We start from the raw sequence: 509,298 nt of genomic DNA, 5'->3' as shown, positions 1-509,298 counted from the left end.
GTGAGTGCCAGTAAAATAGTGTCATCATTGTCTTATTTTAAACAAGACACTCTACAAAAGACAGAAATCCTTCAAAAGGCTCAGGCTGACTTAATGTGCATTGCAAAAATATACAAACCAGTGGCACTCCTTTGCCCCAAAATCCACTATTCCTACCCAGCTTTCACTTCAAGCCTCTCTAAAGATGCACAGGTGGGGTTTAGACCTTAAAGGATTTGAATGGAAGCTTTGTTTACTTAGCTGCATTGTGAGGTTTACGTTCTGCCACTAATTTGGTGGTCATACCAGGTGCTCCAGTATAATGCTTATTCTTCGGTGAGTTGGAAGCATGTAAAAATAGGATAAAACTAGTTTACCGAGCAAACGTAGTTGCAAGGTTAAGACTTAAACTTGAAAGCTGCTAGTAGCTTACTGGGCAAAGATAAGAGCCACTCATCCCTGACTGATTTACCAAGGTAGCAACTCTTCAGCTGTTGCTCTGTCCAGGATAGAAGTGGCTCGATTATTTCATACACTACATATTGTGGAATGAGATGGAAGAAAATGCTTCCTAAATGCAGTGGACGACTGGATCATAGCGATGCTGGAGGACTCCAGTCTCAGTGTTCTGATGCTTTGCCACTGTTGTTACTCTGTAGCTGTCAAATGTACTGTATCTGGATCTGTAGGACATTTTCTTTGGCTGGGCGACTGCTGGTTGGTGGGTGGGGGAACCCAAACATGTATCTAAACCTACTTGAGAGGGTTGCTAATTACATTAAGCAAACTCTACAACTTGCTCACTCCTTTTTAACTAAAAAGCAAGCTGCTCCAGTTTACGCTTTGCACATTTTTTTTTGGAATGGTGATGCTAGCCTCTTTTCCCCTCCACAGTTTCTCTTTGGAGGGGTAGAGGATATTTACATTTCTATTGGCTTACACATGGCGACAAGTTCTGTAGAATTTCAGAATGGGATTGAGTAATCCCTTTGCATCCCTTGCTGAAGGAATAGCTGTTCCCTGCTGTTCTCCTTTCCTTTTTGTGTTCATATTGCATTCTCTGGACTTGCTGGTCCTACTTGAAGATCTAAAAGTGACTTGACTTTTTTTTTTTAAATACTTTAATATTACAAGGTTTTCCTCTCCAGGAGAAAACAGGAGCACATCTGCATTTAAAAACTCCCTCAGGGGCTTAAATAGCACTAATGTTAAAGGTTTTTATTTTTACTTCATGCCCTTTATTTTGGGAGCCTGTTGAACTTTGGCTGACCTGAAGTTCAGTGGTGAAAACTGTTACATTTTGGGGGTTAGGGGGAGAAATTAAGAACTGTACAGCTCCATTGTAATGTCTTTAGATTTTGTATTGCTTTTTTATTTTAAACTTTAAAGGACTGATGTATATTACATTGTTAAAGGAAAATGTAACAAACTTACCAAGTGTGTAGGAAAAAGTGCAATAACCAGGAAATTGACATCAAGAACAAACTAAATTTTTTCCCCTTGTATTATAACTTTCTGCAATCCTAATTTCCTTTCCTTACCAGGTCCATATGTGTATTTTTAAGAGACGCGACTGTGGGTTAAGAAGGCTTCATTTAGTGCCATTATCAACTGTCTGTTTTATAGATATATATATATATATATAATTGTTAGAATGCACAGAACACACTGTGCTGTATAATAAAGGTCACATTAACGTTTTATGTTTTTGCATTATGTCTGGCTTGTTTTCCCCCTTGACTATACCCTCCCACCATATGTCTCTTCAGATAAAGTCCATAACCCAAAAGTGCCCAGGAGCATTTGCTGAACTCCAGTGAAATGCCGCAAAGCTAAAGCTAAAGCCCATGGGATTGACACTGGTCTGCCTCTTCTACCAGTGTAAATGAATAACTACAGGGTTGTCAATAGAATTGGACCTGCATAAACCTGGTATGAAATAACTTTCCTCTTGTACTCTGCAATGGAGAATACTTTGGAATGGATAAGTAGTGCTCTGAGCTGATGCTTTCTGCACAAGCCCGGGCCCCTTATTTTGGTCATGCTCCCTTTCAGTCAAATACTGTGATCTTCACTCTCAGTAAGCTTTCCAAATTAAGTATTGTTGTTATGGCTGTAGCTTTTACTGAGCAGAGTAGCCAGAAGAAGTTTGTTCCCATCTGGTAGCTATGAGGGTTGACCTCTATTATCTAGCTAAAACTCCTGTAATAACCCCATAGTGCTTCTCTGCAACTCAACCTTATAAGTTGTCTCCCTATCTAATGATCAGCCTTGCATAAAGTGAGAGCACAAGCAGAATGAGATGACTGAGTTGGTAACAGGCAATACCTGTAAGATGAAAGCCACATTTAAGTTAGTAGAACATACCTTCTGCCTGGGTCTGATACTAGTACCATAGTCTGTCTTAGTTTCTCTTTTTGCGTGTGTTTGGGGGTGGGGTAAGGTATTGTCACCTAATGATGGGGAGATCTTGCCCCTTACTTTTACTAGTTTGTCAAGTTTCTTAACTTGCCCTTCAGAAATGGCACACTTCCTCTTTTTAAGCAACTGGTCTGCTGGAGAGCAGAATCCTCTAGTGCAGAATTCTATAGCAACCTAGGGGAGGAGTAATGAGAGCCACTTGAATGAATGAACGGAAGCTGCTTATCAATTGCTCTAGATGTGTGCTTCATGCAGGTCCAGCTTCTCTTTCAAAGCTGGAGTTAAGTCAGTGTCACTTTATGTACCAAGAACAACGAGAAGTCTAGTGGCACCTTAAAGACCAAGTCTGTGGATACAGACTACCAGGGCAATTCCTCCGATTTTTTAACAAGCTCCATTACAGAACTTGTTAAGCGGGGCAGAGGGCAGGGTACTGCAGCGCTAGCCTGCTTTTACCAATGAGGGGGGTTAGCTATTTAGTAATATCTGTGCAGGAGGAGAATAGAATCCAGGACAAATTCTGCTTTTGATTGCTGCTTACGCGCCTACAGCCCCGCGATGGGGCTATTGCACAAACCAGACCAATGCCCAAATCAAAAGTCTGAGCGTTAGAGAGCGCTACCGCGCTGGTGCTGTATCTTAGGAGCCTGGAGCAGAGCTTGACCCCATAGTCTCTCGCTCCTAGCAGCGAAAAGGGGAAGCCAATTAGCCTAGTAGAGCTCCTGCTAAGCGAGGCTCCACTCCCCCGCCTCCTCTCAGCTGTGCCAGGACCCCTCCCCTCCTGCACCCGGAACCTCACTCTCGGCTGTCTGCTCCCGGTAGGAACCTTTTCCCCGGCACCACTGCGGGGTGGCCACGGCGGTGCCTGACGCCCTAGTCCGCGGCCCGGCTTGCGGGGCTGTGCTTCCCTCGGCCGGCTCTGGAACGCGGGGTGGAGGGGAAGAAACAGAGGTCTGTGTGGGAGGCCGCGAGGAGACCCGTGCGCCGGGGCAGTTTATCAGGCAGCGCTTAGGGCAGCCCCGTTCAGGGAGGAGGCCCCCGGGGTCTTTGACGGTGAGCGGCGGGGACGGAGCGAGACAGCGGCCAAGATGAACCTGGAGCTGCTCGGTGAGTGGGCGCTCGCGCTTCGCCCCCCCGGAGGCCCCTCTAATCCCCTCCGCCCCAGGGGGCGGCTTCGGAGGCGGCAGGGCGGGGCCTCCTCGGTGGGGTCCCCAGGGCCGGGTCCCGCTTCTGGAAGGGGGGAGGGTCCCCCAGGGGGTGTGCGGAGTCCCGAGGGCTGGGGACAGAGCGGGGGGGAAGGGCCAGCGAGGGGTGCGCTGGGCTGGAGACAGAGCGGGGGGAAGGGCCAGCGAGGGGTGCGCTGGGCTGGGGACAGAGCAGGGGAAGGGCCAGCGAGGGGTGCGCTGGGCTGGGGATAGAGCGGGGAAGGGCCAGCGAGGGGTGCGCTGGGCTGGGGACAGAGGGGGAAGGGCCAGCGAGGGGTGCGCTGGGCTGGGGACAGAGCAGGGGAAGGATCAGCGAGGGGTGCGCTGGGCTAGGGACAGAGCGGGGGCAAAGGGGGGGTCCGGCAGGGCAGGGCCAGGGAGGGGGTGCGCGGGGCTGGGGAAGGGGGTCCTGCAGGGAAGGGCCAACGAGGGGGTGCGCTGGGAAGGGGGGGTCCTGCAGGGCAGGGCCAGTGAGGGGGTGCGCTGGGCTGGGGGGAAGGGGGGTCCTGCAGGGAAGGGCCAGCGAAGGGGTGCGCTGGGCTGGAGACAGAGCGGGGGGAAGGATCAGCGAGGGGGTGCGCTGGGCTAGGGACAGAGCGGGGGGAAAGGGGGGGTCCTGCAGGGCAGGGCCAGTGAGAGGGTGCGCTGGGCTGAGGGGAAGGGGGGGTCCTGCAGGGCAGGGCCAGTGAGGGGGTGTGCTGGGCTGGAGACACAGAAGGGAAGGTCTGGTGTGGGCTTGGCAGCGGGAAAGGGGCCTGCTGGGGGAGAGGGGCAAAGCCCCTTGTACTGGAGAGTCCAGGCCCCACGAGGTTCCTGGGGTGGAGCACTCTCAGCAGAAGGCCCGATCTCTACAGTGGGGGCTCAGGTCTGGTCCCCTTTGGCGACGCTGGGTTGTTAGCATCATGCGTGGCCTGCGTTGTGCTGCTGCAGTTGTCACTCACTTTTACATCCTTCCCCTTGCCCTGGGAACATGCAGAAACAGCATCTGGTTTGGCTGTGATCCGGAGGAGTAAGTAGCACTCCTGTGTACACAAACTTGCAGGCTGTTCCCATCCTCCTCACTGGCAGGGGTGTTAAGCAGGTTGAACTTTGTACTGCTCTCCAGAGTGTGGGGCTGTCATTCTTTGGACAGAAATAATTTCTCACCCCCCAACCCAAATTCAGTACTTCAGTTTTATTATTCTGAGAAATATTCCCATATTTGGAGTCTGCAAGTAGAAAAATCAGATTTTTTTAAGTAAAATCATGGAGCACCTGTTACAAAGAGATGAGATGAGGCAGGAAGCTGCATGTTGGTGGGTTTTGACAACTGTTTGGTGGCAACAGTGCTTTTGATTTTCCTCTTTAAACCTGGTCAAGAGGCTGGGTTGACGTTAAAAAAAACAGAGAATCCTAATTTTGCAGTGTAGAATGGCTCAGACTGCTTATGAGGGTGGATGAAGTGTCAGCCTGATGGTGGTTCTCCTGCAAACATACTCTTGGTCAGTTTCACCAACACAGCAGTTTATTCATGTAGCCAGAGTCTGTGCAGGTTTATGAAACCTTGGGGGCAGAGGGAAGGAGGAGTGGGAAGAATCTTATTTGAAAACTGACAGCAAATTTGGGACAGGCCTCGATAGTTGGGTAAGTCTCATTACATCTGTGGTAAAACTTGAAGACCCACAATGACATATGCATGATTTATCTATGTTCATTTAAGGCATGGTGCTGCTATATGCAGAGTGCCATTATTTCTTATTGTTTGTACTGGGAGTTGAGCATGCTTGTAGGCTCAGACCATCAGTGTAATTATAAACCTAATCTATTAGGATAATGACAGCAGGCTTGTGTCTAAATGGAAATAATGTGGGATTAATCAATATGAAATATGTGATTTTCATAGAATTTCATTCAAGCATTGTGTTTCTGTTTTGTTGCAGAGTCCTTTGGACAGAACTATCCTGAGGTAAATCTCTTTTTTGGGAGGTCACTCTTTCTTAGTTTTTGTTGGATTACTGACTTGATTTTATTTATATTCCCTTTTAATCTGTCTTGCCTCATTTAATTGTTGTTTTTAAAAAAACAAAAGCCAAACAAGTAAGTCAGCTGTTACAGGGCTATGCTTAATTGAGGCTTTAAAATAGGAAAGTCGTCATGCCTTGCAAATATATCCATCCCAAAGTTAGTTGTGCTAATGGAACCATTGTATGTGCAGGTCTTGTTTGTAAACAGTCAAGTGGAGTAGGGAAGAAATGGCTGTGTGGGTATAAATCTCTGCATTGAGTAGTTCGGTCTTCTTTGAGAATCAAAAAACTGTCAGTTTATGAATTGAACGTGTTACTTCTATATTATCTTCAAATCTGATATCAGGCTATTTGACTTAGTCTCTGTCTTACACCTCTGATGGCTGTTTGTTTTGTTTTGTTTGCCATTTGGCTTGGAGAAGTGGGATTTTAAATATGCTACCTTTTCCCCTTTAAAATAAATTGTGAACATATTTCTGTACTTAGTGAGCTTTAGAAAATGCCCTTTTAAAAGCAATTTCACTCCTAATGACTGGGCTTAAACCTGGTTGAGTGTTCCTTCAAGATCTGGCTACTGATCATCCAAGCATCTGGCTCTTGGTGTTGTTAATGTTAAATTAGCTGAGCATCATTATAGGTCAGCTTAATATTAAGACATAGGATAGCTGATATGGCATAGTATAACAACATATTAGCAATGGAAAATTAATCAGGCAGGGTCAATTTCCACGACAGTGTGCAACTGAAATCTTGGGTGGTAGCTCATACATTTTGCACTTAAGGTTTAAAAGTAGGTAAAGTAAAGTGGGCATAAAGCTTGAAAACAGAAGTTGGGCTTCTCACGGTCTCTTCTGCCATTGTTTATTTCCAGGAGGCCGATGGGACGCTGGACTGTATCAGTATGGCTTTGACGTGTACCTTTAATAGGTGGGGCACTTTGCTTGCAGTGGGCTGTAACGATGGCCGCATTGTCATCTGGGACTTCTTGACGAGAGGCATAGCCAAAATCATAAGTGCCCATATCCACCCTGTCTGTTCTTTATGGTAAGAAATTATCTTATAGAGGTTGAATGTGAGTTAAGTATTATGAAATTTCTGTACTAAACCAGAGTTTATGGCAGGCTCCTAAGGGATTATAGTACTCAGTTAATTAAAGCCTCATTCCTTACCTCCCTTCTGAATTTCCTAAGATTCTCTTTCAAGTTCAGAGATTCTCCACCCCTTTGATGTTGGATGCCACTCTTTCCTCTCCGGGTTCCTTTGCCCTATTTTGCCTCTTTTCTCAATAGCTGTGGATGGCTTGCCTTTCACATTTGATGTGTCAAGACTACTGCATCAAGAACGCACTCCTCTAATCTAAAAGAGCTCTCTCTCTGTCAAGAGATGTAATTGGCACTTAAAAACAAAGAATTTTAGAGGATACTTTTTCATAAAGCAACTTCATTCCAAGGTTTCACTCTATTCAGGATTATAATCTATGTATTAGCATAATATTTCTACTTTGCTGTGAATGGAATTTGGTCAAATCTGTGCTTGCTGTAGGCCAGATACTGTGAAGTGCTGGCCGTTCTCAAGACCCATTGAAGTCAACATACAAAAGCAAACAAATGACTATCTAAACCAGTGCTTCATAGATCTGATTCTCTAAGTGAATTTTAAAGAAATGATATGCATAATCAGTCTGTGGAAACACGGAGATAAAAGCTACATGGAGCTGTCCAGCAGACAGTTTTATAATAGTGACTCATAGTTCTAATAGACTATTTAAACTACTTTTTTTTTTTTTTGTGAGCATAGGTTTTTGGGTTTTTTTGTTTTTTTTTCCTGAAAGGTTAATATGTTTCTCTTCTCTTGCAGCTGGAGTCGAGATGGTCACAAATTGGTGAGTGCTTCAACTGATAACATCGTATCACAGTGGGATGTTCTGTCTGGAGACTGTGACCAGAGGTTTCGGTTCCCTTCACCCATCTTGAAAGTTCAGTATCACCCCCGAGACCAGTAAGTTGTATGGAAAAGATCCCTTTTTAGGGGGCTTTTATGAGCTGAATGAATGCTCTCTTCCCTATAGTTGTATAATCATGAAAACATGTTTATTAACTCTAAAAACCTGAATGTTGTGTCTAGTTCACCAGATGCTCTCCCTTTAACGTGTTAGCAATGTGAACAAAATAAAAATGTTTTTGTAATGACTGTAGCCTGCTGAAAAATAGTTTTGGAAGGTGGAAGAGGGTAAACAAAAGGATGCATGTTAACAATTTATTTACAAATTTCTTGTTGAGTTGACAGGATGTATAAATTTGGGAAAATATCCATAAAGAGATGTAAACAAAAAGGAAAAAATAAACACCAGATCATATTGTGTTACGATTGTTTGCAAGAATAAGTCAGGATAAGAAAACCAAAGATATTGGGGTTTTTCAGTTAATATCTATTGCTCGTGAATGCAAGAGAGAAACCAAGGAAACAAAAGAACGTGTATCATTCAGCTACAATACAGCCCTGCTTTTCTCAGATTCCTTCAACTTTTTTCATACTTGTAAATGTGAAAATTGGAGACTCTAGGGAAAAAAAGACAAACTGCTAACTCTTCCTTTTTTCCTCTGCAGAAACAGGGTTTTGGTGTGTCCCATGAAATCTGCACCAGTGATGCTAACACTGTCTGATTCAAAACATGTTGTTCTACCTGTGGATGATGACTCCGATCTGAACGTGGTGGCCTCTTTCGACAGGCGAGGGGAATATATCTATACAGGCAATGCCAAGGGGAAGGTGAGACCACGCTGTGCTGATGCTCAGTGAGTGAAATAGTTAAAAGAATGCAATTCCTGGTCCAGGTTCCTGACCCTTCTAGGAATGAAGTCCTTTGTTTTGGTCTGTGAGATGTTCCCTGAGAGCTTCTTGAATCATTGCTACTCTAATGATGCTGACCTTCCTTGGTAAAGCACTTTGACTCTATTTTTGAAGATCTATAGATAAAAAATGGTATTTAAGCACTAAGTATTAGTTGTATTGCTACTGTTTTTGAAAAGATTTTTAGGGGTCTCTCTTCTTCTAGTGCACATACACTGCATGATAAAATGTGCTATAGACGTATAATTCTTATCAGAAGTACTCCATAATGTACACCTGCTGATTTAAGCCTCTCACCATGAGGTAGATATTCTCCCTATTTTCCTGAGAGACAGCATGAGGCATAGAGTGGACAAGTTCCTTTTTGCTCAAGGACACAAGAATTAGTTGCAGAAACAGGAACTAGAACCCAAGAATCCTGACTTAGTCCCCGGCACTATACCTAGATTACACAGCCTCATATTGTGAGTGTTAATGAAGATACTAATTATTTTCTGTTTCTTTAATCTTCAGATCTTGGTCTTAAAAACAGATACTCAGGATCTGGTTGCTTCCTTCAGAGTAACAACTGGAACCAGCAACACCACAGCTATTAAATCAATAGAATTTGCCCGGAAAGGAAGGTGGGTAGGAGAAAAGTGGAGGTGAATTGAAAAGTTTTAAGATGGATGAATCTTATATAATGCCTGCATCTGTAATTTTCACTCCGTGCATCTGAAGAGTGTGGTTTTTACCCACGAAAGCTTATGCCCAAATAAGTCTTTAAGGTGCCACCGGACTCCTTGTTGTTTTTGTGGATACAGACTAACATGGCTACCCCCTGATATTCTGCTTTAGGATTTGTGATCTTTTGGATAAAATATTCTGAGTAAAAGAGTGTGAATACTTGTTGCTATGGCTCCAGAAGTAGTTGCTGTGGGGGATGTGTCAGCTACAAAGATTGCCCCTGAATTTAACAGCTATACGCTGTCTGTTACATAAATAGAAAATATGAAGAGCTGGAAATGTGACAGAACAGTGTGTTGGTTTCACAGTTCTGGCTAGCTTTTAAAGGATAAATTTACTTTTGAATTAAAAGTGGGAGAAATAGAAGGCAATTAATACATCTCTGGCATACGTTTTTTTTCCTGGTTGGTGTAGGTACATGTTACAGGAAATGTTTTGTTTATCTGGGGCCCAAACCTGCAAAGTGATGTGTGCCTTCAACTCTCATTGACTTCAAGGGGGAGTTGTGAGTGCTCCGCCTCTTCTAGATACAGACCTTTAATGTTGAATGTATAATAAAAATTACAGTATTTTACATGTTAGTTTAGGATTTAAAAAAAATACTTTAAAAAAGTCCTTGTTTCAATGTAATGAACTCTCTTCTAACTGTGTTCTCCCTCCCACAGCTGCTTTTTAATAAATACAGCTGACCGAATAATCAGGGTATATGATGGTCGGGAAATACTAACCTGTGGGCGAGATGGAGAGCCTGAGCCAATGCAGAAGCTTCAGGATTTAGTAAACAGGTAGGAAGCAGCAGAGAAATTGGTGGCCTGAGATATAAAGCTATGTGCTTTGGTGTAGCGTTCACTGCTCGGTGAGTTCAGACAAAGAATAGATCTCATTCAGGGTGGCCTTTGGTGTAACAAGGCTTTTAAGCCCACTGTAAGGGTTTCAAATGAATAAAAGAATTCAATGAACCTCTCACCCAAGAAAACCGAATAACTCTTTCCTGTGAAACTTTTGTCTAGAATCTTGTCTTCTCCACCTTGTACAGTAATGTAACAAGTTGCTTTGTTTTATGAATGGATCGCTTGATGATTACCTGTTCTGTTCATTCCCTCTGAAGCACCTGGCATTGGCCACTGTCAGAAGATGGGATACTTGGCTGGATGGACCTTTCGTCTGACCCAGTATGGCCATTCTTATGTTTTTAATTCCCTTGCATGCAGGACACCATGGAAGAAATGCTGTTTCTCTGGGGATGGGGAGTACATAGTGGCAGGATCAGCACGGCAGCATGCCCTGTACATCTGGGAGAAGAGCATTGGAAACCTAGTGAAAATCCTCCATGGAACCAGAGGGGAGCTGTTGCTAGATGTAGCAGTAAGTGTGTCTCCCATAATTTTTCTGTCAGTTATAATTCTAACAAACTTTCTTAATCCATTTAAAAATAAACTTTTTCTTTCTCCCCTTTTACCATCTGAATAATTCCAGTGGCATCCTGTCCGACCAATCATCGCTTCCATTTCCAGTGGTGTTGTGTCAATATGGGCTCAGAATCAAGTGGTAGGTTTTTTACAGATTAATTTCTATAGGGAATAGTAGCCAGTTAATTCTCTCTGGGCAGGTTGTATTTTGAGTATTCCAGCAGGTGATGCTCCATAGAATTTTTCTTTCCAATATGTTACTGAATTAGGTCTTGAGTGAGCAAAATCCTTAAGCATGTGCTTAACTTTAAGCACAGCAGTGAACATTAAGGGATTACTCATTTTCTTAAAGTTAAGCCTGTGCTTAAGCACCTTGCTGAATCTGGGCCTTATTGCAGAGCCTGAATTCTCACATAACGGGAGCAGTGTCCTTCTCAATTTATTATTTGCAGTTAACAGATCTGAGAACATAATCACAAACAAAAATGGTGAAACATAGCATGCATCCTTCTGGTTATGGGAGTCCTTATTAATGTGCAAAGATAGTATAAGATTTCAAGGGATGAAGGAAATAAAAATAACCACAGAAACTCACTTTTCCAGTATTTAGTCTGCCATGTGACTATGAAGCTCAAAGAGGGGCTGGTCTTGTGACAGTGCACATGGTTTGGAGCATTTGGGGGCAGAGCTAGAGTACAATTAAGCAGATGTCTCACTGCAGCTGCTGCTTGTTTGCACAAGGTAAAGTTCTCTTTGAATTTGCGGTTTAGGAAAACTGGAGTGCCTTTGCGCCTGACTTTAAAGAGCTGGATGAAAACGTAGAGTATGAAGAGAGGGAGTCAGAGTTTGACATTGAGGATGAAGATAAGAGTGAGCCAGAGCAGACAGGTAACATGTAATGCAAGTATGCTTGTAACAGAGACGTGGCTGTAAGTGCCAATGTTTATTAAATAATTCTTATGTCTGGAGGAATAGTAAAATAGAAATTAAAGATATGTGATTAAAAGCAGTGGTAGCGAGATGATGGATGATAAAACAAGCTAGGATTATTGGTCATAGGCAAAGCAACACGCTTCACTTATGCCATTGTTTCCAAGGTTTATATTTGACATCCAACACTTCATGTAAAAAATGACTTCAGCACCTATGATTCATAAGCCATACAAAGTGAAATACCTATGCACAAACAAGATATAAGCAGTAAGCAAACATGCAGTAAGCCTCTTGGAGGGAATCACTATTAGTGGGAGAGGAAATGTTGAATTTCAAGGAGTAGCAAGGTGGTGCCAAAAAAAAACCCAAAAAAACACCCGAGTGAAAGATTGAAACCGACAAAAGGCGGTAGGGTGTTTATCTAACGTACCCTTAAAAATCTTCAATGCTGGAGATTCCACAACCTCCATAGGCAATTTATTCCAGTGCTTAACTACCCTGACAGGAATTTTTTCCTAATGTCCAACCTAAACCACCCTTGCTGCAATTTAAGCCCATTGCTTCTTGTCCTAGCCTCAGAGGTTAAGAACAACAATTTTTCTCTCTCCTTCTTGTAACCTCTTATGTACTTGAAAACTGTTATGTCTTCTAGTCTCCAAACTAAAAATCTTCTCTCATAGGTCATGTATTCTAGCCCTTTAATCGTGTTTGTTGCTCTTCTCTGGATATTCTCCAATTTATCCACATCTTTCCTGAAATGTGGCGCCCAGAACTGGATAATGTGGGTTTGTTGGAATTGAGAATGGAATCAAATTTGTTATGATTTTAAAAAGTTATTTAAATGGCAGCAAAAGGCATTTAATGGTAGTTAAGTTTTTCTTATGGATATATATTAAAAAAAACCAAACCTATTTAATCACCTGCAATCTGTAAAATAATTTTAAGTCCATTTTAAAACATGATATAGGAAATAGTAAAAACTTGAATTATTTACTCATATAAACCTGTATTTTTAGCACTCCTTGTAAGATGTGGTTTATGACTAAATAGAACCAAATGTATTTTTGACATACTACCCTGTAATTTAAGATCCACCTACACTAGGAAATGCTCTGCCACTTGCAATGGGCTTCCCCCATTTTCTCCCTCAGAAAAAAATGGTTTGGCTGCTGGTGTAGATAAGGGCTAACCCTTTGCAACCATTACAGAAAGCATGCTAGACACCTGAACGGATCTGCTTACATGGTTTTTACAGATTCCAACTTCAATCAGATTAACAAGGTACAGGTTGTATTTTAAAACGTTGTTGCTGCTGGATTACCCAGGTGCTTAGGGAAGAGTTGAAAAATCTGATTCAGATGTATTCAAGAGAAATGCTCTAGGCCTTTCTGCCTGACTTGGTGATTCCAGATCTTGCATGCTAGAGATTCCGGCATCAGCTAAAGCTTCCTAAGGAGAGGTCTCTCTTTTCCCTTTCAGGCTATATTGCTCCATTTCTTTGTTTTCTCAGGTGCTGATGCTGCAGAGGATGAGGAAGTGGATGTAACCAGTGTAGATCCTATTGCTGCCTTTTGTAGCAGGTAATTTTTTAAAAAACTGGAAATCCCAAATATGTGCCCAAGATTCTGTGTAATATATAAATTGTACTCCTTCTATATAGAACACGTCTGTGTTCTTATTTCCATGTGTTCCCAATAGTGCTGAGAGGAGTTACATGTCTAGAGAATAACTTACTGAGACCAGACTATATCTGAGTGTACAAAATGATTGTATTCTGCAGGCTTACATGCTGTGCTAGCAAGGTGTAAAACCCTAGCACTTCATGCTAAAGCTCAATCTTTAGTTGGCCTTGAGAAACAATAAGATTATAGTCCTAGCCCATTGCTCTACCTTGTTGTTTCCCCCTATATCCCTGACAGACTTCTAAAGATACTTTTATTTCTACCTTTTTAATTTGCCTAATCTTCAAATCTCACATCATAGCCAATGTAATTCCGGTCCAGGGAGACCTATAGAAATCCATTAGCACGGCTTTGTGTATCAGGAGGAACACTGTGCCTCCTAGGGGTTAAATGTCTTGCCTCCACAATGCTTCGCCTTCCCTTCTCAATCTTCTTTGTTGTTGGCAATACATATTTTTATTCTCTGGAATAGTCTGGTAACTGTAGTGTCAGTGTGTGGCTGCTTCCTGCAGAGACCATCTTACTTTAGGGACCTAGAGAAAAGTATATTAAATGTGCATGGTTTAAAACTAAAATATTTCCTTCTTTACAGCGATGAAGAACTGGAGGACTCCAAGGCATTGCTGTATTTACCTATTGCTCCTGAAGTGGAAGACCCAGAAGAAAACCCTTATGGACCCCCACCTGATGCTGTCCAGACCTCCCTAACTGATGAGGGAATAGGCTCCGAGAAGAAGAGGCAGTCATCATCTGATGGACCTCAGCCACCAAAGAAGAAACCCAAAATGACCAACATTGAACTGCAAGGAGTGCCTAATGATGGTGAGTGAAAGTTGCCATCATTTTAGTGCCCATTCTGCTTTGAAGATGGGTGTTACATTTGTGCAGCATTCCCAGCTCCCACCAGTTTCAAGACCAGGTGTTACAAAATCAATCTCTAATCGTGCTAACAGTCAAAAACCTTTGTTGTTTTTGATAGTAGTTGTCTTTGGCCATCACCCTGAACCAAGTTCTGTTATAACTCATATTCTTTTAGGAATGAATGAAATCATTCTAAAACAATGATTTTTAGTGCTCTTTGTACTTCATTCATTAATCTGCTCATTTAGCCATAGTAAGATAAATTGGAAGAGCTTTGCCATTAAATAAGTCACTTCTATCTCTGCTAGCCCCCATATAGAAATTGAATTAGAGTCTAGGCCTACACCAACAGAAATGCAGCATTATATGGTGGTAGGTAAAGGTGGCGAAGCCCAAGTATATTAGAGTTCATAAGTAGGACCAGGAATAGCAAAATACATTTCTTCTGTGTTTGTGCCACTGTATTTTGCTTCAGAGGGCCAACTTCTGCTAAAACTGAATTTGTCTCCGTGATAAAAAGCTGACCTTCATCCTGTGGGAAAGCGTTCTCTCCAGCAGCATTGATTTAGCTGTTGGAGACGGTGACACTTAGGCAATGGTGGCTGCAGTAATCATTGCCATAATCCTAGTCCCTGTTTTGCCCTCACTCCTCTGATTTCATGCCGCCAAAGTGATTGGGGTGGTGGTCTTATTTCTTGAAATGACTACACTGATCCATCTTTTGCAGATTTTAAAGAAAGTGTTTTCCTTCTTGTAAATCCCATCTTGTGATATCAGAGATGTAAGGGGAGTGGTGGGTCAGGTGACTTCAGTTTGCCACTCCAATGGCTATAATGCGGGTATGAGGATTTCAGGTGTATCTGTCTCTTTGCAGAAGTCCATCCGCTGCTGGGTGTGAAGGGAGATGGTAAATCCAAGAAGAAGCAAGCAGGCAGGCCTAAAGGATCAAAAGGTAAAGAGAAAGATTCTCCATTTAAACCGAAACTCTACAAAGGGGACAGAGGTGCTTTACCTCTGGAAGGAGCAGCGAAGGGTAAAGTGCAGGCGGAGCTGGGACAGCCTTTGACAGGTAAGGACCCAGCGTGAGCGTCGTTGGCTTGCTTGGTGGCCTTGCTTTGTACAGACCCTGACTTGATATAGTCTTACCACTTTATCTTCCCAAATGGCATTTGCTCACTAAGTGTTTAGCTGCTGTCAAGGATAGGCAACATTTTCCTTTCTTAAAGTGTAAAATAACTTTATATTGATCACAAAACCAAAACAATGTACAAAATGAAAACACACACCCTGTTGCATATACTGCAACTAAAGAACACACAGGATTTTCTAATATAATATTAATTCAATGTTATGTCAACAACAAAAATGGTGGTGGTGGTTTGATTCTTTAATGTAGCTCGTGACAGCTCTTACATTCATAATAGGCTTCAGTTTGCCAGTCAGGGAAGTTGTTTCTTGAAATATGTGTTAGGAAGGAATGTAAGTGGTGGAGGATTTTGAGGTGTAAGGTATTGATTGTTCCATGCCATCATCAGTAGTGGTTGATATGCGAAAGAACCTAAAATTTGCATAAGCAAAATTGAGAGAGAGGGGGAAAACTGCTCCATAATAGCATTGTTGCTAGCAGTGTCTGCTTTCCCTTGGTTGCAGATGCTTAGCAGTGCAAAAACTATTGCTGCATTTTGGAAGCTTCTTGCTGACTTGATTTTCCTGTTCCTTGTTTTGTTATATTGTACATTTTAGGGATGATCTCTGGTTTTTAATTAGGTAGCTTTCATGTAACACTGCTCACCATACAAGCCTTCCCATTCAGTGTACACACACAGATTCTGCAAGGAACTAACCATTTACCATGAAGGAATTTATAAATATTCAGTGGATTTCCACAAAAAAGTAATTTTTTTGTTGAGGATAAAAGTATTTTCCAGTAACTTTGCTTATGAAATCTTTTATTTTCTCCACCTCTGGGCCTCTTCTGAATGAGTAGCAACCAAAACTTGTGTCTTCCTTACTGTACCAGAGTACTGTGTCTGTGTTTAAATGGTTTCTGCCAAAATATATACCTGCAACTTTCCATTAGGTAAAAGCTTAATTTCCTATAAAGAAATGTTATGATCCTCCCTTTAGCAGATGTACAGCACTCTGATCTGGCAGGGGAAGATGAGCTCTACTTCATCCTTTATTTCTTAAAGGATATTTTTAAAAAGGACACTGTCAAGAGAAAATTAATTTTGCTCTCATGCCTGTGTTGGAATGTGATTGAATTCAGTGGGAGTTGAATTGCTGTGAGAGCAGGATTTGCTGACTCTACATTTTTTTTGGTCACTTTCTGGTTCTTGTGCACTAACATTAGATTGTATTTGGCTTACCTAAATATGGGGGTTTAGCTACTTAACAATGCCCTTTTCAGCTGAAATTGACTGAAAACAAACGTCCGTGTTTCACACATGCTGCGGTAGCAGATTGGAAAGATGCTCTTCTATCTGAATATTTGGAAAGGCTCAGTTATGTACAGAAAAGCAAAATATGAATTGGAGTTTGCTGTGTTGTGCCCCATTTTCTAGGTGTGTTAAAGTAATTTAAGAGTGATGCACGGAGACCCAAAGGCGTGATTGATTCATACACAAAATTTTGCATATCCTTGAGCTCAGCAGCTGCTGCTATGGATTTTAGGCTGTCCAGATTTGACTTTTTTTTTTTCTCCTTCCTCCCCACACTGCTGATCCTATGTTACCCACCTTGCTCATTGTCCTTCCTGCTCTGCTCCTGTTATGTTGCTTGTATTGGTACCAATAAGTGCTTGTTTTTAGCATATGAGGGGATATGATATCAGAAATTTGTCTACCTTCCAGGGTGAAATCTGTCCATTGGGTGTGCAGGTTGACTGGTTTTTATTGTTGCTATTTAATCTCTTGATGTACTGCACCCTCCAAGATGCTTGAAATTAAACTGAAGTTGTTAGCCAAAAGCAAACGTGACACTATGCAAAAATTACTCCTGATGGTGTTGAATGGCTTCAAATGTCGTCCTCATTTTGGCACTTTAACGTCTCTAAAATTATCCTTGATTGCCCAAGTAATTAAGCGCCATATACTTTCTTTTAAAGCAAAAATATAGTGTTAGAGTATCTGGTTTCTGAGGATTCTAAATTATCCAGGCAGGCATCCATTACACATCCTGACTGCGCCATCATGTCGTGCTGGAGGGACAGAACCAGTTTTAAAACCAAACAAATAAAAGAATATGTGCGTGCAAAATACTGTACATTTTTTTTCTTTTACCACACTGCTAATTTAACATAATTGTGTTCAGGCGGATATAAATGGAAAAGCATCATACACGGTTCACTGTTCACCACTATTTGCAAACAAAAGAAACAAGGGAAAAAAAACATGGACGTGTACAAGATGTCTGACCTTTTGAGCTTATGTGGCAATGTAGTCTACCTGTTCCTAGGCAAATGGCATTATCATCGTTATCAGGTCTTTTCCATACTATGTTTGTCCAGTCATACAGGTGTAGCTTTATGAATATGTTTGTTTGACTTGCCTGAGACATTTTTTATAGGCAGATCACATCCTACATTTCCTTTGCAGCTTGCCATCAGTATTACTTCCATCTCCTCTATAATTCCCTTTAAAAGAAATTTCCCCGTATGTGTTTTGAATGCAGTAAAAGTTAAAATAGGCTCCTTCTTCCTTATTCTTGCACATCATTATAAACTCCTGGATATCAAAGCTAGATGGAACCATGACGGTATAGTCTGACAGCCTGTAGCACCCCAGCTATAGAATTTCACCCATTATTGTTGTTGATGTTGAGATGTGCGCACCTGTATGGCTTGTGTGAAATGGTGGCTACAGGGCCACCTGTAGAGGTGGAGGCCACACGCTTTTTCAGAGAGCCTGAAAAATGGGGGTTCCTCTTTCCTAAGGAGTAGTGGATTTAAAAAAAATAAAAATCTTTAGCCTTTCCTCCCCCACTAGCTTTAGCAATCTTAGTGGTTATTAATGGGCAGTGGAGCCTTTTGTTTGTTTTTTTTACTTTATGCTATCAGTAAGGATTTTATTTTTTTCAGTTAGTGCTAATTCAGACATTCATGAGCTTGCTTGGGCATTAAGCAGTTAATTAGTATTATTTTTACACAGTACTTATTTTCTATTAAGATCCATTAGTGCAGTGTTTCTCAACAATTGTTCCATGAACTGGCGCTGGTCCCTGAGATCTCCCTGATGCAGTTTAGGAAGGCAGCAAGCTGGTCCCTGAAATCAAAAAGGTTGAGAGACACTGCATTAGTGCGCACCCCTGTGGAGTTGTATGGACTTAATGGGACTCCTTATAGATCCATGTTAGTGTATCTCAGTGTAGGATTGAGGTCAATATGAGGAGAACATACTGGTGAATCAAGTTGATGGAGTAGCCAGAGATGCCCTGCCCGGAGGAGCATGCACTCTTTCAGCTCCTAGAGCCCTGTTATCTCAAACAGAAATGTTCAGGCCTACCTTTTCTCCATTCCCTTGTCCACCCTGTATTCATGCATGCTCCATTAGGCAACCAATATTTTCTTAAAGGCATTAGTGTATACCACTTGCGTCTGACGAAGTGGTATTCACCCACAAAGCTTATGCTCCAATACGTCTGTTAGTCTATAATGCCACAGGACACTTTGTTGCTTTTTACATATCCAGACTAACATGGCTACCCCTCTGATACTTGACACTTGTGGATAGTCACCTTCAAACTCAGCTGGCTTCCTCTCTGCTTTAGGAGTCTTGCCGGCTTATGGTCTGACCCACCATGCAGAAGCAGACACTTCGCTAGCGAAGACTGGTTTTTGTCATACCTCCTGCTTAAAGTCACTAATTTCTTGCAGGGCTGCTTTGTGAATTAGTCAGTCAATTGCTAAAACAGCAGTGCAACATGTATTCTTCCTCCGGAAGCTGTTTGAATGCATCATGGAAGTGCAGCAGTCTCTGCAAGTCGGGTGCCTGGGTTGCTGAGCCCAGTACAGATGAAGCACTGCCATTGTGCTGCCCAGTCTGACAGTAAATGCCTTTTCTTCAATTGAAAATGAGTCACAGTATAAACAAGTTGAATTGCCTGGGCCATTTTATAATTTAAGCCTGAAACTGTGCAAAGAAAACTGTTTGAATCCAAAACCAAGTGGAACTTGTGTTTGAGTTTGGTTGTGTTTTGATCTGAGTTTGGGGATTAAAGTCCGAAATTTAAGCCAGGTAAGTTTGCTTAAGTTCCTGCAAAATGAGATCAGAGTTCCTCTAGTCCGTATCTGGTATTTCTGTACGTGTTTAGGATTCTGTGCATGGACAACTTAAGTGGTGGTATAATCACCAAACCAGTGTCTGTCATGCTTCCGAAAAATGTTGCGCTATATTGAAAATATCTGTTTTAGTCTGCTCTTCTGGCAATGTTAGCATATTTGTTGGCCTCCACTTGTTTGGATTCCCTGATGATGAAATATTTTTCACCTGTCTTTGATCTCTTTAGCAGGTGGTGCAATCTCAGAACTGTTATGAAGACATTCTGCTTTCTCTTCCTCTGCTCTTTCCTATGTTGGCACCATAATGTGGAATATGGACAAGGTGCTCAGTCAGATAATGGACTGACTTTAACTTAATACAGCAACCTGATTGCTCATGGATGCAGGGAGTGACTTTTATAAGAAGTGAATTATGGAAGAGAAAATGACCTTCATTCCTTCTCCTCAACCCTCTCTCCCACAAACAGTGTAAGATATTGACTCTCAGGACAGGAGATTTGCAAAGAAACTGAGTGGACTGTCTCCTTACAGCATTTGCTAAAGTGAAGCACCATGCTTTCTTCAAGATAAACAAATGGAAAATGATTTCTTCTTTCAAAGATTTTAGTTCTAAAACTGAAGCATGCCAAGATTTTTATTCCCCGGACCATGTATCCTCTGACTGTGTATTTCTAAGAACTTCCATTTCATTAACTCTCATTTCAGTGAATTGTTGTGTTTCTTTCTTCTCTGCCATCTCTACAGTACTTTGCAGTGAGTTAAAAGAAAATCTGTTGATATCTTCATACACACACCCCTTTTGTACCACCACTGCGGGGTGCGTGCAAGGTCTGATGCCGCACCATCAGGCAAGGATTTCGGATTAGAAGCTGAGATAGTCTCTGAAGTCTACAAAGAATGGGCACTTTACGTAGTGGTTTGTGGAGGTGAAAGATGCCAGCTTCATGACACTGTTTGTTGGTGGAATTGGGGAGGGAGGAGATAGAATAAGTCTAGATAAAAGACCCAAGAATTTGACTTCGTTGCCTTTAGGCTGAGGTATAAAAGGTTGCATTTTGCTACTTTATCTCTTTGCCCGCAGTGTTGGTTCTTTTTATATTGCCATAGTGTAGGCAGCTGGCTTGCTCTTTTGCTGACCTGTTCTTGCAAGTGGAGAAGAAAGAGAACCCAATCTTTATCTCAGAAGAAACTGTAGTATAAATACACAAGCTTTTTTTCAGTTAAATGTCGAAGACCTTGAATAAGAGCCAAGAAAAGCCAATCATGAAACAGTAACACAGGTTTAAGAGCCAAGGATCCTTATATGTTGTTTTAAAGTGGTCAGGTTTTTTTTCCCCTGGGGAAGAAAGGAGAGGGGAAAGATGGAGATTTGTGTGTTCTTTCAAAATCTCAACCTTTTTTCTTCTTCCCATGTATGCTTTAATTCTCTTGTCCCCCAGTGAGCTGTATAATGTTGCCATTGTACTTCTGTGCAAGGAGAACTAGATGAGAACGTCTCTAAAATCAGTCAGCATTGTTCCTTAACAACTGCCCCTGCTGATGATTAAGTGACATATGTACACAGAATAGCTCAGTTATAGACCATGTACACTGGGCATTGTTGAGGTCGGGCTCAAGCCACCATTTGGAGTGCGCCACAGTGATGGTCAGGAGAGAACTTGCAGACTAGTAGAGATAGGAAATTAGGCAGCGGATGTCTTGCAAAATATACTCCTGGTTCTTCAGTGTGCTGAGTACCCTCAACTCTCATTGAACTCAGTGGCGTTGAAGGCTCCTAATACTTTTCAGGGAGTGCTCCGGATTGTGTAAGAAAGGACCCTACATAAATAACATTACTATCTTAGCTTGAGTAGCAAAAATGGACCGTTGGACTTGCTCTGACACACAGTTTTGCAAAAAAGGGGCTTTGGGGCTAGTTTCTGCATGCAGTCTAGGAGATCAGTTGTTACTTTAATTTGTACAGGGTTTGTGTAATATTTTTCATAAGTGCTTACTTGTTTAATGCTTTTTAAACCTGAAACAGCATTATGGGATGTCATCTTTCATGGTGCTATCACCTAGAATGACAAAAATTGGCAGGTGTGTTAGAATGATGCTACCTTCTGAATCGCAACCCATAAGTTTGTGTGGCTGCTCATTCTTTCCATTTCAGTTGTAGATGACAAACCACAGGTGACAGATACACACAGAAGTCATGGAAAAACTGACGTTTAACAGTACCATCTCCCCCAATAACCTCCTTATATTCTCAGGATTATCTGAGCTACACACATCTGAATTTAAGGTGACCCTTATTCAGTCCCTGAGCTGAAGGGATTCTGTTCTGCTTGGGACATCATAGAGATTCTCTTTCTCCATCCCTGCCTCCTTCCAGGTGACACTAGCATGTTATTGGACTTTTTATGCAACAAATTAAAATAGAGCTTTCAGTCCTAGTGCCCCTCATTGGTCAGGGTGTGTTACACTTGCCCTTCAGCTACGTTAATTTATTTCCTTGGCTTAGTAAATTCAACCTGTTTTCACGGCTTCTTTGAACTTCCAAACATCCTTCATACAAAAGTATCCACTCGTACCAGAAGCCCAAGAGGTGAGTCAGGCAGGTACCTGTTAGGGCTAATTTAAGCAAAGCAGCCAGCAGCAGCACTGGAAATAAACAATGGAAGGTGAAGGAACACTCTAAATAAGTAGTTCATAGGAACAAAACCACTGGCTTTCTTAACTTGCAGTCCCGTGGCTTGCTTCATTTAATGAAACTATTTTTGATTCCACCCTCACATTTACTCTAATAAGCTTTCTTTGCCCTTTGAACTCTCTGGACAGCTCATTTCATACCTTAAACTCTTATGGTGTGTCTGAATCCATCACAGCCCTACCGCTGCCCAGGTGATGGCTCTGAAGATTGTTTTAAGGCATATGAATTGTCATGGACTCCAGCCTTCAGTGTTGAATGCTTCTCCAATTGTACAGTGTATGTCCTTCGTTTATTTTCCTCTGTCTTTTTAATTCATTATTTTGATATCTCTGTAGTTTTTGTACAAAATGTGTCAGATAATGGCCAGTTATAAAACAGAGCAGTGATGTTAGCTTCTGTGTTTGTAAATAAAGAGGTATGTTTTATTTCTTAAACTTGTGGGTAAGTCTCTGTGCTCCTTTCATTCTATTATTATTATTTGTGTTTTGTGGTAATTGTGATAGTCCCTGGAGGTTCTAGCCATGGATCATGACCTCATTGTCAGGGGCGGCTCTACAAAGTAGGCTGCCCCAAGCAGCGCGGAGCGCTGCGCCGCCCTTCCCCCCCCCCCCCCCGGTCTCCCTCTCCCGCCCCGCATCCTGGGAGGGGGGAGCAGCGGGCTGAGCTCCCGCTGCCTGCGCAGGTCCACCCGCCGGGGGAGGAGCCGGAGACCGGCCGCCCGCCGCGCCGCGCCCGGGCTCAACGCTCGGAGCGAAGACGGACCCGCGGCAGGCATGCATGCGCGCAGGCGCCGCGGCCGGCCCGGCTCGCCAGCCGCAGCGGCGCCATGCGAGCCAGCCCACGCCAAATGACCAGCCCCCACCCCCCCGCCCTTGCCCGCTGCGCGCGCAGCCCGCCCCGCCGCCGCCCCTGCTCATTGTGCTAGGTGCCGTAGAAACTTAGAAAACAACCGTCTCTGCTTCAAAGAGTTTACAATCTTGGGATTATTTATTTATTTTGCAACAAGAATTTGCTTGAATAAACTTTAACAAAAACAAATTCTTAGTCTAATAAAAATATTTCCATATTCTATTAAACAAACAAAAAAACAGTGCAAGCAGATGGTCTTAAGTACAAGTTTGCATTTGTATGCAACACAAAAGTTCCTGGACAGAGAGCCTAAAAGTGAAACTGACCGTAAGGAAAAGAGAAATTGACTTAATTGAATGTATGTTCCAGTACTCTGATGCTGTGCTGAGCTTAGTATAAATACTGGGAGAATGTAGAAATGGAGAAAGTGAACAGCATAAATAGAGAACAGTAAATTAGATTTTAAAAATTCTTTCAGCTTTAATAATCTTAGGTCATGGTGGTAAGAGAGGTGCAGTTATTTGTTAGCGCTGTTCATTTTGAAGGAAAAAGTCAGTGTTCCTGCAATCTGATCATAGGTAATTCTGATCTTTAGTAATATCCAATACTCAGTTTGCTGCTCAGGGATTACTTTTGTTTACTGGACTATTGTCACAATACTGTATTACTCCATCAAAAATAAATACCATGTTTACTTCTCATGACACATGATACTTGGCACTTTATTGCACCTGTCTTCAAAGACTTTCACAACTCTTTGTGAACCATTGCTTTGGAGCCATTCTCTTCTCTGCCTGCACCAACACCCGTGTATCATAAGTGGCGGTGCCCATTTTGCTAATGTATCAATTGGAATGTGAAAGTTGTGACTCTCCAACGGTCACTCAGTGAGTCAATAACAGCGTCCAGAATAGATCCTGGATGTCAAATTCACAGCTAATATAAGTGGTATCTGAAATCAGTGCAGCTGCAGCCACCTCTGCTAGTGGTAAATTTAACCTTGGGCTCCTGACTCCCAGCCTTATGCACTAACGCTGACACTGTCAGTTCAAATGGGGCAGTCTGGCTTTACTAACTTCACTATTTTAAGGTGCTGTGACCGTTTTGGAGCATTCTTCATCAAATAATCCATGTAAGATGCTTGCCTGGATGTGTGCGACGTTCTTCATGCCATCATCCTGCCTCGTGGAAAGCTGGCTTATGACATCATAATTGTTTCACAGTAGCATGTGTTATGGAAACTTTAGAGATTTAATTGAGCCATGGAGGGAAGTGAAGAACCAGGTCACCTCCCTGCAGATACAAAATGTCTGCTGTCCTATTTGAAGGGAAACTAGCCAAGCATATAAGTGGTTATATTAAAATATTTACCAATTTGCCTTTTAACTCTTGATGTTCTGATGGCAATGAAGTCAAAAGCTTATCTTTGCGATGTTGGAGATTTGGGGAATGCTTTACATTTCAGGGTACAAATATGTAAGACAGTACTCCTCACGTACATGGTAAGTACTATTTTTCCTATTGTTTTGTTGGCATTGTATTGAGGTTTCAAGATTTTTATTATGGATTGTGTTTTATAGTTTGGGATTGGAGAAATTCTACTGGAATAACTTTTTTGCTCCAGAAGTTTTTTTATAATCATTTTTTTTGGCTCTCCTTTCTGTTCCCTGAGAGTTTAAATTAAAATATTTTGTATCAAAGGGGGTTTCTTGTTGTTGGAGTTGAGTAGTTTAAAATGAGCTATGAAACGTCTGTTGTAGAAATAGGAACCCACGTGACGAATAATGACTAACCTATTAATAGGTTGCATTTTCTTTAGCAGCGTTTCACTTCAAGTCTTTGTTCTTGGAGGATTTCATGTATGTGGGGAATTAGTTCACGAAGATGCTGCAGCTGGAATTTCAGTATCACGTAGAATGAACACTTATGAAGAATGACTTGCACTTGTTGGACTACTAACTGCCAGTGGCTTAGAAGTGGCTTATAAAATTGACTATGCAGAGATGAAGACCTTGGAAAACAGCTTTATCTGTGGGACATTAGCTTTTGGTTTCTATCTGCCTTTGTTGGCAGCTTCCCTTGAGACAGTTACCATCCCAGAGCAGCTGAAGTCAGCAGTTGCTAAGGTCTTGGTCAGCACCACATCCTGCAGTGTCACCTGTGGCCTGGGCTTCAAGGTGGAGGAGATATGTCAGATTGATCCGCATGGGAAAAGGAGTCATTGTAACTTCCGCAGGTCAGACTGCCTGACCAACTGGATCTGTGGGTTACTCCATTTCACTGTCCCCATTGGCAAACCATTTAAGCTCAGCTGCCTGACCTCTGAGATGATTGGTGTTGGCAGCCAGGCCTTTATCTACACCTGGAGGCTTGCCAGAGGCATCATCACCACAGATGATCTGCTTTTCAAACCTTTCAAGACCCCAAGCTATGTCATCAAACTTTCCCCTGCCAAAGAATCTGATGCAGGGACTTACAGGTGTGATGTGCAGCTGATGAAGACATTCAAGCTTGTCAAGAGGATCTACTTTGGGCTTAGAGTGATCCCTAATGACTTAGTGAATCTGAACTTTCAAAAATCCTTGACTCTGGAACAGAAACTAGCAGCAAATGAAAAGGAAGGAAACCAACAGAATGGCACCAGCGTCGTAGTACAATGGCATCAGCAGTCTTGGCAAAGAAGGGCCTTGTTGGTGTTCCTGATAGGAATTGGAAGTGGGGTAGCAGGAGGTGTGTTGGTGGGCACAATTCTCTACTTTTTGCTGGAGGCTCGCAGGAAAAATAGAGCCACAGAGGAGTGAACTGCTTTTTAATGCGGTCTCTTCCGACAGAGGGCTTATACTGTCTTAGTGGCAGTATTTCAAACAGATGTAGGTGTGTGATTCTGATAAACTGAGATTTAACTATTAAAGCAAAAAAAAATCTCTCATGATGTGTTTGTTTTTAGTTTCATAAGTCTGTGGTAAGTCACCACAGGACTTAGGAGCCAGGAACACCTGAGTCTTAATGATAGCCCTGATGCAAACTTGGGCAAGTTACATAGAACCTACGTTTTCAAAAGGGTCCATTAATTTTGGGAGTCCAACCGATCCACCTAAGACTTGAACTTTAGGAGGGTACAGATGGTTGCAGATAGAGTAGACTGCTCGTTGCTCACCAGTTGCCATCCTGCTGCCTTCTGACTAGTTCAGAACAGTGTTTCTCTAACTAGTATTCATTCCACTACTGGCTTTTGCAACTAGTTTGCTGGGTTCCCTCTCCCTACTTTAATTGTACTGCAGTAGTGCATGTACGTCCTGCCTGAGATTGGAGCTCCATTGTGCTAGATGCTGTGCAAACATGTAGGGAGACAATCGTAGGACTGGAAGGGACCTCGAGAGGTCTCATAGTACATAGTCCAGTCCCCTACACTCAAGGCAGGACTAAGTATTATGTAGACCATCCCTGACAGCTGTTTGTCTAACCCGCTCTTAAAAATCTCCAATGATGGAGATTCCACAACCTCCCTAGGCAATTTATTCCAGTGCTTAACTATTCTGACAGGAAATTTTTCCTAATGTCCAACCTAAACCGCCCTTGCTGCAGGTTAAGTCCACTGCTTCTTGTCCTAGCCTCAGAGGTTAATGAGAACAATTTTTCTCCCTCCTCTTTGTAACAACCTTTTATGTAGTTGAAAACTGTTATATCCCCCATCAGTCTTCTCTCTCCAGACTAAACAAATCCTATTTTTTCAATCTTCCCTCCTAGGTCATGTCTTCTAGACCTTCAGTTCAGTCATTTTTGTGCATTGTCTACCTTATCGCACAGCCTCAATGACAAACTTCAGTGCTGGGTCTCCACTGCCTTCTCTATGGGTGTGTAGCGCTCTCTTCCCCACTGGACCTGGGACAGCTCTAAACCTCAGTCATGCAACAGTTTGGAGCCACTCAAGCTTCCTTTGCAGGCTAGAATGGGGAGGCTGCAAGCATTAGCTGGCGCAACCACAATATTCGTCTAAGTTGGCACAGGTACCGGGATCCAACCACTTTAGAGTATGGATAAGCCCTTCTTCAGCCATTCAGAAACCAGTTTATTCTTAAGGATTTTTTTTTTTAAAGGATTCAGTGCTCTTATGAGTCTGCCGAAGTCACTTTCCCTCGTGTTGAGAGAATAAATCATGTAGCAATCAACAGTAGGGAACAGTGCTCCACTGGCAGTGAGATCCACAGAGGTCTTTTCTCACTCTAGTCTCTGTCTCTGGTTTACTGTAACAATAGGGTTTACCGAGTCTTTCACTCTCTCTGCGAAACAAATTAGGAAAGCAGAAAAACCTACAGTACATCTAATTCAGGGAAAAACTATGACAAGCTTTGACATTTGAAATGTATTATGCAAATCCCCACAGTTACTTCTTTACAAAAACATGATATTTTATGGCAGAGGGGGATGAATACAAAAGTAAACAAGTTCTCTGCAGAGCATCTTCTATAAAAGCCAGTATGAAATATTGTTTAAATACACAGGGCCAGGTCTTCAGCTGGTTGGAATTGGCACAGCTCCATTGACTTCTGTACCTTAATTGCTAGTCATTAAAAGTGTGCATGCTGCAACCTCTTTTGAAAAGTCAATTCTTTGATTATACGGTTATAATAAATGACTGGCCGTTACTACTTTGTTTCAGTTTCTGGAGCAAATTCCTACTTACTCCACAGATGTATTTGCAACAATGCTGCTTCAGTTTCAAGGACTTCTCAGAAAAATAGGGCTAGAACCGAAGCTCTGGAAAGTAAAAACTGTATTACCATGCTTGGGGAATAAGTGTGAAGTTTCTTTAATGTACTTGCAGCATTTCCTCTCTTGTGCTGGCCCTGAAAACTGGCCTTGTGGGACTATATGGTAGGTCAAGGATTTATCCGTAGTCCTCCAGGGTAGTGATGAAAGTAAGACCTGTGTATTGCTACCATTTGGCTATATAAATGAATGTAAATAGAGAAGAGGAGGAATTCAGGGTCACCACTGGGGGTGGACATGAGATGCAAATGAAGGCAAGGAAGACTTAGGCTGAGTACCAGGAAAACGTTTTTTCTGTAATGTCCATATTGTGATTTAATCTCCCGGAAGAAGTCTCCAAATCCCCTCACTTAACTGAAAAATCAGTAGATAACATATTGTAGGGAGAAAAGTCCTGCACTGGCAGAAGGGAGAGGGAGACTAGGCACCTCTTCTGTATCTGTTTTCTAATAGTCCAGGGCTGTGCATGCACGCCAGTGTTACTGAGAATACAGTGTACTTTGTTGGCTTCCTGCAGGGGTTCAGAGGCATGTGGAGCTGGTCACAAACCTGTGATCCACATTTTGCTGAGCCCTGTCGGGTGTCCACTCTGGAAAAAGACATTGGAGCTCTACACTGTCGTGACTGACAACAAAGGGCTATACATTGTCCTGCCATTTAGAGATTTGGTCCCATGGGCGAGAAGTTCCTGGATGGTGATCCAGTTGTCCAAGACTCTCCTACTTCTCTTCTTCATCAGCTTCTTCTGACTCAGCTCAATAATACTAAGATCTCTTCTGCCCTCAGTCCCTGTTCTGTCATCTTCCTTCAGCTGCTCCATCCGACTTTGCACCATGAACTCCTTTCTTTGTTTCTGCTGCTTGGACAAGAGCAAGTGTTGCCTCCTCTCAGCCTTGTTCCAGTACTTCCCAGTCTTCAGCTCGCTCAAGGCATCGTCATCTGTTGTCATTCCACTGCGTTCCTCCATGATCCGTAGTGCCCTGTCCTTTAACAGTTGACTCTTGTGCTGTTTATTCAACAGTTGTCTGCTCCTTTTGCAGGTCAGGCTCCACCTGTTCCTCTCATCTACTTTGCCCTGGATGCCTTTGCTGCATTGATGTGAGAGCATTGATGGACTAGGCTGGTCGCTTAAGCACTCTGCAGAGGCGTCTTCCTGCACTAGGTTCATATAGCTCACGTAACGGTGTGCATGATACGGAATCACAAGTGCTTTTGGCCCAGTAGCAATGTTCGCAGGTGTAAGAGAAACTGGTTCTGGTTCCTTCTGCCCTTCTGTTGATTTACACACATTTGCTTGTTCTCGCACTCCATTCACTTCATTCTGAGGATGAAGTCCAGCTTTGTGGTTGGTCCCTTTTTCTTCGCTGGTTGGAGACTGTGCCATGAGCAGAGGACACTCTGCATGAGACTGGCCCAAAGGATACTTAGCAAGCCATTGGTCTTGCAGTGTGGATTGCTCAGACCCTTCCTCCTGAGCTCCTGAAGCATGTGGCGTTCCTTGGTCTGTATTAAGAGTCTTAAACAACTGATATTGGTGGCATTTTCTTTCCAAGATTTCTTGAAATCTCCTGTACTCTTCTGGGCTTACACCATAGAAACTGGAATCACTTAACTCATCGTAGGTTAAGAACTCATCAGCAGCTAGCTCACTACTTGCAAGTGTCCCGCCAGAATGGTGATCTGCCTCCTCCCTCTTCTGGACATGGGGGTGTTCAGCATCCATATCAGGTCCTGAATTCTCATCCAGCTGGGCACTTCCATCAGTACAGCCAACCCCACTGTCCCAGTCGTGGGGGAGCAGAAATGTCTGCTCTCCTCCCTTTTCATCCTCCTCATCTTCCTCTTCTGTCTAAAAATGAACACAACACATCGTTTTTAGTTTTTCCTAATGCAGTTTTCCTACACAGCTATGCATGAGTCCCTAAGCCAGCTGTCAGGAAATGGAAACACAGCACTCCGTAAGCTATTGCCGATGAATTGCAGTGCATTGCAGACTTCATGGGAGATGGAACATTTCCCATCTAATGCATTACATCAAAGGCAGATTATAATAACTGGGTGAATAGGGAAATACAGGATTAATGGAGTCTTGTAGCCAATTATATTTTAATTTGTCTCCTCACTCGCTTCCATGTTATCTTCCTTGCTTCTCACTGAGCAGAATATTGTTGAACTCTAGAGAGATGCTCTGAGGCATTTTTACTGAGACTTGCTTTGGATACATTTCTTTTCCCTTGACGAAATACACTGCAGTGCGCACACATTCAAATCCTAGCTCTCTACACAGCTCTGCCAGTGCCTCTCAGTCCTAACCCACAACACCTTTCTATTTCAGGCATGGATCTCTACGGAGCAGAGGTTGACCAAACCATAAACCACAGCACGCTGGACAAATGTGATCAAATTTAATCCCTGCCTGAACCCAGGGCTTAGTACAGTCCTCCAGAAGTTTGAGTCTCACCCGTCACCCTCTTCAGTCCCCAAATTTTCTGTATAAATACATTTGGGCATGTGCTTACCAAGCTCAAGCAGATGCTGTAGTTATCTTTAGGGATAGTATAACAGCTGCTGAAGCTCAGCTCCTTTTGACGAACGAGGGCCAGTTCCTGAAAGAGAGAGACAGAATGTTACATGTACAGAGAACGGTAAGTCTGGTTTAGCAGCCCTGACTCAGGATAAGGCTGAGATGGCTGAATAAGATTGTCAGAGCCTGACTGCTCTAGCTCCCTTCCTCCTCAGCCTAGGGGAGGAGTCTGATTTGATTTCATTATTATTTAGTATTTGTATTAGCATAGTGCCTAGGAGCCCTAGTCTAGTCACGCTCCAGGACCCTGTTGTGCCCTCAAGTCTCTTTATGTACAAAGGCAAATACAAAGAGGGAGAAATGCTACCTCATAGTCCAACCCTTCTTCGTTTTCCACGTCGTGAGGTGCAGTCGTCAGGTAACCAGGTTCATTGTCAACACTCTGATCTTGGGGCAGCAAGTAATTGTAGCAGGACCTGCGGGGAGTGGCGAATAAAAGACAGACCGTGATCCCCTAGGAGGATGGGTGTGGCCCAGGAATCGGAAAGCTTCCATTTTAAATGTCATACGCTGAGGCAGCAGTAGTGGCTTGCTTTTATGGTGTGATTGGCCAAAACTGAACAGGCAGGGCAAGAGCTGGATTGGGCTGTACTCAAGTTACAGGACGTCGCCCATTAGGAACCCACTCAGGTTGACAGGAAATGAGTTGTCAGTCTGCGTGGGAAGCTTGCATTGTTGATACCCATGTGACGCGCACATCTCTCTGGCAGTAGCACTTTAGTAAAAGTGGGCTTTGTGTAAATCAGCACAGCATTTACTAAGCATAAAAGGATTCAGATGGGGAAATATTAGTCTTTCAGCTATCGGTAAAATAACCAGTGCTGGGCTGTCCCTTTTCTGGTGCTCACTGCTGGATCTTTAATCACAGGATAGTGCAGTTGTGGACCCAGCCAACCTTGTGGCATGGCTAGTACAGTGAGATGGCCAAGCAAAGCACGAGCAGCCTTTCCAAAGCGTTCACAAACTTGCTGAAGCACAGGGAGTCTAGAGTAAGATTCATATGTCTATTGCAAAGCTGTTCAGGGCAGGTCCAGAGGTGACAGATGGATAATTATCCCCTCTTTGCTTCATGGAAGACCCCCAAGCAAAACCATGCACTTACCTGCCAAGGAAGAGATTAAAACCCGATGGGGTGAAATCCTCCCTGTGTGGGCACTGCTCATCCCACCAGCTGGAGTCAGTCTGGGTTGCGGCATCGGCTGTTTGGGGCGCTTTGTGGGAGGACTTCTCTCTCTGTACCTCCAGCGTGATTTGGTCGTCTGTGCTCTGGAGTATTTCTAGCGCCTCCTGCATGGTGGCATTGGAGATGTCTTTCCCGTTGACCTGGTGGAGGTTTATGAAATTAAATATTAAATTTCTACTTTAGCAAGTAATATTCTGTAAGTGAAACACGTTTCAAATTTGTCAGTAACAACCCGTCCTCCCTGCTGCTAGCCTGTACTGCTTTGAGACAGGGAACGGCCACTATTTCTGCTACGGCGTCACTATTCAGAATGCATCTGTTTCTAGGGGGCACAGAAATCTATCCCATTTTAAGAAGATCATCGAAGGTAAGGCTTTTAACAGCTGCTCTGTTCTACCACGGAAGTAGCAAATTAAGTGATCCCTATGTATCTGTAAAATGCTTTTGGGATCACTATGAAAATATCCTAACAATAAGAATAAGGGTTTATCTGCCCACAGTCTTGCACTGATTTAGTTAAACTGGTGAAAATCCTTTTTGGACACTGTGCTTTTCAAAACAGGCTTCTTTTGATTTCGCTTCAGTCTGTTCCTAATTGACTTAAACAAAACTGCAGTAGGCCTGTTTCAAACTGAGTTAAACATGTCCACACAGCAGCAGCCTTTTGCAATGATTTAACTTGACATCTCCAATTAAACCAGCACAACTCTGCATATGCACAAGTCCTTAGATTCCTCTTTCTCACTTTCCCCAGAATTCTTAGCATCCAACGCACCGTTCTGCTCTTGTCATGGTTTTTGACGTGCAGCATTTTCAACAGGGATCCGAGTGTCCTCAGCGTTGTTAAAACTCCATAGAGGCTGCTTGTTTGCTTGCACTTGTACTCACAAGTGCAATCCAAAGCCCTGCTGTGATGGTTGCCTTTGCCACTGATGCCTGTAACACACATTCCAGGATGTACAAAGGTCTCTCGCCCACCCTTTTTCTCATATGCAATGAACAAGAAGGCAGATCTTTAATGGAAAGGAACGAGGTGGGCTTTGTAACTCAGATTCCATCTGTAAAGTCTCCTGCCACAATGGGAGATGGTTGCTGCCAGCCATGCCATTGCATGAGCTTGGCTTTTCACAATGCACTGTGCATCAACAGAAGGAACGGTGAGTCCAACACTGGTCATATTTGGGACATGCTGTCTCAAAGAGTGGGGGCAAACTCATGCGCAAGTTGGAAGCTAACAGTTAAACCGGCAAAGAATTTGCTATCTCATCTGGACAGGTCTCCCTGCGCTTTGTAACCTAAATACAGAGCTTAGGTGCTATGGTGATGGTGACTTTAGAAATGCTGATAGAGATTACCTTGAGGGGACAGATCAAACCATTGTCTCATTACCAGGTTGAGGAGGTGTCACGGTGGGAAAGGGAGAATAATGGCACTTTGCCTCTCAATAGCAACTGAATGTCTCAATTGCTTTACAAAGGCGTTCTCCCCATTTTAGAGATGGAATAACTGAGGCCTTGGTATGTGAAAGCCAATATTTTCCAAAAGTGTCCACTAATTGTGGGTACCCAGATTTGGACATGCTGGTTCTGATTTTTCAGATGGGATGAGTCTACGGTTCACCTTCAGCAGCCAGTATGTTAATTGCAACTTGCCCTGTCTCACTAGAGATCTAAAACATGTTAGTTAAAATATGTTGGCTAACATAGTCTCGCAGACTTGCTGGGAGAAAGATCCCAAAGTCTGTACTGAGGTGGAGGTGTAGTCTGATCTCCCTGAACAGATCCAAAGTGGATGAAGTTCTGGAGGATGCTGGCACTGTCTAATCTTTATCCATCCCTGCATTTTTTAATCCTCTCTTCCTGCCATGCATGTGTATCATGCCCATTCATACAAGCAGGCCATCCCAGCTCTACATGGCTGCACTGCAGGAGAAAAAATGTTTTCTGCCCCTAACTTATAGTGCACTAAAAAAAATCCTCTTTCCCATTGTTATCTAAATCCCTTTCCCCTGCTGATGCCATCTGTCTCTCTCACACATGCACAGGCAGAGCTGGGTGAGCTGCTGCTGTCTAAACTCAAATCTTATGTGGATTCTTGGCAGGAGGCCCTTTGTAGCACAAATGTCAGGTCCCTGCCAATGGTCCTGATAATTAGGAAACAATTATCTTTGCCCATTCTAAAATCAGCCAGATTGCATGCAGGAAGGAAGTCAAATTTGCTAATGGCATTACCGTGTGCATAACAGAGTAATGGGGCAGAGGCAGCTGTATAAATCACTGTTTGCTATTGAAGTTTATCTACATTGAATAACCAGATTGCTTTAACTTCTGGAATTCTGATGGTGGTGAAGAGGAAAATAAACCCCATATGCTCCTTATAGAGCAGAGATGTGGCTGGTTAAGGTCCCTGTTCCCTGAGTGCTGAGCTTTTTGAGGTCACTGCTGATCCTTCTCTGTTTGTCACTCCAGTACTTCACTCATTTCAACTAAGGTCATCAAAGGGAAGAAAATACTGTGACAAATCTGTGGCCATCTAGGTTTTTATGGATCCCTCTGTCCCTGCACATCATAGCTGCTCAGAACTTCCAGGAGGCAGTGGGGATAGAATTGGCTCTTCTCAAAAAAAAACAACAACATAAGCTTCTACCACTTGAGCCTAAGGAGAATCTCTGTTGACCATTTACAGAATTTGACACAGATGAGCAGTTATGATTTCATCCAGTAGAGGGCAGTGGTATATGATGCAATATTCTATAGATATCGATTTTTGTATTCTAAGTGGTAAAGAGGGTGTTTTACACTATCTCTTGATTTTGGTTCTCCTGAACCACAAAAATTGAGTAATTCATCTGATTAGCAGAGAAATTGATTGGGTGTTTTTATGTGCTTGGTACCTACCACAAGAGCTCTTGTTCTTTCACTTGTTCCTGCATTGTGTGTTTTACCTTGCGCACTCCCCTCAACTGCTGGAATAAATGAAACAATCCAGCTTGAAGAGTACGGCACTCGTGTGTTGCATCTCTTCAGACATCTCAAAGCACGTTACAAAAGAATCATGAATACTGTGAGAGCAGCAACTGTGCGGATGCTGCTAGGTACTCAATCGACAGCTCATTGACAGCCTTGAGGATTGATTGTGCAAACCCTTAGCTCCCAGGGAGCCATGGGGGAAAGTGTGACACATGCTCTTGAGTGCCTGAAGTACTCATGAATACATAGACTGTCAATTGGCTATGGTGCATATATGTGTACCCTGCCCTTTAGGGGAAAGGACTATAACTGCCCAGTTGTGTGTCACAGGCCCTCTCCTGATACTGAAGATTCTCTTTTCACTCAAGTAGTAGGGGCCTGGACTCTTCGAAAAGCAGGGGATTGGTTTAGTCTCTGCTGCCCTCAGTGCCAAATGGCAAAGGTATATGGTGGAGAAATCAGTTGAGAGGCTTGCAGGGCCTAGTCTGGTACGTTAGAACTTGTTTTAGAGAGGGGGAGAGAATGTTGGCTGGTGAGGATGCTCAGATAATTGGAGTTAGGCAAATCGGAACATCTTAATTAGCATGAGTACACTGGGGTAGCTATTACAGTTGTAGCATTTGCCAGCACTTTCCCCTTATACTTAGAAAAGGAAATAACCATCTGAAATATCTATTATTACAAAGTGCCTATACATTTCTTCCACTTAGTTCAATTTTTAATTTTGCTCCTCTGATTTGATCACGGTCTCTGGAATCAAATAATATGACACTAAACAACCCAACTTCCACCTTTTACTTGGATTGCTCCGGGTCTGATTTTGCTCCCATCAATTTCAGTGGGAGTTTTGCATGTGGCTTTAATGAGTGCAGGCTCAGGCTCCTACACAGACATTACTGCAGAGCTCAACTGCATCCACAGAAAGCTGCCACTCAGCTTCTACGTAGACACCAAAATAAATGGCCAGATTCTCAAACATTGAGTGCTGAGCTCTTTTGAAAACTTGCCCCCCACCCCCCGTTATGGGTGCTGGGCCCTTGAAAATCTGGCCCTGAGCTCTCTTGAAAACCTAGCTAAACGTGAATAAGGAGGCAAAAACTAGAAGTTAAAAAACAAGAAACAAAAAAGCCCTGGAGGAAAAATCTCAAGACCCATGTGATGTTTTTAAAATGCCATTCACCACTGTTAATAATATAAGCACTGCCATGTGATGTGCACATTGGTGTCCACAGAGATAAGGAGATCAAGTGCTAATGTTTTAATAGGAGTTTTTTGGGAAACTGCAACATCTGATCACTTATTTCAGCCTCGGTGATAGAAATGCACTTGGCTAAAATAAGAGGAAAGGTCCCTCTATATTGTTGGTGTGAAGCATCACCAGTGTAGAGAGCAGATTTGACCATCTGTTGCACCGCTTGGCATAAGGATTTACTTATATGGAAACAAAAGATAATTTCTCTGTACCTTAATTCGGTCCCCAGAGGAGAAGAGAAAGATCATGTTCGAGACGCCACTTTTTCTTGGGGCTGTTGTTGTTGTTCGCTTTGAAGATTCTGCAAGTCCTTGTTCAGTTCTTTCCCTCTGTCTCTGCCCCAAACTTTTGAGTTCACTCAAGTGAGCAATGGTCTCATTCTTTCTCTGTGTCTTACATTTAAAAGGGCTGCACTTGTTTGTTTCTGTGGGGCGAGGGGCCTTTCGTTACTGCCCTTTGACCAATCCCAGGGCTAGTTTGTCTAAGCCTGTTGGCTTATTGTGGAGACGGACCGTTTCTCCTTAATTCTTTTTCAGTATGGGGTTTGTTTGTTTGTTTATTTTGTTCTCTCTGCATCCTGCTGAGGCAGGGGGATGGGTTGTGTGATCCCTTTTCTTGCCCATTTGGAATTCACAAAGTGAAGCAACAGTTGTGTAGGAAGTGATTAGCCAAATCTCTTTTGAGAAGCTGAGCTTGGATATTAGCAGTCTCTAGGGATCTAGAGGGCAGTGTCCAGTGTTGTGTCCACAGCAAACATTATAGAATCAAAACAATCAAACAATGCAAAAGTTGGAAACAAGAAATCCTCTAAAATGTCCTCGAAGACTTGAAGTGGTGAATTTTTTTTTCCAGATGGGATACAAATCATGGCTCTTGATTTCATGACTGCAAAGCAGCCTCCTCTCAACTCTTGGAGTGCACTGTTGATGGCTAGTTACCAAAGGCGTTTGCTTAAATCATCCTTTGAGCATTGGAGTGGCAGCTTGTCACAGCTACATTTCACTAATTACCTTCGTGCTGGGATGATGTATCCGTTCAGATCAAGCAAATACTAACCCGAACCTTGAGCTGAAACTTTTGTAAGGATGACAAAAGTTTGGCTAACATTTTTCTCCTTAGTATCAGAGGGGTAGCCATGTTAGTCTGGATCTGTAAAAGGCAACAAAGAGTCCTGTGGCACTTTATAGACTAACAGATGTATTGGAGCATAAGCTTTCCAGGGTATTCACCCACGAAAGCTTATGCTCCAATACATCTGTTAGTCTATAAGATGTGTGACAAAGTTCCTCCTCTACCTTGGTGGGTCCTGCACTTATTGGCGGATTTGCTCGCCTCAGAGATTCACCATGTGGGTCAGGAAACAGCCCAGAGACCTTCCCCTCTGGTAGAAGCCACAGTCCAGGTCAGTTCCTCCTGTGTTTGATCAGGAGTTGGGAGGTTTAGGGGGAACCTGGGCCCGCCCTCTACTCCGGTTCCAGCCCAGGGCCCTGTGGACTGCAGCTGTCTAGAGCGTCTAGGCTCCTGGTACAGCTGCGTGACAGCTATAACTCCCTGGGCTACTTCTCCATGGCCTCCTCCCAACACCTTCTTTATCCTCACCACCGGACCTTCTTCCTGATGTCTGATAATGCTTGTATTCCTCAGTCCTCCAGCAATATGCCTTCTCACTCTCAGCTCCTAGTGCCTCTTGCTCCCAGCTCCTCGCATGCACCCTACAAACTAAAGTGAGCTCCTTTTTAACTCAGGTGCTCTGAATAGCCAACCTGTCCTAATTGATTCTAGCAGTTTCTTCTTAATTGACTCCAGGTGTCCTAATTAGCCTGCCTGCCTTAGTTGGTTCCAGCAAGTTCCTGCTTATTCCGGAACTGCCCCTGTTACCTTACCCAAATCTGGGACTAATACATCACTCCCTTCTAACACTCTCCCGCTGCTCTCTGGCCTGACCCTGTCACGTATTTTCCCCACCCCCCTCTGCTCAACACCACGGGGTTGGGCAACTTGGGACGTCAGGCAGTGTACCTGTGACAAGCCATCTGCATTGCCATGGTGGCTTCCAGCCTGGTGGTGTATGGTGAATTGAAAAAGTTGTAGGGACAGAAACCATCTGGTCACCCTTGTGTTCCTCTCTTTATTTCGCTGCATCCACTGGAGGGGTGCATGGTCGGTCACAAGGGTAAACCGTCGTCCCAGAAGGTAATAACGTAGTGTTTCCATGGCCCATTTCACAGCTAGGCACTCTCTCTCAACCACGGCATACTTCTGCTCTCTCGGGAGGAGTTTCCTGCTGAGGTAGAGGATTGGGTGTTCTTTGTCTCCGACCATCTGCGATAGGACAGCTCCCAATCCTACTTCACAAGACTCTTAGTTGCTTTTTTCTCCTTAGTAGTTACTGGATCTGAATTGTGCTGGGGCTAGACATGCTAATGTCACAACAAAGGCTGTATTCATGGTATTCCTGGCCTGATTCAGATTTCCAGGCTGTCCCAGATGAATGTTTGTGGTGGTTCCTAGAAACAGCTGAACTTCTGGAGTTTATAATATTTTGCACGTTTTTAATGCTTTGGTCTGCTGATCTGAAATTAATATGCATTAGTGATGCCTAACAACAGTGGGGTATTGTATTGCCATTTTATGGATAAGGGAAATAACTTCCCAAGGTCAGTGGTCACACAGTGTATCTATGGCAGAAGCAGGCATAGATCTCAGAGTCATGGCTCATAGTCATGTATTTTAAATACTAGACAGTGCTCCTAGAACCAAACTTCGGGATCTTCTTGAGGTTTGTGCATGACTAATGGATAGAGAAGACCATGGTAGTAAAGAAGGTAGAATCCCCTAGGAATTAGAGCTAGAAATGGTTTTCTCCCTTGCCGAATGCAGGTTGTTCCCGTCGTATTCTCCAGGGCTATGTTTAGAATATATTATGTATTCAGAAGTTCTGCCAAAGACTACAGGATTTATCTGTTGCTCTGAGAGGATAAATCTGTTTGCTCGTGCTGAATTCTGCTTTCAGTCAAAAACATCATGACCCAAGGCTTTACTAGTTACAGTTACTGAGAAAGCAGAACTGTGATCTCAGCCTGGGAATGAGGGATTTATGAGTTCTGGCTGACACCTGCTGATTTTCTTAATAATACCTCCTTCACCTTTACAAAATCTTTTTGGAATGTAAATTTCTGACTGGGTAATGGGCCCCACCAATTAATGCCCCAGCCCATGGATCTCAGCAAACACAACACAAGAAACAATAGGAAAGGAGGTATTGCCTTCAAAATGAGCCTGAGCTTGCATTTGTGCGCCTTCTTGGGAGGTCGTTTTAGACTTGCAGAGTCTCCTTTGACAGTGGCATCTGGGGCTGCCTGGACGGCACCTGGTGGCCTGGATTTTGGAAGCAGTTTGTATAGCAACCAACTATACTTTTTCAGGTTAGCCTGTTTTTAACAGTAGTGGCTATGATGGGAAGAAGGAACAGCTGCTGTCTTTGTGTCCGATCACACAGACTTTGATGCTGAGCTGGATCGCTGCCCTACGCACTTACAAACGCCCTTTTTACCATCCCTGTGGAAGTACCAACTGGAGTGTGGACAGTGAACCTACATTCATTGGAGAGGTGGTGCCTCTGGCTCTAACTGTGTACATGAATCTAGGCTTAATCTGGCCTGTAGCATTAGTATAAGGTTGCATGGTATAGTAGTTACAGCAAGGGGTTCTGTTCCCGCCTTTGTTGCTGACTTTATATGTTGCTTTAGCCTCTCTGTGCCTTAGTTTCCTCATCTGTCATATGAGGATAAAAATACTTATCCGCCTCTGTAAAGTGGTTTGAGACCCCTACGCGAAAGGTGTGGTGTGCGCGCCGTATACCCTTCCTGATTCAAATGTCCTGGGGTCATTGATTAAGTTAGAATAATGAGAATTATTTACAATGTAGTTAATGGACAACAGGGAACATGCCCCTCTTTGGGTGGCGGGGAGTTTTAAATAGATGGGGTTTGGATAATTGAGGCTTTACTGTGTAAGGCGTTATGCTTCTAGGATCTGAATGTCATGATGATGATGCTTTGGAACATAAAGCATAGGAGGGATGGGAAGCCTTGTCTGAGTGGGTTTGTAATCCATGTTACTTACATAGCACACATGGTAAGTATGCACGGTGCTCTGCAGGCCACAGGAAAACACCCAGATCACTCCTCAAGGTGAGGGTGAGGAAAGAGAACCTTTCCTGCCCTCTCCATTACCTCGTCCCTGCCCTCTGAATCTTTCTTCTAGCGTCCCTTCTCCAGTGGAAGGATGCTGGGTGCGTGTGAGATCTAATAAATATAATAATAATAGCTATCTCTTATAGCGCATCCATTAGGAGAAGAAGGTTGTCTGTGCGGCTTGCCACTCGGTTTAGCTGGGGCAGAGATGAACTCCGAACCGCACCCATGGCTGCATCTCTTTCCTCCCTTGCCCCCCGCCCAAGACAAGACTCTTATTAATTCTTGTCAAAGTAAACTGACCTGCCATACGATGGGCACAGCCTAACTCACCTGACGTGTGGGGCCTTCTCTTTGCAGCTCTAAGAAGCAGGCCAGGCCCTCAGCACAAACCACTCTCCATCCAGTGAAGGGCTGGCTGTTCTGAGGTCACTTAGACCAGGCTGCTTCGTGATTTACAGAGTCCAGGCCTCATGCAGTGTGAATAAATGCAGGGTGTGTCTATGCTGCAGACAGACACCTATGGCTGGACCATGCCAGCTGACTTGGTCTTGTGGGGTTCAGGAATATTGGCTCTGTGATGTCCTTCCTGCTCCCCCGCCCAGTTACCTATGTCCCTCCCCTGCCCTCTCGCTTTCCTTGTGTTGCTCCAGCATTGCTTGGTGTGCTTCCTCTCTTGCCTATTTTGAGCTTTTATTTCCTTGGTTTTGTTTAACTGTATCTATTAGTTACTTACATGGCCCCTGTAGTGCAGCATCTGAACTTCTCACCATCTTTAGTGACTTTATCCTGACAAGACCCCTTGAAGTAGGGCCATTGTCCCCATTTTACAGATGGGAGCTGAGGCACAGAGAGGCCAAGTGACTTGGTCAAAGCCAAGGTCACACAGGGAATCTGACAGAACAGGGATGTGAATTCACATTTCCCAAGTCTGACGTTGGTGCCCTAACTACTAGACCGGAAGCTATTTGATTGTGAGTATTGGTGAGTTCATTGTCGGTAAGGAGAGTACAAGCACATCCTGCTTATTCCGTGTCTTACTGCAGAGAGTGGAATCTCCATCAGAACTACTCGGAGGAGTCCCAGGAGCCCACAGAGCTTCTAAGATGCTCGGGTCTCCTGGGAGATAGGGGGAGAGCTTGGTAGCACTGACAGGCTGCTGTGATGGTTTGGGAGTCACGCCACCCAAACCAACCAAGGGAGATACAGAAAGCGTCTGTCTTGGCGTTAGCCATGTGATCACTTAATGCACAGAGATGAGAAAAGGCCAGCAGCAAGCAAGGCACCAAGAGGCTGGCATAAATCAGCTTTTGGTGCTGCTGCAGCATCAAGAGCATTTATTTGTATCTGCCCATCAGACAGGCAGGAGAGAAATCTTATTACCTCTGTCCAGACCCCCTGAGGAGCATCACTATGTTGCTAGGCCACACAGCTGGGCATTCAGCCATATGCTCCAAGGGACTAAGTTGAGTGTAACTGGGGGATGTGGTGTGGCTGAAACAACAGTCTCACCAGTGTCTGTTCTGGACTCGCTGCCTCAGAGCAGCCTTGACTTGCTGTCAATTTTCTGTTGTAATTTATGTTCTTCCAGGGTGTAATATAAGTAGCACGTCAGTTTTGTCCTGACCCTTCTCCCCCCTTTTTTTTCACATCATACCCACTGACTTTAGGATTCTGCAGATCCTCATGAGGATCCTCAGTGCAACACCATTTTTCTACCGTATGGTGCTCGGGCAAGTCAACCATACCAGCTATGCAATGTTAGCTGCTGTTTAGAATGTGGAGGCAGGTTTTTTACTAAGATACTGAGTTTTTCTGCATGCATGCAACTGCAGCATCTGCCTGTGGATTTGCAAAACATTTTAGGATCTGGATGAAAGGAGATTAATAGATTTTTAAGGCCAGAGGGGGACTATTATAATCATTTAGTGCGACCTCCTGTATAACACAGACCAGATAATTTCACCCACTGGTTCCTGCAGGAACAGAAAGGATTGCCTTCTGTGTAAACGAACATTAAAGAGCCTGATAATTTGTGGCTGAACCAGAGCACATCTTTTAGCAAGGCATCCAGTACTGATTTCAAATCTCCAAATTATAATGAATTTTCTATGTCCCTTGGTAAACTGTTCCAATAGTCAATTACTCTCCCTGTTAATAAGTTCCCTCTTATTTCCAATTTGAATGTTCTCATTTCAACTTCCAGCTGTTGGTACACTGTAGCCAGATACATAAACATGACGTGAAATCTCCATTCAGACCCGCAACCCCAGCAGTTTCTTGCTTTGAGGGCAATGAACACGGTTCCAAACAGTCCCTTCTCCGCTCACTCATTGCCTCTGCCTTGGAATGGGATTAGGGCTTCCTCTGTGCTGATTGAATTTCCTTCTGCTGCGGAGTTGAGCTACCCACTGGTAAAGCCCCAAGCTTTCCTAGTTTTGTCAATTAATTGGCAGCCTACAGGAAAAGCATCAGTACTAGTATGGGGATCCCTGGGGCGATCAGAGCAGACGTCCTTCTGCAAAGCTCATTGAATTGTCTTACACCCGTTAGAGCTACTGGCACCCAATTCCTCTTCCACCAGAATGGCCAAGAGGCTGTCGCAGAGACAAACAGAGCAGCAAAAGCTTTTAGGGATACCCAGCCTCTGGCTAGGATTTTGATTTGATCTGTATCCCATAGAGGGGAATGCATGACTGAGATGGAAATGTTTTAAACCCCTAAGTGCCCCCAGAGTTTAACAATGTAAGGAGGAGGGACTAGTACAGATTTGTAGATGCCATCGGTGCCTTCAGTGGTTTGCAAGGGAGAGTCCCTTGTGAGCCACAGCACCAGAAGGGTTAACTTATCTCTAATCACACATAGTCTTAAACATGCACGCCAGAGACAACTGTGGCATGTAGGAGTGAATGGCCAACCACCTGTGGCCTCCTAGCTTGAGAAAAAGGCACAGGGGGTTGCTGACTACTTGGGGGTTCTTGTTCCTCACTAGTTAGGAAGTGGAAAGGACTCTGTTTGCCATGCTTTAGTCCTCTTAAAAAATGTCAGATGCATTGTGCTGTGTTTGCTCCCCTTGGAAGGATCCTGTTTTGAAACAAAGCAAATGCCCTTTCCCGTCCATCAGACATGCCAGCGGATGATCACTTTCCCTTCCACAGAGAAACAAAAATAAGCAGTAGGCTAGTAAAAATACCTCCCTGAGGAACAAAAGGTGCCCCTAACAGCGGATGACACTCTGCAAATGGTGATGGATTAGCTCAGCGGGGCAGCTGCTGCTTTATCATGGGGTTGTGGTTGTGTTTGCTTCACTCTGGGGTGAGGAGCAAGTGACACTAAAACTGTCAAGATCCCCACCTCCTGCTGGAGACTTTATCAGAGAGTCCTTTGACACCATGACTAAATCTGCAGCTGATGCCCGCCAAAGCACTAGATGTTGCTAATTGACCGTAGTAACTAGGGGTAGGGGTGGGCCTGAGCTGAAATGTCTGGGTACAGATCTAGAAAGTTCTGGGGTGCCCAGATTTGAGGATATGAGTTGAGCCTTGTTTCTACTGACTGGAAATCTTCAGAGTAAAACATATATGCCAGCACTGAAGGACAGTCTCTCTTGGGGGCATATTTTCAAATGTGGTGTCCAGATCCTGCACTTGGGAAGTCAGATGGGCAGGCGGGCACCCAGTTAGGCACCTTCGTTCTGAGCATCTGAAGGAGAGATTTGGGAGGGTTTCACTTAGTTGCCCTCCTTTTTAAAAAGGGTCCCTAGGGTCTTCCTTCTCCATTTTAGCAAAGGTGTATTTTTTCAGGGTTACTTGGAAGTATCTTGCACTTTTATAGGGCCCTTGTTCCAATGATTCCCAGAATGCTTGACAGACCCTTGACCAAATTCAGACTCCATGTAAGTAACTGCTACGGAAGTCAGTGTTTATGTTCAGGCTGAATTTGGCCCTCGGTATTTATTGTCGATCTTGCTGCATCTACCTCTAAAATGCAGGTGCAAGTCTCTGCCACCAATCTTGGAGACGAATTAGAGGAAGTGTCCCTAGATCCCAGGGTAGATAGCAGTAGACAATTACGTGAGATGGAGCTTGGCCAGAACATCAGCACAGTCTCATTACTGGACTGTTTTTTGGTGGAAACACCAACACTATCTTTCACAAAGTTGTTTGCCAAGTGACAGTCAGTCTTTCATTTTGTGTGAGCTTAGTGCTTTCAAATACTCTTTAACTTAGCCATACAACAGATCCAGCTTGCACTGCAAGCTTTCTGATCCCAGTCTCAGCTCTCTAAACAAGCCGTTTTGTAATCCTTAGCTGCGTTTAAAGCTGCATATAAATCCTTTGGACTCAAGCAGGTGTCTAAAGCCTCTGAAGATCTTTATTTGTGAACTGCGTGCTACTGTAGCCAATAAATAACTTTAATTACAGTAAATACAGTATGTTTACAATGTTACCTTTTTGTTTTCTTAAAAAAATAGTATACAACAAAATGGAGAAGAAAACTGCTCCTGTTCCTGTATAGTGAGGTCGGATTAAAATATTCACAGCAGAGGGTTAATACAGGTGGGGGAGCCTTGCAGGTTAAGTGCAGATGGGATCTTAAAATAATTAGTGGAGTGTGATTTGAGTGCCATCCAAATGATTCCCTGGGCAAGGTACAAAACCATCTCCCATCCAATACAAAAACACAGAGGGACTCGTTCTTCTCTGTTTAATTGCTGTAAATGTGAAGTAGTTCCACTGAAGTACTCCAGATTTACACCCATGAACTGGTGTGCAGAATTTTGGCCAGATGACGTAACTGGAAGCCTAACGCTTGGTGTTGAAAATTGTATAGTATCAGTTGGAAGATTATATCCTGTTACCTAATTTAAAATATCAGCAAGTCACTGCTGTGTAACCTGTGTCACTTGAGGATATCCGAGAACTTCACACCTGTTACTGAAGCTCACAACTCCCCTGTGAGGTAGGTATTACTATAGATGAATAAAACAGACTCAGCAAAGTGACTTTTCTCATAGAGCTGGTGGCAGTGCTGTAACAGAACCCAGGAATCCTACTGCCTAGTCTCCTGCATTAATCCCTAAATCACACACCCATGCCAATTAAATGCAAGGGATTCCTAATGAGGCAGGAAATTGGTTTGCAGCTTAATGCCTGGGTGTAAAGTCAACAAATTCATTTAAACTACTTTGAAGCCAAGTTGTTTTTCTCTCCTGGCTTTGAACATCTCTTCCTTGAACCCCACCCTTGACAGCCTGAGGCAGCCCTGTCTAATTTCACACACTCTCCTTTGTTCCTTTCCTCCCTTTTAAAGGCTCTGGCTGAGCCTGTTGTGCAGTTTCACATAGTTAGATCCTGTTTGAATATCCACCGGTGCTGCTTTGGCCTTGTCTTCACTAGGAAAAAATGGAGTGGGTTTATTACCAGGTGTTAGCTAACTGCTAATAGCTAATATGTGGTGAACTTGTAGTGTAGATGAAGCAGTTGTAGTTTTAACACATGGCAACAGGTTGTACTAAAACTAGAACGGCTTTATCCACAGTAGGCTTCTACTATGTGCTAGCTAACTCTCAGAGCCTGAAATTGGCCCTTGCCCTAGCTGAATGAAAAAAAGGCCATTTTTCTCCCCCTACTCTGCTTCTACTTTCATCCACAGGTTTCAGAGTAGCAGCCGTGTTAGTCTGTATCCGCAAAAAGAACAGGAGTACTTGTGGCACCTTAGAGACTAACAAATTTATTTTAGCATGAGCTTTCGTGAGCTACAGCTCACTTCTTTGGATGCATAGAATGGAACACTCAGACAGGAGATATTTATACATACAGAGAACATGACAAGGTGGAAGTATGCATATCAACAGGAAAAGTCTAATCAATTGAGATGAGCTATCATCAGCTCATCTCAATTGATTAGACTTTTCCTGTTATGCATACTTCCACCTTGTCATGTTCTCTGTATGTATAAATATCTCTTGTCTGTGTGTTTCATCCACACTATTTCAGTGACATCTTGCTGCTCCACTGCTCTTTAAACCATCCGCTTCCTTTCCCTCTCTGCCGCTTCCCTTCTTGAGATCAAGAGGGAACAAACCCCCACAAACCAACGGAAAGAAACTGCAGGGGAGAAAATACTCATTGATTTAAAAATTCATAGATAAGATGTAGCAGTCACAATGTATTGTGTTTTCAATCTGCAAAATACTTTGCAAATGTACACTAATGAATCACCTGTGCTGCAGGTAAGTTTTTTTAATTATCCCACAACTGACGCACAGAGAGGTGAAGTGACTTGCTCAGCGCTACAGATGGACGCAATGTTGGAACAAGGATTAGACCTTGGGAGTTCCTAGTTCCAAGTCCTCTGCTCTGGCCACTGGATCACACATTTCTATTTGTGTGTACAGTACAGTCTTACATATACTTAAGATATTACAAAATTGTTTAAAAACCATGCTGAAGAATAATAATTAATATAGCGCTTTACATTTTCAAAGCACTGTGTGGACCTTAATGAATTAAAATTGAGGACAATTGATTTTTCAGGGGGACTTAAGTGCATTTATAATTTTTACCCACTGTATTTTAGATATTAGAATGTATTCCCTCTATTTAGAATCTAGAGCCACACTCACGAAAGCTGGTCAGTTTGTAACATTTGAAATCCAGTTCAAATAATTTGTCACCTTGCATAAAATGTGCCTGTGATACAGTTTAACAAAAATGTATGGAAAAATGCATTAACCCCCACGGAAAATGCTAGGAGTTGCTACTATTTAAAATCCATTGGTATCTCCAAGCTATAAATTCTCATTCTCTAGACCCTGTCACACGCGGATACTTTGTCTCTGACCAGGAGTATCAAGTCCCTTATTTTCCTAAGGCCATAAAATTCACTAAAATTGGCATCGCTGCAGGTACAGATGGGGGCGTTTGCAAGCACTTATTTGGGACCATGTCTAGATACAAGTGCCATTTAAACAAGTCTCCATTAGAACAGGACAAAGATGCTGAACCTCAGTTTAACTCCCTTGGAGTAACTAGCTTAACGCTGTTCACTAGTGAGAGCACCCCTCAGCCTACATTCACAGAAAACACATTCACATCCTATACAGATACCTACTGGCAAATGCTTTAGTTTAGCTGCTCTAAACTAGCCAGGGGGATGCAGACATCTCAGCCCTCTTGGTGCCCTTGGAAAATAGGCCGCTTTCCTTGTCCCTGGCGGTGAAACAGCCAGTTTAAATGCAATGGAAATAGCTCACAGGCCAGTCCTGCAAGGTGCTGAGAGCCCTCAGCATTGGCCTCTTGAGACATGGGAGCCTAGAACTCCTGAATTCTAATCTCAGGTCACCATTGACTCTCTTGGCTGGTCATGTAACACCTCTGCCCCAGTCTCCATCTGTAAAGTAGGATTAATATTTATGTACTCCAGCAGCACTGGTGCAAGGATTGTTAGTTCACATTGTGCAGTGCTTTGAAGCTACATAATGCCACGTTTGTGCTAAGTATTACTGTTGTTACTGTGGCTATAAATAATTATGTGGTATTTCCACCTGGCCAGGTGGTTGATCAAGCATCAGGACTGATCCAGCTCCAAATCTCTAAGCTTTCAAGCAAGGTTTTATTCCTAAATTCCCCTTTACCCCAGCTCCACTGGGACAAAGGATGAAGGCCCAGCAAAACCGTGATACAAGATAACAAAAGTGAGGCATTATTAACAACACACAATAATTTGCAAAACAAAAGCAAAAGAAACACGTCAATAAAATAGGTTCAGATTTTTAAACAAAATGTACAAAAATATAGATATAATAATTTATATTTAGACAACAGCTGTCATTCATAAACACTGTAACAATCCACTAGGGGGAACCAGAAGGTAATTCGTTGCTAAATAGATTATGGTGCAGAAATTCAAGCTGCATAATTAAACCGAGGCAGCGATGAGCAGTGATCCTATGAGGCTATGGCCTTGTTTTCACTGCTAGAAAAGGTACATTGATAACCATGCGATAACTGGTACGCATGAGCTATTCCAATGTAAAAACACTTTAGTTTTACCATATGGCGAGTAGCCCTGTACCCCTTTCAGGGGCTGACCTCTCATGTTTACCTCATGGTAATTCTAAATGCCTTGTCTCCACTGTGTTTTTACCTTGGGATACCTCAGGAGTGTTAGTCACCCCAAGGTAAAAAAATACACATGTTTTTAGTGATGGCAAGGGCTAAGATCAGCTCCCTCTACTCTGTGTACAGGGGCGGCTCCAGGCCCCAACACGCCAAGCGCGTGCTTGGGGTGGCATGCCGCGGGGGGCGCTCTGCCGGTCGCCGGGAGGGCGGCATGCCTGCGGAGGGTCCGCTGGTCCTGCAGCTCACCAGCGGACCCTCCGCAGGCACTCCTGCGAGAGGTCCACCGGAGCCGCGGGACCGGCAGAGCGCCCCCTGCGGCATGCCGCCGTGCTTAGGGCGGCGAAATGTCTAGAGCCGCCCCTGTCTGTGTATGTCATTTCTCCTATATTACTGGTATGACTCACTGCCCTTCATTTGGTTTCTCTCAGTGATGTATTTGTAGGGGAAACCAAGAGAGGGGAAGTTATCCGTCTCTTGTCTGGTCTGTCAGTCTAACTGTTTAGCAATTTTCCATGCCATTGGATTTTTCCTCTCTCCTCCACCTCTCCATATTTTTCTCTCATTTGCCAAATATATTAACACCCATTCTTCATCTCGGTGCATGGCTTCTCATGTAGGGATTCTGCTGGTGTACTTCCCCTCTTGCCAGAAAGCATGTTGTAATGGTGTGTAGGACAGATGCTATGCAATTATATTGGGATCTCCCTAGTATATGCTGCCGGGAATAACTCCTTTACATGGGCAGGGATTTACGCACCTAAGCTCCTAAATGCGCAGTAAGACCCAGGACACACAATAGCTTTAAAAATGATTAGCTAGTGCAAGCCATCCCTGACCCCTCTATGACACTGAGGGCGACTTTGGTGTTTAGTCACAGCCCACATCACCCCATGGGGAGTACTGGAAACAGAATATCTCCTGGAGCCACCTAATTGCGCTTTGTAGATCAATTTAAGGGCTGCGGCATACTCCCCAGTTGGTCCGCCGGCTGTACTACTTTCCATCCCTTCTTGCCCCCTTTTGGGAGAATAGCACATCTGGTCCCTGGAGGAACGATAGCAATAGCAGCGCTTGTGTTCCTTCTAGCTCAAGGGTTGCAATTCTGGCCAAACCTTACACAGACTGTGTAAGGAAGGGTGGGGGCTATTTGGTCCCTCCTCTCCTTACCAGCCCCCTTCCATCCTCACTGCACAATCCTGTGAAGGCCAGACAGAATGTAGACCCTAGTCTCTGGGCACCATCTGCATAGTTTATGAACCAGCAAGGATGGGGGGAGGAAATCCAGTTAGCAATCTTCAGGAGAAAATCAGTTTTGCTACAAATCCAGAAGGAAATAACCTGGAGTCTTAGGGGCCTGGGGAAGGCTTTAAGTTTTCACAATCATTCTGTGAAACATTCTTTAGCAGTGGTTTGATCCTGAGAGTCCAAGGAAAGTGTGGATACTCAGAATTGAGCCCTAGATGCTGGATATTCATTTCACTTCCCCAGTCTGTACAAAATATGCTGCCCTTAAAGACATGAGTCCAACCCTTCAGTCCTTACTCATGGACAAAATTCCTTTGTCTGAACAAGAGCTGTGGGTACAGATCCAATGGGCTGGATTGGGACTCAGCTACTGCAAATTAGAAGACGACCTTTGGAGTCCATGGAGCTATGCCAGTTTACACGAGCTCAGGGTCTGGCCCCATATATTTGTGGAAATTTACTTCACTTCAGATCCACACTAAAAACTCCCCTTAACTTCAGTGGCAGATCTGGATACACCAATAGTGGCAGGGTCAGGCTTAGATTTTAAGGGGGAGATGTTCAAAGGCACTGAAGTCTGTTGGGCTCCTAATTCCCATTGTGCCTTTGAACATCTGCCCTTAAACCAGATGTGTCTTCTGATCTTAATACTTGGGGTATTGACCTGTATAAACCCTTATGCATTGAGAGGACAGTACATGGTATACTCTGCCATCTTATAAGTCAAGTATAGTATTTGCTCACCATAGATAATGACTTTCGAGTCTCATGGGAAACTTGCAGTGCTAGTGCCTCTCAGAGACATTTTATGAAGATACGTAGCCTTCTGAGAAGCAGTAGGCTCAATGATGCTGGTAGCTGGGATGCCAGAGTCCCTTTACAGCATGTAGCTGGGATTCGAATACCCTTATACCATTGGTAGTAGCTATTCCGAAACCCCTTACATTCTTGTAAAGTTTTAACAGAATTTTGTCTAGTAAGTTTTGTGAAGAATTTAGCAGGCAAGAGGAAGCAATTGCTTCTAATGCTGATATGGTGCTGTTACTCCCTCCGGAGAGATCCCAGCACTGAAATCTGCAGGCCCATCATGGATCAGTTCCGTACAGTTATTGCAGGAGGGCATGCGTGCATGGCAGAGGGTCATAACAAGATTCCTCAACTAGCCTCACTGGTTCATTCTCAGCAAAACTGGAGAGGACAAGGAACTGGGTTCCTAGCACAGAAACTGTATTTCAGTCCTCCTCCTTCCCATTGCAAGGTGTGGCAAATGTAATCTCCTGGTTAGGTAATTATAGAATAAGGTTGGTCAGGTAAGCAATACCGTCAGTTATGAAGAAAGAAGATATGGGCAAGTACCCCCGAAGACAGCCTGGGAAACACCAGAGAGCGCAGCGAATTAGGTTATGGATTACTCTGAACATGCAATCTTTTCACCGTCAAACTTCTGGCATTACAAATTTGCAAAGCAACAAACTTTTCTCAGCCAGACTGGTTGCTGAAACAGCTGAGCATCCCATCACATGAGCATCCCTCCGTTAGCTGGCTGTGTGCATCCTGCACGTGAAAAGCCAGACTCACTCACTGGTTAGACCTTGATCTCACAACTGTGGGGCAGGGCTAATATTCGGCTAGATGGGAATCATGCCCCCTTTAAGACCCCACTCTGTGAGCTGAAGATGAATTCCTCTGAAATCGCTTTAATAGGCTGGATCTATCTCCCCAAATTTGAGATTCGAGAAAAGTGTGTGTTAAAACAAACAAACACCCAAAGGGAAAACAACAACAACAAAACAATCCCAGGATGTGGGTAATACTGAAGGTTGCACCTCTTATCATAACAGCCAGGGTGACCTGTTGTACAGGATTGCAAGTCAGCCCCAGCATTGCTAGTAAGAGGCAATTAAAACAATTTCCACTTCACCTATGATCTATTATCTCTTTCTTTTTAACTACCTAAGTACTAAGCTCTTCCCTCTCCTTCAGGATAGGGCAGGGCACAGAGATTCCTTTCTCTTGAGGCTTTTTCTCCTTGAGATGGTTGCTGCAAAATAGCTGATTTGGCTCAGCATCTGGGAAAAGCTCCTCCAATAATATTCTCCCTTATCTTTGAACACCAGAGCTGTCAGTTCAGAGGTGGCTGTGGGGATGATATGCAGCATGCTGATAACATTGAAATCCTTCCCCTCAAAAGCTAATGTACATATTTTAAAAAAAAAAGTCTAGTTTAGCAGTCTGGTTATTTTCGTACATGGCTTCGTAAGGCAATAAACCTACTGGATAAAGTACATAAAACAGCTGGCTCCCGGAATTCACACAGAATTCTTCCTCTTTGTGTTTTGTTTTTTCTTTTAAAAAATTCTTGGATTGGTTAAAGACCCAGGTCTTGTATGAAATGTTCTATTTTCTAAAAAAATGGGTGTTTCTTTTGTTTTTTCCCCCCTTACGTTGATTTTGACAAACCCCTTTTTTGTAGCGCTGTTGTGGCACAAACTTGTAGTTGCAATGGCCAAATGTCGAATAGTTCCACGCAGGCTTAGGAGGAATTGTGTCCAGTGATCCTCAATTGGATTGGCCAGCATCAGAGCTCCAAGTAGCCTATCAGAGCCAACATTACTAGAGAGTTAGTCATAATAATGACAGTATGCGGCGCTGGATTGGCTGCAGAATTTTCCACCATCATACTTGTGCCTGAAAGAGAGAAAAATAAGAAACAACCATGATGAATGATTCCCTTGTACTGGTACCACCTGTTTTCTTTTTTCCCCCAACGATCCAGTGAGGATTTGGTGAAATGTTACTTCTTGCAATGCTGGATGCTGCTGCTTTATCTACTGTTGATGCATTTTCAAGGAATAAAATTTTGTTTACAAAGAGAATAGAATAATATTTACTATGGGCTAAATCCTGAAGGACTCAAGCAAAACATTGAGCTTAATGGGAAACTCGCCTGTAGCTTGTCAGAGCTAAGGATGAAATCCTTGCCCCTTTGAAAGCCATGGGAGCTTTGCCATTGATATCAGAGGAGTCAGGTTTTCACTGTAAATGAATATAAATTGAGTACAGACTTCAAGGAGTTTGGCCCACAATGAATAACACCAGCTTCAGAGTAGACTAGAGGGAGGGCATGATAGTGGTCTGCCTGTATGTGACGAATGCAAACAGAGAGGCGGGCGAGAATAACCCAGCAGCCACAGCCGAGTGCTGGAAAACGATACTTGCAGAAAGTGCCGTTAACTAAAGCGCATGTGTAAAAATAGGTCAGGTTACAGACCAGGGCTAGAGCTGCCACCGCTTTCCCGCCCCATGTGCTCGATGGAAGAAGTGGGATCTGGAACCAGTGTTCATTCTGTTCTATGGGCCAGAGTTGGGACAAAGACACAGACACAAAATAGGGCAGCGAAAGGAGTGATACAGGCTTAGCTCCTTTAAATTAACATACCACCTCGGATTCACCATTGTTTCCAAGGGTCAGTAAAATGTTATGGCATAATGGCCATTTGGTGTATGACCAAGGTAAATGAGTATCCACTTGTGGGATATGTGCAAGGGAATAAGGCAGGGAAGGGAGAAAGAGAAGAGCAGAGCAGACACACCGCCATTTCTGAGGATGTGAACCTCTGCTGGGACTCCGTCTCCTCCTGGCCCCGTTGCCCTAATCTGCACCAGAGCGTGAGTGGAGTCTTCAGGCACTGGGATCTCAATCCGGTTCTTGCTGGCCAGGTACAGTGTGGGAGTGGAGTGCGAGTCCTGCCGGTAGAGCATCTGTTGGAAGATATGTTTTGAGTTTAGTGTCATGGGGTCTTTTTGTTTTCTTCAGCACAGCATGAAAGAGGAGAACTTGCTATGTGCTGCCTGTACCTTGTACCCAGTAACAGTGGACTCGTTCGCCTTTGCAACCACAGGGTCCCACTTGACGCTGACACTGGAGCCGGAAAATGTCCAGGAGATGTTACCAGGTGGCCTCTTTGGGGCTAGGAGATAAAAGATGATTGAGAGTTCAGTGAGGATGAGAAACAGAAGAAAGCAAAAGGAGGATGCTCTACCCAAGACGAAGGGCTATCAGGTCACCTTCTGAGACCCACTGGCCAACCTGGAGGGTAGGTAGCACCAACATTGCTAGGACTAGCAGGAGAGCATTTCAGCTAGAGTCATCTGAATAAAAAACAACCCGATATAACTGGCAACAAATCATATTTTCCCTTTGCTGGATTTGAAATGTTTCTTTCTGATTGACTCCCAGCACAGAGCTGGGAACAGTTCTCAGCCTGAAAGCATTCTTGCTCATTTGTCAAACTGTTTCTAGACCTTGTGTGTTGTGAGCTTTCACGCCTTACGTTCACCTCAGTCTGATTATCATTAGCTGTTTGGTTTATTTCATTGGCAACGTATTAGTAGCTGATGTCTCAAAAGCTGACAGAGTAGGTGAGTAATAATTAATTCTAGAGGTTAGGGATTCCCGGGCTGTCCTAAGGTATAAAGCACTGGTGCCTAGCTTCAGCAGTAGCTCTCCGGATAATAGCTACTAAATTCATGCTAGAATTCAAGTAGGGAGAAAATCAATAGCAATGGTTATTCAAATGATATGATTTGGGGACCAACATCTCAAAATCTTTGAGCCAAAAACAAATGCTTTATACCAGTGGAAAGCTCAGATTGACACATTTTTGTCTGAGCAGATTCTAAACTATCAAACCTTAGAATCAACCCTGGTCTTTTGCCACTGATCCAACAGGGACAGAATATAGCTATTGTGCTTGGCGCTCACTCACGTGGCTTCGTTGTTGTGATGTTGGTAGAGGGACTGGCTGGCCCCGTTCCAGCCCGGTTGTAAGCTCTGACTGTCACGTGGTACTTTGTGTTGGGGTTCAGGCCTGTCACGTGAGCTGAAGTGACAAGACCTGCTGTCCTCACTCTGTCTGCTGCTGCCTCTTTATCGCCATCCTTCCAGTACCGGATCTAAACAGACGAGTACACGGAGGTCTTAGCACCTAAGCCATTGAGACGTTTGCACATGTGGCTACCAGACCCACTCCACCCAATGCAGGAGACCTGGGTGCTGGAGCAGTTGCCTCAGGAGTCCCTTTCTCTGGGCCAGAGGATCTCAGGCGTATCAGGGCGCAGATGAGCTGGTCTCTGGGTGGGGGTAAGTGGGGTTAGAGTACTAAGGTGAATGACTCTCTGTAGGGCAAGGCCATGCTTTTGCAGACTATGGGCCATCCCGACTTCCCTCCAATTCCCTGTATTTTTTTAAAATTGTACCATGATTGATGCATTTTCCAGAGAAGCCCTTGGAACTCAGGTTGTAGGTTGACTGTCATTTTCATACAGGGGATTATTAGCCAAACCCTGGGGCTCTTACTCAGATTTTTACTCGCGCCAGCTCCTACTAGAGTCATAGCTGCCCTCAGTATTTGGCCCTGTGCATCTTGCTCGGCTTGTGACCAGAATCAAACCCACTGGCTGTGGAATGGCAGGTGGCAGGAATGGGAAACCCCATCATGACAGTTTCTCTAGTGGCACTGCTACTGGCTGCATAGAATCAGCATTGCCTACAGCAGAGTGGATGCTGGAATCCCCCCTGCCCTTGAAAATGGAGGCCCCTTTTATTTGCTTTCACTTCCTGTAGCCTAGGGAGATAACTAACTTGCCCCATTGTGTGCTCCAGCCTGAGTCTCAGTCCTTGTTCTAGCCCTTCCACTTTCTTACCTCGTAGCCCAGCAGGACTCCATTTGTGTCTCCCTGCTCAACCGGCTCCCACGACACGTCCATTTCCGAGGACAAAACAGCCTTGGCTGTAACCCTGGAGGGAGCCACTTTTGGTTCTGGCAAAGGACGGAAGAAAAACCCAGCAATAGAAGTCTTTCATGACAGCAGGTGACAGGGCCACTGCCCCGGAAGGAGTGGTTTCACGGCCAGAGGCCAGCTCTATGGCTATGGGGTGGCTACAGCAGGCACTGCTCACTGGAGGCAACATGAACTAAAGCTGTGAATGTGGGTTTTATGTAACCAGGAGGGCAGCCTGGCTTGGGGTGGTGTGTGACAGGAGCTCTTGGGAGCTGAATGTCTCTTCTTCTGCAATGGGTGTATGTTTGTAGGTGCACTTATGAGAGCATGTGTTTGTATTACAAGGCATTATGTGAGCACTTCTAGCCTGATCCTCAAACCACCATCAACCGACCTTCTAATAACAGGAAACAATTCCTAGCAGTGATACCTATTAGACTGGAATAGCTTCTCTCAGAAGAAGCAGTAGCAGACACATCAGACTGAGTCACCACAGTCCCTCCTTACCTTCCTCTGCAGAGTACACGATGGCAGTCAGGCTCTCCGGTCCCTCCCCCTTCCTGTTGTATGCTTTGATTTTCACTTCAAATGGGGTGTAGGGCCCGATGCTCTCGTTGCGGTAAACGTAGTGCTGGGATTCTGGGTGGGGCACCTGTGCAGTCTTCCACGCCTGGGTGCCTTGCTTGCGGAACGACAGGATGTATCCAAAACCATCCCCGTTCTGGTACTCCCGCAGCATTGGCTACGACATGGGGCAAGAACGAAAGGACACGTTGGCCTGGCACTTGTTTTATACCCGTAGTGCATGCAATAGATTTGATCTATACAGTAGGCAGAATTCTGCCCTTGGGCCTGTGTGTGCAAATCCCACTGAAATGGCTCTGTAGTACAGCATCAACGCCACTGCGGTGTTGCTAACTCTTGCAGTGTTACCACAAGTCTTGTGATATTTTGTGTTCTTATGGCCTCTGCTCCTGGAGGCTTGTGATATTCACAAGAAAATAGCCCACATCCTTTATATAATAGCATAATAATATTTGTATAGAGGGGCCCGTATCTGCTGCCTCTAGAGTCTGCAGTGGAATCAGGATCATATCGAAGTTGTAGTCTACATACCCCCTTTTCCTTCCATCTTTGCTTTTGTCTCCTTTTCACCCCCCTTCTCTGTTTTGTCTCCCTTTGTAGCTCCTCTGTGCTCCCTTTTCAGAGCCAAGCCTGTCTCCCTTTCCCTTTTTCTGCATTCTTTGTTGGCCTGCGCCTACAGCCAACTTACCGTCCAGTTGATGATGAGCTCACCAGGGGCCCCTCCTCCTCCACTGAGCCCAGATGGTGCCACAGTAGGGGCTGTTGTATTCCCCCAAAAAGAGAAGGAATGTGAGAGTTTAAAAACAAAACAACAACAGTGGAAAGAAAAGCACCCATGCTTCAAAACCTGGGAGCAACCAACTTCCATCAACTCTCAAACCTGCGCTGGCCCATCTGGTTCTAATCGTTAATACTGAAGATATTTTAGGTGTGATTTTCAGAGGTGCTGAGCTCCGACAGTCCCTACTAAATTCAGCTGGAGATGTGCGTTTTCAGAGCCTGTGAAAACCAAGCCCTAAAAAGCATAGTGTGGGTGAAATTGTGTTAGGTGTGAGCTGCCAGTTCACCACACACATTCAGAACATTTCTTGTGCCAGTCTTGCACTTCAAGCTCCTGAGTTTTTGGCTAAGACCAAGAGTAGTATTGACTTAATATACAGTTAGTTGTCCACAGGGGACTTCCCCTTGTCCTCACAATGGGTTGGACAGTGGTTCTTATAGGAGGCTGATTTGTCTTGCATACCCCAAGTTTCACCTCACTTAAAAACTACTTGCTTACAAAATCAGACATAAAAATACAAAAGTGACACAGCCACTAGTACTGAAACATTGCTGACTTTGTCATTTTTACCATATAATTATAAAATAAATTCTGACACACACCTCATATTGAGAAACACTGATATATTATAAACAAGTCAGTGTCTGTATGACGTTTTAGTTTGTACTGACTTTGCTAGTGCTTTTCATGTAGCCTGTTGTAAAACTAGGCAACTATCAGTGAGTTGCTGTACCCGTGGAAGACCTCTGAGTACCCCTGGCTGAGAATCATTGGACTAGATCTAATAGCTCTTTTCCATTTCTTTCCACTAGGATCCTATAAAGTTCTCAGAGCATCAAATACTCAGGGCTGGGACTGTCTTTATTTTGCATATTGCACAAGACTGAGCTCATTATCAGTGGTTAACATATGGTAAATAACACTCGTGAAGCAGTCATCCAGCACTGTTGCGCCTTTATCTTTGGCATGTAAAGGGGTAAGGAAGAACGCATATTTTGTGTCATCACCATCTCTAGGAATACTCAGTGAGATGATGAACTTGTGGCAATGCCTAAGTGAGCATGAAAACCATCCTGTTCCATTGCAGAGGGGTAGGGATAGATGATCCCTAATGTCTCCTCCTAACCCTGAGCCTATATGCACCTACCAGCTTCTTTGGTGCGGATTTTACTGGAGGGCCCACTAGGATCCCCAGCTCCAAGGATGTTGCTGGCTAGGACCCGGAATTCGTAGTCCATCCAGGGGATGAGATTCACCACCTGGGCCGTCTCCGCGTTGCCCTCAATATTTGCAGGATCTATAACCCAATAACATGAGAATACAACAAATAGAGCAAGTGGCAGTCAGAAAGCAAAAAAAATAAATAATAATAATTCTTCCATCCCAGAGCAATCTGTGTGGGCAAAGGCAGGGCTGCTGCCATGAAAACACTTACTGGTGCGCACTTGCTTCCATTTGTTGGAGAGTAGGGTGCGGGCCTGGATGATGTATTTGGCAATAGGACTGTGGTTATCGAAGCCACGGCTCCAGCTCAGCTGGATGGCGGTGTCGCTGATGTCCACCACCACCACGCCCCCAGGGGCCCCCGGAGGTCCTACCACCGTGAGAGAAGGACAGTCACATTAACAGCCTCAGAGCGGGACTCAGCCAGGCTTATTGCTCTTCAAACAACGTCCACATGGTAGGTCATAATCAGGCCACTGTACCCTGAAGGGTAAAAGTGTAGCCTCAAAATTTGTCCTCCTTTAAAACATTTGAGATCTGGCGTGGAACCTCCTCCGGATTCTAATTCACAGTTTAAATGTGTGTTGCACACCATGAGGAATTTAAATAGCTGTTGGTGGGAGGTTTTCGGGTGTGAAAGCATGTTGGTCCTTGGCAGGGAATCCAGTTTGTTTGGGCTCGTTATACGCTGCATGCAGGATGTGGGACGGAACGGCTAAAAAATATTACCTCTTACGACCAGCATGGCTGACTCAGATGCGCTGTCCACAACTGTCTGGGCTGTGCATGTGTACCGCCCGGAGTGCCTCAGCTGAGTATTCAGGATGGCGAGGTCCCCAATAGCCTCTTTCTATGCAGGGGAGAGAGATGGCAATGGGAGAAATGTCAGAGCAAGCTTGGGGACCATACAACACATGAGATGGAGAAAGAGACGCAGGCATTAAAACCCAGGGCTCTCCCAGCAAGGTCAGGAGGATTGGCAAACTGGACACATTCTAGAAGAGCCAAAGACGCGGTAGCAAACGGGGCCCAGGATGTTTTGTTTTCCCCTTTGCCCCAGGTGTTTGGAGAGGGCATCAGCACAGAGCCCCTTGATACTCACCCTGCTAGCTCTCATGTAGTGCCCTTCAGACCTGTCAAAGTCAATGGGGAAATCCTCCAGGGACCAGGTGAAGGTTAGGTCCATAGTTGGGTCATGGGAGGCATGGCACTGCAGGGTAATGTTTTCACCTAAGTTGATGTCTGCACTAGATGGTGCCAGGGTGATTTTGGTGGCATCTGCAGAGGAGGTGAGAAGGCTGTTAGTTGCAGATGTAACCTCCATGCACCAGTCATTGTCTGGCTAACAACACACAGGTTGATTTGGGGTTTGACTTTGCAAAACCAAAATCTGATCAGCATGGATTTGCAAAGCCAAAGCCACCCCCATTTTTGTCTCTCTCTAACTAGGAACCATCAATAGTTTTCCAAGGGGTAGAAAAGGATTAAATTAGATGCAAAATAGAAATATTTTCTCAGGGCCAATTGCTCATGGTAACCTTTGTGGAAGCGGTGGGGGGTGGATTGAAGGATTGTCCTGACGAATGAAATGAGTTAAGGGTACGATTCCCTCTGAGAACTGGATTGTTTTCTGGGAATTGAAGGAGAAAGAAACGTCCCCCTTCATGTTAGGGCACTCTTAGCACCCTCCTTGCTGCATCAGCCTGAATACAAGCCAAATAGCTCTACCTCGAACTGAGAGGATTCCTGTGCTGTTGGCTTTTCCCATGAAATTCTCAGCAAAGCAGGTATACTTCCCCTCATCAGATTTGCTGATATTCCGGAGGATCAAGGTGCCATCTGGGGTAATAGTCACCCTGGAGAAGGAAAAGAGCCTCAGCAAGAAGTGAGATTAAAATGGCATGGATAGCCAGGGGCGGCTCTATGTATTTTGCCGCCCTAAGCACAGCAGTCAGGCAGCTTTTGGCTGCACGCCTGCGGGGGAGGTCCGCTGGTAACGTGGATTCGGCAGCATGCCTGTGGGAGGTCTGCCGGTCCCATGCCTTTGGTGTATCCGCCGCCGAATTGCTGCTGAAACCACAGGACTGGCGGACCTCCCACAGGCATGCCGCAAAAGGCAGCCTGACTGCCACCCTCACAGCGACCAGCAGGCTGCCCCCCGTGGCTTGCTGCCCCAGGCATGCGGTTGGTGCGCTGGTGCCTGGAGCCGCCCCTGTGGACAGCAGTCATGTTCACGGTGTGCACCAACCTCTAGATGGAATTCCTAGATGCTGCTGACTTCTCTAGGGATACAGGTCAGAAAGACCAGACTGCAAAAACTGGGTAAGACTTTTTAAAAGAAGCAGCAAATGGAGTGCAGCAAACATCAGTAGCTTTTATAAAGAGGGGATCTTTGATGTTCAATCCTATGTAATGTACCCTCTGTGGAAGCTTTGAAATGCAAGAATGTGAGCATTCCCTAAAACGGAGTACAGGTAATTGGTCCTCCATGCTGCTCTTCCATGTTGATTAGCTGGAGGGCTCAGGATTTGTGCTTCCATTTCACCTTGAACTGTCTTTGGTTTTTTACCATGTTTTGGTTCATGGGGAAGCAAACCTACACCGCTTATCTCAGCCTCTGGAGATTGCCAACCTACGTGGGCCTTGGTGGAGCATGATGGGGTGTGTTCCCCACACGAGCCCTGCAAGAGCTGAGTTAGGCCAGGTGGGCCCAATCAGCTCGTTAGGCTGCAAGCAGGGGAGCCTTAGGCTATGAGGAGGCCACTGACTGGGAACAAACTCACATGTGCAGGAACAGGGGGGCTGTATAAAGCCAGGTAGTGGGCTGCAAACGGGGGCTGCTGCTGAGGAACACTCCAGTGAAGTAGGCTGCTGTCACTCACTGAGTGGAGGGAGTTGGAGACTGGCAAGGAGAGGGTGATGTAGGAAGAAGACCAGAAAAGCAGCAGCAAGGAGTGGGACTGTGGCTGCTTGTCATAGGGTCCTTGGGCTGGAACCCAGTGTAGAGAGTAGGCCTGGGTACCTTACCAGCCACTGGGGAGTGGCAAAGGGCATTGGAGACACCAGCCAGACAGTGGGTCTGGAAAGACTGTGAATTCCCTGGAAGGGGAAGACCTTAGTGACCTACCTGGAGGACCAAGCGACAAAGAGGAGACTGCAGTGCCTGGCGTGAGAGGGGCCGCACGGTGAGATGGGACAGGGGAAGATGCCACTGGAGGGAGAACACAAGCCTGGCAGAGCTAATTCCCAGAACAGCCAGCAGGAGGCACTGCAAGCCGTGAGTGCGCCCCATGACAAGAAGGGGCACTTTTTCAGAGGGTTTTGTTCATCCTCCATTTCTTTCCTGCAGTTTGTTCCTCCCATCCCCCAAGGCCCTCCATCTGGCTGAGGAAGGTCCTAATGCATGTAGCTCTTAGATCTGCCAGAGGGCTTGCTGCAGAACAATACAAAAGGTTATCATATTCCCAGGGCCTAACAAATGGACCCAGGTCTTGCATGATAGTCAAGGGTGCTAACAAGAGGGCCACCAATTAACATCTGGGTGGTCTTCTGCAAGAGCAACATGTTTTTAGCTGTTGTTGTTCCTAGCTAGAAGCAGACTTGGTGCTAGTACCTGCTACTGTTGATCAGGAGTTCAGTTCCTTTGGTCCAGAGCACAATGGACTTTGGTGCTGCTCTTGGCTGGCACGGGATGATGACCTCCCCACCTCGGGCTGCTGGTATCAACCGCTTCACGGGGTTTAGCCGAAAATCTGGCGCTAAGGCTAAGAAGAAAAGAGGATTAAGGGATCTTCTCAAATACTGAACTATGAGCATGGTAAAGCTGCAGTGTAACTGGATTCTGGTTTGTCACCAAACTGCATGATGACAGAAGTATAACAATAGCATGATGGATGAACAGTTCCTTCACTGCTCAATGACTGCTGGATTGTGTTGGCTGTTCCATCATCAACCAGGAGAGGTGCTACCTGATTCTGATGTATCATGCTTGGCGATGGGGATCTGATCTTAATGCTTGCAAGGTCTTTGCCAAGACACAAAACCAGCCAATTTCAAAGAGGATGGGGATGTTCGCTTCCATGTCCTGAGCAAATTTCAATTGGTGTAAATACATAATGTCCCCTAAAATTTCCCCTTTCAACTGGATATGAAATTCTGCTTTACTTGCTGTTAAACAGCTGCTGCTTAGAGCATTTTGCTTCTAAGCTGATGGTTCAAATCCAGCTCAGGCTAGTACCAATGCAAAGACGTTATCATGTGATAACTGTTTGGTCTCTGTGAAATGAGTTTTGGATCTGCCTAGTTCCCCTTTGCTGACAGCCACAACAGACTGACTGGGTCATGGATACTGACCTATTTTCTCAGCCTCAGTTCGTAGGTCAAGGGAAAACTGTGTAGCGGGGGGAAACTTGAGGTGCTGCAGTCTGTGCAGTACCTGTTCTGAGGCTAAATAGAGGAGTTAATTCTCCAGAACGGTCTATCTTTTAGGAGTACTACATTTACACAAAAATGTAATTGATGTAGTGGTTGATGTGCCCTATCCCAGAGGTGCTGCATTTTTGTGGTGGGTAAGTGGTTCTCGTATGCTTGTAAAGGATTGAGATGAAAAAGGTAGCGTACATATACAGTAAATATATTAGGACTATAGCTACAACACTGCAGTGTCTAGATAGTCCTTGGAAACCTGGGACCCTTGGGAAAATGATGAGTTACCTTGCACTGTTAATTCAGCACTTGCATACACTGTGCCATGTTTGTTCTCAGCTACACACTGATACATGCCAGAGTCTTCCAGGGCTAGCTTGGAAAGTCTCAGCTCTCCGCTGCTCACTTCGATGCGGTTCTGTGCAAACAGGAAGATCAGCGGATTAGATGGGAACAAAGAAAATGAGACTCAAGACCCAGAGCTGAGTTCCATTCCCGCTCCTATGCCAGCTTGTATTGTTTTTCTGTCTATCAAATGTCTTCCTAGCCAAGCATTTACAGGGCTCTCACCACTGTGGTAGCTGAGTGCCAGTGCAGTGAAGTGTGTAGGTATGTACTGACTGATCAGTGACTGGTCTGAGGTAAGCACCACTCTCTGGGGAGGCTTTCCTGGCCCGAGGACTGGATGTAAGGTCCCAGGGCTGCTGGTAACAGTGGAGAGTGACAGGAGAATGGCATGATGGGAATAAACATATGAAATGAGCTTGGCAGTCTCAGCAACTTCCCTTGCGGGGGTAGGGAGGGAGGGTAAAACTACCACCCATATCAGTGCAGTTGGCAGACTGCTGGGCAGGGTCATGGAACCGAAAGAGGAGGGGATGTTACGGGTGAGGACTGAGGTGAACTGGCAGAACTACATGGGGTGCTAGGGCTGGAATGGTGGGGTCTATTGCAGGTCAGGGACATGTGCACAGGTAGACGTGCAGCCTTCTCTGTTCCAAGCAAGGGCTGTGGTACCTGAGAGGTTAACGGCTGCCCATTACGGAGCCATCTGATCGTAGGCCGTGGCTTGCCAGCTGCTGCACAGCTCCAGCGTAGGTCAGATCCAATGTCTGCTTCTGTGTCTGTGATCACCTTCAGCCACTCCGGCTGAGCTGCAAAGGAGCAAGAGTGATGTAGGAGCCAGGAAGGTCAGATGGGAGGCTGCTCATGCCAGGCCCACAGGGTGGTACTGGCATGGAAGCAGAGTGATTTATCACAGCACGTTACCCCATAGCAATAGCCTTTGTCTCCTGTGTGCAGAGGCCAGGCCGATTCTTCTCACTGGCTGAATCTACAGTATGAGCGAGGGCTGTACATACACAAACTCGTTGAGCTAATGCCAGTATAAATAGCAGCATAGCCATGGTAGCACAGGTAGCAGGAGTGGAGACTGTGCAGAGTACAAACCCGCCCAAAACTAGTGGGTATGTACTCGGCATGGCTCAGCCATGCCTTGGCTGCCACTAACCGGGCTACCGTGGCTACACTCCTGTGTTGAGCTGGCGTGAGTGTGTGTGCACGAGCAGAGGAATCGCACCCCTAACTCCTAGCGTAGCTGTAGCCTGTGGGTCCCCCAGCCCACAACCCTGCCTCCAAACTAGACCAACTGCATTATGGGAAAGTCCAGATATGAGGAAGTACCTGGTGACCTCTCTCTAGAAATGAAATGGAGCCCTAAATCCAATCAGCACTGAGCTGTGGGGAAGGCTGGATCCGGATTGAAGGATTTGGGTCATGATTATAGCTCTGTCAGACCTGTATAGTGGATCCAATCTGTGACCCTGGATACAAATACCCCTGTGCTTTGGGAACGTCTGATACTTGCAGCTGGGGCTCTAGCTCTGTTCTCTCACCTCTATGTTAATTGCTCAAGGGATAACTCTCTTGTCGGTTTTCATTCATCCCTACTGTGTTTGAAAGAAAGGAGAAGCAGAAACCTGGGCATGTGTTTAGTAGGGTTCTGCTGTGGATTTGATTAGGGCTGGTTCAGATACAACCAGTCCCCTCCCCAGGGCTCAGCTCACTGCCTGGGGCTCCTTGTGCTTTGGGAAGGGACCTGTTTAAGGGCCTTACCCTGAATAATAATGCGGCCCTGGTAGGTGTCTCTTCCCTTAGCATTTTCAGCCTCACACTCGTAAGTGCCTTCATCTTCAAAGTCAACGTTTTGGATCTGCAGGAGGGGCTCATTGGAGATCCATTTGGAGGGCTGCGAGCTGTCCACCTTTCGCCACTTTATCCGAGGGACGGGGCTATGTCAAAACAAACGCAGTGAAGCAAAACCGCACGGCCTAATGCGCAGCAACATATACTCCAATGCAGTGCAGCGCAATTGCCTTCCACAGCCACCCCCCGCACCTTCAGCGTGGCCGCCAGGACAAAGAGTCTCCACCTTTTGAAATGGTGGCTTGGCCCCTCGCCCTACTCTGCATTGGGAATTAAAGCAGCCAGGCTGTTCTTTCTACCCATCATTATGAAGGCCTGAGGGTCTGAGACTCTCTTCCAGTGCTGCTGCTGCTGCCGCTACCAAAGAGTGGAACAAAATGGACCCAAGAATACTCACTTTCCAAAAGCGAAACACTCCAGAGTCACCAGCTGCCCAGCCAGAGCGTAGGTGTCGGCAGGAAACTTGGCTTTAATGCTGGGTGCATACTGTCTGGCATCTGCTGAAAGAAAAACAATGGTAAGGAGGTTGCAGGCCTTTTAGAACTGCACACACAAAGCATTAAAAGGCAAAGGTCCCTGCAAGGATTCACCTCCTAAAAGCACATATTTAAGTCTCAAAGACATCAGCTGCTGCACTGCCTTCTAGCTATCATCCAGAGTCTGCTCGAGCATTGTCTAGTAGTTAAAGCAGAGCCCTGCTTTCTGTTCTGGGCTTCGCCGCAGATTCGCTGCATGATGGTGGGTGAGTCACTTAACTTCCCTGTGCCTCAATTTCCCACCTGTGAAACAGGGATAATTGTATTTATTTAGATTTAAAATGATAAAAAGATGCCTATCCCAGGGGCTAGGTGCTCTGACATGTTGGTTAATCACACAATTCAATGAAATCCCAGAAACATTAAAATAATCATTCCAAAAGGAACTCAGTCAGCCAGACGGCTGCAGGGACCCCATTTCATCCGCTCCCCGTTACGGGATGCATACCCTCAGCCCCTTGCAAAACCCTTTGCAAATAAATGTCCTTTGCAGCCTGCCCACAAGGTCACCAAATTCAGCTCCTCCTTGGGGGCAGGAGGAGGGATGTTGTCAAGTTCCATAGTCCCAAAGCCTTCACAGAGAACACCCTGCCGGCTGCCCCCTCTCTTTTATAACAAGGGGGAACCAGCTCCGGCACCCTGCTGACTGAGTTGTGGTAATGAGGCATGGGGAGAGAGGTGGTCCCTCAAGTAGGTTGGTCTCAGCCATTTAAGGTGTTATAACTCCACTCAGAGACCAATGGGCAGCCAGTGCGGATCCTGGAGCACTGGTGTCATATGCACTCAACGAGTCACCCCGCTAAGTCAGCAAGCTGCTGCGTTCTGCACCATCTTCCATCTCTGATTGCTTCTAAAGTGTAGCCCAATCCCTACGGATGCATCCTGCTCAGGGAAACAGGATGAGCTCTTCTCACCCTATGCGAGACTCCTAAATTCTTAATGATGAAACACTGCAGCTGGTGATCTCAGTGGCTCGCACTTTTCACTGCGGGGCTCGTGCCGTTTGTTTTGTATCTTTAGGTAGTTTGGTAATTTTGCTTTTTATTTAAAGTGGGAGCCTTAAATCTGTTCTGAAAAGAAACGACATCCTGGAACTTTCCTACCATCGCCCAAATCCCTGCAGATGGAAAGCGTTTTCCAGGGGAAATGTTCCAATTCCAGAGTCTCTCTCCTTCCACTTTCTCTTCCCCAAGATCTCCAGCTGTTTAAGCAAACTAAAGGCCTGATCCAAAGCACATTGAATTCAATAGGCTTTGGCTCAAGTCATAAAATTGTCCCCATTGAATCTTGAGCCAAAGACCTTGTTTCTGTGATGACCACAGGTGCCAGTGCCTGTGGGAATGACAATTGTTGTCACTGTGAAACCACCTACGGGATTCTGCAGCGTATCCTACATTGGCTCCCCATTCATTTCTGGGTCCAGCTTAAAACTGTCCTTGATTTTTAAAACTTCCCTCTGGACTTGTTCCAATCAGCCACGAGGCACCTGTTGCTTTTTACTTCCTATCCTGCTCCTTCAGCTTGTTTAGCCCTGGCTTCTGCTCTGTAACTGCACAGAGCCTCACCATGGCTGGGCAGAGAGCCTCCTCCTCTGCAGCTCTTGCCACCTGGCACAGCCTCCCTGTATCTCCTCCTCCTCGAATCTCCATCTGTTCTCAAACCTCTTTTTCTCTGTCATTTTATGCCTTTTAATTTGTCTGTCCTCCTGCTACATTGTGGGAGGTTTGTGACACTGTCAGTGTGCTTGGTATAAAACCCTCTGGCAAGGTGCAGCTAATTCCCTCATGTGCAGCTAGCCAATCCTGCAAGCATGTGTGGAGTCAGAGTTTCACGTCCGCGTCCCCTCTGGCAGTGAGTGGTACCAGAGAGGGGTGTGTGGGGGGGGGGGGGGGGCGTAGCCCTTCCAGTCCTTTGAGCAGCTGCAGTTGTGCATAACCCATGAGAAGGCCCCTTGCAGACCAACCCCCATTGCTGCCTGGGAGAGTCTTGGTGGAGACAGGTGGAGGCAGCCAGAGTCAACAGGTGGTGTGGGCTGCAGAGAAGAGTCTCCCGCTCCTATAACTGCAATAAATGAGAGGTTCTCAGGTGCCATGACTGTTGGCTCCTTGGCCTCTCTGTTGGGACTGCAAGGTAGTGCCACTGTGGTGGTGCTTTTGTGTGCCAGCAACCAACTTGAGACCCACTAAATGCATTTCTGAGGGGCCACGGAACGGCAGATTGCAATTACCATCAGTAACCACTGTCTGGGCCAGGATTTGAACTAGGGACCCAGAGAGGAAAGGCTTGAGCCATCCAGTCCCACTCTTTCCTACTTTATCTTGGAGAGCTGTTCCCTCTCTCTATAAGAATCAGCTTCTGGGGGGCACCACGTTTCTGCTCAGTAGCCCTAGAGTACTGACCCTCCGCAATAAGGCTGAGTCTGGCAAACTTGCTGAAGACACTCTTCCTGATGAAGTTGATGTGGCTTGTGGCAAAGCAGGAGTAGTTGCCCAGGTCTGACGCCTCTGTCTTGGCAATGTAAAGGTTTCCTGTCATTTGGGAGACAAAGTGCCTTCCATCTGCTGGGATGAAGTTGGGAAACTCGTTCAGGAGCCATCGATATGACAGGCCTGCATGGGAAAGAGTCGAGGGTGAAGTGTGAGAAATGCTGGCTCACCTGAACCACCTCCAGAGCAGCCTGCACCAAGAAGGTTACTTCCCAAGCTGACACAAGCCTGACCCTAAGTTGCTCTATGGGTGGTGGTTATCTTCTCCAGGTCACTAGCCCCATCACGTGACTCCTTTGATTCGCAGGAATTAACATAAAAAGTAACTCTTGAAAATTGGCTCCTCTAGAATTCCCAAAGGCTCAGCAAGAAAGGGCCAAATCTATGGTCTGGTCCTGTCTTGCCGCATGAGGCCATTTCACACATCACCTGCGATCCCTCAAACCACTATTACTTTTGATATCCCCTTTGCTCAGTGCATTACCTGGGTAATGTGGAGGGGGGCTGCAGGTGAACATCGTCCCCCAGCCCTCTGTAATCTTCACGGGGTCTCGCTCTTCTGTGGAGAATTCCTGCAAAACTAAACATGCACAGTGAAACCAGCAGGTGAACAGCCATTGCAGCTGCAGAGGGGATACGTTTCATTTGAATCACGTTTGTCGTGCCCCAGTGGGAGGCGTGTTGTGTGGTTCTGGAGTGAGCATTGCTCATGTCATTTCCAAGGGAATTAAAGGGGGAGAACTGCACTGCGGCAGGGCAGTGTGGCATGTTGCTCACACACCGACTGCTGCCCGCAGGGAGCCAGGATCATTAGCTGTCTTTGCAAGAACACAGCCAGCACTGCCCCATAGGCTGGCCAGCAGGAGGCACTGGAGAATGATGCAACTCCTTCCCAGCCCCCTCCAGGCCCATGCATTCGTCTCTTCAGCAATACACCTGGATTTCCATTGGCTTTGCAGATGGAGGTCCAAAGACCATTCCCGACACCCCTTTCCTTGTAGTGCATTGAATTCACTGCACCGCCAAGCTTGGCCAGGTCCTTTCCCATTAGTGGAAGGCTCTATAAGATTTCATTGAGATGATATTAGGTACCATGTGACTTCTAGCACTGAAAAGGCAAAGGTGGAAGTTCATGCATATTTTACTAGTCCCAACAGAGGCATAAATGGCCCTTGTGTTGGCTGCCCTCATGGCACTGAATGAATGTATCTTGAAAAGGGAAAGGGGGTAGAAAGACAGTGGCATGGAAGCCTTTTGCATCCAACTCACTAACAACGGGGGGCTATGGAAACATCTCCCTTATCTTCCTGTGTTAACAGTGGGAGATTTGATTTACTCCCGGTGCTATTGCAGCTGCATTCCATTTGCACTGTGGAGATGAACAGGTGACTTACAGCCAAAGCGGACGTAGGCTTCTCGGCTCACAACCGTGCCCATGGGGTTAGATGCCAGGCACTGGTAAGACCCAGCATCCTTGGCTTTGACTGGGTTGCTTATCTCCAAGTTGCCCCCAACCAGCCTGTAACGGGTATCCGGCTCCATCTTCATTTCTGTGCCATTCATCTTCCACCTGCCCAGAATGCGGGGGGAGAGAGGAGGAACCAATGATCAAAGCTGCATGTTCACATCCAGCTGATACCAATGCATACTGACCAGCCCCTGGTATGAGGCACACACCACGATGTGCAGTGGAAGGTCAGTTGTATCTAGTCCTAGATGAAGTCAATATTTACTATGCTAGGGTGGTGCCAATAGGAACACAGTGGATTATCTCTCAGCTGCCTCTACTGCTGTGGGAGGGAAAGAAGAATAGAAGCCCCAGAGTTTCAGAAAGACCCATAGTGTCTGCCCTTTGTCCCTCTGATCCCAAGTGAACTTCAGCTGTAAGTTTTGGTGGGATGGAGTATTTCTGGGTCATGAGCGGCTGACTGGGTTAGAGTTACACTGAGACTAAAAGGCCCCCAGTGATTTAGGATGGATGTGCTGGGACAACATGCAGCAGGGCAGGAGAGGCAGCGCCTGTCCATCTTCATGCTTTTCTTTTGAATAAACGATGGTGTGTGAACGTAATGCTGGTGGAAAGTGCTGGGTGGGCAGCTCTGGGGAATTTTTAATGGACGGCTGCAGGACAAGCTGCCCTGCTACCATGCCCCCATCCTGACCTAGAAGGGTGATAGGATCCGGGCAGTGGCTCAGTCACCCTTCACGACTTAAAGAGCTTGACTCTATCCCTCTCTGCTGAGAATGCCAGTGGGAGTGGGGGGCACTTCTGTGATACGAGCAACCATCCGATCCATTAGAAAATGCCACCAGTTCATTCTATATAGTGGCTACAAACAGCCATCAGGTGGTAACAGCTTGGAGTCATTACCAACCTGGGCTGGATTCAAACCAGTGACTTAGCAGGGCAAGACTCCATGTACTAAAACCAGTCCTGCAAGACTCTTCATAACTACACCCCACAGCACAAGGAGGCAGCTAGTACTGGTCTAGACATGGGAGGCTCCTCTTCTGCTGTAGTTCAAACCCACTGCAATTGTGTAAGTGTTTCTATAATCTGTCTCCCTAAGGCAAATATAAACGCCCATCGCTGCAGTAGCTTGGCCTTTAGGGGTACAGGACAGACAAATGGGAGCAGGTAACCTCACCTGTAAGTTGCAGGAGGGCTGGCTCTTGCTCGACAAGCCAAAGTTATCTTCTCCTCTGTTGAGCCTTCAGGAAAGAGGGTGTTGACTGGTTGATCTTCAAAGATTGGCCCATAGTTCCTTATGGTACCATATGCCGGGCACCGCCCTGCAAGGGAGCAGCATGAGAGAAATCCTGCTGAGCTCAGCTCCTCCAGGGGGCGCTGTGGAGCAAGCTTTTGTCAAACATTTTTTAAAAGGGAGACAAGGCCTGTACCAAAACCCCACAACCAAACTCCTCTGGACTTTGGAGAGTTCGGCTCTGGGTTAGAACTTTGCATCTCAGGCCCCTCTCTAGTCCAGATGTTGGGCTTTTCCTACAATGTTAATTTCTGGATTCCCATTCTCTCTCTCTCTCTCTCTGCCAGCCCCGTTTTGGGAATGGGCAGCATGGCTTAGGAAACAGCAAATGGTTACCACGGTTAGATTAGCATGCAAAAAGGACTAATGACAGGCTAATGCAGAGGCAGTGTGGAGCAGTGGGCTGGCCACAGGACTAGGAGCTGGGAACCCCTGAGTTTTATTCTTGGCCCTGACACTGACAATGTCAGCTTTGTGATGGCAACTTAACGTCTTTATATTGTTGTACGAACATTACCTTATTCATCCGCCCCCTCCCCCCTGGCCTGAGAAGTAGGTAGGCAGGACCGTTGACCGTAATCAGGGGACCCACAATTCTGTTCTCAGCTCTGCTTCTGACTCACTTTTGGGCACTGGGTAAATCATCTCATCTCTTTCTAGAACTTGAAACCTGCCATTCCCATAGTCACTAAACACACAGTAATTGTTAGGTCTGTTTTGCCTACCAGCAGGGGGTGGGTGTTAAGTTTCTTGTCAGCATTTAGACCCAATGGGCTGGATTCCTATGTTACAGCACCATAAAGCAGGAGTAGATTTTAGCACTTAAATTACCCTGGTGTAAAAAACTAGGTGAGATCAAAATTAAGCCATTTGCTCAGTGGAAATAAATTGTGGGTATTTTTTGACTTCTGATCTTGATCAAACACTGGACATTTTTTAGTAAGAAACAGTAAATCTCAAAGGGACGCTCTTTGAGCAAAGGTAGGGGGCAGATTTTTAAAGGTAAAGATTTTTACAGATGCAGATAGAGGCCTATTGAAATCAATGCGAGTTAGGCACAGAGGCACTTCTGAAAACCCCCCTAGACACCTCCCTGTATCTTTAGGCACCCAAACACCTGTAAAAATCTGTCCCATGGTGCTTCATGAGATTTGCAGGTTTAGTGATAGGTTATTGGGGTAGCAGTGGTGTTTGCCTTCTTGTGGAATGGTTCTTGGGACAGCACCTGATGCTTCCTGCTTTGCTCCCTTTCCCAGCTACCCTTTACATAAAGAAATGCCACCTGACTTGATTTCTGCTGGTTTCCCCCTCTTGCATTCCGTCACCTCTTTGTTTCATGGTGGGGAGGGGCCCTGTCTATTAGATTTACTGTAGGTCTCATGAATACTTCTATATTCAGAGACTGTGTGTGGACTACTGGACAGGGAGTTGCACTGGGAATCAGGTGATTTCTGTGCCCAGCTCTGGGCAAGTCAGGTCACTGTGTTGTGCCTCAGTTTCCCCTTCTGCAAAATGGAGGTGATGTCTCTTACCCTCCTTGACTGAAAAGCGCAAAGTAGTATGTCATAAGTGAGATGGAGGAATTCGACCTTGTTAACAAGACAAATGGAAACACTGACAGAGCCACCTGCTGGGGCATGTGTATTAAAACTGGTCATATAAATAATAATAAAAATCAACCTGAAATATGTAACAGCAAAAATAGCTGGTGAGATAACCATCAATTTTCTCTCTCCCCCTCCCCTCTTTGTCACCCACCCACCAGCCGAAACGGACAGCGAGCTCCTCACTGTGAGGCCCGTCCGCCCCATAACTGATAAGCCAGGGAGAGCTCGGCCACCCCTGCCATCTGAATGTGATTGGCGGAAGCTCTTGAGGGCTTTGTGTTTGAATTAATAACTATCCTGTGCTATCTCGCCAGCCGTCAGTCTGTCTCCTTCCCTGCGGGATGCAGTGGGACCACTGTTTCAATGAAGCGCCTCTGATAAGTGTGATGTTTTATGCAAGAGTGAATTCCAGCTGGGAAAGGCCCAGCAGGATTCGTCTGGGCTTGGACACCCTTTACCTTTGGTTCATAGGGTTCTTGTTTGATGTCCAGGCTGCCATGGCATACAGGGATGGGGGCAACTGGGGAGAGGGACTCGCTAATTGGCTAAGTCCTCTCTGAACAGCTGGCTGCTGTGTCTACTGACTGGTGCCTGGGCATTAACCAATTAGCTGAGTCCCCCCCACAGAGCCTCAGTACAGTGCTTGGACGTGCTGCTGCAAGTGAGCTGGACTCAAACCGGGCCCTTTGTGGTGCATGGGTATCAGTGGCCAAACACACAAGGACAGGTTGTGATCCCCACGTTACTCGCATTGGTAGCAGCCCCACTGGTTTCACAAACCGGCCCATAGATGGGGAAATCAGGGCAGTGGTATTGTGGGGCTTCATAGCCCCTTCCCCAAATCTATGTAGATGCCCCCACTTTGCTGCTGGAATAGTCCCCTCCCGAAAGTGAAAGTTGCTCCTCCTGGCCACGCCAGCAGCAGACACACGGAGCTGGTCTCAGCTAGAATTTGCTCTGTGCTGATCTTAACACTGCTAAGCAGTGGATAAAGTAATCAGGGCTTAATGCAGAATTAATAAGACTGTTGTGTGTTAATCCATTCCAATAGTAAAAAGCAAATGTACTGAGGCGTAACAACTAAGCAACCAGATTTCCATTTGTCATTAGAACTTAATAAGTAATGAATGGCAAATGATTTCTATTTATCTATCACCCGAAAGCCATGGTATTAATGCTCAAATGCATTGCTCCATGTGTCCATGCTACACAATCCAAGCCTCGCTAATCTTTCCTTCTAATTCCACCCAAACACTCTTGCTGTCCTCTGCTGCCCTTCTCTGCGGTGGTTATGGACTGCAGCTGTCAGGCATTGATTTTCTATATGTCAACAGTGCAAGAAGGTCAGAAAAATGTGTGTCCATGATTCCCAGGTGTCTGGGTGAAATGGCCAGATCTCACTTGTTCAGCACCACAAGCAGATCAAGGTTAAAAAAATTGAAATTCCAGATGGGTTAGGGCGAATGGCTGAGAGCCCAGGACAACAGAAAATTCTAAGCCTGCCTGAGCCAAGTTGACTCTGTTGTAGGACCCAGGGCACATCGCTCCACCTTAGACCTGTCGTTTGTAAATCATCGTCCTTTGGGACAATGTCGTCTTGTCGCAACAGCAGGAGGTTGCATTGCTGGGTCATGATGTCCGGTTGCAAATTTTCAAGAGCCCTGAGGATATTTTGAAACACATTCATGTCCTGCAAGCTTAGTTTTCAGGAAGCAGGATGATCCAGTCAAAACTGGGAATGTCCCATGAAAAATGGGACAGCTGCTACCTTACTTGACCTCTCAACTTGCTGCCCTAGGCCATTCAGCTGGTGAGATGGGGCAAGAAAGCTGTGCCTTAAATGCTGCATCTGGGCAGAGTGGAACTCACTTGAGGAAATAAATCAGATGTCAGAATAAATAGAAAAAATGAAAACTAGAGCACCCAAGATTCCAGACACTGTTTTAGGACTTGTAATATTTCACTTTCTGAGCCACAGCACACCACGGGCATAGTGACCTCTGTCAATATCAAAAAAGCTACATCATGTATTATGAAAATAGACAAAACTATAGTCTCAACTCCTTTGCCTCTGCAGTGAGCAGGGGAGGGGACTGCACCTGCCCCACCCTGTGTTGCCGAGCCAGCTGATTTCTGCCAGTTTGATTTTTCTTGTTGTTGCTCAGAATATGCTGAATGCCAAATCTGGAAAGACCAGCTGTCTGGGAGGTTGGATTCCTTGGCCCTGCGCACAGCACAGGGAGGAACAGGAGGAGAGCATCAATGCTGCAGTCGTGCTATCCAGTTCAAAGTTGCGTCAGCAGCAATTCCATGATAAAGCACAGACAGCCTGTATTCGTTGCTTTATGGCATAGCCCCCAGCCTGAAGGCTGGCACGTAAGGGGAAACAAATTGGTTTTATAGCAAATGCGAACAGGCAGACAAAACCCCAAACTAAACCCCAAAGCAGTTATTTTTAAAGAGAAGCTTTCTCATGGGAACAAATGGACACAGCTGTGGTTAGTAACAGACTTCAAGCGTTTTCTAAGGCTTCTTCTCAGTGAAGAGAAGCAGAGATATTTTTAGACTTTCCTTAATAATATTTTGCACTCTATTAACACTGTTCATCAGAGAATTTTCTCTGCACGTTACAAGCTTTTAATCTTCTCAGCACTCCCAGGAGGTCATCACTCTCATTTGACCAATACACAGAGGGGAAGTGGCTTGCCCGTGGCCCCAAGGGAGTCAGCAGCAGAGCTGGGAATGGACCCCTGGAGTCCTGAGTCCCCTGCTTGGCCCATTTGAGCTGTTTCACCACAAGGTGCTAGTCCTCTCTCAAACTTGGTTATTGAGATCGGTTTCATCATAAGTTTATGGGGCTATTTTCTAGTGACCTTTGAGTTTTTTTAGTGACTTATTCTTTATGGACTCAGCCTGAGTAGAGAGCAAGTCTCATAAATGCAGCTGGTTAATGGTAAGGCCCAGCCCTGTCTTGCTGTGTCCACCATAGTTGGTCAGACCTATTTCCAAACAGGTTCATTGCATCCTGATCTAGGCCAGGCCACACCCGCTCCTCCCCTCCCTAGGGACCCAGAGAACATTAAAAGGTAATTAGATATTTATAAAGGACAGCAGAGAAGCCTCTCCCTGGGAGGATGAATTAGCTCAAAGACATTATCTAATTTTCAGCTGTCTGAAGGAAAGGGCTCCCTGCTGAGAGGACGTGCCTTTAAAGCACAGCCTGAAATGACTTGAGATCCAGCAATGGTCCGTTATGAACAGCAAACAGGATGGTGGAAAATGCGTCCCTGGAAAAGCAGCGAGAGAAGGTGGCCATGTCAACAGTGTGACCTGCCGATGAGGTGAAATTCACCCCTGTGCAGGGGGCCAAAACAAATCCTAGCACCACTTGCTGAAGTGGGACATAAGTGGTGCAGAGGGACGAATTTAATCGGTAGTGACCTCAGACAGAGAGCAGCCTGTTTGCAATGTGCCACACATTCCCTGCCTCTCTCTGACTGGTGCAATTGGACCTTAGACACTAAAGTTGTGCTCCTGAGCTGTGTGAACTCCACATGAGAAACATGCACAAGCCATGTTAAAGCCACAGGTAGAACCCACAGGATTCATGCTAGGTGAGCCATGAATAAGTGAGTACGTGCCCCATGTAATAGGTGAATACGTGCCCCAAAGAATTCCACATTTGGCATTTTGGGGGGAGCGATAGCTCAGTGGTTTGAGCACTGGCCTGCTAAACCCAGGGTTGTGAGTTCAATCCTTGAGGGGACCACTTAGGGAATCTAGGGCAAAAATCAGTTCTTGGTCCTGCTAGTGAAGGCAGGGGGCTGGACTCAATGACCTTTCAAGGTCCCTTCCAGTTCTAGGAGATTGGTATATCTCCAATTATTATTTTATTTATTATTAATTTATTTATTTTGGATGAGGATCCAAACAACCTAGCTGGTTCCCCAGCCGCTGTGTCTCTGGTAGTTAGTCAGTGCCAATGCCTGGCATGCATTCCCAGGCTGAGATGCCCCCTCTTACCCGTAAAGGTGATGATGGCTAATGAGATGAAAACCAGCTCCGTGGGAGCTCCCATCGTGTGCCTCGGGGTGGTAGTTATCTTTATTGAGGAATAGGAATAGGGACAGGGACCCTGCAAGAGAAAGAAAAGAGGATTTATTTGCAGCAGCTGGGCAGTCCGGTTCCAGCTGTTCCAGAGCCTAACTTCCAGCTGGGAAATCCCCACTGGCTGTCTCTCTGCTGTGGAGCACTACCTCTAAGGGGTGTGCCACTGTGTGATGAAGTACACCCCAAAGAACCATTTCCCCCTCTCTCATGACCCTGAAGTTCGCAGGTGTTGGAAAATCATCCCCCTCCAGACACACACGTTTTACAACAACAAACAATTGTTTAAATTATTCAGGTTTTCCTCAAAAGACTGAAAAGCAAAAATGTTCAGGTTTGGGGGTTTTGGACAAAACAATAATGTATTTATTTGGTGAAAATTTGTTTTGTAAGAATCCATGTTTGCACTGAAAAAATAGTTTTGACAAAAAACTTCTGACCACCTTTATCTCCAGGCACTGCTGCTAACCTGAAATTTTCCATTCAGATCCCCTCTCAATTTTGTGGTTCTCTTCTTAATTTCATGGTCAAGCTGTCCCTTGCCCCTGCCTCCTGGTCATGATATCCCAAAGGAGACCAAATGGGGGTGTGGGGGGAAGCCTAAGCATTCTCTTTTCCCAATCACATTCTCATCCCACTGTCCCATGGTATGTGAATCAGCCCAAGAGTTGCCTCCAGTGTCCCGTTGGGCGGGGTGGGATGGCCCTGCTCAGTTATCATAGGGATGGGTGTACTATGAGATGGAGAGGATCAGCTGTTGTGCTCAGTGGTGATATTTTGGGGAGACCTCTTGGAGGCTTCGCTGTGACCTACTTGATCTTTTTGTATTTCTCTGCCCCAAAGCCTATAAGTAGTTAAAACAAGAGACAAGGGAGCACTGGGGTATTTGCTGGTGCAGTGATGTTGGTTAGTGGATGCAGCAGTTTTGCTAGTCCCCTAAGAGGGTTCCATCTTTTCCAGCTTCTCCATGGGATCAAAAAAGCCTGCAGCAGCTTATGAACCTCCTGCTGCAACATTCCCCTGACCCCTACTGCCGCTCCCACTGCACACACCTGGCAATCGCAAAGTCTTGCTGCTGGTGCATCATTTTGAACTAGATTTGCCATCTGACTAGTTTTGCCTAGCTCAGCCATTTTCTTTTAACAAGAATATCGAAACTGAGCTAATTTTTTTTCTGTTAACAAAAGCGACTTTTAAAAAATGACATTCAGGGGCTCGCTTCTGTCACGGAGTGTGGGGGAGTCCGGCCCTGCACCCCTCTTCCTGGTACCCACAGTGACTCTCAGCCAGCCAGTAAAACAGAAGGTTTATTGAACAACAGGAACGCAGGATACAGCCCAGCTTGTGTGCAGAGCCAGGACCCCTCAATCTGGCCTTTCTGGGGGTTCAGGGTACTTGGATCCCAGCCTAGGATCCCCTGAAATCCACCTCCCAGCTCCCAAAACCGAGGAATGCCTCCACTTTTGTCTACCTCCAGCCAGAGGTGAGACCTCCCCTCCCCCAGGCCAGGCTCATGTTACAGCTGCAGACCTGTCTCTGCCTACCACACACACAGACAGTCCCTGCTTCTTCACACCTCTCCCCCCTCCGAGACTGAACTGAGCGGGGTCACTGCCCAGTGACCGGACAGCGCGTCCGCTATCAGGTTGGCACTTCCCTTCACGTGGACCACGTCCATGTCATAGTCCTGCAGGAGCAGGCTCCACCTCAGGAGCTTGGCGTTGGCTCCTTTCATCTGGTGCAGCCAGGTCAGGGGAGAGTGGTCGGTGCACACGGTGAAGTGGCGCCCAAAGAGATAGGGCTCCAGTTTCTTAAGGGCCCACACCATGGCCAGGCATTCCTTCTCGATGGCCGCGTAGGGTAGCAACTTCTTGCTCAGGTACACGATGGGGTGTCTGTCCCCCTTTTCATCCTCCTGCATCAACACCGCCCCCAGGCCCGTGTCTGAGGCGTCGGTGAACACCATAAAGGGCTTGTCAAAGTTTGGGTTTGCCAGAACTGGGCCTCTGAGCAGAGCCTCCTTCAGCGCCTGGAGAGCCTGCTGGCACTGCTCGGTCCAGACCACCTTGTCTGGCTTCCCCTTCTTGCACAGCTCAGTGATGGGGGCGGCTATGGCACTAAAGTGGGGCACAAACCTCCGATAGTACCCCGCCATCCCGATAAAGGCCTGGACCTGCTTTTTGGTCTGGGGAGCGGGCCAGTCTCTGATCGCCTCCACCTTGGCCGGTTCGGCTTTTAGGCAACCCCCCACCCGATGGCCCAGGTAAGATACCTCAGCCATCCCCACCTTGCACTTCTCAGCCTTGACGGTTAGCCCAGCCTCCCGGAGTCGGTCCAGCACTTGTCTAACCTGGGACACGTGGTCCTTCCAGGTCTGGCTGAAGACGCAGATGTCATCAATATACGCCACGGCAAAACTCTCCATCCCCCTCAGTAGCTGATCCACCAGGCGCTGGAAGGTGGGGCAGGGTCAGAAACTCATAGAGCCCCAGGGGAGTGATGAAGGCCGATTTCAGCCTGGCATCTCCAGTAGCCCTTTGTAAGATCCATGGTGGTCCTCCCAGCTTGTCTAGGAGCTCGTCAGGCCTGGGCATGGGGTAGGCATCAGATACAGTGATGGCATTGAGCCACAGAACCGGATCGACCCGTCCCTTTTGGGGACCAGCACCACTGGGAGGCCCAGGGGCTGGCGGACGCTGATCACCCCTAAAGCCAGCATGTCCCTGACCTCCCTTTCCAGATCCTGGGCAGTCTTGAGCAGCGTATCGGGGTGTGCCCCAGTCTCTACCCGTGGACGGTCAAGTTAGTGCGCCCAGGCTGGTTGGAAAACAACTGTCGGTGCAGATGCAGCACCCCTCTGATCTCAGCCTGCTGAGCCGGGGTCAGCTGATCAGAGAGGGGAATCGCCTCCAGGGGGGAACCAGCCTTTGTCCCTGGGAATAGGTCCACTAAAGGGTCATCCCGGCTCCTCCCAGTGGCCACACACGGCCAACACCATATTCCTCGGGTCATAATATGGGCCATCATATTCACATGGTACAGCTCCACCACATAGTTTACCTCATTTAGTTGCTTGACAACCTTGAAGGGCCCTTCCCAGGCAGCCTGGAGTTTGTTTTTCTTCACGGGATGAGAACCATCACTTGATCAGACCTTCTGCTTCCTCTGGGCTCGGGCCAGATTCTCCTGGCCAGGCCCATGAGCTCGGTAAGTCTTTCCCGGAAGGTCAGGACATACTCCACCACTGACTTCTCATCAGGTCCAGGGAACAGCAGGTGAGGTAAGTACTTGTCCCAGTCCTGTGGGTGCTGGTGCATGAATGTTTTTAGCATCATCTTTAGCGTCCCGTTGAACTCTCCACCAGCCCGTTGGTCTCATTTCTTCCACAGGGACTGGAGCAGGGTCGACATGAAGTTGGACCCTGGTCCGTTAAGACTTCCTGGGGAATCCCCGGCTGAAAATGGTCAGCAGCGCATCCGGACAAGGCCACCGAAATCTACCACCACCAGGATGTATTTTTCCTGAGCTGAGAGGCCCCACCATGTCTATGGCCACCTTCTGGAAAGGCTCTTCTATGATGGGCAAAGGCCTCAGAGCTGCTTTGCCTTCCCACCCGCTGGCAGGGGTCACAGGATTGGCAGTACTGCCGGACATGGGTAAAGACCCCAGGCCAGTAAAAGTTCTGTAGCAGCCTCTGCCTGGTGCGCCGATCCTGGTGGGATGTCATGGGCCAGGTACAGCAGCTTGTGGCGAAACTTCTGGAACCACCAGCTGCCTCCTAATCCCCATGACTCCACTGCAACCTCTCCTCATGGTCTGGATCCTTCTGCACCTCGGCCTGGAACTCAGCAGCTGGGGCAGGGATGGGGATCTGCTCTCTCTCACGCTGGGTCTGAGCCCGCACCGCTGGGCACTTGTCAGGTGCAGAGCCCTGCGCCGACTCTGACTCGGGTCACAATCACCAGGTCTCGAGGTCCCCCATCAGCACCTCTGTCCCCACTTCAGGTGCACAGGCACCTTGAATGGGGTCCCGCCACGCCCATCAGGGACAGGTAGGTATCAGGCACCATCCACCTCTGCGCCGGTGTCCCAGTACCCAGTGACCTTCTTCCCATCCACCTCCAGGGAACAAGGCACTTGCGCAGCCCCTTGGGACCGGGCATCCAGCCCCCCAGAGGCGCTGACCGGGGGCCCTCCTCCCTCCTCCCCAGGTGGGACGCTGCCAGCCCCCCTCTCTTGGGCAGGTTGCCCCTCATCCAATTGGGTCTGTACCCAGTCAACCCTCTGCGGGTTGGGTCTGCTCGGTCTGTCTCTGAGCTTGGGGCACTGTGCTGGCCACAGTGGAAGCAGCCCATGTCTGCAGATCTGCTCCTCGAGACTCCTCCCTGCCATCCCCTGCCCGACTGTCCAGGTAGTGGTCGGCCAGCCGGCCTGCATGCTGCGGGTTCTCCGGCTTCTGGTCCATCAGCCACTGCTTCAGGTCAGCTGGGCACTGATCTGCAGGTATGTGACCTCCGGGTCTTACGTTGACCCCCGGAACCTCTTCGGTACATCTCGGGTCAGCCCAAACTCAGGGCCTCTTTGAACAGGTTGTAGTCCCGCCTCCTCCTCTCATTCTTCGGTACACCCACACGCGTGGGAGTCCAGTAAGTCAACCTGGTGCAGCGCAGGCGTTCTCAAAGGCCGTCAGGAAGGTGTCTATGTCCTCCTGTTGTTCAGTTGGGCCATGGCCTCCTTCTCTCGCCTCGTATTCACGCTGCTTCTCCTTCTCTCTGCTGCTGTTGCTTCTCCTTCTCTCTCGCCGTATTCACGCTGGCTTTGTCTTTCCTCATATGCTCCATCTCCATCCGCTTGATCTCTCTCTCCAACTCCAGCCGCCTGAGTTCCACGGAGTCGCCGCCGACTGGTCCAGACACTGGTGCCTGCGCTGCATCTGCCCGGCTGCTTCCTCAGAGACAGGGACCGGTTCATCCTGCGATCTCTCCTCCAGCCGGGCAATCAGCTGGGCCTTGGTGAGCTCCCCATGGCGCAGCCCCCTGCTTGCACAGCCTCCACCTCACACTTACGCTTCTGGGAATACATCTCGGGTTCCAGGGGACCCCCTGTGTGCCAGTCCTGAGGTCACCACCTCTCTGCCAGGGTCGAGCTGCAGACTCCTCCGCCTGTTACTGCAAAGTCCTGCTCTCTGGCCACACTCTCCCAGGGTGAATCGCCTTCGTTTTTCTGCTCCCCAGTCACTTACTGCAGGGGGTGCTGCTGATCCCACCGCTGCCACCAGTTGTCACGGCCTGCACCCCTCTTCCTGGTACCCACAGTGACTCTCAGCCAGCCAGTAAAACAGAAGGTTTATTGAACAACAGGAACGCAGGATACAGCCCAGCTTGTGTGCAGAGCCAGGACCCCTCAATCTGGCCTTTCTGGGGGTTCAGGGTACTTGGATCCCAGCCTAGGATCCCCTGAAATCCACCTCCCAGCTCCCAAAACCGAGGAATGCCTCCACTCCCCCGTTCCCTTTTGTCTACCTCCAGCCAGAGGTGAGACCTCCCCTCCCCCAGGCCAGGCTCATGTTACAGCTGCAGACCTGTCTCTGCCTACCACACACACAGACAGTCCCTGCTTCTTCACAGCTTCTTAACCATGTATTCTTGGGTGTTCCTCTTAAAGTGAATCCCCAATAAACCAGGATTGAAACACTTGACAATGGCTAGGCAGCTGGTATGCTGTAATTGCTGCTTAGCCACTGTTCGTTGCTCTATCCCTTTTCCCTCGTGCTCCCCACACCATCTGTTTGCTGTACACGCCTGCGGGCTCTCATCTTAAACATAGAGTGAAAGTTCTTTTGGGCAAGGTTCTATGTTATATGCTTGTCCAGTGCCCAGGACAGTGGGGGCTTAGATAAATCATAAATAATTGAAACGCACGTGCCTGAATACAGAGCTGGTTCCACATGTATTTCTGCTCACTGACACCCACTCCAGCATGCTTGATTTGCAAGGTAGAAAGATGATCTAGCTCATGCTGCACACCTGAGATTTGAAAAGCCTCTTGGACTCTTTCTGCCTCTTACTTTCTCACCAAGAACAAAAGTCTACACTATTGGGGCTTGGGAGAGAGAAGACTGGATCCAGATCTAGACCTTCCCAGCGTTCTGGGGAGCTTGGATACAGGGGTTTGGATCAGACCTTTGCTTTTAGTGATGCGTGAAGCGGATGAGAACCCTGCTCTCCCATAGCTGGAGTGACTTTTCAGGGCTTGTGTTGTTGTTATATTTGTATTAAGGTGATGCCGAGAGTCCCCAACTAAGACCAGAGCACCATGGTTTGCTAGGAGCTGTACATACCCATAGTAAGAGAGAGTCCCTGCCCCAAAGAGCTTGGAGTCAAAATAGACAAGACAGACAAAGGGTGGGAAGGAAGTATCATTGTCTCCATTTTACAGGTGGGGAATTGAGACACAGAGAAATTAAGAGCCTGCGTCTAATTTACATTAAAGCTGCTTTAGGCCACTTTTATGCTGTAATTTGGACTCACTTTAAATGAGAATCATGCCCCGAGTGTTGTGCTGAGACCCCCTTGCTGACCAGTCTTGTTTCACCGTTTCCTTGTACTGCCCGACTGACCTGTCTGTATCAATCTGTGCTCTCTTGTCACAAGCTCCTTAGGGCAGAGAACATCTGTTTTGTTCTGTGTCTGTACAGTGCCTAGCCCAGGAGGGTCCAGGTCCATGACTGGCACTCTTAAGCGCTATGGTAACGCATGTCATTATTATAACAAGAAGTGACTCTCCTGCGTCCTGTAGACCAGTGTTACTCAACTGGTGGGTCTCAAAAGGCAATGTGGGGGAGAGGGGTGTCATGAGATGCCGGCGATTTTATTACGACGCACAGCAAAGAAGATCTCACTCCTGCACAGGCCAAGTACTCTCTGTCAGCCTCTCACAACACACACACACATCAGTTATCTAGGCTTCGCATTGATACATTTTTTACTCTTACTGTTAGGGTATGTGGAAGGAGGTCATGAAAAATATTGACTTCGAATAAGAGGTCTCCGAAACACTGGGCTAGGGCTTTCCTGAGTCCTTGTTCAGTGTTGTATCCACAGGGGCATCCTCCCTAGGGTAAAAAGATACATTTGGTCAGCAGTTAAGGCTTGATGACACCCGGAGAGCAGATCTGTTGATCTGTCACGTCTCTTATTTTAATTGCACTTTACGTTTTTCTGCTTTATAAAATATAGATGCTGCATTTGAATGAAAGGAAATTTCATTCTGCCTTTCCCGGGTGTGTAGCTTAAACAAACTCTAGTTCTGTGTGTATGTTACTGGGCAGGAGCTGTCATCATAGAAGGAGAGGGGTTGAGTCTCAATAACCCTCTGCATATTTACTTGTGCCAGCTTCCCCCTAGTGTTTTCTTCTCTGTCTCCCAGCAAGGCAGCTATCTCGTCACAAGTGAGCTGGCTTTAAGTATTTATCAAGCAGCGCTTAACTGTATTTTGAACCCCAGTCCTGCTTGTTTGAATTTACACCAAGTCTTAGCAGCTAGAGCCCACCCCCAGCTTCACAATGCCCGGATTGCTACTATTCAAATCATCTTCTCATTTTAACTCCCTTTATCAGTGGATGCCCTCCATGCCTCCAAAATCTCTCTCTCTCTCTCTCTCTCTCATAGCTCTTTCCTTTACAAAGTTTTTCATGCAAGATTGCCTGGCTAAATTCCAAACTGGGTTATTCCATTCTGCTAAACTAGCAGTTCCCCTCTGTGGATTCAGCTGAATCCAGTCTTCATTAATTTGTTACTGGTGCAGAATACCTGCTGCGTTTCATCTCAGAAGTGGTTGCATTACAGTGGTGGATGAGAAGCCCCTCTGCACCAGCCCCCTGTTTATCTGACTAGTAAAGGGAGTGTAGCATTTTATTCAGATTTCTAGTGTGAATGCTGTAGGGTAAAGGATGTTCTCCAGTTTCAAATGATGGGTGTTTTGAATAAGAGGAGTTTGGATAAATCATGTTCTATTGATTATACAGCCTGTAAAGTATTTACGGTTCCTTCAGGAGGAAAGGCACCATACAAATATGCTTTGCTATTGTGTATTTACTCTGCAGACTAACATGGGGAAGGCCAGTTGAGGACACTTAACTGCCTGCAAGACAGGACTTCACAGTTCTGCTGCTTCAAGTGTTGGCGGAGCCCTTGTGTGTTTCAAACCATCAGATTCATTCCTTATGGCCCAGCAGAGACGCTTCATTGGCAATGCTTGAAAGTTCCCCAAGAATGCTAGTAACAGTGCAGCTAGCTGTGGAAATGGAAAGACCCAGCTTTGTTTATTTCATCAGATGAAGAGAGAGGGGATCAGTCACATCTAACTGCGCAGCCTTTTCTCTCCCCCTTTATCGCTACGTCCAGGGGACAATCAGAATGGACCTGCATCCAGCACAAAGAAAAGTGACCCAGTGACATGAAGCAAGACCTACGTAATCAGCTAACAGAGTCATGCCATTTGAAGTCCAGTTTATGAAATAATGGGCTGGGGTGGGATTTATGGGCTCGCTGTACCATTTCTCTCGTTTCGGTGACATTTTCATTGCTTCAGGATTCCAGAGGGATGTTAATGCTGACCTGCTGGCACCTGCTTGATGTTATGAGCTGGTTCTCTTTGGCACTGAGCGTCTCAAGGAGTCTTATCTGGAAAGGGGAAGTACATGTCTCAAAACAAGATTCAAGTCATGCATACATCAGAAGTGGGGACTTCTCATGTGTTGGTCCTCACCGGGCCTGTGTTATCCCCCTTGAAACTGTCTGGTAAAAATGGGGACATGATCAATGTGAAGAGCTCAAGGTGGGGCCGAGGTATGGTCAACACTTGGAGAGGCTGCAGAATGGGCAGAGAGATTGCTGCAAATGGTGACGTTTGCGTTACCTACAATTAGAGATGGGAATAAAACCTCCCCTGGCTATTCTGGAGTCCATGTTCCCATTCAGCTTGGTGTAGGGCCTGACTCAAGAAGATCAGAGCTGGGCCTGACTTTGAACTTCCTCAAAGTTCAGGGCTTTGAATCCACGTTAGAAAGGGGGGTCTGAGCTCTGAATACTTCATTTGGAGCTGAGGCCAGAGCTGGCTCTACCTCTAATTAGAAGAGAGGCCTCTGGGACTTGTTTCCCCATTTGTATATGCTGTTTTGACAACCACTCCAGTGCCTTCTGTTGCACTAAAAGGGGATCTGTCAGGCCCACTGATGGATGCCCTCATTAACGGAGGAAGGGTGTGCATGTCTGAAACACATACATGTAGCTGCTGAAGCATTAAGTTTTTCCTAGGAAGCCCCTGGGAGCTGGGAAAGATCCATTATCATGGAAATGACATTATGGTGCTAGAGTGAGACACTTAGAATTCCCCTGAGCCTCCCTGCCTTCCAAGCCCCACTGAGTACGAGTGCTTTCTCTGGGAGCGGATCCTGTGGATGCAGTCACTCTAAAAGGCATGGAGGTTCCTTGTGGTGAACGAGCACATGCAGACGCATATATGTGAACACGTTCACCTGGAATCGCTGCTTCAGTGGGGAAAATGACTGGTGACTCGATAAGGGCTGGAGGGTTGGAGATTAGGATGATGTGACGCTGCCTCCACAGATGGATTTCACTCCCATCTGGTTAGTTACCCGTGACCAGCTACTTCAGTTCCAAGAACCTGTGAACACTTCCTATTTGGGATCTAAACAATCTATGCTAAAGTCTGTCTCAACTTGTAGTTACCTGTGATGCTCTGTTACCTTCTCCAGAGCTGAGGAAGAGCTGTGTGAAGTTTGAAAGCTTGTCCCTTCCACCAAGAGAAGTTGCTCCATTGAAAGATATTTACCTCGCCCACCTTGTCTCTCAGATCTGCCAGTATCATATGTCGAGTGAACCATCTATTAAGTCTTTAAACTTCTTCACTGGAGGCCCTCATCCACTGTGCCGTCACTAACCACTGACATTCAGTTGACATCAGTGGCCATTATGAAGTACTTGGGGTATATACACCAGGCACTTTCAGCATGGATACACTAGGGGACAATCAGCCAGCATAGCAGGGGTGGTCTGCATGTTGCATTCAGTGGCATGGCAGTTGTATTCTATGTGGATGCACCTGGCACTCACAGCAGGAGTCAGGGCAGATTTAAAAAAAAAATCCAGACTGCCTGTTCGGTCCTTCCCTACCCCTCCAAAAGACCTATATTAAAATCTCTGTTCTCAGCCACCCCTTCCCCTGGCATACGCTTGGAAAACCAGTGCATTTGCACCAAACTATGTCCATTGAGAAGTAAAGCCCCCAGCCTCTCCTCTCCAGCCTCCCATCTTGCCTTGCATTTCATAAGCCAGCCCATCCCCACCTTTCACTCCCTGCTCCTTGAGAGTTTTAATGTGTACCCATCTGGAGTTGTTCTGATTTACTCTGACGTGTGTGGGAGCACCGCTGCCCAGTGGCCCCCTAGGGCTGCCAGCATAGACAGTGCTGTACCTCCTCAGCAGTGCTCACTGCCTCAATCTGTCAGCTCCCACCCTTCGGCGAGGAGCTGGGCTTTAACAGGAGGAGACTATGATGCCATCACAGCCACAGTGCAATCTATTAAATGAGTGTAGCTTAATCCCCCATGGTTAAGTGACAAGATGAGCATTTGGGCATAAATGTAACCATTCCTACAGCAGCAGCATCCCATAATAAAAGGGCATTCCTGACTCTGTTGCCATGGCTGGGACAGGGAGCCAGGCAGTGCTGAAAGGGAGGACGGTGAAGTCAGGAAGGTCCCAAACGTGACCTTTGTTTGGCTTTGGTTTGCTAAGTCCGTGCAATATTTTGTGCATTTTTTTTCCTCTCCAGAACAAAATGCCTCAGTGTTTTGGATTTGAATTAATTTTATTATACTGTATTTGTTTGTTCATTCTTCCCAAGAACCAGTGCTATAACGGCAGCCCATGTTCAGGAGCAGAGACGGGACTGGATCTAAATGCCAAACTTAAACTTTCCTGAAGTTTGTGGGATTCAGCATCCAAAACAGGATCCAAGTTTTGCAGTTGGTCCCTGCTTCCATTATGAGACCAGTATGAATTCTACACCCCAGATCAGAATAATGGTCAGGTGTCCAAAATCCAAACCATGATCCAGGTTTGGCAGCTGGCCTCATGGTCTTTAAGGGGTCAAACCAAATGTCCAGATTACAGGGGTTCAAAATCCATTTCTGTTTTGCAGCTCAGTTCCGTCTGGATTCATGAGCAACCTTACAATAACAAGACAGAGAGTGATGCCCCTGCACTTGTGAGCAACCCTACAAGAAAATGAACAAGCTGACAAAAAACGACGTGTGCACAGCCGCAACGTTTCTGGGCAACTCTAAAAAAGCAAACCGGCTCTTCACGCAACCAAGGAAACAGCACTGGTAAGGTCATTGATTGGGGTGTGCAATGGGGTGTCCACCCCACACAGGACTGAGTGGGGTTAAGGTGGCTGGGATGCCCAATTAACTCCACAGGCTGCACTTGGAACAGGAGCCAGGGAGCAGGAGATTGATTAGGATCAGGCTCATAAAACCAGGTAGCAGGCTACAGACTGGGCTGCTGAGAAAGGACAGTCTCTCCCTGGAAAGATGGAGGAGTGTTTGGGGGAAGCAGGAAGGCAGGCAGCAGTCACTTCCTGGTAAGAGGGAGGAGGTTTCTTGGAGGTGGTACATCCTGAAAGAGAAGGGGAACCAGAGAGTTGGAAGTAGCCCAGGGAAGGAGCAGTGAGGGCAGAGAGAAGAAGCCCAGAACTGCTGAGCTGAGGGTCCCTGGACTAGAGGCAGGCCTGGGTTCCCCTGGCAGCTACTGAGGCCGTGACTGGGAAGACTGCCTAGGACTGTTGTTGGACTGAACCCTGGAAAGGAATGCTTAGTGACGTGGCCAGAGGGCTAAGTCTCGAAGGAGACGCTGAGGGTCCTGGAGTGACAGTCCGAGTGATGGCGCGCAACCCGCAGACAGGAGTGTTGGCCTTGAGAGCTAATCCCCAGAGTGACCAAGAGGCGGCACCAGACCGGCAGTGAGTGGAGCACCCGGTGATAGGGATGTAGCTCCTGTTGAACACTGGGTGCAACCAGGAAAACAAGTTCAAAGGTCTGTTGGTTCCGCTGGCATATACTCTAATCCAGTGTGTGGGCTGGGTACATCTTGTCTGCTCTCCTATCTAGCCCCCCACCATGCCAGCAAGAGGTGCTATACAATTAGCTATGGTGGCACAAAGTGGTAGCAAAGTAACCTCTACGATCCCCACTCTGAGTCCCTAGAGCAGGCAGCATTCCAGGATGAGTCGGGCAGGGGGGTGTTCCAGGAGGGGCTTGGTGGTCCTGTTCCCTGGGAATTCTCCAGCCACCACAAGGCCCACTGGGTCTATGGGCAGCAGCAGTAGAAAAGCCCTGAAGGCTCTGCACTGGCATAGAAATGAGTTCAGGCCTTCAAGTCCAGGGCATTTATGGATGGGCTGGCTAGGCTGAGTGACTCTGGCCCAGCTGAGAGGCTGGCAGTAAGCCTGGTCCATGGCGAAGGTCCGTCCGTCCTCTGTACCGAATTTCTCCCCAAAATTCTTGGGTTGTGAAAAAACAAGCATTTGGGTTTCACCCGTTTTTAACCTGAATTGTGTAAGTGCTGGAACGCCACAGACCCCTGGCTCCCTCCTCACAGAGTCCCTGCCAGACGGCACAGGGCACCTGCTCTGAGTAGGGCAACTGCTGCTTGGCAACAGCTGCTTGGCTGTGGGGGAGTGAGCCAGGCAGGGAGCCAGGTGATAGCCCCAGTCCTCTTTTGCTGCCGGACAGAGCCCCCTCCTGGCCCACTCAACAGCTCTTCGGTGAAGTCCCCTCTGCCTTTCCTGAACAGAGGGGATGTGACAGGAGCAGGGAGCTGGGTCCTGGCAGCTGAGACCCTCCGACTACTGCAGCAACAGGCCTGCAGAGAGTGGAAGGATCCCTGCCACCTGAGCCTGCTGGCCTCCCATGAGAGTACCAGCTATCCCTCACTCCCCCACCCCCCGGGCTCCCATGAGAGTACCGGGTATCCCTCACCCCCTGGCCTCCCATGAGAGTACTGGGTATCCCTCACCCCCTGGTCCTTCATTTTTGTTTTTTTGCCATTTTACACTCAATTAATTTCTTTAAAATACACCCTGATAAATTAGCAGGAAATTTTAACCCCCGCCCCCATCTCCTCCCGAAAACAAAGGCCCTATCCGTGGCACAGCCATGGCCCTCAGCACAGTCTCTCCAGAACATCCCAACCCCTGGGGGCAAATCTGAGCTCCCATGGCTCAGGCAGAATGGCAAGGTGGCTTGTTATCTCAGCTGTGAGAGCTTTGTGAGGGGTCCATTCTTCCACCCTAGGATCTGTCAGCCGCAGCTATACCCTGAAGTGACCCAGAAGAGCCGGAAGATGTGGGTGGGTTGAGCAACAGTAAGTGGATTGCAGTAAGATTTTTCTGAGCAGGCTCTCTCCTCACTGTGTGGTAATTGCACAAGCCCAGTTGAAAGTGCTGCTGGGTACAGTGTTTTTAAAGGAAGGAGTGTAGCCCTGGGAGGCTCTTTCTCTGCGGGATTACGAGGGGAGCAGATGGTGCTTACAACCAGTAGCTCATTCTCTACTGGCCGTGCCTCTGGGGCAGCAGCAACTGCACCCGGGGAGGTCTGGTGCTGGAGTTATAGGCTGTACTTTCAGGACTCATTTTATTATTGCCTGATGGGCTGTGGTTCAGTGGAAGCGCTAAGAAGGCTGAACCAATACGTTGGGTCTTACCGAACGTTCCCAAAGCTGCCCGGTTCCCACTGACTCTGAAGTCCTGATTTCAAGGCAAATCTACTACAAAGCGTTAAATATTTTGGGGGCAGGGGAACGCTCCTCAGTTTCTATCTACTGTGCACTTGTAAAGAGGGTTCACTTGGTGCAGCGAGTTAATGCACTGGCCTATGACCTTTGGAGACCTGGATTGAAATCTAGTCAAATCAATACTGAAATAAGCGAGGTGTTTTCATTCTGCTTAGCTAACATTTACTCCATCACAAAACCACTGCACACTTTGGCCTGATTAGCTCCAGTGGGGGTGGGCAGATCTGGAATAGCGTTAAGAGGCAGAGGATGGGAAGACTGAGATGCATTGGCAGAGTGGTGTTGGGAACTATAAGTGCTTTAGCTGTCCAGACAAAGTATGAGGGGCAGAGGCAGGAACTGCAGTCACTGAATCAAGATCTTTTTCAAGCACCTTGGGCCCAGATTGGTTGTTGAACATCACAAAGCAACAAGTGGATGAGGTCAGGACTGAGTGGCATTGGCAGAGCTGTACAGGTGGTTTGTATAACATTTTGTCCACACTACACCTGCTGTCTGGAGTTATTTTGTGACCCCTACAACATAGGAATCACAACAGCTGTTGAGCATCTGCTCTGTCCCATCTGGGGCCTCTAGACTGACTGCACATTCAGGGCAAGGGATACTGCACGTGGGGCAGTAGCTACCTTCTCCTTCTGTTCAAGTACCTCCAGGGCTTGAATCGCATCCAGTGTGGTGATAGTGCTGCGAATATCAAGCCATCACTCTCTGAGGCTTGAGTACTCAAGAATGATGCTCATCCCATCTCTGGCAGGGCTCCAGCCTGCTCTAACCAGCAACTAGAAAAAGTGACCAACTAGTGACCATCGGGAAGTCCCAATATTAGGGGCTTTGTCTTGTACATGCAACTACACCCCTGCCCTTGGGGGAAAAAAAAAGTGTCCTGATTTTTCACACTTTGTCTGGTCATCCTCTGACCAGTTGCCATTGGAAACTTATTGGTGCAAAGCCCATTAACCAGCTATAACTCTGAAAAGCACTGGAAATAAAGGCCCTGATTGTGGAATTGGATCTGCACAGGCACAACCTTGCACTTGCCTAGAGCCACGCTGAAGTTAATGCAAAGGTCCCTCTGCCTGGATATAATTGCAAGATAATGGCCAGAAGTTGGTAAATTCCTTTGGCTTTCTACTGGCTGGGCAGTGGCTAGAAACACTTAACAAAAGAGGAGGCTAATATCAGCGCGGTGTGGGATGAGGAGCAGAGGGGAAGAAATAACCACAGCCAAACTGCTTGGGCACTCAGGTGCTTTCTTTACCAAACATGCTTATTAAATCTCAGCAGTGTGAGCAAAATAAACAAACAAAACAATAGCCTGTGTCTGAAACAGGCCAGAGAACAACCCCCAGCTGGGACTAACTGAGGCTAATTGCTCACTAGTCCGGTCTAGCTAACTTTAGCTTTGCTGGTGACTAGCCCTAATTAGCACTAACTGTGGGTGGGGTTTAGTCTCTGAATCAGCTGCCCTCCAGGTTGGAGCTTATTTGCCAAACAGAGCTCAAGGTGCAGAGCAGCAGCTAGAACAGGTAAGTTGAAGTGAATGAAAGAAAAGAAACAGGAATTTAAAATACCAAACTGAGAGGGGGTGAGTGGTTAGACTGCTGCCCAGCTCCCTCTTCTCTTGCTGGAAAGGAAACCAGGGGCAGAATACCCCATAAATGTCCCTCGTTGGGCTTTGCTCGAACAGGGCAGTCAGAACCCCTGGGTCATGCACAGAGTTTGAGGGATTGGAATCTAAGCCAGTAAGAATCTGGTGGTGTGGGTCTTCCTTTGATAGTTAAACATTTGTCCTTCATCTCTGTGCACAGCCCTGAATGCCAGCCCCACTCTGCTTTTGCTGCATTCCTAGCTACTACAAGTTTGGGGAACTCCCTGAGGGCCTGTGTTGTGTTCCTACTGAGTCACTGGCCTGGGCTTATTGCCCCCCTAAAAATGACTGTCAGAATCTGGCTCGCCTTCCTGAATTAGCTTGCTCTTTTCTAGAGATGAAGTCAAAGCTGCAATGTTTAAAACCTAAGTATTGAGCTTTTGTCATCTGCTTTTGCTCTATAGTAAAGAAAGGGGGCAACTGCATAATTTGGACCCAGAGCCCAGTTCAGATTTGGAGGCAGCTCCAAAGTTTTCAGGTTTGGGTCTGAGGTTTTGGGTTGGGCCCAGCTCTGATTTTTTTTTTTTTTTTTTTTAAATAATTTAAGGAGTCATTCCGAAACCCTACCCACCACAGGTCACACAGTCTCATCTCAGGTATATTTACAACTTCATGCAAAACAACTGGTTTGGAATTATTTTGAACATATAGAGTTGCTATCTCTATCAATGGAAACTACCCTACCTTTGAGACAGGCATCCCCAGAGACCAATGTCCATTTCTGCCACTTTCCTTGCAGAGCTGGTCTTTTAGGGCCAGATCTTGAATCTGTGGCCTCTATGCAAAAGTCTAGCCCAAGTGCATCAGCTTGCAGGAGGTGGCCCTTGCAAAGGGTATTGCCAACAACCTTTGTTAACTGGCTGTAGGACCCTTACAGACCCCTAGGCAAGTTTGTTGGTTAACACACAGGCCTGAACACAATATTACTGCATTTGTTAATTTCCAGAAATGATCTACATGAATGGATGCAGCACAGAGCTGTCAGACCTGAACCCAAGGAAATACTAGTACTGCTGGATTTATTTCAGTGCCCCGAGTTACTTGGCTTGTGGTGGGGTGTGTGCTGCCTGGATTGAAGAGAATAGGCTTTGGGAGTCTTTATTTTGTAAGTTAGTAATGCAGCTGGGCAGACAGAAACGAGTGGAGATGAGACTCCAATGCTTATTGCTTAGCTGATGCCCAGCTGGCGATGGTTTCTCCTGCAGGATTCTGCAGCTGCTTTGCCTGCATTTGGCAGCCCCATGCTGGAAAGCTGGTTCTGCCAAGGTCAGGCTTTGTCATCTTTCTCCTTGCTCCTTTGCTGGAATGTCAAAGCCCAGAGCTTATGGACAGGCTGCTGGCGCTTGGGTGGTTGTGGTTGTTTTTATCTCCAAGACATGCCAGTTACTTTTTCTTGGCTGCATTGGGGTGTCCTATTGGTCATTGATTATTTTATTCTTTAATGGAAACTGACTGTTGATCAGAAACAATTACAGATCAATATCTCCTGACTCCCAAAGTGCCTCTAAGGTGTCATCTATGCTGGGGAATGAAAAGGAATTATTTAGCATGGCACATGGGGGTATAACTAGGTGTAATGAGATGAATTTGAGAAAAGGGGAGAATTTAGGCTGTATTAAGAAAAACTTCCTGACAGTGAAATATACTATGCAATAGATAAGTCTTCCCCCAGGCAAGTGGCAAAAGCCCTATCACTTGGGACATGTGAAACTAGACTGGGTGAACAAATCATGAACTCATGTGCAGTAGGGAACAATCTTTCTTCAGCAGGGAGATGGATGGGGTCTATAGATGTGATTTTAAATCTTGTGTGGGCCAGATTCTGAGAAGAGCTCTCAGCACATTGGGAATCTGCCTTTTATTTAGGTGCTTTAATGGGAGCTGAGCTCTTTTGAAAGTCTGGCTTAACAGGTGGATTTGAAATCTCCATATTGGTATTTTATAGGAGTGGATTGTTCTGTGCATTGTGAAAACAGGTGCTCTGCACCCCATAGGTTCTGCTCTTGATGCACCTATACACCTCACCCTAAGGTCAATGAGAGGTTTATTTCCATCCTGGGGCAAAATATACCCATCTTCTTTCTCTCATGCTAGTATAAGTAGCAGGCAGAGCATTCTGATGTGGTCTGAGCAGGACATTAGTAAGGCTATCAGGCTTAAAGCAGAGTCTTCTAAAATTCCTCCTGTTTTCCTGCTTCTTTTAAATGCTTTTAATTAGTAGTTGGGGAGTGCATTTATGTAAGTCACAGGTCCCAAGGCTGCATTGTATCAGTGTCTCTGTACTTCTCAATCTTTCTCCCTGCTTAGGCCCTGCTCCTGCAAGTTGTTCAATACAGGCAAATTCCTGTGCCTGTGCACAGCTGCATTGACTCCAGTGGTTGGCTGAGGCAGGATCTGTCCACATACAGCAGCTTGCAGGACCAAGTCCTTGCCCCTGAGACTCTACAATCAAGGCCTGTCTCTTTGTACATATTTGTACAGCACTTGGCATAATGGATCCCTGTTCCTGAGTGAGATCTCTGGGTGCTACTCTCAGAGATATCTTTAATAAGAGATCAAAATACCCAATATTAGAGATGGACCTTGAACCAACACTTCAATATTTGGGCTATTTGGAATCTAGGTCTGAGTTTTGCAAAGGGACCGTTTCTTTGTAACTGTGGAAGCAGTGTGGCCTAATGGATAGAGCCCTGGGTTCGAATTCTGACTCTGCCGTTAGCCTGCTGGCTGACCTTGGGCAATTCACTCCCCCTCCCTGTGGCTCAGTTTCACATCTGCTAATGACCTGCTTTGAAAAATGCTTTGAGAGATGTTGATGGAAAATGCTATATAACTGCCCAAACCAAATCCCTGCCTCCCGCCCTGGGAGTGATGCGTGTTTGGATTCTGAATATGGTTCCTTGAGCCTGTCTCCACTTAATCCTTACAAGTCTAGAAATATTAGGTTTTTATCCCTAAATGTCTGCAAATGTTGATTTCACTGTGTAGGCACAAATGATGAAAAAATATTTCCATAGATCTAAATGTACAGCTAGGCAAAGTAAAAAAAAAAAAATAAAAAAAAAAAATGCTGCCTGAGACCTTAGTCTGATTTAAAGATATTTACTTGGTCTATTTTGACATGTCATGTTGACAGGCTTTGTTTGAATGGTTTTGAAGCTTTAGCTTTTTGAATCTGTGTCTACTGGTGTTAAATAATTTATTGTCTGATCCCCCTTCCCCACTGAATAACTTCCCTCAGTGGTGAAAATTTAAGTTGATTAAAAACAGGAAAAAGTGCTAATTCATCACTTAGGTGTTTGAGACTGTTTAGACTAATTTTGGCTCCTGATAGTAGGTGCTGAAGTTTGAAACATTAGGACCCCACTATGCCAACATACTGTGTTTCAAGGCCCTTTAGAAACACGATTGAATTTAACCTCACAACCCCCTCCGCATACAGGGGGTATTGACTATTAACTCCATTTTTCAGATGGAGAAGCTGAGGCACAGACAGGCTAAGTGAGGTGGCCAAGGGCACATGGCTGAGTCAGTAGCAGAGATGGGAATGGAATCCAGGTGTCCTGACTCTGTCCCATGCTCTGTCCATTAGATTTCCAGTAAAATAAAATCTTCTCAAAAACAAGAGAAGGGCTTTTGGCAAATGCTTTTAATAAAATCTCTTGTTCTTAAAATCTTGCATCAGCTATCGTATGTGCACAGCTCAGCAAAGGGAAATTCTGATTAAAGCTTAGGGCATCCACCACACTGACAACTCCCCAAACTACCTGCTCTTCACTGTCATCGTTACCATGGTGGTGTCAGGAGAAACCCTTTGATGTGTGGGTAAAAACAGCTTCCTAGCCCTGAGGTAGTGTCTCTGCTCACCCAGCTGCTGGAGGGTGCATTGCTTGGCAAGTGCCAGAACCAGAGGAGAGATTGTAGTGATGAGTCACTCCCCGCCCCTTGGAAAGCCTCAGTAATGTCAAAGGGCTCCAGCATCTCTAGAGCACAGTAACTGCACTGCTGCTGCAGCACTACTTGCATTGCCTCTAAACTTACCACGTGGGCCCTGTCACAGCATCAACACTCGCAGCTCACTGCAGCGGCCAGGGCAACAGCATCCCTAGCTCTGCCAGCACCTAGTTGCAGCACCATCGGCCCACTGCATTGGACTGTGGGGGAGCTGGTCACGCTCGCCACGTTGGCGCTGCTGCAGCGCGTAACATCAGCCCTGGCAGCACTCAGGAGACTGGAAAGTGGCGACCACCCAACGCCCCTGTGCGGATGCACAAGTAGGATAGTGTTCATCCCTTCCAGCCAAAGCGTGACTCAAGTAAAACAATACTTAATGCCCCACTTTTATTTATACCACATTGGGCATTGTTGTATCCATGTGATCAATTCCAGCGCCCTTTGACCTCCTCGCTCCACTTCCTGCTCCCTACTCCATGATGGCTAGAGCTATTTTTAACATCTGGAAGTGTCAAATAGCCCCCCCCCCCGAAAATAAATAAATAAAAAGAGCCTACCACAAAAATCTATCCCTCTCCCGTCCCAGATTATGGATCCATCACCAGATTACACAGCTGACAGCTCTAAGAAGTAAGACCGATAGCTTTATAAATTGTACCATAAATAACAAAAGTAAATAATTCAAGTCTTGGATCAGGCTCAGAAATCACGATCAATATTTTATAATCCTTCCAGGATGGAAACAGCTGCCATATCCCATTGAAGAGCATGGGAATTCTCCCTTTACCACAGCATTAAACATCCTGCCAGGTTGTAAAATACTGGACTGTACAACTTCTGTCAAAATATATGGATCATAGGTCTGTTATGAACAGGGGCACACTTGTAATGAAAACAGCTACAAAAACAAGCAAACGGGCTTCCACATAACTCATGTTCCAGCTTTGTTTCTTTCATTTAGCAGGGGCCACGCTCTGCCTGGACCTCTATACCGCACATAGAGAGGGAAGGGTCTCAAAGCCCAAGCTCCAGCCTGAGTGGGAAAGTCCGTGCTGCTACTTTTAGCCTGTGCTGCGAACCTCGCAAGCCCAAGTCAGTTAATTAGAGTGCTGATTGGCTGCTGCGGGTTTTTTGCAGTGTAGACCTGCCGTGTGATGCCCTGATTTATAGAAAGATTGACACAGATAATTTTTAGAATTTTTTTGTCTGCCTCTGTTTGCCTCATATGATTTCTCTGTGGTACTTTTTTGTTACTTTCTGAACTTCTGCTGCTAACCTGTTTCTAAAACCATCCTTGAAACCCCCCTGTTAATTATTGAGTCTCTAGCATGTATGTTTGCTTATATGACAACATTGCATGGTGGTTTTCTTGTTTGAGATAATCTGCTTTGCATTGGAGGACTGGTGGATGGTTACATGTCTGGCCACGTGCTTTCATTCTTACAGAGAATCCCACATTCAGAATCCCAATTGCCCTTCCCAAGAATCCAACCACATGGATGTAGTACTCTTGGGAATAATGTTTGCGGAGCGGTAAAGACTCTGGTAGTTTTAGAAATCTCACTTGCCAAGGATGGTGGTAGCACAGCGGTTTGTTGAGGAAAGGGATCATGCCCACAACTACGCAGAATGGCTACAGGGAAACCTCTATCAAGCAAACAAACCAAGGGACGAACAAAATGCCAGCTGCCCAGTGGACTAATAATTCTGACTAGTGTATGTAGCACAACTGCCTTCTACTGCAGGGAAACAGAAGTGAGGCTATGTATGTCATAGATCCTGTATTGCAAACATTTCCATTGCTCTTGCTAAAGCAGAAGTACCCTGTGCATTTGGCTCAGGGAAGATCTGTCCCTGTAGTTGCCCTCAGGTTCCAAGTGGCGGTGAGGTGCAGCATGTGGCAATTGTGGTGGTCAGGTGGCTGGGTGGATTTGCTACTTTTTGAACAAAAATTTCAAAGCATTTTACAGAGATGGGGCAGCCTTTCGACATAGTCTCTAAAGGCCAGACAAAATTGTGTTGGAAACCTTGGGACTGGTTTAAAGTGGTGGCTTAGGGCAGGGAGTTGCCTATTGGAAATGAGTCCTTGGTGCAAGTTCTTAATGAACATAGCACTTGAAAAATGTATTAAGACTTTTTATTAAAACAAGTTGGGGCTTATATATGTTTTTCCCTTAAAGAGTAAGCTTCAGGTATGCAATGAACTATGAAAACCTAAAAAACTGGCCTTGCTTTGGTTTATCTAAGGTCAGTTTTCACATGGGTGCCCATGTTTGCACGGGTGTGAATGGCGTACTCTGTTGTGTATAGATTCTGCACTGTGTTCAGCTGTGTGTGTACACGTGCATGTGTGTAGGAAATAGTCTCCGTAGCTGTGGAGTAATTGAATGCTCTACGTTCTATAGATCACCTGCTGTAATTGGAGGAGGAAATAATAATACACATCATTAAAATCTCTGCAAATTCACTCATGTGACAAAGGTCATGGTGGCTTCATTCCTTTGATACTAATTGACATGATAGAGAATAGCATTAATATGACCTAGTCTCAGTCTACTCTGATAGATTGTTCTACTTGATTTAACCCTTTTCTCTTCCTAAAAATCCTGGGAGAATTCATTGATCTTTACTCCTAGGCCATTACTATCTACTTACCTTCTCCCACAATGGGATATGGTTAATGCTACCAGTTCTAAAGAGAAAGATACTTCCAGTGATTCATCAGGGCACAACTGTTGACTTGGAAACAGCAGACCCTGTAGCCCAGCTCCCCTGGCAGGGTTAACCTGCTAGCCTGGAGACAGGAGGGTGGGAACTAGCTAAGGCTGGACCTTCAAGAGTCTAATCAAAACTTTAAGGTAAAAAAGAGAGAGGAGTGAATGAAGCTGCCTCAGATCTCCTCTTCCTGACTCCTGACAGGATTGTCACAGCAATATCCTGAACATGTGCTTTCCACAGAGGTTCCACTGGCACAAACGCACTAGAACCAGCTCAGATAAAATAACCTCTGCCCTGAATCTTCTCCCATGTCTGGATCTCAAACATTCCTTCCCTTCCCCTAAATGCCACATTCTAGAACTCATCACCCCTCCCCAGTGTTGCCTAGTTCCAGAACAGGTGATGAACCTCAAGCCCATGGCTGCTTCTAGAACTGAGCATGAGCCCTGAGATGTTAAGAGGCGTGTGTGTCCGTGTCCGTGTTCCCATTTCTGATTCTTATCTCTGGCTGGAAGTTCTGAAATACTATGAGAGAGGCTGTTTGCAGTATTCTTAACCATATCTGCGGGGAGAACGGCCAGAAACCTTCTGTAAGCCTTTGCTCTTGCATGATTTCTAGCCCAAATTTGCAGACTCAGGACATTCATAGTGCTTGAATTAGCAACCAAAGCTTCTCTCCAAACTTCAAGTCTGAATCTTGTAGACTGAGAGCTTCTAATTCCACATCCCTGGGTGGGTTGTTGACAGCGGGAATTGAACCTAGGGCTTCTTAGCCTCAACTATCTGAGCTAAAAGTACAATATTTGCTAGCCAAGGCTCATCAACCTCTGTCTGTGACCCGGACACTGCTAGAGGGGGACAGAGCGCTACACTGAGTGTAGGGCTGCCAACTTTCCAATTTCTCAAAACCGGACACTACAGCTATGGCCAGAATTTCCTGTACCAAATACGTAGCCACATGTACCCTATCCAATGGGCCCAATACAGACTCGCCAGTGGCAGTGGAGAGACTAGCAAGATACAATTACAAATGGGATGGATGAGTGAGGCTAGGTGGAGAAGTTTGACCTGCCTTTGTTGGCATACACTTCAGAGCAAACAGACCCTTCCATTTGTTGCAGCACTTGCTCGCCAAGGCAGAGTGCGAGCACCTGGAATGAGCCCCGGCCCTAGGTTCTCCACAATGTCCTGCCCTGATGTGCCACTGTGATAGAATGGCCTCAGACTGAAAGCGCAGGGGCTTCCTTTAGCAATTCCCCTCACCTCCCCCCAGCAGAGCAAAACAACTTTGCGCTGCTGGGACTGGCTAGGGGGGCTTCCCAGCACACGAGGAGCTGGTACCTTTACCCGAAGCCCCCACCTACCAAAGGCTCAACTCACCACAAAGAGAAGGGGGAGGCTGAAGGGGACAGTGTCTCTCCTGCTCTGTCCAGCAGTGGCAAAGACTTTGTATGGGGTGGGGAAACTTGCTGCAGCCATGCAGGGAAAGAGGACATGTCCCTTCCCAGCCCAGATGGGACTAGCAGCAAGGGCGCCTCCAGCTCTGCCCCTCTCCGGCTCTGGGGCTAAAGGGGCCTTGGGCTGGCTGGGGAGGTGACAGTAGAATTGCGGTAACTGGACTTTGGGTCTCCAGTCAATACTTCTGACCGGAGACCGTGCAGGTCCCCTGAAAACTGGACTTTCCAGTTGAAAATTGGACACCTGGCAACCCTGAGTGGCATGTTGTGTACAAGCTCTCCGGGGCAGGGATTGTCTCTGACTTGTTTGTATGGCACCTAGCACAATCACACTCTGACAGGGGCGTGAGATGCTGCTGCAATATAAATCATAAAAAGCTAGTGGCTGGAACGAAACTGTGTGTGTCTTGTGTTTGAAAGCTAAAGAATAACCATTCATGCCACTGAGGTGATTGTTCTGTGTAACCTGATCCTACACCTAGTGGCAATTTGTCTCTCTCCAATGGCTGTTGCAATGCGAGCTGGGACAGAAGTCTGAGGTGAGGTGGCTGAAAATGTTGGTCGAAACTAGTTTTCTGTCACAAAAAAGAAAATGCTGTTTTGACCCAAATTCTAGGCACTAGCACAATACAAATAATTAATAGCAGCAGATTAAGAAATGAGGGAAAGAAAGGAGAGAGAATAAAAGCAAATGAGAGAGGCCAAGAAAATGGAAGGGGAGAAGAGAAAATGAAAGGAAAAGAAAAAAGAGGGAAGAGTGGAAGGAAAGAAAAGATAAAGAAAACAATAAAAGATTAAGAAGTGAGAGGGAAAGAAAAGGGAGGAAAAGAGGGTACTAGAAGGGGGAGAGAAGACTGAAGAGAATATAGATAAGCGTGGTGTTCCATGGTGTGTTTCCACAGGTCAGGGTGGGGCTGTGCAGTAGTGAGCCATAATTGCAGTTCTCCAGGGGCAGGAGTTTTCCTCCAGCTCATCCCCCTGCTACTAGGAGATGCTGCCTCTAGAAAGGCCTGATGCTGAGCAACTCTAGCTTCCATGGACCCCCTGGGAGCTGCAGGTGCTCATCCCTGTGTTCCCTAGGGTGCCTGACTGGCCCTAGAGGGGAGAGGCCATTTCACCTTGTGAGCTCCTCCTGGGAGAGACAAAGGCCAGTGTTCAAAGAGAAGTGAACACGACTTTGGAGGCTGGAGTGGAGGATCACATAAGGTCAAACCCCTGAGCTGAATTTCTTTGAGCGTTTGCATCGTTTTGGGGCAAGATCCCACTTCTGCCAAGACACGGACTTTTGAAATGTAACTTTATCACTCTCTAGACCTAACAGCGAATTTCTAGTGAGCTTCTGCCACAGGGGGACTTGTTGTTTACGCTGTGAGGACAGCCCTTTATGATGGAACAGGAGTCTGTGCCTGGGAAAACCCACCCTTGGCCTGTGAGAGATAAAAGTTATGGCTGGAAGGAATTTTGGATTTTCACCAATTCATGGGAAAAAGGGGATGTTTCTTCCATTTCAGCTCAAGCTGAAACCACACTATAAAGTCGATGTGAGCTTTTCAGGCTGACAGTGTCTGAGCAGACCCACTCTCCTGATCACCCAGTCCTAGAGTATTTTAGAGTACTCACTGCAAGCCCTGCAGCCTCATTGCTATTGTAAGACATAGCGTGCTGGACTGTAACTGTAGCATACTAGGATACATTTACTTGAGGATAACTTTCAAAAGTTAGCCTCAATGCTGTCTTTGCAACATGCAGGGCACCTTGGAGGGAAAAGATTTTCACAAGTGCTTTAGGTATTTAGGAGCTCAATGAAAGTCAATGGGACTTGTGTGCCTGAATTCCTTAGACATCTTTTAAAAGCCTCCTCTTAAAGTACGCGTGACCTGAAACACTTCAGCTTACACTGCTGGTAGCCCAGTGATTAGAATGAGCATGTTGTGTGTGTAAGGGATGCAGGCTCTTTGGAAGAGGTGCCAACCCAGAGTTTGGCTATCACAGTCCTCAGCTGACAAGTTGAGGTTTGTCAGTTTTTAAACCCAGCCCCTCTCTGAATTGGAGTAGCTGGGAAACAGTCTAGATGGACTCTTTTCTTGCCCTGCCTTGTTGACTGGAGAAGACTCAACAATGAGACTTCCACTGAAGTTCAATATTATCTCACTGCGAATGCACCTTTCACCCAGCACTTTACTGATTCACTGACCCACTCTCAGCCACCGCTCGGTCGGCTCTTAGTAGCTGATTAACAGGACACTGCTGTTTAGGACAGGAAGTGAAGAATCCAGTTGAAACAAAAGGAGGCACTGGTGTTGGGCTAGCATGTGTACGTGCTCTCAGCCGCCAATGCTCTTAGGCAGTGTCACTAAATGATTAGTGGCCCTTATTGGATTTAGGAAAGATTCATTTCCAGATTGCTGTCTTCTGGGTAGCACTGGCTGATGCTTGGTAGTTGCATCAGAAAGTGAGGTTCCCTGCCCAAAGTTGCACTAGAGCAGGGCTGGAGAGGGAGGGGAATTGCCCAGGACACTGCTGGGAAAGGTTTTAGTTCCTGTCCAAGGGATCAACTAGTGTTCCTTTCTTTAAAGAAAAATAAGCTAATTTTAAGTGACCCCCCCCCCCGATGAAATAAATGCATGATTCTGAAGTCCTGGAGAACTTTTTAAGCTGTAGGGAAGTCAGTGGAACAGGAGTGGGTGGGATAATGGGGGAAAGGCTGGGACCCACATTTTAAAACAAGCTGCAGAAAACAGCCTCGGCCACTATTGCATTCACCCTGGCACTGACCCCATCTGAATGCCTGGGTGCAAAGGAGGCCTTAGCCCGTGCTGCCTGTGATCTCCTACCTGTCATCCATCCCTCTGTCCTCGCTCCTGCTTGATGTTGCAGGCCATGCATGGAGGCTTTTATCTGTGACTTAATTCAGGCAAGCCCCACTGAAAATCACTGTGGCCCCACCAGCGCCCTGTGCAGCTGTAGCACCCAGACACATTACACAAGCCCTCGCCAGCCTGAAGCAGGGACAAGGATCCTCTGTGCACACAGAAGAGCCCGAACTTTTGCCCTCCTGCCTGAGGATCCTAATTAGGAGTCCTAATTAGGCGCAGGGACAGGAGGGAGGATGCTGGTGGCCATGGTCTTTCTGATCCCCTCTTTCTGCAGTGGAGAACTCAGGTTCACCACACCCCTCTGCCTGCACCCTGCTCCAGATCTCTCCCAGCTTATGTTGAAAAGCTGCCTTGGGTGCAAGCCCACAGCGTTCTACAGAGTGGGCAGGAACATTTCCTTGGTGAGCCGCTCCCTATGCTCCCCGCCCTCCAAATCAGAAATTCAGGAGCTGTGATCATAGCAATGGTCTCTTTAAAGTGCCACCCACACCCCCACCATAATACCACACTCTGAAAGCAGGGCAGTAAAACCCAGCACTATTCCACACAAACAGCCTCTGCTTTACATCCCTGATGGTTTTTAAACTGCTGGATGAGGCTCTCTCTATTCCTCCACCAGAACTGACACATTCCTGGACATGTTCTTTGGATTTCCCCCCCCCCCACACACACACACGCACTCCACCCCCATCCCTTTTCCAGCACAGCCAGTGCCTGCATTTCCTGGAAAATGATCACCATCTGATAAACGCACAAAACCCGCCCCACGCTGTTGCCTTAGACCATCCTCTTATGGAGCTGGTGGGTGGCTTGCAGGTGCCCTAGGAGGTGTTACCGGTGCCATATTCCCTGGAAAAGATGAGCATCACCCCGGGGTCACTGAAAGTTAGCTTGGCTTAGAAATGGTTCCCTGAAATCCAGCTAATTCTTCCCCCACCCCGAATCAAGGCGCGGAGGAGCAAAGAGAGACCGCTTACCTTGGGCTGGATGACACGTGTGTTGATGTGTGTGCGTGGCGTGTATGCAGGGGAGATCCTAGAGCCCTCGATGCTGCAACAACCTTCCTCTCTCCTGCCCGCCCTCCTCCTCCAGGCGAGTTCTTGCTTTGTGCGGCTGCTTGCCTGTGTGTGCCCAAAGCCACTGCAGCATCTCTGCATAAGGATGTGCTCCTCCCTCCCCGCCCTCCCCTGCTCGCTGGCTCCCTCTCAGCCAACACTCTGGGTCCCTGGAGAGTGGTCTCTCGCTCGCTCTGTCTTTACCTCATTTGCCTTGGTCCAAGGACCAGTCAGAGAGGGAGGGTGATTTGCAGCATCATACATAATTCATGCTCTGCCTCAGCCTGAGCTGCTGCTGCTCTCATCAGCCTGGATCAGAAAACCCCTGCCCTGGATTGATTGTCTCCGGCTCCTCACCCCATCAGTAGGGCAGAGGGAGGCACGTGGTGCAAGGGAGAAGCAAGTGAAGGGTTAGAATTCCAGGGTGTGAACTGGGAAGCGAAGGGCTCCGTGTCCCAGGCTGGGATGTGCAGGTGAATTTGCCAGGGAGGGTCATGCCTCACAAAATGTATTACCAGGTAATAGACACAGTGGAACCCCCTTAAACTGAGATCTCGAGGAACCCCACTGAGCAGGGCACAGAATTATGCAAGCCTTGAATTGTCGGCTCAACACCTTCTGACATGCTGCTGGTGAGGGGGCAACTCTTCTTGCAGCCAAGTTTACTTGGAGCTGGGGAGGAAGGGAAGTGACTAGGTCTCAGGCCCATCTCTTAAATACATTCAGATCTAAATTTTCTACAGGTATAGTGGGAGAGGGGGGCGAGTTCTGGTTCTGCCCCATTACAGAGAGAGGGCTAATGTCAAAGCTCAGACCCAGTTAATAAACTTCCTCTCATGTTCCGGGGGGGCTGGGGTTCGGGACTGTTTCTGCTGCCTACGGAAGCCGGAGTCTCTGCTTTGCACCAGAAGCAGGTGCTGTAGTGATCTCAGCTGACAGGCGTCCTTGTAGATGTTGTTTCTGTCTAGGCGTATGTCTGCCCCGCATGGCAGGGGTGTCTCGCAGACAGTAATGGATTTATCTTCCCAGCAGCCTTGGGAGATAGGGAGGGAAGGATCGCTATCCCCATGCTGCAGATGGGGGACTGAGGCACAGAGCATGTAAATGACTTGCCCAAGGTCCTACAGGGAGGCTGTGGCTGAGCTGGGAATTGAATGCACATCTCCTGTTCCTAGCCCAGTGCCTTAATGACGAGCCCACCCTTCCTCCTCTGTAGCTGTCACAGATACAAGGGGGAGGTGAGACGTTTATCAAGGTAAAATGGTTCTGCATGTAATGTGGCAGGGATGCCCGTGAATTAGCAAATCTGTTCCACAATGCCCCGAGGGCACTGAAACCCCAGAGCGAGGGGAATTTCAAAGCACGCTATGTCCTGGGGGCCTGCGCACACAGTCACTGGTTGAACTAAGGTTCAAACCTTTTTTTTTTCCCCACTAGCAACTGAAAATATTTATCCTCCCCCAAATCAGAAATGAGATGAATAAGGAAAATAAAAGCAGAGTATCCCTCTGCCCCCACATTCAGGTCTTTCTGTTCACCTGTTTACATAGCCAAAGCATGGGAGAGGGCACTGGGACCCTGGTGTAAGCAGGTGCAAGGCCGCTGACTTCAACAGAGCTGTGTCGGCTTCCACCAGGCTGTGAATTTGGCTCATGAGTTTTCTCCACAAGCCATGGAGACAGGAAGCGTCAGATGCAGCACAGGCATCAGGGCAGGGCTGCTCACCTCGCTTCTACCCTGGAGAGATCCCTCTGCAGGGCAAGACAGGAATTCACTCTCCACGGTCCATTAGTCCTTGGCCTCTCTGCTGAGACTGCCTAAATGGGTGCTGGTTGGATTTGTGATGTAGACATTTGTCCCTGCGGGGGCTAGATTGAGATCCCAGACTCATATCACACAGCCCTTCTCCCCAAGCAGCTGTAGATAGTAACCACTGGCCGTCGCTACCACCCGGAGTGGCATCACGACTTTGGTCTGGCCGCCTCCTCTGCTCCCCTGTGCTAATTAATATATTCCACCATGCTGCAAAGCACACGGTGAAACTGGACACTGCTGCCAGATGGGAACTCTCTGCGCAGCCCTCGGGGCGTGCTGGGCAATGATGAATATGCCTTGAACTCCCATCCGATGGCAACACAACTTAGGGTGGCTAATCAAACAGCTCTCGACTCAGACTGCACGTTTCTGGATTGGGAGAGGGAGACGGGGGAAGGTTGCAGAGACCACCCCTCACTTTCTAGCCATTCCATCTGGCCCGCCCTGACTCCAGTGTAGGATCATTAATAATGTAGAGACCAGGTTTGGGTCTGTCCATTCATTAATGGCCTGCCATTACAGAAGAGTAATTAATGCATTCGTGTCTCTGTATTGATTGGCAGGGCTCCAGAAGTCCGGCGTCCTCCAGCCATGTGGGAGTGGGAAGGAGGAAAGTTGTTTTGCAACTTAGTGGGTCCTCTCGCAAAGAGGAAAAACAAGATGTTACAAAACAAGAGTGCATTTGTTCTGTACTCCTCTCATGTATCTATCCGTTCCTCTGTCCTGCCAATTGCGAATTTGACTGGCTGAACTCCTGCAAGAGTGAATTCCCCAGGTTAACTGTATGCTTTCAGATGAGATGTAAACCCTGGGCTGATTGGTTTGTCTGTACTGTATTGAGTTTCTGAGCACTAAGGGTAGTATTGAAAATCCCTTGGCTTTTTTTGCAGAATTTAGTGGTGTTAACCCAGTGTCTCTACCAAATTTCAACACAAGTATCTACATTCTGTCTTCTTAAATGCTCCCTCCAGATTCAAAATGGATACGAGATTCCTTTTCACTTCTTGCTCTAAACTGTTGTGCCGGGTTGCTGTGTGCAGTTAAGCATCTGCTTTGTTTCACCCCAGATATAGCTGCATTTCCTTGATGGGTGGGTAAACAGTAGAACCTCAAAGTTATGAACTGCCTGGTCAACTGCACACCTCGTTTGGAACTGGAAGTACACAATCAGACAGCAGCAGAGACCATCCCCCCCAAAAGGCAAATACAGTACAGTACTGTCTTTAATGTAAACTATAAAAAAAAGAAAGTTTTTTTTTAAATTTGATAAGTTAAGGAAACTGTTTCTGTGCTTGTTTCTTTTTAAATTAAGAGGGTTAAAAGCATTTTTCTTCTGCATAGTAAAGTTTCAAAGCTGTATTGTCAATGTTCAGTTGTAAAGTTTTGAATGAACAACCAGAATGTTTTGTTCAGAGTTAGGAACAACCTCCATTCCCGAGGTGTTTGTAACTCTGAGGTTCTACTGTAATTGGCCTATCAGCTTCTGGGTGAGATTTTTGGACCCTTCAGGCTGACAGGTGCTGTCTGTCACTGGCACTTGTATACTGTGATGAGGGGCTTCACAGAAATAACATAGACAGATGAACATTGTCGCTGTTGCCACCCCCACACACAAGTGAAGTTTCATTCCATGGCGAGCAGGGGAGGGTGATGAATCTGGATTTGAAGCAGATCTCTGCACACGTACAGTGTCATTGCTTTTAGTAGCGAGTGGCTTCCATACAGCAGTCTCTGGTGCCTTGCACTAATAGTCTCAGTGTGAGGAGGGTTGCTCACTCTCTTTGCTTTTAACCACTGGGGAATCATTGCTTCAGTGTCAATAGTAATAATTTATATAAGTCCATGAGTTTACACAGTGATTTACAGACCCAGGATCTGGTTCTCTGTGGCCGTGCATCTTGTGCTGTCATCCTGTGCAAAGTGCATGTGAAATTTTCGTAGATCAGAATGGGCGCATCATACCATGTACAGAGACATGCAGTAACCTGTGGCCTTTGCCACTGCAAGGGGAACAAGCAGGCTTAGCACAGGATAGAAAGGAGACCAGCTCTGTTTAGTGATGTCTGTCATGGGGCTTTTATCTGGCCTGGCCTGGCCCAGCCCGGGTGTGGTGTGTTGCACACACAGCTTCAAAGTGAGAAGTGCTGAGCAGGACATGGGGCGTGCAAGCAATCAGATGCTGTCACGTGGCCAGTAGGGAGCCTCGCCCTAGTAGCAGGAGGGCTGTGTGGAGCTGCCTGCCACATTGGTGCAACCGCTGCTGGACTCCTGTGTCCAATTCTGGTGCCTGCAATTCACAAAGAATGTTGATAAATTAGAGAGGGGTCAAAGACCACCCACAGGAATGATGAAAGGAGTAGGAAACATGCCCTATAGAGCTAGACTTGAGGCACTCAATCTTTTTAGCTTAACAAAGAGAAGGTTAAGGGGTGACTTGATTATATTAGTATCTACATGAGGAGTAAATATTTAATAATGAGCTCTTCAGTCTAGCAGAGAGAGGTGTAACACGATCCAGTTGCAGGAAGCTGAAGCTCGACAAATTCAGACTGGAAGTAAGATGTAAATGTTTAACAGGGAGGGTAATTAACCACTGGAACGTTTACCAGGGGTCGTGGTGAATTTTCCATCACGGGCAACTTTTAAATTAAGGTGGGATGTTTTTCTAGAAGCTCTGCTCTCAGAATTATTGTGGGGCAGTTCTCTGGCCTGGGTTATGCAGGAGGTCAGACTAGATGAGCACGTCTGGCCTCAGACTCTATGAATCTGGCCACCAGTTACTCTTGCTTCATAGCAGGAGGGAGACCTCGGAGAGAGGCATGCAGAGCCACCTGCCATATTGACATGATGAGCATCACACTTAAGTAGGTCTCCTTTGCTGTGCCCATTCTCCGCACATACCATGTACCCTGGAGTGCAAGGGGAGCCCTGAGATGTGCTACTGCTCAGCTCTGCTGAGTTATCAGCCTGTCATGCGCTCATATCCAGCCTCGAGCATGGTGCTGGAGGGCACCAGCCTTGCACTCCCCTGCTGCAAGGGCTTGGTGGTGTCACAGCAAGTGAGCCATGTGTGCCGTGCATGGCTGCGTACGTGATTTCTCTGATCATCTATGGCACTTTTGCTGGTCAGAACAGAAAAGTACAGATTGGAATCTGTTGACCTCCCCGTGCCAGGTCCGTATCCCACAACAGAAGGCCATTGATTACTGTTAATGGAGGGACCAGCCTAGAGGAAACCCGCGTCGAATGTTTGAAACGTGAGCCAGCTGCCGCAAAAACCAGGGCTGTACATCAGTTGGAGGGAGAGATGGAGAGCCTGGTGACAGGTGAGGCAGCGGGGTTATGGGGACAGCTGAGAGTGCTGGAGGTAGAAGGGGCTTTTGTTTGACCCACTGCAGGTGAACAAGCAAAGCTTCAATAAAACGAATGGGTTGTCTTAGTGGGTTGCAATGGGATATTCTCCTCTAGGACAGCGGATGGAACCGGACGCCCCAGGCCAGCTCAGTGTGGCCCAAGTGAAATACGTTTCTTGAGTCTCATTTCAGGTCTTTGCAGACTAGTGGCCACATCACTCATTATCCCCCTCTCAGCAGAGAGGCCAAAGCCTTGAATGGGCCATGGAGACGGGAGATTGCTCCAGGTCAAGCCTGAAGCACAATGGCTGGGCAGTGTTGGAGATGCTAATGCTGCTGTCTGAGTTGCTTGTTCTGTGGATGGAACAGATGGAGAGAGCAGGAGAAACTACTCTTATGGGCAGCAAAGACTAGAATAGGCTTACCGAGCATAGGCAGACTCTCCCTGTCTGTCTAGCTTCCTATATTGAGCCCATCCCTGTATCGTCTGGGCACCTTCCTTTGCAGAGGAGCATGTCTCTTTAAGACAGGCGTTCTCGCTCCCTCCACAGAGCAGGTGAAATTAGTGGCACTGCAGGCTTTGCAGAAGGAATTTCAGGCAGAGTGCATTTGCCCAGATTGTAATTTGTCCTGGAGCCAGAATACAGAAGACGCCTAATTGTTTTCCCCTGTTATCACAGCTAAAAACCAACCTGCTTCCTCCCTGCAAATGTCACTGATATGAGTGCTGCCCAAGGGTTTTCCCCACATGCTGCAAAGGGCTTGGCTGGCATGCGGGTGTCAATCTATCAGTACTGTCAAATCAGCTAGGGGGGTTCAGCTGGTGGTCATCTGATGCTCTCTCACTGCGGGGGCGGAGAGGATGGCTCTTGGTTAGAGTGGTGGGAAACAGACGAAGGCCTGCGTTCCACCAAACGGGGTAATTTAAGGCAGTCTGCCGACATTGATCCAGACTCCCGGGAGGGTAGGCAGAGGTCAGAGGAGAAGTGGGTATGGTTATCCTGTCATAAAGAGCGACTGTGGCTAATGTGTGCACGTCTCTCTCTCAGTATTGATTGCAAAGATGAGAATGGTTCCATTATCAGTCACCTCTGGCTAATAAATATTTTGTGTTTCCTTTATAAATGATGGAGGCGGCAGGAGAAGGTGGGCAAAGTATTTTTTACTGATCTGCTGCCTCGGATCATCTGATATTTTGGAGGGTCCAGGGAGTTCTCCTCAAAAGGGGATGACTTATAGGCACTCCCATATGGCGCCCACCACTGTAGAATCTAGATATCAATGACTTTACCTTACATGGAAGGATAATGGAAGTTAAGCAAGAATTATTATCTCCACTTTAGATGAGGGATCTGGTTGCTTCTGCCTTCTCCTGAAACATTGCTGATAGGTTGCTACCAGTCTCGATGGGACCAGTGGTCTGATCTGGGATACGGTAAATCTGAGCTTCCAAGTGGTTTTCCCTCCAGGGAGCAAACTCAGTCCACTCGCAGCTGACTCTCACCCATTATCTATGTTCTCACTGAGAGTGCAAAACGCCCTTGAGGAGAGCAGCGATGCTGGTGGCTAGGGAATAAGGTCAAAATTGACTTGAGCAGAACTGAATGCAAAGGAAGTGAGAGAAACCCTGGCTTCAGTCTGCAGTTGTCTCTTCCGCCCATCTACACTGAGGTACGTCAGCACAACAGAAATCCCCCTGCCCCAGCTGGAGTCAGGTGATTCAGGCTCACGGGGCTCGTGCTACAGGCCTAAAAAGAGCTGTGTAGATGATTGGGCTAAGGCTGGAACTTGGACTGTGAGACCCCCCCGATCTGGGTCTCAGAATCTGGGCTCCAGCCCGAGCGGGAATGCCTACCCTGCCACTTTTAGCCCTGCAGTACGAGGCAGTCATTTGACTCAGGTTCTGAGACTTGCTCCTGTGGTTTTTTTGGGTTTTTTTTTGGCAGTGTGGAGGTACCCTCAGAGTCCAGGCCCCCTCAAATGTGACATTGATTTGTAGCACTTTGGTGCACCTGCAGGACCAGTTCACCCCACTGGCATGAGGGAAGAGGGTCAAGCAGGGGTCCAGGAGGTGCGGCCCACCCTATCAGGAACACCCTACGTGGGCCTGGCCGGCTGGCTTTGGGGTGTTGCCAGTGCCCCAGTTCTCTTGTGTGGATGCTGCCGTACTGGAACAGATGGTGGGAGGAGTGCAGGCCAGGTTGTGTTTTCTGAGCCGCGGTAAGGCACATCGCTAAGCGCCCTGCCCTTATGCTCTGCCAGGGGTTGCTGCAGACCCCGCAAAATAAGCGATCCAACAACTAAATAAACAACAAGGCTGAGTACCTGAGAGGTGCACTTTAAACAGGATCTTACCAAAGCTGCTGCTCCCAGATTTTGACAGACACCCTTCCAGGCCACTTTAAACACTGCCTGACAGATGGTGCAAAGTGGTGCTTGTGAGGCGTTCTGGGGTTTCCCGGGCTTTTATTCCATTTCTACTTCAGCAGTCCAGGGCTGAGGACCCCCTATTCCTTTCCCTTCCCCCTCACAAATCCAAAAGGGTTTGGGGAGCTGGGCTGATTAGTCGATCCTTCCAGTCCAGCTACATTTCTACAGCACTGGGCTTTCAGGGCACCTACTGCAAGTATTTTAGATACTGGATTGTGGAGAGCGAAGGGAAGAGTTCAGGTGTTTGTGGGGATAGAACCCACTGCAGCCGCAGAGGGAATGAGAGGCTCTAAAGAGTCTAATACTTTCATCCTATTAGCGAGATTTGGAGCAATTACATCTTCATTAGCCAAATAGGCTCTTCTGTTCATGGAGTTTTCCGCCTCCCCATAATCTCTTCCCCCCCCCCCCCCAGGCTTTGCACCGGGGATCTGCTGCTAAGAGCACTGCAGAGCGCCAGGGAGGCAAGGCAGGAACGGATGAAAAACACTGCGTCGGCCAAGAGGGAGATGAGGCGTTGCTCGGCCCCTCATCTGCCAGGCCTGGGCCCAGAGACTGATGTGTGGGAGGAGGAGGGAGCCAGTTTAAACCCTGAATCTCTTGTCTCTTCCATATGTTTGCCCGAGTTTCGGCCTCCTCATGACTCCTGATACTGGGAGGGGGGCAAAATGTAGACTGGGGGATACATGATTGCCCCACATGTCGCCTCTGGGAGGAACTTCCAGCCCCACCTCCCTGGGCCAGGGCAGCCAATCCCACTGGCTCCTGGGGAGCTGGGGCCACAAGAGCGGGTAGCATGTGCCTCTGGGCCCCCCAATTGGGGGGAACTCACAGCACCAGTGTCTCCTCAGATCTTACAGACAACTCAGTAGGGGAGGCACGGGGCCTGGGCAGTGCCCCTACCTCCGGCTGAGCAGAGGCCAGGAAACTTGCTCTCGGCACCTTCCCCAGCAACCCTCCGCCCTGCACCCAGCCCTTGGGCTGCCACGTTCTCCCTGCCCCACCAGAGTTAGCTACGGGGGTGGAGGGCTCTGTCCTTCTCCTGCTGCGGCTCCACGGGGGCACATTTGCCCTGATCGTTTAACTCGTGTGCCCTTTACCTGAGCTTCAATGGATGGATTACAAGCACTGACTCTGGTGCCACTGAAGGAGTCGCTGTTTGCCCCTACGCTCCTGTGTATAAGAAAAACACACCAGGCTGGTGCTCAGATGAGAGTCCTGCGTTGTTAGAGGAGAGCACGTGGCAGTCTGGACTCTGGGGTATTTCCCAGCTCTGCCGCAGGGCTGCTGAATGACGGGGAGCGAGTTCCCTCCTGTTCTGCACCTGAGTGTGTCCCCTGTAAAAGGAGGATAATAATGCTCCTGTTTCCCAGAGGCATTGAGAGGCCTTTGTGACGAAGGAGGTTAGTGAGGCTCTTTGGGACTGTTGGCTGAAATGTAACATAGCTGTGCAAATGATTTGAAAATGCTGTTCACCGTTATTGCCGGGCTTCTCTGAACCATAAGGGAAAAATGAAAGCCTTGTTATAGGCTGGAACGTGTGTGCGGCACAAACATTTAAAACCGCAAGATAGAAAATAACTGTGAAACTAGCCGTCTCTCGCAATACCTTCCCTGTCCGAGAGGGCACCAGACAGCCTCTCCGGGATTCGTTTCATTCCGTCTCTGGGAAATGGGCCTTTCCACCTGCTAAACATTTCGTATGGTGCTTGCCTGCCAAGTAGCTGACAGGGTGCCAATCCAGCATGTGGAGGTGCTGTATTAAGGGCGCAAGTCACCAATCCAAGGGCTACCTGTTGCAAAGAGGAATCTTGCACTGGAAAGGGTGAAGTGCAATAGGGTGACCAGACGTCCCGATTTTATCAGGACTGTCCCGATATTTGCTTGTGGCCAAGCACGTGGCACCCAGGCCCAAACCCCCCAAGCCCGGGCCTGCTGCGGGGACCCAGCAGCGCTCATGCTGTGCCCAGCCCCTGGCCAGTCATGTCTGGGCTGGCTGCCCAGCTGGTGCAATCCCGTGGCAGAGGCATCAGCAGCCCAGCCCCATTCGTTCCCCTGCGGGACCCGAGCTGGATGCGGGGGCTGGGGCCTGCTGCCCCCACTCCGGGGCCACCCGCGGGATTGCACCAGCTGGGCAGCCAGCCCAGACGCGACTGGCCAGGGGCTGGGAGCAGCGTGCGCGCTGGGTCCCCGCAGCAGGCCCGGGCTCAGGGGGTTCGTGGGCGCCAGAGCCGCAGCCACCGAGCTTGGCCAGCGGCAGTGGGAGCTGCCCAGGTGGGGAGAACAGCCGCCGCCTGGCCCCGCAGGCCACCCCTTACTCTCCCTCCAGGTACCGCGCCCAAGTCCTGCCTGCTCAGGGCCAGGCCGGACTCTCACTCACCACGGCCCCGCGCTCCCCTGAGTCTCCCGGGCCTCCCGCCAGCGCTTGCGGAGGGAGGAGGAATCGGGGGTGGGGGATTTTTTTTTTTTTTTGCTCTGCCACCATGTTTTTCCCCTCTGCCCCCGCCCCGCCCCCCCGCATCCCGATATTTGACCTGGGTGATCTGGTCACCCTAAAGTGCAATGAGATGTGACTGGCTTGAGTGGGCAGGCATTGGTATTTGGAGCACTCGCTTCCTCCTCGCTTAGATGGCAATTCATTCCCTTTAGCCAGGATGCTGCTCTCTGTCTTGAAGACAACTTATTCTCCTAGTGCTCTGAAGGGCCTTCCCAAAGGGTGTCAGGGAGATCTCCGGGACCAGTCCTTGAGAAACGCTGCCCTAGGCTGACTTGTTTGTTGTGTAACCCACCTGAATGCCACAGATCCCCCGAAGTGTAATGGCTTCATCTTAGAGATGAACCAAGCTCCCACTAGGGGAGATGTCAGGCTCAGGAGCTTGTGCTGTAGAATTATGCGTCAGTAGAGCTCCCCTGCCTGGGCCCGGTGGTTCTGGCAGACACTCCGACGCCGCGGTGCCATGGGCCATGCAGGAGCATGGATAGGTAGATACCAGGGGGCACATGGCTTGGTGGGTATCTATTGTATGATGGGGCCCAGGCCTGCAAGATGCTGAATGTGGGGTGCTGTGTGCTCTCAGCTCCTGTTGACCTCAGCAGGAGTTGAGGGCACTCTGCAGCTCAGGATCAGGGCCTAATCCAGACAACTGCCAAGATTATCAGCACTGGCAAGTGATTGTGAGTGCCAGTCACAGGGTGGGCTGGCCCTTTAAGGGATCAGCCCACCTGTGCCTCTTTAGCCCCCACCCAGATCCTTTCCCTTGGCCTGGCATATCCCTGCTGGTCCCTTCCTGGCTGAGCTGTTTGCCTGCTTTTTAACTGAGGACCTGGTGACTTGCAGGGCTATCACCTGGTCTTAGCTGTCTCCCAGATGGGGCTAACTGGGCACAGGAGGGGCTGGGCCTGCATCCCTTACAGGGCCAGCCCGTCCTGTGACAGCACTCAAATTGAGGCACCTTAAAGAGCTCCACTTTTCAGAAAGCGCTGAGCTCCTGTCCACTGTAAATAAGGCCCTTTACAGTGCTTCCGAAAATAGAGGTGCCTGAGTCAGTGTAGTCACTTGACAGTCTTGGGCAGCCTGTGCGCTGCTTTGCCTGGAAAAAAACAGGGGCCAGTTTAGTGGATAACAAAGGATGGACTGAGCCTTCTCAACGGCCTGATCAAATCCATTTCAGTGAATAGCTGAGCAAGCCACAGAGCTACTAAAAGGATCCACTGTCTTTTACACAGTAATGCCCAAACTATTACTCATTGTTTATAAGAGGCCAAAAGAGTGTGTGCCGCTTTACAAATGCGGAGTGAGACGTTCCCTGAGGAACTTGCATTCTTGTTTGGATGGATATGGTACGAAAAGCTGACAGAACATTTAGCATGAGAACCCACACCCCCTAAACACGAATGCACCACTGTATGAGTGTGCAAAACCCCCCCAGGATCCGTTATGGGGGTGGATGTTGTAGATATTCAAATATTACAAAAATATTAAAATAATGTTAAGGAACTAATGACAAGCACACAAATGTGAGGAAATGCCCCGCTATGAAATACATACCCAATTGGGATAAAATGAGAGAGGCTTTTAATCCTCATACTTCAGGGCCTAAATATTCACCTACTTGGATCAGGAAGTAATTTCCCCTTGTGGCAAGATATTCCATAAATACCGGTAGCCACATTGCATTTGGCACTGACCTGAGACTTCTCACCAGAGAAAAGATGGCAGACACCTAGATTGGTCTGTTTCAATATGACGACTATGCCCGTTAAACTTCTAGTATTCCTACCTGTTTAGGACAGGAAGGAGTGATTAGGACAATTAACAATGATGGGAAAGTTTTTTGATAAAAGCCTCCTGCTCTGTTTTGTGTTGTCACCATGCTTCGTATAGTTTTATCTTCAAAACGCTATAATCTCGCATTATATGGACTGGCTACCTGAGGAATTCAGGCCCCAGTCCTCTGCTGGGAGCAGCTCCATAAAAATCACTGCCCATCCTGGAGAAAGTCACTGAAGGCAGTGAAACCACACCCATGTACACCAGTGGGGGACCTGGCCCTGAATTTTGTAGGCTCTCGTTCCATATAATGCAGGACTGTAGCATTTGGAAATTGTTAAAACTTTGAAAACAAAAACTGCTATAAGTTGGGCAAGCATCTTCCTGTGTATCCATCAGTGGTTTATTGTTCTAGGGCTTGATCCTTCCCTCTGATTTATGGCACAAATCTTTCAGAAAATCAGGCACTGCCCACGTTTGCACGAGTACAGGGAGCTTTCTCCAGGATACATATAATGAGGAAATGTTGTCGTGCCATTTTGTTTTATGTATGTATGGGGTTTTTTTCTGGCTCTGTCTTCTCTGCCAAGTTTTACCAACAATAATATTTCATAAGCCAGTTATGAAAGCCGGGAATTCTGATGCTCGTGCGGCTAGCATAGCATACAAGGTACATATTCTTACCATGCCGGTGGGACTCGAGCACCATAAATAAGACCTTTTATTGTCCACAGTGTGCAAATAAATATTGTGCAGTGATTTCTGCTCAAAGAAAAGACTCTGCCTTGGCCACCTGATTGACAGCCCCTTCCGTGTCTTGATGGATAGTAGCCACACACGCAGGATAGTCAGCCCTCCCTCCTCCACCTTTGTCAGACAAACCATCCAGAGCTCAGTCCTACAATAGTGACTTCAGTGGGCGTCTTTACTGAGGACTGGGGAACTGGGCCCTTAATGAGGGACAGAGGTGACTGTAGGAGCAATGGATGTTTCCTTTCCTGTTGCTACGACTGAGCGTGAAACTGAGACAGGCTGGAAGCTGGCTTGGTAACCCTGGGGACTGAAGTTATTGTATTATTATTTATATTGTGGTAGCGCTTAAAGCCCCAGCTGAGAGTGGGGGCCCATTGTGCTGGGCCCTGCACATAAGAGCACAGTCATTATTATTATTATTATTAATCCACAGAACTATTCCAGCTTTGGGAGCTGCAGAGCAGGTTCCCCTGCACTGCACCACCCTGGCCACGTGCCTCACTGCTGTCCTGGAGAGACCCGCCATCCCAGGGGTGAATGGAGAGTTAAATTTCCAAGGCCCATTCATTCCTTGGCCTCTTCTGAGCCCAGCAGAGAGGCTAAGCTGTGGTGGTTGCTGAGGTGTGGATGCCTGTCCCCCGAGAACAGGGCTGAGGTTTTTCCTTCCATTTAAACCAAAAATACCAACAAATCTATTAAAAAAGACAGCACAGGAAAAGCTTTTGCTGTCCAGGGACAGATGCACTCGTCAAGCCTCCGGGCGAGGTGCAGTTTGCAAACGTACCTGAGGCCTTGGGTGTACTAGGGATTCCAGCTGTTGGCACAGCTATCAGGGCTGCCCAGAGGGGGAGGCAAGTGGGGTAATTTGCCCCAGGCCCTGCAGGGGCCCCCATGAGAGTTCTTCAGGGCCCCTGCAGCAGGGTCCTTCACTTGCTCCTGGGGCCCCAGAAAACTCTCGCGGGGCCCAGGCCCCCGGAGCCAGGGGCGGCTCTAGGTATTTTGCCGCCCCAAGCACGGCAGGTAGGCTGCCTTCGGCGGCTTGCCTGTGGGAGGTCCCCGGTCCAGTGGATTCAGCGGCACGCCTGCAGGAGGTCCGCAGAAGCCATGGGACCAGCGGACCCTCCGCAGGCATGCTGCCGAAGGCAACCTGCCTGCTGCCCTCGTAGCGACCGGCAGAGCGCCCCCCGCGCTTGGCGTGCTGGTGCCTGGAGCCGCCCCTGCCTGGAGCTTCTTCCGCTCTGGGTCTTCGGCAATTCGGCGACGGGGGGTCCTTCCGCCCCGGGACCCACCGCTGAAGTGCTGGGTCTTTGGGGGCAATTCGGCGGCGAGGGCCCCCCCGCTGCCGAAGACCCCAGTCCCCCTGAATCCTCTGGGCGGCCCTGGCAGCTATACCCATGTAAATCCTCAAACCTTTACCGCAAAGTTGCTATTTGTACCAGTGATGCTCACATCTTGAAATCAGGGTGCATGGAACCAGTGCAAAATGCAATCTTTGCCTGTCCACGTTAGAGATTTGCAGCTACCCTGGTGGTGGGAACTGGGGCAAATCCCCCAATATAGACCAAGCCGGTGCAACAGAGTTCTTACGGGGCCTCCTAGACCTCCCCTCATCCCTGCTCCCAAACTCAAATCATCAAGGGACGGCACCCCTGGGCTTTAGCCTGTGGATGCTCCTCTCATGAGTGCCGGGAAAAGCTCCGACTCTCTGAAAGTGATTGAGCCCTGCAATCTGGATAAAGAGCCCCATTCTACCATCTTCCCAGTAACCTGGAGTAAATTGTCCTTTCCGCCAAAACTTCAGTCAGTGGGCGGCTAATAGCCCGTTCAAGCAAAAGGAAATTGCCTGAGGGCTGCAACAGCTGCACATGAAAGAATTTGAAGAGAGCAGCACTGTGGCGAATGCCCATTCTCAAAAGGACTGGGATCCTTCTAATCTGTTAGTTTCTCAGCATCTCTTAATGTAATTTTCTGGAAGGTCCCTGGTGCCTATACAGATTTACCATCCCCCGGGTCCTGCTCTCCCAGTACCTAATATGTCCAGGGGTAATCCGTTCAGTTGTGGATCATCAACGACTTCCCTGTGCTGTAACTTTCTTCTGTCAGCGAAGGGAAAGCATCCTGCAAACGCCACCCTGACATGGCAGAAGAGCAGGGAGCATTGTTGCTAAACCTGTACTGCAGCACCCCTGGATGTGAGCATTCGGGGCGAGCATGAGGTTTGCCTATCTGTAGCCATGCTGCTCTTCAGCACAAGGATGGCGCCGATGGTCCTTCAGATCGTCCACGTAACATAACAAGCCACACAACGTGACATGGAGCTTCCCGTGTGCTTCTGGTTACATGTTTCATTCTCAGGCACAGCAGTGACCTAGGCATTAAAGGGACTAGGAGGGGTCTTCAGCCAGCAGTGCATCACATTGTTTTGGTCATGGCTTCAGTGCTTGGCACAGTGGGTTACAGCAGCAGATGTTCTTGGCTGATGGAATCTCAACAGCCTCTGGCGTGGTGCCCCCCAAACCCACCAAAGACGCATGGCTATCCTAATACAGTCACCCGCCTCGTCAAACAGAACAGTTCGCCTGCTCTAGTAATGTAGGGTCCAACTAGGCCCCCTTCGCTCCTGCTGAGTAGAACCTAAGGGTACTGCAAGTCCCACTGGAATCTCTGGGACTGCCCGTGAGATGAGGCACTAGTCAATAGGACGAGGGGTAGCGTAGTTCCGTCTTTAAAGTGCAGTTGCAGCTTTGTCATGTTGCACTGTCCAAAGAGCAGATTGTGGGTATGTCTGCAAGTCAATCCGGGGGTGCCCAGCTGAAGGAGACATCCCCATGCTCCTCGCACTGCTGTGGCTACGGTACCTTTAGCGCAATAGCTCAATGTGAGTGGCAGAGAGGCTAGCTGCTTCCAGTGCATCCCTTTCCAAGGTGCTATGCATATACTCAGGGTGGCTAGCCCCTCCCGCTGCTCATACCGCTGTGGCTACACTCTGGTTTTAGTACACTAGCTTGATCTGAGCCAGCGTGAGTATATCACCCCATGCAATTCAGAAGTGTTACTTCATCCCTGGTTTCTCCTTGCTGTGTGGGGGGAAGCACTCTGTGCTCTCTCTCTGCTTAGCACAGATAGCTTTCCCTACCATGCCAGCCCAGCTGGAACGTTGTGGGGGTGGAGTTTTCCCCATGCTTGCTTGCTCTTGAGGCGGGAGGGATAGCTCAGTGGTTTGAGCATTGGCCTGCTAAACCCAGGGTTGTGAGTTCAATCCTTGAGGGGGCCACTTAGGGATCTGGGGCAAAAATTGGTCCTGCTAGTGAAGGCAGGGGGCTGGACTTGATGACCTTTCAAGGTCCCTTCCAGTTCTAGGAGATTGGTATATCTCCAATTATTACCTATTACCTTCACTTGGGAAGGAGAGAAGTGGCCCTGTGGAGCGTGCATCCACTCCGGTAGGCAGTGTGGCCTACTAGAACGAGCACAGGATTGAGCCTTATGAGGATCTGGATTCGATTCCCAGATCCGTTACCGACCAGCTGCATAGTCTTGGGCAAATCACTTCTCTGCTCCGTGCCTCAGTTTCTCCTTCTGTAGACTGGGGCTAATGACACCAACCTGCTTTGTAAAACAGTTTGAGTTCTACTGATGAAAAGCACTATAGAAGAGCGAGGTGGTATTATTCTTATTACCGGCAATAAAGGTAGAGAGTGCAGGGGAATAAGGGGCACTTGATGCTCTCTTACACACACTCCCCCACCCCAGGTAACAATCTGACCCTTACTGAGCAACATCTGAGCCATAATGGGGGCCCTGTTTCCCCTTTGGAGGGGGATGGAAACAAATCTCAGGCTTAGCTTCAGTTTTGAACAATGTTTTTATTATATGTTTAGTGTTCGCTATACAAAAAAATCAGTTTTTTACAGTGATTCTTACCACCCCCTCAAAGATAACTGAATATTTTGGCCTTTTTCATTGCTCATGCAGTCAGTTTATAAGTCCATATATTAAACATTTCTCTATAGTCCATAAATCATCTTGCTGTAAGCCTTTCTTTACAGCCTCAGATATGCATTTATCACGGGGGGGGCGGGGGCGAGTAGATTAACACAAAATAATTGTGTTTTCTTTTTAAAAAAGGCAAATAAATACGTAGAATATATTAGAATGACCAGGAGGTTTTAGACAGAGATGGGGGTTAAATATTTACAAATGAAAAACCAAACAAAACTGAAAACCATAGTCCAATGTTTTCTTTCCAACACGAGCTCTGGAAATGAATGCTTAAAACGCCGTTGTGCAAAGGAAGAAACCTGTTTTGCAGATTCGACATGGGTTCGGACTGCAATTGACATAACAATCTGAGAACGATGCCCACTTGAAAAGAACACGTGGAGAGATGGGCGTTGCTGGGCAAAGGGAAAGCCACTGATATAGTGGAGTTTTTAGGAATTGGAAAAGCATGATTATTTCCTTTAATAAAATGGGTTGTTGTAGTGCACGAAACACAACATGTTTTTCATTTGTACAAGGTTTTATTTTTTTTATTGCTTCACTGAAATCTTTTGCTGCTAGTACAGAATTAACCTGGTACAATGCACATCGTTACAGGTGGCAATCACTGCTGTGCTAGGACACGCCCTTTGCATCTGGCTACGTTCCAGAAAATGAATTCAGTGCTTCAGAATTCTTCCTGGGTCAGGACAGCTGCTAGCGTGGATGGGAAAAGGCCACGATGGATCGACTGAGTGCTGCTGGTCAGGTAAAGCATGTAACAAGAGACAAAATCCTAATGAAGGTCAATAATGCTTCCCCCACCTTCTTATCTGTCCCCCCAAAATACCTACAGCAGGATGTCTCTGACAAGTAATGGGTTGCATCTTATTTAGTCACTTAAACACAATTCATAATAGGCCGCTCAATCTCTGGGGTCAGAAACTTAGTAGACCAGCTGACCTCTAGGTCATTTTTTGCAGGGTGGAAATACGGGAAGAGGGAAATGTGTGGGTGTGAGGAGTGGGATGACCTAGGTAATTTCCAGGCAATTTAGACTTCAATAGCATTTCTGAAAGCAGGATTTCAAGAGTATGAGCTGTCATTCCGTAACACAATCGATCCAACTCCTATATTTACTGTCTCTAAGGAAAATTAGGAGCAGCCTCAATATCATGCATATGTAGCTGCTGTTTCTCTCCCATGGTTTATGCACACTGGATCTGCTGAAGAAGGAACAGCAGCTTGCTCTCATAACGCCACATTTCAAACAGCGACAGAGCTTTCCCCCCGGCTTTGGGTACAATGGGGCCTTAGCAATGGAGTGTCTAGCTAAGCTTCCCCAAGCATATATATGGTTTTAGTTTGCCATGTTACAGAAGTGGGTCCAGACTTGCTAAATCTGAATCTAGATCTGGACTTTTCCCAGGTTTCTGAGAGTGCTCAGATCTGAGATTTTGGTTCAGGCCCTTCTCTAGTTCCTCATGTCTTCCACCAACTGCAAATTTTAACGAAAGAGCTGCCAGTTTCAAGCAGGACAGGGCTTGAGTGACAGGGCAGTTGAAAGCGCTGCCTGTGTCTGGATGTAGAACCAGATTGTTTAGGGGAAATGCTGTCTTCACCAGCAGAGGGCATGCTTAGAGGAGTGGACGGTGCGATGCCAGTTTACATGTATGTTCTTTCTATGCCCTTTTGGCATCAGAGGCGGGATGGCTCAGTTGGTCAGACACACCACGTGGTGGGGTGCTTGGTTGACCTTTAGAATGGGAGCAGTGTGGCCCTCTGGCTGCACACTGCAGCATATGCCCTGGGCACCTGACAGTGCTCCGTAGCTGATGGGCTCTGCCTACTTGATGCCATGGTGCACAGACCAGCCCGGCGACTTGGATGAATCCCCCACGAGGGCAAAAGAGAGAATCTGGATTGTTTGCATTGCACAGACCTCTTTGGACAGCCAGGTATTATAGATGAACAAAAGCTATTAGCTCGTCTGGTCCATCTCAGGGGAGACAGAGCATGACTGTTTCCTGCAGTATGTCTCCTGCAATACAGCTCCATAGGTCATCTTAATGGCTTATCATCTACCCAACTAAAAACATATTTGATGCATGCATTGTTAATAGTTCTAGGGCCACTGTGGTGATTTTACAGTACAGTCTGGTGGAAGTCATGCACGTGTATTAATTTAGCCACCAAAATTCTAATTAGCCTTCAGTCAGATGGCTTTGCAGGCCGTGAGTTAGCTACTAGTAACGACGACTATGGGGAAACACCTAATAAACCTTTATGGAAAAGACCTATGGAATATAATAGGAAATGTTTTATGTTCTATGTAGGTTTGTGAATCTCCCTATAGAATTAACAGAGAATTATGTGTGCCTGCTGCAAAACTCTAGAGCAGTGGTTCTCAGCCAGGGGTCTGGGCCCCCCTGGCGGGCCACGGGCAGGTTTCAGGTGGTCCGCCAAGCATGGCCGGTGTTAGACTTGCTGAAGCCCAGGGCAGAAAACCAAAGCCCCGCTGCACAGGACTGCAGCCAGGGCCCCCGAGTCCCACCACCCGGGGCTGAAGCCAAAGCCTGCGCAACTTAGCTTTGTGGGTCTCCTCCATGGTGTGGGGCCCTAGGCAATTGCTCTGCTTGCTACGCCAGCCCTGGCTTTTATATGCAGAAAAACAGCTGTGGCACAGCTGGGCCGTGGAGTTTTGATAATGCGTTGGAAGGGGCCTCAGAAAGAAAAAGGTTGAGAATCCCTGCTTTAGAGGCTGCTTCCAAAAAAAACCAAACCAAAACAAACAAACAAAAAAAACCAAAAAAACCCAACCCCATACAAATGTTATACTACATCCTATAGCTTTTTAATTTCCAGAGAACTCTACTCAATTTCTATAGACCCTTATTTTCATCCTTAGTAAACCATACAGGACTTCTCCATAAAGGACGTGTGCTCTGTGCTTGGCTTTCTTTTTTAGATTCAGTTCAATTTCTGGGGTAACTTGACTTCAGTGGAGTTAAACCAGGGATACATTTTGTCCATTTCCTCCTACGTATTTTTTTCTTTTGTGGTTACTCAAGGAGCAAGGAACACAGTGTCAGGGTTCTGTATGCTGAGGTGGCAGGAACCTGACTCATCTGGTATTTTTGAGGTAACCATCTCTAGTCTCTGCTGATCTAGGAATGTTATGGTGAGCAATATGTGAAATAGCCACAAAGCAAAACACTTCTCTTTCCTTTTCCAAACAGATGCTATGTAGGTGGCTCAGTAGTGATTCACAGGGACAGAACATAGTGGGTGTGAATCACAAGCCTAGCTGCTCTCAATAACACCCTTGCAACGCCATAGGGGTGCAGATGTAATACGGTGGCTAATTGTTTCTCATCCCCCTCTAGTGGCTGGTCCAGAGGGAGGATAAGAACTTCCTATTGCTACCCGTCAATGGAGGCACACCTTCAGATCAAATGACAGGCATGTGCTTTTGGTGGTTCCTAGGTACATTCCCTGTGATGATCCTGGGTGGGTGGGTGGGCAGGCTGTTTCACCGGTGATTTGGCCTGTGTGTACAGCATCACTTTAAATGATGATCCCAGACGTGTACACCGCATGCCCTCTTAAACTCAGCACTATTTGAAATTTGGCTTAGTGTGTTATAAACTGTTCGGAGGTGACTGCTTTCTTCCCTGGAAGTGAGTGGTTATGGGTCTCCCCTTGCTATGGAACAATGCCAGCTGAATCCATTAGAATTAAGCCTCTGGGTATAATGCATTTACATTGACAGTAACAGAGTGATGGTTACGATTTTTCTCCCTCTAAAGGAAAAAGTGAACTACCGTGGCAGGTGATTTCCTTTGTGGCTTAGACCATGTTAGCAGGAGTAACCCTATGCGTAAGAGGCAGCTTTGGCAGTCCTTTATCAGCAGTCTGTGACCCATTCTGATTCACATGGTGCATCCAACTTCTTTACTCCATCCTGTTTCTTTGCTTGATTTGACTGAGTGTGTTGCACAGGAATGGACCTAGTTTGTGTTTCTTTCTTAGAAATGCAAAATAGTTGAGCTGTTAAATATCATGGTAGCTTTAGGGAATGTGGCAAACGTTGTGTCTAATCTATCCCTTTTAGTAGAAACATCTTTGTTAGCAAGATGTCTTTGTAGCAAAGTAGCTTGAAAGCTAAAACAATTGTATGAATCCTACTGCATTTAGTCCATTATGTCCAACAGAACCATCTTCTTCAGTTAAAAAACAAAAACCCTGCTTAACCTTGTATAAGTGTGAAACTGTCTGAAGTCCTCTGATCTCGCTCAGCAAAGGTACCTTTGGTTTCAAAAGTGCACGAGATGGGGAGAAGACACATGGCATTTGCCACTAAGTACGGGCTATTATAAAACTCTATCTTCTACAATGATCCATGCTTTCTCAGCTGGAAGGGCTGCACAGGCATCCTTATTCCTAGTGGACTGACAGACTCACGTCAGGGGCTTAAGCTGAGGGTTAATATTCTTAGTTTATTAAACTTCAGGGGAAGTTTGAAGCTGTATAAGGCATATGGAAGAGCATTGTAATGATAGAACTTCCTATAAAGACATGTTATTACAGCATATTAGCAGGTTAGCTGAACTGAGTTGTCTTGATATGTAAATAACAAAACGGATGAGTGTTCCACATGCAGCCTTAAGCACATGGAAATTTCTCTTGTGGGGTGATTGATCAAAGGGGAAAAGGCCGCTGCACCAGGCTTAGAGGAGATTTTTAACTGAGAACAAATTGAATGACACCCTATTGATCAAAATAATGTGGAAGGAGATCCCATGTCCTGCATCTTTGCCATTTACAGGCCTGGGCATCCCTGAAACTTTCAAGGAGCTTAGCAGCAGCTGCAATGCTGGTTTAATATAATTTGTTCTTTTACCCACCCCCACGGCTGTTAGGTGCCATCTTTTCATGACTGGATATATGTTATCAACCCTTAGTCCCTTTTTCTTGTTAATATTGGTCCTTCCTCTTTGCTTCCCACTGATTTATGGGTTTTTCCTTAAAAGTAGTGGGGTTTGCGGGGTTATATTTTTCTCTTACAAAATAAAGAATAAAATAAGAGTCTCCCACATAATTATCCAGTGGCTGAGCAGTCGCTTGGAGTCAGAAGGTGAGCTGCATCTGTCTGTCTTTAATCAAGTCCTACATTTCTTCCTCAACATCCCTTTTAAAAAAACCGGTTGCTAAGTAGCATGGATGCAGGGAAATCTCACCCATTGGTTCCTTAGTGACAGAACCCAATGTGGATGTTTAGCATTAATAAGAGGTATAACACAAATCCAACCGCACCAATGAAAACCTTACTGGCATAGTCTTCCTCGGAGGCCCAGTGCAATGCTGCTTCACCTTACAGGAAGGGTCTTTGCGGTGCTGACTTGTTTTGGAGGCGTTACGAGCGAGGTGTTGGCTGTAAAGACGTCCATCTCAAATACAGTCCCAGAGAACGTCCCGTTAATACAGTACCGTGTTGTTTCTGTTCCTAGCTGATTTGATCCCTCCTGCTTCCTTGTGTGGTTTCATGCTGCTGTTAACCTGGATAGGCCTTGTATCTCCATTCCCTAACCCATCCCCCTTTCTCTGATTTGGGACCAAGAAAAATAACGTTTGAACCCCCAAAAAAGGAAAAAACCAGAAACCTCAGCAGGGTAAATGATTAACCAAAGAGAGTGCTGCGTTATCTAAAAAAGAAGACATGGGGAGGGGTTGGCGTTCCAAGTTCTGAAGCCCAAGGGGGAGAACCTGTGCGTCCTGCCCTTCCTCTGGCCCCTTTGGTTCAGCTCAGATTTCAGCTACAGCTACAACACGTTAGCACCCCATGAATCGTTGCCATTCGCTTGTTTGCTAAGGATAGGATGGCATTGGTGACCACCTGGACTGTTCTGTTTTTGTTTGATCTTTTTTCGTTGTTTTTTTTCATACTCGGGTTCCTGTTGGTGGTGGCGGTTTTACCCCCATCGGCTATGTATATATTTGTCGTTGTGGTTTCAATGTATTTTGTTACGCCAGGGAGTAGATAGCATTGACGGGGGATGTGGCTTCCGAACTCTCATTGCCTTCTGTCTCCTCCTTGTCCTTCTTGACCGTGTACTGGCCGATAAAGGAGCCGTCCTCGTTGAACTGCCCTTCACCCCCCTCTCCATAATCCACCAGGCTATCGTCGCTTTCCTGCTTTATGGTGCCATCCAAGGAGGTGTGGCTGCCTGGTGGTTCCTTGTTGTCTTCATCGCTGGGTGGCAGAAGACAGACACAGTAAGAATTGACAGTGTGGCATTTAAGGGACACTGTTAAAAACGGGGGGCTGGTTTCTCAAATAAAATCCAGTGTGTTTGCTTACAAGATTCAAATGTGCAAACGCAGCTGCAGTAATTGCCACCTTATATTAGGCACACAGCTGCATGTGCAGTTTGCACACTTGACTATTTTGAAAACCCAGCCTCATTTTTATTTTTTAAGGAAAACAAATGTCCTTACCTAGTTTATAGATAATCCTTTGCTCAATTGATCAGGAAGAATATTACAATTTTTTTCCTTTTGTTTATCCTATTTATTTTTTGCATTTCAGTCATCCTTGGACAGTAAAATAGTTGGTTCCACTTTTCTGTCTAGTGAGTTTCTCTTTCAGATTCTCTTGCACAGACATAATCTGTCCTTTAGATAGCCACGCCCACATGCAATTGGGGGTTGTTGTTTTTGAAAAGTACTGCAAAGGGGATTATGGGGAGGATGCCAAAATCTGTGCATCTCTCAAGAACCTGTGGAAATTCACTTCTTGAAGTTTATTTTCAATCATTTCATCTCATCTGTTTGAGTCTTCATCCTTAACACTTCTGACATTTTACACTATGAAACTAAATTGTTTTCTACCAGAAAGATTAAGCAAACCCATAGAAAAAACACTTTTCAGAAATGTATCTCACAAAAATCAGGAAAAAAGTTGCATTTCCCCTGTATAGTAAGGACGTGTGTCTCATACACATGAATAATATGTGAGTGGACTGCAGTATACGAAAGAGATGCCTTTCATATCAGTTAATAATGTGTCCTTATTTGATCTCATATGTCCAGTAGAGATGCTACCTCTATTGAAATCCTAGATGTCAAATTTAATTTTTCTCTTAGTGGGTCTTTTCAACTGAGGACTCAAACTTAGAACTGTCTGCTTCAAATTGGTTACAAAATAAGCAACACTATTTCTTGGCCTACTTTTGTGTGTGTGTGGTCTTTGTCTAGCTAAAATTTAGGGAAAAAATTGGAATGGTTCAAGGTTGCTTTTGCTGAATCATCAATCTAACAAATGATCCAGCATTTGAAAGAAAAATGAGGAATTTTCTGTAGCTTTCCTACACTCAGGCAGTACCTCATTGAAAGGAGTATTTATGCTATGCTTTGGGTATTGTGCTCTCAATGGAAACAATGCACCTTCCTTACGTGTAGCAAATAAGCTCAAAGACCTATTGTTTCATGGCTCTTTTGTAATGCTCTACAGCCATCAAAGCAGCAACTGAGTGATAAATGGTTGCTCTGCAGGTAAGGCGTTCGGCAAATTCGGATCACCCATTTCAATACAGAGATGGGAAATAAACCATTGAAGGCTATTTTCACTTTTCCTTCCCATTCCTGCCCCTGATAATTTAGATTCAGGTTGTAGCATTTGACAGTGCTGCTTAGCGATGGGAATGACCTATTAGGTCATTTAATCTATCCCATGCCATTTAAGTGATGGATTCAGCATCCCATAATGTAGGAGGGATTCGGTGTCCCACAGAGCATTTTTCATCTCTCTATCATATTACCTTGTAACGGCACTTTGTAAATCCAACAGAGTCCTGTGGCACCTTATAGACTAACAGATGTATTGGAGCATAAGCTTTCATGGGTGAATACCCACTTCGTCAGCTTATGCTCCAATGCATCTGTTAGTCTACAAGGTGCCACAGGACTCTTTGTTGCTTTTTAGAGATCCAGACTAACACGACTACCCCTCTGATACTTTGTAAATCTAGTAGCACAATGAAAGCAATGCTTGTGGCCTTGTGTTAACTTGGCATGACGCTAAGAATTAACATGGTAGCTTTATAAGCAGCTACTTTGTTAAGAATATAAATCTGCAAGCAGTGCCGCCATTTCGAAAGCCCAATAACATAAGCAGAGAGTGGCAAAAACCAGAACAGTTGATCTGAAATCTCCTTTCCCAAGGTTTGGGGTGGGTTCAGATAAAAATGGATCTAGATCAAAAGTTTTCCTCAGGTAGTGTTTGCGGGGCCAGACACCAAGGCAAGGAAGTTTTCCAAACCCACTCCCTGGCTTTGCCTCTCTCTTGGTTCTCTTGTGTCCTGTTAGTACATTAGGAAGGTGATGTGTAGAGTCGTTAGCACGTTAATGCTACTTAATCCCGTTAAAATGGCTTTTCATGGTTTTGGATGTATGGATGAGAAAATAAGAGCACCCAGTTCAGCACTGTTTGAGAAGCGTCACGAGTGACATGGGTCAGAGAGAGAGAGAGAGAGGTGGGATTTCAGTATATATAACTGACTGATTGTTTAGGCCTAATATCTTTTTGCTTGTGGTTTTGTTGCCTTCACTCCCTCAGCTCCTCCACACAGTGCATAGACTGAGTGCCTCTTGTGGTCAATACATCAGAGGTGCATCATGCAAGCAGATGACCTGAGGATTCTTAATTCATCTCCCTCAGAACCTGAATCCCCAACCCTTGCCCATGTGAATAGTCCTTAATTGTGCAGTTGGTCCCACTGAAGCTAGTTGGATTTCTTGCATGAATAAGGATTAGTCACATAAGTGTAGGTTGCAGATTGGGCCCTTAGAATTTAACTGGTTCTGATAGGTGCTCCCAAATCATTGAATATTTTTCAGGAGGAATGCAACTTGCTGGACATGAGGTGCCCAAAATCTCAGTGTGAGGGAGATGACTGTTGTTTAATATGTTAGGTAGAGGGGCAAAGGGTAAGGAGTATTTCAGCTATGAAAGAAACAAACGGCTCGAAGAAAAAGCTAAATGTGCCGGACTTCTGGCAGCACATGGGTCCTACCTTTCAAGAGACCTTCATGGTCCATGTGGATAGACAAGGTGGAAAGGAGAAGAAAGAATGGGAATAAAACAGAGAGAAGCAGAAAGAGCCGGATCAGAGAGAGATATGATGAGGTATGCATTTAAAGGGGCAGGCGCTGAAACACCACTGCATTCCTCGAGGGGCCAATTGCCTCGTTATACCAAATGGAATTGGTGTTATGTTCCTAGCTGGCTGAACCTCACTGGCTCCCCCTCAAAAGTTAATACTGAATTTAAAAAAAAAGTATCAGATGGTCAGAAAACAGGTTATTTGCAGATGTGCTACAGGGTGTTCCTGTCCTGGGAGCCAACTGGATGGCCTGCAGTCACTGCTGTCCGTGGCAGCATCTAGAATAAGCTGGCTGAGGCTTAGCCGAGTGGATCTCCTGGTTTTTTTTTCACCCCTTTCATCAATTTGATTTTTCAGTTGAATGTCGTGTTGGTGAAAGATGGTGCACTGATGGCCCTGGAACCTGAAGGTGACCCACACTGGTCCAGGGACTGCAGGCTCCTCCCAGAAAGGCCCAGTGGGAGCTGCTCTAGGTATAAGAGGACAGTTCTATCTCTGTGGCCCATTCCATTCTTGGTCTCTGCTGTAGACTAGCTGCAGTGGACGGGCTGGCAGTACTTGTGATATCAACACCTTGTTGCTGGGAACTGAAATAAGACCTACTGAACTCATTACACGTAGGTCACTGAACAGCTGGCAGAGAGCACCATGTCTGTCAGTCAGTCTGTCTGGGCTGGAAGTGAATTGGAGCCCTACAGGTGAAAGGCTCTGGTTCCCTGAGCTCTCCAGCCAACTTTCCCCTTCACAGCGCTAAGTTCCACTGGAATCGTTTGGTAGAATGAGGCATAGGCACTGGCACAGAATGCTGTCCAAAGATAATGGTCTCCCACTTCAAAAACAGGCTCCTCAGCTCAGCCTCTGAGCCGGGTGACCATTGCTCTTTCAGTGCAATAGAGAGATGCGACAGTATCTCGTAATCACAGGCTGCAGAGATTTGAAAGCAGCATGCACGGGGCATAACGAATGTGAGGGCATGATGAGCGTGTATCAGACATGCTTATGTGGAGGTGCGGAGGGAAACCAATGAACTCCCGTCAGCTCAAATTCTGTCCTCCTTTTAAACTCTATTTGTTTCTTTTCTTCAGCCTAACATCACAACCATTCTGAATCTTAGGCCTGGTCTACACTGGGGGGGGGTCGATTTAAGGTACGCAGCGTGAATAGCGTAGCTGAAGTCGAAGTACCTTAGCTCGAATTACTTACCCGTCCTCACGGAGCGGGATTGACGTCCGCGGCTCCCCCGTCGACTCTGCTACCGCCACTCGCTCTGGTGGAGTCCCGGAGTCGACGGGAGCGCGTTCGGGGTTCGATATATCGCGTCTAGATGAGACGCGATATATGGAACTCCGAGAAATCGATTGCTACCCGCCGATCTGGCAGGTAGTGAAGACGTACCCTTAATCAGCCAACCACACTTCATATCAATTCTTCAGGTTCACCTTCCTCTCTGTCAGGTTAAGGGAGGCCTTGTTTCCCCCAGCCTTCTCTGTAACCTTGGGACATTGTGGCCTGATTCTCCGGAAGAGAATCCAGCTAGAAGATGGTATTGTCATGTCTGGTTCTGCACTGCATGCTTAACACTGTGCTAGTAACGATACTTCAGACTTCCAAGGTGCCTGTGATTTGAGCACCACAGAACTTTACACCAACGTTAATCTAAAGCCAGATTCTGACGCTCAGATGCTGAGTGGCACCTTCTTCCACAAGCTGACATAACGCAGGCCAGGCCTATGCTAAAAAGTTAGGTTGACCCAACTGTGTCATTCGGGGTGTGTGAAATATCCACACCCCTGAGCATCGGAGTTAAGTTGACATAACCCCAGGTGTAGATGGCGCTAAGTCGAAGGAAAAATTCTTCTGTCGACCTACCCACTGCTTCTCGGGAGGAGGATTAGTTCGAGCGATGGGAGAGCCCCTCCCATTGCTGGAGCGAGTTTCTACACGAAGTGCTTCAGCAGTGTTTGTAGTGAAGACCGAGCCGAGCCGAAGTCAATACTTCCTCTGCCCCAGTTAAACCCCTTGATAGTGCCGAGAGGTAGGTGACTGCTAGGATACACTATAAGGAGACAGCCCCCTTTAAAAATACCTCCACTGAGGTAGCAAACCCTCCTGCCGCCCCCCAAACAAACAACCGACTATGTTGTTGGTTTTTTATATATAAACTGCATCTGAGTTGTCTGTTGTTTCCCTCCCTCTGACCTCTGCCTTTTGATGGCAAGCTCTTCAGAACAGGGGCTGTCCTTAAGCATTTGGAAAGCACCCAGCATGTAGTGGGGGCTACCACATATTAGCAATAAAGAGGCATTTCCGATCCCTTCCCATTGTCCTGCTGCCTGGATGGTGCTTGGGCAATAAATGGAGCCCTACAGAACTGTTCCTTTTGCTGAAGGATGGAAGCCAAGCTAAGAGCTGGGTTTTCCTCTTCCATCTGTGGGTGGTGGTAGCATTTTAAATAGTCACAGTGCCCTAGAGTCAACAGTGTTTCATAAATGCTTTATATAAATACCCCTGCAATGCAGCTGGCTTGGGGGTGGAAATAAGGAAAATTTTGGCCTCAGGCTCCGAGACAAACCCCTGCTCTTACACAAAGTGCCATAGGGCGCCTGCCCATGCAGAAAAAACAGGAGCGTGAGTTGTTAAGGGAGCGACCTAAAAGGACATGTGCCAGGTCACTGAGTGGCTATTTAGATTAAACAACCAAGACCCAACAGTGAGATGTACAGCTATTTGGATCATGTCTGCACTGCACAGGGTTTATGGATCATGTCTGCACTGCACAGGGTTCCAATAACACTGATGAAATTCCCAGAGTCCATCTCGTGTGTGCTGGGCCCAGGGTGAAACCTGAAATGGAACCGCTAGGGGCTGCTTGTTGCTCCTTTGTTCTCAAGTCCTGGTCAGGGATGTCCTTGGACTTGTACACAGTGCATGGAAAATAAGTTACAGTCGTTAATATAAATTGCATTTAACTTTCGTAAGTTGTTCTGTCAAGGCGAGCTTACCCTTATCACAATAACTATCTCCCACCAGCAGAACAGCCTCTCAGAGTGAATAAATTCACTCTGGCTGTTTGCAGGCTAATAAACCATATTGTATTCCAGTCCTGCTATGTCCCACTGAGCCATCTGGGCTGGCTTCTTAGCACTGGCAAAAGGTGATAGACAAAGCAAGTCCCTTCCATGTGATTATCTTGTCAGAACCTCACCAGGGCTTGCTTGATGGATGGCTTGGCGTCAGAGTGCAGGCATGCACAGAGCAGGCTGCTCTTGCAAAATGAACATTCTGCTATTGGGGGCACAGACTGTGGCTGCAGCGACAGAAGACAGGCTATAGGCAAACAGTGCAAATTGACGTTCCAATGCTGTGGCATGAGAGCTCTAAATCCACAGCCCAAACATGCACGGGATTGAGAGTCTGGAGGAGGAGTTTCTATTTGGCCTGCCAAAGTGGGTTTTTGCTGGGGGTTTATTTGCATTCTGTATCTTTGCATATGCCATGCAGAAAACGAAACAGCTCTGGTCACATGGCATCCTCTTGAGAAAAACAGCCAGGACTGGAACATTATTACTGTAGCAACTTGCTACTAAATGACACAAACATGATTGTCCAAAAGAATCCAATTATTTTGCCTTTTATTCATATATCTGTCTGGGGTGCTACAGTCCTGTGCAGCTTGATACTAAAGCATCATAGCTCGCTCTGCATTTTAAATAGGTCCTTCCCATTTCTGGTATTTCAGTTTATCAAGTGATGCTGGGAATATTGTGCTATGGCACAGGGCTTAATCTAAAAACTCATTAAATCAGGGGAAAGATTCCCATTGACTGCAGTGGGCTTTGAATCAAGCCTATATGGAAAGGTTCACTGCAATTACTTAAGTAAAAAAAAATCATAATGTGAAAGCAAGCTACAGACACTCTAAGGAGCAGGCACGCTGTAAAACCCAGTTACTAATACTGTAAAAGGCAAGAAAATTAAAGAGCTGGCAATTTTACCTCTTTTCTTTCTTTGGAAGCAATGAGGAAACAGATGTGGAGCCATGAAGACAATACCACACGCAAACAGCCACAGAAACTCATTTAGCCCCTTGTTAAAGTATTGTTGTGGCTGGATGGGGACCTGGCTGCTGTTCTTTCAAGGATGCCATTGAGTTTGAGAGGGCTGATAAGATGTGGGGTAGGTCCCAGCTGTTGGAGCAGTGTCTGTTAGCCGTATTTCAGTGGAGTCTGTTGGGATCCTCTAGGGTAAGGCCTGGCATCTGAATCCATACGGGTTGCCCTGTATTATGGCGTTCTTACAGGCTCTGAGGGCTAATCTGAACAGCATTTGGACATCTCTTTTTTAGATAGCGCACTAACGCTAAGAAAAAGATTGAACAACAGAGTGTCAAATGGCTGTAACAGCCTGGCACTGTCTGAGGATCTTTGGCTCTTGGTGTGTCACTGTGTGTGTCTGAAGCCAGTTTCCTCCCAAGGAGAATGATCTTGTCCCAAGTGATTGTTGTCAGAGCATTCTCTGCCTCGAGAATGCAGAGGGTGGAGAAAGGAGGACACCTTATTAGAACATTCGAGTTTGGTTGCTTTTCTAGATATTTAGGCAGGAATGTCTCCTTTTGCAGAGATCTTGCACAGTGGGAGACAGGAGGAGGAGGAAAAGGAAGGTGAAAAGTAATTCATGAGACAGTGTGGTGCCTTGGTGATAGTTATGTGGGGTGGGGGAGAATAGAGGGGTGAGACTTGAGTCGGGCAGGCGGTGGGATAGAAGTGGCTTATTGAACACACATGCCAAGTAGAGACATACCTGTAGTCAAATGATGGATCATCTACTTTGTGGTCTTCATGATCTAGGACTTCAACTTTTTCACGCACTGTGATAAACAAGCATACCACCAAGCAAAAGTTAAGTTAAATATGGGAGATTAAAAAAAATTAGCTGCATAGTTTCAAGAGTGACCTCCTTTCGTGGGTGTGTGGGGTTTTGTTTGGTTTGTTTTTGGGTTTGTTTTTTTGCTAAGGAATGTGGATGAGGAGAATACAAAGCGAGGACAGTAACTGACATGGAAACTGATTGAAACAATGCTCTCATGCCTCTGATCAAGAGCCCTTGGCAAATGTACTAGGAAAGTCATTATAAATCATTTCATGTTTTTAATCTCCAAAAGTGCTGTCACTCTGTTCGGATGGGTTTATTTAGAAATCAAAGAATAACTTTGTAGGGGCCAATGGAGAGAAGTATCACTCAATCCCCACCAGAAAGGGACCCCTGGGTTCACCTGTGTCTACAGTGGGTACTATTATAATCTTGTACTGCAATATCTACCTTGCCACTGGTAGGGCAAGGTATTTCCTTGCGGTTATTTCCTGCGTTAAGGTCGCCTGATTTGCCACCGCTACTCCGGCAAGACTCCCTTGATTTTACTCATGTAAAAGTGGAGTGTAACAAAGGCGAATTAGATCCAGAATGAGGAATGTTGCAAATACTGTGAAGGATTTTATCCGGAATGGGACACACTAGGATTTTAAGGGTGCCAATTGTATCCATTTCTTTATCAAGCCTTAAGTGTGGGTTTAAAGTGGTGCATGAGATACAATTATTATGCTCATGGTTTTAATTCTTTCTAATGAGGCTCCAGTGTTGTACAGATGAAGCAATTTAAAGAGTCAACTTTTGCCAGCTGTTGCCACCCAGTAAACAGATACATCCGATTCTAAGTATAGGGGAAGTAATGATCTGATAATATTACTATGGGGTAGCTGTTGGCAAATGCTGGCTATTGTACTTCATGCACAGTAGCCTTTCGTCTGAGCAGCTCAGTGTGCCCTACATTAACCCCAGGGGTCAGTATTATTGTCTTTCCTGGAAGGCATTATAAGCATTGGGATCAGAACACAGGCCATTATTAATACTGCAATCTGACCTCATGTCTGTCTGTCTGTCTCTCTCATCTCCTGTGAAATAACTGCAGGATGTTTGCCCTGTATCTTACCTGGGGCCCAGTCCTGCAAGCTTTCTGGTTACAGGGCTGTGTTGACTGGGATAGGAATCCTACATACGGAGGGGCTTGCAGAATCGGGTACTGAGCGTTACCACAATGCTTGGATATCAAGGTGTAGCCACTCAAATGGCTATAGAGGAGGCATCACTGGGTGAATTCTCCTAAGCTCTGTCTCTGCCTTGGGAAGATTTCAATGAGATGTTTGCAGAAGGAGATCCTTTTGCAGAGAGAGAGGAGTCTATTTGTTGAGCAGATGTCACGTCACTCTTAACAAGAGCAATGAACTATACAACCTTTCTCCTGCGTAGCAAGCATAGCACGGAGCGCTCACCTCACCTTTAATTAACTGAAATTCTTTCTGGTACCACTAATTCTCATACCAGGGAGGAATAAAAACCCTTGACTCAGAAGAGTGTGGCTGAGATCAGTAAAGCTGACTTCGCTCCAGAAAATGTACGGGTTTCTTTAAACTCAACAGCGTGAATAAGATAGTGCTGGATATTGCTCTTACCTGGATATTTCCCGCCTCTGCTTCTCTTAATGAAGCACACTATCAACAAAATCAGAACCAGAAGCGCAATGGCACACATCAGCCCAATAAACCAGCCCTGGGTTGCAATGTCCACGTGGTTCTTGGTATAAGCTGGTAAGAGGAATTTCAAGAAAACAAGTTAAAAAGGACAGAGTCTAACAGCAGAGAGAACTAAAAAACTGAGCCATGTGGCTAGGAAAACCCAGTTCACAAATGATCCATCTCTACAACCACGTTTCTGCATTGTGTATGTATATATTGATCAGTTTGGTATCTGAGATTACATGGGAATATGGGCTGTGTTTTTTATGGTTTTTTTTTTACACTTTGTCAACTCAAAATTCTGGCAGGAGCTGTGCATGGCAGAGGATCACAACCAACATAAATAAAATGACTAATGAAGGGTGTTTAAAAATAAAGGCAAAAGAAGCTGGGTAACAGATTTGATCATCCAGTTACAGTGATGGGAAATAAGCAGAAAGCTATACTTCAAGCGGCCCCCATAAATGGGGTGTGAAATTCATCCAAGAAGCAGCTAAAAGCTTTTATTTTCCTGACACACAGTTAGAACAAAGCACTAAATATAGAAAGTTCCCTGACTCTGCTGTGCTCTGTGCATGCAGTGGCAGAGTAGGGGAGAATCTCTTAGGGAATAGCCCCAGGTCAACACTTGGTATAGTTGCTCCACGCTGGTTCTTAAGCTAGGACAAGCCAGAGTTTCCATTAATCAGGCTACCCCTACTTTTAACTCCTTGCTTAGAAGGCAGCTCTGGTGTAGCTCCACCACTTTTGCTCGCTCTGGGCAATGCCTGAGTATAGACCAGGACCTAGGTGGTACAACCTGCCTTGTTTGATAATGTGTCAAATTCTTTGCCAACCTGGGTTGAAAAGAGCCAACCCCGCTGATGTGAGGAAACGTGACCAACCCATGGTGACCAGGCGTTGCCACAATGGGTGCTGGACAGGGTGTTGACCCTGTCCAGGCCAGTGGGGAGGTCAGGGAGCTATATCTGGCACCTGAGAATTTTCCTAGGCAGATTTCCTAGTGGAGATCCCTGATGGCAGACCCTTGATGAGCCATCCTTGGGTTCCAAGAAGAGGAGTCTTGGCCCTAGAGCCCTGAAAGATGGTATGTCTCCTCACTGGAGGGGGCTCTGTATTACACAGTTTATTTCATACGACAAGGCCATCCATCAGAATTGAATATTAAGCAAGGAAAAGTATCCCAACACTTAACTCCAAGCCCTGAGCCGCCTCCTACAGCGTTCAGGCAGTGGTTATTGGCAGCTCCTACACAGTAGGACAATCAAAGCTCTAGCCTATAAATAGCAACTCACTGCTATTTCCTGGCTCTCCTAATCAACATGCACCTGGTATTTGGCAAAACAGAGCAGAGAATAACCTTCAGTGCATCAGCGGGCTAAACACAACCAGAGTGCAGTGCAAATATAGATATTCATGGCAAGAGAGATGGGGGACTTCTAGGGTCTGACTCCGATGGGATCAAAAATCTGAGCCAGAATTTGCTAGGGTTCGTTCTGACAGGACTAAGATAGCGAATGCCCTCTGTTAATTCGCTTGTGATAAAGAAAACAACCTCAACTAGATCGGTTTTGTTTTTTGTTCATCTGACATTGGCTATGAGGAAGCAGTACCAGAATCCTTAATATGCTACATTTGTTTATCACCTAGGTAGGTAAACAATATCAAATCCTAATGTGAACAAGGGCTCAGAGCCAGTCAGCCACCCAGTTTATCTAGTGCTCAGTCCCATCTTCCATAGGCACAGATCATCGTAAGCAGTGAAACACACTCATACAGTTAGACCCTTAATCAACCCTACTTTGGACCAACCTTCATGCAGTTAGGCAAAAGCACCATTGCACTGAGTGTATGTGGGCCCTATCCTGCAATTTTTTACTCAGGCCAAAATTCCCCACAGGACTGCAAAATCAGATGTCATGGCTTTCAAGTCAGGAGGGGTGGGAAGGATATTTTCCCTTTGGGTTTATTTCAACTTGCATGCATGCAATTCAAAGTAAGGTGAATGAGAACTGTGTGCATGCGGTGACAAACCACATCTAATGTCCTTATTCAGAATGTCAGCAGCAAATAATGCCTGAGAACTTTGAAGTTACCCACATTTTAGAATCACCCAATTCTTTCATGACGAGGTCACTGAGGACTTGCTCTGCCAAATAGTGCTGATGTTATATCAGCTATTTTAGATGAAGATACAGAATATGAACAATGTGGGGAAAAGCATGTTCTGTTGGGAAGCTCTCTTAGGATGATCCCTGATTAGGTTCTGCAAACCCTGCTTGCATCGGTGTTCCAGTTGAAGTCCATGGGACTACTCATACGAGCAAAAGCCACAGAATCAGACTTCAATTCCATCTTAATACATTCCCAAAACTGATCATTTTTGGATTGTACTCAAATATGGTAACATGATGTTTTTAGAGATACTATGCAAAGTAACACCATAAAAATACACTCTGAAACCTGCACATAAAAGCCTATCTAAAAGAGCCATGATATACTGGTCAACACTGTCAAAAATGGGTTTAATTTTAAACATTCCAGCATTCCATACCTTTAAACACAACTGTTCCATATCTTTTTTTTGCTATGACAATTCATGCTTTCCCTAAAAATTGAACCCTGATCAAATTGAAACCCTGATGTTAGTGAGTGGATGTTTCCAGCGAAACTGCTACAAAAATTAGGCTAGTTCAAGTGGGGAAAAACGGTATGGGGGGAGAGTTTTTACTAATGAAAATGGAGTTAGAACCTTGCAAGGTGAATTGGCATAGCTCTATTACCGATTTATGCTAGCTGGCCCAAGATTTTTAGGAGGAGATTTTCAGTGGCACAAAAGGGAGTCAGGCCAGCTGTACCCTAGAAACTTTAGCTGGTATGGTAGTGTTGGTTGAGCCGGCTGCTTTTTTAAAAAAAAATGCAACATTATTATACTGCCAAAACCCTACTGTAGACACAGTTATACCAACATAAAAGACCTTTTCTGGTATAGCTGATTTCAGTTGGGAAACTGGTTTAAGATATACCGGAAATAGCACATTTTTGTCAGTAGAAGCTGCATCTTCACTAGGAGGGTTTGCTGGTATAGCTGTATTGGCAAACCTTCTGTAGCGTAGGTCTGTCTTTAGGTGTCCAGTTCTCATTGACTTTCAATGGGAGTCAGCTGCCAACTTTAAATATTTCCCCCTTTAACACTGTCAGGTGGTATTCTGTGCATGCCCCTTTTCTACTAAAGGACCCACTCTGGGAGCTGAACCCTCTTTAAAAATGCACGTTTTTATAATGAAAGGTGTGAGATAATTCAATGGAGTTGAGAATTGAATTAGAGTAACAATGTTCGTGGTGGAGGTGGGGGAAGTAAAATTATACTGGAGAGCTTTGAAATGAAAGGAAATTGTATTAGCAATGCTAACAGGATGGGATTTCTACTGGGAAACAATGCTGAGAAATGGAATGGTTCTTAACTGAAAGCAAAAACCGCCTGAAAGAAAAGCATCATGCCACTGTGTGGAATGAGGCCAGATTTGCCACCGCAGGGAGTGTTTTAAACAGACTGTAACAGGAGGGTCTCTCACTAGGATAGTGGAACTGGGCTACTGTCAAAGTAGGCTTATAATTGCCATCCCCACCCCCAAAAAAATCATGTGATGCCAAAATTACACCTACAGCAAACCTGTATTTAGTGTAAACAGAGTGACAGATCACAGCGTTTGAAAAAAAGGGAATTGGTGGGTGGCTGTAATTTGACAGGATGTTTTGATCTGCCTTTATGCAAGGCCAGCAATTTAGCTAAATAAAAGAAAGAAGCCTGGTAATCCAACAGGCATCAATTTGAAACACCGTTGCGCTGACTTTGGATTTCCTGAATTAATTATAAACTGTGATTCAAAACACGCTTTGACTAAAAATGACAAGTTTATGAACTGACAGCGAAATCGGTCATAAACCATTGACCGGGCGATTAGCAAAACTCACGTGCCGTTTCTCTGAAGGCTGAATCTTGGACTGGGTTTAAAGAGGTAGCTCATGACACTGTGCTTCATGTTGTAGGTGGTCTTTAGAGTTGGCTTCACTGTACTGTTGCTTGTATGACAGCTAATTTGCTTCAAAAATTTGCATGTGGGGTTAACTGTGGGTAGGATTTTCAAAGCTGCCCAGAACCAGGAAACCAATTCTCATTAAAATCAACAGGGATTGAGCATCCAAGCCCTTTAAGTGGTCTTGAAAATCTCAGCCTATAATTATACTGTATGAAAAATACTATGTTTATTGTATGGTAATGTTCCCACATGTACTAACAGTACTGTAAGCTATCGTATTTGATCATTTTTGTAGACAATGGTGTGTGTGTGTGTGGGTTCATACGTACGCATGCATACATATTTATATAGAGAGGTATAGAGAGAGAGATAAAATACTGCACGCACACAGACATGCAGCAAAAATATGTATCCAGTGCTAGTTTGATTTTTATACACTGTTGGTTTCTAGGTACCAATGTAACTGGTACATTTTGTGAAACTTGCATCCTCCTTCCCACGTTTTTAAGGGGTGAAAAAAGGAACCCCCCCTTCTTTTTAAATCAAGCTACATTTGTAGTTAAGCATCACTTACAACTGGAAAGCACTGTTCTGATTAACCAAAAGCTCAATAGCGTCGGCAGAGAAGTCAGAGTGCAGTATACTGCAGCCGCGGTGCAGGTGGGCTATTTCAATTTGAATGCAGATAAATAAGCAGCAACTTCTAGAATAGATATTTGCAAAACATAACCAAAAAAAATGGACAGTGCTTTCTTGTCATAAAACATTAATGATGGCACATGATGGGGCAGTGGGCTGTCAACCCTCAAGTCAATAGCATCCAGCCAGGATAAAAATGAAACTGCAGCATGCATGCATGCATAAACGATTGATAGCTTTGTGGATCCCATGGTGATAGGGCTAGGGTAGTCATCTGGACTTTATCAGAGGAATAAAGACAGTGAATCCTTGAATTTTAATGCCAATATAATAAAGAGCCCTTCAAATATAGAAAATGTGGACTTTGGAATAACAAAAATACATGTATAGTGCATATCAAAATCAAGCAAACTACTTGCTTTTGGGATTCCCTGGACCTTGATTTCCCTTTTAGTTCCTGTGCATGAGAGCCCCGCAAGAAGGGGTAATGAGGCAGGCAGGAAAAGAGAGATGTCTATCTAAAATTGGCAACTTACAGCTATTCACAAAGAAGAAAATAGGGACATCTTATAGAAACAGAGAGGGGGCGAAGGAGGGAGTGCTGGGATCTGGATTAGGTTTGGGATTCAGAATTAAGAGACAAAATCAAGGCTAAGGTGTGGCGACTGGAGGTGTTCTGGAAACCTTTCAGGCCACATCTGAACTGGAAAATAGCCTCCTTTCAGTTCTGGATCCAAACAAAACCCAAAACTGTAGGGGCAAGCTGAGATTTAGGGACTTGAAACCAAAATGCTCAAAATTAGGATTTTTTGGATTTGAGGTTCCAGTTCTAAAAGCATAGCCACAAAAATGACCCTAGCTAGGAACACCCATACTCCATGCACCACATAATCTAAAGTAGAATAGAAATAGGAAAAACCCAAGTCAAACTAACCCTCCTCCCCCCATGGCTGTCCTTAAAGGATTCTTTACAAAGATGGTGATAAGAGGAACATTGTGGTATGGGTTTCACCATTTTTCACAGGATGATAGTGGTTAGAGATGAAAGAGGCAGATCAGACTGAGTCAGTTCCCAGGCAAGATCAGGCTGTACTTCCAAGGTACCGTATACTTGCTAGTATTTTCAGAGTTGTGCATTGTTATACAAAGATGCTGCACGAATATTAGCATTTTCCATCTGTCACATGTTATGTTAGCATCTTATGGTATAAGGATAACTCAATATAGTTAAGGACACCAATACTTTGAACCTCACAAATAAGATTCAGAAAGGTCAAGTTCTCCTCCCCATCTCTGTCTGGAGCACTGCATGATGTAAGTGCAAATAGAATTTGTTTCAGGGTTTCCTACTTAAAGAGAGATTGTAGAGTTCTATATTTTGCTTTCAAGGTCCTACATAAAGGTTGGTTATTGTTTGTTTTTCAAATAAATATTTAGGGCCAAATTTCAACAGGCATCACAGAGAGGTGCCTGCCACTAAATCCATGGCTGACCATGTTCTCCCTATTTTGACTCTACCAAAACTCATGGAATAACAACACAGAGGTTTTAAATAAACGAGGCCTGATCCAACAACCATGGAAGTCAATAGGTGTCTTTCCATTGGCTTCAGTGGGCTCTGTATCAAGCCCATACTTAACATTCTATAAAATGCAGTCAGGTGATAAACCCAAAAAATTGCTCATGCAATTGAACATGTCGTTCCCGGAGTACTATACCTGCCTTCTTATACATCTGTAAAGTCCTATGCACATACCCCTCTGTGACCATCTCTGTGGGCCTTCTACAAACATTACATTCCCCTGGCATTATTCCTTATCCATATCTTGTCGTGAACGTATGAACAACCATTACTGCAATAACCCAGATAGAAAGACACAGATGCTTTGCTGTGCCAGAACAACCACCACAAGAAGCAGCACACAAGTGAAAATGCAAACACAGAGCCTACAGTAACAAGCAGGATCCTTTGCAGGAGTCTGTCTTAATGTTTTAAGCATAGCTGCGTGACAAGTGCATGATCTCTACCCTTATTGTAGGATTCCTTGTTTCAAATGGAGCTTGTTACATTATTGGCCACACCAGGGTTTTTGGTTTTCATAACTTGCAGTTGAGACAACGTTATCTGACCTTGGAAATGTTATTGCTTCTTGAGCTAGGGCTATAATAAGGGCAGAGAGGGCACAATGTCGGTGGAGTGAATGAAATTTGCTCCATGCATGGTCATGGCCAAACCTCCCCAGCAGGAAGATACAGCACACAAGTGGCAAAGCTCAGGATGGAATGAAATGTCTTGGAAAGGCGTCACACAGTGGGGCTGGAACCCGTCTCACCTGAGCTTGTCGTAAAGGTTATGTAAGCGTTTTCGCTGGGGCTAGACCATTTGGGAAAAACCCACAACTGGTACGTCATCCCCGGGGTCAGGTCAGCCAGCTGCACAGAGGAAGGGGTCTGAGCTTTAACAGGGATAGATCTCACTGTATTGTTACCTGAGAAACAGAAACCTCGCATCAAAATCAGGTGGCAGGAAGCTCAGACATATTCGTGCTGACTGCATTATGCTACACCTCTCTGTTGAGCAGAAATAATATAATTTGATGGACCGGGGCCATAACATCTTAATGTCCTCAGTGTCTGTGATTACTGCCCATTTGGGAATATAGAAAATGCAGTGATACAGGTAAATGACAGTGCTTTAATAGCACCTCCGTTTGTTGCATTGAAAATGCCTTTGTAAACACCTAGGAGACCTCTCTCTATTGTTAGAACCTGGTGGAGCTCTTTTGCTAACCAGTCTTTTGGTTTGGGTGCCTGGGGGAATCAGAGCAGTGTATTCACAGAGGGGGGGTCTGGAATTCGTCTACCCCCGCTGATCTGATAAAGCCAGTCTGCCGACTTACAGGGCATGGGGTTAGAGGCCATCTCTCAAGCCTTTGAGAAGAAGGGGTTGATAGCAGGATCTTCCCACCAGTTTTATTTGCAGGATGGAAATCTTAACATCTATTCGTGTTGGTTAAGGAATCGCTGATGATTGCAAGCATTTTGAAAGACTGGCTCGGATGTGCATGATTGTGTCCCTGCTAGTGGTGGGCCCACATAGATCCTCCTGCAGGTTGGGAAGCTGCTCCTTCAGCTCAAATGGGCAGGGTCTTGTGCTGCTGATAGTCCTTAGTGCATATGTAATAAACCCAATTCTGGCCATACACGAGGATTGAACCTGGGACCATGTGTGGGGCATATTTTATACCTTTAAATAAAATCTGCAGCACTCAGCAGAGAAAAGGGTATTTTTTTGCTTGGGGCTTACAGAAAATTGGGACAGCCTGTATCACAAATGAGTAAATGCCTACCGCTGTGGTGGTCTAGCAGGGGAAGGGGAATGCTACATGGAGTCTCAGAAACTCGTGTCCAGTTTAAATTGAGGCAGGAATTATGGAAAAGCCTGTAAAGCCTGTTGGGTGCATGGCAAATACCACACTGTAGCCTTGGCTTGAAACATATCAGGGTGCAGGCAATTTAAACGGGTAGGTGAGACTGTGTTAGCACAGAATGAACAGATCGGTGAAAGTCTGATAGCCTAAACTCAGACAGCCCTTCCTTCAAGGGGTGCTTGTGGTATATGCTGTAGCCAAGACGGTGGGAGGTGACAATTTTCAGTCTTTGTGTTAGATGCCTGGCACTAGTATGAAGAGGCGGGAAAGCTCTTTGAGCACCTTCTGACCAAAGACAGAAGGGGTATGGTTGCTCCAGTGGCGAGGGAATCTGAAAGAATTAAATGGAAACTAGCACTACAGTGTATGAGCAGTTCAACTCCACTGCGGTTTGCAAATGGCAACTGAATAGGTGCAGTTTTCCAAGATATAGGAGCATCTTTAGACCCTTTTGGGGATCAACAATAAGAGGTCTCCTGGGGAGTTTTCCTGAAAGGAGATTTGGGAGGCATCATCTGATGTTGTGAATATCCCAGAACCTCAAATCTTTACTCAGGCACAACTCCCATTGGAACCTGTCCTGAGGAGGGACTTCTTCATCTGGCCTCATGTTAGGCACCAGCTGTATGTGTTTAAGATTTCTCTGCAGTGAAAGGGAGTACTAGGGATGGAAGAGAGCAGCATCCGAAGCTCAGAGAAATGCTTTGCATTCTACTATGTTAAGAGCAAGCTTCAGGGAGTTGAGAGCCTGATGAGTATTTCAAATTCTGGGAATGATGCCGAAGGGAAGAAGATAAACTGATTTCCTTAAATCAGTGCTGAGAGTTGCAAATATGGCTTTGCCTAGTAATTAAAGGTGTGGAAGCCTTACAGAGGGAACAGGGACTGTCCGGCAATCGAAGGGATTCTAAGTAGCATGTGAGTTCATCTCTAGAACAATGTTGTAAACAAAGTTGGATCACTGTCAGGAATCACAGACTGTTTAAATTCATACCAGACATTATGAAATGTTCAGGAAATAGATGCAAACAGTGTTCATTACTATCTGCCTATTTGCACCACGAAAGCAATATTTAAAAAAAAAAAAACCCCAAACCACGACAGGTGCCAGCTTTGAATTTCCAGGCTAGGTTGAGCTCTGTAATTTTGAGAGACAACGAAATCTATTATACAGGAGTTACTGATCACAGATGATTCTGCCCTTTTCATTCAAAAGCGGGTACATTTTTTTGTGACTGTTGCACCATAGATTATCTATTGAAAGTATTCATTTTCCTCTCCTTAAGCATTGGTTCCCAATTTGATTGGTCTTTCTCTATAGCCCTTAATCTCATGACAAGCTGCAGCCTTTACAGCTTCCTTTGGACTCCCAAATGGGCAGCCCTGTTAATTCAGAATGCACGGACCTGAACCCTCCATTGCAAGAACGAATGGAGAAGGCAATTGCATTTAGAAGAATGGCAAAACACACGATTCCAGTGCATTCTTAGTGGCAAAGAGAATCCTTTGCGTATTTCCCCCCATGAACAGGCTGGACAGTAGGTTTCAATACACTGCAGTTAATTAATATTGCCTAAAGGGGCTCTTTGAAAACCTGAGACCTGACAGGATCTCTAATGGCATAACAGCTCTGCAGTATCTCCACGCGGTCTGATGCTTACTGGTGATATACTCAACCACAAAGTCAGTTCCAGCAGAAAAATTGTGGCTCCAGGTGATGTTTGCCCAGTTACTGTTAGTGAAAGCTTTTACGTTCCATATGGATGATCCATTCGTGGCTAGTGAACAGGTTAGAACAGGAGTTAGTACTTTAGATTATACACACATGGATCTTAACCTCACATCTGGGTTTGACAAACTATTTCAAAGTTGTTATGAATTAGAAAAGTTAAAGCCCCTTGCATTAGTTGGAGGATATTCCCTCCTAGCTAAGTATGCTACAATGCTTAAGGCATGTTTTCTTCATTGGCAAATTCAGAACCTGGCAGGTTCTTAACTCTGACCCTTCAGCCTTATGGGTGAGTTTAAACTCAAGAGTGCATCACAGCTTGTGTATTTAGGTAACTCAGCTCTTACATTCAGAGAGGCTTTGCCTTACACTACTGATAGACTAATGGCTGTATCATAACTACTATGGTCTAGCTAAAAGAGTGCCTAACCCAAGGTGAGAGAAGCACGCGCTCACTACCACAATCTAGAGGAGGGACTGGGAAAGAACATTTCCATGTTAATAATCTGCAAACTACATGTTGGATAATGCAATCAAGCTGTTCCTAGCAAAAACATAAGTGACTTCAAGTTGAGCAATGAGAATGCTTTGGAGAATGAGTAAATACCTCTTTATGTTAAAGTAGAGCCAGTTACTGTACCTTGCACCAGCAAAGTGACTTAGGGCTTGTCGGGTGTGAAAAAACACCCCCTCCCCCCGAGCGCAACAAGTTTCAGTGCCGTAAAGCGCCAGTGTAGACAGTGCACCTCCCAGCGCTGGGAGCTATGCCCCTCATGGAGGTATTTTTTTACTCTCCCAGCGCTCTGCCGCGACCACACAAGCTACATTAAAGCACTGCCATTGCCAGTGTAAACTAGCCCTTAGAAGAAATTACATTGTGATGTTTACATGACACAGTTGCACAGACTTTGGTGTAGCAAAGTAAATGCTAGTGATTTCTGACTCTATTCCTGTACTCAGCAGAAAAAATTTCATTCTTAAAAAATGGAAGATTTTTCCATAATATAAATGGATTGCAAAAGGGCATCTCTTTATCTGATTCTTCAGGGCCATGTGATCCCATTGGATGCACAATGTGCAGCCATGACAAATGGAGTAACTAGAGACTGCTGCAGGAACCCTGCCCCAGGAAATCACAATCAAGGCCCCAAGTCTGTGAAGACTCATACATGTGGTTAGCTTTATGCATGTGGATGTGCAGACCCATGGAAGTCAGAGACTACTCGTGTACATAAGTGTTTTTGCAACATTGGGGTTCAAATGATATGCTGTCATAGCTGTTACAATGCTGCATAGTGTTGCTAACTCCCATCATTTTATCATTTATTGGGTTTTTTTGTTTGTTTTTTTTAAAGCCAGCCCAGCTGCTGTACTCTGGTGATTGCAAGTGAGTTTCTTACCCTTCTTGTTGCCAAGAAAAGCTTGAAAACATGCAGTGAGTGCAGCCTAAAGGTTCCAAAACCAAAAAGGCAAACAAAAAAGATCCCCAAATTTATTATTTAAATAAAAATCTCATGATTTGAGGTGTGGGTGGGGGGAGTCTCTCACAGGATTTTTGAACAGTTGGGACTGACAATTTTGGGAGCATAGCAAGTAAAATTTGGGGCTATGGCCAAGGAATAAGAGGATAGAGTCAAATGAGAGAACAGTTTTTCAACATGTTCCTGTTTCAGAACACAGCAGTTTCTATTGATTGCTACATAGTGAGATAAATTCAACCAGGGCATCAGTAACCAGTGAGGTTATTGGGGCAGCATAGGAGATGATTGTTAAGGCTTCAAGGATCATTGTGTGGGTGTGTTCTTGTACTGATGCTGGAGCATACTGGACCCCATTTGTCTTATTGAATGACTTCCCAGAAGCAGAAGAGTGTTGTAAAAGGGGCTTTAAATTTTTTTTTTTTAATGTGAAGTTTCTGCATTTCATGCTGAGTTGGCGATAATGGCCCATTTTCACAATTTTTCACTTTAAAATGGTTTGCATTCTGAGCATACAGCTTAAATTGTTCTCCAGTTTTGAATTTCATAATTCAAAATTCATTTAAGCTGAAAATCGATTCACTTAAAACAAAACAAAACAAAAACTTGCAAAAATGCTGATTTGGTCATTTTGTGGACACCTAACAAAAACCACATACTTTCAAATCATGAGATGATGGCCCAGAATTTGTTTCCCTCCTCTTAAAAAACATTGCATTATTTTGTCACAGCACTGGTAATAAAATTAGTTGAGCTAACTGCATTAATATATGACCATTCCACTTATGTTCTGGTGCATGGTTTGAGATGAACACTGCTGATTTCTTTAGCTTGTTGTGTTGCTATGAGTCTTTTTCAGTGTCGCCTTTTCTGTATTGTGGTAGTACATACTGCTTCTGTGATACTGCCTATTTTCAATTACTGAGAACATTTCTCATGTAGTAATTTGTCTGGGACCTTTCTGGTAGCAGATCCTTTTATGCTGCTTAGTTGTGGAAATCCTGCGTAGCAACACTAGGCAGCAGAGTCTCTTTGGGGCTTTGGCCAAGGAATAAGAGGTCTGCATGAGAAAGTTGCATCTCTTCATCTTAAATTGGTGTATAAATTGATCTGGTTAAACCAGTCCAAACCCCTTATGGATGTTCTTTCTTCAGTTTGAGTAGCTTATTGCAGTTTAGCTTAAACATGTTCCTAATCAATTTCAGCTCAACTGATGTGGGTGAATAGACCGGGGTTTGCAATGGTTTAACATCTTGAGTTAAACTGGTGTAACTTTATCATGTAGACAAGGCATTTAGCTACTCTAGGAGCTAGAGAGAAGCATAGGTTCTGTCTGCATCTAGCAGCCCCAATAAAGAATCCTCTTTATTTTCATTACTAATCAGTGTGAAGTTTTTTCCTCTATGAAGAGGAACAACATACACATGTGATTCTTACCTGTACAGTTGTCTACAGGAGCTGAGTATTAACTATGAACTATTTTGATTGTATTAGCTTCTGCCACAAGCTTAGTGCACTTTTTAGATTACTGAATACAAATGATAATGTAGTGATTTATCCGTAAGTACCAGTCTATTTACCAGAGATGCAATTACTGTAATTTCTTCTTTTAAAAAGCAACAGAGACCTCTCTCCATTTTCCCTGTCAATAGATTAAGGATATTTAGAATCCTGTTACATTAGAGAGTCCATCCCCATGTAAATGCAGGATGTAGTCCTCCCAGCAGACACACATGATAAATTGATCCTGGCCCAAAGATGGAACTTGTCTGCATCTTGCAATTTTAAATACTTCCCCAAATGTCCCATGGGCTATATATCTAGATTGCACTACAAAGAGAGTGGTAAGCATAAACCAAAAGAATCCCATGCACAATAACGGGTCTACTACCTCAGTTGCTGTGCTTGACTTGAAGTGGAATTCTTTATTATAATAATAATAATAATAATAGAATCCCTTTTCTGAGATGGTAATAGAAGATTTAATAATACTTTGTGATCTTCTGTATTGTCTGCCACCTAATTATTTCAAATGTTTTGCATTTGTTAATTAAAATCACACCACTCCTGGGAGGGTGATATTATCCCCATTGTAAAGATGGAGAAACTGAGGTACAATGAGTTGGATTAGAACCCAAACGCCTGTAAATTAATCCTGTGCTTTGACCCCTAGGTCCCATTCCCTCCGATTTCTTGCTAAGCCATCCCCAAAGCACTAAGAAGTCCTTCACTTGTTGGGTTAAATTCCATCCTTGGCTTGTTGTTTAAACCTGAGTATGGACATGAAATAGGTGAAAAGCCCAGCTACAGTTAGGTGGGCTAGAGGAAATAGGAAAGTGTAGTACCAAAGTCCTGCTTAGTGGTGGCTGTCGGAGCACTCTCCGTAGTGGTTGTAGTGCTGGCGACGGTTGTAGTGGTTGTGGCAGCTGTGGTGGTGGTGGTGGTTGTGGCGATGGTTGTAGTGCTGGTTAGATTGACTGTAGTTGTAGGCAACGAGGTTACAGCTGGGAGAGGGAAATGTAAAAACTGCAGTTTTAGAAGAGGTTATATCCTTAACTCTTGCCATCCCCAACGGCTAAATTCACGCACGAGAGAGAAAGCAGAGTGGCGCGGCACGACACAGAGAAAAATAGGAGTTGGTGGGAGAGGGGGAACAAACCGAACCATCTGAAATGAGAGAATGAAGCTTAGTTTTCATTTTCTTTCCATGTGCACATTTTTAGCGACAGTCATGCACTTCAGCGTCAGCAGAGGCGGGTGTGTGGGGGTGCCTGGAATCTCTTGGATAAAGGGACACGCAAAAAATTCCGTAGGTGAGTGAGAACAAACACGTGAAAAGCAGCAGGAAGTGGGTGAGCTCAGGCCCCAAACAAATAGCCTCCAGTGTTGTTCTGGGCTGACTGTTGGTTTTATTCCCTTTCCCATGGCTTAACAACTTGCCTCTCTTTTCGGCTGCTCTGCCTTAAATCCCTACCACCACCTCTACCCCTTTTGGATTTAAACAGCAAGAACTGGCATCATTGGAATGAGGGGGAAAAAAAAGGTGACCTACTTATGTTCTCTTGGAAGATGAACAGAAGGGCCAGTTTCTCCTCCCCACTTTATACCCAGTGTAACTGAGAAGAGATGTTAGCTCAGAGCAGTCAAGTCCCCTTTAAATAAGATTTAAGGCTTAACAAAATATAATAATCCAGTTTGTCGCAGACGAGGCAAAGCAAAATTCAATTATCGTAGCCCACCCCTGAACTAGACCAACGGCATTTCTGAGCTGACAGCATTCTGCCAACAGACACTTTAACTGTTTCCATTCTACCTCATCTTAAAGATGCTGGAGCCTGTTGGCTCTGAAGAGGCATACGTAGGACGGGGATGCAGCTTTCTGTTTTAATCGGGTGGGGGATGGCTTCAGTTTTGCTTCCCCTCACCTGCCTTTTTTATTTATTTATTTAAGATGAGGCTTGCATAGTCTAGGTTTTCTATAAGCCCATTTTTCCCTCACTCCATCCAGATCCCCCTTATGCTGTATTTCAGGAAAGAAAAGGGGATCTAGACATATATAATGCACACATCCTGCAAGGAAGGATACACCACTTTCTCACCTAGTACCTCAATGGTTGTGATGCAAAACTAAAGAATACTGAACCCTATCGACGGATGGTCCAGTAGGTGGAAACTGGTGGTTTTTTCTGTGCTTGACACCACAGGCTGAGTTACGGTATTTAAGGACTTTCACTTTTTGGATTTGTCTACACACTTTTGATGAATAAGGACCCTAATCCTCAAAAGATTTGAACGGGAGAATAGGAGCCAGTGCCTTTAGCTAGGTAGATGACAGTAGATGGCCCTTGTTAATAGGAATCACTAGGTGAAATCCTGTGGCCTGTGTTGTGCAAGAGATCAGACAAGTTGATCACAATGGTCCCTTCTGGCCTTAAAATCTATTATAAAGGTAGATATGAGGGTTATTTTGCTATTTGGAGAAGCTTGTCCAAATGCTTCTAGCTATGAATGAAGGTCAGGCCATGTGAAATATTTGCACCAGCGTTGGATAACCTAACCCTCAAAGGGTTATTGCCTTTGGCTAAATTTGGATTTGGTCTAAAATTAAACAGCAATTGTCAGAATAATTCATCAAAAATTTGCTTTGCGATCCTTGCACTGAAGTGTCCTAGGTTTTTATAAAATTCTGCTTTGCTTATTCTTGTGATTTGGTGACATGCAATGCCTCTCCTGGTTATGAGTGAGAATTAGTAGAGGACCTATTTTAAATGTGACCTTTATCCAAATAAAACCAACTTTAAGGGAGGAATCTAAAAAGACAGCCCAGAACAAAACCAGATCTTTGCCACTTCCTCATTTTCACTTTACCTGGGTCTGCAGTTTGGCAGGTCTTGTGCCCAGGCAGACCCCAACTGATTTCAGAGGGGCTCCCTGAGGGTCTGACTGCAGAACTAGGGCCTTATTTTGGTTCTTGAAAGAGATGCTTCTTTGCACATGACTCTGCTGCATTCCAGGGTCCCTCACTGCTTAAGAATCAGCATGTGCCTCAGTGTGCTTCCCAGAGACCCATAGAAGGGTTGTGTGCAAATATTATGTACCTTGTTGGTTTCAAAGCAGCTAGATCCAAAGTAGGGTGACCAGATGTCCAGATTTTATAGAGACAGTCCCGATTTTTGGGTCTTTTTCTTATCTAGGCTTCTATTACCCCCCACCCCCATCCTGATTTTTCACACTTGCTGTCTGGTCACCCTAATCCAAAGAGTCCCACCCACAAAATATTTGTAAAACCAGAACATTTCCAGCTGTCCAAAAATTAGACTCTTAGAGCTCAGAGATGGAATAGAACTGTTAAATCACTCAGTGCATCTCCCTGCTAATTTCCCCTTACAGCACGTTGCTGAATAAATACCAAACCGACATTGAAAATCCCAGCAACCCACTCAAACCAGAAAATGAAACAAACTGTTTACAGTATGCAAGCAAGACAACGTTTTCCCTTTTCACAATATCGTGTCAGCTACAGATCTTTAGCACTCAGATACAAACAGACAGGGCCGGCTCTACCATTTTTGCCGCCCCAAGCACAAAAAAAAAAAGCCACCCGAACTGCCTGGAGCCAGCCCTGCAAACAGAACTACAGCCAGCGTCATGCACAAGCAAAGCCATCGAAAGCCTCCTGCCACCCCCTTGGCAAAGGTTTGATTGATGTTGATGAAGAAGCAAGAATGCCAAACAACATGTGAGACAATCCAGAGAAAATACAGTGTGTCAGAAACAGAGCTCAAGTCAAAGAACCACAGAACTTGTGCTTGGTGTGTATGAGACACAGAATAACACAGCCCTTCCTTATTTGATTACCACAATACAAGTACCTCTTTGAGAGGAGAGGACTGCTCTCCTGCAGTTCTTCCTCTTAGCCAATTATATGATCAGGGGTGTTTCTTATGCCCTGTGGCTATAAAATACAAAAGCCTGAACTGGGCTGAGAAAAATTAACAGCACTATCTCTGCAGATTCCTTGCATTTTTCTGAAGCTCAAGAGAGCAGTGTGGCTACTGGGGATATTAACTCAATTAACCCTAAAAGGACAACCTTCTGAATACAGAGTTTTGAACATACACAATGAAAACATCCAGAGTAGGAACTAATATTAGCTAATGAATTCTCACAACTTCCCTGTGAGGCACCCTTATCCCATTTTACTCAGGGGGAAATCAAGGCAGAAAGAAGTAACTTGCTCAAGGACAGAGGAGTCAGTGGCAAAGCTGGCATTAGAACTCAGGAGTTCCTGCCTCCCAGTCCTGCTTTCATACCACTAGAGTGCGCCTCCTGCTAAATTCTTAAAGGTCTATTTTGCACCCAATACACTTCCAGAGATTTAAGGTCTGGTCCTCTCAATGCCGCTTTCTTGGGGCTTGAGTTACTGACCTTGTATGAATGGCTCAGCACTGTATTACGCTGGCTGGTGTGTGTTTATTTACTAATCCTCACATTAGGCTATGATCCTCATGTATTTAAAAAACAAACAGGTGGAGTGCAGTTATCAGAGTGGTCCTGCAGCTGGAGGTATCCTTCACATGCCAGGGTGATGGTCTAGTTAATAGTCTGAGCTGTGCCTCTCAGCTTCGGCCGACAGTGATGACATGAAGTATTTGCCCAAAATGCGGTAACACCGTGATAGCTCCATTGGAAACAATACCCCAAGGTAGCGCCATCACATTGTATCAGGATAATGCAGTATGCAACTGCCATAAAAGTCAGTGTGAGAGATTTGGGGTGTGTTTGCAGTGCTTACAAAAATGAATCATCATGTCAAGCCTGCGGCAGACTAGGGACAGGTAAATGCAGGATGCTTAGATCCTGAAACCCTATAGCTCAAAGGGGCCCCAGATGGAGCTGTGAGAAAGAAGCAGGCTGTTAGGCAGCAACCCCATGCTGCACCACCAAGATCAAAAGTGAGAGGAAGGCGAGAATCCAGCTGGAGGAGCTGGGAAGGAGAGCACATCCCCAGGTTTGGGGGATTTAGTCTTAATCCGCCCGTGATAGGACTGACGATACAAAGCAAACACCTCATTTGGTTTTTAATACGAAATGAATCTTAAAGAATAGCTCAGCTGGTAATTTGGGAGGGAGGGGGAAAGGGGACATTTTCTGTCCTTTGAATTCTAGCCCTTAATGAGGGCTGACTCCAGACTGAAGGAGGATAAAGGGTGACTTTGACAGAGAATCAGAGCGTCTCTGAATATCAGGAACATTAAAGACACTGTCGGGTGATGGGCAGACAGGGAGTGAGACTGAAATGAGTGGCAAGGGGGCAGTAAAAGCTACACTCATGTATTAAACCTTTACAAGTGTCAGGCTCTTGGGGATTTCAAAATGCTTTAACACTTTAACTAATCCTGTCCTGATTGAGAATATATCATTGTACCCAGTTGGCAGATACGTAAATGGAGCCACAGGGAAGTTAAGAGTCCAGGGGTGGGATTTTTAAAAGCACCTAAATTGATGAAGGAGCACAAGTCCCATTAACTTTCAAGGACTTTCCAATAGGACCTGTGTTCTTAAGTCACACAGGTGCTTTTGAAAACTCTACTATACATTTTAGCCGGCACAAAATTATGAAATTTGGCAGCTTACCTTATTTAGCCACCTATGTATGGTCCCAGTTTGCAGGCTCAGTCAAGGATTTTAGCTACTAAGGCCAACAATTTCAAGTGGTGCCTCTGATGTTCAGTGCTCAATGGGAGACACTTTAAGTCTGGCTTTCAAAGTGCTGAGCATCGACTGCTCAGGTTAATGGGAACTGCAGGTGCTCTGAAATCAGAGGCCACTTTTGAAAAGTTTGTTGTGTAAGCTACTTAAATGGCAGGGCAAAATTGCACCCACCAAATCTGGAAGCCAACATATGAAAATCTAGTGCTGATTCACCCAAGTTCACACAGCAAACCAGGAATAAAACACAGGCATCCCTCTAGTCCCCCAGTTCCAATCCCCTTGCTCTAAACCATTAGACGACCCACTCTCCCTAAAACATGGGATTAATAATATGTAAATCAGCCCTCCAAAGTCACCTCATAGTCAACTCATCTGAGGACAAACTAGGCTCTGATCCAAATAGACCCTGAGTTTTGTGACCCAGGCTTTTTCTCTCTTAAGCCGTGCACTGCCACTTCCCTCTACAGATACTAAAGATATGGTCAGAGGATGGAGTCCCAGGGGTGTGGCACAGTTGCTCAAGTAAAATAGATGGAAAATGCAGCAGACACACTGGCTGCTGGAGTTAATAGGCTAATTAATCCAAAGTAAATGAGAGAGATCGGTACATAATGGTTTCTTCATGGCATGCTGGCTCCACTTATGCTCTTTGTTGGAACCTGCATACGCTAATAAACCCACCACTGTTTGCTCCCAGGATTATTCAGCTCATCAGCAGGGATGGATCCTTGACAGGAGCCTGCACCCCATGTGACAAATCCATGTGAGGAAAAAGTTTGTCATTAGGCAGATGGGCCGTGTTCTGTGCTACAATCACCACACGAGAGTGGGTTTTATTTACGACTCCCCCACTCTTTGCCTCCTTTTGTGCTCCAGCACTAGGCTAGAGATTCATGGCTCCCTCCAACTCCACTGTGGATTCAAGTCATTTGAAAGCTGGGGGTGCAGTTCTGCATGTGCAGTGAAATATGACAAAACAGTGCACACCCATATTGCTCTTTAATTATTTAGGGAAGCTTTTAATGTGCTGTTAGGCTGTAATAACTGCTTTACCCCTGAGCATGTCTATAGCATCAGTAGGCTTAGAGAGAGTTCATGAATTTTTTATGAATTTGGATGGATAGCCAAATGTATTGCCAAGAGATTTTTCTTTCCTCGTGATTTTTTTTTTTTTGCAACAGGAGGAAATTGTACAAAGAAAAAGAATTATACTAATTTGTTCCAAATGTAATAACTCTAGAAGATTCAGAAGCACAATCAAGTGGTGGGTTTGCATATTAGATTGCCAGATTGAATGAACTGCAAAAAAAGAGAAGTCAGCAGTTCTCCACAAGTGCTACAATTCTGTCAATGTCGAGTGTTAATGACGGAGTTCTCCCCAACCCCGCTCCTTTTATGGAGGGGAAAAAGGAGAAACCAACAAATATAAGCATTTAGCCATTTAAAATGTAATCCTTCCAAGCCTGGTAAAAGTTTCCAGTTCTAATCTGTACGATGCACAGACTGTGTTATATGGAGGAACAAAAATTATTTATGGTCCCAATCTTGTATGACTGAAGCTTTGCTATTGACAATAGTGCTAGAGAATCCAGCTCTGTGACCTATCAAATATTTCGTTAGTTCATTGTGTAAATGAGACCCTTTGGGTTTTATAAAGGAAATCCTTTCCTTTTGCTTTGCCCATCTCTAGATTTGGCTTGGTAATGAAATGTAAACCTCACAAGGTGAAATTTTTGGTTTTTGCTTTGATTTCATTACACACTCACAACAAACATGAAAACTGGTGTGTTGGTCATCCCCCCAAAAAGGACCATTTTTGAGTGAAAACAGTTTGAGATTAGTAGTAGTTAAAGACAAATTTCACTGTAACACAGCACCTAAGGGACCTGCAAAATCCAGGTCGCTGAGCAGAGAGACGAGTCTTTAGAAGAAGGTCAAACAAAATTATACTAGAAACCTGACCTCGTTAGGAAGATAAAGAGCCTTCTAGGTCAAATGCAATTTAAATCAGGTGACTCCAACAATCTACTTGCTAGCATGAAACTACTAATCGTACACTGTGGCACAAGGTGGAGTGATATTTTTAAGTGATACAAAGGCAGGGATTTGTTCTAGTCAGTCTTATGTATCACTACTAGTTACATTAGACCAGGGGTTCTCAAACTGGGGGTTGGGAAGTTATTACATGGGGCGTCGCGAGCTGTCAGCCTCCACCCCAAACCCCTCTTTGCCTCCAGCATTTATAATGGTGTTAAATAGCTAAACAAGTGTAAGGGGAGTCGCACTCAGAGGCCTGGTATATGAAAGGGGTCACCAGTACAATAGTTTGAGAGCCACTGCATTAGACTAAGGGACAAGTGGTCCCATTACAGGCCAGTAGATCACAAACTGCTATGGGAAGAAACAAATACTGTTTGCCATTGAAAAGCCAGGAATGCAGTCTACAAGGTATCTGAGCTAAACAAGCACATCATTTCAGTTACTAACATTTCTCCTCATTTCAGTTCAAACATAATCTTATTGCTTATCTTGGTAGAATACAACCCAAACCCAAACTCTGCCAGTCCCTTTGGTCAGTGAGAGCTTAGAACACACTATTCAAATGGCAAGGAATTCCAGCTCACTTCAGCAGTTTGGGAAATATGAACTGCTAAAATCATGATGAAACTGCTGGGATGCAATAAGAGGAAAGATGTGATTTTAAGATTCAGCAGCATCCACCGAAGTTAGAAATGTTGGCCCTGGCCCAGAGAGGAATTTTAGATCCCCGCGAACTCTGTTAAACTAGGGTTGAAACGAGATTGTTTCATTGGTGCTATGAAACTATATGGGAAACGTTGTGTATGTTTTATATTCAGTTCTTCAAAGCTCAAAGCAGACCAATCTGGTACCCTTTGTTTTAGGAAGTGACAATACAGTAAAAGAAAGAGGTCTGTAAGTGAGGGAAGTTTGCAAAATAATATTGATTAAATAAACACTGCTGTAACAAAATAGAGGGGGGAGGGGGACATCTGTGAAGTAGAAAAGCAGAACCTAAAATACCCCATTTTCTGACTGAAAACAGACCCTGGGTTTCCTGTTATCACACAGGCAAATCTCCCATTGAAATCCCATTTCCTTACAAGGAAAACCAAATGCCCCTCCTTAGTGCTGTGTCCACAAAGATAAAGCATGGCTTCTTACAGATCCCTTTAGTGCATGCAAAAATGGGTGCTGTCATCTCAGATCAATAGCTCTTCATTGGCACAGGGCATTTGAGATGCATTTGCTGGCAGACATGATCCCATGTGCTGCTCATCTGAATCGCCCAGGCTTGATCAACCTGGCTGCAACAGCTTCTGCAAAAATCTGCTCAAAATGCCCTGCTCTGAAAAAGCCATTTCTCTGAAAGTTGCACGCCAGTGATGCTGTTGCATTTACAGAGGGGAAAACCCCTCATTTGTAAACCCCCCCCCCCCCAAAAGTTTCAGACGTTATGCCTTGGCGTTTGCTATGTTGACACATTTTGGGTAGTTGGGGATTTAGGTTTCCTAGACAGCAGGCAGAGACTCCCTTTCAAAAGAACATGGTTTCTCTGTATCTCAGTGTTACGGAAATATGCAGTAGAGGGCAAAGCCAGCAAATAGCCTAACATGCAAACATGCATAGCTGCTGCACAAACATTATTATTAACCCTTTCAATGGAAGCCTGGGAAAGAGAGAACTATATAGCTGCTGGCCATTGGAGAAATACAGCGTGTCATGTACATTGCAGTGTTCACATGTAGAACTTTGGCTGCGCCAAGCATACCCGCAAGTAACACACCCCTGTATTTCTAGAAGGGAGTAACAGCTGCCAAAGAGTTGTACAGGAATTTTCAGTGTGTAGTGCCATTGTTTGTGTAAAATGCTGCATAATGAAAGGCGAATACACCCTCAGTACCTGGGGGTGTGTTTATATATGAGATTACTGAGCACTGTCACATGCATTCTAAGGATAAACATTAATTAAGCTGCACGTAACACCCTCAGGCAGTATGAATGCAACATATTGTCCCCATTGGACAGAATGGAGGATGGAGATGCAGAAAGGTGAAGCAGTTGGTGCAGAGTTGGGACTACAACTCTGGTTGTCCCGCTGCTGTGCTCTAACAACAAGGCTGCACACGGTTTTTTCTGTGTTGGGCCCTTCTGCAGCAATAGCAGGATTAAGTGGGTTTCATTTAGTTTTCTGATGCTAGATCTTGCAGACCATTAACAGGGGTTGAGTACTGTGCGGAAATGCATTGATGCTTGCAACCTTAATTGTAGTAACATAATATTTTCTTCTCTCTGCCTGTGGTGCTTTGTTCTCCACACCAGTGTTTCTTACAGCTAATTTATCCTCCGGTTTGCTCATTGAAAGGGTTAACATAGTGCACGCTTAAGTGCCAGCACACCCTAGAGACAGCCCTTGACTGTGCATTGCCCCATGCCTGTTACCTCCTCCTCCAGTTGGTACGGTACCTGGGGTTGGAGTGGCTTCAGAGTGCAGCGCCAGGTATAGGGAGGGGAATACAAGGACAGCAGAGAAGAGAGGGGAAGAGAAAACAAAGGAATATATAAAACCACAGCACATTAGTGAGACTGGGGATCAGTTATACACACAGTCACCAAAGGTTTTAAGAGAAAAAGAAAATGCATTAGCTGCCCCCCAGCAATCACCTTTCTGTGCATACTAACTATAGCTATTTGCATAGGACAAAGAGAAGGAAGATTCCCTTTGAGTCGGAGATAAATCATCATTCCCAGTTAAACACATCCCACCTCGCCAGCAAATGGATGCTAATGGTCAGGTTCTGTCCTGGTGTGCGGCTTTGATTAAGTAAAGCATTCAACCATGTGCTTACATCTCATTCAAGGGAGGACAAAATTGAACCCTCCACCTTCAGCTTGCTTTAAAACCCAACTTCAGGGCATATTATGTACATATGGTGAAACTGACCCAAGCTGTTGTAATCAATTAATCAAACAGAACTGTGTTTAATTTTACCCTCGTGGTTGAATGCAGCCTGACAGAAATGGAAGCAACATCTGGATAAGTTTATTTATGACTGAATCTAGTATCCATCTCTGAAGACAGAACTAAAGGAGTTGATTTCAAGGGTAGATTTTCTGAACCTTCTTCCATTGAGTTCCAAGTTCTTTTTAGGGGGTCTATAGCGGGTATGTAAAAAATCAAACTCATTTAAAGCTGCTAAACAATGCTCTACTTCCTGAGGTTACATGCCATTCATTAATAAAATCCTGCCCAACCTAGCCTTGTGTTAGATGCATACCAGCTCTCATGTTCTAGGGCCAAATCGCTCGCCTTACTCATGGGGCTTCAGCGAGACTGCAGAAGTAAGTGAGATGAGCAGATCTCACCCATACTCTTTGTTTTCACTAATGGATAATGGATTGGTTGAGCTGTCAAAGCCCACTCTCAATGAGTGCCATTGTCTGCCTTTACCAAGGAAAGGGAAACTTGCCTTTTTCAGGCTGACAATTCACGGCCTGTAGTTACAGCTGAGATAGCTATTTCTCATTCTGAGTAAGGAGAAGGAAAGGCAGTGCATCCCAGGTAGCACTGTGGAATAGCTGTGGGCAAACACCACCGATCTGTTAGGCAAGTATAACTATCTGGGACCCAGCAAAGTGAATAACAAGTGTACGTGGAACAAACAAACCTATGGCATGTTATCCATATCCAGTACCTGATCTCTAAGCAGGACGTTCATGGAAGCCGCTGCGTCAGAAAAATACAATGTATGGCAGGGACCCACACTACTGAACGTCAGTTTTGCCAATATTACAATACTGTGTAACAGTTCTGGAGCCTGTCTGCTTAAAGACACGTAGGAAGCCTTTCATTTTTACTGTATTTTCAATCGGCTACTTTTCCCACCCACCACAATTAAGGAGGAAAAAGAAAAGCAAACACCCATTAAATAAAATCGGAAGTTTAATTGAATTGTATGTCTGTTAGCGAATGCTATAGAAGGGAAAGAGCCTGCTTTGTCTGTCTTCCATCCCTAAGGGCTCCTGACCTTTCACTCCATTTGATCGATGTCTCACAATGGGTGTTTTATCCTATTATGAATCTGTGAGTTGTGGCTGTTTCCTTCTGCGGGTCGTCTGTTGATTGCTGGGGTGATGGGAAAGTGGCACCATGCCTCCCCCAGCCTGTCTCTGCAGTGGCTCTTAGGGTTTTGTGGACTGGAGAATGCATTTGTTTTATAACTCTCCTTGCACCAATAAAAACAATTTAAGATTGGCAGAAAATAGATAGGCACTGTTGTGTGATGCTTAGCACAGGGGAGTTGCTAGGGTGAAATAGCTACTGTTGGTGCTGTGATTTGAATATTCCAAAGACCTAAAAACATAATCCAGTTGGGGGTTTATATTCAGAAAGCGCTTTATCCAGATAAGCGTGGGGCCTAACCTAATGTAGGTTATGATAGCTCACCACAATAAATGAAATCCCTGTTGGATGAGGGATATTGATAAAGGGTTGTCAAGCAGCATGGTTTTGGTGGAAAAAATGGTTACTAGCCTTTCCGTAACTGTTGTTCTTCACAACGTGTTGCATATGCCCATTCCAATGTACGTGTGTGCACACCCCAAGCATAGTCACTAGAAATTTTTCCCTCAGTGGTACCCGTCGGGTTGGCTCTGGTGCCCTCTGGTGCAGTGCGCTCATGGCACTGGTATAAAGGGCCCAGCTGATCTCGCACCCCCTCAGTTCCGTCTTTCTGGACAGCTCTGAAAAAAGGGCAGGAGGGTGGGTATTGGAAAGGATATGTGCAACATGTCTCGAAGAACAACAGTTACGGAAGGGTTAGTAACCCTTCTTTCTTCTCTGAGTGATTGCACGTCTGTTCCAATGTAGATGACTCCCAAGCAGTTGTATAGGTGGTGGACTCGCAGTTCACAGATATCCTGACTGCAACATAGCTCGAGCGAAACTGGCATCATCCCTGGCCTGTTGAGTGATGGTGTAATGAGTAGAAAAAGTATGCACTGATGTCCAAGTCACTGCTCTGCAGATGTCCTCCATAGGGATATGGACCAGGAACACTGCTGATGATGCTTGCACCCTTGTGGAGTCAGGATAGCTTGTGGTGGAACACCTGCCTGCTCATAGCATGTACAAATGCACAGTGTGATCCAGGATGAGATCCTCTGATTCGAGATGGGGAGGCCTTTCATCCTGTCAGCTACCACTATGAAGAGTTGGGTGGATCTACGGAATGGTTTGGTCATCTCTGTGTAGAATGCTTGGGCACTTCTGAGGTCCAGAGGGTGGAGATGTTGCTCCTCCCTGTTCATGTGTGGTTTCAGGTAGAAAGCCGGCAAGAGGATTGACTGATTACTGTGGAACTGCAAAACCACCTTCAGGAGGAAGGCAGGGTGAGGGTGCAGCTGCACCTTATCCTTAAAGAAGATTGTGTATGGGGGTTCTGATGTATGAGTGCGGATGTCCGAGACCCTTCTTGGCTGAAGTATTAGTCACCAGAAAGGCCACCATCTGGGAAAGGTACAACAGGTGGCACATTGTGAGCGGTTCAAACGGAGGGCCTGAAAAGTTTTGATAGGACCAGGCTTAGTTCCCATGGAGGGACTGGCTCTCGTATTTGTGAGTAAAATCTTTCTAGGCCCTTGAGGAAACAAAGAGACCTCTCATGTAAGAAAACAGAACGGTTATCCATTGGGGGGCGGAATGCTGAAATCGTTGTGAGGTGTACCTTAATCAATAACCCCTATTGTTTCAGGTGTAACAAGTACTCAGGCATGGCCTCTAGTGATGACTGCATGGGTAAGAGACCGTGTTGGGAAGCCAAAAGGAGAACCGCTTCCATTTAGAGAGGTATGTAGCCCTGGGAGAGGGCTTCCTGCTACCTAACAGGACCTAGCAGACCTGCTCCAAGCAGGCCAGATTTATGGTGTTTAGCCATGTAGCTTCCATGCTGTCAGGTGGAGGGCGCTGAAGTTCGGGTGAAGCAGTCAACTGTGCTCCTGGAAGATCAGGTTGGGGAGTACAGGGAGCAGCATCGGAGTGGCCTAGCAGCATGGTGAACCAGTGTTGACGGGGCCAGGCTGAGGCTATGAGAATGACCCACGCCCTGTACAGCTTCATTTTCAGCAGAACCTTGTGCATGAGCAGGATAGGAGGGAAAGCGCAGAACAGGTGCCCTGTCCACGGGAGCAAGAAGGCATCCATAAGTGAACCCTGGGCTGTGACCTTGCAGGGAGCAAAACTAGTGACTCTTTCTGTTGAGTCTGGTTGCAAACAGGTCTATGGGGGAGTCCTACACCGCTGAAAAATATCCCTCACGATGTCTGGGCAAAGGAGCCACTCATGGTGATTGGAGAAAGATCTGCTGAGGTGATCTGCCAGCTTGTTCTGTGCTCCCGGAAGGCGAGAAGCCTCAAGCTGGATTGAGTGGACTATGCAAAACTCCCATAAGCAAATTGCTTCCTGACACAGGGAGGAAGGGTGAGCTCTTCCCCGTCTGTCGAGGTGGAACATGGTTGCAGTGTTATCAATGAGCACTAGTATGCTCCTGCCTGCAATGCGAGGTGACTGCTGTGAGCTCTCTGACGTTGATGCTTTTCCAGGGACCATTGGCCTGAGGTCATAAGTGGGCCCAGGTGAGCTCCTCAGCCTAGATCTGATGCGTCCGAGATCAGGAATAACGAAGGTTGGGGCTGGGTGAAGGGAATGCCTATGCAAACCATCAGAGGATCCAGCCACTGATTGAGGGAAACAAGGATTGGGGAACACATGTGAGAACCGAGTCTAGATGGTGATGATGCGGCAAGTATGCTGAGGCCAGCCAAGCCTGAATGCGCCTGAGGTATAGCCTGGCATGCTGCACCACGTACGTGCATGAGGCCATGTGACCTAAAAGCCTGAGACAGAAATGGGCTGTCATAATGGGGTGGACCTTGACGTGCGCTACTAGTCATGTGATTGCCTGAAACCGGCATTCTGGGAGGGAGACCGTGGCCTGGGTGAAGTCAAACATTGGCTTTGATAAACTCTATCCTCAGCACTGGAGTGAGGATAGATTTTTGCTTGTTCATTAGCAGATGCAGGGCCTGGACAGTTGACTGAAATGAGGTGGATAATGGACTTTACCTGAACTTTGGACTGACCTGACTAGCCAGTCATCCAGATACGAGAAGACTTGTGCTCCCTGTCTTCTCAAGAAAGTCACCACTACCACCATGCACTATGCAAACACCTGTGGGGCCGCCAACAGGCCGAATGGATGAACCATGAATTGGTTAGTGGGCCTGGCTGATGACAAACCTGAGAAAACTTCTGTGGGCTTGGAAAATTGAAACGTGAAAATAGGCATCTCTTAAATTGAGGGTGATGTACTAGTATCCAGGGAGGGGATAATGGAAGCCAGAGAGACCATGGGGAACTTCAGTTTCTTGGGGTAGCCGTTGAGACAGTGGAGGTCTAGACTAGGTCTGAGATCACTCTTTGCTTTTGGAATTAGGGAAGAATGGGAGTAAACCCCCTTCCCTCTTAAATTCTGTGGAATCTTTTGCACAGCTCCCACTCTGAGCTCTCCTAAAGGGCTTGTACCTCCTAAACTAGAAACTGCTTGTGAGAGGGGTCCCTGAAGAGGGACAGGGTGAGAGGGTAGAAATAAATTGGAGCGTATAACCCACTTCCACAGTGTTCAGGACCTAATGATCCGTGGTGATATGAGACCACGCTGTGCTGAAGGGGGACAGATGGGGGTGCTGGAACCATTTGTATAGTGGGGGTACTGAGAGCCAGTGAACCAAACTCTAAACCCTGCATATGATGGAAACCACTTCAAGCCAGGGAGTACAGCAGCACCTATAGTTCCAGCACCTATGGGGACAGGTGGTTTGAAAATAAAGTCTGGTGAGACAGGAACTGGTATAATACCCTTGACTGTCCCATCAAGAGGTCTGCTTTGAGCCCCCTGGGTGTCTGGGAGGGGCAGATATTGACAGTGAGGTAGACAGGAGTGACTGTGCTTAAAACCCCTACTCCGTTTCCACTGCAGGTCTTGACCGGGATGATGGGGCCCTGGCATCAGGGGGAACCCCCAGAGGTTCCAAAAGGGCCACCGTATAGGCCTTTGACTGGTAGGCCAAGCGCTCCATGGCACTCCTGTCCAGGATCCACAGCGGGGTAGGGATGGCAGGAGGGATAATGAGGGCTCCTCAGACGAGAAGGGTACCAGCCAACCACTGACTCCGACAAGCCTTCCTCCGGGATCCATGGAGGTGCACTTCCCACCAGTGCTGGAGATGCTGGGGCGGGGAAGCTTGTGCCGAGACCAGCAAGGACGGTTTCCTTCTAGGTGGTATCGTGGAGCCTCGAACTGGATAGCAGCTGGAGGTTACCCGTTCCCTCCTGCCTGCCGGCACCAATGCCGCCAATCTTGTACAGCAGGCAACGGTGGTACTGAGAGCACCAGCAGAGCTCTGGCCGCAGCAAATGCCTCCAGAGTGGATGGCACCACAGTGGCGCCGGTGCTGCACTTTCCCGCCGGTGCAGAGGGCTCATCTGGAACTAGACTTAACAGTTCCTGTGTACGGGTCAGAGTTAACAGTGCTGCCTGCCATGCCGAGGCAGAGGAGTGTCCTGACTTTAGTTGCCCTCTGCTCTGTTCCCCATGCCTGGTCTTGTTTGGAGTTGGGGAACATCCTCTCTCAGCCATCTGCTTTCTATGCTGCTTTCTCTGCTCCAGGGATGGTGAATGGTGCCAAGACTCCTGTAGACTGGGAGGAGTGCTCTGCACCAACGCTGAGGTACTCAGTGGCGAGTCTGAGCGGCTTGGTCAGAGGAAGGTCTGAGCACTCCTTCCATCAATAGGAAGTTTAGCCTGGCCTCTCGGTCCTTCTTCGTACGAGGTTTAAACTCATGGCAGATCTGACAGCGATCCCCGATGTGAGCTTCCCCCCCCGAGCACTTTAGACCACTAGAGTGCGGGTCGCGCAAAGGCATAGCCTTGTTGCAGGAGGCACAGGGCTTGAAGCCTGGTGACAAAGGTATGCCTCAGCACTGGGGACAGGCCAAAACTCCGCTAAGTTACAGAGAAGTGCCAGCAAAACTAATAACTATTTACACTCTATGTACAGTATGAAGAAAAATGGAGAAAAAATGAAGACCACTGAGAAAAGCTTGCTGCAGCAAGGAGGGTAGTTCCAGTGACCGTCACCGGCGTTCAGAAAGAACTGATGGGGCACAGGGTCAGCCTGGCCCTTTCTACCTACACTATGGGGCGCCAGAGCTGACAAGTCACCACTGAGAGAGAAATTTCCACCAACTGTGCTTGGGGTGCGCGCACACCTATATTAGAATGGACATGTGCAATCACTCAAAGAAGAACTGTACTTGACATCTGTATCTGAAGATGGTTGTTGCTAGACTGGGTCAAGCTGTAGCATGCAGTAGGCCTCGCAAAGAACACAGGATGCCAATTATTGGACACAGTTGTTGACTACACTTTCTCTTTATAGGCTGGCAATAGCTCAGTCCAAGAGTGCCAACCCACCTTGTTTCTCTGTCAACAGAACCCTTCCGAGAGTTATACAGTAGTGAGCTATTATACTTCAGAGTTTGGGCACCCTAAAAGTAAGAGAGGCTGTTCCCCATGTTCTACATAGTGGCATAGTCTCAGAAATGCACTTTGTAACTGCAAAGAAGAGATAAAGCTATTTCAGAGGAATTCCAAGACCTAGGCAAATACTGTTTGATAGTTCCCTCTGGTGGCTATCTGAAGTGTACACTCTCTTCCAGGAAAAAGAGAGAGCTCATCTCCGTAGAAGCATCTCTGTGGATCAATGGCACAGTCTCTTTGGGGGATGGATTAAGTGGACCCTCCCACCCCAAATTTAAACCCTGTCAGCTCTGATTCTAACCACTAGACAACAGCACTGTGTCTCTTTGATTGTTTTCCTAGTTATACTGATAAACTAGATCTCCTGACACTGGCTGGGTCAAAGTTTTCTCCTCTTTGCTGGACCCTCCTCAGGCAAATGCCAAAATACTGCATGTTGTAGCTTTTGAAGGTCAATTATAAATATCCTGGTATAAACCCCACTGTTAATGACTAAACACACAGCGATTGCCAAAACCCATTAATTAACTTGGATCTTTTCCTCACTCCCTTCATTTCTTTTGCCAGATTGAGTGCAATGCCCCAACAGCCTCTCCTTCCCGCCTGTGGGCTAGTACCTAGGGACCAGCATTCCCAATATACCCTGACAGCGTACCACGTTGGGCAGTGAAATCCAGGGGAGGTGCTGCTTCTCATTAGATCTAGCCACTTGTCAAACTGCAGGGATTACCTAGCAGCCTGCCAATGGTTAGATCACCCAGCTATGTTTTTGTATCCCACTGATCCGTCCTCGCTGGATCGCTCTGGCCCATTGTCTCCCAGGCATAACATCGACACAGCAGTATTGTTCAAAGAGGTTTTTCAATGTAAATACTATTAGTGGAATCTGCACTGAACATTTCTGTGGTGAACTCCACGTGGAGCTACAGTAAAAGGGTCATAGAAATGTAGGACTAGGAGGGATCTCAAGAGGTCATTTAGTCCAGCCTCCCACACTGAGGCAAGTAAAATTGGTTCTAGACCATCCTTGACGGGAATTTTGTCTGACCAGGTCTTTAAAATTTCCATTGCCAGGGATTCCACTACTCCCCTAGGTAACCCTTTCCCATGCTTAATTATCTTTGTAGTTAAAGTTTTCTTAATATCTGACCTAAATCTTCTTTAAGGTGGCAAAGGCCTACTAGAGAGTCTCTCACTCTGCATACACTGTTTCCTCGTAGTGGATATATGTAAGTGATACTACACAGCACGTGAAGGGGCAGGCAGAGTGCCTTCAGGAAGACGGAGTCTACTGCTGTGAATACAGCAAGCACTTCTCTGTAGTTGTAAAAGAGAGAAACCCTCCTGCTTCAGGGCATAAGACAACCACTAACTGCCTGGGGTCAGGAAGAAACTTCCCATAAGGGCAGGTTATTGCTTCATAATTGTTCTCTCTGAGGGGTCTTGCACTTTCCTCTGAAGAATGAGGTGCTGGCCATTGTTGGAGACAAGATACTGAGTTAGATGGACCATAACTCTGATGCACTATGGCAGTTCCTATGTTCCTAAATTTGGAAAAGCAGTCACTACATTTGCCTATCTAACTAGGTACTCATATGGCCCTCATTAATGTCGTATCTGAGCACTTCACAATCATGAGTGGATTTTATCTGCACATCCTTAACAGTGCTATCCCCATTTTACAGATGGGTAACTGAGGCACAGAGTAGAACTTTCTTGCTTAGGGACTATTGGCTCTACTTATGTCACAGTGAGAAAGTTACCCGTTCCCTTAGTAAAACCACATTCTGTATGTGATTTTCAGGGTAGTCTGTAATTTTGGAAGACATGCATAATGCTCCTTGTGCGATAACTCCTCTGGGAGCATGTATCCCACCCCCAAAGTCACAGCAATGCTGTCCTCCACCTACCTTCATTCAGTGGGGCTGGTGACTCTTCCACAATGGATTCTCCATCTCCCACCTGTGTCCTAGCACGCAGAAAGAATCTATATCGCGATATGGGGTCTGTCCTCTGGAGCGTAAACCTTGTTTGGTTGGGGGAGAAGGTTTCTGCCAGCGTTCTGCCCGTTTTGGTTCCATTAACTGGGGAGAAAGGCAAGCTGTGTAGGCTTCAGCTTTGTTTCAGACACATGCTATGTTACACATTTCATCTCCTCCCATCCTAGGAAATCAGCTGATGGTCCAATATGCTTCTGGATTGACTACGCTCAATAGAAAGATTTGTGGAGATGCAACAAAACCTGTCTGAGAGAGCAACAGCAGCCAGCTGTCTCCTAAGGGGATGTGCATTGAGTAACAGTGCAGCTGAACTGTACTGGCTAGCATAGGTGCTGGAACTAGGGGCGGAGGGTGCTGCTGCACCCTCTAGCTTGAAGTGGTTTCCACTATATCCAGGGTTTACAGTTAGGTTCAATGGCTTTCAACCCTCCACCCCCCCCCCCCACTATACAAATTGTTCCAGCACCCCTGCAGGCTAGAGATGAGATTCACACCCATACAGAGGGCTGGTATTGTGAGAGCTTAAGCAGGACACATAAGACTTGTGTTGTGCACAGCCCTGATATTTGGCCCTCTGCATTGCATTGAATTCCGTACTGTTTGGGGATACTGTGGGGCAGTTTCACTCTTTCTGCACTAATCTTCCAGGTGTGTGTGTGTGTGTGAGAAAGAATCTGCTGTACCGATTTCACTGTATTTAGACTTTGCTTGCAATTTATTATTGCAGTCTGGGGCTAAACCTTATTTCTCCCCCTATGGCCAAGGCCTGGGAGATGCTGAGCACCCGCAACCCCTACCGGCTTATGCTGAAATGCTACAGGCACTCAGCACTGTAGCAGAGCTTGTCGCCTTCAGACATAGCAAATGTTTTACCTTGTCATGGAAACCTCTGATTCTTTAAAGGGCTACTCTTGTGCCGTCATATTTTGGAAAATACCTTTTAGCACCTGGGAGGAGGCACTCTTTCTGGGTTTGGTGCTGAATAACCTACTCACCCAAGAGAACACTTTGTTGAGTTAAAAATCATTGATCAGTGGAGAAAAACAAACAGGTGTGGAACGTACAGGCTTGGTATCTAAGGTTGTATCCAGTGAGAATTCCATTGGGATGTTCAGGGTGGTCCCATTCCAAAGTGATGGTTTCCAGGTTAGGCTGTCGGATTCTGAAATACCTGGGGGCACTGGGTACTTGGGAGGAGGATGGGGCCAGGAGGGAGAAGGAAAGAAAAGACAACATACCTTACAACATGGTACACGTTGCAGGGTGGCTGACATAATAAAGATACACACACCAAGCTAGATGCTGATGGAACAAAAACTGCATTAAAAACCATGCACCAGCACTGAGGGTTTCACAAGCACATTGAAACTCAGAACAATTCTGCATGTGAATCCAGCACTGGATGCAACAGAATCATCTCTTCATTAACTGAGATGCGTGTACTGCAGTTTGATAATTCTCTGCTCATGGAAACCATACCCGTGCAGTGTGCATATCATACCTACTGTCAGAATGGACTAGTGTGATCAGCTAGTCTGACCTCCTGCAAATTGCAGACAACAGAACCTCACCTACCCACCTCCTCCTCCTGTAATAGACCCATAACTTCTCGCCAAGTGACTGAAGTCCTCAAATCATGGTCTAAAGACTTCAAGTTACAGTGACTCCACCATTTACACTAGTTTAAACCTGCAAGGGGCTTGGGCCCCATGCTGTGAAAAACCCCAGGCTCTTTGGAAATCTCAGCTGGTGGGAAATTGCTTCTCGACTCTAAATGTGGTGATCAGTTAGACCCTGAGAATGTGGACAAGCTAGGCACCTGCCCAAGAATTCTCTGTAGTAACTCACAGACCTCCCGAAGTAGTGTCCCACCACTAGCTGTCGGAGATATTTGCTCTGTGGGGGCTAGACCTACCACCACAGTTTGTAACAGGCGCTCTCCTTTGGCTCACGTGGTAGACGCTTGTGTTTTGGAGATGAAGAACTAGTGTTCTTGGCCCAATTTCAGAACTTGTATGTGTAGTTTATCTACCGAGATATCTTTTGTGGGTATCATTACACCAACCCTATGCGCCTGTGCCCCTGAAGTCTGTTTCCTGTTATACAGAGAGGCTGGTCAAGGTCTCTTCCCCCACCAAAGAAAAACTGCAACTGCTGTTCTGTTTATAACAATGTCCAGTAAGATATCCTGCCACTGCTACCTTGTAATCTACTGCAGAGCAGAGAGGGCCTAGTTTCCTAACATGATAATACAATAAAACTACATAAGGCCAGGCACCTGTCTGCTGTTAGTTAATCTTTTGGCAGGGAGGCTACATATGGACGAGCCAATATGAGGTGCAGTTATTGAATAGGTTACCCTGGGATATTTTGCAGTTTTACCTAATCCTCTTGCAAGCCTGTAACCCCCTTGTTAGGATATCCATTTTGCTCCCAACAATCAGAGGAAACAGTCCTCTGTGTACAGGGATTTCTAACACCTGCACTGCATGGGGATGCTTGGAGGTACAGGAAGGGTTTTTCCACCTTTAGCGTATCTCCTGTGGCAGCAGGAGACTCCCTAGAGTCAGAAATGGTGGAGGTTCCCTAAAAGGGTGGGGGGCATCAGTGCCCAAAGCCTGCCCTCTGCACTGCCCCTTCCCCTGAGGTCCCACCCTCATGGCACTCTGAGCCCCTTCCCCCAAGGCCCTGCTCCCATGCTGCCTTTCCCCCCTAGACCCTGCCCTCCGCTCACTCCTCTCCCCCCTTCGCTTGCCCTTACAGCTGGTAAAAAGTGGGAGGGCTATCACTTTAAAAAGTGATGGGGACCTGGGCCCCCTTGTTCCAGCGCTCCTGCCTCGCTTTTGTGAGAGCTCTGAAAATCACCCAGCTCCCCACGAGTGTCTTTTGGCTAGGATGTGCACAGATGCAGCAGCCTGCACGCCCGGCCCCCCCATGCATTCTTGCCCACTTGGGGCCAAGCCACACAACCTGGATGGCTCTTGGAATGTACAACTTGTTTGTGCACAGCAGTAGGGACAAGATTTTGCCCTTAAATCCTAGAGCTTTGTGTAGAGAGGACTGGTTGGCAGGTCCCATTTGGCTCTTTGAAATATGTGGGTATGGTGCTGTGACTTGCTTTCCAAATGCAAAGACTGATTCAAGGTGTACTGCCAGGCGATGGGGTGGCTCTGTCCTATGAGATGTGCATGTGACTTCCCAGGGATCAGAGAGGCACATGGTGCACCCAGAGGCACAATGGGTAACCTGTCAGTCACCCTTTGTTCAAAACAACAGAGCATCTCAGCAGGGCAACTGATTAGGTGTATTGATGCATTTGGTGGTGGTGTGTTTCGTCTCACTAGTATTTGATATGTCCTATTGAAACTGGACAAACTGCATGGCAACTTCACTGCTCCTTAGCACAGAACCGTTTTAGGGTAAGGCCAGGGACGCCCCATTGTGCCAGGCACAGCACACATACCATAGGCCTTGTCCTGAACAGTATATGGCCAAAATGTTCAGAGCTGGCAAAGCAATAACTTGTTGCGTGTGTGGGCCAGATCCTGCTCTCAGCTTTGGTCATAACTGCAGAGTGTGAATCAGAGTCTGTCACTGAGCTGGAATATTGAACAGTGTTTGTTTTTTAAATGGAAGCTTTGAAGCTAATACATATCGCTTTACACCCCTTAGAACAAGAGAAGAGCTGCTTAAACAATTTCCTGACAAGCTGCACCTCCTGAGAGCATTATCAGACCTAGTTTTGTGCTGAAGGGAGTTATAAAACCACCCCAGCTTGCTGGGATTTGTATATGCACAAATCCAGGCCAAATGGTACACAACCCTAACACCCAGCTAATGGAGCATGTCTAGAAAAGTTTTGCATTCTGAAGGGCTTCAGGATTGGGGCCAATGGCTTTATTTCCCCAAATTTCAATGAATGATGATACTTTGAGTAAAAGTCAGCTTTTAAAAAGCCAACGCAGGAAGAGTTACAGCCTCCATCATGCCTCTTCTCCCCCCCCCCCCTTGTTACTTATAATGTACAGGACTATATATGTAAACCTTAAAAGATTCATTGCCAGTCGCTAAAAGGTGCAGCGCCAATGAAAATCTACTGAGCTGTCGCCAAATAGCATCTAGAGCAGTGGTTCTTACTGAAGCTGTTCTATTTTAATTAACCATTAATTGGGCCAAAGCAAAACATGAAAATGAGACACCTGCTGTAGCTCAGAGGTTGGGGTATTTCCCTGAGATGTTGAGGATGTGGGTTCAATCCCTATAGCTGGTTGGAGAGGGACAGGCCTTTGAAGAAGGACTGCCCTTAACCTTTGCTGTTGAAGCTGTTCCACTTTAATTAGCTATGACTTGGGGCAAAGCAAATAGTACTAGTAAAAGGCCTCTGTAGCTCAGAGGTTAGTGTTTGTTCCTGGGATATTGAAGATCCTGGTTCAGTTCCTCCCCCTGCCTGGGGAGAGACAAGTCTTTGAGGTGGGAGTGCCCTCAGCCTTTCCTGTTGAAGCGGCTTCTACTTTAATTAACTATGAATTGCGCCAAAGCAAGGTTGTCTAAAGAGCTGCCTTCTCTGGTGTAGAGGTTTGGGCACTCTCCTGGGATGCAGAGGGCCCTGGTTCAATCCCTGTGGTGGGGAAGGTGTTTGCAACATGTATTGGCTGCCTGTGGGGCCTTTTATTTAAATATGGGGGTGGTAAAAAAGCAAGTCACTCTTTTGTCCCCTGTGGCTAGGCTACCCACCCAGGCTGTGGGAGACCCCAGGCCCAACCCCTCCTCTGCAAGGGGTTGTGCCAAGGCTCTCCCACCTCCCAGGAGACCTCCCCCCTCCTGCCTCCCACTTACACCTCCCAGCCCCCCCCCCAACCTGGCCCCCTAGCCACCACCCCGCCCACCTCCCAGGCCCAACCCCCACCCCTCCTGCCCTTGCCCCCACCCACCACTCTTGTGAAGTGAGCGATCTCTGTTCAAACCCCCTTCTGTTTCCAGAAAGACAAGGGCCTTCCGCAAGCGAAAGGGGACCTAAACAGGAACCTCCCACTTCTCCCCTGGGAGGTGGGACAGCCTTCTCCAAATCCTTTTAAATAGTCAGAGGAAGGATTTGAACCAGAATCATCCACTTCCTAAGCAAGCAACTTAACCACTGGACTATAGAGTGACCCTAGAGCTTGGCCTGGCCCAGTTCATAGTTAACTAAAGTGGAGACAGCTTCAAGAGAAAAGAGACATGCAGCTCAAATCCTAGCTCCTTCAGGACCAGGGACTTGAACCAGGTTTTCCAGCACCATAGGTGCAGGCCCTTTGCACCAGGCTATATAGTGCTGCTTGCAAAACCTCTTTGCTTTGGACCATTTAAGAGTTAAATAAAGTGGAAGCCGCTTCAACAGGAAAGGTTGAGGGCACTCCCTCTTCAAATCCTTGCTCCTCACCAGGTACAGGGAAGACTGAACCAGCATTTCTGAAATGAGCCCAATCCGCTGAGCTACAGCACATGGCTTATCTTTAGATCTTGCTTTGGCCCCATTCATAGTTAATTAAAGTGGAACAGGAAAGGTTGAAGAGGCCCCCCACAGCAGAGTACCTAACAGTTGGTACAGCCTCTCGAGAGATAGGTGGGTGCTATACAGATTCCTTTTCATCAAGCATCACTCTCCCCCTGCCTTGGTAACTACCCAAACCATGGATGATAAAGTGAGTCTCAGGCTGTCTGTGGCCCAATTCAGAGTTAATTAAAGTGGAACAGTTTCAGCAACAGAGGACACACAACCCCCATAAAAATATCCTTAGGTCAGGGAATAGGGCACTCACTTGAGAGATGACAGAGCCCTGTTCATCTCCCTTCTTGTAGCACATGTGTGGTGAGGAGGATTAAACCATCATCTACTACAGCCCACGTGAGGCCCCCTAACCACTGGGGCGAAAGGTTATGAGGGAAAGCTCGTTCCCCTCTCAGGACACTCATCTGCGGTGGCAGATCCCTGTTCCCAATTCCTTCTGTGCATCGGGCAGAGGGAGGAAACTGCCTCAGATTCTCCACTATCCTGGGTGCACACCTCAACCTAACCGCTATAAGGGAGGCTGTCTCCCCCCTTGTGTGGAGTTAGGCGGATGCTGAGTCTGCCTCCCAGCTCCAGCCCTGCAGGGAAGATAGGCAGGGCAATGACTGTTGGCCCCTGGTTTGAGAATTGGGCCGGGGGTCAGGCATGATATAGGCAGCTGGTGCCCAGAGTAGGGCAGCAGGATATGTGCTCAGAGGCAGACACAGAGAGCAAAAACCAAGTGAACTGAGGTGCATCCAGGGTCAGGCAGCAGCCGAGCAGGGGTTTTTGTGGATCACAGCGGTGCCTAAACCTGGGAGTTAGGCTCCACCCACCCTTTGTGGATCTGGCTGTGTGTGCCTATGCCATGGCCTGTGCATGCCCACTTTTGGCTGCCCTGAATGCTGGGTTGTGTGTCTGTGGCATGAACTGAGCTCACTCAGGTCACTCCCCTGCTCAGCACTGCATGCCTGCTCCCTCAGTGCTCTGTGCACCTCCAGCTAAAACGCTGCTGGAGTCCCCCGCGTCAGAGGAAGTGAGAGGCTCTGTTCACCAACTGACACAAAAACTAAACCCAGACACTATTCTGGGGCTGCATCTAGCATACCAGTTCTCAAGCCAACCTGGTTCTGAATTTGCATTTTACAACACTTTAAAATTAAGCACAGGTCATTTGCTGGGAGAAGGGAGCTGTATCTCAGCAGTCCCTTGATCATGATCCTAAATTTGCACCGCCAGTGCTACCCAACGCCTACTACTAGCATTGTTTGCCTTTAAACAACTACTACTGCAGGCTTTGTGCATCTCTGGCACTTGTTGACATTCCAGGTCTTGCTTCACAGACCCAAAATAAAAGCCTAGTAATGCTGGGTTTATTGGGTTTTGGAGCTGTGTCTTGGTCAGCTTAGGGGAAGGCAAGAAATGTTCTATGGGAATACAGCTCCCTCCCCACCGACTTTGTGCAAAGGAAAAGTTGTTTCTTTCCAGTCACACCCACCTCTGAGCCAGGCTGTTTCCCTGGGTTCACTGAGTATGGCTGAAGAGTTAACTAACCCCTGTGACACTGCATCCCTTACTCACTCAAACTCCGTGATATGCCCTGGCATAAGCCTGGAGTGAAATCAGGTGTGTGTGTGGCGGGGGACAGACCCACAGCTTCCACATGCTCCCAACCAGTGAACCTTGGGAAGGTCTTTAGTCCCCACCTCCTCATCCTGCAAATCATTAACACCCCAGCAGGTGCAATAACTTTAAAAGGCCCAGCTATGAAGAGGGCACCCCTCCCTCTTAGGTCCCCTTTCTGAAACCAGCACAGGAAAAAGCTTGCTGCTTAAATCCTCTCTTCTTCACCAGTAAAGGGGGATTAAACCAGCCTCTCAGGTAAGAACCCTAACCCCTAGGCTATACAAGACTCCTTGCAACTGAGTCTTGTTTTGGCCCAGTTAATAGTTACAGTGGAACGCTTCCAGAGGAAAGAAGCTCCCTCTTCAAACCTGTTCTTAAGAGGCAGAGGGAGAAGTTGCAGCAGGGTCTTCCCACTTCAAGGTCAGCAGCCTAATCTCCAGTCTATAGAGCAATTCTGAGCCTTTTACTGGCCCCACTGGTAATTAATTGAAGTGGAAAAGCTTCAAGATGCTGGCTTTTCTCCTCTATCTGGTGTGCAGAGCTGCAACCACTGGAGCTCAGAGCCAAGTCTGGGATGGAGCTAGAGGTTGCTCTGTCAGCACCAGTCACAGCAGATCAGGGAGTGTCAGAGGCAGAGTGAACTACTGTCCTGCCCCAAAGGCCCTGAGTCTGGTACTGTCCCTGCAAACCCTGACCGGTGTTTGTCAACACCATGCAAATATGCATTTCACAGCTCTGCAGAACTCATAACTCACCACAACTGGCAGCGTCTGCTCAGATGAGGTCTGGGTCTACAATACCAAGGTGAGGGAATATAAGTCAAAGGTGAGCTGGCTGTTCTTAAGGTTTGGTGTGGGGAAGCCTAGGACTGGCACAGCTGTGGGTCAGGATGGAGCATTACTGTCAGAGCTGGCTGGGGGAGCTCAGGACTGGAATAGCAGAGGGGGGGCTGTGAGTGAGGGCCATTGGCAGAGCTGGGTGTGTGGGAGGTTTGCTGAGCGCTTGTCTGATCTTCTCTCAGCACTGTTATTGAGTGCCACATCTCCCTGCACAAGACAATAAGTGAGTAACTCATGCCCTGACACACACACACACACACACAGTTTGCAAATGTGTCCTGGGTTTTCAGACTAGCTTCTCATTGCTCTAAATCCTTATGACATCCCATCCTTGGCTGCTGTTTGGCTGATAGATAAGTTGGAGAGCCCTGGCCTGACCCCAAGGCAATGGGAAGACTCTTAGTGAGTCCAGAGCTTTGGGTCAGCTCCATTTTGAAGAGGGTGGGAATTAGGAGGTGACCCCTGCCACATAGAAACCACTTCACAGGTTTTCAGGAAATTTTTCCAATTGGTTTTTCAGACTCTCCTTCTCCCTCCTTAGATACCCATAGAGAGAGAAGTGTGGGATGCTGTATGGAATATAGGTGACCATTTATAATAATATTGATACCAATATTACCCAATTGCAATGAATCTTACAAGATATGCCATGTAAAGTATCAATGGAAAAGCTGTAACTTGTTACATATGATCTTGTTCAGATGTATATATCTTTGTATTGTGGGTTAATATGCGATATCTGTATCTGAAACTTGTGCTGTTTCTGGGTGACACCCCCAGACAGAGGCAATTAAACAGGCTAGACAGTGCTGATGCCAGTCAAGGGTAATCAGCTATACAATGAAGCCATTGAGAAGGCAGGGGCTATGCCTATGAGTCAGCAGGACCTGTACTAGGGACATGCCTGTGGACAGGGGACTCCAGTGCTTTTCTGTGCCCATGTACTGTGAGCTTGTATTTGGGACAGAGGATGTACAAGCCACATAGCAAAGGCGGCTGCATCATCTCCATTTTGTTTTCAATCCTGCTTCTCACCTCTGCAGTAACTTCTCTATAAACTGAAGCTTTGAACAAAGGACTGATGGACCCATCCAAGCTTTGGATGTGTTCCAGGGGGACTTTACAAGCCAGCAAACTCACTAATACTGTTATGACTTCATAGTCCATATATCAGGTTCTTATGTATGTATCTGATTGCTCTGACCATTTAACAACCCTGGTGTTCCATTTCTTTTATAATAAACCTTTAGATACTAAAGGACTGGCTGGCAGTGTGGTATTTTGGGTAAGATCCAAACTAGTATTGATCTGGTAACATGGCTGGCCACTTAGGGATGAGAAGAACATAATTTAAAACTCTCTAACTTCTCACTTTACTGGACCAATTTGCTGGTGGGAGTAATTTTTTAGCCTCTTGATAACCAGGGGAGGATAAGAAGCACAGTTTGTGACTGGTGAATCTAACTACAGTGTGAACCATCAGTCTTGGGATAATCTGCCATGGGGAGGATTTGGTGACTTAAACTGGCACCATCCAACACTTCCTTTGTAGTAGCTACATTGTTCCTCTGGTTACTGCACTTCTAATCATTAACCCTCCATCTGTTGCAGAGATTGGCATGGGTCTTGTGGGCTTTGGCCTATTTTTCATCCTTTTTGGGGTGCTCTTGTACTTTGACTCAGTGCTGCTGGCCGTTGGAAATGTCAGTACCTCAAAACCTTGGCCCCCTTCCTTGCTCCTCCTGAGGGCAAAATATAGCACTGGGACAGACAACCCCTCTGCAAACAGTCACAGCTCCCATGGTGGAGCATGCCAGCCCTTTGGCCTTGTACAGCTTCCTTGTATGAGAGAAATGGGGCTAGTCTCTGTTCAAATCCTGCTCAGGTTTTTGTGAAATACTTGCTGGGTTTCAGTCCAGCTGTGATGTGTCCCCATCCTTACTCTCACCACAACTGGTGCTAACTGATCCCCTTGTAGGCAACCCTGAAAGAGAAGCCAAGAATCAAATCACATGGAGACTAAACTATTATCTCACTACTGAGGATGGTCCTTCCCAATCAGGGTTGGGACACTTGTATGGTGCAGCACACACCTGTGTGGGGATAAATAGAGCATTTCAGTCTCCAGGGAAGTCAGCCCAGCACCTCTCCTCCCAGGCACTAAAGTCCTTCTAAAAGTTGTAATGCATTTACAGATAAAAAGAACTAAGGGCTTGTCTACACATGGAAGTTCATTCAGACTCAGGAACCGTCCCGATATTTGTGTGGTTGTCCCACGTCCTGACCGATCTTCGGTCGGGACACAATTTGTCCCGATATTTTGCTCCGCTGGCAGCACCCAGCCTTTTTTTTTGCTCTGCCGGTGGTCCCCTCTCCCCACCGTGTGTCCTGATATTTTCTTCATCTCATCTGGTCACCCTAGGTACAGTGTAAATTTAATGTGGATCATCTATTTCAAATTAACTCCATGAGTGGATGCTCTTATTCTGAACTAGTTTTAATCCACTCTGGAAATGGATTAACTAATTAGGAATAAGATACAGTTACTCTGGGATAAGAGCATCCACACCTGGTGTTAATCAGGAACAGCTATTCTGGAATAACTCCTCATACAGATGAGTAATTATTAAAGGAATGTCAGACTGGAGGGAGGTCTCAAGTGGGATTCCACAGGGATCTGGTCTGAGTTGGGTGTTTAACATTTATAAATGACCTGGACATAGGAATAGAGAGCATACTGATCAAACTTGCAGATGACGCAAAGCTTATGGGGGATGTCAACACTTTGAAGGACAGAGCTAAAATTCAAAGGCATCTTGATACATTGGAGAACTGGGCTATAAACAACAAAATGCAATTCAGTGAAGATAAATGTAAGGTGCTACACTTAGGGAAGAAAAAACAAGAGCACAAATATAGAATAGGTGGTAATTGTCTTTTCAGCAGCACTGCTGGCAAGGATTGGTGACTTGTGGTGGATCACAACCTGGAGTCAGCATTGTGCTGCTGTTGCCAAAAAAAAGTTTTAGATTGAATTAACAGAGGCATAGCATGCAAGTCACGGGAGGTGGTAGTACTGCTCAGTCCTGATTAGGCCTCAGCTGGAGTACGGTGTCCAGTTTTGGTCACCAATGTATAAAAAGGATGTAGAGAAACTGGAAAGGATCCAGAAATGAGTGACACACATGATCAAAGGGATAGAATGCAGCCGTACAAGCAAAGGCTTGAAGGAACTGGGTCTCTTTAGTTTAGAAAAGAGGAGACTAAGGGTGGGGGGGAGAGACATGATAGCGGTCTTCAAATACTTGAAAGGCTACTACAAAAAAGATGGAGAAAAGTTGTTTTGCCACAGGAGAAGACAATGGCTTCAAATTACAGTGTAGTGGATTTAAATTAAATCTGAGGAGAACTTCCTAACTAAACAGCAGCAGGACAATGGAACAGAGGCCTCGGGAGCACGTGGAAGCTGCTTCACTGCCGGTTTCCAAAAGGAGGCTGGAGCCATCTGTCTCAGATGGTTTAGACACAACAAATCCCGCATCTTGGCAGGGTGTTAGACTAGATGACCCTTCTGGTCCCTTCTAACCCTATGATTCTATGGGTACCTCTGCCATTAGGCGCTACAGCAAGATGTACATACCTGAGCTCCAGGCAGAGAAATGCAGTGTGACAGCTTTGGGGCCTTAGAGCTGGCACCTGTCCTGCACAGGATAGGTGGGTCTGTTCCTTTTTAAACAGGATCTGTCTCTCATTCTATGGAATTTCCATACAGGGCAGGAGGGATTTTAAGGCTCTGTGGAGCAGAGTTTTCCCAGCATGTGCACAAAGCATATAACAGTGTATGCCTGCAAAAATTCCAGAAGAACCTACCTCCTTCAGGTGTTGTGAACTCCTTAATTTCACTCCGAGGCCCATCTCCTCTCCCGTTGACTACAACCATCTCCAGTTTGTAGTTGCTGTAAGGAAACAGCCGGGACACTATGCCCCGTTGTCGGTCTCCAACAAAACCCACAGACTGCCTTTTTTTGGAGACCCACAGGTTCTTCAGCAAACTACTTTCTCTCCAGAAATAGGCCTTCAAGAAATATGTAGGGCAAGTGAAGCTTTTCCCATTCAGGTACAATTGTTTTTCATTAATAAAGCATAACAATTCTTTGCCTCTCAAAGTGCTTTAGAACAATTAATTAAGCCTCATAACTGCCCAGGAAGTAGGTCAGTAATATTATCTCCTGTTTACAGATGCAGAAACTGAGGAATGGTCAGGCTAAGTGATTTGCCCAAGGTCACAGAGTGAGTCAGCAGCAGAGATCAGGATGGAACCCAACAGTTTTGGTTCCCAGTCCTCAGCTTTAGGCAGAGAGCATTACCCCTCCAGATGAATTAGTAAATTTTTCCTATAAAGAAAGGAAGAGGCTTAATATGTCCAGGCACAATTAAAAGTCTGAACTTGAAAAGATGCTGATTCAAATCCCTACAAATATAGATTTTTTGAGATAGAAAATAGATATACAATGGTGCATAAGAGTAATGAAAATGAAGGCAGAATTCAAAGAATTTTCTATGAATACTGAATTCTTGGATTTGAAAAGTATGAACATGTACAGAATATGCCACCAACCTAGATTGCAAAATTCTCAAAAGCTCTATCAGATTTTTGCTTAAGTCCAGACTTTTGCTTGTTATCAGGCACTCCAACTGGCACAGGTGAGATTAGCAGCGCATATGTTTGATAAAGAACAGTTGTTGCAATGAGTATACAGTATATTTAGCTCTATACTTTCTTTAGTTTTCAGTTAGTATGGTTTTGTTTTAAATCTTGACCGGGGCAAATCCAGATAGCATTTATTAAGACTGTGTGTACATTAGGGATGACACAAAAATCAGTGTATAGGTATCTGAGGGGTCTTTCTCCTCCTCCCATGAAAACCATGCACGTTGCATAATGATGAAAGGATGTAACTTAACAGTTCTAGAGACAGAAGTTGTATTAATTAGGTAGACTACAAGCAGCAGCAATGCCTCAACCTTGCTTAGCAGAAGCCACCTTTAGGGGTGGGGGAAGGTAGAGCTGTTTATATGGCCCATGTAGTCCTTGAACCCTAGTATGGGGCTCAGTGCTGTGGGCACCAAACACTCTTTTCTGACTGTAAGAGCAAAGACTCCAATCAGTAGCACATATTAGGCTGAGCATGTTTGCACAGGCAGGACTAAGTCTCATTAGAAGGCCCAGTCCTACTCTCATTCAAGTCTTGAGTTTTGCCATTGAACTTCAATGGGAGCAGAATCTAGCTCTAAATCAGCCCTGCAAACAAGATCTCCGTAGATCTTTTTTTTCCGGGTCATTAAACAAGTCACCCTGGGTGTTTTTAGTCTTTATCACACAGGTGTTCTTCCAGAATGGCTAGGCATGATCACTGATGTGCCCACAGAATGATGGCACCCAAGGCTGTTAGGCCCAACTTACTGTTTCATGTCATCCCCACTGCATACTGGCCACATTTCCAGGTCACCCTTTGTGAGCAAGGTTAGCTGTATTAATAGTCAGTATCCAAACAATTTGTTTTTTCTCACTCTGTATTCCTTAAGTTGTCCCTGGACGGTATCCGGATATACTCGGCTCCATTGGAGACTGACTGCTGTGCTGTTTATAACTTTTAGCCTAATATCAGTGGGGGCAGCCTTGGGATCTAAGCATTCAGGAATAAAACAAAGTGTAGATTAGGTACAAATTGGGTTTTTTAATTCCAACAGTAGTCTACACCTCATTTTCTCCTGAAGGTTACTCCTGCGATTCCTGCTAGGCAGGTTTTTGGGGCATTTTGTTTTTCATTCTAAGTTGTCCTAGGGTAAATATCAGACACACAAGCCCCTGCTGCCACCTTGTGGCATTCAAGAGCAGTACCCGGATAATGAAATTGGGGAAGCAATATCCAGAACATATTATTTACCTCCTAACACCTTTCATCTGAAGATCTTGAAGGATTACATATCCAAGGCACAGAGGTCAAAATCCACTTGAGGTGTGCCTCCCCCCCGCCCCCAACATCAGTGGCAGAGTTGGGAATCCAGTCCAAGAATCTCTGTTCAGAGATTTCTGCTCTACCCCATTAGTCAGTACAGCCAACTTTCTAAAGAGAATGGTTTAAAAATGTTTCCCATGATGTGCTAGTATTCTTTTTTGGCCAGATACAGGAATTACTTCCTTGTTTAACAAGAGCTTGCTAATTTTAGGAATTTTAGATTTTGAAAAGGGCAATAGCTCACGTTCAGCCATGACGAAACACCATGGGCCAGATTCTCAGTATGTGTAATCTGGATTTGCTTCACTGAAGCCAGTGGAGCTATTCAGATTTACACACCAGCTGAGGAGCTGATCCAGTGTGTCCACAATCCACCAAGACTATGCAGTTTGGAAGCAGCAACATTGGGTCAGCATCCAGCTGTAGTGCAACATGTTGACCATTTAACAATTACCTGGTAAACACTGATGCAGCCACACTTTAGCTGGCTTCATCTTCCAAACATATGTTTTCAAACTGGTTAGCCCTCTCCCCTCCTAGTTTTAAAGGATCACAGCTCCTTTATACCTTGAATGCAGCTACTGCTGTAGCACAGTTTGGAAGCATGTCTGTCTAAATTGTGTGCTGTATTCAGAAACCAACAGAATGAGGTGCAAGTTGACTTGCATGATAGAGCAGTGCAAATGAGTAGGAGTCCAGCTTCTCAGGTGGTATCAACTGGAACTCCAGTGAAGTCTATAAAGCTTTGTTGATTTACACCAGCAGAGGATCTGGCACAATGTCCTTAAGTGATTGTCCTCTTCACCATCTAGACTAATCTGATACACCTGAAATTTTCTGACCAGGCAGGTTCTGAATCTATGGGATACATTGGTTGCTCCTGGCAGTGCCTCCCCAGGAGGGAAAGAAATGTTACAATCTGTCAGCCATTCTTTGTATTGCTGTGCAGTGGCTCCTGATCCATTTAACATCAGCACTTCTCTCAGGCCTCTACAATGGATTTGCTACTTTGAGGAGCAGGTGATCTGTCACACCTCTCTACTCCACTTAACGGTTAGGACTGTGACAGTCTGCCACAAACTTAGCTGCCTCCTGCAGCCCTCGCTTTGTGTACTAAAATGCAGCGAGGCCATGTGGACTTCCCTGACCCAGAGGGGGAGGAACCCTGTGCCTGGGTGGGTGGAGTCAGGCCTGGCTCACTCCTCCCACAGGAAGTTGAAAGGTGGGACAGGAAGTATAAAAGGTAGAGTCTCCAGCTCAGTTGGAGCTGAGCTTGGGAAGGAGACAGATGTATCTTGCTTGTTGCTAGGTCTCTGACTTCACTGCTGACCCCTGAGAGGACAGAGGAGCTGCTGGCTATCTACCCCAGGGAGACGGAGGACACCCAGCGAGCTGAGGTACCAAAGGGGAAGTAGCCCATAGACACTAGCCTGGTTTTGGGCAGATCTCCACTAACCTAGTGGTGGACACTCCTCCACAATTAGGGCCCTGGCCTGGGACCCGGTGGAGTAGGATGGGCCTGGGGTGGCAGCCTCCCCACCATAGGCCAAGAGGCCTACATTTGTCTGCTGTCTGCCAGAGCTAGGACAACAGGGTGCTTGGTGCTCTGCTCTTCCTTGCCTGAGGCCCTAAGCCCCTAGACTGTTGGGTGCTCTTCCCTGCCAAGTAGGGTGACCAGATGTCCTGATTTTTGGGTTTTTTTTTAATATAGGCTCCCATTACCCCCCCACCCCCTGTCCTGATTTTTCACATTTGCTGTCTGGTCACCCTACTGCCAAGAGGCTCAGGCACTAGCACCTGATTCATTAATACCCCTGATATGAGGCAGTAATTTGACCTTACTAGGACCCAGAGGGGAAGGGACAACTGCCACCACACTACACAACAGCAGAACAACCCTTTGCTTTCATATCCAATCAATCTAGATTTACATGGTGATAAAGAATGGCCAGAGCCTGCGGTAGAGCTGGTTGTTCACTCAGTACAGACTAGCTTTCTAATGGGGAAGTGCACTTGCTTTGGTTTCACTGTAGCATCTATAAGAACTTCTATCTCTTCTGGAATACGCATTTGAAACTACTGCACCCACCCATTGGAGAATCGCAACGGACATCCCTAGCAGAGATTTTTCAAAAGTGATTAGTGACATCTTATTGGATCTAGAAGAGATGAGATTCAGAAAGAATGGAGCACACGTATCCTCTGAAAACCAGGTTCTTTTAAAGGTGTTAAGTGAGGTATCCCCGATCACTAGTCACTGTTGAAAATCTCTGCTGGAAATTATTGGAGAAAGAAAGCTTGTAATAAATTAGGGCTAGATGCAGGAGTCACTGGGCAAGTTTCCATGCCAGAGGTCAAACTACAAAAGATCATTATGGTCATCTAGCCTTAATCTAATAGGTTATATCAGGGGTCGGCAACCTTTCAGAAGTGCTGTGCCGAGTCTTTATTTATTCACTCTAATTTAAGGTTTCGCGTGCCAGTAATACATTTTAACGTTTTTAGAAGGTCTCTTTGTATCAGTCTATAATATAACTAATCTATTGTTGTATGTAAAGTAAGATTTTAAAAATGTTTAAGAAGCTTCATTTAAAATTAAATTAAAATGCAGAGCCCCCCAGACCGGTGGCCAGGATCCAGGCAGTGTGAGTGCCACTGAAAATCAGCTCGTGTGCCACCTTTGGCACACGTGCCATAGGTTGCCTACCCTTGGGTTATATATTTAACATGCATGCGTTAACAGTTTACAAAAATCACTAGAACAGGAGGGCTTGTTGCAAACACTGGAAAAACTACTGTATCTTTTCTTGTGGCAGAAACTGCTCCCCAAAACAACCAGTTTGGGGGAGGGGCAGAAAACCAGGCAATAAGACATTGTAAAACAATCAAAGATGATACATAACTCACAGTAAAGCCATCCCTGAACTACAGATGCCACTCCAACAAAGCAAGAGCCAAGTTTCTTTTGCCAGAAAGAAGCCGCTGGTTAAAAACTTTTGTAATAGGAATTAAGTTGTGACGCTTTAGACAAGAGTCCATTTCAGAACCAAGGACAGAGCAGCCCTTAAAGGCCAATAGGAATTTTTTCCCCTCTAGAAACATTTTTCACTAGTGCACTTTGCAGTAGGAGAGGAAATGGAAAATGTGTGAATGTCTAATACTTCCTTGAAAACTTCTAAGGTAAGTAGAGATTCCTAAAGCCTATCCCAGGGAGGGAGTGGTATGGTCCCTTGGAGGTTTGAATTGGTTGAAGATGCCTCCAAGCAACCATGCTGTGACTTATTTGCTTCTAGCAGTGGGAGAAGTGCCTGAGGATCTAGCTTGCAGATCCTAGGCATAGAGTTTGCACAGCTCTAATATTGATTGGCACTGCAGCATGTCACTCAAAGCCTGTGGAACAAAGTGGGCATGTAACATTATAAATGGTACTTAGAACAGGGTAGCTGGGTCAGAGGAAACTCTTCTGCACCACCATTTAGTTATACATACCAGGGGAATCAGCTCTTTCTAGTGTGCTCACCCAGGGAGTGATGCAACTAAACTCTGATGGCCTCTAACGGTTGCCAGGTATACAGAGCTAACCCTGCAATGGCTAAGCTGTACAAAAGTCTTTCAGCAGCATGGCCACAAAACCCAAAATTTAATTTGCTACTGTTAAAGCAGCCCCAGCTTTGTGCCTGAGAAGCCTTTGAAAAAAGTAAGGCCACACTAGCCCACTAAGATGTTGCTCAGCTTATCCATGTATTAACCCCTGAGAATGTTCAGGCTAACTGGTTGGTTTGTCTTTCATCCTAGGTCAAAAGTAGATGTGGGCCACTCTGAATCACAAAAGAACAATAAGCTGAAGGTAAATATACTGTTATCAGGGAGGCTTGGGAGCGAAGTAAAAGCACTTCTAAGGTTAGCATCTTTAGAGGGAAACGATTGGAACAAACCTATCCAGTAGTTTAGCCCATTGCACACTCTATTCACTAGGGGCATGTGCAGGATCTAGTGTTCATACTTTTAGTCTATAAAAAGATGGGAAACAATCTGATGTTTTGCAGCATGAGCTTTCGTGGGTGAATACCCACTTCATCAGACAAAGTGGGTATTCACCCACGAAAGCTCATGCTGCAAAATGTCTGTTAGTCTATAAGGTGCCACAGGACTCTTTGCTGCTTTTACAGATCCAGACTAACACGGCTACCCCTCTGATACTTGACATCTTTTTATAATCATCCCAGTCATTGAGGGAGCTAAATAATGTGAGATCTTGTTTCCAAGAACTGGAGGCCAAATCTCACTTTAGTTTAGCTCCAGCAAGACAAACATTCAGGTGTATTTAGGTTGCCTGTGGAACCTAAATGCACAGCCCAAATATCTACTTTAAACTGAGAGAAATACCTTGAGGCATTGAAAGCCAGGAACTGTGCGGCATCACAGCACTGCCGTAGTGTGTGTAACTTGCTGGTGTAGGGGGTAAGGCAATTTAAGCTGTATTCTTTTTAAGTGCTTTATCTATCCCCTGCTCTTAGCCACAAGAGGCAGACCCAGGGACAGTAGGATTTTGAGTTATTTACTTTCCCCTTCGTAGTGGTAGTAGTACCTGTATTTTTGTGCTCTGAGCTCATCTCGTCAGTGGGAGGTGGACCTTGTGCTATTCCAGGTGAGCTCTTATGGGGGCTCCTTTTCAGAAGTGCAGAGCCCATAGCCCCAACAACAATCCCAGCACGAGTTCAAGCCAAGACTCCTAGTCATGTGGTGCAGTAGAGATGGAACTAAAATACTTTCTCTTTAAAAAATAAACCCTATAATAATTTGTTACAGTTCAGAGCCCCTATCTGTTGCAGGCAGTGAAACCAGTAGCCCAGAGGAAAGGAGTAGGCGATGAAACATACCACTATAGCTACTTGTATGTTTAATTCTCTAAAGCCATGGCACAGCAATCTAATCCAGGATTTCCCTCTGACCAGCATGCAAGATCATCATGTAATTAAGCTGCGTTTCCCTCAGAGCAGAGGGAGGAGTTACTTGCAGCTCAGGTAGGCACCCATACTAGCTCTAATCTTGCTAGTGTGGCTAAATACAGATGTAGCTGCACAAGTCCTCTCAGAACCCTGGGTAAAGCCTACCAGAGTTGCACTCACACCTCTAAGTTCAACACACTCCTTTGCCCGGCTGTACCTTTCATCCAAGGGCCAAACCTCCTTGCCCACATCACTCTCAGAAGTGATATAGTCCAGTTTGCACAAATGGAGGTTAAGTAATTGGGCTTGGGGCTGCACAGATATTTTGGTGCCAGAGCTAGGAATGGAACCTAAAGAGTGGTCATCATCTCCTCCTCCTCAAATCACCAGGAACTGGATTGCTGTGACACCAAGCATGGCTCTAAGGGTGTCCCCCTGAGCTGCAGTGTAGCTTTTCCATCTCCAGTAGGAGAGGGTAGCTTGACAACTTTCACTCCTTCCCCACCCAGTAATACTTAATAGCTCTGGGTAGGCAAATACTCACAATCTTCCCCTGAGTAGCCGATGATAAGGTCAGGCTCTGGAGCTCTCCCGAAGTCATTCTCTGCTTGCACTTTGATCTCATAGGGCACATAGATGGGTGTATTCCAGACAACATGCCTTGTGGTTCTCACTGTCTCGTTGCGCCAGCTCTCCCGCGTATCCCTTTGCCTCCACTTCACTATGTACCTGAGGTTAGGCCCATAAGCTTGGGTTGCATTCAGTGGCTTAATGGATAAAAAGATAAATAAGGTATTATGTATATTTACACTGCATAATACAGCCATGAATAAAAAGCTGCAATTTATCCCTTCCCTACACCAGACTTTGGCTTAATTCCTGGTAACAGCTGTGTAGGTCCAGGCAGGATGTACAGCTGCTTCAGGAATGAAAGTCTGTCCTCTGAAAACTTCTATATAATTATCCTTCTCTCAGGCTTCCTTCAAGAAGCAAGCCACAGAGTAGTGCATGTACCCTGGTCAATTTAAGAGTGACACTTTTCCTTCAAGTGTTACTCTTAATGAACAACATCAGAGAATAATTGGAAGCAGTGTTTAGGCAAGAGAGGGCAGTTCCTTGAGGATCTGTTGTAATCTAGCAACTTTTCTTTTGCTGCCACTCCTGTGAACAGATCTTGGAGACCAACCTCATCCCTAATGCTAACATTTGAGTACACTGTATGAGCAGGCTTCTGCAGGAAGACTAAAGTAGTCCTCATTCACTAGACTGATGAAGAAGTCACTGTCTATCACTTGTGCCTCCAAGGAGTGAGTCAACAATGGTGTTTAAAAAAAAATAAATTCGCTGTTTCTGAACTGAGTAATAACGTACTTGTACTTGTGTAACCTTCACCTTAGACTCATGTCTTAATGAGTAAGCTCTTTGGAATGTGGTGTTCATTTTAATAGCACCAAGAGAATCATAACTGCATGAGAATTGATTTGTTCTGACAGCTACCTAGAATGTAAGGGGGAGACCATGAGGAGTGATTTAAATATGCTCACCTTTAAAAGGGCTGAAGCACAGAATAATCCTAGCATTTGTGTGACACTTCCTCAGTCTAATGTTCTGAATGGTAATAGCCCTTGGTGGCTAAGGGGAAAGAATAAGCAGGATCATCTTGACTTAAAAGGAGCCAGAAACTGAAAGTTGTATCTGAGCCCATTGAAATAAAGTGTTGTCTATATCTAAACAGGCTCTGGCTTTACAGACCCTGGTACCCTCAGCTATGGCGTAGTAAAAAAATTAAACTCACAGTCCAAGTTATCTCCATGTTGTTTTTTTGAGTCCCTGCTCCTTGAACTCCTGTTGGGTTGATTTCTGGACCTGAAATCCACATAAAAACCTTGCCTTACAATGTTGAACATGTAGGCATTTAAAAGCCATGCACAGAGCAAACTGGTTATTAACAGACAATTGAAAACAGAGTGGCCTAACTTGCCCAAATTAGCTTCCATTCAGGTTAATGGAAGATAGAAAGCTGCAGGTTTCTCAGCACTTTTCAAAGTTAGGCCTGTATTTTGGTGGTTTTCAAATATCTAGTCCTATACATTTAAAAGGTGCCTTCTTTGTTAAGTAAAGTAAATCTGAACAAGAGTAATCAGAAGCTGAGGGATGTAATTGAAAAGAGCAGGTCCCAGGCAGCCATATTTTGTGGACACTTCATTTTGCTTAATGCGCCAAAAACCCAGAGATTTAGATTCATAAGTGCCTTGTACTAGAAATGATTTTTCTACTCTCTGCAGCACTGAACACGCACACAGGGTCCTCAACGCTGAGCTGTACTGACCTGCATTGCACACCCAGCCTGTTCTGGGATCTCTGCCAATACTTGAGAATAGTGGAGGGAGTTGGCAGCTTACAATAATGGATCATTGGGGATATAGCTACACTGCTCCTGGGAGCATGCCTCCCTGGTCAGCCCATGCTGCAGGGTAGTGTGCCCTCTTGAGGGGAGCTAGCATGTGCTTATCTACCTGGGCTGGGTAAGATACTGCCAGCTGCAGTGTAAACAGCCCTAGTGCCAAACTTTCAAAGAAGCATCTAAGCTTCCTGCAGGAGGAGGGGATGAAGGATTTTCCTCCTCTCTGCAGTTGCAGCATCATGGAAAGATTGATTTGTTTGAGGAATATCCCCCTCTAAGCAGCTTACAGTGGAAAAATTTCCCACCTTAGCTCTTTCATCTTGAATTTTGCCACTGTGCCAAATACAGCAAGATTCATCCCAACCTGTTAGTACATGGACCAAGTTCTGCTCTCAGTCACAGTACTGTAAAGCCAGAGCAGGATCTGGCCCTGTGAGTTCAACACCCAGGGAAAATGGGCTTGTAATAGAAACTTTAGCCAACCCTCGCCTAGTGTCTGATTTCTGCCATGACCGATGAAAGCTATTCAGAGAGCAAAGCCCCAACAGTGAGTTAAATGGAACTTGACTCCAAGTACTTACTTGCCCCAATAGTGTGGTATCGTTCAGAGGGAAGGCTGGGCAGGCTGCTCCCCACTTCGTTCACAGCTATCACTCGGAACTGGTAGTTGACATAGGGTGAGAGGCGCAGTACAGCTGAGTTCACGCTCCCTGGGTAACGGGAATGGTTATGCCACAACCCAGGTTGGAACTTGTCCTCTTCAAACTGAACCACATAATCTAGACAGAAGAGAGGTGGGAGGTCAGGTTAATGGCAGGGTTTCTCCCAACTCCCAGAGGAAGACAGACTTTTGTCAATGAAAACAATAGCTTGATGAGCACAGCCTGGTCTGGTGTTATAGACGGGAGGGGTGAGCACCAACCTGTGATCGGACTGTTGTTGTCATCACCAGGTATCCATGTCAAGCGCACACTCCTTTCCGCCAGGTCTGTCAGCTCCAGGTCACGAGGCCGCTCAGGTCGTTCTATTGGCAAAGTAACAACCAAAGTTTAGCTCCTTGGGCAATCCCACAGAAAGTCAATGAGAACTGAACACCTAATGCCTTGGGTGCCTTTGAGAGTTCTGCCTAACTCTCACAGGCAGCAGTGAGAAAGTCAGTGCCAGCTGATGGCTCTTTGGGGAGTGGCTGCATGTGACAGGAGGAGTCTCCATTCAGTTCTTAGCAGACAAGTGTGTTTCCTTAATCTGAACAAATGTAGCACCTTTGTACACTTCATCAGGACCCTTTGTGGTAGTGCAGGCGGCCTTTCCAGGGTATATTGGGGAGGCTGGCAATGCCCAACCACTACAATCAAATGCAGAAAGAGGTGTGCGCACATAGAACAAAGGCATCAAACCGAAGGAAAAACATGCTGGCTTATATACTGTATGGATGGTGGATTGACAAAAAGACAAGGAAAACAAACTCTGTTTGTTCTTGTAGAGCAAGGTCATGTCATAAGACACTACACTCTTGGGTCACCTTCCCTTTACAGAGAGCCATTAACTAAGAGAAGCCAGGCAAGCAACTAAGTGTTTTCATCCCCGTTTTACTGATAGGGAAACCGAGGCAGTGACTTGGCCTACATCCCAGAAGATCAGTGGCAGAACCAGGTTTCCTAACTCCCCTTTCGGGGTCTTACCCACTCTGCCACTGCCACCTTGCCTGTAGTGAGTGATGTTATTCTTGTGCTATACCATACTGCACCTTAACTCCCAGACAACCATTACAAACATACCACAGCAGCTTTCTGCTCATGGTGAGTTGTGACAACTCTTAGAAATAACTTACCATAGCAGGCTTTGGAGCATCAGTCTCTGGCTTTTCAGCCTCTCCAGCCCTACGTTTCCCATTGGAGTTATTGCAAAGGCCAAACAAAACAAAAAGCATATCCAAATAAAAGGGTTTCAATAAACCAAACTGATTAGTGGGGATTACCTTTGGGTAAGGCTGTCATACGATTAGTTGGAGCAGACACGACAGCTGCAAGGTAAGACAGTGGCTGTTAATGGAGTTAGTTTAGTGATTAAACTTGGCTCATCAAAGGGGCATGTAGTAAAAACAAGTTACGGAGGCCAGTTCCACCAGGATTTCCCTTCCAGTGTGGGACCTAGTGAGCATCAGTATTTATAGCCTGCTCCCCTCGAGACCCCAAGGGGCTCCCATAAGCTCTAATCCATTTTGTGCTGGCTGCACATGGGAGAAACACATGAGTTAATTAGCTTAAACACAATGATGTGTAAAAAATGGAAAAATCAAATTTAGCTGAGCGATTAGGGATGCAGGATTCTTACGGCATGTGGCGTGTAGTAGGGCATTGTGAGGCCTGAGCCAGCAATACATTCAACATAAATTTAAGCAGGCACAAGCTCTTCAAGAGCCTCCCCATGGAGTTTAAAGTTTGAGAGTAGGTCTAACCGCCACAAACCCAGTTCCAGTCTATAAAACCCATTTCCCCTATAGTTTAAATCCATTCCTCCCCCTGCCAAAAAGGGAGAGATTCATGACCACTTCCACCTGGTAACATGTGGACAAGCCTCTAGGACATGTTTCCTCTCTCTCCCATTATAGCAGAGCATCCAAATAAGGGGCCTGATTTCAAAGGTCATGAGCAGCCTGAATTCCTGTTGACTTCAGATGTCTGAATAGCAGACCTCTTATTTGGGTGCATAACCTTAGGCACCCATGTTTGAACATTTTTGGCTCCATATATCAATTGCTTTCTTTCCCCCTCACTCCTTTCAACTCAGTCTTTCTGTATTTGATTTCAACTTGACTTATTCTCATGTATTCTGTATTTTCCTCGCAACTCCTTTATTTTCAGTATCTGCTGAATTGGAAGGTTCAATTGCAACATTAGAGAAAGTTTGAAATGAGGCTGCATGTATTCACTGAGCCCCATGGAGACACTGGTGCAGAAACCAACCATTTTTATGATGCTACTTTGCTTAAGAAGCTCACAGCAAACCTACATAAAACCACCAACAGCTAGACCTACAAACGTATTAGATTACATTAAATGTTAAATATTTTTTTAAATTTTGCTGTGTCTGATTATGCATTACCCAAGTTTGGCTGTGAGAACTTGACACTAAAAATCAGTCTGTACTAACAAACCAATGCCTTTAGTTCTACTACTTTGTTTTCGATGAGGGGCCAATCTCTGGGTTAGTAGTAAATTCAGGTGGAAGAATGGTTACCGAGCACGGTGAGGAATGCTTTGGCAGAGTCTTTATCCAGTTCAGTACTGGCTACACATGTATAATCTCCTTGATCTTTTTCAGCTATGCCATAGATTATCAAACCGTCATCTTCCTTCTTCATCCTGGAAAGGATACAATTTGATAACAAAAACATATAGCGTTAGGTGTTGAAGGATTTCATCCTAACCTATGTGACTAGTCCCATTGGATTCCATAGGACTATTTGCATGGGTAAGTCTAGCTGGGTTTGACTCATGTTTTAAATTTTTCAGGGCAGGGATGTACTTTTCATTCTGTTTGTTTTGTTGTATCTATCCAGGTATTCATACTGAACTTATTCCCACAGCATCAGCATCTCTACAGTGGTGTGTAGCTACACATACTAAGCAGATGAAATAATCATAGCAGGCCAGGAGATGAAATCAGATTCTTCTCTGGGAACAAATTTGTGACCAGGGAACAGTCTGAGTCCCATGATCAAAAGCTCATTTCCTTTTCTCCAGATGGGAGACAGAGATTGGGGAAGGGGAACTGCAATTGTACTGGCACAATAGGTCACAGCAGACAAGTATTAATTCTGAAATAATCTGTAGTTATTAAACCAAGATGCTTTATTGAGATTCTTTAAAAACAAAACAAAACACTGATTTCCATCTTTTTTTAATACTGAAACCTGAGATCAAAAAGTCTTGTGTAACTAGCTAGTCACTTTCCATTTGAAGGAACTAACACCACAAAAGTGTAGTACCACTCAGTGTTGAATCACAGGGACACTAGCTTATATACTGCATACTCTATGTACTTATATACTCTATGCATACTCTCCCCCTCCTGGTTGAATGGGGGAAATGCCATTTGGGCTGTGAAACCAGACAAATTGTTTATATGCACTGGCTCTTGAAATGAGCATCTTATAAAGACATAGCGAAGAGTAGTGCTGTCTTGGGAGACAGAAGGCACATGTAACTACAGACATACGGTCATATGGCAGTGCTACCATATGTAAACTACAGACCTGTTTCCAATGTATAGAGGCGTATCATCTTTCAGCCAGGTGACCATGAGTTTCAGCGTAGAGTCATGTTTTATACGGCAGTCTAATCGAACCATGGAGCCCCTCTTTACAATCAGATCTTCTGGCCCTCTCACGATCCTAGTTGGGTCTGCAAAGAATCACAAGATGTCACTTGTAGGCATATAACAGTAGGGTCTATAGCTCAGTACCCAAACCAAAGATTGGAAAACATAGTGTGACTTGTAAAAGTCAGGCATATGTGGACGTGTATCAAATGCCACAAGCCATCCAGTTGGCCACACTCAGTTGTCTCCGATACATACAAGTACCTGCTTATAAGCTGGGTAATTTAGTATCACTCCACCTACCTTTAATACACACGGACATTATCTAAAACAGTATTTTTGAGTCAAAGGGCATTTCACTAGGAAAGCAAAGTCCCAACAGAAACTGTTTGCTTTACTCAAACATTTTATTGCTGCTTGAACTGTGACCTTGCCACTACTGCTGCGCATCTTTTATGTGTTTCAATGTGCCTGGTATTTATCTCATGCTCTAGGCGGTTCATGTTTATAAAAACAAAATAAGTCCTCAGACCATCATTCAGATCTTCAGGTATCCAACCACATAATTCTGTGATATTAAACGACAAAAACAAAGCTAAACTACACCATACTCCAGCTCCTAAGATCTGCTGCTTTGCCAGTAGACTATGGAAGTGTGTAACAAAAAAACTGGTAAAGGAAAAATAAATCCTTTATGCTGTGATTTTCAATGGAGCCCGAGGGAGTTAGGCACCAGCCACCACTGAATTCTTTTAGGCTTCTTTGAAAATCAGTCTTGCATTTAATGGAAACTAAATGTGTTGGGCTCCCAGTTATACTTGTATGACTTCACTGGACTCAATGGGGATTACGTGGCTGCAAGAGCAGAGTTTGGTCTATGTAGTTTAACAGAAAAGTCATATTTTTACCAAGAAACGCACATCTGTGAAGAAAAGATTGAGTGAGTTATTTTTAAGCCAGTGTTTAGAGCGCTTGAATTAAAAGGCCAAGATTACTTTCTCTCTCTATTGTAGTGCGTGTATATATGTGATATCTATATAGTAGCACTGCAGGGAGCAAGAAGTGTTTTACTGTCTCCATTCCCACTCCCTTTGTCTTAAAAATGCGCATTTTCCCCAAACTGACCACAAAACTAAATACAGCCCAAATTGTCCAGTATAGTGCCCTGGTGTGTAACAGCTGTGTTATCACAGACTGCTGTTTCCAGCACAACCCGATCTGGAAAGGTTTGTGTGCACGGGCCTCCTTTAAAAGCAGGATGTGCAAATGCCAGTAACTATTCAGGTACAAATATTTTTGTGTCTTAATGCAACAGGTTATGATCTTGAACCCCATGGGAGACAACTGTCCTTTAGCCAAATAGTTTATATTTCAAACAGTATCTGATTGCCGACTATGATGTTGCATTCCATATTCTTTACGAAAATATGCTTATGATATAAATATGATAGAACTGAAATGTACTTTATGCAAGATGGGTCTTGTAAGATATCATTGGAAAGGTTATAATTTACTGAATGTGATTATCTAATTTGTATGTCTGCATCGTTTCTCTATCTGAAGTTAGGAATATTGACTATGTATCTGTATTTCAACTAGGCTACTTTGGGTGATGCCCACTGCTAACACTTCAGGTACAATGATGGAAAAGCCAGACAGGGCTGATGGCCCATCTGCGAGGACAATCGACTGAAAAGGCTTGGCTTTCCTGCAGGAGGCTCCATGCTGCCAGTGACTCATGGACACTGTGATGCTATAGAGTCAGGTGACCTGGTCACCTGATACTAAACTTCATCTTGGACTGCTGAATTTTTCCACTGGGAGGTGGGTGAATCAAACAAAGGATTCCCACCTCATGGAAATCCTATACAACATGTGGAAGGAAAACAATCAAGGTCTTCAGTTCTTTTCTGCACCGCCTCCCCATGCAAAGAGATACCTGAAAACACCTGGAAACAAAAGGATGGAACTGGGGGGGGCGGGGGGGGGGTCGGGGAAGAAGAACTGCTTGACCCAGGCTGGAAAGGTATCTGGTCTGTGAAGGAATCTACCTAGGACAGTATCTAGGGTGAAGAATTACATTTTGTAACCTGTTTCTTAAGTATATTGAGCTTAGCTTGCGGATTTTGTTTTATTTGGTCAGTAATCTGCTTTGTTCGGGCATCTCTTTTATTCACTTGAAATTAATCTTTTTGTAGTTAATAAACTTCTTTCTTGTTTATAATATAACCCAGTTTATATAATTTCTCAAAGGGAGGTGGGGGCAAGAAGTTGTGCATATCCTCCTCCACATTGAGAGAGGCGGCGAATTTCATAAAACCTTTGGGTTTGTACCTCTTAAAGGGAGTGGGCACCAGAGTGCTGGGGCAAGCCCCTAGACTGAATCTTTCCAGAGCGGATCTGTCTCTCTCTGTGAAGCTGGGTGTGGCCTGCCTGTGTGCATGGCTGGAAGAGGCTTGTGATTCGAGCCCACCGAGGGCAGGTACAGGGGACCCAGGCTGGCAGAATAGGCTGACTCAGTGGCATCCCGGCAGATCAGGTAACACTCCGAAGGGCCCAAACTCATTACACCGACCACTGAGTCAGGGCACTGAGATCTACACTCCATTGGCTGCACAGTAATAATTTCACCCACTTTTATGCACCCAAGCCACTCACTGGCCACGTGTTTTCAAAAGGGGCCGGTACTCAGCTGATAAGTTTGTGCTGATGCACTGCGACTTGTGTGGCACAGCACTGGATTTAGCCAGCTAACTACCTGACTTGTGGGTGTAAACTATTGCACATGTAAAATTATGGGTGCTTGTGAGGAGAAGGCCCTGTATGTGCAACGCTTTGACAGCACTGTGTCTTACCTTTGATCTCCAAACGAACCTGGTTCTCTGCTTTACCCAGAATGTTGGTGGCAACGCAGGTGTAGATTCCCTGGTCCTCCTTCCGAGCCATGTTTATTTCCAAGCTCCCATTTTCATGCCTCTGGTAGTTCTCTCCATCCAGGGCACTTCCCTGACCATTCTTAAACCTCACAACAATACAAGAAACTATTGTAAGAGGAAGCAGCAGCAGCAGGAAGTGGCTCATCTCAAAGTCCATTGCAATCAGCAGTTCTGAGTGCTGGAATCCTTACCAGCGCAACGTGGGGATCGGGGAGCCAAAGAATGGGCAGTCAAGGCGGGTCCTGTTGTACTGAATCACTTTGATCAGCTGGTTCCGTGGGGCAAGAATCCGGGGAGGCACATCTTAAACAACAAAGAACATTGTGTTTTTTTAAAAATCTCTCTCCTAGAACTGGAAGGGACCCTGGAGGGTCATTGAGTCCAGCCCCCTGCCTTCACTAGCAGGACCAAGTACTGATTTTTGCCCCAGATCCCTAGGTGGCCCCCCTCAAGGATTAAACTCACAACCCTGGGTTTAGCAGGCCAATGCTCAAACCACTGAGCTATTCCTCCCGCCCTGTGTGGTGGAATCACACCATCTCCCCACCTCTCCTCTCTAGTCATGGGACTCCCTCTCTTTCTTGCTTCTCAAGTTCAAGTTCCTTCTTCAAGGCTTTGCAAAGCTCCTGTATTTCCTCCTATCCCCTCCCACTGCTCTCTCTGTCTGTTACTACCTTCTATTTCTGGCCTTCCTATCAACACCAGCCCTGATGCTTGGCCTTCCTGCCAACACCAGCATCCTTAATCTTAAGCCACTACAGTTGCTATCTATCATGACTTAAATTAGCCAGAGATTTGGGGAATGTTGTTCTATGGGAGATGGTGATTTCACCCATGAATTCAGAGTTTACTGTTTTCTTATGAACACCTCTAGGCTGGGCAGTTAAGGAAGTCCTGTGTTCACTGTAAAGACCTTCCCAATCCACTTCCATAACACAGATATCAGCAGCCCATCTGTAGCGTTAGATAGTTACCCAGAACGCTGACGAAGGCATTAGCCAGAAGGTATCCATGTTCGTTGGAAGCGTTACATTGGTACACGGCACTGCTGCCAATCTGGGTATCCCGAAATACAATGGTGTCTCCGGCCACTTCCCGACTTGGGTTGGGAGGAGCAGCTTCAGAACAAACAGAAGGAGGAAGAGAGATCTTTTCGGTTTGCTATTAAACTTTTCTTGGGTGAAAGGCTCCAAATCCCATTAACCACCCCCCTACACCCACCCCCGAGATATCCAAACCCCTCACCCCGCTTACAGTGGGTCGTCTCGTCCTACTGAACATATCCAAGAGAGCAAGCTGAGGATGGAGTAAAGCTTTTAAAAGTGCCAGCATGGGAGTCTGAAGTCCTCTGCTTATCTACAGACCAAGAGCAGTAGGGGCTATGGGAGATGTCTGGCCTGACATGCTGCCAGTAGTGCTCGTGTTCAGACACTGGCCCCTATGGCACAGACTCTCTAACCCCAGCACAAAGCAGCGTGGTAATGCCTGGAAAATGTTGAGTTCATCACTGAGGAGGATTTATAGAGTCACTGCTCCTCTCTGCCATCCACTCTGTAGTGAGTGATTAGTGATGGTGGGGGAATGAAAATTATTATTTATAGTAATCATATAGGCCATGGATTAGGGTCTTTTATGTGGCCTAAACCTTATTTACCTGACAGATGAGAAGGTTACTCACCTTGTGCAGTAACTGAGGTTCTTCGAGATGCTTGTCCCTTTGGGTGCTCCACTATCCTCCCTCCTCCCCTCTACTTCAGAGTTTCACACCGATTCTCTGGGGTAGAGAAGGAAGTGGGGGACGGTTGGCTGCACACCGCTATTTAACCACTCGGAGCGGCATGAGGTGGCTACGGCGCATATGCGGCCCAACTGGGCACTGCGCCTACAAAGTTCCGATTACAAGCGCAGGACCCCAAGACACCTAAAGTGGAGCACCCACAGGGACACTCCTCGAAGAATTAACAGTTAGAAGACCTCTCTCTCTACTTTATCTGAAGTGACCAAAAGAGTTTAGCAGGATTGGTTCCAGGGCCATTTTCGGTTTCTTTTTAGAAGAGTCTTGCTGAAATGCAATTGCTCCAAAATTCGTAACCATGCATCTAAAGCCAATGAGCATTACAGAAGGGTTCTGATGTAGAAGCAAATGTTACATTAAGCTAGGCATTGACAAGATTCTTCAATGATTCCATGACAAATTATTTTTAGTGAGGGAAATTTAAAAAAAAAAAATCTATTGTTTTAGGAACTAATCCTAAAATAGCAAGAGCTAGACATTACATAACACACATAGATATCCAGTCATTTAGTTGCCTGAACTCTGTCACACCTATACACACATTTAATTTTAATGTAAGACTTCTCTGTTCAACACAAATATTGGATTTTTCCATGTTAGTCTTGGTTTGTCCAGTCCAATGTGAATTTCATTCGAATCCTCATTTTAGTATTTCATCTCCTCATGAATGGAGGGGAGTGTACCTCGATGGGACTGAAGGGTAATGGGAGAGCTACCAGTTTGATGGACACCTGCCTGCACACTTCTTGGCTCTCACCATTGCTACTGGTCATTTTTAAATACACCAAACACTTTTACTTTTTGTTTTAAAGTGACCTTTGGCGTCCCAGTTGTAACACTGTCATAACTAGATTTTCCACTCATGGAAAGGATGATGGAAGACACCAGGAGGAAGGCATGTGTGCTTGGGACATCTCAAATAACTACGAACTTGAAAACATCCTTAGCATGACTCATGCTTATTATTTTTCCACTCTGAAAAGAGAAGCAATTTATATGAAATTCCTCATGTTTTGGTGCGTGCTTCTATAATGAATATAATTCAGTCCCTGCTAGGGAGCCCCAAAGCCATCCGCTTGCTTACCTTCTATGGGCTCTCCGTTCACCAGCCACTGGATTGTAGGCTTTGGGTTCCCGTTGGCTCGACACACGAGTCTACCATCCTCACCGGGGGCCAAAATAAGGTTTTGTGGTTCGTCCAACCAGTAAGGGGCCGCTTTAATGACAGGAATATGTATACAGACAAGTTATACATGCACTGCGGTTACCTCTGCTGAATTCCTCTCCATTAATTAGTTGCTGAAGCTGACCCCATTGAAAAAGTTCCCCACCAGATGCCACATGTGGGGAATGGGCCCTTCACCAATGCAGAAGTGATGTCACTGTAAGTCAAGTCCTATATTTTAGCCGCTAGAAAACAGATAGGCATTGGCTATGCTAAGTATTAAAGAGTAAAATCTCTACAGTCAATCTTTGCCTAACATTCCTAGCCAATCCCAACCCTGGGGTGGCAGCCTCCCCACCATAGGCCTGTCTGCTGTCTGCCAGAACAAGGATCTCAGACTGCCCTGAGCCCCTAGACTGTTGGGGGGCTCCACGCTGCCTAACGGCCTGAGCCTATAAACTCTTGGTTGCTCTGCCCTGCCTGCGGTCAGAATGCTGGATTACCTGCCACTTGGCCCTGCCTAGTGCCAGGGCCTCAGAGACGGCCAATCTCCCAACAATCTTGGCCTAGGGAGAAACCCGAGTGCGAGGGGGCATGGCCTCCCTCTGAGATTGATGGGGAGGGACGGCCACACACTCCTAGGTGAGCTAAGAAAGCAACAATAGATTTTTTTTTTCTACTACGTGATGTAAATTAACGTAGCTCTATTTAAAAAAAAAAAAAAGCACCTGAGCTATACTGATTTACACCAACTGAGGACCTGGATCAGGAGATCAGTCTGGTCGAGATGCAAATGTGTGTGAGTATAAGCAAACATCCAGCTTAGTTCTGAAAAGCACAGATCATCCCATTAGCATAGGGCTGAGCAAACAAGAGCGCCAACTCTCACCCACTCCATGGCTCTGGAATTCTAATGGCTCAAGTACTTCAAAATGGTAGGATAAAACAATGTACCCTTCACTCTCACTGAGATAGTGTGGCGGATGCTGCCCATTTTGTTGGACGCCAAGCAGAAGTATTCCCCAGAGTCTTCCTCGGAGACGTTGGTGATGCGAAGGGCCTTGTTAAAATTTTCCAGCTTGGTTTTGTCTGTTGGGAGCTCTCCTCCTTTCTTGTACCACATGATGTCTGGTGCTGGTCTAAGGAGGGGAGGACAGATTAGGGTCATATCTGAGAGGAAGTCTCATCCATTGTACAGGAAACAAACAGATTACTCCAAATTCAGAACCACTTAAACCAGTCCCCTTAGATTTCATCCTCCCAATGGTTTCCACAGACTCACTTCCTTCCCTCCTGACTTACACCAGGATTTTGATCAAGGATCCTGACTCATACACATACACTTTAAGGTCAGAAGGGACCATTATGATCTTCTAGTCTGACCTCCTGCACAACGCAGGTCACAGAATCTCACCCACCCACTCCTGTAACAAACCCCTCACCTATGTCTGAGCTATTGAAGTCCTCAACTTGTGGTTTAAAGACTTCAAGATGCAGAGAATCTAACACCACCGGGAGTGAATTTTGCATTCATGGATGCTATTCAATCTCTTCTGCATAGTTTTAGCTAGTGCTCTGTAGCCAGAGCTGGCCAGTTGGGTGCTCACAAGGACTGCATTGGGGCCTGTTTCCCTGTATTTGGTAGGACACTGTATTATGTGCCACTACATCCCCAACGTGGACAAACAAAAGGAAACTGATCCAACCCAGAGAAAACAGTAACACAGCATCAACAGCTTCCGCTTTTGTGATGCATCTTTCCACCCCTTGCCCATAGTACATTTGCAGTTACCTGTCCTTCCACTGGGAAGAATGGCACTGTGGACTGGATCCTACTTCCACTGATGTTAATAGCAAAATTCCCAGTGATTTCAAAGGTGGAGCATCAGGGACTGTACAATTTGCTTACTAGTCAGAGCAGAGCAGATAAGGAGATGCCAGAAACCATCCCCCTCCACCCCCCCACCCCCCCGCAAGTGGTACGTACACTCCTGAAGCAATGCACTCGAGTAAGAGGTCCACTCCTCTCAGCACTATCTGGTTGCTTGAGGTCCCGTAGGGATACATGAAGCTGGGGGTCGTTTCCATAACCCCTCGGGCTGAAATCAGCAGAAAAGAAAAAACAGACCACTTTTAAAATCTCCTCCTCCATGTTGTTTCTACCAGCAACACACAGAGCTTCCTGAGTTGAGAGAAGCGATATAGCAACAGGGGAAGAATGTATCTGTAGCATCATGAATGCACACGGTATTTTACTAAGAGAGGAAGGCATATTCTCTGCCTGGAAGAGCCAATCTAAGACCGAAAAGACACGATAAGGTGGACAGCTCTTCGGAGAGTGAGGAGGTTTTAAAGGAGGGATCTGAAAAAGAGAAGATGTTTGATAGGCAGGAAATAGGAGAAGGTGCAAAGCTGAGAGTAGGAGGAAGACGGAGAAGGACAGTAAGGAGAAAGGAATTGCTGGGGGGAGAAGAGAGAGGAGAGCAGGCAATTGTGGGAGGAGTGTATAATACAAGGCCCTGAAGATGAGCACAAGAAGCTTGAATTTGATGCAGTGCCAAACGCTAATTCTACAGCATGACAGTGCCCTTTGCACCGGCCTATACATTAGCTTGCCCCAGCCACATAATTACTTTTGAGGGGTGGGTAAACGACCTTCAGTTATCCTGGCAAAGGGCAAACAGGCAGACTGCATGTCCAGCTAATTGGTTTTCACGACCATCTTGCAGGACTACAGTAGGTCATCAGACCATCGTCCCAATAAAGCTGGTTCTGCTCGGACTCATGTGGATGCACCAATGTCCCACATCAAGCTGAACGACCCCTTTCTGGGCTTCCACAATAGAACCATAAAACTTCCCTTCTGAAGGATCAGTGTTATGGGACCAGTTACCGCACAAGGGTTCGCCAACACTGAGCTCAGAAGGATTTATGTTCAATTAATAAAGTGCTCCATCTCAAAGCATCTAGAGGAAAATCCAGTGATGAATTTTAAGCAATGGTAGTTATTAAATACAATCCATGCCAAACCAAATTAAGGCCAGATTTGGCATTCAGGCCTTGATCCGACAAAGCACTTAAGAAAATGTGTAACTTTAGCACCATTGCATACTCACATGTTTAAGTGCACTGCTGGATGAGCACCTCAGTGATCCCAGTGCAAGACCCTACTGTGGTCTATTGGCCATATAAGTGTAAATTAGGGCAGAATTTGGCCCTTAATTTCTTTCTTTGATATAGTTAACAAAGGAAAAAGTTGTTAAAGGAAATTCTGTGGTCAGAGTATACAATATCTCATCTGTAGTTGGGCATCTGACATGGTTCCATATACCATTTCAATAAGGAAACCAGAGACATGAGACTTACACGGAATCACTATATGAAAAGGTACAAAACTGGCTAAAACAAAAGTGCAGCTCAGAAACAAGATTAACAATTTAGGGTTAGTTTAGGAAGAGATATTGAGTTGTATTCTTCTAGTATGTGTTCTGGGTTTGATACTTCAGTATAAGCCAACTCCTATCATCCTTATCCAGTCAAGACCCCTGTTGGCTGCTCATTGGGAATTTTGCCTGCATAAGGACTGTAGGATTTGACCCAGTCCTCAATAGGTTTTTGATGCAGTAGATGAGTACACTACTCAATTTTGTAGATTAATTGGAGCTGAAGGGGTAGAGCTCACAAACAATTTGGTGGATGGAATTAAAAGAGCAGAATCTTGGAAGGAAATGTTGGCTGAAATCAAATGAGATTTTAAAATAACGAAAGACAAAGTGCTTCATGTAGGACATAGTAATCCAATACACAAATGGAGGCATTTACTGTACTGGCCAGGCAGTAGTACCACAAAAGAGGATGTGGGTATTAGCCTGAAAATAAGTTGGAGTGACAGTGTTGTCTAGGCCTGTAATAAGGGTGAGGTGATTATTCTGCTCTATTTGGTAACTTTTAGGCCTAAAATGGGTATTGTGCTTTAAAAAACAAAATGAAACTGGAGAGCTCAGAGGACAGTGACAAAAACTACAAACAATCAGAAAAGGCAACCGAAGAGGAACGTTTAAGAGAACTAGGGAAAGGTTAGAAAGAAGGCAACTGAGAAGAGACATGACCACTGTCTACAGATACTTAAAGGTCTCTCTGTTAAGACGACTGTAGTTTTTAACTTACAACCACAAGGACATACGCTGCAATGGGCTTAGAACAGCAGTAGTGAAAATGGAGTTATACTTTAGGAAATGGAACAAAATGGCCAACGGTAGGTGATGGATTGTCAACAACAGGAGACATTCAAGGCTAGAGGAGATATTGATTTAGAAAGGGAAAATGGGCCCATCTGTGCTATGATGGATGAGTAGGGGTGGAAGTAGCTGGCCCCCTGTGACCCAAAAGACTCTTTAGCTCAATAACTAGCACCCATCAGAAATACAGCTCAAGTCGGTTATGCCCAGTGTGTGCCCATGAGAGCAAGAGGGGGGAATTCTGTGGTACCCGTACGATCACACATATCTGAGGAGCATCCTAGCTAACAGGCTAGTAACCTTTTGTTTGTTTGTTTCTTAAGGGGAGGGGCTGGGATGAGAAGGGAAAACAATTTGTGGAGTTCACTCCATTAAGACATCAGGAAAGGTTTGTGATCAGGCCCCTCAAAAGAAAAACTACCTGCAGTCCGAACCACAGCTTCACAATTGGCTCTGAGTCTACCACACCACAGCTGCACACACACATCACATGACTTTTAAAATGCAAAATGATTAATGGTCAACAAGTGCTGGTGAGAATGTTAGTCAATTATTCGGTTAATGGATTACCACCATGTACAAGTCTTGACCTTACCTTGACGATATGGTACATTTACCAATGCAGTAGACAGATATTTAACTTCTTTCCTATCACTTGATAAGCTCCCTTTCCTAGGGAAGACAGCCCTACAATACCAACCCAACACTAGTGTATGAAGGCTAGGTTGCAAATATAGTGGCTGGTGTTATGAAGGCAATACTTGTCTACAGCTACCACACCATGGTAACAGCATTTCTGCAGGTATTTCCTATTTTATGCACAGAGATGCAGGAAATACATCCTCTTCGATTCTACTCCGTAGGCAAATGTCATTTTAATGGCAACCACTGTATGGTACATGTCTGAACAAGCTGCACATCTCACTTCACCAACAATTTTGTTTCTTCAGGAGCCAGGGAAGGGACCAGTCAGGGAAAAGAAGCAGTACAAGCAATTTTACCAGCCACATATTAATGATGACAATTAAAAATAAAGGAAGGGAAATTAGTATCCTGTCCCAGTTCTTTTAAAGCACCTTACAAACATACTGGATACCTCATAATAAAGGTTCTCTCTTAGTACATACTACTGATAAACATTTGCCATTTAACATTAGGGAGCAGCAGAAACCATTCCAGGCAGACACAAAATTCCAATTCCAGCTTTGTGACAGTGACAGACAGAAAATGCCAGGCTGCTCGAAAAGTCTCAGTCCATTTCTTTGGTTGGAACACAGAAATAAATAAATAAATTGGAAGCAAACCCACTGATGCAAACGGAACTCCTTGCATGAGTAAGGGATGCAGGTTTGTGCAACCAAAATGGGAATCTAAGTACCACAGCTAAATACAACGGCACAAAGTTTTGATCTGAGTCCACATGCAGTAACCGAGTGCCCTATAAAACTGCTCCCGCTGCCTTAAAAATCTAATGTTTGGTGGTAAGGTTGGCAGCAGGAAAGGGTTTATACAGTAGGCTGGAGCAGATGGGTCTCTTTTGACTTTAAAAATCAACAGAAAGTGGGGGAAGGAGGTGGAGGAAGGGAAAAAAAGCCAACACATATACATGACTGGTGTCAACTCAGTTACTCCAGTACAATGAAACCTGCACTAAGGATCCACAAATGCAACAGGTACTCTTCCATTCCCTTCCCCAAATTTTAAATGGCCATTTAAAGTATCCCTAAAGTTTCTGCAGTCACGTTCAGCCAAGTGTCCGACTTTTACTTATGGCAATTTGCACTGCAGAAAGAAGTTTCAGCTATAAAACTTTTCTCTGAAGGTTTACATGGTACATGAAACTGGTGTGGGCAAATAATCCAAGCTGAATTACTAATTAGACACATTTTTCTGCTCACTAATTTAGCCCGATTTTCTCAAATCGATTAATGTTCAGAATAATTTCTAAGAACAATTCTTGGTCTGTAGTTCACTTGTCTACAGTTGGTTGGGAGGGCCTGGCATGGAAAGTCTGAGCTCTTGGATTGGACACACAAGGTCACCTAGTATGTTTCTTTTTCCCTGGTTGAATGAGCCAATCTCTACACTTCAAGGTGGAGATGTGATGTCCACTTTGGGTGCTAGTTCACTAGGAAGAGCAATGGCTTGGACAGGACAATGGGCTAGCTGTCCCCAGTACCTACGGTCCTGGGCAGGAATTCTGTACTCAGAGCAGCTAGCCTGTCCTGCCGCTCTGGCTAGGTCACTCAGAGCTTAAGTGCAGCCATCTACCTGGGCTGGAAATTACAATCCCCAGCTCAAGGTGCAGAGGGACCCTCATATTCAGTTGTCCTGGGAGGAATTCAAAATTCTGTTCCTGTTATGCAGTGTTTGTCACCTTCCTGGCAGAAAAAGCTCTGTCCCTAGATTATTAGAGGAGAGTGAACACAAAAATGGTGCAAACGGTGTAAAGGGATTCACTTAGAAATTAAAACTTCTATTTATTTAAACAGTATTTGCCCAGCTTCATTAGCCAATGAGTATTAATCAGAAACATTTTAAAGGCTAATTCTCTATAGGATTCTCTCCCCATTTTCCCATGGATTCACACCTACTCATAGGCACAGAGGAGAAATCTCCTTCTACTTCCATCGCATGGAGACTTGAATCAGTTGATGTAACAACCACTGCTCCTATTAGAGCTAATTTCACTCTTGACCATTCAATGCCATCTGTATTGGGCATAACTAATCTTCTCCTGACTTCAGTTAAACACAGCACATCTTCTGACACTGCTACTTGCTTAACAGGGTTGTTAGAAACCCAGAACAGTGCTGGCAGTGTAACATGCCAACTCCCCCTCAATAGTCCTTGAGACAGTTTTCACTAAAAATCATCCACATTTCAAGGAGGAGTTCCCTCCCTAGCCCATATGGCACCCCTATTACTCAGAGCATTCTCAGCAAGTCTCATGCAGGGTGACACAAAAGGGAAAAAAATCTTCTTTTGGCCATTTCATTTGGCAGCAAATCATGGCAGAAAACACATTTCAATACTCCTGCAAGATTTTATCCAACTTGCTTAGACTTCTGCAGTCAGGCAATATGTTGCCAAAAAACAACTCTGCAAGGCTTTCAATTGCTTAAGCAGCAGTATTCCCTATTCTTCCTGATAGTGCAAAGCTTCTACCTGATTTGGGATTCATCTGCTTTGTAGAGCTTTCCTAGCTTTCTGATCTAGCTAATTCTCCAAGTCATTAGTAGGGCGAGAGCTTCACAATAACATACACATATTACTGCTATTTCCCTCCTTTGGCTGATGCCAATGAAATGGAGATCTGATTATAAAGGTGGTCCAGATTCTCTGCTGCACTCAATTTAGGTGCAGTAGATGTGGTGCTGGGGCCACGAGTGATCTGGTTACTGCTCCCTGATTTCCTGCCCAGCCTTGAATGCACTGGGGGCTGTTCTGCCATGCACCAAGGAACTGTATGCCAGCTGGGGATGGCTGGGGTATCCCATACACAGTGTCTATCCCTCCTGCAATGCACATCCTGCTGGGGGGTGCAGAGGGGGAGGAGAAGAGCTTCGGCATAAGAGTCAGCTATGCTGGCTGCATGCCTACTAGGGACCCCCAATGGCAGGGTTCTCCTTTGCTAGGGGGTGAAAGGTCTGTCCCCCCCATTGCTTTGCACTGCCTGAGCAGACACCTTGAGGAGGGAGGGTCTGAAGAGGGCTCAGACTGAAAGCATAGAGAACCTTTGCATTTTAAAATGTATGCGAGGCCCGATTGCTATTCTAGCTACCTGAGCGCGAGGACTCCACTAGGGTTTGTCTGTGCATATCTGCGGGCAGAACACAGTCCCTTGTGTTAAGCAAAAGTCCCCTTATGGTTTCAGGGCAAATGGAATCTCTCTCATTATTTTGGAGTCAGTTTCATCCTTTAATAGTCTAATGAGGAGGGAATGATACAGGCTGCACCAACACTGGGGACATTCCCCCCCACACACACACACACAGAGCAGCCTGAACATAATGATGAAAGGCATACACTGAATTCATTGCATTTGGGCACATCCTCCCACTTCCTCAGCAGCAATATCTTGGGGTATATCTGCTGGAGCTTACAGGCACTGTTATGATTCAGTTTCCAGCACCTTATGCAAACATCCTCCCTCGTTACACCACTGAATGAAATAAACCCACCATGGCCCCCCCACTATTATTTACATTATCACATCACTTCCATGACACTATCAATTTATTTCAGAAGGAAGATCATGCCCTGGGGAGCTCAGCAATTGTGCCTCGGAAGCATAATTTATGAGTATGCTGTGGGCTTCCCCCAACAAATGTATTCTCCTGAGATAGTTTTTCTGCTCAGACAAAGGGGAGAGAAGGAATCTTCAAAAAACATTCAACACATGCATAACACCACTACAAAGAAACACATTTACCATGCTTTTCAGAAAACCATACACCTCTTTTCCCTTCTCAATGCCTATGTTTAGCTGCAAATATAATAGATGCTCTTTCGGAATGGTAAGAAATCTTGGATTTTCTTTTCAAGTTTTCTGCTCTTTGCTTATTTGCGGTAGAAATGAGGTTTTGGATTCAATCTGGCCAAACCTCCTTGCTGTTTGGGCTTTTGTTTTGGTTCATATTCAATTAATCCAAATGCCCCTAATCTGAGGGTTCCGAGCATTTATTAGCTTTAATTTTCAATAATTTAGACACTGTATGATATTTTAGGGGGTTTTCTCCCCTCCATGTGCAGTATTTATGAAGTTGAGAGTATAAGTACAAAATCAGAAACAGGACTATACATATATGGTGTGTATGTGCATATATATTATATATATATAAATATTGCTAACTTGTCTGCTCAATTGCCTTGTCAGTTTCAATGACCAACCAACTAGTGGGTGTTAACACAAGAGTAAGTTGGGTTAGGTAGAAAGGAGTTAGAACATGAAGTTCTCCAGAAGTCAGTGTTGACTCACCACTGTACATGTCAGTGTGATTTCGAAAAGACGTTTCATTATGGGGATTCTCTGTAATAAACAAAAGAACATGAGCGCACCAAAGGTAACAAAGCAAGCACTGAGTAACGGAAGGCATAACGGAGGAACGCAGAAAGCAGGAATGAAATACCAAGACCAGAACACAAAATTATTTTGAAAACGTAAAAATACTGCAGCTCTGCAACACAAGCACACAAAATATTCTGAAAAGAACAACAGTCCAGAAAGAAAGAAACAGCAACGTAAGACAGCAATGAAAGGAGAAAGGACTGCTTTGCTCCTACAAGATGTATAATCAAACCAAAATATAAAAATAAAATATCAACTAAAGGTTTCATAAACACTTTCTGCAATGTAAGTGTTTGATTCTTTTGGCATAACGAGAGTGTCTGTATCTTTGAAAAATCCAGTTCCAATGTGAGACAAGTGGCTATTTTGCTCTTGATTCCTTGAACACATAAGGGAAGCATGTTTCTTGCTATTTTATGTCAGTATAAAACATAGGTTGGCTAAGCAACAGCACAACCACACAGAAAGGTGTGATAAAAATTAACAAAATTAGGATTTAAAAGTAGTCAACTGTAAAATCCTTTTAATTAAAAGGATTTTAAAGTGCACTGTGTCTCATAAAAATCCACTATTCACTAACACACATCCATCATTCGGTGACAGGCACTCACATCTAACAACTCTATTTTATGGAGAACATTAATTGGCATTACAGGATTGCTGGATGATAGATAGAACCATGGGCCAAGATCCACGGCTGGGCTAAATCAGCATTGCTCCAATGAACAATGCTGATATACACCACCTGAGGTTCTGTCCTCACGTTTTTAAAATGTCTTTTATATTAAATGCTGATTTGGGATCTGCTAAGAGTGATCAGATTTTAAAAAGGGATGCTACACAGCCATCTTACGACATCATCTAACGAACAGAAAGTTTTAGAACATTTAAAAACTGGGTACATTGGTCACAAGAAAAAAGTCATTGCCCTGAAGCTTAAACATCAACAACATACATCATCTTTTTTCAGAAGGGTTAAGACGACTCATCAGGGGTCCAAGAGCTACACAAATCAAGTGGGATTAGGTTTGGAACAAGAAGGCAGTCCGAACTCATTCCTCTACAGGGAAAAGTACAGCCTTATGTTTCTACTGCATCTTTACAAACTGCAAAGGCAATTTTTTCCCCTCCCATATGGAACATAAATAATGGAAATTGAATTTTTCAGCAGCTGGATTACACATTTCTTAAAGTAGCCAACACCCATAGTTTAAGGCACATATCACTCAACAGCTTGGGACAAAAAACCCTAAATTCAACCTCTTTGAATGTGATATAGACAAAGAATTTATTATCGTAACAGCCAGAAAATTAGAGCTTCGGTCCACTTTCTATACAGGGGCCTCCAGGGGGCTCCTGGGGTGGAATCTGCATGCTATAATAAAGCCGACATTTCCACAGGAAGACTTGAGAGAGTCCAGTATAATTGGAAGCCACAGTGCAGCAGCCTTAATGAGCCTTTTAAAGGGCCTGAGAGAATGGATGCTGTAGAGACATTTAGATGAAGAATAGCTATTCTACATGGGTTAGCTAAGCATAGACTTCTTAGAGCTTGTCAATTCATCAATAGTTTGTTCTGCATATTCTTTCCTTCAGTCAATTAATATATGCAGCCACATCCTCAGTGGTGCCAACGAGCCCAGTTCCATGGTCTTCGGTGCTGCTACACCCATTTACGCCAACTGAGAACCTGGCCCTTTATTTGCAGATAAATGTTTTCATTCTTTGACCAGCTCTGTAAGTGGATAATTTATCTGAATGTTATTCATCTGTGAATATTCTCATCATAGGGTGACCAGACAGCAAGTGTGAAAAATTGGGACGAGGGTGGGGGGCAATAGGAGCCTATATAAGAAAAAGACCCAAAAATCGGGACTGTCCCTATAAAATTGGCCAAGAATCTATGTATTTAGCCCTTGTCAGTCCCAGCTCGCCTCAGTCTTATTGCTAAGCCCACGTGGGGGAGAGAGCACAACAAACCGTGTAGAATGCTCTCCGCCTGTTTTGAGTCTCATATCAAGTTTTATGCCACTGGAGCTCTACTAATTTCAACGTGCACTGATGTGAGATCACAGTCAGGCCCTACAGTCATGCTATGGGAGTGTTCTACACTCACTTTGCAGAGCTCTAAATACGCTCAATCTGTTCCACAATGTGCAACATGGTACCTATTTAAAAGCCATAGTCGTCCTCCTCTCCAACTATGGCAAATGCTTCTTTAACAGAGCTCCTGTTCCTCTAATTAGGTGGCTGCTTGCCTAGCACAACATGACCCTCCAGTCACGTGTTCAAGGCGTGCACTACCATTCCAAGTTCTCTCATCTGCTGGCTGCTCCTGAAAGGGTGTGTAGAGACATTCAAACATAGACTGTCTGGCTATGGGAAAAGCTGCCAAGCTGCTGCAACAGGGAGGTTGAAATAAAAAGGAGACAGAATGGAGATGTTGAGAAAAATGGGCAGCAGGGAAGGATCGGAACTCCACCAGAGAGGTCCTTTGGGGCCATCTGCCTGTCCCAAGTCAGGGTAAAGGAGGAGGGTTGGGCGTGGGGCTAGCAACTCCACCCTGTAGAAATCAGTTTGCTACAGAAACGCCAACAATAGAGTTAACAGAGACTTTTAGCCTGGAAAAAGAAGGGTCTTCAACTCGAAGATGCATGACGCTGGGTGGTGAAAGCCGCGAGGAAGCCACTAAGCCGATCACCCTTCTTGCAGCCAGGAGGATTACCATCGGCACTTGGAACGTGAGGACCATGTACGAGTCAGGAAAGACGGCACCAGACAGGCACTGCAGTGGAACCCCCAAGGCAAGCGGAAAAGAGGCCGCCCAAGAAATACCTGGCGACGCGACCTTCAGGTTGATAGCAAAAAAATGGGCTATACCTGGAACCAGCTAGAGCGAATGGCCCAGGATAGAAGACTATGGAGATCTGTTGTTGGCGGCCCATACCCCGGTTGGGGTGACGGGCATGAATGAATGAATGAATGAGGGAAGGATCGGACTCAGCTTCTGCTGACTCTGAACTGAGACAAGGGTCAAAGTTATAAGGTGAAGCTATGCAGGGAGGTATAATGCTAGTAGCTGTTTTTACCTGGGATGTTCGTTATCCTGTTTAAAGAGAACAGAAATATACAGCAAAGTCTCTGAACCATTGTTTGTGTGGTCCTCCTCCTAACTCCCGCAGTCTGTAGCCCTGAACTCTCACGGCATTAGACTTGCAGCTGGGTAATGCTGTTCTCATTGCTATTTCTTTATACAGAGCGGCATCTGGGAGAGCCTGACCAGGCATTTTCACACACCATGCCTGCTTTCTTTGATCATCTCTTCCCCTCAAATTATAGTTACAAGGTCTTAGGCCTTCGGTCTTTAGAGTTATACTCCAATTTACACCATAGTGTAAAATGTACACAGGGAGCGGCTAAGCTTCTTGCTCTCAAAGTAATGTGACATTGTGCTTGCCTCAACCAAGATTGTCCTAGGTGCTGTACATATACATAGCAACAGTCCCCGCCTTGCGGGGTATTATCTCCTTTCCTCATCCTCTCTCTTACTCCCCCCCCCCAACCTTACAAAGTTTCCGCATCCACTGGTGAGCGGAACTATGATCTCTCTCCAAATTTCCCCCGGTGAAATCCATCTGCATTGGAGACCTGCCTTCCTCCATAAACCAATCTACTTTTAGACCACAGAAGAGAATACTGGTGCCAGGAACAAGCATGTTTACTCTCCATCTCATCCCCTGGCTCCCTTGACATGCTGAGTTACTAGACAGATGTGCATCCCTTACACCTAGAAATAAAATAAATATTCAGAAACAAATCCAGGACTGCCTACCTACTATCACTGCAGTGGTGAAAGGATTTTGCAGTCAGCAAAGGACTCTGAATGAGATTAGAGACATAATCTGGTTTGTCCATCTCCAGCCTCAATGTCATCTCAGGAGACTTCTCATTATGTAGTGAGAGTGAATTATAAATGGATCCTCTTGCCCCTAGAGAGGATGCCCTTCTCTGGGTTGAAACTGAGGTCACCTGCAAGCCAGCCCAAGTTTTCGATGCAATCGCTTGGGCTCCATAGGGTTAATTTTCCTGTTAACGTGAGTGGGAGTCACGCAGCTAAACAACAGATTGTTGTTTATAAATAATTTAGCCCTGTGCTGTGCAGCTCGTGAGTTAAATGAGGAGACTACATGTGCCAGTTGCCTCAGTGTTCACAAATACAATATCTTCTCTACCCAATGAGAGCAACAATGGGCTTAAATTCAGGCTAGGCCTAAGCAAGTGAAACTCCAGTGGAATCAAAGGAATTGCACCAATTTAGAATGGATCTGAATTGGGCACAGTATAATTCTGCACTCAGTTACGCTGGTGAAATCTCAATGAGATAGCGCCAAGAACAAAATTGGATGCAGCATGTTTTAAGGATCCCTGGCTGCCTGGGGCTCATTACCGCATTCTTGTGTATATTTCTGCATTATTTCAGACTTGTTCAGGAAAGTGCTATGGAGATACAATGCAAATGTAAAAGAACTGAGGTCCACGGCACAGGAAATAACCTTAACTCTGGGCTCATCAGGAGCAGCTCTGAGCAGACCCAGGCTCTCTCTCATATAAGAAGCCTAGAAATTAAAGAGATTGATCACCCACTGACTATGTATATAAAAGTTCCCCTACAAAAAGCACAGACACGTTTCACCTCTGTTGAAGCTGGTTTCGGGTACGTGTACACACACACACACACACACACACACACTTATAGCATAAGCTATAGGCCTGCTTAGCAGTGAAGTTCTGAAGCATGAGAAAGACATCAATACCCCGCCTTTAGGTTATTGGTCCAACTGCTATGGTTACCTTCAACCACCAATTCTTCGGTTATTCTAAACCCTGTTATGGAAGGAAGTGCCCTCCCCTGGAGAGATCTCAGAGCTGCACGGAATGCCTTCTCTACATGATACTGACAGCACGATTCGGAGGGGAGCCCTTGCAGAAAGACTTAAAGAAGCACCACCCAACCGGTCAAGGCGACACTTACTGGTTTGAACCTTGAGCGTGTAAGGGTTTTTCTGCTGGATGGTGTGGGTGAAGTGGAAGCGCGCGTTACAGCTGTAATCGGTTTGGGCGTCCTGCAGCATAACGTTGGAGAAGTATAAGTCGCCGTTCTGGCCCTGGGAGACGCGCTTGTCTTGGTGGATTGGCTCCATGGCTGAGAGAGAGAAAACAGGAATTCAAAACAAAAGCCACCGCGCTGCTGGACTCCTTAACATCTGCCTTCAAACAATTGGTGTGTCTTCTGGCAAAGCATCCGGAGGGGGCAGCAAATGCATAACTGACGCAGGGTCACTGAAGTCCAACAAGAGCTGATGAGTACAAACCAGTTCTTGTAATTAGTGGCATGAAACACTCCATGAAGAAAACAAAATACGACTATGGAGGCTGCCATGCCCCTCATGGACTTTAGAGCAACACACAGCCTTCCTAGCCTGCTGGAAGGGACTCGCTTGGATTATAAGAACTCACTGGTTTCCAATGGAACCAATGACACGGGATGGGAGGGATTTTAAAGAGCTAGGTCCATGTACGAGCAAGGCATTTCTCAGCTCCACTTCTGCTGTAATTAAAACGGGGGGGGGGGGAGGTTGAAGTTCTGCATTAAAATACATATTGCGATCAGTCAAAAGACTTCCCTCAGTGAAATGAATGGTCCAGGGAGCCCTGGCCACCCGACCACTGTCCTAACTTACAGCTGCTCATCCAGAAGATAACAGGAGGCGGCAGCCCAGGGGGTGGGTTGCATTTTAAAGTTAGCGGGGATCCTTCATCGATCTCTACAAGGTCCAAATGTTCCTTTGGCCACAAGGGAGACCCTGCAATCAGAAGATGTGAGACACATAGCAGACATTGAGTTGAAGGGAATATACTGGGAGAGATTTGTTTTTTGAAATCTCATCGCCCTCTCCGAGGACCTGGCCTGGTTTCAATGGAAAGACCCTGATGCAATTTAATTTTTATACACACAGGTTTCTTGCAGGGTCCATGTGTTCCTGCTCCATGATGATATTTCTCCCTCCAAAAACTACTTATATTGGAGGGTCTCTAAGTGTTGTACAAACACGACTAATGAATTATGCTTCAAGACAACACCCTCTGTAAGGTGGCTGTCATTACCCCTATATAACATATGGGGAAACTGGGGCACAGAGAGACAAAGTAACTTGGGCACGGTCACACAGCAGGTTAGTGGCACAGAAGGGAAGAGAACCCAGGTCTCCTGACTCTCTGTCCTGCTTCCTAGCCACCAGACTATGTGGCCTTCCCTAGCAGCTGAGATTGCTATCCACTGTGATCAATTACAAACTGTTTGTGTGTGAGATGCACCCAGAAGACAGTGACAGGCCCATTAGAAGTTAGTCAGGATACAGTTATTGCAGTTGAGTTGTTGGATACAGGGGTGGGAGTGGTGGGAAGGAAAAGATCAGCCTACCAGCCAATGCAGGTAATGGGTATTTTATTACCACTATACAGCTCTAGTTCATTTGCAAGGCCGAATTAACAAAACAAAACAGATGCACATACTGCAAGTGAAGCAAGATGTGGCATTTGCGTGGCAAATATTTACTTCCCAGCTTCTGCAAACCCTATGTCATGCAAACATCTTTTTTTAACCCAAACAAGAGCCACTCAGCTACCTGAGGCTGTAGACTGCCTGGCTCAGCCTTGAGACAGAAGCGACAAGCCTGCATTACTCACTGGAAACCTGCAGAAGGATTTTGCTGGAGAGCGCCGTCCCGTACTCATTTCGAGCAGAGCACTGGTATTCCCCCTCATAATCCTCCGGCCTCCCACCGCCGCGGAAGTCGATGACCAGCGTCCCCGACCTGCGCTGCATCGAGACCTTCGGGTCCTTGGCCACATTGAAGAACTTCCCATTCCGTGTCCAAGAAAAACTGCCAACATTGGATATTGCGTGTATTATGTAACCACGTGCCGTGTTCACACAGGAAGAGCCTTACTAGCTACAATACAGTTACATTTAACGTATGATCCATTAACTTTCCTACCTAATAAGAGAGACACGACCTGGAGTTGGTTGCTCTTCCATAGAGTCTGCCAGGGCCAAGCTCTCATTGAGTGCCAGGCTTTTGCCCCTTGTGTATTCCCACATTAAATCTATTTGGGTATTTATAGGGTCCTTGTCACCATAGTGTCTAAATTCCAGAGCTAAGTGCTGTACTGTGGAAGGTAAGGAGCCCAATTCTCTGCTGGTATAATGGAGCGGTGCCAATTTACACCAGTGTAGAGTTTGGCCAAGGTACCCAGAAAGACTCTCAGGTGTCCAGTGCAAGAACGTCTTTAGATCTGGTTCCCCTTTTTGCTGACATTAGTAAACTTTTCTGCATCTCAAAAACAGCAGGACCTCAAGGTCACGAGAACTTTAAAATGCACTCACGTAGGAATGGGGTTCCCTTTGGCTTCACATTCAATGAAGATGTTATCCCTTGGGTCTACAATATAATCCTTCACAGACTGCTTTGTAATTGTGGGAGGTTGAGGCACTGCAAAGGACATAGAAAGAAAAAAAGAATGAGGAGAAACCCTTTAGTCATTGTCCTGCAACGGAATCCTCCTGGGAATTGAGACTTCCCCTAGGGGGATTTACTGTTTATATTCATTATCTTTGAAATTGCAGGTGTCAGTAGAAGGACCCTTCAAAATGTAAGAGCCGCACATTTCTCATCCAAGTGACTCAAGCTCCCTGGTCAGGCAGTTCCCTGTCACCAGCAGGCCATCTGATGTGAACTAAAAATTAAAAAACAAAAAAACAAAACAAAAACAAACAAAACCTCTTTATGAAAGACTGAATGTGACAGCAAATCTTAGCTAAGAGCTTTCAAAGACAGAAGACAAATGTACGTGTTTTACCTAAAAGTTCCTGCAAGAAGCCATCGAGGTAAAACACATTCAAGACAATGGTTTGAAAACTTCCATGTTTAGCCAGAGATAGTTCCAGATTGGTATCTAGGAGTTAAGGGTTTGCAAAGACTAAAGAATATACCAATGACCCGTTTAGGGTCAGGTTCTGAACCATTACTCTATATTTAACATCAGCATAGCTCCAGAGACTTCAACAGATTTATCCCTGATTTGCACCAGGATAACTAGGGATCAGAATCTGAACCCTAGTCTCTTACCCCAGGAATTGGAAATAGCTTAAAGAGGAGATACTTGTACATTACTAATTTGGTATAGGAAATTGATCTGACATGCATGTCCATTATTTAGTAGGGTCAGCAAAACAACAGATGCAGTTCTCCTCTGAAACAGACTTAGCAATAATTCTCCACAGAGTTAGTGTTTGTGTTGCAAGATTAAGCTTTTGCTGGACATGATAGCCGCTTTATTAGAACTGAAATCTCCTTAGAGCAGCGGTTCTCAAACATTCCCACAACACGATCCCCACATTATGGATTATAATTTCCCTCCAATCAAAAGTCCACTTCCCTCACAACAGGATGCAACTCAAGGTTAGCTTCCCTCCCTCCCCCTGCAGAACATTTCTGACTCCATCTTCTCTTTGCTGCTATTCCCTGTAGCAGAACATCTTGCATCTATTTCCACTGCTTGCATCCGAAGAAGTGGGTATTCACCCACGAAGCTCATGCTGCAAAACATCTGTTAGTCTATAAGGTGCCACAGGATTCTTTGCTGCATCTTGCAGGGGACACTTGTGAGCACTTCTGTTTTGCTAGTGTCCTCTCTGGTTGTGGCTGGGTTTATTTCCTGTCTGCACATCCCTTATGTACAGAAAAGGAATCGACATGGGGCTAACCAACGCCGGATTCCTCTTAATCTGGGTTCCAGTGTCAGATGGAGTATGGGGGACAGTGAATCTAAGGCAGGGTGTAGGATAGAGTACAGCAGACTCCCTATGCCCTTCCCTTCAGCTAACACCACAACCTGGTTTCTGACCTTCCCATTCCTCTCTGAAGGTGCCAAAGGAGGGGGAAGAGCCCAGGCTGCTTAGTAGCTGAGATACATGATCATCTCTGAGCTATGCAATGAGGCAGGGGCAATTCTATTGCTGCCCTTACAGCAGGTCTATTCCCCACAATCCAGAGTTCACGCCCTCTGCACACACAGCAATTCAAAGGAGACATTGTGCATGCCAGGAGAACGGGTCTTCAGGCAGTTTGCAAATTCAAAGGCACCAACTGCCCACCGCTGAAGGGGAAAGAGGAGAGCTATGTTGGACAGGAAGGGGGAAGGTAGAGAGTTAGGTTAGAAGCAGACAAATGGTGGTAGGAGGATAGTGGGGAAAAAAGTGAGAATCTCATTGCAGGATAGAATTGGAAACGAATCCTTAGAAACCACCATTAGAAAAGGATAACCTCTCTGAAGGTCCCCACCTACCATTTGAGAACCGCTGCCTTGGAAGGTCTGCTGTGTCTAGCTGTGGCCCATATTTGCAGCTCTGACCTACATTGTGAATCTACTCATCTGCAAGAGCCATTAGAAGCATCTGCAAATTAGGACATCAGGTTCCAGTTATGTACTGGCCCCGATTTAAAATTAGGAGTCGGGCTCTGATCTAGTGTCAATCCAGAGTAACTCTGTTAGAGTCAATGCACTTATGTTGACATACTGCAGATCAGAATATGGTCCTAGGAGGGGGCCCTTTTAGAGGCAACACTGATTTAGAATTGTCCAACCATTTGCAGATATCTCTGCCAACAGGCCAACATACGGATGCAGTGGATCAGACAGTCCGAGGAGGCAGGGGGGTTGCCAGACTCCCCAAGCTCCAAGGAACAGCTCATGCTCTTAAAATCTGAATCTTGCAACGGAGTCTGCTTTCGTGGATTCTGTTCCTGCCTTGCCATCACAAGCCAGCCATTCAGATTGCTCCTGCTGCAGCCCCATGCCATGCACAACCTCTGCTGCCCACCAGCGGGACTAATATATAAAAAACCAAGACAGGGTAGGACTTACATTCACTCTGAATATTTGCTGTTAGTTCCAAAGTGTAAGCATTATAAAAAAAGAAACAAAAGAAGGTTATTGAAAAAGAATCCAATGGATTATGTACGCAACATGGCTATCAAAGGGACTACAAATATATCAATATCCAAACATGGTCACCTTAGAGTAAACAATGCAAATGCCTTCTAGCCCACTTACCTTCATTTAAACATGGGAAAATCCCTCCATCAAAAACATGATTCTTTCATATTCACAATGAGGATTACGTGTCCCAGGCCACTTCCCCCCAACCTGCCTTTTAAAAACTGCACGTGTGAATTTAGTGAGGTTGAATGGTGACAGATAGGCAGCTCTGGAGACCGATGGACTCAGCTTATTCATGAGATCAGCACAGAATGGGCGCTGCCAGAGCAAACATCTTATCTCACTGCCACCAATATGACATATCCCAGAGTTGGATAGATCGCCTTTAAGGATAAGAAAGCAGTTCAGTCTCTCTGGGCGAATTCCGTCCTTGACCTCAACTGCTGTGACTGCCAACAAGAGGGTAGTGGTGGTGTTTAGTTAGAGCGATGCTTTTCCGCTAGGTACTAGACTGCAAACCAATGACTGCACATCAGGATACTTATCGGATAGTGGTAACTTGTGATCCCTAACCAGGTCTGGGCTTGAACTGGTGGCAAATTCAAAAGCCAGTTACTGAGCCCCTTATGCCAGCCCTCCAGGCAATCAGGGAGCTGATGCAGGGTTTAATAAGCCTTGATTTGGCTAACTAAGTAAAAGCTCAAAGCAACCCAGGTACCTGTAAGGCATCGTGTCTGACCAAGAGATTATAAGGCATCTTAATTGCCAAGGGAGACATCATGCCTAATGCACCTGCCTCCCCACAACCCTGAGTCAGGGTCTGCCTCCAGGTACCAGTGTTTATTTCCAGAGCTGAACCATGAGAGGCCTGTTAAGCTCTTCATTTAGCTGTTTAAACAGATACTTAAAGCTGGTAGCAGCTGGCTCTCTGCCAAGACCTGATGACCACCGGGGCAGGGTGAAGGGGAGACAAGGAGGCAGTTCCGTCGCCTGGTTGTAAGAGCTGAACCCCCAGAAGCTTTCCCAATGTAAAGAGAAAGCTGAACACAGCAAAGGGGGAACAAACCGCTGACTGGCCAGCCAAGCATATGGAAGATACTGATTCCAAGCAGGAGGAAATGTGTGCTAGCACAATGCTCCATTGTAGGGTGACCACATGTCCTGATTTCATTGGGGCAGTCCTGGTATTTTGGGGCTTTTTCTTATATAGGCACCTAATTACACCCCTCACCCCAATTTTTCACACTTGCCATCTGGTCACCCTAGTCCATGGACAACTTCCTTCCTCCCCACGGTGCATCACTGTTGCGCTGAGACGCGACACTTGCCCTGTCCACATATCATAGTGGGAAGCTCCAGCTCCATATTCAGCAATGCCCACACGAGACTTTAGGCTCAGTGAGCAAGATTCGATAGAAGAAGTGAGCAGAAGAGTCTAGGAAAGCTTTTGTTTAGGGAAAAAAAGTGGAAGAAAAATAATCCTGTGCAAAATAACCAAGTGACTCAATAGCAGGGAGACTTTTCCTTGTGATAGATGTGTTTGTAGAGCACCTAACACAACGAGGCACTGATCCTGGACAGGCCTCTGGACTCCACTGCAACACAAGGTGAGAACCACAGGGTTTATTTTAGAGGGACCTAGTTAGGCTTTTAAGGACAGTCGCTGATTCATTTGGTTTTTTAATGGTCTTGGTTTAGTTGCTTATTGTAACTTGTTATATTTCTTTACACATTTTATTAAAAGAAATAAGCAGGTAAAAATAAAACATTATTAAGGCTAAACTATTATATCTTTTGTTAAGTTAACAAAGAGTTAAACAGTACAATTCTATTAAAGTTATAAGGTTAGAATTCATTTAAACTACAGACAAGTATTGTTCCAATATATGCTATGTCTTTTCCAACAAATAAAAATTAACATCGTCTATAATACAAAAAAAATTTGGTTTAAGAAATAATTTGGAGGGGTGAGAAGACGATGTGCAAAAAACATATTTTAAATTATAGAACCATAGTTTGGTAGCATTAAGACCCTTCAGGTGCCACAGTGGTTCATTAATTGATTGCATGAGTTATACATTATTGAAGGGTTCACCCCAGGATCTCTAAATGCAGTAATGTAACTATTCTAATGCAGCTATATAACAAAAGACATGTTAATAAAACTTTCTTCTTTATGGTGCTTTGAATTTTCAAAACCCACTGATTTGTTTACAACACTCGTCACACAGTACGAGTATTATCCCAGATATCACAGATGGGGAAACTGAGCAGACAGGGACAGTGACTTGCCCAAAGTCACAGTGAGTCAGTAACAGAGTTGGGAAAAGAATATCAGTCTCCTGACTCCAGGGGTGAAAGTGAGCCAGTGAGGGCCAGTATGGCATACTGGTAAGAAGCCAGTAGTGACCCGTATGCAGCCCATATTAAAGCGCTGCCACATTAAAGTGCTTTAACATCGCTGCCCTTTTGCGCCCCCCCCACCACTGGCAGGGCTGGCAATGGGGGTGGGGGGAGGCACCAACATTAAGGCACTGCCACAGCAAAGAACCTTGCCCTTTTGCTCCCCACCTGGCTGCCGAATGGGGGGTGGGCAAAGGGAGCAGCTGCCCTGGGGCTGGCGATTTAAAAGGGCCCGGGGCTTCGGCCGCCGCCACTGCTACCGCAGCAGTGGCCAGAGCCCCAGGCCATTTTAAATTACCACTGGAGCCGGAGGCGGCACGAGCCAGGCGGCCTGGAAGGGCTGGCTGAGGGACACTGACTCCCCCCACAACCCCACCCCTTCTGCGGGCTGGAGCCGGAGCCGACCCTGGCCCCGTACTGGTAAGTCTTCGGAGTTACTTTCACCCCTGCCTGACTCCCAGTCTGCTGATCTAACCACTAGCAAGCACTGTCTCCCTATTGCTATAAAGGCTGAAGAGTGAAATACTTTACCTCTCCACGACTTCCTTTGCACCTTCTTAAAACTTGACTGCAATGGATGCTCAAGCTGGACACCCAACCCACTAGCAGCTGTGTTTGCAAGCTCTCTGAGAGGGAGCTTCCCAGTTAAAGAGGCAGTGTTCCCCATCTATGGAGATTTCCTACAATACACATCCATGCACCTGTAGAAAGAGCTTATCCCCATGAAGGAGGGAAGTCCTGTGCAGTTTGTAATAGCCGTGAATAAAGCTCATCTGCTCAGACAGCTCATGATTTGAACACTTATCAGGGCCCAGCACAACCCAGGAGCAGCTGTAGCCATTTATGCACCACCTGCTCGACTTAGTAAAACCTGTAACCTTTCACATTCAAGATGGGAGTGATGAATTCATTAGTTAAGTCTTGGAGTTCAACAATGGGAAGCCACAAAAGGGCTAGCGAGACCTGATCCCTGACTGGGTTAAAAGTGAAATTAAAACGCCAACTCCCCAGCAGCTCTAAAGGCTTCGTCAGACGGAGAATGGAGTTCACGCTTGATGCCTTCAAAGAGTTAAATGAAACTATTTGAAATGGGCTCAGCTGGGTGGGACAGATGTTGGCAAGACCTTTAACTCCTGCATTGATTTGGGACACCCCACTTTTGGATTTCATCCCACCACAAGTCGCTGTGATGAGCGACAATGCTTTGAAGTTCGCAGCATTGCGCAGAGTTCATTTGAATTTCCTTAAAAGAGGATAAATTAGGCAAAGACAGGCATACCCTGCCCCAGAGCCTGGCTTCCCCTTTGTTTTCTCATCTGGCTACATGCAGTCACACAAGGGTCCTGTCTGAATGGTGGTTACGGTTGTAAAATATGGTTGTTGGTTTCAAATGAAGCCTGGACAGGGTCAGAAAGGGAAATGCTGTCCCCCAAGAGCGGGGGCAGCTTTGTGGTTAAGGCACGCCAGGGGGGTATCCTTGGTTCTTTTCCTCGCTCTGCCAGAGGCACTATGGGCAAGGCACCATCTACACTAGCAAAACTGTCGTATCAGTGGAGTTGGAGAAAGGCCTGGTGTTAGAATTTATTGCCCAAGAATATTTATGATAGATAACAGAGTTTGGCCTTGCCAGTATGGCTAGGACCAGAGTATATTAACAATCAGGGCAGTAAGCACAGTTTGGTCATGTCTACACAAGCAAGATCAAACTGGCTTATGACACCATCCCTAGACATAGTTTTGCTAGTGTAAATGGATCCTGTTCCCTATCAGCAAATGGCAACTCACTTTAGTATCAATCTTAGGTGTTTATAGAGTGCCAATCACCTTTGTAAATAGGCACTTAACATAGCAAAGTAAAAAATCATAAAAGTAAAACAAGGTATTTAAAATGACCTCTGTTTCCGCACATCTCACCAAAAGATGTCAATACTTTCCTACCTCCCAGGTGGTGGTGTGAGGAACAAGTGATAGGCGCTTTAAGTTCCTTAGATGGGAGGTCGTCTAGAAACGAAAGTAATATTCCACAGCACAAGTTATAAGCATTTCTCTCTACTTTTCTAAGGTCTCATTACACTTGACTAGGCAAAAATGACTCCTTCCAAGGCACAAGAAACTGCAGCAGGAAGCTCTTTTAAAATCAATTAGGTTTTGTCTGGCCATGCTGCTTCCCCTTCCGTTTCAGGGAGCTTACATTTCTGAAAGGGCTCTAAGTTCTTAACAAAGCAGGGCCTGATAAGTGACACAATCAAACTGTGTGCGCAAAATACATTCTCAATGTCGAGGGCAACAAAGTGCAATGTGCATGTTACACCACCACCAACTCCAGCTACACAGAATTTTTCATCGCAGATCACTCTGAATTAGGTGGAGCAGGGACTTGAGCACTGGGCCCTGGTCCCAGGCTAGGACCCTGTTGACCAAGCTCCAGAAGACAACGAGAGAAGAGTGTGCTTGTCCGACTCTCTTTCGCTCTCAAACCTTCCCGACGAAAACTGTGTCAAAACTGATACATTTAGATCAAACAGCCTATTTCACCACCGACCAGCTGGCATCGACCTATGTGTGACCTGCGTGAAAGCTCAGCTGTGGTCCATCCTTGGGACTTCAGACCCACATCTCTCATTCTGAAACTCTCAGAAAGATCCCTGCCATCCATCACTGACTTTTGTCTATTTAAAGATCCCATTACGAATTGCCTTATCTATAAATTCACTCCAAGCCTTCCTCATACACCTTTTCTCTCTTTCTTTTCATGTCCAGTCTCTCTCCGCATCTAGGCTCTGTTTCAGCAACAGACTTAAGCATATGACTAACTTAAAGCATGGGAACAGTCCCAGAGAAGTCAAGACTGTTCCCATGCTTCAAGGTAGACACATGTTTAAGCACCTTGCTGAATGGGGGCCCTGCATTCACCCACCCACCCACCCACCCGGTTGGCACAAGAGCCTCATCCATTGCAGCTCCTGCCTCCTGGAGACAACCTACATCTTTCCACCTATTTCCAAACTTTGCATAAAAGCACCTCTCTTGTCTCTTGCCCATAACTTTTCAGTCCCCCGCCCCTCCTAGGTCATTTAAGTCAGGAAAGCATTTGAGGCCAATTTGTATGACTAGCGTGTCTAAGACAGACCAACATTATACTGTAAAGGGTAAAACCTCCCATATCAGGAAGTGTCATGCTCCCTTAGCCTGAAGTTAGGCCTTGGTAATACCGTACCCTTCTCTAACACCTTTCATAAAAGGATTTCCATGTGCTTCAGAGTTGCAATGAATTCTGTGAGGGGGTGGGGTGGTTATTAACACCCGCTTTTACAGAGGGGGAAAACAGAGGCACAGAGAGGTTAAGTAAGTGACCCAAGTGGCCAAGTCTGGAATAGTATCCGAGCCAACAATCCCTTTGCTTTGCTCTAACCACTTAGACGACACTGTCTAGAATATGACAACACAAGGTCAGACATTTTCTAAGCACTGGTGTTAAGGTGGTTTAACAAAATCATTCAGCAGAAATTTCTTTACCCTGCATTTCCCACCCCCCCATGTTTATCCTCCTGAATAAAATATAAAACCCACCTAATAATTAAGCCAAAATGGCCTGATGGAGGGGGATAAAAATTGCAGAGTTGTACACATAACCTTCCCGATATAACCCGGTTTCCTCCTCCCGGTGGGACCAGACCTATCTACATTTTGATGACAGCGTCTGCCTGAAAGGACTGCTAATGAGATTCTCTCCTCCATGAAGAAGCATCCCATACATAGTCTCCATAGTAATTGCCCATATCATACATCTTCAGAGTCTCTCAATTATCAGTGGCATTCAGCTACTGGCTTCCTTAACACAGCAGCAACCTGTAGGATGGAAGTTCCCTTATCTTTAAGTAAAGCCCATTAGGGTGAATCCATGTTTCTGCTGGCAGTGAAGGGTAATTACACAGCAGCACAGCACCTAAGAAAGGAAGGAGAGAATTCTGTGCACCTTGGTGGAGTTTAAACACCTATCAGAGCCAAACAAAGATGACAGGATTTTCCTCAGTCCAAGTACAACATAAGGGTCTTCAATTAAGTGGAAATGAAGAGGAAACCCTCTTCTCCCTTGGTTCTCCTCTCAGCTCCAACATGCCTCTTCCCTGACTGTTAACAGGGCTGGCTCCAGGCACCAGCGCTCCAAGCATGTGCTTGAGGTGGCACTTTCCAAGGGGCGGCACTCCGGCTCCTTTTTTTTGTGTGGCTTTTTTTGCTTAGGGCGCAAAAAGCCAGGAGCCAGCCCTGAGCGGCAGTGAGCTGCGGCGGTGGAGGGCACGGGGAGGGCCACAGGAAGTAACCCGGGGGAGGGGGCGCAGAGGAACCACTTCCCCCCCACCCCCAGCTCATCTCCACTCCACCGCCGCCTGCTCCCCTGAGCGCACCGCCACTCCGCTTCTCCCCCCTCCTCCCAGGCGTGCCGCAAAACAGCTGATTCGCGCAGCAAGCCTGGGAGTGGGGAAAAGCGGAGCGGTGGCGCGCTCAGGGGAGCAGGTGGAGCGGAAGTGAGCTGCGGTGGTGGGGGGCATGAGGAGGGCCGCAGGAAGTAACCCCGGGGGGGGAGAGGAACAGAGGAACTGCTCCCCCCCAGCTCACCCCCGTCTCCTCCCCTGAGCGCACTGCCGCTCCGCTTCTCCCCTTCCCTCCCAGAGAAGCCTAGGAGGGAGGGGTAGGAGGGGGGGCCAGGGATTTGGGAAAGGGGTTGGAATGGAGCGGAGTTGGGGCAGGGCCAGGAGGGTGCAGGAATTTTTTTTTTGCTTGGGGAAGCAAAACACTTGGAGCCGGCCCTGACTGTCAAAATGAGCCCCACTTCTCACCCCTCTTATATCGCGCTAGGGAGACCAGTGAGTTACTTACCCTGCACATCTCTGCATACATCTGCACCTTCACCTACGCAGAGGGAGAGGGTTATCCCCTCCTTCTCACCTATGGACAATGTCTATGTGCCCTGTTCAATTCCTCGCCCACGGCCATCATCCCTGTGGGAATTATATAAAGCAGCACTTGCAGGTGGGCACAAGGGTCTTCCCATGTGCATTTATTGCAGGACTGGAGCCCCTGGTGGCATCAGATCCTCCCCTAAACAAGGGCTCCAGTAGCTTCAAAATCAGAACAGTTTGGTTGCTTAGCTAACCAAACAGGAGGTTCGTGTTGGCACTGGAACAGTACTTCAGGTGTTGACACTGGGGGGGAGGGGTCACTTTGACTCCTATTCTTCCCTCTTTGCAACTACTCTCCAGTCTGGTAGCCTGCAAAAATGATCAGTGTTCTCATGTGACACGTTCCAGGAAAATGCCAGGAATCCTGCGCTAATATTTATCGTGACATTATTTCTTTACCAGGAACAGCTTAGCTTAGATGCAGCATTCACTGCAGTTTCCAATCTTTAACCAATGAAGTTGCCTAAAGCACAAAGAGCTCAAGAGACTTGCCCAAGGTCGCACAGTGAGTGAATGGCTCAGCCCAGATTGGAAAACCCAGGGTCTCTCTGGCTCCCGAGTCCTTGGCTCCAACCATTACACCGCAGGGCTCCTCAATGGAGATTTTTAGAGAACCCCGAAAATAAATCTAGAAACTTACGATCCAGGGGAACGTCGATGGCTCTGATGATATGATGAAGGTACAGAGCAAACACTACTCCTGTGTACGTTAGGAGGTACTGTTGCATTACCATTTTGAATGTCTGGATAATATTATGCCTCCACTTTCCTTCAATAGGGCAGGCTGGCCTCTTGCCACAGTAGCTGTACTCCTTGGATTCTTAACTGCAAAATAAACACAAGCCACAAATTAATGAGCAGGTTATAGAGCGCTCTATACTCCTCATTTTCTTATTTTTTGGGCCGAGGAGAGAAGCACTTTTCATCTGTAATTGTTTGTATTGGGGTAGTTCCTAGAGCAGGGGTCGGCAACCTTTCAGAAGTGGTGTGCCGAGTCTTCATCTATTCACTCTGATTCAAGGTTTCACGTGCCGGTAATACATTTTAACATTGTAGAAGGTCTCTTTCTATAAGTCTATAATATATATAACTAAACTATTGTTGTATGTAAAGTAAATAAAGATTTTTAAAATGTTTTAGAAGCTTAATTTAAAATTAAATTAAAATGCAGAACCCCCTGGACTGGTGGCCAGGACCCGGGCAGTGTGAGTGCCACTGAAAATCAGCTCACGTGCCGCCTTCAGCACCTGTGCCATAGGTTGCCTACTCCTGTCCTAGAGGCTCCAATCAAAGATTTGAGTCCCATCACGTTAGGCACTGTACATACACATAGTAAGAGAGTTTTAGCCCCAAAGAGCTTACAGTCTTAATATTTGAGTGCTCCAGAGATGTTAGCCCTACAGAGTCCTCTTGTATCGTCACTGACTTCCAGTCATTTGATGACATATAATCAGAATACTCGGAAAAATGTACATGAACTAAAGATTTAGACTTTAACCTATTCAACGTGCTTTACATGAACAGTCACTACTTCATCTTCACAACACAGCTCCGCGAGATAGGCGAGTCACATCTTCCCCACTTTACAGACTGGGGAAAGCAGACACAGAGGAAGACAAGACCCCGGTCGAAAGCCACACCATGAGTCAGTGTCAGAGCCGAGATCAGAACTCCAGAAGTCCTGGCTTCCTGGCCTGGGCTCCATCAGATCATGCTGCGCCTCTGAAATAATTTGATAGTCAAGGAATCCGCATCTCCAATCTTGCGGCAGAATCGCCTAATTTGCTGTAAGAATTGCCCTAACCAGAGATAATAAAATATACAGATTTAAAACCTGGAGCACCTTTTAAAAAAATGCATCAATGATCAAATTCTACTCTCCATTACGCCGGTACAAATCTGGCGCAGCTTAACTAAAGCAGCCTCTCTGTATACAACCAAGGAATATTTCCCAAAGATACACACTGAACCAAAAGCAGACTGTGCTCCTGCAATCGGATCTACGCTGACTAGCCCTGATGCCTTATGCATGGATCCAACTGCAGGATCAGGGCCTGAGAGCACCTTATTGGAGTCACTCAGAAATATTGGGGGACAGATTTTCAAGTGCTCAGCACCCACAAGTTCTAATCTGTGCCAAACAGTTCAGCAGTCAGCAGCTCCTGTTGTGACCCTTATGGCTAAATGGTGAGTACTGAACTCTTGAAAATGTGGCCCTGAGTATCAGATAGAGGATCATGCAAACTGTTACTGCAGCCTATGTCCACTGTACTTAGAATTCAAAACCCAGGCAATGCTCAAAATCCAAAGAAAGAGAATTCCAAACACTTCAAGGAAAACATTTTGTTTGTACTCAGTTACTCTGCTGAGAAGGCTAGAGATAGATGAATAATGGCAAACAATTTTCACAAACCCTGACAAATTAGATACCAAACTCAGGTTTGTTATGTTCACAATCCCACTGATCATTTTCTTTACAAACATTCATCCTAACTCAACTCTGATCAGGAATAATGCAGAGAAATCAGATATTCATTTCAGGATGGAAACAGGATCATCATGCTGTGCCTGGTGACTAATTGTAAAGTTACTCAGAACTAATGAATAAAGAAGAGTGAAACCAACAATTTTGTGAAGGAAAACCAATAGGAGTTAAAAAAACTGTAAAAATACAGAAGATGCCTCCAAAAACCCCAAAACAACCCCCTCAACCAACCAAATTAAATAAATAAATAAAACGCCATGTTTATTTGTGAATATCAAAAATGTGCTACATTTCACTGAAGAAAACTATGCTGGGAACAGTTCCAAGCGCTAATGAAATCCCAAGCAATATACTTCAGCAGAGCTGAGTGACAGTAACAATTATTCTTCTACCATTATGCTGTGTTAATATCATATAGTATGTTACAAGATAACTGGAATATTTTTGGTCATTTATGGATCAAGGAAAGCTGAGCTCAGCTGCAGCATCTCTGTGTCAGGAAGCTTTCTGCTTTTTACTCAATTTTCCAGCTGGACTGGCTGAGGTACTGAAGGTCAAAAGACTTGCTTGGGGTCATGCAGTGAGTCAATGTCTTAGTTGGGAGCCTTCTGGCTCCTACTCCTTTGTTCTAAACACTGCACCACATGGCCAGGCCTCTTCTTATGATGCTTATGACACACACAGGAGTTTTACTCATGAGATAAATCCTGTCCTCCCTACAGGGGTAGCTCTAGGTATTTTGCCGCCCCAAGCACGGCAGGCAGGCTGCCTTTGGCTGCTTGCCTGTGGGAGGTCCCCGGTCCCGTGGATTCTGCGGCACGCCTGCGGGAGGTCCGCCGAAGCCGCGAGACCAACGGACCCTCCACAGGTATGCCGCCGAAGGCAACCTGCCTGCCACCCTCGCGGCGACTGGCAGAGCGCCCCCCGTGGCTTGCTGCCCCAGGCACGCGCTTGGCGTGCTGGTGCCTGGAGCCGCCCCTGCCTCCCTAACAGCCCTATTACTGAAGTCAGTAGCCCAGTTCTGCCCTCTGATAGGCAAGCAGAGCTGTCAGTAACTTCAATGTGAGTTGTACAGAGTGAAAGAAAGAACTGGCCCACTTGGGGTTGACAAGTATAAAGAGTAATGGCCTGATCTTACTCCCATTAAAGGTGATAGAAAAAACTCCCTTAACTTCAATAGGAGCTAGATCAGACTTCAAAATGGGGCCTATGCACCGGTCCTGTTTGGAGGGCGTAAGCAGTGCTTAGGCCTGGCGTTAACCTCTGCATGGGTAGACACATTTCCTCCTCTCCCTCCAGTCACACCTAAGAACTATACTGAAGTCATCTGGGTTGCCCTGATATAAACGTTGGCAGAATTCGGCTCTGCATGTGAGAGATCAGCATACTAGCTATTTAAATTAAATTAAATTAATGGAGATATCCCATCTCCTAAAACTGGAAGGGACCTTGAAAGGTCATCGAGTCCAGCCCCCTGCCTTCACTAGCAGGACCAAGTACTGATTTTTGTCCTAGATCCCCAAGTGGCCCCTTCAAGGATTGAACTCACAGCCCTGGGTTTAGCATTTAGTTCTGCTTCATCTTCCCATACATGAAAGAGTCTTTTGAGGCACACAGGGTACATCTGTGAAACACAACCATACACTGTCACATCAACAAATCCAGCAGCCTCTGGCATTTTCACGATGTGAGACATTTCAACCCCATCCGCGTTTGGTCTTTTGTTGCTTTTTTAAAAATCAGTAACATGGATTAAAAGACAAGGCAAAGGAGGATAAATTATCCCTTTAACTGGGCTTTCATAATTCATCGGAGACTGCATCATGCCTGAGTTATGACGGTATCTTTAATAGCGTTATAAATATTCGGCATCAGTGGCAGACGTGCAGACAGCTCTCTCTTAGCTATTACCCAACATTAAGACAGGGCAGCAAATAGCAGAATATGTCCAGACTTATTTCTATGTGATATTTCCTCTCTCTTTGCACAAGTTTTTTTTTTTCCCCTGCATGTTACCAGATGAGAGAGTGGTGCAAGGGCAGGTCATTTGGCAGACAAGGAAAGCCCAGATTCATGAAAGATAAATAAGATGCTGCAGCTCTGGAGGCTGCTAAGACTTCAACCGTCCCTGAATGTTGTAAAAAGCAAAGTACATCAGGGAAAAAAAAGGTGGTGGGGGGGGAATGCCTGGGTTTAATCCACAGACTAGTCTCCCCAGGGAAGCGGGGGAGGCTTCATCCTTGGGTGAATTAAAGCTAAACTGCACTGTCCTGGAGAATGCACCACAAGGAACAATCCAGCCACAGGCAATGGTGAGGATGACCTCTAATTTCTGTAGACTAGCCGCCCACAGGAAAAAGCAGCCGCTAATCGGAAGAATATTCATGAGCTATGATTAAGCTGATTTGCTAACTGCTTGTACAGGGCAGTACGTGTGGGAAAACACCACTGAAAAATACACTAGTAAACAACAGGAGCAGCCATGCAGGATCTTTCCATTCCCCTCACATCACTGAAATCTGCTGTGTTACATCAGCCTTGGTATTGCCTGATACCTGTGTACTAGCCACCCGCACTGAAAGTACTCCTCCTTCCAACATTGCATAGGACTATCTGGCTCCAGGTAGCTACCACCATTTTCTCAGAGGAAAGCTTTCAAATGTAGGGCATTCATAGTACTGTGCCATAGTCACCTATGAAATTCACCCCTTGTGCAGAGATCTCACCACCTTCCTGGCTTCAGTAAAGGTGTTAAGAACATAACTGCCAGACCATACAAAACCCATTGTCCATCGAGGCCAGTATCCTCTCTCAAGACATGGCCAGCAGCAGCCACTTAAGAGGTGTATGAAACCTTGCATGAGGCAGTGATGGGATGACCTTCCCCCCACATCAGGTCTCCTCCTAATAAAGATAATCTTAAACCTTTAAGCATGAGGTTGCATATGTCTCCCAAACTTTGTTGTTAGTAACTACTACAGAGCTCACAATGAACAAACATCTGAGTCCTACCAAACGTCCTCCAGCAAAACCAGAGAAAAATCAGCCTCCACATGCCTGATGGGTTGTTTTTTTACGAAACGGGAATCTCCACCAGCACCCCAGCACTCACTGTAGGATATCTTTAGCCATCAAAGAACCAAAAACCAAGAAAAGCCCAATTTTTAAAAAGCCCTGGCAGGATTAGCAATGTGCAAGTCCGGTGCCACCTGCACAGGACTGAATTTCACCCTCGGAGCAAATAAAAGGTAGTGTAGTGGCTCAAGGGCTTGATTTGTAGTGAAAGAAGTGCCAGGGATCAAGCAATTTTTTTTTATTTTTTTTTTACTTTCATAAGTGATGTGTCAAGCAGAGGTGCCAGAGCTATGAACTGCCAAGCCTAGAGGTGCCAGTGCTCAGCCCTGGCACAAATTAAGCAGGGATTGGCCCCCATTACCATGTACGTATCTACCAAATCAAGTTGTTTATTAAGCAGAATGACAGGGGGAAAGGCCAAGTGGATCAATATCACCATCTCGTGGAAGATTAAACACTTGGGATTTCAAACACTCTTAAGGGAGCAAGGAGACGGATAGTCGCTGGGATGCAATGGCAGTTGGGCACTTAAATCCCTTAAGTGCCTCTGAAAATCCCAGCCTCAAGAAAAATGCTTTATTTTCCAAGTATGACAAGCATACTGGTCCCAATCCATTCCTGGTGTAACTCCATTGCTGTCAGTGGTGATACATCAGCTATGTACGGCCCATTAAATGTTGCATATACTCCCACCTCTGGTAAATTCAAGATAGTGTGGTCTAATGGCAACAACCCTGAACTAGGACTCAGGAACACTGGATTCTATTTCCTACTCTGCTACTGGCTTGCTGGGGGACCTTCAGTAAATCACCTTCCCCCTCCCTGTGCCTCTGTCTCCACATCCACACAATGGGGATAACGATACCGACCTCCTTTATAAAGTGCTTTGAGCGAGATTTACAGATTGAAAGCACTAGGTAAAGGTCAGGGATTTTCAGTAAGGCACTTCTTATGGATTTGTTAGGTTGTTCTTGTGGCAGATGCATTGAAGATTTTAATGTCCCAATCCTGCAAACTGCTCTCCTTGGGTTTATAACCCGCAACTACGCAGAGCCAGACTGACTTCGGTTGGCCTCTGCATGGATGCAGGAGGCCGCGTAGGCAGATCCAGTTGCAGGGTTATCACCTAAATTTTCAGCACATAGTTTCTGGGTATCTGACATGTATAAAGGCAAGAACAGATCCCGTATTCCTCTCTTTCACCTTCCTCAATCTCCACTATTGCTAGTGTGCCCAATTTTTTCACAAGTCTCCCCGTATTTGGTGGTTTTCTTAAAGCTTCAGCTCTGGGAGTCCTGTGATGATGAGAATCTCTGCTTACATTTAAAAAGTAAAAAGAATTGCTAGTTTTTGTGCTTGCAAAGCAAAGCTTGAGAAATATGAACGCTAAAGACTCAGAAATCAGAAGGCAAAAACACCCTCCTCAAGTTATTATTTAGATCTCATGATTTTTAAACCAGGCTCGTGATTTTGGGGAGCTGGATTTATGGTTTTGGAACATTTGGGGCTGGCAATTTTACGTCCCTCTGGCCAGTGTTCTGATTCCATTATGAGCATTGCAACCCTGTTCTCTGACTGCCACTCTGCCTACACCAGTAAGTCCCCTCTGTGTCCCAACTCCACCAATCAGATTATAGATCGTTAAAGGTTTTTTATTTTGTTTTGTTGTTTATTTTTGATCTTTTTCAACTCATTCTCAGGATTTTCTGATCTAGCACTAGCTAGAAATAAAGAGTCATTGTGGGACAGGGTCAGAAATGGCACCAGTGCAGGACTTCCATGGTACACTGAAGCCAGCAAATTATGAGACAGTTCTGGACTGAGATGCATGGGTAGAATTATGTAGATTGGGGGGGGGAGAGGAGCCAGGGGGTGTTTCGGAGTAAGGATGACAGTGTGTTATCAGAGCACTGAAATACAGCAAAAGTTACTGCGCGTCTGGATTGAGAGGCATGTGGAGAACTGCACAGAACGAGGCGGCACAGCATTGCTAGAGCTATTCATCAAACGCTTCCAGGAACACTCAGCAAACAAGCAAACACTATCAAAATTATCCCCACATTCACAAAACCTGCATGAAAGCCACGGTCCCTGAGAGCCCCATTGTTAGCCGAGGTACGTGGGCATGACTCACCGTGCATCTCGAAACCTCTGCTGCCGTGCTTGTGCGTGTGGGTGAGTTGTTCAGGACACACAGTGCTGCTGCATGCCCACGGCTATGTGTCAGAGCAGAACACAGCCCACATTGTCACAACCTTTCCTCTCACTGGGACAGAAAGCGTGGAGAGAATGTCACTAATGCAAAGGAATGGAGTTGCATTCAGGCATACACGCGCATGCAAGCACACACCCACACGCATGGAGATGCTACTGGCCATGTGACTCTCCAATGTTTCGAATACACCTCAATGAGTGACTCAAGGAATCTATGGGTTGAAATTTTAAACAAGAGACTTTTGAAACATCCCGATTACATTGCTGCGCTGGAAATGAATTGAGAATAGGGCTCTGGCATGTAAATCACTACTCTTAAGGCAAGGGAGTATGAGCTCTTCCTCCTCCTTGCATTCAGTTCCATCCTAGAGCTTTTTAACTATTACTGGACCAAAAATATACACCCGTCATATCACAGTTTAATGCCATGTCATGACACTAAACCTTTAGGTCACAACATTGCATGATACATCCCTATGAAGCATTACTGCACTGTGAAGCAAAAAGGGTTTGGCTCCCATCAAAAAAACTGGGAAAGTCCACAAACCTTAAATCTATTCGTCTTTCTTTCCCAGGGCTGGCCATGTCGGCTGGTATCCTGGTCATGACACCACCCAAGCTACATCTGCAAAACCAGGCCCCATAACATTCAGCAATTGTCCCCCATTGCAGGAGGCAGGCCTGGGATGGGAATTCCTGTCATTGCCGCTGTAGGGTGGCCTTACACCCTCTCAAGTTTTAAGCCCCTAGGCCAAATCTTAGAAGCCAGCACATGGTCCAGGCAGCAAGACTCTGTAGCTCTGTTTCCAGATTAGACTGGGCCAAACATCCCATCTGCTGTTTGTGAGATCTTGGCTTAAGACAGCAGAAATCTGATGACATCAGCTGCTCTTGCAAGATTTTGATTCCATTAAACAGGAATCCAACCTACTGAAGCATAGCCCTGACTCCAGCATCATCTGTATCATTACACCAGTTCTCCAGCCCAACTGGAAAACGAACAATGAGATGGAATTTTTTTTTTTAAACATTTCCCCAAAGACTCTTCCAGAGTTCAAAACAAGTGCATGGTTGGTGCTATGTTTTCCTCCCCAGAAAGTGGGACACACTGCAGCATTGACTGTCACAAACTGTTCATTCCAGACTGGAGACTATAGCCCAGAATACCACAATCTGCCACAGTCCTCACCAGAACTCTTTCCAAATGAAAAGATGCCTTTACCATCCAAGTGCATTTAAAACAACAGCAACCTTCCCCCATGACTTTTCAGTGCAATGTACAGTTGGGGGGAAGGGGTACAATGTAATTCCTATGAGCATGCTAAAAATGCCTGATCCTTCCCTCATTGCAGTCAAAGGGAAATTTATCATTGACTTCAGTGTGAATAATACCAGGCATTAAGCTCCTTCCCCTCTATCTTCCAATCTCAGAGTCACAGATTCCACTAGAGAGCTTCATGGCTTTTCTTTCTGAGTACTGTACACACACAGATCATCACTGTTTTATTTGCAAAGCTCCAGCATTTGACTTCAGATATGGCAACAGCTCATGTAGATTGATTAATCCCCCCAATCATGCTCCGATTTCTCAGGTTACATTCCATGTCATGCCACAACAGGGTGACGTTCTACCACCACCACCACCTTTCTCTCCTGCTCTGCCCCCCCCCCCCCATTTGAATCCTCCTTCTACTTAAAGGGCCTATTTATCCATGTATATTTGTGCCAGTTTCGCATGAACTTCTCATCCTTTTATCACCCAAAGCAGCAGCCACCTCCGGATCACCATTAGAGAAAGAGGGGAAAGGCAACTGCAAACAGTGGGTACAGTCGGCCAGTAAAAGTACAGAAGGAAAGTGCAGGCCAGGTGATAACACAGGAAAAAGCAGTGGATGGGCATTTCATTATGATGATGTTTCATGCCTCCCACCAAAGATGCATCCTAGCATTAAGACTGCATATTGTTTATTGCCATCATGCAACACACCTAAATGGGAATTCAAGTATGCATGATTAAAAAGAGGTCATTACAAACAGGGTACATTTCCTCCCGCCCACAACACATACAAAAAATCATTAGTAAAAAATAGGTACCAAATATCATAATGCACAGGGACCATCTTTGTGTTAATTCCTTTTTGCATCCTTTACTTACCTGTATAACCTTAGGTATATTGTGTGTGCCTAGCTGCTTACTCACAACTTTCCTATAACTACTTCTCTGAAAAACAAAAAAGTGATTTAATTAAAAATATTCATTAACGAGGCATTTCAATCAAGTCTGGCTTCAAGTTTAAATTATGTCATAATAAATCTCTAGGAAGCCCAAGCCCCATAGGAATTTTTCCATTAATTTAGGGAAAAAGGTAATTCCAAAACAAACAACAGTTTTCCAGCAATTCAGATATTGTAGCATGGCACTAGCGAACGAGAGCTTGACAGAGAAACTGATTGGAACAGAAGTATTATGCTCATTCTCTGATTTGAGAGAAACGCCGGAGTGATTAAGGGACATACATTGAGAAAATTAGAGTAAACATTTATTAACTTCTGTTATCAAAACTGAAAAGGTTTTGGATAAAGGTGCAATTTGTAAAATATGTAAAAAATTTGACAGCAACTTTTTAAAATCATTTTAAAAGAAATCTTCCTAGGTTCTGTTTAAAACCAGAAATGGCCCCTATCCATAGACTCAGATTCACACAGGTCTACTTTAGACCCTCTGAAATCTGCATGCCTATCTACACCTTGCAGCTTGAGCCCATCTCTACTGAAAACCTAACAATGTTTGCCCAGGAAAAGGAGGTGGTAAAAGATTAAAGTAGATGGACACATGGAGATAGCTGTGACACACAAGATAGGGCGACTATGTTCCTGCTCCAGGAGAATACAAACAATGACAACGATTACCATTCTACGGAGGCAGGTGCACATTACAGCTGAGGGTCATGTGACGGGTAGACGGACAACAGGATTTAAAGCAGAAATAACATTTCCCATAGCAAAATTAGCCACACTTTTTAATCTTGTGCAGCAGTCATGACAAATCTGCTGGGCAGGATACATGGGATCAAGGAGAAGATTTCCTATCAACCACAGTATATTTTGCATCACAAAGTAAACTGACAGTGAGTGGATCCTAACATGGCATTGTAGGTATTCCACCCTATTGTAAAAGGCAGAGGAGTGATTTTGTGCATCCACGTGTGCTTTCTTCTAGTCCAAGTAAATCTTCCCTCTTCCAAACGATAGTTTGTACTTCTATATTATCTGATCATTTTTAAGTGTTTTCAAACATTAAAGAATTCTCAGAATATCCAGGTGAGGTATATATTAACCTATTACATAGATAGGGATACTGACGCAACGAGAGGTCAAATGACTCCCCCAGTGACACAATAAGCCGAAGAGGAGCACTGTGTAAGCTCAAAAGCTTGCATCTCTCACCAACAGAAGTTGGTCCAATAAAAAATATTTCCTCACCCACCTTGTTTCACAATCACTATCATTGTAAGGAACAGAACTTGGCTGACTTCAGTGTAACCTTGCACTGTATCCAGTGCAGGGATTGAATACCTTAAATATTGGCATATGTGGTTTATTAAAAAAGTGTTTCCAGGAGGGTGGCTTTGCATTTGAAAGTGTGTTATTTGCATACTTTTTTTGCACAGTTCTGTTGTGGGTACACATATAAAAAATGGCTCCTCTAATCAACTGACTGTAAGTGCAGATCAGGTAGAGGTGCAGTTACTCAGTGCATTTAGCATGTGGAAATTGCATTTGCAAGCAAGGAACATTCACTTTCCCAAGCTAAAAATATAAGCCACTATTCTTTTTCTGGGAAATATTTAATGCGGGAAAGTACTGGTCCATGTATACCACTACAACCAGGAATACAGTTATATTTAAGTCCGAAATTAATACATTTCACATGCCCACGTGATTCAAGTACTGTTGTACACAAAATACTGTCTAAAAGTAAACTTATGCAAGTAGCAGACATTATAGTAACGAAAGCTGTGTACCAATGGATTGCAATGTACAAAAATAGCCATAATTAGTACTTTTTTTTTTATAACGTAAGTGGGTAAAATAAGTTGGTTTTAAAAAGTCAGTTACTGTAAGGAACATGAGCTGGACAAATGAACAGAACTGTCCAAAAACCATCACAATGTTCATCAAATATACTATCTGACAAATACGATTCACTTGGCTCCACAAGGAAATAAACACAATTCCCTGACGTATTGACCCAAGGTTAGTGAGAGTTGCAGGTGCAACCTCTTTAGGTTTAACCCATTATTTTAGCAGTCTATTCATCTCTTCATATGCATATGCAAAGAGGAAAGATCCCCTTGCTTAGTATTTGCTATTGGATAAGTGCTAACAATGTAAGTGCCTCTAGGCAGCAATTGTCATTTGCTACATGGTTGTACAGCACCTAGCACAATGGAGCTACACCTGGTGGGCGTCTAGGTGATAGCACTAAGTTGAAAATGCGCTGTAGGCAAAGACGGTCTTTGCCTAGGGGAGCTTACAGTCTCAAGACTGGGTAAAAGTTCTTTATTAGTAAAACACCTGTGTCAGTTAATTAGATGACACAGTAACAACACTTCAAACCCATTTACTGTTATAATTCATTTCAGAGTGTGCACCTTTTCCTAACGGTTTCACAAGCTCTCAAGTTTCATCTTCTTTGGTAAAGACAATATTTATACACCAACGATCAAAACTGAGCAGAATGTCTGCAAACAACTCAAGTTAGTAGCGAAGGAGAAATAAGTCTAGGCAACTTTTAAACTCTCTCAGTGTAACAAAGTAATGAAAAAAAATCAAGCTTTAATCCCCTCGCCCCCCTCCCCCCCCCCCGAGCTGCGTAACTGCAGCACTTTCACCACACGTGATCTTCCTAAGTGAATTACAGTTCTAGGTATTAGACTGCAGGTTCCTGCCCTTCACTTTCTCAGACAGATTTCAGAGTGGTAGCTGTGTTAGTCTGTATCAGCAAAATAAAATGAGCCGTGCCACAAGTACTCCTCGTTTTTTTCCTCAGACAGGTTATTCAAGGACACTATTTAATTTCAGAGGCAGCAGTCCACTCACCCAGCCTGGGAAAACTAAAAGGATAACTGTAGAAGATTAGAGCCTTCGATTCTGTATTAAATTCATGTGTACGTGAAGAAAAAGACCTGCTGTTTGTACCTTCTACCCTTGGTCAGCCTGCCTCAAGATGACAGGAATCTATTCTTTCCTCTGTCTCTGGGCAGCTGAGTTAGAAAACCTTGCATCCCTTTCTTGGTGCATCTGCTCCCATCCTGCTTCGCTCCCCGCCCGCGCAACCTGAGACTTCCATCTGCTCTGTGTGAGCAAGTTTCCTAGCTAGCTTCTATTCATGCAGAGACAAGAGAGATGGGAGGGGAATGTTTAACTGTCATTGGCTAGCTGAGGCAGCAGAAAGAGCTGAAGGGCCAGAAGAGAGAGAGGCTTAGGACTTGCTCTGATCATTAATAGAACATGAACCACATGCTACTCAAATACGTCGTTACTTCTCCAGCCAGGATGCTCGTGCCCTCCCCTCACGTCAGACATTACCCATCAGGGCCGCCCAGAGTGGGGGCAAGTGGAGCAATTTGCCCCAGACCCTGCAGGGGCCCCCACGAGAATATAGTATTCTATAGTATTGCAACTTTTTTTTTTATGGATGGGGCCCCCAAAATTGCTTTGCCCCAGGCCCCCTGAATCCTCTGGGCGGCCCTGTTACCCATTTGAAGCAGGCACACAGTCAGTGGCTGAGCAACAACAAAAGGTGCATTGCATGTGAAAATGTCTCCCCATGCTGCAAACACGAGTGAGAATCAGTGCTGGGTCCAAGCAGTAAAGTCTAGATTCAGATTTGGTTCCAACCAGTCTTGGGATTAGAACATCCTGGATCTTAGGGGTTTAATTCAGGCCCATCTCTTTTTGGAATATGGCCTTTCGTCCAGATTCAGCAAAGCCTAGGCCATAAGTAATCCTCCTCCCTATTTAGCAAGGGCTTGTTCCAGCCCCAATGAACTCGAAAGGAGTTTTACCACTGGCTTCAATGAGAACAGGATTGAGTCTCAAAGCACTTAAGCAGCAGAAATCGGGCCTTAGTGAGTTCTAATTAAAACATATTCTTTCCTTGTAGCCTGAGCAAAATACTGATCCTGAACTCTCAATGGAATCATTGGCTGCAAAGGGTGCACAGCTCTTTGCAGGACTGGGCCCTCGAACAAACAAAAAAAGCAACAATTGAAAATAAGGAAAAAAAATCATCCTGTGATAAAGTTAAATAAATAAAATACCCCACGGTGGAGAACTGTTTTTAAATCAACTCATCAGATCCACCAGGCCGTCCCAGCAGCGCTGCTTGGTCCAGCGAGCTGCGGGACCAGCGGCGCTCTGCAGTCATGCTGCGAGGGCAGCAGGCAGGCTGCCTTCCGCGGCTTGCCAGCGGAGGGTCTGCTGGTCCCGCGGCTTCGGAGGACCTCCCGCAGGCAACCCGCCGGAGGCAGCCTGCCTGCCGTGTTTGGGGCGGCAAAATCCCTAGAGCCGCCCCTGGTTGCACAGTACATAGCAGATATGGAGGAAGGGGAAAGGGTAGGATCTTTTGAAACTTTTATCCCGTAGGTCTCATTGGAGCTGAGAGTACCCCCCCTTCCTCCAGACAGAAGCTATCTGAAACCCTTAGGAAGGGCAGCATTTTCAGCCCTCTGTATTCAGAAAGGAGAGAGGAGCCCTTTGTACTTGTTTCTGACGTTGTGTTCAGCTTTCACAATTGTTCTTCAGAACACAGTGTGTCACAAACAAACCCAGACAAAGCCAGGTAATTTCTCTTTTCATCACAAAATCCCTTTAGCAACTCTAACACTTTTTCCTACCCACCTACCCACCCACCTGCCCCGCTGGGCAGGGAGAGACAGGTTTGCAATGGGAAGCCTATTTCATAGTTTAAAGCTTTGGAAGATCTAGCACGCCTCACAATCCTATTCCCCACGTCTTATAAAGCGGGATGAGCCCCAAACCAGAGAACCCAAACAACCTTTCCCAAAAAAGAAATTTCTCAAGATGTTTGGATCCAACCTCTATGGCTGGGCCTGATCACTACAATGGGTCAAACCGAACAGCCGGCTCCAAACCCACCCAAGTTTTGGAAGGTTCAGATTTGAACCCAAAGGTTACAGTTTAGGCTCATATCTGTAGGGCACCTTTAATCCCAAAGCATTTTGCAGATTATATCCAGTATTAACAACTATTTATATTGCTAAAGCAGCTAGAAGCCTCAATCAGGTGGGATCCAATGTGCTACGTACCACACATGCTAGGGTGGAAAGCAGCCAGCAACTGGCACACAGCACAAACAGTGCAAGGTGCAATTTTTGGCCAGTGGCACTGGGGATAATCCTCACTTTTAGGAAGAGCTGTTGTGGGACCCTTAGTGTCCAAGCTGAGCAAACTGGACCTGACAGAGAATGGCATAGAGGTTAGGGCACTCGCTGGGAACCAAAAGCTATAGTAAAGTTAGGAAAAAAGTCTACAAGACAAAAATTACATGGGATAAAAAAAAAATAATACTGTCCATCCCAATCATATTGGAGTTATAGGGATTTCAACACCCTATAGTTTTGCACCCAGATGCTGTACCAGCACACTGGCCTGCTGAGAGAAATTGGCAATTAACTCCTCATTAAAATTTCATACCTCAGCTCTTCTTCCCTCATTGTCTCCCCTCCCCTCCTTCGTGTCCTGTCTCCCCCACTGGGTTAGTCTCAGCAAAAGGGCCTGAAGCAGCCTGGTGCAGTCCATCTGCAATGCTGTGGAGCTGTAATCAATGGCTGGAGTGGTGAACCTCGGTATACAGCAGCCCTATCTCCCCCACTGACAGCTATTGTTCAACCCTCCTGTAAGGCTGTCCATCTGTTTCATTGTTCTGCGGGTGTGAGAAGCCTCCTACAGGAACCCATATGCTGCAGCTGTCAATCAGAGAATCCACACAGATCAAGGGGTCAAGGAAACACAGTTTGACACCCCCCATCAAAAAAAAAAAACAGAGTTCATGCTATTCTAAAATGTTTAATCTCCATTCACCAGCGACTCCATCCATTAGCTCCATATCCATTCCCACTGCCACTTCAGAAGGATGATGGGATTTGTTTGGACATGAGGCAGACGATGATGCGTTTAGCTTTCCGGACCATCACAGCTGGGATTTGCCATCGAGGGACTCCCAGCTTGCCTTGTCCCTCAGAGTTACAGAAGCTTTACCAATGGGTGACACTCCACCCCTTCCTTCCCGCCTGAGAAGATCACAGGGTTCTAGGAACATCGGCTAATAGAGCCGTACAAACCACCCTTGAGATAGGTGCAGTGGTCACCATTAAAAAGGCAACAGTTTCCATGCAGTGGTATGCTAGATACCACAGTTTCTTCCTATATTTGGAATATGGCGTAAGCCTTATGGTTAAGTACCATCAGGAGACTAGGATATAGACTATACCTATTACAGAACTGTAAAAATATACCCCAGAACAGAAAATTACATCTTCTTTATAGGCTTAAAAAAACAGCATATTGCATATTCAAGGCAATGATAACCCTTCTAGAGAGCTCTATGGAAAGGTCATTTTTAATACATTCTACAGGACTCTTCCCTAAAGGCATGGAATTAAAATGACAATTGCCAGCGGTACCATGATAATTTAAAAAAATGGGGAAACTGAGGCACTGATCGGTTTCATGACTTGTCCAAGGTCACAGAAGATGTCAAGACCCGAGCTGGGGGCTACCAGTTTCCCATTCCAACTCTCTAGCCTACGCTTTGGCCGCTATGGTCACTCTTGTCTAATGGCTTCCCGTCCTCATCTGAGGCAATTCTTTTTTCCACAGGCAGCATGGAGGTGTTGAGCATTTTCATCCCCCAGCAAAGTTAACAAGAGCTGAGGGTGCTCAGCACATTGCAGGAATCAGGCCTCTTATACGGAGCATGTCAAAATGCTTGGCAATATAAAGGCTGATGTTTGGAGTTTTGATTGTAACCCAATTCTAATAGTCCTCCCGTCTGCTAGCAAGAGAAAAAAAAATCTTCTCCCATTCCATACTCTGTCCCCCTTGTCCTCCATAAAATTTCCTGTCCTTTTACCTTGTGCTTGCAATGGCACAACTAGTTTGAAATGTGCCCTAGGATAAAGACAATACCAATAATTATTCCGCAGGCATTGTCTTGTTAATAACACCGCTTCTCTTATTATTGGGCCAAATCTCAGCTGGTATAAATCCACTGGAGGCAATGGAGCTATGCTGATTTACACCATGTGAGACCCAATCACGAAACATAGTAATGTGTACTAGGTATGAGCAGTAGTTTCAGAATAGCTTAAATCTGAGTGGGGCTTTGTTTTATAAAATCAGTTTGTTCTGTTGCAATGATCAAGTAGCACACAGAGAGGCAGGGATCGCAGTCAACATTAAGTCCAAGCCATGATGTCAAATCTGGGGCTACTCTGGGCATCCTGGCATGTTCCACTCACAGGTCACACATCAACTCAGCCATCTTAATTTATTCTCTCTTTTGCTTCCGCTCCCCCTCCCGTTTGTTGAGCAAAAAAGGAGGAGGCGCGCAAACGTAGCAAATAAGGGCTCTGTCACTAAAGAAGTGTGCATCATGATCTCAGTGCATTTCAAAGGGTGAATGCCTGCAATCAGAAAGAATGCTAGCTCTCGTCATCAGAGAAATGCTTTTAGAATCAGAGGACTAACACACAAACACCTCAGCAGAAGAGAAGTGCCATTTAAAGCAGCTAAGATTTGACTGGTCTCAGCCCATTTGAACTCTCTGGATATCTGCTCACAAGTTCATGCTTTTCACAAACCAACATCTAAACGCGATATATCGATCCCCGAAAGCGCTCCCATCGACTCCGGAACTCCATCAGCGCGAACGGTGGTAGCGGAGTTGACGGGGAGCCGCGGACGTCGATCCCGCGCCGTGAGGACGAGAGGTAAATCGATCTAAGATACTTCAACTTCAACTACGCTATTCACGTAGCTGAAGTTGCATATCTTAGATCGATTCCCCCCCCCCCCCCCTTAGTGTAGGCCAGCCCCTAGTCACTTCCAAACAATTCTCTTGATATATCAAGCAGGCAGCTTAGACACCACAGTTTTAGGCCTTATAGAAAACCCAAGTTAGATCAATGTATTTTGTATTAAAATCAATAATCCCTCCCACTCAGTTTCCAACCTGCCCCCGCGCCGTAAGAAAGGCAAAGAGAAACAGAAGCTCTTTTCTCAGGGCCATTGGTTCCTCGCATCACTTCTCTATGTTATTTCACAGTACATTGCATCCTTTCTCTATCTCACCCTTTGTAGCATCCCTGCGGCATGCATGCATATCCACTGGGGGGATTACAAATAGCTCATGCCCTGCAAGCTGTATGTATAAAAAGTCTTTGATACCAAGTGTGAGGCTACCACTAGAAATAGTAGTAGGTCCCTTAAATCACCCAGCAAATTAATTGGTATGTAGAAGCAGCCAGGACCCAGAGCATGTGATATAGGGCAAGATGTTTGAAGTCAATATGAATCAGCTGATTGACTAAAGTTATAACCGAGGTTTGCAACTGTGAGATTTGCACACAAATGCACACAGTTTCAGATTATGATTACTACTACTACCATTACTATTTAAAAAAAGGCAGGAGGAATTGAATAATCTGACCTGCTGATATTCAAGGCAATGGTTGTAGTTCACCGCTTTGGAATTTATCAGCCTTGTTATACAAGTCTGATAGTTATCTCTTAGTCACAACTATAGCATGGGGCAACTCCACTTCTGGTCTCTTTGTCTAGGTACTTATTCACCCTTGTCACATCTGAGCACCTCACAAACATTAATGGATTTACCCTCATACCACCCCTCTGAGATGGAGTGTACTGCTATTCCTGTTTTACAAAGGAGGAATGTCACAGTTCAGGACACCTGCACCTGTATTTTCTCTGAGTGGTTCAACAACAACACCCACTCTTGACTTCCCCCAGCCATTGCATTTCGCCTCTCCCACTTCTTACCCGGGTATTCCCAGGCTGATCAGTTCCCTGCCTTCACTGTGCATTTCCCAGCAAAGACAGTCTGCCTCAACAGACCTGCTTGCTTCACTTCAGAGACTGACCTGAATGAGGGCTACATATATATGTTATCCCACAGCTCTTTCTAAACAAGCCTACTTCATTCTTAAGGTAAAAAGCACTACAGAAAACACACACTGAAAACAACAACAGAACCTACACAAATTCTAATAAGCTTACCAGAGTTCACCCCAACTCTAACACGGCTCTGTCAGGAGCAGTCTTTCAATATCCCACCCTAAGGGTTTCCTTGTGGTTACAAATTCATCACAGCTTCAGCTCAGAACAAGCACACACATGACAAGTTTAGTCTACCCTTTTATACAGATCAGGGGTCTTGAATCTGGAATTCCCAGAAACAGGTGTTTAGTATACAATGGGTCTCTCCTTCCAGGGTGTACAAATAATAAACAACAACATATGGAGATATACCTATCTCACAGAACTAGAAGGGACCTCGAAAGGTCATTGAGTTGAGTCCAACCCCCTGCCTTCACTAGCAGGATTTTGCCCCAGATCCCTAAGTGGACCCCTCAAGGACTGAACTCACAGCCCTGGGTTTAGCAGGCCACTGCTCAAACCACTGAGCTATCCCTCTTGTATCTTGATATCTTCAAAAGGTTGGCTGCAGAGGGGAAGAATTTGCATTCCCCTCACCTCAAGTTACTTCCAAGGAAATCCACTTCAGAGATATTGTTCCAAAAAGACCACTGAATTTTCTAATGCCTTCCAGAGATAGCATTTATCTTGTCTTCCTGCTAGGGTGACCAGACAGCAAATGTGAAAAATCAGGACAGAGGGTGAGGGGTAATAGGAGCCTATATAAGAAAAAGACCCCAAAGTCGGGACTGTCCCTATAAAATCGGGACATCTGGTCACCCTACTTCCTGCTAAAGAAGTTCCATGCAACCTTACAATAGCCTCTAAACATTTGTATTTGTAATACAATCAACTCCAAAGATGCTAAACTTAATTCAATAAAGCTCATTCAGGATATTATCAGTCTTGCATAGGGAACCCCAGCACAGCGAAGTTAAGTGACTTGCCACTGGCCACACAAGCAATGTGGCAGAAATAGGTGATCTCAGTGTAGTTCCCGAGTAGCAGTCCTGTGCCTTAACCATAAGATCATCAACAGAAGGAATTACTCTAGCTTTATAGCTCTGTTACCAACAGCAGAATTTGACTTAACACCTGAAAACATTCTGTGGAGAGATGATTTGGACTTCATTGACTGAATGATGCTAACAAGAAAAACCCAATGCTTCATAGTTATGAAAGCACAGTAGCTGCTGGGAATTCTCAGTCTGACAGCTGATCAGCAGATTTTTAGAGCAATTTCCTGTAGCAGCAGGGGCACCTTGTTGAAACAGCTCTACTAATGAGCAAACCAAACTCCATTTCCCACCCTCGGTGGACAATGCCTCTCCCTATATATGCTTGTCTGACATCTCCTCCTTACATCATTGGGATTGGAAAGTGGGGAGAAAAATCATTCATGGAAGTTCCTTTTTGTTCCATTAAGTGTGTCACAGAATATGGTTTATGCTGGTTTCCTTTCAATGACAATAAATGTTGCATTTAAGGCAGATGGATTGGGGCACTCAACCTTCATTTCAAATGAAATCAACCAAGATGGTCTCTTGACAATTCGGGGATGTCTAGGGCTTTTCTTTATAGTTAGGCTTAGAAGGATGAGATTGTTATTGGTAAATGCTGATTTCATTGTACACACACAAACCAACAAAAAATATTTCCGTCGATAATCATCAAAATTTATAGGCAAAGAAAGTAAAAAAGCTGCTTGAGAACTTATTAGAGTTTGATTTAAGGATATTTATTTTGTCTATTTTGACATGTGATGTTGACAATGTGTGTTTTAATAGTTATAAAGCTAACTTTTTGACTGGCAAGTCTGTCTTTATATAATTATTGCTTGACCTCCTCATTGTCTGACCCCCATGATTTCCCACAATGGTGAAAATATAAATAAATAAAATAGGAAAAAAATGCTGAAACCCCATAATTTTGCACAAGTGTGAAAATTTAAATAGATAAAAATAAAAACACGCTTAAAATAAACATTGATAACTGTCAAAATAAAAACAAAAATTAAATTCTGTCAAGCCTATTTATATTGTTACTTATAGGGGGCACGCGCTGCATTGTAATCTGGTTTATTATTATAATCTTGTTTAAGGAGAACGAGGAGTAACTTTAAATGACTACTGCAAAGGGAGTTTGAGGAGAGATGAGCTTAAAGGGCAGCATAGCACATGCAGAGAGCAGATGGAATACACGCCACTGATGGGCCACGTTCTGGCCCTGTTATCACACAAGGTACATCGAGCTTTTATGAAAAGCAAAACAGAGGAGTAGATGGTTCTGTGGATTGGTGAGAGGCTATGGAACCTCTGACCTTCAGGTCATCATTTCTAAGCCAGCCCTGGTTTGATAGTGACTGAAAGTTGTTACTTTCCAGTGGCCTTTGCGTGAAATGAATTTGGTGGATCTTAGTTCAATTTACAATAGATTAGATATCAGAGGGGTAGCCGTGTTAGTCTGGATCTGAAAAAGCAGCAAAGACTCCTGTGGCACCTTATAGACTAACAGACGTATGGGAACATGAGCTTTCGTGGGTGAACATGCATACGACGAAGTGGGTATTCACCCACGAAAGCTCATGCTCCAAGACGTCTGTTAGTCTATAAGGTGCCACAGGACTCTTTGCTGCTTTTAATACATTAGATGACAGCCCACACCATAAAGATCGCGTGCACAACTGGCATTAATTGCTCCTCCACAACCCTGCACTGTTGCAGTCTCAGCAGAGATGCACAGGACTGATGAGATCATGGAGACAGAGTTCCCTTCTTGGACCATTTAAAGACATTTGAGGCATATAGGCAGGACAGCATGCAGATAATTTACTCTGCTGCTGCCCATACTCTGTGCATGGACAGAGGTCTTTGGTCTCCAGGCCTGGCAATCTGGCACCTTTCATCAGCACTATATAGAAGGGAAACTCCCCCATAATGTGGAGCAAACAGCGGGATTCAAAACCCATCACCTCCACCTAAAAGCTGTTAATGTTTGTGTGCACACTCCCCTGGTTCGCCCCACCTCAGAGGTAGCAACATCTGTCATCTGGTGATTAGCAGATTGCTAATCACACACTGCAATTGCTATGAACAGCCGTTGTTACACAATTCACACAGCGAGTGCTTTGGAAAAGCCGGCTTTCTCCTTCTGGACTCGCATGCTGGTTCACTTCATCACCCTGTATAGACTTTCCCTCTCAAGGAGAATCCTGTGGGATTTGCAGCAAACAGCAGATAATCACAGGCAAACCAATAGAAGCAATGCCCAGAGAGAGGCGACATGCTCTACTACACCAACAATATAGTCCTGGGAACCACAGACCAAGTTCTAACTCTGACTCACTAAGTGACCAGAGGTGAGTCACATCCTCGTTCTCTGCCTGAGTTTCCCCATCTGTAAATTGGGGATAATACCTGTCTTATGTGATGCTTAATTCATTCCTATCCAGGAAGTGCTATTAGATGCTCAGATGGAAGTTGCTAGGGAAAGGCGAAGTACTGTCAAATCGTATCCACCAATGCAGAAAACTCCACCCAAATCCAACCTGATGGAACAGAGGATGTTACAGTTAGAGGAGAATTGTAGTTCTCTTTACTCGCTGCATTTGCCATTCTTGTGATGCTCCTACACAGCAGGTATCACCATCCCCATATTATATATGTCGAAACAGTGCCCAGATACTATGGCAATGGACGTTACATGAACCCCCAAGACAGGCAAACTAACGCAGAGATGTTGAGCCTGCTTTTCCAGTGGTGCTGATCGCTCACAATTCCTTTTCAAAGCAATGGGAACTGCAAGTGCTCATCACCTCCAAATATCTGGCTCTCGGTGACTTGCTGAAGGCCCACGTCATCATCACTCCAACGAGGCATTAGACTCCAGCCTTACGCCTATGTGACCGACAGGATCCCACACAACATGCGTTCATAGGAGCCAGCAAGCCAGAATGCCACTGCATGTTCCCTGTCCACAATCCTCTAAGACTCCAGCTCCAACAAGGCTACAACTGAGACTCAGGGCTTGTCTACACAAAATAATGAGACTGCAGCAAGCTGGAGTGTGAATCTACCCCACGCTAGCCAGCTGTTCGGGTAGATCAGTGGCTCTCAACCGTTCCACATCACTGTAACCATTTCAGGAGTCTGATTTGTCTTGTGTACCCCAAGTTTCACCTCACTTAAAAATGACTTGCTTATAAAATCAGACATAAAAATACAAAAAAGTGTCACAGCCACTAGTACTGAAACATTGCTGACTCTCATTTTCACCATATAATCATATAATAAATCAATTGGACTATACATACTGTACTTACATTTCAGTGTATAGTACCTACAGCAGTATAAACAAGTCATTGTCTGTATGAAATTTTAGTTTGTACCAATTTCACTAAGGCTACACAAAAAGCATGTTGTAAAACTAGGCAGATATCTGGATGAGTTGATGTACCCCCTGGAAGACCTCTGCGTACCACTGGTTGAAAACCACCAGTGTAGTCCCCGCTGATGCAGGTTAACAGTTTGTTAGAATGCTTTGATGTAGTTCCTCTTTGAAATGGGACTAGCTCAAAGTGTTCTAGCCAAGGGTTAATGCACATTACTGGGGTCCACACGGACAGTTAGACCATGGCAGGCTAGTGTGGGATAGATTCATACCCCAGCTTGCTGTATCCTAATTGTTCATCTAGACAAGCCCTAAATTCCCAAACTTCCCAAATCACGTGACGGGGTCGCCCACAGGCCACGCTGCTTTTTCATACTGGCAATAATGATGGCTTCTCTGCAAATGAGGAGAGAGTTTGTCACCAAAGTCAGCTCTTCTCTGTGTGCCCCATGAAGTGTTTACATTCTCCTGCACGTGATGTCACGTAGGTTAAATTGCATCTGCTCGGCTGTATCACAGCAGCCTATGACAAGATGTAACATGTCACAAATATACAGGCCCTGACACAGAGTGAGGTTTCCCCTCTGCTCAGAGGGAAAAGGTTAATGAAGCAAAATTGCATGAGCTGCAGTGTGTGGATGCCCAGGGGTTAAAATTCCCCTGACTACTCATAAACCAGGACATTACTTGGTGACTAATTGAATTCCACTGTTCTTTATACTTACACCTTCCAGGAAAGTTGCAAAGTTCTGACCACTAGTGATCAGTAAAGATCCCAGGACACTGTCTTTAGGAGAAGGAGTGTTAACCTTTGTGTCCCAGTCAGATTTAATCTCAGGAAGCTACAGTGTCAAGCCAAATTGCACTTTCAAGTGGATATTTACTTCTGCACCTCCTGTTCCTCTGCACTGCTAAAGGATTACTGTATTCCACCCCAGAGATAGCTGGATTTCAGGGCTGTGTAAAGAGCTCTCAAATTATTTCACCTACTGCAAACGGGTACTGAGGTTTTTAGTTAAGGTTTGAAGTAATATAAGATGATTTGATGGCATTTGATTATTAATAATCTTTTTCTGCTATTATTATACTTTATTTTGTATGAGCTGGGAGGATTGTTTAAGTAATTCACTCACAACAAGGGAAGATCCTCTCACTTCATTCAAGAAACAGGCTGTGACTCGAGTATCAGACCAGAGACTCTCAAGATGAAATCTTGACCCCACTGATATCAACAAAAGTCCAGATGGGGCCAAGATTTCATCCACAGATTCCACAACATTAAAGAATAATTTTTGATCATAGAGTCTGACCTTCTGTACAACACAGGCCACCAATGTCTACCCAGCGATTCCCACATCATGCTTAATACTCTATGGTTCAGTGACAGCATATATTTTTTAAAAGCATCCAATTGTGATTTATCATTTAAAATATTGGCGAATCAACCAGGTCCTTTGGTGAAAGGATCTGACATCTGCTATCAAAGCATACCATTAATTCGATTGTCAACATCTTTTTTTTTTTTAAATCATGCCACATAAAGCATAAGTAGGGCTCAAATGCAGGGCTAGAAATTAACCTTTTTCCGAAGAAGCGAAGGACTAATCCAGATGGATTATTTATTTTCAAGGGCATTCTGATACAACTGAAGCTGATCTGATCTGCTGTGCCACTGCCTGAAGGTGATGTTGCTTTCCAGACACTGAAACTGACACATGGAGTGCATGCCGCTTGCTGACTCTCCTGTTTTAGTGTCTGGACAGCAGCAGCTCTGGGTAGAAGCACCCAAGTCACAACAAGCTCAAGTCAGGTTAGCTGGGGGATGCATCTATTCTTGGTATTTGCCCACATCAAAGCTGACCAATCCCAGATTTGGATCTCTGCACCAGAGTTTCCAATTCTGTTAAAGATCCAGACACGCTTAATTAAGATAGGAAACAAGCTGGGTAAATATTAAACTGATTTACTGAGCTTTTTCTTTGGCCGATGGAATAAGTTAATTAAGTTATCATAGACTGTCCTTGAATTCGGTAAGCAGCTAAACACGCTTTTCACCAAGGTAATGCAATTATTTCAGTACTGTTTTCACCAACCAGGAAGGAGAGGGGAATAAGGCACACAGACAGTCAAAGTAGCTTTGGAATCATTACTTTAGACCCCAAATTTTTCATGGTCTTTAATTGGACAGAGGCTCAAGTCACTAAATTTAGATCCAAATGCAAAGCGAGAACACCTCCAAGATGAGGGCTGTTCAAGATCTGAGGTTTGCATTGTGCTGTTGATATAACGCTGGGGGATCATCTGTAAAACTCAGATCTGGATTCATATTTATTTTTAGAGAGCTAGTGTGAGCCATTGGTGAGTGTGCGTTACAGGTCCTCCTGTTTGTGCCAATCCTCAGAAGATAGTTGTTCAAATCCCTCTGAACTGTCTCTCTTTAGCTGTAGACACTCATGCATTAGTTCTGGAAGTCCCTGGTTCAATCCGTGATGTGCTGACTGTCACACTAGGATTGGGGGGTTTGGTTTGGACAACAGCCATAGCCACAGTTAGTCTTGTACCCCAGGGTTAGCTTCTCTAGCTTGTTAACCAGTACGAAGTTCAATTCAAACTAACTTGGTTATGACTGAAATAAGCAAGGTGCTGTGTCTTACCTTAACACTGTATCCTTGGTCTCTTAAATACTTGTCGCTTGTCTTAAAGATTTCAGGTGACTATCATTCAACCTATGGAAAATGGGGTTGGAGTAGGGAACACAAAAATCAGAATGAATGAACTGTTTGTAAAGAATCTGTACATTGCCTTTTATAAGTTGTCTAAGAGTTCTCTAGAATTTTTAAGCCACGATTTTTAAAAGCAACTAGTGATTTACGATGCCCAAACTGAGACAACTTAAAGGGGCTCAATTTTCAGAGGGTGCAGAGCACCCCCGACCACCTCCCTCTCCCACCCTGAAATCAGGACCCCTTCAAAAGGTGTTTCTGGTTAGGCATCACAAAGCTGAGGCACTTGAAAAAAATCACTAGTTACAACTGAAAATCTTGGCTTTAGCCTTTTGATCTCCATCACATTTTAAGGAGAGTCACATTATTTCTACATTATTGCAAAACATCAAGGCAAATTTTCAGAAGGTCAAATTCTGCTCTCAGTTTCATCAGTGCAAGTCCAGAGTAAATATTTGATGTTTTGCCTTGGGTTAAAATAATGCTTCTTAAGCATGTCAGTTGAAGAGTCTTCTCTGGAATATTTCCCCTCTTGGGATCTGAGATTTTGGGGCAGCTTTTATGTAATTGCACAATTGGATTGTTTTTCCTGAGAAAACTTTTTTTTTAATTAGTTTCTCAAACAGCAAGCATTTGATACAGTAAAGAGTGGATGGAGTTAGATGGGGGATGCAAATCTGGAGTAACTGAGAGCAGAATTTGACTCCCAAAACAGAAACCATGTAAAATGGACAAACCTTACAAAGATTTAACATTAGCATCTTTGCTTCACAGAGCGTAGAACATACACGTCAAAAAAGCAACCTTAAGAAGATGTGATGCACACCTCCCTCTATGGCTGGCTCTAAATCATGGTATCACAGATATAACAGATAGGTTTTGTCAATTAGATAATGCACTTCTTCTCCCTTAGGATTGTTCCCTACAGTACATTTATTAGTATTTTGTCCAGATGAGGTGTAAAAGTCCCAAGCAATGCAGAGTCCAGTGCTTCCCATAGCAGACTTCACAGCCTAATCCTTCTCACTGCCAGGATTTCCCACCTCCCCATTCAGTCTAAATTTCCCCTCTTTCCCATTCCTCCTTGTACCAAGCTAAACAATCCCATCTCCTGCAATACCCTTCAAGTATTTATATAAATTCATGCTTCCCTCATCCCCAATCAATTTAATTACGGTTTAGGCAAAATGCACATATTTTGCTCCTTTAACCTCCCCTCAAAATCAATCCATTCAGTCCCCTGATAATTTTGTTGTTCTTCTCTCAACTCCTTTCCAGTTGGTCAGTGTTCTTCTGGCAAACCGAAGCACAGAACTGAGTGCAATATTCCAGATGTGGTCACACCACAGCTGTATGAAGCAAACTTCCTCCCGCTGCCCTGGGTGGTGGTGGTGGTCTTTCAATACACGCTGCCCAGAACTGCATTTACCCTCAGCTCTCGCGACATGCCACTTTTTTTTAAAGTCAAGGAAGAAATAAGCCAAGAGGACTCGTCGCTAAGTTGTTAAGAGTGTAAATAGTTCCTCCACAAAGCCCTTACGATCAAAACTGGAACACACAGGGAGAGAGACTGATGTTATGGCTCAGTGGGGTAGTTCCAGATACCATATCACTTAATCATCTTTTTGACAGCATCACCATTCCCGTTTGTACGGCTAGGAAAACAAGTTGCCTCTAGACTCATTCCAGTCACATAATGGCATTAAGCTACAAACCATCAACAGACCTCAGAGAAGCCTTTGTTACAGACATATTTAAAAGCATGATCTTAACCTGTAAGAACAGCCATACTGGGTCAGACCAATGGTCCATCTAGCCCAGTATCCTGTCTTCTGACAGTGGCCAATGCCAGGTGCCCCACAGGGAATGGACAGAACAGGGAATCATCAAGTGATCCATCCCCTGTCACCCATTCCCAGCGTCTGGCAAACAGAGGCTAGGGACACCATCCCTGCTCATCCTGGCTAATAGCCATTGATGGACCTATCCTCCATGAATTTATCTAGCTCTTTTTTGAACCCTGTTATAGTCTTGGTCTTCACAACATCCTCTGGCAAAGAGTTCCAGTGGTAAAGCCTCAATTACGTACCACTGTCTTCAAAGAGAACCTGCTTTTAGTCTCACCTTCCTTCATGGATGCTATCCAGATTACCTTCTGCTGGGGTCTGAATGTGAGCTATTAGAAACCTCACCCTTTCCCAACTCAAGCACACAATAAAAAGGTAATATCCATTGAATGATTACCAGCTAAGAATCACCAGCTGCTGAGCTCACTTGTGTAACAAAATGCTGGAGGGGAAAGAAGGACGCAGGAACTTTTATATCCACAATTTGCGCTTGTGAAATCACAGTCATCTGGGAGAACATCCAAGAACAATGTTTGTCTGTACCGGAGGAGTCAAATTTCCGGCAACACAAATGAAACCAGAGGCCAAATCTGCTCTTGCAGTTACATCAGTATGAATCCATGTTAACCCCACTGGAGCCAATGGAGTCATTCCCACTGCATAGGTGAGAGTCTGGAGTAACTCCACTGAAGTCAGCTGAGTTGGTCCCATTACGCTGGTGTATCACAGCAGAATTAAGCACAATGGGTGTAGTAAGAGCCACCAGCTGCATTTTATTTGTGAAACAGGCAGGTAACAATGAAGGAGAGGTTGGTGAAAACCCAGCACCTCCTTCTCACACACCCAAATCCCTTAACATCTTTCCCTTGGAACAGGAAGCAGCCCCTCTGCACTCGGTTTAAAGCACATACTCCCGTTCCTGGGCCCTCACCAGAGGATTCAGGCTTTAACCTTTCTGTGCAGCAAAGCATGCACCTTATCAACATGGGACAGAAACCACAGCCAGGCTGAATAAGAACCAATAGTCCCAGGCAACCCACCGGACAGGAGGAAAGGGTCAGCAGGAGGTTTTGTGTTGGAAATAAGCTCATGTCACTGACTGTGCTGAGCCAAGAAGTTAAGAAAGCCAAGTATGGAGCGCAGGGACAGGTTTCTACGTTGTACTAAGAAGGAGAAAAAAAACAACAACGTGGGAGACATTTACCCCATCTGCAGACGGCTCAGCTCAAGGCCCAATGCTTATAACCCATTTGAGACCTGCACTGAGGACCTGCTCCTGAGGGAGATTGCCTGAGACAGGTCACAGTTACAAACCAAACAGGGACCTCTGAATTTGGCTGTAAGGGCTTAAGCAGGCTATGTGGCCTTGTGTGCACTCCATTTAACTGCCTCCATCCTACTTCCCCTTCTTCAGAGAGAGAGAGAGAGAATGGCCAGGGAATGGGACTCAGTAATACCTTAAAGGGAGGGAGAAGTGCTGTTTGATAAATGAGTGTATCCTCTTCCCAAATGGAGAGCTGAGCAGTGCGAGGGCAATATTCCGAGGGTCAACGCTTCGATCCCCCTGTCCATCAACAAGTGCCCGTAGCCAGGGTCAGCAGAGGCGGCTTCTGCAACAACGGGGAAGGTGAAAGGAAGCCTCTTTGCCCCCAAAGCCACTGAATGGCAGCAGATCTATTTCAGGGTTGCTAAAGCGGTAACTTAAGGTCTATGATGGGAAGGAGGGTGGAATGAGAGTGGAATCCACCTATTTTACAAACATGTAAAATATACACCAGCTGGAGCCCCAGGTCCCCTCCTGCCCTGCCTTCCTCAGCCCCGTTGCACATGGGCACTCACAAAGCTCCTTGTGGGGCTGTCCTCTGCAGACATCTCATTCCCTACGCCGTACATTGGAAAAGGTCTGGGGTCACCTATGGGTACAAGGGAGCAAGCAGGAGCCTGCCCTGAGGAAGGAAGAAGAGGGAGCAGAAATAGGAAAGTCACACCAGCTGCCGTGACAAGCTCAGAGAAACAATCAACAGTCTCACCAAGAAAATACTTCTGTTTGTCCTCGAAGGGCTGAAAGCACAAAGCAGGATTTGTGGTTTCTCACTCCCCTGCAGGAATTCACAGTCTGGGACATTCTAATGACATTTTTCTACAGAGAATTTAATTATCGGTCATATCTAGAATGCAGCAAGCAAAAAAACCATCAACATGCGCATGCATTGGCAGAAGCACTGGGATAGGCTCAAGGCGGTAACATTACAGAGATCCATATGTCTGAGCCAGAGACTCACAGGAGTCACCAGTTGTGTCTTGACTGCAGAGCTAGCCTGTGCGACAGCCCAGGTGTTGCCCCTAACCCTCCTTCCATGCACATACAAAAACCTCTAACCCGGTCTTGAGGGTGATTTAAACCAGTGGGTCCCAAAGCTTTTGCTAAGGTGACCTGCCAACTACATTGTGTCTTTTTTTGCCATTCACTATAACATATATGCACCCTCTGCCCTGGCCCCACAACCCAAACGTTGGCCAGGTGGAGAGGGGAAGACCCAAGGAAGGAGAGAAAAGAGAGGCAGAGGGGTTGGGACAGCGGTGGCTCCTGACCCATAGGGCTGGCCCCAGCTCAAGGCATCGCAACTTGGCATGCAGTGTCATGGCATCACTCAGGTTTGGCCCAGTCACCCCTCAAAGTGTGATATCAGCAGGACCCAGCCATTGTGAATGACTTTACAGAGTGGCCCAGTTGAATGCATGGCTAAGAACCGTCAGATAGCCTGCTAGAAATCCAGCCCAGGCGAGCAGAGCATCATTGTAGATGCAGCCACACAGATAAGGCTTTGCAATGGGAGTGCTCCAGCAGGGCTGGCCTAGCCTAGCCTAACTGAGCAGTGATGGCACTGAGTCCGAGTTTAAGGCTGAAGGAATCACCAGATCTAGTTTGACCTCTCGGGTATCACAGGCCACCAGCACTGCCCAGCACCTGCGCACTAACCCAGCAACCAAAATTAGACCCAATGTGCTCAACAACTTTATAATTTAAACACAGAATATACTTTTTTTCCCTTTTAACATGTAAGGCTGCAGGACGTTTGGATTCAGATACATCTCCAGAAAGGAGGTATTTCTTCAGCAATGTATCAATCCCCTTTTTAACAAGATGTTTTGCAGCTTGCTAGCCACCTCCTGATCCTTATACATTGTCTATATGTTTTCCACCTTTTATCACATTCAACAGAATGGTAGCTCAGACCAACACAGCTTGAGCCTGGACAATCCACAGGGCCTTTGTAGCAGTCAGCGTAAGTACTACATAAAATCCCATCTCCAACAGTTCTAGCAATAAACTGTGGTGCTCTGGGAGAATCCAACAGCAATTCAGATAGTTCTTTAAGTCGTCTGCGTGCTCACTACTGTCCCACAGAGGTCAGAGGCAGGGCCGGTGCAAGGATGTTTCACGCCCTAGGTGAAACTTCCACCTTGTGCCCCTCCCCCCCCGCACCCGCCCTGAGGTGCCCTCCCCGCCGGCGGCAGCTCCCTCCCTCCGCCCTGAGGCGCCCCGCTTGGGGCAGCTCCCCACCCCCCAACCTCAGGCACCCCGCCCCAGCTCACCCCTGCTCCGACTCCTCCCCGAGCACACCATGGCCGCTTCCCTTCTCCCGCCTCCCAGGCTTGCGGCGCCAATCAGCTTAGGCACCGCAAGCCTGGGAGGTGGGAGAAGTGAAGCAGCCACGGTGTGCTCAGGGAGGAGGCGGGGCAGGGGTGAGCTGGGGCAGGGAGTTCACCTGCATGCCGGCCCTCCCCGCGCTCCCCTGCCCCAGCTCCCTCTACCTAAATGTCGGCGGCGACCGGGGCGGCCGAAGATCCAGCCACCGCGGTCGCCACCGAAGAAAATGGTGCCCCCCAAATGCCAGCACCCTAAATGGTTGCACCGGCCCTGGTCAGAGGAGAGCTTAGATATCATTTCCCTGCGACTACCCTTCCCCTCTAATGCCAATAATTCTGCCAACACGGACATGCCCACAGATGGCAGAGATCTGCTAGTCACACGCCCAGAGGCGCTGACTTTGTGATTTCCCCAGGGCTGCTGGATCCCTGCTCCACCACAGGCCCCGCCCCCACTCCGCTCTTTCCCCCAAGCTCCCACCTCCGCCCCACCTCTTCTCACCCTATTCTGCCTGTTCCTGCCCCTGCTCCTCCCCCCCCAGTGCCTTCTGCACACCACTAAACAGCTGATCGTGGAGGGCGGGAGGTGCTGTGAGGGCAGGGGAGGAGCTGATGGGCAGGCCTGTCGGTGGGTGCTGAGCACCCACTATTTTTTTCCATGGGTGCTCCAGCCCCAGAGCACCCACAGAGTTGGCACCTATGCACATGCCCATAGATAGATCTTTGCTCTTGGTATCCTCCATTCCCAACCCTGGTCTCCAAGTTCTTCTCAGTCTTTTCACTTCACTCCATCCTTTTTAATCATGCTATTCCCAAACCCAGCGTCCAGAACTATCTTCCTGTACTTCTCTGCACCTTCAGACCCATCTCAAGCAGGCTTCCCAGGCTCTTTACCTCACCCTCCCTCTCCTGAAACAGTCTTTTGTTTGACTTGTCTTTACTTTGGGTCTGACTTGTCTTTACCATGTGCTCCATGTGAGGTGATAGCTACCACCGGCTCCCGCTGAAGTAGAGAGCCTTCAGCATCTTGCAGAACCAGGTCTTTATATTCTGGGCTCTTTGGAGCAAGGAACAGACATCACTGAAAGGAAAATGTATCCCAGGAAGAGTTGTGGGTATTAGTCCTACAGTTCCCTCTTGGACCAGATCAAAATTCTCGAGTCACTGCTGACAGAGAACATCTGTTTGATGGTCACCCTTGTCTATTACAGGCAGAGCACCATCAGTCCATGTCTGGACCTCTGGGGCGTCTCTCCTGTGTGCTATTTCCAACTCCTTAGATAACATGCCTTGGAGCTCTCTAATTAGATGGAAGCAAAAAGTGTCACCAACAAGATGGCAACGTGACCGCTGTTTATTGATTTAGTAAGTGATCTGTATTTAGTGACACATCCCTTTGCCACAGTCCAGATGAGGGCCCCCAGGCTGTTGTCATTGTAATTTCACAGAAAGCTGGCAAGAGGTACCTAGCTGCCAGATGCCATGTCTGTCTTCAGCACACAGGACGGACATTAGCCCCGCTAGGTGAGGTTTCAGTAACCCCAGCTGTGTACAATGAGGCTATTATACACCATAATGGCCTGTTCAGCATTAGCCAGTAACATTGTGAGTCAATTTCACTAAGAAGATTCAATGTACATGATTAAGCCGCTCCATCCTTCCCGAAGACAATCTTCAAGCACATCTGGTTTCCATGCGCTAAAAAATCCCTTTGACATTTAATTTCAAACCCCAGGCACTTAAAGAGCAGTGACAACGCAAAGGAACATTGAAACTGACATTTCATCCCTGAGCTATCTGATGTGCAACCTCTAGACAACACTGGAATACACAGAAGGAGGAAGAAAAATATGGGACAATTAATGAAAAACTTAAGGAGAGTCAAATGACAAGGCTGTAAGACCTCCTGCATCATCTACTCTACGTCCTTTAACAACACAGGCTCTCTTCTATGCTACCTCTCTCTGGGGCTGGCTTTCCTTGCCAGATGCATGCATAGCTCCTAATTATGTTAAGGGTATTTGTGGGAAAGAGTTCAGATCTAGTCTGCTCTTGAACACTTCTAAGAAATAGATCCTCAGTATCCTCCCTTGGCACATTACTCCACTGTGTAACTGACCTTACTGTTAGGAAATTTTAGTTTAATAACTTTGCTGCTCTACAATCCCTTTTAAAATTCAAAAATAGCCTGTAGCCTCCCAATAGCCCAGTTAAAAGGCATTTATTCCTGTTTTACAGATGGGGAAACTGAGGTGCAGAGAGGCTAAAGCCTAATTTATTTATTTATAAAGTGACTAATTTTGGGTGTTCAACTTTAGACACTTAGGTCTGATTTTCAGAGATGCTCTCACTCACTTCAAGTGGAGATGGAGATGTTCGTCACTTCTGAGAGATCAGGCCCGTTGTGTCTCCAGCTGGGCACTCAGAAACCGAGGCAACCAAATTTAGAGGCACTTCTGAAAACGTGGGTCCATGCAAAGTTAAAATTAGTGGTAGAACTAGAATTAGAACCCAGGAGTTCTGAGTAGCTGATCTGACACTCTACCCGCTCTACCACACTGCCTTGCTGCAAAGGGTTGCAATTGTGTACGTCATGTTTTCACTTGTAGCTTCAGGCCATTCCCTCGTTACACCACTCCTAAATAATTCACTCCTTTTGTATTATTTCTTCCTAAATCTTTATACAGGGTCAACTCCTTACTTGTCTTTTATTCAATCCTTAAGGCAAAGCTCCCAAATCCTGAGAGGTACTGAGCACCCACAGCTCTGTTCAAGTTAACAGGAGTTAATGGCACTCAGCACCACTCAAGATTTGGCCCGCTGATGTCAGAGAGAGTTAGGATTTCAGGATTTGATTCATGCTGGTTGCCATCACATCATCGCTCTTCCCTTAGGGCTGGATCTGAACCCAATGGAGTCAATAGAAAGACTCCCCACCCTTAGTGGATTTGGACTAGATTCTAATTTCACTTACACTAGTGTGAAAAATATAAGAATCTCACAATCTGGCTACACACTACATTGTATAGCCCCCTCAATACTCATGCTCTGAGCCTTTTATAATTCTTTTACACCTCACTTTACATTCACTCCAATTTATCAATGTCTTTTTCTAGTCAATCAATAAAAACCTGAACTACCTTATGAAAATATATTTCAGTGTGTAAGTTTGTGTTTTTCTCTCTCATCTGTACCCTATTCCAAATTATATTACTTGTTTTAGCTCCAAATATACAGCCTCCCCTCCTCCACTCACACTGCTATGATTTCACTGGGTATGCCTGTAAGTTTTTGAAAGAAATGCGAGCTCACCAACCGCCATGCAGGTTGATGACTTGTGCAAGTGAGTGGGCGAAACTGACATGTGAAGGTGCCATGTCCCAGAGCCAATTTACAGTGATGAGTAATGATGCACCTGATCCAACCCAGAGTAGGCAGTGCCAATCAATCCTGCCTGCTGCCACTGTTGAAACCGAGATTTATGTAAGTCTTCGCCCTGGGCACATTAAGGAAAGAACTCATCATGGAAGCCTCATATGTTTTTATTGTGTTCTTCATTTTGAGTCACTGTCCTCTCTCTTCGAAGCCTGTCCCCCAAATCTGGCTTCTCTGGATGGAGCTACAGTTCTGCTAGCTTGAAAGAGAAATTATTCCGTGCTCGGTTACCCCAACATAAGCCTCCAGCTACTCTGCGGCAGCACCCACATAGCCCAGAGCAAAATGGCAGCTCCTGGGGTGGACACACTGGTGCCTGCACCAACCTTTGAAATGCCAAGATGAAGAGAGGGGTTCAAGCTTCAGGGTGATGATTAAATTTCCCATACAAGAAGCCCAGTGTTGGGGTTAGGAACACTGGGATTAGGGGCTAGTGGGAGTTTTCCTAGAAGTCAGTGCTGCTAAAGGTCAGGTTACATAGTCCATCCCCCCTCACTTGTTCTGTTAAAGAACTGGACTTCAAAAAGTTAAATTTTTTTTTCCTTGCTGTAGGTTGTAAAATATTCCCATCGGCCCACGAGCTGCAGTTTGCACACAAGGCATGGAATACTTTTCCTCCCAAGCCTCATTGACTGTAAATCTTCTCTAAAGATCGAGGACTGAAGCAGAGGAAAGCCAGGTCATTAGGATATGTCTAGATGTACAGCACTGCAGCTGGACTGATACCTCTGCGCCACTGCAGCTCCTCTGGGGAAGATGCTCTATGCCGATGGAAGAGAGCTCTCCCGTCGGCATAAAAAAACCCCACCTCTGCAAGCAACATAAGCTATGTCAGCAGGAGAAGCTCTCCCATCTACGTCATGCCATGCACACAAACACTTACATTGTGTAACTTATGTCACCTAGGAGGATGGAATACTCACATGCCCGAGCAACTTAAGTTTTGCCAACATAAGTCTATATATCTACACTACAGCCCATGGCAGGATAAAGATAACATAAAAGAAAAGGTGTTTTGTGGGTACCCCAAATGCCTGTTTGTTGCATCTTTCCACAGCTCACTCTAACAGTGTATAATGAAGCTCTGGTTCATAAAGACTCATTGTTACAAAGTCATGAATAAAAAAAACCAAACCTACAACTGTGTTTGAGAAGAGGTGGCATAGTCTAGTGGTTAGAGGAAATGACTGGGAGCCAGGAAGTGCTGAATCTGCATTTGAGGTGTCCTATTCTGTTCATTCCCTTGGGGCTACCTGGCACTGGCCACTGTCAGAAGACAGGATGCTGGGCTAGATGGACCTTTGGTCTGACCCAGTATGGCCACTCTTATGTTCTTAACCCACGGCAAGTTACTTAAGCTCCTTGTGCCAAAATTTATGTGAGGTATAACTTCCAGTTTTCTAAAAACTTTCTTATCTAGCTTCCCATCAGGGGGCGGGACAGCTCAGACAAATTTTCTTCAATTCACATCAGCTCTGGCTGATGGTCAGATTTTCCAAGGTAAACAGGCACGGAACTAGCCAGTATGTGTATTAGAGATGAGTCATAGCACCGCAAGAAGCGTTGGAGGTGACTCCATCTGAGTCAGTACTGAACCCAGTGCTAATGGGCACTATGCTGCGAAACAATGTTCTATGGATGGGATATACAAACCCAGGTCCCAAACACTGGGGATCATTAAATCTCCCACAGCATCTCTCCAGAATAGTCCTAGCATCCTGACCAAATTCCACTTCAAAGACTCCCTTAAAACTTCCCCTGCAGTTTAGATTGAACAATATTTTTCCCCTCTCTGGTCAGAATTCTTGGAAGAACTCAACTTCCCAGTTAGGCAAAATACAGGCCAGATTTTAAGAAGAGCTTAGTACACTCTATACTAAGCTCTTTTGAATATCTGGTCTCAAACTTCCAAATTCTTGACCTTTAGCAGGACTAGTAAATCATATACAGATGTAGGACATGTTCCACCATGACTCATAATTAAAGCTGTATGATCTCTCATAGTTTTTTGGAAAAGGTTGAGTTCTTGGTTGGATTTTATTTCATTTTTTGGCATGATTTTGCAAGACAGGTTATCTTGTTTGTAAAACCGTCACAAAACTACTGTCTTCATATTGAAAAATATGCAACATTTCAAAATTGCACATGGTTATTTAGAATGAATTTTGATACAAAAGTGTTGATTTGGGTTTCAAAACAAGATCATTTTGGGTAGTCCTCTTTTCAACAAATATGCATACAAAGCAAAATGTTGGGCCACAGAGTTGGGCCGCTTTTTTTAAAAAAATAAGCAAATTCCTTTATTTTTTTTTAATGTTATCCAATTTTCAGCATACCTCTGTTCGTAACAGATATTCCACTAATCCGTATGTCCTGTGAACCCTAATAAATTAACCAAGTAGCATGTGCACCAGGGCAATGCTTTCAGCTGTCACGCTTGCAGATTTAGGCTGGGGTTTTCAAAAGCTGCCTAAGGGAATTAGGCTTCCAATTCCTTTTGAAAGCCAATGGAATTTGGGAGCCTAAATCTTTTAGGCACTTCTTAAAGTCTGTGCTTCATGGTCTTAAGAATTTTAATAAGTCAAGCATGCATTTAAAAGACAGCTACATTAAATCATCATCTCCCCACAGTTATGTTCACAGCCCGTTTATTAAACCCCCTCAAAGAACAAAGAGAATTAGGGAGGGAGAACACCAGCTTCACTTGCTACATCTTAAAAAACTACTGAGGGGAGAGAAATCATTTCTGCCTTCCAGCCCTGTTAATATGGTCTTGCTGCTCACAAGCTTAAAAAAAAGAAAGAAAGAAAGAAAAAAAAATCAAGGCAATGCAAGTATGACATTATGTAGAGCTCTATTCTAAACCCCTGGGAAGGAAGAAGCCACAAGTTTGATCATTTCTGGGTTGGAGTTGATTCCCCTCTGGCTATGTCCCTGCATTCAATATGGATATCCTGTTTGGTACTAGAATTTTTAAGCTTTAATTTCAAGTCAGGAGTTTCATGGTCCTCTGGGTGTCCACTCAGCTGGTACAAAGGGGCTTCCGTTAACAAGATTAGAATGCGTCTGACGTAGCACATGAGCATGTTTTTCTGATAATACAGAAATAAGCTCATACTCCCAGCAAGAGGCATACACTGCAACTTGTGTAGCGACGAGCTGAAGGTTTCTCCTAGACAGAGTCTTAGATGCTGTTTAGAAGATTGTAACTTTTACTTTTAGTTTCTTAGATCAAGGAACTAAGAGCAGGATGGAGGAAAATAAAGCTGCCCTCATGGGTCACTGGCCTGATTTTCAGAACTGCTGAGCATCTACAAATCTCATTTTAGTCAATGGGAACTGGAGGTGCTCAGCACCCTTTGAAAAATCAGGCCCTATAAATTTGTACTAAAGAATCATCATGGAAATTGACAAGTGCTACCACTATAGGACCTGCTTCTGCAAGGTGCTGAGCATCATTCAAATGGGAGTGGCAGGCTCAGAGGTTTTCAGAGAAGTTGTTCAGCATCTCCCCAGGATTAGGCCTAAAATGTGTTCTGTGACTTGAGGTACATCAGAATTCGGTCTCTAATTAGTGCTTTCTGTAGCGATGGCATAAAGTGCCAGTTCCCACAGTTATTCTACAACACAGTAATAACAGAGCCGCTCAGTTTCTTGATTACTGTGGCTGTGCATTATGTTAGACCGGCAATCCCTTTTTTAAAGTGATCGCAATGTAGAAAGAGTATCGATTCCTTGTTGAATGGTACCATTGGCTCTTAAATCACCTACCCCACAAAACAGTGGGCTGATTATGGAGAGGATGCTTGCAATATATTTTTCCAATATTTAAAATTCCTGAAATTATTAGGTTGGAAATAGATTTCTGTTTTAATATAATGGGATTTCAACAAGGAGTTTGCCCAAACAGACTAGAATCAGACCTGATTTTCAGATGCACGATAAGGCACCAATCATGTGCCCATCAGCTCTGGCAGGGATATTGTCAGAGTTTCCAAGGTAAACAGGCACGGAACTAATTGAGTAAGGGCTACACAAGTTTAAGGCCGGATTTTGTTTCTAGCACTCTTACTCCTGACCAGCAGTACCTAACTCTATGAATAACTCCACTAGCTTTAACAGAACTACTTGTGGAGTAACATACTAGAAGTGTGGCAAAATTGGGCCCCTGGAGACAGCTTAATATACCCATGATATTTTTTGTTTATTTGAAAAAACACATTCGGTTTTTTGATCTTGTAAATTACAAACAGCTGGTATTTTGGCTGGTTACGAGCAGCTGAGATTATAAATTCTCATTATCCTTCGGACAAAGTGCATAAAAAACCTCCATCACTGTCAGGTCCCAGCACAGAAAAAACTTGGCACACTATTATTTGAAAATGACTAAAAGCATGCAATTAGCTTGAGAACAAATATCTATTCTAGGTAGTAACCTTAGGATCCTTTATCTGGCTTCCAAACATGGGTCATGTGACAGTTGGATGTTTAACAGTTGCAAAAATCTCACTCCCTCTCAAGAATGCATACAATTCTCATAATATTTGCATTTTTGTCACTGCTCTCCATTTACAGAGCCAGTCAAGAATGAGAGACATTCATAACCCTACTTTGCACTGTTCAAGCCTCTTCCAGCTGAGCATCTAAAAAAATTGTACAAACATTACAAATTCAGCTTTACAATAGCCCTTTGAGAGTATTCCTCTCCCCATTTTACACATGTGGAAACTGAGGTACAGAGCAGTGAAGTGACTTGGCTCCACGTTGCACAGGAAGAATCAGTAGAAAGTTGGGAATAAAAAATAAAAATAAAAACACCACACACACAGAGATCTTGTAGCTCTCAATTCTCTACACTACCCACTGGACAACTCCTCCCCGGTTGTTGGGTTTAGTGTGCAGGTGCTGGGCATGAGAACATGTACTTGATAACCAAGTTCACCATAACGCAAGTGCATGACTGGGCTTCCTTAAGTACAATGCTCTGTCAATGTACCTCAGTTCTGATCTATTAGTCCTCTAACATTTATTCTTACCCAACTGTGTGTAGCTCACAGTCCATTACAACTTCTGTCCTCTGTAGCAAGGGCATTTTAAAAGCCGATGACTGTTTGAAATATTTAGACAGACCAGTATCCTTAAAAAACCCATTAACGATGAGAAAAAGACACTGATCTCTTACTTACAAGAGAGGTTTCTGACAACGTGAAACCCAAAGAAAAAGCCTCATTGAGGCTCCAGTCTGGCGGTCAAGCAGCACCTCTTGGGAAGCAGGAAAGTTGGTGGGGTGAGATGATGGGGGCTAAAAAGAATACGGGGAGGGTGACTGTGCCCTTCAACATGACTGGGGGACTTTGCCATTTTTCCTGAAGAAGAAACCTGACTGGAGCAGTGAGGATGCACCCGAAGAAGTTAGTGTAAGGGCCTTTTATTGCATTGAAGTTCTGATCAGCTTCCTCAAGGAGCATTTGCGTCTTCCTCCCCACCTGCCTTCCATTCTGAAGGGAACACAGATCGTCATGGCTACTGAACTTTTTCTTACATTCTCATAGGGGATGGCTTAGATGTCTAAGTCTGCCATACACAGGCACTTTGAAGCCCCAGGTTGATACTGCAGAAGGGTCGACTCAGCCCTTTATCTTGAGGTAGGTAAGTGGAAGTTCCCCATGGAGATGATCAGTCAGATACTTGGGTGGGGCCCAATTCTAGCCTCACATACAGTGTTTTTACACTGGCATAACCATTTTCTTCAATGCGATTTGCACCAGTGAGAGATCAGAATCAGGCTCTGGGAGATAAGCTTCATGGAGTTTCCTGTCCTGTAGGTGGGACTAACCTGTACAGGTGACAGTTTGGCCCATGGATTGGCAAGGTCTCTCTTATCCTTTGGGATGAAGGGTGACATGTAAAGAGAAGCTATTTATCAATGCAACACAGCTGTCTTACCGTGTGGTGTTGAGGCAACATAACCTGTCAGATAAGGCACGGGACTGGAAGTAGGAAACCTAATCCTGGCTCTGTCATTGGTCTGCTATTTGATTTTGGAAGCCGTTTCACCTCTCTGCCACTGCTTCCCATCCCATCTTTTGTCTGTCTGGTGTATTTAGATTGTAAACTCTCTGGGACAGGACGTGTCTCGCTGTATGTAAACACAGTGCCTAGCACGTGGAGGCCTACAGACTGCTGTCATTTAATACCAGAATGCCAAAGAGCTTTACCCAAGAAAGGTAAAAGGAATCACCTTTGAAACACTCCCTACATGAAGCCATGGAGATCATGTTGGAAATATTCTTCCAGCTAAGTGAGTCTGTCTCTTTCACACACAGACACCACCACCACCAGGCAGGAGCCTGGCAGAACAATGTGTCAACATGACCAGCACTGTGAACCAGACGTGCTGTAAGTTTAAATCATAGCAGCATTTTATCCATCCCTCATTTACTCTAAACGAACAGGTTTCCACCATCAAGGTCTTGTTGTGGCTTGAGAAATGCAAGAGGGATATTAGCATTGGGATCAGTGTTTAAAGCTAAGACTGTGGGTTTCATGGGGGAGGGAAGAAAATGTGCAGCTGGTAACCTGGATGCTTCCACAAAAGCTGAAACGAGTTTCCTTTTCACAGGGATGTGTGTGATACACAGTGAACCAGCTTCGGTCCTGACTTAAGTGGATGCAACAATAACTAAAGTCATTCAGGGTTGCACCAGTCAATGCCACAGCTGAATCAGGTAGAGTAATTTCATTTTGTAGCAATGGTTACAGTTCCCTTTTGCAAAGTTATCACCATTCAAACCTTGCTTGGCAAAACACGCAGACCCCAATTGTGGTAACAGTATCCTCAGCTGTTTGGTTTGTTCCATTGGGACCATGGCCGTTCCATGTATCCATAGCAACCAGCATTTATGCACAGAAATTCCCATGTGAACAAATCGGGGGGTGGAATTCAGACTCTACTTCAAAAATTATTCATGAAAAATTAGTCAGAGCTGTGTCTCTGCCCCCAGCAATGCAAGGAAATTGCCAAGTGGGAGACTTTCCCTTTTATTTCCCCTTTGCAAAAGGTGTTAATTGCAAGAGAGGGAAGGGCGTCATTTACTGGAATTTTCATTCTGACATGCCAATTTCAGTCCATGGTTCTACTTAAAAACTTCTTGTTGGGGAAAAATACACACTGGTGGGGACACAGAGCAGTTGGCAGAGACCAGCCATCTACCACTGCTCTTAGACATCTTGTATTCCTCTAAATTCAGCTCACATTACAATTTAAGCAAAACTAAAATATTAGTATAAGGGGCTTCTTTTGAGACTGCTGGATGCAGACACAGAACTTCAGAGTTATGAACACCTTGGGAATGGAGGCTGTTTGTAACTCTGAAGAAAACATTATGGTTGTTTTCAAAAGTTTACAACTGAATATTGATTTAATACAGCAAAAGAAAAATGCTGCTTTTAGCTACCTTAATTTAAAATGAAACAAGCAAAGAAAAAGTTTCCTTACTTCGTCAAATCTTTTTTTTAAGTCCCTTTTTTTAGTACAGTAGTTTACATTTAATACAGTACTGTACCGCTATTTGCCCCTTTTTGGGTGGGGGGGAAATAACTCCGAGGTTCAACTGTAGATCCTGTGGTTCTCTCTTGCTTTTGGATTGACTCATGCAGCCAGTACTCACTCTGAGCCCAGACCTGCACTAAGGAGAACATGTTCATGTTGCATCCCTTCCCCCACTCTTTGTAATTTTTTTTTTAAAAACATAAAAACACTTAAGGCCTCATCTTACAAATGTTAGTCAGTCATTTCTTTGGGTATGTCTACACTACCTGCCAGATCGTCAGGTAGTGATCGATCTATCGGGGATCGATGTATCACGTCTCGTCTAGATGTGATACGTTGATCCCCGAACGCGCTCCCCGTCGGCTCCGGAACTCCACCAAGGCGAGAGGCAGAAGCGGAGTCGACGGGGGAGCGGCAGCCATCGATCCCGTGCTGCAAGGATGCGAAGTAAGTCAATCTAAGTCAATCTAAGATATGTCGACTTCAGCTACGCTATTCTCGTAGCTGAAGTTGCGTATCTTAGATCGATTCCCCCCAGTGTAGACCAGGCCTTAGAAATCAATGGAGCCACTTCAGAAGCATGGTAATACTTTAACTGCTTGGGTATGAGACTCCACTACCAGCTGGGTTCTCAAGTTATAACACTGTGGTAGCTTAAAAGGAACACACCAGTACATACACCCCAAGACTATGGGCCAGGTTTACAAAGGTATTCAGGCACCTACCCACATTTTCGGTGCCTACGCACCTGTGTAAATCTGGCCTTGCATAAACAGTCATGTCTGTTCACTCACCATTGGACTTCCCCTCCCCTGCTGGCTGGGTTGTGGGTGGGTGTAGTGTGAGAGACAGAGGCAGAGGGACGGGAATTGAAAGAGTATTCTTTTGAGTGGACAGTGCTGCTGGTCTCCAGCCTTAGGGGAGGCAGGTGGCTAGGGTGACCAGCCAGCAAGTGTGAAAAATCGGGACAGGGGTGGGAGGGTAACAGACATCTATATAAGAAAAAGCCCCAAATATTGGGACTGTCCCTATAAAATCGGGACATCTGGTCACCCTACAGGTGACTGTGCTCACTCTATACTCAAGCCCGAGCTAATCAAGGCCTTCAGTTCCCAATGAAACAGGTGCTAGATAGTTTCATTGCAGCAGAGTCTCAAGAGATGAGACAGGCACGGAAAAACCAACATGATTTGTAGTGAATGCTGCCTGCCCTTGAAATCCCTGTAGCACACAATGCATCTCCTGGGGAGTCTATTACATAGATAGAGTGACCAGACAGCAAATGTGAAAAATCGGGGAAGAGAGAGAGAGAGAGCGCGCGTAGCCTATATAAGAAAAAGACCCCAAAATCAGAACTGTCCCTACAAAATCAGTACATCTGGTCATCCTATACATAGCTAACAGTTACACTTCAGCCAGCTCATGCTAATGATTTTCGGTGCAGTTTCATGCTAATTTAGCCACGGAGCAAAACATGTAGAATATACTCACCGTACCCCAGATCCCAGAGGTACAGTCAGCTCCGTATTAGCTCCAATTCACTCTTATTTCCCCTCCATCTATATTTGTTCATAATACACTAATGGGTCATTACTGAGAAACAGGCAAGGTTGCTGTCTACTATGCCCTTTTCACCCACTCATCTTTAACTAGCTGGCTAGATATTAAGTGTGACTAATGACTCTTGTTGCATCTTCTCTACAGCTGCTCAGCATGGAACTCAGGGAAGGTATAATTTAGAACTGCTTTCAAACATCGGAACTGCAACATGCAATTACAAGACAGGGGAGAAAAAAAACATGTGGGAGAAAGACATCAGGACAACTTGAGAAGGAGCACAAAAGCCTCATCAACACTATAGCTTCTCACACACCCCAGCATCTCCTATGAGAAACAACTGGCCTAGGTTTTCAGAAGTCTTTTGTAGGGGGTGACAGTTTTCAAGTGAGAGATGTTTCAGAAAACTAGGCCTCCTTCAAGGTCTCTCAAGCATTATTTTCAGAAAACAATGAGCATTTGACCTCTGGAAGACGAGGCTCCTTTAAGGTGTTTCAGATTGAGACACCCAAAATTTACTAGTCACTGTTGAAAATGTAGACTAACAGAGCTTAAACACTATTGCTGCTAGCTAGATTCCAGCTAGATTTCCCTGACCAGTGCAAAAAGAGTCTTTTGGGAGATTTAGATTTTATCTGAGAACAGAGTTACAACAACATTATAAAATCCTGTTACAGACAGCCTGACGCAGCCACTTTAGTGGAATTTGGCTCCAATAGTTATCAGAAACTGCTTCCCAAATCTCATCAGGGGAACTAAATTGGAATATTGAACATAACTAGTGCTATCTTGCTTTCACCCACAGATGAGACAGGCAGGGCCTTGAAAGCAAGAGTCACCTTGATGTACCATGAAGAATTAATTAGCTGAACAATGAAAAGTTGTTATTCCTGACTAATTCATTTGACAGCTGACTGGAAAGAAATTCACTAAATAAGGTATTTGAGATTATTCTTCACAGAACTCTAGAAATAAGGTCACAAGTTTCATTACATTGACAAAGACTTGAGCTTTCTGAACTACAAAAATAGAAAGTGTGTTAGGACAAAAACAGTGGGACAAGATCATGCTCCCCCCTTCCTAAAAGAAGAGCTAGGTGGGAAATGGTCTGTTGCATTAAACTTAATAATGTCGAAAACCAATATTTAGTCATGGAAACATTTTCATAGCAAAGCAGCCTTATTCTGCAAGATTGTCCTCTGCCAAAGAAGAACAACGGGATTTTTGAATAGCTGGTTTTAAACAGCTGACTTAACACTGTAAACAGGCCCTTCCAGTAATAAATGTGTTTTCTAGAGAGAGAACAGATGTCCAAGCAAAAAAGAGAAAGAAGAAAAGCAGAGAATGACAACAAGATTTTGAGAACTCCAAAGGAAAGGACTATAAAAATGCTAAGTGATCTGTAATATTAGGGTCTAATCCTGATCTCCGTAACACCAATGTAAATCTGGAGGAAATTTATTGACATCAACACATTTAGCCCAAATTCACACCCATGTAACAAAAAGCAGAACATAGTGCAGAGGGCTGAATTTCCCACTCATGGGGAGAGCCCTTTAGACCAGTGGTTCTCAACCAGGGGTCCAGGGCCCCCTAGGGGGGCTCTGTGAGCAGGTTTCAGGGGGTCCACCAAGCATGGCCAGCATTAAATGCACTAGGGCACTGAAGCCTGAGCAACTTATATTTGTGGTGCCCCCTGTGGCATGGTGCCCTGGGCAACTGCCCTGCTTGCTACCCCTTAATGCCAGTCCTGGCTTTTATATGGAGAAAAACAGTTGTTGTGGCACAGGTGGGCCGTGGAGTTTTTATAGCATGCTGTGGGGAGGGGAGGCTCAAAGAAAAAGGTTGATAACTCCTGCTCCAGACAGCAAAAAAAAAAAACTGTTTCCCAACTCCATGGCTCTGATTTCAGGCAAAGGACTACATGGAAGAGGGAAGGGGCCCAGCTTTGGAGTCACACATTAGTGGGGAGATCCTGCTCCAGCACCACTGATCGTGGGTACCTCTGAGGGGAGTTAGCTCCTCCTTCCCATGAGCATGTTTCCTCCAGGTGCTGTGGTGTCATCAGCCCCCCCCCCCCACTCTTATATCACCTACTCCAACTGGAGGAGGAGCAGGGAGGGCCTGTAGAAGCCATGGAGCTGGCATTAACTATGCAGAGAACAACGTTAATTTCTGTGGGAAAAACCCTCTGGGTTGCTACCGGAGCATGGCTTGAAGAACAGTTTCTCCACAGCTCTGCTCCAATTTTAACCCAGTATTTCCTCTAAAAAACTCAAAAAACAAACTGCAGAGGTGGTTTGGGAGGAGGGAAAGCCTACAGAAAAATTTCAGAGTGGTAGCCATGTAAGTCTGTATCAGCAAAAAGAACGAGGAGTACTTTAGTCTCTAAGGTGCTTCCTTCCCCATTTCCAGGCATTTCAGATCCTTTTCATCAAGGTTCCTGCTCCTTTGCTCTGAATAATGCAGCCAGGGTTGGGTAACTGGCTCTTCTCTAGATGATCCAAACACTTCACTTCTCACTGAAATGGGGTAACTCTGAGGTGCTGTTTCACAGCACAAAGCAATGCAATAAAACAGGCAGTGAAGAAGGCACCTGCATTCAACTGAAGCCGCAGGAGAATTTAGGAAGATAGGAGACAATCACTCAAATTGAGACTTTGGCCAGGACATTGGGGACAATGCTCCATCTTTTCTGTAAAGAGCTTGTTAATGACCACGAGAGATCAGACCTCAGTTTTACTTCTCACCCAAAAAACAGGTGAATAAAAAGTGCAGAGGCAAGAGACTACAGCTCCAGATAATGAGCAAAGTGACTAAATACATTTAAAAATAACTAGAATTCATTCAGATGTTCCCGTTTCTATGCACGTTTTTGGCATTGGCTTCAATGGGAGCAGACAAAAATCAGAGTGAAACATGGTTTAAATATAAAAAGGCAGAAAAAGCATCTGAATGATTTCAAGATACTCCAGTAACGTTTCTCAGAATATCTCATACAATACTGTATACAGTACAGTTTTGTTTGCAGAGGGCTTTCAAAACAGGGCAACAACCTCACAATAGCCGAAGTGGTACTTAAGTTAGCACTCTTCTCCCCATGAGAGAGATGAACTGCTTGATTCTACTTCCAGCTACACCAGTGATTATCAGACCTACCTGGTTTCAAATGGTCCAGACACTCTGAAATACCTAAAAGTTAGAGGGTCATGAGATCTCTGCATTGTTTGGGAGACACTGGAAAGCAGAGCAGGGGAATCAAGAGAAAGCCAGAGTTTGATGAATTTCACCAAACAGCACCTGAATGCTGCACAGAGCTCACAGCAGCAGCACCAAAGCAAAACCCAGCAGGTAACTCAAGGATTCACACATAAGAGGTAAGATCAGTACCAGTATTCACAAGGGATGTCTGCGACCAGAGCTAAACACACAGCCCTGTGTGGAGCTTGGATTCACTTGGACCTATTGTTCTGCTGAGACCGGACAAAGATTAGAAAAAGTCTGTCTTCTTGCCTCCTTTAACATTTTAAGATGCTCCCAAGCGGTGCTGGGTGGGATGAGGGTATACAAAATTCCTGACCATTATACTACATATGCCTACATCTCCGTTCCGCCTCTCTGTGTGCTGTGCATATGAAAATCCCCTCCTGTATGCAACTCCCAAGCTATAATATGCAGGCCAGCCTACCTTTGCCTTTCACGTTTAAGCCATGTTTATCCCCTCCGAAGTTCAAGTTAAGGATCTTTCAGTCTCCTCTATCCCAGACAAGGAGGTCCTCCATGTGACCAGGGAATTTTGAGTTAAGCTCTCAAAGACCAAAGCAACATCCAGGCAGCAGAACGCTGGGACCTACTGTTTCCAAGGACGCAACACTCGGACCCGTCTCTAGCCTTCAGCTGCACGACACACACAACAGACCTTCCCAGTGTCCAGTAGAAAAAATAATTCAATTGCTTCAGAAGATCCGCCCCCCGACACAGTTTCAGCAGCCTTCTCTGGCTTACACAGAGCTTTATTATCTCCAGGACACCAGGTCTCCAAGTGCCGCAGTGAATGGGAGAACACACACGACCATTTATTAATAACTGCTCCCCCATTCCTCTCTCTCCCCCTCTTCCCTCCCAACTCTCTCTGGATTTCCCTCATGCATAATGCACGAGTTGTAGCCCTTGACACTACCCACTCTGTACTCTGCGCCTCTCCGAGTCAGCTGAGAACAGGCTCGAGTGCCAGTCAGGGCCTGTCCCCGTGTTCCGCGCACTGGAGGCCAGAGACACTTATATGCCAGGATTTTTGTTTGTTTGTTCCAAATGCAGCCTCGTTCTGTTTCAGCCCTTTTTAATAGAGCTCGGCACTGATATGACAGATCCACAGAGCACACATCAAGCTGACAAAAAGCCAGGAAGTTCTGCTCTTTCATACCCCAGTGAGAGCCCACAGAAGGCAATTGGGTGGGAGCAGGGTGTCTCAGCTCTGTTACACCAATGCATTTGGCCCCATATATTGTGGAATAGCTTCCAGCAGTTTAACTCAGATTATTAGCATCATTTTAGGGAGGATTTGTAATACTACATTGCCCTTCTCTAGCACCACCAGCCAAGAATCTCAAAGGGCTTTATAAATGTCAATTAAGCCTCAAACTACCCACTTTACATTGAGACACGTATCACAACCACCATTTTATAGATGGAGAAACTGAGGCACAGAGGGCAATGTTGTGTGCACAAGGGCACACCTAGAAGAGAACAGACTTCTAATGGGAGTTAGTGGAGAAGTCAAGAACAGAACCCACAAGCCCTGACTCACGGTCCACTAAAGTACTTGCCCATTCTTCCTCATTCTTTTAAAATATTAAGGCTTCCTTCACTGATATTAATAGGAACCCACTAATATGGAAAACAGATTTAGAATTAGTCAACCAGCAGAATGGCCAGAGCTCAGAAAGGGAAAAGAACCTTCTGCTGGTTTCAGATGATACTTCTTGTTCCCAAAAGGCAGATGGGGTGCAAACCAGACAGCCAACAGAACTGGAAGGAGAGAAGCAAGCCAGACAGCTAGCAGAGACCAGGAAGATGTGAGGAATCAAAATACTAAGTTTGGCACAGGCACGCTCACATCTGGAACTCACTGGAGACAGAAAAAGTGACTTATCCACACACAGTTTGCTAGACGGCTTGGATGCCCTTTGCAAAAGTTTCGGACAAATGGAAGCAAGTAATCCAGCCAAAACACCAAACCAACCTTGATAGATCTCTCTGCACAGAAACTTAGATGACATTCTAGAAATGTGGCTGGTTAATGCCAACGCCTCAGTGATCGATCAGGACAGAGCTGTATGGTAGAATAAGGTTACAGTCCCTAATTCTCCACCTTTCCTCTTACTTTTATTTTGAGTGTGTCATTGGCAGTACACTTCAACACCAAGAGACTGTCAGAGGGCCTGATTCTCCTCTCACTTACATCAGTGCCGCTCTATTGCCTGCAGCAGAGTTGCCCTTGATTGACAGAAGTGTGAACAGGAGGAAAATCAGGCCCAGAGTCCGCTACCCTATTATTCTGCTCTATGGCAGCTTCCTGATCAATATCTACCTCCAGCCCTACATAGGGACACATGGAGATTGGACAGCGTGGTAGGGAAACATCCGGACTCTGGTTTATGAATTCCTCGACCTCTAGGCGTTAAACCACCCTTTTAAACTGGAGGCAATGTCCCCAGAAAACTCCTTCATGTGAATAACTCCTGCTCTTGCTGTACAGTCCCTTCTTTTTGTGAAAAACTCAACTCAGCCTCAACTATAGACCCACAGCAGCCTTTCCACAATATGGATGTTAGACCCTCCATATTCCTATCAAGCCCCTTGGATCCCAAAGGACTTCATAATTTAGTGGCCAAGCCATCCATGCAAAGGCAACATGAGATTGAGGGCGGGGGCAGGGGTGGGGTGAACCACATAAAACACTTTGCACATTTCAACTCTAAATGTTCCTGGAAAGAAAGTTTTCCTGGGCATGAAGGATTAGCAGCCTTGTGGAAAAGCAGAGGGCATAGCCTTATTCTTGCATGAAGCCCAGGGTCTGTGAGCATCTGAGACCGGCTGATCCTTGGGGCATCCAAGTTCAGGGTGTGTCATCATGGGTCTCCCTTCCACAGACCTTAATGGTCAAACAGCCATTGTCCCCCTAACCATCTGTCCCATCCCAACTGCGGGGATACAAACTGGAGTTTTTGCTGCTCTGAGCAATATTCGATTCCAAAGATCCACCTAGAATGGCTCTTCCCTAGATCCAGGTTTCCACCTAAAGGCAGCCATGCTCCCTGCTGCCCGCCCCTTCAAAATCCCACAAGGCCCTTAACTCAGTTAGGCTGTCAGGGACTTTGCAAGGACTGGAACAGTATGCCAGGGAATCATTGCTCCCTTCCTTCCATGGTTTTCAGTTCAATATCATATACCCTACAGAATGGGAGAACGCCTGCGTCCTTATACACACACACACACACACCAGGAAATCTCTCACCGCTATGCTGACATGCAGCCGGCTGTAGGGTGGTGGATGGCAACTAGTCAGAGGACAGGAACACGGCATGATGCACATCAGGAGAAATATTTTGGTCAGAAATCTCCTACTCTTAAAGATCGCATGGTGCTCTTCCTAAGGGCTGCGCACCAAGACAGAGGCAGTTTCTAAGGGCCACATGGCATGGAACTCACTTCATGAAGCCCAGAAAGATAAAGTGCCAAAGTGAATCTGTTGGACTGTTTACCAGTGGTTCTGGGAGAGAAAGTCTGGCAAACACCTGGTGTTCAACTATTCCTTTACTTGCCACCTAACTAAAGGTCCAGATCTTGGTGCTCTAAATGCAAGGACAACTTCCATTACCTTAGTGGGAGTTTTGCCTACGTACAGCGTTTGAGATGAAGCCCAAAATGCAAACCATTACTGCATATTCGGTCGGAATCTCTGGAACACCTAACAAACAGGAGTTAAAGCACTAGGCACATCCAGCTTTGGTAACAAGGCATCAGAAAGATGGTTAACAGACTGTACTCCCTATTAGGCTGAACAGCTACAGAGTGGCTTTTTTAATGCTGTATTTATACTGGCCATGGTCAGAGAAAGCAAAAAGCAACTTACTTTGAGCTTTGCCAGGGCTTGATCTTGAGAGACAGGAAGCAATGAGCTCTCTTCTTGCTGGGCCAACACTCCCAACTCCCGAATACTAACAATCCTGATGGCTCCGTGTGCTCCCAGCAAGCAAGCCCCGCCGCTGAGAAGCTCACGCAGCTGCTGCCCGGGACTTGGGAACTCAGTCTTTCCCAAAGTCCAGTCACCAGCCGAGCTGAAATCAACCCAGGTTACCTTTTCCAAACAGCAGCATCAAAAATGACAGGTGGGCAACACCCAACGGATGCCTGAACCCTGAGCTGAGGCACCTCCAAACAAAACCAACTTACCGGCCGCCTCCCATACCCACTTCACTCTGTTCTGCTGAATCACTTACTGCATTGCCGGCAGTGCTGAGAGGGGAATTTTACTGAGGCTCATGCAGCTCAAGCCTAAGACGCAATGCACAGCAGCACTAACTGCATGTTTAACTCGCATGGTGCTGTGGCACAGCTCAGGCTGTACAAGCCAATGAGAGGATAATTGCTTCACAGCAGGTGCTCCTGTAGCCCAAGCTGGTCTGCCCCTCATATAACTGCCTGCTCCTCTAAACAGTTAAACACTTGTGCGCTGACCGAGAACTAGCCGCCCAGCTATGTTTCCCCTGAGGCTGGGATTGCAAATATGACCGTACCTGGGCTAGGTGCAGAAGGAAAGTTACTTCCAGCAGCCAAAGGATATTCTAGGGACAGCCAAAGTTGTCTTCCCCACATTTCAGAACACTCAAGAAGCATGGGCTGGATAGCTGGACTTCAGAGAGAACGGAAATCCAAGAGGAACAAATAAAAGTAGGGTGTTCAAACATGGGGGGGAGGGGAGAATGGGAAAGATTCTTATGAAATAATAAAGACAGTGGCCTGATTCTGCTTTCGTACACAGCGTGCAGTTACTTTAACAAGTACAGAGCAGGTATAAAATGCAACCAGATCAGAATAGCAGCATTTCACTCTCACTTCACATGGCTGTAACTGACAGCACAAGGTGCAGAGCAATGGAGAATCTGTATAAACTGTCTACATAGAGCACCCACTCCTAACTTGGGGTGGGGGGTGATGGGTGCTTACATCCCTATTGCACATGGTTTTAATGGATGAAAACCAAAGTAACACTGGGGAAAGAGTTTGAGAGAGTCATAAAATTCTGAACTCCAGATTTGCCCATCCCTAGTACACACATACTAGGCCTTAAAAATCCAACTTCTCCTGTCAGGAAGGAGGGTCTCAGTTATAAGGAGTTCAGTGTTATTCAGTGCAGGGCAGGAAATGTCCTCAGGAGAAGTAAAACTGTACGGCTGCAGGACGGTGCTTTCCATGTGGAGTTATTTATATTACAGAGAGAGTTTTTCCATTCATGAAGCAATGTATAGTAATTTTTAAGGAGGGGGCAGAGGGAAGAGACGCTCCAGATTCCTCCACTGCCCCCACCCCAAATATGTCTTCATTCCTCAGTAGCTCCACATCCTAGTGGAGTCTGCAGGATCTGACCTTCTCCAGGGCCTGAGGATGTTCTCCATCAGAGGGGAAGGCTGGAGATTGACTCAAGTCCCTTTCTCCATCTTAAGGAACAAGCATGCTGACTCTACAGGGCTCTAAGCCATTGCCTGCCCAGGCGATGTGGCTGCCAGCATGGATCCCCTATGTGATGCAATGCACTTGACCACGAGACTGCTGGGCCTGGCAAGTTATTGAACATGCTGCTGTATTGAGAACTGTGTGTTCCCTGTGTATTACCAACACAAGGGCTTCCTCAATCATCTAAAGAGACCTGAGTCATGCCAAACAATGGGCCATGTGTATTCACACATCCCTACTTCAAATTTTTCCCCATGGAGGAAAAGGGGAAGTTTATATGCTACATTTACCATATAGCCTACAGGCAGACCAATAGAAAAAGGTGTTGAAACCAGACCTTTAAATTTATGTAAACTAGAGACATACTCAAGCAACTGAAACTGGATCTAGGATTTTAAACATTCCAAGATTGGGGCAGTTTGGAAAAGGTCTTCAGTTTGGTCCAATATAAAGATATAATTCCACGTGCATCCCAGTTCAGATTTTGAAAACTCCCAAAGTTCAGATACTGGGGCCCTGTTTTGAGCTCTTCTCTTGCTTAATCATAGTTCTGATTGCTTTAATTGCACATGGTGCGCTAACAAGCTTTGGACACCAGTAACTCTCAGCTCTGAAACACATCAAAAGAGGTAATTTAATTAAAATATGGACCGCAGTCTGCAGACCTCCTAAATTCTTCTGATAATTATGGAAACAGAGATTGAAGGGAGTGGGGAGGGAAACCTTTGTTAAGTTAATTGTATGAAGCCTCACAATGAAATATAAGCAGCGTGATTTCCCTAGAGGACATGTGCAAACTTGACTATAGGTTTTTGTGGGAGATAAAGAGGGAAGTTAGCCCCCTGAAGTAGCGAGAGACTTGGATTAATCAAGAACAGAAGTGATAAACCAAAGGAAAAATAAAGCTTCCATATTTCAAACAACTTGAAATGAGGTATCAACCATCGAGATCTGCAGTTTTGTTGCCATCTTATTAATATGCTATTTTCATTTCCCTGATTAGATGGGGGTGGGGGGCAAAGGAGAGAAACCTTCCTGGTATCTAACCATCTTCCCCAGTGAAAAGGCATCGCATCCCCTGGGAGATCTCAGCAGTCCAAAGATTTCAGACACCACCTTTTTTATGGAAGCATTTGAATCCACCCGCTTGCCATAGGCAGAAGGTGCCCTCAAAGATGCCTTTACATCCCCTGACTCAGATGTGTCAAGACCCTGACATTTTAGAACCAACACAGCTACATCTTCGTTATTTTCTGGCTCCTATCCCTAAAGTGTTAGTTATTAATGCTTGCTTGATGTTACATGCTTAGGGGTACATTCTTATCTCAATGAAAGAGGATGCACATAACTCCCCCACACATTGCAGCAAAAGCTACCCTTTAGTAGCAATTACAATTCTAATAACTTCAAGCCTCAAACAGCTGATTAGGATGGGGGATTCACATCATTAGTGACAGCTAATGTCATCGTAGGCACCATGAAATTCCGTTTAAAGTTTAAAAACCAACACACACAACCTGCTCCCTTCCCACCAAAGGACATGGCAGTAACCGCCATGAACTGATTTCATTTCAGCTCGGGTCTGCATTTCTCATTAACTCAGAATAGCTGCAGAGATAATTACACAGCCAGCCTCGCTGATCTGGATTATTGGGATGTGGGTGATGAGAAGAGGGTAGGTCAACAATTCTAATCCGATTTCCAACCACTGGAAAATTACAGTGGTGTTGGAAATGGAAGGCTCTGCAGTCCAATTGAATGAGAGGATCAGGCCTTTGGGCTGGACGCCAATAGAGGTATGCTAGAGAGCCAAACAGCCACAACAAGCTCTACTTTTGTATGTGGTCCAGGCAATGTTATCCCCACTGCCGTGCAACTTCGGTGAAAATAAAATACCCCTTCAATCATTTGAAAAATGAAAACCAAAGATACAAGCAAGGTCTGAATTTAGAAGCTAAACTAATAATACCTAGTGCCAGTAGAGCACCGTACAAACATTCCCTAACTCGGATACTCAACCCTCCCACGTGGTATTAACGATATGTTACAGTCGGAGAAAATGAAATGAAAAGTGGGTGTGTTCATGGATTCCAAGGGCAGGCAGATCACTGTGATCATCTCGTCTGACCTCTTGTATAACACAGGCCAGAGAACTGCCCCAGAATAATTTCTAGAACATGTCTTTTAGAAAAAAAAAATCCAACCGCCCCTCTGTCCCCCGCTCCCTGTGTTAATGGGAGCACGGAGAATATGGGCCAGAACAGACTCTCACTGAAATAAGTGGTTGTTTGTATTACAGTAGCAACTAGATTTTAACTGAGATCTGGGCCCCATGGTACTAGTGCTGTGTACACACACACACAAAACAGTCTCTGCCCCAAAGAGCTTACAGTCTAAATAGACAGAGGAAGGATCACCACCGTTTTACAGATCGGGGATTGAGGCACAGGGAGATGAAGTGATGGGCCCAAGGTCACACAGGGAGTCTTGACCTCAGATCTGCCAAGTCCCACTCCAGTGCCCAAACTATAAAACCATCATTCCTCTCCAATAGTTAAACTCCTCAACTTCAGTGATGCAGGATCAGGACCTAGAGGCTTCCTCCATCATCTTATCCCTTGTGCCTTTGAGTAGGGGCCCGGTACAATCCCAGTCCTTTTACTGCTGTCCCTCAAGCACTGGAGGAGTATAGCGAGAAGGGCAGCATTCAACTTCCTCATAGGCAGGGATGGGCAAGGACCAGGCCATATCTGTATCCCCTCAACAGCTACGAGGGGGGTAGCAGAAGCTGCACGGAGCCACACACCAGAAAGCATCATGCTGGCTTCAGGAACGATTACCTTCGCAGCAGCCACCAGCTTTCCACCCCTCGGCCATCTCCCCCTTTAGATACAACAGTTTAGTTTGACGGAAGCGGTGGCAGCCAGAGGCCTTGTGATCTAGCAATAAGAGCAGGAGGCTGGAAGTCAGAACACAGGCATTTCTATTCCCAACTCTGCCACTGACTCTCTTTTACCCTGGGCAAAATCCTTCACCTCATTGTGCCTCAGAATACGTCCTGCCTCGTTATGTTCATTGATCAGCATTGAGCTACCCTGTAGGAATGGATTTTTAACAAGTCAACATCCTTGTTCTTCCCATGCTGAAGCAGTAAAGGTGTTAACCTCATGCACAGCCTTTCTGCCTGCCTCTCGCTATCCCAGCCACACAAAATGCATCTGACAATCCTGCAAAGTTTCTGCACTGAATAAACCAATCAGATTTCTTGTCTGCCTTTATCCTGAAGGGAACTGCAGAGGGATCAAAATATGCAATGGTACAAAACAAAATGAAAAGCAGTAGCACAGGCATATTCTCTGGAGTGTGTCTGGGAGCAAGATGTCACCGTGGGGTCAAAGCAAACAAACAATGGGGACCTGTCACTTCACATCTGTATCCATGGAAACTTGCAAGGCGTTTGAAGACAAAATTGACAAAATTATTGATCACATAAAGTGACACTCACATATGAAATATAAACCATGGGACATAGGAGCCTAATAAAAACCAGTTAAGTATGTGTGTTTAAACACTGATAAGCTTACCTTTAAGATCTCATCCAAGCGATTAGTGTTTTACTAGGCAAGCATGAAGATAAGATTCTCTGCTTCAAGGAGCTTCGAATCTGAATAGAGTAAGAGACAAAGGACAGTAGATGGGGAAGGTGATTGGTCACATTTGGCACTGGTATTCATTCCAAGCTTTTTGTTTTGTTTTTGTATTTGCCAATATTTCTTTCCAGGTGAGACAAGAATTTGTATGGGCTTGGCTACACTGGAGAGTTGCAGCACTGGTGGAGGCTTTCCAGCACTGCAATTAGTAACTGTCCACACCTGCAGGGCACATCCAGCGCTGCAACTCCCTGGCTGCAGCGCTGACTGTACACCTGGGTCTGCTTGGGGTATAACGAGTGCAGTGCTGGTGATGCAGCGCTGCTCGTCAAGTGTGGCCACACACCACCGCTGTTATTGGCTTCCAGGGTATTAGGAGATATCCCAGAATGCTTTTAACTAAATTACTCTCTTTGTTTTGTTATGATGCCTCTCTTTGTTTTGTTGTGAACTCGGGGGCTCCGGGAGCTGCTTATCTAAAAAACAAACACAGCTCCTGTTTGCTGTGATCAATCTGTAACTGACTGTGAACAATCAATTGAGATAACCCACTACCTTGTTGTGAATGAGGCAGGCAGGGGGATGAGTGTTTGCTTGAGGAGAGAAACAGTGGGCGGGGAGGGGGAGAAAGGGAGTCAGTTGGAGCAGCTGCTTATCTGGTCTGCAGGCTATTTGCAGTTAAGAGTGAATGAGGGGTCGAGGAAATGTTCAGATTTTGCAAGGCAGGGAGCTGACACACAGTGTCGGCTCCAAAAATCCACTCACTCACTCTCCCCCGCTCCCTGTCACACTCCACCCCACCCCCCTCTTTTGAAAAGCATGTTGCTGCCACTTGAACGCTGGGATAGCTGCCCATAATGCACCACTCCCAACAGCGCTGCAAATGTGGCCACACTGCAGTGCTGGTAGCTGTGAGTGTGGCCACACACCAGCACTTTCCCTACACAGCTGTACGAACACAGCTGTAACTCCCAGCGCTGCACATCTGCAAGTGTAGCCAAGCCCTATGAGATCTTGCCCTTTGTGGACAGCATTGGTATGAACTGATGTTGTCCATTAGGAGGTCAAAGTCTTTCTACAAGCACACAGACTGCCATAAATTATAGCAAGGGAGGAAAAAAGGATGACTGGAGGGGCATAGGCTAGTATTCTGAATACAGGACTGGTGCCCAGGAATTCCCAAGTTTGATTCCTGGTTCTCTTTAGCCAGGGGCAAGTCAGTTCCTCTCTTGCTTCAGCTCTTTCTCCAAGATGAAGACACTGCTACCTACTACCCAGGGGTGGTGAGAGGACTGTCTGAAAAATGCTACAAGTTATAAAATAAGAATTAATAGGAATTAAAAGGTCTTACACTTTCATCTGAAAGAGCACCCACTCTAGCATTCCTCCCTCCCCCTTGGGCTGCCCCTCCAGTCACAGCTGGCATCATCTGAGCCTTGTTCAATGGAAGTTCACACCACAAGAATCACAGCTGGCAGCTCCAAGGAAAATGGACTGGATACAAAAAAAAAACATTGGAAGGCACAGTGCATAAACCTGATACTCTCCTCCAGCACAGGAAGGTTTGACCCTATGGATCAGTGCACAAAGCCACTGACCACACTCTTCACTTTCTCCACCTCACAACTCTGCTGTACACTCTGACAGTCATCACAAAGGTAGGTGGGGATGCAAGACCCTCTTTGTGAGCTCTACAGATCAAAAAAGACTAGCAGAGCAGAAACTCTGCATCTTCACTATTCATGGCCCTAACAAGCTTGCACAGAAGGGCTCAGGAGGCAGGGGGGTAGAGTAGCAGACCCAAAAGGCACTGCTCCAAGGAAGCTCACAGCAACAGAGTCATAGCTTGGAACAGCACCATACCAGTGCTCATGTTTTCGAGCCTCTCAGTAATTGGTGTTGACAGGGTTGTGCTAGAAGGAAGTTCAGGCTTGTGCAGACATAGTTCACAGTGGCAGGCCATGCTCCTGAGCTCACTTCCTCTGTTGGAGTCACAGCTGGCAGGAGCTGGCTATAATCAGGCCTTAACATATGCAGACAGCGACTGTGAACTCCCAAAAATGTTTCTCTTGGCCCCCAGACTCGGATGTTAAAAATGGCTATGGGTTTGTCAAGGATTGAGGTTGAGAAATAGCAAGGCGGCAGCGCACGGAGCGCCGAGCTGCATTTAGGTCCCTAGGCATCGGAACAATTAGTTTTCAGTCAAGTGTCAGGTTTGCTTGGCTGCAATCGGAATTGCCCACGTTTATTTTAAAGAGAAGTCCCTCCGCACTGCAGAAAGATACTACAAAAGTGCATCACTTAGCCAGCACAGCTTCCAAAGCCAGCCTCTTAGGACCTGGACCAGCTCAGACTGCCACCATGCAGCATCTGGCCAACAGCAGTGGGTCTAGGGTGTTTTAAAGTAAAGTAATTACATTGCAGGGTTCCATCTGCCTTCCCAGCACCTAAACGTCTATTTAGAATCAATAGCACCGTGCCTTTCTGTAGACAATGGAAAAGGTCCCTTTCATTGGGCAACAGGAATTGCTATTGTAGTAGTTCACTATTTTATGGTAAGCACCCTCTACTGCTGTGCATTTGTGACATCAATGCTGTTTGCATGGGCTCATTTTATTTTCTAAACTTCCCCCCCTTTATTGACAATGGGATTTATTGCAAATTGGTTGGCGTATGTTGAACTGAGTCAGGCAAAAGAGGAGATTTAATACATTTAAATACCCTCATAATAAATACTTTGCACTGGTACAATGCCTTCCCTCTGAGGACCCCAAAGGGTTTCACACAGGCTGATGTAATGAGCCCCACAATACTTCTGCCAAATGGGCAACTACTCTTACCCCCATTTTACAAGTGGGGAAACAGAGGCAGTGAGCTTTTAAAGGGTTGCCCAAGGTGACAGTATGGCTCAGTAAGCAGAGGGGGAAACTGAACCCAGATATTTTGACTCTCTGTTCTATACTTTACGCATCCTTGCTCCCTGTTTTATGGAATAATCCTACATTGGGCCAGAGGGAGGATGGAGATGTCCTAATGAAGGTGTGTTTCCAATTGCTTTGATTTGTTCTCCCTTCAGAAGGCTGTGGTGATGACACGGTTAAATCATTTGCCGCCTGCTGCTTGGTTAGCACTGAGCACTCTTGCTGCCCAGATCACACAGACGGTATCTGACAGTAACTTCCAAACACGCACGACTGATACCACTGGAGCGACGTGCATGCCCTCGCCCTGCCAGGGCACTGGAAATGCCAGATGGAACCTGGATCGGGCCACCAGAATGAAGGCATCACCCCAGAGCTTCATGCAAACTGCTGGCACCCCATCCAATGCAGCACAGAAGGAGTGCGCTATTAATAGAAGCCATTAAGGGCTAAATCCTCCCCCCTGTGCCAAGCGTGAGTAACCAGGCGAGGCAGAGGGGGATTTTGCAGAGGAAGCAGTCCTCCTCTGGGCCGCACAGGGCTGAGAGATGCAGCAAGCTTCCTATCCCTGCTCCTGTGCTGCAGGACAAGTTGCCAAAAGGAAACAGGAGAAGGCAATAGCCAGCCATTCGGTGCAGTGGCCGCACCCTGCAGCATAGGGTCAGAGAGTTTCTATCATGCAAATTAACAGCCCCCCTATTGCCAGCTCCCCTCGCCCTACCCAGCAAAGGAATTCAGCCTCCAGTACTGTTAATCTGACGTCTACCATAAGCATTTATAGCAACATTTCCAAACCTCTGCACCTAAAATAGGCACCCTACGCCAATATTTAGGCACAAGTGGTCGAGTACCCACAACTTTCCCTGGACTTCAGTGGGCGCTGCAGTTGCTCAGTGCCTCTCAGGGTCACGTCCGAAACTTGAAAACTGGCATGGACTGTAGTGGCCACCAGAACAGATGGAGGCCCAGGGAATCATCCTTAAAGTAATCACTGGAATCCATTTCTTATTGAAGTCATCTGCTTGTTGGCTCAAACAGTAAGTAATCTCTTCCCTAATAGGTTACTCTTGGAGCATATTGGTAAAGTCCAGGGGGGTTTATAAAACCTATTTTATGCAACAGTATGTTTTCCCAGTGTAAGAAGCAACACGGCTTGGACTTGTAGTTTTATCCATGCCAGTCATGTAATGAGGCTCGGATATATTTTCAGGTTCCATGCTTCAGCAGATTTACTCCCCGCCTAGGCCTCCTCCCTGCAATGAGGCAGCATGCTTATACCAGCGGAGGATCTGGCCCCATATATTGCTAGTGGATAAGGGAGGGATAGCTCAGTGCTTTGAGCATTGGCCTGCTAAACCCAGGGTTGTGAGTTCAATCCTTGAGAGGGCCATTTAGGGAACTGGGGTAAAAATCTGTCTGGGGATTGGTCCTGTTTTGAGCAGGGGGTTGGACTAGATGACCTCCTGAGGTCCCTTCCAACCCTGATATTCTATGTTGTGGAGAGGCTGTATCTGCAGGGTTAGAGCCCTACACCACAAGGTGCTGAGTAGCCTCAATTGCCGTAGACTTCAAAACAGGTTGAAGGTGTAGAGCACTACACAGGACTGGATCCTCAAAAACATGAGAGAGCCACAATCTTGGAGCTTACCAGTTAGGGGCGAGGATATAAGCTCTTAAAGCAATGGTGTCGTCCTGTGAACGGAGCACTGGGCTAGCAGTCAGGAGAGTTTGCTTCCCAGCCCTACCACTGAGCTGGGCAAGTTCAAGTGTAAGGCTGGAAGGGAACACCAGGATCATCTACCTGACCTCCTGTTTATCACAGGCCACCATCACCCAGCACCCACATGCTAAACCCAATTTAGAATCAGATTTTTGGTAGTGTCCACCAATTGCACATGGCCAGCTGGAGACATCTAGGGCCTGATTTTCATAGGAGCTGATCATGACATCTCCCATTGACTTCAGGCAAGGTTGTAGGTGCTCAGCAACCTTGAAGGTCAGGCCCAATGCTCTTAAGTCAGGTACCCAAAAAATGAGTGGACTTTTAAAATTTGTGGCCAAAAACTCTCTGCGCTTCAGTTACTCTACCTGTAAAATGAACATAATAATGGTTTATGTGGAGCTTCCAGTTCTATGGATGAGAAATGCTATACAAGTTAGATGGTTTCAGAGTAGCAGCTGTGTTAGTCTGTAGCCATAAAAAGAACAGGAGTACTTGTGGCACCTTAGAGACTAACGAATTTATTTGAGCATAAGCTTTCGTGGGCTATGAAGTGGACTGTAGTCCACGAAAGCTTCTGCTCAAATAAATTTGTTAGTCTCTAAGATGCCACAAGTACTCCTGTTCTTTTTAGAAGTTAGATGGTTATACAGATGCCCATCTGATGTCCTATCTGACGTCAATGGAGCCAGGACTCTCTAGGCCAAATCAACAAGCCTATAACAGGGGTGGTATAGGGTGACAGATATGGGGAAGAGAAAGGTCAGGTTAAGTTATTGCAATAATTTTTAAGATATGAAAACAGGTTTGGGTCATTTTAATTTAAATATAGGGTTTGGGGAACAGTGTCCATAGACTAGACTGTAAAGAAGCCACACGCTATTAATACAGTTATATCAGTACTAGCTTGATAACAGTGCAGTGATTTTTTCGAATGTTGGCAGCGTTACACAACAGCAACGCAAGATGTTCTATTGTAGGGTTCTGGTGACAAATCATTAGTTCTCTGCTGTCATAAATTACCACGGGCCCCTTGATGGGATTATAGACAATTACTTGTATGCCTATTATTCCCATTATAATAGGAAGATTGCAGCAGCAGCTGTATAGTATCACATGCTATTCTTCCAAGAAAATCCATCATTCAGCCTGCTGGATTATGAGCGAACATTCAGGTCAATTAAATGAGGTTTCTGGGAACTGCATCTCAAAAAGGAGCCCAGGCACAATGTTGAGTCAGCATGACTAAAAAGCCCTTCAGTTGTACTTTTACTGGGCCGTTCCCTGGATTTGGATACACGCGCTGGGCTCCAGTGAGAGATGTGGAGTTAAGGCCCTAGCCTTGTACCATAGGTAGATATACAGAAGAAAACAATTGAGCTACAGCGCATTACCTGGAACCAATTCTAGCCCTGCTACCATAAGCCGCTTAAGTTAACCCCTTAATGAAATTATTTCCCTGTAAGTCACTACAATCCATCCATTACTCTACATTGGCTTTTAGCACTGCACGCGTCTAAGGGTCTTTTCAGCTGAAATCCTCTTGAGAAAGAAGTGGACTGAAGGGACATGGCCTGGAGAACCCACACCTTAAAGCGGCTCATGCTGCTTCTGAAAGCTTCAGTCACCACCTGGGACTAGACATGAACTTTCTAATAGCCCCAGTGTGTGAGCAGTTGTTATAACAAGAATCTGCCCCAGTGTGTGACTACAATGATCCAAATCTGCCTGAGCAATAGATTATGCTGATATGCAAGGAGGAATGGAGACACCCTTGGGTCCCTCAGATGGTACCAGACACCACACCTGCAAGGAGCACCCTTCAAGGTGGCCTGGATTTATTCTTTTTCTCAAATTAAAAGCTACATTGGGATTGAGACTAGAACTCGAAAGCCAACTTCACTCTCTTTGCTTTTCTAGGGCAGGTCCAAACACAGGACAGAGTCAGGATTCTCAAGCTCTAACAAGGACTCCCTAAAGCCAAAATCGTCAATCCTTCAGGCTTGTCTTCATGTACAGCGCTACAGAGAGGAGCTGAGTGAAGACACTATTAGGCCCAGAAGTGAAAGTAAGACAGTCCTGTCCGCAGGGCCAGCTCCAGACCCCAGCGCGCCAAGCGCGTGCTTGGGGCGGCGTGCGGGAGGCGGCGGCCCGGGACCTCCCGCAGGCATGCCTGCGGGAGGTCCCTGGAGAGCCACGGGACCGCAACCGCCAGAGCCCCCCCCCTGGCGCCTGGGTGGCTTCCTAGAGCTGCCCTTGCCTGTCCGATACGGTGTACTGGATAGGACCGGCTTCCTTGGCGGTGATTTAAAGGGTCCAGGACTCCAGCCACTGTGAGGAGCCCTGGGCCCTTTAAATCACCGCCAGAGCCCGGCTGCCAGAGCCCCAGGAGGCAGTAGCTATGTTGATGGAAGAAGCTCTCCTGCCGACACAGCGTGTTCTACACAGAGGGTCAGGTCGGTTTAACTACCTCACTTGGGCATGGGGATTTTTCACACCCCTGAGTGACAGTTATACCAATACAGGTGTGTGGTGTAGCCCCGGCCTCGGTATTGCCATCTGAGGAGCGGTGATGGCAACACTGACTCTCCTGCATGCCTGTGCCAGGGTGGCCATGCAGATTAACATAAAGCCCTTGGCGGACGAGAAGTGCTAAGCAGGTAGCATTATCTCCACCGGCCCTCTGTACAATTTTAGACAGTATGCTGAGCTCAATAACTCATTCTTACACTACCCTGCCTGATCATATAGAGGATCAAACAATGAAAAGTTCGTTAGCACCCTTTTCCCCTTATCACCAAATGCTCTGGCTAAGCGAATCACAGGAGGGGACCAGAACTGGCTTACTAATTGGTCAGAAGGGCACTATGCTAAAGCACACTAAGTAGATTTGACATGCTCCACATACATCAACTTTTAAATGTATAGCCTGAGCTGACACCATTTACATACATTCTGCTTCAACAACAGGATGGCACTAACCTCTCTCCAGGACATATGCTGGTCAGTACAAATCAAACACCCTTCCAGGCCACTGGTCTATTACTTTGCAATCTTTGCATGGCAGGTGCTGCGGAACCTAACGGAGTCAGATGTTGCCCCATTCCCACTCATGAGGGTTTGAGGGCCCTACTCCTTTGAAACTGCCAGCTTGAAGCCTCACATCCCACTGTGTGTCAAGTATTTTCACCCTTATTATATAAATGGAGAAATGGAGGTTAAGTGACTTGCCCAAGGGGATAGGGAGGAAACCATACACTGAATCAGTGGCAAAGCTGGACACAGAACCCAGAGTCCTGACTCCAGCCCCATTCTCTAATCCTTCCCACACTGACAAGTGTAAACCCCGGGACCCCGTTGTCAGGAACTTTTTGATTTGCAGATGGCCTAAGTAATTGAATGACAAAAATTCTCATCCTCATTACACCTTAAACCCAAGACTTTTAAAAGCAACCAGATGCCCAATTATCAGAGGGAAGGAGCTTGGCACTTTCTGAAAATCAGGCCCCTTCAGGAGGTCTCAAATTGGGCATCTGAAATCACTAGTCAATTACAAACAAAAAAAACCACACAAAAAAAGCCCCATGGCCTAAATCTTTTCTATCCATTAACAAAGGTAGGAAAAGGCACCTCAAATTTAGCCTTGGGACTCTGATTTGATATCACCCACAGACTGATTTATAACCTACCAAAAAGAGTCCAGAACCCCTCTCCACATGACCCCCCCCATTCATAACGTTGCTGCACTGCATTTTACAGATGTCGTCTGCTTCACCAGTTCAGCCTCTTAGTACATGTCAACACAGTGACAAAACTCCTAGAAATATTGTGAGATCACCAAAAAATGTCAACCCAGGTTACATCACGGACTACAGCCAAATATAATTGCACCAGCAGGGACAGTGAAGGTTCGATTGGGAACATTGAGCTCTTTTCCTTACTTTACATTTAAAAGAGGAGAAAAGGGAGAAGAAAAACAAGCCTTTAAGAAAGCCGTTAAAATGCTGATTTGTAGCTTTGGCCCACTTTTGTCAAAGTCCTGAATGCCGGAGAGAACCACAGAAAGAGATCATTGTATACAACAGGGGACTTACCTGGATCTCCAGGTACTCAGCAGATCTATGCAGGCAGCTTGCAACAATACACAGAGAGAGAGCATTTGTTTTCATTTGCTTGGCGAAATATCCTCAAATTCCCCCCACCCTTGATTCATAAACACAAACACCCACATTCCCATCATGTCAGTCTTTTAGTATCAAAATGGATCTATGGCAATGCCAAGATGGTATGCAAGGGCACCCATCACATAAAACCTAGGCATGGATGGTATTTAAAACAGTATTTGAAAAGAGAGAGTTTCAGGAACAGAAATCATTTTTAGCTATTTCCCTCTACTGCTGCTGTCTCCACCATTCCTTTGACATACCAGAGGCTCTACAATCTATGGGGGAGCGATTTCTCATAATAGTAGTTCTTGTACCTTAAGAAGATTGAGTCATCCAGCCTGTAAACTAAGAGCTGGTAACAGCTGCAAAGCCTTTCACACACAGATCATCAGTTTCAATTCAGCTACTCAGAGAGACTAAAGTTTGTTACTGTCTGACCGTTATTGGTGGGCTACACATGGCTGATGTCAGCTTAGGTCCCAGTGAACAGGGATTGACATCATAAAGGCCCTGTGATAATGCCTTGTTGGCTGCTTCAGGCCAAGCATGCAGGGGCCATGCAGGTCACCTCATCCTAGGGGGTGGTCTCCCTTGGTCAGGATTGAAGTAGTGGGGAGAGGAGTGGAGACCATGCACTGCTGCTCCCTACACTTATCTCTTGTGGTTGAGGAACATTCACCACCAATATGAATACAATGACAGTAAAAACCTCACTCAGATGTACTGATACAGGGCTTGGACAATCCAAGTTTGACGGTGGGGAGGGGAGGGGAGGATCAGAACAGGACAATGACAGATTTGACAAAATCTGTTGAAGAGCCCTCAGCTATCCAATGAATGAGATGACTGACAGAAACCAGGTGTGAGGGATTTCTCCCCTTAGAAAATCCGCAGAGGGTTGAGAGTAATGGTAAAGGAGAGCGATGGTAAATGGAGGTGAGGGCAGAGATGGTCACTTCTTTTTCTCTCCCTTCAAGGCCTCTGTTCTACAACCCATTGCTCTACTATAAAACATTCTGAAAAACAAGGCTATATTTAAAAGGTGGAACCAAGTGGCAAACACATTAATAATCACATCTGGGGATCTGTAAGGAGAGGATCCTTCAATGACACTGGGAGAATGAGATGCCATTTAAAATAATGCTACCCTGGTAAAGCTCAATTGCATAAAGACCAAATAAGAGCTGATAAGAGGATATTTTAAACGCAATTATCTGCCTTCTAGAGCCACCTCCTCATCTTATTGTTAATTACACATTCATTCAGTTTGATAAGTTCTTAGTTAAAATTTGGTATCAGACATCTCTTCTGGAGAGCTGCTAACCCTGCACTGTAATTCACAGTTACATCGAGTTTGACATTCCCAGCATCATTAATAGGTCCTTGCACCATCTAACACTTAGGTGTCCTTTTGTAAAACAGTTTAGACAAAGTTGAAATGCATCTTCCGAAACAACAACCCTCAGGCCCCTAGCCTCCTATGATAATATAAAAGTAGACACAGATGGGCAGGACAGTTTGGGGGGCTTTTCTCCTTTTTAGTAATAAAACCCAAGCTTATGCCACTTATTGGGAGCTCACATCCAAGATTAAGGCTGTAATTCCCTCAAGGGAGAAAAACAAGCAGAATGGGAGATAATACACAGCTCCAAGAGGGAGGCAGGGCTTCAGAAAATGGAAGAACACGGACTATTTTACAGTCTGTCATGCTGAAGTGGTCTCATCCATTGTGAGGTTCTGCAAGTAACAACTCTAGATGGAGTACAGCTGAAGTCCACCACACCAAGGGGGACAATGCCAGATTTTCAGAAAAACTCAGTTCCCATTTAGCCACCTAAATAAAAGGCATATTTGCCAGATGAACTCAGCTTTGATGTTGGCATCAAAGTAAGTGTCTAAAGTGGAGCTCCTCTGAAAATCTGCTCTGTAGTTATGCAGACCCATGTTTTCAGTGCGGATCTGATTATGCCCAAACCTGAGAAAAATCTCAGGTCTTCTGAGCACCCAAAACTCTAAAGTGAACAGAGCTACAGGAGCCCAGCACCTCTAAAAATCAGGCCCAGCCCATCTCAAGTCCAGTTCCAGAAAAACCAAGGCCCTCAAAATTAATGGCCACTCTTGAGTATGTGAGTCTTACACAAAGTGTTGCAACAGATTCAATGATGGTTTAAAGTGTCTACTCAATGGATGCCAGAGACTAAGTCATGACTGGTTTCCTTCAGTTTCTGTTTAGTGCTTCAATTCTCACTTGGGAGTAGTTTTTAAATATTTGTTTTGCTTGTTCATATTCTGACTGTTCCTCTACTGGAGATGATTTGGGCTTGCAGTTCCCAAGCAGCATTTAGGCACATGATGCCAACACATTAAAAAGGAACAATGATTAGAGATGAGCTCCCACCACAAGACCAGGAACCAGGTTCTGAATACCCCAGAATGCGATCAGCTCATTATGAAGGTAGGTGCCATTTGCAAAGTTGATTTCTGGATCTGGATTCAGATTAACACCTGCAAAAAAACACAGCAACACTGCACCGCAGGCCAGAGCAGGGAATTAAGAGCACTGTCTCAAATTGCAACTAAAAGGGAAATGTAAGGGGGCAATGACCACGCAAGCTGAAATTTGGCCATGCTCATCTTGGCCCAAAATTCTCCTCTCAGTTACGCAGGTGCAACTACCAGTGCCTGCAATAGGGCAGACTCCACCTTCCCTCACCTACTCCCATGGGAAGTTCTCAGAGTTCCTTAATGGCCACAAGTGGTCATGACTATATAGTTTTACATCATTGCCAGATAGCACCTCTACCAGCATGTTGGGTGATTTGGTGCATAGGGAAGAATGCCTCTTAATCAATACCGTCCATTTCTATTTTCCAAGGAAATCCATCTAGCCAAATACTTGGCTTGGCTGATCCTTGCTTAGCTTGTGATAGGACCAAGGCACAAGGTAGCCTGTCTTTTAACCATATAAACATATGAGACAATCTGAACAGTAACTTCCTAGCCCAGAGTATGCTACTAGCCACTTCTCCAGCTAACCAGAACCACCACGGACACAGTCAACACAACTGCTGCAGTAGTCATTAGCCATGTGGAAACTTGGACAGATGACTAGGAAGGAGTATAAAAATATTGCTCAAGCATGCAGGGGTGTAATCAGAAAGGCTAAAGCACAACTGGAGTTGCAGCTAGCAAGGGATGTGAAGGGTAACAAGAACGGTTTCTACAGATATGTTAGCAAGAAGGTGGTCAGGGAAAGTGTGGGCCCCTTACTGAATGGGGGAAGCAACCTAGTGACAAATGTGGAAAAAAAAGTTGAAGTACTCAATGCTTTTTTGGCCTCGGTCTGCATAGACATGCTCAGCTCCCAGACTGCTGCACTGGGCAGCACAGTATGGGGAGGAGGTGAGCAGCCCTCAGTGATGCAAAAACAGGTTAAGGACTATTTAGAAAAGCTGGACATGCACAACTCCTTAGGGCTGAATGCAGTGCATCTGAGGGTGCTGAGGGAGTTGGTTGATGTGATTGCAGAGCCATTGGCCATTATCTTTGAAAACTCGTGGTGATTGGGGGAGGTCCCAGATGGTTGGAAAAAGGCAAATGTAGTGCCCATCTTTAAAAAAGGGAAGAAGGCGAATCAAGGGAACTATAGACCGGTCAGCCTCACCTCAGTCCTGGAAAAATCATGGAGCAGGTCCTCAAGGAATCCATTTTGAAGCACTTGGAGGACAGGAAGGTGATCAGGAACAGTCAACATGGATTCACCAAGGGCAAGTCATGCCTGTCCAACCTGATTGCCTTCTATGATGAGATATCCACAGAGCCAGTTATGGGGAAAAGCAGTGGACGTGATATACCTTGACTTTAGCAAAGCTTTTGATACTGTCTCCCACAGTATTCTTGCCAACAAGTTAAAAAATATGGATTGGATGAATGGACTATAAGGTGGATAGAAAGCTGGCTAGATCATCGGGCTCAAAGGACAGTGATCAATGGCTTGATGTCTAGTTGGCAGCCAGTATCAAGCGGAGTGCCCAGGGGTTGGTCCTGGGGCCGGATTTGTTCAACATCTTCATTAATGATCTGGATAATGGGATGGATTGCACCCTCAGCAAGTTTGCAGATGACACTAAGCTGGGGGGAAGAAGTAGATATGCTGGAGGGTAGGGACAGGGTCCAGAATGACTTAGACAAATTGGAGGATTGGGCCAAAAGAAATCTGGTGAGGTTCAACAAGGACAAGTGCAGAGTCCTGCAATTAAGATGGAAGAATCCCATGCACTGCTACGGGCTGGGGACCGACTGGCTAAGCGGCAGTTCTGCAGAAAAGGATCTGGGGATTACAGTGGATGAGAAGCTGGATATGAGTCAGCAGTGTGTCCTTGTTGCCAAGAAGGTTAACAGCATATTGGGCTGCATTAGTAGGAGCACTGCCAGCAGATTGAGGGGAATGATTATTCCCCTCTATTCGGCACTGGTGAGGCCACATCTGGAGTATTGTGTCTAGTTTTGGGCCCCCCACTACAGAAAGGATGTGAACAAATTGGAGAGAGTCCAGTGGAGGGCAATGAAAATGATTAGGGGACTGGGGCACATGACTTATGAAGAGAGGCTGAGGGAACTGGGCTTATTTGGTCAGCAGAAGAGAAGAGCAAGGGAGGATTTGATAGCAGCCTTCAACTACTTGAAGGGGGGTTCCAAAGAGGATGGAACTAGGCTGTTCTCAATGGTGGCAGATGACAGAACAAGGAGCAAGTTGCAGTGGGGGAAGTCTAGGTTGGATATTAGGAAAAACTATTTCACTAGGAGGGTAGTGAAGCACTGGAATGGGTTACCTAGGGAGGTGGTGGAATCTCCATCCCTAGAGGTTTTTAAGGCCCAGCTTGACAAAGCCTTGGCTGGGATGATTTAGTTGGTGATGGTCCGGCTTTGAGCAGGGGGTTGGACTAGATGACCTCCTGAGGTCTCTTCCTACCCTAATCTTCTATGATTCTATGTCATGTCCTAAAGCATCACAGCCACTTCCTTCCCCCCACCCCCCATATGCTAGGAGTGGAGCCAAGTCCTTCTCTTCAAAGCTAGAGCAGGAAGAACAGAGTTTCCAGCGATCTGTCCCATTTCCTCACATGCAACTGTCTCAGTCACACCACTGAATTTAATGAAAGTATTTGGACTTGACTTTGTGCAGTCACTTCTTCTGAAGTTCTGCATTCAGAGGAATAAAAAAGCAAACCAACCCACAGCACACTAACTTTTTCAGCTCTATTAGCTGTGATGACATGTTCTTTTAAGCCTATTAATTTGGTGGTGCTGTATCTAGGTCATCTCTTGTAGAGGACTCATCAATGTCCATTTACCTGCAAGGCTAGTTGGGTGACATGGAGGAACATTACCACTGACCTCACAGAAGGATTACTTGTGTGTGAAGATGTTGCACAGGACATTCACAATACACACAGTTCCAAATTAATTTGCTGTCAACCATGAGAAACTTTCATCTCAGAATCCAGAATTTTTAATAGCAAGTTGGGTTGGGACACCCAGGCACACAAGGAAGAGAGCTCTGTTATCAGGCTGAAGCCAGGCCAGCCTCACCACTGCTACTGTGGCCAAGACAGCTGAGAAGAGGTCAGACAAAAATACAAAGCCCAGAGGCTGATCTGACTGGAAAATGAAAACCCTAAAGGGCTTGGCATCTGGATCCTGGAGCTGTCAATCACCTAGATGCCAGTCTCTGAAAAGCAGCACATGACGACTGGTTTTTGTTAATGTCTACTGTCCTGTTTAGAGCATTATGTGAACCAGAGATGTTCTTGTGAGTGCATGCAAGACTTGGGGATGAGTGGGTAGGGGAGAGAGACTATGTTTAAGAGCCTGTGTGATAGTCACCATACAAGGTACATGTGTTCTGTACAAGTTACTGGAGCTTTTGTAGTAAGTTCTACAGGGGGGCGAGAGAAGAGATGTTAGTTTAGAGGAAGGCCTGGCACCATCTTACTTAGTATTCAATAATCTATTCTTATTTAGTAGTTCTCCTTCCCCCCACCCCTTTCTCCATTGCATTGGCCACCTAGGACTTCTAAGAGGTCATCCTCAACCCAAACAACTGTGCATCATATATCAATGTAGAGGGCACAACAGCCTAACCAGAGATCCTATTTTGAATTTGTAACTAGACAGATAAGAAGATGTGCCAAGCTCTCAATCATCAGCTACACTGAAACCCTCGCAAAATCAGCACGACACAGGCTTCACAGAACAATGATACCAACAAAAAAAACCCCCAAAAACACAAAACAAAAAAACCCCTGCAGTTTGGCATCTGCCAGGTGTACCATGAAATGAGGACTAGACAGAGAGGCTTCAGCGATGCCATGTGTGCAGTCACATGTGCACAACTACAAAGGCTCAGTTCTATCACTCTGCTCTCCCTCTTGCCTGCACACATCTGTGAGGACGTCACAAGGATCCAAACACAAAAGCCAATGAGCTTGCAACAAGCATTCTTTGTTGCTGGGTCTACTAGAAATCTGAAAGCAAGATGTCACAAATCCTGACACCATTTAAGTGACAGCAAAACAGAGCATATATATATATATATATACACACACACACATACACACACACCCTTAACCCAATACGGGTACAGCTCAGTGTACAGATACGTCTTTATCACCACGGAGTCAAGTAGTGCTGTAAGGCATATTAGCAACTCTCCCAACTTGTCACAAACAGGGCAGTGTAATTAAACATGAGGTGGCTGGTAGTACCATACCCTACTGTGAAAGAGGCATGCAGAGGTCAGAGCTCGTGGAACAAAAGGATACAGGCTGACTCCAAGTACCAATCATCTTGATTACTTTAAGCAGAATGACGTACACCATTCACACGCAAGATTAGTGCCAATTACACATTAAACTCCCTGTTAAATAAACCTACCATGTGTGAAACTTCTTAAAGCATGTGAAAAGGCAGGATTGACCTTAAGCTTTTCTTCCTTGAGAAGACCTCAAAGTAGCATCAGCAACATGTGGGACCAATATTTCCCTGGTAGAAGGACCAGCACCCCCACCCCCCCAATACACACACTTTTAGACAGAACCTGAACTTCCCCCAGACTCTGTTCATAAGGAAAAGGCAGCCATTGCCATGTTTGTTTTAACCCTTAGAAGGCAACTCATTTAAATGGTGCTAGCGAAGGTGTATTATGTGGGTCTTGGATTTCAGCACCCTGGACAGCTGTTGAATGAATAGTGTTAACCTTGTGTGTTCCCTGTTCTCTTAGGGAAGTGGTTTTCAAGCTGTGGTCCATGTACCCCTAAGGGTTTGCTGACTATATCTAAAGGGGCACAAGAAAGGTTGTTGTTACCATAGAACAGTGTTTTTCAACCTGGGATCTGCAGACTATGTCTAAGATTTCCAATCGTAAATCCCTATTGTAATTCTGAACCATTGCTCAAATCAGTACCAGGGTAGTATAATCTGGGAAACTGATTTTGCCCCTGAAAGAAGAAACCAGTGACAGCAATTCACTGCAGGAACTTGGCCATGGAGAGCTGCAGTGAATCCTCCCACAGCCTTTTTGTGGAAGATATTTCCTCTTAGCCATCCAAACCTAGCATCTCTCCATTGTACATTTGGTCCAGATGAGACAAATTCAGAGAGGTCTAGAGCAGCCGTAGACATTGGTGTCCTTCAAACCATTGTTGGATACCAGTCTCAGAACAGCAACAGCCAGGATTCCTAGCTAATGCTCTTCCAGCTAACTCTTAGCTTCCCCTCACCCCCTGCAACCCAGACTTTCCCAGTCCTCCCTACAAGCCTCCAGCACAGGAGTGATGCTCTTGCTGTTTCTACACACCACAGGCTGCTCCCTCTGCCTGTAAGACATTAGTTGAGTGGGGAGTGCAGCACCAAGCAGAAAGAACCAGAGGACGCAGAGATCACCGTAGGCAGAATGATAGGATTTAGCCATACAGACAACTATGGGGCAATAGCCCACAAACTGAGGGATTCCTAAGAGGTACAGTTACAGTTTATCCCTTTTATTGTCCTTGAAAACGCTCACCTGAGTTAGCCATGCAAATCCATTTCTAGTTGTTAGGTTATTAATCCTTGGCCTGTTATCTCATTCACTATATATTGCAAGCCCTGTAGGAGGGCTGAGGTTCTTAATCCTCTCCCCCCCCGCCCCCCATTTAATCCATCATAACATAGAAAGGTTTCTTTCAGTCCTTGTAAAATATTAACAGCCTAGTTAGCACAACAGTGAATGCAAGTTAATCCACCCTGGGCTGGGCTTCCAGGATCATATAGCAACTGCCCAGGACAGCTGGGGAAGGAGCAGCTGCACAGGTGAAAGACTGATGTCATGACATATGCTTTATTGGAGAAAGCAGCAACCAAAAAAAATAACCAACAAGATTTAAACCTGTAGTCCTGGATAGTTCACTTTAAAGAAGATAGTTCTGGAAAGATATTACCTACAGGGCAAGGAGGAAGATGAAATCTCGGATGAGATTTGGTTAGAGGCTACAGAATTTTTTGAATGAATCTAGTTATAAGTTTTCACAGGCCACTCTGCTTGAAAGTATCAAGGAAACTTTTGGTAAGGATGAGCTGTAGTCAAATGAGACACCTCAGGAGTGTTAAAGAGACTGCCCAGGAAGTGCAGACGGAAAATTTAGTTTCTGGAATAAGAACTATGTTAAAAAGAACACCAAGATCAACAGAAATGTGTTTATTTCCCCCCCACACACACACACACCCCAATGCAAACCAGGCTTTAAAAACATATACACATACCCCACAACAGCAACTAGTAAACACTCCAATGCAATCAAGCAAAGCAATTATGGATGAGGAGCATTCTAATTATGGCCCAGATCCTGCAATATGGTCTCCACAGACTCTTGCACCTGGAGAGAAACCCACTGGCTTCAACGTAGCTCCATGCAGGTGCAAAAGGTCTGTGCAAATCATATTGCAGGAGCTGGGCCATAATTAGAATGTTCCCCATTCATAATTGCTTAGTTCAATTGCATTTAATTCCCATGGACTACTTTGAAAATCTCAAGAGAGAGTTCAGACTTCAGCTCAAGTCTTCAGCTCTGCCTATCTTTGTTTCTCTGTATAATGTCCAGGTTTAGCGAGTGCCTTTAATCCCCTCCTTTTACAAGCACTAACAAAAACAACACACACACACACACACACACACCCTTTCATTCAGGATCCAGAAGTGTGTCCTTTGATCAGAAGGTTTTAATGGAGATTTAAAGCAAAGTGATTCACTCTTTGTGATGGCTTGGTCAGAACACAAGTGTTTCCAATATGAAAATACAAAATGTTGCTGGACAAGACTCTTAGTAATCGATCAACTGTGCTGTTTACATGGCAGCATTCACAGGAACATGAAGTGCCACTTAGGGTAAGTGTATCAATTCCACCATCTCAGAGTTCTGGTATTCAGGGTTTGGCAAGTCACTTGCCATTTAAGATTTAAAATGTTGCAAGAAAAGCAACCTGCTTTCATCCCACAGCAACCTTGCTTACAAGATAACTGGACACAGTCTGGATATAGCATTGGACACTACCAGTTACAGGAATGATTATGGAGGCAAAATTAAATTTCAGTATAAACCGCTCCAAAAGAAAGACAAAATTAAAGCTGCTTTAGAAAAAATATTTAATACTTCCCCCCTCATTTGTGAAACAAATATTAATAAAAGCCTCATTGCTTTCTATCAGTGTCCATTTTCTTTCAACTTGCCCTTCTCACGACCACAAATCACTCACCAACAGTATTTCAAACCTAAGATCCCAATAACCAGTAGTCTTCATCTACAAATTCTGATCTATTTTCTTCTGCCACGTCTATGCCATCCAGCCTTCTGTTGTTTTTAATCTAAGAACCCAAAGTCCCTTCCAAAACCCCAATTCAACAATCTGCACCTGATCACATAAATAACTCCTTCTCAATAAACACCTTTAAATTACTGCTTTCTAAAACACAAAGAGGACAAGAGACCAATACATGAGCCCTCTCTCTCACAAATGTTTACTCACTAAGTAGCCCCAACACATGCAAGAAACCTCACTGAAGCCCCAAGACAGCTTTCAGAAGTATGGATATGCAGGATTAGGCCTTACCTATTGCTACTGTATTATGACTGAGCATCTCTAATCATTTTTGGTGTTGGTGCAATATAGAAAACCACCCCAATGGCACTTAGCCAGCAACAGTGACAATTATACAGAAGACCCAGGAATGTTGAGACAGTTGTATCACATGAATGTCTGAACAGGCAGTTGAATAATTCATTGCAAATTAACATTCATTGTGAATTTTGGCAGTTCTCTCATCTAATAATTATTCAGGAGCAGATTATTTGACCAGCTCTGATTTCATTGTGGAGCCTGCATGAAGGTGACAAAGTTACAGAAAGAGGTAGTATCAGCTCTGCAGCACACAATCACTGCCAGCGGTGCCAACTCTCACAGTATTGATGTTGTACTTAAAGCCCCAGCCCCTGGAGTCATATTATTCCATGAAAATCTTGGCTTTGTTTTTATAAGGTTTCTAGACCTCATGTCTGCAGAGAAAAAAAGCTTGAAAATGTGACCCTAAAGACACAAAAGAGGTGTGTGTGAGGGGCAAATAAAAAGGATCCAAGTTTTCCTTTTTTTTTTTTTTTTAAATCTCAGGATTTTTGCGACCTTGGCATTGGAAACATGGCATCCCATTTCCTGCCTACTGCGGGAGGACCTGGATGTGCTTCCGTAAGGGCCTGGAGGATTTATTAACTGAAATCCACAAGAAGAAAATGCTAGCTGGTGGAGGGACAAGGAGATCACAGCCACTGAAGGAGATGTGCTGATTGTACAGGGTTGAGAACCTATGAGCCACCTGGAGGAGATCACTTGGGAACCGATGTCCTGGGATCGGTGGGGATTTCAGCAGCGACCCTCATCCCTCCTTCCTTAGCTTATTGAAAACCTCTCCCATGCTTTTCAGGGAACAACTCTCTATTCTAGATGGTAGAGAGTTGCTCCCCGCCCCCTCATATGTTTTCCAGCAGGTGGGGTGGGTGTGCATATATCATTTCACACACGCAAACCACTTCTGTCAGCAGGCAGGGTTCAGATGTTTGTAGGAGCAGGTGGACATGAAACTAGAGATGCATGGTAGAATGAGTTCAGGGAGGGATTTTAAAACCAAGAGGGCATTTCTATGTTGGATTCAGAATGGACAGGTAGCGAGTGAAGTGGACAAGGGCCCAGGGATGACACGGTTCCATGTTCTGGAGCAAGAGATAAAATAAAATAACTAAACTTTTTGCTGTAATAGGCATCACTATTGTTATTATTGTTATATAATTGTTATTATTACTGTAGCCCTTAACAAGCCCTAGTCATGGACAAGGATCCCTTCATGTTACATTAGTACGAGACCCCAAATCAACCCTCCAAACCCAAACCACCCTGACCTAGGAGTCCATTTCCAAGTTTTGCAGACTGTGCCCATCTCTACATTTAGTTGAGATTATCTGTATACGCTATGTGAATGGAACATTCTCAGGTCACATCTATAAAAAGGAGCAGGTCACACGTGCTCCAGATCAAAGCAATTAATAGAGAAATAGCATGATCCTGAATTTAAGTGGCTATTTCTCATGCTAGACTGTGGTGTGAAGAAGTTTTGGGGAAACAAAGCAGTCATGCTGGCACTCAATTTAACTGTCTGCTGAAGGAGACATTTTACAGAAACCTGGTTAACAATGAAGGAGTCAGCATCTCAATCAACATCCTTGAATTTTTGCTTTTGTCTTCAGCATTTGTTAGGGAGTACCTAGGCAACAGTGGCATCTCCACTGTATTCATCTTAAAACAGTAAGATGTCTAGATCTCAGTATGCCAAATTTCTGTGTCATACCCAAACACACACACACTTACACTTTGTACAGCTTTGCTCTCAGGAAGAGAAAGCTGGAGATATCGCTTCAGAAATAATACTGAATAGACAACACTGCTAGTCACAGGATCTGACCTTGAACAAAAATCCCAGACAGATTCTAAAAAGAACTATCATAATTTTCAGTGAAAACATTTCTCTCGGCCTTTCTGACCCTTAGTATAACCTCCCCATTCAGATCTTTTGCACTGTCTGATTCAAAGATCTTGCTCACTACATATATGTTATCTGTATGTCCATGTTTTCCAAGGAGCAGACACGGCCAAATAAATATCACACTGTATCACACCAACACATCGTTCTTTCAGGCCCCAAAGGTTCCTACAGCAGACAGGGACTGTTCACACACAAAAAAAGGAAGAGCATTTATATGTCATTATGACCAGTTCCGGCACATTTCCTAGAGACAGCGAATAGCTGAACCTGCTGTAGTCAGGAGTACACATGATTCAACACTTACCACCTGACTAATACCACCTAGCCTCACACACCAACACAACAGAACGTGCATATTTTAAAAAAAACAATGTTAACAGGGACAAAGCACCCATCTCCCCATCTTATAAGCAACGTATTCTCTTGGCAAGGCCTCGATGCACAGATTGCAACTCACACTCCAAGTATTTTCATAATAGCCCCACTGGATTAGGTCAGTAGTCCAGATAACCAGTACCCTGCCTGTGCCAGCAGCCTTAGGGGGAAGGTTAAATTAAATAAAATACACAGTAGTGAACAATTAAGAAATAACAATCCAGGAAGGAGGGGGGATTCCCTCCCCATCAGAGGTTGGTACATACCCTGAAGCACAAAGAAGACTCATGGTTTATGTCCATGCTACCTTTCCTTTCTGCACCTAAGTGCCCCCAAGAAATTGACACAAGTATTTTCACACACACACACACACACACACACAGTACTGTAATGCCATTCAACATTTAGGCATGGGGGTGGGGGACTGGGAGAGAACCCTTTTGGTATCAGATACCAGCCCTGATGTCCAAATTTCCCTCATGAAGGGAGAGCAAGATATTAGAGCCAGGAGATCTTCAATGAGGTCCAAAAGCAGACAGGTTCCCACTGCATGATTTTGTTTTACAAAATTTGGAATAAAGGTGGGAGCAGAGGGAGAAAATCTCTCTCTGGCGGATTCTGCAGCTGTCTTGCGGGTGGAACTTCTGTGGGATTCCACAGCTAGAGTGGCCACAGAACCAGCCCCTCAACTGACCAGGTATCTCAACTCCCCATACATGGCATGAAGCCACATTACACCCTCCCTCCCAGGAGGCTGTGTCACAGCCAGATGCTGCCCTTGGGTGGAGAGGGCACCCAGGGAAGCGGTGAGGGCTGCGCGCCTCCGCAGCAGGACGGAATCGGGGCCACGGTTAAGAGGATTGGACAAATCCCCCTGTAAGGCGCAGGGTTAATCGCTCGCCCTCCCCAGAGGGCTAAGGGAGCCGCCGGACAGCCGCTTACGCACGGACCCCAAAGATGTCCAGCCCCATTCTTCTCTGCGCTGAGCGGATCGCCCTGCGGGACCAGACCAGGGCAGGGCGGGATGGGGACTGCAGCAGCAGCAGGGAGAGGACAGGACGGGGGGTATTTGGGGGTGATGGGGGGCAGGGGGAGGAGACGGGACAAGAGGGACCCGCCCAGGAGGGATGCAGGAGGCAGCTTTGCGCAGCCCCGGCATGGATTAGGGGAGCAAGTGCGGAGGAACTCGATCCCGCCCCGTTGCAAACCCAGCCACAGACACACGCAAGGGCAGCGGCGGCATCTCTGCACCTGGCCCTGCCCGCAGCCGCCTCCGCCGCGCAGCAGCGCTTTACCTGGCCCGGCCGGGGCTGCAGCTCGGCACGCGCCTGCCTCTGGCCTCCCCGCGCCGGCTGCACGAGCGCTGCGCCCCTGCTCCGCGCCGGGCTGCCCAGCTCATCCTCCTGCAGCCTCCCGCAATAGGGCAGGGACCAGCGGGCTCGCCGCCGACCGCCGCGTGCGCGCTCTGGGGTGCCTGCGCGCCCCCGGGCAAGGGGGGTAAGGGACGGAGCGCGCTTCTGTTGCTGCAGGTCCCGCTGCTGCGCTGCTCAAGAGACTGCACGGGACTGCCCTGCACCCCTGCTTACATGGGGGAGGGGGGTAGCAATTAATGAAGAGTCATTAGCAGGGAGGGAATAAGGAGGCAATGGCCAGGTTAATGAGTGGGGTTATTGCCTCCCTCATAGGAAATTAAATGAGAGAAGTCATTGCCCTGGGGTTTAAGAGCAAGATGGGGCAATTAATGGGGAGGAGAGAGTAATTAATGAGGCAACCGACGAAGAGTTAATGGGGTAAATGGAGGAGTAATGAATGCAGGAATTGGTCTCATTGACTACCCCCTTGATGATAAAATGCACCTTTATTACCTTATTTAATTCATCATAGTCATGTTTGTTTTGCTGAACTTGAGTTTTTAAATTGGGATAAATATATTAATAGGGAGGGGTAAATTAATGAATAGGAGTAAATTTATGAAGGAAGAGAGGCAGGGGGATCAAGGGTAGTTAATACTAATTTACTAGTAGTAGACTCCTTACTCTTTTCAGACAAGAGAGAACATTTAATTTTGAGAGGGGAAGAGGTTTCATTTTGACCACTTCATTACTTTTTTCCTGAATATTTTGTCAACTCAAAATGTCCACCCAATTCACAAGACACCTTTGGTTTCAATAAGTCAGCATTTTCCAGTGGAAATGGATTAATCAGAAGATCCCAAGCCTGCTCTAGTTTTGTCGATCAGGACACTTCCTGCAGCCTTTTAGAGTCGTCTATACACAGCAGAGCCAGAGGTGAAAGACCCTAGCCTGTTTACTAACGCTGCTGGTTGTTTTCTGAGGAAATCTGATTAAGCAGAGGTTCCAGCCTCCCAGAAAAGCATGTACAGCTGCCTGTTTAGCATAGGCTTATCCACATTATCTCAGGCTCCAGCTGAGAGTCAGTAGCTTGGATTAGCACTTCACTTTCTCCTTTTAAACATTTGTGGGAACCACTTTGTTTTTGGACAAAGTCCTGTTATCTGGGAGAATGATCTACTGTTGCATCAACCCATTATTGGAAGGTGCTCAGACACCAAGATAAGGGGTGTTTTATATGAACTGTAACTGCATACTGCTCTCTTTTACAGCAAAAGTAGGATTTAAGGTTGATAGGGTAATTTTTGTTTTTGACTAGAGGTGTAGCAGAATGCCTAAGTAACTTCCATAGAAGTCTATTGAGTTTATGTAGAACCCCCCCGCCCCACTGATTCCATTCTTATTACATTTTATAATACTAGTTCCATAAGGAAAGCTACAAGATTTGAAGCAAACTGATTCATTTTAGAAGGTTAACTGTATATCAAAGGGGAAAGAACTATGTTAAATTAAGACCCAGAGATCTAAAATTAAGTATAGGAGAATGTCTTACACACTTATTCCCTATCATGCGATTAAAATGATGCTGTAAGATGTTAACATCCTTAGCTCTATTACTGTTTAGATTTAGAGCCTTTAAACAATTAAAAGCAAAAAATACCTACACCCTACTTGACTTTTCACCATTTATGCTATTTTGCATTTTGCACTTCACTCAGATTTAATAGTGATAGAACTAACTAAACTATCATTCTATTTCAGTAGCACCCCCCCACTCAAGATCAGCACCCTATTATGCTAACTAAAGTAGTAACAAACAGGTCCCTGCTCCAGAGAGCCCACACGCTAAGGTCCCAGTGCTCTGATCCCTACAGGCAGACCCTTACACCCACAAAAAATCCTGTTGGAGCCAATGCAAGGATCAAGGCCTGACTTGCCTGTTCTAAAGCACTTGCCCAATGTCACATTTAGATTCACAGCCCCGTAGGGCAAGGGTGAAATGAGAATTTCAACATCCTTCTGGCAAGACAGATACAGTACTGGAGAAAAGATACAAATATAGAGGAACTTCACTGGTTTCTATAGATCCTAAATAGGATTACATAGACATGACTTGATTAAATACTACAGGTTTTTAAGATTATAACTATTTAGTCACTAATCCTACAAGTGATTCCAGGCAGGCCAACCCCTCTGCCTGCCCAGATTCAGCTGCAGGATCAGGATGTTCAAGTATTTATGGAAGTGCTCTGCTTGCCACATTGAGCAAGGACTATGTGGTGTGTAAAGTTAAGTATGTGCTTAAGGGCTTGGCTACACTTACAAGTTGCAGCGCTGGGAGTTACAGCGCTGCTCATGCAGCTGTGTAAGGGCCAGCGCTGGAGTGTGGCCACACTGACAGCTACCAGCGCTGCAGTGTGGCCACACTTGCAGCACTTTCCAGCGCTGTATTGAGAGGTGCATTGTGGGCAGCTATCCCACAGAACACCTCGTCCCGTTTTGGCGCCGTTTTGGCGCTGAGTATTGTGGGAAGGGGAAGGAAGTGTGCGGGTCATTCCGCTTCCTGTTTGCCAGCGCCCCGTGGTGCATCGCTTCACATCCCAGCATTCATTCCGGCAGTGTTTGGCGCCATTGTGAGTGTCTTTCTGTTACTCTCTGTGAATCGCGATTTCTGTGGCAAATGGAGCCCGATCTGCTGAGGACTCTGCTGATGAGTGTCACCAGCACAACACGTTTGGCAGTCGAGCTATTCCTTCAGCTCCAAAGTGACAGTGAGGAGTCCGACGATGATATCAATATGGATTTGTCTGCCGCGTGTGACACTACAGTGCTTGCGGCATTCACGGAAATGCTCAGCACCGTTGAACGCCGCTTTGGGCTCGGGAAACAAGCACTGAGTGGTGGGATCACATCGTCATGGAAGTCTGGGATGACGAGCAGTGGCTGCAGAACTTTCGTATGAGAAAAGCCACTTTCATGGGACTGTGTGCTGAGCTCGCCCCCACTCTGCGGCGCAAGGACACAAGATTGAGAGCTGCCCTGACGGTGGAAAAGCGGGTGGCTATTGCAATCTGGAAGATGGCAAATCCAGACAGCTACCGTCGGTCGGGAACCAGTTTGGTGTGGGAAAGTCGACCGTGGGAATCGTTTTGATGCAAGTTTGCAAGGCAATTAATCGCATCCTGCTAAGAAAGACCGTGACTCCGGGGAGCATGCAGGACATTGTGGATGGCTTTGCACAAATGGGTTTCCCTAACTGTGGAGGGGCGATAGATGGTACGCATATTCCTATTCTGGCCCCCCCCCACCTGGCATCAGAGTACGTTAATCGTAAGGGGTATTTCTCTATGGTTCTCCAGGCGCTTGTGGATCACCGCGGGCGTTTCATTGACATTTACACAGGCTGGCCTGAAAGGTGCATGATGCACGCATCTTCGGAACAGTGGCCTGTTCAGGAAGATGCAGGCAGGGACTTTTTTCCCAGACAGGAAGATCACAGTAGGGGATGTCGAAATGCCCACTGTGATCCTTGGAGACCCCGTGTACCCGTTACTGCCTTGGCTCATGAAACCCTATACAGGGAAGCTTGACAGGAGCAAGGACCGGTTCAACTACAGGCTGAGCCGGTGCAGAATGACTGTGGAGTGTGCTTTTGGGCGTTTAAAGGCTCGCTGGAGATGTTTGTATGGGAAGCTAGACTTGGGGGAAAGCAGCATCCCCGCGGTTATAAGCGCTTGCTGTACCCTCCATAATATTTGTGAAGGGAAGGGTGAAACATTCAGTGAGGCATGGACCACCGAGGTTCAAGTCCTGGAGGCTGAATATGCACAGCCAGAGAGCAGGGCTAATAGAGAGGCCCAGCACAGGGCTTCAAGGATTAGGGATGCCTTGAGGGAAGAATTTGAGGCTGAAAGCCAACAGTAATGTTTGCTGCCTTGCATGGGTGTGAATTGCACTGCTTACACTGTTATTCTATTATCCATAATAATAATATGATTTGCAGTGCCTCTTTCTTTACTGGGCTAAGGTGTCTTTCACTATCTGCTATAATAAAGACTGTTTTCAAAGCCAAGAATTGTTTTATTGAAAAGAAAAAAACTTCCTTGACAGACAGACAGACACACAACATTTCATTAACACAAGAGGGCAAGGGTGTGGGTTGGTGAACTGTACAGTCACAAGTTTGCATATGCCATGTCTGGACTGCTGTTTAATGAATCCTGCACTTCAGGGTGCATATACTGCATGGTGATGGGGTTGAATGCAGAGGGTAAGGGTGGTGGTAGGTATCAGGGCTGGTTGGGGAACGTACAGGTGTTGGAGGCAGCTGGTGGTGGTAAGAGCCTGGATGCTGGGGAAAGGTGGTTGGAGCTGACATTGGGGCACAAGGCACAAAGGACGGGCGGGTGGGGGAGTAGCACGGTAGTGCTCTGCTTGCATGGCAACGAGTGACTCTATAGACTCCGCTTGGCGCTCCAGGATGCTTAGCAGCCGCTCCGTGCTTTTCCTCTTGGCCACTGCATTTCTCTTGCGGGTCCTGCTTTCTTTCTCTCGCCACTCCTTCAATTCTTTTCTCTCTGTAGCAGAGTGCTGAAGAACAGTTTTCAGCATGTCCTCTTTGCTCTTTCGGGATTTTTCTCAAATTTTGAAGCCTCTGTGATGTTGAACATCTGGGCAGTCCAGTCAAGGTCACTGTACACACAGAAATGACAACATTTAACACGGGCAGCATTGTATCCACTATCTCCAGACATGAATTGTTACACTGAGGGAGTTCTCACTTGCAAGTTCTCACTTGCATTCTTTATCCCAAAAGGAAAACACAACAGAAGCCATGAAATGGTGAGTGAGGAGTGGGGCTTGAGTGAGAGGGGAGCTGGTTGCTTCGGGTAATCTGGAGTGCTAGAGGGGTTGAGTGAAGATGCAGATGCAGGGGTGATCTTATCTCCCTATCTCTTCACTAAAGAGTCTCCCAACATTTTTCACAGGACTTAATCCTGGAAGATGTTTCCCTACTGCGAGTCACTAGGGAACAGCGGGGCTCTTTAGAGCAATGTGGATTCCGCCGGGACCCTATGCGGCGTGCCTGTGTTCAGAAATGGTCCCCTGGCCGCAGAGGGGCGCGGACGCGGCACCGTCACGGGGACCAGGGACACCGTGGCTCGGCCTATACCCCTGCGCAGGCAGATTGCCCACGCTCTGGATGAAGCTTTTGCTGAGATAACTGAAGCAGATTACCGCGACGTGATAGACCACATCAACGGGCTATTCCACATCTAGACGCTGCCATGCATGCATCCATAACCCCCCTTCCTCTCCAGAAACATTTCCACCCAGAAAATAAAAGCCGCTTACCGGTACACCGCTCCTCTGCTTGTCCTTCTGCAACTGCTGGCTGCTGCGATTGGGTACTTTCCTCCTGGCTTGAGAAGAGCTCCTGGCTGCATGCCTCCAGGGAATCTGCGGTTTCTTCCCCCATCCCAGGAGCTTCACTCGCGGTTTCCTCTCCCCCCGCAGCCTCCTCCTCCTCCTGTCCCCAGCCTGCTCAGAAGTGTCCATCGTTACCCTGGGATTGGCAGTGGGTCACCCCAAGTATCTCGTCCATCTCCCTGTAAAACGGCAGGTCGTGGGAGCAGCTCCGGATCGGTGATTACCCTCGCGGGCTTTGTAATAGGCACTCCGCAGCTCTTTAACTTTCACCCTGCATTGTAGTGCGTCCGTTGATGGCCCCTATCCAGCATGTCCCTTGCTATCTGCTCAAAGATATCGTAATTCCTACGGCCGGAGCGCAGCTGTGCCTGAACAGACCTCACCCCAAACACTGATGAGGTCCTGCAATTCACCTGTGCTCCATGCTGGGGCTCGTTTGCCGCGTGGAGGCATGGTTACCTGTAACCTGTAACTGATTAACTGATTGCACTCCACACCTGGCTGCAGCAAACAGGAAGGAGATTTTTAAATTTCCCAGGGCATTTAAAGGGCGGGTCACCTGAGGCAAGAGCAGTAGAGTGCAAACTGATGTGCAGAGTGGCTGAACAGGAATTCTGGGATAGCTCCTTATTCCCTGGAGGACAGGTAAAGCGCTGGTGAGTGTCCACACCTGCTGAGCAGCGCTGGTGTCACCAGCGCTGCACTCCTTATACCCCAACCCGGATGGGTTTTCAGCCAGCGCTGCAACCAGGGAGTTGCAGCGCTGGTTGTGCCCTGCAAGTGTGGACGGGGTGTTAATTGCAGCGCTGGAAAGCCTCCACCAGCGCTGCAACTTGTAAGTGTAGCCAAGCCCTAAGTCTCTACTGAACCCTGGTATTAATTTCTGAGGAACCTTGTTTGTTTCATTCCCTCTTAGGGTAAAATCTATGTAACTTAAGATTAGTTGAATCTTCTAGAAAAGGAAAAGAAACTGATACCACAGGGCCAAATTCGTCTCTGCTGTAACTCCTTTAAAGTCAAGGGTGTTGCATCATGGCTAAATTTAACCCACAATTGTATATAATGTTTTCTGATGTTTATTCTCTTTCCTATTTCATTGCCAGAATAATTGAGTTTTTTCTACGAACATTTACCACAGCAAATATAGGCTCTTACTTTGGAAAATATTTAGGCAAGTACTTAAATCCCAAGGATTTAAGAATGTGTTTAAGTACTTTGACTAGGGATGGGATTAATTACATGCTTAAAAGATAATCATGTGCTTAAGTGGTTTGCTGAAGCAGGGCCACGGGCAGCTGACAAGCCCTGTATGTAGTTTAAAAGTTGCACCCTTTCAGTGAAATCCTAGAGTATCTCCCCATCCATACCTTTTGCTTTATCAATATTCATGCCTGTGTTGTTTATCCTAGAAGAGAAAATGTCACTTGGTAAAAAACTACAAACAAATACCAATAGGTCAACAACATGCTTATGTCTGCTGAATTATGCAGAGCAGAGTTTTTATTTGGAATGGTAGTGTTGCTTTCTCAAAAGGATAGGAAAGCTATTAAAAATAGCCAAGATACAGGGCCCAGTAGGGCATTAGCACCTCACCTCTGCCAGACTGGGTTCAAAACTGATTTAGATTACAGATTAAAACCTGTTTTTTAAATGGCACCCATGGAACCCCATAACCATTAGTTCAATTACTTAGGATATGAATGTGGAGAAATGATTTGCCTCTCAGATTCACACTACAGAACAGCAGCAGTTTGAAAGATGTATTATGTTCTAATTAAATGTTACTTGAAATACATCTGCTGCAGCTGCTAACACTAGGAAGAAACATGGCTGCCAAACATTCCAGGAAAAAATCTGTAGATATTCCAACATGCTGTGGCTACTCTGACAATTGTAGAGACTTTCGGGGTCCTGATACTGTACCACTGCTGTTAATAAATATTTTGCTATTAAGGAGAGCAAGCTCAGGCCCTTAGAAATCAGCTAGCAGGGAGGTTGCCTATGATACTTTGGTTACATCAGAATTGGACCCAGTGTAAATCAGAGGTAATGCCCCACTGAAATCATTGCACCCAATTCTTTGCTACACTTCAGAATAAATCGGAAGGCACAACATTGATATCCCTAAGGGTCACATCAGTGCAAAATACAAAGACACTGATAGTAGACTCTGGCCCCTTGGTGTCTATTACTAAATAGCATGCCATTATACTTCAGCAGAAGTTACCTTATGGGACTCAGGAGACCTGGATTCTATTCTTGGCTCTGCTGCTAGTCTGCTGGGTGACCTTGGGCAAATCACTTTCATCTCTCCATGCCTCAGTTAGCCCATCTGTAAAGGGATAATGAGACTGACCACCTCTGCAAAACAGATATATCAATGAAAAAATGCTACACAAGAGCCAGGAAAGATTATAAAAGTTACCCATGAAAGAGTTCTGTATGGAATTGTTCTAGGTCTGCAGCTAGGAAAATATAAGTGGGGAGGTAGGACAAATGTAAATTGGAAGGTCTGGTGTCCTCTCCAGCCCAAATTTTAGATACCAAGCAGAATTTCTTGTTTGTGGTTTTAAAAGAAGCTTTTAAGACCAAGGCTGCAAGCAATAGCATCAAAAACAAAGTGTCAGTGTTTGATGTTTTGTTATTCATTTCTGGACTGGGTTTCATTCCTGTGTTCCCTAGACTCACTGTTGGACCTTTAGCAAGTCACTTCACCTTTGCTGTGCCTCAATTTCTCCATCTGTTAAGTGGGGAAAGTGATATTTAGCCTTTATTGAAAGCATATTGAGATCTATGCACTATGGAACACTACACTCCCATAGCCAGATCCTGCCCAGATCTCTCAAGTCACCCCATACCCTATCCAAAAAGGAGTATACAGAAACCTTTTGTAAAATATCTTGCTACCAATTCCATTAACACATTTGAATCATACTGTTTCCATTGTCTTTTTGCATACACAGTCTTCACCCCTCTTTAGACAAAATTTATTTCCTCCCTGAAGTATTTTCTTCTGATTTCCCTACAGATAGCTCTGTCCCTCTTCCCCTTTCTAAGCAGCTCCCTTCCCAATTTTCTATTTCACTGCTTCTTCCTCCTCACTCCTAGCCCACTTAATTCAGTGGTGAGTGAGGTATCCATGTCCCCTTGGGCCTCTTCTATTCTGTCTCAGTGATCATCCCTTCCCCACATTCTAGCCTCCTGCTCTCACTGCCTTGATGCCATCCTCTGTCCCATGCCGCCCCACCAACAGCCAGGGCCTGTACAAGGATGTTTCGTGCCCTAGGTGAAACTTCCACCTTGTGCACCCCCCCTCACGCCCCTGCCCAGAGACACCCCCCTTGCAGCAGCTCCCCACCCTCTGCCCTGAGGCACACCCCCCCTGCCCCAGCTCACCCCTGCTCTGCCTCCATCCCAAGCATGCTATCGCTGCTTCACTTCTCCTGCCTCCCAGGCTTGCGGTGCCTAAGCTGATTGGCACTGCAAGCCTGGGAGGCAGGAGAAGTGAAGCAGCCACAGCATGCTTGGGATGGAGGTGGGGCAGGGGTGAGCTGGGGTTGGGAGTTCCCCTGTGTGCCACCCCCCACTTGCTGCAGGCAGCCCTCCCTGCGCTCCCCTGCCCCAGATCCCACCGCCTAAATGCCGGCAGTGACCGGGGCATCCAGTCACTGCCAAAGAAAATGGCACCCTCCAAATCCTAGCATCCTAGGGTGGCCGCCTAGGTTGCCTAAATGGTTTCACCGGCCCTGCCAACAGCCACTCAACTCCCCAGCCATAGACTCACCTGTTCAAGCCTCTGCAATTAAATCTCAGCCTACACTCTTAAGACCTTGAATCAGAATACAAGAGATAGCCTCTTTCTCCCAGCTCCCCTATCAAATCATCACTCCTGGGGCTTTATTGAGACAGAGTCTCAGTTAGTGGAGGACTTGAGTTTTACTAGATATAATTCAGGAGACAAACTAAGGTTACAGAGTGTGTAACAGACCACCTTACCCAGGCAGACTTCAGAATAGCTACTGCCTCAGTTTCCCCTCACACAGGCAGGATCTCCTGACCCTCCCAGGAAGGACTTTCTGCTACTCCCAAGTCTCTTTCAGACACAGTTTTAGTTTTCAAAACATAAAACAAAGGCAGTTCCTCTCTCTACATCCATCCCTCTGCCCACCCCCCAGCTACAACTCCCAGAAGCTAGCTTGCTTGGGTCTGTCTCACTCACACAGCTGAATAAAGACCACATCCTTCCCCCTACTGCAGTACATGCTATAGGAGCCCACCTGCCTCACAAAGATCCCTATTGGGTGCTCCCCCAGCCTTTTATAGGGTTCACCTGACCACTTCCCAGCTGGGCTTCATAATTCAACAGGGCTTGCTAGCCCCAGGCCACCTGACCCTTAAAGGGGAAGGCCACTCTGCTACAGGGTGGTAACAACACTGAAAGGGATTGAGGAAAGGTGACAAATGCTGCTACTAAAAGTGAGGGAAGAAAGTTTGAATAAAACCCCAAGAAAACAGGCAGAAGTTTGAAGGATTAAATAAACAATACATTAAATTAAAAAGGAATCAGAAAGGATTTTTATAAAATAAAGGAGCTAGGCAAAGGGTTTTTTTTTAAGCATTTTTGATATTTTACATATGATGTGTGTCTGTTGCTGTTTGCCTTGTCTATTTATTCCCTGATCCTGCAAACACTTACACACATCCTTAACTTTTCCACCATGGGATAGCACTACAACCTGTGGTAAAGTTAAGCATGTGTATAAGTATTTGCAGGAGCAGGGTCTTGGACTGTAAACTTTCTGGTGCAGGGACTGTCTCTCCCTGTGGGTTTCTACGGTGCCTAGCACAGTCTGGGGATCTCAATCTTCATTGGAGCCTTTGGGCATTACAGCAGTATAAATGAATTAATAAGAAAAACTAATTCCCTGGCTCATGAATAATTCTCCACCCCACCCAGGCCACCAAATAAATTATCTGTTTGGCCCCCTTCCCCCACAACTAATCGATTGTCCAGTCCATTCAGCTTTGTCAGTACACCTCACTGACCCCCACACTCCTTCCCAGTTCACCATCTGTCCCTCCATGCCTGCCGGACCAATCCATCCTCTGTAACTAATCAGTTAGCTGATCCCCGCTCAGCTAATTCCATAGCTGTCTTTCTCCCCCATCCAAATCAGGCTACCCCTCCCAGCTCTGTGCCCAGTCTGTCCATTTCCCCTCTGCCTCCCCAGTCAATGTAATGCTCCCCCTCAAGTCATGCTGGACCCTTCCTCAACCCAGTGGATCTACTATTGGAGCTGTGTGATGCTGTCTGAAGGGGAAGGTGACCGTCTACACTTATATGGTCACCGCTGTTACAAAATTGTGATAAATCTTGTACAAAGTATGCCTTGTGAGGTATCACTGGAAAAGTTATAACCTGCTGGGTATTACTGTCTTGTTATAATGTGTGTATTGACCTTGGATGTGGAGTTATGACATTTTGCTGTATGTTTGTAACTCAAACATGTTGTGAGTCTGAGAAATGCCCACAGGTTAGCTCTTCAGGAAAAACAAAAGGAAAAAAAAGAAGGGTGCCTGCACATCATTCCCGAAGACACCTCAAATGGCAGGTCCACAAAGGTGCAAGCTAGAATTTGCAATTCCTATCAAGGACTGATGGCCACGCACGTACGCCATGACACTTCCTGACCCATGACAAAGCCAGGATTTTTCCAGCAATAAGGGTCAAGATATAAAAGGTGAGAACAAAGGCCTCTGGCCACCTCTTTCCTACCCCATCTCTGGACTGGTGAATTCTGATAGGGGAAATCTCAAACGAAAGGACTGAGGTCCCCAAAACTATTTGGGCAACCCAGAGAGACTTATAGACAACTAGCGGATTTAAGATCCCTGCTATAGTGTTGGACTACATACTTTGATCCAACTATAATGTATTTTATTTGCTTTAGTCTTTTAGTAACTCTCATTTCTTTTTCTTAGTTAATAAATCTTAAATTAGTGTACTAACAGATTGGCTTTCAGCGTTGTCTTTGCTGTAAGGTCCTGAGCATCCATTGACCTGGGTAAGTGACTGGCCTCTGGAACTGGAAGAACAAAATGTGTGGTGAATTTGGTTTTAATAATGTTTCATCACAGAAGTCCAGTTTGTTTGGGTGGTAATATAAATTGGAGCATCTAAGAGGACTGTGTGTGGCTCCATGGGAGCTTTTATTGCGATCCAGGAGCAAATGTGTTGCTGGGTTGGTTAAATCTAATTATAGACTATATCACCAGTGTGGGAGTGTCTGCCCATTTTTTTAACAGTCTGACCTGAGATTGGCCCTCTCAGCTGGCACTACCAGGCACAGCGACAGACTGTGCTTGCTGCTGCCAATGGTTTTCACTGTTAGTGACTAGACACGTGTGTGTGTGTGTGTGTGTGTGTGTGTGTGTGTGTGTGTGTATGCGGACGTGGAACATTACGTTTATCAGCTCATGCACACTGTTAGTAGAATTCCAAGTGTCCTCTAGTGACAGAGAGCCAGCACCCTGCTTGATTTTGTTTAATTCACACTGTTGCCAACTCTTGCAATTTTATCATGAGTTTAATGGTATGTGATTTTTTTACTTGAAGTCCCAGCTCCTGGAGTCAGGTGATTAAATAGGAATCTCAGCTTTCACATAAAAGCGTCTATTTCTCATCCTCATGGTTGCAGAATTTTTTTTGAAAATGTGAACCCTAAGGGCTCAAAAACCAGAAAGCAAATCAAATTAATCCAAAATGTATTCCTTTTTAAACACATGCTTTTAAGCCATTCTCATGATTTTGGGTGGGGCCTCCATTCTCGATTTTTGAATACTTGGGATTGGCAAGACTGAGGTCTTCTGTTCCTCCTGTAGAACTGACCCTCAGGTAGTTATGATGTGTGACACTGGCGTGGATGGTGTAGTTAGTTCATTGAGAGCAGATCATGAGATCCTTACACTGAATATTTCCCCATTGACTTCAGTGAGACTGCTTACCACGTGAAGCTTTATTCATCATCAGCCAGGATATCACAGTGTGGTCCTGGCCAGGATGCCATCTGCTATCTGTTTGGAATCTAACATTCTCTTCCAATGTATGACCCAGGGAAGAACTCAGCGCACATGGGAACTCAGACATTTAAGCAAGTTACTCGATTACCAGAAAGTTCAATTTAATTCAAAACTGCTTTGCCCCAGCCATACTCGTAGCTAAACTTTCCCACAGACAAATCATCACACCCCAAATATACTATGCAAATACTGGTATTAAAACTATTTCAGTTTCTCTGGAATTTCACCAGTACTTTTGTGCCACTTGAACTAAAGCTTCATATAGTAATAAAAATCTTTAGCTTGCAAGGCGGTTCAAAGCGTCTTCCTCTTCTTGTCTAAGAAGATGTCAAGGTCTCTAGAATACAAAGTCTCTATGATTTCTTGGCTGAACCATTTGCATACCTAGAGTTTCTCTGGGTATCTTATGCTGAATACTTATCTTCAGGGGCGGCTCCAGGCCTCAGCACGCCAAGCGCGTGCTTGGGGTGGCATGCCGAGGGGGGCGCTCTGCCGGTCGCCGGGAGGGCGGCAGGTGGCTCCGGTGGACCTTCCGCAGGCATGCCTGTGGAGGGTCCGCTGGTTCCGCGGCTGGGGTGGAGCATCCGCAGGCGTGCCTGCGGGAGGTCCACCGGAGCCGCGGGACTGACGACCGGCAGAGCCCCACCCCCCGCGGCATGCCGCCGTGCTTGGGGCGGCGAAATCGCTAGAGCCGCCCTTGCTTATCTTATACAGCTGTATCTTGCGATACAGCTCTATCGTACAAAGTATCCTCTTATGAATATGTCACGGAGTGTGGGGGCGCCAGGCCCTGCACCCCCGGGCTCCCTGCCGATTCACCAGGACTCTCAGCCAGCCAGTAAAGCAGAAGGTTTATTTAGACGACAGGAATACAGTCCAACACGGGTCTTGCAGGCACAGATAACCGGATCTCCCCGGTTAGGTCCATTTTGGGGGCTTCCCAGCCCCCCCCCGGGGATCAGAGCCCGGTCTCCTTGCCTCCCCTCTGTTCTCCAGCCCACTCCAATCTGCCCAGCCCCCCTCCGGCCCCTCCTCTCTCCTCTGCCTCTTTCCCGGGCCAGGAGGTCACCTGACCCCTTTGTCTCCAACAGCTTTAGATGCACCTTTGCAGGGAGGGGCCGGGCCATCAGTTGCTAGGAGACAGAGTGTCAGGCATTTGCTGCTAGATACTTAGGAACTGTACCCAGCCCCCAGTGCGAACAGTCCCACTTCATCACACCTCTCCCCCCTTCGAGACCGAACTGAGCGGGGTCACTCCAGCCAGTGACCTGGGGAAGTTCGAACCCACCTACATTCCCACAGAGGCCCCAGGGTCCCCCCCGTTCTGGGGGAGGAGTTACCCCAGGTCATTCCAGTTTCCTGCCCCCCTGTAGGTTGGGGGGACTCAAGGGCACTCGCAGTTTGCAGGGGGGAAGCCTTATGCCACCCGCGCCCTTTCCCCACCCCAATACCCCTGGGGTGCACGCGGGGCTGGGGCCTTCTCCCCACTTTCCAGTCTGGGGGGCTGTGATTCGGGCTCTCTCGGCTCAGAGCCCCCCTTCTGACCCTGGCCCCCCTCCGGACAGGCTCCTCAGGGCGGGGCAAGGGTCTTACAGCCATCTCCCCCCTGTCCCGGGCCTTCCTCCCCCTCTGGCAAAAGTCACAGGAGCGGCAGTGCTGCCGGACATGGGCAAAGACCCCAGGCCAGTAATAGTTCTGTAGCAGCCGCTGCTGGGTACGCCAGGCTCCCGGGTGCCCCGAGGGGGGACTGTCATGGGCCTGGCACAGCAGCTGGTGGCGATACTCCTGGGGTACCACCAGCTGCATGCTGATCCCCCCGACTCCATCTTCCCTGGGGGAGCCCATTCTCGATACAGGAGCCCCTTCTCCCACAGGAACCTTTTCCGGCCACCTCGTCCCATGGTCTGTCCCCCCCCGAGGTTGGCCAGTTCCCTTATCCTCCGCAAGGAGGGGTCTTCCCGCACCGCGGCCTGGTACTCAGCCGCTGGGGCAGGGGCGGGGATCTGCTCTCTCTCACCGGCTGGGTCTGGGCCCACAGCCTCTCTGGGCCGTGTCCTCCCACCGGGTCAGGGTCCGGTGTCTCGGCCAGAGTACTTTCCCCGGGGTCAGGGTGCAGAGCCCTGCGTTGACTCTGACTACGGTTCACGGCCAGGGTACCGTGGGTGTTACTTGGCCAGTCCTCGAGGTCCCCCCCCATTAACACATCCGTGGGCAAATGTGGGTGCACCCCCACGTCCTTGGGGCCCTCCTTGTCCCCCCACTTTAGGTGTACCCTCGCCACAGGCACCCTGAATGGGGTCCCAATCACACCCCTCAGGGTCAGGTAGGTGTTGGGCACCATCCGATCTGAGCCCACCACCTCCGGCCGGGCCAGCGTCACCTCTGCACCCGTATCCCAGTACCCAGTGGCCTCCTTCCCGTCTACCTCCAGGGGAACAAGGCACTCGCTCCGGAGGGGTAGCCCCGTGCCCACCCTGTAAACCCCAAACTCAGGGCAGGGAGCATCCAGCCCCTCGGAGGGGTCAACCCCCTCCTCCTTCGCACGCCCCTTTTCCTGCGAACGCTGCCCCTCATCCGGCTGGGTCTCTACCAAGTTGACCCGGTGTGGGGTTGGTCTGCTCAGTTTGTCCCGGAGCTTGGGGCACTGGACCCGTACGTGGCCCGGTTGGCCACATTGATAGCAGCCCATGTCTCGTGGGTCCCCTCGAGGGGGATGACTGGACCTGATGTCAGATGTTTCCCTTTGGTGGGGGCCCTCCCTCAGCTCCTTCTGGGAGGTCCCATGGTGACTCTCTCTCTGCGTTGAGGCAGACCTGCTCCTTCGAGACGCCTCCCTGCCATCCCCTGCCCGACTGTCCACAAACTCGTCGGCCAGCCGGCCTGCATGCTGCGGATTCTCCGGCTTCTGGTCCATTAACCACAGCTTCAGGTCCGACGGGCACTGCTCATACAGGTGCTCCAGTACGAATAGGTCAAGCAGGTCCTCTTTAGTTTGGGCCCCAGCCGTCCACTTGCGGGCATATCCCTGTGCCCGGTTGACCAGTTGTAGGTATGTGACCTCCCGGGTCTTACGTTGACTCCGGAACCTCTTCCGGTACATCTCCGGGGTCAGCCCAAACTCGCGGAGCAGGGCCTCTTTGAACAGGTTGTAGTCCCCCGCCTCCGCCCCTTTCATTCGGCTGTACACCTCCACGGCGGTGGAGTCCAGTAAGGGGGTGAAGCACTGGATCCTGTCTGCAGGGGCAACCTTGTGGAGCTCGCAGGCATTCTCAAAGGCCGTCAGGAAGGTGTCTATGTCCTCCCCCTCCTTACGCCGGGCCAGGAAGTTCTTATCAAAGCTCTTTGTAGGCTTGGGCCCCCCCTCACTCACCGCAGCCGGGGCCTCCCTGCTTTTCAGCTGGGCCAGGTCCAGCTCATGTTTGCGCTGCTTCTCCCTTTCCTCGTATTCGCGTTGCTTCTCCCTTTCCTCGAATTCGCGTTGCTTCTCCCTTTCCTCGAATTCACGCTGCTTCTGCCGGTCCTCCATCTCCCTCAGTTTGACCTCCCTCTCCAAGTCCAGCCGCCTGTGCTCCACGGAGGCCGAGCGTCGCCGGGACGATCCCCTGCTGGCTGGGGGGGTCACGGTGCCCTCCGTAGCTGGGCTCCTCCTCCCCCTCCCCCTACGCCTAGGGGTGGGAGGTCTCGGGGAGCCCTCATCGGCCGACTGACCGCTCCCAGCGGGTCCAGACACTGGTGCCTGCGCTGCATCTGCCCGGCTGCTTCCCTCAGAGACAGGGACCGGTTCATCCCTGCGATCTCTCTCCTCCAGCCGGGCAATCAGCTGGGCCTTGGTGAGCTTCCCATGGCGCAGCCCCCTCTGCTTGCACAGCTCCACCAGCTCACACTTGTGCTTCTGGGAATACATCTTCCTGCTGGCCGCTCGCAGGCCGGGGTGCTCGCCGCTCCCCACGGGTTCCAGGGGGACCCCTAGTGTGCCAGTCCTTGAGGTCACCACCTCTTTGCCAGGGTCGAGCTGCAGACTCCTCCGCCCCTGGGATCGCTCGCTGTGATCCCCCGGGGGACCCTGTTACTGCAAAGTCCTGCTCTCTGGCCACACTCGCCCAGGGGTTAATCGCCCCTTCGTTTTACTGCTCCCCAGTCACTTACTGCAGGAAGCGCCGTCCACGGGGTGCAGTCGATCCCACCTCTGCCACCAGTTGTCACGGAGTGTGGGGGCGCCAGGCCCTGCACCCCCGGGCTCCCTGCCGATTCACCAGGACTCTCAGCCAGCCAGTAAAGCAGAAGGTTTATTTAGACAACAGGAATACAGTCCAACACGGGTCTTGCAGGCACAGATAACCGGATCTCCCCGGTGAGGTCCATTTTGGGGGCTTCCCAGCCCCCCCCCCGGGGATCAGAGCCCGGTCTCCCTGCCTCCCCTCTGTTCTCCAGCCCACTCCAATCTGCCCAGCCCCCCTCCGGCCCCTCCTCTCTCCTCTGCCTCTTTCCCGGGCCAGGAGGTCACCTGACCCCTTTGTCTCCAACAGCTTTAGATGCACCTTTGCAGGGAGGGGCCGGGCCATCAGTTGCTAGGAGACAGAGTGTCAGGCATTTGCTGCTAGATACTTAGGAACTGTACCCAGCCCCCAGTGCGAACAGTCCCACTTCGTCACAGAATAGTATTACGTTTAGTGTAAAGAGTTGATCCATCAACACTCTGTCACTTATTTACTTAGCACAATTTCTAGATAGCTAATGTTGAATGTATTAGTGAAACACAAGCATGCACCACACATCTTAGTCACGTAGGGCTCAAACCTCCGAAGCGGTCTAGTCCAATCCAGCAAAATACTGTTATTCACTAGCACTAGGGATCAGAACCCCATTGTGCTAGTTGTTTTACATACCTGGAGTTTGAGACCATCCCTGTCCCAAAGACTTTACAGTCTAGATAGACAAGAGGAAGGGTGCCTGATTGGAAAGATGATTATTCCCATGAGGAGCTGAGGCATAGAGAAATGAAGAGACGTGTCCAAGGTCACACAGATGATTTGTGCTACATCTGGGAATTAAACCCCAATCTCCTGAGTCCAAGTCCATCACCTTAACCACAAGACCATCCTTTCCCCCTAATATAGAATTAGCTCTTTTGATTGTTCCTTACAAGCCAGTTCTGCCAGCCCCCTGGAAATGTTTTATTGTTCTGAATTCATTCCAGCGCGTTGACAATGTCCTGATATTTCACTTTACAAATCGTCAAACCCACAATGGAAAAATACATCTCTCTTCCCAAAGGCTGGGTCTCCGGGACTCTGGGATAGGAACCCCATTCCTTGGGAAAGGAATCTTTGATACTGAAAAGAAAACATGATCAGATGAGAACTGAGATCCAGACAGCAGGTGCAGAAGGGGATCCAGGCGCCATCTGGGATAACTGAAGGAAGTCAAAGCAATAAGGAATAAATGAGACATTGCACAATCCCCCTTGCCCTAATCACCAAGCAACTGCAACTGCTGGGATGCTCCAAAAAGCAGAGCTGACAGCTCAACCCTGCACTGGGAGTTCACCAACTATCTAGAGGTAAAGATCTTGGGCCAAATCCTGGTCCTACTGAAGCCAGGTGGAGTCTTGCTTTAATGTCAATGGGGCCAGGATTAAAGCTGCTCAGAAATTTCACTGAAAATGCCGTACTGTTTACTGTTATGTTTACAAGTCAAGACTAGTGATCCTGCTTTCCATCCTCACTCTTAGTTATGAGGAACAAAGAGACAGTGCATGGAGAGCTGAGGTCTGGCCCCACCTTCCTTACACTCCCTACCCCCAAACTGACTTGGGACTTTCCCAGGGACCTCCAGAACTTCGGTGAGATTTCTGTGTCGGCAAGTAACTCAGGATCACGTCCAAAAAGAACTTAATCTGGCACAGCAGAGTTGAACCTCTACAGCCAGCTCATCCCCTCTGGCTCTCATTCTCTGTCTGCGCCATTACATAGCTTCACCCCCACTAACTAACAGAGATTGCAAAGGGTCTTTTGGTTGCCTCCTGTCAGCCACCACTTCATTGTATTCAACTTGATTACCCAGGGAATAGACCAGGAAGGAAAATTAGATGAGTCGATCCATTTGAGGAAAGTATTGATTAGCTTTGAAAAGGTTCTGCTTTGGGAGATTTATTCACTGCCCCCTCCTAGAGACAAGCTAGCGGCTCGTAAAAAGTTTGTGATGGATGTTCATCCCAAGCAGTTCGCTTCATTGGAGTGGCAGCCTCTCTCACTCCCCTCAGACAAGAATTACTATGCCACAGCTAGTGTGCACCCACCTTCCTCACTTAAATACCTGTCCTCATTACTGCCTCTTAAAAGGAGTAAATTAAGATTTAATCAGCACAGATTGAGGGGGTGGGATTGGAAACCCAAACAGTGGAATATGCTTAGCCTGTCATTCACTGAACTGATACAAGATTAGAATCTCAGTGGTGTGATACAGGCTTTTTGGGTGCTCAACTTCATACACCTTGGCCCTGATTCTGAGTAGTGCTGAGCACTGGTTTATGTAGTTATATAGTTTAGTTCTCTGTGCAATATAATGGGTACATACCTCACATGCATTATGCTGTGCTGCCACCTCCTGCCCAAAGCTGGAAATGCTAATAGCAAATGAGTTTTCTCACTTGGGGCAGTTATTTTTCCCCCTCATCTTTTGACCTTCTGATCCCTGGAGCACGCACCTGGAGGCTATCATGTTGCACACAAAGCCAGCTCAAACCTGGAGATAAGGTCACAAATGAAATTGGGGTTAGCGCATTTTAATCTCATTTGTTTGTATCACAAAATGGCCACATGTTGGTGAAATGTGACGTAATTGGCCGGGTCTGATCAAGAGAAGCATATTGCAGAGTCACTGACAGTAGAATCACTGAGGTTCTGGCAAGTACTAGTCTTTATACTGGAATCAGCTATTTTAAGCCCCTAAGTGATTCCTAGACGAAATAACTTTAGGACATATCCCAATATGCCAATATCTCTATATATATTGGGAGGTTGCACATCTGATGCATGACCTGCAGTGACTTCCTTTGCAGAACAGACCCTACTTCTCTTTCTAGCTCTATATGAGTATCAGGGTGTGCGCTACACATCAGAACAGTGAGAGAGCTGCTATTCCGTTGGACTGTTAATAAACAAGGAGAAGAGGAGGAAGCCACTCCTGGAAATGGAAGGTTATCAGCTTTCTATGTGTGGAGGAGAGGAGCTGTGCCAGGCAGATGGTTCAGCTGAGATACATCTGTTTTTCATCAAAGCCCTGGAATCCCCTCTTCTACAGGAGAAATTGGAAGGGATGCTGACAGGCTGAATTTTGCCCCCTATGAACTTTTACAAAACCACATCCCAAAGCAGATGTTTTCATTAAAGTTACTGCCCTCATTCCCATACAGCCCACAGGTGGAGAATTTAGTCAAAAATTCCCCTGCAGTGTTTGCAACCCAACCTAGCCGCAAGGGAACCAGTGTGTGAAACTGACCAGAAGCATTTTCCTTGCCCATGGATAAGGTTGGTTTCCGGCCAGAAGCCTCTAACAGGCAGGGGATGATGGAAATTAATCTTGACATGGAACCAAGAGCAAAGCTTGCTGGTATAAGGGTGGAATTTAAACAGTCTCCCATCCAGTCCAATGCCTCCATTCCCTTGAAACTGTGAAACGTCAGAAACTTCCAGTAAGTCTACAATGGGTGTGATAGAAACGGAAGGGGGAAAGCAAATGAAATACTTCCCTGATAGACTGTATTTTCTAAATGGACAACCTACCCTAATTCTCAATTACTGAGGGACAATCTTCACTCATTGATATATTTTGCTTTCCACAACCAAATCTCTGTACAACTTTTCATGAGTGAGGTACCCGAATACTTGAAGGCTAATATCTGAACTGTATTCTTAAATTTATTCACCTAACTTTGGGTTATTGCTGATTATGCACTATATGTATCATATGACTTTTAAAAACAAACTTTGTATTTGTGGATAATCTAAGCATTCTACCCAGATGTACAGACACTCCTTTCTCAACCTGTGTATTATATAATTTTAACATTAGCTTTAATAACATTTTAAAACTTGAATAGTAAATGGTTCAGTGTGAACACAGCTTGCGGTCTGATTCCGTTCTCTCCAGACAGACCTAGAGATCACAACCAGAAGCAAGATTGCTTGTTGATTTGTCTAGTGTGTGCACTGAGAGGTCCTCAGCACCTCACACTTTCCCTTTCCAACAGAGAGAAGCCATGGAGAGGGTCAGCTTCTCAGGACCTGTCCAGTTCGGGTTCTCTTCCCCTCTTATGAAAGTGTTATGCAGGAGAGCTAATTAAAAACTCACTGTTTAACCTCCCTGTTTCAAACTAAAGAGTTTGTATAGAAAATAGTGATGAAAACAAAGAAAATATGTTCAAGGGAAAGCCAAATCTTGTCACACCCACAACTCCCTGGAGTCCAGGGACCAGATTCTGATTGCTTTACTCATGCTGAGTAGCACCTAAGTGCATGAGTAGTGTCATTGACTTCAGTAGGACTAATGTGCAAGAAGGTAATATTCACTGTGTGAGGATCAGAAACTGGCTCAACCAGATAAAACTAGACCAACTCATCTGTTCCTATGTATACTTGATATCTATTAATTCAGGGATGACCTGAGTTGTGCTGTTATTATGTGAGAGAAATCAGTAGTATTACCATGTTATAATCCTCATGGTTTCCAACAGGGTTGGAAAAGGTTGCATGGTATTTAGAGTTGTCTCAGTGAGTAACTTGTGTGGTATTTATCGTCTTGATAGCTGGATCCGAAGAATGAGGTGTTTCTGGACTGATGATTTTAATGATCAAGAGGACAATTAAGTCTGGTAAAACCTCAGAAAAAAAATGCACGCGCACACACACACACACACACACACACACACACACACACACACACACACACACACACACACACACACACACACACACACCATCAGATTGTGCAGCTACTAACCTGTAGTTCTCATGAGGGCCTCAAGTACACAAGTTTGGGAATATTGTTGCTGTAGCCATGTTGGTCCCAAGATATTAGAGACACAAGGTGGGTGGGGTCATATCTTTTATTGGACCAACTTCTGTTGGAGAGACAAATTTTCGAGCTTACACGGAGCTCTTCTTCAGGAAGGAGCTCGAAAGCTTGTCTCTCTCACCAACAGAAGTTGGTCCAGTAAAATATATTCCCTCCCTCACCGTGTCTATCCAATCTGGGAATAGATCTTCAGTCTGTAGCCAGGGCTGGTGCAACCCATTAGGCGACACAGGCGGTCACCTAGGGTGCTAGCATTTGTGGGCGGCATTTCGGGTCCTTCGGTGGCAACCCCGGCGGCCGGATCTTCGGCCACCCTGGTCGTCGTTGGCATTTAGGCAGAGGGACCTGGGGCAGGGGAGCGCGGGGAGGGCCACCTGCAGCAAGTAAGGGGAGGGCAGCACACAGGGGAACCACTCCCTGCCCCAGATCACCTCTGCTCCGCCTCCTCCCCTGAGCAAGCCGTCCCGCTCTGCTTCTGCCCCTCTCAGGCTTGTGGCGCCAAACAGCTGATTGGTGCCGCAAGCTTAGGAGGCGGGAGAAGTGGATCGGTGACGGTATGCTCGGGAAGGAGGCGGAGCACAGGTGAGCTGGGACAGGGAGCTGCCTCGTGGCTCCCTGGGCCAGGGGGAGGCCTCAGGGCGGGGGCTGGGGAGCTGCCGCGGGGGGGCCCCTTAAGGCGGAGGGGGCGTGGAGAGCTGCCACAGGGATGTGGAGGGCGCAAGGTGGAAGTTTCGCCTAGGGTGTGAAACATCCTTGCACCCGCCCTGTCTGTAGCTAATTCTGTGAAACAGTCCAGTGTGATACAGCCACTAGGTAGCAGCAGAACACCAATTTCTAATGCCTCCCCACATGTTTAGAATCTGTATAACAGGAGGAAGGAATGATGCAAATGCCAGGCTGGAAATCCCACAGCAACAGCGAAGAGACCCCCAAATTCATTCAAAGGGAGAAAAGCCACCTGCATAGATCCAGTCCTGTGAGAATCTCTTAAACTGTTTGTTCATTATGTTGCCAAGAAATTGCAAGTCTTGGAAACCCAAATGTCCCAAAATGCAGGTTTTCAGGTTGCTTTAATAAATCCTTTTTCATGTGCAAGCTACCAAGAATGTTTTATGTTTACCAAATTCTCTCTGCCACAAAGTATTTGCTTAAGAGTAGCAGATCCACTGCAGATCGGGTACCCTTCCCTACCGTAGTTTTGCCTACTACATTGCGGTGTGATCCGGGGCTAGATTTTCAAACGAACACAGTGCCCAACAGCTCCAATTGGTCTCATGTTTCTGAAACCGTGGCCACTTAATTTATACACATCAACGAGAGCTGAGCTCTTTTGAAAACCTGGCCCAATTGTGGGTGCTGAAACCTAGAAAATCTGGGGCTCAGCCCCTCAAAAAGAAAACACCTGCCCTATAGGAGAAATGGGTAGTTGAATATATAGACAACTTATGCTAGTGGTTAGAGGGGATCGGCAAGCAGAAGGTGTTGGTTCTATTCCTGGCTTAGCTGGGAAAGTCACTCCTCTGCATATATCTTTCCTCCATATGTAAAATAAAATCAGTGGCAGCTCAGCACTTCTCAGAATCAACCCACTCATTCACAGTAGCCTTCATCAGGATTTTAGAGCCTAACTTTCCGCTCCTAGCTTTGGAAGTCTTGATCAGAGGTTTTGCAGGTTAAATTCTACTCTCGGCTCCACCCATGCAACCCCATTGACTTTAAGTTCCACAGTCACTTATACATGTGCCACTCCAAGGTGGCGAGGTAGGCATCTATATCTCCCCCTCCTGGAGCAGAGCTGACAATTTAGCATCTATGCCCCCTGCAGAGCGGGCACTTCTACAGCAGAGCTGTAGCTGAGACTGAAGGCAGAATTTGACTTTAGTTTGTAACTCTGCTGATCAGGTGTGAGCCAGGATAGGCGCCAGTTTACACTTCCACCGCTGTGGTCCATTATCTGGGACTGTCTTTTGACTTCTGCTTTCCAATCCCTTGCTTGGAAATCTTCCCCGATACTGAAGTTCTCATGCTGTAGGGCCACTGCTGCTCCAGGCTCTGGAGGGATTTTTTGAATCCTATGTCCTTTGTTCTTTTCTGTTGCTCTGGTTGTTCCATTCCTTTTGGGGGGAGGGTTCCTATGCATTGTATCCATAGTGATATAGGTCACCTGCATATTCAGTGGAGTCCTTCGGGGAGTTAGGGCATTCACGGATACTGCATCGTCCTTCCCTTCCACCACATCAAAGCACAAAATCTCTCCATCCCCTACTCTGTGCAGGGTTTCCTTGGTTATTTTTCGTTATGTCGATCCACTGCATAAAACACATCATCATTGGTGTTTATTTCCTACATCGAGCCAATGCATGATAGCTAGGACCTTTGCTGGTATGGTTTTCTTCTTCCACCTGGCAGCTGCTGATTTTGGGTGGCCATGGCTTTGTTCCACATGTGTGCCAGCCCAGGTCACTGTCTTGGAAACGATTAGTCCCTGTATTAAGAGTCCACTTCTCGCCACCTGCTTTTTGCGGGTGTCTTTGTCATGGGTTTCTCTTGTGGTATGGGGCTGCCAGACATTCGATATCCCAGACCCAGGTATCTTGGCAGTGTTACTGTCCATCGGCTTGTCTTTGTCTGATCTCCTCCTTTAGCTCACAGAGGTCACGCTGTAGAACTGAGGGGTGGAAACTCTCTGCATTGTCCTCCTGCCTTCCAGCCATAGCCACATGTCCTCCTGTCATAGCAACAGGGTATGTCTCTACGCAGCCTCCATCTGCCTGCTGCCTGCCCTTCCCTCCACAGCCAGCTCCCATGCTTGCTGCCTCCAGCCTGCTGCTCTTCCTCCCTCCTGAGTCACTATCCCCTTTGCCTTCTGGCTGTGCTTCCCTTTCCTGTGCTGCTATTGTGGAGCCCTCTGATTAATCAAGAATAATTAATAAGGAATAATTATTTAAAATATCTCTGTGACGCTGCATGGAATTTGGGGGACACTTTAGGATATTATGAATATCAATATGGTAAAATTGCAATGAGTTATGCCAGATAGGCCGTGTAAGGTATCTGCAAAAATGTTATAATCTGCCAGGTATGATAATCTCGTTTATGTGTTTGTATCACCTTTGTATTGTAAGTTATATGTATGGTATGTCTGTAGTTCCAAACTTGTGCTGTGCATCTGGGTGACACCTTCATACAGATCGGCATTAGCACTGTCTAGCCTGCTTGACAGTCCATCAAGGGCCATCAGCTATACAATTGACCCATTGAGAGAAGGCAAAAGATACATCTTGTGACTCAGCAAGGCAGGCAGGGACATGCCTATGGACAGAACTCTATGGCTTCCGGGCCCTGTGCTAGGCAGCTTGTGTTTGGAACAAAGGAAATCAAGCTGCATGGCAAAAGACTATAAAAGGCAGCTGCATCTTCTGCTTTTTGTCTACAGTCCTGCTTCTTACCTCTGGAGTAACCTTCCTACAAACGAAGTTCTGAACAAAGGACTGAATGACCCATCCAAGCTGTGGATGTGTTCCAAAGTGATTTTCAAGCCAGAAAACTCACCAGTACTGCTAGAAACCTGATGGACTTTGAAGTCTTTGTGTGTATATGACTGTTTTATCGTTTAACATCTCTCTTCTTGTTCTTTCTTTTTTATTTATAATAAACCTTTAGTTTTGGATGCTAAAGGATTGGCTGGCAGCGTGGTATTCTGGGTAAGAGCCAAACCTACCCTGACCTGGTACTGTGGCTGACCCTTTGAGGTCAGAAGAACATTTTGTATATGCGAGTACAGTTTAAAATAACTTCTCACTGTACTGAACCTAGGTGCTGATTGAGAGCCAGAGAACTGGAATGCAATAAAGAGGACTGTGGGATTTCTTTTTTGCTTCTTGATAACCAGTATGGGGATCAGAAGCCCAGTTTGTGACTGGTTGGGGAGTTTAATTTCAGTGTTACCCACCAGACTTGGGAGGATCTGCTCTCCCTTTTGCAGGCTGCCCTGACCTTGGCATTTCCAGTGAGGGCTAACCCGGGCACAGCAGGTCACAAGCTCATCTGGTAAAATGTAGAGAGTTTTTCTCTTCCTTCTACATGCCACATTTTAATCCAAAGGGATAGAACATAATCATTAGTCAGCTGTTTTTAGTGAGTAGCACTCCAGGCCCTGAGTGAAAGAGCCCCTGGAGAACAAAGGGCCAGAGCAGGAAGGGGTTTTGAATCAGGGAGAATATGGCCTCAGAGATATGATAAGGTACACGGCCAATGGTGCTGGAAGGATTTTGCTGCATTTGGTCCATCACTCACAATGCTGCTCTTTTGCCCTTGATACCCGCTGCTAGATCTGCCTTTGGTGCCAGGGAGGAAGTATCCAAAGTGCACTGATTACATTGCATCTGGCAGATGTCAGTCCCAGAGCAATGCTCCTCTCTGGGAATTGTCGATGGCTCCGAGCTCATACAAATCGCAGACAAATCAAAGGGCCCAGGGCAGACAGGGAAAGTGGAAAAAGGAAGAGAAGGCTCACAAGGCAACGAGCGGAAGAGGCTCCAGTGAAAGAAAGCCTTTTCTGCAAAAGAGCTCTGCTGTCCTTTCAAAGTCACCCCTCCCCCCAACTTGTGAAATCCCTGCCCTTCAGCTGAGGTGGCAGCAGGCTGAAAAGGCATATGCTGAAATTGCAATGCCTAGCAGCTTCTTTCTTGACTGGTGTGTGCAGTAGATCCCAGACCCTGCACTCCCACTCTTTTACTCACAAGAGGTGTCTAATCCATATGTGCATAGGTCTGTTTCTGTTTTTAAAAGGAGGACATAGGGAGCCATTGCACTCCAGTGGTAGCATAATCTAGTGGATAGGACAGTGACTGGGAAGTCAAGGAATACCACGAACCATCTAGGTTCTTATATGCCCCACTCACCGCAGTCTCTGAGAATCTCATACATATTAATGAATTTACCTCACAACACCCCTATGAGGTAGGGCAGTGCTATTGTCCCCATTTTACAGATGGGGAAAGTGAGGCACAGAATGATGAAGTGACTTGCCCAACATCGTACAAGGAGCTTGTGACAGAGCTTGAAATTGAAACCAGAACTCCTGCATCTTAGAGCAACGCCTTAACCCCCACAGCCATTCTTCCTCTGCGACCACTTGGTTTCTGCCTCCAAGATCTTCAACGCTCCCTGGGGATGAGGGCCCAGAGTGCAGCCATTTTGAAATCTTCCACCTAGCTCCCCAACTCCTTTGGACGAAAGAGGTCAGTAGTGCCCACTGCATGCACATGTGACTTACATCCCACTACCAATAAGGCCTGACTCTAATTTTACGCAGTTGAAATTGATGGAGATACACAAGTGTACAACTGAAGAATCTGTGCCTCCAACTAAACCTACACCTCCATGGAGATAGATTATTGGTTTATTAATTAATTAATAGGCAGGATCCTTTCCAAGCACTTGCAAAGACCTGCCTAAGGAGAGCAGTTAGTAACACACAGGTTTCTGGTACCTATTTTCCCACTCAGACAGTGATTGAGAAGCAGCTACAAGCCAGATTTTATTTTTAATTTGAAAAAGTTTATCAAATGAAGGGCAAAGATTCAGAACACTTATTTTGCAGTCGGCCCGCAGCATGCTGCTCCCATGGATAATATGAGTTTCTGTATGAAGAATTCCCACCTGAAATGCTGGAAATCCAATAAGTTGACTGCATTAGCTACATGTCATAAATATTTATGCTGTTACAGAGGAGGGGAGGGAAGGGTTGGATTTCTGATGGACTCTTTGAGATATGCAGAATATGCACCGGTGGCAGCAAAAGACACAAAATATTATCCCTGCTGAAGAGAAAGCTGTGTTTGTGTGGCTCATGTGGCTTTAGGGTGGATCACACGTGTTTGGCCTGTTGGGGCATGCATGGATCACATGACTTTGTGGATTGCTGTTCATGTTTCATATGCACCTGTTTTCACCTCTGGCATTGCATAAAGCACATAACATTAATCTAGGCCACATATTTTCACCTCTGGCCTTCGTGTAGTTCACATGATGTGGGTCTGGCTCACATGCTGTTACATCTCGAGTTTGTATGGATCATGTGACATGAGGTTGGCCCCGGTGTTTCACATCAAAAGTCAGAACTGGCTGTGTGGTTACGGTATGCATTATGTGAGTTATCATCAAAATAACCCATGCTATCAATGTGCATGTAGCGATACAGACTGTGGGGTCTCTTTCTTCTACAAGTTGCTCTGGGACTCATGGCCTCTGGAAACAGAACGCATAATAGAAGGGATAGGCCTGGCTGTACCACTGTTCTGGTAACCACCTCCCTTCTTCTGCAGTGTCTGAGACACCTCTGGTAGAGGTTTCAAAGTAATAGCAGCCACATACAGCTCCTGTTGAAGTTTCCAATTCCCAGGGCGAACAAGTGTTTTTTTGGGGCGGACACACTCCCCTTGCATGCTGAGGGGCTCTGGCAGCATCGGATGCCCCTGTTGCAAAAACAGGCCAGTGCCTATGAGTTCCAATCTTGCCCTTAATGAGTACATGCGTCCAGCTAAGCTCTAATGTTGCCAGGGTAGCATATGCCATTGGGCACAGAGATCTAGCAGGGTGTTAATATTCTCAGTGGAGAACAAAACACATGCTAGTTGCCACAAGACATGCCGCCCTCAGGGAACTGTTCATTGTCCATGGACTGTTCCTGCATGCTCCTATGATGTTGGTGGGATTCAGAACATCAGGTGATGGCCTTGTGAAATACTGGACCAAATTAACCACTGGTTTCCCCTGTTCCTTTAGGTACCATCTAGCCATCCTGAGCTGGCCACATAGTGGCCATGATACAGTGGGATGAACTAGGACTCGGAGCTCTGACAGATATGCACCCACTCCATTTGATGTGGGAGGTGCGATTAATTAGAGAGAGAGAGAGACGCTGATTCCTTTTCCTGAGAAGGGATATTGAACCATTTAGGGATGCAATCTTTACCAGTTGCAGTGGCGGTGCTTGCAACCTCCTACCTGACTGAAGGTGGCAGGCAGATTGCCTCTGGGAAGGCTGTGCCATTTCCCTTCTCTTTGCTCAAAGAGGCACTTTCACACCTCATTGAATTAGTGGCTGCTGTTTAACGGCAGCACTTGGGAGCCTGAAGAGCCCTTGATGGATTAGATACCGCAGAAGACAATGATGACAATCAGTGGCAGGAATCCTGCCTTCCCCACCATGCTCTTCTTTTTTTATTTCCTGCCCCTAATGACTGTGGTCCTTAGTGGTTTCCAAATTTCAGGTTGCACAAGGTGTGTTAAACAACTTCCTGAGCTTCCATTACTGTTTATTATTCACAGCAGAACCAGACCCAGACATCAAATGACTATGTTGATCCTGTGAAGAGAATTGATTCTTGCCAGTGTAGACATCTGACATATTTATGGCTGGGCTGGTGCCATGGAAATATTGCACACTCATTTTGCAATAACATGGGAGAAATCCGGGATAGGTGGAACCCTGGGGTTGAAAGGGGTTCTTGCTCTCTCTTTTAACCATGAAGGTCTGGAGCTGCAGCTCAGATAAGTCCCCTCCATGTTCAGATGCTGAATAAACTAAAAGATAAGGTCTAATTTCATGGATTTCAAGGTCAGAAAGGACCAATCTGATCATCTAGTCTGACCTCCTGCATAACACAAGCCAGAGCATCTCACCCAGTGATTCCTTCATGAATCCCCAAAACTTGTGGTTGTATTACGACAGTGGCTCTCAATCTTTCCAGATTACTGTGCCCCTTTCAGTACCCCTTTGTCTTGCATGCCCCAACTTTCACTTCACTTAAGAACTACTTGCTTACAAAATCAGACATAAAAATACAAAAGTGTCACTGCACACTATTACTGAAAAATTGCTTACTTTGTCATTTTTACCATATAATTACAAAAGAAATTAATTGGAATATAACTATTGTACTTACATTTCAGTATATAGAGCAGTATAAATAAGCCATTGTATGAAATTTTAGTGTGTACTGACTTCACTAGTGCTTTTTATGTAGCCTGTTGTAAAACTAGGCAAATATCTAGATGAGCTGATGTACCCCCGGAAGACGTCTGTGTACCCTCAGGGATACGTGTACCTCTGGTTGAGAACTACTGTACCAGAACATCTCTTTTAGAAAGAGACCTGCTCTTGATTTGAGGCGTTCCAGTGATGGAGCATCAACTATGCCCCTAAGTAAATTGTTCAAATGGTTAATTATCTTCACTTATTTCTTTGCACTTTATTTCCCTACTGAATTCATCTTATTTCCATTTTTATGTAAATGATATAGATTAGAGCATAGACTAATAAGAGGGAACACAACATAGGCATATACCATAAGAAATGGTGTACAGTTGGTAAATCAGGAGGCCTCTGTTTACCTAGAGCAGCAGGCAGCCAAAAAAAGTAAAAGACAGCACATTTAAAACTGATCAAAAGAAATCCTGTTTTATTCAGACTGTGGAACTCCCTGCCACAGGATATTACTAGTGTCAGGAGTTTAGAAGGATTCAAAAAAGAATTTGGTGTTAATATGAATAATACGAACATCTGCAGTTATAGACAGACCCTGTGGTTCTCTCTGGCTCTCTAGCTCCCAGGCTGTACAGCCTAGTGTCACCACACAGGGTCTCCCTAAGTCCTGGCTTGGACCACACAGCCATGAGAAGGGAGTGCTGGCTGCACTTGTCTCCACCATCTATAATGCTTTGTCTACACTAGGGTTTTTTCCTGCAAAATTCTCCCATCATTACTAACAATGGCACAGCTGTACCAAGGGATACAGCAATAGGTGTCCTAGTGTAGGCAAGGCTCCCAAGGCCACGGGTGTTTTTCACTGAGTGTCACACAGGGCTTGTCTACACAGTGTGGTAGCATGCATCAGTGGGGTGTGAATTCTAATGCACCCCAGCTTGTTGCGCACTAACTGACCATGCCAACCCTGCTGGCGCACACGTAAAGTTTGCTAGTTAACATAAGCTCATTTCAAACAGTACTACATTGCCACGCCCTAGGGAACTTTTAGTGAGCGCCAGCAGGGCCAGGTAGTGAGCAACACATTGGTGCGCTTTAGAATTCACACCCCACAGATGTGCACGATCACACTGTGTAGACAAGCCCTTAGATTCTTCTCTTACACTAGTCTGACATAGGAGTAACTGAGAGGAGAATCAGGTTCTGTATATCTATTTACCTGCAAAATGACAACTGAGGTGGCATGACAGGGCAATGGCATGATAAGGGGGTGTGAGAGGCCCGAAGAAGAAGACTGATGTTAAAGAACATTTTCATTCCCATACGAATCCTCCGGTGATCAGCAATGTGGGTGGGGGGGTTGGAGGGGATGCGTGTGGGATGTACAGGGCCTGTATGTGTCAGGTTAATAGAATTTTGGTGAAATTTAGAGATCGGTCCAAATGAAAACCCTGGATCCAGGTACTTGTGTACTTTGGTTGTGTGTGTGTGTGTGTGTGTGTGTGTGTGTGTGTGTGTGTGTGTGTGTGTGTGTGTGTGTGAGAGAGAGAGAGAGAGAGAGAGAGAGAGAGAGAAATCCAAACTTGCAAATTACCTCTCTCCAAAATTCTGACCTGAGCTTTTGTGTGTTTAAAATCCAGAGTCATCTCTGGATTTGAGCCCATCCTTGGGTGGCACAACACGAGGCTGCTCAGCCCAGCACAGTTTGCTAGAGGCCTGCTTTCTCTCAGCTGCCTTTAATATGCTGCCAACCTACTGTACTGCATCAGCGGCATTTCATGTCAGCGGCGTACAAGGCTGTGGCATTCAGAATGGGAAACAGGGAAAGTGAGGCTGATGCATTTCAGGTTAGGTGCAGAGCTTCGGCTGCTGACAAGTTCAAGCAGAGGGCAGCATTCTATTAACCGGGAAAGAATCCATACATTTTTCCCCTCCTCCATGATTCCTGTCATTGGTACGGCACAAGAGAGTTCAAAGCTCCCTCTGAGCTAAGGAAAATGAGACCAGAAATGAACACAACTGAAACGTGGGCTGAAGAGAAGGTGATTATTTGTTAATGGATCAGGCAGCACACTGGCAACAAAGCTGTCCCAACACTGCATTCAGTCAGTATAACCCACCGGGAGCCTCTGTTGCAAAGTCTTAATGAAACATTACAGAGAATAACAGATCATAAAGCCATAGTACACACAGAGATCATTAATATAGCAGCACAGCTGATGCCTGCACAAGATGAGAAGCAAGAAACGCACACAGTATGAAAACTCCTAGCCAGTCTGCGCAAGGTATGGCTCTCCTTAGCGTTGGGGATTGGGGCCCCGTTGTGTTGATGCTCCGCAAACAGAATAGGAGATCGCTTATATTCTAAATAGACAAGACAGAAATAGGAACAGACAGATGTTGTACAAGCAAAATGTTAAGTAGTAAGAAACTTAGTAGTTAATTAGTAATTGTTTGTTTCACTACTTTCTCTCAAGCTATTCTCCAATCTGCCTACCCTCTGGAGACATCACGTTAATGTCGCTGCAGTTTTTCTGTACCTGGCCTGTTTCTGAACTCATTGGGCATCACCATGTGTTTTTCCTCCATTGGTCTCAGAAGTGTCATCTCTTCAACGTGTTACTTCTGCTAACATTTTGATTGTATTTGGAATTCTCCTTTACTTCCTGTCCTAAACTGTTGCATTCCGCCATGTTGCTGTGTGCAGTTCAGCAGACCTTGCATTCCACCCCAGAGATGGGCACATGTCAGCAGCAGGTGAAATTGATTCTAAGTGAGGATCAAAGACTCTAATGCGGGTAATTATTATTGCTACTTGGCTGACTGAGGTTGCCCTTGCAGAGGCAGTGTAGGAAGACTTGTCAGGGATTGGAGTCACTTTGGCCAAATCGGGTATTTTGGACATAGTGGATGATATCCACAGCTGGTGTAGAAAATGGAAGTTAGCTGATTCCCTCCAGCTAAGAATCTTACTCAGCTTTCAGAACCTCTGGTAATGAGTATTTCTGTGCTGGATTATCTCTAAGATTTCAAAACTACCCAAGAGGATTGGATGGCAATATAGACAATAATGCTTTGTACCTCTCCAGAATCTTTCATCAGAGGATCTTAGCGGACTTGACAAACATCCATGAATTAAGCCATGCAGTACCCCTGTGAAGTGGACATATTCCCATTTTGCAGAGGGAGGAAAGCTAGGCAGAAAGAGCTCAAGGCCAAGGGAGAGATTTCCAAAGTACGTGAAGGTTTTCGGAACACAAGTCCCAATGAAAGTCAAAGAGACGGGTGCTCCTAAATCTATTAGGTATTTTTTAAAAGGTCCCTCCCAATGTTCCTGACCTCGGTGCCAAAAATTAGGCACCTAAGTCCAAATTTATTCACTTTAAAAATGGCCTGATTTTCAAGGATGCTGAGCACATACAGCTCCTATTGCCTGAGTTGCAGAGCTGAAGTTCAACATTTCTGAAAAGAGGCATATGAATTTGGGGGCCTCTCACTATGCACCTCAGCTTTGAAAATGTTGACATCTGTGTCTTATCTGCTGTTAGCTATTAAGTCTGTGGCAGATGCGGGAAAGGAGCCCTCGGTCAGGGAGAACAGTGGTGCGGTTAGGCCCCTGGAAATCAAGGCTTAGTTCCTACCTCTGCCACAAACTCCTGGGTGAGTCACTCAACCTCTCTGTGCCTGAGGTCCTCACCTGTAAAATGGAGACAATAACATCTTTCTTTTGTCTGTCTTGTCTATTCAGACTCTTTGGAGCAGGGACTGCCTCCTACTATGTGTATGTACAGCAGCTAGCACAACGGGTCCTGATCTTTGTTGAGGACTTTGAGTGCTACCATAATACAGATAATAAGAACTCAGGAGTCCTGCATGCAAGACCAAGCCCTGACCACTAAACAACACTCCCTCCTCCACACCTATAACCCTAGCCCCATGCTCATATGATTTAAACTTCTTCACATCCCCAATCATCTTAGCCAATTAACTGCATGACCACTGCACATCTATCATTGCCACCTCAGTTTCTCAAATTTCTAAAGAGTTAATGAAAAAAAAATGTTGGTGCCTGGGACCAGCAAGACTTGAAATCCATTAAAGGAGTTTTTATTTTACCCAGTACCTTGGGGGTTTAAAATCTCATCTGTGTTTTACTTCTCCAAATGGAAAACCAGAATGAATGCAGATTTGAAGTAATAAAAGCCCTTTCATACCAAATCCGAGTACAAATTAACAATTACTAGCTCCGTCTAATGCCTTTCTGCCTCAACATTTTCATTTAACAGCCGTTCTTTTATCATCAATGCTCCAGTTATTTTTCCCTCCAAGATATTTATTGTGAGGTCTTTTTTCCCCCCCCCTCCTTCCAATTTAGCAACGGGAGGGAAGGATTTTATTTGCTATGCAGGCAGATTAAAAAAAAGGAGCCAATACTATTCCTTCCTTGCAAGGAGCCTTCTCGAGACTTCAGGGCTAGAACTGAATGGGTTTTGAAAAGCCTGTGGGTACCCCATGAATGACAGTTTTTCTATCGGGTGTCCCACATGGCATGGCATGGCCAGCACTGGACAGCAATTCCCTTGAGCACCTTTGCCAGACAGGGACCTAGTGCTTCCTCCAACCCTCTGGGCACATTGCTGTTGTTGGTTTTACAGCAGCACCTAGAGGTCCCCGGCCAAAATCAGGCCTCCATTGTGCTAAGCGCTGAATGGACCCACAGTAAGAGACAGCAATCCATGTGTAAAGGGAGTGAGTTGGATGACTGTGTGCAAACCCCTTGCTGTGTAGACAGCCCACCTCATCCAAAGCTCCCTACGCTGGTACATTTCCTCTTGAGAATAGGGTGACCAGATGTCCTGATTTTATAGGGACAGTCCTGATTTTGGAGGCTTTTCCTTATATGGCACCTATTACCCCCCACCCCCATCCCAATTTTTCACGCTTGCTATCTGGTCATCCTACTCGGGAATTCTGTGGGGGGGGGGGGGGATGCCTCACCCTGTGGGTAGTACTGAGGCAGGGAAGGTTGGAAGGAATGGAGCTCTTGAGTTTCCACAGTACTTATGTCTGCAAGCCTGGAAAAGCCACACACTGCCAGTGTCAGGCATTTCCCCTCTTGTATGCTTTGCCCATTGTGTTCAGAAACTGAGAAGCCCCTTCAAACGCAGGTCAGAAGCTGGGTTCACGGGTGGGTGCCTGAAGGGCCATAGCAGAGAATATAAAGCAGAATGGAGCTCTCTCATGTCCTGCACAATGAGACCAGGCAGGTGTGTGTAACTGGGCTGTAGAACCATCCTTATCAATTGCAGCTATCACAGAGAATGAAATCAGCCCATCTGTTAGGGTTTTAATTTCCTTCTCTATTCTGCCTTGATCAGAGTCCTCCGGACTCAGCTCTCAGAAGGTATGATCCAAGCAGCGGCACAGGAGGCAGCAAACAGGGCTGCCAACAGGGGAGTTAGCGTGGGAGTTGGCAGGGGGAGGTGGAAGGGGAGGCCCCGCGCCCCCCAGGTAAGAACACCAAGCGGAGCCAAGACAGCAGCAGCCAGCAGCCATGAGCCAAGCAGCAGAGGACACACCGAGGATGAGAGCATGCAGCAGCTGTGGTATGTACCTGGTCCTAGCAGGGGACCCAGAACAGTACTATATATGCATGAAGTGTCGCCTAATAGAGCTGCTGGAGGAAAAGATCCAGGGCCTAGAGCTGCAGGTAGAAACCCTGATAGAGAATAGAAGGGGGTTTGAGAGGCTGATGGAGCAATGGCAAGCAGTAACTGAGGGGGAACGCCCAGGGGCACAGGGGGGAGCAGGGGCTGAGGCCAAGGAAGGGGGACCACCAGAGGAGGAAGATGGGCGGTGGAAGCATGTGACCGTGAGAAGCAGGCCAAAGAAAAGGAGAGCCAGTGAGGGGGAAATTGAGCTAAGGAACAGGTTTGAAGGTTTGGAGAATGAGGAAGGGGTACGGCAAGTGGTAGCTGACAGTGGGAGGCCAAAGAAAAAGAGGCGAGCGGCCAGTCCCATAGAAAAAGGGGAGGAGTCGATGGAAGTAGCACCAAGTTTGGGCCCAGGGAGGATACAGGATGGCTTAAGGGGAACCACAAGGGATGATAGGAATGGAAGGAGCTTGCAACCAGGGGGAACGGGGGATAGGTTAGAGGACCGCGCTGTCCCCAGGCGAAGGCAGGTCTACGTGATTGGGGATTCCATACTGCGAAGGTTGGACAGGCCTGTGACCAGGGCCGATCCGGAGAACAGAAGGGTGTGCTGTCTACCGGGTGCTAAAATACGGGATGTGGACCTGAGGTTGAAAAGGATCCTAAGAGGAGCAGGTAAGAACCCTTTGATCATCCTTCATGTAGGATCGAATGACACGGCTAGATTCTCGCTAGAGAGGATCAAGGGAGACTATGCCAGGTTGGGTAAGACGCTCAAGGAAATTGAGGCTCAGGTGATCTTCAGTGGGCTTCTACCTGTCCCGAGGGAAGGGCGCTAAAGGGGTGAAAGGATCGTGATGATTAATAGTTGGCTGAGGGAGTGGTGTTACAAGGAGGGCTTTGGGATGTATGGGCACTGGGAGGCTTTTGGGGACAGACAACTGTTCTCAAGGGATGGGCTCCACCTAAGTAGGGAAGGAAGTAGACTTCTAGGAGGGAGGCTGGCTCATCTGATTAAAAGAGCTTTAAACTAGACACTGGGGGGAGACGGTCGGGAGAGGTCCTAGTGCTCTCCACGCCAAATTTTCACATTGGGAGTGAGGACAACAAGATAACAACAGATATAGCCAGAGGGGGGCGGTTACGTGTAAGGAAGAGGGGGGGGACGGATACTAGATCTACAAGTCATACTGGAAGTACTGTGTCCCTACCGAGTTGGGTGAAAAGAGTGAGAGGAGCCCAACAGGAAAAATTAGGATGTTTGTTCACCAATGCGAGAAGCTTAGGTAACAAAATGGAGGAACTGGAGCTCCTGGTCTGGGAATTGAAACCGGATATCGTAGGAATAACAGAAACATGGTGGAACGGTAGCCATGACTGGAGTACAGGTATGGAAGGGTATGTGCTGTTTAGGAAAGACCGATGCAAAGGTAAAGGTGGGGGAGTAGCACTGTATATCAATAATGAGGTGAAATGTAATGAGATAACTAGCACTGCAATGGACAATACAGAGTCTGTTTGGGCAATGGTCACATTGGGGAAGAAAACTACCAGAGCCTCACCCGGGATAGTGATTGGGGTGTGCTATAGACCGCCTGGATCTAGCTTAGAGATGGATAGAGAGCTCTTTAATGTTTTTAAGGAGGTAAACACTAATAGGAACTGCTTGATCATGGGGGACTTTAACTTCCCGGATATAGATTGGGAAACAAATGCTAGTAATAATAATAGGGCTCAGCTTTTCCTAGACGTGATAGCTAATGAATTCCTTCATCAAGTGGTTGCTGAACCGACGAGGGGGGATGCCATTTTAGATTTGATTTTGGTGAGTAACGAGGACCTTGTTGAGGACATTGTTGTAGGGGACAACCTTGGCTCGAGTGATCATGAGCTAATTCATTTCCAAATAAATGGGAGGATAATCAATAGTGCATCTGAGACTAGGGTGTATGATTTCAAAAGGGCTAATTTTACTAAATTAAGGCGACTAGTTAGGGAAGTGGACTGGGCTAACATATTTAGGGATCTAAGGGCAGATGACGCCTGGGGTTACTTCAGGTTGAAGTTGCAGGAGTTGTCAGAGGCATGTATCCCGAGAAGGGGGAAACGGCTCGTAGGTAGCAGTTTTAGACCGAGCTGGATGAGCAAGCGTCTTAGAGGGGTCATTAAGAAAAAACAGAAAGCGTACCAGGAGTGGAAAATGGGAGGGATCAGCAAGGAAACCTACCTTATTGAGGTCAGAGGGTGCAGGGAAGCTGTGAGAAAGGCAAAGCGACGAGTGGAGATGGACCTAGCGAAGGGGATTAAAACCAATAGCAAACGGTTTTTTAGCCATATAAATAGGAAGAAAAACAAGAAAGAAGAAGTGGGACCGCTTAAAACTTTAAACGGAGTGGAGATTAGGGATAATCTTGGAATGGCACAATATCTGAACGAATACTTTGCCTCGGTCTTTAATGAGGCTAATGAAGGGCTAAGGAATAGTGATAGAGGGGCCGATGGGAATGAAGATATGGGGGTAGACATTACGGTATCTGAGGTAGAAGCCAAACTTGAACAGCTTAACGGAAGTAAATCGGGGGGCCCGGATAATCTTCATCCTAGAATATTAAGGGAATTGGCGAGGGATATTGCTAGCCCGTTAGCGATAATCTTTAATAAATCCCTAAATTCGGGGATTGTACCGACTGACTGGAGATTAGCTAATGTAGTTCCTATATTCAAGAAGGGGAAAAAAAGTGACCCGGGAAATTATAGGCCTGTTAGTCTAACATCTGTAGTATGCAAAGTCATGGAAAAAATCTTAAAAGAGAGAGTGGTTCCGGAGCATGAGGCCGATGGCAACAGGGATAGATTACAGCATGGATTTACGAAAGGTAGATCGTGCCAAACCAACTTGATCTCCTTCTTTGAGAGAGTAACAGATTTTTTAGACAAGGGAAATGCGGTGGATCTAATATATCTGGATTTCAGTAAGGCGTTTGATACGGTACCGCATGAAGAATTACTGGTTAAATTGGAAAAGATGGGGATCGAAATGAAAATCCAGAGGTGGATAAGGAGCTGGTTAAAGGGGAGACTGCAGAGGGTAGTATTGAAGGGGGAACTGTCCGGTTGGAGGGGGGTTACCAGTGGAGTTCCTCAAGGCTCGGTTTTGGGTCCGATTTTATTCAATCTATTTATTGCTGACCTGGGAACCAAGAGTAGGAGTGGGCTGATAAAGTTTGTGGATGACACCAAGTTGGGGGGTATTGTCAATTCGGAAGAGGATCGGGATATTCTCCAGGGAGATTTAGATGACCTTGTAAACTGGAGTATTAGTAACAGGATGAAATTCAATAGTGAGAAGTGTAAGGTTATGCATTTAGGGATGTCTAACAAGAACTTTAGTTATAAGCTGGGACGCACCAGTTGGAAGTAACGGAGGAGGAGAAGGACCTAGGAGTCCTGGTTGATCGCAGGATGACTATGAGTAGGCAATGTGATGTGGCGTTAAAAAGCTAATGCGGTCTTGGGTTGCATTAGGCGAGGTATTTCTAGTAGGGATAAGGAGGTGCTAGTCCCGTTATATAAGGCGTTGGTGAGACCTCATTTGGAGTATTGTGTGCAGTTTTGGTCTCCCATGTTTAAGAAGGATGAATTCAAACTGGAACAGGTACAAAGAAGGGCCACTAGAATGATCCGAGGAATGGAAGGCCTTTCGTATGAAAGGAGACTTGAGGAGCTCGGTTTGTTTTCCTTAACCAAAAGAAGGATAAGAGGAGATATGATTACACTCTTTAAATATATCAGAGGATAAATACCAGGAAGGAGAAGAATTATTTCAGCTCAGTGCTAATGTGGACACGAGGACGAACGGATATAAACTGTCAGTCAGGAAATTCAGGCTTGAAATTAGACGAAGGTTTCTAACCATCAGGGAGTGCAATACTGGAACAGCCTACCGAGGGAAACAGTGAAGAAGGACCTCCATGACTTTAAGATTAAGCTAGATAAGTTTATGGAGGGGATGGTATGATAGGATAACGGGCTTAGTCAATAGGTCAATTAAGTGCCACACTGGTAAATAGTACAATGGGTCAATGGTATGATATAACCTTTTCCAGAGGGTTTGGCTGGAGAGTCTTGCCCGCATGCTCGGGGTTCAGCTGACCGCCATATTTGGGGTCGGGAAGGAATTTTCCTCCAGGGAAGATTGGCAATAGCCCTGGAGGTTTTTCGCCTTCCTCCGAAGCATGGGGCAGGGGTCGCTTGCTAAGGAGTGGGTGGATCGGCTTATGTGGCCTGCATCTTGCAGGAGGTCAGACTAGATGATCATAATGGTCCCTTCTGATCTTGAATTCTATGATTCTATGATTCTATGAACTGTGACTATGAGCAACCTGTGATATGTACAATTGTCCCTGTCTGACATTCTGCAGCATCCTGTCTCTATCCCCACTAGGTGGCAAAGCGGGCTTAGAGACTAGCTGAAGCTAAAGAGTCTTGGCTTTACACACAAGTGAAATAAATTTGAGGGATCTCAGCTTACCCCCACAGCAAAAGAGAAAACCCTGATATTATTATTTGTTTGTCTTACTGTAGAGCCTAGGAGCCTCAGTCATGGACCAGAGCCTCTCATCCTAGGTGCTGTACAAGCATAGAACAAAGGGATGGTCCCTGCCCCTATTCCACAGATGTGAGCCCCAAATGGAGTGATACTTAAACTGAAAGTAGAAAAGGAAGGTGGATGAGGGATGATGACCTGTATTAGATAAAGGTTGTACAGTGCTTTGAAAATATAAGGCTCTTTGCATTGCTGGAGCACAAGGATCTCAAAGCACTTTACAAACATGCATACACTCTCACAGCCTCCTGTATGATGATGTCCATTTTCTAGACAGGAAAATTGAGGCACAGAGGGGACGTGACTTGTCCAAGGTCAGAGAGAGAGAGAGAGAATTGGTAGCAGAGCCAGGAGATGAACCCAGCTCTCCTGGCTCCTCACCCAGGCCTTAAGCACAAGACTATCCTCTATACATGCTAAGAGTTATCAGCAGAGCTGCACTTGCATGGCCAAATGCAGCCATGTGGGCATCCGAATGCAAAAAAGGGGTGCAACATCCCATTGCCTTCAGGAGGAGTTGGGCCTGTTCACACTAGAGCTGGATTGATACAGAGTTGCTCTGTATTCACTCCTGCCTCACCTAGATGGGCACCAAGCCATTGGGAAATAAACTAAAGAAATAATGAAGGCGTGAGATGAGACCCAAAGGGGTAGGGTCTACACTAGTGGCAGGTCTTTTCTCTTTACACACCATTAAGAATACAAAGTTGAACGGTCACAGTTGGATTCCAAAGAACTGTGTTTACTGTGTATGTACCAACAGGCAAGGACTAGCTGCACAACTACACTGCTGCTCTACAGGGCTCTGGTGGCTTCTGTGACAGAAGACAGGCCCACTAGAGGGCTCCTCTGTCTATTTAAATACTTCTCCTTTCCCTGTATACGCTACTCACTCCTTCCCGCAAATCACCGGCGGTAAATTACTCATGTGATTTCTGCCTGTGTAGATAAGGCCAAAGAGGTGGAAAATGGGTGTGTATGAATGCGAAGACTGGAAACACTGCTAGTGCTAGTGCACGGATCACCCCACAGGATGGAACTCAGAGCTCCTGTGTATGGGGCTGTAAAGAACTGTCTGTCTGGAGATGCCATTCTCTGTTCCAGTTCCCCATGAAGCCATGGCACTGACCCAGTGCAAAAGCTACTGTTGCCAGCCCATGAATCTCATATGTCCCTGAATCAAGCACCAACAGCGGAGGCTTGTGAGTATCTTAGTAGATGAGTAATTACAGTCCAAAATACAGCAAGCAGCTGCTAGGCTGCCCATTCATTCTATTCTTTCATTGCAAAGACAATCAGATCTTTGACCTGCCTGCTATGACATGACTCTCCCTATACAAATGTCAGGCATATGTTTCAACCTGCCAAGATCCTAGCAACAGCACTGCGACTTTTACTACTTGGAGCATGGGTCAAGGGAGGGAAAGGCCACAGAGCCCTGAAATGCAGAGGAATGAGTTTTCTAAGAGTGAGCCAAGTTGCTGTGGCTTTGGTGTCACCATGCTGAACAATGGGAGTGAACATGTTACTGTAATCAAAGGACCAGCCTGCTTTGTCTTAAATCGCAAGTGTAATGAACCAAGTTCTCTCTACCTGGGCACTAGTGGTTGTTTGTTTAATGCAATGCACCCTTTTGACATTGTATATAGTTAGAAAATTCTGCTCAGAAGAGGCTCTTAAAGGCAGGAATAACAGCCCTGGGGAGCTGCATGGGCCGGGGTCACGGAGCAGGAATAGCAGGGGGTGTTGGCATTGCTGAGTATCAGGACTATGATGCATAGATACGTTTGGGCATTGCTGCACTGTACCTCCCTGAGCCAAGAATGCACAAACATTAAATGTGGTACAGAATTGCAATGCTCTTTGGTACTGAAAGAGTGTTGGAAAAACATGCAAAGCTCGAAAAGACAGGAGTACGGAGAGATTTCCTACATAACTCTCCCTAGTAAGAAGGGACAGGCATATTTTAGCAAAGTATTGTTTTCCTGCCCTGTCCTCCAAAAACTCTTCCAGTCCACCATATTTTTCTCCCCAAAAGCCCCTTCTTTATAGATTCCGATTTGCTGGTAATTATTGCATGCATCTGACGAAGTGGGTATTCACCCACGAAAGCTCATGCTCCAAAACGTCTGTTAGTCTATAAGGTGCCACAGGACTCTTTGCTGCTTTTACAGATCCAGACTAACACGGCTACCCCTCTGATACTGAGATAATGTGCCTCCATTCCCATCATTCATGACGAGTGCCTGGGTATGGCAGAGCTGTAGCTTGAAGCCAGGGTCTCCTATCACATACCCCAGTTAAATCAGGAGTAGCTCCACTGAAGTCAGTGGAGTGGCATGAATATTAAATGAGCGTGGGAGGAGAATCAGGCTGTTGGACTCCATTTAGGCTCAAGGAAGTGAAGTGGTTCACCAGAGATCATCCCGTTCTGAGTCCTGTGAGCTCTCCACACGTGTCCCAGTGGATGATGGATGGCAGTCTGATATTATAACCATGAGCACCATTAACAGGTTCCAGATAGATGGGATGAGAATAGTCAACCCATATTCTTCCTTTCTATGCCTATCTTCATACTTGTTTTTATTGCCAGGATGAGTTGTCAGACTGTCTAAAATTCCTTACATCCATACATTCAAAAGGAGTTTTCATTGATTTTCCTATTGTCACACTTAGTAATACAAACTCAAGATTATGGGGCCTAACCCACTTCCCAGTGCATGTAAGGTCCTTTTCCCAGATACAAATATTTCTAAACTACTAATCCATCTAAGGAACTCTCGCAAGATGTAAGGGCTTCCATGTGAAGATGAAACAATACTGATACATCTACGTGCACATGAAAAAAGAGCGATTCGAAGGAGCCTAAAGTTAACTTGCAACACTAAAAACTTCTACTTGTCTCAAACTTCAGGAGAGAAGGGCATGAAACATGTCTTTGAAAAAAGAAACCCATTTGCATTTTTTGCATAACTTAGCCAGAGCTGCTGTGTGTTTTTCCTCTCCCACAAGGATCTGTATCTAGGTTCTCTTTGATCAGGTTCTTCATATCGTCAATAAAGCACAGCGTCAAGAAGGCAACACCAAGGGATTTCTAGCAGGGAACGCCAGCACTTTTTAATTTTGCTGCAGAGGTCCTCTGGGAGTCTCATACTCCCCCACAGCTGCAATGTATTGGAGATTCTGCCAGACCAGCTGTCCCCCCTCTCCCCGCCAACCCAACCCTGACCTCCTTCTACACACACGCACAATTCTCATCCTTTACTACATACAGAAGAGGGAGGCTGTACAAGCTCTTAAAGCTCCAGGGGGAATTCCTCCAGGGGATAGCCACTGATACTACATCTCTTCCAAGAGTGTACACACCTGCCTCTGGGGAGGGCCAGGGAAGGGTAACAGCATCTCCATTGCCACTCCTCTGGCTAGCCTGGCAGAGTTCTTGTGCTCCCTGTGGCGAGGGAGAAAGAGAGAGAGAGAACTGGGGTGAAATGGAGAGACAGAGAGAAGGGGACAGCTGTATAGTCTGAGCATGAGAGGGCTGATGACTCTCAGCTTCTATTAAAGTTAATGTCTCAAAGAGGCAGCACTTCTCAGCGGTGGCTCAAAACTCTTTGGGATCAGGGCCATAGCAGCAAGAGAGCCCTATAGCAAGGGAAACCTGAGGCTTTGCACACTGGGTATTTGCCCTGACTCTAGTTCTCTATGTGGCGGTCAGGTCAACCCCCTCATGCAGAGGCAACACCTCTACACCGCAACTTGCACCAGTACAGCTCAACCTCTGTTCAGACAGGGGAATTACCCCCGGGCAAAGAGCTTCTTTGCCTGTCTACACAAGGGGTTTTCACTGGCACTTCTACTCCGGTTGATAGAACTGGGGCAAGCCCTCAGTGCAGACAAAGCCTGAGTGAGGGTGATTCAGTGTATTCCTTTCATACCTGAAGTTTGACCAGGGGCAGCTACTCCAGTGGCTAGGATCCTTAGTGCAGACAAACCCTAAGCACTGGGCTGGAGCTAGGTTTCTGCGCTGGGAGGCAGTGGGGCCTTGTAACTGAGATTCAGAAGACCCAAGGTCTATTTGTGGGTCTGCCACTGGCTTGTTGTGTGACCTTGGACATGTCACGTCCCTTCCCATGCCTCAGTTTCCCCATCTGAACATTGGGGATATTGATCATGACCTCCTTTGCAAAGAGTGATGAGATATGTGGATTGAAAGTGCTAGGAATTATTCCTGAGTTCACGGGTTTGCTTACACAACCCCCTTTAAACACAATTCCTATTAGCCTCCCCTGCCTCTCTCACCAGGGAGCAAACTGCGCCCTCACTGATGTCACAGCAGGTTGTGAAATTCAATTCAATTCAATCCAATCAGCGGCAGCACTGAGAGAAAATAGACTCTGCAGAGAAAGCAGAAGACATTGTCTCAGTTAATAAGGTAACAATTTAATATGAGGTGGGTTTTCCCCCCTTCCTCTGTCCCCATTTTAAACAGAATAGCAAGTGTTCAGAGTTGCCTTTAAGTCATTTAGTGGAAAGGCTGCTATGATTTCAAATCCCCATCTGCCCTGCTACCATCCAGCGATGTTTCTTGTCACCAGCTAGCGGCATTTAAAATATTTACAGCCCTGCGTTTACCCTGGGGAAGGATCGGAATAAATCACGGTTGCTGGTGATAAATCAAAAATTAATCTCCCGAAAGCTCAATGCCTGTCCGATTCCTCAAACAAGCCAGGGAATTCATCAAGGAAATTGGTGCCGGTGTCTGCTCAGCATTGCTGTGGGGTGTAATGGATGGGGCGGAAGGCCAGGATCAGCCAGACCAAGGTGCTTAGACACTAGGAGAAAAATGGTCAGGCATGGGAATTAGCATCATTAAAATAGCATCTACATCCACACAAGAATACTCTTTGTTCAACGACTCCAGCTCCGGGAGCTGTGTCTCACTCTATTCTCCTGGCTTGGTTCCTCCTTCTTAAATGTTGGCTATTCGATTGGCTACAAGTCCTGTAGTTGATCTAAATTGTCTTCTCACCCTGAGGTCTGGAGATGTGCTTAAAGTCTGGTGTTCTCTGTGCATAGGCCACAAGGGATGGGTTTAAGATCCTAAAATTTTCCGTGCACGGGCCATAGTCCTCCAATGATCCATGGAGCTCATTTCTGGTGGCCCTCAGAAGGAATGCCACGAACACTGTCGACATCAAAGGGAAGGCAGAAAGCCAGGACACTGAGAAGAGGAGCTGTGGCATCAGGCAGTGATGCCGATGAGAGGGGACAGGGAAGTGAAGAGCCCTGGGAAACTGAGAGTAGGAGGTGTCGTGAAATTAAATCCACAGATAGGCCTAACCCAAAACCCTGGCTGCTGAACTTTTGCGAAGTTTGGATCCAGCTCTGAACTTTCAACTCGGGCCAATCTCTAACGAAGGCACATTGGTAGAACGGGGGTGGGCGCAGAGGTGTTGGGGAAGCCTGCCCCGCACTGGTCTGCCCTGTAAGCTGTCTTATTTCCTTATTCACGCAGCGCTAATGCCAAAGGGAAGGCCAGTTGGGAGCACACTCCGTCAAGGCAGGCTGTCATTCCAGGCTGACCTGATGTACCCCGTGGAGTCAGAGGGAGGGTCCATCCACTGCAACTCTTCTCCAGGGACAGTGGGTGATCCTCACCAGGCTGGGCTGAGACCAGGCCCCCTTGCCTAAGGTTACACAGGGAGTGTGTGGCTGAGTTAACAATTGAACCCGGATCTCCTGAGCTCCAGGCCGGTGCCTTCACCAGAAGCCCTCCCTCATCCTAATAACAGCAGCAAATTGGTTCATAAGAACCAGACCAGATTGCTAATTAGTAACAATAGCGTCTATTAATAATTATTGTGGTTATTATGTGCAGGGAGGCATGCAAATGAAAAAATAATAATGAAATGGAAAGCCTGTGACACTGTTTCTGATCTCCATTGTCTGGATGTGCTTTGGGCTCAGATGCCAGTCCTGTTCTCACCTTATCCAAACCAGTTTGCTCCTCCCTAGGAGAAGGGAAATTCACTCCACTGAGAGATGTCACTTTCACTTCCAGGGATGGAGTTTTATGGTCCCCCAGAGAGAGAGTGGCTTGGGGGAGGAGAAAAGCACTGGCTTGCTGTCATGGGAGAAAGAAAGACACAAATAAGGAAGGAAGGACAGAATAAGTTCCCTTGGCGTGTCTGAGCACGTCAGAAAGCTACGAGCTAAACTTGGTGCCTACCTGATATGCAGCAAGGAACCCAAGGCTGCTGCACAATTACTCTTCCAAACACACCGATGTTTATCCTGTAGCAATTTTCTATAATTACACTGACAGTAGCTGACAGCCCCGTGTCATCAGCTGAGGGGAAAAAAAGTCAGAGGCAGCTGACATGCTGGTGTTCCTGGTTCTCTGCTGCTTGCTTGCTCTTTTCTTGATGCTTCTCTCACCAGCTTTTTGATTGTTTTGATACCTTTCAGCTAGAGAAGGGCCCATGCTGTGAAACTGGGATCTTTGTTTCAGACAGCGCTGGGGATGTACAGTACAACTGAAGACAGTGGGATTTTTAACATAGCCTTCAAAGTTCTTCCAGGCATAGAAAACAGGGTTAGAGCAAAGCAGTGACATTTGGCATCTGGATTTGGGTTCGCTTTCTGAACCCCTCAAAGGTTGAAGGTGTTTGGCTCAGGCTTAAATAGCTGGAGGCTGTATCCTCAACTAGTGCAAATCAACATAGCTCCATTGATTCCAGTGAATCACCATAGACTTAATCCAGCCAAGAATCTAGTGTGTAAGACCTATTGGATTTCAAGTGAGTTTAACCACAGAAGGTCTATTTTTCTCTTTGCAATGACACTGCTTCGATGCCTGCCAAATGTCACCTAAAGTTTTTACACTTCATATACCCAGTGACACTAATGTCTCTGCTGAAAGGAAACCTACAGCATGAGAGAGATTGGAGAAATAATTAGAGCTGGATGTGGTACAGATACCCTCCAGCTAACTACAGTGAAGGGACAGAGAGCTTGGAATTCATCTTCCTTTATTATTTTAACCTTAATTTCCATGTGCCTTCCCACACAGGTGCAGAAGTGTGGACACATCACCTGTCTCAGCCTCAAACTCCTCCAGTGGCTCCAAGTTAGCTTCAGGGGCCTATTAAAATTGCCTGGTTTGGTTTTAAATCCCACCATTGCCCTACCTATAGGATTGGTCTAAACTTTTCTATCTAAAAGTATCTTAGACAGAAAACTAGTTTGATGAAATAAAACTTTAATGGGAAGTATCTACTCCCCTCAAAAAGAGGTCTTTTTCATCAGAAAACCAAAACATTTTTTGTTTTCGGCTGAACTGTTTCAGGTTTTGATTGTCAAAAATTGAACATTTTGGTTGTCAAGTCCTGTTTCTTGATGAAAAAAATAAAAAAAAAACAACTTTCCTCTGGGGCAGAGAGGGACAATGGACATTTATATTGATTATACACCTCTGTAAAGCATTTTTGAAATATAGACAGAATGGAACATGCTATGCAGAATAAAGCTTTAGGGCTTGGCTTTCAGAACTGCTGAACTATTCTGTAGTGAAGTATGACTCACTGGCTTGGCACCTCCTGCTGGTTGTCCTAGGAATTAGCTCTTTTCCAGTATACAGAGCACCCTCTGCAGGCCAATATCTCACCTGCCTCAGGCCCCAAGTCCCTCCCCAGTACCCTATACCTCAGGGCTCTGCCCCAGGAGTACCCCCACGCTCTGGGTCTCCCCTCCCTGTGGAACCCCCAACCCTCTAAACCCACCTTACCTCAGTGACTACTGCCAGCCATCATCTAGCCCCCACTCACTGGGGCAGACTGCAGACTGTAATGGCCACTCATCATTGGCAAAGGGGTAGGACCTGCTGCCTTTGCCTATTCCCAGGCGGTATCTCTGCAGCCCTAGTACCACCTTCACCAAGGCCTGCAGCCAGGCTGGAGCTCCCCAGCTCCATTCCCCAGCACTGCTCCAGTTCAAGTAGCTTCCTCTCAGGCAGCTAGCCCTTCTCCCTCCAGGGCTGGAGACAGGGGCGGCTCTAGAGCCCAGCGGGGCAAGCACCCGCCTGGGGCGGCCCTTTCCCAGGGGGGCGGCAGGCTGGGCCGGTGGACCTGCCGCAGTCATGCCTGCGGGAGGTCCACCGGAGCCCGGGGACGACCAGACCTGCCGCAGGCAAGACTGCGGACGGTTCGCTGGTCCCGCGGCTCGGCTGGACCTCCCGCAGGCATGACTGCGGCAGCTCAACCGGAGCCGCCGGACCAGTGAACCGCCCGCAGCTGCGGGAGGTCCAGCTGAGCCGCGCGACCAGCGGACCCTCCGCAGTCATGCCCGCGGCAGTTCCGCTGCTCCCGCGGCTCGGGGGCGCCTCCCGGGCATGATTGCTTGGGGCGGCCAAATTTGTAGAGCCGCCCCTGGCTGGAGAGAGACTCCTCCAGCATCTGGCCCCCAGCCCTCTTATCAGGGCCAGCTGGGCCCTAATTGAGCTGGCCACAGCTGTGGCTGCTTCCCCAATCAGCCTAGCTTGGCTGCTTTTAACTCCTGCCTATCAGAATGGGGGCAGCTGCCCCACTACGCCATCATTGATTTCAGCTGGAACTGCGAGTGGTCAGAGCTTCTAAAAACCTAGTTCTTAATATAGTGGAAAGATGGGCAATTGCTTTTCTCAAGGGGAGGCCACCAAACAGGGGTCTGGTGAGAGATACAGATGAGATTTATGGGACAGATGTGACCTTGTCCCGAATGCACTCTTAGAGACACCTGGGTCCTGATTTTGAGCTGGATGGTTGATAGCCAAAGGTAGTTGAATCTTGAATGTAAATAATAATATTCATCCAAGTTTTTAAATGAATTCACTCTGTCTGAGTCTCTGCCCCTTTTGTGCTCATTCTCCGTGGAATGAGGAATGTTCACAGCAACAATGGGCCAGATCCTCAGCTGGCATAAAAGATTGCAGCGCCATTGGCTTCCATGAAGCATCATTGATTTGCACCCTGCAGGGAATTTGGTGCAATAGATGATATAGAGCAGTTCAGTTGGTTTGGGCATGTGGATGATTTAGAAGCAAGTTCACAGGCTTTTGTCCAACGCATAAAGTAAGGATTATCTGGGATTTTAATGTCTAATTCCTAGCTGCCTATGCATCTTCCACTGAATTCAACTGAGGCTGTGTGGGCCATGGCACTTCTGAAAATCAGACCCAGCTGGAGGCACCCAAAGTCAGAGGCCACTCATTTTCCCTTTGCTGCCAGGCTCAGCAGAGAAAGCAAAGGCTGAATGGGATGGGGGTGACTCCCACCCTTGAAGGTCACCCCTCCAAATCAGAGATGATGAGTAGTGTTGCAGTGTCTCTGCCCATGCTGTACCCAATCTTTAGCTAAAAAGAGGGCTCTGTTCTTCCAGGCTCTTAATGTGGCATTTCACCATGGTGTGGGTAAAGTGAGTGGGGACTGCTTATACTCCGATATCAGGAGGGAATTAGGAAGTAGAGCTCTGGCACATTCCCATGCCCTGGAACAGAAGATCTATATTAGTTAGAAGAAACACACTCTTCTGGCTAAAGATGAAGACAAGGAGTCAGGAGATTATCCATTGAGACAACAACAAGCCAGATCGTCCTTTGCCTCGCACTTTGTGCAGCCATTTACACAAGTGCAAAGTCCACGCAGGAAGTTACTGTTCTGTTCTGGTTGTGTTTCACAGCCATGTTGTATAGGTGTGAATGACTCCAAAGGGTGCAAGGGCTGTGAAGATCCCAAGTTAGACAGAGGAAGTGAGAAAAGAAAATGTTTTATGATTAGGGCACAGGACTGGGACTCAGCAGGTCTGAGTTCAATTCCCAGCTTTATGACAGATTGTCTGCATAACCCTGGTCAATTAATTTAATCTATCTGAGCCTCAGTTTCCCTATCAACAGTAGCACTGAATTGCCTCAGGGGGATGTTGGGAGTCTCTGTTAATTAATGTATATAAAGCACTCTGAAGCCTCCAGATGGGAAAGCACTATAGAAATTCAAAAAGTGACAACGAGTCCTGTGGCATCTTATAGACTAACAGAAGTATTGGAGCATGTGTCTGACGAAGCGGGTATTCACCCACGAAAGTTTAATTTCCAATACTTCTGTTAGTCTATTCTATAAGGTGCCACAGGACTCTTTGTCGCTTTTTACAGATCCAGACTAACATGGCTACCCCTCTGATAGAAATTCAAGGCATCCTTAGACGGATTAGGTGAGCAACCCAAGAGCCGGACAGACCCATAGAGAGAACCACAATAAACAAACATCCCTGCTCCATTCACTCAAGTTCATTCAGTGTTAATCAACTGTGATCCCACAGAAATCAGCCAGGATGATCAAACCACATGCCCGCACACCAGTAATGGGTTTTGACAGCACGACATAATGGGAGAAAATAATATAGCTAAGCCTGAGGGACATCATAATGAAAATTTCATCACCCTAACTGCCTCTCCCACTGACCCCAACTGCTAGACGGATAATTGGGATTCCACAGTTAGAGCGATAATTGGGACAAGGAGCTACAGGGGCTTTGGGGACAGATTGCTCGCCATACAAAGAAATGCAGACATCTTGATATTTCCATTGACTGGCAGATCTTAGAGGTCACACGCAGGCAGCAGGGTATAAGACCATCATGCTCTGTGGCTTAGGGACCCCTGAATGTTTTACGCAGCCGTGGTTCCCTCCTTTGCTTAGAGGGCTTTGGGACTGGTTTGTTCGCTTGTGTTCCTTTGCTAAAGAGGAAGCAGAGCTAACGGGAGAAACAACAGGGCCTGTGTTTGTTGACATCCCCGGCACGAGCACTGAGGTAAGTGGCTAACCTGCAACTAGCCTGCGGCCATACCACTGGCAGGGCTTTGATGCTGGCAGATTTCTCATGCTAAGCAGGGCTGAACCCAGTCAGTGCTTTGATGAGAGGCCTCCCAGGGAGAGGCAGAGTGATACGGGAAGCGGTGTTGGTAATTCAGGAGACTGTCGTTTCCTCAGAGCTGGAACTGACCCAAATGCTGCCTCCATGATGCTAGCAGGCTCTGAACTGCTGGAGGTGCAGTCCTTCAGATAAGACATGAATCCAGGTCTCGATCACTTGTGATCATTAAATCCCTCCTCCAACCGTGCTACAAGATACACACTTGCTTTAGTGTTTTGCTGGATTGGGGCCTCAACAACCTTTGGCACTCTTCATAATGTCCTAATCAAATCCCCAGTTCAGGTAACTAGAGCCCTCCTCCTGGAATTCCTCCTGCAGTTTCAAATGAGCATGGGATTATTTTTGCTTTCTGAATGTGGCTGGTGGGAACATCAGCAACAAAAGAAATGGTATTAAGCTGATAATAAGCTTCCTGTTGTGTCTTCCATGTATCCCAAGAGGCTTTGCAGACTCAAGGCCAAATCATGACCTGCATTTCACGATTGCACCACCGAAGGAAGAAGATGCCCGAGGCCTCTTCATACTCTCCATCTATCATCAGGGCAAGTACCCAGAACTCAGCAGAACACGACCGATGGGGGCTAGCTACCATACCAGCTGGCACATCATGACCCCAAAGAGGCACAGTCTGCTGGCTAGAAGCTGTGACGGTGATGTACAGTGCTCTAGACAATGGAAAAGCAGTGTCTCTTTGAGTGTTTGTGCCATGCATTCCTCTGCCAGGAATTCTCTCCCATCTAGCAAGATCCTGGGAGCAGAGGAGTTACTAATCACCATCTCTGTTCCTCGTCTGAGCAATGGCTAGGGCAGCCTTCAAAGTTAAGGCCGAAATATAACATACAGTCTGTAACACCCAGACATAATAGGGTCAGTCTTAGTTACTCTCAGCTCCCAACTATGTCCTATAACGGGAGCTAAATACGAGAATTGAGACCAGTTGTACTGGTCTGAGAATCCAGCACTTCATGGCAATGCCTCAGAGAGACCTTACATTCAGCCTTGGAAACAATGGGCCAAGCTCCCGTCCTGGTATACACTGAAGCCAGTGGAGCGACTTTGGTTTACACTGGGGGAGGATCTAGCCCAACAACTTTCTGAAATTGCTTCTCTCTCATAATAAAGTGTTTTCCTGCTCTCACGAATGCTGGCCTTGCAGGACGATGCACTGACTCGTGTCTCCATTAACCAGATGCTCGGAGGTGCACCCAAAACACATGAGTTATTAGAAGGAATGGCAAGGTTACTGGTAATTAGTATTCATAAAGGATAGGCTGCTATATTCCCATGTCGACAGCTGACACGATGAGTGAGTCGTACTGAACATACATAATAACCAAGTACCTTATTATTTATAATAACCCAGTTTATTCCATACTCAATCCCATATGCAAAATGACTTAATAGGCGGCTTTTGGATGAGAAGGAAGGAAAAGACTCTCATCCTGAATAAGGACCCCAAACCTAGGTGATAAGGGCAGGCCCAGCTCTCTTCTTAGGAATGCTTACTCCCAAATTAATGCGTCTGACCCATGCATCTAGAGCAAATCTTTGAAATGTCCAAGTTAGATCTTATTTGTGTTTCCTGTGTTTGACATACTGAGGGCACATTCATGCATGTGCCAAAGGCACGTACACACTGACTGCACACACACTTGAGTGCATGATCATTCACACTCTGTACACACTCATACACAGATAGTGCATGCACAGTCATTTGCATACTGAACATATATATCCATTGAGCTCACACCCAGTTACACATACAACACACACCATGAAGGCAGGCATGCAGCACACTCAAATATACAGTAAATTCACAAGTGTTGCAAAGACTTATTCCACATACACATTGAGCATACACACAGTGCACATTCACAACAGCATACACATATATATACCCTGAGTGTTCACAGCCCACACATTTCCACCTACACACACACTCTTAACACACAGCACACACTCAACAAAAGGCATATGCAGCACCAACACACACCTTCGCATACACTGCACACACAGTCAGCATTTACGCCCAGCCCACAGACATACGTATGCAGATTCACACACGCAGATTCTCATGCCTCAGTCTGCAGTAGGAGGCTTAAATGGCCATTTAATTAATAATACTTAGCACTCAGAGAGCACTGTATATTTATTTTCAGTGTGCACAAACACACGAACTAATTAGAAAAATTAATTAGTGCTGCCTGCAAAGCAGAGAAAAATGAGGGAGAAGAAAGAGAGACAGAGAGAATGAGACAGAGAGAGACTGAGAGAATGTGAGAGACAGACAGTTGAGAGAGACAGATAAAAGGCCTATGTAAAAATAGAAGCTGACTTGTTCTCCCTTATTCAAGTGCAGCATGGCTCTGCATATCAACAGCCAAAGACCAGCTCCCCACCTGGGGTTCTGATGCAGCCCTCCAGGGGGAATATCCATTATCGAGAACAAGTGACAGACAAACCCTTTCACTCTCTCCTGTTCTGCCAAAGAGGGGCCTGCCCTTGCTGGGAATCCAGGAGAACAGCTCACGCCCCCACTGGCCAGCCTGATTCCTGCCAGGATGTTCCTTTCCCCTTTTATTTCCCACCTGCCAGGAATTACAGCCTGGCAAGAATTAACTGGTAGAGTGTCTGGGCTCTTTAGGAGCACACGACGGTGGAGGAGCTCTGAGAGCCAAATGTGGGTTTGAGGGCTTGTTGGCAAGCTCTGGGCCTGGTTCTGCAAGCCTGTGGGGGCACTGGGGTGGACGATTGCTGGACAGTGCCTATTAACAGGAGGCTTGCTCTTGGATGGTCTGGTGGTTAGGGAAGCTAGCCTGGCCTTTAGGAGATCCAGGTGCAGGTCCCTGCTCTACCAGACTCTCCATGTGACCTTGGGTAAGTCATTTACTCACTTTGTGCCTCAGTTTCCCATCTGTACAGTTGAGATAACAGTGCTGCCCAAACTCACAGGGGTGCTGTGAGGATAAATACATTAAAGATCGTGAGGTGCTGGCGGCTGTATAAATACAATAGGCAGATAGTGGTGGTGTATGCAGTGCTGCACCACAGAGAACTGGCACCTGGTCAGCTAATGTAAATCACAGGCACTCAGGGTTGCGTTCTGGCCTCCTCTAGTGGTGACTGACAGCTCAGGCACTGGAGACTCACTCTTTACATCCATAGGTCCTGAATCTGATCCGTACTGCCGATGCCTCACCCAGGGGTGCAGCGTTACACTAGCAGGGTCCCCACCCTAAGGGCACAAGTGTAACATGATACACAGCAGACACACAATGACGTGCAAAAAGAACAGGAGTACTTGTGGCACCTTAGAGACTAACAAATGTATTTGAGCATAAGCTTTCATGATGTGCGGCCTTTAGAGCCTCCAGGATTCAGGGGAAAGGAAAGATCAAAAGGGACCGTTTGCAAGAGGAAGCAGGTCTGCACCGAGGGGCAAAATCTGAAACTGAGACCCTTCCCCCTTTCAAAACAATTACCACTGCGGGGAGGCCAGGGGAGTTGGAAAGTGAGCCTGCACCATGCTTCCCCCACAGCCACGGCGGTGGCTCAGCTCCTGTCCCCATGCTCTCCACTCTGGGTGTTGAGACCTTGCGTGGGGGGTGGGGTCACAGTGCTGCTTGGGTTTGGCCAGATCGCCCCTCCATCATGACAGAGTGAGTGGCTCTGTGACCTCATGCACCAAGCTGCAACAACACTTGATACAAGGGCCCTCTCAAATGGGAGGCCCAGGGCAAGCTGCCCCCGCACTTTCCCCACGCAGCCCTGCAAGCAGGGAGAGGGTACAGGTGACGCCTGGCACATAAGCTGCTTGGAAGGTCAATGGCTGAAGTGCAGAAGTTCCAGCACCCTCTGCTCTCACACTGCGGGGAGCTGCGGGTAGAGAATGGAACAGTGTGTGCTGCTGAAAGGGGCATCCTGGCAGCGAACAGTCAGTTATGAGAATGGTTCTTATTTGAAGTTTGATGTGTGTGAGAGAGAGAGCTGGTAGGTGCAAAGCACAGTCCAAACCCAGAAAGCACTAGCTCTGCAGACCATGTGACAGAGGAGAGAGATAGACTTACTACCCATGTCCAAGACAAAGGGAAGGGGAATCAGAAAACAAGATACCTCCTCCAAAAGCTGGGAGACAAAACCACCCCCCAACCCTGGGGGAAAGGAGGGAGATGGCATAGCGCTATGTGGCAACCTGCCACTGCACCAGGAATGGACACTGCTGATGAACAGACACAGGATCAATGCCCAACATGGCATATGGCCCTCTCATGGGTGGATCGTGTCCACTTCTGACAGATGCCCGAGCAGTCTGACTCACTCACAGATTGGCAGCACTTGTAGAGCTTGTCATACTAATAAAGTGTCATTGAATTTAAACTAGGCTGTGTCTGGGCTTGTGCCCAACTGTATGTGTGTCTGTCTAGCACAATATCCCACCCTCCCAGGCTGCCTGATAATCCATTCACCACCCATGATTAACCCACTGAAAAGCCTGGGGAAGGTTCACTGCATCATTTCCTGTAACTGCCCCAAGATTTTAGGCTAGTGCTAGGGACATGATGGAGCATTCACCTGCTCTCACTCTGGGTACCACTAGCCATCCTGTGTTCCCCTTAGCACTACTGTCCAGCCATATGTATCAGGCAGTCATCTTGCACAGCCATTCCAGATGGCATCTCTAACTCTAATTCCAAGTACTCTTCATATAGGAACCCTAACTCTAACATGGGGAGCCCCATTCATAGGAGCCCTAACCTTAACTTCAAGTGTCCTACCCATAGGAATCCTAACCCTAACTCCATGTACCCTACCCATAAGAATTCTAACCCTAGGATGGGCAGCCCTACCCATAGGAACCCTAACTAAGGGCCCTTGCCGTAAGAACCCTAACCCTAATTCCAAGTGTCCTACCCATAGGAACCTTAACCCTAGGGTGGGGTGCCATACCCATAGGAACCCTAATTCTAACTACAAATTCCCTACTCAAAGGAATTCTAACTCTAGGGCGGGGAGCCCTACCCATAAGAACCCTAACTCTAGGGCCAGGAGTTCTACAGATAGGAACCCTAATCCTAGGATGGGGAGCAACACAAATAGGAACCCTAATCCTAACTCCATGTGCCCTAATTATAGGAACCCTAACTCTAGGGCAGGGAGTCCTACCCATAGAAACCCTAAGCATAGACTGGGCAGTCCCACCCATAACAATACTAACCCTAACTCCATGTGCCCTACCATAGGAACCCGAACCCCAGTGTGGGGAGCCCTACCCATAGAAACCCTAACCCTAACCCTAACTCCATGTTTCCTATCTATAGGAACGCTAATCCTAGGGTGGGTAGCCCTACGCATTGGAATCCTAACCCTAAAGCCAAGTGCCCTACCCATAGGAACCATAATTCTAGGCACAGAGCTCTATCCATAGGAACTCTAATGCCCTGTGTTCCAACACGTGTTGCAAGGGTATCCACATTGCCACGGCAGTCAAGTGGATTAGGCATGGTCACTTATTGGGAAGCATCCCAAACTTCCAGCTGATTTTCTGTGGCCTTGTGGGAGATCTTGTCCACTCGCCTCGGCAATGCACGTGGAATGTAGAGCTGGTCAGAGAAAGTCTGATGGAACCACAGTCTATCAAAATCTAAATGCTTCATGAAACTGAGTCGACTTTGCTGGAATTTTGATTTCAGGACCATAAAAAGAAAAAAGTTCCGACAATGTCCAAACATCCTCATTTTCACATTTTTGGAATAAAACATTGTGATACTTTGTTTTGAAATGACTTTTCATTTAGTATTTTTCACTTTGTATTGTACTATAATATACTGTAAAATCCTTTGCCTTGTGTCAAAATGAAAAATTTCAAGTGACTCAAAACGAAAATGTCTTTGTCGTTTTACTTCTGACACATTTCAAAGTTTTTGGCTTGTGTGCCGATTCAAAATGAAGCCAATTTTCAAAAGCTTTCATGAAATGGAACTCCTATTCTTTGCACAGCTCTTCTGGAAAGGTCACTTGAAATTAAGCTCCCACAACCCAACCCTTTGCTAATCCCGTTGTTTAAAGAACATTCCCCTGACAAACGGATAGCAGAGCTGGTGTTGCAAATGAAAGATAAGCAGAAATGTTACATTTCTGGGGCCAGATCCTCAGCTGGCATAAATCAGCATAGCTTACCTGAAGTCAGTGGAGTGATGATGATTTACATCGGCCGGGGCTCTGACCAGTGTTTAAGAGAAGATGCTTCCAAGCTTCTACACAACATATGCTCTGCTTGCTCATCAGACGCTGCCATAGATTTGGAAGTTCACTGAACTGGAATCACAAGAAACGCTGAGATGGTTTGTGCAGTTCACGGAATTGGAATCACCAGCACATTTTGTATTATTTCTACGATGGTAGTGCCAAGGGTCCCCTGGTGCCAGGTGCTGTATGAATACAAAGCAAGAGACAGCTCTTGCTCTGAAGAATTTACAGGCTCAGCAAGACAGACAAAGGATGGGAGAAATGGAGGATTGTCATCCGCATCTGTAAATCAGGGGAACTAAGGCAAAGAGACATGAAGTGTTTGCCCCAGGTCACAAAAGAAGTCTGTGGCAGAGGCAGGAACTGATCCCAGATCAATGCCTCCCTCCGGTGTCTTATTCACAAAATCTCCTTCCTCTCAACAGTGCTAATTACAATGGCTTTGTGGCTATGCTAAGAATAGGACTAATTCACATCTTAGTGAATACAGGCCAAAGAGCAGTCAGGTGGTAACAAAAGTGAACAAGGATGGCTATGGAGCTCTGTAACCCTGAAGCCTGAGCCGTCCAATCTCCAATAATAAGGATTACTACCTTACTGTATAGATTGTTAAGCAAAGTCAGATGTTCAATACGTTTTAGGAAAGCACAGCAATAGATAGACGTCCCCTAGCTACTGCTCTGTTAGCATTGGCAGTCAGAGTCTACTGCTGCCTACAGTAGTCAGACGCACTTGACTAAACTTGATGCTGATATGTTTTAAATGTTATCTATCCTATGCAGAAAAACAGGCCCCTGCTGTAAAATAACAACTTCCACACATCCCTCCTAAGCCTCCCTCCAATAAATCTTTGCCTTAATTAAAATTCCTCTAGCACCAGGCCCTATTGATTAGCTGAGGAGCTGCCAATGGAAGTGTAAGAGCCCTGCTAGATGCAATCCTAAATGCCTGCTGTGCTGATTGCTACCGGAATTGCATCTGATGCCTTTTTATTATCGTTTGCTGCTGAGTATCTTTGATACCACCAGAGCCTCCTTCTGAACTACCTCAGTCTGCTTAGCTCAGACTAGCCGAGGGGGTTATGGGAACTTTGCAATGAGTTTTCTTGGCAAGGGAGGTGGGTTTAGGGGGGAAACTTGTTCAGTGAAAAGAGAAGTATATTTGTTATTGTTTGTATTACAGTGTTGCTTAGAAGCCCCAACAGGGATATGATCTCCATTGTGCTAGGTGCTGTACATACACAGAGTAAGAAACAGCCCTGCCCTAAGAGCTTACACGCTAAATAGATGAGACAAAGGGTGAAAGAAAGTATTATTGCTCCCATTTTACAGCTTAATTAAGGCAAAAAAATCGATCAAAGGTCACACAAAGTCTGTGGAAGAGCTAAGAACTGAGCCCACATTGCCTGGCTAGTGCCTTAACCGTCCTGCTTAGTAAGAAGCAAAAAGTGAACTGATCAGAAAGTGAAAATGACCCGTGGAGTTCTCCTGTCCAGCCTGAAAGGGTTAAAACCAGCCCCTTTACTTGTGGAAAGAGAAAATTGGGTTTTAAAGGTTTCATTTTTAATAATCCAAATAAAAACTAAACAACAATCAAAACTCACTCTTCCCTGGATTTTGGTGCAGATCTTCAGCAGATGTAACTGGAGGTAGCTACTTCAGTGGATCAATGCAGATTTATACCTGCTGAGGATCTAGTTGTCAGAGTCCAGCCAGTGTTCTGCAGATCAAGGTGCTAGCTGGGTGTATGCATTATATTGTTATTTTATCATGTTATTGTACAGTATTTTCATTTAGCAGAATAACTGCCAATGCTCTTGCTGCAGACGCCTGTGCTACTTTGAGCCACTATGGAGCAAGTATCAGAGGGGTAGCCGTGTTAGTCTGGATCTGTAAAAAGCACCAAAGAGTCCTGTGGCACCTTATAGACTAACAGATGCATTGGAGCATAAGCTTTTGTGGGTGAATACCCACTTCTACAGATGCATGCCACAGGACTCTTTGTTGCTACGGAGCAAGTTAGCACTTAAATTGGGGAGCCGGCTTAGCATCTTAACCTAAAGCAGACAAAGAAACTTTAACTCCATCATTAGGTGTTCCTGGTGTAATAGAGGGCTCAGAGGAAGATGGCTAGTATATGAAGCAGGCCTGCTTCCCAGGCAACTAATTTAATTGCTCACTGCCCTGACATGCTAGAAAAGCTGAAACTGCTTTGCAGCTGGATCCAAGGCATCAGCTTTACAGCATCTCTGCAGGTAAACTCCTTCCTGGCAGACCCAGCTCCCCTACCGATGAGCACGGCTTAAATGAGCAAAGTTACTAAATGCTCAATTTTCGTGTCTGGTTATTGGCCTGGAAGTGGATCAATATAATGAGAAATAAGCGGTTAAAAGGTAATCTGAGCTGATTCCTTGAGAGTGGGGCTGCTATGGAGAAAACGAAACTCTGCCCAGAGAATTTAGTAAGGTTCACGGATAGGACACTCATTTTGGGCTCAATCCTACTCAAAGGTGAATGAATACTAATTCCAAATACTTATAAGACTTTATCCATCCTCACAGCGACCTTGTGTCGTAGAGGGGTACCAATCAAGATCCGCACTTTGCAAATGGAGAAAATGCAGCTCAGAGAAATCAAAGGGCCTGGTGTTTGGAGGTGCTGAGCTCCTGCAGCTCTCATTGACGTCAGTGAGAATTACAGGTGCTCAGCCTCTGTGAGAGGTAGGCCCTAAAGAGCAGATTTTTCAAAGAGCACAGGGCCAGAATTTCAAGGGTTCAGCACCCACAGCTGGGGCTGGATTTTCCGAAGAGCTTAGCTCCCCTGAGGCACCTGAGTAAGGGCCAGATTTTCAGAGGTATTTGGCATCCAGCAGCTCCCAATGTGACACTGAAGGGCAGAGTTTAGAAAAACTCAGCACCCAACTTGCTCTGCTGTCCTGAAAACCTGGCCCCCGGTGTGGCTGCTGAGACCTTCTGAAATTCCAGGCCTCAGTGACTCACTGAAGACAACAGAGTGACTCAGCCAGGGATAAAACTCTACTGTTTCTTGCTTCCGGTACTAAACCCCAGAGTCCCGCAGCTTTACACCAGCTGAGGATCTGGTCCCGGTTAGTCTATTTTGCTAAAGCTCCCTCGTATAATTAACACATATAATTCCATGATACAGGAAATAGCCTGCCCTTTGCTTCCCTTCATTATGCTAAATAATAACCCATTAAACGCTATTGTGTAAAGTGTGTCTACTTTACAATCCTCAGCCTCACTATAATAATATTTAAATACTGTTAAGGACAGCTTTACAGATGATGTATGTGCTCCTAGCAGGAATTCAGGCAGCGATGCGTGTTAGTGTGACCTCCTGCCGTACGGCTATCACTTTACTGCCTTCAAGTTATGGAAGCAAACAGTGTAACTGTCCAAGAGGATGTATGTCAAGATGAGCGTGGGGGCTGATGAAAAGTAGGCTGTGGTTTTACTTCCTGACAGAAATGCACCGAATTGCTAAGAGGTGGTGTTGCTGGCACAGCAGATTTACACACCCATCTCCCTTTATTACAACAGCACCGAAAGGTCCCAGCTGAGATGAAGGCCCTGTTGTGCTAGGCATGATGTCTACAAAGCATGCAAGAGACAATCGCCATCTCAGAGAGCTCACATGCTAAACAGCTGGGTAGCAGAAGAGCTAGGAACAGAACTAATGTCTCCTAGCCCACCGTCAAGTACCTTCTTCATTAAACCCATGGGCAGATCTCCCTGGGCAATGCTTTGCCAAAGCAATATTAGCAGCAGCATCCATGACTAGCCAGCACCTTTCTCACTGAAGGATCTCAGTGCTTGCAAACTGTATCCATAGAGGAGTCACGTCCCCACTAAAATCCACGTCCCCGTCTAAAAATATCTAGCTACTCCTATGGCCCTACGACAATGAGACAAAATTACTTGCCCGGGCCCACAGAGTGAGTCTGTGGCTAAGCCCGGAATAGCACCCAGCTTGTGCTATGCACAGCACATGCCCTATCCAGTAGCTCATCCTTCCTAGACTAATACTTTTTGTGGGACAGAAGATAGCTACAAACTTACATTCTACACAGCCCTGCAGGAGAGGAAATGTCAGTAAGGGGCAACAGGGCCACCCTTTACTGTTATTAAAAGTTCTAGGGGTCTTGAGTGTCCATGAGGAACAGAGGGAATGTTGGTTTTCAAAGTCTCAACCAAATGACCCACATGTTTCAGCAGAGATCATTCAGTTAGGATAGGAGATAGAATGGGGTGAATGGGGAACGAAGCTCAGCCAGGAGCAGCTTTCCATGAGGATTTATGGAATCCAGGGCTAATTTTGTAGGCAGAAGACACTTCATATCATGGAACGTCATCCAAGAGCAGCGCCATAGCTATGACAACCGTAACAGTAACATTGCCTCCTAGCGGGAAATTCTTCCAATGGGATCCTTAATCTTTCCACCCTGCAAGCTCCTTCCAAGCCTGTGTGGAGGGTCCATGTCGAATCAGCACCTTGTTTTCCAATGGCGATAGGTGGCTTAGCAGTGGCATTTTTAATAAGCAAGGACCTGCTGAATCCCTAGCTGCCTGGAGATTATAATGTCATCCTGTGTCCTGCATTCACTCATCCCCCTCTTCCTGCATTCTCGTATCAACCTGCATTATCTGATCAATACATCTGTACTGTCAGAAATGGCTGATTAGTGCTAAAAGGAGAGAGCTAAAACCTCGCTGGAGAAATTACAAGGAGCAGAGAAGATAAGAAGCAAGGACCCTCAGAGCATTAAGATAATGTTTGTTTTTATTTCCATTGAGCTCATATGCTGGGTAGCACATGTGAGCTTACAGAGACACATTTTTGAGCTTTTATAACCATACATAAGACACCATGCATGAGTAAGAGGATGGTCTTGTGGTTAAGGCCTTGCAGTGGGACTCAGGAGATCTGGGTGCTATTCCTGGCTCTGCCACAGACTCCCTGCATGACCTTGGGTGAGTCACTTCATCAATATGTGCGTCAGTGTCCCCATCTGTAAAATGCTGATAATAATCCTTCTGGTTTAGATTGTTGGATGTTCAGATCAAAGACCTGTCTCCACTTATGTGTATATAAGCTCCTAAAACACTGGGTCCTCATCTTGGCACTTCTGCAATATGAATAATAGATAACAACAAATAGCAGAACCTTGCTAATTCACTGCAATATCTGGGTGATGTAATGAAATATGGGAAATAGCAAGGAAATCAACAAGCATCATAAAAACCGAAGGATAATGCATCACAAGATCTATTTTGTGCATCGACTTTGAGCAATAAAAATGGGTTTTAATTATCTACAATCCTTGTGCTATGTACTCGCACTACTGTAATATGCTGCAGTGCATGGTTGTAGTAATGTACCAGCACAGGTACTGGTGTAGTATGTGTTGAAAAGGTTATGAAGACTTGGGAATGAAAGCTTAGCATACACACACACATTTCAGCAGAAAAATCTTAGTCTCAATCAGCAAAGTATTTTCTTCCATGAATATTTTTTATAAGGAAGCAAAATAAATGAACATTAGCAGGGAAGGAAACAGGAGATTTCCTGGTCTCAGGTTCAACTCAAATCCATGACCCCAGCTGTGGAACCCTGATATACCTGGGAGGAGACTTCTTCCTTTCCCAAAAACATTCGCCTGTCACCCAGGCAGCCAATTTATAGCCCTTTCTCTGAGCAGCTGTGTGAGGGGATGGGGATCCTGAGATAACCCCATGTTCACTGAGAACCAGGTAGTGCCCCCCTGTACCCTGTCACAGCCAGCTATGTCCCTCTGCTACTAAATCGTTGCTGAGACGTGCAGAGAGATATTTTAGAACATCTTCTCTATTGTAGGGTTTATACGTCTGCTCCTCACCATAGGATCTCAGCACTTTCCACATAAAATCAACAGCACAGTAATTCTGAGTTATCAATATTCCACTGAAGGGGTGCCTTAATAGGGCTTGTGGTGGCCTTCTGCACAAGGATGAATTTCACTCTGAGCATGCATGTAAGTGGATTATCCATGTAGCGCATTTGTCCATAGATGCTGTGTAATCATTTGAAAATGAATTTCCAGGCATCCATGCCCAGATGTCCCTGATCTAACACAGGCCTCATCTCTGTGGTATTCAGTAATCACTCAGAGACAAGATGCTTGACAGAGACCTGCTTCATTCAGCATCTCAGTTTCAACTGTCTCTGCGTTATCTAACATGAGCTTCTGAAAGGTGCAGTTCCCCACATGTTCCTTTCCCAACTAAAAAGATAACAATATTAAATAAGAACGAACAGTCAACATTTATATAACACAGAATTCCAAATACTTATAGCCAGCCTTCTAACTGAACTCACTACCAATGTTCAATTAATCCTTGCAGTGCCTTACACTGTTGCTTGGACTTTTGGGTCTCCCTAGATACATCAGTACTACTGCTGTTGTGAGTCCCTTTGTTCAGACAGTGCCATGTCCTAGAGTTCATCTGTCTTAACCTGCTCTGACTGGTGCCTGTCTGAGTTCTTCTCAGGCAAAATGGCGGACTCAGTGCCCCTTATCTCCCTCCTTTCTGGAAATTGGAGAAAGTATCGTCCATTTCTCCGCCATATGTGTCCATCTACGGTGAAACCTCATCAGATCACAGTACAATTTCTGAGGACACCACTGTGACCATTGCTTCTCCATCACAGAATGCTCCACATCACTTTCTTGCTGGGATGGCAGCTCCCAGGACCCCAATTCATATAGTTTTGACCTTATCTGTCTCTTTATATGTCTGCAAATCCCCACTTCCTCTGCCATCCATTTTTAACACTACTGGCATTCTCGTTCCTAGTTTTCTATTCAGTAGAATATCCCCAGATTCTGTAATTTAACATGCTTAATATGGATCAGTGTCAACCTCCACACCTTTTCCACTAGGCACTTTATTATTTGACACCATTTCCCACCAACCCCTTGGAGTGGGGATAATGGGGACTAGAGGTTACATGTCTAAACCTAAACTTCACTGCAAACTGCTTGAACTCATGCCCACTAAACTGCAGCCCATTGTCAGACATTACCATGTCAATGCAAATGTGTGTGTGTGGGCCTCCCCTGCATGCCCCCTCATGGACAGATATGGCCCTTCAGCACCCTGCTGCAGTTTCCCCTTCTCCCAGGGCTCCTTAAGAACGTCACACAGTCCTAAAAATATGACAAAATTCTCCCACTGGAGTTCTACTCTAAGTCCAAATAAATTCAAAATTTGCTTGATTTGGCCTGTATTTTTGGCATAGGTGGCCAGTCTTGACAACTTCTTCAGTATCATTGTTCATTGGAGGCCAGTACAAAATGTCTCTAGCCCTTCATAGTATTTGAGGACAGGGGCCTCTTTAATTAACTTCTTTGGTTTTTCAAACTCTTTATTAAAATTTGCATCCCATGTCCACTGGATATCTTTGCACAGCAGTGCTCTCAGGTTGCTGCTTTGGCCAGCTAGATTGGCATCATATTTTCCCCCTTGTAAGTAATGGAAAATGTTCCTTTTCTACATGTTTTTGAGTCTATACATAAGTGAAGGGTTCTGTCTTTGTTTCTACAATGATCAGTGAATGTACCCATTCTGCTGGTTCTTCTACTTGCTCTGGGATTCCCTGAACAATGACCCTATCTAACTCCTTTTATAGCCTCTGTCTTAGGGTGAGAGAAACTTTCCTATGGGCATGAACTGTGCTGCAGTTGGGTTCTTTGAACCCCTAATCTGTACTCTGTTGAGAGCTTTCCTCTTCCCCGGAAGATACCCTCAAACTCATCAACCCTCAAACTTATCCTCATCCATGCACTTTTAACCCAGTAGGGAGTGCTCTTCTCCTTGGTACTATTGCAAATTGTATCTTTTCCAATCTGTTACTTCCCTATACATCTAGCTCACATAATCCTTTAGTGGGGATGAGCTCACCACTGTAAGCCCGGAGAAACCGAAAAGGAGTAAACACACCCAGTGCTCCAAAACAGCCACTGTCAAAACAAAAAAAAGGGCTACCTTCTGAATGTCTGCCTTTTCACGGGCCTCCGTGCTTGCTGATACAGCGTGAAGCACTGTTGGAACTTCCCCCACTTGTCTTCCAGGTTTCCAGAGAGTTTCAGTTCTGGGGGAGCTTTTAACTACTCCATTTTCCCACTTTGGGTATTTCCTTGATTTCTTTTTACTCCTGGATACAGCAGGAAGGAGGTACGGTCAAACCTCGCCATAACGCGCCCCGCCATAACGCGAAATCGCATATAACGCGATCATAAGTTGACTCCCCTTTAAAGACTAATACCAGTGATCTCCAATGCCATGGCGCCCGCCGGGACATTGATGTGCCCCCGCCTAGTGCCCAGCAGGGGAGAGAAGCCGCGGCCCCACGCCTGCCGGGGACAGAGAACTCCGAGGCTGAGGGCACCGGTGCTCTCTGTCCCCGGCAGGTGTGGGGCCGCGGCTTCTCTCCCCTGCTGGGCACTAGGCACTAGGGGCACTAGGCGGCACACATCAATGCACCCGGTTGGGGACCACTGACTTAAACTGACCGGCTTGAAAACCCGCTATACCGCGACCCCGCATTTAGCGCGATGGAATATTTTGGACCCCAAACATCGCATTATAGAGGGGTTTCACTGTATTTCTGACCTATCAGGCCTGACAGAGTCCCTTTTTAATGTGTAAAGTCTCTCTCTCTCTCTCTCTCTCTCTGTTTATATTTAGGCTGGGAAGGATTAGATTTGTAAATGTTGATAAATGTCAATTTCACCATACACACACAAATGGATGAAAAAATATTTCCATTGATAATTTAAATTTACATCTAGGCAACCTATGAAAAATACTGCTTGTGAAGTTTGATTTAAGGATTTTTGTATATTTTTACACAGAATATTGACAGTTTGTGTTTTAGCCATTATAAAGCTTTAACTTTTTGAATCTCAATGTCTACTGGCATTAAATAATTACTGTCTCTCCCCACATGGTTTCCAGTAACTAGGAAAATTTAAATCAGTAAAAATGGGGGAGGTGGGGAATTCTTAAAACATAATTTCATGCAAATGTGAAAATTTAAATAGAAGTTTTAAAAAATGCTTTAAAAGAAACATCTGTTGAAATTATAAAGGTATGAAAATCGAATTCTGCCAAGGCTTTTTACATTGTGACACATCTGGAAGCACATCACACATTAAAGAGTCTAATTGCCTTCAGTATTCCAGTGGGTGCTACTCAGTTGAACATAAACTGTCGGTAGGGGAAAATTACTGATAAATACACTATCCAGCCTCATCATATATGTAATTGGTGGGATACTGAATGCATGAGCCAGCACATTAGGAGCTGAAGGTTGTGCCATGTGTCACTGGAAAGCTAATTTCCCATAGATTTTCAATAAACCCTTTTAACTCAATGCCATGAGCTTACTTAGGTTCAGATCCGCCACTGGTGTAACTTGACATAGACACATTGAAGACAATGGAACTGCTCTGATTTGCATGAGGCGATGGTCTGGTTTACATTCTCCATGTGGACTCAGCTTTGCAAAAGTTACCATCCTTTGCAAAAAATCACTATTCTGCCCTTTGCATTTATGATGGATAATAATGAAAAAAGGCTAATGATAGTTTACTTGCCCATCCAAAAAAAAAAAAACAAACCAAACCAAAAAAAACCCAACAAAAAAACAAAACAAAAAACAAAAAACAAAAAAGCCCCCAAACAAACAGGTTAGCGAGATAGGAGAATTCTGCAAGTGTTACAGGGCCTGTAGGTTTGCTGGAAATGAATTAGAAAGATGAGCTTGATTAGTAGAACTTATTAATTTCTAAAGTAATGTATTTACAGTAGATTCATAGACTTTAAGGTCAGAAGGGACCTATGGTCATCTACTCACAGGCCATAAGATTTCTCCTAGTGATTTCTGAATTAAGCCCAGTATCTTGTGGTTGGACTAGTGTATCTTTTAGAAACACATCCACTCTCTAGTTAAAGATATATTCATTCTTCAGCTGGGAATCTCCAGCAGTTGCATTTATAATTAGCCATTGTTGTTATTTACATAGCAGAAGCACTTGCAGGCACCAACTGGGATTGGACCCAATTGTGTTAGGTGCTGTACATACACATAATGAAGCCCATGCCCCAAAGAGTTTACAATCTAAATAGATAAGAGAGACAAAGGGATGGGAGGAAAGGAAGGATTACTGTTCCCAATGTACAAATGGGGAAATGAGACGTGGAGACTAAGGGCCACATTTTTAAAGGTATTAGGTGTCTAAAGATGCAGATAAATGCCTAGTAGGATTCCAATGGGAGTTAGGTGCCTAGGCACTTTTGAAAACCTCACTAGGTGCCTTTCTGCACCTTTAGGTGTCTAAATACTTTTAAAAAACAAGCCCTAAGTGACTTGTGCAAGATCACATGGAGAGTCCGTAGCAGAAGCAAGAATGAATCCATATCTCCTGAGTGCTAGTCTGTTACCTTAACCAGCCCTCCTCCTTCACTAGGTGGTGAGACACACGTTAGCGAGGAGGGGAAACGAATGTATCTCCTCTACAGTTTAGCAGAGTCACGTGTGAACAAACAAAGGACGTTATGTGGCCTGATGTGTTAGGAAAAAACCTCAGAGGGGACGCTAGGAATCGCAAGATGTAAAATATGAACAGATGTGTTGTGATTCAAGTGTGAATCTTCAGGGCTTTGAGTCTCTGTATGTAGCCGGCTCAGTATCAGATGCAATGAGCTTTTATAAATGGACAGGTTTGTCTCTCATTCATATTAGATTACGAATGAAAGGACTTGACCTCATTGTGAATGGAGATTCATCCACAGTATGAACTAGCAAGGCAGCACTAAGCTGTGTCAGCAGAGCTATGAAGGAGTCCCAGGGTTGGTATAGCAAGACGTGCTGCAGGTCAGGACTCAGATGCATCTGCAGAGCTGCGTATGGGCCCAAGACTATTCTGTTCTATTTAGGTTTTTATTAGAGTATGCCCATCACCCTCATCTCTGAGCCTGTATGGAATAGTAGGGGTTTAGCAGGTCAGGATGGAGGTGCATTGACAGAGCTACATGGAGGAAACGTTGCTTAACACTTGACCACTCTGGGGCTACAACTTAAGACACTGAAATTACTCCCCTGGCCCACAGAGTTAAAAATGAAATAAAGTCTGTATGTGGAAACACCATCACTGTGACCCTCCCAGATCTTGCTCACTTGGGAAGTAGCTTGATGGGATTTGGGATGTTGTCCCAGTGCCATCTCCCACCACACTTGTGCAAGCTATTACTGCAGGGTCATGCCAAGCAATGAGAGCGAGGCAATCAGAGCTAGCCATCTCCTGTGGCCTGGCCTGCTTTGCCACTCACTAACTCTTTAGGATATGACAGCAGCTTTTTATTGCTCAGGAGATCTGAACTTGGCTAAACTTTTTGCATAAGCAAATTTGCAAGGAAATTTGATCTCAGATCCGATGACAGCTTCAGCCTAGGGCGCAGTCCACAGGGCAGAATACCTGCAGCAGGGCCGGCTCCAGATAAGCACGCGCGTGGGGCGGCAGATTGGGCTGGACCTGCCGCAGGCATGACTGCGGAGGGGGCGCTCCTCCCGCGGCTCCAGTGGACCTCCCGCAGGCGTCACTGTGGACGGTTCGCTGGTCGCGCGGGTCGGCTGGACCTCCCGCAGGCATGACTGCGGCAGCTCAACCGCAGCCGCCGGACCAGCGAACCGCCCGCAGCTGCGGGAGGTCCAGCCGAGCCGCGCGACTAGCGGACCCTCACCAGTCAAGCCCGCGGGAGGTCCGCTGCTCCCGGGGCTCCGGGGCGCCTCCCGCGCATGACTGCTTGGGGCGGCGGAATATGTAGAGCCGTCCCTGACCTGCAGGAGCGGCGCCAGGGTTTTTGGTGCCCTAGGTGGGGGTCATTCCATGCTCCCGGTTGTTGGCGGCAATTCTGCGGCGGGGTGGTCCTTCCGCGCTCCCGGTCTTTGGGGCACTTTGGCGGCGGGTCCAGGAGCAAGGGAAGGACCCGCTGCAGAATTGCCGCCGAAGACCCGGAACGTGGAAGGACCCCCCGCCGCCGAATTGCTGCCAAGGGCGGCAAAATGCCGTCCCCCCAAATCCTGGTGCCCTAGGCGACCGCCTAGGTCGCCTAAATGGAAGCGCCGGCCCTGAATACCTGCTTGCTTTAGCAAATGAATTCCTCTGGCATTAAACAGCCGTGACTAGGAGTTCTGTCAAGCCATCCTTACCAAGAGACTTTTCAAACCTTGGGGCAACAACACAAGCACAGGGGTATCCGCCATGACAGGAGTCACTAATAGAAGGGCAGCCTGCAGCTGTACCACCTTGTGCTCTGGTCCTGTTTGTTGTTGCAAGTTCAGCCTGGTCAGGCAGTGTCAGTATTGGGCTAAGATACTGACAAGAAACAGCTAGGCACTGCAAATGACTCAGTAGATGGCACTCTTCCCTCTGAGCCAATACCGAACCAGTGCCTTGCTCATAGTGTCAGGAGTGGGCAGTATGCTGCAGGAAGTGCCACCTTTTGTACGAGATGCTGGTCACTAATGGACACTAATGATCCTAGTGCACTTATATTAGTAATGCAACAACTACTTAAGGATCGGGGCTCTTTGCTGGCAAACTTCTGGCACATTCCACCTACCTAAATCCCCCTTGCAATTATAGCACTCTGCCAGGGGATAAATTACTCCCGAGCGCCTCTCTTAAGCTATGTAATGCCTCGTGCAACAGTTCACCCCTGAGATGGCTGCATTTTGGTAGTAAACAAAGCAATCCCTGTTTGTAGCTTGTGTATCAGCTTCTGACATGCTTTGAGACCCTCCGGGCTGTATAGATAATGCCTCTGCAGCAATGTGATGCAAAGGCTTATTCCCTTTGTAGCAATGCTACTGGGGGGGCAACGGGGGGAGACAGCATGGCAACACTAATAGGGTGTTAATAATGCCAATGCCCTGCTCAGCCTTCAGCTTTCTGCCTTCCAGCGCACCAGAGGCATAGACCCTCATCAGAACCCCCTCACACGCTTTATGGCTTTTTTGGCTCACATCACCCACAGCACAAGCTGCGCTAATTCAACGTCCATCCCCCCTTCCAGCCTGATTCAAACTCCAGCTGCCACCAGAGAGAGAATTTCCATTTCTATTTCATAGGCAATACAGTCCATTAGGTTTAACAAGTGAATGAACTTCATATGTAACCTACAGCAAGCATCAGCTCGGTGGCTATTCATTTTAACTGATTACCTTGTTTGCTACATCTAGGAGCCCCCGGCGTGGCCATGGCAACTGGTTTTGCTTAAATGCAGCTGAACAGTGAAGTTAATTTTAGATTAGGTGAGGAGGAGGCTGGAACACCAAGGGAAGCTCAGCATTAAATTTCACTCTTCTTTCTCTATAATAGAGTTCACTCGGTTTGCCAGTTTATTTGCAGCTGGCAATACGTGTGCCGTCATACAGCAAGCCATAGAATACACACATATATGTACACTGCACAAGCAGTTATATGCCAGACTCAGGACAGACATATGCTCTGGTGATACATAAGCCCACAGTCTTGCATGCATGTACAATTAGCCACTATGGTAATGGATGCATGTTGCAAATGCTTTAAAAGGTCTCTCTCTATACATATATTCATAACCCATTTTCATAGACATGCATGCATATGCTGTACAGTGTCATATACTGCCAACAGACCAAAGTTAGCTTATACATAAGCTCTGCAAAATTACAAATCACCACACAGACATAAATACTGCCTATCACACCTACTGTCATGCACTAGCCCTTAGACCAACTCACTGATATGCCAAGGTAATTCAAATGATGGGCATACTGCATATTTCATAGACAGACACACAAAAAGGTGAGTCATTAATCAACTCACACTCATACACAAACATCATTCTACATCAGCACACAGAAACACATTGATATAACAGTATATAGCTCTCTCTATATGTGGTATATATAGATATTCATTTATGTATCAGCATTTAAAACACATACATCCCTGTGTATCAAGTCACATATACATATATACTCACACAAGAACATAATGTTTAAGTAACAAAGTAGAGTTCAACTGACCAAAGCCAGGCAGGACTTGGATTTGCCTTAGATTCCAAATTGGCTTCTAATGCTGCACAAATTTATTTGTCCATTCATCTTCATCCCTGGTGTAAAGCTGAGAGGATGAAATCAGCAGATTTACAGCAGGGATGAATCTGGCCCCTTTGGTTCAGTGATGTGCTAGTCCTTCTGGGTAAGAGGGTATTTATTTAGACAGGAATTTAAAAAGTAACAAAAGCCCTAAAAAGGATATGAAATAATCCAGGTTTAATGCTGCTTGCCCCATTTCGCACGCACATACTGCCCTCTGCTTCCACTCACCCAGGGTGCTGAAAATACTGCAGGATATTGTTGGAATTTTTGTAACACAATAACGTGTAGAGGGAATGTTATTGTCCAAGCAAGTTCAGTGCTGGTCTAATTGGCTTAAGACAAGCAGAAAGCACTCAGACTTCCTCAGACAGTTCTGCTGATACATCTTATTCCTCAATCATGAACCCCCACCCCTCCAGATCAGTCTGCTGCTGTCACCATGACCCACAGTCCCCCTTGCTATTCCAGTCCTGGGCTCTCCACACAGCTATTCCAACACACTTTGATTCTGACCTGCAGCCTCCTGCCATTCCAGTCCATAGCTCACCTACCTAGCTCAGCCGATGGACCTCAGCTATGACATGGAGTATTCCCTTCTATTTCAGCCCTGGGCTCCCACACACACAGTTCTGCTGTTGCACCTCAGTCCTGACATGCAGTGCTCCCTGCTGTTTACATTCTAGGCCCTCAGACATGTCTACCAATACACCCCTTCAGTCCTGACTGGAGACTTGCACCAACCCTGGTCTTCCAGCATTGGATTTCTGTGAAGCGCTTTGAAATCTACTGATGAGCGGCATTATCTAAGAACTTGGTATGATGATTATGATTGTTCCGCAGCACTTAAATTGGTCATTGTCTCAAATTATATGGCCATTCTGTGATGCAAAAAAAAACGTAGTGGAAGCCACATTCTTTGGGACTTCTAAAACCAGCCTGCACAAATCACTGGACAATGTATTGTAGCGAACACTATTGTATTGGTCAAGAGGAAAGGCCTATATAGCTTAAGCTAGGTCTCTTCCATTTCTAATTTCTCCAATTCCAAGATTCGCTAGAGACTGGCCTCTTTGCTCTGCCATTCACCAACATATCCCCTGCTCTGGGAGCTGTGCAGCCATTACTCCAGCTGTACGTCCCATGGGAAACTCCCTTGGGCCTGGGCTGGGAGTATTCCCTGTTTCAACCCACATCCTCTTTCTGCCTCCAGAGTGATGCAGACAGGCTGTTGCAGATCTGTGAATCAGGCCCTAGATTTCTCTTTGCCTGCATTGGGCTTGGCTCGGTTAGAGGCTTTCCTCTTCTTTTTGGTGCATGCACTTTTTTGCCTGCCCGCAGAAAAACTTCAGAACAGATAAAAATCATCAGCATCTTTTTGACAATCGCTCCTGATGCCGAGTGAGAAGGGAAAAAATCAGTTGAACAGTCTTCTCTGGCAGAAAGATTTTTGTTTTAAATGCATGCAGAGAAACCTATTCAGATTGGTCAGCCAGCGTTGTGATTTGTAATTTTGCTTAATGCTGAAAAGCATTGACCATTTGTGTGAGAGAGAGCCTGTCAGGATGCCAAGATTTTGCATAATGAATTCAACTGATTAATCCCATTAGTCTTGCCCTCTTCCCTCACCCCCCCCCCTTGAACTTTTTCTGAAAGCAAATCACAGCTGCAAACTGACCAAATAGCCAGATATTAGCTGGGCTGCATCTGATTTCTCTGAAACCTTCCTGCCTGTCCTGTTAGGTATCAGCTTGACTCAGTACGCAGTGGTAGGTGATGGGAACAATGGAGGATGATATCAGGGGGACCGGGAGAGCATTTCAAAGCCTCTAGCAGTTGAAATACGCAGAACAAAAGAGGAGAATGGGATTGTGTGCTTTAGCAGGAGGGAACATACATTTTATTCGCAGGTTATACATAATAAGCGTGGTTGCAGGGGAGAAGGGCATTTCATCACTGACCAAACGACAGCAATAATAGCCACACAGAGAACAGCTCCTGGCAACCCCAGTGCAGTCTCATGGCAATATGGTGAAGAGTGTTTTATCATCGCTGTAAGTGTGGGTTGTAGCAGGCACCTGTAGATCAGCATTTTCCGTGGCTGAATGTCATCCTCTGGGAGGTGCCCTAACCTGTGAGTCATGGAGCCTTGCAAATGCCATTGCAACGTGATCAGCCTCGCCCTCATTTGTTAGCAGTAGGAATAAGAGGGCTGGGTTCTTTATAAACGTATGAGTGCCACCCTTATTCAAGGTGAGGTACTGCCAAGTGTTTGCCTTTGTCTATGTTTACTGTTGTTCTCTGTGTGTGTGCCTGAGCTCCAATGGAAGACGTCAAAGTAGCTCTGTGTGTGTGTGTGTGTGTGTGTGTGTGTGTGTGTGTGTGTGTGTGTGTGTGTGTGTGTGTGTGTGTGTGTAAAATAGTGCACTCTACCGGAATATCTCAAAACTGCTCAAATGCACAGCTGCTCCCTCCACTCATTGAGCTAATGGAGCAGCTCAGAGGGCAACACTCTCCGTGCTGAAGGTTCATGAGTTCTGGTTCCAATGATGTAACTCTGCAGCCAGCTGACAGAGCCTGCATGCATGTGGCCAGACTGCTGCACCCAGGGCCAGCTTTAGGCCAATTCCCAGTGCGCTGTACCACCACTGCTGGAGAAAGTCTGGGGCTCCCATCGCTTAACGCCCTGGCCCTTTAAATAGCCACCGGGCCCCCCAGGGTTCCGTGGCTATTTTAAAGGCTGGGGCGGCAGAAGAAGAGCCCCTGGGGGCCCTTTACCCCCCAGCCTGGGGGGGCAGGGGGGGGGGGGGGCTAAAGGGCTGGGGCTCCAGCTGCCTCTGCTGCACCACTTCCCAGGGCTCCTCAGCTATTTAAAGGGCTCCCCAGAGCCCTGGGGTATCCGGAGGACTCCAGCTGCCTCTGCTGCCTGGTCATTTAAATAGCCCCAGAGATCCGCCACTTTTACAGGGCTGGGGCAGCCTGAGCCCCAGGCTGCTGCTGCTACCCTGGTGGGGGAGGGAGGAGGAGGGGGCACTCACCATACAGGATGGGCTGTACCCCCTGTACCTGCACCAGCTGCCCGCAGCCAACCCCTGCTGCACCCCCAGCCCGCACCAGCCCCGCACCCCCTGCTCTGCCTGCACCAGTTCCTGTCTGCAACCAGCCCTGCACCCGCTGCCCGCAGCCAGCCCTTCTCCAGCCAGCCCTGCACCCCCTGCCTGGCCCGCACCAGCCCCCGTCTCCAGCCAGCCCCGCACCCCCTGCCTTGCCTCCAGCCCTGCACCAGCCCCTGTTTCCAGCCAGCCCTGCACCCCCTGCCCTGTCTCCAGCCAACCCCTGCCACGCCGCCTGCCCTGCCCGCACCAGCCCTGCACCCCCTGCCCTGTCTCCAGCCAACCCCTGCCGCACCCCCCTGCCTGAAGCCAGCCAGCCTGCCCCACACCCCCTGTCTCCAGCCTGCCCCACACCCCTTGCCCAGCCTGCAGCCAGACCCTACCTCCAGCCCCCTCCCACCCCAACCTCCAGCCAGCCCCATGTCCACTGGTGCCCTGCAGTTCCCAGGGCAGTAACCCTGCACACCTGCTTCAATGAGGTGGGCACACCCTAGCACACCTCTCAGGAGGTGGAGCTCATTTCTAGTTCAGGCCCATCTTTTTAAAAAAGAACTTTAGGTAGGATTAACATACATCTGTATTTTCCCGGACATGTCAGGCTTTTTGGTTCTTAAATCGCCATCCGGGAGGAAAATCTATTGGTACAAAAATACATACTGTGGCAGAACTTTTATAGGGAACTGGTTGCTAAGAAATGAAAGGCTTTTTTTTTTTTTACACTTTTTTTCAGTCATCTGAAAATGTTCCTGGCTGCACCATAGGGCTGGGTGCATTCCACTGTAGGAGAGGCTGTGATGTACTGTGGGGCTTTGTTGTCTGAGAAGTCCTGGAGTCTCCCCAGTACTCTGAGACACCAGGGAGAACAAGCTGAAGCTGGCAGGAAAGGTTTTCTCTGTACTGACAATGTGGCAGTCTCATCCCATTAACGGCACTTCAGTCTGCTGTATTAGTGTCATCTCACATTAGTATTTGTTTCCACTTGCAGTAGGAGCAAGTTGCTAATGTGAAACGGCCTCTTGGAAAATGCTAGTGAGAAAGTGCAGGAGGAGGATGTGTGTGCAGCTTTGCTTTTGCAGAGGGGTTGGCTGCCTGGCTAGCATATTGGTTGGCACTGGATACCTACAGAAGAGGAACTGCTCAGTAGTGCCAGTTCCTGCCATTCTAGGGCATAGCGGGTTACCTTCAACGGAGTCAGAACAATTGGTAATCAAAGCTAGGTCCAAGCCAGACTGCTTGCTCGGATTACTGATGGGACAGGGAGCCTTTCCCCTCTAAATCACTGGTGGAAATCTGGCCCCTTCAGCAGTGGCCAAAAGTTGCTCCTATTTGGTGACCTGACGAGTCTCAGTCTGTGTCCCAGTGAATAGGTGTCCACATCACACAAACCACTGGCACTAAGTGGCTTCCTTGTTGGTGATGTCAGCAAAAGGGCCCCAAACCGGGAAGACTGAAATTCAGTCCCCAGGGTCTCCCACTATCCATCTAAAGGTCTCTCTGGTCAGCATTGAAGGCACTTTGGTGGGGACTCTGATCCTGACTCTCTTGGGTGGTACCTTAAAACCTCCAGGATGACTTTGTAAGAGGTTTAAATAACAGTCCTGAGCTTCCCTTCTCTTTGCACTGAGGAGGGAGGGAATAGCTCTCTCTGCTTTGAGCTTTCTAGTCCCCTAGCTGCTCAACAAAAGGCATCATTATTGCGAATGTCCCTAGAACAGTGTATCATTCGCCTGTGTCCTCCAGTGCATCACCTCACCTATGCATGTCACCTACAGACAGCGTCATGTTAGTTTCACATCATTACATGTGACAAACCCTGGCATTACAGCCCACAAATATTTATACAACATGACCACAAGGGAGACAATAGAGCCAACAGCTTGCACTGCGAAAGGATCCCAAGCAAGGGATGCCATTTAAGGATTCCCTTCTAACATGTATGACTCTTCCATTCAATTTGCCCCTCACTCTTCCATTCAATTTGCCCCTCACTCTTGGAGTTTTCCCCTCACTCTACAGGCATCAAAGATTTTCACTGAATAACTTTTCAGGCGTGAGATGATAACATGATTCTATCCACACACCCCCCCATTGGGAATATCCCATGTAAAGCCTTCCTGCAGCTGGGACAAAATAATATTAGGGCTTAGGGAGCAGTCAGGGTTACCTACTGCATAGCGAGAAATACAGATGGCGAACAAATGGGCTGCCAGTGGGGCATTGATTAACTGGCTGTTTCCAGCCACCGAGATGGTAATCCACTAATTGCGTCATCCTTTGTAGGGGCTCACTTCAAAGTCAGACCTGATGGCGCTAAAATTTCCAGATAAAAAAGTCTCCAATCCCAGATGCAGTTTCACTGAGGAGAAATTATTGCATAATATTTTCCAGCTGACAGCCTGTCCCAGGACAGCGAGCCCCAGCAGGTGTGGTGATGGGAAGATGCTGAAGCCTACCAGATAGCTTCTGGAAGGTAAAAATCTTCTCTCCACAGATCGCAGTATGGGCAGTGGCACCATGCATTTCCCCACACATAGTGTCCCTCATCCCTGATCTGGGGAGACCGCCTCTAAGATCTGAGAGGGTCGTTCAATCACCATCCCACACTGAGTTCTTGCTGAGGCTATCGGCTGGGATGGAGGCAGGTAATGCCGATTGCTTTTAGTTGGTCAAATATTATGTCTACACTGTGAGCCCTACAGCAGCACAGCTGCTCCACTGCAGCTCCACCGCTGTAGCACCATAGTGCAGACACTGCCTATGTAAGGCAATGGAAGGGATTTTTCTGTCACTGTAGTTAATCCACCTCTCCGAGAAGCAGTAGCTAGCTAGGTCAATGGAAGAATTCTTCCATAGACTTGGATGCATCTACTTGATGCCAGGGGCTAGGCCAGCTCAGGGGTGTGTGAATTTTTCACACCCCTGAGAGACACATCTAGGTCAAGCTAATTTTTTTTAAGCATAGATCTGGCCTTAGTAATGGCCATGAGTTCTTTAGGTGGTCCAGGAGGTTTTCTTTCACCTATTGTAGGACAAGGACCGAAGGTATGACAAGAAGTAATTGGTGTTATTTGCAGGAAGGGAGATTTAGGGCAGATATTAGAAAAAAACAGAAAAACAATAAACACATTTTAGCTATAAGGGTAGTTAAGCACTGGAATGGGCTTCCAAGAGGTATGTAGAATCTTCATCACTGGAGGTTTTTAAGAACAGGTTGGACAAATGCCTGACAGGGATGATCTAGGTTTATGTGGTCCTGCCCCAGCGCATAGGCCTGGACTTGATGACTTCTCAAGGTCTCTGCCATCCCCACATTTCTAGGAGTCTGTTTGTACGTCTGGGAAGCAGAATGCGACCTTCCCTTTTGCAAGTGGATCTTGGCACAACCATTCATGCTCATCACCTCCAGACTGAATAACATCAATGAACTCTACATAGACCTTCATCTGGAGACCACCTGAAAACTTGAGCAGATAGTAGTGAATGCAGGACTCCCTTTTCTTAGCGATTTTGTTCACAGGATTGCTTTATATTCTGTATTTCCAATTTTTTTCCTCAGGTGTAATGAAAGATGCTGACTTTGATAGAGCTGAGCAAGTGCTGAATATTCACTCAGTTTTTTAAAGCGAATTCTCTTTGATGGGCATTCGCAGACCTTTTGCGTTCACTTTTCATTAATATTCTAGATAATGAGTTTCCTGGCAGGAATATTTGTGGAAGCAGCCAGATTTTAAGCAGCTATAGGAGAATATTTGCAGAAAGCAATTTTTGAACTCATAAACATGAATATTCAAGCCTGAGTCTAAAAGTTATCCTATTAGGGAAACACAGAAATGTCAAATGAGCTGTGTACTCAATCAGAAACTCACCAGAACAGCTTGACTTTAGTCTATCCAACCAACTGCTTATTTACAAGCTACAGACTGAGCATACTTGGAGAAGGTATTCAACAAATGATTTCAGATGGAAGGTGTAGCCAGGAAAATGTTTAGCTACCCATGGACAAATTACAAACAGAAAAAAAGCAAATTTGTCTAATGAATTGTTTGCTGTGATGAGTTTGCTCAGTTCTAGCTTTGATCTAACAAACCCTATATAGTTTCATAGATTTTTAAGGCCAGAAGGAACCATTACTATCATCTAGTCTGATTTCCTGTATAACACAGGCTGTGGAATTTCATCCAGAGATTCCTGCAGTGAGGCTAATGATTTATGGTTGAACTAGATCATGTCTCTAGACCACCTGTATGCAGACAAAGGGCAACCTGTTGAGACAGTGAATGGAGGTGGGTAGCGTTTCATCACTGCCTAGCACATACAGCAGCTAGCATTTGCACGACCCATGGTAGCTGGGTGCTTCTCTCAAACTTTGCAGTAACATTTCACCCACTTAGATATTTCCTAAGAAGCAAGATTCAAACCCTGTAGAATTAATTCCCATTAATTTTCATATACCACTGACCTGACCACAGCATTAAATTATCATTTAGTTAAGCGTGCATAGGGCAGTGTAAGCGGGCGCAGACTCACGCGGCGGCACCTCCTGCCAGTCATACAGGGAATTAACATTTTAACCAGCTCTGGAGGGCCCTCTGCAGGCTGAGGTCCCACTTGCTGTCAGCCCCGTGTCCCTCCCAGACCCCAGTGCCCATTTCCTCAGGGTTGCTGCCCCTCAGCAGTACCCCACAATCAGGGCCGGCTCTAACATTTTTGCCGCCCCAAGCGAAAACAAAGAGCGCCACCCCGCCCCCCGAGCGTCGCGTCGCCCCAGTTCCCGCCCCCCGAGCGTCGTGTCGCCCCAGTCCCCGCCCCCCGAGCGTCACGTCGCCCCAGTCCCCGCCCCCCCGAGCGTCACGTCGCGCCGCCCAAGTCCCCCGCCCCTCCTGAGCGTCGCGTCGCGCCGCCCAAGTCCCCCGCCTCCTCAAGTGCCGTGCCGCTGAAGCCCGCCCCCACCGGACTGCCCAAGTCCTCGCCCCATCAGCACGGCGCCACGCCTCCCAAGCCCCGCCTCCCCCCAGCGCCGCCCGGCCGAACCAAAAAAAACAAAAACAAACCCCGACTGCTGCCCCGTCCCAAGGTGCCGCCCCAAGCACGTGCTTGGTAGGCTGGTGTCTGGAGCCGGCCCTGCCCACAATCTCTGGTTCTGGGTCTCCCGACCAGGGGAACCCCCACCCACCTATCCCTACCTTGCCTCAATGTACGGCTACCACCAGTCCCCATCTAGCCCTCGCTCACTGGGGGTGGACTGCAGTGTAAGCCACTCATCATAGGCAAGGAGGGTTTGACCTGCTGCCTTCCTCTATCACCCAGTACCTTTATGGGCCTGAAACCAGGCCCTGCAGCCTGGGGCTTGCCAGCCTGGAGCCTTCCTGCTCCTCTGGCCCTTCCCCAGCCCTGCTTCACTCCCACTACCTTTCTACAGACAGACAGACAGGCCCTGCTCCCTCTCAGACCACAGAGAGCCTTCTGAACGCCTGGCTGCCCTGACCTTTATAGGGCCGGCTGGGTCTGTTTGGGGCATATCCTCCAGCTGAGGCTGCCTCCCAATCAGCCCAGCTTTTCTCTCAGCCCTCTCCCCGGGGAGGCCTTAACCCTGTCAGGGCTGGAGCTGGTACCCACCCCACTACAGGCAGTGGAAGATCAATCAGTGGGAACAAGCATCTTGTGGCAATATATCAGCAACAGACTGTCAAATGAAAGCCTTTCCACAAAGATGTGTTGTGTGTGCATATATCTATGTACACATATACACATTGTACAGACACCTTGGAAGGCTAGCCAGGGCTAGATGGAAAAAATCACCATGTAAGCTAGATGCAGCCAAGACCTTTTAGGGTCCCTTCTGTTTTTATGGTGTGAACTCCTTGGGAGCAAGGCCCCACCTTTCTTTCTGTGTGGAAAGCATAAATAAATAATACCCCTGCAAGATCAGCCTTGCTCCCTATGGTACATTTTCCATTGGCTTGTGCAGGCTTCTTTGAATGACACAAACAATGGGGCACCCGCTATTCTGCTGGGAGAGATTATCGTGCAGCCTAACTGCTCTCGCTGGGAAGGGGAGGAGTTCCCTCTGAAATTCCTTTGGAAATTTCCCTGTGTATATTTCCAGGCTGGTGCTCCTAGTCAGACCTCAAACAGTTCCTGTCCCTCTCGGTAGAACTCTTGTACTCCTCACACCTTCCTGCATTGCTGCTTAGCCAAGCTGTGCATCTTTCAGCTCTTTTGATCATGACTCATAAATCAGCCACCCACCCCCAATCCATTTCTCTGCTCCTCAGTGAATTCCCCACTATTTGTCCTGGCAGAAAAAAAAAATGCCCAAAGCACAGAACAGCAGCCGGAATAGCATGGGGTGGCTGAACAAGAATGGTGTCACACACACCCTGAGTCCTTGCCCCTCACTTCGAGGGACATGTTGCCAGGGTGCAGGCAAACTCAAAAGAATATTATGCTGAGGGTCTCCCTATAGTCCTGCCTAATGGAGCAATTGATTCCAGGGGCCCTCCTGCTGGGTTTCCTAGCAATCACTGCACAGAGGGGAGATACCTGGATTCCATATTCTGTTAAGGAGGAGAGACTATTAACCCTTTATCTGACAGACGCTGCGAGGGTGGATTTTCAAATGCTCCGAACCAAATGTGCTGAGCTCTTTTGAAAATCTGGCTCTAATACGGAGAATATAATATGGGTAAAATTTTCAAAGCCACAAAGGACATTTAGGTGTCCAAATCCCATTGAAATCCAGTGGGCCTTGGGTATCTAATTCCCTAAGTTCCTTTGAAACTCCCAGCCTATAAAATGACACAGACAGATAGCTATAATGCAATCCCCCAAAGCATGGGATTCAAACACAAATAAATAAATTTGGGGTTCTTTCTCTTCTGGTGTGTGCACCGTTAGGATCAATATTTTCCAGGTTATCTGCACAACTATAGAATCATAGACGTGTAGGACTGGAAGGGAGCTCGAGAGGTCATCTAGTCCAGTCCCCTGCGCTCAAGGCAGGATTACGTAACAACTAGACCATTCCTGACAGGTGTTTGTCTAACTAGAAATTTGCATATTTTTTTTAGATAGAAGCTGAGATTCTCATGCAACAACATGACTCCAGAGCTGGCACTTTAAGAAAAACACCAGCTATCATGAAATGTAGTACCACCAAATCACGAGAATTGGCAACACTAAATAGACCAAGATATAGGACCGTCTTTTTGTTCTGTGTTTGTACAGTGCTTAGCACAGTGGGGTCCTGGTCCATGACTGTGGCTCCTAGGCATTATTGTAATACAAATAATAATAGGATGATGAAGGTAGACAGATATCAGCCATTATAGCACATCTTTTTAAGTTAAAAGGTAGAGCTTTCCCATCAATCCATCCTTGCTCCTGACATGGTAACTCTTGACTATTCAAGTGAATCTCATGCAGGGACAGGGTAATTATCACGCTGTACAGGTTTGGATAATTACACAGCAGCTTCCAAGTCATTACAAAAGAGAGACAAGATCATTCCTCGGGGATCCTCTAAGTGCACATTACCCAGGAACCTTCAGGGCTAGTGGGGGCTGGGGCTCAGACTTCACTTAGCAGAAGGATAATCTTGGGAACTCATCTGGATCCCGAGGACTGCCCCTAAATGTAGTGTATTGCAGCCACCCTTGATCTCTGTATTGAGAGCTAGCCACAAAGGCTGCTGCTTGAATAAACAGGGGTGAGCAATCTACACTGTCATGCAGGTGCACTGACCCTGCTCTGTGCACTGGCATCTTGCACCCAGGGAGAAATGGTAGCAAGTGTAACCCACTGGTAGGTGTGTGTTGGAGTCCTCTCTCTATGCCTGATTGACCAAGGAGGCGGGGCTGTTACAGCTGCTAACTACAGAGTGTGTGTCTTTAGCTCAAGCTGTAGTGATCCCTGCATTTAGCTCTGGCGGTCCCTAGGGCTGGCTGTCACGCAAACACGCTCTGTGCTGTGCGATGGCTGTTGCAGGCAAGGCCTAGCGCAGCTTCCAGGAGTGCGGGGACAGCTTCTTGCTAGCCTCTAATAGGTGGCTGTGCAAGAGGAGCTGTCCTTAATTCATCCCTAGTAGTTCACACAGTCCAGAGAGCTATCGGGATCACTCAGCTGCATGGTAGAGTCTAGCTGGATGGATGTGGAAGCATTCATCAGTGCAGTGGGGCCGTGCTGCCTGGGCAAAGGGAAGCGGCAGCAGTGCCATGCTGCTTCTGGGGGGTGGCATTGTGGCAGGGCTATGCTGCCTGGGTTAGGGGTGGCAGCGGTGCAGTAGCTGCTGGAAAATTTAGCAACAGCCAAAAATGGTGTATGGCCAACAGGAAACTTCCTATAATCTGGAAATACTGCATCTGGAAAAGCAGATCCTAATAGCTAGAGTGTATGTGCCTTTTCCCCAATCCCTGTCACTCAGGCACTTCAGCAACAGAAGCCGAGGCTAGACAGATCTATAGCAGCCACCTATTCAACCAGAAAATCAGTCAGATCAATACCCCTGACTGCTGCAGGATGTTCCCTCAGCAAACATACACCCTTTGTCCCATTTAAAATCCTCGTGCACTCTCGATAGGAACAGCCACGGGACCGAACCACAAAGCACTAATACCAGAGTGGGTATGAGTGCATTAGGGGATAGGACAAGGGAAAGTTCGGGGGAAGAGTGCAATTGTAACGCTGCTGGCAGATGCTGTGGAGCCCTTCTATTCATTGGGGTTTCTGGATGCGAAAGGAACATCCTGGAAAATTGTTCCTGTCTTGTTCCCTCAAAGTATTTTGTAATGAGGCTTGCAAACCATAAAATTTTCAATACTACAATGATTTTGCCCTCTCACTTTGCACAGACTTTGTGTCTCCAAGAATTAGCTGCTTGAATACCTAACGACTGTCTCTGCTGAAAGAAGCTTATGAATGCATGATAGAGTGTCCTCCCAATGGCCTGGCCTCTCACAGCCTATTACACACCTGCTTAGACTGGCAACTCAGAACCCTATATCCAGGTTATACTTGTGCCGTTCCTGAAGAAAATTCTCCAGGGCCTGGTCTACACACAAACTTAGACTTAAATATACTAAATAAACATGGCTAAAGTCAATGTAGCTGAAAGTCATTCTTCTGAAATAAGAGCATCTGTACAGGAATAACTATGTGGGTTTTAATTCACACCTTGTGTTAATTTGGTGCAAGTTTGTGTGTAGAACCAGCCCCGAGAGTCGTTGACTCTGAATGTTCTCATCAGCTTGGGAACTAGGATCTCGCCCAAATGTCAAGTGTTTTTCCCATTCTGCAGCTGTCTCTTGGGGAACCTTGCCAGCAGAGTTAACTGAGTGCAAAACCCCAGGCGGTGAAAGACTTGGCAACTCTCAGGACACCAGATGCACAAACCTCACAGTTTATGAGAGTGAAGGTGATTAACCTCTGGAACAAGCTACTTATGGAAGTGGTGGATTTTCCATCTCTTTGCATCTTCAGATCAAGATTGGGTGCCTTTCTGGAAGGTATGTGTTAGTCAAACACAGGTTATTGGGCTTAGTACAAATTCTTTGGCCTGTGTTATGCAGCAAGTCAGACTAGATGATCTAATGGTCACTTCTAGCCTTATAATCTATGAACCTACTTGCTGGGACTCTGGGCAAGAAAGTTTCCATTCCCTTTTCCTCACCACTTCGGTGCCGTGCTTTACTCAATAATAACGGACGATGAATTATGATGGTTCTTTCTTACAGCCACCAAAGAATTGGGGTAACCCAGAGCTATCAAGCTGATACAATCAGGATCTGGATTCCCGCTTCCTTCGCTCAGACCGACTGCTGCTGAGGCGTGATGGGGAACTTTGCGTATGTTAAATGTGTTAGCTGAAGAACACATTGTTGTATGCCTGCCTGAAGGCTATTTACACAGTTCCAATTGATTTGTTGTAACCTGCAATTATTTTAGCTGAATTTTTTTTCATGCCCTGTTTGTTTTCATTCTCAGGAAGACAAGTGATATTTCTCACTGTTAAAGTAACTCTGCATATGATGGGGAGGAAGCAATACTGATGGTACAGTAAATCTTGGATGGAGTGATGGCCACAAAGCCACTTTCCAGCCAGATGCTCCCGATGCCTCAGTAGGCAGTAACTGCTCACTTCTGGCTGCTCTCAATCAGGTAACAAAAGTTCGGCTTTACTAGTTATTGTTTGATTCCTTCCTCTCTCTGTGTCTCCCTTTCTTTCTCTTGTCCTTTCTCACTTCCTTTTTAATTTTCTCTTTTTTCACTCCCTTTCTTTCTCTCCAGTGCCACCCAGCCATGGCGAGCTGGGATCATTGGCAGGCCCAGCAGCAGCCAACAGCTTATGGGAAGAGCAGAGTTTGATTCAGGACAACGTGAGAACGAGGCAGCAGACTAGCAATCCTCCCACAGAACCCTTTGAAAGCAGTCATCTCTCTCTTCACCTCCCCCATACACCCACTCCCAAGAACTCGGTCTGATCATGTCCCTAGTGAGTAGTGTCAATTCATTCATTGTTCAGAATGAATTAGCAGCCAGAGAGGGTTGTGCGCCTGTGTGATTCTAGTGGCATCTTTATAAGCAAACACTTTTTACCTGTTAGTCATGGGGAAATCCCAGACAGGGCTGGTGTTCTCCTCCCATGGGCACTGGCTGTTCTTCCCCTGGTTTGGGGTTGGTAAACACAAGATGGATTCATTCCCCAGATCTGTTTAACGGGTCAATGTCTACTTTACTACATTTTACCTCTCAGCGTGCTGGGAATACTCCAAATATATTGCAAGGGAAATAAACTATTGATTGAAAAGAGAGGAAAGGGGAAATCCGCTAGTGATTCTAACAGTAAGAGCAATCCTTAATAATCATCATCATTTGTAGACGGCAACAGCCTGAGACCATTCCAAAGTGGACACCAAATTTTAAAAATAGATTGTAGAAATTGGATCTTTTGCCCTCCTTAAAGTGGGCTCACACTACTGAAATTTACTAATGATATCAATGATGGTTATTATTAGATCAAATTTTCAATATGTGTCTCATTAACTTTCAATGGGACTTAAGAGCCTAAGTCCCTTAGCTGCTTTTGAAACTTTAACCCATTATTTGTATTATGGTAGCACTTAAATAATAATAGTAATTAGTATTACGAATACTTTTTAGAAAAACTGCCTGTCAGAGGCACACTGGGACCTGTTGAATGCTGGACACTTTTGAAAATCTGGCTCTTATTTAGGTCCCTAAATGGGAGCAGAACTCTTTTTAAAAATCTGGCTCCAATTGTGACTCACCCAAGGTCACATGGGGAGTCTGAGGCAGAGGCAGAATAAGCTGAAACCAAATCTGCTGAGTCTCAGCCCAGTGTCTTCCTGACACCATCATGCTTCCTCATCACTATTGAGACAAAAGGTACTGATTTCCTGGTTATCACAGCGTCATCATTCATCCTTCCGTCTCTCTACTTTGCTTTCCCCAGTATCTGCAGCATATTCTATTTGTCTCCTCGTGGTAACTTTGCTGTCTGCTTCTTCTGTGCATTCGGTATTTCCCTCTGCTTCTTCCTAACTGGCATCCATTCAGTCCTCTCTTCCAAACATTGACTTCTTAATTAGGAGAGTAACTGTGCCCAGGGCGAGTGGCTGGCTGCAGAGCAGAGAGAGTTCAAAGGATTCCACGTGGCTATCTAATCAATTAGCTGTTCAAAGACTTTTCTCCAGTCAAATACTTGTAAAAACATTTTTGTGTTTAATTCCTTCTTTCACAACAGAGTTGTAAATGACAGTGGGGGAAAGGGAAGTTGAGAGGCTGTATTTAAGGTGAAGACATAAAGGATCTGAATGCAACAGATCTGCTCCTGATCTAGTTCACACTGACCTGTAATTTGATTGACTCGAATGAAACCTGGCCCATGGGAGATCAGAATCTGATCCAGTGCTCCTAACAGGTGCAGCATTTAGAATGTGATAGCAAAAAGTGTCACCATGTCTCTTTTTAGGAAACACCTTAATGTAGTCCAGCAGGCAGTCATTGCAGAGCAAAGGATGGGTCGACCAGTATAGAGAAGAGGGTTAAGGCTCTGGAATGGGAGTCAGAAGAATGAGGTTCAATTTCTGGCTCTGACACAGCCTCCCTGTGTGATTCTGGGCAAGTCACTTAATGTCTCTGTGCCCCAGCTTCCTATTGATCAAATGAGGATAATGATACTTTCTTGCCAAGTTAACTCAAGTTACTTCTCTTGAGTTAGCCTAGCTTGAGTAGGAGCAGTCACAATATGAAATAACATGCAAGCAGCAGTGCCCATGCTTGTGCTGCTCTCCCTCATGGAGGTACTAGGACTTCTCTGGGCGCGTCCTATAGTTCTGTGTGCACTGCACTAAGTTGAGCTTTTTTCCCAGTGAATTGTGTGAGAACTTCTCTCTACTTTTTGGGCACACACAGGGGAACTGTGGGAAGGCACTGGAGGACTGGCAGCAGCACTGGCCTGACATTAGACTACATCCACACTATTTAATGGTCATGCTAGCAGCTGATGAGTTGTGCTCACTTCAGCAGGGCCTGTATCCATGATGGGCCAGACAACATGAGTCAAAAGCATCACCACGCCAGAGTTCAGGGTTTTTATGTGTGGATGGGACTTGAGTTAGGGGTAACACTTGAGTTAACTTTGTAGTGAAGACAAGGCCTTGGTCTATTTGGTCTTCAGGGTAGGGTGGGAAGGACTGTTTATCCCTATGTACAGCCATTAGCACAATGGGCCTTGATCCCATGAGGTCTCTAGGTGCTGCTGCAATACAAATAAGAACTCAGGCTGAGAGTTTTCAAAGGGCTGAAAAGGAGTTAAGGGCCTGGCTTATTTTCAAAGTCAGTGGGATTTGGGTATTTAACTCCCATCAGCTCCTTTGAAAATCCAACCCCAGGTCAGCAGAACAGAACTGGAGCAGAGGAGGGCCTAGATGGGGGATTATTGCAATGATTGTCCATCTCTGCAGCCCTGAATCCAAATGCGGCTTGGTTTGTTGGTGCTGGAGCTAGAGGCAGAAGGTTGAGGCACAGGACGTGGGGGGAAGGTTTTATTTGCCAAGAGGAGGACAGCATTGGTAGGAAAAAGCAGTATGATTGCCCTAGTTCTGTGAGGACGTGGGGAGAATGTTTGTGTTTTTCATGCTAAGCCCATGCCGTTTACCTGCACTGATGACAGAGCAAGACTCGTCCTCTCCTACCCAGGTGCGAGGGAGAAGAAGAGATCACAGAGGCTTGTACTGCCAGCCAGGCATTCAGATTAGCCTGAGCCCTTTTAAATCCCCCAGCAGGGCCTGCAGCTATGCAGCATGTGGCTCCATGAGATAAAGACCCTGTTAGTGCTTTCTCCCACTGATGGCAGTAAAGTCTCATGCCAGACTCCCCAGCTTTCATTCCCATAAAGATGGGAGAGTTGCTGTTCCAATGTCATTGTGCCATGCTTCATGCCAGGATGGCTTTGGCAGTTGACCAAGTTTTGGGTTACAGCGTCAAAATCTAAGGAGCAGAATACTGCCTGCATTTCAATGATTGCAGAGGGAGAAAGCCAACTGCTCTGGGATGTTTATCTGTGTGTCTAAGAGTATGTGTTTGTCAGCATGTGCATCTGAGTGTTCATGACATGTCAGTGTGTATGTCTATCCCTGTAACAGAGAGATTGTGTAAGTGTGTGGGTGGGTGGGGCGGGATATGACAGTCAATGTGTGACTCATGTGTTTGTGCCTGTCCATGATAGAGGGTATCTGTGAATCTTTGTGTGAATACATGTGTGTGTGTTTCTGTATGACAGTGTGAGTCAGCGTGTGTGTGTCCAAGAGAGTGTGTGTGAGTCTCTGAGTGTGTATGGCTCTGAATGGGAGAGTATGTCTGTGTCTCAGTGTCCAAGTCTATGTGTGTGTGTGTATGTCTGTGTCTGAGTACATGGATGAGTCAGTGTGTCCCTGTCTGATGTATGTGTGTGTTTCTGTGTCCGAGTGGGTATGTGTTGATATCTCTGTGTGGATCCAAGTGGGCGTGTTTGTCTCTGTCTGGAAGAGTTTGTGTGTGTTGATATAATTGTATATGTATGTCTGAGTGTATCCAAGTATACACTGTTTTGGGCAGATGCTTCAAGTATTGAGGATTAAATACCAACGTACTGGGTGAATGCCTGATGAATTGTACCTGCTGCTGAACCTCCGACAGAGATCTGTTTACTGGCTTTTTTATACTTTGGCAACACTTGCCAAATAAAATCTTATTGTCATGCCAATAAAATCTTATTGAACTGAATGGAATTGTATCTCTGGATCTGATACTCAGTGTAGCTGTGTCTGTGTTTCTGTGCACTTGTCTTGATCCAAGTGCATCAGTATTTTGTGTGTGTGTGTATACATATGTGGATCCTAGTGTGCCCATGTCTTGTATGCAAGTCTGTACTTGTGTCTCTGTGCATGTGTCTGGATAAGAGTGTGTCCAAGACTACTCCACCCGTAAGAGGGGTTGTATAGACTCTGGCCGGTAGGCTGCACTACCTCTCTTGTGAAGGGGGATTGTATAAACTTGGGCCACTAGGCTGCGCTACCCCACTCATGGGGGGGGGTGTACGGACTCAGGCCGCTAGGCCGCGCTACCCTGCCAGACAGAGGCGATGGGGGGAAGAAGGCCGAGAGGCCATAACTGACTGCCCGCAAGGAGGCGGACGCAAGGACTGGAGAGTGGTGAGGCGCCGACACTCCATCCCACCCCTGCCACAAAGGGGCGCTGCGGTGCCAGGCTTGCCACAGTATGACAGAGAGATCTCCAAGACACTAAGGTGATGTTCCCTTAGCCATGCTGTCTCCATCTGGGCCTGCTCACTGGGAGAGAAATCCCATGTCTCAGGAAATACAAATGACTCCGGAGTGAAAAGCCATAAATCAGGCTGGTGACAGACTGTGAGGCATTTCAGTGGGGCCTCAGACGTTTATGGGGAAGGAGCATGTTCAGGGCTGAGTGATGGTGATAAATGGCTCTGGAAAAATGTTACCCCTGTAACTAGCCCACCTCGCAGTCACACTCCACTCGCTTTGTGACTGTAGCTATGGGTGGGGGAGATAAGCGCCTAGGGGTGTGTTATAAAAAGGTGGCTTTGTGCACAGGACTGTCATAATAACCTCAACCCCAGAATCTCAACCCCAGATTTCAATCCCACTGCAGAGTTCTGGGTGTTTGAAACTCAGCACCCAACCAAATGTGATGGCTGGGGTCCATCTCTAATAATAACAAGGTTCTTATACTGGGGCCAGAGCTCCTGCTGCAACAGGGCTACAGCTTGGATAAAAGTGGCTTGAAGCCACCTTTTCAGCCCCCCAGTACCAGGAGCTACTGTGAGGCAATTCAGACACCCAGAACAAGATAGAGCAACATCAGGGCTGCTCTAAATTACATCCAGTTGCAACAACCCCCAAGGGATCATTCTGAAGCTGAAGATTGCCACAGCACAGCAGCATGCTAGTCACCCCCCCTTTCCCTGGCCATGCCCCCCACTTAGGAAGGGAGCTCGCCCATTTATAGAGCTAACACAAACATTTAACTTTGGTTTGTATGTATTAATGGGCCAGATCCTCAGCAGGTGTAAATCTATGACTTCAGGGAAGCTACACGGAGCCACACCCACTGAGGAGCTGGCCTATTATTTCCATAAAGGATGGGGGCCGTAAATCTGGGGTGGGCCCTAAAAATGCTGTTTCACTGTGGGGGCTATGCGGGCTCACTCAGCCTGCCTTGCCCGTGCAACCAGAATCCTCTCTCCGGCTCAGCAGATGGCTCGGCACCTGCCCCATCCATCTTCACTGGACAATTCATCATTACGCAAGTTTTTCTTTCTTTATGAGCAGGTCTAGCTTCCATGGCCTTGTAGCTGGGCCAAGATCAGTGACCCATCAGCCCTTCTCTGAGGCCAAAGACAAGCTTTCGGGAGCTGCATAACGTGTCTGAGCAGCACTAGTTCTGAGCATGGGGGAGGCAGTGTGATGGATTCCAGCAGCTGTGTCTGCCTGACATTTCTCTTTCTCCCTGCCTTTGTTTAACCAGGTACAGGAGGCCATAGAAACTGACAGCGGAATTACCTGTAACTCCAGGCTCTGTCAATCTCTATTAACACCCTGGCAAAACAAAGGCCAGCCCAACAGATGCAGTTTGCCTGCATGTTATGACATAGGATTTTCTTCCGCACCGTCCACTACTCACAAGAGAATGGGAAGTTCCAGCAAGAAACAAGAATGGGTTAGCCAGGGCTTGCACGTGGCACTTCCTTGCCACAGAGGTGCCCTGGCCACTGTACATGGCCAATGTACTCAGGGCCGGCTCCAGACCCCAGTGCGCCAAGCGCTCGCTTGGGGCGGCATTTTGCCAGGAGGGCGGCAGGCGACTCTGGTGGACCTCCCGCAGGCATGACTGCGGAGGGTCCGCTGGTCCCGCGGCTCCGGTGGAGCATCTGCACGCATTTCTGCGGGAGGTCCACCGGAGCCGCGGGACCAGCGGACCCTCCACAGGCACGTCTGCAAGAGGTCCCCCGGAGCCGCGGGACTGGCTACCGCCAGAGCGCGCACCGTGGCGCACCGCCCTGCTTGGGGCGGCGGAATTCCTAGAGCCGCCCCTGAATGTACTGTCCTGTGTGGCTCAAGTGGAAAATTCCCAGGCCAGGGTTTGCACATAAAGACTGTTTCTTCCCGATGCTCAAGGGCGGCTGCAAAGCTGGTGATACATGGGGCCAGGCTTTTACAAGTGCTCAGCATGCTGGGGGCTGAGCTTTTGTGGGAATCTGGCCTTAAGCATCACACTGGTTGTAGAGCAAGTGAAAATCTGGCCCTTAAGGAATGAGTGTCCAAGGGATTCTCACTGCCTCCTAATGGGCTGGCTCAGGTGCCTCCCACGAGCTATAGGACAAGCGTGCAAACTGAAACTAGCCAGTCAATTTTTCTTTAGTCTAAAGGCAATTTATGGCAAACAGCTCATCTTAATGAGAAGTGGCTTGTTGATGTTTGCACACATACGTGAAACATTGCCCTCTACTGGAAATGTGATGGGCTTGCTAAATATTGAACAGCTCCCTCCTTGCCTTTTCACAAGAGTAACTATTTGTCATTGTCTACAGCAGCTCCTTGCTGAGAGATGCCAAGTCTGTGAGGTTCCCCCTCAGCCAGTGCTGCTATATGATAATGGATACATATGCCTGCTGACAGAAGCCAGGACTATGCTGTCTGTAGTCCCTACTAGAAATGGCTGGAAATTGACCAATTCTATAGCTTCTAGTCACATGCTCCTGAGGTTGCTGGAAGACAATAGATCATTTTGCTTTTTCAGTAGAATTCCTAATGCCAGTGAAATTAAATCTTCCCTGATATGCAAGCAGGAGTCATGCAGTGAAATTACAGGCTCTTCAATGGAAAACAACACTGCCCGTATTTCATTTCTTGTATATTCTAAAAGAAACATTGCACAGCTCTAATCCTAAAACTCAGATATCACTATTTGTTTGCTATATATAGGCCTGTAGAAAGCAGGATAATTACTTTGTAATGTCTCATCCTACATCAGATTCAAGGAGGACAAGAATTAGCATCCAGAGCTGGGTGAGAAAAGAGAAAGCACTGGAATGAGACTGGTCTTGTGGTTTGGGTACTGGGCTGGGACTTCAGGAGATGTAGGTTCAACTTCTGGCTCTGCACAGATACACTGCATAACCCTGGTCATGTCACTTAATCTATCTGCATCTCAGCTCTGCATCTGTAAAACAGGAAAGCAATATTTCCTTACTTCACAGGATAAATTCGTTAACACTTGTGAGGCACTCAGCTACTATGGTGACGGAACTGTAAAAGTGTTTAGACCTCTGGACTCAGACATATTTGTGGGCAGAATGTCTGTGGAGGAAAGACACAAGGGAAAGAACATGTGGAGAAATAGGAAAAGGATAACTTCTGGGAGACTAAGGATGGAAGAACATCTGGATACCAGGAGAACATCAGCTGGAAGGGAAAGGAGATCTGTGAGAACAAGAGAAGCAAAACATCCAGATAAAAGACTAGCTTGGAGAAAGTGGTAAGGAGAACATCTCAGTGAGTCTCTGTTAGTGGGGAAAGGGGGGAAAAAAGCAATGAGCCACTGAATAGCCCAATAGGAAGCAGCAAGGCCTTGGGGAGAAGGGAAGCCCAAACATAGATCAAAATTGTGGGCTTGATTCCCCACAGGGTCTGATAACCAATGCCAAGGGGGTGTGCTCTGTCCACAGGTGTAACGGACAGCACGGGATGCAGGGCAGTGGGGAAGCAGGCTCTGTCCCTTTAAATTAAGGGAAATTATCACACATAGCAAAGATCTTCACTGGAGCTTCCCCACTGCTTGTAAGATCCCGACATAATGCAAGGGACAGGGTCTCCTGCATTACAACCAAATGTGCTCTTTGCCTGTCTCCCCACATCGTGACTCCCACTGTGCTTTGCTGCTGCTGGGAATCTCCCTCTCTAGAGAGCCATTTCTTTGCAGCTCTTGCAAGGCTGCCAACACCACAGAGCCAGCTCATTTTTTGCATTACCCCAGCTGAACCTCCTCCTTAAGCGGAAAGAAAAAGAACCACCAAAAAGCAAACCCGAACCCATTCCTTGTGAGGTTGCAGGAGTTAATGATCCCAGGAAAATGGGGGTGGCGGGAGCGGGGAGAAGGGAAAACCACAACTTAATATGACAGATTCATTAAGAAGTCATTAGTCTCTGTCAGGAGCTGCTTTAATAAACAAATGCCAGGAACTGCAGTTCTGCCTTAACACTACTGCTGTGCTAAACACCATTGTGGCCACCTGAATGCCACTAATTAAATGCCATTTAAAGCTCCCCAAAACCTGGCAGTGGATTTCCACGGCTCTGCCAGCTTCCCGTGTCAGCCTTGGAAGCCACCTCATTTGTCATCGTCTTTCTCAGAGAGGAACAGGGCAGAGGTGCTGTCGCTACTGGCAAAGAATTCTGTTTTTCTTTCTCAAAGAAGGAGAAGAAGCACTTTCTAAAGTTTACTTTCTTCTTTCACTTGTTTAACCTAAATCGCGAGCCTTCCAAATGTCTTTCTAATGAGAACAGTGGCTTATTTACATTGGCTTTCAGCAGCTTAAATAGACAAAGTGAGAAACTGACCCCTGCACACAAAAATGGATTCCATCAGCCACCGATAGGGAAGGCCCGTCTCTCAGAGGGTGCAAGCCCAGTCTGTATCTCCTCCAACTTAACCAAAAGGACTGACTTCCTGCTCCCCTCCCCTGCACATGCAGTTGTCAAGGAAGCATGAGTCTGTGATGTCTTCTCTGCAGTCTCAGGGGATGTGTGTGTGTGTGTGTATTAGGGATTTTTGCTCTGGGGTTGCTACACTGAAGTAAGCTGTGCTGATATGAACCCTGCTGTGATCCAGTGCTTTGCATCTATGCTAGGGTTTCACAGTTGTAGCTGCACCAGTGTAAAAACCCCTACTGTAGACAAGCCCTAAGCTCAGCTGCTTTGATTTCAGCTTTGGAAGGCAGGTAAGATTCAGGCCTGTCAGTAACAATCAGGAGGGGTCCAGTTGATCTGATCTCCTGGAATAACCAAGCAGATCACCATCTGGTGGAAGAAGGCTCAGCTGGGAATTCCCAGGAAAACAAAGACTGCTCAAAGTGATAGCATAAGTTCAGCAAAGTCCCTTCTAATTAGAGATGAGCCTAAAGAACAATGAGTCCACGTGCCCTGGAACTGTGGAAAGGTTGAGATCTGGGTCAGGATTTCAAAGCTGACCCTTTCTCTATAATGAGCCGCATCTAAACCCTTCTGGGGAAGGTCAGACTTCAAGGCTGGGGCCTCTTACCTGTTCTAATGGGCTCTCACTGCCAATGCAATGCCTGTTTAAATATTCCCATGACCCATTGCAGTCTTTCAACTGGCTTCAATAGGTTTTGGATCAGATCCTGGGGGCACAGCTGGAACGAACTCAGTTGGCTTTATTCTCAACTCCCCCATTCCTATGCTTAGGAGAGGGATGAGGGGTCCATGTGTGGGTGGGTTTTAAGGCGGCTTTAGCTACCTTTGAGCTCCGCATATTGTGGGGCCATACCGGGACATGCCCAGCTATAGATGTAAATAAGAGCAATCCCAGAGCTTCTCTAACTTACTCTGTTTCCCATGGCTCCCTATGGGCCATGGAAACAGAATTGTTGTAGTGCAGTGGACTCTGGCCATGCCCCTGACATGCCCCCTGTGTGTGCCCTGTGCTTGTGTTTGGGAGCAGGGCCAGTGTAGATCCCGTAAGCCACCTTTGCCCTCTCTAGAGAGGCCCCAGCGCACAGGAGGTATTCTCAGGGGCTGTTTGCACTCACTTTGTGGTCCCTTTACACTGCCAAAGCCACTGTAAAGGTAGAGTTAGCCATCCAGCAGGAAGACTTCCCAGTGTAAAAGCAAATCTCTAGTGGCATAGAGCAGTATAGCAGCTCTTATGCCACCCAGCTACAGGCTTAGGGGTGGCACACAGGGAAAAGGTGTGTGGCTGAGGCTTCCCTGATCTCTGACAATCCCCAGCTGCCATATTGACTGCTAGGGACCCATAACAACCCATGTGTGATTTAGAGCAGGCTTGAGTCTGCTCTAACTTATGCTGGGACCAGCCTGATGCAGAGGAGTTGAGGTGAGCTTTATGCCACCTTTGTATATGCCCGACCTGCATTATGCACTTTTCCACTGCAGCAGAGGATCTGGCCCTAAGTATTGAACAAGGACAAAAGTCCAGATCTCCTGAGACTGTACATCAGTGAAGATCTGTTGAAGTCAGTAGAACTACACTGATTTACACCAGCTGAGGATTTGCATCCAGGACATTTTAATATGTAAACATTTACCAAAGTAACTTAGGTAAAAATTAGCTCTGATCTTTTGGTCCTGGCCATCCTTTGCCCGTATACATCATGTCCTCTTGTGTCTAATATAGCTTGGCTTCTTCTTGAACACTGGGAATTCTCTCTATGCTAATTCAGAACCTTAATATTTGCATCTATCCGTATAACCAAAGCACTGTAACCACATGCTCTCTGTTTTCATTGAGATTCTCTTTGTTTGTTTTGTCCTTATATTTCCTGAGATTTTTTTTGATCCTGTAATCAAAGGTACTGCTTTAGTTCTGCACACACTAAGGGACCTTGGCAAACACACAATCCATAAAATATACAGCATAGTTATAGCAGGATTTACATAACAGTGACAGAGAAGACATCAAAAAGACTTAGTGATTAGATTTAGGAGCAATTACTGAAATGTCTCAAATAAAGGAAGAGGAGGTTGCAAGCTGATGGGAAGTTTGATACATTGATAAACGTTTGGGTCCTTTTCATCTCTATAAGTGGCACTTGTCATTCAGTTTTATGCTTTGCAGAGAAATTTCCAACCACCCACAACTAGAAATCACCCCAGACTCCCCTTTTGTATTTTATAGCTAGAGTGGCAGAGAGACACCCTTGAATGGTTCAGGCTCTGCATTACACACACTTAATAGTTTTTAAAAGTGAATTAAGTATCATCTGGAAGAGACAAGGTGGCTGAGGTAATATCTTTTATTGAACCAATTTAGGGTTTGTATGGACACTCATAGAATCATAGAAGATTAGGATTGGAAGAGACCTCAGTAGGTCATCTAGTACAACCCCCTGCTCAAAGCAGGACCAACCACAACTAAATCATCCCAGCCAGGGCTTTGTCAAGCCTGGCCTTAAAAACCTCTAAGGATGGAGATTCCACCACCTCCCTAGGTAACCCATTCCAGTGCTTCACCGCCCTCCTAGTGAAATAGTGTTTCCTAATATCCAACCTAGACTTCCCCCACTGCAACTTGAGACCATTGCTCCTTGTTCTGTCATCTGCCACCACTGAGAACAGCCTATATCCATCTCCTTTGGACCCCCCCTTCAGGTAGCTGAAGGCTGCTATCAAATCTCCCCTCACTCTTCTCTTCTGCAGACTAAACAAGTCCAGTTCCCTCAACATCTCCTCATAAGTCATGTGCCCCAGCCCCCCAAATAATTTCCATTGCCCTCCACTGGACTCTTTCCAATTTGTCCACATCCTTTCTGTAGTGGGAGGCCCAAAATTGGACAATACTCCAGATGTTGCCTCACCAGTGCCGAATAGAGGGAAATAATCACTTCCCTCGATCTGCTGGCAATGCTTCTAATAATGCAGCCCAATATGCCGTTAGCCTTCTTGGCAACAAGGGCACACTGCTGACTCATATCCAGCTTCTCATCCACTGTAATTCCCAGGTCCTTTTCTGCAGAACTGCTGCTTAGCCAGTCGGTCGCCAGCCTGTAGCAGTGCGTGGGATTCTTCCGTCCTAAGTGCAGGACTCTGCGCTTGTCCTTGTTGAACTTCATCAGATTTCTTTTGGCCCAATCCTCTAATTTGTCTAGGTAACTCTGGACCCTATCCCTACCCTCCAGCTTATCTACCTCTCCCCACAGCTTAGTGTAATCTGCAAACTTGCTGGGGGTGCAATTAATCCCATTATCCAGATCATTAATAAAGATGTTGAACAAAACTGGCCCCAGGACCAATCCCTGGGGCACTCCGCTTGATACCGGCTGCCAACTAGACATTAAGCCGTTGATCACTACCCTTTGAGCCCAGCAATATAGCCAGCTTTCTATCCACCTTATAGTCCATTCATCCAATCCATACTTTTTTAACTTGCTGGCAAGAATACTGTGGGAGACCGTATCAAAAGCTTTGCTAAAGTCAAGATATATCACGTCCACTGCTTTCCCCATATCCATATATCCTGATGGTTGGAATCCCCCATTCACAGTGCAGTTACAACATAGGCAGTGTCATGGTAAAGTTACTTGCAGTGATTGGGGTTATAGCTTGGGACTCACAAGACTCTGGGTTTAATTCCCTACTCTGCCACAGCAGTGTGACCATGGGCAAGTTACTTAGGCTTACATAGGTCACATCACATCACAAAGGTATTTCAGCACCTAAATACCTTATTTGCCCTTAATTTCTGTCTGCTTCAGTTCCCTATCTGTAAATAAAGAATAATACTTCCCTACCTCACAAGGGTATTGTGAAGATAAATACATTCAAAAGATTGTGAGGTGCTCTGATACCTGCAGTAATGGGGGGGGGGGGGCTGTATACATACCTAAAAGTAGACTTGTATATTATTCAGACATTGTGGCCTGAATTTTCAAAAGAGCTTTCCCAGCATTTTGTTCAATGGCTCTCGTTCACTATTACTGCCAGGCAAAGCCCTCTAAAAGTTTTGGGCCTATAGGCAGATCTAGGCCGATACAAACCCCTGTAGACACCAAAACAATTGGCCAGATTTTCAGAAGAGATGTGCACGTGAGTGCCCAGCACCTTTGAAAATCTGGCCTCAGTTGTGGGTGCTGACTAGCACTTGGAGCTCTTCACTGTATAAAGTTCCAGACAAGGTGTGTCCCATGGTAAATAAGACAGACAAAGCCGGAGCTCAATCTGTGTGGAAGCCTCTGTGTGTGTGTGTGTGTGTGTGTGTGTGTGTGTGTGTGTGTGTGTGTTGCAGCTGTTCTGTTTAAGACAGAGTATATGACAGCCAGAATCAAAGCAAGCTTCTCCCAAGATACCCCTTACCCATGTGCCTCAGATCTAACCTGAAAGGAATCCTTCTAGGGATGAGAAGAGCATTCATGGTTTTGCCACCTAGAAAATTATGGGTTTGGCCACTGCATATAATAACACGAGGAGAGCATCCTGTTTCCATGAGGGTCCAGTTTGCACTAATGAAAATTTAGATCAAATAAATGTGGGGTGAGCCCAGCTCCCCGGGGGAATCAATCCTGCCTCCCATTGAAATTGCATGGGAGTTTTGCATTGATTTCAGTGGGAACAGGATCAGGCTCCATTACCAGCTCCTTTGCCTACCCCAGGCTCTGATTCAGGCTTTGGCATCAGCCTACAGGAAGGGTTGTGTCGAGGCACTCCTCAAAGGCAGCGCTGGCACCCGGGGATTTAATTGCACACTTGGTATTCTATTCAGTTTGAAACCAGGTATTATTTGTAAAAATAGAAAGCAAGAGAAAAGGGGGTAAAAAAAAACCTCAGAGCTTTTGAATTTTCACGCTGTGTGCAAGCGATCAGCCTCTCTGATCGTAGCCCAATGCCAGGGGCCACTAGCACTGCAGCATGAAGGTCCATCATGCTGTCAGCATGATGCAGAAGTTGGAGCAATGGAGCAGAGTGATAGAGCCAAGCACTGATTTGGAATATAAATAGATCTGTAGCTATATAACCAATGGGCCCAACTCTCACCTGCCTCACTTTTTCACTCACACCTGTAGAGTGACACAGATCCGATCTGGTGGAATTGTACGCTCGCTCTGCTCAGGCACAAATGAGCTCACAAGATGCAAGTGTAACCACACAAGGAAGTGGAGAATCCAGCTCAGTATCTATATCATCTTTATCCTTAATTTTTGGCTTTGAGTCCAGCTCCAATATGGTAATAACTAGCTGGAAGCTTCCTTATTGACCTCTACCAACACATTGCATCCTGGGCTCCATTTCCATGAAAAGGGGGCACATGGGTCCATTACAGACCCTCACGCTCCTCCTGGGGATAGGTGATCAATGCAGGTGGGATCCCAGGTGTATTCCTTCCTATAGTATGCCTCTTCCTTCTTCCCTTCACCCAGTGTCTCCCAGTCCCACACAACAGAGGGTTATTATTGGCATTGCAGAGAAAGGGAGGGGTCTTCTGTTCGAGGTCACTCACTGGGGGTTTGAACTGGAGCTTTTAAACCACGGAGGGAAGGGACTGGGAGATACCAGCAGTGACTTTGCAGCATGATGTCTCTGTGCCCCTGCCCTCCCCCATTTGCTACCAGGGAACACTGGGAGGTGCCAGATTTGCTTTGTCTCCTCACAGATGATGTCCTTGCCCCAGAAATATATCATCAGGTTTCATTTGCAGTGGGTCCTTTGACTAGAAATACCCTGCCCCTGCCCTCCTCCAGACTCAGTGGCTGAATCCAGCTGTCCTGACGGCCAGGGAAAGCTATTTATTCTGTCACTTATTTATTTATTTCCTCCAGGAGCTGCTTTAAATAGCTGAAGGCTGGGAGCTAACCTGACAACGAGCCAAGGGCGATGGGGGTGGGAGCTGCCATGGAATTTCCATCCAGCCCATGAATTCTCTCCCTGGGTTGCAGTGAATGATGGAGATGGACTTGCCTGAACTCTGAGCTGAGAACCAGGGGAATCTGTTCCGTGCTGTGGGGAGTTCCTTCCTCCTCTTTCCTCTACATAACCATGCCCCCGATCACCTCCCCAATTTTGGGGGTGAATTTGGTGCTGCTCAGAGGCTGATAGGACAGAGCAGGTAGAGGCTGTGCAAGCGTACACAGCTCTTTGCTGATGTATCCTGCTCCTGAAATAACCCTGCATTTGCACTTCTGGACTTGCACACTTGCTTTGCTAATATACCTTAGTTATGTACTTCATCAGACCCTGCTATTCCCGTGGTAGGCTTCCCACAGAGCTCTGCAGAGTAGCCTTGATCTTCCAGTCCCAGGCTCCAATGGGCAGTTCTGCTGATGCCCCTCAGTCTTGTCCTTCAGCTAGTCTAATTCTGCTTTGCAGACATGCCTGATGCCTCAGTATACCAACCCTCATCTTCCCCTGCTATTCCAGTCCCACACTCTCCACCATGCCAACGTGGTAATTAACAAGGAGGCATGTAGTTTTGACAGATGTTAGCAGGTCAAGGTAAAGTCCATGGGAGAATCTAGGGTGAAAACTACACACTGCCTTGTGTTCATAGGGGGATGGCAACACTGCAATCACATGCGTGGGTGTAGACATACCTGAGCTATCTTTTATATAGCTAGTGCAAGTACCAGTAGCAATGAAGCTCTGCAAGGTGAGCTTCAGCGCATACTTTACTACCCCATCCTGGGTCCCTGAGTGATTACTCAGGTGGTTAATCCATGCTGAAGTCTGTAATGCTGCAGTTTCACTGCTATCAGTACCCAAGCTAACTAGATCAGTGTTTCTCAAAGTGGTGGTCTGCAGACCAGTGCCGGTCCGTGAGCCATCAGCTGCCCGTCCGCGATGAGTTTCCTCATAAGAGTGTTGAATAGGATAATAATATGGCACCGATCCCTGGCACATTGGAAAAAAAAAATTGCCGGTCCCCCACTTCAGATAGCTTGAGAAGCACTGAACTAGGTTACATATAGTGCAATCACACTGCTGCTTGAAATCAGATCTTCTCTTGCTGTGTAGACCTACCCTAAGATAGAACTAGTTTCGCACATGTGGAAGACTGCACTGCCTTTTCAAGTGTGTTAGCTAGCACTTTTGACCACCATGTCTTTAAACCCTCAGGGCCTGATCCTGTGAGGTACTGAGCAGCCTCCATTCTTGCCCAAGTCAAAAGGTGCTGAGGATGATCGTTGCTTCCTCAGCCTGGGCTTGTCGAGCACCAAAGCAGCATCAGCAAGGCACAGAATGATGGCTGCTAATAGATGAGTCATTCCTAGTGATTAGAAAGGGCCCTTCTTTTTTTTTATAAAGGAGCTGTGGAGGGATGCCAGTGAACATAACCTCTGTGACTGCTGGAGGAATCATTCTGCGGAAGAATTAACAGCGGAATATTAGTTGCCGGCAAAGAACTTAATTAGCAGATTCAGCAGAGATTCCAATTAAAAAAAGCCGTGTGCTCGCCTCATGGCTTTTCTGGAGATGAAGAGAAGTGGAGGGGGATGGCAGCCCTGACTGGGTTTCTGAAAAGCCTCTGATAAGGGGCCATGGAGGAAGCCGGGAAGGGAAAGCTAATGGGATTACTGAGGCTAGGGGTAGCTATAGCAAGAGCCATGGGTGATGATTAATGAGGGATCTGTTTCGGTTAAGAAGGCAGCAGCTGCAGGGTCAGACAGAAGCAAGGCTGGGGGATCGTTACTAACCTGCTCTGCTGGAAAGGAGGCAGAACGCTGGGTCTGCCAGACTGATCTCACTCATCGAGAGAGCAGGTTTCCCCCCCAGTTTTTAATGACCAGTGCCTGCCACCCCAGTTTTAATCCTTTGGCTACAGCAGGCAATAGACAATGCACGCACATCCTCCTCAGCATACCACACACATGCCTGGCTGAATGGAAGTTGACAGTGTTGGAAATACAGTGCTGGGTTTTTGCATTTCTCCCAGGGCACTTGGACTTTTTCATACGTGCACAACACTCTGCTCTCACCAAGGGAGTCTCAGACAGCGGGTCAGGATCTGGCTTCTGCATGGCAAGGTCCAGCTTGTGACATTGAACAAGACTCATTGACAGAAAGAAATCCCAGTCCCTATGTCACTGGGGCCAGTTCTGTGGTGGAGAGGAATGGATGGGCCATACTGATAAAGATCCGCTCAGGTGGATAATATTATGAGCTGGGATAGTCTTGAAATTTGTATCCAGATTTCTTTCTAAGACACTTCCCACACAGCTCATAGCAGTTTAGATGCAGGGTTTTGGTTTGTCCCAGTTATGGAGATGATGGGGAAAATTCAGAACCAGATCCAGCTTCAGGTTTCAAACATCTACCCAGGATCAGAGGTGTCTGGATCAAGGAAACTCTTCTGTTTCCTTATGAGGAAGGCCGGTATTATGATGAAGGCACTGAACTGGTACCCAGGATATGTGGAATCACTCCTGGCTCTGCCACAGACTTTGTGTGTGATCATAGGTGAGTCACTTCGAGCCAGATTTTCAAATACTCAGCCCTCACAGTTAAGGCCACATTTTCAGAGGAGCTCGATAGCTCCCATTGTGACACACCATTTACATATGTGTATTGTGGTAGCACCTAGGAGTTCCAGCCATGAACCAGGACTCCAGTGTATGAGGTGTGTACAGACTTATGGGCAGAGTTTCAAAAAAGCTCAATGCCCAATGTGCACCCAACCTGCTGGGCTCTTTTTCAAAGTGGCCCTTAGTCTCTCTGCACCTCAGTTCACCTATCTGTAAAATGGGGATGATAATTCTTTCCTCTCACTCTTTGCCTGTTTTGTTTAAGACAGGAAGCTCTCTAGGACAAGACCGTTTCTTAGTCTGTGCATGTACAGCACCTCACACAGTGGGGCCCAGATCTTGGCTGGAGGCTCTAGGCACTTATGCATTACAAATAATAGGAATTAGTTACTTAGTTGGAGCCTGTGTCGGTGAAAGGAGATGATGTTTTCCAAAATCCCAGCAATCAGTGGCCCTTCTGTGACCCATAGCAGCCGGCAGCCCTTGTGCTCACTGTAAGGACGATGAGCAAAGAAGGGGGGGAAATAAATGGTACAATAAGAGAAAAACAAATAAAAGCTACATCTCGTAACTGCAGCTTTCCCCTCTGTAGTTTTATACCAATCAGTGTTCAACCGCCAGTGCAGACACTAAAAGCAGCCAGCCCGTTATTGCTTGTTAGGAGCAAGCAAAGCCTGGAGGCCTGAGAAACCTGCCTTTCAAATGGAAATGAAAAGATGAAAGAAGTGGAGAGGGAAGGCCTGGGTTGTGTGAGAGTGTGGGGTGTGTATGGCACACAGGGAGAAAGAAGGTGGTGTGTATTGTCATGGTAACCCAGACAAATACAAAAATGCCAGTAAACACCACTCACTCTCTCTCATTCTGAATCTTTTATTGAGCAATAGCTCTGAGGCAGAGAACACTAAGACCACAAACAAGTGGAAACAGGAGGAATCAAATGGAGCTGAGCCCCTGTTCCCCCTCCCTGCCCTGGACACCTTGTGTTGCTTTCTGCCCATCTTGCTCCAGTCTTTATCTCCTCAACAGGTTGATACGGCACAAAGCGAAAGACGAGCATGGTGTACAGAGAGACACCAGGCGCTGGCTCCATCCCAGGGGGAGAGGGCGGAGGAGGCTGATAGCTACAGAGCTGAGGAAGCTTTGTGTAGTGTGACAAAGGGAAGATCTCTGGGGTGTTTATGGGCTCTGGTGTGTGAATAAGATGAGAAGAGGGTTTGCTGTGTCTCTCTCTTAATTTAAAAAGATGGCAGCAGAGCAAATGGAAAAATACAGGAGGGGATAGGGAGGGTGAAGCACAGAAAAGCACATCCTAAGCTCCTTCTTCCTGGCTGGAACAGAGATTCAAGGAACTGTTATTCACCCTGGTACCGATTCCATTCCCCGTAACACAGGAGATAGGCAACATACCCGATGATACCTGAGAGAGATGCACTGGAATGGCAGTCTCAGATCCGAGCCCTCCTCCCCGTTTAAGCTTTCAATGAGATTCTGACCTAGGTGAGATTTGAACCTCATAGTTTAGGCCCATTGCTATTTTCTGGATGTGCCTGTGAATTGCAAGCAAAGATTCCTCACTAGTGAGGAGAAGCTGTATTGGACACCCAGTGCCTTGAAACAGACTACATAAATCCAGAGCCATGGGGGAAATAAACAAAGTAAAGATGGGATGAGGCGTATGTTGCTTTCTCTATGACATCTTTAAATCTCTGAAGGATCTTGCTGTCAGCCGAGGATAGCGGCCATTTTGTTTGCAGTTCAAGCAGACTGTTACAGAGGACACACACACACACACACACACTCTCTGTGCTCTCTCATAGGATCTTAACTTTCTTCACTTGTTATTCCCCTTATATTTCTACAGGGCTGCTCTCTTGTGGAAGCAGCTGCCATTTTATATTCAGTTCAGGCATAGAATGTTACAGAGGAGACACACACTATGCTCTCCTATAGGCTGTGTCTACATCAGCTCTTTTGGGGAACATTTCCTAGTATTTCACTGCCGTTGGTGCAGCTCCCCTGCTGATGAAAATGGTGGGATAGATACTGTAGATGGGACAAGGGACAGGAGGTTACTGCTATATTGTCTAACCCTTGTGCTCGCGCTGTTGCTAATACCAGCGGTAGAGCATTGGTGGGAGAGTTCCAAAAAATGGCTTGTGTAGAGCAGGTGATAGAGACTTTACTTTTGTTCTTTCTTATTTTGTTGCTTGCCCTTGATCTAAAACAAAAGTTAGAGCAAAAGCATGTGGGTGCTCTTTGTGTGTAGAACACATAACAAGAAAGCAGTCCCCTTACAACCACAAATTACTATTTGATTAAGTACATTCATGTCACCTTCCCAGGGCGTGATGGAAAGACTCCCACGAACTTCAGTGGATTTTGGCTCAGCTCCTAACTGATACTAAAGCACACATACAGAAAATGAGTTAATGATCAGCATCCACTAAAGAATGCAACATGTTTGATCACCACTGGATGACACTGCAGCCTATAAATTGAATTTTTGACTGGCAGTAAAAAAAAACCCTGACTGTCTTAAAGTTTAAAGGAGCTCTGAATACATCAGGCATTGTAATCAATTGTTTTTTAAAACCCACAAACATCATGCTCTTTAAGGAGTTTATTTCCCCCCTGCACCAAATGCCTGCCTGTAAATTTGATATGAGGGTGTAGGGGGAAGAGAGAGAGTAATATAAAACTTCTGCAATGCAAAGCTCTTCCTGTAAAAACTAGGCACAGTATTCAGTGTGCACACAGCCCATGTGTTTGTATAACGAGGGACTCCATCAGCTTCACTTCACTCCTGTAACTTCTCTCTCAGGGTGGCTATAAAGAAAACTGACAGGGGAAGGGGGAAACGAACTACTCTTCTTGCATTGGCAGAGGGAATTCGATCTTTTTAGGTCTCCTCTAACTGTGGTTGTTCCTCTATTTTATAGTATCGGCCCTGATTTATTATCAGCTTTTATGGTTGCTGTAAAACAGCCACAAAGCAGAGAAATAAAGTAACTAGAGGAACAATCCCCATCCCCACCTGACCTGACTCTTTACTGCAGCTGCTGAGCTGCAGCATCAGATAATGGGAGAGGAACAGATTTTGGTTCCTCTCCTATTATCTGAAATTTGAATAGCAGCAAAAATTTTGTTTCTCCCAAGGTCCAAGTATCCAAAGATTTTGGATGTCCGTCCCCTGGGCCATTTAAAAGATCAGAGTTTACCTCTCTAATTTTGCTCACTGTGACAAACTCATTGGGGTTAGCAGACAATATAGGGCTTGTATACCTGTGAAATTGACCGGCATAATTATTATGCTATAGCCATGCTGCTATAACTCCCTCATGTGGACACTCTATTATGGAATGAAGTCACTAATAGCTACTCAGCTATAGCTATGCAGATCAATTTCCCCTTGTGCACAAATCCCAATTCCAGCATCCTGCATTGCAGGCCAGACAATACAACATGGCAGACTCCATCTAAATTCCATACCATAGAATATCAGGGTTGGAAGGGACCTCAGGAGGTCATCTAGTCCAAGCCCCTGCTCAAAGCAGGACCAATCCCCAGACAGATTTTTGCCACAGATCCCTAAATGGCCCCCTCAAGGATTGAACTCACAAACCCTGGGTTTAGCGGGCCAAAGCTCAAATCACTGAGCATTCGCCCTTTCCATTCATTTCACTCCTTGAGATAAGAGGTAAAAAAATTTCTCCAAAGAGACAGTCCCAAAGGAATAGGTGGCTTACTCCAGCTAATATGATGTAACAGCGTATTAATCTGTTTGATACAGCATCTTTCTTACTCAAGCAATGGGTTACCAACACAGGTAGGGTGCTAAGACTGAGAGTAACTCTGTGCATAAGGCAAAGGCTACTTTTTATTGAGCAACACATACAGCCTTGGACAAAGGAAGATGGACAAAGGGAAAATGCCCCCACCTTTGTGTTGCTTACTTCATGTAATAGAGGGCTCCATCTCCCCCGGGCTTGTTCAGGGCAAACTTCCTCCGTTGCCAGCCGACTTTGGAACTCACCTAGTGCCTAGAAGAACTTGGAAGTGGACCAGGTGTGTAAACTGGTCTAGCCTTCTTAACCTCTATGGAGCTACACTGATTTACACAGCTGAGGATCTGGCCCAGTCAGTACTTAAAAAGTGCCCCTGGGTATCAGGAGAGCTTCATTTATCCTGTCTCTCTTTCTCCTTAGTCCCAGCACCAATGGATGTACTCACTTCTTCTTCCTATGTGCTTAGACCTTACGCTTACCCTTTCTCCACCTGGGGATGATCAGGCATCTGCAGAACACCACTGACTCCTGCCAGTGCAATGTGCTCCCTCCAATTACATTCTGTCCCTCCTTGAGATACATTTCTCCCATGATGCCTTTCAATCCACCTATATACACAAGAATATCAATATACCCTGTGCAATCTGGAGTCTGGACTTTCTGATACTTGGTCTCCTGGTGCACTATATATCTGCACATGAGGGCCTGTCTAGGGTGGCCAATTTTCTAATGGCACAAAACTGAACACCCTAGCTGGGTGGGGGTGTAGGAGGGGGCTCCGGGCTGTGGCAGGGGGTTGTGGTGCGGGGTGTGTGTGTGAGGGCTTTGGGCTGGAGGGGCAGGCTTTGGGCTGGGACTGGGGATGAGGGCTTTGGGGTGCAGGAGGGCGGGTTGGGGGGGTCTCAGGGGTATGGGGCTCGGAGTTGGGGCGTGGGCTTACCTCCGGTGGCTTCCGGTCAGTGGCACAGTGGGTGGGATAAGGCAGACTTCCTGCCTGTCCTGGCACCGCACTGCATGTGCCCCAGAAGCAGCCAGCAGGTTCCATGCTAGTAGGCCAATGGGAGTGCGGAGCTCGGGGTGGGGGCAGCATGCGGAGCCCCGTGACCCCCCCAGCCTGGGAGCCGGACCTGCTGGCCGCTTCTGGGGCACAGCACAGTGCCAGGACAGGTAGGGACTAGCCTGCCTTAGCGCCGCAGCACTGCCAACTGGACCTTTAACGTCCCAGCTGGCAGTGCTGACCGGAGCCGCCAGGGTCCCTTTTCAATCAGGTGTTCCGGTCGAAAACCGGACACCTGGTCACCCTAGGCCTGTGTCATCTAGCCAGTAAAATCCATGTGTCTGCTGCACACAGGCAGTGTTCAGCCAATAAACACTAATAGTGCCTATGATCTTGAAAGACACTGGCAGGGCCTGCTGCTTCCTTCCCTCACAGCTGCGTGGCCCTCACTGAATCCAAGAGGTTAAACTGACAGCTCAGTTTGACCCACTGAGAGCACATCATGTCTAAATCTAATGTTAGCAAGTGACTGGTTTCAGCATTCTTGAAGCAAAGAGCTGAGCATGATACTGGGCTTCTGATTTTAGGTTTTACCTGATAAAATTCCCTGATTAACCTCCTGCCCCCACAATAAACATCTGAAAAACACAGGAAATTGCTACTTATATCAAGGACTTCTCTACACGGAGCAGTAGTGCACACGATTGGGATGTGTTTTTTAAAGTGCAATAACATGTTGCGTATTAATTGGTCCATTTAGACCTTGCTGGTGTGCACTAGGGAACCTTTACTGCACTTTAACATTGTGCTGTTTGAAACTAGGCAGCATTACAAAGAGAAGCCGCTGAAAGCCCCCTGATTTCTGGCCATCTATGTAAAACTCAAAAATAAACTCTGAAAAATGAAATCAATAACCCCCAAACCCAGAAGCCCTGCTGATGGCTAGCCTTGTTTGCCTCTGTGCCCACCGGGGTGAAACGCACCATCATGCAGTATGCCTCCACCAATCCTATGCACCATCTAGCACAGTGGTCCCCAACACGGTGCCCGCGGGTGCCATGGTGCCCATGGGGGTATTTATGTGCGCCTGCCTAGTGCCCAGCAGGGGAGAGATGCCACAGCCCCGCGCCTGCCTGAGACAGAGAACTCCAGGGCCCACAGGCTGAGGGCGCCGGTGTTCTCTGTCCCTGGCAGGCGCGGGGCTGCGGCTTCTCTCCAGCTTCCCTGGGGCTGCAGGCTGTGGGCGCCGGTGTTCTCTGTCCCTAGCAGGTGCCAGGCTATGGCTTCGAAGCCGGCTTTGAAGCCGGAGAGAAGCCGCGGCCCTGCCCCTGCCGGGGACAGAGAACTCTGGGGCTGCAGACTGTGGGCGCCAGTGTTCTCGGTCCCCAGCAGGTGCAGGGCCATGGCTTAAGCCGGAGAGAAGCCCCGGTCCCATGCCTGCCAGGGACAGAGAACTCCGGGGCTGCAGGCTTCATTCTATGTTAAAGTAAGACTAATAAATATATTTGGACCATCAGTTCAACAATGTTTAACTTTTTTAAAATAAATAAGATGAAAACTGTTTATGATATTTATTTCGTAAAAACTCCTTAATTTTTCTTACAGGTAGATAAAAAAGAGCAAATTCACATGGTAAGGTGAAAGAATAATCGCCGAATAATTTAATTAATACCTTTTACATGTAAAATTACCCTTTTATCTTATGGATTCATATAGTATGTATATTAAATATGATGTTTTTCATATTATTTAATGTACAAATACAAAATAAGCCTGGAAAAATTGTTGGCGCCCGCCACACTCTTCTGAAAACATGAATGTGCTACTGGCCACAAAAAGGTTGGGGACCACTGATCTAGCAGGCTGGCCTGCCCCTTTAAGGGTTGGGGGTCTGGGGCCAGCCAGCTTTGAGTTGATGAGACCCATCTGGAAAGGGGTCCAGTGAGACCTCAGTTCAGAGGGAGTGGCAGGAGGGACAGAGAGAGGCAAAGGAAGAGAAAGGCTCCTCTGAAAGCTGTAGCCCAGAGTGGAATGAAGAACGGTGTGATATTCTGTTCGGAGAATAAAAGTGTGGGCCTGGAAAAAGACTCTGGGTGTGGCAGAGTCCTCGTGGGAGGGCTGGGGAGACAGGCCAGCAGGCAGCAGCTAGCTTAAAGCCGGATTGCGTAGGTGGCACTATGACATACCATGTAAGTACCATTTGAGGACATATTGTTTCCTAATTACTCCTCCCCTCTACCCCCCACAGCTTCCTATTGTCTGTTACACCCACATGCTATATGTATGGACAGTGCCTAGTGCAATGGGACCCTGGTTTGGTTTGGGGTATGAATTTTGCTTGTTTTCATGCAACAGCTTTGCTCCCCCTGTGAGGACTGGGAGGCTCCAGGCACAGCCCCTTGTGTGACTCTCACAAGAAGAAGGGTCCATTCCGACAGCTCTGATCTCTCCCTCTCCATTTCCATGAGCAGCATGGTTTCTCATTCTGTCACTTAAACCCAACCTCCCCGGCGCATTGTAACTTTCAGGACACAGCGGCAAGTGGTGCTCTGCCCTCCAGTGGATTCTGCCTCCTACCAAATCAGCGCTCCCCGTTCCCAGTGCACACAGCCTTCCGAAAGCCCTCATTAGACTTATAACTCCAGCCCCAGGGAGCATTTGATTTGACTACGGAGGGAAAGTTATGGATTGAGGTTGGGTGAGCAGAGGGGGTGGGTGAGCAGAGGGGGTAGGTGAGCCAGGTAAGTACTTTCCCAGCAGAGAGACATGGGAAAGAAAGAAGAAGGAGAAGAGCATATAGCAGTCCCTTAAAATATCTGTTTGCTGAGGCTGATTGGGGAAAGCTTCGGGTCTTGGGCTGAGCTGGCCCGTTTGTATTTCACACAGCCAATATATCTCAGTGTCGTCGCCAAGGGAGGAAGGCTTATTGATCCCTGCTTAAAACAAAACATATTGGGAGACCCTGGGTGCCAGGGGTAACATATAGCAGCTCTGCCAGTGGCATAAGAAACACTATAACTCAGGAGCGCCCGGGACCTGCGTGAGTTATGACTCTGTCCTGCACAAGCGACAGGCCTGCAATAACTTACTCGGCACTGCTGGTAAGTGATTCAGTTTATTCCACATGGGGGAGAAGCATAAGGCGAAGGGAGATTGCTCCTTGGGCCTTGAGGTGGAAAAAGGGCAGCAGATAGCTTTTTCCAAACCCTTTCAGTTTATTTCCTCTCCTCTAGCATGTAGCCAATGGAGCCAAGTTTAGTTCCTTAAAACAATAAAAAAATAATAATAGAGAGATTGCTGTCTCCGAATAAAAATGAACCATGCTTCAGGTGGTGTTAGAGCTCCTAGAATATTAGCTCTCATTGCCCAGTCTGTGTTAGTGTAGCCAGGATTTCCCTGAGTACCAGCTATAAGTGAGGGGGAGAGAAAAGTGTGGGGAAAGGTTGCATCAGGCAGTATATAAATAAACATTGTTCTCCAAATTAAATTCACTCCTGCGCAGCATGAAGCCTCGTGCATCACTTAAGTCCCTTTTTAACTCTCAAAATAGGGCTTAAAGGCCGGATAGCTGTTGTGCTGGTCTGCTGCATAGGGACATAAGGACTGCCAAGCTGGATCAGACCTGAGCTCCATGTTGTCCAGTCTCCTGTTTCTGCCAGCGGCCAGCAACAGCTGCTTCAGAGGAAGATGCAAGAAACCCCACCATTGTTATTATTATTCATTATTTATACTAGTGGCAGGAAGCCCTTGCGATTACACCAGTGTGGCAGCTGGGCCAAATAATCCACCCTCTGTGCAGTCTCACTCATACAATGAACTAAACTGTGCCCTGAAAATTGGCTGTAGAGTAAGGGTGATGATTGGTTGAGTTACCTCTGATCTCACAATGGTCTAGTACTCTTGGTATGACACACTGTAGCTGTACACTGCACAGGTGTAATTTGTAAAGTCAAAATGGTGGAGAACTTAAAACTGGGCATTCGCAGACTGTGAATCCCAGAGATAATCATCCAGGAATGTTCTAAACAAAAAGAACTCTCAGCCATGCTTGTAGCTGTTTCCATCACTTCATGCTGATTCAACAGACATTCTAGACTTCAGAGGGAAACACAGACAGAGTGACCATCCTGGAATCTTCTTATATCTTGTAGTGCCTCGGAGCCCCACGAGATAACCTGGTTAATTTCATCCCTCTTTTTGAAGCCAGGACTAATAGATCAGAAATCAAAGCGCAGAAGGTACAATAGTTGCTCCTAAACCCAACGATCCCTCGTACGCTGGTTGAGTAGATCAGTTTGTCCAGCAGCAAAAGAAAAGACGCTCTTCAACCAGCCACTGGATGAAAAACAGAGAGCACATTTTCAGTGAGAAATGTTGCTAGTCTATTTTCACATTTTTTTAATCAAAATGTCAAACTGTTTGAAATGTTCTAGCCAGCAAGTTTCCTCCCCAGGGGCTTGGTAACAGTAAGGAAAACAAAGTATGAATATCCTCATTGTGGGAAACAACCCAATCCTTTACCAGCTCCTCTGATGTAATGACTGTGCCGGGTGAAAGGCAACGGAAAGGAAACGGATGTGCAGCTGCTCTGAAAACCTGACCACTTATTTTATTAAGTATCAGAGGGGTAGCCGTGTTAGTCTGGTTCTGTAAAAGCAGCAAAGAATCCTGTGGCACCTTATAGACTAACAGACGTTTTGCAGCATGAGCTTTCGTGGGTGAATACCCACTTCTTCGGATGCAAGTAGTGGAAATTTCCAGGGGCAGGTATATATAAGCAAGCAAGAAGCAAGCTAGAGATAACGAGGTTAGATCAATCAGGGAGGATGAGGCCCTGTTCTAGCAGTTGAGGTGTGAAAACCAAGGGAGGAGAAACTGGTTCTGTAATTGGCAAGCCATTCACAGTCTTTGTTTAATCCTGAGCTGATGGTGTCAAATTTGCAGATGAACTGGAGCTCAGCAGTTTCTCTTTGAAGTCTGGTCCTAAAGTTTTTTTGCTGCAGGATGGCCACCTTAAGATCTGCTATAGTGTGGCCAGGGAGGTTGAAGTGTTCTCCTACAGGTTTTTGTATATTGCCATTCCTAATGTCTGATTTGTGTCCATTTATCCTTTTCCTTAGAGACTGTCCAGTTTGGCCGATGTACATAGCAGAGGGGCATTGCTGGCATATGATGGCATATATTACATTGGTGGACGTGCAGGTGAATGAACCGGTGATGGTGTGGCTGATCTGGTTAGGTCCTGTGATGGTGTTGCTGGTGTAGATATGTGGGCAGAAAGCTCATGCTGCAAAACGTCTGTTAGTCTATAAGGTGCCACAGGATTCTTTGCTACTTATTTTATTGCCTGTCACAGGGTGGCCTGGCCCTTTAAGAGAGTTGGGGCACAACCTCACCTGTGCCAAGCTTAGCACACCTTCCTAGGTGAAGGGAATGACACCAAAGTTCATGTGATGTGACCAGGTGACCAAAAACCAGGTCTGTTGGGGCATATGAGGACAGCTTGAGTTCAGTCAGAGAGAGTTTGGGGGAGAAAACCTGCTGGGAGGAGGGCAGTTAGCAATTCTCCGGCGCTTCTAGGTGGCACATGGACTTGCAAGGGACAGAGGCTTGCTGAGAGATAAGCTTTGGCTCTGGGACCTGCAGGGAATAGGAACCAGCTGGTGGAGAAGGGTTGCAAAGGACTGAGAGCATGGAGAGATGGCTATAAGGAAGGGGGTGCCCTCATTAAGAACTGGGAAAGCTTTTGAGCTTGGAGTAAATAGAGGCAGTGGCAGGGGTCAGAGAAGCCAGATACCCTGCTACAGTGCCTACCCTGGAACTGGTCTCTTCTAAAAATCTGGGCTGTAGTGTTATTGTAACCCGGAACTTCTCTTCTCTGGTTTAGCCTCAGTAGCAGTTACTGACTTGAAGACAGCAGAGATCAAAAGCAAATCTCCCGGTGTAGTAGCTTTCATGAAGGAAAAGTCTCCAGCCTCTTTTAACTATGGCCCTACCAAATTCACGGTCCATTTTGGTCAATTTCATGGTCATGGGATTTTAAAAACCCTACATTTCATGATTTCAGCTATTTAAATCTATAATTTCATTGTGTTGTCATTGTAGGGGTCCTGACCCAAAAAGTAGTTGGGGGGGTCGCAAGGTTATGGTAGGGGTGTGTGGTACTGCTACCCTTACTTCTGCGCTGCTGCTGACGGTAGCGCTGCCTTCAGAGAGAGGCGGCTGCCCAGCTCTGAAGGCAGAGTTGCTGCCAGCAGCAGCGCAGATGTAAGAAAGGCATGTAATGGTATTGTCACCTTTACTTCTGCGCTGCTGCTTGCAGAGCTGGGCCCTCAGTCAGCAACTGCCATTCTCCGGCCACCCAGCTCTGAAGGCAGCAGCACAGAAGTAAGGATGGCACGGTATGGTATTGCCACCCTTACTTTTGCCCTGCTGCTGGCAAGGCACCACCTTCAGAGCTGAGCGCCTGGCCACCAGCTGCAGCTCTCCTGCCTGCACTGAAGGCAGCATAGAAGTAAGGGTGGCGATACTGTGGCCCCTCTAAAATAACCTTGAGACCCCCCTGCTACTCCCTTTTGGGTCAGGATCCCCAGTTTGAGAAACACTGGTCTCCCCTGTGAAATCTGTATAGTATAGGGTAAAAGCACACAAAAGACCAGATTCCATAGTGGGAGACCAGATTCCATGGTCCGTGACACGTTTCTCATGGCCGTGAATTTGGTAGGGCCCTACCTATAACCGATGCTTGGAAAATATGCTGCTCTCGATTTCTAAGCCACAATAACCTGCAGGCAATTCAAGCTGCAGTTCCCAAAGAGTTCCATCAGACATATATGATTGTCCACTGAGGTGTTTCCCCTGGCACTGCGGAGTGGAGTCTCTCACTCTTACCCTGTCTTTATTGCCAAGTTACTGGGTTCGAGGCTGGAATCACTGGGTGGAATTCTCAGGCCTGCGCTATGCAGGAGCTCAGCCTGGATTTTCAGAATGGTCCCTTCTGGCCTTCAAATCCGGGATAAACATACTCTAGCTTGGGAGTTTAGTAGTACAATGAATTAGGGCCAAGCCCTGAGGTTTCTAACCTGCTTTCACCTGTTCTTTACTCAGACAAGTTCCCACAGAAGTTACTAGGCGTTTGCCTTAGTGAGGCTCTCAGGATTTTGGTCCTTAGTGTGCTCTCCTTTCACCTCTGTGTTTGAAAATCACGGTTTCATGGTTTCTTTGCAAAACCAAGAGCAGTGAAGTGGTTTTGACTGTTTTGCTTTGTGAGTTGGGGTTCAAAATAGGGCCTCTGTGGTTCATAGGACTTGTAAGGGCCCTCTGCACAGGGGTGAATTTCAGGCATTAAGCCCTGCAAGGTAAGTTGAGCAGTATCATCCCCATTTTAAAGAGAGGGAAATGGAGGTACAGGAAATGTAAGTATCTTGCTGGGATCAGCACTCATGTGCTCGACCCCCTAGATCACATTGCCTCAGTAGCCACAGCTGTCTCATAAGACTGTAGTGGCTACATTCTTCCCAGAGCCAATCTTGGTGGCTTAGAGGAGAAAAAGCAGAGATGTGAGGTTCTGTAGAAGCAGAGACATGTAAAAGGTCATTGAAGAAAGATCTGCCTTGGATTTTTATGAGCTGCATCTCCAGTGAGATAATCTTTTAACCCTGTGTTCTTGGAAAATACGTTCCAGGTGATTTCTTCTGTGGTAAAAGCAAAAGAATCTCTGAAGTGGCAGAGAAAATAACTTAGCGCCATCTCAGCTAAAATCACATACAATTAAAACCTCGATCGGGAAGTAGTTGTCTGTGCGGAGACAGCATCTTGAAAATGACATGCATTAGTCATTGGCTGCAGCTAGCTGGCTCAATGTGCAGTAACAATATGTTCCAGAATGAGGAGGCAGTCAGAGAAGCTTCCGGTACAGGTTCCGGTCCAATCATGGGCCAACTCTTTTCTCTTCCAGGCACGTTTGATGTCCTGGCTGTGGGCTGCATCAGGGGCCAGGGGCACACGTGCTTCCACACTCAGGAGCCTCCAATGAAATGTCACCATTTAGATGTAGGGTGATCAGATAGCAAGTGTGAAAAATCGGGACAGGGGATGGGGGGTAATTGGAGCCTATATAATAAAAAGACCCAAAAATCAGGACTGTCCCTATAAAATCGGGACATCTGGTCACCCTATTTAGATGTTCTTCTGCTGTCCATATGAAACCCTTCTTCCCCCAACCCAAAAATTTACATGGAACCATGCAAATATGTGTCAACATTCCTCCCATCGCTGCCTCTACAGGAAGGAGATTCCTGGGCATCTCTCCCAGGATCTAAGCATGCTTCCAGCATGAAGAGTAAGGCTGGAATTCAAATGCAGGTCTTTCGAGTGGCATTGCAGAGAAATTCCCATCCCCAAGCTGGCAAGTTTGTGATCCAAACCTCCCAGTCGCAACAATGCAAAGCCCTGGGGGACCTTACCTGAGGCTAGAACTCAAATACATGACAATTCAGAGTAGGGCAATTTTACTACAAGACTTATTCTTATCATAGGACTTATATGGCTCCCCTCGCCATAGTATCTGGGCATTTCATAATCTTTAATACATTTATCCTCATAACATCCCTGTGCCATAAGAGGTACTATTATCCCCATTGAACAGGTGGGAAGCTAAGGCATAGAGAGACTAAGTGATTTGCTCAAGGTCACACAGGGCATCTGTGGCAGAGCAGGGACTTGAACCAGTTCTCCCAAGTCCCAGTCTAGCAGCCTATCCTGCTCTTCGCTATACATAGCTGGGGTGCTGCTTTAGGGATCCAGTCATAATCATGTTGCACAAATGTGCACAAGCCCTGGGATACCATGGTTCTATGCAGTTCATTTGGGTCCTGTTGTCTCCGTGAAGTTTGCTCACCCGGCTGCGTTCAGAACCCACTCTGTGGACAAGGTCACCACAAAGCCAATGGCGCTGATCAGTAGTTCTCTGGCAGCTGGGGAGGAAGCTGCACGGCATCTGACCTCCTTTGAGCCAAATATTTAGGGGTGAGAGGCAGTTTTCCCCAGTGCTACTCTATATTGCTGGACTCTTCTCTGATTCCCGGTGTCCACCATTAATTGCAGAACATCCCTGGAAAGTTGCATGTGGGAACAATGCACAACACTGTCATACAGGATTTGACTGAACCACTGGGTCCTCAGTTCTGGTATCCTACCACCAGCTCTGGCCAATTCCTGCTGATCTGAAACTGATTTGGAAGAAGAGGAACATACTACATCACTAACCCGGGCAGTTATGCAGTATATTACAGAGTGCATGCTACAGGGAGGTGGGATAATGCCCTTCTTGAAGTCATCATGTTAGCCAGTCACATAACAAGATATCTGTCTAAAACCTGCCCCTCTGAAATGACAACCCATGATAGGATTACCCCAGCACGATCTGGCCCTGAGCGCCATTGGAGCCTGTCAGTGCAACTGTACTATTAATAATGGTAATAAACAAAGCACCTGGGATCCTGGCTTATGTATCTGGCTGCCAGACTCTTTCCTTTGCTCTGGTTTAGGCACTTAGGGGGTTAAGCTCTTGGATGAATTCAAGAGCTTCATTGCTCAGGGAAGCGAAAGACTGATAAGTACTAATTCAACCGGACATAACGTGGGCAGATGCTGTGCAAGCAACCGCCCCCCCCCTCCCCCCCCCCCACACACACATGCAGAGCTGGAGTAGAGCACACCTGGCTTGCTATTAGGGATGGGTGAACCCCAAAATGACATGAAAACTTTTCTGAGTTGCAAAAGAGTTTAATTCATCCCACCATTTGTTTTCTGCTTTGGCTGAGGCCTCCCTGTATTACTAGTCTGGTAAGAATTACTCCAGATATCAATAGTCAGGTTACTCAACACATTGCTGCGATCTAGCTGTCTGAGGTACTTATACAGCCCCTGTCACCAAAGCATCTGAGCACTTCATAATGTATTTATCCTCATAACACCCCTGTGAGGTACATTCGGGCTAGATTAGCCCCATTTTACAGATGGGGGACTGAGGCACAGAGAGGTCACTCAGAAAGTACATGACAGAGCAGGAAGTTGAACCCAGGTCACCTAGTCCTAGCCAAGTGCTCTAACCACTGCACCATCCTTCCTCTCAGATACCACTTTCGAAGGCATTCAGATTCTACAGTGAGGCACACAGTATAAGAACCTGAATAGAATAGAATAGAATAGGTGCATTTTCTCCAAAAGCATGAGGCCCCCTCTCCCTTCCTTGAACTAAAGCTTGCCTGCAGTGCTCTCTGTCCGTTCCGCATGGCTAAACTGTGAGATTAAACTTTAGGGCAGGCGGGTCAATAGCAGGCCATCAAGTACTGAGAGTAATTGCCCAGAGAGCATCCATTAGAGTCCAAATAGTTTCCCATGAGAATGATGAGCTCCTATGGCCTGATTGTGTGTGTGCGTGTGTGTGCGCGCACGCAGGCACAACACTAACACGCTCTTTCCCCACATAGCAGAGGTTCCCATACTGTTGCCCAGGGACCACTGTGCACGCCCTGAGCAGGGAGCTGGTTTAATACAAGATTCTGACTCCCTGATACTCTTCCCCCTGATGCTCATTCACAGAAGAGATTCCAGCCCACAGGGCAAGGTTCTCCAAACAGCTCAGCTGAGGACATCTCTCTTATGTAGGTACCAGAATATCTGGTTAGGCCTCTGGCAAGAGTCAGAGCAGCTGTGGAGCTGATGTAACTATGCCACTGGTGGAGAGTCCTCAGTGTGCAGAGTCTTCTACATACCCCACATGGCAGCTAGTACAGAAGCCATCTCCACCAGCTTTAGCCAGAGGGAAGTTCTCGTACACCAGGGGAATTCCTTGCTGGCCATTTGTAAGTTGTGACTCTGGCCCTATGCAGAGTAATGAATGAACATGCTGGTTCATTATTGACTTCAGAATGCAGTGGGTCTGATTCTATCTATGGTATTTATGTGGCCTCCATCCCTGTTATCTGGACATCTCACAATCTCTAATGTATTTATCCTCACAACACCCTGTGAGGTAGGGCAGTGCTGTTAGCGCTGTTTTATGGGTGATGAACAGAGACCCAGAGAGACTATGTGACTTGCCCAACAGGAAGTCTGTGGTGGGACAGGGAATTGTGTCCAGATATCAGGCTAGTGCCCTAACCACTGGACCATCCTTCCTCTCACCAATCTTCCTTTGGACAGGGATGCTACTCCATTGACTTTAATGGAACCACTCTTGAATTACTCTGGTACAAATGGGAGAAAGATCACACCCAGTACCTCTAGGTTTGGGGATGTCTTATGCAGGATGCTGCTCAGACATAAATAAGAAATAGCTAAGTATTAAGTATTAATGTAGAATGTGTACTAGGTGCCACACAGACAGAGATGTAGATGCAGTCCCTGCCTGATGGCCTTGCAACCACTGCACCAATCTATCTGAAAGTCTAACGGAGAGGGAGAGTGGCTGGCCAGGGAGGTATCCTGACCCAAGGGGATTCTGGCTGTTCAGTTGCACAGTACAGCCATAAGCCAGTCTGAACGCATTGGGAGGGAGGCAAGATCTGAACAGTGCAAGGAGAACTGCATAGAGACAGAGTTAATAAAGTTCCCTTCCTGGCTGCCAGACATCCAAGACAGGCTTCTCTTGGGCCCTTCAAGGCTTAATCTCCTCTATAAATAAAAAGACCTGTCTGGATTCTGGTTTCCTGCATCTGATCCAGCCATACCTGTGCCAGATGTTAAGCTTAGACACTAGGGTAGGGTACCATATCTGTGTATCCTCAATTTATGGCCCTAGAATTCAGCTGAACTTTTTGGATGAGGCCCTTCCTCAGAATTCAGCACCATCCCTCTACAATAAAGGTTAGAGGATGTTGATCAGGGGTTATAGTTCAGCCCACTATAAATATAAGGACCACTTTCAAAATTCAGGTCTAGGTCTGGAATTGGATTTTGGACACCCCAAAGCTCAGAGGTCTTTGGATCTGCATACAACCCCCCTTTTTCATCTTTCAACTCTATAAAGAGTTTCCCAGGACAGTTTGTATGAAAGATATTTAAAGGGTGGGGCCTGATCCAATTCCCACTGAGGTCAGTAACAAAACATCCATCAACCTCAATTAGTGCTGGGTCAGGTCCTATCTCTCTATCAGCTAAGGGCTAAAAAGGCTCTGTTCACAAGATGGTTGGTTTGTTTGTTAGGCTGACAGTAAATCACATGCTTTATTATAGCATTCTCTCATGGTTGCAGTGATCAATTTCCCAGACTCTGGAAGGCATGACCTGTCATAGGGGACCATAATTAAAGTAAGTCCAATCTTTTGGTCTAAGAAAATGCCCTTGACTCTGTCTCAGATGAGTTAAGTTCTGTCAGATCAGTCATCACACGAGATGAAAGACTCCTGGAGTGACCCTATAAATCCTTTGCTTCACTGGGCTCTTTGCAAACTCCCAAACCTGTTGCCAGGTCCAGGTGCTCTGATTGTCAGTGCATGGACCCAGAATCCCTTTCAAGGCAAGCATAGAAACCTAGCGGGGGATTTGCCAGTGGGGTTGCCAGAGATTAAAAGAGCTTGCTAACAAAGTCTGTGCTGGAGGCGGACAGGTAAAGGTCTCCAGTTTGTCAGTTCACTCACACAAAGGATGAGAAGGGCCTGAAGTGGAATCCTCAGTCCACCTGAAATTGCCTCTGGGCATGGCCTTTGCCTAGCTAGCTTAAAGCATTTTCCCCACTACTCAGCTCCCTGATGTGCTGTCATATTTCATCCATGCCTCCATCTTGCTCTGCTCTTAGATCTGGCTGGGATCTTTTAAATTGATGGTCTGCTGGGCTCAGCAGCTCCTTGCTTTAGCCAGCTATAGGAGCGTAGGCTTTAAGAGACAAGAAGATACAACTCACAACTCTAGGAGGCCCCTCAAAGCAACATTTACAGGAGTCTGTGAACCACACACTCACCACTGCCGCGGCATGAGTCAGGGAGCCCAGTTCTCCATTGCCTTGACCTCATGCCATTATTTATGCCTGGGCAAAGGGGGCCTAAAACAATACTGAACTGGAGCTCTGTACAGATGTAAGTGCCTTGCACAGGCACAAAGCGGTTGAAAGTCAGAGCTGTAGGGTTTGGAAGGATGATTCATCTTAATGGCTGTGGAGGATTTCCATGGCGGGGAGTGGGGGGAGGTGGGTTCTGCTCCAGTTCACGGGATCCCTTTCTCCATTGGGTTGGCACATACCATTCCTTTTCACCAAGTGAACCGATAGTTTAGCTAATCCAGTAGCTCCCTGACTCCCACAGCCAGAGACATTGTACCCTAGGGCTAACAAACAAAGAGCATTCCCAAACTGTGGTCTGCAGAGAGATGTCTGACCATGGGGCATTGGCTCCTCCTCCTAAGATGCACTAAGAGAAGCTACAAATGCACTGAAGATTTCCCTAAAATCACTTTTGTATGGAAACAATGGCTGTAGTTGGCACAGGATTATTATCCAGTGCTCAGACGGAGGGCAGGTGTCCAGGAGACCATGAATGGCAGGATGGTTGTCCACAAAGCAATCTCTTTTAAGTTGTGGTCCATGCTATGAAAAAATTGGGAGTCCTGTTGTAAGGTATGCTTGATGGGGTTGCTGACAGGTAGCTAAAGGCTGCCTGCCCTGTTTCCCCTATTTCTCTCTCTCTCTGTTCCCTTCAAAATATCGTTAGGAAATATGAGACCTGTTTTCCCAAGGAGTGCTTGGGAGATCATTGAACTTGGTGTACGTGATCTGAGTTATGTCCACCTGAAACACAGCAAGCAACTCAGCCCCACCCTGGATGACCAGAACGTCAGCGACTGCTTAGCATGGCCCAGTTCAGCCCTGCCGTGCCTGCTTAGCATTGCTAAGCACAGCAGCAAGGCCAGTGCTGAGTGCTTCCTGAGTCCTTCCATTTCACTGAGTTACCTGGGAGCTGAGGGTGCTAGACACCCTGCAGGATGGGGCCCTCACTACTTGGCATCCAGCTGACCAGGTTTTGCAAACCTAACAGGACACCAGCTTTCTCCCACCTCCGATGTCCAGGCCTCTCCACTCTCCTCAGTTCTGGCAGTGGAATTGCCCAAATACAACCATCACAAAGGCCATTTTTAAGGATTTTCCAAGCTGACCAGAGGCCTGGGAGTTTCATGGGGAAAGCTGTTCTCAGGCGATATCCAGCTCAGCACTGCAAAATCAAGAGGCTTGATCAGTTTGAATAACAACAAGAGACCTAACCCTGCATCCATTAATGTCCATGTCAAAACTCCCAGTGATTCCTGTGGGTTCAGGCTCAGGCATTCAGTCAGCCGTTGAGGCACTTCTCCAAGCCAAACCCTGCCTGGAGGTTCATCTGTTGCTATTCACAAGGGATGCCTGCTAAATAAAAGCCCCTCATTCAATAGTCAATCCCACATTCAGCAAAGGATTTAAGCACCTGCTTAACTTTAAGCACGTACTTAAGTCCCGTTAAGCACATGCCTACATGCTTTGTTGAATCAGGGCCAATGTGCCACAGCATAACCCATCTGCTCTGGCACACAGGCAGGAACATTATGTTTTTGCAGCATGGCCAACAAAATCAGGTCACTGCAATCCTTTCCCGTGTCTCCCTCTCTAGTGTGTTCTCCATCTCACTGCCCAGCCCATTGCCCCAGGCAAGTAGTCTGGAAGCAAGCCAAATCCCATCTCCAGTCTAACGAGGAAGAGAAAGCAGCAAAGAATCCTGTGGCACCTTATAGACTAACAGATGTTTTGTAGCATGAGCTTTCGTGGGTGAATACCCACTTCTTCGGATGCAAGTAGTGGAAATTTCCAGGGGCAGGTATATATAAGCAAGCAAGAAGCAAGCTAGAGATAACGAGGTTAGATCAATCAGGGAGGATGAGGCCCTGTTCTAGCAGTTGAGGTGTGAAAACCAAGGGAGGAGAAACTGGTTCTGTAATTGGCAAGCCATTCACAGTTTTTGTTTAATCCTGAGCTGATGGTGTCAAATTTGCAGATGAACTGGAGCTCAGCAGTTTCTCTTTGAAGTCTGGTTCTACAGTTTTTTTGCTGCAGGATGGCCACCTTAAGATCTGCTATTGTGTGGCCAGGGAGGTTGAAGTGTTCTCCTACAGGTTTTTGTATATTGCCATTCCTAATGTCTGATTTGTGTCCATTTATCCTTTTCCTTAGAGACTGTCCAGTTTGGCCGATGTACATAGCAGAGGGGCATTGCTGGCATATGATGGCATATATTACATTGGTGGAAGTGCAGGTGAATGAACCGGTGATGTTGTGGCTGATCTGGTTTGGTCCTGTGATGGTGTTGCTGGTGTAGATATGTGGGCAGAGTTGGCATCGAGGTTTGTTGCATGGATTGGTTCCTGAGCTAGAGTTACTATGGTGCAGTGTGCAGTTGCTGGTGAGAATATGCTTCAGGTTGGCAGGTTGTCTGTGGGTGAGGACTGGCCTGCCACCCAAGGCCTGTGAAAGTGTGGGATCATTGTCCAGGATGGGTTGTAGATCCCTGATGATGCGTTGGAGGGGTTTTAGCTGGGGACTGTATGTGATGGCCAGTGGAGTCCTGTTGGTTTCTTTCTTGGGTTTGTCTTGCAGTAGGAGGCTTCTGGGTACACGTCTGGCTCTGCTGATCTGTTTCCTTATTTCCTCGTCTGGGTACTGTAGTCTTGAGAATGCTTGGTGGAGATTTTCTAGGTGTTGGTCTCTGTCTGCGGGGTTAGAGCAGATACGGTTGTACCTCAGTGCTTGACTGTAGACAATGGATCTTGTGGTGTGTCCAGGATGAAAGCTGGAGGCATGAAGGTAGGCAAAGCGGTCGGTAGGTTTTCGGTATAGGGTGGTGTTAATGTGACCATCACTTATTTGCACCGTGGTGTCTAGGAAGTGGACCTCCTGTGTAGATTGGTCCAGGCTGAGGTTGATGGAGGGGTGGAAGCTGTTGAAATCGTGGTGGAATTTTTCCAGAGTCTCCTTCCCATGGGTCCAGATGATGAAGATGTCATCAATGTAGCGTAGGTAGAGAAGGGGCATGAGTGGACGGGAGCTGAGGAAGCGTTGTTCCAGGTCGGCCATAAAAATATTGGCATATTGTGGGGCCATGCGGGTGCCCATAGCGGTGCCACTGATCTGGAGATATATATTATCATCAAATTTGAAATAGTTGTGTGTGAGGATAAAGGCACAGAGCTCAGCAACCAGTTGTGCTGTGGCATCATCAGGGATACTGTTCCTGACAGCTTGAGGAAGAGAAAGGCATGAAACAGAAAAACAATGGTCATTGTTACTCTTAGGGCATCCAGGATGCAAAGAACTCTATGACATCAGCCATCTGGGGCTGGGAAGGGATGGCGTAGGTTAGATGTCAACTGGCAATGGTGGTCTTGAAGAGCAAAGAGAGTCAGAATGAGCCAGCTACACCAGCATGGGAGAAGAAATGGGCCCCAAACCAGAACCCCAAATTCAGGCTCCCACAGGCTTTGTTCAAAACCCAGCTCTGGATCTGAATTTTGCACATGGTCCCATGGCTATTTGAATGGGCCTGAGCTAAAATCACAGATCAGAATAACCCAGACATTTGGAGTGGTTCAGACTCCGAAGGTGGATCTGGATTTTAAAAATTCCATATAGCCCCCAATTTTTAAATGAGCCTGACCAAAACCCTGTATCCAAATACCTTGGACTTTGGGCTGTCAGAAATCTGGATCAAGATCTGAATTGTGCAGCCCGCTGTGGCATAACCACATTGTAAAAAGGTGGGTGGCTCAGGTGGTTGTCTCTGCTGTGGTTTCCACCAACTCTTCATTTCAAATGGGTGGCTACTTCTTCTTATTGCAGGTGACACCTCCTAGGCATGGTGGCTTCCCTTCAGTGTTTTCAAATGGAGAGAGAAATGGTGAGAAAGGTGGGGGAAGGAAACACAAACACAACCTGCCAAAAGGACACTGGCCTTTGGAGTCTGAGATCCATCTGATATGATGTCGCAACATAGCATGTACTCTCTCTCCCGTGCTGCAACCCTTAAGAACACCCACAATCCCTTGTCTCTGGGACATGGTGGGGTCATAGAGTGATTTTTCAGTCATTTTATAGGTCAACAATCCCTGAGGCAGCCCATCCTTGAAATGTAGGTTCCAGGGGAGATCTAACCAAGTAGGAAGGCAGCTGAGTCCTTGCTTTCTCCCTGTGTTCTGCTGTCAAACTCCTGATGCCCAAGGCTCTTCTCCCCCTTACAGTTGGGTCTCTGTTTTCACTTGCACTCCAAGAGTATGATCTTAGGGCACAGGCTTTCTGGGCCAGCACCCTGACACAGTGGAAAAATCTTATCTGCTGGAGCTGAACTCATAACTGTGTCTAAGGTACATATTTGGGTCCCATTACCAGCTATCTGAGTGCCTCACAATCTTTACTGTGTTTATCCTGTGGGGTAGGACAGTGTCATCATTCCTATTTTATAGGTGCCCAGAGAGGTTCAGGGACTTGCCCAGGGTCTCACAAGAAACTTGCTTTGGAGAAAGGTATTCATTTCAGGTATTCTAGGTCCCAAGCTAGCACCCTAAACCTTGAGCCATCCTTCCTTTCTGAAAAGTTAGGCCTTGAATAGGGCCAGCTCAGATTTCTATCCTGCCTGACCTCATGTAAACTCTGCTACACTCCTGCCATTAACAGCCAAGCTGAGCATGCAATGTAATTACAGGGAACCAGCTCTGAATTAACTCACTAGGATTCTAAAAGTGGCATCCAAGGATGTGGGCCAGAAGCAGTTTGTTTGAGGCCAGCTTGGTTCCACCTGGGGCAAGATGGAGGAAGACACCAGGGCACAGCTGACTTCCACGTGGCTTGGTAGGAACACGACACTGTCTCTTGTTAGGTTTCAGAGTACCAGCCATGTTAGTCTGTATCCACAAAAAGAACAGGAGTACTTGTGGCACCTTAGAGACTAACAAATTTATTTCAGCATAAGCTTTCGTGGGCTACAGCCCACTTCTTCAGATGCATAGAATGGAACACACAGACAGGAGATATTTATACATACAGAGAACATGAAAAGGTGGAAGTATGCATACCAACTGGAAAAGTCCAATCAATTGAGATGAGCTATCGTCAGCAGGAGAAAAAAAACCTTGTTAGATGATCCACAACTAGGCCTAGGAGTTGCAGCAGGGTGGGAAGCAAATGGTGGCAGAGCAGAACCTGCAATTGTGAGGCTCTGAAAACCCCCGGAGAAGTGTGAGGAACCCCGGCCAACTCCATGCCAAGGCCCAGCATGCCTCATTGGTGAGGCAGAGGGATGGTGCCCACCCTGAGCCAGGCTGGTGCAAAAGAATAGGAAGGTCCTTGCCAAGACGCCATGACCCAGACAAGCAGGGAGAGGTAAGGGGAGGCTGAGCCCCCAGCATGCCTTAGAGATAAATAAATGTGTCAGACTGGTGAAGAGAGGGCAAAAGGAGCCATGCCATTTTGAGTTGGCTCATTGCAATGAGGTGGGAGGTGTCTCCTGGTTCCTCTGCCATGCCAGGGTGCCACAAGCCATAGCAGGAACCCCAGGGCTCCTTGCGCCACTGTGGTTGCTGACCCCTTGACACCCAGAGCTGTTTCAGTGCCAACCTGCCATGACACCAGAATGGTGTGGGGAGCCCTACAGTGCCTCAATGCCAAGACATTGGTCACCATGCTAGCAGTGAGAAACAAGGATCCCCAGGGCAGCATGGCACCACGACACCGCAAGCCGGTATTGTGCGATGGGAGTGGTAGGAACCATAGGCACGCCAGGGCTTGGGCCCTGCAAGCCGGACGGGCGCAAACCCATTGCTAGTTCATCCCACAAAGGCTTCCCTCTGCATCTTGGCCTTTTAAAGAGCCCCAAACGGGGGAGGAGAAGGGGGAGGAAGAGCTCAGACAGAAAGAGACACGTGTCACGTTGAGGGAAGCAGGGAAGCCGTCTGTGTCCCCAGAGGCGCCAGTCTTCAAACCGATTTAAACAGGACGAGCTGCAGTTGAGTCCTTTGATGCTCCTGCCCGTGCTGTGAGGCTCAACTCTGCCAGAAATCTGCTTGGCTCCCTGCTTCTGCCAGGAGCCTCTCGGCCTCCTAGCCCTCCGGCCCCCCTTGTTTACAAGGCAGCGCTTGCTGGCACCTCAGGGGTTAAGTGGCACAGCAGGCAGGAGCTGATTCAGGTGGGTGGCACATTGCAGTGACAGTGCTCCAGCGAGGAGGAGGAGGAGGAGGGAGGATGGAGAAAGAGGAGGAGGAGGTGGTGGGAAGCTGCTGAAAGCCAAGGAGAGTGGAGTGTGTGTGCTTACAAATGAGACGTGAGAGGGGGAAGAATGATAGTCCCTCCCTGCTGCCTCCAGATAAGTAGCTGAAGGAGAGAGAGCAGGAGAGAGAGGGAAATCGGCCAGCCATCATCTCAGAACAGAAATAAAGTGTGTGTGTGGGGGGGAGCTGGGCGGGGGGGGGGACATAGAGCAGAAACTCCTCAGCTTTGGCTGGTCCATTACACCAGCTGCGGAGGAAACCGCAGCCCCGCATTGTCTGTCAGCTCCGGGGCTCCGTCTGAACCTGATGTGTGCATGTCCCTGTCAGGGAGCAGACAGGCAAATGACAGCGGCGCTAGGAGACCGGAGGAGAGTCCAAGGGTAAGTTGGGATCCGACTATTTGGTGGCGGGTATTGCCAGTGCACAGAAACCAAGGGGAGATGGGGAAAGGATGGGTGCATTCGTGGCTGCGTGGTGCGACCCTCGGCTGAGGATGGGGAAGCCTTGGCACCCAGAGTTGGGTGGTGGTGGTTTTTCCCCCAGTGCATTTCTTTCTCTCTCTCTCTCTCCCTCTTATTTCTAGGACAGATGCTAAATGCTGAGAGAAAAGGGGCAAGGGGTCGGGGGGGGAGATGCATGGGGGGAATGCTGTGATACCCGTGTGTTTCAGTTGTGCTAGGATGAACGGGTGAGGAAAACAAGATTGAGGCAGGGACAGATAAGGCAGCCAATGGAAAGGAAGGTTTTCTGCAGCACAGATGTTAAGAGCCTGATTCTGATCTAATTTACACTGGTGTAAATCTGGAAACTCCACTGGAATCAATGGAGCCAGGGCCAGATTCAGATCTCAATGACTGGTGTAAACCTGGAATAACCCCAGTGGAAGCAATGGAGATGCTGTGGGCTTATACCGGTGTCGGTGAGATCAGAATCCAGCCTTGAATAAGAACACCAAGAGGATGTGATCTGGCCAGGAACCAACATTTCCAGCACATTAACCCTTCTGTGGCTGAGATGAACAGAAACCAGTAAACAAGAGAAGTTAGATGTGGGAGAGAGGCTGTGTTAAATAACCTAGTCTGGTCCATTAGCCTCCTACCTCCACCCCTGCCAGCACAGAGCTCAGCTGGCAGATGGGAGAGGGGAAAGCGGAGTAGAGCACAAGAGTCTGCAAAGTAAAAAGTGACCCTCAAGCCACAACCTGGGAGCAGCTGACGAATACAGTGGACGTTGACTCTGGAATAGCACCGCAAATGCACCCAGTGCATTTGCAAAGGGGGTCCCTGCCCTGGAGAGCGTCTGGCAGCAAGGAAACAAACAAAAGAACCACCCACCATCAACCCTCCAGAGCCCAGGGAACGGAAAGCCCACACAGATGGCTGTTTGTCTGTCTGTCCATCTGCCATCCAGCACCCAGAGGGGGAAGCAGGGTGGCTAGGGCTGAAGCCCATGTGTCGGTGTCAAGCATAGAAGGGAGCAGTCTCATCAGGCTGCTGTAGCAGAGGGTTGGTTAAGCAAGCTGGGGTTGAGGATAGGGTGCCTGCTCCCCTCTCTTGCCCCGTGGTATCAGCAGGAGAAACACCAGGACAGCCGATGGTGTTGGCAAAGTCTTGCTGTTTGTGTTTTTACAGCACCCTTCTCCACCACCCACATCCCATGTACACATCCACCCCCCCACACCCCACGCACATAGGCACACACATACCATGCAGGCACTCGACACCCTATACAACTCTCTCCCCATGCCGTGCTAAACATCCCAGCCCTCTTTTGATGTTTCCTGACTCCAGCCTGCCGGAGCCATGCAGTGTATAATCAAGTGCCTAGCAAGGCTGAGCTGGGAGGTTAGGGTGAGCTCTTGTTTCTAGCAGATTGATGGGGATTTGTTTTTCCTCTGCTATTGTGTTCCATCATAGACTCCCTCCACCCCGTGCCCCCCCCGCCGCCACCACCAGTAGCACGGCCATGGAACCCGCCCTAGTAACAGGAGTGGGGGCTCAGGCTGCAGGGGAGTGGAAAGGTAGCAGCCGTGCCCCCGGCTGCTCGGTGTAAATAAGGCTGTGTGTAGGGTGACCACACAGCAAGTGTAAAAAATCGGGATGGGGGTGGGGGGTAATAGGAGCCTATATAAGAAAAAGCCCCAAATATCGGGATTGTCCCTATAAAATTGGGACATCTGGTCACCCTAGCTGTGTGATTCCAGTGTTGCTATGCTTAGCAGTGACATCAATTGTCTTCTCCCTCCCTCTCCTCTGCTCGGAAGCCTGGACAAGAACCAGGTCTCTCCCTCCTGCTCTGCCTCTCGCTCTGTGCAGGAGCCTGGAACAAAAATGGGCTTGAAAGGTCTCAGCAAGTCCCTTGCTCCCTCTAGTACCTGGCTAAGACTCCAAGCATGATAGGATTGTGCCAAGAGAAAGAGTTATGCCCTGGGGATATCAGGGGGTCCCCTCCTCGCAATGGCAAGGAGGAACTGACCAAAGGAGAGCCAAGCCCCACTGGGGGGGAGTGCATGAGGGGTGTGGATACTAGGGATCGGGTACTGAATGGAAGGAAAATGCCCTTGTGCAGGAGGTCTTGAATAGGTTGGAGGCTGCAGGCCAGTGCAGATGGCCCTAGGGGATGCCCTGTGCTCAATTCCAAGGTGTGCCCTTATCCAGGACTGGAATGGGAAAGAATGATGGTGCGAGAACCTGCAGCTCCCCTTGGTCTCAGTGGGCAGCAGAGGGCGCTCAGCACCTCGAACACTGAGGCTTCTGTGCACAGCCTCTCAATGGGCTGAGATGCCCCCGGGGGCTCAGTGGAAGGGGTTGCACAGACGGTGCAGCAGGAATGACTGTGGGAATCTCCTTCCCTTTCACCCCCTCACAAAGCCATGCTGGCCCTGAACCAATGGGGCAGACAAGGCAGATAGTGCAGAACCTTATTCCTGGGCTGGCAACTAAAGTATAAGCCCCATGAGCTCTTCAGGGCAGGGAGTTTTGTGCTTTGGGTAGTCCCGGTCACACTCCTCACATTTAGCAAATGTTACACAAGTGGTGGTAATAATGCATGCGAGGGCTGGGGCAGGTTCCACTTTAAATCTGAATCTGTATAAGGAGACTCATGGGTTTGTTTGAGATTGCCAGTTCCAGTGCGCAGCCCCATGCAGCTTGCCTTGCAGCCACGAGAGGCCTGATCTGGCAGCCCAGAGGCTGGGCAAATGCCTAGCAAAGCCAGGGTGAGTTTTGCCTGCATAAAGGCTTCAGAGTCAGATCCTCTGCCTTTAAAAGATTGAGTTGATACTCACAGTAGGGTCATGAAACCAACTCTCAGTGATAGCATCACAATCCGACCTTGCTGCCTACTCCCCAGTCCCCTTCTCTGCTCAGGGGTTCAGGGAAGTCTGGATTGATCTGTCCCCTGTTCTCGGCTCCTCACTCATGGATGGGAAACACAATCTGACCCTCTGACTTGACTCTTAGCTCCCCCCATAGTTGTGAGAGAGCCCCCCTCACCTGTCTCCTGTTCCTGACTCACCATCCCAGACCACCCCAACTGACCCCAACCCTCCAGTTCATAGAATTCCAGAAATGAAGGGCTGGAATGAACTTCCAGGTCCATCTAATTCATCTCCCTGTGCTGAGGCAGGATTCTGTACACCTAGACCACTAATCCGGTTCTAAATAAAGGGCCTGATTCCCACTCTGTCTGCAACCTGCACCCCCTTACAAAGCACGTGTCAAATGCTACCAACACACTGGCTCTCTGACTGTGCGGTGATGGTGTACAGGTGTGAATGCCAGCATTTTGCAACCACTCCGCGATCACTTTTGCACTAATGTAAATGGCTGCCCAAGGTGCATGGCCAGGGAGACTCTGGCCATGCACTAAATAAAAGTGCATTTATTGCTGGGGAAAGGTAGCCGACGGACAGCCCTAGAGGCAGTTATTCATCCCTAGAACAGACACAGCCTGGGATCAGCAAGGCAGGCACTCACCCTGCTACCCTCTGTGTCCAATAACTGCCCTCCTTGGAGAAGGGACATTTGTGAGTCTGAAATGAGCCCAGCTAAATATTTCTGTCCTGCTATTAATCCCATTCCTTTCATCTGGGTTATTTTTGACAAGGGGATGTGTATTCCCCCACCCTTACATTTCAATCTTGCCGCTTATCTTCTCCCATAGCCGTGCGACTGTAATGTAAAAACAAGGAGATTGTCTATTGCTCTCGGAGGGGCGGGGGGGCTGAGCAGCGATAACGCCACCTCTCTTTATGAAGTGGCGTCATTAGAACCCTGATAAAATTCCACTCGCACAATGGAAATGAACGTGGTTTGTTGAGTAGGACCCTTTGTACCCAACCAGAACAGATCTGATCTTGTTATGCATTATGTGGCACTGAGCCACATTATCTGTCACATGCGCCCAGAGATGTGTCTCAGTCCCAGGCAGCAGTGAGATAGTTGTGAGGGCGGAGGGAGGGAAGAACTTGCACGCAGGATACAGAGCTGTACAGAGCTGCCTCTGCATTTCAGTGCATGGGCACATTCAGCAGTGCTGGAACCCTGTTGAGCTCCCGGTGGCATCCAGCAAGAGAGGTCTGCAGAGGAAATGAGGTCTGTAACTCTAGGCATAGCAAGGTCAGCACCTAAGTTCTCCACACGGGAAGCAGAGGAATTATCGGTTCGAGGGGAATATAACTGGGAGTCATCAGAGGAGATTAGGAAAAGGGGAAAATTCTGTCTAAACTTCAGACGATAACTTCCGGACAATGAGATCTATTAGCCTGCATAATCAGCTCCCAGAATGAGTGGTGGAAGCCCCATTGCGTGGCACATTTAAAAGTAGGCGGGGAAGGCACTAATTCCCAGGGACAGATCCTTGACTGGTGAAAATGGACTCAGTTCCATCTACTTCAGTGGAGCAATGCTGACTTACCCCAGCTGAAGATCTGACTCATATTCCTAGGATCCCTAACTGATATAATTGTGTGTGAAATAACCCTAAGAACCAAGAATTAGCCAGAGATGGAGATGGGAGAACCTCAGAAGGCTTGGGGTTTGGTCTAGACAAGCACTTAAAAGGCTGGGTGCATCTCTGAACCTCGTGAGATTGCAAAAGTGGGCTGAGGGATTTGATTGGAGCAGCTTTTCTTAGGTTTCCCATGCTGCCTTCTCAGCTGATGACAATAGGCTATGAGACTCTTTACACATGGATAAAGTTGCCTCTGGCCTGGTGCACTAAGGGTCCCTCTTTGCCCACACCTTTTCTAGTTTGAGTCACTGTCCTCTGCTGGAGGATGGCCACTAAGCACTGACCTTGCTTGAGATTGCAGGTGACTGAAAGAGTCAGAGAGAGTTTCCTAGGAGGGGAATCATTGTGATCCTCATTTCTTGCATACGCGACTGACAAGTTGCATAGGAACAGATAGCTAGATAGACAGGCAAACAAAAGGACGTACTGGACATATCCCAAGAACAGCTTTACTCATGATATTCTGGCTCCTCTACTTCCAGCTGGAAGCCAGGAGTTCAGAGGCTGCCATAAAATTAAAAGGAAGTGGTGGGGAGAGAGGAGGAGATTATCCCAATGTTTCCCAGGATACATCTACACTACGAGCTAAGGGTGTGATCCCCAGCTCATGCAGACATACTGTCAGTAGTTTGATGAGAACTAGTATGAATGTAAGTAATAGTGTAGCCATGATAGCCCAGGCAACTGCAGCGGCAGCACAGCTCAACTGTGCTGAGTACAAACCCACCCGAATCCCATAGGCACATACTCTGCACGGCTAAGGCAGGCTGCCGCTGCAGCTAACCAGGCTACTGCAGCTCCACTACTATTTATACTTGGGCTAGCTCTCATCCAGTATGTCTGTGCAAGCTGGGGATTGCACACTAGCTCCTAGCATGGACATAGCCTCAGAAACATGGTTCAGTCTGAGTTTAGGAGGAAGCTTCCGCAGTGAGGAAAGTTCTTTTCACCTATCCACAGTGCGGGAGCGAGGGCAGCTTCAGATCTCCATGTCCTCAGCATCTCTGTCGCACATTACTGTGTTGCGGTACCATGTTGCAAAGCTCACCTTGAGCCAGTCCCCTAGTTATGTTGGCTAGTCTTAGATGTATAGATTCCGAGGCCAGAAGGGACCACTCTGATCATCTAGTCTGACCTCCTGTATAGCAGTGGCCAGAGAACTGCCCCAAAATAGGCCCTAGAGTCACCCCTGAATGCTGCTGGTTGGACAGTTTCCTTGGAACATGGCAGTCCAGTTACACCTAGCTGACTTAATGAAGTCCATGAAACTATACCATTTTACACTGCTGAAGACCTGGCCCCGGCAGCCAGAAAGCGATCCCCGAGGGGACCATGTGAGGGGCTTGCTAATTAATTCCCTGTTTATAGAAGCTTTCTGCAACCAATCACTTTTGCAATCCAGACCTTTTGCCTGGAAACACACAGGAGATCAGTATTTCGCTTGGACTCTGTAGGCAATGAGGTGTGAGCCGTCAAAGCACTGATTGATGATACATCCTTCTGCCTCTTGCTCCGAGTGGGAGGTGCCAGTGACTTTCTCTGATTCTGCTAAGCAGCCTCCTGGAAATGAAATTGTCACTCTCAGGAGAAGTATCTTCCCCTATCCCTTGCATTGGAAACTGCAGGTTTCTGCCCACTTCTGGAACTGGAAACCTCCCAAAAGGAGAATAACTAGACCCTGCAAATCAAGACAATGGCTTGCAAGCTACTTCTCTGGAGTGAATTAAAACTAAAGCAAGATAAAAGTGAATGACACCAGAATGAGTGACGTCAGAAAGAGGGATGGTCTTGTGGTTAAAGCTCTGGGTGGGGACTCAGGTGAGCTGGGTTCAGGTCTTAACCCCATCACAGACTTCCTGTCTCACTTTTGGCCAGTCACATGGAATCAGATTTTCAAACGTGCTCAGCAGCACTGGCACTTTAATCACTCTGTGCCTCAGTTTCCCATCTGTAAAATGGAGATAATCCTTCCTGTCTCCAGCTCTTTGTACATTTTTGTACATCATGTTTATTTAGAATGTAAACTCTCTTGGTCAGAGATTGTTCTATGTACAGCCCCTAGCACAATGGGCACTAGATTTCAACTGGGGCATCTGGCTGCTACAGTAAGATAAATCCTGGCTCATACTGGTCCTCTCAGAGAAAATCCAGGTGAGTTTGTGGACAAGGATGTGTCAGAGATGCAGACAGAGGTTGGAGTTTGCAGGGGTGAGTTGGTGTGATGGGAAGCACAGTTAGGCACATGGAGATTCAGAAGTTCTTGCTTCTCTTCTGTTTTAAAGATTGATCCCTGCCCTTGGACTTTGGACGCACACAGTACACATCCCTAAAAAAAAAAACTATGGGTGCAACTTGCAAAGCCACCTAGGGGATTTGGATGCCCAATTCTCAGGGACAATTAAAATAATCTAGACCCCTAGGTATCCCCCACACAGTGCCCCCTGGCTCCACTCCCATGCCACAGCCCTGCCCCCCTGGGGGTGGTAGTAGGCTGATGAACGGGGAAGTTCACACTTCTTGGAGCTATTATTTCAGGCTGTATGGACTCAGGCAGGCAGGTGTCAGGCCATGCAGGCTTCCTCCTTTACCTCAGCCAATGTAGTTCAGTCCTAACCTGCAGCACTCCTCCTTTTCAAGTAAGGGTCGTACACACACACCTGACCTTCTGCAACCCCTGCGTTTCCAGTAATAGATCACCACACACATTCTCCAGTGCACCTCAGTCCAAACCTCTGCAGTTCCCTTTTGGGGCTCCCATAGCCCTGTCAGTGCACTTCAGGCACCCCCTGATACATCCTGCAATGCTGCATCCTTCCAGCATCTTGCCAACGCATCCTGATCTTGTACACCCCTGCTTTCCAGCCCTGAGTCCTTCCCACGACGCTCCCGGATGCTGCAGAACAGCCCTGCGGTTTGAATGTCTCCTGTGCATCCCAGCCCTCACATTTTTTTCAGAGCAAAGAAAATGAGTTGAGAGAGAGAGAGAGAGAGAGAGAGAGAGAGAGAGAGAGCTGTTTAAAAGCCTGAAGCTGTTCCAGGGCATCAATCAGTGTATAGGTAGTAAAATATATGTGCAGGTTTGGAGATTGTTGATGGGGTAGAGTATTTTGCGATAAATATATTTATTGCTGGTTTTGTAAAAGGCTGTTCCAATGAATGGGTTTTAGTAAGGCAATAAATGGTCAAGAAAATTGCTCCGATCACATCTCAGAGCATCTAAAACCATTAAGTCTATGGGGGTCCTGCAAGCCCCTCTGACTTCCACTTCTCCCAAGGGGAAAGGCAGGGGCCAGCAGGGATCTAGGTGGGAAGGTGTGTTGCTGCTTATATGAGGCTGACGTTTACGTTATAAAAGCAGCTCCAACAGAGATGGAGGGCCCATGATGCTTGGTGCTGTTCATGCACAGAATGAGAGACAGTTCCTACCCCAAAGAGCTTGCAGTCTAAATATCCAATTGGAGGGAGGGAAAACAGAGGCAAAGAGAGGTGACTTGGATTGCCCATGATCACACAGCCAAGCTGGGAATAAAGCCCAGGTTTCCCGACTCCTGGTCCTGTGCCCTATCCACTGGCCACGCTGCTTCTCTTGACCCCTATGGCCCTCAAAAGTTTGTACGCTTGCTCATTTGTGAGCAACAACTTCTCTCCATCTCAGCGTCAGCCGTCATGAGTCACTGCTCCAAGACAATTGTGACATTTCCAGAGCTCCTAATCCCCGCTGAGCTTGATGGCAGGGGTGCTGGAACAATTTTGATAGTAGGGGTGCTGCTGACAGAAACCATGGAAACCATGTATGTGTTTTTTGTTATTACTACTGCAAGCCAGGCGGTGCAGCAGCACCCCTAGTTCCAGCACCTTGCTTGATGGCATCCCCTGCCTTGATTGGGAGCATTTCAGAAATAAAGGGCCTGATTCTGCTCTCCCTTGCACTGGCATAATTCAGGAGTTGCTCCTGATGCCTGTTGATGCCAGTAGAATTACCCCAGCATGAAACTTGTGCAAGCAAAAGAAGAATCAGGCCCAACAGATCCAAACCTGCTGCTCATACTCACTTGGGATGAAATTCAGCTCTATGCAGAGCAGCCAGCCCAATGTCTACTATGCCCCACTTGAGTCCCCTTGAATATAGACCACTGCACATGGGTGAATTTCACCTTCTAGCCACAGGGCATCTGGGATTAGGGGTAGGCAGATAGTGCAGATATCTCCCTCCAGATGTTCATACAGATTTTCAAATGAATTCAGTTCAGCTGTGTTCATGCCTAATGCCTTTCCATGAGTATTCCAGCCAACGAGTTTACTGGCAGGAATGTTTGTAAGGGAATCCTGAAGAATATTTCTAGAAAGAGTTCTGATTTTTTACTCACAGCTATATGCAGGGGAAACCTGATTCTAAGAGTTATGTCCATCCAGTCAGGGAAACAGCAGCATGCCCTGTGGCCTGTTGTGGCCTATAAAAACAGCTTGAATTTCAGATATCAAGCACTCACCGTGAACTGTTTGCAAACAAGGTGTGGAGCAAGAATTATGTGCAGAATCTGTTTGGTGAGTAAGTCTGAATAACAAATAAATATGGGAAAGTTGGGATCTGTTCCCAGACAATTCACAAAGGGCTTAATTGGAACATAAGTGGTGCTTAGGGCTTATGCTGGCTCTGCGCAGTGGGTGCATTTCACCCAAACAGGAAAAAGAGACAAACTTAGTCAATACATTACTCATGTTGAATTATTTATTCACCAACTCTACTCAGAACTAAAGCTATTTCCCCCTCTAGCACTCTGGTATCCTTTGACCCCATATAGACTCTAGTGGTGCTCATTAGGGTTAAGAGACTATCCCGGGTTCTGTTATAAAACTATTTTGTGGAGTTTATAACCAGCCATAAAAATTCTATCCAAGATTCAAGTTGGCACACAAGGTCTGAGCTTGAATGTTGTTGTTTTCCCTTTTCTGTTGACAAAATGTGAGTTGTTTGTTTTAAAATTCAAGCAGAGGAAATTATTTTATACTAAAAAGAGTCTTTTGTGCGTCTGTGAAAAACTTAATATCACCTGCTTTGATTTTTTTTAAAAGCCTTAGTAAAGCATCTATCTCCAACATGGGGCATTTTAACAAATCTCCTCCCAAAGCTAGGAAGAGAACTCGGGCTTCCTGATTCCACTCACCTGTTCTAACCAGGAAGACACACTGCCTCACAAAACCAGGAATAGAAAACAGGATCCTCACTCCCATGTCCTAACTGATAAGCCACATTCCCTCACATACAAAAAGAACCCAGGAGTCCAGACTTCCAGTTCTAATTAGTAGATCACACTCTTCCCAGAGAAGACTAGACCCCAGGAGTCCTGCTTCCCAATCCTCTGCTCTAACTACTAAATGAAAGGAACAAGGAAAAGAACCCAGAAGTCCTGAGTCCCTGTCCGCAGTTTTTTTTTGTTTTTTTTTTAATATACAGGTAGGAGAGACAGTAACTGCCTGTGTGCATTCCAGTGCTCAGGTAGCATTGCAGTAAAGCCTAGGATATGCAATGAATGATCTCTTCAATACACACCTCAGAGCAGAATGAGGCCCCATCTAAAACGTTTGAGAGGAATAAGGAGCTTGGGATGCTCCATTGTGACACTGCTGGGTTTTACACAGTCTCTCACTGCCACCATAGTAAGCCAGAAAGGCTCCAAAGGGCTATCATGCAAACAATCCCCAGATTACACTGGAGTGTCATATTTCACCACTGAGATTTTTTTTATTGTTCTTTCCTTTTTATTAAACTGCCATTTAAATAAGACAAAGAGATTTCAATGACACTTTCCAGACATCTTTATGGCTTTTTAATTTTTTTGTTGGTCCCTCTTTGTTTGTAACCCCCCGCCCCCACCTCCTGGGAAGCACAACAAATAATCCTCCTCCCCATCCCTTAGATATTGACTGAACTTGTCCCTTTCCATTTGGCAAACACTGAATTTTCTCCCGTGTTGTTTTCTGTTTTTAATGGAAGTTAAATGAAGAAGGCTGTTTATGTTTAAAAGTGATAACTTATGCCCCAAATATCTCTCTGTTTATCCACCCGCACCAACGAAGCTGCTAGTGCTGCAATGTGAGAAATAGCAGTGATTGCTTCGGTGCTGGTACAGAGCAGCAGGAAAGCTGCAAATGGTGGAGGGTTTTTTTTAGAAAGGGGGTGGGGGATTATACATAAATAGGTTTTCTTTTAAAAATTGCTGGTAAATTTAAGTGAGGGGGAAAACACAAGCTAAACTATATCTAAGTAACATTGGTTGTTAATAATGGGATATGCTTCCTATCACTTCTAGATAGGGCTGCAAAAGCAGGGTTTGCTCAGGCAAAATTTCCAATACAGGTCAATGAAAGTGTCGCCTGAGTAAGATGGGGTCTTACTCTGGCGACACTTACCCCTGCAGGACGGGGTCCCTAGTGAGTAAGGATTGGATGCTGGTTGGTGCTCCCGGAGAGATGGTTTGATGGCCATGTCTGGCTAGAGCGAGCACAACATGGATGGACAGATGAATAGCGGGACGTATGTATCATTGGAGTGACTCTGGAGTTACACTAGTGTCAGTGACAGCAGGGTCAGGCTCGATTTGTGTACAGTATGCACAGCCCAATGCAATTTTGTTGTGCATAGGGCCCTTCATACAAAGTCTTCCTTACAAAGTTGCTGTGGATAACCTATTTACAGAGTTAAATCACTTTAAAAAGCCAAGGGGAAGAGAAGTGAAGGGCCAGACACAAAGGAGGGTAGAGATGTTGCTCCAGCTCCCTGTGGCCTGAGTCTTCCATCTGCACCGTCCTACAGAACAGAAGACGCAATCTGTTTTGTCTTAGTGCACTCGACGGGTCTGATTCGCCCTTGCCTGCCCCTTATGCAGTCATTTATCTCAGTGCAATTTGGGGGTGGCGCATGCCCATTCTGATATGGCAGGCACCATGTTGTGTCCCACTTTACACTGATGTAAACTGTTATCGTTATCTGTATTACTGTAGCGCCCAGCCATGGACTACTAGACCCCACGTGCTAGACGCTGTACAAACACAGAACAAAGACAGTCCCTGCCCCAAAAAGCTTACTGCAGAAGTTATAGGACAATGGATAATAAGTCCCTGCTCACAGGTGCAAGAAGAAGCCCGGCGAGAGACTGTGCCTGGCAGAGGCACCATGCCCTCTGTGATCCTGGGAAGGGTGGCTACAGCTCTGCACCTCCTCTCCTCCCCTCAAAACCTGTGGTGTAGACAGCTCTGTACAGATTCAGATACTATTGCATTAACTTTTGTGATGTGTTTTCTGTGGGGCCAGAGCCTCAGATGGTGCAAACCAGTATAGTTCCATTGCCTTCAATGAACATGAGAGGCTTCGTGCTTCTAATAAAAATCTGAAAGAACTAATTACACAAACAAGCACCCAGGCTATCAGGGTGAAAGTGATGTCTATAAATCAGAGACAAACTGAATGATATTTTTGAAAGCCACGTGCAGCGTCAGAACCAGCTGTGGGTAGTGTGTCCATTGGCACGGGGAAGTGGAAAGTATCAGGTGTGCATGATTGCAGACAGCTCACAAGAGACCAAGGCCATGGCCAGCAGGAAATGTCTAATTCCCATAGGAGGTGAAAGAGAGGGAAGTGACTTCTCCTGCTAGTACAACAGAAAGAATCCATGCTGGTAGGTACAGTAAGCCAGATCCTCAGCTGGTGTAGGTTGGCATAGCGCCACTGGCTACAGGGGAAGTTCTGAACTGAGATCCCCAATTGGTGTAAATCAAGGTAGCTCCATCCTAGCTCATCCTTGATGAAATTCTAGCCCCACTGAGGTAAATAGCAAAACTTTGCTTCACTTCACTGAGGCCAGAATTTTACCCCCTGTGTCTGATGACTTCACTACAACTATGCTGCCTTACACCAGCTAAGATTCTGGCCCAATATTTTCAGGGAACATTATTGTATCCTAGTGACAGCTAGACCTGTGGTTTTCTGTGTTGATGAGGACTGGAACAAGCTTTTTCATATTTGTGGGTGCTCTGCAGGGCAGATCCTCTGGAAAAGAATATCACTGAGGGGGGGGAAAAGGGCAGTCATCATTCTAAAGCAGCTGTGCTCGCTGAAGGAAGAGGTCTCTCTAATTTGATGCTTAAGAATGGAGGGGAAAAAGCAGAGAGCAGCCCAGAATGGAAAAGGTGAGACTTTTCTAAAGTGTTTCTCAAAATGAGCCCTGGAAAATGAGCACTGGAAGAGGCAAGTCATTGTCACTCACAGCTCAGGAGTCAAAGCAGGGCAGATGGAAATGGCCAGTCAGCACAAGCTGAAAGCAAAATTATTACATACCAATATAGTGTACAGTGCATTGGTGACTGGGATACTACTTGACCTTGGCATAGGCTTTCCAGTGAGGTCAGATCTTATTGTATGATTTTATTGTCCAGAATCTCAGAGTCCTTCGTGCCCTTCAGTTTCAATTATTTTTAAAAAAATTGTATTTCAGTAGCTCCTTTCATCCAAGGATCCCAAAGAACTTTGCAAAGAGAAATGAGCTAAGTCTCAGCGATGGGCAGGGCCGGCTCCAGGCACCAGCCCAGCAAGCAGCTGCTTCTGGAGGCCAATTGAGAGGGGCAGCACGTCCGGGTCTTCAGTGGCAATTCGGCGGTGGCTCCCTCACTCCCTCTCGGAGCGAAGGACCAGCCACCGAATTGCTGCCGAAAACTGAAGCGACGGTGGTAGAGCTGCAGATCGCGATGGCAGCTTTCTTCTTCTTATTATTTTTCCTGCTTGGGGCGGCAAAAACCCTGGAGCTGGCCCTGGTGGTGGGAGGTGCAAAGTGAGCACATATTGACTTTGCACAGGGACACACAAAGTGTAAGGCTGTGGAGACTCAGGCCCAGAGAAGGTAAGGCCAGAATTTTAGGAGGCTCAGCACTCACCGTGGAGGAGAGATTATCCAAAGATCTCAGCTCCCATTCAGGCACTGTCCTTCGAAAGTGGCCAGGTTTGTCAGGACAGTTCACAATGCTGGCTGTTGGGTTGCAAAATCTAGCCATAGGTGTCAGAGTGGGAACTGCTGGGTGCTGAGCACAGCTGAAAAATTTGGCCCGAATTGTGGGTGCTGAGACTTAGAAATCAGTCCCCACGTGACTTGCCCAAGATCACACAAAGAATGAGTGGCAGAGGGAGTCCTATTTGTTACGATATTTGAGGATCACCAACCAGGCCCACAGCTCACTTTAGGAACCTAGCAAAGCAGACAACCACTACTTGCCATAGCAGACAAAATCCACTGCTAACTCAGAGTTCAAATCCCTGGAACAGATTTATTTCAGCAGAGGTACAGAATGCCAGACCCCAGTGATCAGGTGAAATACAGCAGGCCAAAGGTTTGGCTACATTTACATTAACAAAGGCTGTACATCAGGGATCGGCAGCCTTTGGCACACAGCTCGCCAGAGTAAGCACCCTGGTGGGCCGGGCCAGTTTGTTTACCTGCTGCATCGGCAGGCTCAGCCGATTGTGGCTCCCACTGGCTGCGGTTCGCCGCTCCAGGCCAATGGGGGCAGCGGGAAGCAGTGCAGGCCTAGCGACGTGCTGGCCGCTGCTTCCCGCAGCCCCCATTGGCCTGGAGCAGCAAACCGTGGCCACTGGGAGCTGCGATTGGCCAAACCTGCCGACGCGGCAGGTAAACAAACCATCCCAGCCCGCCAGTGTGTTTACCCTGGTGAGCCACGTGCCAAAGGTTGCCTATCCCTGATGTACATAAACCAAGGCAAAGCTTAAGTCTTAGCACAGACTTTGTATACCCAAGATGACACTCTACTTTTATCAACACCCCCTCTTCTGATTCATTATATAATAATAATATCTGATCAAACATGATATTTTGCATGACACACAGGATTATACAACATGTTTATCTGCTTATTAACAATAACAAAGCTCTTAATCTTATTATTTGACAGGGATTTTTAGGACTTTCCCTGTTTATTCTGATTATATCTGGCAGGTCACCATAACTTGATCCTTGTCCTGTACCTGAATCAGGGAGATTCCAAAAACTGAACAATAGGAAGTCAAATAGACTTTGTTTGCACTCCTTCCCAAAAAAGGTTATTCAAAGGCCACACTAAAAACTAGGCCACAATTATATTGTATATGCATTTGATAACTAATGTGTGATCCATTAAACTCATTTAAGTCTTTACCATTTTATATGAGGTAAATTCACCTAGTCACTGTTTCACCTCCTCACACAATTCCTTAACCCTCTACTCTAATGCCAGACAATACTCCCTCTCACTCTATACAGAGCAGCGCAGCATGCACTGCATTCCTATGCTTTCAGGATGCAATATGGCTCTTAAAATGTTCCTTTCTGCAATTCACCTGGGCTCACCAGAAACCTGGGGCCATTTTTCATCACAAAATATCAGGTCGGGCTTCCAGTCTTGACTTTCCTTAGCCCAGCATCCCCCCAAATAAGTAATGCCATAAGACAGGTCTCCCCAAGAAGAAAATATCCAGCTTTTATGCAGACAGAAGTCCCTCTCCTTCCCTTGCTATCAGTTTCCCCGGTCCGTCCTTTACCATCAGGCTCCACATGCTCAGAGTTAGACAGTTTCATTTAAAATAAACTGGAAATGAATTTCCTGAGAATAAACAGAATTCCTCACCCGTGAAGGGTGATTCTGTCTCCTTCACTTGGGGGAAGGCATATCATAACTCACTCTGTCTGCCCCCAAGTTATTGGCACAGGAGCACAGCGTTTGCCCTTGATGGTGGTGGAGGGGGATGGCTCAGACTGCGGCTTGGGTAAGAAAATTAAATTGGTTTAAACAATACAAACTGGATATACCTTGTTAGAACAGGCCATGTCTCTGCTACCATGTTCCCTTCTCATCCCCTTCAATCTGTCCAAGCTGCAAGGCTAATCATTCCTTTTACATCCTTTTCCCACTCTCCCCTGCATGGCATGACCCAGAAGTTTGGGGCAGGACCAGGGGAAGACCTTGGGCTTTGTAGTCAGACCATCTATTCATACAGCTTCACATGTGGATCTCAAATGTGGTGGGCAGATACATGTAGCTATGGAGAGCATAAGAATGGCCATATTGGGTCAGACCAATGGTCCATCTAGCCTAGTATCCTGTCTTCTGTCAGTGACCAGTGCTTGATGCTTCAGAGGGAATGAACAGAACAGGGCAATTATCAAGTGATTGATCACTTGTCATCCACTCCCTGCTTCTGGCAGTTGGAGGTTTAGGGAAACCCAGAACATGGGGTTGCACCCCTGACAGTCTTGGCTACTAGCCACTGATGAACCTATCCTCCATGAACTTAACATTCTTTTTTGAACCCAGTTTGGGTCTTCACAACATCCTCTGGCAATGAATTCCACAGATTGAAACTGTGCATTGTATGAAGAAGTACTTCCTTATGTTAGTTTTAAACCCGCTGCCTATTAATGTCATTAGGTGACCCCTGGTTCATGTTATGGGAAGAGGTAAATAACACTTCCCTATTCGCTTTCTCTACACCAGTCATGACTTTATAGACCTCTATCAAATCACCCCTTAGTCGTGCCTTTTCTAAACTGAACAGTCCCAGTCTTTTTAATCTCTTCTCATATAGAAACTGTTCCATACCCTTAGTCATTTGTTGCCATTCTCTGTACTTTTTCCAATTCTAATCTCTTTTGAGATGGGGCAACCAAAACTGCATCCGGTATTCAAGATGTGGGCATGCCATGGATTTATATATTGGCATTATGATATTTTCTGTCTTATTATCTGTCCCTCTCATGGTTCCTAACATTTTCTGTTAGCTTTTTTGTCTGCTGTGCACATGGAGCAGATAGTTTCAGAGAATTATCCACAACGACTCTTTCTTCAGTAGTAACAGCTAAGTTAGACCCCATTGTTTTGTATGTATAGTTGGATTATGTTTTCCAACATGCATTACTTTGCACTTAACACTGAGTGTCATCTGCCATTTTGTTGCTCAGTCACCCAGTTTTGTGTGAGTTCCCTTTGTAACTCTTCACAGTCAGCTTTGGACTTAGCTAGCTTGAGTAATTTTGTATCATTTGCAAACTTTGTCATCTCACTGTTTACCCCTCATTCCAGATCATTTATGAATATGTTGAACATCACTGTTCCCAGAACAATGTTTGGAGGACTCCACTATTTACCTTTTTCCACTGTGAGAACTGACTATTTATTCCTACTGTTTTTTCCCTATCTTTTAACCAGTTACTAATCCATGAGAGGATCTTTGCTCTTATTCCATGATTCCTTGCTTTGCTTAAAAGCCTTTGCTGGGGGACCTTGTCAAAGGGTTTCTAAAAGTCCAAGTCCATTATACCCACTGCATCACTCTTGTCCACATGCTTGCTGATAACCTCATAGAATTCTAATAGTTTGGTGAGGCATGATTTCCCTTTACAAAAGCAATGTTGACTCTTCCCCAATATATTGTTTTTATATGTGAATCTGATAATTCTGTTCTTTACTATAGTTTCAACCATTTTGTCTGATACTGAAGTTAGGCTTACTGGCCTGTAATTGCCAGATTTGCCTCTGGAGCCTTTTTAAAAAATTGGCGTCACATTAGCTATCCTCCAGTCATCTGGTACAGAGGTAATTTAAGCATTAGGTTTCATAACACAGTTAGTAGTTCCATAATTTCATATCTGAGTTCCTTCAGAACTCTGGGGTGAATACTATCTAGTCCTGGTGACTTATTACTGTTTAATTTATCTATTTGTCCCAGAACCTTCGCTACTGACAGGGCTGGCTCCAGACCCCAGCGTGCCAAACACGTGCTTGGGGTGGCATGCCGCGGGGGGCGCTCTGCCGGTCGCTGGGAGGAAGGCAGGCGGCTCCGGTGGACCTCCCACAGGCGTGCCTGCGGAGGGTCCGCTGGTCTCATGGCTCCAGTGGACCTCCCACAGGCGTGCCTGCGGATGCTCCACCAGAGCCGCGGGACCAGCGGACCTGCCGCAGGCACGTCTGCAGGAGGTCCACCGGAGCTGCGGGACCGGCGACCGGCAGAGCGCCCCCCGCGGAATGCCGCCGTGCTTGGGGTGGTGAAATTGCTAGAGCCGCCCCTGGCTACTGACCCCTCAGTCTGGGAAACTGTCCCAGATTTGTCCCCTAAAAATAATGGCTTGGATATGGGAATTTCCCTCATGTCCTCTGCAGTGAAGATCCGTGCAAAGAATTCATTTAGCTTCTCTGCAACAGCCTTCTCTTCCCTGAGTGCTCCTTTAGCACCTTGATCATCCATAGCCCCCAGTGATTGTTTGGCAGCCTTCCTGCTTCTGATGTGCTTAAAAAAATTGCTGCTGGCTTTTGTGTCTTTTGCTAGATGCTCTTATAGTTCTTTTTTGGCCCACCGAATTATGTTTTTACACTTGCCTTGCCAAAGATTTTGCTCTATTCTATATTCTTAAGTAGGACTTGACTTCCAGTTTCTAAAGGATGGTTTTGGTTTTTTGTGCCTCTAACAGTCTCTTTTACTCTGTTGTTTAGCTATGGTGGCATTTATTTCTTTTTGGCCCTCTTACTGTTTTTATTTGTGATATTCTCCAGTAGTACATTGCCTAGGGCATGCTGGAAGGGTAGGTCTCACATCTTTTACTAACAAATGGACACCGCCCTAGAGCTCTCTTCTCCCAAAGGGCCCCCACTGCACTAGTGACCATATAACATCAGCTATGGATGATCGTTGGGGAATAGGCCGACACACCAGGGATTGAATCGAGGATCTCCAGAGCTAAAAGCATGATCTGACACAACTTGAGCTAAAAACACAACCTCCTGTAGTGTGCACTGTAACAAACTACAATCCTCTGTGGATTGCTACAGAGGGACCGATAATACATACATGCTAGAGGGTTACATGTGCACGTTTCAGTCCACTGGCAGGACCTTCTGAAATTAAAGGTCTCCAGTGCATTTACAGGCTTCTCCTGCAGCACCGGTGATTCTTCTGCTGGTGGCAAAGTACCTTCGCTTCTTGGAGCCGATAATTAGGGTGACCATATGGCCAGGAGAGTCCCTTTTTTAAGCCCTATCCTGGCTGTCCCAACTGTTTTGGCAGAAGTGGGCATTTGTCTCATTTGCTCTTGCCGATTTGATCAGTTGGCAAAAGCAAAAGTGGGGTGTGGTGCAGAGGGTGAGCGGAGATGCCAGCCCCATGCCGGGGGGAGGCAGGACTTCGGCCAAGGAGGACGTGCGGGGGCAGGATTCTAGTGCATGTGGGGGCCAGGAGGGTTCGAACGACAGCCTTGCGCGGGGGGGCAGCAAGGTTTGAGTGACCAGCAACTGCCTCACACCGGGGGGGTGGGGCGGGGGTGTCTCAGGCCAGCCCTGCACAAGCTGGGAAATATGGTCATCCTAAGCCTCTTGCTCAACCACCTTATATTAGAAAATCCTAAAATCACAGAGCCTGAGGGATGACTCACCTCACCTTTCTGCTCTGCCCAAACTGCTCCTCTATGACTTTGAGAACAAGCCTCGTGGTGTTGTACATTCTTCCATCATGTGCCTTTTCTGCTTAAAATTCTCTCCGGATGCAGTCAGGCTGTATACCCTTCTAAGCCTCATTTCCCTTTATGAACATGCAGGGTTTATTTTTAATTCCACAAAGCTCGCAGGTGGCATTTGCCTTTCCTCCATGATGCTGTAATCCCATTTCTTAACAGTTACAGAAGGTAGGAAGCCGCCTTGCACTGGAGATGTGGTGTGTGGGGGCGGGGCAGGCAGCAGGGGATACAGGACAGGACAAGGAATGGAGAGTGGTATTGCAAGGGAAACGGAGTGTGTCATGAAATGCAATCCTGGGATTCCAGCACATCGTGCATCCCCCTGCATTGGCTCAGAGATGGTCCAGCTCCAAGGGCGTGATGAAAATAGGCTACTGGAGCTCCCTTCTGGAGAAGGGAGGGGAAGGGAGGAAGCAGATAGAGGGGGAACTTTGATTGTTCCCTGTACTGAAAGAATCAGCTACCCCAGTCCTATAACAAATATAGGGCGAACCCCCACACGTACAAATATGAGAGAGATTGATAGCCTTGCAGTGCTACACAAGTCCACAGAAAGTGTACAGTATAGGCAGTGCCAGGAGGACAGGCATCTCCCTTGTTTACCTTGCTAGTGGGCCTCATTCTGCCCTGGAGGGACCGTGTCACAGGGTACTCTACTCACCGCTCGATGGCACCTTCTCCTGGCTGTTTTGGGGATTAGCTCTGCCTGGCCGATACTCCTTCCCAGCGGGTGCACTCCGTCACTCTCTGTCTCTCTCTCCGTCTGCAGCCCCTCTCTTGCTCCAGGAGCTGCTGCTTCCTCTTCGTGACTCAGCCCTCTGGCCAGGTCACTAAGTGGTTTTCCCTTCTAGGGTATCAAAATCTTTCAGGACCCACAGTCCCAGGCAGTCTTCTCATTCACTGCCCTTTCATGGTGCCACTTCCCCTGGCCCTCCCACTACACTAATTAGGGCTTTCTCCCTGGCTGCTCCTCCAAGTACAGCCTAGGCGGTTAATTGGCACACCTGGCCACCTTAACCCCTTCAGGCCTTGTGTGGGGTGGACAACCCACCACAGACCCCATCTAGGGGCATGAGGGGAGCTCACTCTCCAGGGCCCATTCTCTCCTCCTTGGCATCTCTGCTCAGAGTGCCAACAAGCTAGGGAAAGGTGGTCGGGGGGAGATGTGGGCTTTGAGCTGTGGCTGCCTTTCCTCAAGGACTTGGGATGAGACCAGTTTATGCGTCTCACACTGGCTGTTGGAGAGCTGTGAAATGGTGACGTGGGTGACGTCTACACGGCAGCGAATCTCAGAGTCCAGGTCTACTGACTTGGGCTTTCGGGCCTCGCACCACAGGGCTCAAAATAGCCGTGGGACATTTGGGCTCCGGAGCAGGGGAGGGTCTCTGAGCCCAACGGTCTGCATGGCTATTCGTAGCCCTGCAGCCCGAGCCCATGTCGCTTGAGCCAAGGCCTGAGGCTTGCTGCGGTGTGTCAATTTTTGGCTGTGTAGATGTACCCATAGAGGTGGCAAGGCCTGTGTCCCTTTCCCAGCACTCTTGGCTATTCGGTCTGCTGTCCCCACTTCCCCCCCACACCACCGCACACACACACACACACAAAATGGAGGACAACGAAAGGGGAAGTTTTTCCCTGCATGAGTCTCAACCATCCAACCTGCTGGCTGAGAGGCCTGTGAGCTGAGCTAGGCACTGAGGGCAGCCAGTACCTAACAGGGTCGGCCCCTGAATAATTTTCCACTTGAGGGGGGACAGAAGGGTGAGGTAAATGGAACACGAGCGAAGGGGGGAGGGGCAAAGTCCTTTCGCAGGTGTTCTGAGGTAGTGACTCCTGAAGAACAGCCCTCCCCCCCCCAATTCTTCCTCTCCCTCATGGAGTGCTAGGAACGTAATCTGGAGTTGGGATGAAACTGATACATTGATCACGTGGGGCTTAAAACACACAACCATCAGGCTTAGCCCATGCATGCAGACATGAGCTTCAAGCATGTGCTCACCTATGCAGACGCATATGCATGTGCCCATGCATACACGTGCACACATAAAAATGCAGGCAGACACTCGTACACATACATACATGCCCGTCTGCACACGCCCACATGTGCACACGTCAAGGAAAAGGGGCGCTATAACAAAGGCTTTGGTGTTCCCTGCTGAGACTCTGCCTGGCAGGTCTGAGTATTACCTTCATAACAACACAAGCTCCCTTCTGCCCGGTGCTTTCCCCCCCACACCCCATCACCCCGGTGCAGCTCAGAGCTGCTCCTCTCTTTCTAACATGTGCTGTGCGCACACCTGAGGAACGAAAGAATATGGCCCCCCGGAACATTGGCCAAAAGCTGTGAATGTCAGTTGCCATGACAACCTTACATTTTTCTTGCACTTCCTAATGACTTATTGGCATTTGTGGTAATTTACAGCTCTCTCTTCGGCAGCTAGAGATTGGCTTGTCTACCCCACCTCCTTCCACCTCAACCCCTTTTACTGTTAGACATGTTAATTAAGCTGAATTGTGAAAGCAACCGAGCAAGTCCCACATCTCACCCTGGTTTGATGTTTGGGAAATCCACCCCTTCCTCTCATGCGCACAGCCAACCTTTCTAAATGGATCTGCCTCCCTTCTCCCCTCCCAAATACTCTCCCCAGCACTCCTCGAGTGAAACGAGGATTCATTATCCAGCTTGTGGGGAGATGCTGGTGGTAAATCACTGCTTATTTTGTTCCTGTCAAGGCTGGGATGAGGAGAGCAGGACGTCTTCATAAGGGCTTTGCTTTGGAATCGGTGCCACTCTTACAAGATAGGGCAACCTGCCACGCCCTAGTGTAGAGTGACCAGATGTCTCGATTTTATAGGCACAGTCCAGATATTTGAGGCTTTTTCTTATATAGAGGCCTATTACCCCCCAACCCCGTCCCGATTTTTCACACTTGCTGTCTGGCCACCCTACACTAGTGTGCTGAGCACAACAGGAATCACCAGGGCACAGAGTGAGCCTCCATTCTTCTTCTTAGTCTATGTGCAACCTGCCTCAGGTGGCGTGTGACCAGCATCCATCAGCAAATTTGGCCTGCTGGGGGGATCATTAGCTTTCCCAGCCTGGGCTGGGTTCTCACAGGGCGCGCGACATGAACACCCATCTGTGCCCCCCAGCTTTCATTTAAAACAGTAGCACATTCCTAGCCCTTGTGCTGGCAGAGAACAGTTTGAAAATGTGACTCCTAAGGGTTCAAACACCAGAGGGCAAAACAGACAGACACCCCCACCCCCAATTTAATACTTTTAAAAATCTTGATTTATTTTTAAGCCACTCCCGTGATTTTTGGAGCCTAATTTGTGGCTTTGGAACACTTTGCTTTGGCAAAACACCGAGGGTGCATCTACACTGCAGTCACGGGGTGTGAGTGCATCACATGTCGACATACCTGAGCTAGCTGTACTCAAGCTGGAGCAGTGAAGATGCAGTCACCCATGTATGTACCCAGGGTCCCAGATGGGCTTCACTGCTATTGGTCCCTGAGATAGCTAGACTTAAAGCTAGCTCAGGTAGGTCTACATGATCTTACTCCAGTTTATGGGACGGTGGAGGGAGCTGGCTCTGAATACCCCGTGGTTCTAATCACAGAAACAGCTCCTGGAAAGATGAGTGCCTCTTGGGTGTGCTCCGCAGCAGGGGAGCCTGTCCTCATATCAAAACAACTACTGCAGGACCAGAGAGACTGGAGGAGAAGACAGGCAAGCAATCAATAGCAACTGCACTGGCGGTATCATCCGACACTGTACTCAGTCCTCATACGCTCTAATTGAGGTCGGGATGCATGTTGGGATGTGCACGTGGGGTTTGTGGCAATGAGTGTGGTGTGTTTGTTGTGGGTGTGGTGTCTGTGTCCTGTGCTGTTGGGCTGTGTATGGCTTTTGGGTCTGACTGCGTTGCGCGTTGGTGTGTGTCGTGTGTTTGTTGTGGGTGAGGTTTGCATGTGCTGTGGTGTCTGGGGGGATGTGTTTGAGGTTATGGGTGTGAGTGTGTTGTGTGGGTGCAAGTGTGGTGTGTAGGTGTACTGAGGTGTGTATGTGTGCACACTGAAGTCGATATGGGATGGTGGGTGTGGATGTGTTGGTGTAATATACAGTGTGTGTGTGGGGGGGGTGTACTGTGGTGTGTTTGGAGGGAATGTGGGGCATCAATGTGTTGTGTAGGGGGTGTGTGTGTGTATGAGACCGTGAGTGTGGATGTAGTGCATGGGTGGGTGCTGCATTGGGTATGAGTGTGTAAGCTTTCTGATTGTGCTGCCACTTGTAGTTCATTACACAGTAATGGGAGGAGGGAGACCACACAAAGAAAACTGTCCATAGGTAATGCCAGAATAAGGCCATGTCCTACCTTTGAAGTGTGTGTGTGTGGGAGGGGGAGTCAGATGAGGGAGGGGAGAGAGAACTCCATACAGACAGAGGATCAGATGGCAGGTAAATGGATTCTCCTTTGTCCTGCACTGTGCTTCATTTACTCCAGTGCAGAGCAGATGTAAGGTGTCACCACTCTGATTCGGCATGCTGTTTTACACTCACTTTGCAACTGAGTGACCACAGCAACGGAGAACCGAGCCCACAGAACCCTGGTCTGAGCATTAGCCAATATGCCTGTTTCAAGGCTTGCTGTCAAGTAAAGAGGTCTCATAGTTAAGGCACTTGTCTGGGATCCAGAAGCTGTGGCTCAGTTCCTGGCTTATCCATAGGTGCTTTACGCCGGTCATATTGTTCATAAAATTGCAATGAATTTAGCTCTCCCCAGTACCAATAACTCATCCGCCACTGTAATGCAACTACACTATAACCAGTCTCTTGTCTTCACCAAACCACAGACCAGATCCTCAGCCACTGTAAATCAGTCTGTCTCCACTGAAATCCATGGAGCTACATCACTTTACGCCAGCTGAGGAGCTTTTTGTGGTAGGTGTGATGCTCACTACAAAATGCTCTGCCTATACTTTGTCTGGCCTAATTCTAGATAACCCAAGTGGTGGGGCTTTCACCACCACACTGAGGAGACAAAGCTGCAGCTTAATAGACCTCGCTGTCAGAAATTTACCCCACAATATTCAATCTCAATTTTCCTATGCTCAGTTTAATCCTATTACTCCTAAACAACCCTCTATGGACCACCCTAAGTGGTTTCTTTCCCTTCTGGCTATCAGTAGCATGTCATACCAAGGTGGATGGCTTATGTTCCAGCAACTGTAACAGGTTTACTCATTGTCTGTTTGTCGCTGGGAATTTTCAGACATCATAGATTATGTGACAGTACATGTCCTGCATGGCTTGAATTTTATTCTTCCAACCACTTCTGTAGAACACCCTATCTTCTCCTCAGTGAAATGTAGCACCGCCGTTAAAACCAGTGAGTTCTTTTTTTTATTCATATATCATATGATTTTGGATATCTCTTCTAGATTTATTGTATCGGATTAGATGTCTGTTAGTTATTTATAAACTTTACCATTCAGTGTAGCAGGATGGGCTATGTGCATCAGTTCCCAGGGTGGGTTTGAGCCACTCAGTCTTGCTAAAAGGACTTCTTGTAGTTTATCTTTAGCAAATCTATAGATTTAAAGGCATTTGTTCATAGATTTTAAAACCAGGAGGGACCATTGTGATCATCTAGTCTAGTGGATCTCAGACTACTCTGTATGGTGATCAGTGGATGAAAAGCCTTGCAGAAGAGCTAGGTATTAATAATAATGATTAATATTATTATTTTATACCCAGCTCTGACTCAGACTCGCTGTATGACCTTAAGCAAATCTCCTACCCTCTTTGTGCCTCAGTTAATGCGAATAATATTGTTTAACCACTTTATAAGGGGTGTTGCAAAGCATCTTGATATCTTTGGATGAAGGAGGCAAGTCATGTGCCATACAGGTCAAATCCATCCCCACAGATTCATTCTCTGTTTCCTGAGGCCCGTCTTGGACAGGAGGTAATTCCATCGAAGCCACTGGAGTTATTGCCAATTTTACATCAAGGTGAAAGGAGAATCAGGCTGTTAAAGCTGTTACCATCCACTTATGTGGGAGGAGTTTGGTGGGAGTCCTAGTCAAGACAGTGCTGGGGAAACTTGCACTGGTGTGGTCCATGATGTCACTTACTAGAAAAATCCAGTCTCCAACCCTGTCAACCTGACTCCTCTCACGAGCGCGTCATTTACAGGCAAGCAAAATATTATCCCTAAGCTACCAGGATGTGATGAGACACAAGTTGCATGGATGATTTTGAGTGAAATGGTGTCAATTGTCAGACAGGGGGGGAAAGGCCATTGTAGGGAAGAAAGAGACTTGAGAAAAGAAAATGGTTTCTCATCCCTCTATGACAGGCTTCCCCACAACCATCTTTTTAAAACTTCAGGGGCCAAAAGAGCTTAGTTCCCATTTAGTCACCTACTAAATGCCAGGGGTAAAATTTTCAAAAGTACCTAAGTGACACAGGAGTCTGTCTGACTTCAGAGACTACGGCATTGCCAGCCCTCGGAGCACTTTATCCGCAGAAGAATATTGGAAAAGAGCTCCTAGCATGAATGCCACTAGCTAACCAGCAAAGCGGTGCTTTGTACCAGTGTAATCTAATTATGCCCCAGAAATGAAACAATCTATACACGTAAAAGCACAGCTTTGCCAGTATAGCTACATCTGCACGAGGAACTTCTTCTGGCACAGTTATGTCGGTTGGGATCACACATCTTCACACCCCGACTAACCTAGTTACGCTGGCAGAAGTCTGTAGTATAGATATTTCCTGGGTCTCATTGAAAGTCAGAGGGACTTGAGCCCCGAAGGGTAGGTCTACATTGCACCTGGCTCAGACTCAGCTGTGAGCCCAGCCTCCCCCTGCACTGTCCACACACAAAACTTTCTGATTCAAGTCAGTAAGTCCTTCAGACCCACCTTTTGGAGTGGGGGGAAGCAGAATCTGGCCCAAGCCCTATTATTTTGCAGGGTGGACGCAAGCCTGGGTCCCCAGCAGCAGAAGCTCTGACTCAGATGTGTGTATAGCATGAACATGTCAGCACTGCTGTGATATCTGGGTCCAGCAGCGTGGGCACACAGGTGCAGGCCTGGAAACTGCGAGTCTACAGGCATGAGTCCCACAGTCCCAGGTTTACAATGCAGTGTAGACATAGCCTAATTACCTACACCTCTTTTGAAAATGGCACTTAGGATCCTAAGCCACTTCTGAAAATGCTACCCCAGATTTTCAGAAGAGCTCAGCAACCAACACACATCCAGCATTCTGGGCTCACCTGCAAATTCAATCACTTATTTAGGAGCTGAAATGCATGCTGAGCTCTCTTGAGAATCTGGCTCCAGATGTGCCCTGTATGATGCTGGCCCTCTTTCCTAGTCTCTTCAGGGCCATTAACTAGTACCCATCACTCTTCCTTTCTGCCAGTGAACTAGTGCCACCAGCAGCAAAAGCTGCTACAAGGTTTCATCCCCACTATCCCAGCCCCATCGACCGAAGAGACTAGAAGGGATCAGGAGGAGAATGGTAGACAGTCCTTCTTAATTAGAGATTAGCCTGATCTGAGTCACTTACATGAAATCATGTTGCTGTCCGCCTGACCTTTCAGCTTTTAAAGATTAACCCAACTTGGCTGCACTCTAGAAGCTGCTGCTTGGTTCCCTCTTTGCATGTATGTGGCGTTGTCTGCTATCACTAAAGCTACCCAGTTAATTGGAAGCTCCATTTGCTGACATTCAACCCCTCACTGAAGCTCCTGCCATGCCCTGCACGTGGGACTAGCTGCATTCACTCTGCACTGCTGTCCTGAGACAGTTCAAGGAGTGGGGGTTGCAGCTGGGGTCATTAGCATTTCACTCATCTCTGGGCACTTGGTAGCAGTCACCATCTATTTGTAAGCTGCTGGTGAATCCACCTTTAAGGTGATAGGCCTGTTCCATTCTTAAGAGGCTCATTTAGTCCACAAATGAAGAGACAAAGGAGACGAAAATTGCAGTGGACAAGCTGACATGGGCTGGTTAAGTGTGAGTATTGACACTGTGACACCTGTCCTGCAGCTCCTGCTTCCTGCAGCTCACCAGGAATTGGAGGCAATCTCCCTGCTATGAACCACACTTGTATTTCCTCTCCCCAATAGAACACGTCAGTGGAAAAGGACAGGGGGTAAAGAGAGAGAGGCAGAAGCATCGCGCTCAGGGGCTGGGTCTGAATGTGATAGCAGGATGCAAAGCAAAAAAACATCTGTATGGCAGCTGTGGAAGAAGGGGAACGATGCTGAGGAGATAGCCCTCTCCCCAGTGGGGATCAGCTAGGTTTGCTTTCCCTCCTCCCACAGAAGTGGACGTCACAATGCAGCCCTTTAAGCAGTTCGATGCTAAGTGCCTCGTTTGTTTTATTGTTCCCAAATCTCCATGTCCGCACAAGGAGGGCCAGGATCCCAGGTCTCTTTGCCATCTGTGCAGATGCCGTTAGGTGATGCTTTGAATTTTTAAACATATTTCCCTTCGTTGAAAGCGAACCCACCATTAAAACCAGGGCCGCATGAGGATGCAGTTTCCTGCATCTTGCCTCTTTGCTGGGCTCTTTCTTTGAGACACTTCCCACCTGGGGCTATACTGCTTAGTTCAAAAAATATTGTTTCCCACAACATGCATCTCTGGAGAAATAATATAAAATGTAAAATTATCTCTGGAGAAATAATATAAAATGTTATAAAATAATATTAAATGTTCCATGAAGATTTGAATTTTAATTACAGCCAAGAACTTTTATTCTGACTTTGTTTAATAATCTTTCCAAGCCCCCACTCACCCCCTAGTTTAAAAAAAAATTAAAGAGCCTTGATTTATTCATCTCAAAAGATTGACATCAAAGCACTGCAGCCCTGGAACATTCCTGCTTAAAATATCTCTGGGTAGGAGGCAGGAGCATTGTTAAGTGGGTAGAGCAGGGGTGGGGAATGGAAGGTAGGACAATTCAGTTCTATTCCTGGTTTGTGTGAGATTAGAAAATGCGGCTGTAAGAGACTTGCCCAAAGTGGCCCCGGTTGTGCAAAGATTTATGTATGTGCTTAACTTTATGCATGAGGGGTGAGGTTCTGTGCTGTGCCTCTTAGAGGTGAACTCAGAGTTGCAGTCCAGAAGGGGGAGTGGGCTAAGCTGGAATACTCCCCTCCCACCCCAGCATCATTTAGGCAGTTCTGGGTTCTGTTAAAATTGCAGCAGCTTTGCTGGGCTACAGCGCTGCTCAGAATCACCACAGTGCTGCATGCTGCAGCCACACTCTGAATTGTCTTTCCCACCCCATGATTCCCCCTACTCCAGGGTTTCGGGGGTGGGGTTCCTCAGAAGGCACCCTGAGCCTGTCATCCACAGTGCCTGGGGTGGGGGAATTCTCCCCCAGCTAGATTCAGGGCTTCTGGAAGCTTGCCCTGTGCTGCACCTGGTCAGTGGGGAGGGGAAGGAATATAAATCCTCCTGCCTCAGGGCATGAGCCAATCTCACTACGGGGTTGCGGTCCAGAGGAAACTTTCCCTGGTGTCAGGTTAGTAGCCATCACAGAGCAGCCTGCAGCTGATACTGATCACTATAGGAGACAGAATTCTAGGCAAGGGGGACCACTAGTCTGATCATGTGGCAATTCCTCTGCTCCTAGGGAGGAAGAGTCCGTCCGGTCTCTGGGGATACTAGGCTGCCATTTTTCACCAGCGTTACATACATCTACATCTTGCTGCCTTACACTGGTGGAATTTACGGTTTGTTCCAGGGGTGTTCTGCTTTGACTCTACACAGGAGGAAATGACCAACCTCCCTGAGTAATGCCCCCTCGCCTTCGTCCCCTTTGAATTCCACAGCTCACGTTTACTTCTCTATGACACTGCTGTGCGGTGTGCAGGCAGCTCCGTTCAAAGGCAAGGCTTTGACATTGCCTGGAGCTCCCTCTTAGACAGGCTCCTCCAGGCTTCAGCGCTGACGCCTCTCCTTGGCCTTGCAGCAGGGGAAAAGCTCCCCAAAATAGCAACACTTTGAGAGCCTCAGCATCCCAGCCCTCCCACCCCCACTCCGGCTTGCTTGTCTGCTATGGAGGGAATACTGTTTCCACACCAGTTCGAAAGGCCAGTTGGGGATAGTCACTTGGGCTGATGCAGCAGTAATGCACCTGCCGTTGTGCTAGCCAGGAAAAAATTACCTTGGCCAGCAATCTTCTTGCTTTAGGGATAAAATGCTCACCAGTTGGCTTGCAGAGAGAGCCTTTCTTCACTATGAGGTGCAGTGTCACACAACTGGAGGCAGTCGTGGGGCGGGGGGGCAAGGATGGTAACATCTTCCTATGAAACAGCCAACATGTAGGTTACCAGACTAGGACAGCCCCTTCCAATTCTTATGCTCTAATGAAAGGTGCAAACAGCTCTTGGTTGCATGCTGATGTACTGGGTGTGGAATTCATTGTGGTTTGTTCGCTGTATCAAAAGGGTGTAAAAATAAATGGAGGCAAATAAGAAGGACTTATGTTAATCCACATGCATCACAAGACATTTTGCTCACAGGTTTCATGCATTTGTGGTCATATTTTTCAGAAGTGCTCAGCACTCAGCAGCTCTAAGTCCAGCGGCTTCATTGAGGTGCCTAAATGGAAGCTGAGCTGTTCTGAAAATCTGGCCCCAAATGGTTAACCAGAACCTTGCTCTTTCTTGTACACTGCCACAATGTGGAAATAGCCTTTTTCCCTTACTTGCATCATACTGATCAAGAGGATGTTACCATATACTGGCAATATACAGATGTGGTATACACAAAACAGACCAATTCCATGTCACAAAAATGTGGCACACAACTATATATGTCACAATTTCAATGTATACACACACACACACACACACACACACACACACAGAGTCTCATGCTTATTGTGGATGTTGCAATTTCCTGGTACATGTGTGTATGTGTATATATATATATATATATACACACACACACCCACAATTACTATTATTGTCATAGCTTCTACAGACATACAGTCACATACTTATCAAGTTATCCTCATGATTCTCAAACCGTGGGCTAATATTGACATCAAACCTCATGGCTGCAGCCCTAGAAACCCTCCCTCCTAGTAACCTAGTAACAGGCTCAGTCCTATACTTGAAAAGCATCTGAGCAATCCATTTTAGATCCAGCAGGCATTTGTGTCACATATCACATGTGAAAGGGAAAGACCTTCATGTGCACTCTGCTCTGATGGGATCCCTATGGAATAATACAATATGCCCCAGAGAGAAACAGAGGAGAAACAGATGTTTGGATCTGGAGTAAATTTTGGATAGGGCTTTTTTTGAGGGTTAGGTATGTGGGTTAGGATGCAAGGTCAGCTCTGCAGCTGCTGAAATTTTGCAATCTGTGCTTATAAAACTTTGGCCTCAAATAGTGGCCATCTGTCAAGATCTGCAGCGTGAGATTTTTTTTTCACCGTCCTGGGCCACACCTGAGGCTAGATTCTCTGCTGCATAAATTGATTATAGCTCCTTTTGGACACAGTGGAGCTGTGCCCCTTCATGCCAGCAGAAAGTGTGGCCCCTGAACTGGATCTGGATTATTGCCTGCTTTTAGTTTTGGATCCAACCCAGGGTCGAAACATGGAGTTAGATTGAAGATTAAGGCCTTTGAATCAGAAGTCTCCCAAAACTGGGGGGGCAGGGTTCACATTTAAGATTCTGGTTCACCCAAAGAATCTTGCCTACCTGTACCCTGATTACCAATCTCTTAGTCAGCTCACTTCATCAAGTGAGCTGTAGCTCACCTCATGCTTAAATAAATTTGTTAGATACAGACTAACACGGCTGCTACTCTGAAACCAATCTCTTAGTGTAGCTCTCAAAGCTAGCCCTGGGTGAAGCACTACCCTACATGGTAACAAGCTATTTGTTGTAAAGGGAGCCTGTTTTCAGAGACAAGTTCTGCTATACACAAGGCTCTGTAAACTGCTTGTTCCCTTAGCCCTTGATAGATGGAACTCCTGGAACATATTGGTTTTGCGGAATGGGAAGTAATTTTCCTACAGAGGGCGGCGGGGGTGGGGGTGGATGTGGCTCCCTGTTTAGCTGTTCCTTTGGGCTTGTTGCTGACATGCTAATACAGTGTGTGTGGATTGACAACAGCCCAGGCTTGTGGCTGTAATGCCAGAATCACTGTTAAATAATAAATGCCAAAGGGAAATCAGGATGGTCTGTCACTTAGTGAAAACGTGCTTGAACCTCACAACTAATTAACCAGGAGAGAGAGAGAGCTCACAGGACGTGCCACATGTTGGAGTATAGCATGCTTCCTTTTGCTGCTGTGTTCAAAAGTGGGAGCCACCCAAAGAGGAAATGTGAAGTGTGTAAAATGTAGGGCTGCTTTCTCTATTTGGGTCTGCGAGTGGATGTTCTTAGAGACCCCCAGTCCTCCAGCTATTAATGGAAACTGTTCTATTCTGGCTGGTTCCCTGAAGAGGATATAAAAATAACCATCAGCTAGAGGCACTGGAAGAAAGAATAACCAACTTTTGTGGAGAAACACGCAGCTACAATCTATGCCACTTTCTAAATAGTCGCAGACAGCTGGTGCTAAAGCACAGGACTGGGAGGCAGGCAGTCCTTTTCACAGCCCTCGAGGCCCCTTCCAGCGCTATATTTCTATGATTCTATGACATCTGGGGACGGAATTTTCAAAAGTCACTAGTGATTTCTGGGTCTGTGCATTTTTGGGTGCTCAGCATGAGATGCCTTCAAGGGGCCTTGTTTTTCAGATGTGCTGAGCACCTGCTATCTGAAAATCAGTCTCCTTTGAGATGTCTCATGTAGGGCAGGCAGAAATTTAGGCATCCCAAATCACAACCTAGGGTTTGAGTCCTAACCCTGACAAAGATTAATCTAGTTGCCCTCAGGTGACTCACATCCCAGTTCCGTGCCTCAGTTTCCCTATGTATAAAACAGTTTCAGGGCCTGATCCACAGCCCATTGAAATCAATGGACTCACATAGACTTCAATGAGCTTTGGATCAGGTCCCTAACATCAAAAGGCACTGAGCTGAAACCTGCATCCCACATTTGCTTGGAAAGGAAAGGAATGGTTAGAGAACTCAGGCAAACTCCAGAGAGGCAAACAAATGTGCTTGCACAGGTCTGTGATGAGGCAGAAAAATACGAATCAAAAGCGTAAGGTCTCCATTTTCATTAAAATCTGGCACCTTCCTTCTCTCTGACAGACCAATTAAGAGTTATAATTACATCATGGTGCTAGTCTGTAACAACCCTTTCTCTCAACTCCCCGGGGATGAAGGACAAGAAAGACTCTCTGGCACGGTAGATTTGATTGATGCCATCCTGTTTGTGGGTTCTATTTTGATGTAGGAGCAGCAACGCCTGGTTATGCTTAAAAGCCCTGCAGCTTTCTAGCTAGAAAGGCAGCTTTCTTATCTCCTCTCCAGGCCCTTTAGTTGAGTGGGAGAGTTAGTACATTAGAGGGCAAATCCACCCTGCCAACTTTCAGCACTAGGCAGGTTGGGCATTTCTATTGTATCATGCTGTCTCATAGACTTCACAGATTCTCTCCCTTGAATGCCAGGGGAATGGGCACTCAAGGGCTGTGAATGTATTGTCAGAAAAGTGCATATTTATCCTGTCACACTCTAGCAAAGTGCTGGTGATTTCCACCCCTCAGCCGGTCAACTGATGTCTTCAATTATTTTCGTAATAGGAGGACAGCCGGGGGCTTTGATCTTGTACTTTCACCACACGCACTGATGGTGATTTTATAATGAATAATAGGAGACACATATATGTTCTGTTTAACATAAGAATTTCAAAGCTCTTTGCAAATACAGGATAATGCCTGGGGTGAGTTGTCAGAAGCAGGGACTGAACCTCAGACTTCTGGATCTAAAAGCAGGAGCATTGTGCTGTTCAAGCTAAAATATCCTGCTTTGGTAATTCAAAGGTTTTACAGACTCATGATTCCCTAGGTAGCCCAGCCATTAGAGGAAGACAGAGAGCCACCCAGTGTAAGCATGGTTTACACAAACATGAACAGCTGGTGGGAAAATGCCAGATATTTTTAGTGGGAAATTTTGAAAAAATGTGGTAGGTTTTTATGCAAAATACCCCAAGGAAAAATTGTTCAGCTTAAAAACAAGCAAGCAAGCAAACAAAAAACCCCACCACAACCTGAAAACAAAAATTGACAAAGGTTCTTATGTTCAAAAACTGGCTTTCGTAGTTAAATAAATAAAATTCAGAAACTAAAACCAGCACTTTTTTCCTACAAAAAATTATTTTTGTAATAAAACCTGATTTTTTTTTACCAAAAATATTTTGTTTTTCATCCAAAAAAAAGATGAAAATGAAATTTGTCTGCAAAAATGTTTGGTTTGGCCAAAAAGCCATTTTTTGTCCCAAAAAAAGAAAAGTTTGGATGAAAAAAATCCCAGCCAGCTGTAGTTGTTATCCTGGCTTTATAAATAAAGAAACTGAAACGAAGGAATGTCCAGTGACAAGGGGAGTAGCCTATGACTTGGGAAGACCTGGGTTCAAGCTTCCTGCTCTGGCACAGACCTTGTGACCTTGGGCAAGTCACTTGGCTTCTTTGTGTCACCATCACTTAAATGGAGCTAAAAAGACTTCCCTCCCTCACAGAAGATAATACACTAAAATTGTGAGGGGCTCAGATACTGTAGTAATAAGGGATTTACAAGTACTTAAGATGGCACCACAAGGTGAAGTGACTTGTCCAGGATCAAACAGTGACTCAGTCAGTAAAAGAACCTAAGCATCATGTCCTGCAATGAACATATAGGAGGGAATTCCTCCGAATTCCCAGCAACGGAGACAGGCCTTTGCTGCTCTCCAAGGTGCTGAGTTCCCCATGCACTGAGCAGATCAAGACCAGGTTCCCCACGCGCCAAGTGGAAGGAGCTGCATAGTTCTCGCTCCAAAGAGTTTAATTTCCTCCACAGGGTTCAAAACCAATCCACCTGGGACTGCAAACCATTAATTTCCCCAATCTGCAGAACGATCAGCTTCTGAGGGAAACAATTAGCTCGTCACAAATTGTAATTGTCATCTCACTTCTGATTTTAATTTGGAGTAATGAAGGCTAAGTGATTCTCTCTAACTCCTTCCCCATCAGCTCCCCCCATCCCTAACCTGCTGTGGTAGTGTCATCAGCAGAATTTAACACTTGGTGGCACTTGTTCCAGTGCTTCCTCTCCCTGGAGAGCTGAGTACGCATGGCCAGGCTGGTGGCAATCATTAATTCCTGTTGTAGGCTGTTTGTTTTCAGATATCATTTCCAATAAAAGTTTTATTTCAGGGAATTGACTGCCTGTGTCCACATGCTCTGGTTTGTCGCTGTTTGTTACCTTTCCCTGCAGCCCTTTGAATTGGAGGTTGTCATTTAATCTTCATCTCTTTAACATGCTGGGGTTTTTTTTTTTCCTTTCTAACTTTGACTCCCTACCTGCTTGTACATCTCTCTGTGTCTCTTTCTCTCTCCCTCTGTATCTATCATGTTATCATCTGCATCTCCTCTGGGATACAGCTGCATTTTCAAATGAACTTGTGATTTCACCATAGCTTGCTTTTCACTTTAGTATTTAACTTAGATTAAAGCAGACAATCCCTGGACTTCAACTACCAAGTGGCTCTTTGATGTAATAGTGGTTGGAAGTTGAGCTGTGTCTATAGAAGTAGGGATGGGCAAAGCCAGTGGAATTTGAGAAATTTGCAACCCTCTTGAACTACTTTTGGGGCTTGCAAAATGTCATGCTCACAAACCTTTCCCCCGTAATGTAAACCAGGCATGGAAGGTTGCCATGAGAATTTAGCAGCTCAGGCACCAAATCCATTCTCACACCCTTTGCATCTTCCAGCCTGAAGAAACCCAGGGTATGATCCTCTCTTGTGCAGCATCTTGTGTGCAGTCATTTAAGCCAATGCAAAGTGACTGTAAAATGCTTCCAAATCAGAACGGTGGTGTTTTGCATACACTTTGCATTTATTTTGCACGGGTGTAAATGACTGAACGAGATGCAAGGCAATGAAATATCAGGCCCCCAGAGTACTTTACAAACAGATACAAAAACTAAGAGTAGGAGTCACTTCTCCCCCCTCTGAAATGCAGCCACTTCTGGGGTGAGGCACAGCAACTGTTTAATAGCACACAGAACCAATTAAAACTACAGGGGAAGCGTGAAGTTGAGAGGCTGTAATTATCCAAACTGGAATTTGGCCAGGTCACCAGAGTTTATACCCCCATCTTTGTGGAAAATGTAGCCTTTGTGGACCCCAAGTGATCAAGACCCCACTTTTATACTCTCATCTAGAAGACAGCAACTCCAGCAGCACAGTGTCCCCTAACACCACGCTGGGGCGTTGGTTCATTATTGACTCAAGGAGGGCAACTGCGGCAACCAGGTGTGCCTTTTGCTATTAAAAACAGATGTACGCCACAACATAAGAAGATCTCTTAGGAAAAAAGTGCCATCCCCAGTCTTTTTGTTTGTTTGATTGCAACAAACTTTTGATGACGACGAAATCCCTTTTAGGATCACTTAAATAACTGAAACCATTTCCTGCTCATCAGATTTCTACAGCAGCACAGTTTATAGTCAGTATCATTATTGTGTGACTTAAATTGTACATCAAAGCCAATTTCCTATCTGTTGATGTTCCACCTGATAGTCAGGACAACCCTTTTATTTCACTGGCCCCACAGTAATTTTGTTTCTCTGATTCTCCCCCATTGCATACTGATGAGTTGAAGATGATTATCCCACAGCTGTGCCCCACCCTCTGCTCCCTTGATCCTTGACCAAAATGGCTAATATGTTATATAGACATCTTGGGCTCAGTTATCACTGACTTGCTTAGCCTTTTGCATGCTACCGGTCAAAGCCCATCTTGCTTAAAGATAGAGCCAATTAATATTCCTAGAGGCCCAGGTCTTCTAATATGGATCCGGCTAAATTCAGTTTGATATCTAGACTTTCTTTTATCTCAAAGGTGGTTGGAGAAGATTTGACTGGCTCCCCCAAATCCTTCTCCCTATATAAAATATTCATACTACTCCCCCCACACTGCCAATGACTCTGCAGTGGCCTGCGGATAGCAATCGACAAAGGGATAATGTGATGGTTGGATGTATAAACAGGAGACTATCAGGTAGGAGTAGAAAGGTTATATTGTCTCTGTGTTTGGCACTGGTGTGACCACTGCTGGACTACCTGTGCAGTTCTGGTGTCCACAATTGAAGAAGGATATTGATGAATTGGAGAGGGGTCCGAGAAGAGTCATGAGAATGATTAAGGGATTGGAAAATATGCCTTCTAGTGATAGACTCAAAGGAGCTCACTCTGTTTAGCTTAACAAAGAGAGATCAAGGGGTGGCTTGATCCCAGATTCTAAGTACCTACATGCAGTACAGAAATTTGATAATACAGGGCTCTTTAATCTAGACAACAAAAATATAATAGGCTGGAAGTTGAAGCTAGACAGATTCAGACTAGAAATAAGGTGCACATCTTTAAAATGAGGGTAATGAAACACTGGAACAATTTACCAAGGGTTGTGGTGGATTCTCCATCACTGTATATTTTTTAAAAAGATTGGATGTCTTTCTGAAAGACCTACTCTAGTTCAAACAGGAATTAATTTAGGGCAGTCCTATGGCCTGTGTATACAGGAGGTCAGATGAGATGATCTACAGTGGTCCTTTGTGGCTTTGCAATCCATGACTAATGCCGCTCCTTAGTGGGTGCTTTTGGTCAATTTGCAAGTTCCTTGTTTACCGTCCTTGTTCCAACAAGCATAATTTGTGTTTCCTACCCTGGGACCAGACACTTCTGGGGTCTCAACTGCTAACCTTGGTCCTGATTCTTCTTGAGCCAGTTTACCACTGCTTATAACATCATTGACATTAATGGAGTTGCTCCTGATTTACTCTGGTGTCAGTGAGAGCAGAAGCAAGTCCCTAGGTTTTATTTAATTACAATTGTAGTCTATTGTATGATGTCTTTTATGTAGAGAGGGGGCCAGAGTTTCAAAGTGGGGACCAAACTTCCCCGTTGTTTGGGAGCGTTTGGTTTTCAACCTCTCTTCAGTTATCACACATACCATGATTCACCAACATGATCACCAGTGCCATCTGCAGGGTGAAGATGATATTCCCCCGAAGCAGCTGCTTGCTTTCCACAAGCACACTCAATCAAGGGTGTCATCATAGATTCTCTAGATTGACCAAATCAAAGCTACATTGTTTCCCCGATGCAGCAGCTTTGGGCATCACCGGTGACGGGCCGCTTCACCAGGAGCGCTCTCTGCCATTTGGATAATGACAGCTCATGGATTCGTGACTCAGAGTCACTCTGGGATTCTGAGCCCTCAGCTGACTTGCAGCCATCGCACAAGGATGGTACCTTATCAGGGCCTTAAGGATCCAGTTAGATCCACTTTATTATTGTTTGGCCAAGTGCCAAAATCTTGCGTTGCATTATGACATTGCTGCTGCAGTTCTTTGTTTTGTGGGTGATCGGCTAAACAGATTCACCTGGCGCCCTATCTGCCAGCTGACCTACGCTCTAAGGGATTGACCAAAAACCTACTGAAATATTCTCATTGACTTAGTGAGCTTTGGCTCAGACCCTGTGTCCTTCTACCCAATTGTAAGAGATATTGATTGATTGATTGATTGGAATGAATTGATTTATAAGAGCCTAGAAAATAATAAAGCACATCTCTGGCTTACAACCCCTTCGTGTATTAATATTTCACTGCAGTTGTTGAATATCTTCCATGTAGGGAAGTAATTTACAAATATTAATTGAGCTTGTGTAGCTAAATTATTCCTACTTTACAGAAAGGTAAACAGAGGCATACAGATGTTGTAAGCTGGCAAAGGAGGCCGAGCTAGGAAAACATCTTAGAGTTCCTGACTCCCAGCTCCATGTTGAAACATACATTAAACCTTCCCAAAAGCCTGGTCTCTATAAACCATTTGGAAAAGAGTCTGTGTCTGCCTCTTTGTAGAGCATCCAGCCCAGTCTAGGGCTCTGACCTAGTACCTCGGGGAATGATCTTAATAAAAACAATAAACAGTCTTTTTGTTCCATGCATGCAAGCAGCCACTTATGGATGATGAACATTAGCTTCAGCATCTCTGGCTGCTTTGAGGCTTAACATATAGGGGTAGATTCTCAGCTGGTATGAATCAGTGTGGCTTCAATGGAGCTTTGCAGGTTTATATCAACTGCACACCTGGCCTCAAACCCATTCACTTGATTCAGCTTTTTGAATGCATTTTGGTCGAGTGACACATTTAATGTTAATAGCCTGGGGCAGCTGCCCAAGGGGCACTTCAGGAAGGTAAATATGATTGATATTTTTTCTATCTTGCAAGGAAGAATAACTTTGCATGTCAGTTCTGTGGTAAATTTTTGTCCTGACTATAGCTCTTTGAATGTCTCTTCTTTATCTTCTCTTGTGCTTTTTCAAACAATACTTTTAGGATTTGAGGTTTTTATTACAGCCCTTTAAACCCATACAGGCATATTTGAAAGCTCCTCCAGAAACTGCCACTTTCCCTTTTGTTTCTTATATGAATGGATGAATATCTGCTCAGTGCTCATTCATGGCAAATATGATTTTCTATGTTTTGGAAAATAGTATTTTGTCAGTTTCTACTAAGGTATCTAGCCCTAGGGGTGTTTTTTTCTCCTCAAAGTACATCCAGCCAGGTAAGCAGAAGCAGGGTAAGGTGGAGAGTTTGGGTGCATACATTTCCAAGGACTGGGGTAGTTTTAGGGGCACAGCCATTCAAAATTTGGGCACACACAGCTTGCATCTTGCACACTGATTCTCTGCCTGATGTATTTTATTATTATGGCTATTTATTTGTTCTTACGGCAGTGCCTAGGGACCAACCAAGACCAAGGTCTCATTGTGCTTGGAGCTGTACAAACACAGGCACGTGTGATTGTACAGAACTTACAATATAAACACACAGGATAGCTGTATCCCCATCATGTGCCATTTCACAAATCATCACTCAAATACAATCTATCCTACATTTACAGCCAGGCTGGGTTATTTCCATTTGTGGATGGGACATAACCTAGTTTTTAACTGTGTACCAGAAATGCAATAAAGCCTTGGACACAGCTAAGGTCCCATCTACACTACAAAATGGAACAAACTGGAATGCTGTAACTTGGTCTTTTGACACAGATGCAATTGTAGTACAGTTGGGAATTATGCGTCAGGGTTGCCCTGAGACAGAAAGATAGAGCATGATGTTATTAATAGGCCAGGTAGGGTGTAGATTAGCTTGTCAGCAGGCTGGTGTGAAGGCGTGAGATGCATCTTTAATGCTCTTATCTTATGGGCTAAAGCGGCTGTTGCTCTGAAGAGCGCACACGTCTGTCCAGCAGCAAATGGGTTAACCAGAGACCTGTTTTTGTGAATGAAAATTTCTGTCAACAGGGTCACCAACAAAATGGCCTGGTTGAGAATACTCTTCCTGCTGCTGCTGCCTTCCCCTGCCCTGCCCACCATCTCCAGGCTCTGGAGCAGAGCTAGACTGTACACAGTGTTTCCCTGTTGAGCTGTATTGGGTTGTCGGGGGGTAATATATATCCATCCCCTCCTCTCTGCCCCCCTGCATTCTGGAAAGAGCCTCAGTGACAGGGCCCTGGGTATTAAATTGATGGGTAGAGACAGAATCTTCGCTGGTCTCCATAGAAACATAGACTTAGTTCCCTGAAGAGAAACGATGTGAAAATAAAAGATTTCTTCGTGTGAATGAATAATTTTGGAGCAGTAAATCACTCTGTCTGCGCGGGTTTGGTTATGCTGGCAGCTTTCAGGAAATAACACACTGGAAACCACCGAATACGAGGAGGGCTTATTTTCAGATTTACTGTGAGTGGGTCTTAACTCAAAGGGGACACTTCCAAGGTGGCACTGGGAGAAAGGGTGCAAAATCCTAACACATGGCCAGAAAGCTTGACAGTCCAGCCTTTATTGAGAGTTAAAGCTCAAATGGTGCCAGACTGGATCTAAGCACTTGTCTACATGGCAGATTCCATCCACTGGACTAGCTGCCCCGATGCTATAAGATGTCATTGGCACTGGTGCAGCTTAGGCCATGTTGAAATGCTCTACATTACAATGAAATTGAAGTCAAGGGGAATTCTGGGAGGCAGTGACTTCAACAGAGCCAAGATATCACCCTCGTGTTTTGTCCTGGTGCAACACCAGTGGTTCTAATTAGGGCATATACCTAGTCTAGCTGGGCTAAGAACATGCCCCAACAGTCTGGTTGCAGTCCCAATGACCAATGGTGGATTCACCCCTTCTGGTGCCTTCAGCCATGACTAATTTTGCTCCACCTAGGTCAGGACACTTGTTCCCCTTCTCTGGAGTTTCCCCTGTAGGAGACTAGTATCAGACGGGTAGCCGTGTTAGTCTGGATCTGTAAAAGCAACAAAGAATCCTGTGGCACCTTATAGACTAACAGACGTTTTGCAGCATGAGCTTTCATGGGTGAATACCCACTTCTTCGGATGCAAGTGGTGGAAATTTCCAGGGGCAGGTTTATATATGCAAGCAAGAAGCAAGCTAGAGATAACGAGGTTAGTTCAATCAGGGAGGATGGGGCCCTGTTCTAGCAGTTGAACAGGGCCCCATCCTCCCTGATTGAACTAACCTCGTTATCTCTAGCTTGATTCTTGCTTGCATATATAAACCTGCCCCTGGAAATTTCCACCACTTGCATCCAAAGAAGTGGGTATTCACCCACGAAAGCTCATGCTGCAAAACGTCTGTTAGTCTATAAGGTGCCACAGGATTCTTTGTTGCTGTAGGAGACTGATGCTTTCAGCAAATGCACCTATCCTCTAAGTATAAGGGACAATATTGGACACAGTGTCCATGTAATCAGAGAGCATCCAATAGGCAGTAGTGAAAGGCAGAGGGAGTCAAATGGAAATGGAAACAGCCTGCAAAAAATCTGTGTGTGTGTGTGTGTGCGCGCGCACCTTTTTTCTTTTAATGGTTGGCCTTTGCCCTTTGTTTGCTGCCAGCAATGACCCATAGGCTCATACATCACTGTCCATGGTGCACAAGTGCTGTTCAACTACTTTATGCGTGTGTGAGTTACGTGAGGCGTTTACAGATTGGTGACCAAGGGTTAGATTTAAATTCCTGAGAATCCCAGTTGATCAAAAGGGAGCTTGGTCTAAATGTACTGTGTACACTGCTGCTCTAATATACCTTCTAGCAAAGGGCAGGGTTTCCTTTAGCGCAAATGGTAGAGTAGGGTTACATGCTGTAACCCGTACGTCACAAATACATGGTGCTGAGGGCAGGCTTTGGTATGTGCATGGTACATAAAGCCACCGACTGAGTATTACAGGCGAGCACCACTTCTAAAACATGACATCACAGCTCAGCCATTCAGCCCAGCTCCCTGCAATAAGGACCAATGCTCGAGTTTGAAATGAACTGCGGAAAATTCTTGGTCGCCAGAAGGAAAAAGGTTAACCCTTTCCCTGCCAGCCTCTGAGTGGGGTATATGTGTCCAGACACAGGGAGAAACCTTTAAAGGTTGGATGTTTGAATTGGGGCTGGATAGGATCTCTCAAGGTCAAATACTTATCCCAAGCTGAGTGAAACTATCTACACTTCTTATGCTGGAAAAATGCACAGCACAGGCTTTCTCATTGGCTCTCCGGCATTCCCACCTCAGGGCAAGGCTAGAAATAACGGGGAACCAGACTTGCCAAAGGCCTTTTGTCACTTCCTCCTCATCTCCCCCAACTCTTAATTCAGACTTCTAAAGGGGAGCTCGGGGGTGGGGGTGGGGGTGGAGGGAAGGGCTAAGGAGATCCTGGGCAGCCAAGGCAAACCTGCCTCCATAACACACATTGCTGTGAGGAAGAATGGCCTGGGGGTTAGGGCAGCAGATGGGGAGTTAGATGCTCAGAGTCCAATTCCTGGCTCTGCCGCAGACTCCCTGTGTAACCATGGGCCAGTCACTTTATCTCTATTTGTTTCACTTCCCCACCTTTAAAAAAGTGATGATAATCCTTCCTTTGTCTTGTTTGCTTAGACTGTAAGCTCTTAAGTGCCAGGACTGTCTCTCGCTGTGTGTGTAGCACCAGGGATCACCCCAGGTGCTCCTGTAATAATAATAATAACATTATATCCCCTCACGCTGGCGTGATGCTGTTGGCCTCTCTGGAGCGACACCTTGATTTACACCAGCACAAGCGAATGGGGGATCAGGCCTCACATTTCCCCTCCCCAGAAGGGAGGACTGTAGGGAGCAGTCAGGGCCTTCGTGTGGCTCCCATTGAAGCTAATGGGAATTGTGCCACTTGTTCCTGGGGCAGCAGCAGGGGCGGCTCTAGAAATTGGGCTGCCCCAAGCAGCGCGGAGCGCTGCGCCGCCCTTCCCCGGTCCCGCGGCGGGTCCCCTGGTCCCGCGGCTCCGGCATCCTGGGGAGGGCGGCATTTGGCTCCGGTGGAGCTCCCGCCGTCATGCCTGCGGCAGGTCCACCAGTCATGCCTGCGGGAGCTCAACCGCAGCCGCGGGAAGACGGGACCCGCCGCAGGCATGACTGCAGCAGGTCCGCTCGTCCCGGGCTCCGGTGGACCTGCCGCAGGCATGACGGCGGGAGCTCAACCGGAGCCAAATGACGCCCTCCCCAGGATGCCGCCCCAAGCGGGCGCTTGGCCCGCTGGTGCCTAGAGCCGCCCCTGGGCAGCAGGATCAGGCTTTAGTGCTGAGCAGAATCATGGTCATTGCTTCTAAACAGGCTGTTCATCAGAGAGTCCTGCGCCGAGGCATCAGCTGCTCTTAACCAGGCTGGGGTGGAATTCACCCCTGTGCAGAGAGCCAGCCTGAGCACTCCGCACCAGTATTGTCCCTGGAGACCTTATGTGGTGGGACGTAAGTGGTGCCTCTGCTCTGGGGTGATTTCACCCGCCATTCTGACGGGCCGGCTGCTGGAGACAGCTCCCTGGCTCCAGGCTTCAAATGGTTAATCTCTGCAAATATAATAAACCGCTCCCGCCGGGCATTTGGACTAGCTGAGGCCTGCTCCAATAAGTGAGAATTCCAGCAAGGCAGGCAGCGCAGAGCAAGGAGCAGCCTGAGCACGACCAGGACGGATTCCAGTTCATGTGGATCCAGCTCCGAGGACCCAGTCCCAGGCTGACCAGTTAAGCGTTCATCTCCCTGGGCCCACGCTCATTAGCCTCCTCCAAGAGGCACTTGACAATGCAAAGAGGAGCGATGAAGAGGGGATGCTCTCTGTGGCTGGGGCTTGTGCTCCTAATGCAGCTGGGGAAGATGCAGACAGTGGGTGGAAGGGGAAACGGCGCCAGAACAGCATAAACTGGAACACCCCCGAGTTCTGAGCTCATGGCCTCTCCCTGCAGCTGGGCACGGTCAGGATGGTTCAGATCCATCTCTGGTTTGTGCTGTCAGCGGTCAGCATTGGGGGCGGGAAGAATTTCTCTCCACTGTTATTTCGCTTTTGCCCTCAGCGCAGACACTGAAGGCCAGACCCTGCCATCCTTACTCATGCTAATTAGTCCCTTAGGCTGGGAGCTGTCCCATGCACTTCCATGGGGCTATGGATGGAGCGAGGCACTATTCGGCTGGAGTGAGGATATCAGAATCAGGCCTTGAGGCATCTGTTGCCTTTGCCTCATTCACAGCTTCTGGAATCTGCTTTGCCTGATCTGTTCAGGGGGTCAGTTATCTCTTCCCTGCCTGCTGCTGCCTTGGCCTCATGCTAATCGTGCCTGCAGTGTGCAGAGCTCATCTGCCCTCACACCCATCATACTAGGAGAATGTTTTTCTTTCCTACCGAGTGGATAATTTCCACTCTCAGCCCCAGAGAATGAAGTGGGATTTGTTGCCTGAAATGAGTCGCTGCCCTAGATTTCCAAGGTGAAGCTCTCACCTCCATGTTCTTTGCCAACTCTCCTCTAGAGGAACAATAAAATATAACGATATTATTTTTAGCTAATTCAGCTATTTAAATGGCGCCATACAGCAATGGTGGGAAGGATGCACAGACACCTAATGACACATTGCCCTTCCATCCAGGGGGGTTCAAAATACTTTGCAAGAGTCAGTAAATTTTTCCTAACATCACCAGCACAATTCTACAGGTGGGGAAGGGGAGGCACATAGTGGGGTTAAGTAACTTAGTGGACGTCATGCAGCAACTCAGTGGCAGAGTTGGTAAGAGAACCCAGAAGTCCTCATACCCAGACCTTTTCTCTAACTACTCAAATTACTCCCCTACACTCAAAATTCAGCAACCGTAAACATCCTTTACCCTACAAAAGCTTTTTTATAGCTTCCTAATGGACATTCGGCAGCTATGGGCTAGTTTACATCCAATTATCACTATCGCTGTCTTGCCTGTACAAGAATAATAATATCAAATTGACTGGCTGTTAGAGGGGTAGGTTTAAAAAAAAACAAGACTATAATGATCTATGCCCCAATCCCGCAATGTGACTGCCTAACAGTTCGCCCTTATTGGTGTGTTGCCCCATTGACTTTCTTGGAGCTCTGAACTGATGCAGAGGTTCATACTAGCAGAACCAGCTGCACGGTCAAGGCTCTAAGGTGGTTTGACTGTGTTCGTTGGCATGGTCTAGTGGCTGGTGCACTGACCTCATCTTCAGGAGACCTGAGTTTTACCCTAAAGTTGGTTGGAAACTTTGTGTCAAAATGGATTTTCTAAGAATGTGTCAATTTTGAGAAAATTTTGTTTTGGAAAAAAGAAATCAAACTAAAGCTTTTTAATGATGCCCCGTTTCGATGTTTCAGAATGGAGCATTTCCATATTTCTTTTCTGAAACAAAATTCATTCTTTTTTATATACATTTTTTCTGGCCTGTTTTAAAAGATTGAAATCAGAATGAAATGTTCAGATATTATTGAAATGAAACATTTTGATTGACTTGAAACAATTTTTCTTTTCGGAATTTCATTTTGCGGGAAAAGTAGAAATTTTCTTTTGTTTTCATTCCTTTGTGTAACAAAAAAATGTCAAAGACGTGGAATTTACCATGAAATGGAAAATCCTCTTCCTGGCCAGCTCCAGTCTGCTCCAAGCTCTGTCCTTTGGTGAGCAATTCCCTTTATGTCTCTGTTTAGACTATAAACATTTCATGTCAGGGACTCTCTTTTGCTACATGTTTGTAGAGCGCTAAACACCCTGGGCCTTGCACTGCTCCCATAATACAAATACACAGTAATGATGATAATATGAATTTGTCTCAGCACCATATTCCCCACTATGACCGCATCCTTCCAGTGGATTCAGTGGAGTTGCTCCTGTGCAAATGGGATGTGGGGGGAAATATGAACTTTAGCTGCATCTTAAAAAAAGCTTTCCTTCTGGCATTACTTGGCTGATTTCCTTTCCATCCCATACACTTATCAGTCTTTGCATGTGAATCTCTCTACCCAATCCCAGTGTAGACAGAGCTTCTGTCTACACTGCTATAAAAAATCTCAGAGCCTGAGTCAATTGACTCCAGCTCACGACTGACTCAGGCTGTGGGGCTAAAAATTGCAATGTAGACATTCAGGCTTGGGCTGGTGCCCCGGCTCTGAGACCCTCTCCCTTTGAGGGGTTTTAGAGCCAAGCTCCAACCCAAACCCGAACGTCTACATTGCAATTTTAGCCCTGCAGCCTGAGCCCTGGAAGCCCAAGTCAACTGAATCAAGCCAGCTGCAGCTTGCCGCAGGTCTGGTTGCAGTGTAGACATACCTGGAATGCCCCAGATTGCCTTGTTGTCAGGCAGGGAACCCTTATATCCGTAAGACAAAGGTGACAAATGTTTTGCATTTGCATTCCAGTTCCTGTCTGGTTTTTTAAATTTATTTATTTGTTTTATTTTAGGGCTCTTTTGAATGACATCTCTATCAAAACAGCGTATTTGGAAATGTCAGGTCCATTCTTGATGTCATCAATCTTTGTGATTGGTGCTGACAGATGCCCTGTAACAGTGCTGTGGTATCTAATATAGTGTGCTGCAGCCTTTTGTAATATCATATTATTTTATTTATTCAGCATGGCATGAAATCTCTCCTGCAGGAAAAATGGAAGCAAAAATTTAACTCTTATGATGACATTTTCATTTCCTTCTTTTCTGGACACTTTCAGGACCCAGTTCAGGAGAGCATGGATATTCAGGATAGGACTAAGCACCTGTTTAACTTTAAGCACCCATTTAAGTCAATGGAGTTTAATTACCCCCTATTTTCTTCTTCCCTGTTTGCCTCAGAGAATATTTACTAATTCCTCATGTCCTCTATATGTTTCTCTCTCTCAGTTCTTTTGGGTTCCTTCTTGTCTAGCAGGTGCCATTCATAAACAGTGTCTTCAGTGGCAGGTGGATAGAGTTTAGTGTACGAATGAAACGGCTCTGTGAAAACAATAGCCAATCTTCCCCTCTATCCCAGAGTGCCTTTTGGAAGCATCACTCACACTGAATGAGCTCGGGGACCTGGGCATATTAAATTCATTAAGGAAAAGCACTGGGGATTTATTATAGGGGGAAGCGAGAATTTTCTTCAACAAAGCAACTCTATCCAGCAATGCACTGAAGTTCATGCTCAGCTTTTTGGATATGACGTCAGGGGGACTTCAGCATGTGCTTAAAGTTAAGTGCTTTGCAGAATCTAGTCCTGAGATTCTAATTCTACAACTTTACTCACATGGAATGAAATTCACCCCGTGCAGAAGGTCAATACAAGACTTATGAACCACTTTAATCCCACTTTGGGGCCCAGATAAGGTTGAAGTTGTGCATAGTCTTGGGCGAGTGGTGAATTTTATCCATTGACTTCAATGAGCATATTCTTGGCTGGATTAAGGCATAGGTCTGCATCTAAGACCCAGCACCTGGAGTCATGTGACCAAATCAGACTCCAGCCAGGTCTATGCTAAAAAGTTGAGCTGGTTAAGTTTGTAAAACATGTTAGTGTCCTGGACAGATGGGCCTCAGCTTCCGAATTTGGATCCAAATGTGAGTCTGAACTTTCCCAGAGTCTGGGGGTCTAGGCTTTTAGCTCTGGCCATATCTCTGGTCTCCTCTGGGACAAAGCATACTAAAATGTCTGATCAGTCTTGTGATTATACAAGAGAAGGACAGGCAAATATCATCCTTCAGAACATAAGGTGATCTCAGGCTGGACCCAGAAAGGAAGTTTCACTCCTTATATCTCATTCATTGTGCATTTGCCCTTATGTATTATAGAAGATTTAATTGACTGGGGGTTTTTGCTCTTCTCTGATGCGTCAGGTATTGGCCCCAGCTGGAGGCAAGATCTGAATTTCATGGACATAGTATGGTGTCTAGAATCTCATGCTCCTAAATACATTTAAGGAGGCTGATTCTCTGTGAGCTGGTACCCTGCCTAAGATGCTACTGTTCGGATCTGGTAGCCTGGCTACGGCCACTTGTCACAGGGGAGATCAGTGGCACGTGGTGCAGAGAATTCAGAATCAGGCCTTTTACATCTGCATTTGTCTTTGAAGCCCCACGCTGATGAAGAGTTCTCTTGTTGCCCTGGAATCGCTTCCTTCCCCTTAGTGCACAGCAGATGACGATGACTGTGAACTTTGCATTAACACTGGGTCAGTGCAGGAATTCTTTCCCATCCTGGGGCAGTGCGCTGGGTCTGCATGATCCCAACTCTGGGCCGTGACTGCTCTCCCTTCCTTTAGTGAAAGGCAAGGGAAATAAAACATGTCCACGGAGCTGCCGGAGAGGAGAGCCCTGCGGGCATGGCGCCAGCTTCATCATTATAAATGGGGCCCAGGGGATGGGAAGGGATGGATGGTGATGCTGCTCATGTCTTTTTCCCTGTGGATTCCTGCTCGGCTAATGCCAGAGTACCGGTCCCAGAGCACACGAGCTCCACCACCTTGGCAGGCTGGAGGTCTGGGTCCCATCACCATTAACCCTAATCTGTGTTTGGAATGGCATACTTGGCTGGGCACTCTGTGCATGCATGGCTGTAGGCCCGGCTCCTGCATGAGTGTACGGCAGGGAAACCTCCACCCCTTCATGAGCTGTGTGTCTTGTTAATGCCCATCCCATATGTGACTCAATCTTATCAGTTCCAGTGTAGCTGTTCGCTCTGTCATGGAAATGGCCTGAGGTGATGAATCTCATCAGGGCCGTAGCCTTATCTCTCCGCTCCAAGTGGGATAGACAATACAGTAATCCCCAAAGCGACTTTTGAGTTTCCCAGTTACTTCAGCTGAACCTCAGACTGTGCTGACCTCCTGATCATCTGAAATATATTGAAGAACTGGTGGCTCAGGGCCTGGGATATATCCTGCCTCTTTCACCCTCTTGCCCTCCCTCAAACTTATGTGGGGCACACACAGCTACATGAAAAATACAATCCCTTGAGTTCCTGACTGTTGTCTGGCCCCTTTCCTCCTCATCCGCACTGACAGGGAGCCAGGCTGAAGGGCCACAGGGGAATGATTGTTTTTACTATTTAACTTCATAGCCATAAGCGTTGGTTTCATAAGAACATTTTATTGCAACCCACATGCTAATGTTGTCCTGTGTGTGTGCCTGTAACCCACTGGTGAGTGTGTTTTATGTGTCCTTCCTGTGCCTGACCCACAGAGAATATCAGTCTGTTACAGTTCCAGAAAAGTGCCTTGCTTCTTTAGCTCAAGCTGCTTTTAGCTCTGGGGGTCCCTGGCTTGATCCAACAGTGTGTCGGCTGTCACACCTACGTAGCTGGTGACACTTGTCCATGGACAGAGATCACTTAGGTCCCACAAGCCCCCTATATTGACAGCTTAAGTAAGAACAGAGGTGCATAGACCTTGAGCTGTCTGCTGGGGGTGTAACTTCACCCAGTATAGGTGATGTGTATTTAGTGTGCCCGCGTGTGTACGATATGCCCTGCTGCCAGGACCTAAGACCTCACTCTGCTTGTCTCTCAGCCAGAGATGAATCTTTCTTGACAGACATGGTCCCACTTCAGTGTGGTCTTCTATTCGGTCACCCATTGGGAAGGATCCACAGCACACGTGCCTGTGAAGATTGGGCTGGACTATCCATCACATTAGAGCTGATGGCTTCTGTTGGTGCCAGGAGACCATGGTGATGGGTACAGTGGAAACACCCAATAGATTAGATTCTGGTGGGCTCCATTTCATGATGGGCCTGATTCAAAGACAATAGGACTTTCTCCATTGACGTCCCTGTATGTACCTTTTCTTAGAGACAGGCTTCCTCTATAAACACAAGATACGGACAGGCAGGATGACCTCACAACATCAACTCAAGCCGCCTTTAGCACAATAAACTTTGATAATGTTTTTAGATCAAGACTGGATGCCTTTCTGCAAGAGATGCTTTAGCCAAATTCAAATTACTGGGCCCAGGGCAGGGGTAACTGAGTGAAATGTAATGGCCTCTCAGAGGACAGGAGGTCAGACTATCTGATGTAATGGTCTCTCCTGCCCTTAAACTGTTTGAGTCTGTGACTATGATGCAGGGCTTTCAATGGTTTGTTTTAGAAGGCAATGGGGAGATGCATATTTTAGGGTGCTTTCCATTGCTTACATGGGAATGGTCTGTGTAGCCCCACAAATGCATCAGCTTGGGAGAGTTGGGAGCTTTTGGATATACAGTTATTTTAAAGACAGGCAAACCCAGGACTCAGGTGGGTTTTGGTTTTGCAAAAATAAACCCAAGGGAAGTTCAGGTCTGAGTTCAGTTCTGTGCAAACCCCAGAAAATGTGGGGATGGGATAGAGGAGGGATAAGATTGGGCCCCGTTCTAAATTTTTTTTGCAAAATAAATGATGAGGATGAGGAAGCAGCAGCAGCAGCTGCAAGAATGATCTACCTTTCCCTTGACAATAGGAATGCTTGTTGCCTGCTTTAAAGAGATGGAATTGCTCCTTATAAGAAGTCCTGTTGGCATGAACTGATCTGAACTGGGTTCTGCTGAATGGCACCTGCTATGCTGGCTGGAGAGTCCAGTGTTTTGGCGTTGTGCTGAAAGAGGCCAGGTTAAGTTTGTGTGAGTCACCTCCATGGTGCTCCCATGTATATCTCGCCCCCTGGAGACTAAATTGGTATAAGTGAGAGGGGTTCAGCCTACTGTAAAGAACAGTGTCTGTCCTGGGAGCTTCTTTTCCGCAGTCCCTAATTTGCATCCCAGAGTCTTTGTTTGCTCCCATTAAAGTGTGTGCAAAGTGCCTGATGTGTGAAATATCTTTTTTATTAGCTGGAATTGACAGGTCCATCTGGGACTCACGTCTGCTCTACTTTGCGAGGCTGGGGCTCTACACACACCCATGTTTGTCTTGTTCTGTGTCTCATATGCTGATGGCTGAGAGCATGGCATCTGCTTTTGTATCGCTCCTTTCCAGCATATCGGGCAGGCTTGGGATGGATGTGTCTCCCACTTGCATCTTTCTGTCCAGACCTGACCGCTTACCGAAAATGTTCCAGTTTCAAATATAAGCAGTGGTATCTAACGTCTACAGCAGGAGCCTGGAGCTAGGACTCCTGAATTCTATTACTGGCTCTGGGAGACAGGTCTGGTCATTAGCAGGAGATTGTGAGCCAAGACTTCTGGGTTATTTCACTGGCTCTGAAGATACACTGTAGAGATTACAGAGAAGACGGGGAGCCAGGACTGCTGGGCTCTATTCCTTATTCTGGGAAGGAATGTGCCCAAGCAGTCAGAGCTGGGGACTAAGAATTGGCATTCCAAAGTTCTGTTCTTATCTCTGTCACAGACTTACCTTGTCATTTCACTCTGAGCCCTCTGCAAAATGGGGAGATCATTCATTTCCCTTTGCACCCCTGCAATGAAAGATACCTATAAGTGCAAAGCTGAGAAAATGCATCCTATCAATAAAATATGGCTGAGAGACTTATTTCAGCTAATATAGTAATAATTGGAGATATACCAATCTCCTAGAACTGGAAGGGACCTTGAAAGGTCATTGAGTCCAGTCCCCTGCCTTCACCAGCAGGACCAATTTTTGCCCCAGATCCCTAAGCGGCCCCCTCAAAGATTGAACTCACAACCCTGGGCTTAAGCAGGCTAATGCTCAAACCACTGAGCTATCCCTCCCGTCTCTGAATTTTTGTTCTAAAGTTGAATGTAATCTGAATCTTTTATGAGGTGGTGAACTATCTTTCCATTCCCACGTGCCTCTGCTTTCCAGGGTCTTTCTGGACAGGAATGAAAACATAAGAGCCAAAATGCTACTGCAAAGGCTTTTCTCAAGAGATAACCAGCTCAGGCGTATGGATCCAGTTCTGATGGCTCAGGTCTATCTCTTCAATAGACCCAAATAGTCCTGGGGGGGTCTCTGCTTCTCTTGCAGTTATCTTAGTGCTCTCCAGTAACAATCCAGAAAACTCCAGTCAAAACTCATGTTACTGCTGCAGGCTGTGGGTCTAGTGCTGGAGAACACCAATGGTTTATTCTTGTAAGATCAAGGCAACTACTAGGATAAGTCCAGTTGTTTAACCCTGACCTTTTAGCCCAGGACACTGCTAAGTTTCTGGAAAGGCAAGTAGTTTCCATGACAGTCATGTGCTTTCAGCCTCTTCTCGTTCTTTTCTGTCTCCTCTTCCTTCACCCATCTTCACTGGAATTATTTATTATTTGTATTATGTTAGAACTTAGGGGCCCCAGCCAAGATTGGGATCCCACTATCCCAGGCACTGTACAGACCCAGAGTAAGAGAGTTCCTGCCCCAAACAGCTTCCACTCCATGTAGACAAGACAGAGAGAGAATGAATTACAGATGGGGAACAGAGGCACCAAGGGGAGCATTTTCAAAAGCACCTATGTGATTTAAGAGCATAGGCCCTATTGAATGTCAATGAGACTTAGACACCCAAACCAATTAGGTGTTTTTGAAAATGTTACCAGAGATTAAGGGCCAGATTTCCAAGACTTCTCAGCTCCCCTGCAGGGCACCAAAATAAGAAATAGATTTTCAGAAGAGCTCAGCATGTTCTGGAGAGCTCACCTGAAGGGTATGTCTGGAGATGGAACTGCCAGCTCAGGTAAGCGTACACGTGCTAGCTTTGATTGAGCTAGAGCGCTGAACAGAGCAGCGGCAGTATGTACTAGCCTCCTGAGTGTAGCCCCATCCGAGCGCCTCGGCGTGTACTTGGGCAGCCAGCTCACAATGCTGCAGCTACACTCCCATGTACAACGTCCTAGCTTGGGTACACGCGCCCAAGCTGGAAATTACCCATCCAGTGGCAGTGTAGACACACCGCTATGCAGAATGTTACATAGCGAGGCTGTAGCAGAGGCAAGAACTGAACCCTAATCTCCCGAGTCTTATCCACCCTCATTTTCTGTCCACGCTCATTTCTGACTCTCTTTTCCTCCCTGGTGCTAGCAGCAGCCACGCCACATGCAGCAGGCTTCCAGTTCTGCTTTTGCAAACTCCACCTCACGGCCAGAGGTAGCACAGCAAATATTAAACCTTGGCTTGGTAACCGGCTTCATAATGACTAAACTGTGCCTCCCATTGCGGAGATTCCATCATCCACCCCCATCACCCCCACCTACACACTCCTCTGTCTTTCAGCTGCTTCCATTCCTGTTGGTTTCTGAGGGTTCTGGGGGAATTCACATCCCATCGGCACAGCATCTACCATCAAGGGCTGTCACTGAGAACCAGAACGTGACAGGAAGTGGCAGATAGAGGTCTGTGGTGATGGAACAAATGACATTACTTACTGTCACTCCAGGCATATGAAAGATGACCTAGCCATGGAGGCCCCTCAGACTAGCTCAGTAGTTTCGCTGCCACTGCTGGTGGCACTCCATGGCTGTTTCATCCTTCATATCTCCCACGTCACCAAGCTCCAGTGCCCAGAAGCCACTGCCCAAGGCCAGCTGGATTAAAAGGGGAGTCTGGGCATCGGGAGCCCAGTGGTTAGAGGGGGGATCGGTGAGAAACTGAGACTATACAAGTGACAGGGAGTTTAGGAGATGGAGGAAAGGTGGGGGAGAAAGATGAGAGCTGGGAGGGAAATTCTGCAAAGGGATGACGCTGCTGAGCCAAAAGACCCTCGTGTCACACAATAAGGTAGTGATGGAGGAGTCAGACCAGACAAGATTGCCCTGGGGATGAGCGACCCTCCTGCAGAATCCTGGGGTTTGAGAGCAGAAAGCCCTTGGGTCCATGGGACGAAATCCACCCCAGCATAAGGCCTGGGTCCCGCTTATGTGTCTCACTTACTTCAACCCTTGGCAAATGTCGATTTCATTGTGCACGAGCAAACCTATGAAAAAGTGTTTTCATCAATACTCAGCTAAATGTACAGATCGGCAATGTAAGAAAAATGCTGCCTGAGAACTTATTAGTGTTTGATTTAAGGATTCTTGCTTTGTCTCTTTTGACATGCGATGTCGACAACTGGTGTTTTAACAGTTATCAAGCTTTAACTTTTTGAATTTCAAAATCCACTGCTGGTAAGTAATTATTGTCTGATCCCTCCCTTGGCTGACACCCCCTGCATAATTTCCCTGAACTGTGAGAAGCTAAATCAATAAAAATAAAAATGCTTAAAACCCATAATTTAGAACAACTGTGAACATTTAAATTGATTTAAAAAATTGCTTAAAAATAAACAGCAATATTATCCATTGAAATTTTAATAAAAGCAAATTCTGCCAAGCCTATACATAGTGTATCTAGTTCGTGTATCGGTCTCAATGCCAATGTCATAAGGAACAAAGATTCAAAAATTGAAGCAATACAGAAGGAAACCCACGGTCCATGCTTTCCCCCCCCACCTTTGTCATTCCACTCCACCATCCCTTCTCTTCCACTTCCAAAAGCACGTGCTTTCTTTTTTTCAATAGGCCTGTCTAATCATTTGTTTAAACTAGACATTCAGTGTGTAATGACTCCTGGCTGCTAGCAGAAAGCTCTCAGCAATCTACTGCTCGAACAAGCTGCCTGACCCCTCCCCACCTTTGGCTATTAATATCCGAATGTAGCCAGTCACCTGTGGCGGAGAGAGGAAATGGAAAGAGCCCACCAGGTGTCAGCTACAATTACGCTGGAAGTAAATATTTCTGGAGCAATAATCCCAAGACGAAACAAATCAAAGGAATTTGCGAGGCTTGATGCAGGTGCCTTTCTTCTCTTCCGCTCATGGAGCTTCCGCTACAGCTTCTGCTTGACTCTGAGCACTGAATGGAGTGGCACAGGAAATGCCAACCATGCAAAGTGCATGGAGAGCCATTCATCCAGAGGGGGTTAGAGAAGAACCTGCTATATCTGTAAAGGGAAGTTGAGGGCATGTCTCCATTGGAAAGTCTTTCTGCTTTAATTACACCAGTAGAGTTAAACTGGCAACTTTCCCCCTAGTGTGGACGCAGTTATATCAGTATAAAAGTGCTTATACCAGGCCAGGAACCACCATATGCTACACGAGTATTAGGCACAGTTGTTCTGGTATACCTGTGTCCACACTAGGGTTTATGCCAGCATTGCTATGTTGGTAAAATTCTTTCTGTGAAGACCAGGCCTAAGATCTGGCATCAGAAAAGAGAATTTACAAGCGATCCATATTTCCACTCCTTGTGCACTCCTATTTGCATCCCTCTACCTGTGCAGGACCAAGTTCTCTAGACTACATTTCCAGGCAGACTAGGATCCTGTGCTTGACCTTCCCAGGAAGTGGGCTTTGCCCTCTCTGGTTGGAGGTTCAAGCTCATCTGGTCCAGCAAGGAGGAGGTTGGTAGAAGATACAAATCAGCACCTCCTGAGTACAGGCACATTCCTTCTGTCTGGGTCTAGTTGGGAGTACATGCAGGCCCACAAACAGTCTGGCATACACTGGGAAACCTCAGCCCAAGTCCCAGATTCATGCAGGCAGCCAGAGACATGTGATAGAACACCCCTATCCTTAGGGAGGCAATGCTGCCTAGTGGTTGGAGTCAGGCTACCAGGGTTCTATTTCCCTTCTGCCAATGACTCCAGGTTCCCCGTCATGGGAATAATGAACTTTATCAACCTTTGTGGTGTGGTTTGAAAGGCTAACGTGAGAAGTGCAGAGTAGGCTAGATTCATAGATTTTAAGTCCAGAAGGGACCACTAGGTCATCTAGTCTGACCTCCATAGAATTTCATCCATTTACCCTTGCAATGTGCCCAATAACATGTGTTTGACTAAAGCATCTCTTCCAGAAGGGCATCCAGGTCTGGCTTGATGATTCCAACACGTGGTGAATCCCCACTTCCCTCTGGAGTGTGCTCCAATGGTTAATCACCCTCACTGCTAACAACTGATGCCTTATTTCTCATTTGAATTTGTCCAGCTTCAGCTTCCAGACGTTATTATTAGCCTCGAAAAGTGTCCCTGGCTCAGTTAGATGCACAGAACCAGATCCTCAGCTGGTATAAAACACCCACCGAGGATCTGTCTGAGCCTGTCACTGGGCCAGCGAGTCCCCTTCAGAGCATTCATCTTGCAACCAGATATGCCTCTTGCTCCCCGAAACGTTAACATGGGAAGCTGCTTTCTGTTCAAGGCCAGTCCCCTTCCCTCTGCTGGAAGGATGCTTTTCTAAGGCTGACGGCGTCGATGGCTGTGCTGAGATCCGTCCGGCTGCCCACAAGCTCCCAGAGCTTTGAGCAGCAGCATAACGGCATGCAATTCCATGAAGCGACTGCCTCTTACAGGGCAGCCTGTTTGTTCACCCGCCTATGAAGAGCTCTCCCTCGTCTTTCAGGAGCAGCCTCCCCAGTTGTGCAACACGTCTTCATGGAGGCGCTTGAGTTCTGCTGCGGTCTATTTCCTGCCGCTCCCCCTTTTAGCTGGCCTTGAATGGACTGTCCATGGCGAGCTCATTAGGAAGGACATGGAGGTATTTTCTAGGCAGTTCAGGATCTTGCCTGAATTATTTAGAGCATCGCTCTACAGCACAGCGTTCAGGAGGAACCTCATTAAAGGGCCAGGAATGTTTGTCTCCATCTGATAGGCTTGGCCGCAGCAGTAACAGGGAGAGTAATGTGTATGCAGCAGGACTTTTTATTACATCGCAAGTGAGGGCCTGAGTAACTGTTTGCTGGGAAGTAAGCCATGCATATTGATTCAGGGGCAAGGCTGATTGGAGCATGGTCTTTAGAATAGTGCCGTAGCTTGGAGACCTTTGGTTTCAAGCAAAATCAGTTGGGTGGTCTCTTAAATTGGTCTTCCCCAGGGATAATTTGTCCACATCTCAGTCCCACCCCTCATTTGGCAGGGACTGCTGGGAAGAAGCACAGGACTGGAATAAGAAGAGCTGCTGCAGGGCAGGTTTGAAAGGCTTTGGCAAAGCTGTGCGGGGGTGGGGAGCTCAAGACTGCAATAACCGGGAGGGCTGGCAGGGCAAGACAGAGCTTCATTTGCAGAGCGGGGCTTGGGGAGCTCAGGGTTAGAATAATGGTGGTGTTGAGGTGCAGTGTCGTAGCAGTGTGCAGGGGCCCAGGGCTGGAAGAACGAGGTGCTGCAGGTCAGGACTAGGTGTAGAGGGAGCCCAGACCTGGAATAGCAGGGGGTGGCAATGCAGGATTGGGGTGCTGTGGCAGAACTAGGAGGGGGCTAGGCCTGGAAGAATCAAGAATGAAGAGCACACGGCTTTTAGACATTTATACCACCCTCATCGGAGCACCTACAGAACAACTGCCCTCACTGCTCCTCGTTCCAGTCGGTGCTGGCGGTGCCTCTCGGCATATGGTGGCGGCATATTCAGCAGACGAACAGCAGTGGAAGCCTTGCCTGAAGCCAGCCTTGCCGGATGTAAAGCGCTGGCTTAGTCAGCAGCCAGCTTTGGCGCTGTGCCTCCTGCACCTCAGGCGGCCCAGCCAAAGTGGAGGTAACACACGGGTTGCCACAAGCCTTTCCAGGCAGCATGAGGTTCTTGGGGACCCTGGAGTTAATGAGGAGGCCGGAGGGCATGTTGAAGAGGGTCAAAGCCAGAGTCTTCAGCTGAAGGAGAGTAAACTGGCCTGTTTCCATAGCTACGGCAGCTGAGCAGGAGACACTCGAGAGAGCAGGGCTCCAGGAATCATGCCTAATCTGAGGGGGAGAGGGGGAGAGAAGAGGATGGAATGTGAAAGAGGGAATGAGAGAAAGGGGAGAAGAGGGAGAGAATGGAAAGGGACTGAAGAGGAAGGATGGGAGCAGAAGGAGAGAATGAGAGAGAAAGAGAAAAGGAATAAGAAAGGGGGGGGGCCTCTCTGGACAAGCTGGGGTTTCTGGTAGGGCAGAGTGGGTCAGTACTGTGCTGAGAGCAGGGACTGTCTGTCCTGTATCTGGCCAAGCTATTCCATCGACATCCCATCTGACTCCAGGATTGCAGCTCCAGATAATCACCTGCCCCTCCAATATCTTCTGCAGGGGGGTGGGAAATCCAACATGGTTCTCAGCTGGATGCTTCGGTCCTGCAGGAAATCTATGCCCGGTACGGCGTGCCAGAGACGGTAGAAATTGTTTGATCGCATGGAAATGTTTCCTGTTGGAAAACGTGATTTCACTGGAAATAGTTCAGTTTTCCAGCTGGGGGAAGTGAAATGGGGAAATGTCATTTTGACATGTCTGAGCTTTTCAGTTCAATCAAAGATGTCAAAACCTTCTGTTTCCCACGGTACTTATCTGGGACCCATCACTGCAGCATCTGGACGTCTCACAGTTGTCAGTGCATTCCACGCAACGCTCCTGTGAGGCAGGGGAGGATTATTCTCCAATTTTACAGATGGGGAATGGATGCACAGAACGACTGAGTGACTTGCTCAAGGTCACACAGGGATCCTGTGGCAGAGCAGCGGACTGAACCCAGGTTTCCCGAGTCCTGACCATTGGGCATTCCCTCCTCTTTGAATTTTAACATTTCCGATTCAAGACTTCAGCGAGTGGTTTGGTTTTGACCTTCTGACTCTTTGTTCCAATTCGGAACAGCCAGTCATTCTGAAATGTCGACACTTCTCACGGGAGGAAAATTCCCATGGAACAACTCTAAAGATCACACCCCAAAATGGCCCATACACAGCATGACCAGCACGACAAGGACTCTGGGACACTGTGCTGCACCTGCTGGGCCTGGTTTGCGACAGCCGCCTGGCATGCGGGAGCCTTTAGATTTCTCTCTGGATCATGGCTTGTCCCTCACTTCTGCATGTTAAGTGACAGGGGAGGGGGGCATCTCTTGCTCACGATCACGAATACCAAGTGGATGCATTAGCAATTGCTAGGGTGAAGACCTCTTGAATATTAAAAGGAGAGGGACACTTTGAATAAAGTGTCACGGTCACCACAGGCCTCCATAAGGGAGCTCCAGGGCTCCAGTGTTTGCAGCTGGCTTTATCACGCCACCCCTCTGGTACTGCCGTCCTCGAGATGGACCTGAACCAAGACTCTGGATCCAGTTACTTCCCAGAACTTGGGCAAATATCTGAGCTCAATTCTGAGCATGTGACACTGAATGCAGTAGGCCTGATTCTCCTCCCTCCCCTCCCCCCCCCCACTGCTTTTGCACCACTCCAGCTATATTAACTCCAATAGAATTACCCCCGATTTAGCCAAGTGCACATGAGAAGTGACTCGCACAGTGGCTGTATTCAGTGGTGAGCTGGAGCCGGTTCCCACAGGTTCCCAAGAACCGGTTGCTAAAATTAGACCTCCGTGGAAAACCGGTTGTTAAAGGGCCAGAGAATGGGCAAAGAACTCCGGTCCGCGGGCCGGACCATCCTGTTGCTCCCAGGATTCCCAGCTGGGGAGGCTGAGGCTCCCCCGGCCCTTCCCCCACTTCCCCCCAGCTGGAGCGTGGCCCGTGGCCGGCATCAGCTGGGCAGCTCAGCTGAGCTCCGGAGTTGTCCTGATGCCACTTTTTGAGAGTCCCGGCAAGGTGTGTGTGGGGGCTGCTGCAAGCTCCAGGGCTGGCCAGAGGGGAGGGGAGGGGGCAAGTGGGGCAATTGGCCCAGGCCCTGCAGGGGCCCGTGGCCCCATGAGGATGTCTCCCCCAAGCCACCCCGCGCAGAGCTGCAGCATGGCCAGCAGCTGGACAACTCAGCTGAGCTCCTGAGTCGTCCTACTGCTTTGAGCTGCCAGCAAGGTAAGGGGGGAGGGGGCTGCAAGTTCTAGGGTTGCTGGGGGGCAAGTGAAGCAATTTGCCCCAGGCCCTGCAGGGGCCCCCGAGCCCACGGGTATGTCTCTCCTGGCCCCTCCCCCGCTCCCCTCCCTTAAATCAGAACTTTTTATAGGGAACCGGTTGTTAAGATTTTGGCAGCTCATCACTGGCTGTATTCTCTACAGTGTGTCCATGCAGACAGTGTCATTCCCTTGTGCTTTCCCTGGATTAATAAGAAACAGGGTGGGGAGTCCAGTGTTCAAAGGTGGGGATCCTCAATAGCAGCTCCAAATCAGACACTGAGTTGCTAGGATCAACATTTAGGCCGGGGTGGAATACACAGCTGATGTAACCCCAGTGACTATCACACATTTCAATCAGCACAGTGTCCATCCCATGAATGGCAGCTTTGCATGCATGCAGTCCAACCTCAGCGTCCAAATTCAGGATCTAGACAGAGCCGGATTTACACCTTACGTGCCCCTAGGCAGAGCATCTTCAGCACCACCACAACCACCACCACCCTGCCTACAGCTGGCCTTCGTCTTTTCCGTAAAAAGTTAAACAAAAAGAAATATAAACACAGCCTCCTCGGGAAGGCGTGAGACCCTGCGCCACGCACGGTGCTCCCAGCCCGAGCCGGGGCACAGCCCACCCGCAGCTGCTGGGGGAGGAAAACCTCCTCTGTCCCACTTTTGCCTCTCCACTGCCCCTTGTCTCCTTCTGGGGCCAAAGGACAGCCCAAAACCCACCCTGAGACATGGTCCATCTGCCATCCCACGGCATCCTTTATGTGAAGCTAATCTGAATTTCTAAGAGAGGATCGGGTTTGCTCAGTCTGACAGATGTGTGGGGAGTTCTGATCCGCTGTGCATGCAAACGGGAGATAGTCAAATCTCTCTTCGTTTTTATAGCCAGCATTATCATAAACAGTGTCCTGCATCTATTATTGAGTCAGAGGGATTTTTCTCTGGTCATGTTGTTTCAGAGCCAGAGCTGACAGCTTGGCATTACTGGACTGATCCAAACCCCACTAAATTCAACGGGAAAGGCTCCCGTTAGCTTCAACGAGCTTGTGTTCTGGCCCTACGGCTGCAATTTTCCAAGTACCTCAGCCCCCATTTAGACACCTAACGAAATGGCCAGAATGTTGTTCAGGACAGCCCAGTGCCGTGCACGGTGCAGCACGCTCTTCTGAAAAATCAGGCCCCAGCTGTGAGTACTGAGGGCTTGAAAGCCTGGCCCTGAGCTCTTTGGAAAATCTGTCTGTGTGGGGTTAGTGTTGTGTCCCCAGTCACCGGGATGTGCTGAAATCCAGGCACAGAGACTCTATAATCCTGAGCTTTGGTGATCATCGGTAGCATTTCCTAAAGCAGCTAAGTGATTTAGGAGCCTAAATCCCATGTTCACAATTGACTTTGGCACTTAGGAGCCCTAGTACCACCGACTTTGAATGAGACTTAGGCCCTTAAATCAGTTAGGCCTTGCAATGCTGAGCACAGCTGCACCAAAATGCCTTAAAAAACTGGGCCTAAGTGACTACGTCACTTTTGAAGATTGGATTTAGGCTCCTTAGACACTTTCAACTATTTTAGCCCACATCTGTACTGTGTGGGGTTCCCCCCAGCACTGACAAAACTCCCAGCGTCCTGCCCGACTCAGTGTAATACCTCTGGTGGATTAGCTGGGGGCTGATCTCATAACTGGCTGTTCCAAAGGTCGGATCAGGCATATGGAGGAGATGTCTCCAGGAAATCTTAGGGTACTGCGACAAACCCAAAGTCAGCTACCTCAGTTTCACAAGGCCAAGGGGGTGGGTCTCAGAGCCCAGCTCCAGCCGGAGCCAGAACATCTGCACTCCTAAAATTTTTAGTGCAGTAGCACAAACCCCACGAGCCTGAGTCATTTGACCTGGGCTTTGAAACTTGCTGCTGTGGGTCTTTATTTTGCAGTGTCTTGCCCTTTTCTACCCCAGTAGTTCTTCTTCTTCTTCTTTTTTTTTTTTGCTAGCAGTGCTTATTTCTGTGGCCAAGTGAAGCATCATAACTGTAACACTGGTGCTGAGAAATGCACATTCGATGTCCTAGTGTAGCCACAGCCTAAGTGCCCAAATAAGGCAAGAGTTCAATTCGTAGTAGGCCCCGGCAGGATTGCTAGTCATTTATGAAGCTTCCAAAAAGGCAACGTGATGCAGGCCAATGCAGCATGAATTTTGTTAAATGAAGCAAATTTTACAGAGTAAAGACCGATTGTGCTGTGAGCTGAGACTGAGACTTTGGCTCCCCAGCCTTTTATTTATTCAGGAAAACCAGAGTCAAGATCAGCCAGCTTTTTTCGGTTTGCTTTTGCAAGACATTTACAAATGCAGACGTTAACCGTATGACCTGCAGACTAGCCCTGTGAGCCTCTGGGATAAAATGAGATGGCCCCAGGGTTTCACAGCTAAAAAGAAAGAGCTTCAGGCCTGCTTATCCGTGTATAATGATCTGAGGCTTCCCACATACACAAGCATCACGGTCGTTCGCATACTGCTTGGGCAGTAGAATTTGAAGCTCTCAGAATTGATGCCCACAGGCCCTTTACTACGTGAGCTAAAGGAGAATCTCCATTAGTTGTTGGCAGTACTGGGCCTATGACACAGTTGAGCAGAGCTGATTCTAGCCAGTAGGGGCAGTGGCATGTGCCCATGTATACACACACAGTTCTGTACAGCCTTTTTAGGCCTCCAATAAGTAAGGGGTGAGACTATAACAAACTAATAATCACCGCTATTCCATATCCAGTAGCAGGCAGCAGTACACATGCACAGACGAGTCACTGCATTGCATCAGCCATGCTCTTCCCTTTCCTTTTTTCTTGACTCCCCATTGGAGAGTGTTCTTCTCTCTCTCCTCCATTCCCTTCCCCTCTCCTTGTGCCGCTTCAGTTTTATCTCCTCTACCCTTTCTTGATCCCTTCCTCTCCCCATTTCTCAACACTCACACACTCATCAGGGGTGTTTTAATTCCTGTGTGTCCAGTGAAAGAGGCACTGCATTGGCTGGCTCTGAAAGCTTCCACACTGGACTGGCTGAAGCATGGCACAAAAGGATTTAATTCTTTGGCTATCCTTGCAACAGACTAGCCTTTGCTCTTGGTGTGGCTGTCACACAGGAACTTAGGTGCTGTACCCAGTTACCGTGCAGGGGCTGCTCTGGTCTGCTCACTAGACTGAGTCCAGGACAGCTCCAGAATCGCTCTTACTCCACTAGCTTGGGGCTTTGGTTGGAGCTTTAGAGCCATGCAGCTTTGGTGATGGTTGGTCTCCTCCATCTAACTACGCCTGGAATCACCACTCCCAAGGGGATCACACTGATGCTTTTCACCAGACATCTTTTTTCTGACCCCAACATTTCATATGACGATGTGTATTAAGGTAGCACTTAGAGGCCCCAATGGAGATCAAGGCCCCATTGTGGTGGGTGCTGTATGGACTCATGTGGACAAGACAGACAAGGGTGGGAGAAAGGAACCTCCACTTTACAGATGGGGAACTTGAGGAAATTAACCCCCCAACATGCTGAGCTCCAGAAAATCGCACCAAAGTGTAAAGTATCAGAGAGGTAGCCGTGTTAGTCTGGATCTGTAAAAGCAGCAAAGAATCCTGTGACACCTTATAGACTAACAGACGTTTTGGAGCATGAGCTTTCGTGGGTGAATACCCACTTCGTTGGATGCATCCGCACCAAAGTGGTGGGTGCTGAGTAATTTTGAAAATCGGTCCCTGTGTGACTTTCCCAAGGTCACAGAGGGAGCCTGTAGCAGAGTGGGAACTCAAACCCAGATCCCCCAAGTCCGTGCCTTAATTACAAGACTCCTCTCATCACATCTGTTATATCCCCCTTGGTAAAGAAGACTAGCTCCCGTACAGCACTTGCAAAGAGCCCCAGAGGCCTATGGGATATATTCAGAGGCAGCCAGAGGACAAAGTCCCCTTCCCAAAACCCAAAAGCAAAACTGAAGACCAAACAAAATATTTTATAGTCCTTCTCATTAAAAAGCATACAAAGCCGGGAGAGGAAATCAGGATAAGAACCAGGCACTGTTCCTGCCCATTGGCTCTTGGAGGATTCAAAAAGATAACAAGGCACAGCCAGTTCTGGCTGTTTGTTTAACGAGCTCACACAGCAGCTTTTCATCTCCCAGCTTCCTCCGAGACAAACAGAATTAGTGCTATTGCCCTCCCTACAAGGAGATCCACGGGAGAAGGCCTGCGAAGAACATCCCAGTGTCTTGCTGCACAAAATACAAGGGTTAAAAAAAATACAATAATTGGTTAATTGTGTTTAAAACAAATAAAATCCAAAAATAAGAAGTATGTGAATATGGGTTTTGAACTTATTTGTTGTGCCTCCTTTCTGTGTCTGGACAGACATAGCAATGGCGTAGCTTATTCTCCTTCCCTTGTGGGAATAAGCTATACCACTGTGAGCACTCTTACACTGGTATAACTGTGTCCACACTGGGACAGACCCTATCCCGGTATAGTTAAAGCAGTACAGCCTGTGTGTAGATCAGTTAACAATATGGGTGTTACAATAGCACTTATGTAGCGCTCTACATCTTCAGAACACTTTGCAAACACTGGATCAAAGTCTCTTTCTTGGAGCCAAGGATGTTACACCAGCAGGGAATCTGGTCCACAAGCTAATGATTCCTTGCCACCCACCACATCATCCAGTAATAAGTATTATCTTTCCTGGTTTATTGAGAATGAAACTGGGGCAGAGAGTGGAGAAGTAATTTGCCCAAGACCCAGAGCCCCCAGATATTTAAGCAAACAGCTCCCATTGATTTCAGTGAGAGTTAGGTGCCTAAATACCTTTATAGGTTTGGCTCCAAGATCACAGAGCGACTCAGTGTCAGAGCTGGGAGTTTAAAATCCCCAGCTCTGTGCTCACTTCACTAGAGCATGCCTCATTCTCTGGCTGGCTGGCCAAAGAAGGAGACACATTCTGCCTCAGGGGCAGACATCTTTACTGACTTTAGGCTACAGATGCCCGCAGGAAGGATGATGTGTATTGCACGTCTTGCTGGAGGGAGGATGGAGTGGCCAATACTGGTTGGAACGGCTTTTCAGAGCCAAGCCAACATGGAATAATGCTACACAGGGGATTTCCACTGACCAATGACAGAGTGCCTTTTCTCCCCCACATCCTTCCTTGTGTTTTATTTAGCTGTGTTTGAAATAGAAGAAAAGGTGTGGGAGCATGTTCTTATCCTTCTAAGCAGATAGCAGAGATGCCGAGCTGCATAATACAATGGAATTTAATAAAACTGACAAAAGTTTTTTCCTTTGCCAGCGCCTTAATTAAATTGCCTAATGCCGTTTGCGATCACAGCACAAACTCCTGTGTTTAAAGACCACGGTGTTGCCATGGAGCTAAACCAATGGATGGCACAAGGCTGTGACAGAGCATACAGATTAGGAAGGCTACAGCCGCTGCAGGAGAGTCAGTTGCCATGTTACAGGGGAGGTTCGACACATTTTTTATGCTGCACCTAAGACGTCTCCAGGCTCTGTTTCACGGTCTTGCTTTAATCATAGTGGTGACCAAATGCCCCCCTGAATTCACACCCTACACCCCATTGTAATCATCTTTGTACAAAATATGCCTTCTGAGGCATCATCTGAAAAGTGGTAACTCCCTGGTCAATAACATCATGGTGAAATGTGCATAGCAACATTAGATGTGACGTTATGAACAAAAGCTGAAATTTTGACTGAAATGTGTTTCCCAGACAAGTTGGGGAAATGGGGGCGTAAACTTGTTTCTCAAAGATAAAGAACAAACTGATGCTTCAAGTCAGGTGACCTCACAGTTGATTGGCAATCACCAGTCAAGTGGCGATACTTTGGCAATGGAGGGGGGCAGGAATAGATCAATCTGCATTTTAACAAACATGGAACCTCTTTCACCAGGAGACTCCATGTCTCCGTCCTCGCAGTAGGAAGGAGCTTTATCTAGGGGCAGCACTTAGGAAGATGCATTTCAAAGAGTGACTAGACTATAAAAGCGAGGGGCAAACACAACCCAGGGAGTCTCTGTCTCTCTCTCCTAAGGAGACAAAGGAATCACCTGTTAGACTTTGAGAGAGGTTCTGACCTGAGACTTTGGTCAGCCCTATAGCTGGAAACATGTTGTAGGACTTTTACCTTGCACCAAGACTAGTTTGCTAAGTCTTAGTTATGAGAAAAGTATTTTATCTTTGTTTCTTTTGTAACCGTTTCTGATTTTAATGCCTTATGCTTGTAATCAGTTAAAATCTCTCTTTGTAGTTAAAAAAACATGTTTGATTCTTTAATCAAAACAAATCCAGTGCTGTGTTAAAACTGAATTGGTTGGTAACTCCAGTTAAAGTAGAAAACTGTTACATATTGAACCCTTAGAGGGGTAATGGACCTATAATATCAGAATGGTCCAGGAGGGGGCTGGTCAGTGCAGAACACATGTTTGAGTCCCGAATTTCCCCCCAGAGTGTAATGGGGTCACCCTGCAAGTAGTAACGAAGGCTGGTGGAAGCCGGAGTGTGGCTGGGGTTTGCTAGCAGGCTGCTGGGGTCAGAGTTGCTGAACCAGGGCTATAGCTATACACAGACGCACAGGATGTGAGCTGCATGCTGAATGTCCTCTTGGGAGCTACAACAAGGCACCCAAGGTTGCAGGGCAAGTAGTGACACAGCCCCTCACAGGTCTGGATTGCACCCTGGAATGTCCTAATAATAACACTTTGTCTTTCTGCACCTTCCACATGAGGATCTCAAAGCACCTTACTCAGTGATTTAAACCTCACAACACTGCTGTTAGAATATCACAATCCCCATTTCACAGATGAGAATACTGAGGTACAAGGAGATTACGGGTCTGGTTTCCAAAGCTCATATTGCAGCTTATATTGACTTCAGCTGGAATCGTGGCTACTCTGCATGTCTGAAAACCAAGCCCTGAGTAACTTGCTCAATGTCACAAAGTGAGTGGGAACAGAACTCAAGTGTCTTGACTCCCAGTTCCAGAGCATTAACCAATCAAAAATACTTCATTAGACAGAGAACAAACCTCTTTTAAATGAAGTATGTAGTTAAGCCAAAAGATTAGGACCAGGAGAGCTGGGATCAGTGCCCAACTCTGCCACAGAGTCTCTGTGTGATCTTGGAGAAATCACTGAATCTCTCTGTGCTTCAGGTCTCCATCTGTAAAATGGGGATAATAATCCTGTCTTTCTCTCATGCTTTGTCTGTCTTGTCTATTCGGACTGTAAGCTCTTGAAGGCTGAGAGTGCCTCTCACTGTATGTGCAGCACCTATCACAATGGGATGTTTATAACTAGAGCATTCTAGTAATTTAGCATCGAGTCCAAAACAGCATTGAGGTTAAACTATATCTGTAATGTTTTGCTCTTTCTGATCCTGGCTGAAGCCAGGAAATGCAGAGGCCTCCAAACAAATGAAAAATAATGTGGAGATAGGGGTACCCAGATGTCCGGATTTTATAGGGACAGTCCCGATTTTGGGGTCTTTTCTTATATAGGCTCCTATTACCCCCCCACCGCCGTCCGATTTTTCACACTTGCTGTCTGGTCACCCTATGTGGAGAGTTGTAGCTGATCTATTTTTAATCACAAAAACAAGCTTTGGTTGGTGTATTGGGAGAACACTGGAGATGGTTATTATATTGGGACTGGTTCCCCATCTGAAGTATCATGTATTCTGCATGGAATCGATGCCGCTTCCTATTCATGAGCAGTGTGGGCAGCTGCAGCTACTGTAAAATGGCTACTCAGGGGTCCAATACTGACAATTACTCACTAAAGGTTTTGTTCTCCTCTTGGTGAAACTGGTGGAAAACGACTGAAGCCAGTGAAGAAACGCTTGTGTAAAACTGCCGGGAGGAGCGCTGGGCCTTTAGGGCCACCTTGTGTTCTCAGCTACGTGACTGAAACTCGCAGTAACTCAAGTGAAGTCAGTTGAATTATTTCAGATTTACACTAGGATAACGGAGAGCAGAATCTGACCCTGGGATCTTTCACGTGCTTCTTCAGGGTGTGTAATTATTTCTGGTGCATCACTTTAGTCCCACGTAAGCCTTCAAAATAAGGCTTGAGTGATGCCTAGGCCTCTGCACAGGGATGAATTTCTAGCTAGGTGATTAACCACCCCAGATTCCCCATAACTTAGAACCCCGACAGCTCTTTTGATTTACTAAGTGATATTTGAAAGATATATCTGCTCTTCAACATGGTGCCCGAGGAGCTACAATCACACGCAGCTCCTGTCAGCATTAGCCACAGCTGAGCACTTGACCTGCACAGTTTAATTGAGATTTAATAAGACAGTTATTGTATGTTAAGTAACAGAGGATCATTACAAACATTTATTTCAGATTAACAACTATGTAACAGATACTATTGGCATTGCCGTTGTATGAGTGGCTGATCCAGAACGCCTGTGATTTAATGATCCGTTGGGATTTGTTTACCATGCAGTTGCTGTCATTTTAAATCTAAATTCTGAGGGGCCCAATTCTGGTGTAATTGACTTCCCAAGGAATAAAGCACTGCAGAATCAGGCCCAAAGTGTGGCATACTACGCAAAAAAAAGTTTGCCCCCAATACTGTATCGGTATAATTATAGTGGCAACCCATTCTACTGTGGACGCTGCTTCTACCTGCAAAAAAGGGCTTTTTTCTAGCATCGCTTATACCAGTTCCGCAAACAAAATAAACTCTACTGGCAAAGGATTTTTATGCTGGTTTACCTGCGACTATGCTTTTTATGAAAAGCAGCAAAGAGGGTAACGCTCTCCTGGCTTAGCGCAGGGTAAACAGGGCGATGATTTTGCCAGTATCAAAATGTCATTAAAAAACCACACACATCCAACCAACATTATTTTATTGCCAAAGTTTCTAGTGCAGGCCCGGCCTCTTTGGTTGAACTCCTGGGGTCTTTACAGCCTGGGTGGGACCCTGCAGAGCAGCTACAAGGAAGGAAGACAGGGAAGGAGAAATCGTCTCAAACCTGCAGGACATTATGGATTGAGATTTGGGAGAAGGTTTAGATTGGTTAATCCTTATTCCATAGAAGCTGGCCACTAATTCCTGTGCAAAATTGTCCATGGCTTGTCTGCCCTTAAGACTCCAGTTCCAAGTCCCATCCAGGCTCTATTATTAGAATCACAGAAGCTTCATTCCCTGGAAACATTGAGATTGAATCAAGAGGAAAAAAATCCAGAGACAGTGTCAGTCAAGTAGTAGGTCCACGTAGTCCGAACCCCCCGAGACTTGGGGGATGGGAAGAACTTCATTAACCAACATTATTAACCCAGAGCTCATCTGGAGACTTTACAAATCATTACTGAATAATTCTAGCAGAGGCTCTTCGGGGTCAGTCGCTAGCAATCATTGCAAGTTTTGCCCAAAGCAGAAACGTTGCCTTTGCCTTGGGTACAATACGAAGCCAAATAGGATATTAATTACACACCAGAATGCTGCTGGAGAGGAATGGTTCTTCTTATTAACATCCACTCTAAGCCTTCGGATACAATCACTTTTTATACTGAGCCTGAATTTTATGTCATGAGTATTTCTTTTCTTTTCTGTGGCTGAAGATTTAGTGCTGGGGACAAGCTCTGCATGGATGGCCATGTAACCTGAAGGCTCCCACTTTACAAAGGAAGTCAGTATAATTATCTGCATTTACAGATAGGGAAACTGAGGCACAGAGCACGTGAGAGCTAGAGAGACAGTTACATATGGCAAAAGGGGGATGCGTATGCTGATAGAGTGGCTGCAGAAGTGGTATAGATGTAGCCTGATCTGGAGGGACTTCTTCAACATTTGGGAAGGGAGTCCAGTCTCCAGAGCTCATTCAACTTCTGCCCAGACCCTGGTGTATATGTAGAACTACGCCAAAAGGAGGTGATGGGGGCGGGGGGAGTCTGTTGTGTGTCTGGTGCAGGTGGCTGGGTGGCATTTGGGGAAGAGGATTCTCAGAGGCTGGAATCCCGCCTGAGACATAAGGTTGTAGCATGATCCTTGTGGAGTATGGTGGTTGTGCTACATGCCAGGTGGGTGTAGGAGCAGGAGAAGAGGGCATCTCCTGTTGGTAGCCTGAACTTTTCATTTCCTTGCTTGTAAGCTTTGTGTTGGGTCTTTTGGGACTGCTTTTTAAAAGAGCACAGTTTCCCATGAAGAACCTAAATAAGGGTCAGAGTTTCACAAGAGCTATCACCCAGCGTGCCAGGCTCTTTACAAAATCTAGTCATGTATTTTTTCTGCCTAAGCATTTCTACGGTAACACAACTTGAAAACAGCAAACAGCCTATTCAGCTTACTGCATGGTCACCCGTCTTCCAGTGGAGACCTTGGCAGGTTTTAAAGGACTTCAGGTCCCCTTACAGGGCCTTTCTCTGGTCGCCGACTCATGTCAGTTCTTGGCTCAAGTGACAGTGCCCATCTCCCAGGCTAGGGCTGTCCTTTTTTATACTGTTTCGGGTCCTTTGTCTGTTAAGTCCTCTTGAGCCAGGTCAGACTGGTCCCTGCTATTTCCCCAGGGTCAAAACTTCAAAAGACTTGTTACCTGCATTGTTGCAGTACTGGGGGGTTGTATTAAATACCCCCCAGTGCCTTTAGTTTCTTCAGATAACATCTTTTAGCTCACCCATTGAGTCGGAAATACAATCACTAACCACCCCATAAAGAGACATATTGATAACATTAACACAATAGTCTTTGAATCGTCCGTGTTTCCAAAACAAGCATGCATCTATCTATCTATCGTGCACATCACTGTAATGTCTGGGTCCCAATAAAATTATGAAAAGCAGGGGCAGATCCAGACCAGCACAACTGTTCCAATATTTCACAAAGAGGAACAGTCTTTTAAGGTGTCCAGGGACCAGCCCAACATGGCCTCAGAGATCAGAACCAGGATTTTCAAGCAGGTCTGGTTGGATGGGAAGCCAGTACAGCATGTGGCACGTTGGAGAGGCAGATGGATTAAAAAGACAGCTCGCAAATCTGTCCATCCCACAGCCAAGCCTGCTGGTTATATCACACCAGGGCAGCTTTCCATCTCAGACCTGGTAGAGGTGAAATGGGAAGTCAATTGAGTTGCTGCTATTTACATCAAGTCTGAATTTGGCCCACTTTCTGCCTTGTCGCTCGCTCCCTTTTTGCTCTCTTTGTCTACACTGGCAAGTGAAAGACAAAACTCTTGTCGTGCAGAGGTGCTAACAAAACACCCCCCCCCCCCCGACAAATGTTTTTGTCAACGACAAGTGCTGGTGGGAACGGTGCTTTGTTGGCAGGAGCGCTCTCCCGCCGAGAACACTAACACCTCTCATTGAGGGTGGAAGTTTTTTGTCTACACTGCGCCTTTTCTTGGCACAGCCATGCCGCTAAAAGCTGCGTAGTGTAGACAGAGCCGTTCTCTCTCTTTCTCTTTCCTTCTGTTGACTAAACATCGAACTCACCACCACAAACTCATCAATGATCAAATGGACAGAGGAGAAAAGACCCTCGTAGCATCCTTCATAAGCATCCCCAGGGCAGCTTCTCTTCACATCATCCTAACCAGGGATGGCTCTGTTTTTTGCCGCCCCAAGCACGGCAGTCAGGGAGCCTTCGGCGGTGGTTCTGTGGGTGATCTGCCAGTCCTGCGCCTTCGGTGTACCCACCGCTGAATTGCCGCCGAAGCTGCGGGACCACAGAAATGTCCCTGAAGGCTCCCTGACTCCCGTCCTCGCTACGACTAGCAGGCCGCCCCCCACCCCCGGTTTGCCACCCCAGGCACGCGCTTGCTGCACTGGTGCCTGGAGCCACCCCTGATCCTAACCTAGCCTCTCCCAGCACCAGCCAGGCGGCACTCTTGCAGTCAAGTATGTGACAGCCCCTTCTCACTGCAGTAAGGGAGGGGAGGGGAGGGGAAGGCTGGGACTCAGCTGCAACCATTTATCTCCCAATGCCGGGCTATTAGACAGATGACAGAGGGAGAGAGGCAGGCAGAGCAGGCACTGAGACCTAGGCTCCTTCCACTCTGTGATTTATCTCCTAGCTTCATCTGGCAAACTTGCTGATGAGAGGACTCTTCCCTTCTCTGCGCCTCATCAATTCTCATTCTCGATGCATTTTTTTCCCCTTTCAGAAAAAGGCTTCTACTTTCTTTAACTGTTATCTCTCTTGTTCTTATGCGTTCTTTCTCTCCCGATCTCTCGGCTTTTTTTCCTCATCCTCTCTTGCTCATATCCTTTTCTCTCCCCCTCTCATTATCTCTAGTCATTTCTCATTCTCTTTAATTCACTGTCTGTCTCTTTCATTCTTTCTTATTTCCTCTTTCATTATTTCTCTGCATCTTTTCCTCTCTCATTCTCTTGTTCTCATTTTCTTGGTTCCTTCTCATTCCGGCTATCGTTATCTCTGCTTCATTCTCTCCTGCTCCCCTCTTAGTGTATCTGGCTGGGAGCGGGAAAGGGGAGAAGGCTGTGTATGATCCCTTAGAGAAAGAGAGAGAGAGACACACACACATACACCCCCAATGAAAACTGCTGTGGGGTAGGTCAAAGGGTAGGGCCAGATGGAAATCAGCCCACCGGTCCTCCTCCTCCATGCTGGAGATTGGACAATAGGCCAATAAACTATCCTCATTTTTAAAAAGGTTAATTTATAGAAACACAACAAGGTAACTAGTCTGTTCAGGGACAGCAGTGCCTTGTTTGTGCCCTGAGCAATGTTTGGGGGTGCAGGAAGCATTCAGAAACAGTCCTCTGGGCCTTGTCAGACCTTCGACTACTACAAACTTTGGTCCCCACACTGTGAGTTTATGAAACTGTGCAAATGAGGACCGACAGTAATTAATTGCAAGCTATTGATTAGCAGGGCCGCCCAGAGGATTCAGGGGGCCTGGGACAGGACCGGGTCTTCGGCGGCAATTCGGCAGCAGGTCCCTCTCAGAGGGAAGGACCCGCCGCCGAAGAATGAAGCAGCGGCAGTAGAGCTGCCGCTGATCACGGCTTTTTTTTTTTCCCCCCGCCGCTTGCACTCACCGGGCGGCGATCCGAGGCTTCAGCAGCACTTCAGCAGCAGGTCCTTCACTCGCTCTGAGTCTTCCGCTGCACTGAAGGACCCGCCGCCGAAGACCTGGAGCGAGTGAAGGGCCTGCTGCTGAAATGCCGCCGAAAACCCGGAGTGGCTCATGGGGCCCCTGCGGGGCCGGGGCCTGGGGCAAATTGCCCCATTTGCGCCAACCCCCCGGGCGGCCCTGTTGATTAGTGGATTATCTATCTAATGTATGATATTTGTACGGTGCCTGTTGTTTTGATATCCATGTCACCCTCTAGTGGCGGCAGCTCACCGTGGCTATAGAGGAAGGCGGTGATTTTCAGAGGTTGCTCCATCTGTCAGCTCTTTGGGGCAGGGACTTTTTGTTCTGTATTTGTACAGCGCCTAGCACAGTGGGGTCCTGTCCACACCTGGGGCCCCGTGGCACTACGGTAATGCAAATAATAAATAGTAATTCAATGGGAGCTGTAGATGCTCAGATTAGACCCTCATTCCTAATATTATTCCAGCTAGCGGATGTGCTCCTTTAGTTCAAGAGTCAGGCTTGTGTTTTCATAACACATGATCCCGAGCTCTGTCTTTTCTGAGAGTGATGAAAATTCATGTGGTCACAGTAAGGAGGGACAAATGACTGCTGTGAAATCCATGCAGCCATGGAATTGCTCCAGAGCTGTCTTGCCCGGTGATCTTCCCCCGGAGAAATGGTATCTCTGCTTAACTCCCAGCCATATCAACTCAGTCTCATAAGCACAATCCCAGCAGCTCGGCGCCGTAATGCTCAAGGTTGAGGAAGTGTATTTACAATTGATTTGGCAAATAGAAATCCTGGAACTGGCTCCGTGGTGTATTTAATGAGGTGGCTAATGGGAGGTGTAAAGCAGGCAGTGTCAGGGTGGGCTGTAGGGATTAGCATGGTTCTTTTTCTTTTCCTTTTCAGTGAAAAAATCTATGCCTTGCTGCCCTCCAAAACATACATTAGCTGATTCTTTCTATTCTTCTCTCTTTAAGCTCTTCCTTCCAGGAGGAATACTTGGGAGCTGGCAGATTTTCCTTTTCCCCTCCATCAGAATGCCACATTGGGCCTCCCAACTTCCTCATGATGCTGGCACAGTCGGCTCTGATGCCATCATCCCCCGTGTATGGACCTGAGGCCCAGCAGGCCTTCTGCACACACCATTCGCCTGGCTGTAGCTGCCACAATCTGCCCTTTCCTTTACCCTGCTGGGAGGCTGCTGGCTTCCTGGCTGCCTGGAACCCCCTCCTATCTCAGAGCCCTGTTGTTTTCACCATATGGAGTTTTGCAATTAAGACGAGATATATATTTATAGATAGGATTGTTGTAGCTAAATCTCATCTTTAAGGCATGAGAAACAACAGAAGGGTCTACCTGAGCCCAGGAGCTGGGCGACACCTTTATGAAATGCAGAAGCGGGTGACTTTGGTGGCCCAGGCAGTCGGTGGGGCTGTGAGCTGGGTTGAGTATTGGGGGGTCACTAGATGTTTTAGTTCTTGACAAGTGCCCGGCCCCTGCTGAGGAGAAACCAGAAATGGCAGCAGGTGCTACCAGTGAGGACTGAGGTGTCTTGACAGCGGAGTAGCGGGGGTGGGACTGGAAAAGCGAGGAAACAGGTTGCATGTCGTGGCTGAGTCACAGAGCCTAAGCTGTGTAGGGGAAACTTGTCTCTCGCCTACGTGTACTGCTCTCTGCCCCTCACTTCTAGACGCATCCCAACATTTAGTTTTAAAAAATTAAGAGAAGACTTGTCTGTGTACGGGAAAGGGGGTGGGGGAAAATCACAGTATTTATCTGTGAATGTTTTGCCTGTATTCTCTGCAATCACCTTCCCTTTGTACTGAAGGTGGGTTGGGCATTGACTACAGTGAGCACCACATCTGTTTTCGCTAAAAGCCTTCAGTTACCTGGCCAACATCTTGCCATCACCATTCAAGCCAATGAATCTGTCTGACAGTGGAGATGAAATCTAGCCACCTTGGGCGGGAGCAGTCACTCTTATAACCTCAGCCACTTCCTTTGCCTGACCCCTCGATTTGTTACTGTCAAATTCTCAGGTCCTCCAGCTCTTAAGGACTGTTTGTACCCTGAGCTCTGTTTGGAGTGACACCAGGAGGCTCCCTTGACCTGTTCCTTTCTCTTCTCTGTCACGAAAAGCTCTCATTTGGAGAGAGAGAGAGAGAGACACACATACATACATACATTTGCAGGAAAGCCCCATAGTGATTAAAGTGCATGGATCACACAGAGATGGTGCATCAGTTATCCAGTGTCTAATATAAGGAATATCTAAGGGCTTGTCTACACTTGAAATGCTACAGCGGCACAGCTGTAGTGCTTCAGTGTAGACGCTATCTAGGCGAAGGGGAGGGGTTACCATATCGACATAAGTAATCCAATTCCCCAGGAGGCAATAGCCAGGTCAAGAGAAGAATTCATCCATCAACCTTGTGCTGCCTACACCAGATGTTAGGTCAGCTTAACGGCGTTGTTCCGGGGGGTGGATTTTTCACACCTCTGAGTGATGTAGCTGGGTCACCCTAACTTTGTAGTGTCGATCAGGTCTTAGAAACATGAAAGGACTATCATGCCTAGTTCAGGACACTCTTGCATGTCCCATGCATGTTCCTTGCACTCTCTCAATGTGTGGAGAGTAAGGAGCTAAGACCAGATTTACACTAAACAGTTAGGTCAACCTGCCTATGTAATTTGGGGTGTGAAAAATCCACCCCCTGAGTGACACAGTTAACCAATGTAACCCCCGGTGTAGATAGTGCTAGGTTGACTGAAGAATTCTTCTGTTGACCTAGCTGCTGCCTATAGGGGAGGTGGATTAATTACAGCAACAGGAAAACCCCTCCCATCGCTGGTGTGTCTACCCTGAAGCGCTTCAGCAGTGCTTCTGGGCTGCTGCAGTGTTTCTAGTGATGACATAAGATTCCTTCCAAGGGGGTAATAAAAAAAAAGCCACCCTCTGGGTATGCAAACAGCTGTGGCACAACAGACTAAAGGACTAGTTAAACAACACATGGAGATCAACCAGTTCAGCACGTTGTCTGTAGCTCAGCCGTTCTGCCTGGGCAAGAATCTTGTTCGTTTTGTCACATGCAAATAATATCAAGGTAGCCACATGCCCCCATGCTGTAGATCTCTGTGGGCCGAGTTGGGCCTGAGGGGGTGCACCCAAAGCCCTCTGAAATCAATGAGAATCTTTCCACTGACTGCCGCGGGCAACAGGTCAGATGCCTTGGCTGCCCTGACTCTGTTATTTAGAAAGAAAGCTGCTGCCTGCTCCTGCCGCTTCACTTTTCACACCAGCTGCTTGGGCCTCTGGCAGGTTCCATACAGGAAAGGAAAAGGGCCGAGGAGCAAAGTAAATGGAATACAGAAATCCAGGAAATTAAAAATCTCTGGCTCCAAACAGAGCAGGAAAGTAGCAGCAACGTAAGTAGCCCAGCTGCCGGGAAGGTGCTGCCATCCAGTTGTAGCACCTCCCCTCAGTACACCTCTGAACGCAGAAAGAAAAGGGGGGAACATTCATTTGAGTCCAAGGCGCTCGGGGACAGGGAGTGGATCCAGCTGTGCTCAAGGACCGTGCTGCTGAGTGCTTTGCAGGACGTCCCTGGGTATGTCTCAGAAGGAGGTACCGTGGCGGGCGGAGTAGGGAGGCTGCTTTCTTTCATGCACCTCTGGCATTGCTAGTGATGCTTCTAAGTGCTACAGGTGAGGACAGACCCTGTTGCTCAGGGGTGTCGGCGGTGATCTCCTGAGGCTATTGGCATCAGGAGGGCTGCATCTCGGCTGCTGTCAGCTGAAGGGAGCAAGGTCTGAAGCAGTAAATTGCCAAGTGCTGCTTGGTGTGACAGGCCTCCGCAGTTCCAGCAGGTGTCACGTGGCTCAGACATTGAATTCCCAGTCACACAGCGAGCGCTTGTCTTTCTTACAGACTCCAGCAAGCAGCCCTGTAGGGCCAGGCTTTCGAACTGAAGATAACAATCATCATAATAATAATAATAAAAAAGCCTCCTAAAACCCAGACTCTGAGCCCACAACTCCCTGCAAACAAGCAGGAACAGACTGCAGGCATCATGCAGTGAGTATGTGCACTTTGGGAAAGCCAAGAAGCAAGTGCCCTATCAGCTCTCCCATAGCTGCCGTGGGGGTCGGATCCAGCTCCCATGAGAGCCTTCCCATTGACTGGAATGGGAGCTAGATCAGACCCTAATATCTTCTACAGCCTCTTTCATCCCAAAACACCTGACAGCTTTGCAGGCATCATCTTTGCAAGCCACTGCAAATGCAGCCAGTTCTGGGGAGGAACCTCACAGCAGCTTAACAGTGTATGCTCAGAGTTTAGGACAGGGAATGAAGGGGAATATTATATCCCATTAGAACTGCAGGGGGAAATTAGTTAATGCCCTGGTATTCAGCGAGAACAGCAGGTTTAACAATCCCTCCCTTGTGAAAAAAATCCATGGGCTCTTCAGTAGGAACATAGAGATTGCCAGGCTGGGTCAGATTTGAGGTTTATCTAATCCATGATCCCATCTCTGACAGTAGTCAGCACCAGCTGCTACAGAGGAAGGTGCAAGAACCCCACAGAAGGCAGGTGGGCTAATCAGTGACTACAAGTGGCTAAGATGTTGGTTTTACATCTCACCCACAAGACTGGGACTGGACCTGGAGCTGTCCTGAATTCTAGGAGGTAAAGTTACATCTTTGCCTTAAATGCCCAGCTATGCCACTTGGGCAAGTCACTTTGTTTCTCTTGTGGTAGAGAAGAGACAGGGCTGCGTTATAATGGGTATACATGTGGCTCTCTCTGAATCCCAGACTGGTTGACACATCTTGTGCTGCCTAAT

The 509,298-nt window shown here is 46.5% G+C and overlaps 4 protein-coding genes and 2 long non-coding RNA genes across 26 annotated transcripts; 4 read left to right on the top strand and 2 right to left on the bottom strand.

The window, feature by feature from the left end:
- The first annotated feature begins 3,321 nt into the window (after nucleotides 1-3,321).
- On the top strand, nucleotides 3,322-22,477 carry RBBP5 (RB binding protein 5, histone lysine methyltransferase complex subunit). Of its 4 annotated transcripts, none has more exons than XM_039536242.1 (14): nucleotides 3,322-3,507; nucleotides 5,525-5,550; nucleotides 6,480-6,652; nucleotides 7,466-7,606; nucleotides 8,215-8,377; nucleotides 8,972-9,081; nucleotides 9,850-9,969; nucleotides 10,396-10,549; nucleotides 10,661-10,732; nucleotides 11,364-11,481; nucleotides 13,037-13,106; nucleotides 13,801-14,030; nucleotides 14,944-15,138; nucleotides 19,578-22,477. In XM_039536242.1, exons 1-14 carry the CDS (start codon nucleotides 3,489-3,491, stop codon nucleotides 19,601-19,603), a joined length of 1,617 nt encoding a protein of 538 aa, XP_039392176.1. In that variant the 5' UTR covers nucleotides 3,322-3,488; the 3' UTR covers nucleotides 19,604-22,477. The 4 variants fall into 4 exon arrangements, with proteins under 4 accessions (XP_039392176.1, XP_039392179.1, XP_039392175.1 ...); XM_039536245.1 differs by having other exon boundaries at nucleotides 3,323-3,507; nucleotides 14,944-15,021; XM_039536241.1 differs by having other exon boundaries at nucleotides 3,323-3,507; nucleotides 19,575-22,477.
- A 1,669-nt stretch (nucleotides 22,478-24,146) lies between these two features.
- Nucleotides 24,147-25,761, top strand: TMEM81 (transmembrane protein 81). Of its 3 annotated transcripts, none has more exons than XM_039536248.1 (2): nucleotides 24,147-24,390; nucleotides 24,711-25,761. In XM_039536248.1, exon 2 carries the CDS (start codon nucleotides 24,892-24,894, stop codon nucleotides 25,687-25,689), a length of 798 nt encoding a protein of 265 aa, XP_039392182.1. In that variant the 5' UTR covers nucleotides 24,147-24,390; nucleotides 24,711-24,891; the 3' UTR covers nucleotides 25,690-25,761. The 3 variants fall into 3 exon arrangements, with proteins under 3 accessions (XP_039392182.1, XP_039392180.1, XP_039392181.1); XM_039536246.1 differs by having other exon boundaries at nucleotides 24,708-25,761; XM_039536247.1 differs by having other exon boundaries at nucleotides 24,692-25,761.
- Nucleotides 25,762-48,331: 22,570 nt separating this feature from the next.
- CNTN2 (contactin 2) lies at nucleotides 48,332-103,422 on the bottom strand. Its single transcript, XM_039536240.1, has 24 exons — nucleotides 103,229-103,422; nucleotides 82,713-82,832; nucleotides 75,635-75,746; nucleotides 69,888-70,032; nucleotides 68,634-68,809; nucleotides 67,724-67,819; nucleotides 67,153-67,362; nucleotides 64,615-64,714; nucleotides 64,128-64,303; nucleotides 63,030-63,166; nucleotides 62,301-62,430; nucleotides 61,201-61,351; nucleotides 59,316-59,443; nucleotides 58,690-58,865; nucleotides 58,317-58,437; nucleotides 57,799-57,957; nucleotides 57,511-57,660; nucleotides 56,271-56,341; nucleotides 55,505-55,739; nucleotides 54,920-55,035; nucleotides 53,983-54,169; nucleotides 53,072-53,184; nucleotides 52,807-52,975; nucleotides 48,332-51,901 (listed from the first exon to the last, which is right to left on the bottom strand). Exons 1-24 carry the CDS (start codon nucleotides 103,406-103,408, stop codon nucleotides 51,792-51,794), a joined length of 3,468 nt encoding a protein of 1,155 aa, XP_039392174.1. The 5' UTR covers nucleotides 103,409-103,422; the 3' UTR covers nucleotides 48,332-51,791.
- A 4,960-nt stretch (nucleotides 103,423-108,382) lies between these two features.
- Nucleotides 108,383-165,283, top strand: LOC120404186. The gene is made up of 4 exons (XR_005597845.1): nucleotides 108,383-108,447; nucleotides 120,527-120,677; nucleotides 161,946-162,040; nucleotides 164,229-165,283. It is a non-coding gene; the product is annotated as an uncharacterized LOC120404186 (long non-coding RNA).
- Nucleotides 122,684-291,926, bottom strand: NFASC (neurofascin). 16 transcript variants are annotated; one of them, XM_039536225.1, is made up of 38 exons: nucleotides 291,790-291,915; nucleotides 291,404-291,440; nucleotides 282,603-282,682; nucleotides 255,545-255,697; nucleotides 252,172-252,243; nucleotides 248,545-248,675; nucleotides 226,751-226,935; nucleotides 218,672-218,689; nucleotides 216,132-216,237; nucleotides 215,432-215,628; nucleotides 214,426-214,548; nucleotides 213,717-213,887; nucleotides 208,595-208,645; nucleotides 201,363-201,474; nucleotides 200,330-200,514; nucleotides 199,295-199,426; nucleotides 197,390-197,533; nucleotides 196,607-196,718; nucleotides 196,335-196,501; nucleotides 193,415-193,562; nucleotides 192,397-192,521; nucleotides 191,135-191,179; nucleotides 190,079-190,180; nucleotides 189,738-189,935; nucleotides 188,548-188,618; nucleotides 187,297-187,519; nucleotides 181,355-181,470; nucleotides 179,654-179,858; nucleotides 168,856-168,978; nucleotides 167,702-167,875; nucleotides 158,659-158,673; nucleotides 149,304-149,462; nucleotides 145,413-145,529; nucleotides 142,654-142,809; nucleotides 135,579-135,710; nucleotides 133,873-133,939; nucleotides 128,983-128,994; nucleotides 122,684-126,161 (listed from the first exon to the last, which is right to left on the bottom strand). In XM_039536225.1, exons 7-38 carry the CDS (start codon nucleotides 226,842-226,844, stop codon nucleotides 125,933-125,935), a joined length of 4,029 nt encoding a protein of 1,342 aa, XP_039392159.1. In that variant the 5' UTR covers nucleotides 226,845-226,935; nucleotides 248,545-248,675; nucleotides 252,172-252,243; nucleotides 255,545-255,697; nucleotides 282,603-282,682; nucleotides 291,404-291,440; nucleotides 291,790-291,915; the 3' UTR covers nucleotides 122,684-125,932. The 16 variants fall into 16 exon arrangements, 15 of the variants coding, with proteins under 15 accessions (XP_039392159.1, XP_039392160.1, XP_039392161.1 ...); XM_039536226.1 differs by lacking the exons at nucleotides 248,545-248,675; nucleotides 255,545-255,697; nucleotides 282,603-282,682; nucleotides 291,404-291,440; nucleotides 291,790-291,915 and adding an exon at nucleotides 273,971-274,180; XM_039536227.1 differs by lacking the exons at nucleotides 128,983-128,994; nucleotides 142,654-142,809; nucleotides 145,413-145,529; ... (1 more) ...; nucleotides 255,545-255,697; nucleotides 291,404-291,440 and having other exon boundaries at nucleotides 291,790-291,926.
- Nucleotides 175,116-188,111, top strand: LOC120404185. Its single transcript, XR_005597844.1, has 4 exons — nucleotides 175,116-175,199; nucleotides 183,113-183,200; nucleotides 185,599-185,650; nucleotides 187,924-188,111. It is a non-coding gene; the product is annotated as an uncharacterized LOC120404185 (long non-coding RNA).
- Nucleotides 291,927-509,298: the final 217,372 nt, after the last annotated feature.

Source organism: Mauremys reevesii, linkage group 4, assembly GCF_016161935.1.
Source record: "Mauremys reevesii isolate NIE-2019 linkage group 4, ASM1616193v1, whole genome shotgun sequence".
Taxonomy (NCBI): domain Eukaryota; kingdom Metazoa; phylum Chordata; order Testudines; family Geoemydidae; genus Mauremys; species Mauremys reevesii.
The sequence above is the reverse complement of the archived record's forward strand: the minus strand, read 5'-3'. Positions and strand labels throughout refer to the sequence as shown.

Excerpts from the sequence above, each read along its gene's own strand:
- RBBP5 (XM_039536241.1), top strand. Across the intron at positions 9,970-10,395 it reads CTTCAGGATTTAGTAAACAG|GACACCATGGAAGAAATGCT; the intron begins GTAGGAAGCAGC and ends CCTTGCATGCAG. Across the intron at positions 15,139-19,574 it reads GCTGGGACAGCCTTTGACAG|CAGGTGGTGCAATCTCAGAA; the intron begins GTAAGGACCCAG and ends TGATCTCTTTAG.
- TMEM81 (XM_039536248.1), top strand. The coding sequence starts at position 24,892 with ATGAAGACCTTGGAAAACAGCTTTATCTGTGGGACATTAGCTTTTGGT.
- CNTN2 (XM_039536240.1), bottom strand. The coding sequence starts at position 103,408 with ATGCAGAGATGCTGCAGTGGCTTTGGGCACACACAGGCAAGCAGCCGC. Across the intron at positions 63,167-64,127 it reads GGGCCGCATTATTATTCAGG|CTCAGCCGGAGTGGCTGAAG; the intron begins GTAAGGCCCTTA and ends GCTCCTTTGCAG. Across the intron at positions 58,866-59,315 it reads AGGAATCCTCTCAGTTCGAG|ATGCCACCAAAATCACCCTG; the intron begins GTAGAGCTATTT and ends CCTCCTCTGCAG.
- NFASC (XM_039536225.1), bottom strand. The coding sequence starts at position 226,844 with ATGGTAATGCAACAGTACCTCCTAACGTACACAGGAGTAGTGTTTGCT. Across the intron at positions 193,563-196,334 it reads GGTTCGTTTGGAGATCAAAG|ACCCAACTAGGATCGTGAGA; the intron begins GTAAGACACAGT and ends GATTCTTTGCAG. Across the intron at positions 191,180-192,396 it reads AGCATTCCTCACCGTGCTCG|CTGTCGTGTCTGCTCCAACT; the intron begins GTAACCATTCTT and ends CTTACCTTGCAG.